At 43.6% G+C, this 576,716-nt stretch overlaps 3 protein-coding genes, 1 long non-coding RNA gene and 1 pseudogene across 23 annotated transcripts; 2 read left to right on the top strand and 3 right to left on the bottom strand.

Moving 5' to 3' along the window:
• The first annotated feature begins 201,250 nt into the window (after positions 1-201,250).
• On the top strand, positions 201,251-451,384 carry BLTP1 (bridge-like lipid transfer protein family member 1). 17 transcript variants are annotated; one of them, XM_083174415.1, is made up of 87 exons: positions 201,251-201,411; positions 208,695-208,816; positions 219,216-219,332; positions 220,604-220,682; positions 241,229-241,293; positions 251,437-251,623; positions 252,117-252,198; positions 260,403-260,596; positions 264,138-264,217; positions 265,225-265,375; positions 266,388-266,544; positions 268,882-268,960; positions 270,844-270,935; positions 272,419-272,536; positions 274,399-274,554; positions 276,064-276,161; positions 278,212-278,390; positions 278,622-278,728; positions 279,306-279,511; positions 284,236-284,463; positions 285,008-285,145; positions 293,327-293,503; positions 294,534-294,662; positions 296,149-296,268; positions 296,782-297,062; positions 302,253-302,503; positions 302,909-303,164; positions 310,086-310,926; positions 313,515-313,585; positions 317,449-317,622; positions 318,135-318,255; positions 324,628-324,765; positions 325,947-326,074; positions 328,028-328,230; positions 330,556-330,753; positions 334,309-334,520; positions 336,307-336,458; positions 337,656-337,806; positions 338,632-338,784; positions 341,740-341,980; positions 343,311-343,459; positions 345,070-345,289; positions 347,784-347,942; positions 349,562-349,737; positions 351,695-351,870; positions 352,102-352,808; positions 353,071-353,316; positions 357,565-357,658; positions 362,072-362,122; positions 364,467-364,673; positions 366,287-366,525; positions 368,448-368,692; positions 371,926-372,031; positions 373,018-373,115; positions 378,180-378,365; positions 381,422-381,590; positions 383,592-383,803; positions 384,249-384,450; positions 400,319-400,378; positions 400,523-400,749; positions 403,050-403,247; positions 403,428-403,558; positions 404,395-404,518; positions 404,642-404,751; positions 405,089-405,179; positions 407,007-407,072; positions 408,238-408,479; positions 409,484-409,699; positions 413,005-413,185; positions 414,575-414,764; positions 417,125-417,286; positions 419,647-419,783; positions 422,720-422,918; positions 423,537-423,740; positions 425,425-425,604; positions 425,680-425,817; positions 428,328-428,585; positions 430,115-430,268; positions 431,836-431,993; positions 433,582-433,774; positions 434,770-434,987; positions 437,370-437,621; positions 438,928-439,131; positions 441,732-441,926; positions 442,241-442,375; positions 445,117-445,282; positions 450,558-451,384. In XM_083174415.1, exons 2-87 carry the CDS (start codon positions 208,720-208,722, stop codon positions 450,772-450,774), a joined length of 15,255 nt encoding a protein of 5,084 aa, XP_083030541.1. In that variant the 5' UTR covers positions 201,251-201,411; positions 208,695-208,719; the 3' UTR covers positions 450,775-451,384. The 17 variants fall into 17 exon arrangements, with proteins under 17 accessions (XP_083030541.1, XP_083030546.1, XP_083030545.1 ...); XM_083174420.1 differs by having other exon boundaries at positions 324,625-324,765; positions 408,379-408,479; XM_083174419.1 differs by having other exon boundaries at positions 324,625-324,765; positions 414,575-414,671.
• Positions 451,385-457,971: 6,587 nt separating this feature from the next.
• ADAD1 (adenosine deaminase domain containing 1) lies at positions 457,972-552,592 on the top strand. Of its 4 annotated transcripts, none has more exons than XM_083174413.1 (12): positions 457,972-458,079; positions 463,125-463,298; positions 466,107-466,295; positions 478,569-478,721; positions 494,937-495,044; positions 495,262-495,387; positions 501,251-501,377; positions 502,289-502,459; positions 508,949-509,178; positions 523,692-523,929; positions 524,046-524,178; positions 551,813-552,592. In XM_083174413.1, exons 2-12 carry the CDS (start codon positions 463,130-463,132, stop codon positions 551,924-551,926), a joined length of 1,758 nt encoding a protein of 585 aa, XP_083030539.1. In that variant the 5' UTR covers positions 457,972-458,079; positions 463,125-463,129; the 3' UTR covers positions 551,927-552,592. The 4 variants fall into 4 exon arrangements, with proteins under 4 accessions (XP_083030539.1, XP_083030525.1, XP_083030518.1 ...); XM_083174399.1 differs by lacking the exon at positions 457,972-458,079 and adding an exon at positions 458,113-458,314; XM_083174392.1 differs by lacking the exon at positions 457,972-458,079 and adding an exon at positions 458,113-458,425.
• An 8,143-nt stretch (positions 552,593-560,735) lies between these two features.
• LOC146059039 (adenosine kinase-like) lies at positions 560,736-562,048 on the bottom strand (annotated as a pseudogene).
• Positions 562,049-568,158: 6,110 nt separating this feature from the next.
• On the bottom strand, positions 568,159-571,556 carry LOC146026576 (uncharacterized). The gene is made up of 3 exons (XR_014454489.1): positions 571,435-571,556; positions 570,832-570,864; positions 568,159-568,283 (listed from the first exon to the last, which is right to left on the bottom strand). It is a non-coding gene; the product is annotated as an uncharacterized LOC146026576 (long non-coding RNA).
• On the bottom strand, positions 571,553-575,976 carry LOC146058989 (uncharacterized). The gene is made up of 5 exons (XM_083171164.1): positions 575,696-575,976; positions 575,398-575,477; positions 575,269-575,313; positions 573,271-573,430; positions 571,553-571,557 (listed from the first exon to the last, which is right to left on the bottom strand). The coding sequence occupies exons 1-5, from the start codon at positions 575,886-575,888 to the stop codon at positions 571,553-571,555; spliced, it is 483 nt and encodes a 160-aa protein (XP_083027290.1). The 5' UTR covers positions 575,889-575,976.
• Between the last annotated feature and the right edge of the window lie 740 nt (positions 575,977-576,716).

The raw sequence follows: 576,716 nt of genomic DNA, 5'->3' as shown, positions 1-576,716 counted from the left end.
GCGGCGCTTTGGATTGGCGGCCGCAGCGGCGCCAGATCCAAAGCCCCGCTCCGTCCACCGCCGCTTCGCCGCCCACACTGTCAGCGCTGGGATCGGTGTCTTGATCCTAGCGCTGTCTGGAGCATGATCCCACTGGGGACTCCGCTCCCTCTTCCCCTCACACTGTTGCTCCGACGCTGGGAGCAGGAGAGCGCTCCCAGCACCGGGGCACATCTTTACACTGTGAAGGGGGCTGTAAACTTAAATGCATTGATCAATTCATGAACTAAATCTCCACTATTTATTAAAATTAATTAATTTAGTGAGTGCAGATATATGTATATATATATATATATATATATATATATATATATATATATAGTGACATGGATTCACATAGAGTGGATCGAAACAAAGTCTGGTTCTTTATTTGTAGCAGGTAGACAGCTTACTGTACCAGGATAACAGATTGGCAATTCTTAGGTTACAGTAATGAAGTTCTCAGGTTACAGCAAAGGCAGGTTTTAGCAGGCAGCACACAGTCTTTACAATAAAGGTACTCCAGAGAATCCCTAACGTAATCCCCACATTCCCCCACAGTCTATGGCCCAGCCACTAAAAGGCATTGGGAACACTGACATTCTGCTCTGGTCAAACATATAACAGGAAGTAACAGGTGTTGTTAATTAGACAGTGATTCACAATACATCTAAGGAAACCCAAACTGAATCTTCCGCATTCACCTCATGTGGAAGTATGCTGTCCCTGCCACAATATACATACATATTGTACAGGATACCGCAGTCACAACTACCAGGAATGGGGTGTGAACTATGCTCACCATTCTCAGTTTGGAGTGCAGTGGCATGTGACCACATGCCAAAATAATATTTTGGTTGAGGTAAAAACATTGATGCAGCACAAAAACATATATGCTACTAACCGGCCATTCTCCTTCAGGTGCTATTACTGTACCTCATCTGCAGTAAGTGCACTTTTCTGTCAATAACAATTTGTAAATTTATAAACTTTTTTTTTTTTTTTTTTTTTACTGCTATCTAAGTAGTTGGCAGGAAAATATTCTCTATGCAGATGTGGACAAAAGTTCACATTAGAATTGAATTTCATTGTACTTTTGTCTGCTATTCAAATTTTTTAAATGAGCAATAATCTATTAAGTGAAAAAGGCTATTCTTATGCTGGCGTGCTTCCAGATACATGCTCCAGAAAACCACACAAAGCTAAATTCTATACAACCGAGGAGCAGTTGTATCTCTTTGCAGCTGCAATTGGATCCCAGTACAGTATTTGTGCACATCTAAACCAGTGAGTTAAGCTGGGTACACATATGTACAATCGTTGGGCCGTTCTTCCGTTCTGCGGACGAACGGCCGTTCGATTGTATATATGTGTACGCAGTCCTGATCCCTTCGTTGCGATCGATAAACGGCCAAAAACGCTCTTGGCCGTCCACGGTCGGTCGGTCGCAGGTTCTTTGCTGCTTAATATTCTTCCGACAGGACGGCTCCATATCAAAAGAAAAGTGACATGTGTACGCACGTTCGATCGATATGCAGCCCGTTCCTGCGATCATTCCTCCCAAAAGCAGCACGCCTATGTGGGTGTTGACTAGCTGCGTCATCCCTCCATCAGCGCAGCATGTAAACAACAGGAAGTCTTCTCCCCCGTACTTTCCGCGCCATGCTGTTAAAGAATATTCGTTGTGTGTGCATTCCTTTTGAAATAAATAATCGTTGTGTGTGCATTCCTGACAGATATAGTTATAGAAGATAGATAGATAGATAGATAGATAGATAGATATGTGATGTTCATTGTTCTGCATAAACTCTTAACATTTATTAAGAAATACTGACAAAAAATACTGTGAACACTTTGTTTATTTGAGGTAAAACGGTGGTCGGACCTGAACAGAGTGTCACATACAGGTGCTTGCCATGACATAAGTGCCACGTGAAGGTGTAGCAGGAATGCCCACCCACCCAAAAAACATCAAACACATCGGAACATGGTGGTGTATGTAGTGGAAAGCGGTCCCACGGCAGCAACGCATCACATGGGAACATCCCGGCCTGCTCACATGGGATGCATTGCTGCCGTGAGACTGCTTGCCATGACATAGGTGCCACGTGAAGGTGTAGCAGGAACGCCCACCCACCCAAAAAACATCAAACACATTGGAACATGGTGGTGTATGTAGTGGAAAGCGGTCCCACGGCAGCAACGCATCACATGGGAACATCCCGGCCTGCTCACATGGGATGCATTGCTGCCGTGAGACTGCTTTCCACGACATACACCATTTTAAGGTGCATGCTGCTGGCCTCCAAATAACCAAGAAGGAGAAAAAATGTTAAATAAAGTACACAAACTATTTTTTGACTTTATAATGCAAACCGTTATAAATTTTTTCGTATAAAGAGTGTACTACTGCTACGCCTTTTTGGATTTTTGAAATTTTGGTACATGTGAGTTATCCGGACGCCCGATTTGAAAATCGGGTCGGATCGGGCACATCGCATCGCATCGCATGCGACCATCGGATGCGATGCGATGCGATGCGATGCGATGACCCGATTTTTCCATAGGAATCAATGTTAAAATGGACTGAGTCCATTTTAACATGGAATTCAATGGGAAAAAGTGGTCCTTTTCATACCCCTACTATCCAAGTGGGCATGGAGTTGGATATAAACCTGTGGCGAGCGTAGCGAGCCACCGAGCCCGAAGCGTGGCGAGCGTAGCGAGCCCCGCGAGGGGACACGGAATACCGTCCCCTCGCGGGGCTCGCTTCGCTCGCCACGCTTCGGGCTCGGTGGCTCGCTACGCTCGCCACAGGTTTATATCCAACTCCATGCCCACTTGGATAGTAGGGGTATGAAAAGGACCCCTTTTTCCATAGGAATCATTTTAACATTGATTCCTATGGAAAAATCGGGTCATCGCATCCGATATCGCATGCGATGCGATGCGATGCGATGCGATATCGCATCGCATCGCATCTGATTGTATGCCTTAACTTAAGGCATACAATCAAAAAATCGGGCGTCCAGATAACTCACAAGTACCGAAATTTTTTGGGCTACGGTATGGACTTTTCCGCTTAGTTCTTGTAGACATTTATGGACTTGTGTCATGTTTTCTTGCATTGTGCTTTCGTCGCTGGACGTGTCAGGTGATGGTGGGTTCTTCTCCCCCTCTGCACTGACATCTGAAATCTCGATGATATCTATAATAAGTACAGATAAAGAAATGTTTACCTTTCCACAAATGATACGTCACTATCCCATAAAGATGATTTGCAGTATACACTCACCATCTACACTGCTGGTGATCGCAATCACTTGGTGGCCCTCTGTGGTCCCTTCCATCGGCTGCGCAGCCTGGATATCATCTACAGTGACAAGGTAAAGTGACGTATTACTACCCCTTGTTTTGTGTATAAAACATGTGTTGTTGTGGTGGTGTGCTGGTACAAAACCTTACCTGTTGTACTCTCCTTCTTTATTTTCAGGTTGGAGGCCCTGTCTCTGCCTTCCTCATGTCTTCTCCTGGATTGGATTTCCTCTGAGTAAAAACAAGCAACATGTCAGCAAAACACGCAAAATGTAATGGATCAAGACAGTATATTAATAAAGCCAAAATAAATGGGGATGTAGAGAGCGCACTGTGTTGATTCAACACTTTATTTATTATAAAAATTGGTACTCTTTACCTAGAACGGCGCCGCCGATCAAAATCGTGGTCATCGCGGGTAAAAATCGCGGTGATCGCGGTAATCGCGGGCATCGCGGGTAAAATTGGATGGTCGCGATGCCCGCGATTACCGCGATCACCGCGATTTTCCCATAGGAAACAATGTTAAAAAGCCTGATTGACCGCGATTTGACACTTAAATGCCTCAATGGACCCGATTTTGGCATATAAATCAATGTAAAATGGGCCACACAGCCCAAATAGGGCCAATGAACCGTTAAATGTCCCCCCAAATTTTTAACGCCACCCCACGATCCACGCCAACCCGAAGCGTGGCGAGCGCAGCGAGCCCGCGAGGGGCGGCGGTACGCGTCCTCCGACCTTTTCATGCCCTACTATCCACGTCGGCGTGGTGTGAGAATATAATAGTGTGGCGAGCGCAGCGAGCCACCGAGCCCGAAGCGTGGCGAGCGCAGCGAGCCCCGCGAGGGGACGCGGATACCTTCACAGGTAGACGCGTCCCATCGCGGGCTTCACAGGTGTCCGGGTCGCCACGGACACCTGTGAAGCCCGCGAGGGGACGCGTCTACCTGTGAAGGTATCCGCGTCCCCTCGCGGGGCTCGCTGCGCTCGCCACGCTTCGGGCTCGGTGGCTCGCTGCGCTCGCCACACTATTATATTCTCACACCACGCCGACGTGGATAGTAGGGCATGAAAAGGTCGGAGGACGCGTACCGCCGCCCCTCGCGGGCTCGCTGCGCTCGCCACGCTTCGGGTTGGCGTGGATCGTGGGGTGGCGTTAAAAATTTGGGGGGACATTTAAGGGTTAATGGGCTCTGTGGCCCATTTAACATTGATTCCTATGGCCAAATCGGGTTGATTGAGCCATTTAACACTAAAATCGGGTCCATCGCGACTTTTAACATTGTTCCCTATGGGAAATCGTGAGCATCGCGTCGCGGGCATCGCGGGTGCGTTTATGTGCGGCCGCGACGCGACCGACACGATTTTTATGTTTTACATTGATTTCAATGGCAAATCGCGGGCATCGCGTCGGTCGCGTCGCGGCCATACATTAATGTACCCGCGATGCCCGCGACGGGCGCCGCACTAAGTAAAGAGTACCTAAAAATTAATTGTATATAATAAAAAACAATTTAATAAGTACAAAAAAAAAAAAACAACCATACACAAATATACAGTTAAAAACAATTTGACACTAAGATATCCAGCATTGAATGATGGGATGACAGTGTAATAATATAAAGTCCCATCCAAATAATAGCAGCTCTTGTAAATGTCTATAATTAGACTCCAATGTCCAAGCTCATTTAAATTCAATAGCCTTTTGATCACTATATTAGATTTCAAACGGATATAATTACCAGTCCCGCTGAGCTCCGTGAGTTAGGGAGATGGAATGGGGGAGAATAGAAGAATCCACCGATTCCCGCTAACAACCGGCGGGGCTTAGTTGTAGTGAAAGCCACCGTCGGGAGCAGGTTTCCAAGGTCAGAAATGGCTTGCGGGAGGATTCCTCTGACATCCGCTTCTACCGGCGGGGCTCAGATGTTGTGTAAGCCACCGTCGGGAGCAGATAGTCCGTCTCCCTCTACCTGAATTCACTAGGTGTCGATGGAAGGAGGGAAGGGGAGCTCACACACCGGCCTGATGTTACGTATCGCTGCTTTTACCACCTTACATTCCTCCCACTGCTGTGTGGCAGTGTTTCATAGATCTGTATTGAACTGCTGTGAGTTTTCCGACTGCTTAGCAACCAGCCAGCTCGCTGAAGACTTTTTCCAGAAATGGATGCAAACAATATTGTAAACTGTAGCTGTGGTGGTCAAAATTGTCTGCAAATGACCATAAATGAATGTTATTGAGTTTAATAATACTCTAGGAACAAAAAAGGGCCAAATTATGTAAATGTAGTTTTTTTGTGAATTTTTAAAATCCAAATCCAAAGCCAGTAAAGGCCTTATTCTGGTTTACTTTTGAGGATACATTAATACAAACAGTGTTTACATTGCCATATTGACTGTGCTATTTTTATACTCTTAAATCTCTTAACTTAAATTAAATTCTATATTTGTGTGGCTTGATGTAAGCCATCTGTGCCAAGTTTTAGTGTAGTTACTTAAACGATCCCTGCACAAATATATGTGTCTTTCGTGAGTTGCTGTGAAATTAGCCAATGATATCCAAGCTGCAATGTCAGGCCCTTCCTTAGAGAGCCATGTCCTCACTATCAGTAGCTTTGCCAGTTCACATAAATTAGATACATAAATTTTATCGTGGTTGTTAATTATATTACCCATATAAACACTTAACACACAACCTTTACAATCCAATACAGACCCGGGTATGACTGTGCTTATCAATATTTGTTGCACCTTTCCCCAAAATGCCCCAAGGACTACACAACCCCAGGTTAGATGCCAAAAAGAGCCGGGTTCGTGCTTACACTTGGGGCATAATGACGAAGTACTGCTTCCCATTTTAACCAACCTCGAGGTGGACATATAAGACCTATGTAGAAAGAACAGTTGCACTTGTACCCTTATTGAATTTGTCATAGAATGGACTGAGGTCATAGCTATATTCCATTCTTCATCGTTCAGGGGGCCTACATCTGTCAACCACTTTTCTTTAAGCTCTACCAACCCATCGTCAAATTTAGCTACCACCAACAAGTTGTACAACCTTGAAACACCCTTTCCTTTGCTACTCACTTGCAGAGCTTTTTTTATAGTTGAAGCAGAGAAGCATTCCACGGTATTCTTAAATTGAGTTTCAAGTGCGCTTCTCATTTGTAAAAATCAGAAAAAAAAATGTCTGGGGAGATTGAATTCTAACACTAATTGTGTAAACGACTTCAGAGTGCCCTGTTCATAAAACTGACTAATCGAATTTAGCCCATACTGCCCCCAGATCCTGTCTGGTTGGAGTACCTTCAACTCCTTCAAAAGTTTGGAGTCTGATAAAGGATGCTCAACCTCTATATCGGAAAATTTGACTATTTTATTTGCTTCCCTCCAAATCTTGACTGCCTGTCTTACCAACGGTGGGTCATTTCGGGATACACTACCCGTCAAAAGTCGTTGTAGTGAGGTGAAGCTTGGGTTTCCCTGTGATACCAATAGTTTAACTATGCCACTGTCCATATTTTCCAATACCCAGTCGCACAGCTGCAATAGCTGCCCGGCCAGGTATTAGCATCTAAAGTTGGGGAGTGCAATGCCCCCCTGGTCCTTCTTTCTCATCAATGTGCTAAACTGGATCTTTGCCCACTTGCTATTCCATATGAAAGTAGATATTAAACTATTCATTTTTGAAAAGAGAGAAATTGGCAAATATACTGGTGACTGCTGTAATACATACAAAAATGTAGGTAATATAATAATTTTTATTAAATTAACACGCCCTATAACAGTAAGGGGCAGACGACTCTATGATTTAAATTTTGACATAATAAAAACCATCAAGGGTTGAATATTTAACTGAACGAACTCAAGAGGATTCCTAGATATCTAAATCCCAAGGTATCTAAATGAATCTGTCCACCTCACTGGCAATGCCATGTTTGGGTGAGATGCCGTCTGTGGTTTTAAGGCCAGTATGCTAGACTTTTTCGCATGTACATCAAATCCAGAAAAACTACCGTGTGTTTTAATCACCTGTAGCACAATAGGGACAGATTTAACATAGTCAGACAAAAAGATCAATAAGTCATCTGCGTATAGGGCAACAGTGTCATACAGCTGCTCCTCATTGAAACCAACGACCTCTGGATGATTCCTTATGGCACATGCCAATGGTTCAATAGCCAGAGAAAATAGACTCGGCGACAACGGGCAGCCTTGCCTTGTACCCCTAAAAAGAGGAAAGGCAGCGGATGTCCAACCAGTGACAAACATGCGTGCCGTTGGACTTGCATAGAGCAGCTGTATCCATTTGATATATTTGGGACCAAATCCAAAGGCACGCAGTACCGCCCACAGGTAAGCCCATTCCACGGCGTCAAAGGCTTTATTAGCATCCAACGACATTATTGCGGAGTTGACTGTTTTATTTTGTGATATCTGAAGGTGCCTGAATACTTTTCTAATATTTATAGAAGTTGACTTACCGGGGAGAAACCCTGTCTGATTAGGGTGGATAATTTTTTTCTAAGTATTTATTCAACCTTGTCACCAGTATCTTTGCCAATATTTTGGCCTCCTCTGGCAATAATGAGATAGGCCTGTATGCCCCAGGGTCCGCCGGGTCCTTCTCTGGTTTTAACAAAAGAATAATCTTAGCCTCCATCATAGAAGTTGGACACACGCCGGTCTCGAAGCACAACAGGGACATCTCAAGCAGCACAGGGGCAACATGGTCTATATATTGTTTATAAAGATCAATGGGGATGCCATCTAACCCTGGGGCCTTACCCCCTGGTAGGGCTTTTATGGCACTCCAAATTTCTTCTAATGTTATGGCGGCTTCAAGAGCACAACTGTCTTCTACAGTAAGTGAGGGAAGTTGTATTGCACTTATGTACTCCTGAATATGATGTTGGTCGTGGGTTAATCTGGACTGCTTTTTTCTTACACTTAGATGCAATTTAGATTTCATTTTGAACACACCCCACCAAAATCTAAATCTTTCTGCACATGTTACATCTACTCCCCCCCCCCCCTCCTTCCTGCAGTGCACATAGTTTTGTCCATTAGAGAGAGAGTTTGCATTTGCGAGTGAACCAGAATCAGACCCATATGGTGAAATGTATTAGGACAAGAAAATCAGAAAGTGAAAGTGGCAATCATCAATCACAAAACCAGTTTGATTGTGAAGTGTAAATGATTGCCGCTTTAAAAAAACTGGAGATTTCTTACCAAATCTCTTACTTTCTGATGTTTTGTGTCCGTACCCACAAAAATGGTGGGTGCACTGAGAAAACTGCTGGTCATCCCATGCGAATGCAGGCCTGGCGGAATGGTCAGCTGATGTCACATGACATGGACACCCTCCCTTTTTGGCCATCTCTAGCCCAGATAAAAGTCAGATGAGACTTTTATCTGCGAGAGGGCTAAAATTCGATGGTTAGCAACCATCAAATTATATTTTTCACCTGTGCACTCGCATACGAATGGTCAGTGTACACATCCATTCACATGCCAGTGTAGGCATTTGGTCAGCTAAGTGGGGCAGGCAGCTTTTACCCGCTCGCTAAGAAATGAAAGAATGCTACTAGGCGAGCGAGTCTGAATCAGGCCCTTTATGTTTTCTGCTTGCTCTTCTTACATTCAGCGACAAACGTCTTGACAGAAATCACACATTGCTGTATAAAAAAGAGTCTTGGGGCCTGATACAAGTGGTGGAGCCTGTTCCTCGGCCTACCCACAGACACTGACATAGTGACTCACAAATCCATTCGCTCACCAGTAAATGTTATATTTGGAGAGATATGAAGAGATCAGGATTGGATGACATATAAGAAAATCTGAGATTTTTATTATTAGTAGTATCACACTCCAAATAGTTATTTAGAATAGGTGAGGTTAGAATGAGATCTTCCCTTTTTTACTATGGCTTTTACAATGGAGTATAATTGGCTTCTACAAAGAAATGGAAATTACAGTATTAGTCATTCCTGTAATAGTCCTTTTATCTTGATCAAAGCAGGTAGCAAACATGCACTATTTGCAACATAAACTACAAATAATGAAAAAATACAAAATGTTCCAAAGTCTAGCTTCTGTAGCTGTAACAAAATATTGGCTTGGCCATGTAGTGTCTTATTGGACGTAAGTCAATAATGGTGCTTTCTTCTCAGTTAGATCAAAAATATTTTAATATTACAGCTTTCTTTACTCTTGGTTGCATGCAGCAAGGAAAATATTGTTTTTAATCTCACTGACTTTAAAGTAGGGTATTATGATGCTTTGAGCTATCCCCCGGTGCAGTCAATATTTCCAATTGCTTGGAACCAATAAGAAAATTTGCATATTTATTTAGCATTTTCAAAAAATAAATGGTTCACATTATGTCAATGTTTTCATTTAAAGGGGAATAACAGGTATATGAGATTGGAAGTATCTTTAAAATTTAGGTTTATATTATATTGTTATATTATTTTTCTTCAGAACATTATCATCATTTGTCTTTTATCTCCACTTTGGCCAAACCTTACTAAGAATATGAACTACAAGTCCCAACCAGCATCCCCCTCATGTGGATAACAAGTCCCAGCATGCAGGGCATTAATGGGCCCGCTGGTACTTGGAGTTCAGCAACTTAACTAATAGTTAAATAAACGACACACACCATAAATAATAAAACGTTAATACATACTACAATGACACATACCTACTTACATATCTTAACACGTAGGTTCGGTCCACTTGACCAGTAGAAATCCCTATTGGGTACCTGTGAAAGGAAATTATACTCACCAGAGTCCTCCGGCGAAGATCACACCCTCTTGGTTCCATGTAGGCATCCAGGGGGTTAAAAAAATAAAACAAGTGACCCAGAACCAGTATGAAATTAAGAACCACAAGTGTGTTTACACTTGCAGCTCCTCCCCCGAAATGAGGGATTCCCCAGTGACTGACATCACCAGGTTCTCCCTCAGCAAATCAGGTGCGGGCTCCGGGGGAGCTCTGCACTTGATTGGCTGTGCGTGGCTCCATAGACATCCATGTTGTGAGAATAACATGGGTGTCTATGAGCCACCAGAGGCGCAAGGCCGGCGACAGGAGGGGTCAAGGGGAACAAGTGATCTGAAGGGCCCCATCTGTGTGTGGCTGAGTCTGACTGACTCACTGTGTGCCACTGCGGTCTACTGTTCGGCACTCAGAGCCATCTACTCTGTGTGTGCACATGGCCTGGGGCCGCAGGGGCACCGCCTCTGGCCCAGGTACTTTTACTGCGCCTACGCATGTCGTCTATTCTGCACTTTGCAAATGACCAGCCCTGCCTGCTCGTACTGCTCAGCAATCTTTTGTGAAAGTGACAGGTCAACAGCAGCTGGGAGCCAGCAGGAAGCAGGAGCCAGGTCTTAGAACGAGAGAAGTCTGCACCTGAAAGCAGGCTCTGGAGCAGCAAAAGATTAAATGAGGCTCATGCAGAAGAGCGTTGTGTGGATTTGGGATTAGGTGGGGGGCCCCAGAAATATTGCCCAAGATTTCTGTTGCCGGCCCTGCAGAGGTGGCAATGTAAACACACTTGAAGCTCCTCAGTTTTCGGGTCACTTCATTTGGTTTTTTAACCCCCTGGATGCCTACATGGAACTAAGAGGACATGATCTTTGCCGGAGGACCTTGGACCCATAGACATTCATGTTATAATAACATTGGTGTCTATAAATGGTTCCCACCATAGGTGGCAATGTAACATTTTATGGAGGGAGCCACATAGTTGACCCCACTTCACTTTGCAGTCAGGATCAATTAACGGCTACCTCCATAGGTTACAAAGTTAAAAATGTAACATTGTGCCTATGGTGGGAACCGCTCATAGACAACCATGTTATTCTCATAACATGGATGTCTATGGAGCCGCGAATAGCCAATCAGGTGCGGAGCTCCCCCGGAGCCCGCACTTGATTGGCTGTTGGAGGACATCACCAGGGAAGCCCTCATTTTGGGGGAGGAGCCACAAGTGTAAACACACTTCAGTTCGTACTGGTTTCACGTCATTCATTTTGTTTTTGACCCCCTGGATGCCTATATGGAACGAAGAGGATGTGATCTCCACCGGAGGACCCTGGTGAGCAATTTCCTTTCACAGGTACCCAGTAGGGATTTCTAGTGGTCCAGTGGACCGAACTTACGTGTCAAGACTGACTGATCCATGCAGGCTAAATCCATATACACCTGGAAAATTTGTTGTATTTTCCAGACATATTTTTCGTGCCAATTACCGCCTGTATATTGCATACGGCTGGTTAGTAAATTAGGAATCACCATTCTACTGAATGGTGATTCTGACTCATATTCTTTTGATGGCATATGCATTGGTATTCATAAATGTGCCATAAATGTGAATACGAATTGACGTATTTTCTGAAAAGTAAAATACGTGTAGGTAGTTTAATTTGCATATGACTGCCTACAAATATGTCTAAAATAGGCATTATCACGTTACTAAGTATCCCCCTTTATCTCTTTCCCAGGCTTAATACATCTGCCCCTCCTCCCAAACACCCTCTATCTCTGACATCCTCTCTCTCATGCTATTCTCCTTCTCTCTCATTCTACTGTACCTCTCTCTCACTCCCACTGCTCTTTTTAAAAAGTGCAACAGTAGCTATGATGATGCTGGCCAGAGGGGGGTCCTTAGACAAAGTAAGAGGCATAGCAGTGGTGACAGCAGGGGGAAGGGAGGCATCAATTTTATTGGTGGGGGCACCACTACTTAGACCCCGGTAGCCAGTGGCGTAACAATAGCCCCACTGGGGGTCTGTGGGGCTATTGTAATGCATCTGTGCTGCAGCCAGGACCCACAGATTTACCTGTCTGCGCAGCGGTCCCGGCTCCCCACCAGGCTTCTGCTGAAATGAAAATGGTCCATCATAAAAGGTCCGCCCCCATACAGCAGACAGTTCTCTGAAACTGTCTGCTGTATGGATGCGGACATTTTGTGATGGTCCGTTTTTTCATACCAGCAGAAGCCAGGAGGGGAGCCGGGACTGACTGCAGACAAAATCTTAGATGTACACTGGTGATGGATAAGTTGGGTTTCTTAATGCTTACCAGGCCGTGTCTGCGGTAAATGGGTGATAAATGCGCCACCTGGGAGTAAATGGATCAATTGACTTCTTCAAGCTTACACATGAGCATCATTTACAATAAATTATTTATTTTCTTCTTGGTGTTCCCCCAGCCTTTTGAGCCTGTAAATCAGTTTGTTGGAAGTTTTAACAAATCTTAGAAAGAGATTAAGTAGAGTAAGATAAAGTACTAACCAATCAGTCTGCCATTTTACAGGCTTAAGAGTTGGAAATGGATTAGTTGGTCCTATAACTCTCTACACTTTATATCTCTCGAAGCTTTGTTAAATTCCCCCCTTAGTGGGAAAAATGACACATCATTTTCCTTGAATGCACAAGTTGTTGATTTCTACTGAGATATTTTGCATTCACTTATTCACCCTCAATTTACCACACAGCAACCATTGTGGAAAAAAACTGCCTAGCTTAGTAATTCTTTAGCTATACATTAGCAAATCACCGCCATGTATCATATATATTTTTAGAAGTGGATAAATGTACTTCTGACAAGAAAAAACTTGTAAAAGAAGCATACTACTTTACCATGTGCTTCTCCCAATCACAGCCAAATTAAAATGATGGGCACTTCCTGAATTTATGTTCAAATGACAACAAAAGTTGCCTACAGTATATACAACAGGAGGGGCAACTTGCCCACCCATCTTACCCCAACAGTGGCCTATTGATGAGTACCATAGACAGTTGTGTCAGTATATAAGTATTTAAGCGCTTCGCTAGGCTTTCGGCAGGGCCGGATTAAGGTCTGTGGACCTGGACAACAAATTTGTGGGGGCCCCCCACAGATCACGCCGGCGATTCTCCCCCCTCCCCACCCCACATCAGCCCCGGAGCAGGGCAGACAGGAGCGGGCGGGTGGTGGCGGCAACATCAGCAGCAGAGCCGCCCGAAAGGCGGGCGGACGCAGCTGCAACAAGAGTCAGGACTAGTGAGGGTTGAGGCAGGATCACTCTGGAGCAGATATGGGTGGTGCGGCCTGCGCAGCGTGATGGTCAGAGGTCACGCTGCGCAGGTCGGATTGCCTATACCGGCTTCAGACTGCAGGCCGGGGATCGGGTACTCCTGGGCAGCGTTTGAGCACTCGCTCAGATGCTGCCCGGCATCATTTGGCAGCGGCGCCATGAGTGTGGGGGCCCCCTGATCTGTGGGGGCCCCAGGGCAACCACCCCTATCGCCCCTGCCTTAATCCGCCACTGGCTTTTGGTATTATTTGCAAACAAAGGGGGTCATTCTGGTATACTTGCAAGACTGTGAGTTTGGCCCCGTCCCGATGTTTGTGGGACTGCGCATGCACATGGTCTATTATGCGCATGTGTAGCTCCCCTTTGTGGCGACCATCGAATGATTTCTCCTGCAGCACAGGCATGTGGGGGGATGTGTCAGCGTGCGTTCGGTGGGGTGGCGTCTCAGATGCGATCCTCTCAGCTTACCAAGCGTACCAGAATGAGGGCCAAACTGTGTAACACTACTGCTCATAACAGAGACAAGCTAGTCTCTAGGCATCATTTTACAAGCTGGTTACTGATTTGATATTGTAGGAGACAGTTAGGAGTAAATACGCTTAGGGTATGATTCTAATTGACTCGGAGCTTACCGACTTTGTGATGGCGCCCAGGTAAATACCCACCCGCCACCGCCGTATCCCCTTGCAGCCATGTGAAAGGATGTGTTACGAAGACACATCCCCCTCACATGTGCCCGCAGCAGGAGAAATCACTCAATGGTCGCCTTTGCAAATATAAGTCACTGGAGACTGACTTATATTTGTGGGTGCTGGGACACCCCAGCAGATTCTGTCTTGCCTGCATTCCGATGGGAACACCTAGTGTTTTCATGGGGACATCCAGGTCCCAGCACCGCCGCCACCCCATCCGCCCCCGTCCCTCCCACCCCGCTGCAAATGGCCTGGCGACAGTTTTGCACATGCGAAAACCCCTACAATTGGGGCAGGGGCTGAATTCGGTTCACTAAGGGCCAGATGCACTAAACTTCAAAAGTGATAACAACGGACAGTGATAAACATCCAGCCAATCAGCTCCTACTTGACATTTTTCAAATATAGTCTGTGACATGGCAGGTAGGAGCTAATTGGCTGGCTGTTTATCACTCTCCATTTTATCACTTTTGAAGCTGGTGATAATATTGCCAGTCCCTGCAAAAATGAGGCCGGCTCCATCTGTACATTAGTGGTTACAATACTCTGTGCTCAAGTACCCCCAACAGAGCACGTTTTCCAGGTCTCTTCACAGATTCACAAGTGAAATAATAGCTCCATGTTTGGATCTTATAAAATGTGTCAGTGAGTAATGAGTACACATGTGCACCTGCTGGCAGTGCCGGCTGAACCCACTCAGCGAGGGATGCAAAGCAGGGAGGCGCCGGCCAGAAGAGGCACTCTACCTGCTCTGCACCCTGCTCCTGTCGGCTGCCGCTGCCTGTGAGACGCTATTGCGGCGTCGGCAACATAAGACACACACCTGCACGCGGGGAAGGGTGAGTGTCGGAGGAGGCAGAGGAAAGCTCCGAAGTTACTGCTAACTGCAGTACTGGCAGGAGGCACTATATGCCCCCATCTCAGTGTGGAGCTCTGCAGGAGAGTGATGGCCCGGGAGCCTACACAGGAGCTGGCTGAGTGAGTTTGTTTTTATTTGTGTGTGTCTGTTCTGTCTCTGTTTTTATCTATCTATCTAGCTGTCTGTCTGTCTGTCTGTCTATCTATATATCTATCTATCTATCTATCTATCTATCTATCTATCTATCTATCTATTATCTCACTCTCTCTCTGTCTGACTGTATCTCTGTCTGTTTCTATCAATCTATCATCTCTCTCTGTCTAATATCTATCTCTGTCTGTCTGTCTAATATCTGTCTGTCTGTTTATTTATCTAGCTTTTTGATGAACCCCCTCATATGCCGCCCATACACGGTGCAATGTTCACCATGCATTTTAAACTAGATTGCATTGCATCTATTTCAAAACACATACGGTGGGCTCTTGCACCGTGCGCTTTGAACTAGATGCGATGCAATCTAGTTCAAAAAAATACCTGCAGTACATACTTCATGTGCTGTGCCATGTAATGTGCACAGGAACACGCATCTCATTGCACTGCCCCGTCGCACCATGTATGGGTGGTAATAGTGCTCAGTTATTTTAAAAAGGGGGAAAACAGGAAGGTTACGTAAACAATGAAGCTTAAATATTGGTAGTGATAAGACCATTGCTGCCTGGATGTTAAAAATATACTCACATACATGTATATCTTAAGTAACTGAAATAAAACAGAAATACATAGAAAAATACAGTAAAGTAAAAAAAGTGGACTGGTGAATACTATTGCAATCACCCTTAGCTGGGTGAAAATAGGCCTTAAAGGTGTATCCAGTGGCGTAACTACTGTAAGGCAGCCCCAGCTGTCGCTTGGGGGAGCAAGCCACAGTGGGGGCTATGTGGGCGCCAGCACCTGCTGGACGCACTGACATGCTGCTGCCTGCCACTGATTCAATTGACTGTACACAGAGCCGGCTATTTGCAACTATGTACTGGATGGGCGGGTGGATGGGTGTGCTGGGGCAGCATGGGATGCTTCAGAGCAAAGGGAATCAGCAGTGTCTGCTGGTATCTCTTCCTCTATCATGCTTCAGCTTCTCCGTTATGCATGTGATGTCATCACCTCACGCTGGGGAAACCACGCTGGAGAGGAGCCCGGGGGGGGGGGGGGGGCACAAACTTTTTGGCAGGGGGTAGCAAAATTTATAGTTACGCCACTGGGTGTATCTTTTAGGATTTCCCATCAGATTGGGAAGATACACCTTTGAGGCCTATTTTCCAGCTAACGGTGATTGCACTAGTATCCACCAGTCCACTTTTTTTTACTTTACTGTATTGCACTATATGTATTTAGTTATTTTTGCTACCATCCGGGCAGCACAGGTCTTATGTTTACAATACGCTGTGACACCTGGCAATGCATGTGGAATTATCACCACCAATATAAGTTTCATTGTTTTAAGTAACTTTCCTGTTTTCCCATTTTTGTTAAATAAGTGAGCACTTCGAGGGAGTTCATCAGATTTTTGTATTTAGGATATACTGTATGTGTTAGGTGAAACATACTCGTTTTAGGCTATTGTAGCTGCTCCTGTGAGCGCAGCTAGGTTTATCAACTTGTTATTTATTTATGTGCCTGTCTATATTCATCTATTTAATTTGGGAGTGGATTTACACACACACACACACACACACACATATATCATGGTAGAGGGGGCTCTTCATAGTAAAATACCGTTTTTATTCCAAATACTTACGCAAACATTTCTCATCCATTACAATCCTGGGGAAGGGTACTCTAACAAAACCTTTTTTTTTTTTATAGCAGAAATTGTCCCTTTATGGACTATGGAAGGGAGGGCGCAAAATTTTAGTTTGCGGGAGGGTGCAAAATTTTAGTTTGCAGGAGGGCGCCAGTCACCCTAGCATCGGCCCTGTCTGCTGGGTCACCTGGTTTGGGAACACTGGATTACAAAAAGAAAGAAGAAAAGCTTATCCCTAGGGAGTAATGCTGCTTTCCCACTGCAGACCAGTTTAAAGTACTGGTAATCTTAAATGGTATTTAAAACGGTATTAGCATTCCCACTGCAGCAGATTACCGTTTTAAATACCATTTAAGTACCATTCCCATTGCAGTGAACCGTGTAAAATGTAGAGTGCCTAACCCCCCCCCCCAGTGTAAAGAGTGCCTAATCCCCCCCCCCCCAAGTGTAAAGAGTGCCTAACCTGCCTGCCTTGTGCCCCCACCTCCCCTCCCCTTGTACTTACCTGCACGGGGATGCAGGGCAGTGGGGAGGCAGCGGGGGTCCATGCAGGGTCGATGCGGGGTACAGGCAGTCCCAGTGCCTGATGAGAACTAGTAGTTCTCACTTTGCGCATATGTAATGAGTGCACATGCATAATAAAGAGTCGCTCATTACATATGCGCATATGTAATGAGTAGCTCATTATTATGCACGTGCACTCATTACACATGCACAAAGTGAGAACTACTAGTTCTTATCAGGCACTGGGACTACCTGGAGGCTAAATAACGTTTAAGAGGCATTCCCACTGCCTCTTAAATGTTATTTTAACGTGTAGGAGGACTCTGCTTTAAAAACGGGTTGAAATGCCATTTAACTTTAAACGGTATTTCAACGCTGGCACTTTCCCACTGCAGCCTTAAAATGGTAAATTGCGCTGAAAATCGGCAATTTACCGTTTTTTAGCTGCAGTGGGAAAGGGGCATTAGTTATAACATAAAGATGGCCAGTATTAGAAGGATGAATATTTATAACACCAGGAATTTTTTAATGGTACTATAGTATGTGGCACTACACTATAGGTACTAGAGAGCATTGGATGCCAGGGTGTTGTGCTTGTAAATAAACTAAATACCTGATTCTTAATCCTTTACACTATTACCCATACCTTAATTACCAGCTACAGTATCAGCACTATGATAGGGTGACCCCAGTGCTAACAGCCCAGCATATCATACACTAATGCTGGTTGGGGCTTTTCTATCATCCTTTTTCCAAATGAGGACAAGAATGTGAGTGCTATTATATTCTTTTTTTTTTTTAAGGAACAATTTTATTGAATTCCAGTAACCCAGACAGCATTTCAAACACAAACAGTTTATACAGGCGTGCTCATAAATTTACATACCCTAGCAGAATTTGTGATTTTCTGGCCATTTGTCATTGAATATGAATGACAACTCACAAACTTTTCTTTCACTCATGGTTAGTGGTTGGGTGAAGCCATTTTTTGTCAAACAACTGTGTTTACTCTTTTTAAATCATAATGGCAGAAACTACCCAAATGACCTTGATCAAAAGTTTACATACCCTGGAGATTTTGGCCTGATAACATGCACACAAGTTCACACAAACGGGTTTGAATGGCTACTAAAGGTAACCATCCACAGCTGTGATCTGTTTACTTGTAATCAGTGTGTGTGTATAAAAAGTCAGTGACTTTCTGGTCTCCTGAAAGACCCTTGCATCTTTCATCTAGTGCTGCACTAACGTGTCTGGATTCTGAGTCATGGGAAAAGCAAAAGAACTGTCAAAGGATCTGTGGGAAAAGGACACTGAACTATATAAAATAGGAAAGGGATATAAAAAGATATCAAAGCAATTGATAATGCCAATCAGCTTAAGAAGTGGAAAATGAGGGATTCTATGGAAACCAAATCAGGTTGACCAACAAAAATTTCGGCAACAACTGCCACGAAAATAGTTTGGGATGCAAAGAAAAAGCTACAAATAACTTCAGCTAACCATGAGTGAAAGAAAAGTTTGGGAGTTATCATTCATTTTCTCTGACAAATGGCCAGAAAATCACAAATTCTGCTAGAATATTAAAATTTATGAGCACAACTGTATAAAGCAGTGATATGCTATATAGATAAGTATAACAACAGGGTAAAATAAGTCCATCATGAAATATCAACAAATACTGTATAATTATATACTTAGACAATAGTCAACATCGACCATGAAATTCTATTTTCTATTTAGGGTAAAATAAAAGAAAAGGGGAAGGACATGAAAACTGAGGGGTAGATAGACAAACAGAGGTACCTATTCTACTGCACTGCATCATCAAGTTCTCATAATAATTATGAATGCCATCAGATATGTGTACCATAAAGTAATGAAAAGAAAACATGTCATGTAATATATTGTAACACTGGATTGGAAACTAAAGTAAAAAGAGAGTATAATGCAGTATAAAGGAGTGGGTTTAGCGTAGGTGTGCACACGAGGAGTGCCTGGTTGTTGGCCCTACAGCAGGCAAGCACCCCCCTCATGCTTGCCTGCCGTAGCGCCAACAACCTGATCGTAGCAGCGGATTATCGTAGGCCACGGTCAGGACTGCATTGTTTGCCTGTCCAGGTTGATCACAGCGTTTGCTGCGGGTGGTTACAGTGCACACACTGCATTTTCATGTCCTGTCTCCACCTTACTTCATGATGATATCACACCATGCCCACAGCCGCACGCCTGCCTGCCAGCCCGCTCTTACAGTGTACGATGTTTGACGCCAACACCGCCGAAGTAGAGCAGCAGGACATAGCATTCCACTTAGGTGGAGAAGAAGTTTAACCCCTTGGTAACAAGCATGTAATCCCCCTGGCAAGGAGCATGTAACCCCCTTGCTAGGAGCATGTAACCCTTGGCAATGAGCATGTAACCCCTGGAACCGAGCATGTAACCCCTGGCAATGAGCAAGTAACCCCTGTAAATGAGCATGTAACCCCTGGCATCGGATAGGAAACACCTGGCAATTAGCAAGTAACCACTGTAAATGAGCATGTAACCCTGGCATCAAGCAGGAAACCTATGGCAAGAAGTATGTATTTAAGTGGCACTTATGTGGCATAATATGTAATGGACATTATGGTGTGTGGCATGATGTGTAATGGGCATTACAGTGTGTGTAAACCTGGAACAGTCTGTCTACGGGCCTCCAACTGGTGCAGTGTGTCTAATGGCATTATTTAAACTGGAGGCCATCGTAATGTTGCACAATATGAACACAAGGGCACTATAATCTGATCTGCTTATTGCAATGTGGAGAACACTATAATGTTACATAATAAGAACTTTTTCACATTAATGTGGCATAATATGACATAGGGGAACTATATTGTGGCATATGTACCGTGGACACTATATTTTATCATGTGAATTGGGTATATTATGTGGCATAATGTGTACTGGCAGCCTTATTATTTGAGCTAAGGAACTACAGTATAATGGTTCATAAAATAAACTAGGGCACTACTATGGGACATGACACTAAATAGGATACTACTATGGTTCATAACAGAGGATTATAGCTGCTCAAGAAGCATTGGCAGAGGGACCCTTCAATATTATCACTATTGGGTCCACTAAGTTCTGGTTATGCCCAGCGGTGTAGCTAGGCGCCATGGTGCCCGGAGCAATGGCATATTTCGCGCCCCCCCCCCCCCCCCGGTAATGAATTGGGGGCGTGGCTAACATGTGTTGGCATGTCACATTTGAAAAGAAAAAACTTAAAAACTTAAAAAACGCAGTAACGGAATCTGCTGCACTATATAAAACACTGTAACGGAATCTGCTGCGCTATATAATACGCTGTAACGGAATCTGCTGCGCTATATAAGACACTGTGACAGAATCTGCTGCGCTATATAAGACACTGTGACAGAATCTGCTGCGCTATATAAGACGCTGTAACGGAATCTGCTGCGCTATATAAGACGCTGTAACGGAATCTGCTGCGCTATATAAGACACTGTAACGGAATCTGCTACGCTATATAAGACACTGTAACGGAATCTGCTGCGCTATATAAGACACTGTGACGGAATCTGCTGCGCTATATAAGACACTGTGACGGAATCTGCTGCGCTATATAAGACACTGTAACAGAATCTGCTGCGCTATATAAGACACTGTAACGGAATCTGCTGCGCTATACAAGACACTGTAACGGAATCTGCTGCGCTATATAAGACACTGTAACGGAATCTGCTATGCTATATAAGACGCTGTAACGGAATCTGCTGCACTATATAAGACACTGTAACGGAATCTGCTGCGCTATATAAGACACTGTAACGGAATCTGCTGCGCTATATAAGACACTGTAACGGAATATGCTGCGCTATATAAGACACTGTAACGGAATCTGCTGCGCTATATAAGACACTGTAACGGAATCTGCTGCGCTATATTACATGCTGACAGCTGTAAATAAATATACATATAAACATATAAAGATATATACAGCACAATAGGCCAGGGCAGCAACAGAAGCCAGAGAGATTCACTCTCCCCCAGCCTATACAAACAACCCAACCCCCCCCCCCCCCCAGCCCCTACAAACAACCCAAGCCCCCCCCCCAAGCCCCTACAAACAACCCAAACACCCCCCCCCCCCCCAGCCCCTACAAACAACCCAACCACCCCCCCCCCCCCCCACGAATCCACCACAAAAAAAGTTACCTTGAATAATGGGATGTTTGTTTGTTCTAATCCTCCAGGCTACAGCCAGCGCTTGGGATGGCTGATGGCGCTGCTGTAGCCTGGGAGGAGGGAGGCAGTCAGAGACAGGTGACTCGGGGAGTGGGAGGAGTCTGTAGTGTGCAGCTACGCTGCGCTGCTCGGAAGCCGGACCGAGCAGCAGCAGCAGCAGCAATACAGACAGAGAGGAGGACATAGGTCGGAGTGTCACTGTCAGCCCGCCCCTGGCCCTACCGCCTGTGACGCTTGGCGGCAGGGACCGGGCGAGCAGGGCAGAGCAGGAGCCGGGCAGGGCAGCAGCCGGCGCTGCGCACACTGCCCGGCGGCGTGACACTTGTAGTGCAGGGCAGACATCATTTGCGGAGGGGGGGCGGGCCGGCGGCGCCATTCAGCCAATCTGCGCCCGGAGCATGAGCTCCGGTGGCTACGCCCTCCCTACGCCTCTGGTTATGCCTCTGATACCAGCCATACTCCTTGGTTATAACATGGTAAATACTTGGCCATATTTAGATTTGGAGATCAATATTTCATCACTTTTCATTAAAATCATATCATCAAGGGCATACAAGGTGAGTCTTCATTTATATTTTACGGCTATGTTCTGCATCAAGGTCAACATTCAGCATGCCAAGGACGTGTGTTGTCTTTCATTTGTATCTGCTGGTGTTTCAGGCCTCCATTTACACCATTCATCTGACTGAATATGAAATTTGGGACTGTCTCCTAAAAGCATTACACAATTGTTTACAGGGTTAAATAAATGACTTTGACATTGTATTTTTTGTCAATAGCATAATGCATATTAAAAAACAAAAGGGACAGAGCATATAATTAAATCCGGTATTTCCGTGAGGCAAGTCAGCTGGGAAGCTTAACATGGTTAGCATCATTAGATGACTTTCCACTGTCTTGAATATTACTTTTTGCAATAGAGAAGAATGAATCCAGTGACAATAGCAGCGACAGCTATACATATCATAGTTACTAAGGTTATTGCTTCTTCAATCTTATACTGTGGCTGTGCTAAGGAGATCACTATACATGTACAGTGTTATGCCCTGTATACATGTACTGGACCACTTAAGCGATGTGCTGCACCAGTGATCTGTGCTGAACAATCTGTCACTGCCCATGTTCTCACGAGATGGCATGCTTGAAATATCTAGCCCGGTTATATTGCTGCGTGGGGATGCGCAATGTTATAGCTATGGGGCAAACACACACAGCGATTTGTGCTTAATTTCTAAGCAACCTAGTCAGATAGGAGGGACTGTACAAATAATTCCTGTTACACCCTGCTCTCCCTCACATTTTCTCTCGCCCCTTTATCCCTCTCCGTGTCTCCCCAGTACACCTCTCCCCCTCTGTCTTCCCAGCCCCCTCTCTGTTTCAGCAACCCCCTTCTCTCCCCTTCCCTGTCTGCCCTGCCCCCCTCCTTGTCTCGCCACCCCACTACTCCCATCTCTTTCTCACCACCCCCTCCTCATCTCCTCAGCCCCCACTCTCTCCTAGTCACTGTCTCCCCATTCCCTCTCTTTCTCCCCCTCCTTCAACACCTTCTCTCTTCCTCCTTGTTTCTGCAACACCCTCTCTCTCTCCCTTCCCCTTCAACCCCCCCTTTCTCTCCCCCTTTTTGTCTCTCTAGCCCCCACTTCCCTGTCTCCCCAGCCCCCCTCTCTCTTCCACTCACTGTCTCCCATTCCTTCTCTCTCTTTCCTGCTCTCTCTCCTTCATGTCTCTGTCTCATCTCTCTCCCTGGCACTGCCCCTCTCTTCCTGACACTCTTGCTCATTCTCTCCGTCTCTCCAACTTTCGACGGGGGTCGCCCATGGGAATGCCCAGTGTTTCATGGGCATCCCCATGAAAATGCTGGGTGTTCTCATGGCTATGTGGGTGGGGGTGGGTGGCTGACGTTACAGGATGTCAGCCGCCCACCCTGTCTTCATCTCAGCACTCGCAAATAAAAGTCGGTTTCCACTGACTTTTATTTGCAAAGCCAGGAGAAATCATTCGATGTTCGGCGACCATGAATGATTTCTCCTACAGTGGAGACATGCGAGGGTATGTGTCTTCCCATCACATGGTAGCAGGGGGGGGGGGCGCTTGGTAAACTGGAAACCAAATAGAATGATCCGGACTGTTTTTCAGCCATCTTCAGGCTGTGAACGATCAATGTTCAGTGCCATTGACTGGATAATAATGTCCAAATGCGCGTGCGTGTGAGACACGCGTGCGTGTGAGACGCACGCGCGTCTCAGTCAGATGGAGCACCTCTCCGCCGGCGATCGCCAGCGGACAGATTCTGGCGCTGGCGGAGCAATAGCGAGAGGCGCTCCATCTGTACAGTAGATGGATGATTTGTGCAATAATTGTGCAGTTAATGGTCAGCTTTTAGTAGAGAAGGACTAGTCTGTTAAATGCTGACCACTTTAACCCTTTGAGTGCCAACATCTCTGTGAGAGCTGTTGAAAATATCCACAAAAAAATGCCAGCGTCGCTCACATTTGTTGTATAAATTCAAATAAAAATGTTGTGTAAAAAAAAAAAAGATTTTATTTCCTATATAAGGTAAACATTACAGGTCATTATGATGAATAAAATTGTTTGCTTGCCAATTTCCACACTTATTTTGACAAATGCACTTGGCACTCAAAGCGTTAATCACCCTGTTATTATTCACCACTAGCAAGATGGATCCCAGTTGTTCTATACAGTATAGAACTAAGCTTACTAAATCATTATATTCAATATTTTAATTGTGTTGCATTTGTCAGAGCAAATCTGCAGCACACAGGGACTAAAGGTGTGTACACACGGGGGAGATATATTGCTCAGCAATATATTGCTAGCAATATATTGCGCAGTTTCTCCTTTTCATCAGCGACCAGAGATGATCGCTGATGAAAGGAAACCGGTAATCAACTGGTCGCAGGAGCTTTAGAATGGGGCTGAAAAGGGAACGCGCACCTGGCGATTTATCGCCGGGGCACACTCCCATCACTGGCAATATGGTCGCTAGCGACCATATTTCCAGCGATTATAGCCCATATCGCTGCCGTGTGTACACAGCTTTATTCTGGTTCACTCTCAGTGGCAAATTCCTTCTCAAATGGACAAAACCATGTGCACTGCAGGTGGGGCAGATATAACATGTGCAGAGAGAGTTAGATTTAGGTGGGGTTTTTCAAAGTGAGATCTATATTGCAGTGTAGAAATAAAGCAGTCAGTATTTTCCCTGCACAGAAATAACATAACTCACCCAAATCTATTTCTCTCTGCACATGTTACATCTGCCCCACCTGCAGTGCACATGGTTTTGTCCATTTGAGAAGGAATTTGCCTCTGAGAGTGAACCAGAATAAGGCCCACAGTTCTGAGTGCACTGACTGCACTTCTTACAGCATGAACTCTATGTCACTATCACACTGACAAGCTCTGAAAGAAAAAAAATGTGTTTACCTTAAGATGAGTTTCATCATGCCCTCACAGGGAAAACATTCTTTCATCTTATACATGGCAAGGAAAGATGTTTTTGTCAGATTCTTTTATATTGCACAATACAAGGACTGTCAGAAAGATTCTGAAGCTGGACATACCTCAGGCCAATTAATAAATCAAAGGTGCACAAAATATCAGGAAGACAGGAGATAAGATAAGAACAATCATGCAGGGTCCTTTGACCATTGCTTCCCCTTCAGCCCTCTATGCCAACAAGCTATAGCTTTGGGTAAGGGATTTTAGAATGCAGCTCAATGTGCTAAATATAAAAAGTAGGAGCAATATGCCAGGTGCACTGTCTGAGGCGAAAAACAATGTCACAAGGAATACATGTAATCGGGAATGCTGAGCTAAAAGGAGATGACTAGAAAGAAACCTAAAATGTTGCAAAATACAATTGCTACAAACTATGCAGATACCTCAGACAAAATGGGCCTGACTTACTAATGCCAATAAGCTGTGACTGATAATGTGCTGAATTATGCATACAGTATATAAGCGTGATCACAAGTACTGTACTAACCTAAATCACACCTGAAAAATGCTTAAAAAGACATTTAAACAATACGGAAGTGGCTGCTAAAACAAAGGCCCTTATTCAGATCTGATCTCAATACAAATTTGTTCTCAAAATGAGCAAAACCATGTGCACTGCAGGTGGGGCAGATGTAACATGTGTATATTTGGGAGAGTTACTGTATTACCGTATATACTCGAGTATAACTCGACCCGATTATAAGCCGAGGCACCTAATTTTACAACAAAAAACTGGGAAAACTTATTGACACAAATGGGACCCTCACTCGAGTATAAGCCGAGGGGCAGGGCCGGCGCCACCACTAGGCAGCTTTAGGCATTTGCCTAGGGCGCCGGCCACTGCAGGGTGGAAGTTGGAGCAGGGACTCTGCTGGATGGGATGGAGGTGAGTGGTGTAGCTCCCCCCCCCCCCCCCCCCCCCGTGGAGCGACTTCGCCCATACCCTCCCCAATAAAATCAAGCCAGCATGAGAATAATCACCAACAGTATGGCACGCCAACAGGTACGGAATCTGGGGACTCCAGGCAACTCCGACCGAGGTGTAAGCGGCAGCTGTGTTCTCACATATAGGAGACGTTTGGCACGGGATCTGGGGACTCCAGCAACTTCCGACCAGTGATGGATCAACGGTGACACAGCTTGAGGCACAGCATGCTGAGGGACCCGGGACCTGGGGACTCCAGACTCTCCGACCCAGATGGACCAGCGGCGGCGGCGTTCTCAGCACGGCAAAAGACAGACAGACGGGAATCAGCACAGGTGATTAGAAACGTCAGGAAGACACGCACAACGCGTTTCATCGTGGGACTTCCTGACGAAGTCCCACGACAAAACGCATTGGGGCGTGTCTTCCTGACGTTTCCAATTAACCTGCAAAGGCAAGCGTCAGTCCTGATTATTTCAGACCCCAGTGCCGCGGTCCCTCCCCTGTCTGTCTATTGACCCTGCTGCTGCAGGGCCCTCACTGAGGGCACGGGGCACAGAAAACTTCTGGAGCTGAGTGCTGGCTACCCTGCTTATTTGGATATATACATATCGCTTAAAAGGGAATGGTCCGGCACTCCGCTCAATGCAGTGTATGTGCTCCGGTGCCTGCAGCCAGTATTAGGTAATGGCTGTGTGGGGTTTGCTGCGGCACAGACGGAGTCTGTGCCGGAGAGAAGACAGGGCACAAGGGACCCCGAAACGTCGGGCATAGAGACATGTGTTGTTACACATTAAACTGACATTTTTTTGGCAAAGCTGTCTCGACTCCGTCTGTGCCGCAACAAACCCCACACAGCCATTATATATATGTATATATATATATATATATATATATATATATATATGAGTGGAGGAGCAACATTTATTAAATATAAATATACAGTATATATAGATAGATAAATATATAGTAGCTACCCTCCATGCTTCGCACTTGTACATCACTGTTATTAGAAGAAATGTACCAGTGCAAAGCAGAGGCAGGTCGCTAGTTATATATGTACACTGCACAGTACCACTTCTCTTGCGGTGGCCTGTCTTGGTCATGTTTTATATATCTAGGCTGCACAGTAGCACTTCTCTCACTACATTCATGTATTATGTATGTAAGCTTCACAGTACTACCAAATAATTAACAGTGCCCCCTTTGTCATGTAGCCACTGCCCCTTGTGCCATGACCAATGACCATACCCATTTTTCAGCATGCGGCACAGTACCACTGCCATTTTTTCTACTTGCATCACTGCTGACATACACCCCCCTTTTTCCATGGCTTTGGCTCTATAACATGATGCGATACCTCACCATGCGGACTTTGCTTTATCATACAGACGCAATCCCTCACCCCTTGGCATGGGATTTATGACACTGACAAACTCCCCCACCCTGCAGCCTGGGCTCTAAAACACTGATGCACTCCCTCATCCTGTGAAGTGCATTCTAGCACCCAGACACCCTCCCAAAACTTCCTTCACTGCATCCTAACCTTGCCGCTTAATCCCAAATCACTCTGCTAGTGTGTAACCCCCAAATCCTTTCACCTACATCTAACCCATGCGCTGCAACCTGACCATAGAACCTCATATCCTGCCACCTAACCCTACCATCCCACCCCCAAGTACCTAACCCTGTCCTCCCCCTAAGGAAGTGGTTCTCAACCTCAGTCCTCAGGACCCCCATTAGTGCATGTTTTCCTGGTCATCCAGCAGGTGCACAGGTGCACTCATTATTCACTGACAGATTTTAAAAGATCACAGGAGCTAATCATTTCTCCTGTGATTCTGTGTGGAAACCTGGAAAACATGCACTGTTGGGGGTTTCTGAAGACCTCGGGTGAGAACCACTGCCATCTCTTGAGATGCGCACACACACGTTCACAAACACACTACACACAGAAGTTCCCATGAAAGACACACACACACATTAGCCAATCACTCTACAATACAAACAACCACAGAGTGCAGTCTCACTGGCTGGAACTGGAGGTCTTAAGGAGGTAGCTCCACTCACCCACTACAACGTCATTAATATGGGCGGCATAGCAGGAGGGAAGCCAGAAAGCCGACCTGAGCCAGCCAGCATGGTCCCCAACTACCTACACATCCCCAGGTCCAGCCTCCTTTCCACGGGTGCCCTGTTCTCTAAATGTCCCCGGGTACCCAGCTCCCTACACATCCCTGGCCACAGGTCCCCAATTTAATTCATTCATTTCCCCGCCACTCTGGATATAAGGGGCTTGTTTTTCTTGTTATTCTCTGTGCTGCAATAGATTGGTTACCGCGTGGTGTATGCGGTAGAGGCACCTAGCAGTGGGGTAGCAGTGAATAGAGCCAAGGGGCGGCGGTGGGCGAGCTGGTGGAGGAGGGACAGTCACTTCCTATGTGGCTGCTCAGAAGGGGTCACAGACAGGAGTGCATGTGAAAGTCTGCAACTGAGTAAATGTTGTGGGTGGGTGGCGGGCAACAGCGCTGGTGATGTTTCTGTGTCCTACTTAATAAGTATTATTGCTGACAAGGTGGGCTGGAGCAGACGGAACCTCAAACTAAAACTGCCGGAATGCAGGTCCGCCCTGTTCCAGCTTACTTTAACCCCTGCCTGTGAGACCTGGCTGTAAAAGTTTAAAATGGATACTAGCTGGGATGAAGTTCTGTTTTCATTCTCAAAAAATGTACCTGTTTATACATATAAATAGTTAAAAACAATAATAGAAAGCTATGTTATTCTTAATACAACATATATAACAGCATACTAATAAACCCAACCCATTGCCACTGCGCCAATATATACTGAGAAACTTCTTTAAAAAAGAAAGGACATCTCACTGACAGTACTAAAGAAATGTCTTGAAGAAGGTAGAATTGCAGAGCTGCTCTCTGATTAATATATATGAGACATTGTAAAAAAATGACTTCATTCTGTGCAGCAAAGCAAATGACATGACTTGTATAATGAGACAAAAAAATATTAATGAACATCTCCAGGGAAACAGAATCTACTACGACAGGATGTGTCACTGTTTCTCTTTGTTTTTAAATCCATTATTGGTTATGTTAGTAAAATAGTCTCAGAGTAAAATCTATCTATCTATCTATCTATCTATCTACATATACACACAAACAAGAATAACCCTTTCACTGCGCTATATATATGTATGTGGGGTTGCAACTCTATAAGTTCCCCCTGTTAGTGGGGGAAGGGAGACAGATGTGAAAGAGGATATAGAGTGCGCCTCTCAGTGTGCCACCACCAACTCCAAGTAAATGTCACTCTGACAATTGGTTGAGATACATTTTTACAAACATTTTAATAAAATCTTTAAAAGGAACAATCAAGCAAAATCTTTTTGCAGCATGATTAGGTCCAGTAGTTCATAGATAATCATTTCATACAGTAGTTATCATAAAAACCAGACGCGTTTCATCAATTAGACTTCATCAGGGGAGCAAAAACTCTGGGTGGCAAAGAAAAAACCCTTAGTATTTAAAAAAGGAAGATAGTAATTTCCTTTTCAGAAGTTAAAAGATTAAAACATTCTGGCGGTATACATACCGATGATCGATTGAATCTATTATTATTCAACAGTATAATTGTCCGGATCCTCTAGGACTCTCGAACGAGCTAAAGACGTTCACTGGTCTCTGTGAATATTATTGTGCCAGTGTTAGAGGATGCTCACAGTAATAAAGATTAATTAAAAATTAACCCACATATATAGATACAGAGTACCACCACCTACAAATGTGGTGCAAACAGATTGCTTGTTTGTTACATATTACTTACCACTAAAGCAGTCCTATATCAAAAGCCATCATACCTACCCCCCTTGAATGATAAACAACATGTCGACAGACATGCCTGATTCCACAATTGTCCTTCTCAGGACAATACAGCAGAAGACCACCAGACTTGTCAATGCATCTAAAGCAGGCATGTCCAACGTTGGCCCTCCAGGTGTTGTGAAACTACACATCCCAGCATGCTTTGCCACAGTTTTAGCATTCTCTAATAGCAAAACTGTGGCAAAGCATGCTGGGATGTGTAGTTTCACAACATCTGGAGGGCCAACGTTGGACATGCCTGATCTAAAGTGTGCTTTAAGCACCCCAAAGCATTGTTCTATTACGTGTCTGGTGGCCTTTTGTGCATGCTGAAAATTGTGTTCCACTTCACAATCAGGCAGTGGAGTCATTAGCGGAGTCAAACACAGATACCCACCATCACCTATGGAATAAATAAACCAAAAAAAAAAAAAACATGTTGGCACATGAAGTGAAAAACCCCATGTCGACCTTTTGATTGTCTACCTAGCCCATGTTGACCTAATGTAGACCTAATGCTTGTGTTGACCTAATGTCCCTGTCGACATAACCCCCTATTGACTTTCAGACATGTCGACCTTCATGCATGTCGACCTTCCCCATGGTGACTAATTGGCGTTATCCCCTGGCAAACCTGCTGACCATGCACAGTTTTTGATCCTGTCATTGTCGTCTTCTGCACAGTGCATCAGATATGGCACAGCCCTGAATGCCAAAATGTCCTGGCTGTGAAAGCTGTACAAGGCAAGAGAAACATATTTCTGTGCTTAATGGCCTTTTATAGGCAACAGCACAGATGATTGCTCAATTTGGTTCAGATTTGAAACTCCCATCAAAAATGTGTTCTATTTCAAAATTGGTAAAAATACAGATTTCTAAAAAATACGAACATATATACAATTAAAATGAAAGGGGATTTACAGACTTATTCTATCAATTGTGTATTTATTTTGGAACTACCAGAAAATATGAACGGAAAAAATACAGGGGGAAAATTTACTAAGCAAAATACGCTACGAATTGGCGTATTGGTTTTCAGTCCTATTCGTATTAAATTTATTAATGTAGAAGTACGTTAGTATAATATTTTACAGCCAATACTACCAGTTGTATTCGTATTCCTGTAGTTATACGAATAAATACGCCATCGAAAGAATACGACTTTTACGTATTTTACATTTACATTTACTCCCATGTTAATTTGAAATTTAATAACAATTCATATTTATAATACATACATGTACTAGGTGTAAATAGGTACAAATTGAAAAATAATACAACAAAAAAATACTCCATGATTTGCAGGCGTATATAACATTTTCACTATTTTCAAATGTAAAATGACTCAGATATTAGCCCACAGCTACTCCCATGAAAAAAGATGTGCCTTATAAAAGACCATTATGCACACAAACACACTTCTCTGCTTGTTACAAACAGAGATGGTTACTCATTTATACATTAAGAAGTTTTCATTATGGGCTGTGGGCTACCTGATGTCCTGACACATGCATCGAAGAAGATGCCGGTGTCATAATTATTGCCTTAAAATAAAGATGCTATAAGAGTAGTTTTTAAGATGCAAAAAATAATATTTAGAATTACATGTGAAAAGTCCAAGAGGAGAAAAAAGGTTAAATATTGAAGATCCCCCCCCCCCCCCTCCCTCTTTCCCTTCCCCCTTCTTCCCTAATTTTTGTAATGTGACAACCCCCCCCCTTATATGTTAGTCTAGTTTTAGGAGTAAAATGTCTAGTCTAGGGCTGGCTCATTGAGAGGGAAGCTTGCATTACTAAAGTGAAGCTTGATTACTTAAGTGAGTTGGAAACTGAAGCAGGTGAGTTAGAACACTGAAAAAGGTGAGTTTGAACACAGTCTAAATTTTCATCTTCTATTTTATTGTATTATATTCATCTTCTTTCTATCGTATTGCAACCTGTTGCTCAATTTTGACATTTAATTCATTTTTATCTATATTTTCTCCAACATTGTATTTCATTTTACTCATTCACTATTATCTTCTCTTATCTTTGCCACACATTCATTGCACTCTGGTTCCCTCTTCACGCCTGCTCACATTTGCCTCACTTCTGACCTTCTCTGTTCCCTTCATCCTCTCACTTGTTGCTGTTTCATACTTAATTGGATTACTCAATCAACCTGATTTTACCCACTTGTCTCCTCTCTGACAGTAGTTCCTTGCCTGTTACCTTCTCTCTCACTCTGTTTTCTACCAAATCTACTATAGACGCTGTCTGTCCTCCCAAATCCCTCTGTCTGATTTCACTAACCTACCCTCTCACCTTCGGTTCCTCATGGCTGTTAATCTCTCAACTTCACTTTCTCCAACTGCTCCTCCCCCCTCCCATCCCATACCTATCCTGAACACTCGCCCCCGCACCCCCACCCTCCCAACGACCCCCCCTCGCTTCTGCAATCCCAAAAACCTTATCCACATAAATACACAACCCACCCCCCCTCTTTCCTGTGCACTATGGAACGCCAGATCCATCTGCAACAAACTCCCTGCCATCCATGACCTATTCATCTCTAGAGCATTCCACCTCCTTGCTATCACCGAGACCTGGCTCTCCACCTCTGATTCTGTCTCTCCGGCTGCTCTCTCCCACGGTGGCCTCTCTTTCTCTCACACTCCCAGGCCGGATGGTCGCCAAGGTGGCGGTGTGGGTTTTCTCCTCTCAGCCTCATGCACCCACAGTGTCATTCACCCTGAACCCTCTCTCCTTTTCTCCTCCTTTGAGTCTCACTCTATCCGTCTATACTACCCCTACCACCTCCGTGTTGCTGCAATCTACCGCCCCCCTGGCCCTATCTCCCAATTTCTTGACAACTTCGCCGCCTGGCTCCCACACTTCCTCTCCTCTGACCTGCCATCTGTCATTCTTGGTGACTTTAACATCCCCTTGGATAACCCCGCTGATCCTGGCACCTCCAAACTCCTCTCTCTCTGCTTCTCTCTTGGCCTATCTCAGTGGACTACCTCTCCCACCCACATCCAAGGACACTCCCTCGATCTCGTCTTCTCTCGCTCTTGTTCCCTTACTGACTACACTATCTCGGCTTTTCCTCTTTCTGACCATCACCTCATCTCCTTCTCCCTCACTGCTTCCCCCTCTCCCACTCCCCCTCCCAAGCGCATTGTCTCACGGCATAACGTCAACACACTTGATTTTGCTGCCTTCTCTAACACGCTGTGTCCTCTTCTCGCCCCAATCACCACCATGTCCTGCCCGAACCTCGCCGCCTCCTTCTATAATGACACCCTATCTTCGACATTGGACTCTGCCTGCCCTCCATCCTCTATCCCCCTTCGATGCTCCAACCCCCAACCGTGGCACTCGCCTATCACCCGATTCCTTAAAAAGTGCTCTCGCACTGCTGAGCGCTTCTGGAAGAAATCACGCTCCCTCGCGGATTATCTCCATTTCAAATTCATTCTCTCCTCCTTCAGCTCTGCCCTTGCTCTGGCCAAGGAATCCTACTTTAAGTCCCTCATCCTTTCCCAATCATCCAATCCCCGCCGGCTCTTCGCCACCTTCAACTCCTTGCTCTCCCCCCCTCCTCCAGCTCTTCCGTCCTCCATCGTAGCCGCTGATTTTGCTACCTACTTTTCAACCAAAATCTCCTCTCTCAGGACTGCCATCACTGCTGCCATGACCCCACCCTCTCCCTCCTCCCCTCCTACATCCCCACTCCCCTCCTTCCAACCCCTGTCCTCATTTTACCCCACCACTGCTGCTGAAGTCCACTCTATCCTTCAATCCGCTTCTCCCTCCACCTGCCCGCTTGATCCTATCCCCTCCAATATTATCCGTCGTCTCAGTCCGTCAGTCTGCTCTCACCTGGCTCACCTGTTTAATCTTTCCCTATCCTCTGGGATCTTCCCTTCCTCCTTCAAACACGCTCTTGTCTCCCCAATTCTCAAAAAAACAAATCTGGACCCCAACTCCCCATCCAACTACAGGCCCATCTCCCTCCTCCCTTTTGCCTCCAAACTCCTAGAACGTCTGACCTATAATCGTCTCCTAAACCACCTTACTGCTAACTCCATTCTCGACCCCCTCCAATCCGGGTTCCGCCCTTTACATTCCACTGAAACTGCCCTGACCAAAGTCACTAACGATCTAATATCGGCTAAATCCAAAGGCCTCTTCTCTATCCTCATCCAGCTTGATCTGTCAGCTGCCTTTGACACTGTTGACCACCCTCTCCTGCTCAACACACTCCGCTCCTTTGGCATCACTGGCACGGTATTCTCCTGGTTCACCTCATACCTCTCCGATCGCTCCTTCTCCGTCTCCACTCCGAGCTCCTCCTCTCCTACTACCCCGCAGCCAGTCGGTGTTCCCCAAGGGTCTGTCCTTGGCCCTCTCCTCTTCTCTCTCTACACCACCTCTCTGGGCACTCTCATCAGCTCCTATGGTTTTCATTACCACCTTTATGCTGATGATACCCTAATCTATCTCTCTTCCCCCGATCTATCCCCATCACTCCTGTCCAAGGTCTCTGAATGCCTCACAGCCATCTCAGCCTGGATGACCCAACGCTTCCTGAAGCTAAACATGGCTAAAACTGAACTTCTAATCTTCCATCCCCCGAACATCCCCTCTTCTCCCACTATCTCCATCAGTATTGGTGAAACCGAGATCACCTCCACCGACCAAACGCGCTGCCTTGGTGTCATCATTGACTCCTCCCTCTCTTTCACCCCCCACATTCGTGCTCTCTCACAGTCTTGCCGCTTTCACCTACGCAACATCTCACGCATCAGACCATTCCTCTCCACTGACGCGACCAAAATTCTCATTCACTCTCTTGTCATCTCCCGCCTTGACTACTGCAACATCCTTCTCTCCGGGCTACCTCTCACCCGCCTCGCACCTCTCCAATCCATTCTTAACGCTGCTGCTAGGCTCATCTTCCTCTCCCGCCGCTCTACCTCCGCCTCCCCCCTCTGTCTATCTCTTCACTGGCTCCCCATTCCTTTCCGAGTTCTCTTTAAACTCCTCACCACCACCTACAAAGCTCTCTCCTCCTCCACCGCTCCTTACCTCTCTTCACTGATCTCTATCCACACTCCCTCCCGTCCTCTTCGCTCCATCACTGACCGCCGACTGACCTCTCACCTAATCACCTCCTCCCACTCCCGTGTCCAAGACTTCTCTCGCGCTGCCCCCCTGCACTGGAACAACCTCCCGCCACCCATCAGGCTTTCTGATTCCCTTACCTCCTTCAAGCGCTCCCTCAAAACCCACTTTTTTCGACTAGCCTATCCCTCCTCCTAACCTCTTTTGATCCTCTTATCCTGCCTCCGTTCCCCTCCGTTCCTACTCATCCTATTGTTTTTCGTTCGTCCACCCACCTATTTTTAGTATGTTAACTCTTATGAGTAGGGCCCTCCTTCCTCACGTACTCACCCTACCTCTTTACCTCACCTGTGCTCCTGTCCTGTTCTTCCCTTCCTCTACTTCATCTTTAGTCTCCTTGACAATTTTGACACCTACTTCTGAACTGATGCTGATTTTAGTTCTACCAGCTATACCCCCATTTATACTGTATTTTTCAACACACCCTGTACGTTACCTCGTCATTTTTTTTTTTTGTTTGCTATGTACGGCGCTGCGGACACTTTGCGGCGCCATATAAATAAACGTACTACTACTAGTAGGGTATATTTTAACATTAGTATTTCTGTATGATTGATGGGAAGATTACATCCTATGAAAAACTTGTCATAAAAGAAACCTCCCTGGAAGATTCAGAAATATATGTTTAATCCTAATGTCTGTTGGAATGTTTTTTGAGCTTGGATCTGAAACTTGTACTGTATTGTTGTTATTGAACATTTAATAAATAGATTTTAAACACAAACTTCACTCACAAATAAAGACTTAATACAAAATTAAATTACAACACAAACCACAAGACAACTTAGTTTAAAACAAATAAACCACTCAGCGATCACTAAATAACTCAGCAACCTCCAACCTCTCTCTCTCTAGGGAGCACTCCCAAGTGTATACTTTTAGCCAACCATAAAGTTACTTTCTGTTAAGCAAAATTTACGTACATATTCTTCAATATACGTACCTATAAAACACACACATACAAGGCATAAAAAAAGCAAAAATACGTCAGTAACCAAAATACGAAAACAAATATGCAAACAAAAATACAACTCCATACGACCAAATACGCCATCGAAAAATACAAATTGTAAAAATACGACAGGTTAGTAAATTTGGGAAAAAAATACGACTACCAAATACAAATATACTACCGATGCCAGTCATATTCATTCATATCCAGAATATGAATACAAATGCGATGTAGCCGTATTCTTAGTAAATTTTGCCCAGTATCTCTCTAACAGCATCCATTCAGTTAATCATAGTAACAGCTCAGAGCCTACCATGAAAATAAATATTCAGAACTTGGTCTCTAGTGGCCTGTGACACAACGTCCCATTATCCAATCTCATTAACTTTCCGCTAGGGTAACCCCTGGTGTACATGTGCAATCACTGAGCACTGAAAGTTGAGGAGGAATATTATTATAACAAGAGTTCACAGTTGCCTGTTATGATAATCTATAAACATCACTCTAGGAAGTGTTAAGTAGCTAACCCCTGCTTCATGGGAAAGAAATTAGATTATTATTGGAGGGATCATTCCTAACATTGTCCTGATAATAATCAAGAGAGCTTATCTAAGGGGCATTGCCAAGTAAAAGTGGAATAGGTACACCATATTCGGGTTATGCTACATCCTGACTGCATGTGCAGTATTTTTGAGACTGTAGGCCACTTCCAATACCCCTCTCTCTCTACCCCAAAACATGCCTGAATTGTCTTGCTGACTGGTGCATAAGTTATTGTGAGTTGTAACTTACCTCCCAATTTCCCTTGAGTTTGGACAAATATGCCATCTGGTGGGACAGAGGAATTGTCCCCTAAAGCCAGGCTATAAAACTTGAGGACCTATGTACCTAGCCTTAGAGAAGATAAATGTGAGAGATTTAAAGTACCAGCCAATTGGCTCCTAACTGCCATGAAAATGTAAAATAGGAGCTGATTGGCTGGTACTTTATCTCACTCAATATTATCACTCTCGAAGACTTAGAACATTCCTCAATTGGATGGCATGGTTAATGGCAAACCACAAGCAATATAGCTACTACTGTTGTACCCCTTTCAGACATGCATGAAAATCCCAGGATTTTTCATATGAACGCGCATCAACCCGGGTGTATGTCTGAAAGGGTGTTCCCGGAATTTCACTCCCATGTCCTGAGCACCTGATCTAGCGATCCGTGCAGAAGAGAGATGCAGATCTTGTGCAGTGCGGAGTGGTCAAGTTGGTGGATAATTTGTTGGTAACAAATTTCTACTACACTTTCTGGTGCGTGTATCTGAATCTGCAACTCTGTATGAACACCATCAAGCGAGAAGCATCACAAGGGCTGGGCTTCTCTACAGTAATAGGAGCTGTAATGTGACATTATCCTGCAGCACTTAGCTCCTATCTTTGAGAAGGTGCCGGCAGTGCAAATAGAGTCTATGAGGATGCTGAGAACGTAATCAGTTTGAGATTCTTAGGGCCATGTCCCCTATAGTAATGTCAGTGCAGCTCCCACAAGTCCATGCCCCCTGTCAGGGTAGTCACTTCACTTTTCAAGGAGTCTATTGGCCGCTCCAGGTGTCACAGACCCTAGTGCCATCAGTGATCAGGAATACATGTGCAGTCCAACACAGATGCCTTTGCAGACAAAAAAAGTTGCACAGGACAAAAATAAAACACATTGGCGCCCACAGGAAAAAAAAAGACCCAAGAAAAAAAATAAAACATATATAATTGTCCCAGTCCCCCACAGAAGACTGACCTTTCTGCAGCACTTTCTGACATGCTTGACCTCAGCAGAGCGTTGTGTGTTTGGCTGCTTAGTTCCTGACTCAAAAGCTGCCAGGGGCTTTACTGTGATAATGGAGGTGCCCAAACTGGTAACAATACCACCTCAGGTGCTGCAGGATGAATTCTGAGCTGGGAGGCAAAATGGATGGGGAGCATGTAGTTTATGTCCCTTGGGTGTACAGTGGCTGGTGTATATTCCACAGGCAGGGGGCAGTGTGCATATTGTTAATGATATGTTGTTCAGTGTGTACATACCTTAATATTATTAATTACTGCTTGACATTGTATTTATTGTGGGACGTGAGTGGTGGCACTGGATGTTAGTGACTGCTGATACTGAGGTGCACTCTGTGGGTATTGTGCAGATCCTGCTACCATTGGCCCTAACTGTGCAGAGTTTGTATATTCTCCCCAAGTTTGCGTGGGATTACTCCGGGTACTCCAGGTTCCTCCCACAATCCAAAAATATACTGGTAGGTCAATTGGCTTCCAACAAAATTTACCCTAGAATGTCTATATGTGTGTGTGTGTACTACTAGGGAATATAGATTGTAATATCCACTGGGGCAGGGACTGATGTGAATATTCAACTATATGTAAAGCATTGCGGAATATGTGTGTGCTATATAAGAAACTGTTATTGATAATAATAGGTAGACATTTCAGTGTCTCTGGTGTGCAGAGTTCACCGACTGTATGCTGCGGTTCCCTCTCTCATGTATAACTACATTAATCTCTTGCCCGGTGTCTCAGCACTCTGTTTGGCTGCTGCTACTGCAAAGTGCAATCTGTGGCCCTGTGACGGTTTTTGTCTAAGCTTCCTGTTCGCTAAGTGTGGTCTGGCCCCCCCAGGTGTGTGTCAGCCTCCTTCTCGTTGAATACAGCTGCTACCATATAAACCTCCAAACTAAAGGCGCCTAGCAGTTCTAGCTAGCTGGAGCTTTCAGTTCCACAGTGTGGTTCCCAAATCCTGGAAGTGCAGCAAACCACCCCAGCAGGCGCATCAATCAGCCCGGGCTTGCAGGCAGAGTGAGCTGGCCCAGCAGGCAGAAGAAGCTGGCCAAGTAGAGGTAATGGTACTGACCCCGTGTGGATTTGCAGTACCTGGTGACTGAATCCGCCCCTGTTCACATCCGTCCCTGCCCCAGTGGAGCTTAGAACAGGGATAACTTTTTTTGTTTGGAGCCAACTAACCCAGCAGTATGTTTTTGGACTGTAAGAGAAACTGGAGCCGGATATTATCCATACAAACATAGGGCCAGATGTATTTTTTTCAAACTCAGCCTGTGACACTCTCCATGTTATCACTTTGTGAAGCTTGATACATCTGGCCCATGGAGAGAACATGCAAACTGCACACCGATAGGGCTCTGTTAGGAATCAATGGCATGACCTCAATACTGTGAGGGATCAATGTAATCACTGCACCAATATCCAGTACTGCATACACTCCAGACAGGAAAGCAGCCCAGGCAGCATGTTCTATTTTTATGAAGATAAAAGACAAAGTATTTGTAATGACTCTAGCAATCACTTAGCATAACATTAATGACATTTAATTGTCATAACACACACTGAGACTAGAATCAATATGCACAGGTGTACAGCTGCGTCAGGAGAGACAGAAAAATGACATTTTTAGTGTGAATATTTTCCTTACTGGCACAACCATGCTGTTCAGTGGAATGTGTCGGTACTAGTATGGGGCTAGGCCTGTTGGGGCATTATGTTTGAGTCTGACTTGATTGCTGACAGAGAGGGAATGATAAATAGACCAATGGTTGATGTATGCTATCCAGTGTATACAGAATCTGCTTGAAATCTGCTGAAAATAAAATAAAAAATTATATTTATAAATGTTTCTTTCACTCATTATATCCATGCTTTTGGCATATACTGTATCTAATGAGTAGCAGATTACTTTAAAAGATAATAGCCCAGATGCACTAAGCTTAAAACCAACCAATCAGCTCCTGTTTGACATTTTTCAAACGCAGTCTGTGACATGGCAGGTAGGAGCTGATTGGCTGGCTGTTTATAACTCTCCATTATATCACTTTTTGAAGCTTGATACATCTGGCCGCCTGACATAAAATGGTTATGATTTTTGCAGGTTTCCCCATTTGTACAGGGACAAGGCATTCCAACATTGAGCCAGAGACGCACCCTGCGGAATTATCATACTAGGGCATCGCTACTGTTTCCAAGTAAGCATTAGCGATAGGTACTCCGTCCACATTTGTCTCAGGCCTCACTATTAAGAATTTACAAGTCACATGTGCAATAATACAACAGATGTCCCAGCATGCATGCACACTGTGATATCGGCTGCTAGTTTATCTGTGGAGTTGTGCCTGCTGGCTCTCCATGTTGGGGTTTCAGAATCAAACACTGCAATTCCGAAAAGAGAAGTTGCCATTTCATTACTGCCCCTCCAAAAAGGATTTGGTATGGCGCTTCAACAGGGGGGATCCTGATTATCAGTATCCCGATGTCGTAATCCCGACTGCTGGTGATCCGACAGGGGGGCGAGCACAAAGAAGCCCCAGGTTCTATTTTCCCTCTATGCGGGTTGTGGACCCCCACAAGGGAGAATAGCCCCTGGGAGTCAGGATTCCTCCTATAGGAGCACCGGCAGTCGGGATACCGACATCGGGATACTGACTGTCGGGATCCCCCTGTTAGAGCGTCATCCGGCACCCCTCCAAAAAAGGGCAGACCGGGCTTGCCAAGGCATTCAGGGCCCGGATGATAGAAAGGAGCACGGGGCATGACCAAATCTTGGAGATGTGACTATGCATGACATGTGACGGGGCAGTAGGGGTAAAGGTGTTCCATTTATACGGGAGACTGCAAGGCCAAGGTTTTGACTTTGTCGCAAACCCTGTCTGTGAATACAACAGGGAGTTGGCATGAAGAAGAAGCCCTTTGAAATAAAGTTATTTCCTTTATGCAGTGGAGAGAGTATCTGCAAAGAGGAGCAGCAGAGGATTAAGTTGGTAAGTAAGGACAGCAGCAGGAGCCAGAGAGACACAGGGATGGGGACAGGAGGCCTTACTAGACCCAGAGAATTACAGGAGAAGAGGAAGCAGCTGGAGATAGAGGGGATGGGCTGGAAAAAAGAGGGATGGGTGTAGTGCAGTGGTTCCCAACCTTTTTTCTCTCCCGTACCCCTTGATTAGGCTTTTCATTGATGAGTACCCCCTCCTCGAAATATAAAATATAGACAGTACTTATGAGTGGAGTGGAAGTGAGTTGTATGCGTATCCTTATGCATGTCCTTAAATTAGGGAGTAGCGGACAGAAATCGTGCCCTTCCGTTTCTGGTCGCTGGTTGTGTATTGTCTCCAGGGTTCGCAAAAACACCTGTAGGATTAATGCCTCTGCTTCTTCCACCCGTGTCAGTGCAGGGCAGATGATCGCTGATGTCTGAGGGCAGCATGGGTAGCTCCCATTGGATTGCTGGTCTGGCAAAAGCACAATGAGACGCTGATGATGCTGAAGACAGAACCATAAATGACACAACATGGTTTTTCTCCATAGCATTTCTTCTTCTGCCATCAAAATACTTTTTCATCTTCCACCATTACCAATATTATTTTCAAGTACCCCCAGCTGGTCTGCAGAGTACCCCCAGGGGTACTAGTAGCCCAGGTTGGGAACCACTGGTGTAGAGCAAGAGAGAAGGAGAGGATTATGAGGATGGTGATGAAGAGTCAGAGAGTGGAATAAGGAAAGCGAGGCCGACCAACTTGTATATACAGGGGATGGATGGGGATCCCCAAAACATGATTATCCCAGGCTGTAGGATTTGTGTTGTCAGCCCTGTCGAATAAAACATCCATGAAGTGGATAGAGGTGTGTTTGGCTGAAGTTTTGGTCAACTTAAGTGTCATTTAAATCATAGGAAAATAAGCTTGATTCTTCTAAGCTAAATTAAAATGTATTATTCACTATACTGTATGTTTGTACTAAAGGACAGTACAACTGCTGGTGATTAATGTCCATTTATTTATCTAGAACATGATATTGGTCTGGAAATATTGTATTATCAAACAAACTGTTTAATGTCGGACAATGCACATGAGGGGGCAAATAATGATTTAGCTTCTGTTATTCAGGACAAACCATCTTATACAGATGGGGCAGGCCTCTTCTTTGCTGGCGAATCGCCAGAACGTCACCGCTGTCGATCCACCAGCAGCCTGCCTCACCATCTGACTGAGACACGCGTGTGTCTCTCGCGCACGCGCGTCTCAATCTCCGTTGGCGGGGGGACCGGAACCCTGTCCGTCTCCGCTTCATGGAGACGCACAGGGTTAGGGGGGGGTGCGGGCAGGCGGCGGGGACCCCGGGTGACCGCCGACAAGCCGGCGGTGACCCGGGGGAAGCGCTGGAAGCGCCGTCAGAAGGGGACGCGCGCGCCTCTCGTGTGCGCGCGTCCCCTTCTCGCTATAGAGATGGCGCTGGCGGGGGATGGCGGCTGGCATCGCCATCGCCATCCCCTGCAAAGATGGGTCCTGCCCCATCTGTATTTACAAATTGCAAGTACCGGAACTAGAGATGAGTGGGTCCGGATCTCCGGGATCCGTCAGATCCGAATATGGTGATCCGAGTCAGGATCCGAGTCGGTTCGGGAGTTCCCGCCTGAATTCCGGACCGAAAACGAGGCAAAACGTCATCAACGAGCTGTCGGATTCTCACGGGATCTGGATTCTATATAAGACGCACGCGCGCCCCGCCATCTTCACTCCATTATAGGAGAGGGAAGAGGGTGGTTGGGATCTGTGCTCCGTGCTCTGTGCTCTGTGCCCTGTGCCCTGTGCTGTGATTAATTTAGTGACTGATTTTGTTGTAAACTAGGTGCTGCAGTGCTCACACGCAGGGGCTGCAGTGCTGCTGACTGTACAATCAGTGCACAGGGGCTGCAGTGTCCATAATACAAGGGGCTGTGTCCAGTGTGCCTGGGTCTGTGTCCAGTGTTCAGGGTCTGTGTCCAGTGTCCAGGGGCTGTTTCCAGTGTCCAGGGGCTGTGTCCATTGTCCAGGGGCTGTGTCCATTGTCCAGGGGCTGTGTCCATTGTCCAGGGACTGTGTCCAGGGTGACAGGCTGTATCCAGTGTCCAGTGTGAGGGCATATATATCTAGTGTCCAGTGTCACGGCATATATATCCAGTGTGACGGCCTATATCCATTGTCCAGTGTGACGGCATATATCCATTGTCCAGTGTGAGGGCATATATCCAGTGTCCAGTGTGAGGGCATATATATCCATTGTCCAGTGTGATGGACTATATCCATTGTCCAGTGTGACGGCCTATATCCATTGTCCAGTGTGACGGCATATATCCAGTGTCCAGTGTGAGGGCATATATCCAGTGTCCAGTGTGACAGCCTGTGTCCAGTGTCCAGTGTGACGGCCTATATCCATTTTCCAGTGTGATGGCATATAGCTAGTGTCCAGTGTGAGGGCATATATATCTAGTGTCCAGTGTGACGGACTATATCCAGTGTCCAGTGTGACTGCCTGTGCCCAGTGTCCAGTGTGACGGACTATATGAAGTGATCAAAATTGACTAGAAATTAGTGGAAATTAATGTTGTTGAGCTCAATAATACTTTATGGGCAAAAACAGGCCCAAAATCTGTTATTTTAGCACTTTTTAGCATTTTTCCCAAAAAAATCCAGATCCAAAACCAAAACCCGCAAGGGTGGTTTTGCCAAAACCAATCCAGATCCAAAACACGAAGGGAGATCCAGATCCAAAACCAAAACCAAAAAAGTGCCCTAACCGGAACATGTTAAAATACAGAATTTGTCTCAAAATGAATCCTGGAAATTTGTGAGAAATACCAGCAACTCAATCAAGAAAAAGGCATAAATCACTCTTATGTTTTTTTTCTTATTAAAAGATTACCACCTCTGAAGATAAGGTATGGAAATGTTTTGTGTCGTCAGGAATCTTCATTGTAATAAAAACAACAGGCTATAAGTAATGTGGACCCCTGAGGCACCTTGCTAGTGCTTTATGTCCACAGTTGGCTGCTCAGAGCTCATGGATGGGAACATTTCTGCTGGAGTTGTCTCTATTGTTTCCCAGGAACTTATTGCTTACAGAGGGGAAGAAAGTTTAATTCATTTTAGCACAGCGAGCAGTGACATTTCCATGCAAAGCAAAACAAGGGTTAAAACAATTATATTTATAACAAAGCCAGAAGACCTAGCTAAGCTTTTATTTTAAATCATGGATGAGAAAGTTACCAACAATGGACTAATTACTACACTTGCACTATTGAATGAGGCACAGGAAACATTTTATGTATGCAAGGCTTACCACAGCTCTACATGAAAACAATGTGTTGCACAGTTGTATAGGAATTGGCGGCCTGTCTCAGAGTTGGCGGTAATGCACAACCACTCTGCCATTGTATGCAGTGGTTGTGCCATAACATGCTAATGCAGAAGCGCATCAGAGAATCCAGTGGGTGCATCCATTTGCACAAACCGCCTCTTGCAGACTCCTGTGATTCGTTGCTGCGCAAAAAGCCACAGCATTGTATCATCAGCGAGAATATCCATTAACAGAGTAACCCTAAGTTTACTCAGGAAGTCTTGTCAAAAGGGGTCATAGTTTCAGGCAAATGGTGCTCCCATGAGTCACTTCCTCATTTTGTCACTCCCTTGTTTTTTGCACTATGTGTGCATGCAGAGCAGAGCAGCGAGTGACATAGGCACTACAAACTCCACCCCCCCCCACACACACACACCTTGGGACACTGCTGAAAAAATGGACTGTGTGGCAGAAATCGGGACAGTTGGGTGGTATGCCATATTGCTCCACAGACGACGCGTATATTTGACATGTTGGTAGGTAAGAAATAGATAACCTCCTTTAGCGCCTCCCCAACTACTAAACTACACAACCGACAATCCTGTCGTTCAGAGCCGGCCCTAGCCTAAATGATGCCCTAGGCAAGATTTTGGCTGGTTCCCCCTAGCACCGCCACTAGTTCCGCCTCTGACCCTGCTCCCCTTTTCCAGCACCATCAACCCTCATCATAGTCATCATTTTGGTGCTCCTACCCTAATATATTAAATAGAAACAGTGCACACATTCAGTGCGCAGCCCAAACAAGGGTGTGTTCTTGCTGGGAAGGGGCATGGCCACCCAATAGTACCCCCAATTCAAATTATGCCACACAGTAGTGCCACTTTATTCACATTATAACATGCGATGGTGTCCCTTATTCACGTTACTTCACACAGTAGTACCACTTTACCTTATGTACATTACTCCTCACATTATTCACATTATACCCTTAGAAAAAAATCCTGAGAAAATATTGTATTTTAAGCACCTCCATGGCCACACTGCAACCCAGCACAAAGCAGTGTGTGCTGGGCAGAGGAGAAGAGCTGCAGCTGCTGCTGTCACTTAAGGGGAGGGGGCCCGGGGCCCCCACTGGGCCCTTCCATCAGACTTTGGCCTGGGTAATTTGTACCCCCTACCCTTTTCTTTCGACACCCCTGATAATACCACACAGTAATGCCCCTTACACATGACACACATTATTTATGTCCTTATTACCATAATGCCCCTTAGACATTATGCCAACCTTTATTAATGCCCTTCATACACATAATGACACACATAATGCCCCTTACACATATGTTGCACATTATTAATGCCCTTATACACATGAAACACATAATGCCCATTACACATGTCGCACATTATTAACCCCTTCAGTCCCGAGAATTTTCCGGGCTGTGCCTCAGTGCCCAGCCTGGCAAGCCCGGAAAATTCTCGGGATTGCCACTGTTTGGAGCCGGCTCCCTCCCCTCTGCAGCATCGCCTCCTCCTCCCTCCTCCTCCCCCCTCCCCTCCGGGTTTTCAATAGAAGTCCCCGGCGCTGGCTTATGACAAGCCGGCTGCCGGGGACAGCGATGCGCCGCGGGGGGCGCAGGTCCGGGCAGCCGCTGATTGACAGTTCAGCGGCGCTGCCCGGACCCAGGGGGGGTAGTGGTGTTTTTTTTTTAAGGGAGCACCCAGTGGGGAGCGCTCCCTGAAAAAAACCCCACCACTGAAGGGGTTAATGCATTTATACATGACACACATAATGCCCCTTACACATATGCCAAACACTATTGCACAACCAACCCACCCACAGACAGCATTCGCACAGCCGCTAACACTGTGACCTCTGCCTCTGCTTGGATACAGATGTTTCCTCATACATCTTGCCTCAATAGGTCATACAGCTCCTGGCCAGTTCTGCTAACGTTGGGTGCATTTTTTGCTGAAAATTCATCTTATTTGCATTGTTATGTGACCAGGACACACAAGGAGCTTCCAATGATTAAAATGATATGTGGCATGAATATATTCTGTGTGCGACTGTGTCTGTACCTGCATACGGAATGCTATGTTACAGTGATTTCCATGAATACACTATTTCATATGCAAATACAGCCTCATTCACACACAGAATATAGGCATGCTGCATATCATTTTAATCAGCAGAAGCTGCTAATGCCCCTAGGCATTCCAAATGTCCTAGGCAATTGCCTAGTCTGCCTATGCCTAAGGCAGGCTCTGCTGTCGTTGGCTACAGAAAATGATTGGAGATAAGGAAAGTCCAATATATTTCCCCAAAAAAAACACTGTCTCTCTTGATTACCAGACTGACCTTATAAAGAGGCTCTATATTCACGTATCTTTAGCAGGTAAGTCGTACTTCTAGTAACAACAACCAGGTCCCTCTTCAAGTTAGATACTGACCTCTGCTCTGAGCCCTATGTACACATACGGATTTCTTTATCTTTTCTATAAAAAACTTCTCTCTACCACAAGCAGCAATCACCCCTCATATGGGTTTACACTCACCTCCTGAAGAGGCCCTATATGGCTCAAAAGGTTTCTTTATGTGGATGTCCCCATTCAGAATCATCAATTCAGGAGGAAACCGCAGTCCATAAGAGTATTCTTTAATCCAAAAAGTGGTGATGCATCAAGTAAAAGTACATAACAGCATATAAAAACACGGGCACCAAGGCAACCTAGATCCAATCACTCCTATACCTTATCCGGATAAGGACAAGAGTGATACAGCTGAAAAAAGTAAAGTTCAAGCTTTCTATGGTGCCACTCCACTCACCATACACATGTCCTTTTTCAAGATGTCAGATTTGACATGCATGCGGGGAGGCGGCGGGGACCAGCGGACAGTAACGGTTAGGCGGCGGGGGCCGACGGTGAGCTCCGTCGGAAGGGGACGCACAAGCATCTTAAGCGCGTGCAACGCCTTCCGGAGGCTGGAGGGGGCTGGCGGTTGGCGATCCCACCGCCAGACCCCTGCTGAATGAGAGCGGCTCCATCTGTAAAACTCATTCTGAGGCAGTAGATGGATGTGTTTATAACAACAGAAGGATTCCTATGATACTGTGGGTTATTATGCCTTAGTGTTACACAGTACAACAAATAGCAACCACTTGTACTTTTATTAGGTTGTTATATTTTAGTATCAAAGAACACAGCAGATCCAGTGTATCTCTATAGCACCGGTAGTACAGTAATGAATGTATGTGACAGATTGTGGAGAAGGGTGAATGAGACGGATAGCGGCCCCATCACAACGTCTCCTAGGACTTATTCTCTTTCATTTGCAAACACACTGCCAGTCATATAGGTTATTTAAAATGCTGTGCGGATTGCTTAAATTATGGATATTGCAAAGGTAATTTATGTTTTTATAAATAGTCAATTAACTGAATTTAATGTAGCAATTGAAAAGTTCTGTCTTTTCTTCCAGATATTGGATGTGGCTAATTTGATTTGCACATGTTGGGTGTCCTAGATTCTGGATCCCGCTGGTTTATAGCAGTAATAACATTGACATAAGTATTGTACCTTCCTTTCTGTGACATGCTTATTATGGGAAGAGATCTTTGAACATGTAGCACATACAGATTAGTAAATGACCGCACACCAAGATAATCTTCTCATTGAAGAGATAGAAAATATATCCTAGATCATGCAGAAATAAATAGACTGGATTACACTAACCCATTAATATAGTGTTAGAAACAGTTCAGCCAGCAGATGACTGTAATATGTTTAAGATTAGGTCTAGGGGGAGCACAACAGTTTCTTAATTTATTGGCCAATTCACTGTAGTTTGTACTGTCACAGTAGATACTAGAATAAGTCATTGTATCTTCAGCCACACATAATAATTCTCTACAAGAATTGGCAGTAAAGGTGAAACACCTTTGTTATCAATTAACCTGTTCAACACAGGTGACAGCAATCATAAAGTAAGAGGAAAGTACAGGAGTAGAGTAGTTTGTCCCTCCTGGCATGGGTCAAGTTGGGAGGTATGGTTAACATACCTCCCAACATGACCCTCTCCAGGAGGGACACAATCATAGGTGCCGATTTATATTTTTGCTGGTGGGTGCTCAAGCCAAAAATATTGGGGAGTGGCTTCATGGTAAAGGCAGTGCCGAATTTTCCATTAGGCACGTGAGGCACATGCCTAGGGGCGGCACATGTTTGGGGGCTGCACTTGGATGCATCTGTTGGTGCTGTCAGCCTGAAATGTACCAGTAACTGCACAATATCCACTGCACATATTCCATCTTGTATAGAGTGTACATGGATAGGGCATGCAGATACTGTCCCTGTAATCTGTTCTTCTTAGTAAATATGTATACATAATAACAAATAAAAAATGTTAGTTGGTGGCTTTTTTATTATTCTATTCTATCAAATGAGGGCTTATAAATAATCAATAAAAATAATACAATTAGGCAGGGGGGCGGCCATTATTGTTGTGCCTACGGGCACCCTCACCCCTAAATCCGCCCCTGGGTGACGGGGCGTGGCCACAAAATAATATCAATTTATATTACGCAGCACATTTGTCTCCAATATTCAAATTACGGAAACAGAGTCCCCCTTTTTACACATTACAGCAGCAGAGTACCAAATACATAAATGTCCCCACAGTGCAGGTAATACCCCTTTCAGACAGAAAAATCCCAAAAACCCAGGTATTTCCTGGATACAAAAACCCGGGTACAACTAGGCAGCAAGGGGCTGACCCCCTTTCACACAGGAGCAAAAACCCGGGTATTTCCCGTGTCGACCCCTTTCACACAGAAGCTGGATTTTTCCTGCAAAACTCTGTGTGTCATAAGAATAGGACAGTTTTAAAGGCACACAGAGATGAGGTCATCAAAAGTGGGTGGTGACTGCTCACTGCATTGCATTAACCATGGCATGACACAAGGATATGTTGTAAACAAGTTTTATTGTTTTTATATACTGGAAGGTACATGTTACCTCACATGGCTGTCAGTGGGATGCGGTCATTTGGTCGAATGCATTATGGTAGAATGTCATTACATCGAATCCATTAGGTCGAATTGCTAAAAAGTCGACATGATTCTAGGTCGACATGGGAAAAGGTCGAAATGATTCTAGGTCGAAAGGTCATTAGTTCGACAGGTCATTAGGTCGACAAGGTCATTAGGTCGAAATTGTCTAGGTCGACATTCACAAAGTCGACATGGGGTTTTTCACTGTTTTTTGAGCCGACATGTGCCGACAGGCGGTATTTCATGCCCTACCATCCACTAGGGCGTGGTGGGAGAATAAAATAGTGTGCCGAGCGTAGCGAGGCACCGTGCCCGACGAAATCGCGAGCGCAGCGAGCGATGCGAGGGGATGCAGTGCACTTTAAACTGTGTCCATGTCGACTGTGTTGACATTCAGGTAAAAAAACAGTGAAAAACCCCATGTCGACTTTGTGAATGTCGACCTAGACAATGTCGACCTAATGACCTTGTCGACCTAAAGACCTGTCGAACTAATGACCTTTCGACCTAGAATCATTTCGACCTTTTCCCATGTCGACCTAGAATCATGTCGACCTTTTAGCAATTCGACCTAATGGATTCGATGTAATGACATTCTACCATAATGCATTCGACCAAATGATCCGAACCCCTGTCAGTATATTTGCAATGTTTGAGTATACTGTGGCATCTTTGACTGTACCAGTCATCTGTTTGCCGATATCCTCCTCCCCTCTCACTGCCAGCAGCTCTCACCTCTTGCTTCTACCAGTGGGCCATGCTATCCTTTTTTCAGCTCCCTAATGACCTCAGAGGCCAGCTCCATTGCCATGCCCTCCCAGCCAATCAGTGAAGCCTATCCTCACAACCAATCAGCCAGCACCCCACCAGGAGAGCCAATCAGTGCCTAACAATGTAATAATCCCAAAAACCCGGGTCATTTCCTTTCAGACAGCCGGCGACCTGGGTTTTTTTAATACAGACCCGGGAAAAACCCAGGTAAATACCTGGGTCGAAGTCCCGGAACTTTAGACCCGTGTTGACCCTTTCAGACAGAAGAAAAACCCGGGTCGACACGGCAAGAGCAGGGAAATTCCCCGGTCATTTTTTCTGTCTGAAAGGGGTATAAATAAATGCCCCCACAGTGCAGGTAAATATATGCCCCAAACAAGGCCAAATACATTGTGGAAGTCGAGTTGCACACACGCCATTTTAGGATAGTATGGCCGCCATTTTGGTTCGCAGAGTTGCGCAAATAAAGTTTCCATACCCGAGTATGTGTGACAAAGTGGACCAGAAGAGTAGCCATACTATCACACATAAATTCATAAATAACATACTCACACTAAATAAAATATAGTTAAAGGTTTAGAACGCCACACATAGCTTAGTTAGCATTGCATACATCTATCTGTATAGTGTTTAGTACCGTTCCGTTCCGTTTCTTAAGCGCAGTATTCCGGTCATTGCGAATATTTCGCAATAGACACGGCCCGATAGTTATGGACATAATCCATATTCCCAAGACAGTTTCGGTTGAAAGTATATAACAAAGGATTCTAGATGTAACCGGTTTCTACAGCTATTTTACAACTCCTGACGACGATACCGACAAACAAAGGACTCCTAAAGTTCACTCCCCTGCACCTATTCAAACCAGGTGCCTCAGCTAACCCCCAATCACTGTGGACCTGACATACGATCTCTGACCAATGGGAATGGCCTTTGACCTCCCCTTTCTGACCCTATAAGATAGGCAACCCAGAGCAGCCACGGTCACTTCGGCACATCTTTCTTTCCCTGACCTTCGACCGGGCTATAGTTCAACCCTGAACGATAGCGAGCTCTGACCGGACTGCGCTTCGCATATTTGATGAGACGGTAACGGTTGCATTCACGGTACTTATTCTTATTGTATTGTTGGCTGATTGTATCCTGTATCTGTCTTTCTTCCCCTAGCAGAGCCTGATTATTAGATTCATTGTTAGTCTATTGCATTACCTGTTATACCTGTATTTTCTATTTCTGTAACCCCCTTTTGTCCATTAGGGACTTAAATACAACTTTTTACGGAGTTCTTATCTCCTTACTTCTATACTGTGGTTTGTGTCTATTATTCACATATAGCAATAAAGGTATATTACGGGCACTGTCCTTAAAGGCATATTCGCAGATTAGAGACAAAGTACTGCGAAGGGATCTCTTATTAAGGTATTGGTTCTTGGTGTATAATACACAACAAGGGTACACTACGTTGCGCTACGTTTTGTTCGCACGTAGTTAGGTATAAAGGGTACGCAGGTTACGGACATAATACGTAACCCACGCTCTTCGCTTATTGTTTCTTTGGTCATATTTAATCGGCATTAACAATTGGGGGCTCGTCCGGCCGTTTCACATTCCAGAACTCAGTACCAGGCGTGCGGCCCGACCTATACCAGCAAAAGGGTGGAAGTAGTATTATCCATTGCTGGATAGGCCGGGTCCGCGGTGGTGCAGGGTTCGGGAAGTGCTAGCGTTGAACCCGAAGCACAATAAGTGAAAGCCACGTGTTTTAAAGCATATCTAAGTGTTTAATAAACTGTACTTCTGCCTGCCACAAGTAGTTTAACGGGGTATAGTGTCTTGAATTGCTTGTTTATTACAGTATATGTGCCACGTGCGATAAAGTTCGCACACGTTAGTACATAGAGGATCCCTTCTGTGCAAAACTATAACTTTTATTGTTAGTTACTGCAGGGCCAGGGACTCCGCCACGTGGCGATAAGTTCTGGGCCTTTTTACAGTAACGTAAAGCGTCTATTGTGTATTACGCAAGGTGCGCGCACACGTGCCTATATTGGGAAATTTTCGCATCTTTGTACGTGATTTACGGATTAAGTGCGGGATTTATTTTGCATCTTGATACGTAACTTTCGGACGAAGTTAAGGGATTTATTCCACATTTAGGCGGAATTACTGCGTATAGCGAAACTCGAGCGCAACCTTGCAAATACACTATAGAACACGTGGGTGGCCGATTCATCGGCGGCCTGTGAACAACGCACGTACACACGTGGCTGTTCATTGGCACTGCACATGCAGCACACATAGGAATTCAAAGGTGAACAGTATTAAACCACTAGCTTTATTTAAACAGTATAGTAATATACTGTGGATAAGGCGGTGATTAATTAAAGAAAATAAGTTTTTTTCTATTTGTTCATTTTCCAAAAACAAGCAACTCAAGCATTATTTTAATAGATTCCTATAGCTTATTATAAGGGATTTATACCTGCATAAGTATCTAGTGAAAAGCTACCAGCCTGGGAAGATTTTCTGTACAGAAATATTTCAAATATAAGCATAAGACCAAGGTGTAAATAGCGCCCAGTGTGAAACATAACTGAGGCGAACGGGTGTGTGACGGCACGACTCAAGCGCAGTGTAGTCCAGTGTAGGACAGTCCAGGGTAGGACAGGGTGCACGTGACGACGTGCCCATAGGAACTGCCCCTTCAGTGGAACTACCTATTTTGATCCACTAGGAGGGTACAAGAAGATACATCGGAACCCAGTGATCCGATTAGCTACTTTAGAAAATCCGATTTTTGGGGGTACAGGAAAGCAAGTTTGTTGTACCCTGGAAAAATTAGGCCGCACCTTGTAGGTTAACTAGACGTGCGCGGCTAGTTGAGAGCTTGGTGATTGAGTAACATTACCTCGCATAGTGGGCTTCACGCTTGATTGCGGAATAGTGCCATTTTGTGGAGAAGTGAGTGGTTGGGGAGCTCTCAGACAAGTAATAACCCACCGGTATCTACTAGCTGTGAACGTTTATTCCTGTAATTATGGGTAATAACGGGTCACACAGTGATAACGTGCCAGTTAGGGAGGAAGCGAGCCGACCCAAAGGATCGGCAGCTTTTATTATGTGCTGTAAGCACGGTGAACGAGCAGTTGTTTACCAAAAGAAATGGAGAAAAATGACACAAGGCAGCAAGTTAGAATTTCCCAGTGTTGGTAGCTTTGATCCAGAAGTCTTATCGGCAGTAAAGGATGAAATATGTCTACTCTCCAGTCGTAAGAAGAGAGTGAAGCACATAGAAATTCTTAAATTGTGGCAGAAGGAAGGACAGGAACAATGGGGAATCAGATGTCTGGCAGTGCCAGATACAATCAGCCACAATAAAAATGCAACCGTAGCCGAAACAGCTCCCCCACCCCCATATGTGCCGAAGGGGTTAATGACTAATAAGCATGACATGAGTAATAATGTAACCGTTGCTAACTTGTACCCTGTCTTATCCCCTTATAAGGAAACCCGAGAGGAAAACGAGCAGCTGTTGGCACTGGCCGTCTCCCATGCAATTAACATGCTTGAGGGAAAAGCTGAACCGGCTAAACCTGCTGCTGGGGCTCCAGCACAGGAAGAGGAGACGGCTGATGCCAACAGCATAGTCTTGGACCCAGGTAAGAAAGCACTACACAGCACAGACACAGATGACTCTCAAGCAGGTCCCAGTAATGCGGATGTGGTACAAACATACCCTGTTCGCACTCTGGAGGTTCCCTATGGTAAGGCAGACAGAGAGGGTGTGATACCTACCAGGAAGATGACCATGCTAAACCCATGGACACGGTTAGAGCTGCGGTCCATCATTACAGATTTCCCTGATCCTAGGAAAGATCTGGCATTGTGCCGGAAATTTGTAAGGGATCTGGGAAACTCTGATGAGCCCACCAACAAGGATTGGAGAATCATGTTGAGGGCCTGTCTCCCTACTCACATAGACATCCCGAAATTCATTCAGGATAGTGGATTGAGAGGGGACAAGGAGATAAATGATGAGATCAACCAGGAAAATATCCGCCTAATCAACTTGCAGTTGGGAGTGTATTTTCCTGCAGCAGTGGAATATAGCAGGATTTTCACTATCAAGCAAAAAGATGGTGAAACAGCTAGCGAATATTTCAACCGGGGTTTGCTGGCGGTATCAAAATACACTGGTGTCTCCGAGCATAAGGACGACACCCACCTGAGGGAGATGATTGTCTCTGTGCTGGTGGAAGGGCTTAGAGAAAACCTGAGAGCCAGAGTCCAAACTTCTTTTCCAAATTGGCGTGGAATGACAGTAGATGCCCTACGGGAATCTGCTGTAGACCACGACCGTAACATCAAAAAGCACAGAGAACTGCAAACTGATAAACTGATGATGGTTAGCATCCAAGCTTTTACAAATGCCCCAATTAAAGCTGCATACCAACGAAACACCAGGGACACAGGTAGAAAGCCCATTATTTGCTACAATTGCAATAAGGAGGGACACTTTGCAACACAATGTAAGTCAGGAAACCCCAGGAATTACAAAACACATAGGCGAGAATGGGAATCTCACCAGGGTGAGACACGGAGATACCCAGCCCCTAGACAATGGGAGGAGACAGACAGGTCACGCAACATGCCTCCTCCCCATCTGATGGCTGACACTGTACTAAGGGCAACCCAGGTAAGACAATAGGAAACAGGTCATACCTGTATCCTACAGCCAGTTAGACTAACACAACACCTTAGAGAGGAACCTCAGGTGAAAGTTGATATAGCTGGAGTAAGGCAAACCTTCTTGGTTGATACAGGGGCGGCCAGATCTGTTCTCAACACTCCTCTTCACTTGGGTTTCACTGACCAATCAGTAGCAGCAATTGGGGTAACAGGAAAAATACAACATTACCCACTGACGAAACCAGCGGAGGTTACAATCGGGCCTCTGCATACCAAACATTCTTTCTTGTTGGCTGCAGCGGCCCCGACTAACCTCCTGGGTAGAGATTTACTATGTAAAATGGGATGTGTCATCTATTGCACCCCCGATGGGGTATTCCTGGACACTCCTAAAAATCTTACACAAGAAGTGCAAGATATGCTGGACAGTCCTCAGAGGCTAATGTTGTATTCCACTGTTGTAGAGTCAAATCCATCTAGGGTAGCTGAAATTACAGCACACATACCGGGTTCCCTTTGGACTAAAGATGGACAGGATGCTGGGCTGATGGCAAATGTAGCTCCAGTAGAGATCCGCTTAAAAGAAGGCAGGATAGCCCCAAAAATACCGCAATACCCTTTAAAACCTGAAGTTGAGCTAGGAGTATACCCAGTGATCCAAAGATTGCTCCAACAGGAAATCCTAGTTAGAACTTCCAGCACGGCCAATAGTCCCATTTTTCCTGTGAAAAAGAGCGGGGGGAGGGGCTACAGACTAGTGCAGGATTTAAGAGGGGTAAACAAAGTAGTTGAGAGCCAATTCCCCGTAGTGCCAAACCCAGCTGTCATCCTAATGCAAATCCCACCTCACTGTACTCATTTCACTGTCATTGATTTGTGTTCTGCGTTCTTCTCTGTCCCGTTACACCCTGACAGCCAGTATCTGTTCGCCTTTACCTACAGAGGAGTACAGTATACTTGGACACGACTCCCCCAGGGATTCATAGACAGCCCCAGCATCTTCTCCCAGGCCTTGCATGATTGTTTACAATCCTTTCAACCCATGAGTGGTTCGATACTGATACAATATGTCGATGACTTATTGTTGTGTTCTGAGTCACTGGAGTCATCAGTAGATGACACTAGACAGTTGCTGATGCATCTCTCAGAGACAGGACATAAAGTATCAAAGGATAAGCTACAATTATGCCAGACCAGGGTTAAGTATCTGGGCCACTGCCTTACCCAAGGGCTGAGACACCTCACCGATGACCGAATCCAAGCGATTCAGAACATGGTACTGCCACAGACCCAGCACCAGATCCGTACGTTCCTAGGCATGTGTGGATACTGTCGCAATTGGATCCCAGGATTCTCTATTCTGGCATTACCACTACAAGAGATGGTTTCCTCAACTAAGCCAGATCGGGTCTCTCATACTGAGGAATCTGAGCTGGCTTTCGAGGAACTAAAGGTGAGCCTAACAAAGGCCCCAGCACTGGGAATGCCAGATTATGGGAAACCCTTTGAACTGTACGGAACTGAATCAGCTGGGTGTGCGGCAGGAGTACTTGTACAAAAACATGGTGATGCCAACCGAACCAGTAGCGTACTACAGTGGCCAGTTAGACACAGTAGCACGCTCACTCCCAACTTGCTTACGAAGTGTGGCCGCAATAGCACAACTAGTAAGCAAGAGTGAGGACGTGGTGTTGGGACACGATTTAACTGTTCATGCTCCCCATGCTACTCTGCCCTCCTAAATTCTGCCCAAACACGTCATGTGTCCTCAGCACGGTTCACCAAGTGGGAACTGGCGCTGATGGCCCCAGTAAATATTACCATCAAAAGATGCAACACACTAAACCCAGCCACATTCCTTCCTCATGTGCCCTCCAAGGCACAAAGGGTGGAGGGTGATGGGAATGTTGCTGAAAATGGTAAAGCAGAGTTTAGTGATGGTGAGGATAAGCATGATTGCATGACCTACCTGAATCAGACCTTTACAGCGCGTCCTGACATAAGCGACAGCCCATTAAGTGAGGTAGACATAACCTTATTCACTGATGGTAGCTGTCATAGACAGACGGAGACGGGAGAGCTGTGCACAGGCTACGCGGTAGTAGATGGAGAAGGTATTGTGGAAGCTGAACCCTTGGGACCACCTTACTCAGCACAAGTAGCGGAACTGGTGGCACTGACCAGAGCATGTGAACTGGCCAAGGGAAAATCAGTTAACATATATACCAACTCCAGATATGCTTTCGGAGTAGTGCATGATTTTGGAGCCCTATGGCGCCTCCGAAATTTCATGACGGCGGCTGGCACACCAGTGGCGCATGCGACATACATTAGGAGACTTCTGGGAGCTATCCAGCTTCCAGACAGAGTGGCTGTTATCAAGTGCAAAGCTCACACATCAGAGAAGGACCCGGTGTCACTTGGTAACAGCCACGCTGATGAGGCAGCGAAAAGGGCTGCATGCCCTGTAAATATTTTCACCCATCCTACCAACCTTTGTACACTGAACATGGTATCCACATCCAAACTGATAGACATGCAGAATTTGTGTTCCCCACAGGAAAGAGCAGTATGGAAGTCGAAGGGATGTGGCCAAGAGTCCACCGGACTTTGGAGAGATGGACACGGGAAACCAGTGGCCCCCAGGGCATACCTTCCTAGTCTAGCCGAGGCGGCCCATGGGCTGACACATCTTGGGAAGGAAGGTATGTGCAAGCTGGTAAAGGCCTACTGGTGTGCAACAGGGTTCGCTTCTCAAGCAGGTAGAGTGGCAATGTCATGCCTCACCTGTTTGAGGAAGAACGTTGGAAAAGCCATCCCAACAGAGCCATCCCACATCCCTCCTACAGAAGGCCCTTTCCAGGTAATACAAATCGACTTCATACAGTTACCACCCTGTAGAAATTTGAAATATGTATTAGTTTGTGTTGACATGTTTTCCAGCTGGGTGGAGGCTTTCCCCGCTGCCTCCAACACTGCTACCTTTACAGCAAAGAAAATATGTCAGGAGTTTGTCTGTAGATATGGTATCCCAAAGGTCATTGAGAGTGACAGAGGCACTCATTTCACAGGAGAGGTCTTCCAAATCATGTGTAAACTCCTGGGGATTAATAGTAAACTTCATACTCCATATCGTCCCCAGGCGAGCGCCAAAGTTGAGAGAATGAATGGTACTATTAAGAACAAATTGGGTAAAGTTATGGCTGAAACAGGGTTGTTATGGCCAGAGGCACTGCCTATTGTGCTGTATAGCATTAGGACCACTCCCAGGGCTCCGCTCAACTTGTCCCCCTTCGAGATACTGTTTGGTCGGCAGCCACACATCATGATAGACCCACAGGATGATCTCAAATGTAACAATGAGCTAACTGTACAGTATATCCTAAAGCTAAACAAACAGCTAAGGAAACAACAAAAGGAGCTGAATTTGCTGAACCCTGATATGCCTACCGAGAATTGTCATAATCTTAAACCAGGAGACTTTGTTATGATCCGAAATTTTTTACGCTCAGGTTGTTTGATAGACCGTTGGGAAGGACCGTACCAAGTTTTGTTGACCAGCACTACATCAATTAAAGTCGCAGAGAGAGAGACTTGGATACATTCGTCCCACTGCAAGAAAGCCAGTAACCCAGAGTCCCAGTGTGCAGAGAGCGAAAGAGAAGAAGTGTCGCTAGAAGCATTGTTCCGGGAAGACTGAAAAGCAGCCAAGGTCGAGCAACCTGAGCGAGCAAAGGTCCAAGAGCAGAGCAAATAAAAGTCCCCTGGTAGAGATGATGGAAGGACTCCAAGCAACAGGTCCACAGTTATGCATCTATTTCTTTGTTTTCTTTCTGTTTCCTCTTCTTCATCCAAGGATACTCGGTGGCTGCCACATTCTAGAGCGATCGGAGCGGAGTTCTGACAGTGTAATAATGGACCCAGATATGGGTGAGGTAGAATCCCTAAACCAGCTTGATACTTTGCCCATGACAGGAGAAGGTAAAAGGTATGAGGAGAACGTAGTTCAAGGGCTATGTGATGTGTTATTGTCTGGTGAGTACTGTGTCTGTAGATATTGTCAACCTAAAATGGAAGAAGAATGCATCCAGCGATGTCAGTCGACAAGTAAAGCAACCACAGGCCGACATCCTTTGAGTGATTACCACTCACTAGTGGGTAAGGTTTTAAACCAAACAGAATGCTGGGTGTGTTCACAAGTGCTACATAAAAGGAGTAGTGTAGGCCTAGTCCCATACCCGCTTAATATTTCTGAGATAAGTGTATTAAATAAAGGGAGGCCACTGGATAAGAGATACCTGTATACCAGGTCCCCTAGTCTTAGATTACACCCATACCAAGTGGACAAGTCCCTGGTATGTATGAACTTCTCTAGTTCCAGAACGATTGGTACTTGGGAAGTGACATGGCACAACCAGACAATAACTTACTCCCAGCGTCCAGATGGAGAGCCTATAGATAAGGAATTATTGTTAAAGATCCGAACCAGTGGGAGACACTATAAATATGTCTACACGGTGAAGAAAAGTAAAATGATGGCCGGTAGAGTATCAGCCGGCTACTGTAATATGACCCTACAGCCAGAAACATGTGAGGAACGAGTCAGGGAGCAGGGGACGGGGATGTTCTTATGGATAATGTGTGACAAGATCATGAAATACTCTGTCCCTTACTTTCTCCCTGACGATGTTTATTATATTTGTGGTAGAAGGGCGTACAAATGGCTCTCCATGAACTACGTTGGAATTTGTTACCTAGGTAGAGTATTACCTGAAGTGATGACCCTCACACATGATGAGATGGTGAGCATACACAGAGGTATACCTCCTCCTTACACTCATACCCATTATGATCAAATCCATAAAAGGGATTTAACAATCAAGAAAGAACCCCTAGCTTCTGAAATGATACACGAGTCGTTCGGTATCCAACTCCTCATTGCATTAGATATCACCCATACCGCCAGAGGAGTCATAAATTTTAAATATATACAAGCATTAGCCAGCTTGGTAGATAACATCACTGAGATTTATGATGACACTTTTAGATACACTGGGAAGGAGTTGCAAGCGTATAAAAGAGAGCTAGTCCAACATCGGATGGTGTTGAACTATCTGACAGCTATGACAGGAGGATATTGTGTCACCCTCTCTACACAGTTTGGGGTGAAATGTTGTACATATATCACCAACAATACTGAAGACCCAGAAGAAATCATCGATCATCGGATGGATGAGATTCTTCAGCTTAAATGGGAATTTAGAAGGGAACATAATATCAGCCTGGCAGAAATAGGTAACAAAGTTAGCGAATGGACCTCCTGGTTGAATCCAATGCACTGGTTCTCCGGTTTAGGAGAATGGGCGCAAGGAATCATCGCTAACATAGGGAAACTTCTTCTCTGTATCGGTGGTGCCATCCTAGTCTTTGTGCTATTGTTCAAATGTTTAAAGGTGGTGACCCGGGGAAAGGCAAAACGTACCGAAATCATGAGTGTAAGAACGAGAGATACAGAGGAAGACCAGGGTTTGGTATATGACCCTAGAATCGAAACCACCTCCCTTTAAAGAAACCATATTTGTGAAAGTGTATATGTTGTAACCTCCCCTGTTTTTATTTTTATCCCAAAAAATTGTACATTATCCTTCGTGACCCTGAGTAGATTGTTCGATAAATGCGGCCCATCTTTTATCCATGATCCTGGATCGGCCAAAGAGCAGATGGTTTACTCCCCTTATATGTTCAATTCACGGATCCCAATTTCTCTGTTAGGATTATGAATTTCTGTATTGTTATGTAAAATGTTTGTATTGTAACAGTTTTATATTTACTGTTAAAGGGTGGACTGTGGAAGTCGAGTTGCACACACGCCATTTTAGGATAGTATGGCCGCCATTTTGGTTCGCAGAGTTGCGCAAATAAAGTTTCCATACCCGAGTATGTGTGACAAAGTGGACCAGAAGAGTAGCCATACTATCACACATAAATTCATAAATAACATACTCACACTAAATAAAATATAGTTAAAGGTTTAGAACGCCACACATAGCTTAGTTAGCATTGCATACATCTATCTGTATAGTGTTTAGTACCGTTCCGTTCCGTTTCTTAAGCGCAGTATTCCGGTCATTGCGAATATTTCGCAATAGACACGGCCCGATAGTTATGGACATAATCCATATTCCCAAGACAGTTTCGGTTGAAAGTATATAACAAAGGAATCTAGATGTAACCGGTTTCTACAGCTATTTTACAACTCCTGACGACGATACCGACAAACAAAGGACTCCTAAAGTTCACTCCCCTGCACCTATTCAAACCAGGTGCCTCAGCTAACCCCCAATCACTGTGGACCTGACATACGATCTCTGACCAATGGGAATGGCCTTTGACCTCCCCTTTCTGACCCTATAAGATAGGCGACCCAGAGCAGCCACGGTCACTTCGGCACATCTTTCTTTCCCTGACCTTCGACCGGGCTATAGTTCAACCCTGAACGATAGCGAGCTCTGACCGGACTGCGCTTCGCATATTTGATGAGACGGTAACGGTTGCATTCACGGTACTTATTCTTATTGTATTGTTGGCTGATTGTATCCTGTATCTGTCTTTCTTCCCCTAGCAGAGCCTGATTATTAGATTCATTGTTAGTCTATTGCATTACCTGTTATACCTGTATTTTCTATTTCTGTAACCCCCTTTTGTCCATTAGGGACTTAAATACAACTTTTTACGGAGTTCTTATCTCCTTACTTCTATACTGTGGTTTGTGTCTATTATTCACATATAGCGATAAAGGTATATTACTGGCACTGTCCTTAAAGGTATATTCGCAGATTAGAGACAAAGTACTGCGAAGGGATCTCTTATTAAGGTATTGGTTCTTGGTGTATAATACACAACAAGGGTACACTATGTTGCGCTACGTTTTGTTTGCACGTAGTTAGGTATAAAGGGTACGCAGGTTACGGACATAATACGTAACCCACGCTCTTCACTTATTGTTTCTTTGGTCATATTTAATCGGCATTAACAACATAAATGCCCCCACAGTGCCAAGTACAAAAATGCCCCCACAGTGCTAAATACATAAATGCCCCCATAGTGCAGGTACATAAATGCCCCCACAGTTCAAGACTCAGGCCCATGGGTGCTCATCAATTTCTGTGGGTGCTCGGGCCCTTGAGCACCCACAGAATCGGCAGCTATGGGCACCTCTGCTCCTGGACGTTCCTCTTAATGTATTTGTAATGTACCTTCATCTGTGTTGTACAGTTTACCTTATAAGCAGTGCTATTTTTCAGCAGGAACCAGCAGGAACTCAGTTCCTGAACCTCTAATTAAATATGACATCATCAGGAACTGAAATGTACTTTTCATAACATAAGTTTTATTTTAAAGTCACCTGTGAGTGCCTTTGTTTCTAAATACAATATATACATCTATCTCTCCCTCCCTCTCTCTATTGTATGTATATTTTTTTATTTAATTGATCCACCCCCAGACCTGCAGTTCCTGGACCTATTTTTCCAGAAAAATAGTACTGCTTATAAGAAAGGTGCTTCAACACAGGTGATGGCAATCATATTAAGAGGAAAGTGCAGGAGCAGAGCAACGTGTCCCTCCTGGAGAGGGTTATGTTGGGAGGTATGAGTTAATCACTTATATTTTCGCTGGCCGAAGGTTTAAGAAAATGTACATTTTATAAGACCAGGCATACTGCTTAGTGAATTACCTAAGAAACTGTCAATGTGCACACTGCATTTTTTCTTGAGGGTAATTAATGTGAACTAGGTGATTCATCGCGCCCTGCAGGCGCTCTTCACACCGTCGTATGGGGCTGCGCCCCCTTAATTTGTAAACATTTGTATATGAGAAAGATGGTTAGAATTGTATGAAAGATGGCCTGTATTGCAACTTGAGTTATAGGTGAAATGTGTTAAATAGAGAGCATATGATTTGGAAGGGGGTGTGTATTGTTTTGTTTAATTAAAAAGCGGTTACAGAGTAAGATGTACATTGATAGTGTGGATGGTACAGTGACATTTGTGGGTGTGGGGGGGGGGCTGTGTGTGCATGTTGTTTAGGTGTGTGTGTGTGCAATAGTATAGTAGGGTGTTTTTGAGTCAGCGGCTCCCCACTGGCGGAGGTCACGACACAGGAAAACAGTAGGCTGGGTAGTGATAGGGGTGTGTGGACATAAGGGGGACTAAAGAGGAGGGTGGGAGATACTGTGCAGCTTCTGCCAGTGGGTGAGGGTCCAGCATGGCAGTACAGGAGTACAGGATGGTTGCCCTTAGTCAGTGTCTCCTCCTACTGGGTGAGAGTTAGGGTACATGAGAGCAGGAGGCTGGGCTATGAGGCATGATAGGGGCATGTGGCCAAAACAGCGCAAGCGACTCCCCAGTGGTGGAAGTTACGGTTCAGGAGAGCAGGAAGCTGGGTAGTGATAGGGGTGTGTGAGTATACGGGGGACTAAAGAGGGGCTTAGGGGTGCCGTGAATTGCGGGAGAGGGCGGGGGTCCGCAAAGCGTGGGAGGGGGCGTGAATTGCGGGAGGGGGGGGTTTGTGAATTGCGGGAGGGGGGGGGTGTGCGGGGGATGACGTGAATCGTGGGAGGGGGCGTGAATCGTGGGGGGGGTGCGCCGGGGGTCCGTGAATTGCGGGGTGGGGGTGCACTGGGCGCGATAAATCACCTAGTTGGTTATATATTCTTGTAGAAGGATGGTAGGATGTTGCTGTCATTCAGAATGCATTTACATAAACAGTAATAGTAGCAGTAAAAGATCTGACTTTAAACACTTACAGTAAAACAGAACAGGTGTTATATATTATACAAAGAATTGGTTGATGATGTGTAGGTTGATGTGCACATAGTTGTCACTGTAAAAAAATTGCAGTACTTGTGTATTTTGGCGGCGCCCATCGCATCGCATACCATAACGCATGCGATGGTATGTGATGCAACGCAATTTCGTGCGATAGTGTGCGATGGCATACAATTTTCAAATTGTATGCCATTGTACATGGCATACAATGCCATACGATGCGATTAAACATTGTATAAGCACCCTAATGGGTGCTTATACAATGTTAAGCACCCTAATGGGTGCTTACAATGTTAAATGCACCCCCACGCCACCCCCCCACTATAAACGTGAACCCGAAGCGTGGCGAGCGCAGCGAGGCCGCGAGGGGCGGCGGTACGCGTCCTACGACCTTTTCATACCCCCACTATCCACGTCGGCGTGGAGTTGAGAATAGAAAGTGCCCGAAGCGTGGCAAACGCAGCGAGTTGAGAATAGAAAGAGCCCGAAGCGTGGCGAGCGTAGCGAGCCCCGCGTGGGGACGCGGATACCTTCACAGGGTATACCGCGAGGGGACGCGGACACCTCTGAGGCCCGCCAGGGGACATGTATACCTGTGAAGGTATCCGCGGGGCTCGCCACACTTTCTATTCTCAACTCCACACCGACGTGGATAGTGGGGGTATGAAAAGGTCATAGGACGCGTACCGCCGCCGCTCGCCACGCTTCGGGTTCATGTTTATAGTGTGGGGGGGGGGGTGGCGTGGGGGTGCATTTAACATTGTAAGCACCCATTAGGGTGCTTATACGATTTTTCATCGCATAGGGGGTCAAAATCGCATCGCATGCCATCGGGTACATGGCATGCGATGCGTTCATCGCACGATGCTGAAATCGGGCGCCGCCAAAATACACAAGTACCAAAATTGCTACAAGAAAAAATCAACACAGAAAGGTCAACACATGTAAATGTTGACATAAGTGTGGCACTTCATTGGTGTCCATGTCGACACATGAGAATGAATATGAAAACATTGAAAAAGTGAAAAATAAATCTTCAAAAACTCATGTCAACCTTTTTCATTGTCGACCATAGCCATGTCAGTGTTTTGCATGTGCCATTTAATCGTGGGGTTGCCGTGAAAGGCGGGGGGGGGGAGGGACACATTGCACTGTTTCTGGACTTTCTTCTTAATTTATGGATTACCATCACCTGTGCTTAAACACCTTTCTTATCAATTACCCTGTTTAAAACAGGTGATGACAATCATAAATTAAGATGGAAGTCCACAAACAGAGCATTCTGTCCCTCCTGGAGAGGGTCATGTTGGGAGGTATGGAGGTGTGGGGCGCTCACCTGGTGTGTCTGGTGAGTAGCTGTGTCTTTGCTGTGTAACATGGAGAGGCAGAGAGGGTGTCTGGCACTGTCTGTGGGCTCACTGGGCTGGTTCTCTGTCGTGTGAGTCAGTGATGTGAGTCAGAGGCTCCACCCAGCGTTACATCTCCAGACACACTTTGAGTGACAGATGTAGCCAAATATATAAGAGATAATTGATTTGATCTACTACTAGTGTGTGTAGTGGACCTCTTTTGTCTATGGGTTACTGATTGGAGCATTGGATCAATTTTGACCAGTGGACACCAACACTGTTATACAAAATATATTTGCAGGGCACACACCTGCAATTTTCTCTCCTCCATGTATTTTCTATTAGAGATAATTGATTAATTGATATACCCATATTGTATACATAGGAGTGTAATTTCAACCCAGACAAAACAAACATCTGGATTCTATATAAGACGCACGCGCGCCCCGTCATCTTTACTCCAGCATAGGAGAGGGAAGAGGGTGGTTGTGCTCTGTGCTGTGTGCTGTGCTATAATAATATATTTTATTTTGCTGCTGCTCACTCGATTAGGGTCTGCAGGGGCTGCTGTACACAAGTCCAGTGTACAGGGGCTGCAGTGGCCAGTGTACAAGGGGCTGTACAGGGGCTGTGTTCAGTGTGACAGGGCTTGTGTCCAGTGTGACAGGGCCTGTGTACAGTGTGACAGGGTCTGTGTCCAGTGTACAGGGTTTGTGTCCAGTGTACAGGGGTTGTGTCCAGTGTACAGGGGCTGTGTCCAGGGGCTGTGTCCAGTGTACAGGGGTTGTGTCCAGTGTACAGGAGCTGTGTACAGGAGCTGTGTCCAGTGTCCAGGGGCTGTGTCCAGGGGCAGTGTCCAGTGTACAGGGGCTGTGTACAGGGGTTGTGTCCAGTGTGACAGGGGCTGTGTCCAGTGTACAGGGGCTGTGTCCAGTGTACAGGGGCTGTGTACAGGGGTTGTGTCCAGTGTACAGGGGCTGTGTCCAGTGTACAGGGGCTGTGTACAGGGGTTGTGTCCAGTGTACAGTGGTTGTGTCCAGTGTACAGGAGCTGTGTCCAGTGTCCAGGGGCTGTGTCCAGGGGCTGTGTCCAGTGTGACGGCTGTGTCCAGTGTACAGGAGCTGTGTCCCGGGGAGGTGTCCAGAGGCTGTGTCCATTGTCCAGGGGCTGTGTCCAGGGGCTGTGTCCAGGGTAACGGGCTGTGTCCATTGTCCAGGGGCTGTGTCCAGGGTGACAGGCTGTGTCCAGTGTCCAGGGGCAAGGTCCAGGGGCAGTGTCCAGTGTGATGGCTGTGTCCAGTGTACAGGAGCTGTGTCCAGAGGCTGTGTCCATTGTCCAGGGGCTGTGTCCAGGGTGATGGGCTGTGTCCACTGTCCAGGGGCAGTGTCCAGGGGCTGTGTCCAGGGGCAGTGTCCAGTGTCCAAGGGGCTGTGTCCAGTGTGACAGGCTGTGTCCAGTGTAAAGTAAGAGAAATAAATAAAAGTAATAAATAAAATAAAAACACATTTTTGGAGGATGATGGAGGACCAAATAGTGGGAGATCAGCAACCTGATCGAAGTGCTGAAGCTGCTACCACCAGTCATGACAAGGCCGATTTGTATTTTTTGCTCTTTGGAGCATTTCTCTTTTTTTGGGATAGTTTATTAAGCTGCCACCCTGTCTGCCCCTGCAGTGCCGCTCTGCTTCCAAGATGTGCCAGGTTGGAAGTGTAAGGTCCACATGTATGTGATGCCCACTGCTGTCGCTTAGCTTAGTCATCCAGCTACCTCGGTATACCCTTTTGGCCCAACGAAAGTAAATTAAAACAATTTTGTGAGCTGTGAAGTGATCAAAATTGACTAGAAATGAGTGGAAACTAATGTTATTGAGGCTAATAATACTTTAGGGACAAAAACAGGCCCAAATTCGGTTATTTTAGCCATTTTTAGCAGTTTTTCATAAAAATCCAGATCCAAAACCAAAACCTACAAGGGTGGTTTTGCCAAAACCAATCCAGATCCAAAACACGAAGGGAGATCAAGATCCAAAACCAAATCCCGAAAAAGGGCCACCGCACATCTCTATTAATTATATACTGTACTATTTTTCTGGAAAAATAGGTCCAGGAACTCCAGGTCTGGGGGTGGATCAATTAAATAAATAAAAAATATATATAATAGTAAGAGGGAGAGATAGATAGATCTATATATTGTATTTAGAAACAAAGGCACTCATAGGTGACTTTTAAATACAACTTATCTTATGGAAAGTACATTTTCAGTTCCTGATGATGTCATATTTAATTAGAGGTTCAGGAACTGAGTTCCTGCTGGTTCCTGCTGAAAAATAGCACTGATTATATATATGTCCTATAATTTTTTAACAAGCTTTAATAAAAGTTCCATTTTCGATTTATCCATACTTGCCTACCTGACCCTCTCCATGCGGGAGAAAAATCTCTACTCCTGGACTTCCCTGGTAATGTAGGATTGCAATCACCTGTGGTGAAACACCTTTACCTAGCTCCCCACAGGTGATGGCAATCATACATTACAAGGGAAGTCCAGGAACAGAGCATTTTCTCCCTCATGGAGAGGGTCAGGTAGGCAAGTATGGATTTATCCATTTTTCGGGGAATCAGTCCCCACTTTTTTCTGCCTAGCAAGAGCCATTTTTTGGGCAACATCAGGGTATATATTGGACATCTTTATTGTATGCTGATTATATTGATACAATTAAAAGAAAAAAAAAAATCTTAAACAAGAGTGCCCCCCAAAAAAAAGAGAGTACTTTTCTTTCTACCCAATACCTTCATATTATTACTTTTTTAAACGCTCTGTCAATCACCTTGCAAATGGCCAGCAATGTTCGCAGGGGGACCCAGGACATGCACATTGCGTACCATGCACATGCGCGGTCATTCTATAATCGCTCGGGCTGCAAATTTGCAGCCCAGCAAGTGGGTCTGAATCAGGTCCTAAATGTGCTAACTTCCTGCCGTTGTATACCAACAACCTGCAGGGTGTTGACTGAGAGTAAGGACGTTTCTCACAGATCTAGAATGCCAGAAACAAAGACTTAAAAAATTGAACTTCTCCCCCTGCATTTATTTTACCTTAAAGATGTTTTTTTATTGTGTTCTACTGCAGACTCCCTTAGAGCGCCTACAGTGACACCTCTAAAATTGGGCATGGAAGTCCGTACTTTCAATTCTTCATTTACTGTCCATTAACACAGAAATAGCCAACTCCCTGTGATTCACATTGTTTTTTATGTCTTCTATCCCAGTAAATTTAGCCATATCTACCATTGCTCTGTGGAAGTAAACCGTGGCCAGTTCCGTTTTCCTTTGTTTTATGGTGAAAATTCTTCCCCACCTCATGACCATTGGGAAATATAGTCCCAGTTGGACATTAATTTGTTTGACAACCTCTTGATTGTAGTCATTAGTAAGAGGTCTGTCTTCATCTCATTTGCAATCAGCTATAAAGTTTTGATGGTCAATGTTAGGGGGTAAGCTCAATTTTAACAATTACCGCCAATCCTTATTTGTGGGTTCATGGGCATTACCCAGATCCCTGATGAATTTCTAGCAACCGGTTAATTTTTTCTTGGGATCGGGGAATTCTGTATTGATTGACCGCAGCTCAGACCTAGTCCACGAGCAATACATTGCAACATTCCTCATAGGAGTTACACCTTCCCTCTCTGTCCTCCCATTGGGTACGGCTATTATGCAGACAGGGTGTAACTCTTCCACATCACTACGTTCTCACTCAACTTGGGGATGGATAGTGTTCTTTAAGTATTAATTTTAACTCTGACACACTACAGGTATATACAGTACAGAAACAAAAAGTTTAGAGACAGCGCTGAGCCAGGTATATAATTAAGATATTTTATTTTCTAATAAAATTGTATATATGAACTGTGAATTTATTCCACACAATAAAATATTCAATATGACAATTACATTCAATGCAGGTACCGGCCAATACCACACACATACATAAAGTAAAAAACAGTAAGAAAAAGAAAGAATTATAAAAAGGTTCTGTTGGTAGGAACCTGTTTGTAAAATATTTTGGTTTCTACTGCGCCTACAGTGTAGGGTTAATGGTGCTTGATAGTCAGCTTAGGTAGTTCTTGGTCACCACTGATTTAGTATTTCACACTTAATAGTTAAGCAACCATTTTTTTGCGACCATTGGTTAGCTCTCTCACAGCTCCAAGGTAGTTAGTAAATAGCATGCATGCTTTGATTAGTATGGGTTAGTCAGATATAAGACGTATAATCAGAGCTCAACTGAGCTATAACTTGCCACTCCTCCGATTTTGGACCTTTGGCATAAGGTGGTGGTGTCCCGGCTGCTGATTCTCTGCTCAGCAATGCAGCCTTTTGGGGTTCTTCCACACTTGGGAGCAGGGCAACAGGAGTTAACGCGTTTCCCCGCCTTCAACTCAGCGGCTTCCTCGGCGGGGAAACGCGTTAAGGAGATAAGGAAAATCGCCAGGTCCCGGTACCACTAAGGCTACACAGATACTCCTGTTGCCCTGCTCCCAAGTGTGGAAGAACCCCAAAAGGCTGCATTGCTGTGCAGAGACTCAGCAGCCGGGACACCACCACCTTATGCCAAAGGTCCAAAATCGGAGGAGTGGCAAGTTATAGCTCAGTTGAGCTCTGTTTATACATCTTATATCTGACTAACCCATACTAAACAAAGCATGCATGCTATTTACTAACTACCTTGGAGCTGTGAGAGAGCTAACCAATGGTCGCAAAGCTGACTGTTGCTTAACTATTAAGTGTGAAATACTAAATCAGTGGTGACCAAGAACTACCTAAGCTGCCTATCAAGCCCCATTAACCCTACACTGTAGGCGCAGTAGAAACCAACATATTTTACAAACAGGTTCCTACCAACAGAACCTTTTTATAATTCTTTCTTTTTCTTACTGTTTTTTACTTTATGTATGTGTGTGGTATTGGCCGGTACCTGCATCGAATGTAATTGTCATATTGAATATTTTATTGTGTGGAATAAATTCACAGTACATATATACAATTTTATTAGAAAATAAAATATCTTAATTATATACCTGGCTCAGCGCTATCTCTAAACTTTTTGTTTTTGTCTTGATTTTAAGGGGTGGAGTATCCCCTTACTAGAGACAGCTGCAGACTCAGGGGGGCTGTAATATAGATCTGCGCTGTGACATACTTGTTTCATATGCAGTACAGAACTGTGTAATAGAAGATTTTATTGACAACCCTATTGTTTAAGTCATTTGCAAAGTTCTGATGAAGTATTTCCAGATGATTGGAGGCAAGTGGCATCACAAAGCTGGGTACACATTTGTTCATTTGTGTATGTATAGATTGACAGTAAGATGATATACAGTCAATGGGCCGATATCAGACGGTCAACAGAGACATTAGGTTAGCAGGTAATTGGTTGACAGTGACTTATGTTGAAAGGGTTAAAAAGTTGACATTCGAATGGCTGACACCGAAAAGGTTGACATGACTATTTTGTCATTTAGCCTAACCGTTCCTCTAATGCCTGACCCTAACCTTCCACCTAGTGCCTAGCCCTATCTGTTCCCTCCCACAGCCTAACCCTAAACCGTTACCTAACCCTCCCCTAAGTGCCTAATCCTACTCTAAAGCTAAGAAAATACATTTTGTGTTTAGACATTTTAAATCTATCTTTTTAGACCTGTTGACCTAAGTCACTGATGACCTCTCAACCATCTGGCATCAGCCTATTAACTAGGGGGGTATATACATGGATTAGATCAGAATCTGCAACTAGGTTTGAGGTAGAATTGTACAAGCAGTCTGACCTGATGTCTGATCTACTGAGGATTGGATAAGTGGACAAGTATGGACCCAGTTGTGCAGAGTTCTTATTTGTACTCTGGGCAAATGGTTGCCAATTCCGTAGCTTTTGTTTCTATATTTCTAGCTTAAATGCTAGAGTTTACAAAAAGAATGTATTTTATTTAATTTTATGGTACTCTTTACCTAGAACGGCGCCCATCGCGGTGATCGCGACATCGCGGGCAGTACATAAACGGCCGCGACGCGATGCCCGCGATCACCGCGATTTTCCCATAGGGAACAATGTTAAAAAGCCTAATTGACCGCGATTTTGCATTCAATGCCTCAATGCCCGCGATTTTCCCATAGGAATCAATGTTAAATGGGCTACAGAGCCCAAATAGGCACAATTAACCCTTAAATGTCCCCCCAATTTTTGTACGCCACCCCACGATCCACGCCAACCCGAAGCGTGGCGAGCGCAGCGAGCCCGCGAGGGGCGGCGGTACGCGTCCTCCGACCTTTTCATGCCCTACTATCCACGTCGGCGTGGAGTTGAGAATAGAATAGTGTGGCGAGCGCAGCGAGCCACCGAGCCCGAAGCGTGGCGAGCGCAGCGAGCCCCGCGAGGGGACGCGGATACCTTCACAGTTATACGCGTCCCCTCGCGGACTTCACAGGTGTCCGTGGCGACGCGGACACCTGTGAAGCCCGCGAAGGGACGCGTTTACCTGTGAAGGTATCCGCGTCCCCTCGCGGGGCTCGCTGCGCTCGCCGCGCTTCGGGCTCGGTGGCTCGCTGCGCTCGCCACACTATTCTATTCTCAACTCCACGCCGACGTGGATAGTAGGGCATGAAAAGGTCGGAGGACGCGTACCCTCTCTGTCCTCCCATTGGGTACGGCTATTATGCAGACAGGGTGTAACTCTTCCACATCACTACGTTCTCACTCAACTTGGGGATGGATAGTGTTCTTTAAGTATTAATTTTAACTCTGACACACTACAGGTATATACAGTACAGAAACAAAAAGTTTAGAGACAGCGCTGAGCCAGGTATATAATTAAGATATTTTATTTTCTAATAAAATTGTATATATGAACTGTGAATTTATTCCACACAATAAAATATTCAATATGACAATTACATTCAATGCAGGTACCGGCCAATACCACACACATACATAAAGTAAAAAACAGTAAGAAAAAGAAAGAATTATAAAAAGGTTCTGTTGGTAGGAACCTGTTTGTAAAATATTTTGGTTTCTACTGCGCCTACAGTGTAGGGTTAATGGTGCTTGATAGTCAGCTTAGGTAGTTCTTGGTCACCACTGATTTAGTATTTCACACTTAATAGTTAAGCAACCATTTTTTTGCGACCATTGGTTAGCTCTCTCACAGCTCCAAGGTAGTTAGTAAATAGCATGCATGCTTTGATTAGTATGGGTTAGTCAGATATAAGACGTATAATCAGAGCTCAACTGAGCTATAACTTGCCACTCCTCCGATTTTGGACCTTTGGCATAAGGTGGTGGTGTCCCGGCTGCTGATTCTCTGCTCAGCAATGCAGCCTTTTGGGGTTCTTCCACACTTGGGAGCAGGGCAACAGGAGTTAACGCGTTTCCCCGCCTTCAACTCAGCGGCTTCCTCGGCGGGGAAACGCGTTAAGGAGATAAGGAAAATCGCCAGGTCCCGGTACCACTAAGGCTACACAGATACTCCTGTTGCCCTGCTCCCAAGTGTGGAAGAACCCCAAAAGGCTGCATTGCTGTGCAGAGACTCAGCAGCCGGGACACCACCACCTTATGCCAAAGGTCCAAAATCGGAGGAGTGGCAAGTTATAGCTCAGTTGAGCTCTGTTTATACATCTTATATCTGACTAACCCATACTAAACAAAGCATGCATGCTATTTACTAACTACCTTGGAGCTGTGAGAGAGCTAACCAATGGTCGCAAAGCTGACTGTTGCTTAACTATTAAGTGTGAAATACTAAATCAGTGGTGACCAAGAACTACCTAAGCTGCCTATCAAGCCCCATTAACCCTACACTGTAGGCGCAGTAGAAACCAACATATTTTACAAACAGGTTCCTACCAACAGAACCTTTTTATAATTCTTTCTTTTTCTTACTGTTTTTTACTTTATGTATGTGTGTGGTATTGGCCGGTACCTGCATCGAATGTAATTGTCATATTGAATATTTTATTGTGTGGAATAAATTCACAGTACATATATACAATTTTATTAGAAAATAAAATATCTTAATTATATACCTGGCTCAGCGCTATCTCTAAACTTTTTGTTTTTGTCTTGATTTTAAGGGGTGGAGTATCCCCTTACTAGAGACAGCTGCAGACTCAGGGGGGCTGTAATATAGATCTGCGCTGTGACATACTTGTTTCATATGCAGTACAGAACTGTGTAATAGAAGATTTTATTGACAACCCTATTGTTTAAGTCATTTGCAAAGTTCTGATGAAGTATTTCCAGATGATTGGAGGCAAGTGGCATCACAAAGCTGGGTACACATTTGTTCATTTGTGTATGTATAGATTGACAGTAAGATGATATACAGTCAATGGGCCGATATCAGACGGTCAACAGAGACATTAGGTTAGCAGGTAATTGGTTGACAGTGACTTATGTTGAAAGGGTTAAAAAGTTGACATTCGAATGGCTGACACCGAAAAGGTTGACATGACTATTTTGTCATTTAGCCTAACCGTTCCTCTAATGCCTGACCCTAACCTTCCACCTAGTGCCTAGCCCTATCTGTTCCCTCCCACAGCCTAACCCTAAACCGTTACCTAACCCTCCCCTAAGTGCCTAATCCTACTCTAAAGCTAAGAAAATACATTTTGTGTTTAGACATTTTAAATCTATCTTTTTAGACCTGTTGACCTAAGTCACTGATGACCTCTCAACCATCTGGCATCAGCCTATTAACTAGGGGGGTATATACATGGATTAGATCAGAATCTGCAACTAGGTTTGAGGTAGAATTGTACAAGCAGTCTGACCTGATGTCTGATCTACTGAGGATTGGATAAGTGGACAAGTATGGACCCAGTTGTGCAGAGTTCTTATTTGTACTCTGGGCAAATGGTTGCCAATTCCGTAGCTTTTGTTTCTATATTTCTAGCTTAAATGCTAGAGTTTACAAAAAGAATGTATTTTATTTAATTTTATGGTACTCTTTACCTAGAACGGCGCCCATCGCGGTGATCGCGACATCGCGGGCAGTACATAAACGGCCGCGACGCGATGCCCGCGATCACCGCGATTTTCCCATAGGGAACAATGTTAAAAAGCCTAATTGACCGCGATTTTGCATTCAATGCCTCAATGCCCGCGATTTTCCCATAGGAATCAATGTTAAATGGGCTACAGAGCCCAAATAGGCACAATTAACCCTTAAATGTCCCCCCAATTTTTGTACGCCACCCCACGATCCACGCCAACCCGAAGCGTGGCGAGCGCAGCGAGCCCGCGAGGGGCGGCGGTACGCGTCCTCCGACCTTTTCATGCCCTACTATCCACGTCGGCGTGGAGTTGAGAATAGAATAGTGTGGCGAGCGCAGCGAGCCACCGAGCCCGAAGCGTGGCGAGCGCAGCGAGCCCCGCGAGGGGACGCGGATACCTTCACAGTTATACGCGTCCCCTCGCGGACTTCACAGGTGTCCGTGGCGACGCGGACACCTGTGAAGCCCGCGAAGGGACGCGTTTACCTGTGAAGGTATCCGCGTCCCCTCGCGGGGCTCGCTGCGCTCGCCGCGCTTCGGGCTCGGTGGCTCGCTGCGCTCGCCACACTATTCTATTCTCAACTCCACGCCGACGTGGATAGTAGGGCATGAAAAGGTCGGAGGACGCGTACCGCCGCCCCTCGCGGGCTCGCTGCGCTCGCCACGCTTCGGGTATGCGTGGATCGTGGGGTGGCGTACAAAAATTGGGGGGACATTTAAGGGTTAATTGGGGCTATTTGGGCTCTGTAGCCCATTTAACATTGATTCCTATGGGAAAATCGCGGGCATTGAGGCATTGAATGCAAAATCGCGGTCAATTAGGCTTTTTAACATTGTTCCCTATGGGAAAATCGCGGTGATCGCGGGTACCCGATTTTGATGTACCCGCGATTTACCCACGATGCCCGCGATCACCGCGATTTTTTACCCCCGACGCCCGCGATTCTGATCGCGGGCGCCGTTCTAGGTAAAGAGTACCAATTTTATAAATGTATGACTACTACTGACAACAATGCTACAAAAAAAAAGTGAAAACTAGATTTCCACAGGGGGCGCATCATTGTGCTCTTCAGCCATTAGTCTATGAAGGAGGGATCAGCATGTTCTATGCTGATAGGCAAAAAGTCACCGTGCTGCCAGGTAAGAGGCATCTCCATTAGGTCTGGGTCCGGGGTAATAGTGCCTCTCCTCCCCTATCTCGAAAAGACTGCTACTAGTGAGATAAGACTGTATTTGGTGGTGGTATGTAACTGGAAATGTAACCCAAAATAAATAGGCTATAGTGATTACACTGGTTATAGGTTGGGAGAAAGTCTGACTAAGCAAGGCAGGGACATCTGTATGCGGAGAGCAGTGTGATTTGGTAGCAATCCACTGGATCACATTAATCAAAATGACACTTAAATACAAACTAGAATAATTATTTTCTAATAAGTTTTTCATAGAGTTTCTTCTGACAGTTGATAGAAAGCCGCAATAGGCATAGGGGCAGATGTACAGTATTAAGATAGGGGGGGAACCTTTCCTACAGATCTACTAACAGTTCATGTTTTATATATAATCTTTGGAGCTATAGTAGGAATAAATGCAGCCTATTTGAAAATGTGACAGTTAGTAATGACTACAGCTGTGCACCAGCTAGGTGATTTGGAAAACGTGGACCATTGGTAGATCTTGAGGACCGGTTTGGCCACACCTGTAATAATCCTTAACCCTTTCAGGTCCAATGTCTAGTCAGGCTCAACAGCCCTAGCGTTAGTAGCAGATCCAGTGTTGAGCCACTTTAAAATAAGAACATAAACATTGTTCAACATTCAATATAGACTAGAAAAAATTAAATAAATTACAATTAATTTAAACATTTCAACTAGACTGTTTGAATTGCATCTAGGAAAAAAAACATTTGGTATCCCAATTGCACACTCTGGATACCAAATGTTTTTTTTTCCTAGACAGAATGACCCCTCCCTTTTGACACACCTCTGATTGAGCAGCTTACCAACAAAAGTGTTATGCTGTTTGAATTGCAAAGGGTTAAAAAGAGATAAACGCGAAGGTAATAAAGACTAATAAATACCCCTGTCAATTTGTTCCCAACTGTGCTTTTTTTTCAAACACACCCTGCGGTGTGGCAGTTAGGAGCTGATTGGCAGGACATTTATCACTCTTAATTACCCTCAGGTGTATATCTTTTTAAGGATTAATACATCATTAAGCATAATCTGCAAGTAATTCACTGTGTTGCAGCCTTTCACAGCACTCATCCCAAAATAAATAATTGTCATGAAAAGCAAAAGGCCAAGTGAATCTCTTCCTCGTAACATTATTTGTATGACATAATGTCACCTGCAGCGCACTCAGCTCAGATTTTCCCACCAGCAATAGTGGTATTTTTAAGTGCCTTGAGTCCCAGTGACCTTGACAATGACCTTTTTGCGTATATTCATCACATCTTATTTGCTTCTACTGCAGATGTGAAATTGGCTACTGATTCATATATAGCAGTCTGTGCAGCTAATGTTATCTTATGGAGGAAGGCAATTTCTAACTCTCCAGCACTCATTGAACTAGAACTTTTAGTATGCTTGGGGCGAGAAGATGGATGTGTTTTGGAAAGTAGGTATAGAAGGAGGCACTTGTTTCTATTTATGGAAGATCTGTTACTTACAATGAATTATAAAATATTTATGAATGCCAATATGTTGAACAATATACTAAAAGCTGGTATGTTTTCATGATACATATAACGAAAAAAGGAAAACTACTAATGCATTGCTAATGAACATTTTGTATCACCATATATTGCAGCAATACTGAAAGGATTACCAATAAACATCTACAAATAAGTGAATCCCCCGTAGCCCTTGTGAAATGCTGCTGGAGGAAGGTAAAAGTGATATGCAGATGTGCCGCTAACATATGCACATAGTAGTCTGTTCTCTCTGTCTATGCATAGTACTTGCTGTTGGCAGTGAAGTAACAATGGCACAGCAGCCCATGCCAAGCAGTGGCTTGGGGAGCTGGAGCTGTGGGGCCCATGGTCTCTGTGGATTCCAATGGGTCTGGCCGTCCATATGGACTATGCTGAAAATGTCCCTCCAAAAATGGCCACTGCCTTGGAGGAGACAGATGCTAGAGGTGGGTAGCCCGTATTGCTACCACAGAGTTACAGATTCGAAGCATGTAACACCCTGATAATGGGCATGTAGCACCCTGGCAATGAGAATGTAACCCCCTAGCAATGAGCATGTAACTCTCTGGCAATGAGCTTATAACCCACTGGAAACAAGCAAAAAACACTGGCAGTGAATAAGAAACCTAAAGCAAGGAGCATATAACTTTTCTCATTTAGCATGAAACCCCTGGCAATGAAAATGTAGCTAAAAATGATAACTAATGTATGGGGATGGTGGTCCCCAGAATTTCTTTTTGAGGGGGGGGGGGGGGGGGGCACGAAATGTAGTTACGCCACTAGCTCAGTGACGTGCGGTGAGGTCAGTGACTGGTGAGGCACTGGCTAGTATCAGAGCCAGATTTACACACATACAGTATAGACCAGATCGGTTTACCATTTAATTGAAATTGAACAATAACATATGTACAGTACATTTCCCTGCATCTCAACAGGATTTACAGAAAATAAGTACTTATAGCCAATAGCATGTTGTCAGTGGTGAGAGCCACACACCCTGGTGGTATATGGAGGGTTGAGGGTAGGTGGCCAAGGGCGCCTACCCGGTGCTGGCAGAGGCTGCAGAGGGGAGGACACAGCCCATTCTTGTAGCTGCTTACTTGTAAATGAAGTCCATTCGCCTATCCTTCTGGACAAATATTTCAGTGACCTTGCTATAGAAATCCTCTCTATTTTCTTTTAGTTTTAGAAGTCTTTCTGTCTCAATAGAGATGATTGCCAGGGATGAAAGTCGTGGGGTGGTGGGAGGAGGGGGGGGGGGTGGCTTGCTGTTTAATCTTTACCCTCCCCTCTCCAGCCCTGACTTCTCCCCTTGCCAGTCCCAACTCCTCCCCTTCCCAGTCTTGACTCCTCCATCACACAAATAGGACGAAGTGGAATAGGGTGCGATTTTTTTGTCATTTGCAGGGTTTTTTTAGACAGAAGGGGGCAAAAATCAGACGTTTTAAAAAAAAATCACACATTTAATAGGGTGCAAATTGTGATTTAAATCGCACATTTTGATATTTAAAAAATAGCAAATTACAAATCGCATCCAGAAGTTTTCTAATAGCAAACATCAAAATCGTAATATCGTGTGACTTTTGGTAAACATTACCAAATATCGCACACAAGTTTGACAGAACCATGCACTGTTCAGTGAGATCTGTGCATGGTTCTGTCTAGAAAAGTGTGCACAAGTAAAAAAAAACTAAAAAAAAATGCGTAGGGTCCTCCCTCCCGAGCATAACCAGCCCCGGGCTCATTGAGCCAGTCCTGGTTCCCCAAATATGGGGGGAAAAAATGGTGGGGTTCCCCCATATTTAAGAAACCAGCACCAGTCCTGGTTCCAAAATATATAGGGGACAAAAAAATAGGGGTCCCCCAAATTTTGGAACCAGCATCGGGCTCCAACAGCCAGCAGTGTCATGCCACAGCTGGGGGACACTTTTTATGCAAGGTTCCCCAGCCAAAGCATGATCACCCTGGATGGTCAGCCCTGGATGGGGTACCAGGGGGAGTGGGGACCCCCCCAATAAAGGGGTCCCCCCCCCCCAGGCTTTACCCATCCTGGGCTGAAGCCCGGGGCTGTCCCCGACGTCCCAGGGCGGTGGACGCCGGGTTGATAAAATAAGTGTACACAAAAAGTAAAGTATTGGGTTCTGCTGCGGAACTACAAATCACAGCAAACCTTCCCCTGTATGCAGGGACTTGGGGAACCACAAGTCCCAGCATGCAGGGCAATAATGGGCCCGCTGGGACTTGTAGTCCCACAGCAGAACCAATACTCCAATAAAACACCCACACCGTGTAAAGTAAAGTTTTATTAACACAGCAGTCTTCACCTGGCGGGCGGCAGCCAATAAGCTCTTTTGCACGGCTGCCGCCATGCCAGGACTTCCGGCTTCTTCACCTGGTGGACGGCAGCCAAAAAGTTCTTTTGCAGGTCTGCCACCACACCAGGGCTTCCGGCATCTTCACCTGGCAGGCGGCAGCCAATAAGCTCTTTTGCACGGCTGCCGCCATGCCATGCCAGGGCTTCTGGCGTCTTCACCTGGCGGACGGCAGCCAAAAAGCTCTTTTTCATGGCTGCCGCCACACCAGGGCTTCCGGCGTCTTCACCTGGCAGGCAGCAGCCAATAAGCTCTTTTGCATGGCTGCTGCCTTGCCAGGGCTTCCAGCATCTTCACCTGGTGGGCAGCAGCCTTTTTTGAGCTGTTTTGCAAGGCTGCCGCCCACTAGGACTTCCCAGTGTCTTCTTTCTTGGGAGCTCTTCTCTGCTCCATTCCTGCAGGCAGACTGTCAGCCACTGGCTCCGCCCCCTCTTATAAAACGGTGTGAGGGGGCGGAGCCAAGACATGCTGCACTCTGATTGGCCCCCGGCGGCCATCTTTAAATTTTAAATATTTCACCTACTGCCGCCTCCAATATAGCGATATATAAATAGTAGTTAGCGTTACTCTTGCACTACAAGTCCCAGCAATTGACTAATCATGCTGGGACTTGTAGTGCAAAAATTATTAATTACTATCTATATCGCCCAGCACTGTCTGCAGCCAATAGTTTCCCTGCCTGTGTTCTTCCCCGCTTCACATGCGGGGAAGAGCACTGAAAGCTCCCGCTCCCTGCCTGTGCTCTTCCCCGCTTCACATGCGGGGAAGAGCACTGAAAGCTCCGGCTGCACCTAACCCGACAAGGGACCACGGGCAGCCGGAGAAGGGGTAGTTTGGCAGAGGCGCAGGGCTGTGGGCGGCTGAGTCCCGCGGCTTTGAGCCGCAGATGAAATACCCGCCGCCCGCCCACTACCATACTGTAACTAGCGCCCGCCCGCTACCACCCGCCCGCCCGCTACCATAACTACCGCCGGCGCCCGCCCGCTACCATAACTACCGCCGGCAAGCCTGCCCGCTACCACCCGCCCGCTACCATAACTACCGACGGCGCCCGCCCGCTACCACCCGCCCGCTACCACCTACATTACAGCTGTGTCAGTATCAGCTGCACGGACCCCTGCGGCGGCAGGCTGGTAGTGGCAACGGGAGTACTAGCGATACTCACTGCTGTAGTTGCCCGCTACTCCAGTCTCCTGCAAGCGCCGCTGCTCCCCCTAAACCTGCTCCTGCCAGGGCTGCTTTTACCCCTTCTCCCGCCAGCCCCTTGGTTAAAAAATGTAAAATAAAATAAAATCAGTGTGTGTGTGTGTGAGTGTGAAATAAATAAAACCCAGTGTGAGTGTGTGGGAAATTGGGAGGGGGTCGGGATCAATGTTCCCTCTAATTTTACGAAGGCTGTGTGCGGCAAAAGATTTTGGCTGTGCAACTTTGGAAGGAAATTAAAATTTTTGTGCGTCACTTATATATAACTGGAAAATGACATTCAGCATTGTGTTAACTTTACTTCAAAATTATATCAAATATTTAAACATTCAAAACACAGCAAACAATGTAGTTAATGGGTGAAACACACAATAATTGAGTCCAGAACTACAAAAAGGGACCACTGCTGCTTTGTGCGCTCTGTTGTAATGTCTGTGCGCACGCTCGTCGAGTTGTGTGCGCGCGCACGTGCGCACAGCTTAGAGGGAACACTGGTCGGGATTCATTTTTAATATGATAGATCATATTATAATGTGTGTCATGTCTGTGTGTAAATGCACGCAGTGTTAATTAACTAAACACTTACATGCTGCTGATCAGGTCCCTGCAGCAGACACTGACAAACAGTCACTGTGCAGCTGTCCTATCACATCTGTCTCAGTGACAGGGGCGTGCGTCCCTGTTACTGAGGCAGAGGAGTAGATGCCGCTTCCCCATTCAATTTCAATGGGCTTCTCCGCATCTTTTCTCCCCTGCTCGTTGTTCCCGCCCCCCGCTGCAGGGCAGTTTTCAATTGTCAGCGGGAGGCACAGATCCCGCTGCCGCCCAGCCTCCCACAGTGTCCAGTCCCACCTCATAAGTTAACTAATTTAAAAAAAAAAATCAAATAAGATATTTATAACAGCATATATGAAATAAATATCATCTTTGTATTTTTTTTTAATCAGTTATGACAGGTGAGGCTCTGCCTCCCCTGCCTCCCCTGCCTCCCCTGACTGCACGTCCCTGCACTAGCTGTTGGGTATAGTTGCGTGCCTGGCTATGGGATAACTATACCGGCTACATACAGGGTGTCATTACAGGCACCATGTACAGTAGGTCACATGGTGCCCTCCCTGTGCCCTGGGCCACAGCACTGCATGCATGCATACCCCTAGTTACAGCCCTGCTCAATACTAATGCTCCCCTCTTAGAAATTTAAATGTAAGCAGACCCTGTTGTTCAGTATTGTAAGCATTGTTTTTTTTAGAATGTGAGTTTATGCATGAGTCATTCGGAAGCTTGTTATGTGTTAGCTTAGACAGCTCCAGTGTGACAGCAGTCTAAAACAAGTCATTACTCTGCATATGACGCAAGTCACGCAAATACTCTCTGTGATAAGTGATAAACTTACCAAAGTAACTTGATTACACATAAAAACCATTTCATTCAGTTCACGGTGGCCTTTCAGGATAACGTGGTGAATATTTAAAAAATACTGGACTTTTTAAAAAGAAATTGCTGGATACAGAATTTTTGAACTCATGCTTTGTGCTTGTATTTGGCCACAGGGCTCTCTATGAATTCTCACCAATAGATGGCACTCAACAAAACAATTCAAGTGTTGCTCAATTCAATCTGGTACTGTTACTTGTAATGTAAGAAAAGTGAACACAGAATCTGCATAATGCTGCTATTTATCATACCTTACTCTGCCAGGGAAGTTGTTATAGACTTTCTTGGCAATTTTACGCTTCCCAATATATTTTTCCCTGTATCAGCTATAGTAATACTGCTGTAGGGCTACTAATGACAACTGCCCTAGGCCCCGGGCTTGGAAGGGCATATAAATGTCTACAGAGCACTTTACCCCCATAGTACATTGGGACAGGTCATTGCTAAAAAGCTTAGAATAAATTAGGCCTTCATTTTATGCCTTGACTGTCAATTCCAACTGTCAACTGCAGTTCTAGTGCCCCAGGCAGCAGTCTCATCAGCCTATTGGTTAACCAGGCACTGGAGTAGGAGGCCCTTGGCTAACCATTAGGGCTTTTTCACACATTGCGGCTGCCGCCGAACGGCAAAACACAGCACAGCTTAAAAGCCATGCCGTCCCTGCAGTGAGTAATGCATACCTCCCAACATCTGTGAAGGTGGCGGCGGGATGGTATGCGCACCAAAGGCACGCGACGAAGTTTGGGGGCGTGATCTGTCAGAAAGAGGGCATGGCCTATACTCGCGGCCCCCATTTTCCCCCGATGTGGGGGCATGCCCAGCAGCTCTGTGAGCTGCTGGCCAGCCTCCAGCCCCTCTGCCTGCAAGAATAGACGCCTATTCATGGACTAGAGGGGGGGGGACTCCTAACTGCCCCCCCTCCCACCGCGGGACATTGCCTGCGGCGGGAGGGATGCTGGAATGTCCCAATATATCGGGACATTCCCGCGATAAGTGGGACAGTTGGGAGGTATGAGTAATGGACTGCTATGTGTCCATTCATTCGAGATGGTCACGACGCGGCCGCCAGGTAACAGCTGGATCTTACCACTGCAGAGGACGGCTGCCATGCCGTGGCCATCCCGTCCTCACAGGTTAGTGTGTGCTGAGGGCATAGGCGAATCTAGGTGGTGGTCCAATAGCCCATTTTGTAGCCGAGGGATGGGGCTTTCTAACGAGCCCAGCCCTGTGTCACTAGCCCCCTGGGAACCGGAGATACTGCCAGGCAAAGCTGGAACGTTTTCCCTATAGGATAACATGGGAACCGCTAATTCCGACCCCCACCCAGTTCAACGGCTGCCAGTTCCCCCTTCGGCATCACCAAAGCTTGAGGTTGATCTCAGTCGAACCCAAATCGCTGGACCTTCAATCTGATACCAGGCTGGATCCATATGGGTTAATTGGTTCCAGGGATATTGAGGTTAAACCGTTTTTTTCAATTCTTAAATGTAATTTCATGACTGTTTATGTTCTTTGAGGGCAGATTTCTCTTGAACCAAACAGCTCAGTTTCACAGGACCAAAATCATTCGAAGTCAACTCAAAAGTTCTTCAATATGATACTGGTCTCATGTAAATGTGTCAGTTGGTTCCAAAGATATAGCTGGTTGGTTAAAGGGTGTAGGGAGAGGGGAGTGGTTGTCTCTCCCCCTCACACCAGAAAATGCAGGGACTAGGCTGGTGTATAAGGGGTCAGCCTGGGAATGTCCCTGCATGATCCTGGGACCATATTCCCGGGTAAATCCCTGCATTTTCTGTTGTGAAAGGGGTATTATTTCAAACAGCGTGACATGTAGTGCTCTGAATACAGCCGGGCAGCCCCTCTGTCCAGCTGTCAATGACTATCACCCCTACAGCTTCCGCTCCAATTCTTCTCCCCGCTTTCACCTCAGCCCGCCCCCCCCTTTAATCATGTGGTGCCGGCTCCCTGACGTCACGCACAACAACAGCGTGCACAATATTTCAAATGTCCACTCGGCTAGAGGGGACACCAGGAGGGGAGTGGGAGCGTGCTCTGCGCTGCGCTCTGCTCCTCTCCCCATAGAAGCAGCTGCACCGCTCTCCATCTCTCCCTGCAGCAGCAGCGAAGGCTCATATAAAAATTTAAACTAAGTGACATTTTGGGGGGTATTGCTTAAGGGACGCTACAAGTGGTGGTATGTTGGGGCATTACACATAATGTGTGGCTTAATGTGTAAGGGGCACTAAGGTGTGCAGCATCATGTGTAAGCAGCATTATGTGTGCAGCATCATATGTAAGGGACATTATGTGTGCAGCATCCTGTGTAAGGGACATTATGTGTGCAGCATCATGTGTAATGGATACTAGGGTGTGTGGCATCATGTGTAATGGGTACTATGGTGTGTGGCATCATGTGTAATGGGTACTATGGTTACATCAAGCAAGAACCCCCTAGCAATGAGCGCGTAGGTAAGCAGCACTTATGTGGCAAATATGTAATGGGCTTTGTAGTGTGTGGCCTTTTGTGTAATTGGCATTACGGCGTGTGGCTTTATGTGTAATGGGTATTACAGAGTTTGCTAAAATGTGTAATGGGCATTACTGTGTATGGTCTAAAGTGTAATACCACACCCCTTTTTGTGATACCACGCCTCCTTCCCATGAGGCCACACCCCCTTTTTGCCACGCGGCTACGCCGCGCAAAGCTCCCCCTGCTGTTGTGTCTAGATCTAGGACCACCCATTACCATAATTCTAGATTCGCCTATGCCTGAGGGTGATGGGGGCCTTTCACACACACCGGTCATTCGGTGTGCGGTTTTAGCTCTCCACCGCCCCCAAACTGACGTCACTTTAGTTTCTACCCACACATTTACACGTCCGGTCAAAACCGGAGTGTGTGAAAGTAGCCTCAGAGTGTGTGTGATGGTGTCAGACTGCGTGCAGGTGTGTGGCCATTACCTTGTACTCCTTTTCCTCTCTTTGCTCTTCTTGTCGCTGTCTGTCTGTGGTTATTCTGCTTCACTCGCCTGAACTCTGGGGGCAAAGGGACAAGGAACCCCAAAGAGCAACACCCCCACACACAAATCCACACACAATAACGCGATCACCCACGTGTGGACAGTGACCGGATGTTTTATTAAACAGCACTGGATCACAGGTCACCGCTGTAAGTATGTAAGAACGATTGCAATGAATGACAACAAATAGTGGTATTGATCGGTGACAGGAATACTGTGCGCGATGTGACCCTGTCACCACGGGCCACAATTCGCACAGTATATTATACAGAAAATATGATTAAGCAATTACAAATCAATACAATCAATTAAAAATCACAGGGCACTACTAGGTGTAGTGAATCATATAGTGGAATACAATGAATTAAAGGATACTGTGCGCAGTGGGGCTCACAGTCGATACTGGTCCGCAAATTCGCATTATATGCTGCACAAACAGTCTGAGCATGCAAATCTGGAGTTAAAATACAGCAATGTACCCTGAGTACCAATGAACCTATGACAGTACGCACTACTTCCCTTAAACTGCACCGTTTACCCTAAAGTTAGGTACCTCTGGCCTAGGTGCACCATATATACCGTCAGATGTGGTGTAGTAACCAAACAATGGTGAATCAGGCTCTGGCCTGTACAGTCTCAGACTTGTAGATGTAAGGCACTTGTGGGGAGGTGCTTTAACAGTTTCTGGTGGGCCTTACAGGAGAAGGCCTGGTTGGTGGCCTGTGTTAATGGGACTTTTGGGTGGAGCAACTGGGTATCCCTGCTGTGGGGCCTATAAACAAACTTCAGCACAATGGGGACCAGGATGTCTCTTAAGTTCCATACACACTGGACGATAATGCCCAGCATGTTTGGATAGCGATGATCGCTATCATCGCTGGGGGTAAAGCCGCTCAGTGCATACACACTGAGCAACTTTCCCCCTGCCCGGTGCCGTTAACGGGGGGAGGACGGCTTTGCATAGCACAGCGTGCAGCAGCACTCACAGCTCAACACCGGGCCATACACACTGGGTGGCTTTGAGCTGAAAGCAGCTCAAACTTGCTGTTTTGAGCGGCTTTCAGCTCAAAGTCAGCCAGTGTGTATGGGCCTTTACAGTTAATAGTCTTGATGCTTATCTTGAGAAATTCAAGCAGAACATGGGAGCATACTTGCAGGAGCAAGGGAAGCATTGCACCTATATACTGCACCTGGATATACTGGAGTTTGGACTCTGCTATCACAGACAGTATAATGAGAACATGGGTTGTGAGAGTGATGTACTGCATAATCGTAAATCTCTAAAAACTACTCACTTCTAATTATTTTCTTCATGTTTGTACAAATTCATGTGTTAATTTTCATACATACGTTGTTTTTTATCCCCTCACATTGGGCCTTTATTCTGGTTGAATCGGACAGATGCGTATTTCGTACGGCCACCGAGTGTTCTTAGCCCTGCCTACCGTATGGATCGCTCACGCTGTCTAAATTAGGTAAGACGCCAAGCGCGTGGACCGCGAGTGGATGTTTCATGTGAACACCTCCCCATCTGTGGGAACCTCACTCATTTCCGATGGTCACCGACAATCAAATGATGGACCGAGCGGTCAGACAGCTCAGAGTGCTCCAGACCACTCAGACTTTTTTCCGTATGAAAGCAGGGATATGGGCAGGCAGCTGACATCCGGCTATGTCAGCTGTCCGCCCCCCACACGTGCGTCACGACCAGATTACCACACGTACGCCCAGCGTTTTCATGGGAACGCCCATGAAACGCAAGGCGTATGCATGTGGTAATGAGCCCAAACAGCCCATCACGCCCGTCTCCACCCCCTGCACAGATGGTTCCGTACGATCATTTTCTGCACGAAATTCACACCGTGTTCGGACGTGCGAGGCATTCGCACATGCGCAGAAACACCTCTACACATGTGCAAACACAATACATCGGCCAGCCGTCCGAACACGCAGCCGTCCGACTCAATCAGAATAAGAGCCATTGTGTAAAAGAAAAAGAAAGTATGCCCTTTTCTCATCTGCAGGGCCGGCGCCACCACTAGGCAATGTTAGGCATTTGCCTAGGGCGCCGGCCACTGGGGGGCGGTGGTTGGGAGCAGGGCAGGAGGGAGAGCTGGAGGTCTGGCTTAGCGGGCAGGAGGGAGGTCTCGCAGTTCAGTCCCAGCACAGTGTGACTGACATCTTCCTCCACCCGCACCGCGTACAGCCGCTCAGCCGGGCAGCGTCTGAGGGTGAGCCAAGTGCTCAGCGCTGCCCGGCTGAGCGGCTGTACACGGTGCGGGTGGAGGAAGATGTCAGTCACACTGTGCTGGGACTGAACTGCGAGACCACCCTCCTGCCCGCTAAGCTCTCCAGCTCTCCCTCCCGCCCGCTGAGCTAGACCGGGCGCCGAAGGGTGAGTAAAATACACTGGAAACACCACGGCGTCCGTATCAATCTCCCCCCCCCCCCCCCCCAGATCAGCGCATTACCCCCCTCCCCCCCAGGAGCAGCACGGCGGCTGTATTCCTCCCCACCCGTGGAGCGGGCGGGTGAGCGCCGGGGCGCCCCCCCCCCCCCGCCTGGGGCGCTCCGGCGCCTTGCACCGGCACTGCTCATCTGAAATAAGCACATTTCAAAGTATAAAATGTTCTGTCACAACTGCAAAGCTTGAGGGGAATAAATGCCAAATGTATATACTTTGAGACATAAGCAATTAAGAAACAGCACTTCCTACCCAAGGTCAAAAAAAGTTGTTACATAGGCCCTTATTCAGATTCGCGCGGTACGGCCCGCGTGCGGCCGTACCGCCGATGTTTTCCGTCTGCACATGCGCAGAGGTCAATCTGCGCATGTGCAGGCGAATTCGCCGCACATAAATTTACTACGCCGCAAAGGGGGCGTATAGGGGCGTGAGGGGCTTCATGCCCTCATTTCCCTATGTATACGCCCCGCGTTTCATGGGCGTTCCCATGCAAACGCGGGGCGTATGCATGCTAATCAGGGTATGACGCCCCTGATGGGGGCGGAAAGCTGACATCGCCGGATGTCAGCTCTCCGCCCAAATACAAGCTTTCACACGGACGATTGTCCGTGTGCTATAAGCTTGCGTGAGCGGGGGGAGCGTGCGGCCCTGCCTTCGATGGTCGTCGACCATCGAATGCAGGGGGCAGCTCCCAAATGGTGGAGGCGTACGCCCCGCCATTTTCATGCGGATCGGCAGCCGTCCGTGTACGGACGGCCGTGCCGATCCGTCTTGTAGGCGGGGATTCGTCTGGTGCGGTCGGAGCCGCATATGCGGCTCGACCGCACCAACCAGAATAAGGGCCATAGTGTTATCATCAGGATCACTAACAACACATCAGATTATCCAAAATATATCTGACTACCTGAAGGAGGCAATGATCAATTCTATCATTTATTACAACCTGAACCGACTGGAAAATTTAAGTTGGAATTTAAGAATCTTTTGGATTCTGCATAATCCTAGAGCTATGAAAAGAAAAAATTTAATTTATTTTTCCCTCACATCTCATCACTCCACATATTACTATTTCACTATTTCCCCTTCTTTAGTTTATGAATTGCATTATCTGTAAACCAGAATACATGTTTTTTAACATGAGATGCCCAGTGACATTACACCAATATAGCCTTGGGGAATGCAGTAAAAATTAATCTTCAAACCATCCAGTTAATTCTTTCTTAAAATAATTTTCTTTTTAATCACAAGTTTCATATATACTGTATATTGACTTAAGGTACTACAGTGGAAACCATATCTACCCATAGCTTCACTAACCTCTATATAGCCACATGTGACATGTTACTGTACTAACCCTTAGATATGCTTACTACACAAAAAAAGTCAGAGTTGCTGTAGTCACTTCTAATAAATGAGGTACTTACTGTACATATATTAAAACAATATGTCAATGGGTGTTGAAGAGAGCAGTGGTGGAGTGTTTATTTTAATTCAGTGCTATGATGTCCAGGTTCCATCTTTCTACCTGGAGTTTGTTATGTAGGAATTTGTTATGTACGGTAGGAAGGGTTGGGATCATTTGGTCTATTGCATTATGGTCTATTGCATTATGGTCGAAAGTCATTAGGTCGAATCCATTAGGTCGACATGCTAAAAGGTCGACATGACTCTAGGTCGACATGGGAAAAGGTCGACATGATTCTAGGTCGAAAGGTCATTAGTTCGACAGGTCATTAGTTCGACAAGGTCATTAGTTCGACATTGTCTATGTCGACATTCACAAGGTCGACATGGGGTTTTTCACTGTTTTTTACCTGAATGTCAACACAGTCGACATGGACACAGTTTAAAGTGAGAAAAGCGTGTCCTTAACGGGTGCACCTAATAGGTCCTTACAAATAAAATTTAACTTTTAATAGACATTTATTAAAACTCAAGCGAAATATGACAAACACACAAATAACATTGACATTGTCAATGTTATTTGTGTGTTTGTCATATTTCGCTTGAGTTTTAATAAATGTCTATTAAAAGTTAAATTTTATTTGTAAGGACCTATTAGGTGCACCCGTTAAGGACACGCTTTTCTCTCTCTCTCTATTAAAACTGTCCTTTAAGTGTCCGTGGTCGCACACCTCCCAAAACAAGATTTGGTTAGCTATATGCTCAATCACAATACATAGGGGGGTCCACAATCTCCTCCTATAACAAGGGGGATCCTGTGCGGATGACCACCCCCTCCTTTTCTTGCACAGTTTAAAGTGCACTGCATCCCCTCGCATCGCTCGCTGCGCTCGCTATGCGTCGGGCACGGTGCCTCGCTACGCTCGGCACACTATTTTATTCTCCCACCACGCCCTAGTGGATGGTAGGGCATGAAATACCGCCTGTCGGCACATGTTGGCTCAAAAAACAGTGAAAAACTCCATGTCGACCTTGTGAATGTCGACATAGACAATGTCGAACTAATGACCTTGTCGAACTAATGACCTGTCGAACTAATGACCTTTCGAACTAGAATCATGTCGACCTTTTCCCATGTCGACCTAGAGTCATGTCGACCTTTTAGCATGTCGACCTAATGGATTCGACCTAATGACTGTCGACCATAATGCAGTAGACCAAATGACCGCATCCCGGTAGGGATATAGACAGGAGAACAAAGAAACCTTTCTGTGATGGTCACCTGTGGAAGTTATGTGTTTATGTAAGCATATTTTTATGAGATCTACTTTTTCACTAATTTGGGTGAATGGGATTTCCATTATCCATAGGTTTGATTTGTTTGCAATTGCACTAAAGAACCAGGGACAGGTGGGGGATATGGTCTCCAAAATGTCACTATAAATGCACTTGCACTTTTTTGCTTTGATGAAGTCTTATGAGTACTGCCAACCCCTTTGTTGCTGCATATAGGGGTTGTTACTCTGAAGTAGGGCACCAATAACAATTATAGTGACATACTATTAAAATGTGCAGCTGCTTAAATTACTTAATGGGCATATTCTTCATTGAGTTTCTATATGTCTGAGGTGATTAAATCTAAAAAAATATATTTTTCTTTAATTGAGTAACTCTTACATTACATGCTCTATATTTACCAGAAAATTTAGCTATAGCCTGGTTAAGTTATCCACTCGATTAAACAATTGTCCTTTGAATGTTGGGGAACACCACTACGCTGATGAAACTCTACATAGACATTATGGGGGAAATTTAATACGATGAGAAAGAAAGAAAGATAATAAATCTCCAGGTTTTTTTTTTTAAAGTGGCAGTAATTTCTACTGCAAAACCAGTTTGATTTTGCAGTGTAAATGATTGCCGCTTTAAAAAAAATAGAGATTTCTTACCAAATCTCTCACTTGCGGAATCTCTCATCCTATTAAATTTCACACTATGTTTTTCTTCATTCCTCTGATTAGGATATAAATATTTCCAGTTTATAGGCTATATGAATTGTACAGTGAAACTTCACTTCAGAGGGTCACAGCTACTAATTAGACATGGAAATAAAACCACACAGTGTACTGTAGTGCCTGTACTGTAGTGCCTGGCGTGTGAGGGAGCTTATACTGGGAATTTGTTACCCTATTTATACCATGAACCGTGCCTTGCATCCCTTTTGGGAATAGTGAACTGTCCCTTATTAATTCTGAATAATTATTGCTTATGCATAATAAGTATCCTATAGGGTTGGGTAATTGATTTAATCACGTTCTGATGTTTTTATCTGTCACTCACATGTTCACTGTAGTTTTGCTTGTTTTATAAGATACATTAATAATTGTTAAAGGGCTCTGAGACTCTCTCTTTTTAAGTAGAAGCAGTGCTACCAACGTGTATGGACCGGTTTGGAGACTCCACATTTTGGGCCCTATTCTGGTTTTTAGCCCAGGAAGTGTCCACATCTTTTCCCATCCTCCTGATCAGCGGTCACCGTCCAATAGTTCTTATACACATGAATGATCTGATCAATTTCAAATATAGAGCCAATATCGGATGCAATATCCCAGAGTGAGTGGCTAGCAAGGGTCATGGGAAAGACGTGATATGTGAAAAAATCTTGTTTTGACATTAAACAGAAATAAACTCCTATTTGTTTTTAATGAGCTTTGATGTTTCTTTAGGCTGTTGTTGATACGTGGGTGAGAGCAGTTGGAACAGATACAGGAATACAGGCCTAGAGTTGCCTTTGAGCTACAGTCTGACTACTATCATTCTGTGAAAGCTGTACATGATCACACAAACTGTTTCACAGGCTGGTGGCCTAGCCTTCAGCAATACAAAGGCTGATTTTCCTCCAAGTACTGGTAGGCTAGCAAATGTTTTTTTTTATATATATTTTGAAATCATCCTGATAAACACAGTACAAGATATAGCCAAATGGTTTAAATGTCACCGTTTTCATATATAAGATAATTATTTTCATTTATTAGATAAATTATTTGTATAATTTTTCTTTATCTTAAATATACATTGTTGCTTACAAAATATGAATTTATTATGAAAATAAAACATTTACATTGTGATTGAGTGGCATAGTGGTTTTGTTTGGGCAGGTGTAAATAAATACATGTTCATGATGATGATGACGGCAGCCGCCATCATACTGTAGCTAATCATGTCTAATTGACTGATTTTGGAAATCAACTCTTAAGTAACAGGTTTGCATTGTTTGCATTGTGCATATACCGTCTTCTGATTTTCTGAGCATATTTTAGTACTGTAAGTTGTTTTTTGTTTTCGTACTATATTTGATACATTTTTGTTTATTTTCTATAAACTTAATATTAAAGGTACAGATGTAGCACCGCTCATCATTGCAGGGGTTGGCGGTGGATTCGCCCCGCCCCAGCCCCCGCTAGCCTTCAGAAGGGGACTTCGGTGCGTCCCCTTACAATGGAGCACTCCCCGGGCCCCCGCCGCCTTGCCGCCGGTCTCCAACGCGTTTCCCCACCTCCCCCCCTAACCCTGCCTGTCTCCCTGAAGCAGAGATGGGCAGGGTTCCCGTCCCCCACCGATGGGAAACTGGGACGCGTGTCCCAGTAAGATGTAGCATCCGCTCACCACTGGGGGTGGTCTGGCGAGCCCCGGCGCTGGATGAGCGGTTCTACATCTGTATATTAATTTAGGAAAACAAAGGTTTTGAAATATAAGTACACATGTATTTTATATATGACTTGTCACATCTGAGGGGCGACTCTGTACTAGAGCTGGAGAATAATGGAAGCTGGGTTCTTTAATAAACTTAGACTGCATAGATAGAACTAAAAGTCTGTGGAGGAACCCCTCACTGGTGAAGGTAAAGTCTCTGGAAGGCTAGATGAGCCAGGGAATAACTGGTAAGTATGGATAGACTCAGATTGAGTAGAACACTGATGAGGGCTGCAGAATGAGGTCACTGCAGGTAAGTATGCACTGGGTAACACTATGGTCATCACAGGAGAGGTTCACCAATGATGATAATGGCAACAGAAGGTATCTGCATTTAGTGCAGATATTGATGTTTGTCTCTCTGACTGGTGTCTTGACAGCTGCAGTGAGGATGTAGCAATGCAGGTACCAGCAGGTGTAGAAGACCAGGTCTTCTGATAGTGGATGCAATGTCCCAGACCGGATACTAGAGGGAGTCAGGATGCAGGCAGAGTGGAATGCCGCAGGTGCTGAATTAGCAGAAGTACTAAGAGATATAGAAGAGCTGCTACTTATAGGACAACATTGTACTGACTGTCTCTTGGATACAGGCTCCAGGAATATATAGGCGGAGACTGTAACTGATTGGTAGTTGCTGAGTGATGTCAGAAGTACAGTAGTTGCACCGGATTGGCTCCCGGGAGTGATGTGTCAAAAACCAAGATGGCGGCGCCCATGCCGGCGACCAAACAACACACGGGGACCTGCAGCCTACCCAGGAGTGTGAAGCCTGTATTCCATAATGCACTGACCAGGCTATGACTGTACCTGACTGTACCTGAATATGGTATTAGCAGGGAACACTTGTTTGGGCGCAGCCGGTGCTGGACATGCGAGATCGGCGCTAGCAGGGACAGGAGTACCGGACAGGGAATGAAGGTCTCTGGGCCAGCCTGACCAGGCACCTGGAAAGGAGGAAATACAGTATGTCTCAAACCCTGAGTCACGACAGCACCCCCTCCTTTACAAGTGGCCATAGAACACTTCCTGGGTTTGAGAGGAAACTTGAGTTTAGGAGCGGAAATCTCAGAAGCATTTGTCCAAGACCGTTCCTCGGGTCCATATCCCTTCCAATCAATTAAATATTGTAGACAATTATATCTGCTATGGGAATCTAGGATCTGTGAAACTTCATACTCAACTCCTCTCAAAGTATGGACTTTCATTGATTTCAGCAATGAAGAATGCAACAATAACCACCCTTTCTCACAAATGATGTGATAGGGGCAGCATAACAAGCAGAAATAGTGCAAATTATCTTCAATAAAAACAAAGGTTTAATATTTGTCCACACTTACAATATGTAGATGGTTAAAACAACATGAAAGAGAGTCCCACAAGGCAAACAACAAGGTCAGATGGTAATAGCCAGCACAGTCACAGGTCCAACTTCTAGTCCGGAACAGGAGGTGGAGTCTGCATCTGAGGTACAGTGATGACCGATGGCAGCCTTCTTCTGGGAAACAGTCTTTAACCATTCAATAAGTTTCGGAGATATTCCTTCATCAGGAGTGTATTGTGAGTGGTAACAGGTCAGCTTTTTATACCCATATAGCCTGGGGTGTCACGCGTGAATCGAATCTGCTGCGTTCGTGGCGTCAGTTTGCTGCCGGATGTTTGGGGAAAAAACAGGAAGTAAGATGGCCAGCATTCTGTGGCCATCTGTATTACTTGGAACGCGGAAGTAAGCACCACAGTGTGTGTTACGGCCATCTTACACCGTAAAATACATCACAGGCTGCATGGGTATATACAAATCAACATAAAATACATATTCGTAGATTAAATTAATTTGCGCAGACACAATAGAATTTTCATATACAAAGAAGTAAAACAAGAACTCATTATAAATCTAATTAAGAGTTCATCCATTGCATACTGTATGTGCAAATGGATAAAGCATCAGTTCCATTTGGTGTTAATCTAAAAAATAGAAAAAACATAATTATACAAATCAGTTTAAAAATCAAAACATTTAAAGATAATAAAAAAGGTTTAAGGGAAAAGAAGTGGAGTGACCAATATTATATGAGGAATGGTTTCAATTCAAATTCATTGTTGAGTCCCTGTGGAACCAGGGTCCCTAATCGATGAATCCAATTCATTTCTGTACATGATAGTTTAATATCCATGTAAGCCAACTTGGTAAAATTTGTTCAATTCCCCAAAAATTCATTAATTAGCTCTGATTGGACTTGTGGTGGGATTTGAAATGCACAGATACTGTATGAGTCATTAATCCTATATAAATATAATACTTATTATAAATGTGTTCTGCGAGTCTGACCTTTAATTGTTGCAACGTTTTCCCGACATACGCCAGTCCACATTCACATTGTAAAACAGAAATAATATTTTTAGAGTGGCACGTAATAAATAGTTTTATCTTAAAGGTTTTTCACCTATCCTAAACTCTGTCAATTTCCTATTTTGCGATTTTACAGTTCTGCACATCAGAAATGTGCCACATTGAGGAAAACCACTAGTTCTACTACTTCTCAGTGTTGTTAGCTGGTTCAATCAAAGACTTATTCATATATAAAACAGAAACAGGCAACATGCAAATACTTCTTTGAGAAAGAAAAGTCGGTACTTATGTAATATCTGGGCTCCTGTTTTTCTTGTGACACCGCGTACGCTCGCCACGCTTCGGGCACGGTGGCTCGCTTCGCTCGCCACACTATATAAAATCAACTCCATGCGTAATTGGATAGTAGGGGTATGAAAAAATGGGGTGCATTTAACATGGGAGCCCAGATAATACATAAGTACCGAAAAGTCAATACTAATTAAAGCAAAGTTCTTGAAAGAAACTTGGGGTGACGGTAGCTAGAGTCTTTTAGGGGTGTTGAACGACACCGAAGAATGAAGTGGACTGTTTGATGAAATGAGGAGGACTTGGGTTATGATATCCTAAAAGGAGAGTGAATTGAATGACAATGATTGGATCCAATGAAAGACACTGTAAGACTTTGGGTCTTGACTGGAATTTGACTGGAACTGGATCCGGGACCGGAGCGGAAGGACACTGCCAAAAACCACAGAAGACCAGTTGGATTGGAACGTAGGGATGGAATTAGGCCAGCAGAGGATTATTGACAGGTTCGGCTAGGAGCAGTTACAGGCATTAGGAGAGTCAGAAGTCTTCCCAAAATAATGCAACAGGCTCAGAAGACTTTTTGCACTGACCCAGATCAGCCTAGGCAGATCACATTTATACCCAGTGGATGACTGCCAGTGGCTGACAGGGCAGGCATACAGGAATGACCCTGACCTGCCCCTATAGTTCACTTGCCCTAAACCAAGATGGCGGCACCAGCCTCACAGCACCACCAATCAAAGTCAGACTCCAATGCAGCACGACCATACAATGAACACTGGGCATTCCCATATGCAAATGATCCAGCCCGCCGCCAACGGCCCCCCACCCACTGGCTGCAAGGTTGGCCACACGGACCAAGCGCATGCACATGCGCAGTAGTGCAAATGTTCAAAGGAAATCATAGGCCCCATGCGAGTGCAAGTGGCATTTTGAATGGACCTGAATGGATCTGAATCAATGGGCCTGAGTCAGAACTGATCTCAGGACAAATGTGTTCTCAAAAGGGAAAGAATCGTGCTCTGCAGGTAGAGCAAATGGGACATGTGCAGAGAGAGTTACTGTAGAATTGGTTGGGATGTGTTCAAACTGAAATGTAAATTCTAGTGTAAGAAAAAAGCAGCAAGTATTATTTACCCTGCACAGAAACAAAATAACTGACCTGCAGTGCAAATGATTCGGTCCATTTTAGGAACAAATTTGTCCTGCGAGCAGGTCTAAATTAGGCCCAACATAGCACCTGAATGGTTGTGTCACCCATATACCCATTCAGATGCACCAGTATATCATTGAGATACACAGATGTAGCCATGTTCATTGTAGCTGCAAAAAATTGCACTAGTGGTTTGCTGCTGTGCGCACATTCTCATACAGATGCGTGAATATTTTCACACCGTTACTTATGTAGTAGACGGGCGCCCACTAAGCAATTTGCAAATTGGGCGCCCATCTACTACATAAGTACCTTCACACCTACTTTCCGTTAAAAAATTTATTGTGCAATCACGGGAGTAAATAGTCACAGCCCAGTGCAAGATGTATGTGTATGCATCATAGGCAAGATGAACATGTCTACATCTTTATTACATTGCCTCCGATATGTCTGTGAACGACATCTTTGATAGACATTTTGGGTGAGATTTAATAGGATGAGAGATTCAAAAAGTGAGAGATTTGGGAAGAAATCTCCAGTTTTTTTAAAGCGGCAATCATTTACACTGCAAAACCAGTTTGATTTTGCAGTGTAAATGGTTGCCGCTTTAGAAAAAATAGAGATTTCTTTCCAAATCTCTCACTTTCTGAATCTCTCATCCTATTAAATCTCACCCATAGGGTGTACAAATTCACTGATATATTCGCAATATATCATTCATTGATATGACGAACAATATATTGACCAGTGTGCACCCAGCATAAGAGTAGCTGTGAGGTTGGGTACAGAATCCCAGCAGTCAGAATCCTGACATTGGAATCCCATTCAAGTAAGTATTTTCGGTACTTCTTTACTTTCACGGCGCCAGCATGGCGCCGCGCGTCAGAGTCTCCTTGCGGGGCTCGCTTCGCTCGCCCACGCTGCGGGCTCGGTGGCTCGCTACGCTCCCCACGCTATTTAAAATCAACTCCATGCCAACATGGATAGTGGAGGTATGAACTATCCATATTGGCATGGCGTTAACTTCGTTTATTTTACATCGTTTGTGGCGAGCGTAACCCGGAAGTAGCGCGGCGCCATGCTGGCGCCGTTAAAGTAAAGAAGTACCGTATTTTCTCCCTACCTATATCCCAAATCATACACGCTAACCACCACCCCCATCCTTCCCTGGAACCTAACCTCCACCACAACCTGCAGCCTAACCCTAAACCCAGCACTGATACTTATCTCCAGGATGTGTCAGCATTCTCTCCGTCGGCATACTGCTTTCCGCCTCCTGTCAGATCCTGACTACCGATAGTTTTTACAGCATTCCGCTGTAAGTAGCGTACAGTGTCCAAGAGGCAGCAGCAGTCACTGAGATGGCAATAGTTAATGTATGTGAAAGTTATAGTAGTAGATCTTGTATGTAATGTAGTCAGTGCACCTTTAAAGTTGTGTGATGGCTTAATGAGGCATCTTTACTGACTACATAATGTAATTATTTTTAGATCTAGCTTGTTGCTGGAAAGATTGAATACAGACTATCATTCATAGGCTTCAAGTTTCACCACATTATATAATCCTAAAACCAATTTGATTATTTAAATTGCCACTATGATCCTATGAAACTTTCTAAAAAGATTTCTCCTGGATGGAAACTAAGGATTATGCCTGATTAATGCAGAAATCTCTATTAATGATATGCTCAAATCTTAGAGTATGCAATTTCTCTGGAGAGAGAACTAAACACATTGCCGATTTATTTTTAGCTTTTGCTCCAATCAGTTTCAAAGTGTTACTTAACCAATTCCAGCATTGACGGAGCTGTGCCATGTATGCCATAAGGTAATTATTACCAATACATAAGAAAAGGCAAATATGGGTATAATATAAAACCACACCATTGCCTACAGCAGGCGCTATATATTAGGCCAACAATATCTAGGTAGACATGCACAAGATTGATGTGAAAAAGTTAGATTCAAGCAAAAGGTCCACCCAGAAAATGTTGACACGTGAAAAGGTTGACCTGTTTTTCACTTTATTTGTGTTAATATTGACATACGTGGACTATAATTAGGTTACCATTTTACTGTACTTGCCGTTCTTTAAGCCAGGTTCCTCACTCACCTCCTGATGCATTCTGCACATGTTACCGTTCCCAACTGAGGGCAGGTGAATGGTAAAGTATGAAAAAGTAAAAAAAAAACAACACACAAATCCTTAAAAACTCATATAGACCCCTTCATGGGTTGATTATAGACGTATCAACCATTTACTTGTGGCACTTGACCATGTAGACCATATGTATGCCAAACCATATGGTGTAGACCTATCTGCAGTCAATAATATTATCTATTGAGCATCCAGATGTCCCCTACAGGTATCTGCTGAGCTATATTTCCATGGTGTTGGGGCTACCACAGTAAATTCCCCTAAAAAATGTGACAATTTGAAATAATCTTGTCCAGTAGATATGGGTAAAGTGGTTTTATTCCCTAAAGCTTAAATAATTACTTCACGGAAAAAGTGTCAGCAAACAGACAGGGAAACATCATTAACTACAGCAAAGTACAGTACTTCAGTTAGTTGTCCATCATTTTAGGTAGATGCTGTATTAACTATTAGGTGGGGTAGGTGAAGATTTATTTTGAGCAAAAGTTGAAAAGTTGAACAGGCCATGATATACACTATATCTTAACACTGCTTGTTAGATAAGGCTACCAGAAGCAGCAAGTACTCCAGGTAACAGTCTTTTGGACTCCTGGATGACCAGCTGTGTTGTGATATTTTTTATGTAACTTCTCATCTGAACAATAGTAGAAATAGTAATTTTGGGAGCAGAAAAACAACCACCATGAGATTCTTGTATTCCTGCATAATGAACAAGGTTTTTGGTTAATTCCCTGAAATTCCAGTGATAAACTGTGGATCGCGAGTATGTGGAACGCATGTGGAACGCAAACATTCTAATGACGGGTGTTTGAGGCCTACTTCCGGCAATTAGCGTCCTCCAGAGTCCATCCAGCTGGAACGTCACATCCGGCCTGACGACGGGAGGAACTTCCGGCATATGCGCCTTGTTGGAGAACCGCATACACTCCGTACAATGCCTAGCAACATGTGCAGGTAGTCATACGGAGAAAAAGTATAGCGGAACCTTTGTTGATGTAATTATGTTGTAGTCAGGACATATTATTGTGAGAAACATTGGGCGGAGATTGCAATTAGATTGAATGTAATTATCCAATTGAAAGAGGTATAAATATGAGATCAGGGAGGGAGGTGATTATGCTTCTGAGGAAGGACTTTGGTATGAAAGCGCGCTAAAGCATACCTGATCACCTGCTGTGGACACCTATTCTTCTGTTCCCGTGGATGGCTGATGGTATCCGGACCTGCCAGCTTATCCAGAGGGACATAAAGATTGGAGACTCTTTTACCCATTGTGGTGATATGCGTTTTTAACCCCTTCCCGACATTTGACGTATATATACGTCATGGCCGGGATGTACTTCCCGACACATGACGTATATATACGTCATGGCTTTAAACTGTCCCCGCGTCTATAGACGCGGTGACAGTTTGGAAATGTCTGCTGTCCCTGACAGCAGACATCCCCCCTCGCTGCCCAGGGGGGGCAGGGATGCCCCCCCCGGTCGGCGATCGCTGTGATTGGCTGTTCAAATGTGAACAGTCAATCACAGCGTTTCCTGTGTTACCGGCGGCTAAGCCGCTCGGTAACACAGTGATCGGTGGTGATCGGTGCTGTTAAGTACAGCACCGATCACCACCGATCGCCAGCCCCCCCCTCCCACCCACCCGGCAGCTCACCCGGCAGCTCACCCGGCAGTCCCTGCAGTCCCTCCTTCCGGCAGCCGCAGCGCTCCCCCCCTCCCACCCCCCCGCCAGCCGCAGCACAAATAAAATAAATAAAATAACATGTAATGTACTGAATTATATATATATATATATATATATATATGTGTGTATATATATATGTGTGTATATATATATATACACATATATATGTGTATATATATATATATATATATATATATATATATATACACATATATATATATACATATATACACATATATATATGTGTATATATATATATACACATATATATATATACATATATATATATATATATATATATATATATAAATATATATATATAGACAGATAGATAGAAAGATATTCCCGACATATGACGTATATATACGTCATGGTCGGGAGGTACTTCCCGACCGAAGACGTATATATACGTCATGGTTTTAAACTGTCACGGCGTCTATAGATGTGGTGACAGTTTGGAGATGTCTGCTGTCCCTGACAGCAGACATCCCCCCTCGCGGCGATCGCTGCGATTGGCTGTTCAAATGTGAACAGCCAATTGCAGCGTTTTCTGTGTTACCGACGGCTAAGCCGCTCGGTAGCACAGTGATCGGTGGTGATCGGTGCTGTTAAGTACAGCACCGATCACCACCGATCGCCAGCCCCCCCCCCCCTCCTACCCGGCAGCCCCCCCTCCCTCCCACCCACCCGGCTGCCGCAGCGTCAGCACCCCTCCCACCCCCCCACCAGCCACAGCGCCAGCCCCCCTCCCAAAGCTGGTGAGCAAAATGGGGTCACATGTGGGGGGGTTCCACTGTATTGGTGCTTCGGGGGTCTTGCTAATGCGACATAGCATCCACCATTCATTCCACCACCAAATATCACTCCTTCCCTTCTGAGTCCTGCCATGCACCCAAATGGTATTTTTTGGTCACATATGAGGCATTGCCGTGCTCGGGAGAAATTGGGGCACAGATTTTGGGGTGCTTTGTCTCCTTCATTCCTTGTGAAAATGAAAAATTTTGAGCCAGAACTGCATTTTTGTGTAAAAAATTACATTTTTTTACACAAAAATGCAGATCTGGCTCAAAATTTTTCATTTTCACAAGGAATGAAGGAGACAAAGCACCCCAAAATCTGTGCCCCAATTTCTCCCGAGTATGGCAATGCCTCACATGTGACCAAAAAATACCAGTTGGGTGCATGGCAGGACTCAGAAGGGAAGGAGTGATATTTGGATTTTGCAGCACAGATTCTGGTTGAATGACCCCTGAAGCACCCATACAGTGGAACCCCCCCACAAGTGACCCCATTTTGCAAACTACACCCTTTAGGGAATTCATCTAGGGGTATAGTGTACATTTCAAACCCCCAGGGGTTTCACCAATTTTGATACAACTGAGCTGTGAAAATGAAAAATTAAAATTTTTCATTTTCACAGCCCAGTTGTATCAAAATTGGTGAAACCCCTGGGGGTTTGAAATGTACACTATACCCCTAGATGAATTCCCTGAAGGGTGTAGTTTGCAAAATGGGGTCACTTGTGGGGGAGGTTCCTAACTTTTAGCATCTTATGGTGCCTAGAAACCTACATGGTGCCTAAAAAATAATCTCATAAAAAGGAGGCTCCAAAATCAAGTAGGTGCTCCTTCTATTATGAAGCCTGTGGTTTGGTCAACGTGCACACTAGGGCCACATATAGGATATTTATGAAAACAAAAGAATTGGGGGAATCAATTTTTAGTCACATTTCTCTAGTAAAATGTACTGTGTTCCTTAGAAAAATGTATTAAAATTGAAAATCTGCAAAAAAAATGAAATTTTGAAATTTCACCTACACTTTGTTTTAATTCCTGTGAAACACCTAAAGGGTTAACAAACTTCCAAAATGCTGTTTTGAATACTGTGAGGGGTGCAGTTTTTGAAATGGCATCATTTATGGGGGTGTCTCACATACAAGTCCCTCAAAGTCACATCAGAACTGAACTGGTCCCTAAAAAAATCAGTGTTTGAAATTTTCTTGAAAATTTGAGAATTTGCTATTCATATTTTAAGCCTCCTAGTGTCCAAAAAAATGAAAATGAGGTTGAAATAATGATGGCAACATAAAGTATACATATGGTCTATGTTAGTTATTAACTATTTTGAGTGGTAAGATTATTTGTCTCACAAGCAGAAAATTTAACTTTTTGCAAATTGCTAAATTTTCCATTTTTTTACGACATTTTGGTATTTTTCACAAAAAAACACAGACTGTATCGACGAAAATTTACCACTAACTTGAAGTACAATGTGTCACGAGAAAACAATCTCAAAATCACTGGGATAAGTAAAAGCAAAAAAAAGTTATCCCCACTTAAGTGATACATGTCAGATTTGAAAAAAAGGGCTCTGTCAGGAAGGCAAAAACTGGCTGTGTCAGGAAGGGGTTAAATACTTTTATTGTGAGTGTATTTGTTTAATAAATTGTTTATACTGCAAAAGTGGAATTGCGCTATGTTCCATTCTTTTGAGTTCCCCAGAGCCATTTGAGCGTGAATGAAAGGAAAGAGCCTGGAGAGCATCATTGGCCCTAAAAGGATCTCAAAGCTTTTTTTCTCCTACTGCATGTGAGTGCATAAAAAGGAATCTAGAATATTATAACTGAGAAAAATGTAACTTTGCACCATGTTGGTTTATTTAGAGTTTTAGGAACAAAAGTTTACCACCTATCAAGCAGTGCCAAAAAAAGGAAAGTACTGCATGTGTATGGAGGTGGAGGGATAACGATTGGCAGCGCCATTGTAACACACAAATTTTGTTGTTTATTGTATTGTCTTGGTTAGGCTACTGGTGTGTAACCATAGTGTGTCACGGGCAGCAGCCAGAAGGTTGCGCATTAATTTTTCACAAATCTTGTAAGAAATTCCGTGAAAGTTTTAGTAGCTTTGGTTACACAATATCTGAAATAATGCAAACCAAAAGGATGCAATGATTCTATCAATTGGTATTACCAGATTACTTCAAATAGACACTTCTGGATAATTCTCTAATTGATAAAATGATGAACTCCTCTGGGAGAACTGGGTCAGAATATGACTATATAACTAAACTGGATGAAAAACAAGGACCATTGGGCTTGCTATGTGTGGGGAAGTCAGGCTGGTTTGAGATGCCCAAATCCGTCAGAATGGTGATTAGAGTAACAGCTCTTTTTAAATAAATGACAAAATTATTTTAAAGCTAACAATAGCTAGAAACTGCAGCTACCCTACAGATTGGTTTTGCTCAAATTTTACTTGTGCAGAGAGAATTAGATTTGGGTGGGGCTTTACTTCAAAGTGAGATCTATATTGCAGTGTAAAAATAAAGCAGCCAGTATTTACCCTTCACAGAAACAAAATAACTCACATTTTACATCTGCCCCCCTGCAGTGCACATGGTTTTATCCATCTAAGAAGGATTTTGTCAGAAAGAGTGAACTAGAATAAGGCCCATTGTATAGGATGATCGTCAAAACAGTAGGTCGACATACTGTACATATGGCAGACATGTCAAACGATCAACACAAGCAATAGGTTGACGGGGCAATGATCTACAAATGAAAAGGTCGACATGAGTTTTTCATGATCATTTTTTTTTTTTACTTTTTCTTACTTTACTGTCCACGATTGGACCTGACCCAAAGCATGGAGAGTGAAGCAATCCATGCAAGGGTACATGGTACACTAAGTGGGGTCCACATGCTCAGGTGTTGACACGGACACTTAAGAAAGTGAAAAGCTCATGATGACCTTTTTATGTGTTGACTTTTTCTGTGTCAACTTATTGCATGCGTCAAGCTTATTTCAATGTCGAACTTGTGAATGTCATCCTTTTGGGGTTGTCCTATTGACTGCCAACCTAGCCTTTTTTCTGAGCTATACCACACCCATCTCATTGTATATGGAGATATTATTCATGTAAAATCTATAGATGACTAAAGCTTTGTACCTGTCATCTGAACATGCAGTCAAATCTGACAATATTATCAGTTTTTATCAGCATTTTTATCAGCATGTTCGGCAAGGGTCCAAGTGATGTCTCTTAACCAGAGGCCTAAGTTCATCCCAGTGTCCCAGAGGCAGGTTGAAATTTGGTGCCCCTCTCCCAGTGTGACAATGGCTGGTGTGTCAGGGTCAGACTCACAAGATTCAGCCATCTACAGCATGAATCAGTTTTCACCAGTAGGTCCCATCCCACAGTCCAGCAGCATCAGAGGGTTTATTCTTGCTTCCTGCAGTTCAGGTGGAGCGGTACCAGGCTGGAGCTGTATAGTCCCTTATTGCAGGTGTTAGCAGGGCTCCTGGAATAGAACTGATTAACTATGTAGCTGCAGTACGTGTGCCACGAAGCACCATTTGAAGAGCTATAGTTACACTTGGAACCCACTGTGAGGCAGGGGTCTTCATTGCCTCTGGGAGTTATGCCCCTGCACTCAATGATATTGTTAATCATATCAGAGGTGCCGCGTATAGTGTGAACCCAGCTTAAGAGTGCCCAGGTGCCAAAGAAGACAAACTGTAAATTGATTAACCTATATTTTACCTGCATTTGGTATGAATCTACCAATATGTGTTCACGTGTGCTCGCTTATTTCCAGTTAGTAAAAATCCCATCAAAAAGGCGGCTTCTGCAATGTGCTTTTACTTTCAGCTGTGACCGTTTCTACTTTCACTTTTAAGTTTTTAGCCCACAAACTCTCCAGCCCACCCCAATCCCTATCTGTTTCTACCTCCAATCTCTGTCTTCAGAGCTAATTCTCTCCATCAAGTTTGAAGCTGATCAGTGTCCCTGCAAAAATTGCTTTCATTTTCTGTTATGAACTCTGTTAGCACACAAAGGAGTAACTTGTTGAGTCGAGTGGCCTTTACTGGTCAGTGGAAGTACTTCACCTTGAAGAGGTGAGGAGTAGTTATCCTTTTTTATATATAGAAACTATGGGTGACATTCTATGGGATGAGATTTTTTTTTTTAGATTTTTTTCGCAAAAACGGCCGGAATCGCATGTTTTTCCATTTTCGCATATTTAATGAGCTGCGAAAATGTGAAAAAAGTGCGATTTTGGCCAAATTGGACATTCTGGAAATGCGATGGCTCTTTTTCGCAGCACATCGCATCCAGATGTTTTCACATTGAAAAGTATACAAATCGCATATTTAATGGTATGCGATTTGTATAAATGTGTCTAAAATTCGCCCAAAAATCAGACCAGGTTCTGATGGGCGAATTAGCCAGAACCCTGCACATATCATTGAGATCTGTGCATGGTTCTGGTGGAAAAAAAGGGTTAAACAGTTAAAAAAAAAAAAAAAAACTGCGCGGGGTCCCCCGCCAGAGCATAACCAGCCCCGGGCTCATTGAGCCGGTGCTGGTGACATAAAATCACGGTCCCCGACAAATAGGGGTCCCCTTGATTTAATGAAACCAGCACCAGGCTCAAGGTCCGGCGCTGGTTCCCAAAATACGGGGGACAAAATGACTAGGGGTCCCCCGCATTTCAAGAACCAGCACCAGACCCAACCAGCCAGCAGGGTAATGCCACAGCCGGGGGACACTTATTATATAAGGTCCCGCGGCCAAAGCATTATCCCCCTGGCTGGTCAGCATGGGCAGGGGTCCTGGGGAAGTGGGGACCCCCCAAAGAAGGGGTCCCCCCCCTCCAGGACTTACCAGCCAATGCTGAAAGTCCAGGGCTGTCCCTGATGCCCCTGGGCGGTGGGCATCGGGCTGATGAAAAGTGTAAAAAAAGAATAAAAACTATTGTCTTATACTGTAGAACTATGAGTCCCAGCAAGCCTACCCCGCATGCTGGGACTTGGAGAACCACAAGTCCCAGCATGCGGGACATTAAAGGGCCCGCTGGCACTTGTAGTTCCACAGTACAAGAAATAGTTAAATAAAACACACACTGACACCCAAAAAAATAAACGTTTAATACATCCACAGCCCACACATACTGATACTTACTTACCTTAAACCCGTGGGTCGGTCCCTGGATCCGGGGTCCGGGGCTCCAGGGCTGAAGAGTCCGGTTCCGGGGCCTTGGTCCTGGTTCCGGGGCTGGTCCGGGGTCCTGGCTCCAGGGCTGAAGAGTCCGTTTCCAGGGCCTTGGTCCTGGTTCCAGGGCTGGTCCGGGGCTCCTGGGCTGAAGATTCCGGGGTCCTGGATCCGTAGTAATCCAAAGGGGTACCTGAGGAAGGAAATCCTACTCACCTGGTCCCCGGCGACGACCCCGTCATCTTCAGCTCCAGACGCGCTGCTCCCGGCTGGTACCCGCTCACGGACTGGAGAGACGCAGAGATTTTCATCTTCCGCGCCTCTCCTCAGACTGATTCTATTGGCCGCCTAGCAACCAATCAGGAGCCGAGAAAGTCGGGGGGGGGGTCCCCACTTCCCCAGGACCCCTGCCCATGCTGACCAGCCAGGGGGATAATGCTTTGGCCGCGGGACCTTATATAATAAGTGTCCCCCGGCTGTGGCATTACCCTGCTGGCTGGTTGGGTCTGGTGCTGGTTCTTGAAATGCGGGGGACCCCTAGTCATTTTGTCCCCCGTATTTTGGGAACCAGCGCCGGACCTTGAGCCTGGTGCTGGTTTCATTAAATCAAGGGGACCCCTATTTGACCGTGATTTTATGTCACCAGCACCGGCTCAATGAGCCCGGGGCTGGTTATGCTCTGGCGGGGGACCCCGCGCAGTTTTTTTTTTTTTTTACATTGCGATTTCCTGCAAATGTGCGATTTTCAGACCTGAAAATCGCACATTTTCAGGACTAAAGAAATCGCATCAAATCGCTTCTATTCGCACTATTTGGGCCGTTTTTCGCATTTCATTAAATCTTGCGATTTTCAAAAGTGCGATTAGGTGCGGTAAAAAACATGCGGATTTTACCGCTACTCATAGAATGTCACCCTTAACCTAGAATTTTTATTTTCTTCTACTTCTGTTTTTAGATCATTTAACAGAAGTAGAATTGTTGTGATTCACCCTAAAAAGTTAAATACAAGCATCACTCTTTGCACATACTGTATAAATCCTTTCAAATAATTCCAAGACTCTGTACATGTGGAATTTAAATATACATCTACTTTTTTTAAAAAGATTTAGCAAGTATTTTAAATAAAAAGTCTGCAGACGGAGCTATGGTTTCAAAACTGTGGCAATTATTAATGGAAAAAGGAAAAAAATGTTTCATGCATGGCTGACCTTCTGCACATATCTGCTTAATAAAGAGAAAGGGTTCTGTGAATATGTGAAAGCAAACACAGATCCCCAGTGCAGCTAAAACACTGACCCACAGTACAATCCTAATGAGCAGCTTACTGTAGACTTTGATACAGTATAGCCCATGGGCCCTTATTCTGATTGAGTCGGACGGCTCCATATGCGGTTGGACGGCCGATGTTTGCGCATGTGCAGAGGCTTTTCTGCGCATGTGCAAATGCCGCGCATGTCCGAATACGGTGTGAATTCCGTACAGAAAACGATTGGTCGAAACAATCCGAGCAGGGGGTGGAGAGGGGCGTGAGGAGCTGTTTGGGCTCATTACCATATGCGTACACCCAGCGTTTCATGGGTGTTCCCATGAAAATGCTGGGCGTACGTATGGTAATCCAGCAGTGATGCATGTGTGGGGGGTGGACAGCTGACATAGCCGGATGCCAGCTGCCCGCCCATATCCCTGCTTTCATACGGAAAAATGTCCGAGTGGTCTGGAGCACTCGGAGCTGTCTGACCGCTTGGTCCTTTATTCGATGGATGGCGACCATCGGAGGATGGTGGAGGATCCCACAGATGGGGGAGTTGTTCACATGTAAAATCCATACGTTCAGTGTCTTACCGCATTCAGATGGTGGGAGCTATCCGTACGGTAGGCGGGGCTCAGAACGCTCGGTGGCCGTCCGAAATACGCATCCGTCTGAGTCAACTAAAATAAGGGCCATTGTCTGATTGATATTGTCAGGTCGGCTGCAAGTTAGTTGGTTTTTGGTTGGATGTCTGATGTCATTTTTATGACTTTTCCAAATTTCATCTTTATGGTAAAGAAAGCAGGAAAATTCTTATACACCTATATTTAATTGAAAAGAGGATAATGTAAAATAATTTAAAAATATATCAATAAACTCATAATGTACTGTCCCAGGCAACAAAACTACATATCAAACTCTTGTGTTGCAAATTAGGCAAAAATACTTGTATCCAAATGCAGTATAAATATTTAATCTGAATAAAGCAGCAACAACATTTGCTATTTAATATGTAATCTGCAGGCAATACACACAGATTCTTCAAAGCTTATTTTTGAAGTTCACAGCATCAATATATATATTTGGGAGTTAATTCTTACATTCTTAAAGTAAAATTATAGACACTTTTATTTCATATGCTATTGTTTTGTATTCATATATACAGTATATCTATAACAAAATGGATAATGCAATAAATATGTAATTTCCACAATAAGTCACAATACAAACATATACTTGAAAAAGAACAGGAAAAGTAGAAAGCCACACATACTAAATTGTATAACCATTATGAAAATGTCAAAAATGTTTTATTATAAAACTGGAGCACCCTTAAAATATAAATGTACTTTTTTATAACACTTTTCTGGAAAAATCTGAATTGGACGAATTGTTAAGGTTTGACAAAGGGCCTTATTCAGATTTCATCGGTACTGCGCGCATCCGCACGCAGTACCGATGTTGTGCGTCTGCGCATGCGCAGGCATGTTTCTGCGCATGTGCAGGCGCATGGTGCATGCACCCACAGCGACCTTTCGGGTCGCCGGGTGCACGCACCCATGGCAGCGAGGGGGGGGCGGAGATGGGCGGGGAGCGCCGGGCTGCCCTATTACCATATGGAAACGCCCAGCGTTCCATGGGCGTTTCCATGAGAACGCTGGGCGTTCTCATGGTTATGAGGCAGCGACGCGGGTGTGTGGGCCGGGTAGCTGACATCACCGGATGTCAGCTGCCCGCCCATATCACGCCAGCGTGCACGCAAATGTAAGTAACTCAAAAGTCACTTATATAAGCGTGCACGCTAAACATCATTCGATGGTCACCGACCATCGAATGATGTGGGCGGACACCCCAGCAAAGCGAATGGATGTTTATGCAAAACATCCATTCGCTGCTGTGCAGGCGAAGCCGCACTTTGCTGGGGCGGCGGGGGGGGCTTGCGTTCACCGGGCGGGGTTTGGTGGACTCGCAAGGCTGCGAATTTGACGCCTTGCGAATCAACCTGAATAACCCCCAAACTCTCATATATGGAATGAACTAAACCACACACAAAGACAGAATGCTATTGTAGCTCCCTGGCTGCAAGCACAGGTTGTTCTAAGGCAGTGATTCCCAGCCTCAGTCCTTGAGGCCAGGCTATAACTTAGTACCTAAGTTATAAGTTATACCTAAGGTATAATTGGTACCTAAGTTATTTTATATAAAAATCTTTGCAGAAGCCTGGATATCACCAAAATGAGCACTGCAAAATCAAGCCTTCAGCAAGAGCATACAGGTATGGTACCCATACTTCATTGATTCATGGTGCCCTAGAGTACCTGCATGTTGTTCATGGTGCCCCTAGACCAGGGGTGGCCAAACCGGTCCTCGAGATCTACCAGCGGTCCACGTTTTCCAGGTTACCTAGCTGGTGCACAGCTGTAGTCATTACTAACTGTCACATTTTAAAACATGCTGCATTCATTCCTACTATAGATCCACAGGTTGCCTTTAAAACATGCACCGTTGGTAGATCTTGAGGACAGGTTTGGCCACCCCTGTCCTAGACCAATGGTTTATTAACAATTTCAGCAAATGTGATTACATTTTGCTTACCTGTCATCCATTTATTTGGTGGTGGACAGGGTTGCCGTTATGTTTGTATACATATTTTGTGAAGCAAAACCAGTGCTTGTTGCTAATAATCACTTGGACCATAAATTTGATATGGTCAATTAATCCATTAACCCATGGCATGATTGTTTTCCAGGTTGTCATGGCACCCAGTTTGGAAATCGCTGACATACCATGACACTTCTAGTAGAACCCACACAATATGGCGTTTCTTGAACTAATATATTAATGTGCATTTGACAAGGTCCTGAAAAACTGTTTGAATTAATTACAGTAGTAATATTTTTATTGTATATTTTCCTATTTTTAATATTAATATTCTATGTATCCGCTATGTCCCCAGCTTTAAAGAAGACTGGGATAGAATAACTGGTAGCCAGGCATATCATTGTAATGTTGAAAGCATCACAGGCTCTGATGAGTATGCTTATCTTGTGGAAGGCAGTGACCTGTCTACTTTTGTGAATACATTAGCGAGGACAAAGTTGCATCTGCCAAAGTAGCATCATTAAGTGGGAATTCACAGTATGAGGAAGTCATCTTAAAAAAAGGTCAAAATTTGGAATTAAAGGACTTAAAAAAAAAAAGTTCAATTATCTAATCATCAGATCTTTTAAAGGAATATTGATCTATAAAATATCAGTTTTCCAACTGTTCCAAATGTTTTCAAATGTTAGCAAATCAGTCATGGAAATCGTTAAAATATTTTCACTGGCGTCAGATACTTCAAAGCCAGTGAGATGAAAGAAAAATTATTTTATGTATGTACAACAATGGAATTTAAATAAAAGGTACAATTTCCACATACCTTCATTGAAGTGAATGTGTGCATTGAACTTAATGTGAATAACCCCATTAATAGCCAAATAGACTGTTTAGGAAAATCCCACATTTTTCATGCATATTCTTTTCAAGGCTCCAGAGAGATGAGAGAGAAATTCCTGATTTATAATCAACAAAGAAAAATATTTACATATCTAGAATGGGTACATGGTATGTGGAACCACACCACACATCCTGAAACCCAAGGGATTAACTACCATAGGTGCAAGGGGTGCAGCTGCTATGGGGCCCAGAGCTGCAGGGGGCCCATCTTTGCTGCTTAAGTAATATGTTTTACATATATTATCACCATCAGTTGCTAAATAGGAGGCCCTTACAAACTTTTGCTATGGGGCCTATGAATATCTAGTTACGCCCCTGCTGAAACCATTATAATTACTTATCTTTCTGGAGTCCACGTCAGTGCAGCAGCAGCAGCATAAATCACAGGGAAAATGACAAAGTTCCTGGAGACCTACACATACGCAGGTAGACTCTTGCCCAATACCAGGGTCTATTGAATTACAGGGACGAGGTGGCCGCCAAGAGGGGGATATTCTGGTTGATTTGCAAGGGTGATTACCTCGCAGGGCCTGCAAATGGACGTTACACAGTACACAGTAACATCCATTCACAGCCCAGTGGAATCCACCCACATCATTTGATGGTTGGCGACCATTGAATGATGGTGAAGGTGCACGCACATAAAAGTGACTCTGGTGATGTCAGTTGGCCACCCCCCACCCATGTCATCGGGCCATTTGCATGAGAAGGCCCAGCGTTCTCATGGGAATGCCCATGAAACGCTAGGCATTCCCATATGCGGATGGCCCAGGCCGCCACCCCACGCCCCCGTCTGCACACATTGGTGTGTGCGCCAAGCCAACATTGTTGTGGTCGCATGTACCCGGCGTATGCACAGGCACAGAAATGACCCTGCGCATGTGCATACGCCCACCATTGGACCCCTAGCGTGTGTACTCAGCACACCTCAGAATACCACTTCCCTCTCCATCTTATCTCTTCAGACACAAGTGAGTTATCAGTAGGTTGTAAGTGCCAGAATAATGCAACGATAGATATGCTTTTCTTGGCATGCAAACAAATTATATTATATTGACAATTATTTATATAGCACACATTGTACATAATTCAGCATGGATTGCTAATTAGAGAAAAAGCACTTGCTTGCAATCAGAAAGTCGCTGCCCAGAAAGAAAGAATAACCGCCCATTGTAAAATAGTGATCTAAAACATCGAAGAGTTGTTTCCATCTGCGCTAGTCTAAGGCTTCCACAAATCTGCTAAAGACCCAGAGACCCAACCAAAAACCGTCCTGGGCACAACTGCGATTTGGCAAATACACCCCTGAACACTGGCTCACTGTCACTCAAACTGCAAGTGCTACAGTATGTGACTGCTATGCCTATGGCTATTTATTCACAATGTGCGTACATGCAATGCAAACAATGCCTGCGCACAGATGTTTGATAATCAACCAGATTGCAAAGTCTCTAAATGCTAGAATGGAAACCCGCCCTGTGTAAGAGGCTGCAAATGGTTTGCGAAAATCCCGCCGATCAGTGGATAGCTACAAAGCCATTTGCAACTCCCTCACCATTGAATGATTTTACCAGTGTGTGCAGTCTGTGCGTAACCCAGAACCTATGTAACACCCCAATAAGGGTTAATGTTTATACATAAACTAAAATCTTATATGGTTGTGATACAGTAAATGGAGCAGATATCAAATGTAATATTAATAGTTAATAAATTATTTAGGAAAAGTATTAATGTGTTAATATGCCTTATTAATAGAATATTGTGGACTGAACACTGTACCCCTTTCCTGAACTGACAATGGACTTGTCCTCATAGCCCATTAGGGTGGACTATACCATAGACCCTGCTTTAAAGGGGAGAACTGTGAGGAACATTCCAGAAAGGAAAATATACTCTGACAGTTGGCAGAGCCCCTTCTCATCAGGAAACCCCAGAGCAGAGACTATAAATAGAGCTGCTGAGTAGAAAGAGCGGTTGGTGTGCTAAGGAGAGGGACTGAGGTAAGCTGAAGTGCGGCAGAAAGGCGCTGTGTAGCAGAACCTGTGGAGAAAGACGCAGCAGCAGCTTCCCCTGAAGGCAGGCAGTGAGGTGGAGAATAGGCAGAGGCCTATAATATGAAAAGAGAGGAGTGGTGAGTGCACTCAACCCCTAGGACTCCATATATGGCCAAAGGGACTGTAACAGGCCCAGCCAGCAAAGAGTGACAGCCAGATAGGAGGCTCAGATACACGTAGCTCCCTCAATTGCTAAAGCATCAGGCCAGCTTACAGCATCATTATTAACCCTTCAAAGGAAAAAGTCTCTGTTAAGACAAGTTGACCTCTCCAGCACTATTATAGTTTCAATAACTTTGGTCAGAGACAGTCTAGTTTACCTAGCGCTTGTTGCAAACCGCTTATCTGCAGTATAGAGGGGAGCACGAGACTAATTATTTGAAAGAACAGTCTTATTTAAGCTACGCACTTCCCACTAAGTACCAGACATTCTACTGTCAATATATAGCCTACATACAATTATAGCTACTACTGACACATTGGGGGTTATTCTGGTTCACTCTTTCTGACATATTCCTTCTTAGATGGACAAAACCATGTGCACTGCAGGTGGGGCAGATGTTACTTGTGCTGAGAGAGTTAGATTTGGGTGGAGTTTTACTTAAAAGTGAGATCTATATTGCAGTGTAGAAATAAAGCAGCCAGTATTTACCATGCACAGAAACAAAATAACTCACCCAAATCTAATTATCTCTGGACATTTTACATATGCTCCCCTGCAGTGCACATGGTTCTGTCCATCTAAGAAGGAATTTGTCAGAAAGAGTGAACCAAAATAACCCCCTAAGAGAGAAAAGAAAAGGAACTTATTTAATAGTATATAACATCTCCAGTTATTTTCACTGGAGGTATCTAGGATAAGTCTGTGCACAGTGAACGTATTGTAAAGATATTGACAGTTGGGGAAACTCAAGGAGGATTACAGTGTTTACAGAGGAGATTACGAGTTAATTTCTGTCAGATATTGTTGTGAGGACATTGCTAAACAAAGATACAATAGAAGCCAATGTTCTTCATTTGTTCTTAAGGCCTGTTCACATTGAAATAAAGACACCAACTCTATGGTTAACAGTGGTACCAGAGAAGTGTAGCCAGACAATTATTTGGAGGCTATCCTGCCAGCTTATTTACTAGTGAGAAAAAGTAGCAATTTCAGCAGCAGTGTTACTACAGAAAGAGCCGATTGAAGGGATACAATGTTTCTGGTTTAAATACTTTATACAGTGACTACAGAGTTTCCAGAGTGGATTACAAATAATTTATCTACAGTTTCTGCTTTAAATGAACAAACTCGCTTTTGCATGCACATGTGGAACTTTGAATTATGTACAGCGCTGCGGACACTTTGTGGCGCCTTATAAATAAATTAACTACTACTACTACTTGAATTATGCTGCTTTCAGACCGCATAACTGGCTTTGACCCTGTATTTGAAAACGTTTCCAAAAACGGGTCTGCCAGGTGAAACCCCTTTCACACCGCATCTCTTAAATGGTATATTAACGTTTAAATGCCTTTTTTTTTTTACACTGGCAGACCCATTTTTGGACACTTTCCAAATACAGGGTCAAAGCCAGTGCGATCTTCAGCGCCCCCCCTGGGGTTAACACCCCCCCCCCATGTGTTTAAGAACCCCCCCCCCCCCGTGCAGGCGGTACCTCCTGTGTTATGGATCCCGGCTCCTGCTGCTTATAAAAAAAGTGACTTTCGGAAAATGGCTGCCCCCATACGAAAACCTGTTTTTAAACAGGTTTTCCTCTGGGGCAGCCATTTTCCGAAAGTCACTTTTTTTTTTATAAGCAGCAGGAGCCGGGATCCGCAACGCAGGAGGTACCGGTCGCACAGGGGGGTTTCTTAAACACATTGGGGGGGGGGGGGTTAGCCCTACGGGGGGGGGGGGGCTCCAGGGGGTGTACGGGTTTGAAATGAATATTTAATGAGCGCTCATTAAATATTCACTGCGCTGGGTCCGCTCATTGGCTGGGTCCTAAATACCGTTTTAGACCTGATTTTGGTGCCAAAATACTGGGTCTGAAATGGGTAGGACCCTCCATTTTAACCGTTTAGCATAAACTGCTTTTTTAAAACGGTAAATCGGTTCTGCGCCTTTCAGACCGCACATATAACCATTTTGAAACGGTTAAAAAACTGCAAAATACCGGTTAAAAAGTGCGGTCTGAAAGGGGCATCAGTAGAAGATCATCTGGACTGGGGTCACTAAATAACTCTATAAGACAGATAAAAGCGCCTTATTTTAGAAGTTAGTGTGCACAATTTAGGCAAAACATTATTGCGCAATAATACATTTCTTTAAGTAAGAGAGGTTCTTTATTGATACAGTATATTGGAAATTGTTATATATTGAAAGTAAATATATTTTAAAAGTTTAAATATTAACTTTACTAAGTAAAATGTACTAATCATAATTATTATTTATAGGATTCAAGGTAGGGTTGTATGATTTTTATGTTTAAGGAATCTCGAGAAGCAGCAAGGCAGCAGACTTGGAATTTCAGTTCTGGTTTAATAAAACTTGAAATGCTGGTTTGTTGGATTAATAACATTCACTGTTGATCCATGTATTCATGTATGTTGAATAAATATTTGTTTGTGTAAATAAATTGTTCATTAAAATACTCTATAAAGTGGTTTGTTGCACCTGAGGAAGAAGAGAACCTACTGTAATACTCACTCTACTAAAATATAAAGGAATACTTACCAGAGAGAGAGAGTATCACACCTACTCAGCCTGTGCGATAGAAAAAGACTGATCGAGGCCTGAGCGGATATCACACAACCTCCCTGAAAACATCTGGGCACTCCTGTGTTTTTCCTGACTCTCCCAGAAAACAGCCAGCTACCCAAACACAGACTTCCTGTCAACAGTTTGCAATCAGAAAAGACGCTGGATTTTTTTGCTGAATAGCCTTGCCCATGCACCTTCAGGGTAGGTGCAGGGGCGGGCTGGGCCGGGGGGCAGGGTGGCACATGCCCCCCAGGCCGGTGTGACTAGGTGCAGGCTGGGCCGCTGAGTGCATCTTGCACACGCTGCCGCAACCCAGCCGTCACCTCTGCAGCCGCCCGCCACCTTTGTGTTGCACTCCAGCTCATCCCCGGCTTCCTCCTGGCCGCAGAAATGTAAGGCGACGGCCTCTCCAAAAATGGCCGCCGCTTTATAGGAGACCGACACTAGAGGTACTGCCATACCTCTAGTGTCTGTCAGAAGACAACAGCGCGGCCAGCGCTACCCGGAAGTGCGGATTCGGGTAGCGCTGGCACGCTATTTAAATAGAACCCCTTGGCGATGAGCATGTACCCTGGCCCCCCCCTGCCAAAAAATCCCCATGGCAACAAGAACGAAACACCTGCCAAGAAGCATGTAACCCCTGGCAACAAGTCATATACTTCTGACAATGAACATGTAGGTAAGCAGCAGTTATATGGTATAATATGTAATTGCCATTATTATGTGTAATGGGCATTACGGTATTGGCATTATGTGTAATGGGCTTTATAGCATGTGGCATTATGTTTTATGGGCATTGCGTTGTTGGTATTATGTGTAATGGCCATTACGGTGTTGGCATTATGTGTAATGGGCATTACTGTGTTGGCATTATGTGTAGTGGGCATTACGGTGTGTGGCATTATGTTTAATTAGCATTACATAGAAACATAGAAACATAGAATTTGACGGCAGATAAGAACCATTTGGCCCATCTAGTCTGCCCCTTTTTACAGTGATGGCTTTATGTGTAATGGTCATTACGGTGTTGGCATTATGTTTAATTAGTATTACAGTGATGGCTTTATGTGTAATGGGCATTACGGTGTGTGGCATTATGTTTAATTAGCATTACAGTGATGGCTTTATGTGTAATGGGCATTACGGTGTTGGCATTATGTGTAGTGGGAATTACGGTGTGGCATTACGGTGTGTGGCATTATGTTTAATTAGCATTACAGTAATGGCTTTATGTGTAATGGGCATTACAGTGTGTGGCATTATGTGTAATGGGCATTATGGTGTGTGGCGTTTTATGTAATGGGCATTACAGTGTAAATTTTTGCAACACGCGTGTACTTTCCCCTTTTCTGTTGTATTTGTGTGTGTGTGTGTGGAGGGGGGGGATTGTTTAATCCTGGCTGCATACTAGAGGGAAGAGGGTAGGGTGGTGAAATGATAGCGATGGGCCACTTGCTTGTTTTGCCCCCCAGGCTGAAAGTTGCCAGCCAGCCCCTGAGTAGGTGCATAATGTGTAAATGAAATATAAATGCATTTCATGTTTAGACTTTTGTCCCACCCCCAGAATATCCCATTATTATTATTATTATTATTATCAGTACATGGATTTGCCAACCAAAATGGTGGCTTCAGTTTTCAATCTACTCTGTATACTGGGCATCACAATTGTCTCTTTTATTTATACTAACTCTTTCTATTCAATTCATACTGCAATTGGGCTCAGCTTTAACTACTGATAGCAAAAGACAGTTGAGAATTAAAAAACAAACAAAGGAAAAACAACTTCTAGCCCCTCAACATAACAAAAAAAAGCAAGTACAGAATTGGGTTTTTACAGTCAGTCAGGCAATATTGAGCAGAATGTCCATAGTAACAATGAGTACAGGTTCAAGAGAAGATTCAACAAGTTACTGTGAAAGATTCATTATGAGGTTGTGGCCCTTTTTTTATGCCAGATTTGTGATGGTCATGTAACATTTGGCCGATTCAGACCTACGCATAGACCAGCAAATTTGGCCCCTCTGCCGATGGTGGGGGTCTGCACATATGCAGACCCCTGCTGTGAGCGCCTTCAGCGATATTTTCAATCATATTTTCAATCACCGGGCCCTTGCACAGTGATTGACAGGCAGGGGGTGTTCCATGGTTCCAATTCAGAGAAAAACGTACAGCCGAAAAATCTAAGTTCTCGGCTACCCTTTGGCTGCATGCAGCAGAAGAATACTGTGATCTTAAGTAACCATCAAAGGATTTTTCTACTATGTGGGCGCTTGCAAGCAGATGTGTAAGTATACACATCCATTTGCAGCGTAGCCTTATTTATATATTTTTGTGTTGCCAAGTTAACAAAAGCCCAGTTCCAGGGGAGTCATAAATTGTTTGCCAATAGCAAAATGTCATATCTATTATTAAAACATTCAGGGGCTGACTGTTTGTTAGTGTCATGCCATGTAACCAGCTCCTGCAGCAATGGGATTGACAGATAAGGTGGTCTGGGGTCACCACAGCTACCACCTTTAAAATCTGGCATTGTAAGTAGGCACTCCTCAACATCACCATGGATACACAACACTCTGTCAGGATGCAGGACATTGTCAGCTCCATGAGGAACCACTTAGGCAGCGACAATGGTGAGCTCACTACCTGTATCCACCAGTGCCCAGATCTCCCAGCCTACCAACTGTACCAGCATCTGGAACTGGGTGGACTGTTCTTGGGATACACCAGCAGCCACCATGCTAACCATTGGTTGAGCCACTTTTCCTGCATTGGGCAGTCCCCGGCACATGACTAGACCGCATTCAAAGCACACCAAGGGAGGTGGACCCTTTGGCTTAACCACTGGGACCTGAGTTCTGGGCTTTAGTACTGGCACGAATCCTGACCAGGTTTTACTCAATTTTCCCAGAGTCAGGTGATCAGTTACGGGGGGGGATTCCTACCTGCACCATTTCCAGCAAATTTACTGACAATGAGTAAGCGACATGAGTAGATCCCTAAAATAAAATTTATATTGACTACTAAAAATATGGCATTTACAAAGCAAAAGTCCACAAACCAGGCTCCACCTATTTTTTATACTTACAGTAAAGGGGTGTAGACATGCTTAGATTTTGACATGTTTCTGATTAGAATTTGCTTCTAGAAGCAAAATCGAATCAAAATCGAATGGTTTTTAGATGTGTTTGATCCGCATTTGATGTGATGCACGCTCCTGTCTTGTTTATATCGAATAGAAAAATAGACTGTGCAGGCAAGACTATATTGAATCCACTCTAGTAAATCTAATGTATACACTGTGAAATTGATATTGAATACTAAAGTACAGATCTAACGCCAAATTGAATGGAAAGATCTAATGCCAAATCTAATGGAAAATCAAATCTAAAGCAAATTGAGGCGTGTTTTCAATGTGTCACTTACAGTACTATACATATACAGATTCCTTTGCACTCACACAGTTGCTTCCTGTAGCTGTTTCTTGTCTGCCCAGCCTGGATGAAGTCACTGAGATTTGGTCTCATGTCAACATGGAAAAGGTCATTATGAGTTCTTTTAAATCGACATGGACACCATATAAGAGTACCAGGGCTATGATTAAACGATTCACAATGGTTCCCATCATCGGTTCGCGGCCAGATGCTAGGGGTGCCAGTGTTTTTTGGGGTGCAGCAGCCAGAGGCAGGATCAGGGAGAGGCTGTGCCTGTCCGTATGCAGGAAGTGCGGAGAAGGAGCATGAGAAACACATCAAAGCTCTAATAATACCATCACCACATCACTGGCTGCTATGCATATAGCCCACAAATGATGGACACCCTTCATTTTATACAACAATTTTAGGTTTGAGTTTGGACACAACCCACCCAAATCTAAATCTCTCTGCCCCACCCGCAGTGCAACATGGTTTTGCCCAAGTGCCAAGATTGCCCAAGTGCAGATGCAAAGGCAAATTAAATCGTGAGATTCAAAAAAAATGTGATAAATGCAAGTCAATAGACCACTATGTTGAATATGGTGTACAGTTTTAGGCCACTCAAAGCACCTATATAAATTTTTTGGGGAGACAAGACATTTTCCCCCATACATTTCATTCCTTCAGCTGTTATCAGCATGGTGTGCATTGTAACCCTTTAAGTGCCAACATTACTGTGAGCGATCCTCAAAATATCCGCTAAAATTCAGCTACAGCGACTGTTCTTTTAGTATAAATACAAATACACCGAAGCCAATGAATTGAAGTCTTTTTAATTATTGCACCCAAAATAAGAACAGTCGCTGTCAGCGCCCGCTGTCATTTTTAATGGATATTTTGAGGATCTCTCACAGCAACGTTGGCACTCAAAGGGTTAATAAATTTAAAAAAAAAAACCTGGTTTGCGTGGCTATTTTCACACTTATTTTGACAAATTCCCTTGGCACTCAAAGGGTTAAAAAATAATACTACTAATAATTATTTTACATCATTTCTGTGTTTTGAAAAGGCTCAAGAGAGCCCCACTAATGATTTTAATCAATTCAATTATAGATTAAGTACTTTTAAAGCTTGTTAAGTTGGTGAAATGAGATGGCAGCTTGAGGTGCCGCAATATGCATATGCAAGCAACAGCATCAATTACATTCTCTCAGAAATCTGCCCCTTCTGTTGTTTTGGCTGTGTTCTTTTTTCTTTAATCGCTAACATAAGTCTAGTTTTGCTGACTTACGCCCCTGGGATTTCTTATCATGCTTATTCAGCTAACTATTTGTATAAACTGCAGAAACCTGGGCATTCTATAAAGGTATTGTGTAGCATTAGCATAGCTTTTAAAAGAAATAAATCTATATGATCTGGAGAAGACTGAGTGCCACCAAGTTTGCCAAAAATAGATGCTGAATAACATTGCTGGCATGGAATAACAGAGCCATGTCTCCTGCAATCATGAACTGTGATCCGCAATGTAATTGATGTGCCAAACACTAAGCTTCATCTTCTTTACTGGGATGCAGAATTTATGACATCTCTCAATGACTTTTATCTGGTCCAGCAGATGTGGCTTTTTGATATTGTTATACTTTAGCTTCATCGCAACGCTCCTTTGTAACGGTGATGAACTGAAATAGGATATGACTTTGACCTCGATGTCAGACCATTGTAATGGCTCATCTGACACCACTCATAATGAAGACATATTTTGTAACTGTTTTGTTTCAGTCACAGAACTGTAAGCATAAACAAACAGATAAACACAGCTTGGATAATGCAGATGCGGCAACTAACGCATATTTTGTTTCGGTCACACAACTCTAAGCAAGCATGAATAAACACATAAATATAGCTTGGATAATGCAGACACAGCAACTAACACACATTTCATCTTCCATTGTTCCTTGAAGAATAATATCTAGTTAATAATGCCAGCTGTTAAAACAGCTAAAGTATTTGAATTTTAAAATATCTAATGGAACCCACAAATATAATTAGCATACATACAATTATTTATTAAAAATGTTTTTGTTCGTGATCAATTTTGAAACTGGAAGCAAGACAGCAGCTAGCCTGAATGATATTTGACTCAACCGCTGACCTGTACTTGTGATAACTGTAGTCATCCTATACCTATCATTGGCAAATAGAGACAACCTATGAAGAGTGAAACTGGATAGATGACTGTTTATTGCTGTGGGGAGGTGAACATGGCTGTTTTCACTCTGTAAAACTTTTTGCACCAGCTAGGACTTGAAAGTCTTTGGCTCTTATCATGCCTAGACTACTGAAATTACCTCTACGTTGGTGTCCCAGCAAAAGAACTGGACCTCTTACAGATGGTACAAATTGTAACTGTCAGGCTATTAACTAACCAGTCATGTTCCAGCCACAGAACACCCATTCTCTACTCCAGTGGTTCGCAACCTCGGTCCCAATAGTTCATATGTTCACGGTCTCCAAACAGTACAGAGGTTGGGAACCACGGCTCTACTCTATTCACTGGCTCCCTGTAAGATGGCAAATAATTTTCAAGATTGGCACTCACTTGCAAAGCCTTACATGACCAGGACCCAAAGTACTTCAAGCAGTTTCTGATTACCATATACAGTATACTCGAGAATAAGTCAACCTGAATATAAGCCAAGGCACCTAATTTTACCCCTAGGAGCTAAGGAGAGGATTAGTTGGAGCAGAGGAAAGTCATAATGGAGCCAGAGCCAGTAGTAGTACTCACCAACAGCAAAATAGATAGCAGCATACTATAGGTAACAGTCAGTGGCTGGCCGTGCTGGAGCAGGAGGACTGGCAACACAGCAGGACCCACCACAAGAGAGCATGACACAGCCCACTGACTGACAGCAGCCAGCAGCTGCGATCTGATGTCTGCGCACCAGCAGCGCTCCTTGTGGCTGACAGTGACAGCTGACAGTCACTACAGTGTGTGTACTTGGGGCACGGGGGAGTCGCTGGATGACTTGTCAGTGTGAGTGAGTCATCTATCCGTCCGGTGGCAGTGACAGCCTGCACACAAGCCTGGTCCCTCCTCCATCCCTCCCCTCTCTGACAGAGTACAGGTGCCATAATGAGGGACAGCAAGATAACAGAGGAGGGGGGTAGACAGCGGTCTATGTAGGGTTTATAGGAAGGGGAGTAACATGACAGCAGTGACTGCATGTGCCACAGTGGCCGCAGCATTAGTAATTGTTTGTATGATCGCCTTGTTCGCACCACACCCTTGCATGGCCTATCGGGTGCCATATCCACGGCTGTGCCCTACAATATCACGTGCGTGTTACCGGCTTTATCTCCAAAATGGTAGCTGGTAACGTCAGTACCGGTGGCAGCAGCAGCTCCATCAGGGTCAGTGGGCAGGCACGATAATCATGCAGGAGCCGGAGATTGGTTGAAAAATGGGGAGAGAAGTAAAATGTGTAGCGGATGCTGAGCACCGGCACCACAAAAAATGTGCTGAAAACTTGGCTTACACTATTGCTGTGTATATACGGTACTTACTACTTGATTACTGCAATCTGTCAATGAAGGACTATTAACAGTACACAGAATATCACTGAATTCATCTGGGGGTCGAGCTTTCAGCTTTGTGGCTCCAACTCTCTTCCCTGCACAGTTCGAGATGCAACCACTTTAAGGATCCTTCAAATATAGACAATTCACACTATGCTTGTCTTGTAGTTATGTTGTTAAGGTCAATGTAAAGCACTTTGAGTACTATTAATTGAAAAGTGCTATATAAAGAACATTATTATTATTATTATTATTATTATTATTATTATTATTATTATTTTTAGTATTATATTTTGATTACTAACTATTGTGCGTCTTCACGTGATAAAGTGTTTGGTTTTTATCAACGGCCAATCAGCTCCTAACTGTGAAGTTACAGGCTTGGTTTGAAAAAATGACAGGTACGATCTGATTGGCCGTGATAAAAACCAGATACTTTACCAAGCTAATAAATCTACCCCTCAATCAGATAATTAGTATTTAACACAAAAAATATTTTTGGTGCTGATGGAAAAGGTAAATATTATGTTAAAATATTATGTTAATTATTTATTATCAATTAAAAACATGAACAGGGTGAGGGAGTACAATGAAGGCAATTAACAAGAACTATATTAATTATGAATTCCAGGGGTTTCAATCAGGGCCGGTGCTAGGGTGTCCGGCGCCCTCCTGCAAACCATAAATTTTGCGCCCTTTCACATTGCCATTGCAACAAGCTGCAGCCCGATTGTGGGAGTTTATGCAACATGAGATCCTATGGAGGATCTCGGGTACATGTACATGTATGCATACACCATCTCAGTGGTGTGTCCGCAAAATGTTGCAGGCACTAAAGGTGCCCATACACGCTGCGAGAATCACATACGTTATGGGCTAGATCGCGATGCGATCCGAAAGCAGTACAAAAAGTATGTGCAGCACCTACTTTTTGTACTGTGTGATGCGATGCCCGCAGGAGCACACATCGCATAGCACGCTGCTATTGCAGTGTGTATGGCCACCTTTAGGCACATAACCCAGCCCATTATTTAAAAAGTGTCTAAATTAATATAAAAAAAAATATACAATTATTAAAAAATTTGCTATAAACATGTATAATAAAAGAATCACTGTTCTTTTGCTGTTTAATTCTTGTGCAGTCCCTCCTCTTCTATCTGCGTAGGCAGGACGCTGAGGACGCCATTACACCCCTCTCGTGACTGAGGGGGACAGGAGGGGAGAGAAGGAGGAGATGGAAGAAGAGGGGAGGAGATAGAGGGGGCGGAGTGTTGAGGACTGGCACTGGCACAGCACACTGAGAAGAGGGAAGGAAGAGGAGGCAGCGCTGCTGCCTGTTCGTCATTTGATTGACAGCTGACAGGCGTAGGGAGCAATGGGTAGGGGGCGGATCTGGACATGACATGTCATCCAGGCATTCACAGACAGCGCTACATGCCTCAGCGCAAGTGTCCGTGAGTGTGAGGAAGAGGGGGCAGGTCGCAGGAGGAGGACAGTGTGTGTGCGGTGCATGGAGCTGCTCAGCCTCTCCATACTGCCGCCCGCTGTCAGACAGGCGCTGCAGGCGGCGTGCAGGAGGCAGTGACAGTGAGGGCTGAGGCAGCTTTAGCAGAGCAGGGTGGGAGACAGCGCCTTTTCAGCATGGCGCCTACCTGCTTTGCAGGAGCTGCTGAGTGGGTAGCGCCGGCCCTGGTTTCAATTTACTAAGAATCTTTTCAGCCAATTTTACCTTTATTAAGCTGGCCATACATCAGGACGACCAGCATCAGATCCGAGTCATCCAACGATTTTCCTGGCGGATTCCCAGACACACACTAGATCAGGCATGTCCAAACTATGGCCCTCCAGCTGTTGTGAAACTACAAGTCCCATCATGCATTACCACAGTTTTGCTATTAGGGAATGCTAAGACTATGGCAAGGCATGTTGGGACATGTAGTTTTGCAACAGCTAGAGGGCCACAGTATGGACATGCCTGCAATAGATCTTATGTGTGCAATTTCACATAAGATCTATCGTAAGATCATCAACTACCAGCATACTGATCATTAGCAGCATCTTCAGATCTTATGCAGCATATAAAGGCCCCTATACACTATGCGATTTTGGTCCGATTTCATCCGATTTCGGCACTTGGTGCCGATAATCGGATGAAATCGGCCCAAAATCGTATGTGTGTGATATCTGATCCGATCCGATGCGCGGTCCCATGCGCATTGGACCGGATCAGGGAGGTCGGACGGTCTGTACATACGATCACGTCCGACCTCCCTGTATGCATATGCCTGCCACCTGACAGGCATATGCATGCAGACACCGGGCGGGCAGCGGGTCCCTGAGCACCGGCTGACTGACCTGGCCGGGCGGTGGTGCGTGCGGGCAGCGGTGGTGGGGGCGGGCGGCGGGTGCGGTGAGCGCTGCTGACCTGGCCGGGCAGTGTACTTACTTACATAGCAGCAGCGGGGACGGGACGCGTAGTGGCGGCTATTATATTTTTAAAATACTTGTCAAATGACCGGCCGCTCTCTGATTGGCTGAGAGCTCTCCGGCCAATCAGAGAGCGGCCGGTCATTTGACAAGTATTTTCAAAATATAATAGCCGCCACTGCGCTGCCCGTCCCCGCTGCTGCTATGTAAGTAAGTACACTGCCCGGCCAGGTCAGCAGCGCTCACCGCACCCGCCGCCCGCCCCCACCACCGCTGGCCGCCCCCACTACCGCTGGCCGCCCCCACCACCGCTGGCCGCCCCCACCACCGCAGCTGCCGCTGCCCGCCGCCGCTGCCCGCCGCCGCTGCCCGCCCCCACTACTGCCGCTGCCGGCCCCCACTACTCCTCACCGCCCTGCAGCTCCCCGGGTTTTTTTTAACATGGGATAAATCGCATGCGATTTATCCCATGTAAAAAATGGCACATCAAGTGCCAAATTGTATGTGAGCCTCCCGGGGAGCTGCCGGGCGGCTCGCAGGTAAATTGGGTCCGACTTGTCCCTAGGACAAGTCGGCCTAATGTATGGGGGCCTTAAGATCTGTGGACCGTGCATCGTACTGAAACACCTCACAATGGCCTTTATTCAGATCTGATTGCAGTATATTGCAGTATAAATTTGTTTGGAAAATGGGCAAAACCATGTGCACTGTAGGTGGGGCAGATGTAACATGTATAGAGAGAGTTAGATTTGGGTGAGAGATTTTGTTTCTGTGCAGGGTAAATACTGGCTGCATTATTTTTACACTGCAATTTAGATTTCAGTTTCAACACACCCTACCCAAATTTAGCTCTCTCAGCACATGTTATATTTGTCCACCTGCAGTGCACATGGTTTTGCCCATTTTCCAAACAAATTTGCACTGCAATCAGATCTGAATAAGGGCCAATGTGCACTGAAAACACACATAATGCATCACATGACCCATCAAAATCGTGGGTTCAGGACTGAAGTCGTTTTGATGAATGGCCAGCTTTAGTGTTAAAGAAAAAGGAAGGGTTTTTTGATCTTTAAAAAATGGATGGTGTAACTGAGGTCATGGGTTTGATAACTGTGCGGAGTTTGTATATTCTCCCCTGCTTGTGTGAGTTTGCTCCAGGTTCTCCGTTTCCTCCCACAATCCCAAAAAATATACTGGTAGGATAATTGGCTCCCAACAAAAATAACCCTAGATTGTCTGTGCGTGCATGTACTTGTGGTAGGGAATATAGATTGTAAGCTCTACTGGGGCAGGGACTGATGTGAATGTTCAAATAGTCGGTACTTGTTTCCTAGCACGGCGCCCGTCGGGTCCCATCGCATACCTTAACTTAAGGTATGCGATGGGACCCGACTGACCCGATTTCGGGCTTTTTAACAGCTTTCCCGGCAATGTAAAAATCGGGTCCATCGCATGCCATTATAATGGCATGCGATGCGACCGATGCGACCGACCCGATTTTACATTGTATGTAATGTTAAATGGCCATTTAAAATCGGGTCCATCGCATGCCATTATAATGGCATGTGATGCGACCAATGCGATGGACCCGATTTTACATAGGAACCAATGTTAAATGGTCCCCCATACCCGATTTTTCATTGTATAGCCACCCAGATGGGTAATTTGTATGTCAAATGCCCCCCCCCCCCATTGTTAACGCCACCCCACGATGAGCGCCAACCCGAAGCGCGTCCTCCGACATTTTCATACCCCCACTATCCACGTTGGCATGGAGTTGATTTTCTATAGTGTGACGAGCGCAGCGAGCCACCGAGCCCGAAGCATGGCGAGGAGACGCGGAATATGTCTGAAGTAATGCGCGTCCCCTTGCGGGGCTCGCTGCGCTCGCCACGCTTCAGGCTCGGAGGCTCGCTGCGCTCGCCACACTATATAAGATCAACTCCACCCCGACGTGGATAGTGGGGGTATGAAAAGGTCAGAGGACGCGTACCGCCGCCCCTCGCGCCCTCACTGCGCTCGCCACGCTTCGGGTTCACGTTGATCGTGGCGTGGCTTTAACAATGGGGGGGGGCATACAATGAAAAATGGGGTCTGGGGGCAATTAACATTGGGGCCAATGTAAAATCAGGTCTCAGGGACCATTTAACATTGGTTCCAATGTAAAAAATCGGGTCGGTCGGGTCAATCACATCGCATGCAATTTGGTTGCATGGGATGTGACTGACCCGATTTTTGCAACCTGATTGCATACAATTAAAATCGGATGCGCCATGCTAGGAAACAAGTACCAAATAGTCTTTATAAAGCACTGCAGAATATGTACAGGTATGCGCTATATAAGAAACTGATAATTAATAAATAAATAAATAATCCATCAGTAAGTGCACTACAGCTCAGTTGTCATTTCCAAAAATTATACATCATTCCAATAGCAAAGATGATAGGCCAATGAACATTTGCTAGCTCTAATTTACTTTGACAAATGTGCAAATAACAAATTAGTATAAAAATGAAAACATTTTCAAGCAAAACCGTATCTTATTTGATAACAAGAGCCTCACTCCAAATATATTATCACAGGTAGGAGTCAGAAAAAGAAGAGCAAAGTGTCCCGGCCACCCCAAAGGCAGCTTCAGCATCAGCCTGGTAAGAATATTGATAGGATTTTGTTGTGCTTACACATTAAAAAAAACCCATTACTTTTACATCAAACGGGGAATGATTCCAGCAAGGCTTGCGGGATCTGATAAATCTAAAGCGCAGGCCCTGTAAACTCCGGCTCTGATACAATGTGCACAGGACCGAGCATCGGATCGGAATCTGAGCTGAAACCCAATGCGATTTGACACTTTTCAACTGATTCCTCGCCCCAATCCATCAGAAACAGATGAAAAGTGCCCAAACTGCACTGCTGTATGGGGCCTTTAGAATGTTCTCTTTCCGAAAAATTTGTTTTTATGCCCCTTTAATATTACAAATGTACACTTATAATTTTTTTTATTTGCATAGTATGGGGGGCGGCACAGTAGTCGGCCAGGTCGTGTGCACACAGACACAAAGCTAATAATACAGGCGGGCTGGGGCACAGAAACTCAGGGGCCTTCTGATCGCCGGGGCCCATCACACATGTACCCCTTGATCCCCCTGTTGCCGGCTCTGTGTGTACATCCTCATAAAGTATTAATTTGTCCCCATTGGGGTGACACAGCAGGGGCAGACAGGATGGCATTGTTAAATACTATGCGAAAAGAGCACATAATGCAAAGAAAACTGTTTAGTGAGCCCATCATTTCAGTAGGTTCCCCTGGAAAAAGCTGGCCAAGTTTTTTGAATCATACAACCTCTATTTATTAAGACTCTTCACATTATAAGATGCAGCAAGAGGAAGATGTTTTTGGAAAAACATGATTCTTTAAAAAGCTGATTCCTAAAAAAAAGCAATGTAATTAATTCAAAATTAAAAAGCAATTCATTCATACATTGTGACTCAATCATAAAAATCACTGACAATAATTGGGAAGTTAAGATAAAGAGAAAGTATACTTATGAACAGTCCTGCTTGTTCCTATTAGGGTTCCATTGGTATTGTACTCCACAAATAGGTAGGTCCAATTTTAGTGGTGTTGGATGATATGGGTGTCCATAAACCTGGTTGGGTTGATCGGCCTTGGTGGTATTCCACAGAAATGGAGGAAGGCTGTCCATATTAAAGGATTTCAAAGTAAGCAGGTGGTGGTTTCCCAAGATGGTGGTATCCAGTTACACCAAGTGTGGACCAAAGTGGAAAGTGTCGAAGTGGAAGCTGGTTCAAGCCGGGTTGGTGATGTTGGTCCCAATAAGAGTCAGCTCAAAACATGCTAACGCATTTCGTCGTCACCTGACAACTTTTTCAAAGATTCTTGGGGGGTAGCTTCCACTGCTGGACCAGTTCTGCTGTAATAAAGTTAGAAGAGCAGAAACGATCTTGGAATGCTGGCCAACTTGCAGAGAAACTGGTAAACACAATCGGACATAGATGGAGAGGCTTTAATCACTCCTACCCGACCCTCTCCTTGATGGGCTAGGAACTGGAGTTTTCCTGACATTTAGGGCAGGCATTGATCATGTGTGAATGAGTCACACAGTAGAGGCATAACTGTGTTTTGCTGCGACGTCTGCGCTCTTCAGGAGTGAGATGGGAGCAGTTAACCTCTATGGGTTCCCCTTTCATCTAAGTCACCTGTGGAGGATACAGAAGGTTGCACCTTAGCATTAGTGACTCTTCCACATGCAATGGCCTTCTCTTAGAATCGCAGGTCCACCTTTATGCACAAAGAAATAAGTTTGGCTAATTTTGACAGTAGATCTCTAGTAGCAAACTTATCTTTGATTCGGTCAAATAGGTCATGCCAGAATGTTGCATACAGGGCCACATTATTTCAGGAAAGTTCAGAGGCCAGAATTTGATACTGCCCAAAAGAACGCGATCCTTGGCGGAGGCTCATCCAAGATTCAACGGAATTCCCGTCTGACTCCGGTCCGTCCGCGTGGGCAGAACGTCATCGCCTGGCACCGGATTTCGCGAGGCTTTAAATAGCGGCTGCCGCGCCCGCCATCTTCACTCCAGTCTAGTAGTGGGTTGGGAGAGGGTGTGTTGGTGCTGCTGCTGGGGCTTAAACTTGAGCTTGAGCTTGACCTTGAACGCAATATTTTATTCGCTGGGGCTGTCTCTCTCAGTGCTGCTCCGTACTCTGTTCTCCTCTCTGCTTAGGGTGGGATCACCCTAGCAAGGAGGACAGTCTAACTGTGTACTTGTAGTACTACTGTCTCCTCTGTGCTGGGGCCTACCTCTGGTGCTGTGCTGTAATATTATATATATTATATTAATAATTAATTATAATATATATATATATATATATATATATATATATATATATATATATATATATATAGTCCACTGGTGCTGCCTGCACTGAATCTGCCAGTATTATTTACTCAGTCCACTGTTGCCACAGGCTGCAATATATAATTTAATTAAAAAATAATACCTGTGCTGCTTGTGACTGTAAAAAATAATTTCATGCTGCTGGTGCACTGACGTGTGCTACTGAGTGCCACTGCCAAGCAGTACCTAATAATAAAATTAATTATTATAAATTCTGCTGGTGCAAAACAGTCTGCTACTGGTGGTGTGTAACTACCTTTTGTGGTGACCACTGGCAGTGCTACTGCCTACCTACCTAGTAGGTTAGTTTCTCTACCTACTAGGCTGCTATATCTAATTTAATTAAAAAATAATACTTGTGCTGCGTGGGACTGTAAAAAATAATTCCATGCTGCTGGTGCACTGACGTGTGCCACTGAGTGGCACTGCCAAGCAGTACCTAATAATAAAAATAATTATTATAAATTCTGCTGGTGCATAACAGTCTGCTACTGGTGGTGTGTAACTACCTTTTGTGGTGACCACTGGCAGTGCTACTGCCTACCTACCTAGTAGGTTAGTTTATCTACCTACTAGGCTGCTATATCTAATTTAATTAAAAAATAATACTTGTGCTGCGTGGGACTGTAAAAAATAATTCCATGCTGCTGGTGCACTGACGTGTGCCACTGAGTGGCACTGCCAAGCAGTACCTAATAATGGACCCCCACGAGGGAAAATAGCTGACTGCCGTCGGGAACCCGGCCGTCAGTGTTTTAACAGTCGGGATCCCGACGTCGGGTTAATGACTGTCGGGATCTCGACTGTCGGGAGCCCGTCCGGCAGCCATCACCCATATACAGAAGAGTTCTATCAATGGAGGTTTTATTCATCCAGTTGAATTCGGCTGAGCTTACCATTTGTAAAAATGGAAAATCAGCCGAATTCAGCTGATTGTAAATTTGCTGATCACCAAATCCTGGCCATAATTAAGATCCAATGGGTGTATCAGTACCCATTTCATCTTAGTAATTTGCCCCATGCTCTCAAACAATTCTTTGGTGAACTCAATGAACTTTGGTTATCAGAACAGATTTCATGCAGCATAAAATATCCAGAACATAAGGTGGCCATACACTTCCCGATGCGGGCTGTGCGATGTGTGCTTTGAGGTGCGCGCTCCCGCGATACCTCATCGCACAGTACAAAAAGTATGTGCTGCACATACTTTTTGTACTTAGTTTTCAACACATTGCATCGCATTGCATGCACAAGGCATGCACAAGGCATGCAATGCGATGTGATGGATGCTAGTTAAGCAGAGAACGCACGCCCGCATCGGGATGTGTATGGGCGGCATTAATCCAATTTTTCCTGTATGTTAGTTACTTTCTGCCTGCTGGCCATTTGCCATGCTCCAATGCAGTAATTCGAAATGTGCTGCAGTTGAGGTTATACAAAACATCAATCCCCAGCCTGCAGACACAAAGGCAATCCTTTATCCATCGGCTTCACTGATATGGGAAGCAAGAGCCATTTATTTTCCTTCCTTATTTATTATTCACAGGGCTAACACCCACTCCTTTTCTTACAGGTTTCTAACCCACTCACCTGCTTCAACTATCTCACTGTGGGTGAGATGTACTAAGCCTCGAAAAGTTATAAAATGGAGAGTGATAAACAGGGGTGGATTGAGAACTAGACATTTTGGTGTCCTGTGCCAGAAAGGGATTAGTGCCTCCCCCCATCAGTCAAAAAAGGGACAGTGTGTGTACAATAAAATAGGGGTGTGGCACAGTGGAGAAGGGGCATGACCAAATAATAGTACCAATAACACTGAAATTGCCATTGCACACCATAGTGCCCACTGCACACTATGCCTCACACCATAATGCCCATTACACATTATGCCAAACACCATAATGTCTATTACACAATATGATACACACCGTAATGCCCATTACACAATATGACACACACCGTAATTCCCATTACACAATATGCCACACACTGTAATGCCCATTACACAATATGCCAAACACCATAATGCCCTTTGCACAATATACAGGTATAATAGACTGTAATGTCCATTACACAATATTCAACACACCGTAATGACCATTACACCGCACACCATAATGCCCATTACACAATACACCACATACTGTAATGCTCCTCACACTTCATGCCACACACAGTAATGCCCATTACACAATATGCCACACACTGTTATGCTCATTAAACATTATGACACACACCCTAATACCAATTACAAATTATACCATACACCGTAATGCCCATTACACATTGTGTCACAAACTGTAATGCCCATATCACATTATGCCACATATATTACCCCCAGTAGTGCCCCTTACATAATACACCTAATAGTGCCCCCTACAAAATGCCCCAGGTAAATGATACATATAATGTATATATGACCCAGATAAATTAAGCTACACATGCTATTATTTTTATGTGTGTCTAGGGCACGCACTGGCCATATTGTGGGGTGGGGAGGATTCCTTTTTCTGAAACCGGGCACCGAAATATCTAGTTGTCACTGGTACTAATATGTGGTCATGCCCCCTTCCCCATTAAGCCATGCCCTTAAATTCTGTGTGCAGGCCTACAGTGTACACTGTCACTATTTTCAGTATGTATGGGGGGGGGGTGTCAAAATGTCTAATTATGGCACTGCCCAGGAGTAGAAAGAAAAAAAAAACAGCTATTTATTCTGTCTTTTTTTGTTTTTGTTGTTCTCTTCAGTAATACATATTGCTATGCCCGGCAAACTTTATATATCAAGTGGAAATTCAAATAACTTGTCCAGAATGGAGAATTGCCCCTAAATGTGATGACATTACATATGTGGTATAAAAGTGGAGACTAACTGAACCAGATGACAGGAATGGTCCATTACTTATCTGACTGAAACAGTGGGGAAAGCTAAGGGACAACCAATTTTCAGGAGAAAATGTTGGGACTCTCTCCCAAGTCAGAAGTTATTTATTTATTTATTCAAAAAATGAAGGCCTCAATATAAAGACCAAATGCTGCAACCATTAAGTAGAATTATTAGCTTCATTGGGAAGCTCAAGCAATGTGTGATCTGCTGCTTCAATCCAGATGTGAACTCCCACTGATGGGAGATAGTGGTTCAGAATACGTATGCAAATAATTTAAGGCCATATACTGTACTTTGCCCTCATATCTTGGAGCATTTTGAGTTTGTGTGACAATGTTCGATTGAAAGAAAGGTACACTCATTTAAAGACAGTTTATATGAAAAAAACAAGGGCTTCCCGACAACACCGCGCCTCCAAATCTGCAGCTCGGTTTCTATCTCAGGAGCACCACTCCTCCACAATACAGATATACAAAGAAAAAGATAGAAACCAAGCGCTGATCCTATTCACAATTGGTGGGAGTAGGTTCAGGTAGGACCTTGTCTCGAACCGCCCCCAGAGTGTATTTCTTCAGCTGTAACAACCTAATGGACCACACTGACCTTAGTGATGGTCCCTATGTACACATAGCCTTTTATTTTATTCTTTTCATTCAGAGGTCATCTACTGCTTCAGAGGTTAAGGGTGGATGTACTGACCTGGGTATTGGTCCCTATGTTCACATAAGGGTTTCTTTTCGGAGCTCAGGTTCCCCCAGATCACAACACCAGTACTGATAGCAGGTTTCTTTTTCCAAAAGTTGTATTGCTCCAAATAAAAAGTAAATCCAAACCAGATAAAAATAGTATTAAAAACTGCACAGGAGCCTTCACCAGGTGGAACCAACAAAACACATTGTAATCCTCCTCACCCGGGATGAGATTGGGATGGAATGTCCGCCCAGATGGAATAAGGCAAATGTTGATCCTTCCTGGTTCTGACAGGGTCCTTCCTCAGGGTGTAATTTCACTATGGTAGTTGAGGGTTTTTATACCCTAAGGTGAGTGTTTGTGGGAGGGATCACTGCCCTTCTCCTCACTGGTTGGGCATAAAACCTGGCAACTGATCATAGTTAAAAACTGCCTTTACACAGTACAAACAATAAAATTTACATGTATAACATCTATATCAAATGCCAAAATTTCATACTTCTTACAAATTCATAAAAAAATAAACACATTTCACACACACAGTATGTTTACATTCATATAAAAACATCAAAGTCCATGACACAGTTTTCAAACATTCCCATAACTCCCGCGCACCCTCCGGGATCCTATCCCATCTGTGCCGGAAGTGACGTCTCGGCAGTGTCACTGACACGCAGACCCGGAAGTTGAGTAGCGGCTGTGAACCGCATCCCTTCCGTGTCTTATCCGTTCATCCTCCTGTGTATTAGGGGAGGATATTTGTTAATCCTCAATACTGCTGTGCATAGATGACCCTACTGTCCATAGTCCAAATGGCAATTTGTACTGCACGCAGTCGGAGGATCTCCCGGATGTTTGGACCACATGACTTCCGCTCTGTGACCCTCATCAATTTCACGGAGTGGAACGCAAGCTGCTGTCAGTGTGATAGAGCTGTCCCTCTGTGTTGTTAGTAATTGTCAGAGGCAGCGTATCATGAAAAAGATAAAAAACAATTGCATCAGTACAGCAGATCAAGGGTTCAACATATTGGAATATTTAGACAATATTTTTAGACAGCCTTATTCTAAATATATTAGAATGCTATTATGGAGCATTACCCAAAGATTAATATTATAAGTAACAATGAATTAAAAGTTAGACAATAGGTCAAGGGATGAACAGACTAGGGCACATATTGTTTTTAGACAACCATCTTTAAACATATGTTATAAAGCAGATCTCATAAAGGAAAAGCATTTGATATGGCCACTCAGAGAAACCATTTTAATTCGAAATCCACATTGAGTTCTCGTGGAACCAAGGTCCTCAATGTGTGTATCGTTTTCATCTCTGATCTGGCTAAAGCTGTGTCCCTATCCCCATTCCTCCACTGAGTGGGAATTAGTTGGATACCGCAGAAGGATATCAAGTGTTCAATCTTTTTTATCGTGTGCAGTTTTGAAATGCATGGAGACATTATGGGGGAAATTTACCAATATGAAAAACCTAGTTTTTTGTATTAGTATTTCCCCTACGACTGCATATGACTGTTTCAGTCGTATGCAAAGTCGTGTTCCAGAGGGGAATGTACAAAGCAGTCAGATACGACTGCTTTGTAACCCTCCGATGGTGTAACCATTCGTATTAGCTGGCCAGATATACGGCCGCTAATACGAATGTTTCTGGCAGTCTGCACGGATCAGTCAGATCCGTGCAGGCTGCAGAGTGTAAAAAAAAATAGAAAAATTAAATACATTTTAAAATAAACAGCGTGGGGTCCCCCCCACAGCTGTAACCAGCACCAGGCTGAAGGAGCCGGGGCCGGTAATTAAAAATCAGGGAACCCGACAAATAGGGGTCCCCCGATTTTTAACAACCAGCCCCAGGCTCCAGGTCCGGGGCTGGTTCCCAAAATACGGGGGACAAAATGACTAGGGGTCCCCCGTATTTTAAGAACCAGCCACAGGCAACACCAGCCAGCAGGGTAATGCCACAGCCGGGGGAAACTTATTATATAAGGTCCCGCGGCCAAAACATTAACCCCCTGACCGGTCAGCCCAATGAAGGGGTCTTCCCCCTCCAGGACTTACCTGACCAGCCTGAAGCCTGGTGCTGTCCCCGGTGACCCTGGGCTGTGGTCACCGGGCTGATTAAAGTGTAAAAAAAAGAATAAACTGATGTCTAATACTGGGGAACTATGAGTCCCAGCAAGCCTCCCCCGCAAGCTGGGACTTGGAGAACCACAAGTCCCAGCCTTGCGGCCCAGCAGCTCCTGATTGGCCGCTAGGCCGCAAGGCGGCAAATAGCGGCATTCGGGGGCGGAGCCGCACGATGTACACAGAGTACCGTGCGGCTCAGCTGTTCGTCTGGTTGGGCTTCTCGGTTTGTTTTTTTGCCAAGACCCCCTTGGACTACGTCGCCCTGGGACAGGTGAGTATAGTTTCCTTTCACAGCTTCCACCATGGATTTCGTCTGACCCGGACGGCAACGGCGACAGCTACGGTCGACATGGAGCCAGAAGACGACACAGGACCAGAAGACCAGGACATCAGGACCAGGGCTACCTACGGGCTGAAGATAGGTAAGTATCAGTATGTATGGGCTTTGGATGTATTAAAGTTTTATTTTAAGTTTGTGTCAGTGTGTTTTATTTAACTATTTTTAATACTGTGGAACTTCAAGACCCAGCGGGCCCTTTAATGCCCTGCAGGCTGGGACTTGGGGTTCTCAAAGTCCCAGCTTGCGAGGGAGGCTTGCTGGGACTCATAGTTCCCCAGTATTAGACAATAGTTTATTCTTTTTTTTTACACTTTAATCAGCCCGGTGACCACAGCCCAGGGTCACCGGGGACAGCACCAGGCTTCAGCCTGGTCAGATAAGTCCTGGAGGGGGGGGACCCCTTCATTGGGGGGTCCCCACTCCCCCAGGGCCCCTGGCCAGGCTGACCGGTCAGGGGGTTAATGTTTTGGCCGCGGGACCTTATATAATAAGTGTCCCCCGGCTGTGGCATTACCCTGCTGGCTGGTTTAGCCTGGGGCTGGTTCATAAAATACGGGGGACCCCTAGTCATTTTGTCCCCCGTATTTCGGGAACCAGCCCCGGACCTGGAGCCTGGGGCTGGTTGTTAAAAATCGAGGAACCCCTATTTGTCGGGTTCCCTGATTTATAATTACCGGCCCCGGCTCTTTCAGCCTGGTGCTGGTTACGGCTGTGGGGGGGGGACCCCACGCTGTTTTTTTTTTATTTATTTAATTTTTCTATTTTTTTACCCTAAAGCCTGCACGGATCTGACTGATCCGTGCAGGCTAAAGCCAAATACGACAGGAACATCAGGGTGTATTTTCCTGTCGTATTTTGGTGCCTGTTTTACACCAATTAGCAGCCGTATTATCAGTACGGCTGCTTAGTAAATCAGGAACCACCATTCTTTTGAATGGTGATTTCTGTCGTATTCTATCGATGGTGTAGACATTCGTATTTGTAAATACAAATACAAATGTCCCATCATTAGGAATACGAATTGTTGTATTTTCGGGATTGTAAATCCCGAAAATACAAATGTGTAAAAAATCGGTGTATTTCTGCCTACGAATACACCTATTTTTTACTAATCCATTTTGGTAAATTTCCCCCTATGTGTCTCCATACCTAATCTGATGTTTCTTGCATGTTCAGCAAGTCTGCTTTTAAGCATACGGGTAGTCCTCCCCACATATTGGCTCCCGCATGTGCATTCCAAAAGATAAATAACATATTTAGAATTACATGTAATAAAATTCATTATTTCATAGTTTTTCCCAGTCTGATTTGATTTGCAGTGTGTTATTTTGGATACATCACTTTTACACAATTTACACAAACAACAGGATCCACATCTATAAAATCCTTTAGATTTGATGTTATTCATAGGGTTGGGGGTATTGATGGCACTCCGTACCAAAGCATCCTTAATGTTGTTGGCCTTTGGAACACAAATCTAGGTTTTTCTTCTATTTGTTCCTTCAATAAAGGATCCTTAGCTAATATCCCCCAGTGTTTTTTTAATAATTGCTTCAGACAGTTTATAGCCTAAGGACTTTAGTTGCAGTTTTGCTAAAATGACTCTGCCTTAGAAGGTCCGCCCTGTGAATGCAATCTAATTGCGATTTCATAGTATGACGGTCAACCCCTGCATTTGCAGCCTGGCTGTAAAGGCAGTCGCACCACCAACATCTTTCGATTCACAGTGGCTGCATGTGATGTATCAGTCCAAAAGTGGTCCAGACGCCTGCATTGTCTGGACCACTCCCTCAAAATGCCACGTCAACATGACCTTCGGGATTTGATCACACTTTCAAAGATCAAGCATGCACGCCCATTTGCGTGCACACCCAAAAGCTGAAGTACAGAATTCAATACATGCCATAGTTTAGTGGTAGTGGTCCGATAGCTTGGGTGGAGGGCTGAGACGGCTGTGTGAAATCGCGTGCAGCCATTGCGACCTGAAACATGGCTGGCCTGCACCTGCACCTGGTAATGTGCAAGTGATTTTCTGTGTAGCAAAGCGGGTAAGGACCTGCCAAGTACGGTGGCCTTTCCCTTTGCAATCGGCCCTATGATTGATCAGACGAATATAAATTAAAATATATCTCTAGTAAAATAATCAACATGTACTGGCATTTTATTAAATACCATCATTTATATTCCATTTATTGTTGCAGCAGAATAATGATACTGCCTTCTGAAGCTAGACCTGTACAACAAAGCTAGACTGGAATTCAAATATGAAACACAAAGCCCTGAAATGTATACTATTCCTCTCATATTCACCAATTAAACACTTGATTTAAAATAAAAACGGCATTTAAGATAGCAGAATATTTAGATCACTCAGGTGTTCATCCTCTTGCCAAAAGAGGTAAAGTCAAGACCTCATTTGCAGCTTCCAAGATTAGTACTACAGCCTATAAAAAAAAAAAACCTGGAGCACTAGTAGTAAACAGATAAAGAAGAGCGAGGGAGCATTACTTGTTTGGGGATTTGTGCACAGAAAGTCATGTCATGGATTATTTATGTAGGATTCATATGAGCTTTCCTGGGTAAGTAGAGGTGTAAGCATGAGTAAGCCAAGTATTCTGCAAAGTCCCGCAGCACAGAACTGACATGATTTATTCATTGCCCCTGCATTTAAACAAAATATTTAAATCAATTAGCTTAGCCTTAAAGTAATCATATAACTAACAGAGCATGCAAATAGTTTTTCTACTATAAAAGTAGAAAAAGTAGATTGCTGGCAAGGTACCCAGCTGCACTATAAACACTTGTAGTGTACTTGATGGGGGTGACGGACGTCTGGATCCCGACTGTTAAAACACAGACAGACGGGTTCCTGACGGCCATAGAGGGAACCCGTCATGGGGCTTTGTTGCGCTCACCATGCTGTCTGAGCTTGGCCTATCGGGATCCCGACGTTGGGCTAATGATTGTCGGGATCCTGACTGTTGGAACCCTATACCACACCCCACGCTGGAGTAAAACAAAGCCAGTTTGTACATGGGCCTCCAAAATGTCTCTTTTCCCTCCCTGCGCTGCACTTGACGTGCCATGTACTGGGAGAGAGGAGCCATCAAGAACGTAAGCAGTGCTGCTCATGAGCCCTCAGCCCAGGTGAGCTGATTCAGGACTGCAGGGAAGGAAGGGGGATCAGAGAGCACGGAATAGGGATGCACTGTGCAAGTATTCGGAGGGGGCCTCTATACTCTCCGCCCCCGGGGATTTCCGTCTGCGAGGCAGCCTCCCTTCTCTAGCTTTAGCAAAGCAGGGGAGGCCGCACCTACTATGAGCAGCACTGCCACTCCCCAGCCCAGGTTGGGTTGCTCCTGATTCTTCCTGCATGGTGTCTCTGCAGCGCGGCTAGTCAGCAGTCTCCTCAGCACAGCAGCTCCCGGCAATGCAGCCCACACAGCTTTTACCTTCACACTGCAGGTTCCTCAGGAGATAACAGTTAGTGGAAACTCCTTTTAAAATGTTGGATCTGAGCCCTTGGTCATCTGCTGCTCTACCACTTAGGGCACCTGCTCTCCCTGAAAGCTGCCTCACATAAACAGCAGTGACAGGGAAGAAGGGTTTAAGCACCACAATAGATATTACGAGGTGGCAACTGTCACCTCCATTCTTATACAGTGTAAAGCTGGGTACACGTTATGCAATTCCGTTTATGCGGCACTGCCGATATCCTTAACGTTGTGTTGTGTATCAGCCACTAGAATAGTCCCAGTTTAGTCAGATGGGGTTGGTCAGTGATGTATTTGTATATAGCTCTTTGTGATAGCAATTTTTTATATATTAAAATTGCTATTTAAATTACAGCCACACTAGGCAAACACCACCTACAACACTTCTTGCCAAGTCCAATTTTCTGTTGCACGCGCTAGTAAAAAAAATGCTGGGCCACTTACATGTGTCTGCCCCCTAGACTGAAAGTTGCCAACCAGTCCCTGCCCTGCAGTCTCCCTAGCTGCGCTGACTGACCGGTAGTCCCGCCCTCCTCAGCTCTGGCACCGTAACTGACAGTATCTATCAATTCCTCATGCATGCAGACTATAGGGCTGCTGAGGATCTGGTGGTACAGGAGGGCTGAGTTTGCTTCACCCGCCGAAGCAAACCCAGCCCTCCTGGAGTCCTGTGTAAATCTATAAAAGCAGAAGCCAGGGAGAATCATCAGGGCGGCCATATTTACACAGCTTCCCAGTGTACGGTGGGTCAGGTCGCGTCAAAAGCATCACGCCCTCTGTGTCTAAGTCCTTCAGTTACCTCGGCCAGTTTAGTATAGGTAGTCAGTTTTGTGCTGCCAGAATAAGATATATCTATAGATATAATTAAATGTGGTTTGTTTGCATAGACGTAAACCGAAAGACAAATGTGTCTTTTGGGCGCACTCTTTAATACAGTAACAATTGTATGATCTATGTATTTATTTAAAACATAACTTTTATATCTAAGAAAAAGTAAGCACTTACAATAATTAAACACTTAGTTAAACGTTAATACGTAATCTGGGCGCATTCGCTGTTTTTACTTAATCATACAACAAATTGTTTTGGTCGGCGAAAGAATATGATTTGGGTCCCAATTAGTCTACATCATTATTTTTTGCCTTAGCATATACATTAATTAATGGGACCGGTTACCCCTGGTAGTCCTACAAGGTGACCTCGGTCAATTACTTAGTTTATATACTGGAAAAATGCTAGCTGTGCTCTCCTGGGTATCTGCTACACAGAGATATTTTCAAAAAGGTTGTCTGAGTAAGTGCTCCCACAATCGGTAGCTCTTGCGCATCTGCTGTTTAAGCACCAAGACTGTGTTACCACACCAGCTATTCACCAGGCGTCCCGTGGCCCAAAACATTACCCACCCTAACTAGTCAGCCCAGGCCGGGAGTTTTGGGGGAGGTGGGGTCACCCTCTCCAGGGCACCCCAGACCTGGGCTGAAGCCAGGGAGTATCCCCCACACCCCTGGGTGGTGGGTGCAGGGTTTGATAGCTGTTTTTTACAGTAGGCCTACAGGTTCCAGCAAGCCGGCCCCACATACTGGTACTTGGGAGAACCACAGGTACCAGCATGTGGGGCATTAAAGATTTACTGGTATCTATAAAGTAAATATTAAAATTAATACACAAACACAGGATTCAAATATTTTATTAAACTGGTTCTTTCTTCACCCATGGGCTTTTGCTGCGTTTTCACCTGGGGGCAGCAGCCTTTTAAGCTCTTTTGAATGGCCGTCACCTTCCAGGACTTGGTCTTCAGGAGCTCTTCTCTGCCTTCAAACAGCCTGCCCCATCTTGAGGCGCCTATTATAGCCAGCTCTAGGGGGTGGGACACTGACGCGGCAAGCCGTGATTGGCTGGCTGCGGCCATTCTAAATTTTTATTTATTTTTCCATTTCCCTGCAGCTGCCAATGGATGACGAGGACCCAGACCATTGTCCCTGGGAACCAATACTGCTGCAAAGACCCGGGGTGAGTGCAGCTCTGTAGAATCACATTCTGCAGATGGGCAGAGGGGGGGCATGGATTCTGTGGATGGGGGGGGGGGTTTCGGAAGGACAGCATTATTGCATCGCACATAATAGCACATGCTGCACATGACAGCAATACTGAAGCCCATGTGTCTTTATGAGACTTGCCTCTGGAAGAAATTGCACAGGATTTATACACTCAATCTGAGCTAGAAGGGCTGAATAATACAGTGCAGGCAGCTTAAGTGTTAAAGGCAAAGTAAAGCACTTACTGCAAGCACACAATACACACAATGCTAAGAAATAATGTGTAACCGTCTCAACTAACCAGCAGCTGAAAGGAGCAAACTGTTGTGACCTGACCTTAATGGAGGAGAGGCACAAGGGAGCTGGAGCCTGGAACAGAACCCAGGACTGGATCAAACAGGTGCTACTTATCTTTTTATTAGGGAAAGAGGGAGCAGAGAGAGCCAGTGCAGGAGGGAGCGCGCCACTGACCCAAGGGAGGGGCTAACGGGGAGAGAACACCTCCTCTTGCTGACGGATTCTCTGGGAAAATGGCCACCAGCACAATGCCAGTAAGGTGCTGGGGGGGAATCCAGCAACACAGCCGGGCTGCCCCGCTACTGGCGGTGTGTGCCCACTGCTTGGCTTCCCTGGTGGTCTAGCGAGGAAATGGAGTAGCCAGACGCCAGCTGTAAGCGCAGACTGGCAACCCGCTGTGTTGGAGATGCCCAGCCGCTAGCATCGCCACCAGCAGAGACGCTGGTGGCTCCCCGAGCACAGGGAGCCATCTTACCTATCCACAGCATCTGGTTGCAGTCACCCCAGGGAATAGCCAAGGTCATACACTGATGGTGTGGTGCAGTGACCACCGGCGCCCAGGTGATGGAGCAGCAGTGCTGGTATCTGACAAACACCTAAAGGAATAATATAAAACAAAATAATATCAGGCTGCTTAATGTAGTATCTGCTATAAAAAGGTGCTCTGGCTCCTGACAGAACTAAGGGCCTTATTCTGGTTGGTTCGGATGGCTCCGAATGCGTACGGATGGCCGATGGTTGGTGTTTGTGCATGTGCAGAGGCGTATCTGCGCATGTGTGAATGCTGCGCACGTCCGAATATGGTGTGAATTCTGTACAATCTGAACAGAGGGTGGAGAGGGGCGTGAAGGGCTGTTTGGGCTCATTACCATATGTGTTCCCATGAAAACGCTGGGCGTATGTATCGTAATGCGGCCATGACGCACGTGTGGGGGGCGGACATATGACATAGCCAGATGCCAGCTGCCCGCCCATATCCCTGCTTTTGCACGGAGAAATGCCCGAGTGGTCTGGAGCACTCGGTGCTGCCTGCCCACACGGTCCAGCATTCGATGGTCATATGGGTGAATATTGGTGAACGATGAATGAGGTGCTCTCCTGCACCTGCTTCATCAATAATTACCTGACATGCAGGTCAATCCCTCAATGCCAGGTGTGCTGGCATAGTAGTGGGGGCTGGTTTTTTACACTGTCCGGGGTGCTGGGTGTAGAGCTGACATAGCTCTGTGTGTGTGTGTGTGTGTGTGTGTGTGGGCGCTGGCGACGCGTGATATTTCAGCCTGCCCATTGTGCTGGGGGTGAGTGTATTCCCCTGGCCTGGGGGGGGGGGGATACACTGGCATAAGGGGGCATGGTGGGGGTGTTTACCCTGACCAGGATTTTGGCAAAAGGGGTGTATTATCCTGCCTGGTGGGGGCTGCTTTTCGAACATGCCTGGGGTGCTAATGTAGACATGGGGGTTATTTATTTATTTATATATAGCGCAGCATATTCTGTTGTGCTTTACAATAGGAGACAGCGATACAACCAACTGGGTATTTACAGACAGTCAAAGGTATGAGGGCCCTGCTCCCAAGCTTACAATCTATATTAGCCTGCCCAGGAGCGGAAGGAGACATGGGTGGGGGTATAACCAGCCTGGCCCTGAGTCTGGTGATAACTGATCAGGGCTGGATTTCAGGGGGGTCCGGCCATTGGCCCCAAGTCACCCGCCGGGCCCTATGCACATGCCTAGGTTGCATAGTGGTAAATCCGTCCCTGCGTGGGGTGGCTGGCATATGTGGGGTGTATTACTTGGCATAGGGGACTGAGTATGTGTGTGTGGGGTTAGTACCTGGGCTGCAGACATAGGTATAGAGGGCTGGCATAGGTGTGTGAATAACTCTGCCCAATGCTGCTATGTAAGGAGGGTGGTGGAGAGATTACCCATGCATAGTGCTAGGATATGGGGGGGGGGGGAGATTACCCATGTATGGTGCTGTGATATGGGAGGGGGGGAATACCCATACATGGTGCTGTGATATGGGGGGAGATTACCCATACATGGTGCTGTGATATGGGGGGAGATTACCCATGCATGAAGCTGTGATATCGGGAGGGGGATTACTCATGCATGGTGCTGTGGCAAGGGGGGGGGGGATGGTGTGATAGGGAAGGGGGAGTGCAGCTGCCGGGTGAAATGGAGGAAGGGGGGGGCTATCAGCATTGTTTTCAATAGAACAGTCATCAATGGCAGCATAATATCTAATGGATAACCATCTATATTTTTGACTATCGATGGTCATCTAATTACCCATGGGCCAATCAGAATCATGGGCGGGACTACTCACACATCCCAGGTGAAGAGCTATGCTGCACTTTCGGGAGTAAAAAGAAAAAAGTGGTTATGCTGTGCCATCGATGGCAAAACTATATAAGATGTTGTGGTTTGCAAAAGAAGTAGCAAGTATTGTGAAAGCAAAAAAGTTGGCCTTTAAGAAATTTAAGCAGACGGAGAAGAATGAGGACAAAGAGGTGTATCTTGTTAGACAGAAGGAGGCTAAGAAGGTAATCAGATGTGCAAAAGCACAGGCTGAAGAGAAAATGGCCCAGTCAGTAAAGGGGGGGGGGGGGGGGGGGACGACTTTTTTTAGGTATATAAGTGAAAGGAGAAAAACAAAAAGTGGAATAATTAGACTGAAGGCAGAGAGTGGAAGTTTTCTTGAGGGGGACAATGTAATAGCAGATAATATTAATAATTATTTCTGCTCAGTATTCACTGCTGAAAGAGAGGGGAAGGGGCCACAGTTAAGTTGCAAGTATAGTCACAAAACTGAGGGAGAGACAAGTACATTTACAGAGGAGAAAGTCCTCACAGAACTCTCAAAACTGAAAGTGGATAAATTAATGGGGCCAGATGGGATACATCCAAGGATACTAAAAGAGCTTAAAGGGGAGCTGGTAAAACCAATAAACCATTGATGATTTTTCATCTTCGATGGTCATCCCTACTGCGCAGTATGGGAGTTAGAGGAGGCGCGTAGTGGTGAAATGGGGGGGGGGGATGCAATGCCACCAGGTGTGGGAGATGCATCTGGCATGGTATATATGGGGAGAACTGTATTTGGCAGGGGGGTATATATGGGGAACGGCACCTGGCAGGGGGGGGGTATATATGTGTGGGAACTGCACCTGGCAGAGGCAGTGATTGCACTCATTGAAAACCCATTTACAAAGTTGGGGTCCTATGCCACTCGTTCTGGGTCCCATGACACATTATCCTTTTGATAAGAGTGAGAGACAAAGAGGGTGTCAGGGAAAGAGTGAAAAAGAGTTGGAGGGGTGGTCAGAGGGGGCTTCCAGTGATCGCTTCACTTAGAAAAATTGGGGTCCTACCGGAATAAAGCCTCCTCTCCCCTTCTCCCCAGCAATGCACATGTGGGTCAGGGGTGGGGCCTCCCTTTTAAGAGTGGGTGATAGGGCACAGTGAGTAACAGAAAGAGAGAGAAGAAAGAGTGAAAGAGTGGAGGAGTGAGGGGGCATTCAGAAGAAAGAGGTGACAGTGTATATATACTTGGTGGCTCTGCTTGTCCTCCATGTCCTCTGTCCTGTTCAGCCTCCCAGCAGTGTGCAGCTCTGGCTTCCCGCGAGAGGTAGCAGACATGTCCTGGCAGTGCGCAGCTCCGGACTTCCTTTGGAGGTGGCAGGTGGGTCCCGGCGGTGCTTGGCTCAAGCTCCCATGGGAGATGGTAGGTAGGGCCTGCCGGTCTATGGCTCTGGTCTCCCACAAGAGGTGGCAGATGCAAACTCTGGAATCATGTAAAAAGAGGGAATGAGAGAAAAGAAAGCAGGGAAGAGATGAGGCGACAGACAGGATGAATGAGAGAGCAGGGGTGAAAAAAAGGAGAGAAAAGGGGAAGGAGCACAAAAGAGGACAGATGGGGTGAGAAAAAGGAGGGGAAGAGAAGGCAGGGAGGTGAGTCAGAGAAAGGATTGAGATGAGAGGGATTAAGGTAATGGCAAGCTTAAAGTGGATGAGGTGAGAGGGGACAGGCTAAGAGGGTCACAAGTTGAGATGAGAGGGAAAAGGGGACAGATAGAGAGCAAAAAAAGAGGAAAGACGGGGTGGGGTTAGACGAGGGGGGGCAGGATGAGAGGGAGTGAGCTGACGGGGTGGAGAGAAAGGGGGTGAGCTGACGGGGTGGAGAGACAGGGGGTGAGCTGACGGGGTGGAGAGACAGGGGGTGAGCTGACGGGGTGGAGAGACAGGTGGTGAGCTGACTGGGTGGAGAGACAGGGGGTGAGCTGCCGGGGTAGAGAGACAGGAGGTGAGCTGATGGGGTGGAGAGAGAGAGGGTGAGCAGGAGCACCATGGGGTGAGCTGACAGGGTGGAATGACAGGGGTTGAGGTGAGAGAGAGAGAGGGTGACAGGGTGAGCTGGTGGGGAGCAAGAGGGGGTGAGGTGGCTGGAGAAAAGGGGTGGGTAGATCGAAAAAGAGGAAAGATATGGGGTGGGGAAGTGAAATGAGAGGGGGGAGGTAAAAAGGTGAGGTGACAGGGCGAGAGGGGGTGAGGAGAGAGAGGTTGAGCTGATGAGGGGCTAGTGGGTGTGAGGCGAGAGAGGGTGAGCTTACGGGGCTAGAGGGGGTGAGGAGAGAGGGTGAGCTGATGGGGGGCTTATGGGGCTAGTGGGTGTGAGGCTGACAGGGGGGCAAGAGGAGGTAAGAAGAGAGAGGGTGAGCTGATGGGGGGCTAGTGGGTGTGAGGCAAAAGGGGGGCTAGTGGGTGTAAAGAGAGAGAGAGGGTGAGAAGGGGAGGGTGGCAGGTGTTGCCATGGGTGAGAAGTGGGGACAGCGGGTGAGATCCATGAGGGGACGAGAATCGGGGAGAGGGGGTGCAGTCGTCAGGTGGATGATGGAGTGTGTAAGGTGTGTGTGTGGGGGGGGGAGGGGTTGGTGCAGCCGTGGGTGAGAACCAGGGTGGGTGTCGTGGGCGTTCGTGGGTGTGACATGCACCCTTTAAATGTGTACCTGTCCTGCACACAACAATACCCGCGCTCCTGCTTCTTGAAAAGTCCTCTAGTCACATGGTTGTGACGTTATCTGAGGACAGCGGGTCACATGGGGGAGGAGTCGAGGACGTCATCAAAGATCACTTGCAGGAAGGAAGCTAGCCGCTACCCAGGTGCATATGAGTGTATCTACACACCACCACCTGTACATAGCTGAGCTCACAAACCCCCAGTCAGGGCAGGCACGGCAGCCGCACGGGCGGCCCAGGCTCCTCTCACACTCCCGGCACCGTAGCCACAGCCACCCCTCAGCCTAACCACCTCACGTTAAATGCAAGAGGCTTTATAGGATATGACATGTGTTGGCGCACTGCTGCCTGTGAACTGTACTTTCCCCCGTTATCACCAAATAACCCTTCAAATACCATACAATACACAAAAATGGGGATTTCCAAATCTAGGGCGCAATCAGTCAGATGTAATGGATCAGAGTATCTGCATCTTCATGTATCTCAAATCTCTTCAGAAGTATTCTCAATAATATATAGAGAAAATTAGAAAAGTCAATAATTAGATGTTGCTATCTCGATTGAAAGAGAAAAAAAGGACGTTTGAAGGAAAAGATGGATGGGCGTAACCCACTCACGGTAAGTATAGCGATGTATAGGCACGTAGCGGTTTCTTTTCTCCTTCGGATGGACTTTTTCTGGGTGAACTCCTCGTCTCCGTAGGTGAGGGTATGAAAGAAAGAATTGATCAATGTGTAGATTTGTTTTACTTTGTGCACTTTAGAACACCCCGTGAATTTAAATGGAAGTGTCAATCGTACCTTACTCACCAAGAAATGAGACAAGGTACATATGTAAAGGTTTCTTTTTTTGAACATAACATATCCCATGAAGTTCAATGATAGATGGGCATACCCCACTAACTGTAAAAAGATGTTAGTATATGCCCGTAGCGTGTTCTTTTCCTTTAAGGTTTTGCTTCATTGTGGTGTCATATTTCTCTCCATTGGTGTGAAGTGTTTAAAATAAAAACAATAAAATAATGTGTACATTTATTTATATTTTAAAGAGTAATATACCCCTAAGTGAAAGGGAGGTATATATATAAGTGAATGTGCCTCTTATTTTTATGTTAGATGAGGTATCAATGTCGTACCGTGAATCACACTCTGTTGCGTAAATGAACACCCAGAAAGGTATCTTTATGAAGGTTAGGCCTCCTCCACCACGTGCCACACATACTTATAGTATGTACCAAAGATAATCTCTGAAGGCAAAGTGTATGCGTACCCGACTCACAATTATTTAAGCCTTTCACCACATGTAGCAGTTTCTTTGCCTTCAGACAGTGCCGTCTTTCCCATTGGGCACGATGGGCAGTTGCCCGGGGGCCCTAGGACCTAGGGGCCCCCGGCCCAGCCCAATGGGAAAGATGGTGGCCGGGGGGGATCCGGGCAGGGGGATCAGGGCGGTGGCGGCAGAGGTGTAGCGAGGGCGGTGCCGGTGGAGCACCAGCTCCGGGCGATGGAAGCTATCCTGGCGCCGGAGCCGTCCCAGCACCGCCAGCTCGCCCGCTCCATCTCCCCCGCTAGCTCCCACCGCGGCTCGCTGTGTGCGGGAGACGTGATGCTATTTAAAATTCACGTCTCCCTCTGGACCGCCAGCCAATAGGCGCTTGCGGTCCAGCAGCCAATCAACTGGTGGCTGCTGGACCGCGAGCGCCTATTGGCTAGCGCGGTCCAGCGGGATATGTGAATCTTAAATAGCAGGCGCAGCAGCACACACTAGTGCACTGTTACAGCGGGGACTGGGAGTGCCTGGGCAGCGGACAGCTGGGGGGTCCCCACTGTCAGATGTCGCGCGCAGGGGCGATCCGCGGCACTGCTACCCTCTCGTGACAGCCATCACAGCCGCCGCAGCTAACATCATCATCCCGCCCACCCGGCTCCCAATGTGCTGGTAAGTTGTGGCCATCAGAAGGGGGACCATGCTCGAGCTCCAGTATAACAAACCTAAAAGAGGTCCAGACTCACCACCCTGGTGTTGGATGGTATGGGTATGTTGAGGACAGTGAAAGAGTAGGGTGTGTAATTGGGAGTGGTGTAGAGGAATAGGGAGTGAATGTGGCACAAACAGGGGGACTAGGGTGTATATGTGAGTAAAGCTTTATAGGGGGTCTGTGGGTGGAACAGGGTGTTTGTGGTGGGGATAGAGGGTTATGGGGTGTATGTTGGGGGACAGGGTGTTTGTGGTGGGGATAGAGGGACGTGGCAATGAGGTCTCTCCTCTTATATGGAATCAGTATGGGAATTCTGTAAGGGCAGTAATATGGGCAATGTTTAAGGGGCACTACGAGGGGAATTATGTGTAAGGGACATTACGCCGGAAGCTGACTGGCTGCCGCATGGAGCCAGAGAGGTGAGGGTTGGGGAGGTGACTGTGGGCTCCTGGGCAAACTAATTTGGGGGGGGGGGGTCCAGTGAACTAGGTTGCCCAGGGGCCCTTCCTAATGTTAAGACGGCCCTGCCTTCAGATGGTGATCCTTTTCTTATGGCAATATTTTTCCTCCAAATATACCAACAAAAAAGTCTCTTAAAAGGGTATATTTATTAAACAGTAGAAAAACCAGATTAAAAATCCTCCATCCCAACAATAGAAGGATCCCGAAACATCCAAATGTATCCAAGAACATCCACAGAGTAGATAATAAAAAGAAGAAAAAGAAAAAAGATTTTCTAAACATCTAAAAAAAAATTAAAAAGTTTGTATAATACATACAGTGCGTCCAATGTACATCCAAAACTAATTGGGGGGGGGGGGGGGGGGGTTTCCAGTGAACTAGGTTGCCCAGGGGCCCTTCCTAATGTTAAGACGGCCCTGCCTTCAGATGGTGATCCTTTTCTTATGGCAATATTTTTCCTCCAAATATACCAACAAAAAAGTCTCATAAAAGGGTATATTTTATAAACAGTAGAAAAACCAGATTAAAAATCCTCCATCCCAACAATAGAAGGATCCCGAAACATCCAAATGTATCCAAGAACATCCACAGAGTAGATAATAAAAAGAAGAAAAATAAAAAAGATTTTCTAAACATCTAAAAAAAAATTAAAAAGTTTGTATAATACATATACATGTATGGATGTCCAATGTACATCCAAAAAGGTGATGGCTGCTCACTATCCACAATACCTGTCGACGCGTTTCGGTGTTAGGAACACCTTTTTCACGTTAAATGTTTGCTGGCTTTGTTATGATCTTTCATGGGGTCTGTGATTGGCTGCGGTTTTTCCTTGCTCAGTTGCTATTGGCTGACCTTACCAGCAGCCGCCATGCTGCCCTGCCCTCAGTGATGTCATGATACCGGAGAGTGTGTTGACTTGTTATAATATACACTGAGCAAGATGGCGGCGGAGGCTGGCTGTCAGGGCTGGGTGCGCCGGTGATGAATGAGGGGCAGGAGAAGTCACCCAGACCGGTGAGAAAGTGTGGGGAGGTCATGGTGTTTCCGGGGGCACTCGTAATTTACCTGTCACAGTGGCCTGGGGGCGGGGGAGCCGGCATGTGTGTTTCCTGACTGAGTATGTATGTAGTGTTTCTCAGAGGCTGTGGATGTATTTGGAAGTAAGTGGCTGTGTTGTGCTCATACAATGTCCTAGTAGTAGTACGTTTATTTATAAGGCGCCGCAAAGTGTCCGCAGCGCCGTACATAGCAAACAAAAAACAAATTACAAGGTAACGTACAGGGTGTGTTGAAAAATACAGTATAAATAGGGGTATAGCTGGCAGAACTAAAATCAGCATCAGTTCAGAAGTAGGTGTCAAAATTGTCAAGGAGACTGAAGATGAAGTAGAGGAAGGGAAGAACAGGACAGGAGCACAGGTTAGGTAATGAGGTAGGGTGAGTACGTGAGGAAGGAGGACCCTACTCATAAGAGTTAACATACTAAAAATAGGTGGGTGGACGAACGAAATACAATAGGATAAGTAGGAACGGAGGGGAACGGAGGCAGGATAGGAGGATCAAAAGAGGTTAGGAGGAGGGATAGGCTAGTCGAAAAAAAAGGGTTTTGAGGGAGCGCTTGAAGGAGGTAAGGGAATCAGATAGCCTGATGGGTGGCGGGAGGTTGTTCCAGTGCAGGGGGGCAGCGCGAGAGAAATCTTGGACATCTATCACACCCCTGCTGTCACATTAAACACTGTACAGTGTGCAGGCACCACACTGACATGGCTCATGTGTGAGCAGTGCTGTGTCTTATGCTTTAAACCAGTTATGTCAGGGGCGTGGCCTGGCCGGGGAAGAGGAAAGCTGCATAATCACAGAGCTCCTGATCCCTAACCCTTAAAACCAGCATTAAATACACCCCACTAAACACCCCTTACTCATCCGCCCTCACAGTACCCCATATACAGCAGTGGGATCAGATTGAGAACGGCCGCGGAGTCGGGAGACCCGTTTTACGGGTCTCTGCGGATTGCGGCCTAGTCTCCCTTCAAGCCAGTGCCTCAATTTAACAGCCTACCCGCCGCCGGAGCTCCGCAGCGCGGATCGCGGGAAGAAGGCCCCAGGGACGGAGCCCGGACATTGCCTACACTCCCAGAGGACCCCTGGTGCTACCAGACCCCTTCCCAACCTCCTAGACCACTCACCTGGACGGTGAGAAGAGACTGGGTCCCGGACAGAGTTGGCGGCGGCCATCTTGGATCGCGGGGACACCCGCAGCAGCGCTCCCAAGCTACCCCCAAGTCCCATCTTGCAGCCCAGAATCCAGGGGCTCCCCCTGGGCTCCACAAGGCCCTCTGAGTGACCCAGCACCAGCAGAAAAGGCACCCATCGCCGCAGGAGACAGGGGACAGCAAGCGGCGCCCATATTGGTTGTGGCAGACACACACAGTAAAAAGCACTAACTGAGTGCGGCGGCCATATTGGTTGGGGCAGAGGTAAGATACACCAGCCCTGTGCAGCAGCTAGCAGCACCAGCCCACTATACTCCACAGCTCCCCCCCCCCTGCTGCAGACACACCTGGGCACTTTCACACCCCACAGCCCAGAAGGTGCTGTTTCTGTAAAGATTCCAGAGGAGGAGGAGAAGCAATACCCATATACAGTACTTAGTGATGATCCCCCCCCCCCCTAACTGACTTCCAATCCCTCTGAGGGGTACAGGCCCTGGACATCGGCACCTGCAGAGAGCGGGAGCCCATATAAGCATCCCTAATACCCCACCACTGTAAGCGTGTCAGTGTTTTTCCTCTATTGGTGGACCAGAGCTCATACTGCAGAGAAGTGAGGGTCACTGTGCTGGTTGTTGAGGTCACTTGATGTGGCAGGCTCAGTCGGAGGAAATAAGAAGTGTTTTATAATTGGGAATACGGTACGTCCCTTCCCCATGGACTGAATCTCCCACCCATGCTACTATAACACGCATGAATTCCCCCACCTTCTCTCAGAATTAAGGGAATGACATAGTCTCGTATCTGACAGCGGAGCCTTCTAACGTTAAGTTTTGAATAAGTGGAAACCTCTCATAGCCTAATAGGTCACCTAATATGCCATCCAAACGCAGCAAGACACCAAAACCAAATCCACAAATTGCCTTCTTCAAACCACCCTCCCAACACTCACGTCCTAAAGACGTGGCCCTTCCCTCTACTCCCACAACTTCTCAATACACGTCCCCCATGGCAACCCCCGTAGCCTCGCAAGTAGCATGCCCTGCTGGGGATTCCATGTCTGACGGGGACGCCTTAACTGTAGGCACAATGAAGCTGCTTCTGTCCCAATTTAAAGATGACGTTACTGCTGAATTTCGTGCCACTCTGCAAGCCTGCCAACACTCGATAGACTACCTGGGGGGTCGCACTAACCATTTGGAAACCAAGATGGAGGAAGTGGTGGGGTCACATAATTGCTTGTTGGACTCTCATGGTGAACTTGAGGCGGAGGTACGTTCATTACGGGATAAGGTAACAGATCTAGAAGATAGATTGCGACGTAATAACCTCAAGCTGCGTGGCATCCCTGAATCCGTGTCGAATAGTAGCCTGCATGACTACGCCATGAGCATCTTCAAGGAGCTCCTGCCAAACGCCTCTGCCACAGTTCTCCTTATCGATCGGATCCACCGATTACCTAAGGCCAGGGCAGCTCCAGATAATGCGCCTCGTGATGTCCTGCTGCGGATGCATTATTTCCACACAAAGGAATCCTTGCTCAAAGCTGCTAGACCATCATCTGATACCGCTACAGCCCTCGGTGAAATTCAACTCTTCGTGACCTGTCTGCAGCGACGCTCTTGAAACGCAGATCACTTAAACCCATTACAGTGCCCTCCAGAAAGCAAATATCCCTTACCGATGGGGATTCCCCACTAAACTGTTAGTGTTCCGCGAAGGCTCCAATGTCTCCATAAGCAATGTTGAAGAAGGTCTGAGGACACTCCACTCATGGAACATTACTGACCCCAGCTCTACTGGCTCCCCCAATCGCAGACTTCAGCAGGACTGGTCTGCGGTGGGTTAGGGGGTAAGCCCTGCACAGCTTCTTGTTCCAACTGTTATAGTTTTTTGCATTTTATTGTCTCAAAATCTGAGTTTACCCATACGTGGAATAGAGTGCCTTGTCAAATGTTGAGACATTTATGTTCCATCCTGTGCATTTCTGTTAAAATTTAGAAGTTGGGACGTTACCTATGCGTCCAGACTTGACCTTCAGTTGAGGACTGCTCTGGTCCTCATAGTTATAAAATTTACGAGGTTACGGATTCATTTCCCGTTAGTGTTACGTCTGTTATACTTTAGAAGGTGGGAGGTCGGCCGCTACCCCCCCCACTCAATGTACACAGCCGCCTTGGTATGGCGACTGGTAAGGATCTCAAGTGAGATCGATTTAGTTCTCTATTTACTTTTTATTTTACTTCCCTCATGTCTTCCCAATTTCTATTTGTGTCGGTTTTTTATTAAAACATCAGGTACAATTATTTGTAAACCAGAACCCCTCAACAAGGTGAAAGCCATCTTCATCCTAAAAAATGGTTAATGTAGTATCCATAAACGCAAAGGGCTTGAACTCCCCCCATAAAAGGAAGGTGGCCCTGAACTATTTTCATAAGCTTAAAGCGCAGGTTGTGGCGGTCCAAGAGACACACTTCCAAAAGCATAATCCCCCCCCCTCTTCACCAACTCCAGATATCCCCATTGTTATATGGCCAACAGTCCCACGAAAAAAGCTGGAGTAGCTATACTTATTGCCCAGAACTGTGCGTTTCAGCTCTCCTCTAGATATGAGGACCCTGAAGGGAGGTACTTGATACTTGTTGGCTACCTGGACAATGTTGAGACCACTTTGGTCTCGTGTTATACACCTAATTCTAAACAAATGGCATTCTGCAGAAATTTTTGTAGAACCCTCCAACAGCATATCAGAGGGGCCCTGATGATACTCGGGGATTTTAACATGGTTCTTGACCCCACTATTGACCGCTCACACCCCACACGCTCCCTTCATCAGTCTTTACCCCAAGACCCTTCCTCTAAGTTCTGCCAACTATTAGCCGAATATGGACTGTGTCACGGCTAAAGGGCTGGATGGAGTCGTGTGGTGCACAGAAGCCGGAGACGGACCAGGAGGAGTAGGATTGAAACGTGCAGGTTTAATAACAGATTTCATAAATGATAAACTTCACTCAAATACTTCTTTAAGTGACAGTTGGGATAAATTAAATAGTCCAGCACAATACTAATAACGGGTAGGTAAATCTGGAAACGTATACTTGGTGAGCCAGAGTACATAGAGGAAGATCCGGAAAGAGGTTGATTTGATGACAGAAGAAATGGATCCGGATGACTAAAAGATGATGGAATGAATGAGTTGTATGAAGGAGGGCAGCGGAATGCTGTGCAGGGTAATTCTGGGACACAAGCAGGGACAAGCACTAGGTAGGACTTGCAGCATTGGTGTCAGGAGAAAAACTTCCTTGTATAAAGATGCAGGGAGCAAGGCACCAGAGTCAGGAGAAAACGAGACAGGATCCGGGAATCAGCTGGGAGTTGTGAATGACTCCAAAGACTCATTGCACTGACACTAAACAGCCTAGGCAGATCCCCTATATCCCCAGGGGGCGGCTGCCATTGGCTGTCAGTGCAGGATGAGGAGGGAACCTCCACTCTGGGCCAATCCGCCTCCTGCCCTCAACCAAGATGGCGACGCCGGCCTCCCGGCGCCGCTATCTGCAAGGACGCCGCTACCCGACGCTCCCCTGCTGCCATCCCTACCCAGAGCTGCCGCCATCTGCAAACCGCAGACCGGAGCCTGCACACGCTAGCCGGCGGTGGGCGCGGACGGGTGAGTACTGTACCCGCCGCGCTCCGTCGCGGCTACGTGTGACAGACTGTTTGATGCATGGAGATCCAAGCATCCATCAGTAAGAGATTACACCTTTTATTCTCATGTACACCGGTCTTATTCTAGAATAGATATGGCATTAGTAGATAGAGTGACGCTTGCATCCATCAGCAAGATTAATATCTTGCCAATATCCTGGTCAGATCACTCCCCGCTTATGATAGTCTGGGAAGTTAGTAAACGCACGATTGCCCCGGGCTCCTGGAGATTGGGTACCCATCTTCTCACTAGACCGGACACTCGCCAGGCCATATCAGATACACTAGATCTTTATATTGACACCTCGGATACTTCTATTTTCACACATTGGTGCTCCCTGAAGGCGGTGATCCGAGGCTCTGCAATTCAAGTAGCTGCTAGACTGAAGCGTCAATATAAACAGCGCCTAGACTCGGCCGAAAGAAAAGCTGCTACGTTAGAAAAAGCCCACAAAGCAGATCCCCATAATAAATCCCTTTTTAGACGACTCCTAGATGCTCGGGATGCGGTCAACACATTTACCCTCAATGAAGTTCACCGCAACATTCAAAGGCTCAATCAGAGATACTATACCCTTGGAAACAGGGCAAGCCGCCTATTAGCCCGCAAATTAAGGGGTCGTAGAGCCAAGGAATGCATACATGCGATCTACACCTCCAAGGAAGTTAAGGTTGTTGACCCCGTCACCATAGCCGATACTTTTGCAGAATATTATTCACAACTGTACAACTTAAAGGATGACCCCAACACCCCCCAACCGACTTTAACCAACATAAACAAATTTCTAGATAAACTAGATCTCCCCTCTATTGACCTGGAGACCTGTAGAGCACTTAGTTCTCCGTGGACACTAGGTGAAGTTGAAGTCGCAATAGAATCTCTCCCCTTAGATAAAGCCCCAGGCCCAGACGGCTACCCCTCTCATTTTTTCAAAACGTTTAAACCCACCATTGCTCCGGCTCTCTTATCAGTATTTAATGAAGCCTCTCACTCCTCCTCCTTCCCAAAGGAGATGCTGGAGGCTCGAATTGTCACCATACCGAAACCAGGCAAACCGCCTACAGCGGTGCAAAATTATCGTCCCATAGCACTGTTGAACACAGATATTAAAATATTCGCTAAGATGATAGCCAATAGACTATCACCATTATTACCCAATCTAATCCACCAGGACCAAGTAGGCTTTGTGCTAGGAAGACAAGCGTCCGACAACACTCGAAGGGTTATCAACCTAATGGAACACTGTCAATCGCAAGGTTTACCACTGCTAATCCTCTCCTTAGACGCAGAAAAAGCCTTTGACAGGCTTAATTGGGGATATATGAAGGCCACCCTACGACGGTTTGGGTTTGCGGATAAAATATTACAATCTATTTTAGCATTATATTCCTTACCATCGGCCTCAGTGTTCACCAATGGCTGCTCCTCCTCCTCATTTAACATTACAAATGGAACACGCCAAGGCTGCCCCTTATCACCCTTGATGTTTGCGTTGGCCATCGAGCCACTGGCGGAGTGCATTAGATCCACACGATCTATAATGGGGCCCGAGATAGGCACAATCTCCCACAAGATCAGCCTCTTCGGTAATGATATTTTACTATGCCTGCTAGAGCCTGAAACTTCCCTTACACATTTACACCATATTCTAGACTCGTACACAGATATCTCTTATTACAAGCTAAACACGACAAAAACCGAGGCCCTTCCAATTAATTTAATTAATTAAATACAAATATTCTTGGCAATCGAAATCAATTAAATACCTAGGGGTGAATCTTTCTAGAGAAAGTGACATGATGAGCTGCAACTATGATCCATTATTTGGGGCATTTGAAAAGATTATCAAAGATTGGATGATGCAAGAGATCTCCTGGGTTGGCCGTGTAGCGGCGGCGAAAATGGTTTTACTACCCAAATTAATGTATTTATTTCGTACCATCCCCAGGCCTTTCCCTAAAACCCTGTGTAACAAATTCAACTGCCTAATATCTAAGTATATTTGGGGTGGGGCTAGACCGAGAATAGCTAGGTCGACCTTGACCGCAGCCAAAAATATGGGGGGAGTAGCATACCCGTACTTGGAGAAATATCACTCGGCATGTATGCTTAGCCAAGTCAGGGACTGGTTTTCCCAGGATGCTCCCAAACCGTGGGTATCCATAGAGCAAAATGCAGTACTTCCCTTCTCCCTATCAGACCTACCCTGGTTGCCCAATACTTTGGCTATCGGGGTAGTAAAGAGATGTAGGGCAATCCAAACGACCTTGGCGGCTTGGCCTAGCCTGATTTCCTGTACGAAGGACACGGTATTGCCTGCTCCGCAGCTGTCCCTCCACACAATAGCCCTCACCATTCAGGACCTACAGTTCAATACATGGCAGGATTTGGGCCTTCAGACCATACAGGATGTCCTCTTAGATGGGGTTGTGGCCCCCTTCTCCTACCTCCAATCTAAACACCAAATCCCGAGACAGGACTTTTATAAGTACCTTCAGCTACGGAATTGGTTACAGAAGTACTTGCCAAAAACAGCAGCACAGAATGGTCTCCCTAAAATTTTAACCTTTCTCCTCACGTCTCAATCTACAAAAGGGAACATCTCTAGGTGGTACCAGCACCTACTTAGCGTAGTGCAGAAAGCGAAGTTTCCTGCACAGATTAAATGGGAAAAAGACCTCCCCAATACTTTCAACGAAGGGATTTGGGAAGCTATCTTCCAGACATGTTTTAAGCTTTCCAGGTGTATAAATCATTCAGAAATGTATTATAAATTAATTCACAGATTATATTATACCCCGGAGCAGTTACATAAAATATGGCCTGATGTTTCATCTGGCTGCTGGAGGAACTGTGGTATGGTAGGAGATATCTTACATGCTTTTTGGCTCTGCCCAGCAATTCAACCGCTATGGAGCGAGGTATTCTCACTCACCTCAAAGGTATTGGGAGTAGAGATTCCAATGGACCCCCTTCTGGCTCTATTTCATTACCTACCCAACGAAATGGCCAGAGGAGACAAATACCTCCTGGGCCATATCCTGATAGCTACAAAAGCCTCCATAGCCCAGTTGTGGAAATCAGCAGAAATCCCCAATATATTAGCGATTGAAAATAAAGTACATAAACACTTTGTCTTTGAAACATCGGATGGCAATGGATCCACACTGACCTCCTCTATGCATACGAAGTGGCTTAAGTGGCCCATATATAGGGAAAACCCAGGCCGCCCCAATACACGATATAGTCTGGTCAATCTATCTTCCCTTAGATCACCTAGCTCGAGCTCATGTACCTCTGCCACGTAATTGATCTTCCTACTGATTTGTAATGCATTATTAAATTGATGATGTTGAATTGTATACCTGATGTATTCCCATCCCCAATCCCTCCCCGTCCAGTCTTTCTTCTTTTTTTTGTACCCCCCCAATACCCCCCCCCCCCCCTAACAGCTTTCATATGTGGTTAATATTACAATATGTTGTTACCTTATAAAAAAGAAAAAAATTTCAATAAAAATGTAATGTGGAAAAAAAAAAAACCCAGTTATGTCAGTCAGATACTTACATTTTCTACTTGCAGAGAGTTGTTATTACTTTTAGTTTATAGATCATGTTATGGGCCACCACTATGTAGACATTAGACTGTTATCACTAGTGTTTGCAGCAGAGCCCATTTAATTATCATTTACCTTGCTCATTATATAGGGCAGACACATGCTTACACTTGAAAAAAGTTCTAAATGAACTGAAACGTTGTGGAATCTTCCCGACTCTGAGTCTTCATTCATACCAGGAGTGCCGCACCTCTGCACGTCTATATTATTTATCTTGTGAGGGCACCCGGGACATTGCAGTTATCATTTGGAGTGCCAGACCACCGAAGTATATATATATATATATATATATATATATATATATATATATATATATATATATATATATATATATATATACATACACACACAGTATATATATATATATATATATATATACATACATACACACACAGTATATATATATATATATATATACACATACACAGTATATATATATATATATATACACAGTATATATATATATATATATATATATATATATATACACATACATAGTGTATATATATATATATATATATATATATATATATATACATATATATATATATATATACACAGTATATATATATATGCATACACAGTTTAATAGTTTTAGTCCCCCATAAAAATTTTTAATCATAGTCCCCCATATAAAAAGTTTAATCGTTGGTGGTATAGTGTGGCATCCCCCTCTCCCCTCAACCGTTGGTGGCACAGTGTAAAAAAAAAAAAAAAAAGAATATACTTACCAACTCCGTTGTCTTCCAGCGTCGCGTCCTCTCACTGCAGCTTCCATCTGACTGCAGAGGGCGGGCGCGGCACCCGGCAGGTCCAGGAAGCGTCTCTTCAGCTGGGCTCCGGCGGCGGCGGGGCTTCCAGGCGGCGGCGGCGGCGGGGCTTCCAGGCGGCGGCGGCGGGGCTTCCAGGTCGGTGGCAGCGGGGCTGCCGCTTCATCTGGGCGGCGTGCTCCGGCATGACAGTCGCTCAGATGGCCCTGCTCATCCCCGCGCCACACATGCGGGAGATGAGCAGGAGCTTCTGAGCGACTGTTATGAATTGACTGACCGGGCCATTCTGAATCTTGGACAGATTCAGAACGGCGGGGGCGCGCATGTAAATCGCTGTGTGGGCTATATACACAGCGATTTACATGCATTTTCAGGCATTTTCTGAGCGATTTAGTAAAATCGCTCAGAAAGTGCCTGAAAATTGTGCTGTGTGTGGGGGCCATTAGTGCAGCAGACCATACAACACACCAGGGGACAAATTAGGACATAACCACTTCTTTGGACTACGTGGCATAATTCTGCTGAAGTGCTTTGTATGGATGTCACACATTAGCATTCAAGATATAACATACTGTATGACAAGGTGTTCTTGGTGGCATCATCAATCTTCTTTTTGACATGCTGGCCATACAATAGACCAGCTTTCATCCAGCCATCCAACCTGGACTGAAAATCTGGTACTGGATTGGAGCAAATGACAATCAGCAATTTGCTCATAAATCCAGGCTTGATGCCAGGGGTATATGCTTGTTGCCAGGGGGTATTACCCCTCCTCACCGTGCCGCCAGAAAGAGGGAGTCCCATTGTGGTGAGCAGTGAACGTAGTGCCGCGGCAATGCTGGAGGTGTTGTGTGTCCATTGCGTCTGGTGCACATTCCACCGCAAGTCAAGCCCGGCTCCACCGACACACCTGATTGTGAAGCACATTTTGTATCAAATGGTCAAAACATGCTGAACTGCAGGTGGGGTAATGTCACATGTGCAGAGAGAATTAGCTTTGGGTGAGTTATTTTGTTTCTGTGCATGATAAATACCGTCTGAAAAGACACTAAATAGCAGTGTAAAAAAACACTGTACTCAAATCTGTTTCTCTATGCACATGTTACATTTGCCCCACCTGCTGTGCAGCATGGTTTTGTCCATCTGATAAAAGTGCTTTGTGATCAGGTCTGAATAACCCTCTTTGTGCGGTAATTTATTGTGCTAACGGTTGCCTATGAATGCTTCTTTTTGTGTAAGGGTGAAATAAACCGATAGTTATTACTTTGATATATTAGTGAAAATATATCTATCTACATAGTTTTGATAAATGTCTCCAATCTCTTTGGTGACGTGATGGCTGGAAAGTTCCACTCTTCTAACCCATGGCCAAATTACAGGCAAAAGTGGTGTTGTTCACTGCGATAGTCATTAGAATCTAGCAGTTTGGTAGTTTCCAGAATTTTTTTTACAAAAACGGGTTCTGTGCAGAGTTACATGAATTGGGCTACAAATTGATTCCCTAGTCTTTGGACTAAAATATCTGGCTAGGTGGGCAGAAATTCTCGTCTGATGACAAAGTCATCGCTAACACCAATGAGTACAGTATAAACAGTATAAAACATTTAAAACTAAGTGGACCAAGCGTAACTCCCTAGGGAGTTGAGAAATAAAGGTGATTCCCCCCCCCCCCCCACACACTTTTTTTTTTTTTTTGCTGCCACCCATATCAAATGACTCATATGCTGATACTGTGGAGGGAGAATCAATTGGGCATGGTACCCAACAAAACCAAAATTTTCAGTGATGAAATTATGTGTCACGAGTTTAAAAACAAAACAAAAAAACGGACCCATCCGATGGTCTCCCTTTTATCTTTACATTGTGGAGGGGGCTGCTGGGTATGTCAAGGGCTGTTGGCAGATGTAGTTCTCTCCGCTCCTGCCTCTGGGGGGGGAGTACTCATACTGAGGGAGGGGTCACTCACACACAATTTATATTCACTTCTGTAGAAGACCTGGCTCTTGATGCTGGATGAAGAAGAATGTGCTTCAGAAGGGGAGTAATTACAGACCAATTAAAAGCTAATTGGAAACTAATTAGCCGTGTGAGTGTGCGTGCGCGTGTGTCCCAACCTTTTGTTTGTTTGTTTGTTTGTTTTTTGACTCTGGGGGTGTGTGAAAAAAAAAACAGTTTTCTTTTTCCACACCTCATTTGAAATACCAGCAACGGCAGCGGGATTGATATGGAATCACGGCGTTCAAAATCCCGACCGCCGAAATCCCTAAAAGGGGGGGACGTGGATCGCACCCCCCTTGAGGGCTCGCTGCGCTCGCCATGCTAATTTATTCGGTACTTGTTTCCTAGCACGGCCACAATCGTGGGGATCGTGTACCTTTAAGTTAAGGTACACGATCCCCACGATGGACCCGATTTCCTTTGAAATCAGGTCCATTTTGCCGGCAAAGGTACAAAATCGGGGGCATCGCGTCGGTCGGGACCATTAACATTGGTCCCGACACGACCGACGCGATGCCCCCGATTTTGCCATAGGCTTCAATGTTAAAATATTTTTTAACATTGAAATCGTGAGCATCGCGTCGGTCTTGTGCCATTATAATGGCACAAGATGAGATGGACTTGATTAAGTCCATCTCACATTGAAAAAAATGTGAAAAATGTGAAATGGGCCAATATGACCCATTTCACATTATATATGGCCCCGTCGTCACCCCACGATAGACGCCAACCCGAAGCGTGGCGAGCGCAGCGAGCCCGCGAGGGGCGGCGGTGCGCGTCCTCCAACCTTTTCATTCCCCTACTATCCACGTCGGCGTGGAGTTGAGAATTTATAGTGTGGCGAGCGCAGCGAGCCACCGAGCCCGAAGCGTGGCGAGGGGACGCGTATACCTGTGAAGTTATACGCGTCCCCTCGCGGGGCTCGCTGCGCTCGCCACTATACAGTATATTCTCAACTTCACGCCCACGTGGATAGTAGGGGAATGAAAAGGTCGGAGGATGCGCACCGCCGCCCCTCGCGGGCTCGCTGCGCTCGCCACGCTTCGGGTTGGCGTCTATCGTGGGGTGGGGTTTACGTAGTAAAATTTGGGGGTCTAGGGAATATTTTACATTGAATCCAATGTAAAATCGGGTCCCAGGGACCCGATTTACATTTGATTCAATCAAAAAATCGGGTCGGTCGATGTAAATCGGTGTGGCCGTGCTAGGAAACAAGTACCATTTATTCTCCCTCTATGGGTGTCGTGGACACCCACGGAGGGAGAAAGTGTCGGGATTTCGGCAGTGGGGATTTCGGCGGTTGGGATTTCGGCGGGTTGGGATTCCGGCGTCAGGATTCCGACCGCCGGGATTTGAACTGCATCCCTCGGCAGCTAATCGCTTGTGACAGAAACAACAATTGAATAGTTCCATGGGGCATGTGAAAGTGACAAATACCAGCGCTAACCATCGAAAAATTACTAAAGTTGATATGTGTTACGAGGTACTGTAAAGCCGCGTACACAAGGGGGCGATTTGGCCAAGGTATTTTGGCTAGATAGTAAAAATCGCCTAGAAGGTTAGCCCGAATTTCCCCGTGTGAACACTGTGGGTTCCACAGCATCGCTATCACCTAGCCAAATAGACTATGCAGGCAAGTAGACGCTGCACAGTCTATTTGGCTGTACACTGGGGCTAGCGGCTGGGGATGACAGCTGGCTATCTCCGGCATCTACATCTTGATTAGTTTAGTCAAAATCTCCCAGCCCGAGTCCGTGTACACCCCTTTAGTGTGGCATACAGATTCAATTAGTTGTGCTGCAAGGGGACTTGCATCTAATTGAATCAACCCCACTTATGTTTCAAGACTTACAGGTCTTTGTCTGGAAAGCAAAATTAATGTCCAAGAATGTCCTCTTCCTTTTGACCTACCTTGTCCAAATGTTTGTAGTAAATCTCTTGATACTTTAAATTTTCTTGAAACTCTATCACACAATGTTTTTCAAAAATGTCTGTGATCTCTGGTGCAATTATGCGATAAGTTTAAAATTAGTTTTCATTAAAGAACAGTATCTACTGTGGAACTTTTTCAAACCAGAAAATGAGGGAATGTGTTTTGTTTGTTAAAACGTGTGTACACAGCTTAGTAATGTGTTTGGTCAGTAGTGACTAATGAAACTTTAAGAAAATCTTAGTGCTCAAACACGAATCAGGTATTGCCCATATTCCACGTGCACTGCAGCATCCCCCACTCATTGGTGGTTGTAAAGTTACAGCTGTATTTACACTAGTAACCTTTATTTAGGAGTGGCAGAAAACATAATTGTAGCAGGCAAGTACATCCTATAATAATTCTTATGCATAGAGACGGAGATATGGCCTTTGGCTTTATGAATTAACAAATGTCATGTGGTTTATGGGTGTCAAAAGGTTGACAGTATTTCGACACAGACAATCTGTCCACAGGTTTAAAAGATACACAGTTAAATTGTCGACATGAGCTTAGGTTTCAACTGCCTGTGCTGTGATTTTCTGTACCTGCTGCGGCTTCCAGATCCCGGTGGACATGTAAATGTGACTTTCAGGGCTGACATTAAAGTATTTCTCTCCTAGCGCCACTTTAGTGTCCAACCCTAACCAATCCACACACAGATTGTAAATGTCAACCTAATGACTACATCCCGTTTTTGTATATTTTTTTTTTCCGATGTTAACCTATTTTTCTTCTTCCTACTTCATGGCACCCTTACAATGGGTTCATCCCTCTCTCTCTCCCAATTAGACAGGTAGTTTTTTTCCCCCAGGATCTAGCTCTTCCTCTTCCCTATATAGCCGAGCACTTCCCCTGTATCCATAGGGTGGTATTCAATGAGCCTGATTCGCCATGTTTTTATGGCGAATTTGTGCTGTTTGGCGAATTTCTGACTAAAACGGTGAATCACCCTATTCAATGGGCGGTATTCAATGAGAATACCTGCGAGGTGCAGCGAATCTTTTTTAGGATTCGCTGCACATTCGCCACGTTCCGGAGCCGGCGGGCTCCGGTATTCAACGTGTCAGGGGCTCGCTGCCCCTGACTGGCGAATATGAGCTCTTGCGGCGATTGCCGCAGGGAGCCTGAGGACGGTGCCAGGCAGAGAGATGGTAGTCTCTCTGCCTGCCCCAGAACTTTGTGGGGGGTAGGTGGGCTACCCGGGTGCCAGGCAGCACAGGCTGCCCCCCGGGGGTGCCAGCAGGGGAGCGTATATTCACTACACCCGATCGTAACGATCGGGTGCAGTGAATATATGAATATGTAATGAGCGGCTCGGCTCCGGCGCCCCCTGCTGGCTGCTGTGTAAAAAAAAATATATATATTTTTTTAAAATTAAGTATATATTCATGTGCTTACAGCACATGAATAAAAATAGCATGCCACTCCTCGGAATAAAATTCCTGATTTTTTGACACCAAATGTAAAAAATATAACACTTTATTTTAAAAGTTCACATTCCACTTCACCATAAAAAGATAGCGATTGCTACTCGGTGAATCATGGTGAAAAAAACCTTGAAATGTATTCGCCATGTGGTCATTGAATAGGGCGATTCACCGTTTTAGTCAGAAATTCGCCAAACAGCACAAATTCGCCATAAAAACATGGCGAATCAGGCTCATTGAAAACCGCCCAATCAGGAGCCGCTAGGCCGCAAGGCGGCCAATAGCGGCATTCGGGGGCGGAGCCGCACGATGTAAACAAACACCGTGCGACTCCCTCAGTCATATAGTTACATAGTAGGTAAGGCTGAAAAAAGACTTGCGTCCATCTAGTTCAACCTGGTATAGATATCCATAAGTCCTCTTTCCAGGGCACTTAGAATTTGATGTTCCATCATTACAGGAAGATTTACAGGATAAAACTTCACGAGAGCTGATCAGTAACAATTTTGCTCAAGTCCAGTTTGCGGATGACTATATTTGTGAAGCATCTTTGGATGTTTTGGATTTTTCTGCCAAGTCAGTAACTTTAGGTGTGGTTGCCAGAAGGGTCTTATGGCTAAAATCATGGGCAGCAGACTACCACACTAAAAACAACCTGACCACACTCCTGTATGAAGGGGTTTTTCTTTTTGGGAGCAAATTGGATCAGATGATACAGAGGATGTCTGGGGGTAAATCGGTGAGATTACCGCAGGACAGAAGAGGAAGATTTCCTAGTTATACCCCTTTTACACCAAAACGCCGGGTGGCACCCGGATTTTTTAGACCCAGGTTCAAGCCGGGTGCGACCCGGCGTTTAGTGCAATTTACACCGGGCGGATAGCCCGGCCCGCACCCCCCCCCCTCCCCGTGCTTGGAGATGACAGGATGATGTCATCTCCAAGCGCCAATCACCGCCGCACACAGGCATCCGTTCACCTCCCTCCCCCGCCACCACTGCTGTCTGCAGGGTATAGCAGACAGCAGCGCCGGCTGTCAGTGTCAGGCTGACAACCCGTCCAACCTGCGGACGCTGCTGTCCGCAGGTTGGACGTTCCCCATTCATGTAAATGGGAGCCGGGTCATCCGACCCGGCGTTCCCATTTACACCGCCCTCTACCCAGGTCCTAGCCGTGTTCTACCCAGGTCAGGACCTGGGTAGAAGTCCCGTGTAAAGGGACACGGCGTTAGGGATTTACACCGCCGAAGATCCGGGTCTGACCCGCCGCTGACCCGGATTTTTCGGCGGTGTAAAAGGGGTATTATTCTTCCAGACAATCATTCATGCAAGCCAGGTCATATAGACCTGTTAGGAAGTTTCATGAAAGATACGCATCTGGCACGTCCAGAGCGTTTTTTCGTCAGTCCGTTAAGCGGAGAGGCGAAAATTTTGGAGCTGACCAAAAACAGTGACGATGTATATCCCGTGGAGCAAGTCCCTGTGGCAGGAAGACTGTTAAAATTTGCACACATTTGGAAGCAAACCATTTGAGGCAAATGGGTACTCGAAGTGGTTACCACAGGTTATCGACTGAAATTTATTTCCAAAGATGGTGAGATTTTTAAGTTCAAAGCTTCCTCCCTCAGGTGCAGAGAGGGAAGCTCTAATTTTGAGTTTAAGAGGGCTAGTCGACTTAGGAGCAGTCGAGGAAGTTACAAATACAGAAAAAGGGGTTCGGTTTTTTACTCTCATCCGTTTATCATAAGGATATTCAATTCTTAGGAATAGTGATAAACACAGTATCCTTTCAGATATCGCTGTCCGAAAAAAGGTGCAAAAAAATTCAGACATTGATTCTCTTAACCCCTTCCTGACAGAGCCAGTTTTTGCGTTCCTGACAGAGCCCTTTTTTTTCAAATCTGACATGTCTCACTTAAGTGGGGATAACTTTTTTTTGCTTTTACTTATCCCAGTGATTTTGAGATTGTTTTTTCGTGACACATTGTACTTCAAATTAGTGGTAAATTTGGGTCGATACAGTCTGTGTTTTTTTGTGAAAAATACCAAAATGTCGTAAAAAAATGGAAAATTTAGCAATTTGCAAAATGTTAAATTTTCTGCTTGTGAGACAAATAATCATACCACTCAAAATAGTTAATAACTAACATAGACCATATGTCTACTTTATGTTTCCATCATTATTTCAACTTCCTTTTAATTTTTTTGGACACTAGGAGGCTTACAATATGAATAGCAAATTCTCAAATTTTCAAGAAAATTTCAAACACTGATTTTTTTAGGGACCAGTTCAGTTCTGATGTGACTTTGAGGGACTTGTATGTGAGACACCCCCATAAATGATACCATTTCAAAAACTGCACCCCTCACAGTATTCAAAACAGCATTTTGGAAGTTTTTTAACCCTTTAGGTGTTTCACAGGAATTAAAACAAAGTGTAGGTGAAATTTCAAAATTTCATTTTTTTTGCAGATTTGCAATTTTAATACATTTTTCTAAGGAACACAGTACATTTTACTAGAGAAATGTGACTAAAAATTGATTCCCCCAATTCTTTTGTTTTCATAAATATCCTATATGTGGCCCTAGTGTGCACGTTGACCAAACCACAGGCTTCATAATAGAAGGAGCACCTACTTGATTTTGGAGCCTCCTTTTTATGAGATTATTTTTTAGGCACCATGTAGGTTTCTAGGCACCATAAGATGCTAAAATTTAGGAACCCCCCCACAAGTGACCCCATTTTGCAAACTACACCCCTCAGGGAATTCATCTAGGGGTATAGTGTACATTTCAAACCCCCAGGGGTTTCACCAATTTTGATACAACTGGGCAGTGAAAATGAAAAATTACATTTTTTTACACAAAAATGCAGTTCTGGCTCAAAATTTTTAATTTTCAGAAGGTATGAAGGAGACAAAGCACCCCAAAATCTGTGCCCCAATTTCTCCCGAGTACGGCAATGCCTCACATGTGACCAAAAAATACCATTTGGGTGCATGGCAGGACTCAGAAGGGAAGGAGTGATTTTTGGATTTTGCAGCTCAGATTCTGGTGGAATTTTGGTGGGTGCTATGTCGCATTAGCAAGACCCCCCAAGCACCAATACAGTGGAACCCCCCCACAAGTGACCCCATTTTGCAAACTACACCCCTCAGGGAATTCATCTAGGGGTATAGTGTACATTTCAAACCCCCAGGGGTTTCACCAATTTTGATACAAGTGGGCAGTGAAAATGAAAAATTACATTTTTTTACACAAAAATGCAGTTCTGGCTCAAAATTTTTCATTTTCAGAAGGTATGAAGGAGAAAAAGCACCCCAAACTCTGTGCCCCAATTTCTCCCGAGTACGGCAATGCCTCACATGTGACCAAAAAATACCAGTTGGGTGCATGGCAGGACTCAGAAGGGAAGGAGTGATTTTTGGATTTTGCAGCACAGATTTTGGTGGAATGAATGGTGGGTGCTATGTTGCACCAATACAGTGGAACCCCCCCACAAGTCACCCCATTTTGCAAAGTACACCCCTCAGGGAATTCATCTAGGGGTATAGTGTACATTTCAAACCCCCAGGGGTTTCACCAATTTTGATACAAGTGGGCAGTGAAAATGAAAAATTACATTTTTTTACACAAAAATGCAGTTCTGGCTCAAATTTTTTCATTTTCAGAAGGTATGAAGGAGAAAAAGCACCCTAAAATCTGTGCCCCAATTTCTCCCGAGTACGGCAATGCCTCACATGTGACCAAAAAATACCAGTTGGGTGCATGGCAGGACTCAGAAGGGAAGGAGTGATTTTTGGATTTTGCAGCTCAGATTCTGGTGGAATTTTGGTGGGTGCTATGTCGCATTAGCAAGACCCCCAAAGCACCAATACAGTGGAACCCCCCCACAAGTGACCCCATTTTGCAAACTACACCCCTCAGGGAATTCATCTAGGGGTATAGTGTACATTTCAAACCCCCAGGGGTTTCACCAATTTTGATACAAGTGGGCAGTGAAAATGAAAAATTACATTTTTTTACACAAAAATGCAGTTCTGGCTCAAAATTTTTCATTTTCAGAAGGTATGAAGGAGAAAAAGCACCCCAAAATCTGTGCCCCAATTTCTCCCGAGTACGGCAATGCCTCACATGTGACCAAAAAATACCAGTTGGGTGCATGGCAGGACTCAGAAGGGAAGGAGTGATTTTTGGATTTTGCAGCACAGATTTTGGTGGAATGAATGGTGGGTGCTATGTTGCACCAATACAGTGGAACCCCCCCACAAGTCACCCCATTTTGCAAAGTACACCCCTCAGGGAATTCATCTAGGGGTATAGTGTACATTTCAAACCCCCAGGGGTTTCACCAATTTTGATACAAGTGGGCAGTGAAAATGAAAAATTACATTTTTTTACACAAAAATGCAGTTCTGGCTCAAAATTTTTCATTTTCAGAAGGAATGAAGGAGACGAAGCACCCCAAAATCTGTGCCCCAATTTCTCCCGAGTACGGCAATGCCTCATGTGTGACCAAAAAGTGGCAGGATTCAGAAGGGAAGGAGTGATATTTGGATTTTGCAGCACAAATTCTGGTGGAATGATGGTGGGTGCTATGTCGCATTAGCAAGACCCCCAAAGCACCAATACAGTGGAACCCCCCCACAAGTGACCCCATTTTGCAAACTACACCCCTCAGGGAATTCATCTAGGGGTATAGTGTACATTTCAAACCCCCAGGGGTTTCACCAATTTTGATACAAGTGGGCAGTGAAAATGAAAAATTACATTTTTTTACACAAAAATGCAGTTCTGGCTCAAAATTTTTAATTTTCAGAAGGTATGAAGGAGAAAAAGCACCCCAAAATCTGTGCCCCAATTTCTCCCGAGTACGGCAATGCCTCACATGTGACCAAAAAATACCAGTTGGGTGCATGGCAGGACTCAGAAGGGAAGGAGTGATTTTTGGATTTTGCGGCTCAGATTCTGGTGGAATGAATGGTGGGTGCTATGTGGCATTAGCAAGACCCCCGAAGCACGGTGAAATTATGAACCTAATAATCCATAGATGTGTGGTATATTTTAGAACACTCCTTTATACATAGGCCGGGTTTTTCGGGGCAAGTGTCACACTGGAAAATAGTTTGCTTTCTTATTCCCTTTTTATAGCAAACTTTGCACCTTTTTTGTGTCCTGCCCTTTTTTCCAGTGGAGGGGATTTCATCAGGAAAATGCTGCCCTGGTACAATACGGGGGCCAGTACTAGAAGTACTGGGGCCCTCTGCCTGCTGGTTCCCAAATATTAGGCCCTTTATGACTTCCTCTTGAAAGTGCATAAATGTCCCCCTCTGGCCGGTAGAACGGAATAGCATGTAAGCGTTATACAGTGCCATCTGGATGATATACACGGCCAGCTTCTTGTACCAGATTTTTGTTTTCCGCAGGGCACTGTACGGCTTCAGTACCTGATCTGAAAGATCCACTCCGCCCATGTACCTATTGTAATCCAGGATACAATTAGGTTTTGAGGTGTGGGTACTGGTACCTCGTACAGGGACGGAGGTGGTACTGTCTCCATGAATTGTTGTCAGTATAAGGACATCCCTCTTGTCCTTATATTTGACCAACAACATATTTTCGGTGCATATTACCCTGCTTTCACCCCTTCTCATTACTTGGGCAATGTGCGTTTTTGGGAGGCCTCTTTGGTTCTTGCGCACAGTACCGCAAGCTGCTGTACCTCTTGAACCAAGGGCCTTAAACAGGGGGATGCTAGTGTAAAAGTTATCCACATAGAGGTGATAACCTTTATCCAGGAAGGGGTGCACTAAATCCCAGACAATTTTTCCACTAACACCTACGAGGGAGGGGGGGCATTCTGGCGGTTCAATTCTTGAATCCTTCCCTTCATATACCCTAAACCTGTGAGTGTACCCTGAGGTGCTTTCACACAGCTTATACATTTTTATGCCATACCTTGCCCTCTTACTGGGAAGGTACTGGCGGAATTTAACCCTTCCTTTAAAATGTATAAGGGACTCGTCTATGCAAATTAATTTATCTGGGATGTACATGTCTTCAAATTTGGCACTGAAATGATCAATGACCGGCCTGACTTTGAATAGCCGGTCAAAGGTGGGATCATCTCTGGGTGGGCACTGTGCATTATCGTTGTAATGCAAAAATTTAAGGATCGTCTCAAATCGAGCCCGGGGCATGGCCATACGGTAAAATGGGGTGCTGTACAGAACATCTGTACTCCAATATTGCCTAATTTCTGGCTTTTTTACTATGCCCATATGAAACACCAGACCCCAAAACGTCATCATCTCTACTGCATCTACAGGGGTCCACCTAGCAAATGATGACGTGGGGTTTTGAGCAATAAACTGCTGGGCATATAAATTAGTTTGGTCCACCATTAAATTTATAAAATCATCAGAGAAAAATAATTTGAAAAAGTCAATTTCTCTGAGACCTGTGGAATCAAATTGGATTCCTGGCATGGCCAAAAACTCAGGAACCTGGGGCTCAAAATTGTCTGGTGGTGGGGTCCATACGAGATCAATTATTGGGGGGGGGGTCTCAGCTGCTCTACGGGGGCGTCTTTGAGGGGGTCCCTCATCACCAGAGGAGGAAGAGGTGCTTAAGACAAAGCCTTCAAATTCCCCGCTTGCATCACTGGCTGTGTCAGAGTCAGAGGCAAGCATGGCATATGCCTCCTCCGCTGAATACATTCTTCTGGATGACTGGGATGACATTTGGGATGACATTTGGGATGCCATTTTTATTTTTGTGTTACTGGTAGTGAAATGTTTCAACACGTGTATAGTGTAGGGGGGGGTACAAACTTTATTTCAACCCGGGGGGTATGTAGTGTGTAGTGTGTATGTAGTGCAGAAAAAAAAAATACTTTATACAAAAAAAAAAAAAATTGAAGGGGTTAAAAAAAAAAAATTGAAGGGGTTAAAAAAAAAATTGAAGGGGTTAAAAAAAAAAAAAAAAAGGTCCTGCGCCAAAAATTGAGCACAGATGTTGGTCAGTAACGTCCGTCACTGAACAGCGCTCAAAGGCAACAGGAATTTGATCAAAAAAAAAAAAAATAGATCAACCCTGTGCCGAAAAAGCTGATCAGTGATGTACGTCACTGATCAGCGCACAGTGGCCACAGGACACCCACAAAATCACAGTGTGTGTAAAAATAAAATTAAAAAAAGACCCCACAGCACCCACAAAAAAAAAAAAGGTGATCAGTGATGCGACACTGATTACCAGTGAGGGGCAGCAGGTGCACAACCTTTGGTGCAACTGACAGTGCAACTGGCAGCAACTGACAGGTATATATAAAAAAAAAAAACCTCTGCACCCCCAAAAAGTTGCTGATCACCTCAGATATAGTGATCAGCACAAAAGGCGGGGGCAGCAGACACAAAATTTAGCACTCTCTATCACTCTCTGTCACTATCTCTCTCTATCTCTCTATCTCTCACTATCTATCACTCTATGACACTGCAGCAGCAGCAGTGACAGGTATATATATACATATAAAAAAAACCTGCGCCCCCAAAAAGTTGCTGATCAGTTAATTTATACTGATCAGCACAAAAGGGGGGGCAGCAGTCAGTTATATAAAAAATATATAGCACAATCTGTCACTATCTCTATCTCTCTCTCTCTATCTCTCTCTATCTCTCTCTATCTCTCTATCTATAACTATCACACTGCAGCAGCACAAAATATAGCACTCTCTGTCACTAGGCCTCTCTATCTCTCTCTATCTCTCTCTCTCTATCTCTCTCTATCTCTCTCTATCTCTCTCTATCTCTCTCTCTCTATGTCTCTATCTATAACTATATCACACTGCAGCAGCACAAAATATAGCACTCTCTGACACTATCTCTCTCTATCTCTCTCTATCTAACGCTATTACACTGCAGCAGCACAAGTTCACAACACAGGAAGTCACAAGTAACAGGATCCAGGAAGCATCCAGCACACTACAAGCAGTGATGAAGCAGTGATCAGGCAAGGTATTTGCAAGGATCAGGTAAGTATTTGGCAAGGTTCAGGTCAGTATACTGCGGCAGCTAGGCACGGTGACCGCACAGACCGGAATGGCGTCTGCAGTGCAGTCACCGTTAGTTTAAATCCCCCTCCTTGGCTGTGATTGGTCCGCCGGTCCGACGAACCAATCACGGCCTTTGGGGGCGGGCGGGGTGAGGTGGGGTGACACCAGTGTCACCCTTACACCCCGCGGTGATTGGTGCTGTACTTTACAGCACCAATCACCTCCGATCCCGTGTCACCGGCGAACGTTATTCGCCGGTGACACAGGAAAACGCTGTGAATGGCTGTTCACACTGAACAGCCAATCACAGCGATCGCCGACGGGGGGGGCTGCTTCGCAGCCCCTCCTGGGCATGCACGGACATGTCTGCTGTCAGGGACAGCAGACATGTTGAAACTGTCACCGCGTCTATAGACGCGGTGACAGTTACAAGCCATGATGTACATTTACGCCATGTGTCGGGAAGTACTTCCCGACCATGACGTAAATGTACGTCAATTGTCGGGAAGGGGTTAATTCACAAAAGCACTTTGAGGGTGGTAATGAGTGTGCTAGGGATGATGGCCTCTGCGGTGGATATCATCCCCTGGGCAAGGTGAAGGATGAGGCCGCTTCAGTGGTTTCTGTTAAGTTACACCAAAAGACAAGTCTCCCTGGATCGACAAATAAAAATTCCAGATGCAGTAAAGCATTCCCTTAGATGATGGGAGAGCGATCAGTTGAAATCAAGAAAATTGTCCTTAATGAGTCCTCGATACAAGGTAATCACTACAGATGCCAGCGACATAGGTTGGGGGGCACATGGTCTAGGAAAAACCTGTGAAGGGTTTTGGTCACCTCAAGAGGCAGAGTTCTCCTCCACAGGGAACTAAGTGTGGCAAGCTATAAAATTCTTCCGCAAGGATATCACAGGATCTCACCTACGTATCTTTTTAGAAAACGCTACAACCGCGCCATATATGAATCGTCAAGGAGGCACGCGAAGTCAAGTGTTGGTGGAAGAGGTATGAAGTATCATGACTTGGGCTGAAGAGAATCTTCAGTCGATATCAGCTCTACCAGGAGAAAACAATCAAATAGCAGACTTCCTGAGTTGCAGAAGTGTGGTACCAGGAGAATGGGAACTGAAGGATTCAGTATTTCAGTTGATAGTGCATCGATTTGGCCAACCAGAAATAGACCTGATGGCGTTGTCAACCAACAGGAAACTCCCTTATTTTTTCTCTGGGTATGCAACACAGGGGTCGTGCAGAGTGGATGCCCTATCTCAGAAATGGTGGTTTTCTCAAACATATGTCTTCCCTCCATTTTCTCTGATGCACAGGGTGTTGTGGAAAGTCAGAACAGAGAAGAGCCAAGTCATACTTGTACTTCCATACTGGGCCAGGAGGGCATGGTTTTCTATGGTGGAGAGCATGGCGGTGGCAGATCTGTTGTTCCTGCCGGTATCGGCCGACCTTCTAAGTCAAGGTCCTGTGAATTGCCAAGATCCACAGAAGTTATGTTTGACAGCTTGGACATTGAGAGGCAACAGCTGAAGAGTAAAAATTTGTCCCCGGATGTCATTTAAGTTCTTCAGGCTAGGAAGAAAGTTTCATCATCTATCTATTACAGAATATGGAAGATATTTGCAAAATGGTCCAAAGGCAAGTTTGATTTTCCTAAAGCAAATACATTGCATGAGCTACAATTTCTTTGTGAGAGATTCAACAAAGGCTTGGCAGTATCTATGTTGAAAGTGCATATTTCCGCGTTAAGGCCCTTATCTGATCGCAGTATAAATTTATTCTCAAAATGGGCAAAACCATGTGCACTGCAAGTGGGGCAGATGTAACATGTATAGAGAGAGTTAGATTTGTGTGAGTTATTTTGTTTCTGTGCAGGGTAAATACTGGCTGCATTATTTTTACACTGCAATTTAGAGTTCGGTTTCAAGACATCCTACCAAAATGTAACTCTCTCTATACATGTTACATCTGCCCACCCTGCAGTGCACATGATTTTGACTGCGATCAGATCTAAATAAGGGCCTAAGTGCATTACTGGATATAAGATTTGCGGAACATAGTCTGGTGAAAAGATTTTGCCAGGCTATTAAAATAATTCTATGGTTCCTCAATGGGATTAAGTGGATTAATGTCAGTGCCTTTTGATCCATTGGATAGAGCCAACTTAAATTTTCTGACATGGAAAGTTACCTTCCTGATAGCAATTACTTCAGCCAGAAGAGTGGGTGAACTGCAGGCTTTGTGAAAGATCAATATTTTAATATATTCCCAGATAGAGTGGTTCTCAGAAGTAAGAGGCAAATTCCTTCTCAAATGGACAAAACCATGTGCACTGCAGGTGGGGCAGATATAATATGTGCAGATAGAATTCGATTAGGGTGGGGGTTTTCTTCAAAGTGAGATCTATATTGCAGTGTAGAAATAAAGAAGTCAGTTAGTATCCCTGCACCGAAACAAAATAACTCACCCAAATCTAATTCTATTTGCACCTGTTACATCTGCCCCCCTGCAGCCCACATGGTTTTGTCCATCTAAGAAGGAATTTGCCTCTAAGAGTGAACTATAATAAGGCCTATAATAAGGCCCTAAGCCTTCATTTCTGCCTAAAGTGGTGTCGTCCTTCCATGTGAATCAGGAGATAGTTTTACCTTGCTTTTGCCCTAATCCTTCAAACAAGGAGGAAGAAAATTTACATACTCTGGATGTGGTCAGGGCCATCAAAATTTATTTGGATAGGTCTAGCAGTTTTGGGCAGACTGAAGCTTTGTTTATAATTCCCCAAGGAGCAAAGAAAGGATTTGCTCCGTCAAAACAGACTATTTTGAGATGGCTCAAGGAAGTGATTTCATTTACCCACAAGAAGGTAGGACGTGTGGTACCAGAAGGTATAAAAGCAACTGGGGAAATGGCGGTTTTGTGGGCAAGAGAGGCGAAAGTTTCAGCTAAGGAAATATGCCAGACGGCTACTTGGTCATCTTTGCACACCTCCTCCAAACATTAGGCTCTGGATGTGTCCTAGGCTCGTTTTGGAGGTGAAGTGTTGCGGAAAGCAGTGGCAAATGCAGGATTTTCAGAAGGGGGTTTCCAGAGGGGCGGAGCAAAGCACGGAGATGGACACTTAGGTGACCCAGTATATGCCGGGTCAGTTAAAGTATTATAGATAGACCAAATGTATATAAATAATAATATATATATATATATATACACACACAACACACACGCACACACACACACACACACACACACATATACATACATACATACATACACGTATTATATCAACCGCTCAGCATGTAGGGCCTGGATCAGTAATTTCCACTAGTTACACCTTTACTGCACAGATGGTGGGAGAAGGGGTGGGAGAAGGGGGCATTGGGCTGAATGAAGGGGCCCTGATACATAACTTCCAGGGTGGTAGAGTATGTTTAATACGCAGTGGAGGGGTGTATAGTGGAGTGGGCTTATTATTCATAATTTTCTGGTGGGAGGACAGCTTGCTTGACTGCAGATATCTCCAGTTCCCAGAAATAGATTTCTTAGATTTTAATGGAAAACTAAAGAATCCCACCAACCAAACGGTATTGGGGACTAGGGGATCAGATTTCAGGAGGCAGAGCAATCTGCCAACGAGAATATAAAACTACATACCAGGTGTGTGGACCTGGAGCAGTAACCAGCTGCTGGAAGGCTGATATCTCTGGTTCTGGGAACAGTAGGGACAAGCTTCTAGTGTCCCTCAAAGGGGGAGAGTCCCAGCTTTTGGAATATACCCTCAGAAAAACTCTAAGTCAGACAGAACCTGAAATATCTGACTGGGAAGAGCAATTAACAGGCTTGGATGGGGACCACTGCTTTGAAGTCAGATATCTCCGGTTCCCAAGGGCCGATTTTTAAAATTCTTGTACCCATGGAAAGAGGGGACCCTCAGCTTTCAATCTAGTTCCCTTAGACTCCTGGGGGGGGTTCTGGGTACTCAGAAACCCCCCCTGCGTGCACTACTGGAAAGCCTTGGCTTGAGGTATTGTTTTACCCACCCTACTGCTTTGGTACATCCCATTGTAAGGCTGCCATGAAGTAGGAAGAAGAAAGCAACGGATTTTACTTACGATAATTCCTTTTCTTCGGAGTACATCATGGCAGCCCATATTTAGCCCTCCCTGTATATGTTTTTTCCCTAGGATCTGAGGCGGAGACATTCAAAGACTATGGATACAGTGGAGGTGCTCGGCTATATAGGGAAGAGGAAGAGGAGGAGCTAGATCCTGGGGTAAAAAACTACCTGTTTAATTGGGGGAGAGAGAGAGGGATGAACCCATTGTAAGGCTGCCATGAAGTACTCAGAAGAAAAGGAATTATCGTAAGTATAATCTGTTGCTTTCTGTAGCATCTTCAGACTTTGAGGGTTTATGAAGATATGTTAACATTTTGCAATGTGTTTATCATAATTTGGGTGGGAAACAAATAGCCTAGTAGTACTTACTGTAGTTAGAATAATGATTAGAAAGATCAATGGCAGCTTAACCTTCTTTATTGTTAATCTAGTTTGCATGCTGTAGATTTTGGTCAAATTTTTGCTGTACATTTTTTTTTTTAAACAATGATTATTGATTTGCTCCTATACTTTTGAATTGGATGATGTTAAATTCATTGCAAAAGTGACATGCATATGATTTTATTTAAAAAAAATCGGTACTTATGTAGTATCTGGGCGTCCGATTTAGAAATCGGATCGTATCGCATCGCATCGCATGCGACCAAATCGTATGCGATGCGATGGTCAAGATTTTTCCATAGGATTCAATGTTAAAATGGTCTGAGTCCATTTTAACATAGAATTCAATGGGAAAAAGGGGTCCTTTTCCTTTCCCCACTATCCAAGTGGGCATGGAGTTGGATATAAACCTGTGGCGAGCGTAGCGAGCCACCGAGCCCGAAGCGTGGCGAGCGGACACAGAATACTTTTTAAGAAATAAGTGCATATTTCCGCGTTAAGGCCCTTATCTGATCGCAGTATAAATTTATTCTCAAAATGGGCAAAACCATGTGCACTGCAAGTGGGGCAGATGTAACATGTATAGAGAGAGTTAGATTTGTGTGAGTTATTTTGTTTCTGTGCAGGGTAAATACTGGCTGCATTATTTTTACACTGCAATTTAGAGTTCGGTTTCAAGACATCCTACCAAAATGTAACTCTCTCTATACATGTTACATCTGCCCACCCTGCAGTGCACATGATTTTGACTGCGATCAGATCTAAATAAGGGCCTAAGTGCATTACTGGATATAAGATTTGCGGAACATAGTCTGGTGAAAAGATTTTGCCAGGCTATTAAAATAATTCTATGGTTCCTCAATGGGATTAAGTGGATTAATGTCAGTGCCTTTTGATCCATTGGATAGAGCCAACTTAAATTTTCTGACATGGAAAGTTACCTTCCTGATAGCAATTACTTCAGCCAGAAGAGTGGGTGAACTGCAGGCTTTGTGAAAGATCAATATTTTAATATATTCCCAGATAGAGTGGTTCTCAGAAGTAAGAGGCAAATTCCTTCTCAAATGGACAAAACCATGTGCACTGCAGGTGGGGCAGATATAATATGTGCAGATAGAATTCGATTAGGGTGGGGGTTTTCTTCAAAGTGAGATCTATATTGCAGTGTAGAAATAAAGAAGTCAGTTAGTATCCCTGCACCGAAACAAAATAACTCACCCAAATCTAATTCTATTTGCACCTGTTACATCTGCCCCCCTGCAGCCCACATGGTTTTGTCCATCTAAGAAGGAATTTGCCTCTAAGAGTGAACTATAATAAGGCCTATAATAAGGCCCTAAGCCTTCATTTCTGCCTAAAGTGGTGTCGTCCTTCCATGTGAATCAGGAGATAGTTTTACCTTGCTTTTGCCCTAATCCTTCAAACAAGGAGGAAGAAAATTTACATACTCTGGATGTGGTCAGGGCCATCAAAATTTATTTGGATAGGTCTAGCAGTTTTGGGCAGACTGAAGCTTTGTTTATAATTCCCCAAGGAGCAAAGAAAGGATTTGCTCCGTCAAAACAGACTATTTTGAGATGGCTCAAGGAAGTGATTTCATTTACCCACAAGAAGGTAGGACGTGTGGTACCAGAAGGTATAAAAGCAACTGGGGAAATGGCGGTTTTGTGGGCAAGAGAGGCGAAAGTTTCAGCTAAGGAAATATGCCAGACGGCTACTTGGTCATCTTTGCACACCTCCTCCAAACATTAGGCTCTGGATGTGTCCTAGGCTCGTTTTGGAGGTGAAGTGTTGCGGAAAGCAGTGGCAAATGCAGGATTTTCAGAAGGGGGTTTCCAGAGGGGCGGAGCAAAGCACGGAGATGGACACTTAGGTGACCCAGTATATGCCGGGTCAGTTAAAGTATTATAGATAGACCAAATGTATATAAATAATAATATATATATATATATACACACACAACACACACGCACACACACACACACACACACACACACATATACATACATACATACATACACGTATTATATCAACCGCTCAGCATGTAGGGCCTGGATCAGTAATTTCCACTAGTTACACCTTTACTGCACAGATGGTGGGAGAAGGGGTGGGAGAAGGGGGCATTGGGCTGAATGAAGGGGCCCTGATACATAACTTCCAGGGTGGTAGAGTATGTTTAATACGCAGTGGAGGGGTGTATAGTGGAGTGGGCTTATTATTCATAATTTTCTGGTGGGAGGACAGCTTGCTTGACTGCAGATATCTCCAGTTCCCAGAAATAGATTTCTTAGATTTTAATGGAAAACTAAAGAATCCCACCAACCAAACGGTATTGGGGACTAGGGGATCAGATTTCAGGAGGCAGAGCAATCTGCCAACGAGAATATAAAACTACATACCAGGTGTGTGGACCTGGAGCAGTAACCAGCTGCTGGAAGGCTGATATCTCTGGTTCTGGGAACAGTAGGGACAAGCTTCTAGTGTCCCTCAAAGGGGGAGAGTCCCAGCTTTTGGAATATACCCTCAGAAAAACTCTAAGTCAGACAGAACCTGAAATATCTGACTGGGAAGAGCAATTAACAGGCTTGGATGGGGACCACTGCTTTGAAGTCAGATATCTCCGGTTCCCAAGGGCCGATTTTTAAAATTCTTGTACCCATGGAAAGAGGGGACCCTCAGCTTTCAATCTAGTTCCCTTAGACTCCTGGGGGGGGTTCTGGGTACTCAGAAACCCCCCCTGCGTGCACTACTGGAAAGCCTTGGCTTGAGGTATTGTTTTACCCACCCTACTGCTTTGGTACATCCCATTGTAAGGCTGCCATGAAGTAGGAAGAAGAAAGCAACGGATTTTACTTACGATAATTCCTTTTCTTCGGAGTACTTCATGGCAGCCCATATTTAGCCCTCCCTGTATATGTTTTTTCCCTAGGATCTGAGGCGGAGACATTCAAAGACTATGGATACAGTGGAGGTGCTCGGCTATATAGGGAAGAGGAAGAGGAGGAGCTAGATCCTGGGGTAAAAAACTACCTGTTTAATTGGGGGAGAGAGAGAGGGATGAACCCATTGTAAGGCTGCCATGAAGTACTCAGAAGAAAAGGAATTATCGTAAGTATAATCTGTTGCTTTCTGTAGCATCTTCAGACTTTGAGGGTTTATGAAGATATGTTAACATTTTGCAATGTGTTTATCATAATTTGGGTGGGAAACAAATAGCCTAGTAGTACTTACTGTAGTTAGAATAATGATTAGAAAGATCAATGGCAGCTTAACCTTCTTTATTGTTAATCTAGTTTGCATGCTGTAGATTTTGGTCAAATTTTTGCTGTACATTTTTTTTTTTAAACAATGATTATTGATTTGCTCCTATACTTTTGAATTGGATGATGTTAAATTCATTGCAAAAGTGACATGCATATGATTTTATTTAAAAAAAATCGGTACTTATGTAGTATCTGGGCGTCCGATTTAGAAATCGGATCGTATCGCATCGCATCGCATGCGACCAAATCGTATGCGATGCGATGGTCAAGATTTTTCCATAGGATTCAATGTTAAAATGGTCTGAGTCCATTTTAACATAGAATTCAATGGGAAAAAGGGGTCCTTTTCCTTTCCCCACTATCCAAGTGGGCATGGAGTTGGATATAAACCTGTGGCGAGCGTAGCGAGCCACCGAGCCCGAAGCGTGGCGAGCGGACACAGAATACTTTTTAAGAAATAAGCGTCCCCTCGCGGGGCTCGCTTCGCTCGCCACGCTTCGGGCTTGGTGGCTCGCTGCGCTCGCCACACTATATAAAATCAACTCTATGCCCACTTGGATAGTGGGGAAATGAACAGGACCTTCTTAACATTGAATCCTATGCAAAATCGCATCGCATCGCATCGCATCTGATTGTATGCCTTAAGGTAAGGCATACAATCACAAAATCGGACGCCCAGATACTACATAAGTACCAAAAAATCAATACCTACAGGTGATAAATGACATATATTAAAATGATCAGTTATTCACTGACTTAACACACATTCTGCGTGTATTATGCAGCCACAGTTTTTCATAACCAGATTGTTTCTGTGCAAATCCTGCTTGTGAATAATCCAGTGTGTTATGCAGAATAAAAGGGCATTGCAGGGATGTTGTGTAACCAGTAGTCTGTTCCAGTGCTTGAGGAGAGTGTTTCTTTATGAATGAATGACTGACCATGGATATAATAATCATGTGATCATTGGACACAACAGAGATCTGTATTCCACTGTGCCGCTTGTGAAGTAGAGGTCACAGGCAAGCTGAATTTGGATATCTCTGGTATCATTTGATGACTGGCATTAGCTTGTGCCAGGCTTGATTGTCTTCATCACTTATTTATAACATACAGTAGCTCTTTGAGTTTTAGATTTTAACTTTTTTTATATTGCTAGGAAAGTGAGACTCCTTTAGCACTTGTAACAAAACAGCCAGTAGAGAGTAACATTTGGAATATAAAATAAAGCTGGGTACACACTATTACTATATATATATATTTTTTTACAAATGGCATACCATCTCGTGTGCATGCACAATATATAGTTTAACAATGCATGCTCTTTTTGTCTGTTAATGGCCACCTCAGTCAGGATTTGACTGCATTTACAGACGACAATCTCATCCGTGATTGCATGCTCCTGGATGTGGTTGTTGAACGATAATGTTATGATATTGCTCAATGTTTGCACTTTACAGTTTGCACAGGGAGATCAGGCCATTCAGAATTGTACCTAGCTTTAATCTGTACGTCCTTGTTTATTGGGGTTTTTTTTTCTGTTCAACCACTGCTACCCAGAACTGCAGACCTCCTGCTGTGGAACTCTGTAGTAGCTTCTTCCAAGCCCACTTATTACCGAAATGCAACAACAGGTTACCTAGCTACAGTATGACAACCAGTGGGCTGGGTGATATCTGCTCTGGACCCAACTATGGGGCAGATGTATTAAGCCTTAACAAGAGATAAATTCAAGGGTAATAAAGAGAGATAAACATCTAGCCAATCACCTGCTATCTGCCATGCTACAGGCTATGTTTGAAAAAAGTCAGTAAGGAGCTGATTGGCTGGATGTTTATCTCTCTTTATCACCCTTGCATTTATCTCTTGTTAAGGCTTAATACATCTGCCCCATTGTTAGGTTTAATTGTCAGTATTACCGCTTTCAGATCACAATTCCAGGGTTAACCCATCTTATAACTTGAATTGCGTGGTTGGTCGACCTGGGCTATTGGGTGTTTTGCCTTCACAACCCGCCTCAACCCTTTTTCTGTCCTTGTGTGTCATTGCCATAAGATTGGTAAACTAATTTAAGAAAATGTATTTAGTAAACTTGAAGCTAAGGCGTTCACAAACCTGATGCAAGTTTCCGTCATTGTTCAAGTCAAACTGCGCATGTGCAAGTTACCTGGACGTGGTGCAATAAAGCAGATGCAGATTGCTAGTTTATTGCCAGTAGGGTATATCCTTTGTATTGCAACTACACACAACACTCCAAGTTCCTGTGTACCAATTGCAGCTGTGAATCCGGTTATGGTTTAAGTGGCAGACAATGTCTAGGTCCACAGTGACTAGGTTGACACCTTGAAATAGGCGACATACCCAGCATTGACATTGTCAACACAAGCTTGACTTATGTCGTTATTGGCAAACTATTACTTTCCCACTCTATTACCACTTAGATAGTAACGTATGAAAGACCATTTTTTTTTGTGTGTGTGTGTGGGGGGGGGTGAAAAACTCTAGTTGACCGCTTTCCTGTTGACCATGTCTGTCAACAATATGAATGTGTTGACCATTTCAAGGTGTGGAACATTAGTTGTCAACCTAGTGACTGTCGACCTAGACATTGTCTTCCCAGTGACCGCACACCGTGATTCCTGACTACTCTCTAGCTTGCTTTCTCATTCTGTTGATTTATACTGTGTATATTAACCATTTCTATGTATGGAGTGTACCAGACCATGGAAAGGAACATGCAGTCTACTCATTTATGTACCACAGCTGAAAGAAATGGATTTGGCCACTTTATTGCCAAGCCCCTATGCGTTGCTTTTTATCCTCCAAATGTATCTCGCCTATAAGCTAGCACTCTACAAATCACATTTGCTGTATTGGTCATTTTACATGTTAATATTGTCAATACGCATGACATATATACTCCATATTTATCCCAGAATTGTACATCTGCACTTCTATTTGCTTACTTACTGCTGCCATATCTCCTAAAGCTCCTGCCATACTTTCCTAAACTCTCTGGGAAGCAATTCTAGCCTGTTGACAAGACAACCATGCTCCTGGCTGCAATACCTAATTCTCCTGTACAATCGGCAGCATTCATTATTTACCTGCTAAGCTGGAATTTGAATCCTCCACCTGTTGTTACTGACAGGGGTCTCTTCCATTCTGGATGACAGCTCTATTTTAGTTTTTGAGATATATTCACCCTTTTATAATAGCTAGGAACTTCCAGAAATCACAGGGGTGACTTCAGTTCAGCGCTATATGAATAGCACTGTGAAGGAGGTCACAAAGTTATGCATTTATGCGCACTGTTATACACTGTAGTACCAGCAGATGAGCAGCTTTGAGGATGGGCTTTGCATAGCGCTGCACTATGCAAAGCTATCTGCCCCCCGCTGTCGGGGCAGGGGGAAAGCCGCTCAGTGTGTATGCACTGAGCGTCTTTCCCCGCAGCGATGAACGCGATCATCGCTGTCCATGCTCGCTAGGCATAGTCGCCCAGTGTGTATGGACCTTTAGACTGGGGGATTGCTTATTAAGTTAAAACCTTCCCTGTATTTCGCACCATTTCTCTCTGCTGTTTCTGTTTTGTTACTAGATTCAGGGGATGCAAGTTTACTGTTCTGTGTTGCTATTGCTAAGCCTGAACAATTAGCATAGTGTACATGGTAACTTTTATCGATTTCTAGAAGAAGGATAGACCAGCTTACTGCATGGTAGTCATATTGCAGAGCCTGTGCAGTTGTGATATTGGGGCAGGTGTATTAAACCTGGTAAAGTGATAAAGCAGTGATTAAGAGCCAGATGTATCAAGCTTCAAAAAGTGATAAAATGGAGAGTAATAAACCGCCAACCAATCAGCTCCTACCTGTTATTTTTCAAACCCAGCCTGTGACATGGCAGATAGGAGCTGATTGGCTGGCGGTTTATCACTCTTCATTTATCACATCTTCTAGGTGTCATTTTTCGAACAGCTAATTGGCTTCCACGTTATCACTTTACCAGGCTTAAAAGATAAATGTGTGGTACAGCAGAGAGATACAATATTCATCATATTCTGTTCTGCTCTGCCTTCACGATTGCCATCCTGTCACTGGTGAGATACAATCAAGGTGAATCAATTACCATTGGAAATAGACATAAGCCCCCTACGCAACGGGCATCGCCGCCTCTGAGCTAAGAGAGGCACTTAAGCACGGATCGCTCAGCACATATCGCGGCACACCCGCGGTGTGCACTGAGCAGATTTTTGCTAGGCAAAATACTGCAATCTAGCAGGATAGAAGGTGCATGTACTGTCTATATTGCTATGGGGCATACACACAGAGTCATCCCTGCTTCATTTCTTTTTTTTTAAAAACATTTTTATTGTCTTTTTCAATTATTCAGTACATAAGAAAGAGAATAAAATATACATATACATAAATTGCGAGACATAACCGCCATATGGTAATAATTAGGTATATCTATGCAACTCTTTGTTCAAAACATCAGGTGTTATGGGGTACATATCCCGATACACCAATATACACACCATCGCCAGAAAATTGTCATACTTGTGAAACTTATTTGTATTATAGTCAGAATGTTTACGATCAATCATGGGACCAAGTCTCATGGGGACCACATGGATTCTTAGGTATATTAATCCGAATAATTCACACTTTCGGTCTCACAAAGCAGTAAATCTTACTATCTTATCTATAAGTCTAACAGGGGAAACGGGGTGGGAGAGTATTGGGAGGGTAGGGGAGGGGGGGGGGGGAGACGTCAGACAGTAGCCAAATTAAGCAAAGAGTCCTTATCTAAATTATCCGTTTGGAAGGTTCTAATGTCGTGATTCCAATCCTCTTGTTGCCAAAGAAAACGTGGGTGGCATCGCCAAATTAGTTTAATTCAGGTGGATAGTTGTCTGAGCAAGTACCAGGTCGTAGTCTCAAACATTTTTTGGATTCTATTTTGTGTTAGTTGGTCTAAGCTGCTGATGTAGAGCCCCCATTTTTTATAGAAGCGTCCTGCTCCTTTCTCAAGATCGGCTCTCAGCGCCTGTCTCTCATAGAACAGTGTGTTTAAGATATTTTGCTTTAACTCCATGATGGATGGGGAAGTCCTATGAATCCAATGTGTTAATATCAATTTTATTGCAATCGTTAGTATAATAGTAAGAGTCGGGATGATCCGGCCCTTGTTTGGACCAAGGTCCCAATCTCTAAAATATAGGAATAAGCATGCATTCGGTTGCTTTCGGAGTCTCAGAGAGTATGTAGAATTGACAAAATGTATTACCTTGTCCCAGAAGGTTCTGGTTTTTCTGCATTCCCAGAAATTGTGGAAATACGAGGCATTTGTTTTTTGACATTTATAACATCTTCCCGTATCACTGGGGACAAAATGTGCCCTCTGCACCGGGGCTATGTATGCCTTATTTAAAAATTTTTGTGTGTGTCTCTTGTAAAGCAACCGACTGCAAGTGTTTCATGGTGACTGGGAGTTTTTTAAGTATAGTAGGTAAGGGTGACAGGTCTGGGATATCTTTGGTCCATTTAGTTTGGAGTTGTTGGTATTGTGCCTCCTTATCTGTCGCTATTAGGGCAGAATATAAATATTTGATTCTATATCCCAGTATACAATCTGGCCTCAATAGATCTGAAATTGGGTCCACGTCTGCCTCCCCGTCCATTGGTTTTAGGTGTGTCTGCGCGAAGTGTCTCGACTGGAGGTACATATAGAACTGTCGGTGAGGCAGCTCAAATCTCTCCTGCAACGTTGAGAATGGGAGTATTCCACCCCCTGGGTCAAATATTTTGCGTATGCATGTGATGCCCTTGTCTCTCCAGCCGAGAAACTCCGCACCTTCCAGACCAGGGGGGAATAAGGGGTTACCCCAGAGGGTGATAAATGGTGAGGAGGTGAACCGTCTATGTACGGCCCTGTTGATTTGCCTCCAGGACCTGTAAGTCGCCTTGAACAGGATGGAATCTCTAATCGTCTTGGGGATAAGTCTTATTGGGGCGTGTAGCAGAGCTGCCGGGGAATACTGATTAAATATTTGCTTTTCCAATGTGGGGATGGTATACTCTGATTTAGAGGTAAACCAGTCAGTGATATACCTAAAGTGGGCTGCTTGTGAGAAGGCTTGTATATCAGGCATGCCGAATCCGCCATCTGATTTGCTTAGTTTAAGTCTACTAAATGGTATGCAGGCTTTTTTCCCTGCCCAAGCAAATTTGAGGTATAGGGTTTTAAGTTTCTGTAGGTCTGTGCTGTGGATTTGAAGTGGCAACATCTGTAGAAGATAGGACAGCTTAGGGAAGGCTATTGTCTTGATTACAGTGATTCTGCCTGCCAATGACAAAGGTAATTCCATCCAACCTGAGAACAATTTGTCGACCGATATAATGGAGGGGGGAATGTTAGCGTTATAGAGATCTTTCAGTTTTCTTGGGATCAGAACTCCTAGGTATTTGAGTGTGTGTGTGCATACAGTGAATTGCGAGGTGTGTTGAGATGTGTCTGGTGTTGTGGAAAGGGTTGAGAGTGGTAACAATCTGGATTTGTCATAATTTACTCGAAAGCCAGAGAAATGGGAAAAGTGTGATATAATATGTTGGATCGCTGGTATGGAGGTATTGGGTTTAGATATAAATAATAATATATCGTCCGCAAAGAGACTTAGCCTAACCTCGGAGGAGCCCACCCGCACACCTGTAAAGTCCTCAGAAGTTCTCAGTGCTATAGCTAGCGGTTCTACTGCCAGGGCAAACAGTAGGGGAGACAGGGGGCAGCCCTGCCTTGTCCCCCTAAATAGTGGTATGGGGCTAGACATATAGTTATTTGATAATATTTGGGAGGATGATCCCGAGTATAGTAGTTTGACTGTGCGGGTAAACTCCTCCGGCAGCCCGAACTTTTCCATCGTAAAGAATAAGTGGTCCCACGTAACAAAAGCCTTCTCGGCGTCTAGGGATAGTAGAGCGCAAGGCTCAGAGTTGTCTGTGGATTCCACCCACTGTATGACTGTTAATGCTTTACGCACGTTAAGTACAGAGTGCCTGCCCCATACAAATCCCGTTTGGTCGGGGTGAACCAGGGAGGGAATTTGAACTTGAGCCTGTCCGCTAGTATTTTTGTAAAAATTTTATAGTCCGTGTTAAGGAGTGAAATAGGGCGATAGGAGCTTGGGAGTAGTGGGTCTCTACCGGGTTTATGAATAATTTTAAGAATGGCTGAATTGAAGTATAGGGGGGGGGGAACCTTGTAGTATTAAATTAAATAGGGCCGCAAGTGGTTTGACAATCTTGGGAGCAAGTAATTTGTAATATTCATTGGACAGGCCGTCCGGGCCTGGTGACTTTCCTGTCTTAAGTGTCTGAATTGTGGCCAGAATCTCTTCCTCTGTAATAGGGGTTATCAGGGTATTGGATGAGTCAGTATCTAGAGTTGGGTGTGAGAGTGGTTCCCAAAATGTTGTTCTTTGTTGTTCATCTATGTGTGGGGTGGCATAGAGTGTCTCGTAAAACTCATGTAGTGTTTCAGTTATTTGTTGTCCGGAATGGATTACTGTGCCGTCTTTTCTGCGTAAGGCTTGTATGATCGAGGGGGGATGTTGTCCTGTAAGCAAGTTAGACATCAGTCGGTTAGACCTATTGCCGTATCTGTGGAATCTTGCCCGGGACAGGAAAGTGAGTTTGGACTCTAGTTGGACCAGTAGGGCATCAAAGAGTGCTTTCTGCTCAGTGTATTTGGTTTTATTTGCTAGGGTAGGAGAAGTCTGGAAATTGTGGTATGCCTCAGTAAGGCGTGACTGGGCTTCAATATATAGTTTTTGGGAATCTTTTCTGTGCTTGGCCGTGTAAGACATGATATTTCCCCTTAGGACAGGTTTGGAGGCCTGCCAAAATAGGGAGGGGGAGTCTTCCTCTGTTTGGGGATTATTGTTTGTGTAGTCCATCCAGGACGCTTCTAACATGTTGCGGAAAGATGGGGTATCTGTCAACTGGGATGGGAATCTCCACTGTTTAACTGGTCCCCTATCCACAGACGTTGCCACTGCCATCCAGCAGACACCATGGTCCGAAATTGTTATGGGTTCAAGTTCTGACCCCTCCACCCTAGGAAAAAGGGAAGAGGAAATCAGAACATAATCGATTCTCGAAAGAGTGCCATGTGCTGCCGAAAGGCAAGTGTATTCCCTTTCGATAGGGTGGCATGCCCTCCATACATCTATTAGTTGCAGCTGCGTGAGGAGGTATTGGATCCCATATTTGGGGTTAGTGCGCCTGGTAGAGGACACGGTATTTCTGTCTAAGGCAGCAGATGCCACTGAGTTAAAGTCCCCTGCTAGGATTATATTTTGGTGGGCGTAAGGAAGCAGTTTAGCCGTTAGAGTGATGAAAAATTGGCTTTGGTTTGTATTAGGTGCATAGATATTAGCCAGAATATATCTGGAATTGTTTATAGTTACATCTAGTATGGTATAGCGTCCCTCAGGGTCTACCTGTGCTGAATGAGTTGTTGTTGGAATGTTTCTTCTAATCAGTGTGACCACCCCTCTAGCTTTCGAATTGTATGGGGCTGAAGATAATACAGCCCATCCCAAGGTATTTAGTTTTAGGATCTCCGCAGGGACCAGATGGGCTTCCTGGATAAATACTATGTCTAGGGCCAGTTTGGATAGGTATAGTAATATTTTTTTACGCTTGGCAGGGGAGTGAAAGCCCCCCACAATAATCGTACCAACCTTAATGCATGTCATTTGTCAGTCGGGAGGGGAAGGCAACTTACAGGTCCTGGAGTCCACCACGTCTTCTGATCTTAACATTATGAGCTTAGTTGTGAACATGAACATTCTACGGATAAAAATTACGACATTAGACACAATCTGACACAAGAGGGGAAACAACATGAGGGTAAAAAGGGGGATTATCAAAATTATCGTGCCAGCAAGATGGCCAACGAGAGGCCCTCTCACCGTCTTCGTCTTGTTGGAGACAAACCAATAAACAGACAGACAAACAAACATATAAACACATATACAAATATAGCAATCTATAGTTAAGTAACCTCCGGGAAGTGGCAGGTGTGGCAAGATCAGGCAGGCGCCCCAAGATCCGAGCCAGCAGACCATGGGCCTCTTCTGCCTCATTAAGGTGGTACTATATGACACCTATTTAGGTGTCGATTAGGGCTTTCGCCCGCCATTCCAGACCCGGTGAATTATCAATGTATTAATTTGCTTAATCTGTACTCCTAGCAAACCTGTTTCTATTTAAACGTGGAAGGAAAAAACAAAATACTATTATCTAAATAATGTTCAGTCGGGGAAGGGGGGGAGGGGGAATTTCCCCAACCTCCCCCCCCCCCACCCCGACATTTCAGCATCAGAACAGTGTTATGCGAGTTTTCAACATCTCAATTCAATTAACTTCTAGATCTCAACAACACTTAGCATTGGATGACCGATGAACCCTAAAAGGAAAAAAGTCCTAGGCTTCATTATTTTCATCAGCAGGCTGGTCTTGGGAAAACAAAGATGGAGAGGGCGGCCCGGTGTTCTCTTCTTGTAGGAAGGACTCCGCGTCCTTTACTGTGGAGAAGTCTTTAAACGTTGAACCCGAGAACAGACGGAGCCGGGCCGGGTACATCAGGGCGAATTTTCGGTTACTCCTTGCTAGGCGTGAACATAAGGGGGCAAACTCCTTCCTCGCCCTGGCGACCTCAGCCGAGTAATCTTGAAAGATGTATAGTTTTGTATCATTCCAGGTGAGATCTCTTTTGCGTCGGGACGCTGTCCACAACGCCTCTTTATGGACAAAGTTCAAACATCGGAATATAACAGGGCGTGGGCGGGAGTCAGTTGAGGGTCTCTGCGGGCCTATTCTGTGAGCTCTTTCGACGGTCATTCCCTCACATTCCTCGGAGATTCCTAGGAGCTCAGGGAGTGTGGTCTGGATAAAGATAAAGAGGGCCTGTCCCTTCAGAGACTCAGGGAGTCCCACCACTCGCAAGTTATTCCTACGGGATCGGTTTTCAAGGTCATCTAGTTTGGCCTGGATCTGATACTGTGCTTTCTGCATAAGCGTCGTCTTATCTTTTAACTCTGCGACGTCCTGGAAAACTTCTCCCACCACTTGTTCGGTGGTGGTGAGTCTCTTAGATATCTGCTTGTACTGTGACTTTAAGTCTTGCACTGCCTGTGTCACCTTGTTTGCATGGGCCTCCATTATGGGGCTGATTGTGTCCTGGATGGCTTTCACCATAGCGGAGTATGTTATAGGGGGCTCCTGTTGTTGATGGGGAGGTGGTAGTGGGGATGCACCTGTAGATCGGGGGGGGGGTTATCGCCAGGACTAGAAAGGGCAGGGGATCCAGGGTCTGGTATCGAGGATGAGTCCTCGCTTGTGGGTAGTGGTGCAGGCATCAGAGTCTCCAGAGTGTCTGCCCCTTTCCTCCCTCTGCCAGTGTGCTGTGGCTGCTTGTTCTGGAGCTGAGTAGCCGGGGCGGGCGCCATCTTGTCCCTAGTGCTGCGACTAGAGGAGCGGTGCCTAGGGGTGTCCTCAGAAACTGGGGTCCCCTGTGTCTTATCGGGTTTGATGGTCGCCATTATAGCTGGGCTGTTATAATATTCAGCCAGGGGATGAGGGGAGTGAGATGGCTAGGTCTGTCTCTCCCAATGGCTTGGCGATGGGAGGTGGAGGGGGAGTCAGGAGGGAGCAGTAATGGTGTGTCCTCTGCTCCTAGGTTACTCACAGTCAGATGTGTCGTGGCTGGGGAGCTTAGAATCACAGGTGTGTTTCCTTCCAGGTCCCCCTGCAGTGCTGCGTGTGGGGTGCCTCCGCGTCACCGGTGTTCTAGGTGTGGGCGGTCAGGCACAATGGCGGGCGATCGCGGGGAGCTGTTCTCCAGTGCCCGTCCCATTCAGGGCTGCTGGGCTGAGGGGTTGAGGTAGGGCGATCGTCCGGGGTGCCCCGCCAGTAGTGTCCGTTCCCCCCGTCTGTGTCATCAGCGAGGCAGCCGCCGCGTCTCAGGTCACGTGGATGCGGCCGGCTGGAATCAATGGCGGCTTGCGGGAGGGAGCCGGGATCGCGGCGTCAGGGCGGCTGGAGCGTGCCTCAGGCGGATCAGGTAGGCAGCGGGGGCCGTCTTGGGGTGTTTAGCGGGGTGTTAGGCAGGTCTGCTAGGATGCCTGCGGGTCCGGTCCGGTGATGGTAAGGCTGGGAGGCACGGAGCTCTAAGCTAGAGCAGCTTGCTCCTCCAGCTCCGGAACCGGAAGTGGCCCCTGCTTCATTTCTAAGTGATCTATTCAGATCGCATAGAAATGGGGCTTAAATCGCCCCATGAGTATCTTACCTCCAACTAAACAAATCTCGCCTCCAACTAAAGTTTGTCTGTGATTCCCAAATTAAAGCATTTTAATGGCAGCCTTTCTTTCTTTCTTTCTTTTCTTAATTCCTTAATACAGCAAATCCTTTAATTACCCACACACTTTGTATAAGATTGAGTTTACTATGACATGTGATGTTTTCAGTGTAATCTTGTAGAAAATCTTCCTGTGAGAAAAAAATTAATCTTGCAGCATACTGTGTTTCTATAATCACAAATTTTTACACCTTCCCCCGCTTTTTTTTTAAATATATATTCTCTTTACAATGATTTAGCATTTGAACACTGAGATTATTTATATATCATTATTTTTATATGGTATGATTGTTTTATTCAGTACCAGGGCAGTGTTGACTATAATTGGGTACAAGGTGTGCTCACAGGTATCTGGGGCTATGGGGCTCTATACCGTACACCCTGCAACCATTTCTTTAATACTTGCCTATCTGGAGTCCCACTTCCACAGCTCCAATTCTGCACAAATCACTGGAAAAATTGACCCCTCACCAATTACCCGGAGACCTGCACATGTGCCGTAGATTCTGGCACAACTCTTGGATCTACTAGTGTTTACTCAAACATTCCTTCACTGGACTACTACAAAATGACACCCCATAAAACTAGAAATTTAAATGAAACTGAAGTGAAATGGAAGTAAGCTTTGCTCTCTGCTGATATTCCCAGTCAGGGTGGGGCAAGGTGTGCAGGTTAAATACTGTACATGAAACATATCATTTGCTGTGATGTAACCTCTCCTGTTTGAAAACTTCATTACAACTGTGTTTGGCAATAAATATAATGAAGCATTTGTGCTTCATATATAGTTCTTATTTCATTATGAAAACAGTGATGCTAAGATATGTATGAACTACAAATAACACCTGTAGGAACATCAGTGGCCAAATGTAATGGCTTCCGAGTTTGGTGGCCTTACGGGATGCTAGCCGAACTCTGAGCTTTTTTTTTAAAGCGCCAATCATTTACAAGGCATGGTTTTGCCTTGCAAATGACTCTTAACAAAATCACAGATTATGGCCAGAATCCCGCACAGCTGCGAAACTCAGAGGCTGTTACATTTGACTGAAGGTATTCTGATTGGTGACTTATAGATGTGTCTTCCTACCTGTACATCATTGCTGCAGTCAAGTTGAAATAGCCCATCTAGTCGTGTCTATTAGTGAGCGCATTTAGTCATTCTGAGCTTCTTTTTGTGTGTTTTTCCCTGAAAATGTGTCTTCACATCACTATGCGAATAAGACACACAAGCAGACTTTGATGATTGAAAAATGCTGCATGGCAATATTATGCTAGGTGTGCAACTGAGGATCCATCTGCATACAAAATACTACGTTCCTTGTTATTCAGAGAAACTCTGTAATGTAGCATTTTGTATGTGGTAACAGCTGCAGTCGCAAACAGAATTAAAAAAAAGTCTCCTTGGGTAAAACAATTCCATTCAGGTAATCGCAGTCTCCTTTCTTGCTTGAAGATAATTAAATATTTCTGTATATTACAGATTTTAAGTGTTTTACCAATTCTGCTTGTGGGGGAGATTCTCTAAGAATCTCCGCCCCCTTCGCCTCTCTTCGCATTAATAATTATTGCATATGCAGTAACATATGCGATAATTATAGCAAAGGACAGCTCTTGCGTTAAGAGCTGTCCTTAGCGGTGAGAGTCGCCGGGTCCCAGCAGGTCCTGGCGGCTCCCTCCTCCCTCACACACCTGGCGCTGCTGCTGCGCCGGGCTCTCCTCCTCCCTGCACCCGGAAGAGGATCAGTGCAGGGAGGAGGTCACAGGTCCGGGCAGCACAGCTCTGTGCTGCCCGGACACAGGTGAGGGGGCGATGCGGGGCGGCGGGGGTCCGTGCAGGGCGGCGGGGGTCGTTGTGGGGCAGCGGTGGTATGCGGTAGAAGCCCATTGGCTTCTATGGGACATCACCAGATTTTTCTGCCGATGACCCCCGCCGCTGTAACCCGGCGGGGGATGCTTACAGCATCCCAAAATGCGGTAAAAATCCCGATAACGGGGTTTTACCGCATTTTTCGCTTAGAGAATCTCCCCCATCGTCTGTTTAAATTCAGATTGTCTACTAGTATTATGATGTGTTGTGTGTTATTGTTACTGTTATTGCTAATGTTTGTGAAACCTGTTTCACTAACAGCAGAGTAAAATGACTCCGTTTGGCAGAATACCATGGAGATATAAACGGGAAGAAGAAATGTAGCCATTATATTAGTACATACGTCTTTTTTGTTTCTTGAACATCAATTTATTTCTGAAGAGTATTCTGTCATACCTGCTTGCAGCATTTGTCTGTGTATATGTGCTACATTGCTGACTGATATGGCAGAAAGTATTAATGGAATTGTACTGGTCTTGAGGCTTAATGCTTGTAATTGGCAGATCTTATGCTGGAAGCAACACATGCCGTGTGTGTTAGAACATCATTCTTGTTTGTTCATATCAAGGTCTTGTGCAACTGAATTGTGTACAATGCTTTGTTAGTTGTTTTTACTTTCTGTGGATTGTTCAGTCCACAGTCAATAGGTCGAAAAAGGTTCACATGGACAATAGATGGACAGAACTAAAAGAACGACCTGGAAGTGTTTGACACAGGAAAAAGTAGACATGAGTTTTCACTTTTTTTTTGGTGTCTGTTGACACGGACCCCCATTTAGTGTAACGCATCCCCTTGCATGGCTCTCTGCTCTTGGCACACTATTAGAATCTCAATCTATTCCAACATGGATCGTGAAGTAAGCACAAGTTGGTTTAAAAAAACAAAATGAAAAAATCCTGAAAATGTTATTTTGACCTTTTTCTATGTTGTACGTTGACATGTTGACCTTTTGATTGTGTTGAGCTTTTGTCAATGTCAACTTAGTGCATGTCAACCTTTTCCATGTGATGACGTATTGCCTGGTGACAAATCAGCTGTGGAACCAATACGTTACCAATATGTTTGGGGCACCTGGAGTAAATCCAGGAAAAATGTGGGTAGAACATACAGACTCTATTAGTATTTTTAAGCAGTACGCAACTGTGCTTCCCAAACTGCAAACATTCAGGGAGAGTAGAAAGTATGCATACATCTAGTAAGAGGAATGGCTCATTTTTGGTACCATATTCTTTTAAACAAATTCAACATATTTTATACCTATTGATGCAATGGGCTACAGTATTTCTCACTTGTAACTGTTACAAGCAAAACTTTGGCAGAGTATTGTAAACATTGAATCGAGTCTTATGGAGATCCCATCCTATTTCCTGATGGTTTGTTTTTTTTGGTATTTTCTAATTTTTTTTTTCTAGTTTATTTTATTTGAACTTTTTCCTGTTTTATATAGATACTCCAAAAGCAGAACGTTCTGTGTGGCAATGTAACACGACCTAATGAATTAACGAATTGCAGGTTTATTTTTGTTTTTGTTTGTAGTTCTTTCACTTTATTTGGGAGTGTCTTGTCAATTAACCAGATGTTCTGAAATCTGTGTGAACTTGTTTCCTCTGCTGTTCCCTTTCCTGTTTCTATATAAAGTTTGTGCTTGGTATTTTTAAACCTTCTTCAATTTTTTTTTCTTTGTTAAAGCAACATGACCTATTTCTGAAAACAAGCTATTGTGTTTAGCAGAAAGTGGGTGAGACAATTAAGTGCTGTTTATGTGATTTTTCAGTACTTGTGTAGTTTCACGGCGCCGCTTCGCTCGCCCACGCTGCGGGCTCGGTGGCTCGCTACGCTCGAGACGCTATCTAAAATCAACTCCATGCCAACATGGATAGTGGGGGTATGAACTATCCATGTTGGCATGGAGTTAAGTTAGTTTATTTTAGATAGTTTGTGGCGAGCGTAGAACCCGGAAGTAGCACGGCGCCAGCATGTACTACACAAGTACCGATTTTTCTATAGTGTATCTAGTAGCTGACTCTAGTGTTTCCCTGTGGTCAGTGTGGGAATGTTCTGTTGCATCCGTTACCTGCTGTTGGCTGTGAAATCACCAGAACAGAAAGTTATTCTCTCTGCGTATATGACATCGGAACACATTGAAGTGATCATGTTCTGTGCTTTTTATTACAGTATGCCAGCTATATCGTCAGATTTGAGGTGCCTGGCATACAGATGTAGCCATATTCATCAATTCCACAATGTGCCCAGATTGCAGTATGGATAGTGTGACTTGTGTGTTCACGAGCAAGACCTCAATTATTTCTAAGGATGGCCTGTAAGTTGCAATTAGTTGCAGCCGGTGACTAATTCAGCATGTAATGATGTCTGTGCATATGCATCAAGCTAATGACGAGTGTGTCTACAGATGTAGCCACACTCATCGTTTCTGTTGAATTGCTATCCTGGTGGCCTTGTCCCGCCATGAGAAATGTCCCGTTATGGCATACTATGGCAAAAGCATGTAATTATACTGCTCTGCTGGGTGGCAATTTCTCAACGAATATACATTGAAGTACAGTGCCACTGATGTATATGCTACTACAGAATATAATGTACTGTATGCTTGACAAGAGGCCCCAGTGCACATTACATAAAAAAAAAAAAATGTATTACAATAATATTGCGTATTGGGTGTGAACTAACTGACAGACTTCTGGTACAGTAGCCATAGTGGCCTAGAGGGTAAAGCTACAGAATGCTATTCGTTGTGTGTGGGGTTCACATCCTGCTCATCAGCAATGCATTTTTCATAATTCTATCTTTTTTTTTTGTACGTTAAAATGTATGTGTGTGTGTGTATATATATATATATATATATATATATATATATATATATGTTTTGCTTTCACTTTGCTTGTGCACTTAATTAGCAGTGTGAAAAAAATGCTTGGCCAGTTTTATATAGAGTGCATTAGTGTGAGGACTAACATGTTCAGTGACTCTGCGTCATCGTCTCCACAGCTAGGCTAATACTCCAAACCTTCATCGCTATGCTTTGGCAATGTACCAAGATGCCAACGGCCAGATCAGGAAACGGTAATAAAACCTTATTTAAGAGATGCTAACAAAAGCTTAGTCCAGCACATTCCCAGAGCCTCAAACCCCCCCCCCCCCCCCCCCCGTCACTGCAACAGACCTGCCCCTACACACTATGGGCCTTATTCTGGTTGGAGCGGCCAAACGTGCGTACGTTCCAAAACAACGTACGCTATCCGTACGCGGCCGTTGGGGTTAAGTCCACCCACAACTCAGCCGCATACGTACGGCCAGAAACAACGTCAAAGGGGAGTGGCGTACAATTGAGCGTACGCCAACGTACACGGACGGGCCAGCCCTTACACTCCGACAACTGGCGTACAACTGAGCGTACGCCACCGTTTACGGACGTCTCTCGTCCGTCTTCCCGCCGACTTCTTGCGGAAATCTGAGCGTACGCCAGCTTGCACGGACGGGTCCCTATTGTTTTCAATAGAAAACTCCGCTTATGTCACCGCTCGTGAGAGTGAGCGTACGTCCGTGTACGCTGGCATACCCTTCACATATATGGACCTGCAAATCTTGACTTTCAACTATAATTATGAAAATTAATTAATTGATTGAATTAATTAATGTGCAAAATAGTGGCCATGGGCTTAAAACATTGCTGAAACATCCTTTGTAGGTGTTAGATGTGGTTTATGTTATTGTATCATAAATACAAAACCTATGTTTGTATTAGAGTGAACACGTTGACACATGTCGACTTGTGTAGATTGAGTGTGCTACTGTGTAAAGTCTATGAAAGCACGTAGTGAATGTGTCTAACTGTTTAGCAAATACCTACCTTAGCATATATAAGCAGGTCTTACAAAGATTCTTACCTTAAATTAAACAAACCTTTAAATGTAGAGAAGTATAGAAAGATAAGCTTCCAATGTGTTTGAGTGCTGTGTGTGGCTTGCAGATAGTGAAATCATGGTTTGGACTTAATAGACTGCAGCATTGGTTATTACATTCAGGTGTATGTGTTTGGTAGTAATCAGCGTAAATTAGCAAACCCAGGCGCACGCTGGCATGCGGTATCTGTAGGGGTGGTTTGAGATGGCAGTTGGCGGCCGCCTGTTTTGTGTCCGAAATGAACGGTGCCTTAGTCGATCGTGCGGTAGTTGCACCGCTCATTTTTGGTGCACACCCCCGTGTACGCCCATATTTACGCCCATTTTCCCTCATTATTTCGGCCGCTCCCCTCATCACGCCCCTATGCCGCCCCCAATGCCCGTACACTCGCGTATAGGTTTTTTCGCACGTAGAGACCCGTCCGTAAGCGTTGTGGAGTGTTCGCGCCTGCGCATTAGCGAATGTACGCATGCGCAGATCATAAAAAACCCCGGGACGTACGCGTACGGCCCGGCCGCTCCAACCAGAATAAGGCCCTATATCAGCCTCTGGGCCAGATTCTCTAAACTTCAAAAGTGATAAAATAGAGAGTGATTAACAGCCAGCCAATCAGCTCCTACCTGCCATGTCACAGACTGTGTTTGAAAAATGTCAGACAGGAGCTGATTGGCTGGCTGTGTATCACTCTCCATTTTATCACTTCTGAAGCTTAGAGAATCTGGCCCTCTGTCCCTTAATTGTGTATGAAGGGATAGTTGAGGCCAGGCAGTAATGGGAGTTAGCAAATCTCACACAAAACAGCTCTATAACGTCAGACATAATTAGAGCAGGTTCGTTAATGTTTTAATTAACGTACTGTACAAGTACAAAATTAAAGCAGATTTTTATTAAACCTTTTTAAAAATGATTATAACCTTAACTGTATGCTGGCCCCTGCACGTTCTCAGCCGTGCAAACTTTGTATAAGGCTGGCTGAACATTTTTTTTTTGCACCCCGATATTGAGTATGCCAGCTTACAGATGTAAAGGTAAAGTAAAAAATAAATATATGTACCAGCGTACATGATATATGCTTTATTTATTTGTAGTATGTTGTAAATATATAGGATATGTGCTCCTTTTAAATATGTGAATGATAGTTTGCCTGGCGGCACCTGTTATCAATTAAGCGGCTGGTTTAAAAGTATGTGGATGTCAGGCGGTAGTCACACCCCCTGACAAAGTCCGAACCTGTGACGAAACGCGTTGGGCGTGGCTTCCTGTGATCCTGACGCCGTGACGTCCCCCTGGTCCATATCGATTGTGAGGAGAAGTTCCTAGTGAGCGGCTGCTGGAGTGTGTCCTGCCGGCGACTGATCACCGCGTGTACGGCTGTTCTATCGGTTCCTTCCTGCAGTGCTGCCCTACTCCTCCATGGCAAGCTATACCATTCATACCCCAATGTATGTCAGTATTATATAAGTAAAGTTGTGTTGATTTTATTACTGATGGTGCGCTTTATTTCATTCTCTTCCACAAGCATACTTCTGAGTATTCCCGGTTGTCCTAAAAGTGGAGCGGCACACATTGTGGGACTTTTTTTGGACATTGCTTTATTCAAGGACTTTGGACTTATAGTGCGCTGGGTATTATCTTTTTGCTTAAAAAATAAATATGTAAACATTTTAATGTGAAAAAAAAAGAAAAACAATTTTAGTGAAATAGAAAAATTAGAACGCATCTAAATGGGTTCGTACACGATGCATGGCACATAGTATGCTGTAGCCTTACCAGCTAGGCTACAATGGCTACTTTTCCATGGGCATCAGCTCATTCACACTTGATGCAGCTGAGCTCACTGTGTGAAGAGCTTTGCGAGCGTCTCCTTAAAAAAATAGAGTTTGTGTGTTTTTTTTTCTTTTATGACTTTCCGATCAGACAGTTTTGGCATCCAATGTGGCTTGGGGACATACTGTACTATACAGTAGTGTGTAGTAACAGCAGAAATTAAAGCATGAGTATGAAGTAATCTGCAACATTGCACCATGTGCAGTCTGTGTGTTTTTGTTCTATGGCAAATACATACAGTCAAAATTGTTCAGTGCACTCAGCAGCCTGCCCTTGTGTACACCGCTTAAGTCAGTATTGTTTATCATAGATTGACTGTGCAGGCAAGGCAATTTTGACTAGATCAGACTAAAGCCATGCACACACAGAGTGATTTCTTCCAGGTGATTTTGACTAGATTGTCAAAATCTCCCAGTGTGTACACAGTGGGCGATAACGATGTGCAGCGTCTCATTCTCCCAGCCAAATTTACTGTGCAGTCAAAATGTATTTGACTAGATGCTGCATGCACAGTGTATTTTGCAGCGACTCCCTTGGCTGGCAGGATCTACGTTTACAGTCAAGTGGGCATGCGCATGCTGAGCTGTCAATCTCAGTGGCAGTTTGGGCGCTCAGTGGATCACCCATACACACAGCACAATACGCCGACATATTGTGCATCAGCTGCGTTGCAGAGCCAAAGCAATATATCTGACGCCACTTGGATATATTGCTTGTACACACACTGGCCGATGGTCTATCGATATATCAGCTGTTCAATCGAACCGCCAATATGTCTGCCAATGTGTACGCAGCTTTTAGATATATCGCTATTTTGATCATTTATTCTCCTACTAATGTAACACACACAAAAATAGGTCATGTTTTGTACAAGGGTTCACAATACAATTATGATGTTCCCCAAGACACTACCATTATATTATCACTTGTTTTCTTTGTTGCTGAATCATTTTGTGTGAATGTGCTGCAGCTTGTGATCATAAATGCATCACAAGCACAGACATGTTTTTGACCTTAAATGTGGTAAATTGATTTTATTCTGTACAGAGTGTAAGGTGGTTATTCCTTTATTTTTCCCAAGTTAAAAAGACTTGAGTAAATATCACGTGTGAGCATTACATATTCCTTTCAAAGTTTACATTTTATTTTTTAAAGTCCTGAAAACCATTTTAGAAATAACTTGTCACAAGCGTGTAGTAGCTGCATCCACTCAATGTAAAATTTACAGGAAGAATTAGTAGATTATCAAAATGGATGTCATTTGTAGAGATTACTTTGGTGGTCAGTGTGGATAGTTTTCTCGCACCCACGCTTAATCCCAATGGATAGTATACTGACATACAGTACTGCTCCCGGCTCCCACTAGGCTGAGGGCGCTGCGCCCTGCCCCTTTACAAGCCAGCGAATTCCGCCCTGCCCTTTTTAAGCCGCCCTGCGCCCTGCACAGTTAATAGCCGCTCTGAGAATTAACTTTGGCCGCCCTGCGCCCTGCACAGATTATAGCCGGCGGCAGCGTGTGGACACTCCCCTATTACAGGCTCCGTAGCCTGCGCCCCATCCGATGCTGCAGCCAATCAGAAGGCAGGAGCTTGGGCAGAGTGTGGGGGTTTCGGCGCCTGCGCACTGGTCAGCTCGGCTCCGTGCTGTTTGTATTATGTTTGGGCTGGAGAGTGGATTTTAAAGATGACCGGAGCGGCTCCCCTCTACTGTGTCTGCCGGCAGCCGTACGATGTCAGCCGGTTCATGATCGAGTGCGACATCTGCAAGGACTGGTTCCACAGCAGGTGAGCGGCAGCTGGCTCAACTGGGAGTCTCCGTTGCCCCTGGTGGCCGAGGGGACGCCTGGGACAGGGAGAATAATAACAATAAGGTGGACGAGGAGAATTCAGGGCCCCGGCTGTCAGCAGGCACACCGACAGGAGTCGGCTCCTACGGCTTGCTGCAGTCCCTCACTCTGGCACTGGGGTCTGGGGTAACTGGACCTTTAGAACTTACTGCAGACCCCTAATTTGGTGGTGTCACAGATGTCACCTCCAAAGTAGTTATTGGTCTGACGTACATGTGTTTATAGGTGCTCCTCAAAGTACTGACATGTTTGGCATATGGGGTTGTAGTGTTTTTGCGTGTAAGCACCCCAAAACATATTGATATGCACCCCAAAAAGTATTGACATTATGGGGGATCATTGGTGCATCCCCCCAAAAGCTTTTGTCATGTTGGGTGGTAGGGGCATTGGTGTTCACTCCCTCCAAAAGTGTTGATAATCTGGGGTTTTACTGGTGTCCCCCAAAAGGTTCTGAAGGCCCTGGCAATTAACATGTATATAGGCAGCACTTATATGGCATAATATGTACTAGCCATTAAGCTGTGTGGTATATGTAATGGGCATTACCTAGTGCTTGGGATAACGTGTAATGGGCATTATGGTGTTTGGTATAAAGTGTAATGGACATTAGAGTGTGTGGCATAATATGTTATGGGCATGTAATATACTATGTAATGGGTGCGTGAGGCATTGCGGTGTAAGTTTTTGGTGCGCACTTACAGCGCGCACTGTCCTTAATAACCTTATTTTTAATAAGTTTGTTGAGCTCTGGCATAACATGTAATGGGAATGATGCCATGTTGTATAATAGTGTGTCGTGTAATAGGCATTATGGTGTAACTTTTTGTTGCGCACTGTCCATATTCTCCCTAATTAAAAAAAAAAAAATTGCCCAGTCATGGCATAATGTGTAATGGACATCACAGTGTGTGGCATTATGTATAACAGGCATCACAGTGTGTGGCATTATGTATAATAGGCATCACAGTGTGTGGCATTATTATGTATAATGGGCATCCCAGTGTTTGGCATTATGTGTAAAATGGGCATTCCAATGTGTGACATTACCACAGCCAGTTTAGTATAGGTAGTCAGTTTTTGTGTGTGTGTGTGTGTGTGTGTGTGTGTGTGTGTATATATATATATATATATATATATTTTTTTTTTTATGTGCCTTCCTGACTGAAAAATGTGCCCTCCCCGTGGTCAACACACTGCCCTAAAAAATGTGTAGAGTGCACTTACAGTACTGTACATATCTGTCCACATACATTAATCCTCCGCGTGCTACGAGCTCCAATACACATAACACGAAAGCTCCATGTGACTTGGTAGCACTGTGCACTTTGCATGTAACTTGTTCTGTTACAATGCATCCCCCTGCCCCTTTTTTTCATCCTTACGTCCCCCGATGACCTTCAAAATCCTCTTCAGCGGCATCTCCGGTCCCAGGGGTGCATTGCGCAGGTGCGCCGGTGACGTCAACAGCGCTCCCATGCACTCACGCAATGCACCCCTGGGACCGGAGATTCCGCTGAAGAGGATCCTAAAGGCCGCCGTGGATGCTGGAGAACACCGTAGACATTGGAGGACCATCGGGGCACCACCAGGGGACCAGGTAAGTATGGAAAAAATTAATATTCCAAAATCCAGAAAAAACCCTTATCCAAAATGCTTGTGTTCCAGAGCATTTCGGATAAGAGATACTCAACCTGTATCATTTTAATCAGCAGAAGCTGCTTGTTGTGTTCCATTGACACAATTTTGCAAATAAAACAGAGTTTACAGAACAAAATCACATGCAAAGATGCTTGATGCTACTCAGCCACGCCATGACTGACGTGACTAGAAGGGCTGATTAACATGTAAGGACGCTATGTGTATATGGGACCTCTTTACTTAATTCACAACAGTCTGACATTGTATTTATTCTTCGTAAGGGGACACCACATTTATTGAGAAAAGCCTTTCAATATAATATAAAAGTGTGTGTGTGTGTGTGTGTGTGTGGTTTCTTACAGGATAAAACAACTGACTTGCCGCGTTTTAATGTATTATGATATGGAGTTATTTTCAACCTAAGATGTGTTCCAGGAATCAGAAAGTTAAACCTAAATCATGAGCTACAATATGTGCATGGAAAGCTATTTTCTGGTCCTTGTAGAAAAGCTGTTTTTATTTAATGGCTGTTTTTGAAAAATTTACATACGAATACACTGAGCAAAGTGGAAGAAGTGAATTGTGCAAAAGAGAGCTAGAGCAGCTTTATAATAGGCACTTCTTCCCTAACTGCAAGGATTGCTTTGGGACGGGAAGCGGTCATCTATTAGAATGAACTTAGGTCTACAGTCATTAGGTCGACCCCACTAGGTCGACTGGCAGGAAGGTCGACCTGACTTAAGGTCGACATGGGCCAAGGTCGACATGACTTAAGGTCGAATTTGCATAAAGGTCGACATGAGGAAGGTCGACTGGTCATAAGGTCGACATGGGGTTTTTCACTGTTTTTTGATCCGACATGTGCCGACAGGCGGTATTTCATGCCCTACCATCCACTAGGGCGTGGAGGAGGTTATTAAAGCTGTGGCGAGCGAAGCGAGCCACCGTGCCCGAAGCATTGCGAGCGATGCGAGGGTCCGATTCTCATTGCCAACTGTGTCCATGTCGACTGTGTCGACATTCGGATAAAAAACATTAAAAAACCCATGTCGACCTTCCTCATGTCGACCTTTATGCAAATTCGACCTTAAGTCATGTCGACCTTGCCCCATGTTGACCTTAAATCAGTTCGACCTTCCTGCCGTTTGACCTAGTAGGGTCGACCTAATGACTGTAGACCTAAGTTCATTCTGAGAGATGTACCGATTCCTTTGGGACATCCTGTTGATAAGACCATCCATAAATGCTTGTTTATGTAGTATTTGGTTCTTTTTGCTATTTATGTATTATGCTTGACTTGTGGAATACCTATGAAGAGATGGTAAATTCAATAATCTGCCATTGGTGTGATAGAAAGCTTGGGATAACCATACTATTAGACTTGCCTGATATGTGTGCATCTGGATATCGCAGTATCCCCCCTTCATTATTCTTTGGGTCTATGTGACACAAAAAAGTAGCCTGGCGAAAAATCCAGCATCATCGAAAATCACATAAATCGGCAAAATTGACGCACATTCATGTGGTTTTGATGAATTTGCAGCTGTTTTCGAACATGTCAATTCATGAAATGAAATTAGTAAAATGGCATTGGCGAAAATGTACTCAAAAAAGAGTGAAACCACCCCTGATTGAATACCGATAGGCACATTTTTGACCGCTATTTATTTCGCTTGCTGAAATCTTTTTCCAAGATTGATTACACCCCTTAAGGTCCCCATACACTGCTGCGACGTCTCGTAGCAGTGTTCAGACACCCGATACCCCTGCATCCGTTGTGATGGATCGCATGCATCCCTGCTTCTCGCCCCAGAACGGGTGGTCTGACGGCCAGCCGGTCCGTCCACCTAGTCGCGTCCGATGCACATCGGACCCGACTGCATGTCAGGGAGAGGCGATTTGGTCCGATTTAACGGGCCGATTGGTCACAATCGTCAAAAATCAGACCAAATCGCCTCAGTGTATGGGCACCTTAAGATTGGTGATCACATTTCATGTACACTCCACTTGGTAAAAGCTCCCCTTCCATGTAGGATATCTTGAAATTGCACTCTAGGGTCAACCGCACCTCTTAACTAGTGGAATCGCTAGGCCAGTGGTTGCCAAACTTTTTTGAATCAAGGCTCACTATAGTATCCAAATTTTATCCACTGCACCCCTAAGCCAAAGGCTTCTTCTTGAAAAATTAAGAAAAAAAATATTATATTGATATATCATCCTTATGGTCAGTTATGTGGTAAGGGACAATATTTGCTTCAGTTTGTCCATACATGTTATGATTAGCAGTCACAAGCTCTGGTATTGCCAATTACATTGACCATAATTAATTTGAATTGTTCCTAGACCACCAACCCGAGGCACCGCTGCAAAGGTCACACAGTTTGGGAATCTTTCCAGAGAGCTCAATATAAGCCAATTTAGTTGTGTGTTTGTACACTAGAAAGAGTGGATGTGGGTACCAGAACTGTTAAGTATGCCTTTATTGAAGGAAAATGTTTAACCTAGTTCAGATAATTTCTTCATACTTTCCTTTCATCCAAGATAGTCACTACTGTGGCTAAAAAACACTCATCAACCCATATATAAAGAGAATGCACAAATATTATGTTCTGGATAAACATTGTTCTCTATTTTTATTTATGTTAAATGGCAACCTATGTTAAAATTATTATTATTACCTATTTCACTATCATTCATATGGGATACTGAGGTCTCATTACATTGGGGAATAGAGGTCATCCGACAGGAGACAGGCACATAAATTTCTTCAACCAGGGTCTGCTGGCTCCTCCCCTTACTAGCCAGTTTTAGAAAATGTGCCCTCAGGAGAGGATGCACACTCCTCAAGCTCCAGAGTTTTTCTTCAATTTTACTTTAATTTATTTTTGGGGGGTTGCTGTTTGGGCTGCACAGCTTCCCTGCTTCATGGGAAGCTGGGGGAAGGGACAGTTTCCGGCCTGTTAAGGTACCGAACTGATCCCTGCTGCAGGTCTACTGACCTGAGAGGGTGCTTGTTACCATGGGCATTGCGCTGCAGCGCGCACACCCCTGGCTCAGCCTGAAGCCGTCGAGTGGTGAGTGTTACCCGGGGTCCCCATAGTGGGGTACCCCGGTTCATGTGTGGCAAGATGCGGCGGCGGTGTCCCTTCACAGGGACCACTGCCACTGGACCAGCAGGGCATGCTCCGATTATGTTGTTAACTATTTATTAACACAGGGCGCCAGTCTAAATATTAGTATAGCCCAGGCACCATTTGATGGCGGGGCTTAGCTCAGAGCCGGACCAGAGCCTCTCTGTGCTTCTATACACTGCTTCCTGTTCTTCTCATGCAGTGAGCGCCATTTCAGCACCAGAAATCACTCCTCAGCTGTGCAGTCTTGGGAGATAGAGATTCTGACAGCAGAGAGCAATTGTATTATATATACATGCTTGTTACTACTAGTCCTTCTATCTAGAGGACTTGGTTGTAGGGTGCAGGTGTCCCCAGGGCCGGACTGGGACCAGAAAGTGGCCCTAGCATTTAAAGCACACATGCCGCACACCGTAATGCCCATTCCACGTTATGCCGCACACTGTAATGCCCATTCCACGTTATGCCGCACACTGTAATGCCCATTCCACGTTATGCCGCACACCGTTATGCCCATTACATGTTATGCCACATTGCTACATGTAATCAATCATCCCAGTAATCCTGCCTATACTTAATGCCACCATTAGTGCACCTGACGTTACACAATGCCCCCAAAAGTGCCACTGCCACTTACATTTTTGCTGTTGGGAATGGGGGGTGCTTCCCCACTCCGCGCTGCTGCCAGTGGGGTTGGAGCAGAGGGCACCTTCTTCTCTCTGCTGAGGGGGGATGTAGTGATGGTCTATGTGATCAGCTCCCAGCGCTGTCAGGTTGGCGAAGGGCGGGATATGGAGGAGAGGCAGGCAGCTTCCGCCTCGAGTGGAACACAGGACTGCGGCTCCCTCCTGCTTGGCTTAGATATGTGGCATGGTGTGAAAAGATTAATTTTCCACCAGCAGACTTCAAACTGGAAAGGTTTCTGCATTTTTTGCAGGTGGGCCTAGACTTGAGCCTCTGCCTGGGGTCCTTAAAAGTTCAAGTGTCAGCCCTTTCTATCTTCTTTCAGAAGAAGATGGCTGCCTTTCCAGAAGTCCAGACGTCCTTACAAGGTATTCTACATATACAGCCTCCGTTTGTGCCTCCAACGGCACCTTGGAACCTAGATGTGGTTCTTGCCTACCTGAAATCATGGTTTGAACCATTGGATGCTACAGAATTGAAACGCCTCACCTGGAAGACGGTGACGTTGTTAGCTCTGGCTTCGGCCAGAAGGGTGTCTGAACTGAGCTCTCTTTCCTGCAAGAGCCATATCTGATTTTTCATCAGGATAGGGCATAGCTTAGGACAAGGCAACAGTTCCTGCCGAAAGTGGTATCAGTGTTCCATATGAACCAGCCGATTGTGGTACCTTCCAGCTTAGGAGATCAGGATATACCAGAATCCTTGGATGTGGTTAGAGCTCTGCAGGTTTACGTCAAGAAGACTGCACGTGTTCGTATGACAGAGTGTCTTTTTGTGCTTTATGATACACAAAAGAAAGGATGCCCGGCCTCCAAGCAATCTATTACTAGGTGGATCCGCTCCACCATACATCAGGCTTATGTGGCAGCACAATTGCCGGTACTGGCTTCTGAGAGCTCACTCCACAAGAGCGGTGGGTGCATCCTGAGCAGCTGCTCAGGTTGTTTCAGCATTGCAGCTTTGCTGAGCTGCCACTTGGTCAGGTCAACATACCTTTGTCAAATTTTATAAGTTTGACACTGACCAAGGATGATACCCAGTTTGGGCAAGTGGTGTTGCAACAGGCTCCGCACATACCCGCCCTTTCTGGAAGCTTTGGGACCTCCCCAATGTAATGAGACCTCAATATCCCATATGAATTATAGTGAAAATAGGATTTTCATCCCGCCCGCCTCAGTGCGGTGTTCTGATTGCAATTACTGTGATCTTGTTCCATCTGTTCTTGCAGTTTGCGAGACAGTGGCTTTAGTACTCTGTGGTACCTTACAGGTCCGTTGACCTGAGTTGGAGCGTCTGAGTTTTGGTGACCCTTTGCTCCCTACGAATCACTTGGTGATTTTGAAAGTTATTGTGTTATATGGCACAATAACGGGGTTAACTAAATGTAGTTGAGTGTTTTTGTGGTGTGCTGGTGCGAATCTCACCACATCATTTCTTCATGTTAAGTCCTACCTCGCATACGTTATCCTTCCTTCGGGCACAGTTTCTTAACTGGCTAGTAAGGGGAGATAGAGGGGAGGAGCCAGCACACCCTGGTTGAAGAAATGTAAGTGCATGTCTCCTGTCGGATGACCTCTATTCCCCAATGTAATGAGACCTCATTATCCCATATGAACTCTGTGAAAAGGATTTACCGGTAGGTATTAAAATCCTATTTTTGTGCTGTAAAGCGCTTTGAGTCCTATTAGGGGAAAAGTTCTATATATAAAATAGCATTATATGGATTGTAAATAAAGTATTTATTGGTAAATCTGTTATCTTGTTACAGGCAGTGAGTCAAAAGGCTGCTAGAAATGGAGCATAAGAATAATGATAGCATTGTCCCATCTATTACTGAGCTGGAAGGATATCTCACTGAACATAACTCCAATGTAGTATGGCTGCTTGTTGGTAAGTTGCAATTTTTAAAGTTGAGTTTTGATTCCTGTATTCCAAAAAAGTCACTGGCTGCAGTGTTTTACAGTAGTGGTAATGATCAGTAATACCCCTTTCACACCAGAAAATGCAGGGACTTACCCGGGAATACAGTCCAGGGATCAAGCAGATACATTCCCAGGTTGACCCCTTTCACACCGGCCTAGTCCCTGCATTTTCTGGTGTGAGGGAGGAGAGAATCCACCCCCCCCCCAACCCCACCTATGTGCAACATTGGGGATCCAGGCAGCGGCGGCTGTGAGCCTGTAGCGCTATTTGCTGGGCGACAGGGGCGGGATTTGCTGCTGAATTTGAAAAGACTGGCCATACGCTGATTGGCTGAATTCAGCTGCAAATTTTTGCCAAGCACAACGTGACCACGCTGCCTGACTGACAGGCGGGGGGCGTTCCGGGGTTGACACTTAGTGTTGCATTAGTGTGCCCGCACCGCCCATAGAAATGCTGGACGATCCCCAGTGAACGCAGGCATCCCCCCCCCCCGCTGATTCGCAGCAGACCGCGCAGTTGCATGCAGAGGAAAAAGTGCTACTAGTTCCCATCCGCCGCAGGGATCCTGCAGCTGAATTACCATTCACCTATTGGACCCTGCCGCACACTGCCCATTCACCTAACGGACCCCGCTGCCAGGGGAGGGGGTTAGCGGGGAATGCACTGCCTAGTACCAGAGGAGGGGGGTGGCGCAGGCCAGGTACCAGGGAATGGGTGGTATATTAGTGGTGAATTACCATTTTTTGTACCTTTTCTTAACGAGTTCAATGTGAAAGGTACAAAAGCTTGCTCTGACCCGTTAAAGAAACGTTTAAAAAACAGGGTCAACGCAGGTTTTGCAGTGGGAAAGCAGTATTGGGGGCAGATGTATTAAGCCTAAAGAAGAGATAAATTGGAGTTTCAAAAGAAGGTGAACTGATGCTGAGTGGTAACTGCACAGACACAACAAGTACTTGACAAATAATGAAGGGGCAGATGTATTAAGCCTGGAGAAAGGATAAACTGGAGATAAAGTGAAAGGAGATAAAGCACCCGCCAATCGACTCCCAACTGTCCTTTTCAAACACAGTTCATTGACTGGTACTTTGGGGTTTATTCTGATTCACTTGGAAAGGCACAATCACTCTCTAATGGACAAAACCATGTGCACTGCAGGTGGGGCTGATGTAACATGTGCAGAAAGAGTTAGATTTGAGTGGGGGGTGTACATCAAACTGATATCTATATTGCAGTGTAAAAATAAAGCAGCCAGTATTTACCCTGCACAGAAACAATAAAACACTTAAATCTAACTCTCTTTGCACATGCTAAATCAGCCCCACCTGCAGTGCACATGGTTTTATCCATTAGATTGGATTGTGCCTTTCCGAGTGAATCAGAATAACCCCCACTACCATGTCCTTTCACTTTATCTCCAGTTTATCCCTCCTTCGGGCTTAATACATCTTAATACATCCCTTAGTTATTTGCCAAGTACTTGTTGTGTCTGTGCAGTCACCACTCAGCATCAGTTCACCTTATTTTGAAACTGGATAGACCTGAAACTGTAGATCATATGAGTTTGTCAAAGAGGGTAGGGAAGGGAGTACTGTAACATACCTTAAGTCCAAATTTGAAGTTTGTATTTTATTTTCTATTTTAAATGCTTGTTGATGTTCTTCTGTGTGCTGTGCTATTGTGTGTTTCTTTATTCTTCATATCAGTCACTTTTATTGCTAGACTTTGTACATTTTTCATATCTCCTTTTATCGAAATGTGTCAGGATAAAGCTGCACAATATTTATAGTGAGTTGATTGCAAGGATGGTTTACCAGTTTATGCCAGAAACTGTCGTTCTGGCAAGAAGGCTGCTGTTACATGGTGGACATTCACCTTTGGGCTGTGTATACCCTTTCCATCATTCATCTCTATTTCAGATCCTAATCTTTGATTGTAAGTTGTGGAGACATGCAAGGAATCTTAAAGGCTGGTAGGAAATGTATCTGTAAGTCAAGTTGCTACTTGCTGGTATATGTAAGCATTTTCTAAAATGCATCCTAATAACATTTTGTATTCCTAGTGGGAATTTGACTGAAATTTATTAATAACAAATGCATCTTTTCAGTCCAAGCATTATATATGTGGGTCGTATAGCTAGGTACATGCTAAAATTTGGCCATACAGTGCTAGATTCACTGGCCACAATGATCCAGAAAACGGCTAATGTACAGATTGCACACTACTCCATAATGAATTACTTCTAAATGATCCTTTCAATTCTATATAGTCTTACTGACGGTGTATCCATACACTAGATATGTGATGTTAACAACATAGAGTGTGCACCACCCACTATATTGGGCTCTCATTTTGCACGTTTTGTACTTTCAGCCAGGCCCTGGTGCAGACTACACCCTAAATAATTATTGGGCTAATGGCACGGTATCTTTATATTGCCAGTAAAGGTGTATTGCAGTCTTGTAGCACTTTAGGATGTTATATTGGTGTGCTGGCAGCATTCATGTTACCTATACCCCTTTCACATCAGTAAATGCAAGGACTTACCTGGGAAAATGGTCCCTGGATCATGCAGGGACATTCCCGGGTTGGCCCCTTCCACACCAGCCTAGTTCCTGCGTTTTCTGGATGCAGGAGGCGGGGTGAGTGGGATGATGCTGGATCTATACCCCTTTAGTCACCTGGCAGCTTTCCCCAGCGGCGGGAGGGACGGGAGACCACAGGACTCTGCTCCCTCCACCCGGCGGCTTGCTCTCCACCAGCAGCTGCAAACTGGACTCCCCCTGACTGGAGCACTCAAACCCCCCCCCCCCCCCCTTCAGTCCTGACCACCTGAACCGGCACACGCTCCACCCCTACACAGACGGGATCCCCCAGTTCGTCACCCTGGCTGCCGCTGTCTCCCGACTCCACAGAACATCTGTGATGAGTAGAAGCCGGGAAGCTGGGCTGGTTGGCGTGCTCTTGCGTGTGCTGCAATGTGAATGTTGTTAGAAGAGTATATGAAATGTAAATATATATATATATATATATATATATATATATATATATATATATATATATATATATATATATATATATATATATATATATATATATATAAGCATTCCCACTGAACCTATGCACTAGCACACAACTCCAGAAGGACAGTGGTAACCTATATTCTCGACCAGTTTTTGACTGTATACTGGATGCTCCTCTTTCTCGAGTTTATTGATCTAGAACGGTTCTTTAAGGAGAGTATCCATCTGACAAGGGCTATTGGAACAGCCCCATCAAACAAGGGCTATCGAGACAGCCCTAATCGACCCATTGAGAGTTTTTTTCAAAAGACCTGTCTGTAGAAGTATCCCTAAAAGGTGAACATAATTGAGAATTGTGAATTGAGCATCGGGGTAAACACCCTTGAACCCACAAACCCTAAGTTATGCAATTATCCGTTCATTTACGGACTGAATAGGTCATTCGCATCGTATTACCGAAGCACCAAGATCCTGAATAAAGAGGTGAATGTACATCTGGAGTATTGGAACTCTAATGGTACCTTTGATATCCTAAGGACCTAGTACTCAAAACATCCAGTTTGAAGACACCTCCACCAAGATAGTGGTTGAAATTGTTCCTAAGCTTTTTTTGCGAACCCCTGATGAAGTCCCGTGTGGGGACGAAACGCGTTGGGATCGTTTTTAAGTGCTGTTATGAATTATACCACTGAACTTTTTATGGTCTGATTCGACCACCACTGTAGTGTGGAATCAAAGACATTTTAATAAATTTGTATTGAACTTTGGACTTTACTTGCTTATATCTTGGAATTCTGATTAAAGGCTACATAGATCTAATTATTGAAGATCACACAAAGGGGCGCCAACCCACAACTGCTATCTCTATCTATATATATATATATATATATATATATATATATATATATATATATATATATATATATATATATATATATATATATATATATATATAGAAAAAACCGTAGTGCAGGTGGCGCTGATGATTTTCAAGTCTCTAATGAGTCCAGCAATGTTAGCCCTTTAAACAAAGAGGCACAGAAGTTTCACCAAAGTCCAATGATATAGACTGCAGCTCCCTCAATTGGAAAATGACCAAGCATCCAGGGTCAGGACGTATGAATCTAGAGAAAATATAGAACAGAGGGGCGCTCCATGGTGCATGTAAACGATATATTTATTATGGAGGAACAAACACTCCTTAAAAAAGATAAAAGCAATTGCTCGTACCAATAAAAGAACAGTGTGGGCTGGTTACCACATGATAAAACAAACAATACCACGGCAAATCTGCTCCAACCGCATCTCCACTGGCATCAGGTCGACAGGGACTCGCAGACGCTGGGTTGCGCCGACAGGACTCGGAAACCGGAGGCCGGGGACACAGGCAGAAGACAGCGCCGGGACACAGTCAGCACGGGTATCACTGACCAAGCCCTAACATGTTTCGTCAGACGAAACATGTTAGGGCTTGGTCAGTGATACCCGTGCTGACTGTGTCCCGGCGCTGTCTTCTGCCTGTGTCCCCGGCCTCCGGTTTCCGAGTCCTGTCGGCGCAACCCAGCGTCTGCGAGTCCCTGTCGACCTGATGCCAGTGGAGATGCGGTTGGAGCAGATTTGCCGTGGTATTGTTTGTTTTATCATGTGGTAACCAGCCCACACTGTTCTTTTATTGGTACGAGCAATTGCTTTTATCTTTTTTAAGGAGTGTTTGTTCCTCCATAATAAATATATCGTTTACATGCACCATGGAGCGCCCCTCTGTTCTATATTTTCTCTAGATATATATATATATATATATATATATATTTCTAGAGAAAAGAGAACGGGTGCTGATAGTGCATGGATTTGTTTTAAAAACAAATTTTTATTCACAGCACAAAATGAGCAGGTGTAAATAGGTTCTTATTCACCGCAGTCATACAGCATGGGTAGCGGTGCAATGCACCTAGTGATGGAGCCGGTTATACTCTCACATTTTTCATAGATTTGCAAACATTCGCATGTACATTAATGTATAAAGTGTACTTACAGTGGTGGACTTAATGACGGATTCTCTCCAGAAGATCTGGCTGTCTCCTCCGCAGGCCCGACCACCGCCGCTCGAGCTGAGCGACTGTTCGCTGGACCCCTGTTCTGAGGCGTATTCTGCGCCGGGCCGCATTACAGGCCCGGCGCTTTTCAGCATTGCTGATATAGGGGCCCCAGGCGGCGGTTCAGTTGGACAACGCCAGGGCGGTCGCTTTTGTAAACCGACAAGGAGGCACAAGGAGCCAGAAGGTCATGGCAGAGGTCTCCAGTAATCTTCAGTAGTCAGAAAGGATGCAGGTTTAACAAGAGAGAGAAAAGTATGTCCTGATGTGGTGCGCCTACTGGGACTCGCACGAATAAAAATTAACTTTTATTAGACAATCTTTAAGATAGCGAAGTATAAAAACACACAAACAAAAAACATGTACGTGTTTAAAAAACGGCGGCTCCCTAATCCCACACTACGTTTGGGCTGTCAATGGTATTGATACAGGTATAAAGTAGCCGACACCTCTTGTAGTATTTTACTATTTTATTGAAATGTCTTGGTGTCTATCGGCTGTGATCCCCTGTGTACAGGCGCATAGCTATAGTATAGGTATGATTATAATGTGACCGTATTATGGTGCAAGCCACAATATCAGAAGTAGTATCCCTGTGTATCTGTCTGGGCTGCTGCTTGTACTGCGGATGCAGGTATGACTCTATATTCTCTAAATGAGTTGACACTGGTGTCGACCAACATGCCGGTCCACAATCATGCGTTAGTCTAGGTTATAGCTGGTCGTGGTCAGTGATGAGGTCAGATATATAAAGCTCCTCAGTTCTCCACAAACACGTGTGGGAGAGAAGTCCTCTATTGAAATATGTTGACACTGATGTCGACCAAATAACAGCCAGCAATTTGTGTCAATATATTTGGCTATAATAAAGCCAGAGTCAATTAAATGCATAAATTAAATAAGTCAGCCCCTTTGGGTAAGCCCTAGGGATAGGAAAAAACTTCTGAGGATATTCACTGTGTTATGTGTCCATTATAAGGACTACTAATAACATGCAGTGTTATAGAGGGGTTGAGACAAGCGTTATAAACACTGGGCAGTAAGTAACTGCTAGGTATGCCAGTCTCTGTGTGATCTGCACATACAATGCATAGACTGTGTTAATAACGCTTCTCTGAGCTGTTTTTGTATAGGCATAAGAAGTTGCAACAATAATGAGTAGAAGCTGCAACAGTGTAGCCAATTTAGGGTGATAATACTAGGTGTCCCTCCTGAGACTGTGGCTCGAGAGTATCACCAATAGCGCCCAATCACACCAGTGAGGTTGTCCTCACTCAGTCAGCTTCTGCGTCTAATACACATTAGCGGAGCTTCCTGTAAATAAAAGGTTACAGATCAAAATGCATCCTATCAATTAGTGTGGGAGAGAGAGCGTCACCGCTAGCCGGCGCGCGCTTCGCTGTAGCTTTTTCAAGGCCTTGAAAAAGCTACAGCGAAGCTCCGCTAATGTGTATTAGACGCAGAAGCTGATTGAGTGAGGACAACCTCACTGGTGTGATTGGGCGCTATTGGTGATACTCTCGAGCCACAGTCTCAGGAGGGACACCTAGTATTATCACCCTAAATTGGCTACACTGTTGCAGCTTCTACTCATTATTGTTGCAACTTCTTATGCCTATACAAAAACAGCTCAGAGAAGCGTTATTAACACAGTCTATGCATTGTATGTGCAGATCACACAGAGACTGGCATACCTAGCAGTTACTTACTGCCCAGTGTTTATAACGCTTGTCTCAACCCCTCTATAACACTGCATGTTATTAGTAGTCCTTATAATGGACACATAACACAGTGAATATCCTCAGAAGTTTTTTCCTATCCCTGGGGCTTACCCAAAGGGGCTGACATATTTAATTTATGCATTTAATTGACTCTGGCTTTATTATAGCCAAATATATTGACACAAATTGCTGGCTGTTATTTGGTCGACATCAGTGTCAACATATTTCAATAGAGGACTTCTCTCCCACACGTGTTTGTGGAGAACTGAGGAGCTTTATATATCTGACCTCATCACTGACCATGACCAGCTATAACCTAGACTAACGCATGATTGTGGACCGGCATGTTGGTCGACACCAGTGTCAACTCATTTAGAGAATATAGAGTCATACCTGCATCCGCAGTACAAGCAGCAGCCCAGACAGATACACAGGGATACTACTTCTGATATTGTGGCTTGCACCATAATACTGTGTCACCTTACGGTCACATTATAATCATACCTATACTATAGCTATGCGCCTGTACACAGGGGATCACAGCCGATAGACACCAAGACATTTCAATAAAATAGTAAAATACTACAAGAGGTGTCGGCTACTTTATACCTGTATCAATACCATTGACAGCCCAAACGTAGTGTGAGATTAGGGAGCCGCCGTTTTTTAAACACGTACATGTTTTTTGTTTGTGTGTTTTTATACTTCGCTATCTTAAAGATTGTCTAATAAAAGTTAATTTTTATTCGTGTGAGTCCCAGTAGGTGCACCACATCAGGACATACTTTTCTCTCTCTTGTTAAATGTGTTAATTTTGATGTCCAGAGGTAGCACCCCCCCCCCACAGTACACGTTACAAATCTTCAGTGTACATAATGCATTGGGGGTCCACCCATAATCCTCAATAATTATGAGGGTCCTGTGCGAATAGTAATCCCCTTTTGTGTGTCCAGAAAGGATGCAGGTCATTCTCACCGCCTTGTTCATTCCAGGAGTTGACAATATGGAAGCCGACTTTCTCAGTCGGAAAGACCTTCACCCGGGAGAGGTCGATCTCATGGCTTCACAAAAAAATCATCAACTCCCAAGGTACGTCGTACGGACAAAGGATCCAAACGCCATAGCTAACGACGCCCTGTCGATCCCATGGACATTCCATTTTGTGTACCTGTTTCTTCCTCTTCTGGGCCAGATTCTCAAGAAGCTGAAGAGAGAACCTGTCCAGGCGATTCTGATCGCCTCCTTCTGGCCTCGCAGAAGTTGGTTCTCAGACATACAACAACTTCTGGCGGATGACCCGGTCCACCTTCCTCAACGTCACAACCTCCTGCAACAAGGTCCATTCTACCATCAGAATCTACCTCCTCTTCATTTGACGGCGTGGCTGTTGAGACCCACGTCTTACGAGCCAGAGGGATCCCACGTTTCTTTTTTCCCCACTATTTTAAAGGGCTCGACGGCCTTCTTCGGCAGATCACTATCACCGCATCTGGTATGCTGACCATACATGCCCCGATACGGGCGTGCTTTCCGTGCTTAATTAGCACAGATCGCATTGCATTGCCTGTACACACGTTGTGCATGCAATGTGATGAAAACTAAATACAAAAAGTATGTGCAAGCACTTTTTGTACTGTGCGATGAGGTGCCACGGGAGCGCGCACCTCAAAGCACACATCGGGACAGCCCGCATCACAGTGTGTATGGGCTGCTGTATTCCTATGCAAACTGGTTTATGTCTCACGGATGGCCATTTCGCGTATTTTGACTGTCCAGACTTCTGTTGTTTCTTCAAAAGTGTCTGGATGCCGGCCTACGTTTTGGGATCACTCAAGGTACAGATCTCTGCATTGTCCATCCTTTTTTCAAAGAAAATGATTGCTTATTCCAGAAATTCAATTTTTCTTACAGGGAGTCCTCTGGTCCAACCACCCTTTATCCCACCCACTCCTCCCTGGGATCTTAACTTGGTTGTGTCCTTCCTCCAGTCTAACATGTTTGAACCTCTGGAGGAGGTGGATCTATAATTTCTGTGTTGGAAGATGGTGCTTTTCCTGGCTTTAGCATTGGCTCGTCGAGTGTCTGAACTAGGTGGACACGAGGACAGAGCGGAATTACAGACACATCCCTCTTTCCTTCAGAAGGTGGTGTCATCTTACCATGTTAACCAGCCTATTCTAGTCCCTGCCTTTCGGGGAGATTCGTCGTCTCCAGCTACATTGGACGTAGTTCGAGCTGAGTATATGTGGCAAGGACAGCGTCCATCCGCAAATTGGATTGTCTTTTTGTGTAATATGACGCATTCCTCGGAGGTTGGTCTGCGTCTAAACAGACTCTGGCGAGGTGGATATGTTTGACCAGTAGAGAGGCATATATTTATGCAGGTAAGACTCCTCCTACAGTGTTGATGGTTCACTCCGCTAAGTACATGAGTACGTCTTAGGCTGCTCGAAGGGGAGCTTCGGCTTCCTAGCTTTGCTGAGCAGCCACTTGGTCATCAGTGAACACATCTGTTCGCTTTTACCAATTTGACACTTTTGCTTCCTCTTCAGCGACTTTTGGTCGTTTGGTTTTGCAGGGTTCACAGAGCTCTTTGGAACCTCCCCGATGTGAACTCCAGTGTCCCCTGCTGCATGCGAGAGAAAAGAGGATTCTGGTACTTTCCAGTAAATCCCTTTCTCTGAATCAGCAGAGGACAATGGATGCCCTCCCAGCTCGTGTATCCTGCCTGTTATGTTTGTCGTTCAAGACTGGTTTCTGTTCATGACTGTTTTTGTTGTATGTTGTTAAAGTTTTGTCTTTATTCTGTTACCATCTCCTCTGGTAGGACAATTTCCTAACTGGGAGCTGATGGGTCTTAGAGGGGAGGAACCAGCCTTCCCTAAACAAATTAGTAGTGCCTAGCTCCCAGCAATCCCATCTCTAAAACCTGATGTGAACTCTAGTGTCCCCTGCTGATTTCAGATACAGTGATTTACCAGTAAGTACCAACATCCTCTTACTACTATACGGTTGGTTTGGTAACCTAATATATATTGAAACAGTTTTTAATATAAAGAAAATATAACCAAGGTCGCTAAATATGTCTCAGTGTGGGTAAGAGCACTCTGTGGTTCTTCTTGTCAGTTCTGAGTGTTTAATACTCCGTTACGGCCCAGCAGCATAATGTTTGTGAGAATTATTTCACAAATGTTGGCAAGAATGTTTTTTTTTTTTTTTTTTTTTAAATCTTTGTGCTGCTTTTTGTTTATGTGCAGTAATATATTTTTTTTATGTGATTTTTATCAAATGCAAATGTTTTTTCCCCTCCTGCTGTTGGAAGCATAATACTGATAGCAGCATTCATTTTTTAGATTCTAATAGGAAGTCAACTAGTCTTGTTTATGTACTATATGCGACTTATTGGGTCTCTTGTCTACAATGCCTAAATTTACTTTAGACATGATTATCAATTTTGCATGAATATAAAAAAAATAACTACATGTTTTGTCAATGTGATGATTCATTAAATAAAAATGTTTTCTCTTTACAGCTACCATCTTGTCCTGCGGATGGATTATTTATCTAACTTATTACAATTCTAGGAATGTAGGACTCATTTTAACACTGGTAATAAACAGATTGTACAAACATGGATACATCCACATTGGTAAGTACTTCTGTAGAAATAATGTTTAAATATGACTATTGCCTATTAGATTGATATATATGAGACCAGAAGAATTTCTGACCAACTTATTTTTCAGGGTTTCTGTAGTGTTGTCTTCTTAATTTTATCTATTTACAGTTTCTTATATAGCGCAGCAGATTCCATTGCGCTTTACAATGGTAGACCGTGATAAAACAAACTGGGTAACAGACAGACTTTGAGGTTAGAGGGCACTGCTGCAAGCTTACAATCTATAGGCATATAGGAGGGAAACACAAGGACAGGCACCAGTAATAGCATAGCAGTCCCAACAAGTTACAAGTCCAGAAGGGAAGCTATATAATACATAAGTGCCTCAGAGGGTTATGCATGTAGAAATTTAAATATGATGAGGCTTGCCTGAAGAGGTGAGTTTTTAGGGAACACTTGAAAGTTTGGAGGCTTGTGAAGTCTTATTGTGCGTGGAATGGCATTCCATAGGATGGGAGCAGCCCGATGAAAGTCCTGTAATAGTGAATGGGAGCTAGTGATCCGTGCAGAAGAGAGACGCATATCATGTACAGAGCGGAGTGGTCGAGATGGAAGTTATATTGTGATAAGTAAAGAGATATAAGCTGGTGCAGTATGGTTAATAGCTTTATATGTGAGTAGAAGTGTTTAATATTGAATACGTAAGATACAGGCAACCAATGAAGGGACTGGCAGAGTGGATCAGCAGACAAACTCTGCCTTATTTTAAATACATATATATTGATTACTAAGTGTTGTATACTGTATAAAGGTATACATGACCTCTGTTTGTAACTTACACCGCATCTATAACACGTTATATTGACGATTCTGTGCCCGTGCCAACCGGTTCTAGCTGCAGTATGAAAGCTCCACAGTGAAATTACTGGGTCAAGAAACTCAGTATTTCAAAAAAGGGTTCTACACGGTTCTTGGCCGATTCATTTTGCAGTGTGAAAGCTTCAGACCCGGTATTTTCAACCCATGATTTTGCAAAAGGAGGTGATGTCACCAGCCAGAATCGGGAAACAGGAAGCACTTTGGAAGGATGGTTTAAGTGTTTTTAAGTGTGTGTGTGTGTGTGTGTGTGTGTGTGTGTGTGTGTGTGGGGGGGGGGGGGGTTGTAAATCAATACATTTTAGTTTGTGTCTTTTTTTTGCCACCTCGTCAGACATAAATACTGTAATAATTTAAAGCTTAGTAGCCATATGTAGTATATTAAATCTGCTGGTTTGGTCAGTTTTTTGTTTTATGTTTCTTAGGATCATTTTCCTTCTCCGTCCTATCTGGAAAGATTATGCTACGTGAAATCTACTATATTACTGAAGACATGTCCATTAGGTATGTTATGCTTTTTGGATCTGTTACTGGTGTGTTTTTCTTGTTTGTTACACTTGCTGCTTAAACTGTAGTCATACACATGTTGAGATGTGTGCTAAACTTCTGTGCTGAGTGAGTTCCCTTGAACTTCCTGGTGTCTAGCTCACCCAAACACATAAAGTGATGTGTACTAAGCGATCTAACTTAGTGTTTTGTATGCACTTGCTAGCAGTGTTTCCTCTAAGCTGTGCGCGTGTGCGCGCGCACACAACTCGCCGAGCCCGCGCACAGACATTACAACTGAGCGCACAAAGGTTAAAATCTTGTTTTAGTGTGCCACGAGTTTAATAAGGTTGAAAATCACTGCTATAGTCTATAGTCTATATGTGTGGTGTGTGAAGTCTGTAAACATTCAAATTGCTTTATTAACTCAACAGAACTCGAAACCTAGGCCTGTATACGTTATGTGACGCACAAAAATGTACATTTCCTTCCAAAGTTGCACAGCCAATATCTTTTTCTGCACAAAGCCTTCGGAAAATTAGAGGGAACATTGCTTGCTAGGTGAAACAACAAGGTCTCAGAATAGCATAACTAAGCATAAGACAGCATAATCCGTTACACAAATCACATCTTATATACATAGAGAGAAATCCTACGTAAATACTAGAGTTATGTCTGGGGAGGAGTCGCTCAAGCTTTGTTTTATAAGATCAGCACCTTCACCGACCGTAGCAAACACTCTCCAAGGGTTCCAACAGGTTGAGGAGGTTAGTGTAGTAGGGTGATTGGGGGAACCATCTGTCTCCATTAAGAAGTGCAAATGGATTTTGCCCACCACTTTTAAGATAGGAGGGAGGTGCAGCTTGTTTCCAGGACACTGTGAGAGCAGCACAGGCTGCAATGCAGATATGGCCTGGAACATAGTGTAAGTGGGAGGGAACTGAATTAGGGAAACGGGTCAGGAGGGCTATGAGGGACAATGGCAAGATCGATAGGGATAGGACTTTGTTGAAAAGGTTGAAAATTGCTTTCCAATATGAGGTGATATTAGGGCAGGACCAGAAGATGTGAAACTGATGGCCGACCTCACCACAGAGGCGCCAACAGTATTTTGAACAGGAGAGCCAGATCATATGAAGTCTGTCCGTTGTAAGATATAGCCTATGTAATTAATTTTTTTTTTTTATTCTGTTTTTATTGAAATTGTAGAAAACCGTAATATGACATTGATTTTGTACTCAAATCCAAATAAACAATGATCAGAAATGAGTATAAACCAACAATAAACAATTTGAGTAAATACTTTGTGTGTATTCATTTAAAATGGGGGGGGGGGGAGGAGGGAGGTTGAAGTGGGAGGGGAAAAGGGGTGTGGGGCAGCGGACCACATTTGGATTTATAAAAATTCTCTATGCAGTATTACGCTGTTTGTGGGGGAGGAGTCATGGCATCCCTGGAGATACAAGTCTTGTAGTGATCTGATTCCTTATAGGTGAGCCAAGGAAGCCAGATTTCCAGAAAATCAGATATTTTATCTTTTGCCGAGAGTAGTATATCTTCCATAGACATGTAGTAGTCTAATCTAGAAAACCAGGTTTTAATCGAAGGAGGGAGGGGAGATTTTCACAGTTTAGGTATGGAGGCTCGAGCTGCATTACCCAGATGGCGAATAAGGGATTTCTTGAATTAGGAAATGGTTCAAGAGCCAAAATGCTGGGTTCGAGGGCACGTGACCGGATACTATAATTTGGGACCTTGAAATAACCTCTTTCCAGAATGGATGTAAAAGAGGACATTCCCACCAAATGTGTAAAAGCGAACCCTCGGACTTTAAACATCGCCAGCATTTGTTAGAGGAGAAGGGATGTTACACATTAATATTTTTTACTGAGTTTCTGATTGGAATGCAAACAGAACTTATTTGTGTTTTTAAGGAAAATGTTCTCCCAATCTTTCTGTCATACCCCTTTCACACTGCACTTTTAAAACGGTATATTGCCGTTTTTTTTCCATTTTAAAACGTTTAAGGCTGCAGTGTGAAAGTGCCAGAGTTGATTTACCGGTTAAAGTTAACTGGTATTTCAACATGTTTAAAAAGCAGAGTCCTACACGTTTCAAAGCCGTTTTTTAGGCAATGTGAATGGCTCTATTTGGCTTGAAACGTGTCCCTTGGGGGTTAAACGGGTTGAATGTGTGAACAGTATTAAATGTTTTTTTAAAACGGTTTTCACCTGCATTTAAATTCAGTGGCTGAGATTGCGCACAAACTTTGTTTCATGTTTTGAAACCTTGTTTTATGCACAAATAAAATATATTTGTGTTTATTTCAAGTGTTTGATGTATATGTACAACATAAATGCAAGATACCTCAAGATACATAATTGAAATATTAAAATATTCCAAATACGGAATAATCCGTTATCCAAAATTCTCCGGGTCCCGAGCATTTTGGATAAGGGATACTCATCCTGTATTAGTGTCACTTTCAGCTCTTTTTCCCCATGTTTGCGTAAAGCAAGGGGGAAGCTGAGGGTCGCTATGTTGAAGAAGTTTATATAAAGTGGAAATTGTGTGAGTAGGGTTCCCTGTGGTAATACAAAGTTTTTCAAATGAGGTGAGTTTTGGAGGGGCTTGAGCTAGTATGGCCTTCGAGCTAATAAAGTGTTGCACTTGTAAGTATTTCCAAAAGTCAGAAGATGGGATATTCCATTTGTCTCTGATCTCGGAAAATTGTTTAATTGTGGGGGGCTTTGCTAACTGGCCAACCCTGAAAAGACTGTCTGAGGCCCTATTATGAAAGTGTGATGGGCGGAAGCCTGGTTGAAAATCAGAGCTTGCTAGAAAGGATGTCAATGGACCAATTTCGGAGGATATATAGGGCTATCTTCTCAGGAGCTTCCAGGCAGAGAGAGTGGGGGACATTGTTTGGGGGGGGGGGGGGTTTGAGTTTGGGTAGCTTGGGAAGTCAAGCAGAAATCTCGGGTTACTATTGTAGGCATACACCCTCCAACTCCACTCATTGTTTGGAGGTCCTGTTTCTGGTCCAATCCAGGATCCTATTAAGGACAATTGCCTGGTAATATTGTTTTATATCAGGCAATTGGAAACCCCCTCGCTTTAGTGGCTGGGTTAGGGTAGAGCATGGGTTTCAAACACATAATAATAATGCCATGACACCACATGCTGCTCCTCCTGTATAATCATTTGTGTCATGGCATTACTTTTATTATATTATACAGGGGGAGCAGTCTGTGGTGTCATGGCATTATTATACAGGGGGAGCAGTCTGTGGTGTCATGGCATTATTATTATACAGGGGGAGCAGCCTGTGGTGGCATGGCATTCATTTTATATTATACAGGGGGAGCAGCCTCTGGTGTCATGGCATTATAATTATACAGGGGGACCTACAGATAGAACCGGCCCTTTGAGGGTGACCAAACGGCTGATGCGGCCCCCGATGAATTTGAGTTTGACACCCCTGGGATAGAGTATTTAACTCTTGGTCTTTTACGGGACCAAACAAACTGTTGGATCAGGGTTTTAACAGCGTGGTACCAAGACTCAGGGATATCTATCGGAAGGACCTATATAACAGTTTGGGAAGCGTATTAATTTTTACTACGTTTATCCTGCCTATCCATTAGAGTTGTTTATGATGCTATTTACTGTAGTCGTAGCGAATTGTTCGAATTAGTGGGTGGAAGTTCAAGAGCAGCAGTTGAGAAGGGTCTCGGGGTATTTTTATACCTAAATAGGTTATCGAGTTGCTATTCCAGGAAAAGGGAAGGAATTATACTATAATATGTGGAGGTGTAGAAATGTTGAGGACACACTTGTACTATTTATATTGATTTTAAAATTGGAAAGTCGGCCAAATGTTTCCAAATCGTGCATTAGGTGTGGAAGAGAAGTGATCGGATTTGTTGTTATTGCTAAAAGGTCATCCGAAAATAAAGCTAGTTTATAATTCTCTTCCCCTACTTTAATACCAGTGATGTTGGCATTGGCACGAATTGCTCTGGCCAGAGCCTCGATACACCATACAAAGATCAGAGGGGATAATGGGCAACCCTGCCTCGTACCGTTGCTTATGGGAATGAGGCTGGGAGGGAACCATTTACCCGGACTTTAGCTGTAGGACAATTATAGAGAGCCAAAACCTTATGTAAAGCTAGGGTACCCAAGCCAATGTGCTCCCAACACACAGCATGAATTCCCAGTCGACTCTATAAAAAGCCTTCTCTGCGTCTGTGGATAAGAGAATCATAGGGATCTGGTTGCTTAATGCTAAATGTGTGAGGCTCAACATTTTTGTGGTGTTGTATTTGGCCTCTCGGCCTGAAACAAAATCAACTTGATCATTATGTATCAATGTAGGTAGAAGCTTGTTGAGTCTATTAGCCATAAGTTTAGCGAAAATCTTGAGGTTGACGTTTTAAGAGGGAAATGGGCCTGTAGCTGTAGCACATCACGGGGTCCTTCTCAGGTTTAGGTAGTACAGTAATGTGGGCCTCAAGGGAGTGAGAGTAAAGAAGGGGAGTTCCTAGGGTAGTTAGGAGTAGGTTTAGAGTTTTAGGGCGTAAGTTAGGGGGTAACCAAAAAAGGTCCCTTAAAGGAAACGAAGTGCAGGTCATTTCTTCCAGTCCTGTCCACCCCCCCGCTGTCAGTTTGGGCAAAGAGAGGTTTAAGTTGCACCAGGAGAGCTGCCTCCTGGTACACTGCCAAGTTGGGCAGGTTTAGGCCTCTTTTCATCTTAGGTAAACACATTTTGTTGCGAGCTAGCCTAGGGGGTCAAGACGCCCATACATATTTCGTCAGGATGGAGTTATCTTTATCAAGACATTTTTTTGGAAAGGTATAGGGTATTGTACGGAAGAGGAACATCAGCTTGGGAAGTAGTGACATCTTAAAGTTAGCTATCCGGCACAGCCAGGATATCTCGTACTTAAGCCAAGATTTGGGTAAGGGTGAGATCGAGTTTAGGAGTGGGGGGGGATATTAGCCTCAAAAACTGAGGAGGTGGAGGAGGGGGGATATGAACTCCTAGGTAGCGAATTGCAGCAGATTGACAATTATATTGGTTTAGAGAGCGCAAAGTGTCAATAGAGTGGTCTAGATTCATGGGGAGGGCATCAGTCTTGGTTGTATTCAGTTTATAATATGATGCTAAGGAATATGCATTTAAAATGTTATGTACTGTAGGTGGGGAAGGGTTTCAACTGGATTCGAGACTAGTAAAAGGACGTCATCCGCAAACATGCAGAGCTTGTGGGAAACTGAACCAAACTGAAGCCCCAGGAAGTGCAGGTCTGCTTGAATCTTAGCTGGCAATGGTTCTATCGCTAGCACAAAAATAAGTGGGGGAGGGGGCAGCCCTGGCAAGTCACATTATGGATTAACAAGGGGTTGGATAGAAAGCCATTACTATAAACAAAAGCTGATGGGGAACTATAGAGAGCAAGAACAGAGGAGAGTATCCGATCTCATAGGCCAAACCTCGCGCATGTAAGTCTAGTTAAGGCGATCAAAGGCCTTCTCCGCATCTAAAGATAGTAAGAGTAGGCCCTGGTCCCCTGAAAGGAAGTCGACGAGATCGAAAATTCTACGGGTGTTGTCTGATGCTTGTCTCCCAGGGACAAATCCCTCTTGGTCTCAGTGGATCAATAAGGGGAGAAGAGCATTGAAGCGGGAGGCAATAATACCCCTTTCACATCGCACTTTTAAAACGGTAAATTGCCGTTTTTTTCCCTTTTTAAAACGTTTAAGCCTGCACTGTGAATGCACCACAGCTGATTTACCGTTTAAAGTTAACTGGCATTTCGAACCGTGTAAAAAGCAGAGTCCTACACGGTTCCTTGCCGTTTTTTGTGCAATGTGAATGTGTACAATGCTATGCATTCACGGTGCAGGCTTAAACGTTTTAAAAAGGGAAAAAAAAATGGCAATTTACCGTTTTAAAAGTGCGATGTGAAAGGGGTATAAACCGGTATTTAAAACGGTAATCTGTGGCAATGTTAAGGCTCTGACCCGTTTTAATTACCGTTTTAAATACCGGTTTTTAAAACGTGTCGGCGATGTGAAAGTGGTATAAGTTTGGCATACATTTTTACGTCACCATTTAATAAGGAGATTGGGCATTTTTTTTGTCAGAGGGAAGGGTCTTTTTCAGGTTTGGGTATGGTGATAAATTTGGGCTTCTAACATTTCTCTGGGGCTGGTACCACAGGAAGTAATTTCGTTATAGACGTTAAGAATTGTGGGAACCAGGAGGTCGTGAAAGGAGAGGTAGAAGTCGTTAATAAAACCATCAGGGCTGGGTGCCTTATTTTTGGGTAGGGATTTAATAGTAGCGAGAATTTCGGCCGGGTTCCATGGGGCATTTAGGGTTTCTAAGTGTTCATCATTAATGGAGGGTAGGTTTAGGTCGGCTAGGAAGGAGTTGTTCATTGTGAGAGTAGGTTGGGGTGTGGAAATATCAGTAGAAAGGTTGTAGAGCTGGGAGTAGAAAGAGGCAAATTGGTTAGATATTTAAGATGGGTTGGAGATCTTCGAATTAGTGGATGACTTAATATATTGGATTCTATTTCTAGCTAGTTTTACCTGCAGTTTATGGGCAAGCATTTTACCCGATCTATTACCTACCAGGTTAAACTTTTGTCTATATCAGACGGCTTGTGTTCGGGCCAATTGGAGTTTCTGGAGTTGGGATCTGACCTCAGTTAGCTTTTTTTCTGGAGAAGTTTTGAGGGTTTAGTTTTTTTGGCTTTTCCAGATCCTTTAAGTTAGATTCAAGGTCGGCTACCTTTTGATAGGGTAACTTTTTGAGCCTAGCTCCTGTCTGTATAGCCACTCCCCTGGTAACTGCCTTCATAGAGCACCAATAGTTCATGGTAGACGTGTCTGAGGGTGAATTACAGTGTTGGAACAATTTGATGGAGTCTGCGATAATCTGTTTGGACGGTCAATAAGTGGGGGGAGAGCCTCCAAGGGTGTGTGTGGGGGGGAGCTGGTGAAGAATGTTCCCAGTGAAGGGTAACTGGAGCATGGTCCGACTAGGTGATGGGAAGGATATCAATTGATTTAGCTAGTTGGAGGGTCCATTTATCTGAGAGAATATAGTCAATGTGGGAGTAGGTGTTGTGTACCGGGGAGTGGTAAGTGTATTCTCGACTTGAGGGGTTATGTACACGCCAGATATCGTACAAATCCTATTATGCTATTAAGTTCCAAAATGCTAAAGAGGTGGAAGTAAGAGGAGATGTCGGGGGAGAAGGGGCATTAGCGGACTTGTCAAGTTTAGAGTCTAGGACAAGGTTAAAATCTCCCATAAGGAGGAGGGATCTTTTAGACACTCTGAATTTCCGTGCAGAGTTTATGGAGAAAGGGTATTTGATTTGAATTGGTGGCATAAACAGAGACTAAAGTAACCAACGTATTATCTAGAGTTCCTAATTAAAATAGGAAGGCGGCCATTTTGTATCTGCTATCTGGGAGTGCAGGGGGAAAGAGAGAGAATTTTTATATAGTATGGCCACCCCATTCCTTTTGAAAGGACCATTAGCAAAATGCCGGTAGGGTATTGGCGGTCTTTGAGTACAGGGGGGCATAGGGACGAGAGGTGGGTCTCTTGGAGTGAAACAATGTCCGCTTTCTGTTTAATAAAGTATCTCAATGCTAGTCTCCGTTTATTGGGGGAGTTCAATCCTTTGACATTAAGGGATAATAATATCATTGCGAGGGTAGAAAATTAACTATAGGGGTCGCACAATATATTAACTGAACTATGTAGAAGTTGGGCAAAGGGCAGTGGGACAATATCGGCTAATCTGGGGAGGTTGGTGACCAGGGGGGATTTGGAAGGGATGTACATTAAGAAGGGGAAAAACAAAACAACAAAACATCCCATTACATTGTGACGGGTTGACTACTGCAGGGAAAGAGGCAGCTTTCCCTACACAAGAGGGGGAAACCATGTGGCCAAGCACCACCACCCATGGATATAACTGAGAAACAAACCAAAAAACAAATTGGCATTTATAGGTATAAAGGAGTATGTAAGAGGCATCGGGAAAAAGATATGGATGTAGGACTTAAAAAATACTCAAGTTGCAAACCAGTGAGCGTATACACTCCAATTCAAAACAAGAAAATGGAGATCAACTTACGGATCATAGTATAACACCGTATCAAAGATGTAAATAAGTTCAACTGGGCCAATATAGTTTGAGGAATCTGCTCCAGCCAAGGGCCACAGTTCAGGTAACCACCAATTCTGATTGAAGAGGTGAACGCTTCTTCTATCCTAAGGGGAGGGTGACAGAAACGTCCCAGTCTAGAAGGAGCTTGACACCTGCATCCAGAGAAGACACTGTGTGGGACGTGCCATCGTAGGACATAAGCTCACTGGGAAACCCCACTTATATGGAAAGCTGAAGTGATGGGAGCCAAGGCTCTTCGCTTGGCCATGGTGAGAGCGAAGAAATCTGGAAAAAAGTGGTAGGCCGCCTAGGGTATCCGAGCCAACCACCTCTCTAGCCGCTTTCAAGACACGCTCTTTCGTCTTGACGTGTACTCTCAAGAGGGTGTCTCTTGGGGGAGTGATCAGGCGATGGAGTGAGGCCTCAGGAGCCGGTAGATTCCGTCGATCATCAGCTTTTACCAAACTAGGTCAGGCAGCAGCTTGTGGAATAGTGAGAAGGCATACCCTTCCATTTCAGAGTTTGACACTGAGCACAGAATCCCACGAATTTTAATATTGTTCCGCCTGGATTGGTCCGCCATATCTGCGATCTTGTCTTTGAAGGTTTCCAGGTTGGCTATAATAAGGTCATTGTAAGAGGAAACTAATTCCTCCAGCTTTTTTTCCAAATGGTCAGTGCGCTCTCCAATAGCCCTGACATCCGACTTAACTTAGCATAACGAGTGATAATTTTTTTTTTTTTTTTTTTTTTCAATAATACATTTTTATTAGGTCAAGAAATCCAATCTTACAAGAAGGTGGTATATGCAACATAAAGCCAACTTACATAATGTATGAACATGTCAATCACACTGTACAAATGGTTAGTGGTACATTAAGAGGTAATGAAATCTAAACCTGCGCAGAGGTTTGACCTGTGTTGGTAGTAGTAAATAAGATAGAGAAAGAAGGAAGAAGGCAAGAGAGGAGAGGGAGAAAGACAGAAGAGAAGAATGGAAGAAAACAAGATTTAAAAGACAGTGGGGGGGTGGACGTGGACGTGTAGCAATAAAAACATAGCATTACAAAGATTACTTCAAGTACTGACCGTTATTCTTGCGTATGAGGAGGGGATGTCAGGGTGCTCCCGTCCCATATATCTATTCTAGCTAGAGTGAGGCCCTGCGCTTCTCTAAACTCTGCCCATTTGAGCCATTTCAGGTGGCTCGAAGCCGCTGATGAGGAGTACTTAGCATTCATTGTCTCAAAGGAAGTGGTTGTGTACTTTACTAATTACTTGGCTGGCCAAAGGTGTCTCTATCGACTTCCAAAGACGTCCAATCACTGCTTTGGTAGCTATCAGGATGTGCCTCAATATGTACAGGTCTCCTCCTGAGAGTATTTCGGTGTTGTGGAGAAGAGCTAATACTGGGTTCAGATGTACCTGGAGTTTAAGTACAGCGTTAATAAGTAAGGACACCTGACCAAAAGGGAGCAAGTAGCGGGCATTGCCAAAATATATGCAATAATGTGCCTACGCTGCCGCACTTCCTCCAGCACAAATGGGAGACATTTGGCCAGATGGCATGTAATCTAGTCGGGGTGAAATATGTTCTATGACAGAGTTTGAAAAACATTTTGGTGTGTTGGATGCATTTAGACATTCTAAATACTGAATAGAAGATAGCGTCCCATGTTTCCTCACTAAAGGATACATTAAGGTCTGCTTCCCACTTGATCTGAGCCGGTAGCTTTCCCTTTTTTGTTACAGAAATGAGGTAGTTGTACCATCGTGAGATACCCCCTTTGTGCGTCTTATTGTTTAGTTTGGAGGTGAGGACTTTGGGGGCCGGCAACATGGGAGTCGGTCCCTCTCTGTTGGCCATAAACCAGTGGCGGATTTGTAGGTATTTGTAAAACTCACTCTTAGACAGCCCAAACTTCTCTCGAAGATCGGAAAACTGCTGTAAAGAGTCCCCCTGCATTAATTGTCCCAAAGTGGCTATCCTCGCGCTAATCCACGAGTTCAAATTTAGGTTGGGAATAAATTTAGAAATGGCTTCCAGAGAGATCTCCGCATTTGGCAAGCTTAGCCCTCCCATACCGACAAGCACCTCAGACCACACCTCCAATGTCGCCTTTGTTGCTGAGCTTAGCTCCGATTTGTTCGGGATAGCCCGTATTGGGACCCATAGTAGATCTACCAGCGGGATATTAAAAGCTAACGATTGCTCCATGACTACCCACAGTTTCGGGGACTTGGAGTCATACCAATCTCCGGCCTGACTTAATAGGCACGCAGCTTGATACTTCTCCACATCCGGGAACCCCCCTCCCCCCAGGACCTTTTGGATGCCGCGAGCCTGCCCATCCACGAAATTTCATGCAGAGACCATTCCGTAATTAGTTTTTGGAAAGAGCTGACTAACGGCGAGAAATTACACTCCATCAGGTGGGTATCCCTAGTCACTAACACTCCCAGGTACTTAATTGCTCTCCCTTGCCATGCGTAGCGATACTGATCTTTCAGTCGAGCCACCTCTGCCTCGGGGATGTTCAGTGGGAGGCCCTCTGTCTTGGTAGTGTTAAGTTTAACCGAGGAGTACTCTTCTAATATTTCATGTAGCACGGGCAGGGATGAGTCTAATTTTTGGACGCAAAGGAGGACGTCGTCCGCAAACAGACAGATTTTATGTAGGCTTTCCCCTATAACCGGCCCATCTATTCTTTTATCCGACCTGATCTTCTCTGCAAGGGGCTTTATAGCGAATACAAATATTAGAGGGGATAGGGGACATCCCTGTCTAGTACCATTTGTTATCTGGAAACTATTAGAGATGCATCCGTTCACAAACACTCTCGCGGATGGGTGTGAATAAAGAGCAAATATAGAGTCCAACATTTTTCCTTGAATTCCAAAACGCACAAGTACCTCCCTCAGGTATCCCCAATGAAGCCTGTCGAATGCTTTCTCCGCGTCTAGCGAAAGCAATAACAACGGAGAATGGGCACGCTCACACACTTCAACTACATTTAAAACTCTACGTCTGTTGTCTGGAGCCTGTCTGCCTGGTATGAAACCTACCTGGTCAACCTTTACCAGGGAGGGGAGTAGAGGGGCCAACCTATTAGCAATCAATTTTGCGAATAATTTCAAATCCGTATTTAATTAAGCAATGGGTCTATAGTTCTGGACCGCTGTAGTAGGCTTCCCAGGCTTAGGAATAGTGACTATCCTGGCCTCGAAGAATTTCACCTGGAAATTCCCCTGTCTGGGAGGCCTTATTGAAAACTTGCAATAGGATCGGGCTTAACTCTGACTTAAAACATTTGTAGAAATTGGATGGGTACCCATCAGGACGGGGGCTTTGTTGTTGAGTCCATCTATCGCAGTCTCTACCTCTGATAAGGACCAGGGGGCGTTAAGGGCTTGACAGGCTTCGGGCTGTAACCCAGGGAGGTTAATTTCATCTAGAAAGGAGGTAATGCCGGCCTCTGATGGCTGAGGGGTGTGTGGATCCGCCTTTAGATTATACAATTTAGCATAGTAATCCGCAAAACTGTCTGCTACTTGGAAGGGGTCAGTAACTCTAGCTCCCTTAGCATTTATCAAAAGGTCAATTCTTGCCTAGGCTCTTCTGCCTCTCAGTTTTCTGGCAAGCAATCTGCCCGCCTTGTTACCAAAGAGGTAGAAACTCTGATTTAGTTTGGAGATATTTTTTTGTACCTCTCTAAATGATGATGCATTGATCTTCTCTCTAACTTGCGCAAGTGATTTATATATGGACTCATCAGAGGGGTTGTCTTTGTGGGCTACTTCTAGTCTGGCTAGCTCTTCCTCTGCCGCTAGCATCTCCCTTGCCTCCACTTTCTTTGCTCTAGCTGCAATCTGTATTGCAGTACCTCTCACTACAGCCTTCAGGGCGCACCAGTGTGTGAGTATCCCAGTATCGCCCGGGTCATTGATAGTAATATACATGGACAGGGCATCTCTGATAGAGTTCTTAGAGTCAATTTGAGTCAGGGCAGAGCCGCCTAGCCGCCATGGGCCCGGGGGGGTCTTGAATGAGATTAGATCCCAAATCAGACATATCGGGGCATGATTGGACCAGGTGATAGGGAGTATGTCAGCTTTACAAATGGAAGCCAGGGTCCACTTGTCGGATAGGGCAAGATCTATCCTCGAGTATGACCGGTGGGGATGGGAGAAAAAGGAGTAATCCCTCACACCTGGGTGTCTAGCACGCCATACATCATATAGGTCGAATTCTTTAATGAGCTGCTTGAATTTCTTGGAGTGGTCAGGGGAATGAGATATTCTATGACCTGGAGAGTGAGATTTGTCCATAATTGGGTCAGGAACCATGTTGAAGTCCCCTAACAATAATAGTGAAGCCTTAGCATACTACTGTACGGTAGTGAGTAGTGTTCTAATAAATGTAATCTGTCTGGTGTTGGGGGCGTAGCAGGAGGCCAAAGTGGTTTCAACTCCATCCAGATTGCCCACTAATATTAGGAATCTACCCTCTGGATCGGCGTACTGTGAGGTAACATTAAAAGAACAATTAGCAGACACAAGTATAGCGACGCCCGCCTTTTTATGGGGGCCATTTGCCGTATAACACTGGGGGAATCTATAATTGAAGAATCTAGGTGGTGCCGATTTAATAAAGTGGGTCTCCTGTATGGCAACAACATGAGCTTTCTGCTTATGAAAATAGGCCATTGCTAATTTCCTTTTTTGGGGCGAGTTCAAACCCTTAGCGTTCAGGGATATAATATTAATCATTTATAGAACTTCTAAAACCAGTAGATGATCGCGTATGATAACCTTTGAATATAAAAAAAAACCACAACACAGTCATGATAAAGAGCTACTCTGTGAAGACGTACATGGGGACAAGACACATGAGGGAAAAAAGAGATAAAGGAGAGTAAAAAGGCAGAAAGAAGAGACAGACTGGCGACCCCAGGAGGGGTCGTAGTGAGGGGCCTGTCCAAGGCCACCTCAACCATGTTATATACTTTGGGGGGTAGTGGATTTAGGCCCAACCACCCCTCAAATAAAAACACGTACAAATATAGTAAAGCAACTTGAAGTCCTACATCTATGAAAAACTCAACCTTAGCATAAAATATGGGCTAAAACGAGCCTGAGCCCACGCATGGCCTAGGTAACACTGAAAGAACTCTGTATGCGGGGGCCCGACCCACTTCAAGATATAATTGACAGTCACACAGATGGGCACATTAGGGGCACGCCGGACCGTCCAAATCAGGCTTGTGAAGGGCCTACAGACAAACAGTAAATAACCATGAAATTGTAAACAAACTGTAGAGGATGTATACTTCCCTCCGAGCCGTCAAACTGTTCCCCGCCACCTACAGGCTTAGGAAAAACTGGCTAGTCTTCCGTGGACGGTAATGGTGGCCGGGGGGAGAGCGTCCAATGGGAGTGTATGTAAGCGCAGCCGCGCTTTCAGGCAGCTTAGAGAGCCAAAGCTCCATAGATCCTGGTCTACTCCGGGGCTACTCGACCAACGACCAGTCCTGCTGAAGTCGCCGGTTCGGGGAGGCATCCGGGGAGATATCCTGCAACCTCCAACTGGACACAAGTTTCATGCCGTCTTCCACAGAAGAAACTGCGATAGTGGAGCCTTCTCGTTGTATTAACAGGCGGGTCGGGAAGCCCCATCGGTATATTATATTAGCTTTACGGAGGGCCGTTGTGACCGGCATAAAAGAACGTCTTTTGAGAAGGGTATCTCTTGAGAGGTCTCCAAACAACTGAAGGGATCCCATGGCCGCAGCAGAGTCAGCAGAGGGTCTTGCAGCTTTGAGTAGGGCTTCTTTTATGTGAAAAAAGTGCACTCTCATTAAGACATCCCTAGGGACCCCCTCTGGGGCAGACCTCGCCTTGGGCAACCTGTGTATGCAGTCCAGCAGGAGGTCAGCAGGGGGCACTGAAGGCAGCAGCTTTTTAAAGATGTTAACCACATAGTCATGGAGGCTACTGTTGGAGATATTCTCTGTCATTCCTCGCATTTTGAGGTTATTCCTCCTTGATCTGTCTTCCATGTTGACCAGCTTCTCACGTAGGGCTGCCACCTCTTCTTCCAGCGCCGAGTGAGAGTCTATGAGGGCGTTGTGGGAGCCGACAATTTCGCCCATTTTGGTTTCTAGCTCATTCGTGCGGTCTCCCAGTTCATCAATAGAGCGTTGGCAGGTCTGTAGGGATGTTCTGATTTCAGATGACACCTCTTCCTTCATTTGATTGAGCAGCAGTTTAAGGGTCCCAACTGTTAATGCTGCGTCGTCTGCAACCTCCGGCCTGCCTGTTGGCTCTTGTTCAACCACCAGGGGGGAGGGGGAGGTATCTGGTACCGGTGTGTGGGTGGGTGGAGAAGATGATGTAGAAGGGGTCCCCGGCTTACCCCCTTGGTTTCTGGGGGACGGCTTGAAAAATGGAACTTGGGAGACTGGTTTGGATACCTTATTTCATTTAGAAGACATGATCGATGGTCGTATCGTGGAAGCTATACACAGTCACAATAGGGGGCAAACAGAGGTCGCTGTCTACTCTTATTCTGTAGGCTCAGGACTTATAGCTCAGACTCATCGGGAGGACAGAAGCTGCTCATTCAGCTGCATTATGATGTGAGGGGTGGGTTGGGGTCCTTCAGGGTACAAAAATCAATTGCTCATATTGTGAGGGCAGGTGAGCTGCCAGTTTTACTAGGGATGGTGGCCACAGATCTTGGCTAGGGCTTATTGGTGTTGAGGGGTGCAAGACAACTGAGCCTGTAGGGCTAATGTGTAAGTGAGTTGTCCAGGCTGGGGGTTAAAATGGCGTTGGTGGTACAGCTGCTGCTGGGGATAGGAGTATCGCTGTTGGGGGGCTGGTTAAACAAGGGTCCCACCGCTGGGTACTCACTCCCGTGGCTGGAACCGGGTTGAATGGTGGGCGTGTGGGGGCGAGCAGCGGGACTCCCGAGGGTCTTCTGCTGCTGGTAGTGGCTGGGGGGGTGCTCCCGGGTGTCTCCGGAGCCTCAGAGTCCCCGCACTGCGCTCTGTCACCTCCCGGCGTCCGGCCTTTCAAAGTCGAGGCCCCGGCTTCAGCCCCACTGCTAGGCCGCAACTTGCGGCGGCGCATAAGAGCGCTCTCCGGCTCTGTAGGAGGGTCTGCGGCAGTCGGGACACAGGGGGGCTCCGATGGGTAGCCGGCTGGGTGAAAGATTGGGCTGACTGGCAGCGGGTGGGCGAGATAGGACAGGAGCTGCAGTGGAACACGTCCTCCCTGTTGGATTGCCAGGCCACGCCCCCGATAATTTAGTTTTAAGTGTAGCAAGTGCTTGATAGTGTCTTCACAGTCAGAGGAGCGTCCGAGTCAGGATCAAACTTGGGGACTGTAGGGGAGGATTGCAAGGTTTTCGCCATGGGTGTTTCAATCAGAGACTTCCCAACTACTTTAGACAACTGGAGACAGATGCAGGTTTCTGAGAAGGGAAGGTCACCTGTGGTGGGAGAATGCCTTTAGATCTTTTTGACGGCATACTGATATATCACAATATTCAGAGTGAGAAGGCATGGAAGGCAACCTGAGAAATTGCAGAGGTTTATTGGGTAAGCCTCAGAGTCATGGGTGGTGGGAGTGCAGCTTGCAAATAACAACATCATAACAATTAATGGAGCAGCATTTATATAGGTGCAGTAAATAGGTTGAAGCGTAGGCACAATAGAGTGCATTATAGGTAGGTGCCAGATAGAGTAAGGCAGCCCCTGAGATGGGCAGAGGGAGGGGAAACGCCTTGCAAATTAGAGGTGCTGGGGTACAGTGGTGCGGGGGTAGTAAAGCAGCGCAGAGTATGGGCTAAATCTTGTTACTCCTCAGGTGGAGGTGGGTATCCACATGCCCAGCAGCAGAGGGAGGGGAGCGCCCACAACCGTAGCAAAGGGTCACAGCAGGACGGGGATCCCTGCACTGCCTGGCGCGCCAGAACTCTGGGCCACCCACAGCCCTGCAGACAACAGTGCACACTCTAGAGGTGCTGGGGTTCAGTGGCACAGGGGGTGGGAAAACAGCACAGAGTATGGGCTAAACCTTATTACCCCTCTGGTGGATGGGGTATCTGCATGACCAGCAGCAGAGGGAGGGGGCCCCTGCACTGCCCGACACCTCGGGCCGCCCGCAGCACTTCAGAGAGTTCACACTAAGGGCAGTATTCAATGAGGCTGATTTGCCATGTTTTATGGCGATTTTGTGCTATTTTCGCGCTATGAGGCGATTTTTTTTTTACTAAAACTGTGAATCACCCTATTCAATGACCAGATGGCGAATACTTTTCAAGGTTTTTATCGCCATGATTCACCGAGAATCGCTATCTTTTTATGGTGAAGTGGAATGTGAACTTTTAAAATAAAGTGTTTTGTTTTTTACATTTGGTGTAAAAAAATCAGGAATTTTATTCTGAGGAGGAGCATGCTATTTTTATTCATGTGCTGTAAGCACATGAATATATATTTAATTTTAAAAAAATATATATATTTTTTTTACACAGAGCAGGGGGCCGGGCGCTGAGCCGCTCATTAGATATTCATATATTCACTGCACCCGATCATTACATATGCACGATCGGGTGTAGTGAATACCCGGTCCCCTGGTCCCCGGAGCCCACCTCCCCCCCACAAACGTTCTGGGGCAGGCAGGGAGACTTCCATCTCCCTGCCTGCCGCTGTCCTCAGGCTCCCTGCGGCATCGCCGCAGGAGTTAAAATTCGCCGGTCAGGGGCAGTGAGCCCCTGACTTGTTGAATACTGGAGCCGGCGAGACTCCGGATCGCGACGGGCAGTGGCGAATGTGCAGCGAATCCTAAACAGGGGGGAGAGCGGGGGGCCCAAAGAGCAGCATGGGTAGTCCGGAGGGTGGGTGGCTGTCCTCAGGAGAGCTTGGTAAGGGTGCTGCTAGCTGAGATGGCTGCCAAGCCACGTCCCCTGACTAGATTTTTACCAAATGTGCTGCTGATCTGAGCCGGCATTGGTAACGTGTGGTACCGTGCATCGTTAGGACCTGTGCACATGGAGAGATTTGTGCTTAACTTCTAGGAGATCTAGACAGATTGCTCAGAAAATAGCCAAAAATCACCCCATATGAATGTCACTAATTTAACGGGAGGCTGCTGGTGTGGATTTTATTGTAATGTGACCACAGCAGCAGGGCTTCCAGTAATTTGATGTCACATCTTGCAAGGGAGTTGGAATGTCCAGTAGCTGTTTTTTACCCTGGCAAACCACAGGAACTTGTGGATTGTCTCTTGGTTTATTAATGATGAGAGCTTAATGGTTCTGTTGCCCACCCCTTCTCCTGTGCACGTCTCCATCATGGCCAGTGATTTTTCACTTTGCCACTGTCATTGTACTGGAAAATACACCAGCCGGGACTTTTATCCTCCACTCTCCTGAGTCTCTGATATCCTTCCCATACTCCACAGCTCCCATGTGGGTGATCAGCCACCACTTTTTATACACTGCCTTTTATCACACCTAAATGACAATGCAAAAGCCCCAACCTCTGTAATAGAGCGTAGTGGTTTTTGATTTTTTTTTTTTTTATGCCCAAAAAATGTTTGGAAACAAACTTTTCTTGAACTAATTTATTTATAGAAAACGGCAATTTTAAAGAATAGTATGACATTTTTGCTAGTTCAATGGCAGGGGTGACCCTCCTACAGTCCGGATTCCGAAGGTCGTTTCTCCGACATCAGAAATCAGACTGTCAGGAGCCTGACGGGGCAACCGTATTCAAGACCCTTATGGGCTTGGTGGCTCACGCTATTCTATTCTCCCTCTATAGGGGTCGTAGAACCCCACAAAGAAAAATAGGCCATGTAAGTCGGGATTCCGATGTCAGAGAAATGACCGTCGGAATTCCGACTATGGGTGAATCATCTGACACCCAAATTAATAATGTATTTCTTTCAAGTACATTACATGAGTAACCCTAACCGTACAGTGTCAGACTTTGGATAACATTTCAATAGAGAATATGAAAATCCTTAATCTACAGCGTTATTTGACATTAAAGTGAGATAAGGGAAGTACAACACAGGCAAAGGGTTTTAAATGTGAGAAAATGTAGATCTTGAATGGGAAAGCAGTCGGTAGTTAGGTTCCCACAGCATAGGATCGCTGTTTTGTAGACCCTCCTTTTTAGTCCAAACAGGTTTTAAATGCTTTGTTCCATTTAGTTCACTTTGCTTAATTGCCTGTGGACTTCGGGTCTAGGTAATGCAGCTCTGAAAACAGTACACCAAGAAATCCTTACTTTATGCCAGGGACTGGTATTGTTTGTAGTCAGGCGGCAGTGAAAACGTATTATAGTAGTGGCACACCTTTGTTTGGTTTTCTCCTTTGTACACTTAATATGTGGCAGTAACGCAGTAAAAAGGCTGTATAAGGGGGCAATATTCCAGCTCTATGGTCCTCTTGGATGTAAGGAAATTGCAGTAAATTAAAAACAAAAACTTTCCCACCGCTTAACCCCTTCCCGACACATGACGTATATATACGTCATGAGTCGGTTGCGGGGGGAATCAAGCCAGCTCACGGAGTGAGCTGGCTTGAAAGAGAGCAGGTAATGGCTGTATATTTCAGCCAGGTACCTGCTCTCACGGCCACGAGCGGCGAGTTCGCCGATCGTGGCCGTTTAACCCTTTAAGCACCGCGGGCAAAGCGCCCGCAGTGCTTAAATAGCTGATCGGAGGGGGGGCGCCCCCCTCCGGGGCCGATCGGGGCCCCCCGCGGCGAGATCGGAGGGTGCCGATCGGTTGCCATGGCAGCCAGGGGTCTAATGTAGACCCCTGTGCTGGCCATGTCAGCATACCTATTACATCCTGCCTGAGGCAGGATGTAATAGGAAGTGCTGAAAATCACTATGTTCAGCCATAGAGCTCTATGGCTGAACCTAGTACAGGCGATCGCGCCCCCTAGTGGTCAAGTACACTAGGGGGCCTTGTAGTAAAACTAAAAAAAAAAAAAAAAAATAAGTTTAAAAATAAAAAAATATTAAAAGTTCAAATCACCCCCCTTTCCCCATTTCACAAATAAAAATAAATAAAAAATAAAAAAATTAAACATATTTGGTATTGCCGCGTTCCTAAAAGTCCGATCTATTAAAATATAACATTAGTTATCCCACACGGTTAAAGGCGTAAACGGAAAAACATTCCTAACGCCAAAACTACGTTTTTTTGGTCGCATCGCCTACCCAAAAAAATGTAACTAAAAGAGATCAGAAAGTCGCACATATCCCATAATGGTATTAATTAAAAAGTACACTTCAGCCCGCAAAAAATGAGCCCTCACCCAGGTCCGTAGGTGGAAAAATCAAAAAGTTATAAGCCGCAGAACATGGCGACGCGACGCAAATTAGAAAAAACGTAAAATTTTAATTTTTTTTTTTAGTGGTAAAACGTAACGAAAACTATATAAGTTTGGTATCACCGGAATCATAACGACCCATAGAATAAAGATAACCCATCATTTTAAACGAACTATGAACTCCAAAAAAAACGTAACCAGCGCAAAATTGTGGAATTGCGTTTTTTTTCCTTTTTACCCCACGTTGAATTATTTCCTGATTCCCCAGAATATTATACGGTATAGTAAATGGTACCATTAAAAAGTACAACTTGTCCCGCAAAAAAAAGCCCTCATGTGTCTATATAGCCGGAAAATTAAAAAAGTTACGCTTATTTGAACGCGAGGAGGAAAAAAAAAAAAAATTAACAAAAAACTCCCGGTCGGGAAAGGGTTAAGACACCTTTTATGTTATGCCTTTAAAATAAATGTTTGTCTATATATATATATATGTGTGTGTTGTGTGTGTGTGTGTGTGTGTGTGTGTGTGTATATATATATATATATATATACACACACTTTTGATCTTTTTAAACTAGATCGCGTCTAGTTAAAAATGCATGCGATGTGCTAATGCACTCTGTGTTTTGAGCTAGATTCGAACCATGTATGGGCACTTTTAGGCTGATACTTTTGTTTAAATCAAAGCATTAGGTAAACTGAATTAATACCAAAGTGGAACAAAGTAATGTTTTGACTAATTAAAATATTTCTGGATTAGTTGTATGATAGCTTTGTGCGGTGTTTCTTATTTGGGACTGAGCCACCTTGGCATGGTGCCTAGTCTTGCTTCATGTAATCATATATTGATAAGATTATATCGCACTGGTTTTGAGCTCCACAATACTTTTACCTTGTGCTGAAGGTCCTAATATTGTCTGTACTTGTTCGAAGACCCATAGTGATGTGTTGTTGGGAATAAAGTGACTGACCGGGTAATTAGAATCAATTTCCTATTTTTATTGTAGAATACAAGATGGATTTATTATATTTCGTTGGTGGAAAATGTACAACCCAAAACAAAAACAACATGGTAAGTTGGATTAAATATAATAATTGTTAATAAGCATATTTTCCTTTATCCCTTTATCCTTTTTGGTTTTCGATTTTGAGTGAATACTTTGTACTGATCACCATCTGTCAGTAAGTTTAAAATAAAGCTGAAATGCTATAGAAGAGAAAAGGAAATTCAGATATCCCCCCCCATCATCCACAAATGCTGCCAAGACCGGCCCTTGAGCCTGGTGCTGGTTTTAGAAATACCAGGGAACCCCAACTTTTTTGGCCCCCTGAGTTTCGAAAACCAGGATCAGTTCTTTGAGCCCGGGGCTGATTTATAGTGGTGGGGTTGGGGGACCCCACGCCATTTTTTTTTTTTGTTACATTTGTATTATCATGGCGCCCATCGCATCTTATACCACTAAATAAGGTATGCGATGCGATTTTCGCGTGAAAAAGGCAAAATGTACAATTAAATATCGCATTGCATGCCAGCAAATGGCATGCGATGTTTAATTGTACAAGCACCCTGATGGGTGCATACAATGTTAAATGCCCCCCATTGTCAACGCGACCCCCACTATGAACGACAACCCGGAGTGTGGCGAGCTGCGGCGGTACGCGTCCTCCGACCTTTTCATACCCCCACTATCCACGTCGGCATGGAGTTGATTTTAGATAGTATGGCGAGCCCCGCAAAATACGAGCCTGAAGCATGGCGATCAGACGCGGAATACATGTAAAATCATCTCGCTGCGCTCGCCACGCTTCGGGTTCGGTGGCTCCCTGCGCTCGCCACGCGATCTAAAATCATCTCCATGCCGACGTGGATAGTGGGGGTATGAAAAGGTCGGAGGACGCGTACCGCCGCTCCTCGCCGGCTCACTGCGCTCGCCACGCTTCAGGTTGGCGTTGATGGTGGGGGTGCATTTAACATTGAAAGCACTAATAAGGGTGCTTGTACAATTAAAAATCTGATCGCATCGCATGTGGTTATATCGCATGTGATGCGATGTGATGTACTAAGATCAACATCGTGGGCGCCGTGATAATACAGAAGTACCAATTTTTATATTTTTTATTTATTTATTTTTTATTTATTTTTTTTTTACAAAGGGCAGCATTGCACAGCCCAGACTGATCCATGCGATGCTACCACTTCGTAAGTTTTGGGCGGCTGTATGTACAAATACTATACGAACCGGTCTGCACATGAACGGCTACGACGTCGGAAAATACGAGTGAGAATAATAAGACGGCTTTGTAAATTTGACATATTGTTCATTCGTATTGTCGGGTCATACACTGCCAATCCTGTTCGTACGACCGTATTTGGCAGCGTTACAAAGTTCCCTCCCTTAATATGTCGGTCCACAATGAAAACACGACCTTAGCAAGGAAATATGGAAAATATGCACTGTTAGCATGCCCTGAGATTTTGTTTTGTATGAGCACTTCAGTTATGTCAAGTTTATTATTTAGCAAGTAGACTTTGACATTTGGGCTATTTAACATCAAATCATTTATTTGCTGTTTCTATGCTGTTTAAAATATGTTTTAAACATGTTTATTATTATTATATATTGGATTGTCATTATATGTTGTATGTATTGAAGGTTCTACATTAGAAGTCCTTGCTTACCAATAAATAACATTATACAGTATTTCAGATAAAGTATACATTAATTAAATATTTACACCTACCTACATAAAATAGAACATTGAAACCTAAAAATAATTTTGTGTTCGTTCAGTCATAAATAACAGCAGAGTTGTTGACCTCTCAAGTGCTGCAGTCGCCAGTATGAAGTGTTTACTTTGGATAATTGTCTGTGGTTTTAACCACCATCTGGTCATGAAAAACATTTGTCAGAGATTAGAACAAAAGCACTACAAGAGTAAACTTCAAGTTCAGGTTTTATGAAAGTATTTTTTCTTGCACTTGTGATACAGTACACTATTACACACACATGCCTTTCAGATATACTGACCGCAACCAATATATCATGTGTGCAGTGTCTGTATTGGGGAAGATGCAAGTTTTACCTGTACACACATTCTAGTACATTTTTTTTAATATTTTTTTTAGTGCATCTGTTGATGCCTTTTGATGCACAAAATTATTAAAAATGTATAAAATAACCTTTAAGCTTTGGCGGAAATTCCATTAGCTGCGATAATTTACAGCGGACTAATTGATCCCTTGAGATTATTTAGCTATCCCCCAAGGCAGCCCACAAGCTTCCTTTAAAAGGAATTTAATTGAAGATATAGGTCTGGAAACTGATCCTTGTCATTACGCCCATTGACTCGCCCTCCACCTGTCTTTTTGCTTTTTTTTCACCTTTTCCTTCTCATTCACCCCCCAACCTCTGTATTCCATACCTCCTCTCCATAGGCCACCCGTCTTTTTTGTTCTTCTGTCTTTATTTATTTTCTTGGATTTCTTGGATTCTCTGATGGTGCCCCCATGTCAGAGGGGTACTTTAGCTGGAGGAAACGGATTCGGTAGTTGTTTCCCAGCACGGTGCCCACTAAGCAAATAGCTTAGTGAGCTATTCTGCGTAGGAAAATGCGATGTCCATATTAAGTGCACAGGACTGCTTATACAATGAAATATCACATAGGATCGCATGGCACCAAATGCGATGCGATATTTCATTGTATAAGCACCCATGCCATGTGATGTGATGGGTGCTTACTATGCCATTGCGTCACCCCCACTATCCACGCCACCCCGAAGCATGGAGAGCGGCGGCAGAACGCGTCCTCCAACCTTTTCATACCCCCACTATCCACGTCGGCGTGGCGTGCGGACGCGGAATACATGTGAAGTAATGCGCATCCCCTCGCGGGGCTTGCTGCACTCGCCACGCTACGGGCTCGCTGCGCTCGCAACACTATATAAATTCAACTCCGCACCAGCGTGGATAGTGGGGGTATGAAAAGGTCTGAGGACGGGTTCTGCAGCCCCTCTATGATCCAGGGAATCTTGGGTGGAAAATCTGTGAGACTACCTCAAGATAAAATAAAAAGATTTCCCATTCCTACTTCTAGCAAACAGTCTTAACGAGAGGCGAAAAGTTATCATCCAGGACGCCCTTACTTCCGTAGAGGGAATTTGAATATGACTCGCCAGTCCTTTCGTCAGTCATACAGAAGAGGTTCAAAATTATGACCGTGGAGCTACAGTGAAAATAGGGGCAATCAACATTGTAGAAAATGGCTATCAAATAGAATTCTTAAGAAAACTATGGAAGAACTGATTTATCAGGTCCAGAGTTCCAGAGAAAGTGGTGGAGAAGCAGACCCTCTGCATGAAAATTCAGCAATTACTGGAGATAGGAGCAGTAGAGCATGTTCCAGAAGATCAAATACGTCAAGATTATTATTTGAATCTTTTTCTCGTAGAAAAAAAGCACAAGTGGTTTCAGGACCATTCTGGACCTGATGGAGTTGAAAATGTATATAAGAAGGACAAAGTTCAGAATGGAGACGATAAGTTCAATCCTTATGGGGCAGAGGCAAGGAGACTTCTTGGCGTCCATCGACTTAAAAGATGCCTATTATCATGTTGCAACAGGACAAGAGGACAGGAATTTTCTCAGGTTCTCTCTTCAAGAACATTTTCAGTTCACCTGTCTCCCCTTTGGACTCAAAACATCTCCGAGAGTTTTTATGAAAGATCCTGGTAATGCTGATAGCAGAACTGAGGAAGCAGGGAGTAAAAGTTTGGCCTTACCTGGACGATCTGTTGCTGTCAGGAAGATCAATAAGAGATGTTCAACTCAGTATCAAGATCACAATAGAATTCTTACAGGATCATGATTGGGTAATCAACCAAGAGAAAAGTCAGCTGGTACCGTCTCAGATAATCAAGTTTCTAGAAGTTCTTATAGACACGGAAAGCTTCTCAGTAAGATTATCAAGGGACCATTGTCTGAAGATTCAGGACCTGGCACAAATGTTTTTGCTGCAGGGGAATGTTCCCTAAATTCTGGCCTACAACTCCTAGGAATGATGGCATAGTGTATCCATATCATCCCCTGGGCTCAGTGGTACATGAGGAGCCTTCAGTGGCAACTCTACCCATATATAAAGAACAAAACCAGTGACAGATTTCAAATTCAACTGAATATCAAGATGAAAGATTCCCTGAGGTGGTGGAAAATCTTATAGTCTTTCCATTTTGCCCGAGAAGGGCCTGTTTTACGACTGATGAAGATGTCTATTCAATTCCGTGGGAATTGGCAGTAATACCAGATGTCTTGAGACAGGGTCCTGTAATTCATCCAGATCCAAAAACCTTTTGTCTAAAGGTATGGCGATTTGAGCTACATAGAAACACCACAATCTGTCTGGACAGGTAACTGAGTTACTTTTGAAAGCAAGGAAAGAGGTCTCATTGTTGGTGTATTACAAAACATGGAATAAATTAATTTCATGGGGAAAAATTGAGAGAGATTTCTTCAATATTTCTGCGGCTAAAGTGTTGCAGTTTTTGTATGACGGATTTGAGTTGGGACTGCCAGTAGCTACATTTAAGTCTCAAATTGCAACACTTCGTGTACTGCTAGACAGGCGACTGGCAGAAGAGAAACTTTTAACCGGAATGAGGTCATGGGTTCGATCTCCAAAATGGCTCTAACAGTGCAGAGTTTGCATATTCTCCCTGTGCTTGTGTGGGTTTACTCCGGGTACTCCTGTTTCCTCCCACAATCCAAAAATATACAGATAGGTTAATTGTCTTCCAACAAAATTAACCCTAGAATGTCTGTGTGCATGTGTACATGTGGTAGGGAATATAGATTGTAAGCTCCACTGGTACAGGGACTGATGTGAATGTTCAAATGTTCTCTGTAAAGCGCTGCGTAATATGTATGCGCTATATAAGAAACTGATAATAAATTGTAAAGAAATTCTGTAGAGCTATCAAAAGGATACGCCCACCGGTAAAATCATTGGTAGCTCCATGGGATTTGAATTTGTTACTCAAGGTTTTGATGCATCAACCATTTGAGCCAATGGAAGACCTCACTCTTGAATGTCTCACATTTATTTCTAGTGGCGATTACATCAGCCAGGAGGGTGAGCGAAATTCAAGCGCTCTGGATAAAGGAAGCTTATATGGTAATATTCCATGATAGTCATCCTAAGAACTCATCCAGACCTTATGCCTAAAGTCATATCTGCATATTTCATATTAATCAAGAGATCTCATTGCCAAGTTTCTTCCCTAACCCAATAGATGAAGAACAAAAGGCTTGTCACATGTTGGACCTGGTACGAGCAGTTTCTATGTACATTAATCGAACCAAGGATTGGAGAAAATCTGATCATCTGTTTATCATTCCTGAGGGGCCAAATAAAGGATTGGCGCCCACAAAACAGACCATTTCAAGATGGATTTGAGATGTGATTGAATTTACCTATAAGCATGAAGGCAAAGTTCCACCTCCAGTCACCAAGGCAAATTCAACCAGGGCATTGTCCACATCTTGGGCTAGAAGGGCTAATGCGTCGGTGACGGAAATCTGTCAGGCAGCAACGTGGTTCTCAGTCCATATTTTCACCAATCATTATGCCTTGAATGTGTCTACAGCCCACTTTGGGAGTCATGTACTACAAGAGGCATTGTCCATAAGATAATCCTCTAGAATAAATTGATATATTGCATTCATATTGGCTCCCTCCCAATTTTGTTCAGCTTGGGTATGTCCCACTGTCATGGCTGCCATGGGGATCGTAGAATAAATCCTAGAGATCCCATGGCAGCCATTGGTTTCCCTCCCGTTGTGTTGTGTCAGTGTTTTTCAGGGACTTTACTGCAGAGACACTGAAAAGACAGAGGGGAGGAAGGAGCAAGCTATTATACCCAAGGTGGGCTGTCCCTGAAAAAAGTCCTGTCTAATCTGGTAGGAAGAGGAGAATATCCCACTGTCATGGCTGCCATGGGATCTCTAGGGGAAAAAGGCATTATCGGTAAGTATAATTTTCAATATTTCAAAATGATGGCAGATCGCTATCCATACGCATACTGTGCAAATGTAAGTCTGACCCTACTGGACATCTGCGACAGTCTGCATTCTTTTGGACAGTCCCTGAATGACAGGTGTCCACCCACTAATGCCAGCTCCCTGTTGGTCAACATCCGGTCAAATTGCTTTATGATCCATACACAATTTCTGCCGCTATTCAGCCATGCGATTTGATCCATATCGTGCAATAATCTCTCCAGACAGAATCTTGTTACATCTGTTAAGAGTCTTTTCACACAGGGTCTTTGTCGTCCTTTGCGGTTTAATGTTGCAACTCATAAGGATTTATAAAAAAAAATTTTTGGGAGGAGCATTTATCTATAGTTTATAATATCTGTTATTCTGATACTTGCTATTTGTTGTGGCTTAAGAAAATGTTTGGAATTCTTTTAACATTCTTGGTTTAAGGCCGATCCTCCCATCCTGTCAGCTTGGCTCAACATGTGCAGAAAGGACTTGCACAGTATCTAGCATGCGAATATGTATACTGCATGTGGCTGATTGGTCAGATGTTTTACTGTATGTATTTGCTGGAAGATGGCACATCCATTTTAGATGTTATGTTTTGTATTAAAATAACATCAATAATCATATAAAGTACTGTAGAAGTTAATGTTGTATATCAGGCCTGGCCAACCTGCATCTCTCCAGCTGTTGTGAAACTACACCTCCCAGCATGCCTTGCCACAGTTTTAGCATTCCCTAATAGCAAAACTGTAGCAAGGCATGCTGAGACCTAAGGCCCCCCCATACACTAGTCCGATTCCGACGGATCTGGACGTGAAATCGGACCAAATCGGCTGTGTGACATGCCATCGGGTCCGATGTGTGGTCCCATGCACATCAGACCCAGACCCTGTGGCACATCAGATGTCTTGCAATCTGACCCATCAGTGGCACAACGCGGGTCCGATCCTAGATGTGCGCTAGCGGTGAAGCACCGCTGGCACACACCTATGTGCGTGCAGCTGGTAGTGATGGACGGTGGGATGTGGCTGCTGAATATTTTGAAATGACTGGCCAGATGTTGATTGGCTGAGAGAATTATCTCAGCAAATCAAATGGGAGGCCGCTGATTGGGTGAAAGATTTCTCTCAGCCAATCAGTGTCCAGCCATTCATTTCAAAATATTCAGCAGCCGCATCCTGCCCCACCACCCGGCAAAATGCAGCTACAAGCTCCCAGCCGCCGCTGCTCGGACAGACCCCGCTTCCCTCCACTACAAGCTGCCTGCCCCTAGATTACATGCAATAAATTGCATGCGATTTATTGCATGTAGAAATGGCACATCAAGCGCCAAATTGCATGTGATCCTCCCGGGGTCTCAGGTGCAAACCGGCCCAGTGTATGGGGGGGGGGGGCTTTTATAGTTTCTAAATGGCTGGAGCGCCATAGGTTGGCCAGACCTGTTGTATATAGTATAATATGATGTCCTAAAACTTTTATTTCTAATCCACCTAGATGTGCTGGTGCCTCCTATCACATTTTGTCAGGCCTTGCTTTGGTTAATTATACGCTACTGTAATATAATATTTTGATAAAAATATTAAGCTTTGTGACAAAGTGTGTACTTTCTAAAAAAATATTATACTGCATTCATGTAGTCTGCCCTAAACACATGTACATGCACACTCACATGCAGTACACAGCAATGAGCTGGTAAACCTACCAGTATATATTTGGATTGTGGGAAGAAAACCCACACAGGCATTGGGGGATTCTACCGCCGCATACAGTGGGAATCAAATCTTCAGTGCTGTAAGAAATAATGCCAAACCATTATGCCAACCATACTGCCCTGTGGAAAGCCATTCTCATTCTACTTATTTTAGACACTTGTCTGTATTTGGGTACTTGTGAGTTATCCGGGCTGCCGATTTTTTCATCGCGCCCGAAATCATGGGCATCGCGTCGGTCGTGGCCGTTATAAGGGGCTGCGACGCGATGCCCACGATTTCCCATAGACAGCAATGTTAAAATAAAATGACAATGTGAAATTGGCCAATATGGCCATTTCACATTGGATATGTTTTAAAAAAAAAAAGGTTTCATGGCCCCCCACCACCGTTAACGCCACCCCGCTATTGAGACCAACCCGAAGCGTGGCGAGCGCAGCGAGCCCGCGAGGGGCGGCGGTACGCGTCCTCCGACCTTTTCATACCCCTACTATCCACTAGGGCGTGGAGTGAGAATAGAATAGTGTGGCGAGCGCAGCGAGGCGACGCGGACACCTGTGAAGCCCGCAAGGGGATGCGGATACCTGTGAAGGTATCCGCGTGCCCTCGCGGGGCTCGCCACGCTTCGGGCCTCGGTGGCTCGCTGCGCTCGCCACACTATTCTATTCTCACTCCACGCCCTAGTGGATAGTAGGGGTATGAAAAGGTCGGAGGACGCGTACCGCCGCCCCTCGCGGGCTTGTTGCGCTCGCCACGCTTCGGGTTGGTCTCAATAGCGGGGTGGCGTTAACGGTGGTGGGGGGGCCATGAAACCTTTTTTTTTTAAAACATATCCAATGTGAAATGGCCATATTGGCCAATTTCACATTGTCATTTTATTTTAACATTACTGTCTATGGGAAATCGGGTCCATCGCGTCTTTTAACATTACTGTCTATGGGAAATCGCGGGCATCGCGTCGCGGTCCCTTATAACGATGCACCCGATTTGGGGCTAAATCGCGGGCATCGCGTCGGTCGGGTGTCCTTAAGTTAACTAAACTTAAGGACAAAATCGGCAGCCTGGATAACTCACAAGTACCTGTATTTGTTCTCACTCCTGACTCCTGTTAATTTGCTTTGGGAGCTAGAAAAAACAATTAATCTTTTCCGTGTCACTATAATATGGATATAACCAGAGAAATATAAAATATGGAGTTCAGTCCATTATTTTGTTTATTTATTACTTAATGACCAATACCTACTGGCAAGATACAATAAACATCAGTAAGACAGTGACTACTTTAATAATGTGGAAATAAAACTGTGACCTGAACAGTACAGGTGGAATGGAGGGCGTAGAACATTCGTGTTCTGATGACCTCTGTAGGCTTTCAGACCAGAAGTGATAAAATATGAAGCATTTTCTCGAGAACACACTTGTATATGTATGCGCACACAACTGACTTATTGGCTGAAGGCATTTTGTTGTATTTTATGAAACACTAATTATTGTACATTATATGCAACCTGTCAGATTTGTTTTACATAATTTAGGATTACTCTTTTAATGAGGCCTAATGGCTTCCCAAGAGAATCAAATCTTAGAAAAAACCTCAATCATCATCTTGTTAGTGATCGCTTGTAAGGGTCCCATGTGGGCTGTAGTCTGCTTTAATTTTCCATGTATAATTGATCAGAGTCTCTTGGAGCAGATACTACTAATTAATAGCCTAACTTTCTGTTCTCCTCTATTAAGTGTTTTACTTTCCTATTGTACAGTAGTGTGCGTATATTGGCATAAGGCAATGTTTTCAATATAAATTGTCTCCATATTTTTCTGCTTCTCATAAACATCTGTGGTAAAGGCAGTTTATTTCCTCCTGTTAGTAGAACTGTAGGCTAGGCTGAGGAACAGATGAGAGCATACAAATAAATGTCAGGCACAACAGGGTGGCCGTGTGGGTTTTTGTAGTCCATTTGTTTTGTCTTTTCCAGAACAACCAGACTATTTGGCATTGTTGCTGACCGGTATAATATGATGATTATTATCATTATTATTATTATTATTATGATTACTATTATAATAGGTATTAACTGTTATGTTCTAGTTAGGTTTCTTTATAACTTAGATTATGAACTTTTGTATTTTTTGTCTGTCTTATGTTCTTAATTTTAATTTAGATCAGTCAATATAATTGAATACATTTCTCTTTGTTTTCTTTTTTTTGTGGTTGTTCTTATGCATCACTTTCTATAGTTTTGATAACTAGCTGATCGCAAATTCTTGACTTATTTTTTGAGATCTTGGTGCAAAACAAAATCTTTTCCTATGTGTATATCCCTCTTTATTTTAAACAATTCCTGGTCTGAATAAATGCTATTGCAAGAACTATGTAGTACAGTACTGTACTTAAATTAAGAAATATGTTAATAAAGACAGCTTAAACCCTTTCTAAATTCCCTGTTTCTCTTTTCTTGTTAGATCCCAAAGCAGAAACCAGGCTATACATTACAGTAAATGATTTTGAATTCCATGTTTACAACCGATCTGATCTTTATGGGCACCTCGAGGAGCTTTTTGGCTTAGACCCTACCATATTTCCTCCCAGGAAAGATGATGATAAGGTTCGGGAGAATGGAAAAGAAAAAGTGCAGTCTGAACTTGAAAGGTATTTTCGTTTATTAACTGAAGAGAGATTTTTTTAAAAATGTTACTTGCAGGAAATCTCTGCTTTTCCTGCGGTAATTGGTGCTTGTCAGTCTTTCATCCTTTCAAACTTAAATGAAAATTTTATTTTAAAAAACAGAAAAGAATGTGCCAAGTTATGTACTCTGCCCAAACCTTTAATATGGCTGCTCCTATTCAGTCATACAAAATCGTTGAGCACCTTTCTATGTAAGAATAAGTTACTTCCACATTCATTGAACATAAATACAAAATTATGTGATGCAGCTTATTACACTATTCAAGTTAGTTTAATATTTAATGGCCAATGTTTGGAATATGAACAGTTAATAATCATGTAATTCTGTAAAATGAATAGCTGAACATTTTGAATTGTGACTTCACGTTAAAGTAACTCTATCACCTATTTAATTGTGGGCTCTTGCCTTTATCAAGTTTTTTTTTCTGTAAAAAAAGGTTTTCATTTTCTCTTTCAGTGGAAAAGTTAAAACGGAATCTGCAGATCCGTCCTCATCTTGGAGATCTCTCATACCAGTAATTAAAGTCAATATCAGCACAGTAAGTAAAATATAGCAATATAAAGACCGTATCTGTCTCTACAATGGTTACAAAGACAGACCGTGACAGATGTCAAATACTTCTACATGGAACTTCCCAATATTTTGTTAGCTTCAAAACCAGACAGGCAAGATACCGGTTGTGGAAGATCCAAAATGATGAGAAAGGAGGATAGAAGTACAGTATATGCTATGGAATGTAAACTCTAATATTTTTTGAGATGTGTACTGAACAAAGAGGAGGGTGCATTTTACCTATATAGTGTAAGATTTGACATCTTGCTAAAGCTACTGTATACCATTATAGTGATAAGGCAATATGTAATAATCAGTACATTATATGTACTCTAATACAATGTCCTCAATTGATCCTATGCCTCAGAGTAGTTTCCCCATTTAACATATTAAATTGTAGTTCAATACATGACAGACAGCTTGTGTGTGCATTTATCTTAAACCTGGTTGTCCTGTGCTGCTTGGCGCAATAAAAGCGGATGCACTGCAGTTCAGTTAATTCACTGGTCATCAGACTAGAGCAGGGGTTCCCAAACTTTTTTGAATCACGGCGCCCTAGAGCTTCAAAATATTTTCAAGTCACCCCTAGGCCAAATACTTCTTATCGAGAAATTCTGAAAAGAAAATATTAAAGTACATTGGGTTTATATGTCACAGTTATCTGGTGAGGGACAGGATCCTTCTATTTGTCCACATATATTATGATTGGCAGCCACCAGCACTGGTTTTGCCTATTACATTGACCATTCATAATATGAATTGATCCTGGTCCACCAACCCAGGGCACCCCTGCAAGTGTCCTGAGGCACCCCAGGGTGCCTAGGCACACAGTTTGGGAACCACTGGGCTAGAGTGTAACTGAGTACTAGAACTCACTGACCCCACATTGAAAACAGGCACTTAGATTAGCCATACTTATTATTGGTTAGAGCAAGTGGCCCCTAATCTCCTGCAAATTTCAGCCAAGACTTCACTTTAGGTGAAAGACACTGATTTCCAAGACATACCAGCATGCCAGTACCTCCTTCTGCTGTTGAAATCCATAATGCGTGGGCTTGGCTGCCTCTTCTGTTTTGTTGGTCACTAGCCCTTTGAATGTGTGAGACCTCTGTCCAGTGCCAGCATCATCATTAAGTGGAATCCCTGGGGTCCTTCTTCCTCTTTTGCGATTGGTATATGTGACTCTTGGAGGCTGGTTGTAGCAGGGTATCTGGGCTTTTTCTTCACTATTGAAGAAAAAGCCCAGATCACTACACTCCCAATTTGTAAAGTACAGGGTGCAGTTCAGCATTCAAAAAACATGTACAAAATACACAAGTCTAGGTTCCCCGACAAAGCAATACACGGGGTAAAAATTTTGGACCATGAATAAAGAGAAAAAAACTGTCACACAGTTAGAATAGAGGCAGCTGATTATTAATCTAATTAAAATACTGCTGTTTTACGGTTAAAATGTTAGTCATATATGTTCATTCAATATGGTCCTCAATCAGGTCATAAGAGCTGCTGCTTTTACATTTTTCAATATCTCTCCTCCCTTTTTGAGATGACCTAATCTATCGATCTTGCAAAAGTAAATCATAAATCTATCTATCTATCATAAAATCTCTAGTGTCCATGAGTCTCTGAAACACTGGCATCTGCTGGCAGAGAGTGAGGCTACATCTTTCTCTACCTTCATGCACAAACACAGAAGGTAGCAGACTAGCTTTAGAAGCTTTTGCTTAGAGTGTGCTTATTAGTATGTATATATGTTATACGTACTGTATGTACAGTTTGTATATGTGTGTGTGTGTATATGTGTGTATATATATATATATATATATATATATATATATATATATATATATATATATATAGTATGTGCTATTAACCCTTAGAGTCCCAACATATGTGAGAGATGTTAAAAATATCCACTAAAAATGCCATCTCTCACATTTGTTATATAAATTCAAATAAAAAAAGTGTGAAAAAGATTATATCTACTATATAAGGTAAACATTACAGGTCATCATGATGAATAAAAATGTTTTCTTGCCAATTTTCACACTCATCACTGGGCACTCAAAGGGTTAATCAAAGTCTATTAGAGAAGTTAATTGTTCCCCTCCTTATAAGATGGTCTTCAATATCTACTGGAATACCACCACCTCATGAATGCTTACATCTGGAAAAGAAGATCATGCAGACAAAGGCTTTTTATATGGTGTAGGTCAGGCATTACCAATCTTGGTCACACTAACAGCGTTGAATTTAGGGAATGTGCAACATCCACACATTTATTTAAAACTGCAAGACTAGATTAAAAGTAATAATAATACATTTCATGCACAGGCATATATACACTTAGATGAAAAACCTAGGTATGCTCACCAATGAAGTTGTATAATGGGTTATCTGTGTCTAGGAGAGCAGGTTTAAGTGCTGCACCATTTCAATCTAAATGTATTTATTTTCAAGGTGGTGCTGCACTCCTTTGTGTGCTATTAATTCCTAAAGAAGTATTTTCTCTTGGGATGGGAGGGGTAACAGCAATAATGTCCAAACTTGATGTTGAACACAATATATGGATGTAAAAATGAAATTTATTGTACTAGGCCCATATATGTATAACTGCCTCTTTCCTACGCAAAGTGGGACGCATTAAATATTATATTATTAAATACAACCTATAGGTTCCTAATACTAAAGCATTTAAGAGTTCCAAATAATATCAGTCCTAATTCTTTAGTTTGGCTTTAGTTTGACAGGTAGCTCTGAAATGTGTGATGTCTGATCAATTTATTCTGGTGACAGGCCACAGCTGGAACATTTAATGGAAGAAAAAGAAGAAAATACTTAGGGGAAAGTGACATATCTATAGCCAAAATAACAATTTATAATACATCTAATTGCCTGACAAAGTGCCATGAATTTCAGACCGTGTGTAGTTGATAATGTATGAGCTTGATATGACACTATATTTTATGTTTAATATTTTAGTGTACTGAAATGCCTATTTTCCCGTAGTATGGTTTCTGATTTTGAGCACTTGATATCTACTGGGGCCAACTGCAGTATAGTCCATTTGATCGGGAGACTTGTCATTTTTTTTTATTAGAAACATAACTTGTAGTTGGGATTAAACCTTTCCCATGTCAAGATCCAGGATCTGTTGTATCTAAAAGTGAGTTGTCATTCTGCCACTTGGGACTTGTGAATATATGTTTTAGAATGAAGAGTTTGACAAGTACATTCCTATCCAACTGGCATTGTCATATTAGTTTAATCACACTGGGCAATGACATGCTGGCAGACTGGCATAAAAGAAACTTGGTTTAATATTTTGAGTTGCAAAACAAATATTAAAAGCCGTAATCTGTATAAAGAAACAAACATTGACTTCTATACAGTTGGACATAATGCATTATTTGTACAAATTGCTGTTGTTTTCTTTTTAACATATGTGCGTCGCATATACTTGCGGTAAGGCATTTTGCACTTACATACGCTGCACTAAGATAAGACAGGACGTGTCTGCACATCCAAAATCCAGTGTGTTTTGTGCCAAATGTGTCCCATGCTGACCATTTTGGTCTTATTTCCTTTTGAAGTATTAAATTAGACTTTAATAGTTAATGTACTGGGTTTTTTTTTTTTGTGGATACATTTTTCTGTAACGTTTACATTGCTATCACTCTGATGTCTCATCTGCTGGTGTAAACAAGGCACATATACTACTGTTTTGGTGTAGAGCAGTGCATGCATGTTGCATATATGTGGTCAAATATAAAAAAATGCACCTCTCTCCAGGCCTTATTTTGTGTTTGAGATTTATATGCACATTCTGTCCAAATCTATACAAAGCACAAATGTTTCAGAAATTCTAAAAACTGGATTTTTGAACTCCCAGTAAATCCCTGGATTTTTTTTAGTCCCAGTAAATCGCTTCCTCTCAGTCCACACACCCCCCCCCCCCCTTGGTATTTAGTACAACTTCAGAAGCAGCCTCAAACTAATGGTGATAAACAAAATATAGGTTACAAGTAATCAAGAGCCAACAAGCAAAGAAACAACATACAGGTGGGAGCGCAGTTAATTTCAGAAGGATTTAAGGGGCAGGTACAAAATTATTATTTTTTTCATCCAATCTGATGGACACTGGACCATGAACCCCTTATGTAAGTGTATACTCAGGAAAATCTGAACGGTAAACTTTCCGATTTGAAACGATCAACCTTGATTGTGAGCACTGGAAATTAAGAAAGTGGGACCAAGCTTTCACTGGCGTATTGGCTTTTGTGAAAAAGCCACATAGGACCAGATACACAAAACTTTAAAAAAGTGATAAACAACCAGCTAATCCACTCCTAAATGCCATGTCACAGAGTGGTTTTGATACATTTCAGTTTTGAGCTGACAGGCTGGTATTTTATCACTTTTTTTAGTATATTTACTAAATGCCAATTATGATAAATTTTTATTTATCCCTATTTGAACTATTCAGATCACTGGAAATCTTTTTTACTCGATGTTCGACTTCAAGGGCTAGAACACCTCAATTACTAATCTTTCAAAATTAAGTAAAAAATAAATATATTTTAGTACTTTAAATGTGTGCTTTATCCCTGAAAGCCCAACATCAGTAAATATTGATCTGAAAGTGATAAATATAAAAAAAATTGAACTTTAGGAGACTACTAGTACTGCAAAAGCCATAACCTCCCAAATAAATGGGAGAACCGATACACCACAGTGCCAGACCACACAGAAAACCTAAGCCAGCAGTGCAGGATCCTGAAAGATAAAGCACCATAAAAACAAATAACAAGGAGACATCCATTTGAAAAGCTGGAATGTAAGTTGATTCAGGACACAACCACTGCAAAAACCAAACCAAGGGGCAGAAAACAGAACCAGACATTAGTTCAGAATAAGCGCCCTTAGAAGGAGATGTTATGGAATCCCAAAACATAGGGCCTGAAAGCAGCATGTATGAACAGTAAGAGAATCTGAACCATGGAGGACTTCTACCCAGTGCTTGTGCAACAAAAGTTTATATACATCCTGCCTTGTGACACAACGAAAGGCAGTCAGATGCTGAACTCCCTCTTAAAAGTGTAGAGCAGAGGTTACCAACCAGGATCCTAGAGTCCCTCCCAATGGTCCAGGTTAAAGTACATCCATGCTTGACCACACATGACTTAATTAGTAACCCAGTGAATTTAATTTAACCATCAGTGCTGAGCCATGGATATACTTTAAACGTGGATTGTTGTTGTGCTTGGAGGACCATGTTTGAGAACCTCTGGAGAGAAAAACCTGAAACCTTAGGAAATAGACATTTGATCCTGTATGCCATCTATGGCCTCAATACACCAATGTTGTAGTCTGCACATAGAGAAGCCTAGATTCATGCTCCAGAAGCACACACATGGAACAGGCTCGGTACCAAGGCAATGTATAAAGCAGCTGAGATTCCAACTCCACAATCAGAAACCTTTAGCAAAGTTGGAAACAATTGGCCAGTGCTAGTCCACATAATGGGTCCCAGAACAGAGCAGTAATAACCAGCCCATCAAGATTATCAACTCCAGAAAAACCAAGGACTCAATACCACTTACCGTCCATGGAAAAAAGTACACCAAGTACCCGTAGAAATGAGCACAAACACTAGGTGGGAAGAACTCTCCCATATCCACTGCTCGTTTTTTCTCAAAAAAAGCACCACCATGAGTCTAAGCAGTTCTAGGGAATAGTAATAATAATAATAATAATAATAATAATAATAATAATAATTATTATTATTATTATTACATTTTAGAAGGTGCATAAAAAAGTGGTTTGCAGCGCCAGACATATGGCACACAGAAAAATACAGAGGACACTGAACTAAACATTACAGTAACTGAATAACTAAAACCAAGCACAGGTAACACTTAGCAGCACAAGTCTCTATACACAATAGAGCTGAGATTTGTCCATGTACTACCAGGGGTGGGTTGTTGGAGAAGATGAACGGTACTTGTGTATTATAGCGGCGCCCCCGATGTGCATCGCGCGATGTTTATATTGCGTCGCATCTCATGGCATGCATCGCGTAGCATGCGATGCAACGCGATTTTTGCCCCCTATGCGATGAAAGTTCGTATAAGCACCCTAAAGGGTGCTTACAATGTGAAATGCACCCCCACGCCCCCCCCCCCCACTATAAACGTGAACCCGAAGCGTGGCGAGCGCAGCGGTACGCGTCCTCCGACCCTTTCATACCCCCACTATCCACGTCGGCGTGGAGTTGAGAATAGAAAGTTTGGCGAGCGCAGTGAGCCACCGAGCCCGAAGCGTGGCGAGCGCACGCGGATACCTTCACAGGTATCGGAGTCCCCTCGCAGGCTTCACAGGTATCCGCGTCCCCTCGCGGGGCTCGCCAAGCTTTGGGCTCGGTGGCTCGCCACACTTTCTATTCTCAACTCCAAGCCGACGTGGATAGTGGGGGTATGAAAAGGTCGGAGGACACGTACCGCCGCCCCTCGCGGGCTCGCTGGGCTCGCCAGGCTTAGGGTTCACGTTTATAGTGGGGGGGTGGCGTGGGGGTGCATTTCAAATTGTAAGCACCCATTAGGGTGCTTATACAACGTTTAATCGCGTCGCATCGCATTGTATGGCATTGTATGCCATGTACAATGTCATACAATTTTTAAATTGTATGACATTGTACAGCATCGCGCGATATCGCGTCGTATCGCATACCATCGTATGCCTTATGGTATGCGATACGATGGGCGCCGCCAAAATACACAAGTACCAGATGAACTATTTCAAGTGAGAAGAAATGCGGGTGTAGACATTCGCTGAGCAGGAGCTGTAATTAAAGTGCGAGAGAATAGGTCTGTGAAAATAGGAGGGATGAGGGCTCTGCTCCAAGGAGTTCACAATCTAGAGAGGGAGAGCAGGTGACACCAGGTACAGACAAGGAGACCTAAAGATGGTAATAGCGAACCTAATAGGCTACCCCCTCCAGGATGTAGACATGGTTAAAAAACTGGCAATTAAATGCTGGCCACAGCTACAGGTACTGTAGGTCCACAGGGAAAGGTCAGAGGAATCCTGTTAGGGTGACATTCCCCTCCTGTCTGAGGACAACTACAGTGTAAGAAGCAGCCCCAGGTAAATCATTGCTAAAGCCTGCAAAATCAGAGTAGTAATGGCCAAAGCTTAAGGGCACTTGAACCGAGTCATACCCAGATAGACCCGATAACTATGAAAAGCCACACAATTCTGGTACTTTGAAAGCTCAGCTGGAAAGGAAAAAATACACAATTATTTAATAAAAGACTCTTTAGGCAGTCCTAATGAAAACAGCCCAGCTTTCATGGGCTCTGAACAAACGCTGACAACCATTCGGTGCCAGCTCTAACTGTCCTTTTATGCAATCTATGATCCAGTGTCCCCCAGATTATATGAAAGAGAAATAATAGTTGCCTTGTATAAATGATCTAAAATAAACATGAGGAGTGGCCTATTCCAGCTGAGATGCTGTGGACCTTTGAGCAGGCAAACATTTGGTTTCAGTTATTGCTGCTAAATGTGGCACAACCTGTTACGTTTCGGGGGCAATTACATTTTCACGTGGGTGATACAAGTGTTGGATAACCCTTTTTTTTCTTTAATAAAAGCCATACATAAAAAAAAAAAAAAAGTATATTGTGTTTACTTGAGTTTTCTTCAATTACAATAAAAATACCACTACAGTAGGTATGAATGTCTCTGCGTATGATAAGCCCCTGGAACTCACATCAATATTTAATGTGAACACTGAAGGTGTTTTATTTTGAAGTACAGTTATAGCCAAGTTCTTCTGTTCTTCTTGAGAAATGGCCGATAGTGCTCCACTTGGCACAGTCAGCCGCATCCACGACTTGGATACGCTACACTACTAATTCTTTTCAATGAGCCGCAGGTGCAACTTGGACACCACGAGCACAGCGGCGGGTGCAAACCTTTCACCACACAGGTTGCACATGGGACTTGGCCCCTCGATGAGCACGGCTTTATCTGTATCCTATATATTACTGGCTAGTCTAATATGTTTATAATCTCTCTTATAATTATTGTTTTTAAATGAATGTAAAAGGGTAAAAGTTAAAATAGCCAATTTTATTTGTGAATTGTGTGCTCCTTTTCAAATAATGGGATCAACTTTAATTGTAGGGACGCTTGGCCTTTGGAAATCATTACCAGCCTCAAACCTTGTGTGTAAATTTTGATGATGCATTCCTCACATACACCACAAAGCCCCCATCGAGTCATCTGGACCAGTTCATGCACATCCTAAAAGGAAAACTGGAGAATGTCAGGGTGATGCTAGTCCCCAGTCCGAGATATGTTGGTCTTCAGAACGACGAGTATGTATTTTTAATTTTATTTATTTTTGACCTGTAAAAGAAGTACATTACACCGGATTACATAATTATAATGGTGCCCATATACTTGTGTGATTTTTGCCTTTTTTCCCCGCAAGATTTTGATGCATTTGGCCGACTTAAGTCATGTAAAAAGTGTCAAATCGTATGTCTATTCCTTTAGATCCAAAACAAGGTCCAGGTCTGGAGATTATCATGGCTGCCACAAGGATTTGTGGTATCCCGTAGCGATGAATGGGATTGCGTGTGATACATCCAAATGCAAAAGGACCGCATACAATCCAGCTGCCGGGGTATCACATGTGATACCTTGCACTAGTGTATGGGGCCTTAAATATTTTCAAGGAAAAGTTCATAATTTTTTTTATTTTTATTCTTTTTAGCATTGGAATAACACGCTGTAGACTGCATTGTAATAGGTATACATTTGTATAGGTAAAACATAATAATCACATGTTGTATGTGATTTTGGTCTTTTGGTAGTTTAAAGGACAAATCATTATAAAATACAAATGTTTGTCAAAAAGAAACAAATAGATTTGTAAAAGGTGCCATGCAGATGCTACCTTTCTGTTTTCAGCCATGTCAAGCTTTGAGGTGCTCACGGGATACTGATGGCCAGAATCCCAATGCATCCCAGGGATAGGCACGATAGGAAGGTTTAGGTTTCAGGAGGGGCAAGAAGGGTCAGGCAGCGAGAGGGGTAGGTTAGATTTAGAGGTAGGGAGATAATACCAGGATGTATCAGGATTCTGACTGTTGGGACTCTGACTGCCAGGATTTCACTGCAATGTTCTTCAGTGAGTTTGGATGCCAAATCTTTGCAAAGATTGCATCCTAGAGGTTGTTCCCACACTTGGGGCCAGATTCTCTAAGCTTCGAAAAGTTATAAAATGGAGAGGGATAAACAGCCAGCCAGTCAGCTCCTGTCTGACATTTTTCAAACACAGTCTGGGACATGGCAGGTAGGAGCTGATTGGCTGGCTGTTTATCCCTCTCCATTTTATCACTTTTGAATCTTAGAGAATCTGGCCCTTGGTGATAAGTTGTCCCATGCTGTATCACTAGCCCAGACAGTCCGCACAATGGTGAAGCCAGCAAGATTTCATTTTTATCCATCTGATGTTTAGATTAGTGCCGTGATTACTGATGGTTTTATTCATTATTGTATGTAAAGTAGTACAATCACTTCCTAATGATAAAAAAAGTTAAGTACAAACTGTAAAATTGCTAATATGTGTGTGGATCCGACGTGTTTCCAATTACGAATCCATGTAGGTTGTTAATGAAATGCCAAATATTCTTTCCTTGCAAGATATGCCCTTTTTAGTCTGTAATAACTGACCAGTTGATCCCATTTAGTTATCATTGGCTACCTTTTTCAGACTGAAGTTAATACAGTAAAGATGCAATTGGTGACAGGACAGAAGCGCTCAGTGAATATAAGACCATTTTTAATGTTAACAGACAAAAAACACTGCAATCAATAAAAGAGGAACACTTCTTAGATGTAGGGAGGCAGTCTTACCCAGTAGGTGTGGAGTGCAGTCTTATAATGCAGCCTGCTAGGCTCCAAAAAGTTTCTCCCAGTCAGGCTTCTCTGGTCCTGAGTCACTGTAGCAACCAATGCAATTTCAGCCTCCTTTGGCCCTTTCTCAAGGCTAGTGAATACATTGTATCTAGTACCCTCTGCTGCTAAATATTTCATGTTAGTAATGCTATGTTCAAATTCATTGTCGGACTGGGGCATGAAGGGCCCACCTGGGAATGTTGTTATAGGGACCCACTGTAGGGGGTATGGCCAGTCTCTAGAGGGGTGTGGCCAGCTATCACAGACGTTTGGCAAACCTTTAAAGTAAATAGTACAGTAAATTCTGCTTGTGCATGCATGATAATGTACCACATTAGTAACCACAGTGCTCGGTAGAAGATATACTGTACCATAGTCTTTTGCAGTATAATGTAACATTTGTATAATGTAGAATTCATGTGTAGTATAGAACCTGATCCCTATATTTGGCGGTGGGGCCCAATGGGGGTTTTCCCTTTACCCCTGTGGGCCAGTCCGACACTGTTCAAATTCCCAGTGTGACTAGCCACCTGCACTGGGATTTTGAAGCATTGTACCGTATATAGTAAAAAAAATGCAAACATTGGAGATGGTACAGGCTATTTAGTTTGTTAAAATGTAAAACTATTCAAATCTGAAAATACATCTGTATGTGGATTATTCACAATGAGTACCAGACACCAAAAAGGTAATTCACATCTAATGGTACAGAATGAATGACTGTCTTTGAAATATAGGGCACACATGTCAGAAAACTGCGGCAAACATTGGTCGGTGTCCAATTAGGTGGAATTGTTTACAGAAGCTAATCTATATGCTGGGGGAGTGGGGGGGTATTCAATTAGCACTGATACCCAGCACTTATCATGGATTATGATACTCCCCACTGTTGGATTTCTTACAATTACCTTTTTTACATAGGTTTAAAAGTATATTTTCTAAAGGAGATTATGTACATGATGACCACAGTAAATTGTGCAGTTTTTGTAGAACTAGAGGGACATAACCTAACTTTGCATAGTATAGTACACACTTCTAGCATAAACCATTTTCTCTTACTGTAAGTGCTGATTTGGGGAATAACTGTACAGCCACTTCACTTAGCAGTGGAATTTGTATGAAAGAAAAATATCTCACACTGAGCGTTCCGCATTTTGTATGCTTTAATCAGTTGCATATAGTGTGAGACTAAAGATGCATCTCTAATTCATTCCTAGAAAAGCACTTGTATCCTTAAGAAACACATTTCAAAAATAAACTAGCTGTCAATCATGTGCACTTTTCTTTTTTTAATGTTATAATCGGCTCCGTTTTCCCTCAACACTTAAGTATACTGGAACATGCCAAAAAAGCATGATAAATAAAGCTAAAATTTAGGGCACTTGAAAGTAGAGAATTCAAACTAGGTCTTTACAGAACCCTGGAGAAATGAGAGAGAACCTGTAAAATTCCTCGCTGTAAGGCCTTTCAGCTGCTTGCGTCTAGTAATAGGACAGTCATAAATGTTCCATTTCTAATCAAATTGAGAGACAACAAGTCTTTCTTTTCTAGATCCTGTGTTTTCTGAGCATAACAGGAAATGTATTATTTTAATCTGATAAATAATAAGGCACATGGATAATTTAAATGATGTAATCTGGCAGATCTGAGTCTTTATGCATTTAATTTACTTCTATACTGTGCGTTGCTGAACATTTTCGTTTGCACATAGGCTTCTGTTTTAGGTTAATTTCCTAGAGGAACAGAACATCCAAATCCTTTTTTCTCATAACATTAAAGGTTTTATCCTCCAGCAGAAGATATCACTGGATTGTATTGCCATGGTTCCTTTGCACATTGAACCTCTGCCAGGTCTGCTTCATTGCAATCATGGATAGCAAATGAAGATTAAAATATCTAATGCGTGGTCAAGTTAAATTTCCTGTGCTCATTTTTTTTGTTTCCTGTTTTAAGGCCTCCGAGACTCATGGGAGAAGGATTTGTGGTCATGCAGTCTAATGATGTTGACATCTACTACTACATGGATGAGCCAGGTAATCTGCAGCAAGATGATAAAAATAGCTGGCTGATGCAAGTAATTGGATCCATGGTTAATTCATTACTTTCATGGTTTGATGTCAGTATGTGTTCCTCGGTCTCTCTTGTCCAGTGTGTTCCACTGATGTATTTGATCAACATCAACATGACAGTTGTGACCTGTTGCACTTTTTTCGGTTTGTTCATCTTAGCCTACGGAGAATGTGAAAACGTACCTGACCTGTGTTTCAGTTGGTCCTGTATTTTGCAAAAAAGACTACAAATTGTTGTTTTACTGTGCCTTATAAATGTATCCCCACACACACACACACACGCAAACACACCATTACTTGATTTATGAATGTTGGTTTGTTTGTTACTGAAATCTTCTTAAAGTCCTCTCCTGAATTTCCAGTTTTCAGTAAACCTTTGATCTGATTTCATTAGAATATTGACTTTAGCCTTTGTAATGAAGCTCATGTTGCAAAAGCCGAATTCAGACCCTTCTTCCCCCTCATTACAAAACAAAAAGCCAACTTCCTAGTTAAAAATAAGAACTTAGATCTGTAGGGGGTGCCCAACTTAAATTACTTCCCATTCTGTGGCCTCTTGTCTCTGTGGCGGCCAGATTACAGCTTCCTGCAGTCTGGTAAGTGGATAGTTTCAGCGCTACACCAGTCCGTGTTGGGAGACGTCCCACCAGTACCATGCACAAATGATCATACGAGCAACAGGGTCATTACAGATGCTTGTCATACCCTGGCAGTAAGTGTGCATGCTGCATTGTTGTGTCTGGCAGTCAAGAGACAGCTCAAGAATGCTGCAGACCTGCTCTAATTGTATTACAACATAGAATTGTCTGAGATTGCAGGTGGTCCCAAATCTATAAAATGATACAGGTCAGGGTGGCATGGTAGCAACATCTTCCTGTTCACATGCAGAATATAATACAAAGGGCTCATAGTTCTACACATACGATCTCAAAGTACTGAACATCTGGCAACTTCTCTGTTTGTTTTTGAAGGGCTTGTCCCAGAAGATACAGGGGAAAATGTTGAAGGACAAAGCAACACAGAAGATGCAAAGCTGCAGGACTTGCCACCTTGTTGGGGATTAGACATTGTCTGTGGAAAAGGAACAGATTTTAACTATGGGCCATGGGCAGACAGGCAGAGGTACAGTACATGTAATATCTCTCCTATAAACATCAAAAGCATTGCTTTGCATGTCAGTGTTTTAGCAGATTCGTTATGAAATGCCGGCGGTTGGAATCCCAGCATTTTTTTGTGTAAGCTCATAATGCTGCAGAGGGCAGGTGTCTGTGTGAAAAAATAAGGATTTGTCCCATATCTTATACTTTTGTTTGCTGTGGTTTCATTGTACGAACATTTAAAGGATAACTCAATCTAAAGGATCAATTTGAACTAGTAATTCTGCTAGCCTTTTCCAAGCTGCTCTCCGTTCAGCTCACAGATAAATTCCTCTCTCCTGTCTGGCTGAGTGTTCAGTCAGTTCACTGTTTGCTTGTGTTGTTGGTGACCCATTCCCCTGCATTGATACATTGTAATTTAAATACAGAAGCTATTCTTTATCAGCCACCTATCTTCTAAGACCCCCATCCATTATTGCGAGGTATCACATACGGTACCTCGCATACAATACCCCACCAACTCACCGGGTACCTCCTGGGCGGTTGGATTGTTAACAGTCAGTACATATGATGTATTGTTGGTGATCCCAGTCATGGCTGCAGGATCTGATAGATCCTTATAGCAGCCACTGAGCTTTATGATTGTGATGTGCATGGGAACGCACCGCGTAATGCAACCACAGGACATGCATTGTGACTTTTCATGTGATCCATCACAACAGTTTGGCGGAATCGCATAAAAAGTGCCCATATCGCACTAGTTGATGGGGGCCTTAACTTCATCCTTTACCTGTCCCCAAGTCCTTCTACTTGCTTGCTGGTAGTGTACAAACTCATGGGCCCATACATGGTGTAATTATTGTATGCGTTTTGGACTAGATCGCATCTCATACGCTTTGCGATGCAATGCAATCTAGTACAAAAAGTAAGTACAGCACATACTTTTTGTGCTGTGTTGTGATGTGCGTGGGACCATAAATATGATCACATCCATTGTTCCTGTACAATTAAATAATACTTTTCCTTTGTTCTGGCAGGGAGTGCTTGTGGAAATTTTTCTTCCCACCAGATTATCAGGTTCTGAAGGTTTCAGATATCCCGCAGCCTGGGAAACCTCGGCAGATCCAGGCATTTGAATTAAGAATGAACATCATTGCAAATGCCACAATTGATCTGCTTTTTACCAAAAACAAAGTGAGTGCTAATATTAACCACCCTGATATAGGTTGCTGTACTATAAAAAGTGAGTTTTGCTGTAAGTGTTTGTGCAGGATGCAGTTTTGAAAGACCTGATAAATTATTAGGTTACCATTGCTAGAAATATGAGGCCTTTAATATGTATGACTGATGTTGGACTCTACTGCAAGTCTCAGAGAGCTTTATGTTGGTGAAGTCACCTGTCATATAATAATTAGATAACGCGCAGGCTTTGCTGTACTTCCCATCCCCTTGGGTACATTGTGCTGTGAGATCACTGAACCAGACGCAAGTCTCAGCATGTCTGCTAGAGCTGTATGGAAATATTATTCTGTGTGTGTGCGCGCAAGATTCTAAAAGGCTTTTTATCCACATTTCTTAAAAAAAATAAAATGTAAGAAGTGAGGATAAAATCTGCTACTATGGAAAAATAACTATTAACATGTCTTTGCTGAGTACACACTGTACAGGCAGCCATTTTCTAGGCTGAGGCAATTTGTGATTTATATGGCATTGAGGATGCTGATTGTTAATGGATTGGTAAAGTGAATATGTTTGATCACTTAATGACCTCAGACAACTGGTTCCTCTGTAGTGCTTAATGAGCAACTGTTTTAATCTTATCCTATCGGTGTTTGCAATCACTTGTAAATCTGTCCCATAGACACAACTGACTTTGAAAGGAATACCTTGTTAAATTAGAGGGGAGTAAGTTTTGGGGGGCTGATGTAGTATAATGTGTAATGATATGGACAAAGGAAAGGTACACATAGTGGGGTATTCAATTCCCTGACGCCGATGGGAGAAATAGCGGGGACTGCCTACTCAATGTTGTCTTTCCCAACAGCATTAAACAGGCATCCCGGCAAAACAAGCCCGACTTTATGCACAGAGCGGGTCGTGTATTGTGGCGCTCACGGCTGGATCCTGACGATCCACGGCCGTTTCTCGCAGCCACACCCCCTTTTCGACAAGATACAGTCGACGGGACCGTGAATGGGACCGGGGCACGACTGTTGGGCCGGCCCGACAGTTGTGACCCAGGTTTGAATACCCCTAATAGGGGTGCAGTGTCCCAAGAAAAAGGTTTATGACACAGCAAGGGTCAATAGCAATATTTATTAATACATCAAGAGCATCCCGTCCCGAGGAAGGAGTTACTCTCCGAAACACGTTAATTTGGGGGAATTTGATTGCAGTTTGCACCTGGACAGAACTAGTACTTTTCAAGCCCAGAATTTGCTGAAATATAAGCTCTGTACAACCCGGGACCCATATTGCACTCGCAAGCAAAGCCCACCTCAGCACCGTTTCAGGGTCACACACACCTTTTTGTTTCTAAACCGGGATTTGGCTGAAATTCTGTGATTTGGATGCTACTCTCAGTATCTGTGTTTGTTTTTGATGTATTAATAAATATTGTTATTTGACTTTCGTTGTCAAACAGGGTCATAAACATCTTTCTTGGGACACCAAGCTCCTATGTGACCTTTTCTTTGTCCATTGTATACACTTTGTTTTATTCTTTTTGGTGCACCCTGATTTATTGCACAGTCTACACACCACTCACTTTCACCTTGATAATGTGTAATATTGCCATTTGTGGAATTATGAAATTATATTTGCATGCGTTTTCCAGAAATCTTTATTTTGTACAATTTCTTATTGTATCAGCGGTACACATCAGAACAATGTCATGAAGGACAGAAAGAACCTTCATTCCATTATTCATTACACTACACAATAGTGCTAGCGATATTGCACCGGATTAAGACATGTTAGCAAGGCTGCAATTTTTTTGCAGATGGACAAAACCATGCTGCACTGCAGGTGGGGCAGATGTAACATGTGCAGAGAGTTAGATTTGGGTGGGGTATGTTAAAACTGAAATCAAAATTGCAGTGTAAGAATAAAGCAGACAATATTTACCCTGCAAACAAACAAAACAACTAAACCAAATCTAACTCTCTCTGCATATGGTCTATCTGCCCCACCTGCAGTGCAGCATGGTTGTGTACTTCTGCAAGAATTGCAGCCTTGCTAACAGGGCTGAATCTGGCCCATCATCCGGTTCATTGAGCGGCGTCACTGACCGGAAGATATTGCTGACTGCTGTCTAAGTTCATAGATTTGGGTGCACACACACACATTGAGCAGAGATCACTCCACTGTGCATCCAGCTTAGGAGGTTTATTGGTTGACGATAACTATGTATATGTTGTACTCTGAGTTATGAACTGTTTGGAATTGATTTGAAATGACTTTACTTATAAAGTTTACAGCGGGAATACTTTTTGATTATACCTTGGTACAGCTAATGTTTTTATTATACAGGAAACAAATGCTGTACATGTGAACGTGTGGGCAGGATCTTATTTGGAAGTAAACATCCCTCTGATTGTCACAGACACTGGTAAGATGTTTTCCTTTTAGAAGTTAGTTACTGGCCAGCTATTTAATGCATTGATAATTTGTATAAAATGTGCGTCAGTCACTGGTTTCCCCATGGCAGCTAGAGCGTTACTTTTCTTCCTTTATAATGGCCTACCTTGCGTTTGTTTGGAATTCTGCAATAGCTTCTCTGCAGAACTTTTTGATCTCCCAAAAATATATGAAATCTATGAAAAGATCATAACTGGCAAGTTTTTTTTTATTGAGTATTTCTAAATGATCATTTGTTGTAATGGTGTGTACACACAGGGGTGACTATGGCTGGTTTGCAAAAGCAAACTCCTTCTCATACCCTCCAACATGACCCATTGCATTCGGTACACAATGCTCTGTTCCTGGACATCCTTTGTAATGTATGATGGTCATCACCTGTGTTGAAACACCCTTCTCGTCAATTACCTAGTTCCACACAGGTGCTGGCAATCATACATTACCTGGAAAGTCCAGGAGCAGAGCATTGTGTACCAAATGCAATGGGTCATGTTGGAGGGTATGCCTTCTTTAATTGACAAAACCATGCTGCACTGCAGGTGGGGCTGATGTAACATGGGCAGAGAGAGTTACATTTGGGTGGGGTGTGTTCAAATTGAAATCTAAATTGCAGTGTATGAATAAAGCAGGCAGTATTTACCCTGTAACTCGCTCTGCACATGTTACATCTGCCCCACCTGCAGTGCACATGGTTTTGTCCATTAAAGAAGGAGTTTGCTTTTACAAACCAACCAGAATCAGGGTCGCAGTGCGATTTTTGGCTTCAATTTTTACTATGTAGTCAAAATAGGATAGTAAGTTAGGCAAAATCTCAGTGTTTAGGAGGCTTGTGATACAGATGCGCGGCTCTGTGGTGTCCATATCGCAAGGGAAAATAGACTCTGCAGACAAGTCTATTTTGACTTGTCTGTGGTATGCAATTGGCCTAGGGCCCAATAGCAAGATAGTTAAAATTGCCAATGCAGTTAGTCAAAATCACATAGTCAATGTAGGATAGTCAAAATCACCCATTAGTCTGAATCGCACCTTGTGTACACACCTTAAGAGTTTGGTATTTAAATTCAATATAAGGGGCTTGGATTATTTTCTGAAAAGACCTGGGCAATTATCACCCAGATTTCTTTAAGATGCATTTTATATAATAATGGTTTATTAAGCTGCAGTTCTTGCAGAGAACTTACTTAGAGATGTCAACAGTAAATCTTATGTCCACAAGCGTAATGATTTCCACTAACAAACATACAAATTAATTGCGTTTTGTATAATAATTTTAATGTCCTGGATTCAGGTGACCCTTTTTTGGGGATATTTATTTAGACAGGGGACTTATTAGCTGGATGTATTTCTCGGTAAAGAATTTGAATCCATTCAGTTACTGCTGTAATGGCCATTGGTGCTCTTGAAATCCAAGTTAAGTGCAACCTCCAGGCTTACTTCCATGGTAACTGCACCTTTGCATGCATTGGTCACATGGCATATAATGGATTATGGGGCTTATTGTAGCATTTTTAATGTTACAGACCAGGGGTGGAGAACCATTTTTGTGCCAAGGGCCGTTTGTATGGGGAAAAAATACTTGGCGGCCATATGTAAAAATGTCTCTTCTCTCGCGATAATTCCCCTATACTTGACGCCCGGCAAAAGCCGCAGGGCGGGTGGGCGGGCCACTCAAACAGGCTAGGGGGCCGCATACGGCCCCCGGGCCTGAGGTTCCCCACCCATGTTATAGACCCTGAAGTTTAAAAGCTCTGGTAAGTCCTGCAGCTAACTGTTTGTTTTTTTCTGTTTGTGACCATTTTAAAAAGAACATGTAGTACAGTAAGTACTGCTTTTGTGCTTTTGTTTTATCTATAGGCTATTCAACCACAATTAAAGGACAGCTGTTACATGTTGATACAACCACTAGTATGCAGTTCAGGACTCTTCTTGAAGCCGAAATGCTTGCAGTAAGTGTAAATTATCTAATCATTTGCTTTTGTTTACATAATTTTTTTGTTGCAGATGTGGCCAAAACATAGATAACGAGTTGAACGTGGTCACTCACCCAGCTGATTTTTACTGGCTATATTCACCAATTTAAAGCAGCTGAAACTGCAGCTGTGACAGTGCAGCCAATAGAATCAGGCTGGTTTTTATTGATTGAGGTGGTTACTTGTGACACCTCCATTCCGCTAGTGTGGGCCGCAGTATTACAGTTTGGTGAAGGAGAGAGAATGAAGGCAGAAGGTGCTGTGTAGCGCATGCTGGCATACTGAAACAAAGACTGGCAGGCACTGGGGTAACCACAGTTGGGTGCTTGGACAAATCATGTTTTGGAGTCACAGAGGCTACTGCTGTTGGACTGGCATGGCTGAGGGACTGGAAACTACTCTCTGTGACAGGTCAGTCTTTATGTGGAAGGCTGGAAAATTGAGTATCATTTTTAGATTTTATGAGGACAAAATATATATATATATATATATATATATCTATATATATATATATATATATATATATATATATATATATATATATATATATAATATATTTTCCTGTGGAGGCCAAAGTGTGACTTCAGCAGAACAGTCCCTATGCCCTGTGCAGTGAGACCAAACAATGCCCAGTTAGAGGACATAATCAAATATGCAAAAATAGCAAACCGTGACATAAGTATCGGTGGCAGAAAACCACAGATTTGGTTTAATCTAATCTCAGATGGTTTAAAAGAAGGAAAAGCACATGAGGGGAAAGGGCCCTTGTGAGAGTTTACATTCTAAAAGGGGAGGGGCGGGCAGACAGGTTTGTCACAGATAGGGTAGGCAGTGAGCGTGGAACAGTGTGTTGGGATGATTGGCTAGGTTTGGGTCTTGACCGCTCATTTGAAGTTTTGTGAGATGTGGAGTTCCTGAGTGAGAAAGGGAGAGAATTCCAGAGAAAGAGAGCAGCCCGTGAAAGATCTTGGAGGTAGGAGTGGGAGGAAGTAATCAGTTGGCAGGAGAGGTGGCATGCATTATTGGAGTGAAGAGGATGCGTGGGAGCGTAAAGGGAGATGTAAATGCGAGAGGAGTGGGTGAAGGACTTGGGAGTGTGAGAAGCTTGAATTGGACTCTGAAAGTGAAGGCAGGGAAGGGCTTGTAGCATAAGGGGGAGGATGTTGTTTTAACTATATTATTACTACGAATACATATTTTGCTATGAAACCCGAAATAAATAAATTCAACCACTAAAATAGTTTACCTGAAACTGTGCAAATAATGTTTCATATATAAAAATTCCTGTACAATAAATGATTTAAAGTTAAAGTAATATTAAAGCCCCTATTCAAACAAATGCTTAAACTCATTTTTAGAATATACAAGGATCTGTGCAATGATGATTTACCTGTTAGACTTAATCTTGTGCCATACTGTATGCCTGTTCTAACACTCATTCTGTTCATTCTTCCCGTAGTTTCACATTAATGCCAGCTACCCTAGGGTGTGGAATATGCCCCAGACATGGCAGTGTGAACTTGAAGTTTACAAGGCAACTTACCACTTTATATTTGCTCAGAAAAACTTTTTCACAGGTAAATATATAATGACTTTTAAAAAGTATACAGCAACGCCAGATTTGGTGATCTTGAATGTTATCTATTTATCTAGCTTGTTATGGACACATGAGCAATCAGCGGTTTACACTTATCTTTTTGTAGTAGTATAAGCAGCGCCGTGACATTTTAAATCAATGTTTGTGAAATTATTGGGACTAGCAATAACTGAACCTATGAATGCATGTCCATGTTAATGCTGACGGTCTGAGGACTGTACCACAACCAAAAAAACTTAAGAAACTAATGTCCATCTTTTCATGTCAACTCTTCCATGTCAACCTATACATTGTCTGTGAGCTATACTACACCCCGTTCACACTGCCTGCATGAAACTAAATTGTTAGGGGCAGTACGGACGGTGTAATGGTTAGCATTACTGCCTCACAGCACTGAGGTCATGGGTTCGATTCCCACCATGGCCCTAACTGTGCGGAGTTTGTATATTCTCCCCGTGCTTGTGTGGCTTTCCTCCGGGTACTCAGATTTCCTCCCACAATCCAAAAATATACTGGTAGGTTATTTGGCTCCTAACAAAATTAACCCTAGAATGTCTGTGTGTGCGTGTACATGTGGTAGGGAATATAGGGGCAGATGTATTAAGCCTTAACAAGAGATAAATGCAGGTGTGATAAGGAGAGATAAACGTCCAGCCAATCACCTGCTAACTGCCATGTTACAGGCTGTGTTTGAAAAAAGACAGTAAGGAGCTGATTGGCTGGACGTTTATCTCTCCTTATCACCCTTGCATTTATCTCTTGTTAAGGCTTAATACATCTGCCCCATAGATTGTAAGCTCCATGGGGCAGGGACTGATGTGAATTTTGAAATATTCTCTGTAAAGCGCTGCGGAATATGTGTGCGCTGTATAAGAAACTTAAAAATAATAATAATAAATAAATATTTAGCCGTATGTCGAGTTGTATGCATTATGTGACCACTCTACCCATATCTATACACAGCATTTGCACCAGCCCTACACCTTGTGCAAGCAATCCATCTGAAGCCACACATCTCTCAGCAGCTGCACAAATTAAAATTCTGTTTTCACATCGCCAAGACACAGTTATTCAGTTTATTCTGCATGCAGATTCCCTATTGCCTCCAAGTTGAGCCCATTCACTCACAAATGCAGAGGTGACTGAGCTGCATTAAATTCACAATCAAGCATAGAGCACATCTGCAGAGCACCTGCCATGATACCTTTGCAACCTACTGCAAAATGGTCCAGTGTACAATTTGTATCCGCACGTTTTAGTCTAATTACCTGGTACACGGTTTTAAGATGCCAGTGAGTGTATAAGAATTATTTTATCAAATGAAATATAATTGAACTTTGTAATGTGTTTCTCTTTAAAAACATTTGTTCCGTAGATTTTTTTAGTTTTCCTTTTGTGAGATTTGTGTTAAGTCGAATTTGCTTTTAACAAATACAAAGAAGTAAAAAGACTCTAGGGGGTAAATGTACTAAAGTGTGAGTTAACTCTCCCACTGGTTCTAAGTTCCCTACTGTGGATCCTTCAGAACTTTGACCAGATAATCTGCATGTCGAGCTAGATCTGTCGGATGACTCAAGTAGTGTTCTATGGACCCCTCCTGATTGCTTTTCTCTCCATAAATTGATTGGGATTTTAGAATTGAGAAATGTTGTCCATAGCAACCAATCAGATTCCAGCTATTATACACTAGAAGCTGATAAATAAATGATGAGTAGGATATGATTGGTTGCTATAGGCAACATCTCTCTAAAAACTAACACTAGTACATTTACCCCTTGGTTCCTGCTCCCTTTTTCTGAGTCTTGCTGTATTGTCTAACTCCTGGCACCGGTTTTGTTTTAGATCTGATTCAAGATTGGTCAAGCGACAGCGCACCAGATCTGTTTTCATTTGTCCCATATACTTGGAACTTAAAGATTATGTTCCATCAATTTGAAATGATCTGGGCAGCAAATCAACACAACTGGATAGATTGTTCAACTAAGCAGCAAGAAAATGGTGAGATTCTTTCTGTCCCACACAAACAGATACAGTGGGTGTTTCATGTATTTGGAGGGGGGGGCACTGAACTGCACACTCTAATACCACACACAGTGAGAGGTACTTCTATCCTAAGACTTCTTGTTCCACATAGAAAATGGAGATATTGCAGGTGCACACACTAAGCATTGCTGATCATAATAATTATAATAAACTGTTTAATTTAACATAGAGCACCAATGAGGCAGAGCGTCTGGGTTACCTTAGTATTATGATGAGCTGATGTAGCTGAGCTGCTTTGGGCCATCATATTATATTATAACACTATTATCTAGCTCTTTAATCAGTTATTGTATTGTTTTTCAACCAATGTAACTCCTTTTAACACCCCAATTATTTCCTTTAACCTATGTAACCCCCTCAAAAGCGTTGCATTAATAAAAATACTACTTTTCATTAGTACGGTGCCTTACAGAAGTTGGTCTGGGGGGTTCCCATGCCTTGGACTCAAGCCTTAGAATGGTAGGGACCCTCCTGGTGTTGAGGTCACCTGGAAGGGTTGGGTGGGCTGATATTGTGACTTTATTTCCCCCCCCCCTAAAATACTGTTTCCCAGTGCCATAATTACAGCCCAAGTTTTAAGGATATCCGTGCATTGGTTTAGATCAGGGCTGGGCAACACCGGCCCTCCAGATGTTGATGAACTACACATCCCAGCATGCCTTGCATCAGTTTCAGCATGGCCACATAGCAAAACTAATGCAAAGCATCCTGGGATCTGTAGTTCATTAGCATCTGGAGGGCCGGTGTTGCCCAGCCCTGGTTTAGATGGTTAAGACCTGCACTGTAATGGCGAAAACTATGCAATAAACAATATAATGACATTAGGTGATGAACAGAGTATCACCTTGGTAAAAGCATCGCTGTGGGTGGTGAAGGAAGATATAAAAATATTTTGTGGAAATTTTGTACGTGTTTTGTTTTGAAATATATCAGTAAAAATATATTTTGCTTGGGACTTTCCTTTCCTCAACATACAGATTACCATCAGGAATCCAGTGCACCAAGAAATGTTTTCTTTTCCCTTTTTTTTTCTAAACGATGTCTAATTTGAGACAGGGAGCAACACCCCTAATTTATAAAAGGGGAAAGCACAATGACATAGAGCAACAAGGAACACCAATATTCCAAGTGCTAGAAATACACACAAACATCCTTGAAAGATATTAGTGCGGTCCGAACAATCCCTCATCCTCCTTCCCCCTTCTTCTAAATGAACAGATTCCCATCACCATAAGAGGTGTTTTCCTTTGTATGATAAGCAGTTGTGAAGGGTGCAGAAATCCTCTGATACTTAACTTTTTCCTGTGCTAACAAAATAATGAACAGGTTACCATTATAGTGTATATATATACAATATAAATATTGTGTGCTGTGTTTTTATTTTACTTTTCTCAAGTTTTAAATATGTTCTAAATATGTTTTGTATGGATTTTTCTTACATTCTTGAATCTTTTGTTCTTCTAGTGTATCTGGCTGCCTGTGGAGAAACATTAAACATTGAATTTGCACTGCCATTTACCGATTTTATACCAACTACATGCAATACCAGGTTTTCCCTCAGAGTAAGTTTAATTTTTTTTTTTTTTTTATTTCCATGCACCTAGGGGAGTGAATTAACCTTCTGGGGGTCGCCCCTATTATATGTGACAGGTGTGAGGTGCCGTTACTTCAGCATTTAAATGAACGCCAAGGGAACCTCGTCTCACTATTCGTCGGCTAGTTTCAGCCCGAAAACAGCACTTGTGTCAATTCCAGCCACCCGTAAAGTGCCCTTGCGATTTGTACATGCAAATTCATTAGGATAGACCCCTCTGTTTGGCTGTCTTCATAGGCTTGGGCACATCTTATGCAGTGGGAGCTGCAGCAGAATAAATTGTTCTCAGCCATAGTGATCACCATCAGACAATCATACATGTAAATCATTATTTCTCTTGATTATTATTGGGTTGGCATCATTCAACACTGTAATTAAGTGTCCATACAAATATATGGCAAACAACACATTTTGGTTCAAGTCTGCTAAGAACCGTTGATAATTATAAAGCTTTCCATGCAGGCCATAAGGTGAAATAATTATGATTTTAATATATTGTATAAGTCCATGTGGTGATTTGACAGATATGTTCGAATTGTACGCATTCATATCTTACAGTTCTGCTAAATTATCTTTTGTGGTGTAAGTTTGTTGTTTGAGTTCATTCTTTTGTTTTATGTAAGAAGTGATTTTGCGTTGTATTTATGTATTGTTACTGTGCTCATTAGTGCCATATTTACAGTTGGCCATTGTGCAAACAGTGCTGCACTTTGTGGTTTCTGAGTTCAGCAAGAACTGTTAAAATATAATGAAATTATATTAATTTGTATGTTTGTAGTGTTATGGTTTTTTTTATGTAACTTATGCGCAGAATTCTACATTTTTCTTTATTAGTGTTAATGAAATGTATACATTGGGCGGTATTCAATGAGCCTGATTCGCCAGGTTTTTATGTCGAATTTGTGCTGTTTGGCGAATTTCTGTCAAAAACGGTGAATCACCCTATTCAATGACCACATGCGGAATACATTTGAAGGTTTTTTTCGCCATAATTCACCGAGTAACAATCGCTATCTTTTTATGGTGAAGTGGAATGTGAACTTTTAAAATAAAGTGTTTTGTTTTTTACATTTGGTGTCAAAAAATCAGGAATTTTATTCTGAGGAGGGGCATGCTATTTTTATTCATGTGCTGTAAGCACATGAATATATATTTAATTTTAAAAATATATATTTTTTTTTTACACAGCATCCAGCAGGTGGCGCCAGAGCGGAGCCGCTCATTACATATTCATATATTCACTGCACGATCATTACGATCCTGTGTAGTGAATATACGCTCGCCTGCTGGCACCCCCGGGGGGGCAGCCTGTGCTGCCTGGCACCCGGGGAGCACACCTAACCCCCCACAAAGGTCTGGGCTAGGCAGAGAGACTACCATCTCTCTGCCTGGCACCGTCCTGAGGCTCCCTGCGGCAATCGCCGCAGGAGCTCATATTCGCCAGTCAGGGGCTCGCTGCCCCTGACTCGTTGAATACCGGAGCCCGCCGGCTCCGGAACGTGGAGAATGTGCAGCGAATCCAAAAAAGGATTCGCTGTACCTCGCAGGTATTCACATTGAATACCGCCCATAGTGTACAGTTGTACAAACAGAAAAGACAGTGATTTTGTCCTTTTATACAGTATACCTTTATTTGTTTTACAACAGCGTACTCTGTAACACATTGGGCCAGATTCTCTAAGCTTTAAAAGTGATACAATTGAGAGTGATAAACAGCCAGCCAATCAGCTCCTGTCTGACATTTTTCAAACACAGTCTGTGACATGGCAGGTAGGAGCTGATTGGCTGGTTGTTTATCACTCTCCATTTTATCACTTTTGAAGCTTAGAGAATCTGGCCCATTGACATTACAGCAATTCCTATAAAACAAGGTTAGGTAATCACTAACAAGCAAGCATTTTCCTTTTACCTATTTGAATGTATATTGATGTAAAAGATGTACATGAACAGTAATATATTTAGATTGGTATTTAGGTTGGTTTAGCTCCTTATATTTACTCAGGCTGTTTATATTTTAGGGAGGAGATGTGGACCTCCATTTGTTCTTACCTGACTGCCATCCCAGTAAATACTCCCTGCTTACATTGGTGAAAGACTGTCACTTAAACAAAACTGGTCCCGACTCCTGCAGCTCAGCAGAAAACCACAGCGGCCAGAAGCACTGCAAACCGAAGTGGAGAAATGTAACACAAACAGGGTAACTGTCCATATACTGTAGCACGGAGCTCACACTTGCTTTTGTTATGCTTCCTTATTTTTTGAGCGATGTGCTGGTTACATACATCTGTTCTGTCCTTCTCTTACTTTATGTCTAACATCTTCACTGGTTGTTTTATATGCTGAGAAAGCAGCCACTTTGCTCCTATTACACAACTATAAAAGTACAGTAATTACTATAGTTAATACTTATATTTTCCTGAACCATAAGGTCCGGGTGGATAGAGTGCTGGACTGTCCCATCTGTAATCTTGATCATCGATTATACCTGGCATCCAATTTATCCCCAAAAGACAGATGAGCAACTGAAACAGTCATGTAAGCGGTTTTATTTTTGTATATACAGGTTGAGTATCCCGTATCCGAGTATCCGTTATCCGAATTATTCCGAAAACCATACATTCCAGAAAGTGAAAAAAAAAAACTGGGGACATTTGTAACAGCACTACTGGTGACATGACATGTAACTGGCACTATATATGTGCAAGAAAATGATTGCTTGGCATTCAAATTCAATATCTGAGATAGTACACAAATTTTGTTTCTTGTTTTGAAACCTTGTTTTTTGAACAAATAAAATATATTTGTGTATTTTATGTGGTAATAAAATATATTTGTGTGTATTTTATGTCTTTATACAGCATACAGGCAAGATACTTCAAAATACATCATTGAAATATTAAAATATTCCGAAATACGGAATAATCCGTTATCCAAAATTCTCCTGGTCCCGAGCATTTTGGATACGGGATACTCAACCTGTATTATTATTATTATTGCGCTCATGACAATTGTATAGATTTCTGTGCTGTCTGAAAGCAAGCTTTGTGACTTTTTTTTCTAAAAATTTCTGTCTTTATTAAAATCCATGCAAATGTAACTCTTTCATTGCCAGTGTCAGAAATGGAGGAATCTATGCTCTCAATGCTGCGGCCTTGTCAGAGAACATCAGAGAGAGTTACCTCTCCCACTGCTTCTAGCCGGCCTACTGTGGATCCCTCAGAACTGCCTCCAGATAAGCTGCATGTTGAGCTGGAGCTGTCACCAGACTCTCAAGTAGTGTTCTATGGACCCGTTCTGATGGCTTTCCTCTCCATAAAGGTATCAAGTTTTTTATGTTAATAATCTTATCTAATTTGCAACACGTGAGACTTTTAATTGAACCTTTTGGTTCTGTCTTATTTGACAATCACCTGCATACAGTTTCCTCTATGAGGAAACAATAAATATATCGTATAGCAACACGTTTGAGCAGTGATGTGCACAGCATTTCCTTCATAAAACAGATCATCCAAGATAAAGTATGTTCTCTAAATATGGAAGGTACTTAATACGGTATAAAATAAATGCTTGGAGCATCTCATTCCTCTAGCTTATCTCATAATAACATAATTGGCTATAAGCTTACATTTGTCTTTACTGAAAGCGGCATCTTCCGTGTGCTATGTTATGGTCCGTGCCAACTGTAGATCCATCATGTCATAATGCATTCTGTACATGTCTGTCTACTCTGGTGCCAGGTAATGGATACTTTCTTGTGGCTTTCTTATCTCAAAGCTGTGCGTACTGCAGTGCATATTTTACTGATGGCATATTACACCAAGTTCTGTACTCTTATTTTACCATCTAATTATTTATAGAATTCTAGAAATGTATTACTTGAAGAACATTTCTGTTCAAGTTGCCACTGAACTATTTTTGGCGGCGGGGTGGGAGGTTCACTGTTTTGTGGTATAAGGACTCTATGGCGGTTTCTTTTTAACCATGTAATATTAATTAAAAGCATTATTTGTGTTGTCTGCCAATCTTTTTTGTTGCACTCAACAGGGAACAATTGCTGCTTTTTTAATATTTCTGAATACATTTTTAAGACTGGAATTGAAGTCAGCGGGTTTGCAGCGATAAGCTTTATTAGAGCCGGGTTCGCTGCTTTTGCAGTATCGAGCTGTAAGACCGTTCTGTCTAAATGACTTTATTTTCCCATTGACTTCTGTTCTATTTCAAAACTACAGCTGTTTACAATATTTTGAAAAGCTGGTTCACACTAAAATAGCTCCCTACCACAGGGCAATATCTGATTGATCTCCTGAAGACCTGTGGCGCTATTGTAGAATAAGTTTCTAATTAATTATTTTTGAAGGTCAGGCCAGCATTGGCATATGTGACATCATTGGCTTAGTCATGTAAAGAAAGGGAATCAAGATCAAGCATTTCCCTTGCAGTCTTGAAGTACTGCAGCACCACAGTGAAGGTTTGTTACGGACTTCAGTAGAAGTGCCCGATGGGATTTGTTATACAGAGAGTAAAGGTTGGCCATGCTCTGTTCTTAGTCATAATCCTTTATGCCTCCATTCCCATACTGTGTGTCTACTTTGAGTGCAGTTTTGTGCAGAATGAAAATGCATTTGTGCTGTTGGGACCTGGTGAATGGATAATCCTTGTTTCTGACTTAAGTCACATGTTAATGTTCTATAGTACACGGAGTGTAGCCCCGGCATCCTTTAAGTCTTTAGTCTATCGAAGCTGAAGAGACTTCAGACAGGACATGTATCACAAGCTATCCTGAAGCAGTTCCGTAATGATTTGTTTCTACAAAGTACCACCGTAGGACATGAGTTTATATCCATGTATTCCCTTGTTTATTGATTTATTGTGTAATAGATGATGACACCTCTCTCCGCTACACTTCACAAAAGACACAATGACAAGCACTGATTAACCATTGCAATGCACATTACATTATACCGTACTATAAACTATAGCTACTGAGAATTTCTCATAGCCTTAAATGTTACTTGACTGCATCCCCTGTATAAGATAGGCTAGTCTTTATTATGAGGAGCTTGCCCTGTGTAATTTGCGTACGAACATGCAGGTCTTTGAATCCTATTCTCTTTTAAAGTTCAGAGTAGTAATAATTTTATTTGCAGTCTGTTTTATGCAATGTGCAAGCTTTATTTAAAACAAAATGTTAGTCACGTACTTCTAAATCTATTTCTACTTTACTCTGCCTACTTTTCTTTTACATTGTAATGTTCTTATTCCTCTCCCCTTCTAGATTGCATTAATAAACCCCTTAATTGACCCTTCAAATTACATCTATTATCGTTCCATTTTGGCACTTTGTTGTGATCTGCGGCATACCACTTAAAGCTGAATTATTTTAAATGTTGTATCCAAAACCTAGCAGAGGATTGGGTGTGGTTTACACAGAAAGCCTCCTTTCTTTGCTGCCTTGTTTCTTTGTTGGAGTCTGGATGGCTGACACAATGTCTAAGTTGACTGTGAATAGGTCGATACCAAAAGGTTGACAAGAATTTTTCAGGATTTATTTAATTTTTTGGACTATCATACTTTACCATCCATATATACTCCTATTAGGAATGGATACAGCATACTATTTGGTGGTTCATGTCCGCTCAGTTTTCAACTGTCAACCAGAAGTGAAAAGCTCATGGCGACCTTTACTATGTCAACCTTTTGTTTGTGTTGACCTTTTTGTCAATGTTATCCTTGTACATGTAAATGTAGACATTGTCTGTGAGCTTTACCTTGCTGATATCGGAGCGGTTTAATCTCTTTCCTGACAAATCAAGAACTTTTTAGAGGCATATTTAAAGTATCTGGGATTTTTTTCCCCATATGTTTTATTTGTTACTGTCATTATTTTTATTTTATTTTTTAATTGACATTTAAAGTTTTTTTTTTATTCTTTTAATCCAAGTAGAATCCTGGATTTGTGTGCCTAGGGTGGAAGAGTTTTTTCTTTTGTTTATTAATAATTTAATATATACACATGATTAAGGCATACAGTAAGTGATCGATTGTGTGGTGGTCGCACTGTGTAATCTGGATCTACATATTGAATAAAAGTGCTAAGAGGCCTCACAAGCTGAACACTGATATTTTTAGTTAGGAGCCTGGTTTTCAGCTTTTCTATAAAGAAAGTAGTTATTTTGCCACTCAATTACAGACTGCGGCTCCTCTGTCTTCATCAAATGGATGTGCGCAGAGCTGTTCACATCTGTTCTTCTGCTCTGCTTTTATCCATACCACTTTCATACAAATATCCATTGTCATTATGAGTGCTCCACTTAGCCCCACCGTTCTGTCCCACACACCTTTACTGAACATTGCATATGTGTAAATGCACCATTGCCGCCAACTTCTGCCTATTCAGCTGCATGTGACATTGTGACTGAGATATGTGTGACTTGGAATCACTGTAGATGTGCTGACTGTTGTTAAGCATGCAGAGCTTTAAAGCACAAAATACCTTTCTGCAAAATGGACTTGTCTACATCTGTCTGCTCTGCATAACCTACTTTAAAAAGCAACTTACTGCATGGGGACTTGTTTAATCAAGGTATTTCATGTATATTATTCTGCCTTTGGGGCATTTTCCACTATCTGTGGGACTAGCATGATGCTTTTAGTTCTGAGTTAATTGGCCAGAACTATTCAATTATGTCCTGCAGTAATCCCCATGGCTAATGCACGGTAAGGCATAGATACTGCTATGTCGTTAGTGCGGGCACTAAGCCAATGACTTACCCCTTAGATTTCTGTGCTTTCTGAGGTGCAAGCAGAAATCCACATTGCGCTATGCAACGCCGTCCTCCCCCCTCCGTCGGCTTCGGGCAGGGGGAAAGCCACTTCGTGTGTATGGACCTTATTTGATTATGCCCCTTTGATTTTAAACTTGTGTGAAATAGTAGCGAGTTCTATAATACGTGTATAGCTACCTGAAAAGCTGTACGTGTTGGAGAACTTAGTAGCACCTTCCACTCACTGCACAGAAATAAACTCATGTCTGTGTAGATATAGTTACAGATAGGCGTAAGCACAATTTATTCATTTTCTGTTCCTTTCTTGTCTTTGGAACTTACTAGATAAAGTTAAGAGAATCCTTTCTTATATTTATAGATTTTTTTATTAAATGTTTAACCAAATATTGTACTCTTTCCATGTTAATCATACATTGTGAGACGCATGGTGGCACAGTGTTTAGCATTGCATAGCACTGAATCATGGGTTACATTTCAACCAGCCTATCTGTGTTAGGTTTGCATGTTCTTCTTGTGTCTGGGTACTCCAATCATGGTGGTAGGTTACTTGGTTTGTGACAAATCATAAACAAAACTGTGTTTGTGTGTGTGTGACTTGTGCTAGGAAATATTCATTGTAGGCACCACTGGAGCCAGGCACTGATGTGAGTGCCCAAATAACTCTGTAAAATACTACATAATGTGCTATCAATATGTTCTAACAAAACAAAGGAGTTGGGAAGCAATTGTAATTTGGCATTTAAAAAAGAAAACAAAAAACTATTAAATCTCATAAATGTAATTTAAAAATACTGAAAACAGGGAATTAAACCCTTCTGTTGTCCCATTTACCTGGTATGGAACTATTCACCACATTCCCTTTTTATGTTGAGAGATTTCTATTCTACCGTATCAGCTGGAATTGTAGTGGATATACATTGAGTCTCTGTGAAAGGAATATTCTGTAGCATCATCTTTGCAGCACAAATTTACAGGGAATTATTATTATTGCCCCACCGGTACATATGATCCGCAAACCTGCAGCTAATGGAATCCCTTGGTTTCGGTCTACCATCAAAAGCCCTACCACCAGTACAGTGCTTAGGCTCAGTGATATCCATCATTTGGTCTTACAATGTATTCCCTTGCTTGGTCCATTCTCTTTTCATTCCCACGTGTAATAAGTACTTGGTATGTTTTATTAGATTTTAATGATGGACATTGTTTATATAGTTATCTGTGTGTTCTCTTACACTCTTTCTTTCTGAACTTTGTTAGGAAAATTACTTTGGAGAAGATGACATGTACACGGACTTTGAAGAAGTCATCTCCAGCCCTGTGTTGTCATTGTCCACATCATCCAGCTCTGGATGGACTTCAGTAGGGATGGAGAACGACAAAAGGGACCGTGATCATGCAGCTAAATCCGTCCATCCACTCACTCTGAGGCCATGGGATATTACTGTATTGCTCAATGTTTACAAAGTCCATGCCAAACTACCAGTAGTAAGTCTGTGGTAACATATTCCTAAACGTTAGCTGATGGAAAGAAAAGACCTGTGTGGGACCACTGCTAATGGAATTGCTTTTGCATTTTTTATTAACACTTGTTATTGAGATGTACGACAGTATCATTCATATTGTGTTGTCTTGCTTGTCTTCACTTTTTTCATAATACCCATTCTTGTATGGATCTATATTCCGAATCTCATAGCTGGTTTAGGTCTGCATTTTCTTTGAGCTCATTTATGTAAAATATTGTAGACTTTGTAATGAGTCTACACAAGGCAACATGATTAGTTCTTAATCATATGTTAAGTTGCATTGTTAGGAATATTGGTTTAGCCCACAATATGGCCACGCCCCTGTACATAGGCGGATGTGTTGTTGCGCTTTCGGTTACTTTTCTTATGACCATACTGTTGTATGGGAATGTGTGAATGCAAAGATTTCGTTTTAGTAATGTCACTTAAATGTTTACTATATCTATGGACTGGCACTGTTCTCCATTTATTTAACTAATATTATTTAATGTATCTTATGTTGACAGCACTGTGGCAATGATGGACCAGAATGTCCAACTGTATTTCTAGAGAGACTCTGCTTTGAGATGAAGAAAACCTACAGAGAGACATTTCTCCAGCTCGTCCTGTCCCCTGTATACATTTTTGTGAATGACAACTATCAGGTATTTACAGGCTGTTTCTAACTATTTTACCAGGATTTTTTTTTTACTATATATTGAGGTATATTATTTGATGCTGGTCTTGGGGGACCGCCTTCTGTCATTTGCTCTGCGTTGGATGGAAACCACGACCGACGATCGAGTCAGAGGTGTGATCTCACATGGATATGCTCTGACGTTATGGCGGTGTCCTCCAGTACAAATTAGCTTAGGGAGGGGAACATGATTTATTACAATTTTAGAATGTTGCATATTTAGCATGAGCATTTAGTAGCGAAAGGGTTACAGCACAAGAATTGTAGTAAGGGTTCACTATGGAATTCATACATTCTAATACAATGAAGCAAGTTTATCTGTACTGTAAAGGGTGGTGTTATGTGGAGCAGTGCTGTGTATTCTTTTTCTACCAGAACACAGCAGAGAATGTGACACTAATTGGCAAAGCATCTTATTATCAACTGTGAATTAAAAATTGGAAAATGTTTTATTCACATTTTAAAAAAAAAAACTAAAAAATTCACACTCAAAATGCAATAAACAATCAATTGTCAAGTTCAGGCCGTTCACGGTATACAGTACACAGATTAAAAACTATACACTTACAAAGCAACCCAATTAGTGCCTTCTAATGCTTTGTGGCCTGGAGATAAAAGTATAGTAGCATCTAGAGACATGCAGGAAAGTAATTATTTGCTGTGAGAGTGGTATCTCTATTAGTCTTTCCTAAATGGGGTCAGTGAAAAAACATTACAAACCCCTTGTTCTCTCAGACAGGGCATTGATTTCTATCTGCTGTAACAATTTCATTGTACTTTTGTAGTTTAAAAGATCATGCTGAAAATGTACTGTATGTAAAATAAGTCCTTATCTGAAAATGCAGTTAAAAGCTAGCAAAGTAAAAAAAGGTTTCTTAATTGAAGCTTTGAGTGCTCTGTGTTGTTCTCCTGATATATATATATATATATATATATATATATATATATATATATATATATATATATATATATATATATATATATATAAATGAACGGGAACTCTCTTCCCCTTTAAAGCTGGGCATACACTACTGTGATTGTTTTTGCAGCAGTGTATGCCCAGCCGATCCCAGTCGGCAGGGTCACATGTGATCCATTACATGCGGTCCTTTATACTTGTGATGGTTCGCATACCCAACAGACAATCATAAATCTGCACGTACAGGACATACACAATTTAATACCACTTTTATACCACCAAGGCGAGTTGCACCCAGGATTTTGGCCTCATCTCCAAGCTGTGTAGACTTTTAGACTGGCGTTGTGACCCGGCATAATGCCGGGAAGGTGATGTCACCGCATGCGGGGCCTAAACGGGGCTGGGAGATGAGAGTATCTCTCAGCTCCAGCTTTTCCATTGCAGTGAATGGGTCCCGGGTCCCGGGTCACATCGACCTGGGTTACCCGTTAACACTGCACTGAACTTGTGTTTAGCCCTGAGTGCTTGCTGGGTGGATGACCTTTTACACCGCCTGCAGACCAGGGATTTTGCATGCTCCTGTGCAATAGCCCAGGTCTGCAGGGCTGGTATAAAAGCAGTGACGTGCGGTGAGGTTAGTGGTTGGTGAGGCACTGGCTTGGTGGAGCGAGCGACAACGGGGTCTGTGGGGAGCGTTGGGTCCGGGTTGCTTCTGCGCTGACAGGCAGGTGCAGGAGCTGCCTGTCTGCAGAGACCGGCAGAGCAGCTCCTGCTTGACAGCGCAGAAGCAACCCAGACGCAGTGCTTGCCACAGACCCCGCCGTTGCTCACTCCACCAAGGCACCACAGGGTCTGCCCATTTGTCTACCCACATACCTCTTTTCCTTAAAAGAACACTTGTGGCCAAATGTACTAGCCAGAGTTCAGTGGCTGTGTGGGCTGTGTGGGATGCCGGCTGAAGTCTGAGGTTTTTTTTTAAAAGGCAATCATGGTTTTTCCTTGTAAATGTCTGCCTCTTTAAAACAACCTCTGAGTTCAGCCGGCATCTCAAACAGCCACTGAACTCCAGCTAGTACATTTGGCCCATATACTTTAATTTAGTTAGAAACTTTCAATAAAAGCACACTTATTTTACAGAAACACACAGATACAGGCACACCTATCACTTTACACATACACACACCTCTATCACTTTACACAAACCTCTGTCACTGTACACAAAATCACACGTCTGTTATGCTGCTTTCCCACTGCCAAACCTGCTTTGACCCGTTTTTTCAAACTGTTCTTTAAACGGGTCAAAGCAGGTTTAACCCCTTTCCCACTGCATGTAGTAAACGGTATATTACTGGTTAATTACCGGTTTTGTACCTTTCACACTGAACCCCTTGTGAAAGCTACAAAACGGTAATTAACCAGTAATATACCCCCCCTCCCCTGTGCCCACCCTCCCCTGATACTTACCTGCGTGGGGGATCCGGGCAGCGGGGTTCACGCTCTTCTGGGGAGGCATCTGGTCCGGCATGGGCACAGTACTTGGGGTCCCTCAGGATGCTGGGCAGTGGGGACGCTCCGGGGACCATCCCACATGTACACGGTGCTGTGGGTGCTGGTGGTGCAGCAGGGTCATTTCGCGGTCCATTCGGGGTCCATAAGGCGTTGGGGCAGTCCCTGCAGCTGATGGGAACTAATAGTTCCCACTATGCGCATGTCTACTGAGCGCCGTGCATATCAATTAGCCGCTAATTACATATGCGCATATGTAATTAGCGGCTCATTGATATGCACGGTACTCATTAGATATGCGCATATTAGTTCTATTAGTTCCCATCAGCTGCAGGGACTGCCCCGACGCCGTATGGACACCGAATGGACCGCAAAATGACCCTGCTGCACCACCAGCACCGTGTACATGTGAGATGGTCCCCAGAGCGTCCCCACTGCCCAGCATCCTGAGGGACCCGAATTACAGTGTGCCCATGCCGGACTGACAGGGAGGGGTACTGTCAGTCAGGCTGACAGTACCCCTCCCCGACACCACCTCCCGGCGCACTTACCGATCCTGGTGCTTTGGTAGGGCTGCTGTGCACTCCTGTTTCTTTATTGCAGGCGGGAGGAGCGGCTAACTGAGCAGCCAGCGCCGGGGATGTGTAAGTTGCTGCCGTGCGCTGATGCTGCCGACCCCGCCGGCGGGGAGACGGGGATGGGAGGGAGCAGCAGCCGCAGACAGACAGGGCAGTGCCCTGCCTCTGCTATGGCAGGGCTCCGCTTGGTGCAGGGGGATCCTTGCTGTGCCCACGCCCCCCCCCCCCCCCCCCCAAATGACAGGGTGGCCTGGACCAATAGCAAGTGCACCCCCTGCACCCTTTATCGTTACAAGCGGCACCTATAGAAGAGCCTCGGCGATAGTGAGGGACGTGCTTTCTGCCTGTATGAAAGCACGCCCCTGTCACTGAGGAGGTGCCACTGTCCCCAATCACATCTGCCGCAGTGACAGGGGCGTGCTTTCATGTAGGCAGAAAGCACATCCTTTTCACTGAGGCACCGCTATAGGTGCCGTATATGCACCTTTTTTTAATGGGCTTTTGCAGCCGGGTGCTCAGCCCCTCCCACTGCCCTCTCCCTGTCTCTAATACTATACTACAGACAGCGGGAGGCACCGCACTTGGTGCCTCCTAAACTAATAAAAATAAAGAAAAATGGAGTAAAAATGATTATTATAATAATAATACAAAGCATATACTTATTTTTTGTATTATTTTATTATATTAATCATTAATGACAGGGGAGGCACTGCCTCACCTGCCTCCCCTGACTGCACGTCCCTGTATAAAAGTGGTAATAGAAATAAGCTTGATAATGAAATATAGAGTGTTTTAAGCAAAACATTTACAAAACTTACTGCAAATGCTGCAGAACACCCTGTATTCATCACAAGTGTGATAATAACACAATTAACAGAACTTTCATACAATGTAGTATGCCACTATATCAGAGGAAACAATAATATAATTAATTTTGTGTCCACTTGGGTGCACAGGAGGCATTACAGTGGGTATAGGCTAGATGAAGAGGCAAGCACCAAAAGGTTAATTTTGAATTCCTTCAAGGCCTAGTCTCCTGTCCCATATACTCCACTCCCAGCCCCGTCAGATTTCTTTTGGTGTCTCAGTAGGAGCAGGCATCTTTTTTTAAAGGGGGGCTGCTTTTCAGCCCCGATTTTGATTTTGTTTTGCAACTACAGTATGAGCAGCAGTGTAATGGATACATAGTGTCCTGCATGACCGCTCTGACACTTGGGGCCTCAGACGTCAGCACTGAGGAGCGGGTCAGTGATGTCTGTCTGTAGTGTGGGACTCCTACTGTTCCCTTACACCTCATTTATCACAAATTCTGTATTCTATGCATGTTTGGATATAGTACTGTGCCAGAGACGACATATAATCCAAGGGGAAGAAGGCGCCTGCTCCTGAGCCTCACACTTGTCGGGTATGTCTCAATTTTCTCTCTTCACAGGATCTGGTGGATGCCACCTCTGCAAAGTTTGCGTCTCCGCTCCTCCACTAGAGTCCCCTAATACTGCAGTACCCCCACCAGAGCTGGCCTGGTTGGCCACATTGACGCAGGTAATGGAGCAATTTGTTGATCGCTCTGCTGCCCCACCATCTACCCCTCCGGTGATGGTATCCCCTAGCACTACTATAGGGGCTGCAGGCCCGGCTTATGGTAGAACCGCCATGGATGCACTCCCTTGCACAATCTGTTCATAGCTTGTAGCAGTTCTCTGTTTCTGTGCAGCAGCTCCTGGAATTGAACGGGTGTCCCATGCACCCTCACGCCTTGCGTGAAAGCTCTACTCCTGCCTCAGAAGGGTATTCTGTGCCATAGTCTCTCTCTGACCAGTAGGATAGTGGAGTCTAATTTTTTCCCCACTGTTCAGTTACTGCTACAGTCCGATAACATGGCGGTGGTTGCTTACATCAACTGCCAGGGGGGGGGGGGGGGAACATGCAGTCTGGGTGAAATGCAGGTGATCAACAGGATTTTTCACTGAGTGGAATGACAATTGGGAAGTAGACTCTCAGTCATCACATGCTGGTCACACGGTGAGGTCTTCTGGACATAGACCTCATGGCATCTTGTCACAATTGAGAACTGCCAAGATACGTCTCTCAAACTCCATACCCAATGCATTCCTGGTGTTACCTCTCACGGCCCTGGGGACCTTTTCCTCATTTTTCCAAGCTACTCAGGATAATTCGGAAGTTCAAATGGAAAGGTGGCACAATAATCATGGTGGGTGCAGATTGGCCATGTTGCTTGTGGTACACAAACCCCTCACTCTATCGATCAATGCGCTCTGGCAGCTCACAAGCTGTACAGATTTTTTGTCCTGGGGTCCCTGTCGGCATCACGACTCAGTTGCCCTGCTTTGGCTTCTGAGACATTCTGAGAATGCAGGGGTTTTCTTGACTGGTCATCAGGACTATTCCATGAGCCAGGAAGACTTCCTCTGCCAGAATCTATCATAGAGTGTGGAAGACCTACTTATCATGGTGTGGATCCAGCGGCCTTAGCCCTAGCATTTCCTGGTTGTTGGTATCCTTCAATTGTTTAGATTGTCCACCCTTAAGGTTCTTTCTGTTCTTTTTCTGCCTTGCTGGTCTTCAAGATGTTTCTCCAAGGAGTCTTTCATGTCCAGCCTCCTTTTGTGGCTTGCTTGGGACCGCTCTCTTGTACTTTGAGCCCTCAAAGCAGCTCCCTTTTGAACCATTGGATTTGGTTGACCTTCATTGGCTTTCGTGGAGGATACTGTTTCTAATAGCCATTTCCTCTGCTTGGAGAGTCTCAGATCTTAGTGCCTTGTCTTGGTGCTCACTCTTACTGGTGTTCCATTTGGACAGAGAAGTCCTCCGTACTAGCTTGGGTTTCCTATCAAAGTTTGCCTCATGTTTTCATCTGATCCATGAGATTATTGTTACGGTTAGGCACGATGGGCCTCAAGGGGAGGCCCCCTTGGACCTTGTGCAGGCTCCTTGCATCTATGTTGACTGGACTAGGGATAACTGCAGATGTTATTCCCTGTTTGTGTTGATGGATTCTTATTAACGGGCTGGATGGCTTCTAAGCAGACCTTGGCAAGGTGGCTCTGACAGTTCACCATTCCTACCCCTGCAGGAGTTATGGCTCATTCTGCTCAGGTTGTTTATGCTTCTATGGCAGACTGTAAAACCTCCTCTGCCCCCTAGTGGATGAAAAAGAAAACAGGATTTATGGTCTTCATTTTAATTGCTTTTCTGTGAGTCCAAAGGGGGCACAAGATGCCCACCCTGATGCGCACCGGTCTTGCGGGAATATTTTTCCATGATAGTGGTGTGTGGTCATTTTCTCTCCCGGTGTTCCTGGAGTTTCCTGAATGATGAGTTCGTTCTTCCTTCCTTCCTTCCTTCCTTCCTTCCTTCCTTCCTTCCTTCCTTCCTTCCTTCCTTCCTTCCTTCCTTCCTTCCTTCGCTCCTGCCTTGGGCCTTTTACTAAAACTAGCGGGGTTGGGGGTGGGGTATAGGGGACTGTAAGACTAAGGCCTTATGTATGGGAATTTAAAATGTACTTTTTTGGTGCATACCTCCAGCCAGCCTATATCCACTGTAATGCCTTCTGTGGACTCAAAGAAAAGGATGAACCCTATTTTTGCTTATACTATGTGGGACATTTTCTAAATAATTGTAGGTTTTAAATTACTATTGACTTACTGATGTATTATGTTTACATTAGTTTTGTTGAAATTCCCACTCTGATTGATGTTACATTTAGTGATGCTTCAGGTGTATAGTTTTCTTGCCTTTAATCAGTTCTTTGTGTTGTGTGACACATATAGCTTATGGAATTCTTTTGTACTAAGAGTATCGGTATTTCAGATTAATTGATGTTTCCGTTGCAGCTCCAAGTTAGAAGCTGTGCTGTCATCATATGTCCATTCTACTTAATAATGATAATAGATTATTCACACTGATTGGTCTTAAATGTGATGGATTAACTGATCTTGGGCCAAAATGTACTGTAATTATCACACACAGATGCACTCATGCACATAGCTTTAATGCACAACACTCTGTGTCAGGAGGATGTGACCACAATATAAAAAAAAAATTAAACTGTGCAAACGACTAGTACACTGCAAATGGAATTCTATGAAAAATTAGGAAATGTTGCTTATTATTATTATTATTTCATTTATAAGGCACCACAAGTGTTTCGCAGTGCCGTACATAAATAACAAAAATAGAGTACAAATAAAGAGCGCCACAGTTCAATACACATTACAGATTAAATATAAATAGTGAGGACTCAATCAACATACTATAAGAGGCTTGAGGCCAATGATGGAGATGAGTATGCAGACGAAGATGGTCACTGAGTGTTTGCGTATAGGAAAGCTGTGAGTGAAATGTGAAGAGAAGAGGGCTTTAACAGGAGGGAAGAGGGCCTAAAATATGCTTATACATATTGCAGGCCAAGTGCATCAAAGTCTTCCCAGTACTACACTGTCCCTCAAAAATGTAAACCTGAAATGTGGTCTGCCTCCTTCTACACTAGATATCACATGTTTTTTTTTTTTTTTATAAACTTTTTATTGAGACATTGTATACATAAAAGAGGTATTATACAATAAACATTGTACAGTATTTGATATATAATACATTTTTGAACAATGTACAAGAGTCTGGTGTCATAAATCCAACCGTCATAACTTTTATATAAACAGATTTGGCCATCTATCTGTTATATGCCGTAGTCAAGTATCAATCAAGAGGGACAGGGGGGTCTTGGGCAGCCATCCTAGTGAGGTACCATGTGGTCGATTTTAAACTTGCATGTATCATTTTTCTTGTATTAGGCGGTAGGGTGGGTATGTAGGAGTCCCACAGAAGGAAAAACTTTTCTACATATTTGTTTCTGTTGACAATAGATATCACATGTTAAGCACAAGCTATACCAGTGGTTCACCCTCCCTAAGATACCATAACAGTCTATGTATTAAGACCTGGACAGAGATAAGGTACCAGACAACCAGCTCCTGTGTGTCATTTTAAAAACACAGCCTTTAACATGGCAGTTAGGAGCTGATTGGCTTGTACTATACCTCTGTCCACTTTGTTGCTCTCCAATGCTTAATAAATAGACCATTATGTCACATCTTGTGTTGTTAAATAGTCTTTATGTTCCCTGCAGAGGCCGTCAGTAGATGGGATGCTCCGAGAAGGGCACATCAGCCTCTCTGGATTACAGCTCCGCGCACATGCAATGTTCTCTGCAGAAGGCCTACCTTTAGGTACTGATACACTGGAGTATGCGTGGCTGATTGATGTGCAGGCTTGTTCTCTTACTGCGATGGTCACTGCACCGCAAGTAAGTACACTTATTATCTGTAACTGTCTTGTTCAGATTTATTTTTTCACTGATGTAGCACATGTCCGCATCTTAAATTAAAGAGCAATTAGTCTGTAATAGCAAACCTCTCATGAAAAGGTTCGAGCTATCCTTATATTTGTATATTATGTACAGAATGGAGTACTCAATATTGGTTCAGTGCTTTTTCAGCAGAATTTGTCTGTAATCATTGTGATGCTTTCCAAGGGGAAAGCCGTTTCTGTCATGCTTATTTGGGGGGAAAACATTTCTAATCGTAAAGACCGAAATATAAATATGAAATAGTCTGCCTGCTTGAACCTATGAATAATCTGTTCTGGAGCGATAGCCTTTTGTTTGCAATACAAATGGACTTAAGGTTTAATTATTATTTCCTTCTAGTTTGTTTGCATAGTGCATTTTAATGGGTCTAAATGAAATTGTGCAATAAAAAAGCATTCTGCCAAAGGAAAAGAACATGTTTAGGTTCAATCAAGTAATAGCTTCACATGCCCCGTTCTGCTTTATAAAGATTCCAGCCTTGCTGATGGAATATTGAATATCGTATAAGCAGACAGAGCCAGCTAATTAAATGGTGCTGCAGAAATATCACAGCTGTGCACTTTTTCCTCAAATTGACTGAAAGAAAATGAAAATAGATTTAGGAGTATATGGGATGGGGAAAAGTAACCCACCTTATCTTATTAATTGCAAGTTTTGCATTGGGTGGTCCAACTAATGTTGATACAAAGGAAATATAAAACGGAGGACTATTAAGAATCAGGGATATATTTGTAGCCTAGCTACATCCAGTGTACCTGATGTTAACAAATGATGTGAGCTGTTAACGTGGGCTGAGTTAGAATGTATAACAATGTGTTCTAACAGAAGGAGTAGATTAAATAACCGCAACAATAAATGTCCTTGTAATTGGCAAGCTGTGCCAGTATGTTCTTGGGTTTTGTAGTATTGTCATTACTGATTATGTTTATGTAGTCCTTACTATATTAGTAACCTATTGTCTTTGCAGCTGGCATGCCTGCTGGACTGGGGGCAGACCTTTGTGTACCATGTCATGTGTAATGAGTTCCAGATGGAGAGGCCGAAATCTGTGGTGATCTGCCAGCACGGTATTGATCGGCGGTTCTGTAATGCTAAGGTTGGTATGCTTTATAATTTCTAGGGCTTTTTTAATGTCCTTTAATGAACTGGTGTGGTTGAAAAATATGATATGATAGTTTTCTTTTTCTTATTTTACTTGCTATGTTTTGGGTATGGATTAAGAAGACATATCTGTTAAAATATAAGCAAAGAAGCACAGCAGGTGGTGATGGCTGTCAATCCATAAATTTGATTAAGGCCACAAAGACAAATTCCTTAGGGCTTGTTGGCAGAAGCATACAGTATGTTCTCTTTCCCTCTGTTCTTCCTTAATCTATGATTTAGGGAGATAAATCGAAATGAATAATAATCAGCTCTAGACTTTATTGATCCCTATAAGGACACACATTTTATGTTCACTTGGTCAAAAAGTGTAACTCAGACCTCTGAACAAAACAAAAGAAGTTTTGATGTTGAAAAACTTCATTCATATTGATTTCATCCATATATGTATTGCTGCTAATAACCACTCCACTATATAATGATCTTTTCACTTGCTGATGGTTTTAGGTTAAATGTTACCCAAGATCTGGGTACTTTGGGCAGTATTCAATGTGAAATTTTCTCCGTGCATGGTGAGAGATTTTTTCTCTCGCCATGCACTCTCCGTGTTCCGGAGCCTCCTGCTCCCCCTATTCAACGTGTTAAAGACTCGCCGCCACTCGCGGCGAGTCTTAACCCCTGCAGCGGACGAGCGTCCGCGGCAGGGAGCTGTCAGGGAGCCGGGGGACGTAGCAGCCAAGAGAGATTAAAGTCTCTCTTGGCTGCTGCAGGGGATATGGGGAGGGGAGCAGGGCTCCCCTGGACCCAGGCAGCACAGGCTGCCCCCCCTATAGCCAGCGGGGGACCCAGTATTCACTGTACCCGAACGTGCATCGGGTGCAGTGAATATATGAATATCTAATGAGCGGCTCGAGCGCTCCGGCCCCCTGCTGGCTGCACTGTGTAAAAAAAAAAATGTAAAAAAATATTTTTTTTAAAATTAAATATATATTCATGTGCTATAGGCACATGAATAAAAATAACATGGCCCTTCACAGAAAAAAAAACCTGATTTTTTGACACCAAAATTAAAAAAAACACCCTTTTAGTTTAAAAGTTCACATTCCTGCTCTCCATCAAAAGATGGAGAATTTCTACACGGAGAGAGACGGCGAGAATCACTTAGAAAGACGGAGAATATTTCACATTGAATAGGGTGGCTCGCCTTTGGAGAAAAAAACCTCTCTCCACCGCGTGAAAAGCACAAACTCTCCAGAAATCACAGCGAATTTTTCTCATTGAATACTGCCCTTTGTCTGTAAATTTTTTTAAATGTTAACAAAAATGGGGATTCTTTTGCTGACATAAGAGTTAGGAAGGGACATTAACAACTTAAGGTCCAAGTGAAATACCTGCCATATTATAAACAAGATATGTGGTGCGTAATGGTTTAGTCATATATCTCCTATATTTAACATTGCTTCTTGGTTTTGTCCACAAAGCTGAGCTGTTACCCAGGGCCGTGTCTACCAGCCGATGATCTGAAATATCGAATGACTCGTCTTTCAGTTGATGGGGCAGATATTTACTTTGTGGAACATGGCTGTGCTACAAACATTAAAGTACGTATTTATAAACATATTTAAATCATTTGATTGCAAAAGCCATTACAAATTCTTATGAACAAGTTTGTACGTAAATATGTCCTAAAGTTTTACCGGCTGTGGGCAGAAAAATTGTTACAGGTTACATTGTATAAAGACCATAATTCTTATTCTTATTGATTTAGTATGGATACGGAGTGCGTAAAAGGTTTCATAGTTTTAGGGTAGGAACTAAATCTCTGTATATTGTGGAACTGCAGCTGTACAGTTGTGAGAAGCCATCATTTGAGACTGTACACTGGTTCTCTAGTGATGTATTTGGAATGTGCAGTACAGTAGGTCACTGATAGAGTATTAAATAGGATTGGTGATTAGCATCCGCTTTAAGGAGGCTTTAGTAATAAAAAAATAAATAAACCAACTGGATTTCTTTTGAGCTCTTAATTTTATATATTTGGCAATGCATTTCCGGTGTGCCTTTTTAGGTAGTATATTATTTCCCCATTTTATTTCTCTGCGATCTTTTTTCAGATGGGTGCTATTCGACTTGCAAATTGCAATCTCCATAATCAAGCTGTAGGTGAAGGCATAAGTGCAGCTATTCAGGATGTGCAGCTGAGACAGTACATTGAGCAGTTGGACAGTAGCAGATCGGGACTCCAGCCTGCAGTATTGCGCAGAGCCTACTGGCTGGAAACAGGCTCTTTGATGTTAGGACTAATCACAGCAGATGTAGCACTAGCTGCTGATCATTCGTCCAAACATGAGGTGCAAAGGCATTTTTTAGAAACTCATGACAATAGGACTAAAAGGTAAGTGGCAATTGCTTTAGGCCTGCACATTTTATGTTATTTGTGCAGCGAAGTTGGGGACACTGGACTGTGTAATTGCATTTTGTGCTGAAGTTTTGTGCTTAAACTACTGTAACCTTAATACTCTGGCTTCTACCCTTTGCAACCCCATAATGCAAATCTTTTGCAGCCCTTCTTCTGATTACTTTATGTATTTTTCTTGTAATACTGTGTTTTTCAGCTTTGTTTAGAAATAGGTGTATTTACATAGTAAGCGCAGTGGCTGCAGGGAGCGGTTTTCAGCTTGCCAAGGGCAATTCTCTTTATAGAAGTGTGCTAGACACAAACTGGGCATACAAAGTGCTTTACCCTAACATAGGGAGTATAGTAGAGTGGGGGCACAGTTTGTATTTGCTGAACTTCCCTACTCATGACTGCAGCTGTAGTAAAGAAATGTTTACTGCATAATAGACAGGGTTGCCTACCCTCCCGGAATGGCCTGGAGGGTCCAGAAAATCGGGTCCCCTCCCGGCCTTCCCAAAAGGGGGGCAGCCCTCCTGCATTTCCCTCAATCTCCCGCGAGTGACCTGTGTGTTTGTTTCTTGCATCTGGGGATTTGTTCCCCCTGTGTCTGGTATACATAATCTGGCCAATATTGATTCTTTGCAGATTTAACACCCAGGGCCAGATTCTCTAAGCTTCAAAAGTGATAAATTGAGAGTGATGAACAGCCAGCCAATGAGCTCCTGTCTGACATTTTTCAAACACACTCTGTGGCATGGCAGGTAGGAGCTGATTGGCTGGCTGTTTATCACCCTCCATTTTATCACTTTTTAAGTTTAGAGAATCTGGCCCCTAGTGTTGGGTTAATAATTTTGGCAAGGTTATAATACTCTTCCCCTTTTTGCAATAATATCCGATCATTATTAATTCCAGGGCCTACCATTCTGTATAGCCACGCTCAACTTGTTTGTACCAAGATTGTCAGTGATGGCGATCTTGCTGGACAAAGAAGGTATCCCAATCATACCTTATTTAAACAATCTGCTCAGAAATTCAACTTAACAAAATTTGATTTCTTCAGAATCATGTCTGGAGTCTGAATTTCAGGTTTTCACCTAATACCTTGTCTGCACCTTCAGTTTGTGGAGATGTTCTTCGACACCTGACCCTGCAGAACTTGATCATGACTGTACAGTCAGTTCCTTGTCCGTTGATCTTGTTGTGCATGAAATTGTTGGGCACACTGGTCTCCACCTTTTGAGGACATTGTATGCTGGTTTCCACTCTCTCTGGAATTCCAGTGAGAAATTCTCCTAAATTGGATAGGATACTCAGCATTCTACTCCAGTTTCTCATTCTGCTCTACAGCAGTTGTCCATCTATCCAGAGGTTTTCCAACAGTTTGGAAGTGGGGCTTAAGGCATTTGGATCTCATGGCCTTTTGTCACAACTTCGGTTTCCCACAGTTTTGTGCGTGATCCAGAAACCCACTGGCTTTTTGCAGTATATTCCATGACTGCTCTGTTGGATTTTTAACTAGCCTATTGATTTCCACTGTCCCCAAGATTGCCTTGCATCAAGATTGAAGCGCATCTAGGATCAACAGGTGTCCAAAACTTTGTCCAGACCTGCTACATCAAAGTACGTGTCTAACGAGGACCTTCCTTGGTTGGCCATTATAGCTTGGCTTTTGAGACTGAGGTTTTCTTGGTAGTTTGAACTATACTGTCCATCACACAATTACAACAGAAGAGGGAGTATAGAAATTCTACATCTTATGATGTCAACAGAAAAGGGTTAATTCCGCAAAGGTTCGGCGTTCTCACTTTTTTGTAGACTGGTTTAAAACTTTGATCACTTGACAGTACAGATTTCAATTCTATCCGTTTTTTTCCAGAAGCATTTGGCTCTTCTTCCAAAGGTTCAAAGCTTTTAGACTCCTTCGGAGCGTTTAGATTTAGCAAATCTTCAGTTTGTTACTTGAAAATTGGTGTTTCTTATGGCTATTTGCTCAGCTCAGTGTGTTTCCAAGTTGGGTGCTTCATATTGCAAGCTGCCTTTTCTCATTTTTCCATGACGATACAGCATTTCTCTCTCATTCTCTCTGAATGTTTCCTACATTTTGGCTGAAAGTTGTTTCAGCTCTCCACTTAAACCAGGAAATAGTTATTCTAGTTTTCATTTCTTTGACAACTTCCCAAGACCAATATGATGATATGGGTCTGCTAGACTTAATCTAAGCTCTGCATATTTTCTTGGACAAAATGTTCTACTTGTTCTTGTCGACATATTTCAGTTTAGTTGTGGTGACCTTCTGGGGAACACAATGTATTAGCTAAACAGGTCTATTGTGAAACTACCTGGTCCTCTGTCTACACATTTGCTTGTTTTTAACTTTTTCATGTACTTGCCTCTTTTGAAGCCCAGTCTGGTTTGGCAGTCTGGAGTGTTCTCTCCCCTGAAGGCATTGTTGAACATCCCATGGTTGAAGATCACCCTGCCTTGCTATCAAATAAAATTCTATTGCTACAGGATTTCCTTGATTTATCCTGTGAATTATTAATAAAATATTTGGTGAGGTCTTGTCGACTGTTGCATGCTGCGCAATATCAGGACTTATTTTTTAAACTACAACCTAGAGCTTACTACTCGCCCCATTGCCAACATATAGCCGGAATTCCATTTCCTGGCACCTGTCCTCATTGTGGAACATGACGTTCCACATGACGTTTTTGGCTACAAGTTTGTAATTATGTTCTAGAACACTTAGTTAACTATTAACTATATACCATTTAATGCAGAATGGGTGGCATTTGGGATTATCCCTGACTCTCTCAAAGAGTGGCGAGGGGTTGTAGAAAGATATTTCTTGGGATTTATGTGGCTGCATTTAAAACTATTTTGCATGGCTGAATCTCTCCCCTAACCTTATCTTTAACGCTTTTCAAAACCAAACTTCATCATATTTTTCAAATGGATTAGTTTGAAACAACGTTCGATAGGGAAAAACGCACCTCCATATTTTTTGAGACATGGGAAAGTTTGTCCACCCTTCCTCTAAAATATCAAAAAAGGATTGAAGCCACGATCAAAAACACTGAATGGTATGAAACAAGGTGGCTGTTGGGTAACCCCCCTATTGTCTTCAACTCCTAGGCTTGAGTTTGGCCCATAGGCTCCGGGCACCCAACTCTATTTAGTTAAATGATTTATCAAAAATAAACATACTAAGCATTTTTATTTTGTAATACACAATGTACTTTATTTCAATGTGATACTGTAATTACATATCCAAAGTTGGAAAGTACAACCAGCATATTTCTCGATGTATTCACTAATCAGTGTTATTACTGCTTGTTACTTTTCATTTATATACTTTATTGTACCGCATAAAAAATGTAACTGTTTACTTGGAATGCAGTCTTCAATAAAAGTTTTATACAAAAAAAAAAAAATTAAATACTATTTTCGGTCACTTACAGTTGGCCCATATTCTCAAAAAAAAAAAAAATGGGCACAGATGATCTGTGTTAGGACTGGCCCATTTTTTTTTTTAACTCAAAACTTATGCTAATAACCTTAATTTTACTTTTGAATTGTAGAGTTTATTGTTATTGATTCACAATTATCAGTCCACCACAAACCAATACATTGTGTTTTTATGTATTATTCCTGATGTGTGTTGGTCATGAAGGAACGGATATCTAGATGGCTCTCATCACAGACCATGTCTAGGTAAACAATCAATAGGTCAACACAAGCAACTGGTCACCACATTTGAGTTGAATTTTTAAATTTAAAAAAAAAATGTTGGACATATATTATATTATTTACCATCCACATGGACTTTGATAAGCAATGGTGAAGTGTGCTGGGTGCAACTTGGCCCCTGGCATTGATGCATGGTGACTGAAGCAAGCCACACTAATTGGGGGTCCACAAGCTCAGGTGTTGACATTGACATAACAATTTTAAATACTCATGTTGACCTTTTGCCACTGCTGACCTAGTGCATGTTGACATTTTTGTCTGTCATCCTCCTGCTTGTCAACCCTTTGGTGTTGTCCTACTGACTGTCTCACATTGAGCCAATGAAACCAGGGCTGCCAGGGATCCCTGGCATATTGTATAAGCAGCTAATGAATTTTTGAATCCATATAAAAATGAACTTTCGGTACTTGTTTCTTATCACGGCCACAATCGCGGGCATCGTGTGCCTTAACTTTATGCGACGCGACGCGATGCCCACGATTTCCCCATAGGCTTCAATGTTAAAATATTTAACATTGAAGCCTATGCGATGGACCCGATTTGTCCATAGGCTTCAATGTTAAATTATTTTAGCATTGAAACTGAGTCCATTTAACATAGTAAAAAATGGGAAAAGGCCGAATAAGGGCCATTTCTCATTGGCTATGGCCCCGTCATGTGTGTAAAAAATAATGGCCCCCCATTGTGGCCGCCACCCCCACGATTAATGCAAACCCGAAGCGTGGCGAGCGCAGCGGTACGCGTCCTCCGACCTTTTCATTACCCTACTATCCACGTCGGCGTGGAGTTGAGAATAGAGTAGTGTGGCGAGCGCAGCGAGCCACCGAGCCCAAAGCGTGGCGAGCGCACGCTGATACCTGTGAAGCCCGCGAGGGGACGCAGGGATCTGTGAAGGTATCAGCTGCGCTCGCCACACTAATCTATTCTCAATTCCACGCCGACGTGGATAGTGGGGGAATGAAAAGGTCGGAGGACGCGCACCGCCGCCCCTCGCGGGTTCGCGTCAATCGTGGGGGTGGCGGCCACAATGGGGGGCCATTATTTTTTACACGCATGACGGGGCCATACCCAATGAGAAATGGCCCATATTGTCCCTTTTACCATTTTTTACTATGTTAAATGGACTCAGTTTCAATGTTAAAAAAAATTTAACATTGAAGCCTATGGACACGATGTACCCGATTTCTCCATAGGCTTCAATGTTAAATTATTTTAACATTGAAGCCTATGGAGAAATCGGGTACATCGCGTCGGTCGCGTCGTGTGCGTTTTGGTTTGCACCCGACGCGACCGACACGATTTTATTCCGACACGACCACCACGATAGAAATCTGCTAGGAAACTACCAAACTTTCTTCTCTGAGGGTAAGCATCAAATGGACCGTGATATATTGGATTGTAATTTTTCACTAACAAATACATTTGTGTGTATGATAGATTGTGGTTCCTGTGGCCTGATGACACTCCTAAAAACCGAAGAAGCAGGAATAAGTGTGGCTGCCTGGGAGGCTGCAGATTCTTTGGTGGCACTGCCACAGGACTTGACTTTTTCCGGCTGGAGGAGCTGACCCCATCTAGCAGCTCAGCATTTTCCAATACCAGTGTAGAGTCTGATATGTTCTATGGCCAATCTTTATTGCAACCTACTGAGTGGATTATAACTAAAGAGACACCAAAAGCAGTAGAAGGTAATATTAAATAGCTTTTATACTGTATACAGCAGAAACCACCTTATTATACTTTCATTTTATTTTTCTGGTTTTATCTGTTTAAATGCAGTTTAATATTCAATATTTGTTTTCCAACACATCCCTCGGTCAATTACAGTATTAAACCTCTTCACAGCGTTTGCCTTTCTGCCTCTTCTTAAATGGGTCCATTATTTATAGGAGTAAAATAAATTTGTCAGCTAACATGATGGTCAGACGTGTACCTTTTTTAAAATCAATCCCTGAGTTTTATAAAGAAATAGTAGTTCCCTGTTTTCATGGCAGCACTGCTATGTTTCATTCATTTTAGTTTTACCTTTTCTTTTTTTTTTAAAAACCTGAATCTTCCCAACGGACATGTTAATAAGATAATCTGTTGTTCAGTTAAGGCAAATGTCACTAGAAGAAAAGAATGGGACTCTAGATCTGTAGTGATAGAAATTGAAAGAAAAGCACAGCACCTGAGTCTTCAAGTTCCACTACGTTCTCACAGTTCCTCATCTTCTGAGGAGAACAGCAGTTGCAGTGCTGCGCTCCCCCTGCTGGCAGGTGAGAAAGACAGTCCGTCTTCTGTCGCCGAGGACGGCCTAATACAAGTCGATTATCCACCAAGAGCAAAGTCGCAGGAATCCCATGGAAGGTAACTGCTTCATTATCACCCCTATGATCTGATTGTCTGCAGTTACGTCAATACTTTGTTTTTTTCTTTCATTGGTAATTATTCAGGTACACTGTTAGATTATGTTGCTTTATTTTACTCCCAAATAATAATCATAATTGAAAAAAATCACTGATCAAGGCATTGATAGAAATGAGACTTATACAGTGAGGTATATGCTGTTTACTCGCACCTGTCCAATTTTATGCCAACTATATGTTAGAAATAGTAAAGATAATATAATGTATTAGGGAAAGGCTCTTTAGTAGGGGGAAATTTACTAAGATGGGAGATCTATTTCGCATGGGATGTTGCTATGGAAACCAATTAGATACTTTCTAGAAGATAATAGATTGTATCTAATTGGTTGCCCATAGCAACATCCCATGTGAAATATAACTCCCATTTTAGTACATTTGCCCCAGTAGTGGTAATTCAAGAAATTATTCCTGTACTGCTAAATTTTTGCTTCATTCAACATTATTTCTCCTTCATACTTCATGGCAGCCATTACATTGGGTTCATCCCTCTCTCCTCTCCAATTAGACAGGTAGTTTTTTCCCCAGGATCCAGCCCCTCCTCTTCCTTCTCTATATAACCTGGCACCTCCCTGTTAACCATAGTCTTTTTCCTGTCTCCTTCTGTCTGTGACAGGTAGTTAGTTAGTTTTATTTCTTTATTTTTCAAATATATGCCCGGTAGGCTGGTTATGCTGCCGGGGGGCCTGGGTGGTCAGGCTGGCGGTGCCTTAAGCCTATGTGTCCAGGGCCGGTGGCAAGGACTTTGGAGCCTGCGGCTGGTTTTCAGCCTTACGGCGATTCTTCCCCCCCCCCTCCCTATGGCGTCTCGGCTAGGTGAGTAGTGCTGTGGACTAGATGTTTGTTACCTGTGGTCCTCGGCGCCATTCTGACAAACGTGCTCCCCGGCAGCTCCGGTGCTCTGCTCGCGGCGAGTACGCTGGCGTCACTTCCGGCGGATGCACGCGGCGTGCGGGTCACGGTCGCGTGCGTTCCAAATAGCCGGAAGTACGCGCCTGTCTGTAGGACTTCCGGCAGGGGGGAGGAGACGCCGTGACTGCTCGTGCAGCAGCCATTTAAAGCGCCTGGTCGGTGTTACAGGCGCTGGGTTGCTTACCTGTCAGGCTTGCAGGGGAAGTTGAACATGGAGGGTGCCTCTCCAAAAACGGTTACACCGCTGCCCAGGTAAGTCCTTTTTTTTTAGGACAGTTATATTATTTTGCTAGTCAGATAGTTAGTATACTTTCTTTTTCTTTATAGTGTGCCTCCAGTGCCCAAGAAAAAAGTGGCTAAAACTAAGAATACTAAAGTCTGTCCAGGCTGTGATAGAACCTTTGTTGGAGAGACAGTACTTTGTTTAGACTGTTTAACAAAGAAGGATGTTGGAATGAATATATCAGCACAGTTATCAGAAATGAGAGATTGGATGAAAAAGAATTTTGTTTCTAAAGATGAATATACTGGGAATAAGAGATCCAGGTCACAGACTAGTCTTGATAAAGATGATGATGAGTCTGTGCATGATTATATGGATAAGGATATGTCTGGCGGATCGTCAGCAGAGTCAGGCGAAGTGCTGGAGGATGAACGCCTGTTTAACGTAGAGTTAGTGGAGACAGTTCTGAAGAACCTTTATAGAACGCTCAATTATAAGCAACCCGTGAAGTCTGAATTCGATGCTTTATTTGAAGACAGATCAAAAAAGGGAAGGTCTTTCCCGGTGCATAAAGTTGTGAAAGACATTCTAACTAAGGAATGGCTTAGTGTGGATAAAAGAGTAGGCTCAATAAAGAGAATACAGAAAATGTTTCCTATTGAAGACGAAGAATTTATTAAATGGTGTAACATTCCTAAAGTTGATGCGGCTGTGTCGGAAGTGACTACTCGTACTACTATTCCGCTTGAGGATGGGGCATCACTTAAGGACGCGATGGATAAAAGGATGGAAAGTGCATTGAAGAGATTGCATATTTCCTCCTCAGTCTCGCCGAAGTCGGGAGTAGCCATGGCCTCACTTTCCCGGGCACTCAGGATCTGGTGTTCGGCCTTACAAGAAGATCTACAAGAAAAAGTCTCCCGTGATCAAATCAGCAAGAGTCTAACCCAAATACAGCTTGCGGTGGACTATATGTGTGAAGCCTCTTTAGATAGTTTAGATTTTGCGGCAAAATCTCTATCCTCAGGGGTTGTGGCTCGTAGGGCCTTATGGCTTAAATCATGGGCGGCAGATTCCCATTCAAAAAACAAACTGGCGACGTTGCCTTATGAAGGTGCCTTTCTTTTCGGCAGTCGCTTGGATCAGATGATTCAAAGGATGTCAGGCGGTAAATCGGTAAGATTACCACAAGACAGAAGAGGGCGGTTTTCCTCATTTTCTACAAGACAAGCCTATAGACAAGCCAGGTCATACAGACCGGGTAGGTCGGTCCGAGACAGATACACTCAAGGGACATCCAGGGCCTTTTTTCGCCAATACATTAAGAAAAAAGGTGAAAATTCTGGAGCCGTGCAGAAACAGTGACGGTGGTCCCGTGGTGGAGCAAGTCCCGGTAGCAGGAAGGCTATTGGTGTTTGCTCACATCTGGGAACAGACCGTTCGAGACAGATGGGTTCTGGAGGTGGTCGAGACTGGCTATCATCTAGAATTCATGTCAAAACCAAGAGTAGCAAAGTTTTGTGTTTCAGAGCTCCCAGTTTCCAAGTTAGAAAGGGAAGCTCTAACTTTAAGTTTAAAAGGGCTCATCACCTCGGGAGCAGTGGTGAGAGTCCCAGACGGAGAGAAAGGGTCCGGTTTTTATTCCCGTCTGTTCATTGTCAGCAAAAGTTCTGGAGGTTACAGAACTATATTAGATTTAAGAAGGTTAAATTTGCGCATAAAAAAGAGAAAATTTCATATGGAGACCACAAGGTCTATTCTGATGGGTATAAGAAAGAACGACTATATGGTCTCCATCGACTTAAGAGACGCCTATTTCCATATTCCCATTTTCCCAGACGACAGAAAATATCTAAGGTTCTGCGTCGGTCACGATCATTACCTATTCACTTGTCTGCCCTTCGGCCTCACCTCATCACCTCGAGTCTTTACCAAGGTGTTGGTGGTATTGATAGAAGAGCTGAGAAAAAAGAAGATCATGATATGGGCATATCTCGACGATCTTTTGATTGTGGCACAATCAGAGGAAGAAGTGATGGCAGCAAGAGATTACACCATTCAGTTTCTTCAAGAACACGGGTGGCTAGTAAACTGGCAGAAAAGCTGTTTAAAACCAACGCAAAATCTTCAGTTTTTAGGAGTACTAGTAGACACCGTTCGGTTTCAGATGTCTCTTTCCGAAAAGAGGTGCGAGAAAATCCAACAATTGACTTCTATGATATACAAAGAAGATCGCATACCGCTAAGGTCAGCAATTAGCCTTTTGGGTATGATGGCCTCTACGGTGGACATAGTCCCATGGGCGAGATGGAGGATGAGGCCTCTGCAGTGGTTCCTTCTAGATTATACAAGAAGGCAAGTACCTCTGGAAAGAAGAATAAGGATTTCAGATTCAGTAAAAAATTCTCTGGTATGGTGGGAAGCCAATCAACTAAAGCCAAGGAAGTCTTCACTAGCAAGTCCCCAATACAAGGTGATTACCACAGATGCCAGTGCCGTGGGTTGGGGTGCTCACGGTCTGGGCAAAACATGTCAAGGTCTGTGGTCTCCCCGCGAATCAGAGTTTTCCTCCAATCACAAAGAATTAAGAGCCGTATGGAAGGCAATGAGGTTCTTCAACGAAGATGTCAAGGGTGCACACCTGCGTATTTTCTCGGACAACGCTACAACCGTCTCTTACGTCAACAGACAAGGAGGTACACAGAGTCATGTGCTGTTGGGAGAAGTGCAAAGCATCATGTGTTGGGCCGAGGAAAATCTGCAGTCAGTGTCAGCGTTGCATGTATCAGGGGAAAGCAATCAGCTTGCGGATTATCTAAGCCGCACAAGTATAGTCCCAGGCGAGTGGGAACTGAAGGAGTCAGTTTTCCAAAAGATAGTGGAGCAGTTTGGCCAGCCAGAGGTGGATCTCATGGCTTCAGCAGTCAACAAGAAGCTTCCACAATTTTACTCTCGGTACCCGACTTGGGAGTCAAGTGGAGTGGACGCCCTGTCTCAGAGATGGGAATTTCACCTGGGGTACGTTTTTCCTCCAATTTCTCTCATTCACAGGACATTGTGGAAGATCAGAACGGAGGGGGTCCAAGTCATAGCCGTGTTACCCTACTGGCCGAGGAGGGCTTGGTTCCCCATGTTGGAAAGCATGGCGATTGCAGATCCAGTATTCCTTCCGGTGACACAGGATTTGCTCAGGCAGGGCCCAGTCAATTGTCAAGAGCCTCACAAATTGAATTTAGCGGCCTGGAAATTGAGAGGCAACAGTTGAGAAGCAAAAATTTATCGCCAGAAGTAATCGAGGTACTTCTCCAAGCAAGGAAGAAGGTATCATCAGACGTTTACTACAGAGTATGGCGAGTATTCGCGAGCTGGTCGGAAGGCAAATTCGATTTCCCTAAAGCAAGTATACCCCAAGTTTTACAGTTTCTCTGTGATGGTCTTAATAAAGGGCTTTCGGTTGCTACACTCAAGGTTCAGATCTCTGCGTTGAGTGTGCTACTGGACAAGAAACTGGCAGAGCATAGTTTGATAAGAAGATTTTGTCAAGCTATTAAGAAGATTCGGCCTAGAGTTAGGTCAATAGTCCCCCAGTGGGATCTTAATTTAGTTCTAAATGGACTTATGGAGGCTCCGTTTAAGCCATTGGACAGAGCTAATTTGAAATTCCTGACGTGGAAAATTTTATTTTTAGTAGCGATAACGTCAGCAAAGAGAGTGGGGGAAATTCATGCACTGTGTATCAAAGAACAGTATTTGAAAATTTTTCCGGATCGGGTGGTACTGAGGACCAGACCATCCTTCCTACCCAAGGTGGTTTCCTCATTTAATTTGAGTCAAGAGATTATTTTGCCTTGTTTTTTCCAAAATCCTCTGACAAAAAAAGAGGAAAGATTACATACGTTAGATGTCTTGAGGGCTATCAAGATATATCTGCACAGAACGGCTGGGTTCAGGAAGTCAGAAGCATTATTCGTGATTCCCCAGGGGGCGAAGAAAGGATTAGCTCAGGGCTGGGCAACACCGGCCCTCCAGATGTTAGTGAACTATACATCCCAGGATGCTTTGCATTAGTTTTGCAATGTGGCCATGCTGAAACTGATGCAAGGCATGCTGGGATGTGTAGTTCATCAGCATCTGGAGGGCCGGTGTTGCCCAGCCCTGGATTAGCTCCATCGAAGCAATCAATTTCAAGGTGGCTGAGAGAAGTAATTGCATTTACCTACAAGAAAGTGGGTCGTGTGGTACCGGAAGGCATTAAGGCTCACTCAACAAGGGCAATGGCGGTTTCATGGGCGAGAGGCCAAAGTTTCAGCCAAGGAGATTTGTCAAGCAGCCACGTGGTCTTCTTTACATACCTTCTCCAGGCATTATGCGTTGGATGTCTTAAGTCCTAATTTCGGGAGTGAGATTCTTAAACAAGTCTTGGCTTGAGGTATAGTATAAGCCCACCCTACTGCTTTGGTACATCCCAATGTAATGGCTGCCATGAAGTATGAAGGAGAAAGCAAGGATTATACTCACGGTAATACCTTTTCTTCGGAATACTTCATGGCAGCCCAACAATTTTCTGCCCTCCCTATTTGTGTTTTTTCCCTAGGATCGGGACGGAGACAGTCAAAGACTATGGTTAACAGGGAGGTGCCAGGTTATATAGAGAAGGAAGAGGAGGGGCTGGATCCTGGGGAAAAAACTACCTGTCTAATTGGAGAGGAGAGAGGGATGAACCCAATGTAATGGCTGCCATGAAGTATTCCGAAGAAAAGGTATTATCGTGAGTATAATCCTTGCTTTTGCTGTAGTCATTTCTCATCTGTATTCTCAGTCTTCCTTCTGCACAGTAAAATGCATGGGCCATCAGTCACACCACTGAAACTATAGACCAGGCATTCCCAACCACGGTCCTCAAGGCACACCAACAGTGCAGGTTTTTGTGATATCCAGGCTTCAGCACAGATGGTTTAATCAGAATCACTCAGGTACTAATTAAGTCACCTGTGCTCAAGCCTGGCTATCACTAAAACCTGCACTGTTGGTGTGCCTTGAGGACCGTGGTTGGGAATGCCTGCTGTAGACTATAAGGTTCTGTGAATTTACTGACACTGTACAGAGTTGCCAAAGTATGAAATTGCAACATAAAAATATAACTGAAGGTTGACATTCAACTGTATCACTGGTTAGCATCTAGCATGTCAAAACCAGTTTGATTGTTTGCTTGTGTCAGCATGCCAAGCTATCAATGGCTGACAGACTTTGTAGGGACTTACAGTTCTAAAACTGTGTTGTGTTTAACCATTTCACTAGTACCAGAATAACCCAGGGTTTATAATGTGATGCGCCCAGACTGGTATAGTCTTTTCTCAATTACCGCTTTTGCAGTGGGAGTCATTGATCATTGTCCTCTTGCTTTAACTATAACAAACCAAGACTAGAACTAGTTTGGCTTAGTTATGTGATGGAGTCATGCCAGAGTTCTGTGTTTCATTTATTTACTAAACCTTTCAAGTCAAGTCTAATGCTGTGTCATCAGGAACACATATCTTTTTAAGCATGCATTGGTGACACATAAATGATAAGCATTCTATGAGTAAGTCTAGGCCATCACTCTTGGAGACTGCCACACACATGTGCATGCCCCCTACTGTACCCAACGTGCACTGTCCCATCTCCACTCTGCCACTCCAGGCATAATAGGCACAGTAAACAAATCCAATAATTGATATGCTTTGGTTTTAGTGTTCCTGTTGAAGCATCCACAAGTAGTCCTGTTTCGCCAAACTCTCAAGACAGATCTGCTATCAACTCTCCGCTCCGGTCCCCTCTGAAGCGTCAGGCATCGGTATGTTCAACAAGACTCGGAAGCACAAAGAGTCTCTCCGCTGCCTTTTATGGGGACAAGCCACCAGCTCCTGTTGGAGTTCAGTTTAGTAGTGATGTCTCGCGCAGTGATGAGAATGTCCTGGATTCTCCAAAGCAAAGGAGAAGTTTTGGCTCCTTCCCATACACTCCATCGGCAGATTCCAACTCTTTCCATCAATACCGTTCAATGGACTCCAGCATGTCAATGGCAGATAGTGAAGCTTATTTTTCTGCAGCTGAAGAGTTTGAACCTATAAGTAGTGATGAAGGCCCTGGTACATATCCTGGGAGAAAAAGACGAAAAAAGCAGACTCAAAAAATTGATTACAGCAGAGGATCCATTTACCACAGCGTAGAAGGTCCTTTGAATGCTAATGCACATGGCGAAACCAGGCTAGATCCGAGGATGCTACCAATCAGAAATCATGCTTCTCAGGCTTCATTTGTCTCTGCACTGGGAGGGGAAGAGGAGCCTATGGAATATGTCTACCCAATGGAAACCGAAAAGCGCTCTGAAAATGAACAAACTACTCAGCAACCTATAATGTCCTGTTACCAGAACTACCTTAGCCAATTCCAGGTTTTTAACTGGTCTGTAAAGCACCCAACAAATAAAAGGACTTCAAAATCATCTTTGCACCGGCCATTAGATTTGGACACACCAACTAGTGAAGAGAGCTCAACTTCTTATGAGCAGCTCTGTGTTCCAACTTTCAAAGTAAGTTTGAACATATTGGGTTCTTGACGTGTAGTTTGGGCTTTTTGTGTGTGTATTTTTTTTGTTTTTTTATAGATTAGTTTCAGAATATGTGATGATACACTGGGTTCAGATTGGCTAGTGAGTCAGTGGTTAGAAATTGATTGTTCATTTATTTTATTTCTTACAAATGCAAGCACAAATGGTACATATCAATTTAGGGCTAACAATGTTGTGAACATCCTGATTTTCATGTTAATCCATGTGTAGATATGGCATGGCCATTATAAGCGGCAAATCTTTTCACTTGAAATGGAGACTGGCCAATACAGAGGTCTTCATATACGGTTACTGCAGTCACACCAAACCTCCCTTCTCGGTGCGCCAAGTTCCATGCTATTCGGCATATGCTGAATGTCCTTTTGCTTGTGTAATCGCAATGCAATATGACTAAACCATTTCATGAGACTGCACCATTTGTTTATGTGTGTTTGAAGCTTTACACAAATTGCTACAATGTGGTAGTTATTCCTTCTTTTTCATGCTAAGTTCTGTTGTGCTTTGTATACAGATTCAGTTGGGGTATTTAACAAAAGCTCAGGGGTCTATTTTTTTTTCCCTGGAAGGAAGAGGAAAAAGAAACCCCTCTCTATACCCAATAGCACTTTAACAGACCATTTTTTAAGCTGGGTACACTAGATGACTTTGAACTATTTTGCTGATTCCAACAGATAGGAAAGACATAATGTTTATCTTCCATGACCTTGTATAGTAAAGCTATACAAGGAGAACACAGGACACAAACATTTGGATGGAAAATAATTTTCAGCATTAATCTCACATTTATTACTACACTGTTTTATCTGGTCAACATGTAGGAGCCGTTCTCACACTCCTGCTCACCTGGGCAGCGGACATGTGTAGTGTCACAGTGCACCTTTGTTTTATGCAGGGCAATCAGTCCCGGTGGAGTATGCAGTGATATTGTTGCCCACCTTCTATACCACACATCAGGGCCCCCAATTCAAAGCATGACAACACAACATTGTGCCCAAATCATAGAAAGAGACACATCAGTGGCCCCAATTCACAGTAAAACGCACAAAAGAACCCCCAATGGAATTGTATTGCATGCCATATAATAGCATCAACAATTCAAAGACTGATGCCCTCAATTCATAATAAGTCACACTTCAGTACCGCCAATTTATAGGAGGACACTCAGTAGGACCTCTGATTCATAGTAAGCCACTCAGTAAGGACCCCCAGGTCATTGTATGTCAAACAGTAGGACCCACAATTTATAATATACTATACAGTAGAATCCTAAATAGCAATCTTCTGTAGGTGTATAAGCGTTATTAGTTGTGCTGCAGTGAAGGGCCACTTAGTCAGCTGCTTACCTCCTGCCAGCTTACTTTAGGTGGTATCTGTGTATTCTTATTTCCAAGTTTGTGATGGGAGAGCACCCAAAGAACTTACAAGCTCTTGTCTGGTTATATTAGCTTTGTGCGCTGACAGCAGCCGACAGAAAGCAATTTGAGGCTGCCCTAAAGACCTAGGCATTTGCCAGCAGTGAAAAGCTCACAGTTGGATGGGAGCGGTGTGTCAGGTCTGGTGAGCAATGCAAATGATGGTGGTTGTAAGCGAGATTAACAAATATCTTCCCTTTTGCCTGCATCCAAGGGGTTGGTTTGTGACAGGACACCCCCTGACCATCGCTGTGCCTGCTTCAAAGATTCTCTCATTTGTGGGACTATGTTTAGGCTTGTCTTGCTTTGAGAAAAAGTGCTTGAGCAAGGTACAGACCTGCATTTTAAAAAGCAACATAACTACTTACTATGGGTCTGCCTAACAGAGCCTCGCCTCAGCTTTGGGCACTCTGCATCCACAATCCCTCTGCACGGTTTGGTGCTGTGTCAGATGTAACCAGATACCCATCCCAGTGGTATCTCATGTGGTTGTTGTCCCAAGGATGTAACTTTTGCATAACCTTCACATCCTCCACATGGAGTATCCCCGAGATATCCCAGAAAATAAGTTTTAAAGAAATAGCTGAAAATGCAGCTCACCAAGACACGTGGGTGGCTTTATTATCCACTTAATCTAAACTATGCTCCCTAGCAGCCACCAGGGTATAGAGCAAGGGTTTCTGTTTTAAAGTTCCCAGGTTTTTCAGCACTGCATCTACTGTATACCGCATGATCTTCTACAGTGTCTCCCATTGCCGGCCTGATAGATTGGTTTCCCACCATTTAGTCTTTTGGCTTGCACACTAATTACTACAGTAATACTAATTAGTATTACTAATTAGTAGCAACTCCTTCTTAAATAAGATTTTCTGTCAGCAGTGTGAATGTTGTTTATTATCTTTGCCCATGGATATCACCTAAAAGCTACGCACTGGATGCAGTTAGCAGAACCATATTACGTTATATCTGCTGTAATGAACAGATCTGCTTTATGACACATTTACCTTGGCTTACAAATGACATGTGTAATGTGAGTAATGATACCTACTCGCTGGCTGTGCAATTCTCTGTCTACATGCTGTGTAAGTGCAAATAAGCACCGTGTTACTGAAACTTATTGAATCTCTTTGCTTGAAGGTTGTGAAACAAGGTCTTTCAGCCAATGCCTTACTGGACAGAGGGATGCAGCTTATGGGCAATTCCTCCAGGTGAGTCCTCAGAGACTGCTTGTGTGTACTTCACCTCTCTTTATGGACCATAAAATACACTATACATACTAATCTTTAAGCAGAACTGAAGAGCCTTCACATACAGTAATCAAAACCTAGACCGGATAATAAGCACCCTATCTAGTCTGCTCCTTTTTTGTTTTACTTGTCTAACCTCAAACCCTGTTTGATCCGTAGTCTTTGTGAGGATAATTTTTTTTATCCCATGCATATTTACATGGCTCTGCTGTATTGGCCTTTACCACCTCTGATGGGAGGCTTTTCTAATTATCCACTACCCCTTCTGTGAAGTACTTTTTCCTCAAATTTCCCCTGAACCGATCTCCCAGATACTTATCTCAACACCCTGACTGTCCCCATGTCCTAACACTTTACTTCTCTTTAAATAATGTATCCCTTCTGTATCCTAAAACCCCTTTAGTCTTTCTGGGTAAGTGTTTTTTTTTTTTTTTTGTGGTAGGCCATGCACCATTTTAGTTGCCTAGCATTGTACAGATGGAGCCATGTCCATCTATGCCACTCTCGGCACACCCCAAATTACGTGCGTGTGGGACGCTCACGCCCCGTTCAAAGCAATGGATGCTCTCTCGGCGTACGTCTCAAGACGGGTCGGTCAGGCTGCATAGGTTGACGTGGCTTCATCTGTATAATTTCTAATGTATTGTTATCCTGCTGGAAATGGGGCCCCCAGAACTGAACACAGTATTCTTGATGAGGTCATAGCAATAAAAGGGTATACTTATCCTTGAAGCTACGTTTTCAACACTTCAGAACTTGACATTGAACGTGCATTTTGTATATATTACCTCAAACAAAAGGGTTGGCACTGAAATCAAGCTATTGATATTTAATATGGAACTTTGTCTGACTTCATTGGTAATTATGCAGTCATTACTCCAAATACTGCAGTATACTGTAAAAGGGTCATGGTGGGACTAGAATAACAATGATAAAGATCCTAATGAGAAAGCATAAGATGAAAACATGTAAATTCATACAGATACTTTATCCATACAATGTTCGAAAATCAAATAAAAAAAAATCTGATTTCTATTCGCTATTGAGTAAATTCAATATAGCTATTGAATTCCTATTACAGGGTGAGCATCCCTTATCCAAATATCTCTTATCCATAGTTTCCATAATGTCATTTTTTGTTGCTAAAAGCACTACTGGGACATCTGTAACTGGCACTACTGAGGATATGTAACTAGCACTAAATATGTGCAAGAAAATTATTGATTGGCATTCAAATTCAGTACCTGAGATAGAACACAAGCTTTGTTTAATTTTTTGAAACCTTGTTTCATGCACAAAAAAGATATATGTTTATGTATTTCATGTGTTTGATGTGTTCATACGACATATAAATGCAAGATGCCTCACGATACCTCATGGAAATCTAAAAATATTCTGAAATATGGAATAATCCGTTATCCAAAATTCTTCTGGTCCCAAGGATTTTGGATAAGGGATACTCAACCTGTATTAATAATAATGTTGCATACAGTACCTATACTTTTTTTTTCTGGTTTCCTGCTAATTCGTGGAAGGGTTAGCTTCATCCTATGTAACTTGTAACTACTGACGTGAGTATAAGTCATATCTATAGGATTCCCTTAGTGCCCAAAAATGTATCCAGTTTTGATTTTTAAATTCATCAACAGTAGTTGCTGTAACCACCCACATCAGCACTGAGTGGTTGGCTTAAAAAACAGCTATTTCAGACTTGTAGGTAGTGATGAGGTTATTCGGTATTTTGCTCTAAAGGTCATACAGTTTTTCTTACAACACACTGGTGGTTGGATGGTAAACCGGTGCCCTGTACTTTTGGCCAATACTGACTGAATTTGTTATTTATCATGCAGAATCAGAGGGGTACTTCCACAATATTCCCCCCCCATGGTTAGGGGAGTCAGGGCACACAAGGGTTTAAGTCTGGGTTGGATATTTTTTTTTAGAATTTGCTCAAAATGCTTTCCGTTATTTTGGAACTGGAACCTAAAATTGTGTAATAATTGGGTCCTAGAGAAATCGAAAGCACTTATTTTTCTATCACTCAGCAGAGCTGATCGCCACTGCATTAAGATGCTCTGGGGTAGATTTATTACTAGGCGATCAGGGGAATCTGCGCTATCCTATCACACCCGCCGAGCGTTTACTCTAACGCCGGCGGTGTGGGGCAGGAGGCATAGCGCAGGGGCGATATTTTGCACTGCGCCCCTGCCAGATTTATGAACGGTCAGCATCACTGACCGTTCTGCTGCCTGCAGCTGTCGACTTCGCCAGCTGCAGGCGGCGATGCCCTATACCTAACAGCAGGGACATCGCTGTCCCTGCTGCTGGCGCTGAGCTGCGCTGGGATCTCGCGAGACTAGCGAGATCCCGCGCATGCGCAGTGAGCCGGCCGGGGGGGAAGGAGACGGCGCATCAGTATTAACTGATGCGCTGTCTCCAGGAGGGATATCGCCGGAGGGGGGAGTTAGCGCTCCCCCACTCCGGCGGCAAGATCTTAATAGATCTTGTCGGTGTCCCCTCCTGCTTCGCCTCGCTAATGAGGCGAAGCAGGAACTGTTATAGCGACGCGATAGGCACCGCTATAATAAATCTACCCCTCTGTGTTTCTCAACTTCCCCACTAGAAGTTACTACCTTAAACTATACATCTACAAACTATACATCTACAAGCATACATCTTAAACTATACATTCTTTTTTATTTTATTTACAATTTGTTATTGAGGCATAATGTAGTGACAATACAAGAACAATAGTCAATCACATAGGTTTCCAAAAACAACAATGTTATATACGTACATGCAATTGATATAATAAACCATGCAAATAATAAATTGCGAGATAAATCTACATATCGTTTGTCACAATTACATAAAAAGAAGTGTCTCTGGAGCCTGGGGATGTAGAGTAAAAGTAATCATAATAAATTTACTGACAGATCATTTTCCGCTGTTGTAGTAAGGTATCATGCAGAATTTTGCAAACCGTGGTGAATTTGTTGTCTAATTGAGAGACTGTGGAAATAGGGTTACAACAAAGAGAAAAAGTGAGATACTTTATTTTATTTTTGTAGCAATGTTGCAATGTTTCCAGCCAGTCTAAACTATACATTCTTACAATTCTAAACTTTACATTCTTACAATGTTTATATTTTTATACAAAAGGCAGACTTTGCTGGACATTCAAGTCTAAAGGTCCATACACACTGGGCGACTATGCCCAGTGTGAATGCACAGCGATGATTGCATTCATCGCTGGGGGGAAAGCCGCTCAGTGCGTACACACTGAGCGGCTTTCCCCCGGTGCTGACAGAGGGGGGGAGGATGGTGTTACAAAGTGGAGTGCTATGCAAAGCTGTCCTGAAAGCCGGTCATCTGCTGGTTTAACCGGAGATTTTGCAGGAGCGCTCAGCAACACTCACCACTCATCGCCGGGACATACACACTGGGCGGCTTTGAGCTGAAAGCCGCTCAAACCTGCTGTTTTGAGCAACTTTCAGCTCAAAGTCACCCAGTGTGTATGGGCCTTAAGTGACTTTAACCCACTACAGTGTCACTCAATGTGATACAGTGCAATTTCATTTTGTATCTTTTCCTGACAAGTAAATAGCTTGTAATGACTGAATAACCTATACGGTGCCAAGTTCGCTAGTGCAGGATGCTGGCCGAACCGGGATGGATTTTTTAAAGCCGCAATCATTTACAAGGTATGGATTTGTCTTGTAAATAATTGCTGTAAAAGGTCCATTTCCGACACTATTACATATGGCCCATGTTCTTATTTGTTAAAATAAGTTTTTTCCCCCCATATGTTTCTTCATTTTTAGTACCCCATACACTCCCCTGGAGAAGAAAGCCACAGAAAATACAGATGATGAGACACTAACAGAAGAATGGACTCTAGATCAGCCGGTTTCTCATACACGGACCACAGCCATTGTAGAAGTCAAAGGAACAGTAGATATTGTTCTTAGTCCCCTTGTAGCAGAAGCATTAGACAGGTATGCTTCTCTGGCAAAAGCTTATGATATGTCTGCATTTAAAGCAGAATGTGTTTAGGAAATGGGCTGATATTTGGATTGATAAACTAAAAAGTTTAATAATTTTGTATTAATGGTTATTTAAGTAATTCCATATCCAATACATTTTTCCTATAATATATATTGCTTCTTTCCTAATGCTTATGATATGAAACCAGGTATTTTATTCATTTGCATGCAGCGTATGGTGATTCATTTTTATTATTGAAATATTCCCAAGTTTAATAATAAATGCAAATATGATCAAGGCTTTTATTTTTTTTATTTGTTTTATACAAAATGATATAATCCTGATGTTCCAATTAACATTTATTAAATATGCTGTAAATGCAAAAATGCAACCAATACGTTAATCAAGTTTATTGCTGACAAGTTTATTTATGACAAATGTTTGATCTTATACATAATTAGTACTGTTATTTATGTGTACATTTAATCATTTGATTGGTAAACCTAAATTTGACTATCCCCAGGTATATAGAGGCAATGGTACATTTCACCAGCACGAGACACCCAGCTGCCATTGTTGATGACCTACACACGAAGGTGCTAAAAGAAGCTGTACAGAACAGCAAAGCCACTTTTTCAGAAAATGTAAGATTTCTTTTCTTGATTCTCGGTGCTATGAATTCTAGTCCAAATTAATAGTCTAGGTCAGTGGTTCCCAAACTGTGTGCCGTGGCTCCCTGGGGTGCCTCGGGACACTTGCAGGGGTGCCTCGGGTTGGTCGTCCAGGACCAATTCAAATTATTTATGATCAATTATTTCTGGACAAAACCAGTGCTGGTGGCTGTCAATCATAAAATGTGTACAATCAGAACCAAATCCTGCCCTTTACCACATAACTGGACCTAAGAAGCAAATATAAACACAATCTACTTAATTTGATATATATTTTTGGGGGCCTAGGGGTGCCTTGGAAAAATTCTGATACTCTAGGGTGCCGTGATTAGAAAAAGATTGGGAACCCCTGGTCTAGGTGCATGCTTAAAAGGCGGTATCTGGACTGGTCATAGACAGACTCATTATAGACAGTCATATGGTCGACCACTAATGGTCTACATTCACAAGGTTGACATGGTCAAAAGGTTGACATGCATTTTTTTTACTACATTTTCAACCGACATATGCCGACAGGCGTTATTTCATGCCCCACCATCCACTAGGGTGTGGCGGGAGAATAAAATAGTGGGCCGAGCACGAAGCATGGCGAGCACAGCAAGGATATAAATTCAACATGTTTGTCAGCTTTCTAAAGAATCATATACCCTCTATAGGCTATGGGAGCATACTAAATGCCTTTCACACCTGTGGTATAATTAATTTAGAGCCAGTTTAACCTGCAGAGGTGTATTAGCTACTCCTCTCAATTCAAGAGGGACTAAACTTATATAGCATTTTTAAACTAAAAAAAAAAAAAAAATTATATATGAACATGTATGCACAAAAAAGGGATCATTTTCTATTTCATAGTTTTACACAGATAGATTCTCAACACTTATGGTGAAGATCGATACTCTAAGCTTTAAATTATAGGTCTTTATTTAATCTAAAGCATTATTTTAATTTTACCCCATAAATGTCTGGAATACTTGGGTATACCGCTATCCCCACAAATGGAGACTTCAGTAAACGCAATTACTAATCACTCTTCCACAAAAACTAATAGTGAATCTATAATACATAATTAACTCATATACTGCTATTTACCAGATTGTATACATAAGAGGCTGACAATAGTAACGTTTTAAGACAACACAATATAAATGTGAAAAGAGACTAAAAAATAAAAGTTTAAATAAAACAAAATTTAATAAAAAAAAGCTGAAAATTCAAGATCTATATTTTTGTTAAGACCTTGTGGTTTAAGGGACTGCATCTTCAAAATCCAGGCTGCCTCTTGCCTGCGTAAAGTCCTAAATCTTTCCCCAAGTTACACACATTGCATTTTGTAGGCTTACATCTGAAGAAACCTTTTACAAGCAGACCTGTTGGCATTCCAGACTCACTTTTAATAGGGTCCTCTTAATGAAGCTAGGTGCAAATTAATTATGCAGATTTCTCTATCTTACATAAGGGATAATGGGGATTCACTTAGTACTATGGGTATAGATGGGGTCCTAAAGACCCTGTGCACATAAAACTTCAAACAGGGTGTGCTGCCTCCCATCTATGCCCCCTCCCACAACTCAGTTTAGAAAAATGTGCCCTCAGGAGAGGATGCAGCTCCAGAGAATTTTCTTCATTATGTTAAACTTTTATTTGGGCATATTGCTTGTACATGCAGCATGCCTGCGATGTGGGAGCTTAGGGGGGTGGCGGATATCGACCTCTTCAGGTGCTGCTCCGATCCACGCTTAGTGTACTGCCTGGCTTTTCACCACGGTTCACACGCCTGCCACTTGCTGCACACTCCTAACGTGTCTGAATACATATGAATGGTGAGCAGAAGCCAGGGACCCCACTAGGGGGGTAGCCCGGTTAATTTGTGCGGCACACGCGCAGGGGGAGTACGGACCCTCTCTGGGGGGGGGTCCCATAACCCCCCCTGTGCACACTGGCAGCTTTTTAGTAAACAATGACCTTCGGGCATGGTTTTACATGTTATATATATTGCGAGTATAAATATTCTTAGTAGCTCCAGTGCCATTACAGGGCAGGGGGCGGAGGTACCTCATTACTTTTTCTTTACACAGAAAAAGGCTAGTGTCACCTTTCCTGATTTGGATATCTTTTTCAGAAAAGATTGGGTATCCCCGGATAAAAAATTCCAGATTCCCAAGCATCTAGTCTTTACCTTCCCCTTTGCTCCAGAGGGCGGAGGGGTCAGGGAAATCCCACCAGCAGTGGATGCCTCGGTTTCACGTCTGTCAAAAAAGACAGTCGTGCCAGTTCCTGGGGCGGCCGCCTTGAAAGATCCGGCCGATTAGATTTTAACATGCCCTCAATCTTTCTATTTACACTGCTGCAAGTGCATCCCAGAGATCTATTATTGCAGGCCGCTGGGTGACTCATACCATTCACTCATGGGCTGGTCAAATTCAAGAAGGCCTGGCTGGGGCAAAGACCCTGGTTGATACTGTATTACAATCCTGGTTATACACATTCATACCACGCATTTCCTTTGTGATACCTTTTAAGGAGGTCAACGTCATTAGCGCCAGGACCTCCACTTTGGCAGTTTCAGCACGCAGATCCTTATGGCTGTGTATGTGGATAGCTTATATTGAATACAAAAAGTGTAGGTGGCACTTCGCTTTACGGGGGAGTGGTTGTTTGGAGGGGAATTGGATGCTTGGATTTCTAAAGCCATGGCTGAAAAATCCACCTTCCTCCCCTCAGCAACTCCGCCTGTCAGACGGTCCTCTCCGAACCCCTTTCTTGCAGTCCTTTCATGGTAGCATGTTTAGGAGTAAGCTCAGGGGCGCCTCCAATGCCAGTAGGTGAAAACAGCATAGATCCACTGCGACCAGCTCTCGGGAGCAGATTACTGGCTCTGCCACCTCCAAATCTTCAGCCTGACACCGTACCTCAGTCCCTGGGGGAACTAGAGGTGGGGGCGCGGTTGATGTTCTTCAGTCACATCTGCCGTCTTTTCTACCAGGATTCCTGGTTAGGGAATTTTGTTTCCCAGGTGTACAAGGAGGGGAGGTACTGACTCTGGACCAGGTCTCAGTCTATCTCCTCCCGCCAGGAGTTTTCAATTGGATCTCCGGCACAAATGGTTGGGCTCCCATTTGCACATGCATCAGCTTATACGTATAACCCCCAGGCCAGAGATTCTCTGGCGTTGGAGTTTTCTGTCGTCTCAACTGTTGGAGGGACGATAGTTTGGGATAAAAAATTAGGTCCTGTTAACGACGGATGCAAGCCTGAAAAGCTGGAGAGCTGTAACCCAAGTGGTACAGTTTCAGGGCAGGTGGTCAAGCCACAAGTCTCCTTCCCATCAACATCCTGGAACTTCTGGTGATTTACAAGGCTCTGATTCAGGCCTCCCATCTGCTCCTGTCAGGCAATTCAGATGCAGCCTGACAGTGCTACGGCTGTAGCGTATGTCAATTGTCAAGGAAGGACAAAAAGCAGGGCCTGCATGCGGGAGGTTCCATGATCCTTCTCTGGGGAAAAAAAACACGCAAGGGCCATATTGTCCTTATTCATTCCAGGTATGGAAATCTGGGAGGCAGACTTTCTCAGTCACCATGACCTACCCCAGGGGAGTGGAGTCTCCTTCACGGACAGGTGGGGTTGTACGGACATAGATCTGATGGTTTCCCGGGTCAACAAGAAGCTGCAGCTTTACTGCGCCATGACCAGGGACCCTCAAGCGGTGGCGGTGGACTCAGTCGACGCCTTGGTCATACCTGCTGGTATACTTATTCCCACCAATTCCATTGCTGTCCCGAGTACTCTGCAAGATCAGAAGGGTGCAAGCAATTCTGATTGCCCCAGACTGGCCTCGAAGGGCGTGGTATGTCGGCTTGGAGGTTGAGCGGCTGATCTTATCCAGGTAATCCCTACCATGATTCAGGCTAGAAAGCCGGTGACGTCCAGACACTATCATCGGATCTGGAAGAGATATATGTCATGGTGTGAAGGGAGATATTATTCTTCTCTGGTTCTCCGACTGGAGCGGTTCCTCCGGTTTCTGCAGGCTGGAGTCGATATAGGGCTTCATCAAGGTGCAGATATAAGACTTGTCCATCTTCTTTCAGAAGAAGTTGACGTTGGTTCCGGAGGTTCAGACGTTTTTACAAGGTGTTCTGCACATGTAGCCTCCTTTTGTACTGCACACGGCTCTGTGGGACTTGTCGGTGTTATTGACCTTCTTCCAGTCCTCCTGGTTTGAGCCATTGGACTCTGTTGAGGATAAGTTCCTTATGTGGAAAGTGGTCATGCTTGTGGCCTTGACCTCGGCTAGAAGGGTCTACGAATTGGGGGCTTTGTCATGAAAGTCCCCCTTCTTGAAGCTTTTCGAGAACAGATCAGAGCTCAGGACTCCACCAGTTTTTGCCGAAGGGGGTTTCAGTGTTTAACCTTAACCAGCCGATTTGTGGTTCCAGTTCGGTCTGGTTCCTCGGACATTCCTAAATCTTTGGATGTTGTCCGTGCTTTATCTTATAAGGATGGCTGGGACTAAAAAGTCTGATTCCTTTTTGCTCACATAAGGGGTTGCCCTGCTTCTAAGCAGTCTATTGCTTGCTGGATACGATTGACTATTCAGCAAGCTTATTCTTAGGTGGCTTTGCCTGTTCCGAATTCTGTTAAGGCTCACTCAACTAGATATGTGGGCTCTTCCTGGGCGGCTGCCCGTGGAGTCTCAGCCATTCAACTTTGCCGAGCTGTTACTTGTTCTGGGAAGAACGCTTTTGTTAAGTTCTACATGTTTGATACCCTGGTCAAAGAGAATATCCAGTTTGGTGGATGGTGATTTGGCAGGTGATGCTGCAACAGTTAAACTACATTCCTGCCCGTTCTGGAAGCTTTGGGATTTCCCCATAGTACTAAGTGAATCCCCGGTTTTATGGATGATATAGAAATTTGGATTTTATATACCTACCATTAAATCCTTTTCTCTGAGTTCATAAGGGATACCGGGGCCCCTCCTCAGTGGTTTGCCATTCTGCAGGTGGAATTGAAACTTGTAATAACTTGCAAGACAACAGTTTTATTGTTTTCAGTTATGAATGTTGTGTTGATTTGTTTGTCTCACCAATTGTATCTTAAGTTTCCTTCTCTCAAGTATGTCTTCCTCCTTTGGGCACAGTTTTACCTGAGCTGTGGAAGGGTGCATAGAGGGGACTGTACTATGTTACCCTGTTTGTAGTTTTATGTGCACAGGCTCCTTTGGACCCCATCTATACCCATAGTATTAAGTGAATCCCCAGTATCCCTTATGGACTCCGAGAAAAGGATTTACTGGTAGGTATGTAAATTCCTATTTTTTTTCCTTCTTAAGGCCCATACACACTAGACAATATTGGTCACAATATCGTTCAGAAAGGGCTTAATGAACGATATTGTGAACAATATCGTCCAGTGTGTGTGCTGTGCATAATTAACTATGCGCACTCCCGCGCATTGTTAACGACCCCTTACCTTGTCCTGCATGCCAGATTAGGGAGGTCATAGTTAATGACAGCCATTCTGCAGTAGCACCATCGTCGCTCCCCTGCTGTGGTCGCCCCCTTGTGTGCGGCATCAGCAAGTGTGTATGGCCCTTTAAAGACTTTTGCAGGTCGGCTCCCAAATTTCTATCTATATCTAAGTATAGGGTCATTTAACAAGATTTGACAATTTGCTAATGCAGAGGTTGACCAGATGATTAGATATAGGTTTTACTTGTTTGTTTATTTGTTCAAAATTGTCAGCATTTGTGATTTGATATTCATGTATATGTACGAACAGCTTGATCACCAATTCATTTATATTAATTTTATTAAATCATTTGTCTATAACCGGTTGTTGTTTTTTTGTTTGCAACTCCGTATTTTTTACTGTATTTAATATTCTATGAAATAGTGATTGTAAGCGGATGGAAAATACTGTAGCCAGGTGTATAACATAACAATGTTTTGTATATGAAGTCATCATTCAAGTGTGTGTTGTTTTTGTGAGCCTTTACTGGAAACCTTTTTATATGTGTATTTGTAGTTTGCCACAATACATTTTGTAATTTCAATGTAACATTTATAGTTTTCCCTTTTTAGTGTTTTCATGAGGAACGGCGCTGTAAGCTTTGCATTAAGGATATAAATAATGGATGTGCGGATCGTGGAAAGGTTATTGCATCCCTCATAAATCTGTGATAACGAAAGCAATATTTTGTATTCATTGCTAGCTTATAGCTGAGGTTACTGTTAGTGAATGATAAATATGGATAGATTACTGTATATTTTAATGGGCTTGATAGATGGTGAGAAGAAAATGGCTGTACAAATTGGTGTTTGTTTTCTGATTTTCAAGCAGTCCTCAAAGCAAGATAATAAACTATCCAAACCTGAGAATCATGTTAAAGGAAGCACAAATCAAACACAGACCAAGACTGCTGTACCTCAGGATAATGTGAAAATCAAGGGACTCCAAGCCAATGTCTCAATACCCAAGGTACATTATTTATTTGTGTTAGTGCAGATCTTGAATTAGATTTCTTCTCAAAGCTGTAATTAAATATTACCTTTTTAATTATTATCATAACTTAAGTAATAGTCCACCTGCAGAAAAATTCCCAAGACATGGGATGTTCTTCATGTTAATCCATTAAATCAGTATTTTCCTAACCCAGTCCTGATGAACGCCTAAGGCCGGTTTCACACACTCCGGCTCCTGCCGGACGGTGAAATACCGCACGGCCAGGGAGCCGTGCCGCACACAGTAGTTTATCATGGAGGGGATGGCCACAGCCCAGCAGCCGTCCCTTCCAGTGGCGGGATCCGGCTGCAGCCGTGCGGCCGGGCCGTGGCCGTCCCGTGTGAATGGACACAATAGTGTCCATTCACAACTAATGTGTGCGGCACGGCTCCCTGGCCGTGCGGGATTTCACCGTCCGGCAGGAGCCGGAGTGTGTGAAACCGGCCTAACTGTGCATGTTTTCCAGATTTACTAGTTGGTGCACAGGTGTATTAGTTAATGGCTGTCACATCTGGGGGCGCAGTTGAGGTCGGGTCTTATGCTTTCTGGCTCTGACTCCTATGGGTAAATTTACTAAGATAGGAGTTATATTTCAGATGGGATGTTGCTATGGGCAACCAAACAGAATCTAAGTATTTATTTAGCACCTTCTAGAAGAAAATAGACTGATTGGTTGCAACATCCCATCTGTCATAGAACTCCCATCTTCGTAAATAAACCCCTATGTAACTAGCCTTCCTGCACCCGTATGTTCACTCTAAAATCCTTCAAAGATAGACTGTTGTAAATGCAAATGTAAAACCCCTTTTAGTTTATTGGGAGAAAAGTGCTATAATAAATGTTATAATGCTTGTGCTGTTATTTATTTTGCTTGTGATATTGAGGAGATGCAATGTCATCAATGTATTTTCTTGAACTCCCAGTCAAACTATATATGGCATACACACTGTGCAATATTGCAAAACATATAGTCAGTGGCCACATCAAAAGCGTGCATGTTCAGGATATACATAATTAAGAGACTGGTGTAAGAGACATATATTTTCTGGACTGATTTTAGGAAGGTGCTACACTGTATATACTTGTACACTTTACTGATGTAAACTGTTGAGGCTACTCTTTTTTTTTTTTTAATGAACATTCCTGTCGTATTTCAGGTGAATCTATGTTTGTTACAAGCGTCAGTTGAGGAGTCTTCCAATTCAGCTGCAAATAAAAGTGTCACTCACGTATCTTTAATTGCCCTTTGCTTTGATAGGATTGCCACTCAAGTCCGTATGAACAGGTAACTTATCATGAATCTTGAATAAATATAGCTTACAGGCTGATGTGTAGGAGAAGTTATTTACATTAATAAAATCATGCTATTATTAAAACAGAACTCAACTGCTTGTCTAGCCATTTAATATCTTAGATCCTCCATGTCCGTTCAACAAATATCAATGTGCCATTTTCAGGCTCTCCGGAGTCCTTTCCCCTGATAGTCTTAGTTTTCTACAACATAACTCCTCTTATTTCATATGGGCAGATGGGAAGCGGTCATCTATTAGAATGAACTTAGGTCTACAGTCATTAGGTCAACCCCACTAGGTCGACTGGCAGGAAGGTCGACCTGACTTAAGGTCGAATTTGCATAAAGGTCGACATGAGGAAAGTCGACTGGTCATAAGGTCGACATGGGGTTTTTCACTGTTTTTTGAGCCGACATGTGCCGACAGGCGGTATTTCATGCCCTACCATCCACTAGGGCGTGGAGGAGGTTATTAAAGCTGTGGCGAGCGAAGCGAGCCACCGTGCCCGAAGCATCGCGAGCGAAGCGAGCGATGCGAGGGTCCGATTCTCATTGCCAACTGTGTCCATGTCGACTGTGTCGACATTCGGATAAAAAAAAAACCAGTGAAAATCCCATGTCGACCTTATGACCAGTCGACCTTCCTCATGTCGACCTTTATGCAAATTCGACCTTAAGTCATGTCGACCTTGGCCCATGTCGACCTTAAGTCAGGTCGACCTTCCTGCCAGTCGACCTAGTGGGGTCGACCTAATGACTGTAGACCTAAGTTCATTCTGGTAGATGTACCGATTCCGGGCAGATAGACTGCCCTGCATGGAGACAGAGTACTTCAGGGATAGTCTTAGAGTGGCAGGCTAGTCATCCCGGATTTTGAACTGTACTATGTGGCAAATGCAGGTCGGTCTGTTACAACCTTCCTCTGGCTACTTTGGTCACAGCATCCCAAACCTCTTTCTTGTATCTCCTTTCTTGACAATCTAGGATTGTGGTAATCAAAGTGATTGTTTCATCCTTCCATTCCCCCTATTGTTCCAATATACAGTATTTCTGACTTCTCTCCTTGTACAGTATGTCTGACTTTCACTTTCTGCACAAGCAAGTTCCATAAGATGTTGAAATGTTCTCACCCACCTGAGATAATTTCCCCTTATAGTCAGACATTCAATCCATATTTATCATAGAAAATAATAACTTCTGTCAGTTCCTCCAGCATAGACCTTTTCATGCCATTGTTACACAGCATATCTACAACTTTAGAAGCCTTATACCTTAGATGCTCTTCAATTAAATAGCGAATTTCCCCTATATATTCGAGTTAATCCCCTCCCCCATATCTATATGTGATATCCCTGTATTGGCTTAGGAGGCTGTGCAGGGAGAGCAGTTGGAAGATGTAGACTGGACAGAGATACGCAAAGACGCTGCCTATGGTTCAGTTTCTGTTGGGACAAAATAAATAGTGTAGTATTTTCTGTATAGGTGGTACTATGTATAATGCATCAACATAATCAACCAGCAAAATGAAAAGTCCATGTAAAAATGAATCCCCTTCTACACACACTCACTCTCTCTCTCTCTCTCTCTCTCTCTCTCTCTCTCTCTCTCTCTCTCTCTCTCTCTCTCTCTCTCTCTCTCTCTCTCTCTCTCTCTCTCTCTCTCTCTCTCTCTCTCTCTCTCCTTTCTTTCGATCTCTCTTCCTTTTTGTCTTTCTCCTTTTTTTCTTTCTCTTTCTTTCCTCCCTTCTTTCCTTCCTTCTCGATATATTTGGCCACCCCATCTTTTGCAACATAGCCACATCAGTGTGGCGAAAACAAATTTTCAGTAAGAATAGATGCCTGACACTAGCAGGAATCTCCCGCTGCATGAGGTCACATCTGTAGCTTGTTAAATATGTGGATAGCATTTTACCTGTGTATTTAATTTCCCTTACACTTTTTCTTGAAGGGGGGTGGTGGAAGAAACTCCAAACAACCCAGACACTGGTCGACCATCTGTGAACTTCGAGAAATATGCCAATGCCACAAAGATGCAGCCACAGTCTTCAGGATCATTAAGATCCAATGCTGGGGCTGAAAAAGGGAAAGAAATTGCTGCCAAGTTAAACGTGCATCGGGTACATGGTCAGCTCAGAGGTCTAGATACATCAGGTGAGATGATTATCATGCACTAGAGTACAATTACAGTGGGTTCTAACAATATAAACAATTGTGGATATCTACATTTTGTGGTATGTGTTGCCTCATGTTCATAGCCAGAACTATGTGAGCCCCACAGAAACATATTGAAGGGTCTCTTGTCCCAATGCTTCTAGGGACCCTTCTCCACAGCAGAGGTTATGCCCTATAATTGTTCCCTGGTTCATTTTCCGAACCGTAATAATGAAATTGTTCATGTTATGTCACACTATAGGGCTGCCAGTACACATTATGCCACACAGTACCCCCAATTCGCATTATGCCATGATGCCCCCAGTACATATTACACCACATTGCAGTGTCCCCAGTTTGAAGGGCCCTATGTACCACCCAATGGTATCAAGTGTATATAACCCACCAGGGGCGTATTAATAGAGGACAGTGCATGTATGCAGGCTCCATCCCGGCACCCTTCCCTTTAGCGCGTAGCAAAGAAGGCAGTAGGCACTAGGAGGCTGGAATTTTGTACCAGACTATGGTGTGGTGGTCGCTTTTATGGTGATTTGTACAGCGCTGCTGTAGCCAACGTAGGACTCCAGTGGCTGAGTATTAAAGAGAGGGTGCAGGGAGCACCTATTACAGATGCACAACTGTAACACATGTAATTTTGTCAGAGAAGTTCTCTCAGCTCTGGGGCCCTATAGCAGCTGGGAATGAAAAATGTAGTGGGTAATAAACATGAAAAATAGCTAAAAATATCAATTGAACTATTCATTAATAGCAGTGTATGTAAAGGCCCTTGAAAATAAATGGGTAAGAGATTACAAGGAAATAGAAGTAAAGGTTCTTCATCGCCTCTTGGTATGGCCTAGTAGGGCTCTATATTTGCATGTATGGCGGTTTAAATAAATACAATTGTCCAGCTTTAAGTTCCCCTCTGGACATGGTAGTTGTGCTGGAAGTTCTAAATAGGTGGTGAGTCCAATTGCAGGTGTTGTGGAAGTTTTCTAGATGAAGTTGTTCCTGACTAGGTCTGACAGGTCTCCCTGCGGAAGTGGCAGTTTTATATTATTGCCAAAGGCTTTGTTTATCTAAGCCCAAATATGGCTGCTGATTCATACATGCAATGCTCTGTTATCCCAACAACTTCATTGGAGGATGAGGAACCGTTACTGACATTTGCTTGTAATCTCAGCAGACTTGCTTATTTTCAAAGGCCTTTCCATGTGCTGCTATTAATGATTTGTTCAAATGTTTATTACATGTTAAATGTTGCATGCATTTTATCCAATGTAGCTAATCATTTAAGATTTAGGACTAGGGCAGGGCCGGTACTTGGATTTTCGTCACAAGTGCTAAGGCACCTCTTCCTACATGCACATATGGATATAGAGCTGTCTCTGCACCCCCCTAACATCCAGCACCCAGGCATGCGACCCCCTAATCCCCTCCCATTATCTGATTGCGGCCCTGCTTGGTGCCATTTGTGAGTTGATTCTTTTGTTTATTGTTTATCCTTTCCAGGTGGACTCAAGCTGTGTACACACGCGGGCGATAGGGGCTGAAATCGCTGGGAATATGGTCGCTGAGCGACCATATTGCCAGTGATTGGAGTGTGCACCAGCGATAAATTGCCCGGTGCGCGCTCCCATTTTCAGCCCCGCTCCTCCGACCAGCGACTTCCACTGCCTTCTCCCCCGGCAGTGTGACATTTTCATCTGCGACCATCTCTGGTCGCAGATGAAAACGGGACACTGAGCAATATATTGCTAGCAATATATTGCCAGCGATCATATTGCCCCGTGTGTACGCACCCTAACTCCTTCTAATATGACTACCTGGATAGAAACATCCATTGTTTTATATTACCCAGACAGATGATAGTGCTGTGTATGTAACTACCATATGATCCCAGTTAAAATATAGCTATTTTACTATTCTGCAGAAACATGTCTATTAGCATTTTCTCTTCCATGGTAGCTTCTGTAAGAGCTATCTTTGTCTTGCATCTCTTTTTCTATCCGCCTGCCCTAGTATAATGACGCATACATATTTGTGATTACAAAACCTTTGCTGTCCTTGCTATAGTGCTATCTAACAGGAACACATGGAATTGAGCATTTTCATGATTTCGGTGCTGTTTCCTGAAACTTATACAGCATTGGGCAGGGTGTAGTGAATATATTTGAAGCTAAATTGTCAATATACTGCATCTGTTTTGCTATGTGGGTGACTGCATAGTTTTCCTGTGCACTGCAAATAAATGTTATTGTGCCTGCTACCTTGCAGATAAGGATTGTGTGACCTTGTAATTATATTTTTTCTTTTTGTTATCAGACATGGGAACTTGTGCAATCACGACTATTCCCTTTGAGAAATCAAAGGTTCTCTTCACCCTTGAAGAATTAGATGATTTTACATTTGTGGATGAAACTGAGCAGCCTCCAGCTACTGATGTAACACGCATTGGTCCAAGCCAAGAAAAGTGGGGATGGATAATGTTTGAATGTGGAATAGAAAATCTTGTTGTAAAAGGTATTTTTTTCTCCAATGAATTATGTGGCATAGTTCATCTTATAAGACCCCACATATCTTTATTTTCTGTATAATTATAGACCGTTTTAAACAGCAGTGACTGTATTATAAGTGCTAGCTGGCTTCTAACTGAATTTCACAAGACAGCCCTACGGAAGGCACCCTAGGCAATAATTACGGCACTACTGGTTTCTGCATATAATCCAGTTTCTTATGGGCAGTGGGCCTGATTCAGAGTTGATCACAATAGCAAAATCCGGTACCGTACTTGTTTAGTTTCACGGCGGCAGCATGGCCGCACGCTACTTCCCGGTCTGTGTCCCCTTGCGGGGCTCGGTGGCTAGCTACGCTCGCCACACTATCTAAAATCAACTCCACGCCAACGTGGATAGTGGGGGTATAAACTATTCACGTTGGCATGGAGTTTATTTTAGAAAGTGTGGGGGACGCCGACCCGGAAGTAGCGTGCGGCCATGCTGCTGCCGTGAAACTAAAGAAGTACCCAAAATCCTTTCTAAAATGGGCAAAACCATGTGCATTGAAGGTGAAGCAAATGCAACATGCATAGATTGAGTTAGATATAGGTGGGGTGTTTTGAAACTGAAATCTAAATTGCAGTATAAAAATAAAGCAGCCAGTATTTACCCTGCACAGAAGCTTGGGCCTTTTTCTCCTCCATACCGATCTCCTAGCTGCCTAGTTATTGTACAAAAAAGCTTCCTGCTTCTCGAGCTGGATTGTTGAGTATATTTGCCCTTAGCAGCACATATCCAACCTATCTGAGGGATACTGCTGTGGACACCGAGGTCTTGCTCTCTGCATCAGAGGTGGGTGCTAGAACAGAAAAAAAAAAACCATTAGAGGCCCTCCCAAACTCTTGGGTAGATATTGTACACCTTAGCTGCCTTCAAGACATATGTCCTCCCATTTCCTTTTGCTGCCTAGAACCAGGATGGGTTTTCTTCCTTTCGTCTTCAAAGAAAAGCCAGAGGTCAGATGTTCTTTAGATTCCAGGGTGCTTCCAATATCTAAACCCTGAGGTAAACAACTCCGGGCTTCTGGGAAGCTTAATTTCATACCAGTCATCAAACCTGATTCATGAAGTGCGGCCTTCATCCTGGGGACCCCAGGGTACGAGGCCGGCTGTCATTGTTTGCAGAGGTTTGGCCAGGGACCTTGATGGATGCATGGGTCAGGTGCATCTTATCCCAGGGCTGTGATCTGACCTTTTGGACATGTCCTCTAATGAGATTATTTTCCAGGATTTCCAGAAGCTCCTAAAAGGCAGAGGATCTCAGGGAGCCAGTTTTCTTCCTCTCGCCTCTTGTCTCAACAAGGTAGGGTGTACACCACAGACCTCTTGGCTAGTACAGACAACAGCAGCTTGTTCTGGCTTTTTCTCAGCCTCAGGGCAACTGGTAGATTTGGGTTCCCGGGTTTTCAATGGAAGATATTTGTTCCACTATCCTATTTGTCTCCCATCAATGCTTGCTCAGGTTTGCAATCCTCAATAATTTTTACCAGTGTCAGGCATTACAGCTTTGGGCTGTCCTCTACTCCTTGTGCCTTTATTAAGAAAATGGCATTAATATTTGCACATCTGCCTGCTTTTTCATAGGATCATGACCCTTCCCTTTCTCCCGCACTTGCTACTCAGTTGCTTGATGTATTGTCAACTCATATTTTCGTTGGATGATCAATTCCTGGAAAGTCCTACTTAACAGCTTCTCTGGAAAAGTTGGATTTAGGAGTGCGGATGTATTCTCACACTTAATGGGTCTCTCCTCCCACAGGACAAAACCATTCCCTGCGGTTCAAAATTTGTTTCTTCCTGGCTCTTTGCGAAGTGCCCGTTCATTCTTGTGGGCAGCTTCTGGGGTTCATGGTCTCTTCACTCAACAAAATGGAGTATGTTGTTTCCTTCCTGCCATCTTTAGAGTGAATGGAGAAAATTGTAGCTGTTGAGGCATCTGTCTTGACAGCTAAAGGCTTCTCCAGGAGGGATATTCCAACCATGCTCAATGCCGTTTGCCCACTGCCCATAAGAAACTGGATTATATGCATGACTCGGATTTTTTACGGAGTTTGGCAGACATGTTTTACATGGTGTACTTCCAGGGATTTAACCCCTGGACATTCAGAGTTTCTAGTCTTCTTTCTGTTTAGCAGTCAGCATTGGACTTGGTACTTCATCCTGCCTCCCAAAAAAAGTTCAGATCTCTCTCTATCCTTTTTCTTCACCAACTTGCCTTGTCAGATGTAAAGACTTTTTCACATGGTGTCCTAATACATACAGGTGCAGTTTGTTCCTGCAGTTGCTCATTGGGACTGATCAGTGGTTCTTTGGGCTCTACAGTCTGTTATGTTTAAACCCCTGGAATCTGTATCTTTTTTTTGTTGTACATGGAAGACCGCTTGATTTCCGTTGTTTCTCCCTTGAGTGCCGTATCTTGACTTCTCTCATATTTCATGATTATTAGACAGATCTCCACACTCTGTGGGGTAAGTTTACTAAGATGCGAGTTCTATTGAGGATGGGATGTTGCCCAGAGCACTTACTAAATTAGCACCTTCTAGATGATGATAAGATATAATCTGATTGGTTGCCATGGCAACATCCAATCCTTAATATTTTAATTCTGATCCTGACCACTTAAAGGGCCTTAGGAGCAGTGGCGTAACTAAGTTGGGCGCCCGCCGCCGCCACGACAAGCACCCCCAATCCCCTGCCGCCCATGCAAACCCCCCCCCCCCCCCCAATCCCCTGCAGCCTTACCTATCGCGCTGGTCCCGGCGGCTCCGTTCTTCTTCTGCTGAGGACCACCACAAAATGGCCGCCCCATACAGCAGACAGTTTCAGAGAACTGTTTGCTATATGGGGGCGGCCATTTTGTGGTGGTCCTCAGCAGAAGAACGGAGCCGCCGGGACCAGCGAGATAGGTAAGTCTGCGGGGGATTGGGGGGGGGGGGGGTGTGTGTAACTATTGCACCGCAGCCCACGGCGCCCCCACATGCACAGCGCCCCCCCCGCGGTGGCGGGGCTGCGGTGCTATAGTTACGCCGCTGCTTAGGAGGAGGGAGTGAGAGCAAACTGAAAAGATGTTTGCTCCTGGAATAACCATGTTAGAATTCAAGGAGGTAGAAATGCATTTTCTTTACAAATTGTGCCCTGTCTTTTTATCAGATAAAGTGTACTTTACCTTTTACCTGGATATCTTTTGCTGCATGAATAGTTTAACGAATTTCACTACATCCTTAACTCTACTGCAGAACTCAGTAAATGCAGACGGTACACCTGCTCAGAAAAATGTGTTTCCAGCGAGTATGGAGTGGTTGTGGTTTCCAGTGGACCGTTGCTTTTAACCTTAAGGTCTTCTCCACAGTTCTTTTGAGGGCACATGTAATCATTAGTGATTTGTAAACCCGGTTACATAATTACACTTGAAGTCAAGTTATGTTTGTGAATGCTAATCCCATGTCTTTATGTAAGACAAATACAACATATTGTTTCTTTGTGTGGTATGTTTACAGTTAATATTCATTTGCTATTTACAGGTGGGCGGCAGTCTGGTGCTATCTTATACAACTCTTTTGGCATGATGGGTACATCTAGCACCAATGAGCGTAGTGGACTGCTGAAGTCTAATGACTCATCTGATTCACCAACTGGAAGTGGCTACAGCACTGATGTGTCTGATGATCACATTCCATGTGATGGTGTAAGTCCATCTTCAGATATCAATGGAAACTCAGTGTCTGATGAACAGGTAATACCATACCTTACTTGCTAGATTGTTTGCTTGTACATATTTAAAATATTTGAATATAAGCAGTATATCAGCTTTTCCATGTGTTTATATAATGTATATTAGAATTGACTGGCGGTGGGCTACCTTTTACCTTTAATTCACTTTTTAATCATGCTCTCTCTACTAATTTACTGTAATGATGCTGGCTATTGTGACAATTATTTGATTCCACAAAATAAGGATTTATTCCACTTTCAACCAACTGGGCGACACTGCATAGCTAGCTTTTAGTTAGGTTTTATTAGGGGATAGTGAGACGCTAGGCTGTGGGGAGGGGATAGTGAGACACTAGGCTGTGGGGCAGGGATCGTGAGATGCTAGGCTGTATGGAGGGGATAGTGAGACGCTAGGCTGTATGGTGGGGATAGTGAGACACGCTAGGCTGTGGGGAGGGGATAGTGAGACACTAGGCTGTGGGGCAGGGATCGTGAGATGCTAGGCTGTATGGAGGGGATAGTGAGACGCTAGGCTGTATGGTGGGGATAGTGAGACACGCTAGGCTGTGGGGAGGGGATAGTGAGACCCTAGGCTGTGGAGAGGGGATAGTGAAATGCTAGGCTGTGGAGAGGGGATAGTGAGACGCTAGGTGGTGGGGAGGGGATAGAGAGACACTAGGTGGTGGGGAGGGGATAGAGAGACACTAGGTGGTGGGGAGGGGATAGAGAGACACTAGGTGGTGGGGAGGGGATAGTGAAACACTAGGTGGTGGGGAGGGGATAGTGAAACACTAGGTGGTGGGGAGGGGATAGTGAAACACTAGGTGGTGGGGAGGGGATAGTGAAACACTAGGTGGTGGGGAGGGGATAGTGAAACACTAGGTGGTGGGGAGGGGATAGTGAAACACTAGGTGGTGGGGAGGGGATAGTGAAACACTAGGTGGTGGGGAGGGGATAGTGAAACACTAGGTGGTGGAGACGGGATAGTGAAACACTAGGTGGTGGAGACGGGATAGAGAGACACTAGGTGGTGGGGATGGGGATAGTGAGACACCAGACGGTGGGGATGGGGATAGTGAGACACCAGACAGTGGGGAGAAAGACACTAGGGTATAGGGTGGGGCCAGATAGTGAGACGCAGGGCAGTAGTTACACTCTATAGTAAGCAACACCAATAATCACCAATTACATACAGTATATAGATATGACAAATTATTTAAAATGCTATACAAGTGGGGTAATTACATTTACATAGCCATAAACATTTCCTTCCCTGCCTGCAGCTGCTCCTCTTAAATCTCCTGGTCAGGCTGCCATTATACAGAGAGAGGCTCTGAACTCTCAAGTAATGCTGGCAGACCAGGAGGGACTTACCACCTCAGCCCGCCATTTGCGGTCACTGGGTGTCCCCGCTGGGCAATGGTCATCTCCCCTAGGTGCTGTTTAAGTAGAAGTGGCCCTGACTGTAGAAGAGTATTCTGCCTCTGAGGCTCTGCTGACCAACCGCGATCACCCGGACACCCCCAACCCCCCTCACGCCCTAGCCAGCATCAGTTGTCACACCCCCACCCCCCCCCCCCGACAGCTGGTGCCGCAGTCACCCAGAACCCCCAACCGGCTGCTGCCCGACATCAGCGGTCATCCGGACCCACCCCCTGCGTGCCACTACCTGGCATTAGTGGTTTCAAGTATGTGGTATTGTAGAATGTGCTTCATTTCTGCTTTGAGTTGATCAAAATCTGTTTCTGTCTATAGTTTTTTTTTCTACAGATGCTGCCAATTAGTTAACTTTGTGTTTTACTTTAAAGGATGAAGGTGTTGAGTCAGATGATTTGAAAAAAGATCTCCCACTGATGCCCCCTCCTCCAGACTCAAGCAGCATGAAGCTCAATATTAAGGAGATTTGGTTTAGTTTCGCAGCCCCCACAAATGTACGCTCTCCAGCTCTTACATTTTCCAGGTTAGTTCAGCTATTTTGAGGATATGGTAGATTTTAAAAGCTACTGTGCCTTAACTGCTTTCACATTGGTGTATAATAGGTTTAACTTCAAGTAACACTAGGTAAACATATTTACACATTCAATAAGTAAAGCATTCATATTGTCTTCACTCGGTTAACATAGTTTCTAAGGGGTGTGGTCTAAGAAAGAGAATGTGACTAGGTCAACATCATAGGGCTGACAAGGTGAAAATGTTAGCGTGAAAATGGTCAAAATAAGTTTTTGGGGATTTTTGGGTGTTATTATGTATGTTTAGCCAAATACATGTTCCCTTGCAGGCTCTCTTCACTCCCCATGTTTTGACCACAGTGGCTTGCTCCGCTTTGCTTGCCACAACTTACTTTTATAAGTAATCGTATACAAGGATAGTAAAATAAGCAAAAAAAAAATGTCAACCATTCCTTCTGTACCTGTCGAACTAACATCCACCACCCTTTCTAAGTTTCCTTATTTGGTGATGTAACTGTATGAAGACTATGGCTGGGACTCCATTATGCCGGTTAAATTACTGTTGGTGAAAAAAAACGGAGGTAGCCTCTAGCTTTGACACTCCGTTTTTCTCCCGATAGACTTGTGTTAGTGTTAATGTAGTTTGTTAATTGGTGGTAACAGACTGAATTAGTGATAAGTTCAGAGATTGTAATGGGGCTTATGCAAGGTGCGATGGGAGCTTCTAGCATTGCTCAGATCACACAGTGCTGCACCAGCGATGTGTGCTAAGTGATCTGTCACAGCCCAGGTTCTCAATAGAGAGAACATGGTTGACCTATCTAGCATAGCGTTAGCGACGCTATTGGTATGAGGCATACACACAGTGATTGGTGCTTTCTAGTCAGATCTCTTAGAAAATATGCAAAAATCGCTGTGTGTGTAGGCCCCATTTGCAAATCACTGCACTAGTTAAATTTACAGTTTTCAGTCCACTGTGGGCAGTTAAAAAATATATACATGATAACTTCTGGCTTTTGAGTTAATTGTAAAGTCCGAGGGGTTGAATTAGCAGACAATCTACTGCTGTTTATTAAATACCAGCCTGTGCCTGTTGTGATATTGTCTTAAAAAGCTAATGAGTGGCTGCCTACTGGATTGTAATTTATTCAATGTCAACTATATGTAGATGTTGAAAATTATGTCGATTTTTTTTTTTTATTATTCAGGCAATTAAACCTCCTTAGCACTGCAACTCCAGCAGTTGGTGCATGGTTAGTCCCAATTGACCAGTTAAAATCATCTCTGAACAAGCTGGAGACAGAGGGAACGCTAAGAATATGCGCTGTAATGGGCTGCATCATGACTGAAGCATTAGAGGTGAGTAGAGTGATCCATGCAGGGTGGTTTTTTTACAGTTGTTTGATTGTGTGAGGTCTCTTGGTGATACATTTTCTAAAGGTTGATTTCAGTTGGGTTTTAAATTAATTAAAGATTTCTCTAAATAGATCAGCATCGATGATGTGTTTCAGAAGCGAAACCACACATTTACTATAACGTCGAAAAAATCAATCTAACAAATTCATCTGTTAGTTAATGTGTGGTTTAGTGCCCCTAAATCAAGACTTCGTCTAGATAAATTTGATATGAGCCTTGAGTATTTTTACCCCTTGGTGTCTCTTCTATGGCTCCAGTCGATTAAGTTCTAGAAGAATATTTTAGTTTTACTTTTTTTATGTAAGTATGTGTATATTTTACTGCATTTTATGCAACACACACTCACTTAGGGCCTAATTCCGATGTGGTTGGAGAGTGCTGCGCTGATGCGTACTTGGAAGCAGCAGTGATACTTATATGGCAGTGCAGCAGGAGGTGTTAAGGTGATGCTTCCTGCTTTCCATGCTACATCCTAGGATGCAGCGTCAGATCACCTGCTACAACATGGGGTCACGCAAGCCAGCTGCTGCATGAGCCCGGGGAATCGCCATCTTCTGCTACTGATGTTGAAGGACCCGTACTTCATATGCTAAATTACCAAACATCAGTGTTTGTGAAGCTCCTGTTTTAGAACCTATATCAGACCCTTAGTCATTAACTTACAAAAAATTGTGATGCAAAATGACACATTTGCTTAAAACAAAATGATTATACTGTTTTTAATTGTACTCCACATTTTAGTATTAATGCAGTATATTTTTGTTACAGAATAAAAGTATCCACTTTCCTCTGCGGAGCAAGTACAATAGACTCACTAAACAAGCACGCTTTCTGCAAGAAAATCCGTCCTGTCTACTGTGTAACTTACTGCATCACTACTTACATCAAGCCAATTATTCCACCATTGAAGACGCCACATTAGTGAGTTTTAAGAGTCCTCCTTTCTTTCATGATTGTGGACCTGATTCAGAAAAATATGCAATGACAACATTTTTCTGTCACTGAGCATGTGCCACAATGGTCATGCAGCCTGGTTGAGACGGTTTGTGGAAGGTAATGGGGGAGTGGCACCTTTTCTAGCTTGCGACTGCAATCCTGTATGCAGCTGCAGTGGCTTACTCCCTGTGTCCATACTGTTCTACCATAGGGCTACTCAGAACTTCAATAATCGACTGTTCTGTGTCTGATGTACCATCTTGTATGTAGCTGCTGGAATATGCAAAACAGTCAGTGGGCATCTCAATACTTGTCCAGATGGCTCTGTAATTTTTTATATTTTTCTGTCATCATCTGGTGTATACTGGGACTGTGTGGAGCTATGGGACCAAAAGAGTTAAAGGTTGAAGCAGCAGGATTGGTAACTGTACCGATATCGTCCATATAGTTACCGACAAATCAGCCAATGTGTACCCATCTTAAGGGAGATTGTAGAGACTGTGTGTGTGTGTGTGTGTGTGTGTGTGTGTGTGTGTGGGGGGGGGGGGGTATCAATTTAATTATGCCCCTTGGTTTAGGTCTCTGGATCTTCCCTGTAGTCCAGTCAGGTCCCATAGTAGTTTGTTTCACTCTTATTTCACTATCTCGCCTGCCTGAGTTTTTTTTTTCCATTGACTGCTTTCTAATCCAGAGAAAAAAAGGGGAGACACGCACTAGGCGAGTCGAGCAGCGCTTAACACAATGAATAATACCAATAGGTAAAAAAGTAACAATTTTACTGTTAAAAAATTGCATACAAATAATACAATAATACAAATAAATAAAAAGAAATAAGGTGGGGAAATAAACGTAAATTGGAATTAATGTAACCAATAATAAGGGATAAAATTGAAGAATATGAATCCTCGCCTCAATGGACACAGCTGTGGAGTCTATGGTTCACTTATTGAGAATCAGGTAAGTGCACATTACCAGAATGAACAATGATGTCCCACGAAAATTGTAGCAAGACTGGGAGTCCTCACGATGTAGATGGCCAGGTGGAATGGCCACTGGAGGAAAACAGATGAATTCGGATGGAATCAGTCCTCTAACTGAACAGCGAGAGAAGATGTAAATTCTTGGTCTCAAATCGCCGGAGGATCCAAGACGAATTGTCCAGTGGGTGTTGCTGTGGAGGGTTATGGCTTCCGTGTCTAAGTAACTCACACTGGTGTGGATGTTTGTAACCAGGAGTTGCTAACCACGGTGTCCGCCATTTGAAGAAACCACAATGGGGATTAAGGATGGTAGCGTCCACATGTAGTGAGATGTCCACAGTGAAGTCCAGAGGCTGAGGAAAGTCATCTAACGCGTTTCACTGCGTCCTGCAGCTTTATCAAAGGTGTCTTTTTTCTCTTTCAAAAAAGTGGGGAGTGACTACCCCCACACTTGAGCAGCTGCTTTTATTGGAGGATCAGCTCTACATCAGGCGCCTGATTATTCCTTGTGAATAACTTTCTTTCTGCTTTCTAATCCATCCTGCAGATTAGTTTTGAAAATTGACCTACATTAGTTTTCGGTTTTGTATCAAAATATCTTGCTGTCATGCCTCCATTTCTAGAGTATGCTTCATTGGTTCAGAAGACTGGAATTCCCTTTTTCTGTGTTTTTAGGGCAAGACCTCTCTTTACATTTGTAATCCCTTAGGTCTGCTTCTTTTCAAGTTCTGTAAAAGGTTCTTAGAAATGCAGTTGCAGGTCACTAGCTTGATCATTCCTCCACTCCTCTTCCTACCTGTCTTTGGGCTTTGTTCGTATTAACTGGCTGCTGGAGGCAGGCGTTGGAGTATTGGGTAGAAGGAGCCTGTTCTTGCTGCTTCATTTTGTAACTCTTTTTTTGTGCTGGTTCCCATAACCCCACCCTATACCCACCATCCCATTGTACACCATGGATTCAGAAAAAAATTATTTTACAGGTAAATAAAAAAATAATTTTTTTGCAGTCACTGTGAGCACATTTGCAGCTGCTAATGCATTTGTGCACATCACTGAATCAGGCACATTGTACCTGAAGTGGTATTTCTGCTGTTTTGTGTCTGTGTTGCTAATAAATGTCATGGTCGTGTTGTGTATACAAAATTTGTGTAATGCAATTGTAAACTGTATGGAATACCTGTATCTGGTAGCCAGGAATATAGGATCACATAGCAAATTACGTATACACATAATAAATGTGAGCTAAAGCCGATGGCTTAAGTCATTATTGTGTCCGATTTTATTGACATTGCAGGATAACGTAATAGAGTGAAGTATAAAGGTGGGTACACACTACATGATATACTGTGCATATTGTCTAGTGTGTACTAACGATGACCACTCCTGCAGGTCGTTAACTACCTTCCCCCTGTCGTCTCATGCAAGATATCAAGGACTGCATGCAGGGGCGGATTTAGGGATGAGGGCGCCCCTAGGCACAACAATAATGTTTACTAAGTAGGACAGTTTATAGGGGCAATATCTGCATGTCCTATCCATTTACACTATATTTAAGATGGAATATAGTACAGTACAGTGGATATTTTGCAGTTATTGGTACATTTTTGGCTGACCGTACTATCACAGGCTTCCAAGTGCCGCCCCCAAACATGTGCCGCCCCAAGGCCGGTGCCTCACGTGCCTAATGGGAAATTCGGCTCTGTCTGCATGTTCAGCGGGGCCAGGTGATATTGTTAACAATTTTGTTCAGTCTGTGTGCCCTGTGTCATTGTATCCAGGAGCCCTCCCGATATCATTAGCGATATCGGCAGTGAAGATTATCGTATAGTTTGTCCCTAGCTTAAGCCTAGCTAATAAACCAAACTATTTACCTGGTATTTATTGTCAAAGAAAAATTCAATCTGAATTATTGGGTAAAAGAGGTAGAGTGTTCCAAACTGAATTTGTTATATTTGTCTTACAGAGTGATGGCCTTCCTGCCCTGGTCACATTAAAGAAAGGGCTTGTTGCTCTTGCCAGGCAGTGGATGAATTTTATTGTTGTTACACCTGCATTTAAAGGGGTCCGATTGCTCAGACCAGCCCAGACACTGAAGCCACCTAACTCCGTTAGGAGAGATGAGGATGATTTGAATGGATTAGAGAATGGAGGAGCTTTGCAAAGTGACACCAGTGCAGATGGTGCAGAGTTTGAGTTTGATGCAGGTATGGAAACATGAGTTCATTAAAATGAATGTAATTCACGTATTGACTTGTAGTATAATGGTTGCCATGGTGACCATTGCCCAGTTAGAGGAGATAGCATCTTATTGTATATCATTAACCCCAGTGGGTTTGAGGCCTTGTAAAAGGCTCTACATTTACTATCCTTGGATAAGGTGAATTTCTCCAAGGAGATCTTGTTGCATTCACAGAATTTAAGTAAAAGCATTGATGTAGCCTTTTAGTCTTTTCTGCCAAATAGTATGATATCTCCCATAAATAGCTAAAGTATTTGTATTTGAAAGAGTTTTTTATTTTTAATGGTATTCCCTATTAGATTAGCAATTTTTCACTTTAGCCCTTTTATGGCAAAATAAGCACTAGTTGTATTTGTGAGCTGGAGGTTTTAGTATTCACCTGCAGTGTTCAGTCTCCCCGCCTCTTGAAAACCTGCCGCTGCCATATGAGTTAATAAAAGACTGATGTAGACTATGGTCTCCAATCTAGAATATGGTTCCAAATGAGCCCCTTCTGAGCAATTTCCAAGCCCCATCTTCCTGCTCCCCACACAAATAAAACACTGAGATAAATTAATCCATCTAACCTGGCCAAACTTGGCTACATGGATGTAGGATGCTCTGTGCTGATAAAGTGTGTTGGATCCTGCAGAAGAGTGTGGAGTGTAGAAGTAAATGATTTAGATTATGGTGACTCTTTTTATACCTGCCTATACTTCAGCTCTTGTTCAGCAAATATATAGCAGGTATGCAATAGGAGATCTATTCCACTTACTGTTTAGTTTAATTCTAGTAATGCAACATAAATTTATATAAGAAAAAAAAAAAGCCAACAAAAGAAATACACATCCAGTTAGCTAATGTAATATACACGGAATAGTCTCTCACATTCCTTTTAACTACAGTTTTAGTGTACAATACCATGTTGGCAGCAGGCAGGGACAGGTGTAGCCATGGCTCATGGGGGCATGCAATCGGTTAGGAGGGCCGGGCCTTGTGAAACGCCCCCTTCTATTTGGGAGCCTACCATGAATGGTCGGGGGGGGGGGGGGGGGGTTGATGGTGGTGAAATAGAATGGCCACTGCCTCTACTGGCATTTGGCCTCCTACCACTTTAATCAATCTAGATTACTTTACAAATATCTTTCGCTACAGGTGTCAGTGACATTTAATATTAAACTTAAACCCATATTTTTTTTTTTATATAGGAAATGAACAAGATGATGTCTGCAATTTTATTATTTCGCATGTCTAGTCTTACAGATTTGTTTGTAATTTACGAATATAATTTTTTAAATGCATTTACTATATTGTAGCTACTATCAGTGAACATACTATGCTGCTCGAAGGGACCAATACCCGGCCTCCCCCTGCAGGTGTTTCTTCTGGGCCTGTCAGTGGGGCTGAAATTATGAGGAAGCTATCCAAGTCTCATGCCCACAATGATTCTGCTCTAAAGATTAAAGTAAGTTTCTGCGCTTTTTCTGGTCTGTACTGCAAAGTACCTGTCATCCACTTATATGTGTTCAAATTAAGGTCTAGTAGTTTTGTTCCGTGATTAATTTTGAGTTTGTTTTATGCCTATAAAAATATGATCTCCTCACCAAGGCAGGTATATAATTATCTAGGAGGAAAGGTTTTTAAGCTCGCAATCCGTGCAATCATCTGCGCTAATTCTTTTACCCCGACTGCTGCACTAAAAAAGGTGGAAATGGCATTTTCATAAGAGAGCTTTTCTTCTGGCAGCCACAGAAAGTGGCTGGGGTTCCCCTTGTGTTTAAACTAAGCAGAACTCATATACTGACAACACTGGGGCAGATGTACGAAGCAGCGCTACTGTATGTGCTTTTTGCAGATAGCGCTCCTTAATGCCGGCAATTAACGCTTCTTACAAATGTATGAAGCTGCAGCTTACGGGCAGAGATTATCGTTTTCTGCATTAACATTTTAACGTTAACTGCATTGTCCTCTTGCCATTACCCTAATGTATCATCCGTGTGCAGGATGATAACGAGTCGTTATTTCTATGGTGTCTACTTCTGCAGCTCCTTACTGGCGCTACTGTTATTTTTCTTTATTTGTGTGTATTTACATACCCTCCAACATGACCCTTTCCATTAGGCACAAAATGCTTCTGGGCTTCTTCCTTAATTTAATATTGCCTTCACCTTTGCTGGAACACCGTTATCATCACTGAATTAGTTCAACACCGGTGACTGCAGTTATCAATTAAGAAAGAAGTCCAGAAACAGTGCATTTTGTACCTAATGGAATGGGTCTTGTTGGAGGGTATGCATTTATCAATAAAGTAAAAAAAAAAAAAAAAAAAGTAATACTATAAGTGCGGCTGAGAGTTGTGCAGGAAGCGGAGGGAGGAGGCAGCCGGGGAGCAGAGACGCTGGGCAGGGTTGTATTTTGTGTAGCAGCTGCAGCGCATTCACCAGCAGGTCTGCCTCCTGCACCACTGCTTTCCCCGCCTGTCAGACGTGCAGTCTGCCGGAAGCATGTGGTCCTTACTATACCCCGGAGCACTGTCCTGGGACGGCAGCCTGGAGGAGCTGCGCATTTAAAAAAAAAAAAAAAAAGTCTCTCCCCCGGACTGGGCTAGCGTTGTCCCTGCAGTGGGATAAGGCAATGCTAGCCCTGGGGGGAGGGGAATTACAGGGGACAGCCCCGCCAAGCGTTACTCAGCAGGCTGTCCCTAGCGCACATAGCTGTCAACGACATCACCTGTGATTAACACTTTCAACCCACAGATTGTTAAAATATGTGAACTCCATCAGCACCATTTTATAGGTGGACCATTTTTAAAGGAAAAGATACTGACTTTGCGCAGATTTAATGGTTTTGTATTGTGATGGGTAGTATGCTTGTTTTATGGCTTGATGGATTTGTTTGACAACCACTTAGGTGCTGTGATTTAGTCACACTTGTGACTGTTTTCAGTCAACATTTCAACAAAACAGATGTAATGAGGTGTAGGTGTACAGGGGTGTAGAGGTCTCGTCAGTAATCCTTATTCCAAGGATTTTTGTTCCTTCTGCATTGTAATTATGGTCATTTTTTGTTGTACAGGGGACCCACCCATACCAGTCTTTGAGTTATACAAGCGGAGACACAGCAAACGATTCTCCTGCGCACATCAGCAGGTCTGGAATGCCTGTTAAAGAAAGTCCAAGGAAAGAGAGTCTTCTGAGCTACCTGACTGGGAGTTTCCCTAGCCTGCATAATCTTCTGGAGGGGACACCCCAACGAAGTGCTACAGCTGTTAAAAGCAGTTCTCTAACAAGGACAGGTATTAATTGTTTCTTTTTTAAATGGAGTTTAAGGTATATTCCACAGATAAGTATATACTAATATAGATTTTATTTGTTGACTGCTAATATCCCTCCTCCAGAATGAAGGAATGTACATTTTTGTACTGTTTTTTTTTAATGTTAGATATTTTGTGTCCAGAACTCCTGTATATAGGACACCGCTGTCCTGATGTTCATCTCAAGCAAAGTATAATTAGACCTAGGGCGACACCTCTCAAAGTAAAGAGGGTTTACCTCCTCTCGCAGCATTACTAAATTAGAGGTAGCGGCATGATCCACTTTTGTGGCGGGCATTGAATCACACCTAACTTTTTCACATTACAGATGGTAAAATGAAATACTACATTTTGTGCACTTAACCATCTGAGCCATTCACCTCCCAATGAGTGTGTTCCGTGATAGTATATTTCACACTTGCAGCACCGGTATAATTATCTTACATATTAGCTTTGTACATATTAGCTGGTAAACGTAAGTAATTCTCTCATGAGGCAGAACAAATCAAGGCGGAATTCCTCAAATCTCCAGTCTACAGTTCCAGCAGAGGGTAACTCTCTACTTACAGCTGCAGTGAGTGGCAGGGCTGCTCTTTCCTGCATTACTGGGTAAAGGTTGAGTAGTTTACCATCTTTAGCATGTTATCGACATCCTTCTATATTTATAATGTATGTGTATCAGTGGCAAAGTTGTCCATAATAACCAGCAGCTAGTTATCATTCATCTAGTACATTTGATGATATGGTAACTAGAAGGGGTTTGGCTGCTATGGGTAATCGCTCCACCTGGCCTTCTCTTAAAGTTTTTATACATCTCCCCTTTGGTCTTTTCTGTTGAGAATGCTGAAAAGTTCTCCACAAAGATCAAAATGGCACACTGATACTTTTAAAGTAATGTTGACATCCTGTCCTTGTACTTAAACTCTACTAATAACAAAATATGTCAAGATGTTTTGAACAAAGCTTTTCCACTTTGGGTGGATTATCCAAAGTTAAACCTGATTTTAAAATATTGCTTACTGGAAGCCATTGGTCTCTGCTGGCAGGATGTTTTCTGGTGCACTATCTTCGCTCTTGCCAGTTATGTTTGTGTGTTGATCACTGACAACACCAGACATCACTGCCCATGCACCAGATGTCATACGAATTGAAAAAAGCCCCAGGTGAGCAATGGGATATCTGGTTTAATTTGGATTATGCCATTGAGAAGTGGTTTTAGCCGTTACATTCATTTGTGAAAAGGGGATTTTTGTCTCTTCCTCTGAGGCTGAAATCAAGGAAAACAGAATGATCAAGCATGGTCTCCTCTATGTAGAAACAATGAAAAGAACACAACAAGAGAACACAGAACCAGATCCTTTTTAGACTTTGGATGAAAATAATTAAGGAAAATGTAATACCTTGGGTTAAAAAAAAACAAATTTGTTCCTGTTATTGTCCTGGGGAGAGTACATTTGTGACGGTAGCATAAGTTGGATAAATTGATCGGAATTACCAAAAACGTAATTAAGATGAATTTATCCAGATTATGCTACACGCACAGTAATACCGGTGATTGCAAACAGCCATGTGCTCTCTTTTTCTGCAAGACACTGGAAATAGAACTCATGAGGGACAGAGATGGAGAAGTTTATATTTCCCATGTTAATGACCATTGAAATAATCCATTATACTGTATTTCCTTCTCCTTGACTGCTGCTACAGAAAACCAAAGCCGGTTAAAGGTTTGCTTGTGTGCTTCCAGAGGATTTACGTCTTCAAATTGTTACTCTGGTTTAAATGAAAACAAAACTAAATGGTGTAATTTTTTTATTTTTATTTATAATGTGTAAATATTTGTTTGGCCACTTACACAATACATCTGTCTTTCCAAAATCACCAACACGTGTTTTTTATAACATTGCATTGTGTGTACCTTGTGTCTGTCCACACGATCACCTTTGTGTGCGCAGGAAAACAGCAGCTCTTTTATCTGTCACATTCATTTTGTGCTACTTGTTGTGTTGCATATGATAAGGAGACTTTTAAAAAAAAATTGGAAAACCTAAGTGATAGGGAAGAGTTTCATAATTTTAATACAATTACGGTTTCCATTATCAATGAATTATTAAATAGAATGATATATTGCTTCCTTTTACCAATCATTAAATCATAAAGTTCATTAGTTGATTTTGTACCCATTATGGCCCCTGTACACTATGTAATATAGTCTCTATTAAACTCGCCTCTAGAATCTATTTAAAAGCTATGGAATTTTTTATTTTTTTGGCCTTTGAGAGCGTAAGTCTTTGTAGTGTTATTTTACTGTAATAGGGATTGGGTGGCACTGCAATTTGGCCTATATATTGCTCTCCACAATTTAGCATTTATAGTAAAATTTTCATTTTAGGCCACATTTTATACCGCAGGTAATTATGTATTATTTTCTTTTTGGACATAAGAATTACCTGAAACCTCTCCTGATTTATTAATACAGGGAATCCTGTGGCCACAGAAATGTTGTCAGAACATCCTTTATTGTCTGAACCATCCTCTGTGAGCTTCTATAACTGGATGTCAAATGCAGTGGGTAATAGAGGCAGTGTGGTACACGAGTCACCCCTGATCAAGTCTGGAAACAACAGCCTTCCAACAGGTATTGGCACCCAGGTTCTTTTGGAATGTTGTGTAGGAAAAATCTTTCCTGAAGGCTGTGAAAATAGAAAACCTAATAAATTCTCACCTGGTAAACTAAATCAAGTCTGTTTTTTAATCCTATGATTTTGACGTTGTCATGCCATATATGTTCTCTGTGGCAATATGACAAAATTGAGACTCGTAATTGCACTACTTCTATCGTCTAACACAAAGCTAGGAGGTATTTAATAACACTAATTTATTTAAGTGTCTTATTGGTGGCTCCACTTTTTAACCCAAGTCCTGGTTCCTTACATTCTGCAGGAAATGGTTCATAAGTCTGTTTTTTCTGTGATCATTGTCACATTTCTTCATATATACATTCATACATATTTTTACATTTGTCATGCTATCAAGACATACCATATTCTGTGTACACTTTGTAGTCTTATGTCTTTGGCATATATTCAATGCCGCGGGCGAGCGGTGACTGCGAGCAGGACTTTTTGCTCGCAGTCACCGCTCACCCTGTCAGTATTCAACTGACCCCCCCTCATTCGCAAATTCCCCCTCGCTCCGTTTTTTGAGCGAGGGGGAATTTGCGAATGTGCCCCCAAAAGCTGCGAGAGCCGAGGCTAATTACAGCGAGTTTGCTGCACTAGCCGCGGCTCTCGCAGTTTAGGGGAATCCTCGCAGCTCTGTGACTGCGAGGATTCCCCCGGAACGTTGCATAGTGCGAGCGGCCGGCGCGGGGGTTAAACTGCGAGGATCACTGGTTTTCTGTGATCCTCGCAGTTTAACCCCCTCGCCGGCCGCTCGCACCGGCATTGAATACTGCACTTTGAGTGCAGTTTAGGAAGAACTAATCTTTTTGTTTCGAAAGCTGTAATTGTAGTTCCAGATCTTGGCCGGATCTTTTGTGTGACATTTTTTTTTTAAATCATAAACTGCATTAGTTAAATGATTTTAAAGTAGCAGACTGCCTACATATAAAAAAAAACTCCTAACAAATCATGAACGAGCATCATGTGTAAAGTGTAACGTACTCAGCATGAGTATGGTTATGTCTCTCAAAATACGTCTTGTCCTTACTCTGAAGCACTGAGTGTTATACATTTAGAAGAAACTGTGCCCATTATGTCACTTGCTTTGTGATTCAACTGCTGAAATAAGAAATAGAGTGTTACTGTTGAATAAAAACATATGTTGATCCAGTGTTATAAAGGTTTCAGGTTTTTTTTTTCTTTTAGCTGATTCCATAAAACCGTATTCTAGATAAAGCAGGTTTTTGAAGAAAAACATTATGGTAAAAATGTTATCTGCAATTACCTCGCATATCCTGACCACTATTAACCGCTAAGCAATCCAGTAGCTTAAGATGGCATTTAAGACCCATACACACTACTCGATTCTGAGCTCAGTTTTACCGTTTTGAGCTACTTTGTGCTCAAAATCTTCTATTGTGAATGCATCTTTATTCCCTGCTTACTCCTTAGATATAGTACTATAAAACTGCCCCATTCTTTTTGATGTTGGTGTTTCCTGGTAAGAATCACAACTGGAACAATACACTTTCCGTCTGTATTTCCATTTTTTTTTTCTTTACAGCTTAGGAACATATATCTTTGTGTTTTCCAGGAACTACACATAACCTGCCTACTATCCCCTCTGCGTCTGACTTTAACACTGTGCTATCAAGTGATCAGAACACACTGGAGGGAACACAGTCTCAACACAGCACGAGCCAGGAAGATATAGCTGGTATAGAAGAGGGCAACCAAGGATTCCCTGCAGTTCAGCTTGCAGATGCACAGGTCGGCATAAGAGTTTATTTGAATTATTATCAAAGTACAAGTACACTTCATTCTTTCTTATGGCAGTATTCAATGAGGCCAATTCGCCATGTTTCATGGTGAATTTTCACTTTGGAAGGTGAATTTTTGTGTCAGAAAGTGAATCACCCTATTCAACGTGCACTTTTCACCGTCTGCGAACAGTGAATGACGGACAATTCGCCGTCTGATAGTCTCCGCAATTCGCTGTGGTTTTTTAATGTGATTCGCCGTGAGTGTATTCAAGGAGAAGATGGCAAACTGCTTTCTAAGTGATTTTCGCCGTGTGTCACCGTGTAGCAATCGCCATCTTTTCATGGTGAAGTGGAATGTAAACTTTTAAAATTATAGTTTTTTTTTTTGTTTTTTTTATTTGGTGTAAAAAAAATCAGGAATTTTATTCTTTGAAGGGGCATGTTCTTTTTATTCATGTGCTTACAGCACATGAATATATATTTAATTTAAAAAAATATATTTTTTTTTACACATAACAGCCAGCAGCGGGGCCCAGAGCCGCTCATTACATATTCATATATTCACTGCTCCCGATCATTACATATGCACGATCGGGAGCAGTGTTAGCGGCTCTTACCCGGTCCCCTGCTAGTTCTCCCGGGGGGCAGCTTGTGCTGCCTGGGTCCCGGGGAACTCTCCTCCCACCCACATACATTCTGGGGCAGGCAGGGAGACTTCCATCTACCTGCCTGCCGCCGTCCCCCAGCTCCCTGCGGCGTCCGCCGCAGGGGTTAACATTTGCCATCGGGCAGCGAGCCCCTGCGGCATTGAATAGTGTGTCAGCGAGGGCTGGCAGTGAATGCTCCAGCCCTCCGGAACACGGCGACTGTGCAGCGAATCCTGAACAGGATTCGCTGCACAGCGCGAATTAAGTCATTGAATACTGCCCTTAAATTTAACCCCTTCCCCTCTTATTGACATAAGCATTTTACTTGTACATAAAAGCATGTAAATGAATATGGCTCTGAAACCAATTCATTCTCCTAACCCCAGTGGTTCCCAAACACTTTTGAATCATGGCACCTAGAGTATCAGAATCTTTTTTTTTTTTTATGGCACCCCTAGGCAAATTAAATAAAATTAAGTAAATCGTTTTTATATATCACCCTTATACGGCCTACACACATGCTGATATTAAGGCGTTTTCTTTGCACTTTGCTTAGTTTGGCAAAGTCGCTTAGAAAATGCCCCTACATCGGTGTGTGTGTGTAGGGGCTATAGCGGCAGCAATGCTTGTCCCTGTGCGTCGCTGGCTGAGATTGATGAACAGTGTCCATCAATATCGGCATCGCCAGGGTTCTCTCACCGGAGAACACTGGCGCTGTCCGCTCGCTCCGCACACAGAGCTGACAGCTCGCTGTGTGTGGGCGGTCAGCTCTGTGTGCTGAGCAACAGAGTAGCAGAATGGCCCGACCTAGCATAGCTAGGTCGCCCTTCACACATCGGCATGTGTGTAGGGCCCATTAGGTTCAGTTATGTGATGAGGGACAGTTTCTGTTTGTTCACATACAGTTGGTTACTATTGGAAGCCACAAGAAGTTGTTTTTCCTATTACATTTCCCATAACCAAGGTCACCCCTGAGAGCGCCACGGCACACAGTTTGGGAACCACTGACCTAACCCAATAACCACTTCTGATAATGCCTGCAGCCTGTTTATGCAGTGTGCTCTATTTTCATGTACTCCCTCTGAGAGCAAGTGATTACTTCTGCATGTCACTTACTGTATATAGTGTGTTGTACTGACAATTGATGATTGCTTTGACTCTGTGTCCTTAATAAAACCTATTTACAGTTTATGGTGCTACTGCTCCTGTTACCTTGTAAACAACACCACATATATTTTTGAATTATTACTGTAGTACAGTATAATATTTAGCGATTATATTTAATTTGGTAATACATAGACTTCCTATTTATTATAGGTGATATTTAAGCCGCTGTTGAGTCATACAGGTATCCAGTCACAAGATGTTGTCCCCCTCAGCTACAGGATGTACTTTGGGGAACATTTGTCCTTCTCTGGCACCTTGGACTGCCTTAGAGCAGACATAGTTGATTCTGACACATCCAAAGAAAGGAGGAGCAAAAGAGCAAAAAGGTCTGCATTTTGTTACATTCCAATGGTACATTACTTGATTCTTCTGTACTATGGGCCTGATTAAGTGCTGGCTGCAACCTCTGACATTTGCGATTAGATCTGAATTAGGCCTTATATATAAGGTATTAACTTGCGTAAAAGTGACAATGTGATGAGCTTTTTTATTTTTTTTCACTAATGTTAACTATTGTCCATACCAAACGTAAATTTTGTACAACATTATTTTCTTAGGCAAGGAGCCATCAATTTACCACCCCTTGAATTTAAGCCAGCTCTGATGCTAGAAACATTCAGCATCAATGCAGTGATAATGGAAAAGTCTATGTGCACACCTCAGAACTCCACCAGTGCCCTATCCTTTCATGATCTCAGCAAGAGATACTACAATACTTTCCACTGCAACTTTACCATTTCTTGCCAGTCCATCAGCCAGCATGTGGACATGGCCTTGGTTCGGCTTATACATCAGTTCAGTACGATGATTGATGATATCAAAGCAACACAGACCGATATCAAGCTCAGCAGATACACAGCTGGCTCAGCATCTCCGACACCTACGTTCAAGACAAGAAAACACAGAGATTTCCGTTCCTCTGACTTTAGCCGCAGCTCTCGGGGAAGTCTAAATGCTGGCAATAGAGTAAATAACATGAAGAGCAAACGAGCCAACAACGATGCCAACAAAAAGGAGCCCCGGAACAAGAACTCTATTGGCAGATCAGAGAGGAGAACCTCAAAGGTTTCTCGGAAGGGCTCTAAAGATGCTGCAGATCACATGACTATCCATATGGATGACTCAGATTCCATTACTGTATCTGAGCAAAGTGAGCCCTCTGCAGAGTGCTGGCAAAACATGTATAAACTGCTTAATTTCTACTCTCTCATCTCTGACCCCACTGGGTTTTTGGAAAAATCCTCGGAACCCCTTGGTCCAGCAGGTACAAAAACACATTACAAAAACATTTTTTCTGGTACTCTTGTATATTGTGCGCTTAAATAAATAGGAAATTGATATCCTTAAATCTATATCCTTATATCTATATGAACATCTTTTGATTGTGAACATGTAGGTTACTAAAGACAGTTTGTCTTTTGTAGAATACACAATATTATACATTATTGTGTAATATTTATGTATGAAAACCTTTTTTTTTGTTTTAAATATTGAGGAATATATTTTTTTTGCCCTCAAATGTATAGGAGGGCGCAGTCCATCGGAGCCCACCTGCAGGGTGGTATTTGAGAATGAACAGGACAATAACAGCTTGAACAGAAGTCAGAGAAAGCGCAGCCTTGTCACAGCTGAGCCTCAGCACGTCACCTTGATTGTTTTTGGAATTGGTATGGTGAATCGCACCCATCTAGAAGCTGACATTGGGGGTCTGACAATGGAATCTGAGCTCAAGCGGATTCATGGAAGCTTTACACTAAAGGAGAAAATGAAAGGTAATTTAAGTATACTCAGCATGCAGTGTACAAGCTGTACTACTTGTGACCTTCATTAAATAATTATTCTATACATATAGTGTTTTCCCACACTTGTTATACTTATTGATGTCGTTATTTATTAGGATAAAGTCTGATACACAATAACATCATTAACATTGTTTTTGTTTTAGTCTTGTCAATAGAAGTTTGCGTATAAGAGAGAGAGGGTAGGGATTGTCACAGGTGTGGTGCACCAAAAGAGAAATTAATTGACTCTTAAAACATACCTTTTAATAGGTTCTTTTAAAAACTGCGAAATATACAAACTAACATAAAACATAGAACAGTGAGTACAGTGATTATTAAAAAATGCGCGTGCGGTATTTGCATGCGCACGCGTATTTTTTAATAATCACTGTACTCACTGTTCTATGTTTTATGTTAGTTTGTATATTTTGCAGTTTTTAAAAGAACCTATTAAAAGGTATGTTTTAAGAGTCAATTAATTTCTCTTTTGGTGCACCACACCTGTGACAATCCCTACCCTCTCTCTCTTATACTCTGCCTCATTATTGTCCGTGGTCGCACACCCCTGCTTCTCTACTTGATACTCTACGATATCAATACTTACAGGGGGCCTATTTCAACACTGTACATCTCTGTGTTTAAGTCTTGTGCGATTGAACCCCCAAAAAACCCGACCTCAATAGAAGTTTGCACTTTATGTAGATTTTGCGGTGTGACCGAGTTGGGAAAGTTCAAATAAAAGAGGAAAGTTTGCTCTGTAGTGCTGAAACAGCACTTGGTTACCAGTGCCGATTCTCTCAGTGTAGTAATTCATGTTGCATATATACAGTACATTGCCTATTATTTAGCTGGGACTTCTTTTTATAAAACAAGAAAAGCCCAATGTAGAAATAATTTCAAAAGCTTTTAGGGATGCATTATAACGTTATATTCCTGTAATAATCAAGTGTTGTCATGAATAGATGTAAAATAAATCCTTATATATGGTCAGCGGTCAGCGGTCAGGTCGAATGCAGAATAGTGATGTCACCGCATAAGATCAACTTCCGGATTTGTCACTAGGCCCGTGAGGCACGGGCCTAGGGGCGGCACCTATCAATGGCGGCACCTATCAATGGCGGCAACTGCCAGGCATGTCGTCACTCAGTTTGTCAGTCTGACACTGACTTTTACAGAGCAGCCGCTCGCTGCCGCTCCTCGGTGCAGGGAGGAGCTCTCTAGCCTCCCTGCGTCCCCACAGCTATGCTGTCGGCTGCCACTGTACCTTTCCTTGTCCCTCTCTGGGCAGCCTAAAGTCCCGCCCTCCTTCCAAGCAGAGCATAGAGCAGTATGCCTGCCCTGCTCACACACTGATAGAATCCAGAGCCCATCCACACAAACTGTCAAACACTACTGTTACCTAATAGTAGTGTTACTTTATGTTCCTTGCAAGGGGCAAGGAACTATTATACCCTGCAGTGCACTCAGGTTACGGAGCCCTCCCTCCTCTCATCATGCTGCTGCTACAGGGAGCTAACGGAATGTGTCTTAAGCACTTTACCTGTTTGCATCCCTGCTATTTAACAGTAAGTGCTAATAAATTGTCAAAAATTGTGCCTAGGGGGCGGCCTGACCCCTAAATTTGCCCCTGATCAGACACACCGTTTTGGTCAAAAAGAAACCATTTTTTTGTACATAGTGGTCTAAATAAGACACTTACGGAATTTTTAAACATAAAAATCACTTTGGCTGGAAGGACGGTTTACTCTTGAGAGCATCAACACCTTTATGAGAGATTAGAAACCAAAACCTATGTAACAGAGCCCCCCTATCTAACCATTTCAACAGTTATACTATTAACCTGGCATCAGTCAGTATTTATATTGTAATGTAATGCAACTTTTCCAAGCTTCTCAGTAACTGGAGTTAAGACCCCTCACTTCTTGCTTTTAACCACAGCTTAGTTGAAATGCAAATTGAAATCTCCCTACTGTGCAGGGAGATAGACAAATTGTTACCGCTGAACATATTGTTCCATACTGCAGCAAGTGTGCTGAAAAGCTGCAAGAAAGTGTTTAGTATTCAATATCAGGGGTACAGCTGTCGAGCAAGCTTGACAGCCGTGCCCCTGTCCCGTTCTCGCTTTGCTTGACTTGAGCTCAGCGGTCGGGATTCAATGTCCCGGCCGCCGACCATCGAGAAAGGGGCGTGGCCACGAGCTGAGGATGGAAATAGACGAGCTCCGGCAGGGAGCTCGACTATTTCCAGCTTTTCTTGGCAGAAGGAGCCCGACAGCTTGTGCTGTCGGGCTCCTTCTACCGAGAACCCCTGTTCAATGCTGTCAGGGAAGACAGCATTGAATAGGGCCCCGCAGCCATCTCCCCCGTCGGGAGATGGCTGCGGGAGCACGACACACATTGAATACCCCCCTAAAACTTTGTATTGACTTCCCAAATATCTTGTATTCACGTGATATAAAAACTTTGGTACTCTTTACCTAGAAGGGAGCCAGCGATTGAAATCGCGGTGATCGGGGGTAAAAATCGCGGTAATCGCGGGTAAATCGGGATGGCCGCGATGACCGCGATTTTCCCATAGGGAACAATGTTAAAACGGCAGATTGACCGCGATTTTACTGTTGAATGCCTCAATGGACCCGATTTGGGGCCAAATAGGCCAAATTAACCCTTAAATGTCCCCCAAAATTTTTAACGCCACCCCACGATCCACGCCAACCCGAAGCGTGGCGAGCGCAGCGAGCCCACGAGGGGCGGCGGTACGCGTCCTCCGACCTTTTCATGCCCTACTATCCACTAGGGCGTGGTGTGAGAATATAATAGTGTGGCGAGCGCAGCGAGCCCGAAGCGTGGCGAGCGCAGCGTGCCCCGCGAGGGGACGCGGATACCTTCACAGGTAGACGCGTCCCCTCGCGGGCTTCACAGGTGTCCGCGTCGCCACGGACACCTGTGAAGCCCGCGAGGGGACGCGCATAACTGTGAAGGTATCCGCGTCCCCTCGCGGGGCGCGCTGCGCTCGCCACGCTTCGGGCTCGGTGGCTCGCTGCGCTCGCCACACTATTATATACTCACACCACGCCCTAGTGGATAGTAGGGCATGAAAAGGTCGGAGGACGCGTACCGCCGCCCCTCGTGGGCTCGCTGCGCTCGCCACGCTTCGGGTTGGCGTGGATCGTGGGGTGGCGTTAAAAATTTGGGGGGACATTTAAGGGTTAATGGGCTCTGTGGCCCATTTAACAATGATTCCTATGGCCAAATCGGGTGGATTGAGCCATTTAAGAGTAAAATCGGGTCCATCGCGCCTTTTAACATTGATTCCTATGGGAAATCGGGAGCATCGCGTCGCGGGCATCGCGGGTACATTTATGGCCGGACGCGACCGACACGATTTCCATGTTTAACATGGGTTTCAATGGGAAATCGCGGGCATCGCGTCGGTCGCGTCGCGGCCATACATAAATGTACCCGCGATGCCCGCGACGGGCGCCCTTCTAGGTAAAGAGTACCAAAACTTTTGCCACTGTTTCTTCTACAGGCTTGTTTATTGTACAATAAGAAGGTAACTGGCTATAATACATTCTTTTCTGCTTAACATATGTATGAATGTATATAATTGCTGAAATAATGCACAAAGTACCTTTTTGGGTGGGTGTTGATCAGAATTTTCTTTATTCAATGTTTAAATTAGCTAATTTAGAAGATCACATTTATTCTGGATACACACTCAGATTATCTGGTTAGAATAAAAATTCTTTTTTTTTCTGGGATCAAATGACAATTGACTGATCCCAAACTTGGGAAACTGACAAAAATGGTAATTCAGACAAACCGGTTAAATAATTTTATGCAAATTATTGTTTTTGGCCATTTTCCAGCTTTTGGGAGCAAATAGTTGTTTTAATTTGTATCCAGATATTTCCAGCTTTTTGTTCCATCTAGCCAATTTGTAAAATAATCTTAGAGTGTATCCAGTTTACATGTAGCATAATCTTCAATATAGACCCACGACCAGTCTAGTCTAGGCAAAGATTTGTCTAACAGGACTCCGAAGCTAAATTGGATGAAATAAGTTTATATTATTCGACTTGGACTAATTAGAATATGTATGTGTCTGTTATCGCAAAATTTGAACACATATATAGAGTGGGAAAGTGAGGAGTTGTTTTTTTATTTTTTATAAAAAGCATATTTTGCATACAATTTAATAACCATTATTAATGTACGAACATTATATGTATTTTAGATGTTTTGCATCAGAAAATGACTGAAACGTGTGCCACAGCTCATATTGGGGGTGTAAATATTGTTCTTCTAGAGGGCATTACACCAAATATTCAGTAAGTTTGCTTTTTCATCTTTTATTTATGTTTTTTTCATTACAGGTTTTGTATTTGTAATGTTTTATATTGTGATTGATGTGCAAATAGGGGTACAAATCAGCCATGGAAAGCTGCACTGTCTCCTAGATTAAATATTTGAATGCAGTGCCCCTTTCTCTAGTTCCACAGACTGCGATAGAAGTGGAAAAAGCAGATTACAGAGGAGGGAACTAGACCCCATTAATAATAAAGTATATATGACTTTTATGCTGGTGGGGTATACTGTCATTAGGTCGACACATATTTGGTCGACATGCATTTCGTGGACCACTAAAAGTCAACAGATGAAATATGTCAACATTCCTAAATTCGACAGGGTTGGAAATTTGACACAAGTTTAAGGTCGACAATGGCAAGGTCGACATGAGTTTTTCACTTTTTTTTTTAAGAGCCGACGTGTGCTGACGGGGCGGTATTTCATGCCCTACCATCTACTTAGGGCATGGAGGGAGAATAGAATAGTGTGCCCGAAGCATCGGTACACTTTGGCCTTGACTATGTCGACACAGTCTGGACATCAAAAACATGAAAACTCATGTCGACCTAATGCTTGTGTCGACCTTCCAACCCTGTCACCCTTAGCCATGTCGACCAATTTCATGTGGTGACCTAAGCCATGTCGAGCTTGTGGTCAATGCAATGCATGTTTACCTTATATGGGTCGACCTAATGACCCATACCCACTGGGGGCACAGGGACAGTGGGTGTGGGTAGTATTTGGCTCTGTTCATCACCCTTGAAATCACATGGTGTGCTTACATATTACAGGGACATATGTCACTACCATAGTGCGTTCTGTTCTTTATACTTTTCTCTATATGCGTGACTGATCAACTCCAGACATTGGCATTTATTTAAGCATTGTTTGTGATCAGTGTGAGCGGAGTTCACTCATTGTAAAGTTGTCACTTATGTTTTAGTTTGTATGGTAAATGCCCAGTGTAATGGTGTGTGCATGCAGTGTGATCCGATATCCATTTGATATGGGCTGCTGGCCGGGTGCCAGCATTGGACCAGGGAGGTATACAGCCCTGGTCTAGAGTAAGCGGACTGGAGGACCAGCAACAGCCAGCAGCAAGTGAATTTGGGTGTCTTTTGAAGGAGGCTTTTACTAGATTGTAGGGCAGCTTTAAATTCATACACTGAAAGTTTACTTACTGCATATTTTCATTCCACCAGTTAAGGTAAAGTTTCTATGTCTGCATTTATAATTGCCTTTCTTGCACAGTGTATTAATTCTTGGCAGCAATGCTAAAAGTCTTTATGTGTATTTTCTAAGGATATGGGTCATTAAGTCGACCAACATTATGTCGACATGCAAAGGGTCGACCACTGAAGGTAGACACATAAAATAGGTTGACATGGGTGGAAGGTCGTCAATGGCTAGATCAACAATGAAAAGGTTGACGTGGGTTTTTCACTTTTTTGTCCCTATGTAGATATAGTCGACATGGACATCTTCAAAGAGTAACATGCTCTCTCTGCGCTCGCCAGGCATGCAGGCATTATTCTATCCCCCCTCCACGCCCTAGTGGATTGTAGGGCATGAAATACCACCTCTAAGCACATTGGCTCAAAAAAAAGGGAAAAATCCATGTCGGCATGTTGACCGAGCTGGTGTCGACCTTCCAGCCATGTCAATCTATTTCATGTGTCGACTTAAGACGTTTCATCTTTCAGTGCTAGACCCTATGCATGTCAATTTTTGCTGTGTCGATCTAACAACCGTATACCATTTCCGAAGTGTTTTCTTTCTCTGGCTGAATGAACAGCTTTACGGCTTGATAACAAGTGATGGTTTACATCAGATTCAAATGAAATTAAAATTTCCTTTAAGTAAATTTTTTCAAAAATATGTTTTGGTTTATGGGGGAGTTTGTTTAGTGGCAAGGATCATTGCACCTGAGTACATGCATAAATAAATTCCACATGCAGATTCCACATTAAGCAGATGATATGTTATCTGAACCGTATTCCCTTCCAGGATTTTCTTTAGTACTTTCAGTATTCTTAACCCTTTGAGTGTCAATTGAGTTTGACAAAATAGGTGTGACAGTCGCCAGGCAAACCTTTTTATTCATCATAAAGACCTATGTTTACTGTATATTGGAAATATGATCTTTTTTACACAACCCTTTTTACTTGAATTCATATAACAAATGAGAGCGACACTGGCATTTTCAGCAGATGTTTTGCGCATCTCTCACATGCTGGCACTCAAAGGGTTAAGCACCCTTGCTTTTTTACTTTGAATGCTCTTGTTTTGCACTGTAAGAGATTGTAACCTTTGTGGGACATGCAATACATATAGCGGTCACACTCTTGTGGATGTGTGACCATGGTGTCTCGGTGTACAAAGTTGATGAATGCATTTCTGTATATATAAATGGGAATGCTTTAAAACAGGCATGTCCAAACTATGGCCCTCCAGCTGTTGTGAAACTACACACCCCAGCATGCTTTGCAATAGTTTTACCATTCCCTACTAGCAAAGATGTGGCAAGGCATTATGGGACTTGTAGTTTCACAACAGCTGGAGGGCCATAGTTTGGACATGGCTGCTTTAAAACATCTGTCGTAGTGCCTTGTGACCTTATATTGTTGCTTTCTTAGGTCAGTGCTTACAGAAATGGTTCCCAAACTGTGTGCGCCTTGGTCCAGGACCAATTCTAATTATTTATGGTCAATGTAATAGGCCAGGGGTTCCCAAACTTTTTTGAATCACGGCACCCTAAAACATCAAAATGTTTTCAAGGCACCCCTAGGTCAAATGTTTCTTATTGAGAAATTCAGGAAAAAATATTAAATTAAGTGCAATGTGTTTATATGTCACAGTTATCTGGTGAGGGACAGGATTTGCTTCTGTTTGTCCAAATATATTATGATTGCCAGCCACAAGCACTGGTTTTGCCTGTTACATTGCACATAACTAATGTGAATTGATCCTGGTCTACCAACCCAAGGCACCCCTGTAAGTGTCCTGAGGCACCCCGGGGTGCCTAGGCACACAGTTTGGGAACCACTGTTATAGGCAATAAACTATTGCTTGTGGCCGCCATTCATAAAATATGTGGACAGGCAGGAGCAAATCTTACCCTTCACCAGATAATAATTAACCTAAGGATGACCTATAAATACAGTTTTCTTTAATATTTATTTCTGAATTTCTCAATAAGAAACTTTTGGCCTAGGGGTGCCAAAAAAGAAAATTCTGTAGTTTGGGAGCCACTGGCTTACAGTGTATTGCGGGTCCCACTATCTGCATGCAAATATAACCATTAACAGATTCTGTTTTATGTCATAACTAAGAACCTTTCTTCATGTATTCAATAACTTGCTAAATTGTGCTTTATAGCCTTCAGTATGACAATAAGTATTGAGCACATTTCTGCAGTAAAATGCATTAAAGTGGAAATACTACTGTAGTTTATTAATTTGTGATAATCTGAACAGGTTTAGGGGGGTATTCAATGTCAGGGACACGGCTGTCGAGCTAGCGCGACAGCCGTGCCCCTGTCCCATTCTCGCTTTGCTCGCCTGGAGCTCGGCAGTCGGGATTCAATGTCCGGAGCGGTGAGAAGGGGGCGTGGCCGCGAGCTGAGGATGGAAAAAGACAAGCTTCGGCCGGGAGCTCGCCTATTTCCGGCTTTTCTCGGCAGAAGGAGCCCGACAGCTTGTGATGTCGGACTCCTTCTGCCGAGAACCCCTGTTAAATGCTGTCGGGAAAGACAGCATTGTACAGGGCCCCGCAGCCATCTCCCCCGTCGGGTGATGGCTGCGGGAGCACGACACCCATTGAATACCCCCTTAATGTATTAAGAATCGTGACATCATATAGCTAATAGTTGTTCCAAATAGAAAAAAGTTACCCTTACATGAACCAATCAAATTATAATTTGTTCTTTTATACTATTTTAAGGGAAATTAATAAAAAACCAACTACTGATACCCTTTTTTTTACCAACTACTGATACTTATTTTACACATACAGTAAGTGTATTTGGAACTGAAAAACTCAATTCCAGCATCTGACACACCTGTGTCAATCCTTTTCCCTGGGAAGAAAATGTGGGTGCATTTACAGTACTGCTTAGGGCTGCAACCAAAAATCTATAAATATGGTACTGAAAGAAACAGCGAGGAATGAGCGTTCAGGTGACTTGCTGATATTTACATGCACCCTTCTCATGGGAATAGGAATGACCCCACTGAGGAATTTGATGGGGAAATGTAAGCTTGTGGCCTTAATTTTCCCACCTTCGGTCATATTGTCGGGTTTGCAAGATTTAACAAACCAGTTTTGCAAGACTGTTTATTCTTTTGATTTTGTTTTTGTTTTCTTCTTGCTTTCTCTTGAACTTTCATCTTTAGACTGGAGGATTTCCCTACATCTCCAACAAGCACAGCCAAACAAGAGTTTCTGTATGTCCTGATAATTACTTGTTCAGTGGTTGTGACCTTGTGTTGTGTTTCTATTATCTCCTACAGAGATTGTATTTCTGTGGCATGTAATGGTTTGGCCTGCTTTTTTTTATTTTTATAAAAACAAATGCAGTGAGCCACTTACCCAGGGCTAATTTCCCTAGCTTCTAAGTATTTTGATTCGTTAGGGTAATTTTTATACCTGAAATATTTGAAGTTATGTATAATACCCCTTTTACACCGCACAAATAATCCAGCAATCCGACTTGGGTGAAAGAAGTGTTTTACGGACCCGGGTTGATGGGCAGTGTGAGCGAGTAACCCGTCCTGTTCACTTCTATGGAGTAGGCAGTGTTACCTTAGTGCTGCCTCCTCCCCGCCCGTGCCTGACACTCCGCCCTGCCCCCCAGATGACGTCCGCAACCAGGCAGTTAGCATAAATGCCAGATCGCTCCCAGGATGGACAGGTGTCCAAATCCCAGGTGCGACCTGGCATTTGCGATGTGAAAGTCATATTAGTGTTTTTTGAGCTGCTAAAGCAGAACTAGAATTTAATAGCCAACCACTTGAGTGAATTTTAAAAGATGGTCCCATCAGATCATCTGTGCAGAATGTAAATGAGTATTTTTGCTAAAGAAAGCCTCATTTACATTATTATTATTTGCATTCTAAGAATTGTCATACGGGACACTTTACCGCACCCAGCGAATTTACATATTCATGACGACACAGGTATTTATTGGGCTGCCAAATACCACGCAGGTTGGTCCTGACAAAGGTCATTAGCGAAGCGTACGCCGACCGTACACTTCGTGGTTTACCCCCCTCTCCCCTTCCCACTGAAATGTATATTTTTATCTGTCTAGTTTAAAAATACCAGTGCAAGTACGAACGGTCTCCGGACCAAACAGTCTGTGAGGCTGAGAGGCGCAGTGGGTGATGTTTCGCACTGCGACCTCGGTACTCCGGCACACAGTCAAACTACACGGTAACTCCGTACAGAGTACCATGTTTCCTCACCTAACCGGCGACTGCAATACTCGGCCGTGTATCGGGTATCTAGGCGCATGCTGATATTAATCAGATGCTGTATCGGAACCTTTATGATTACATCTGCCATATCTCCACTGGGTGGGGGTTATAGTTGAATTTTCTCAACGTAGTGGGTTACCTTAAATTATTAAAGGTGACCTTAATAATATCGCACTGACTACTTAATGCATTAGCCCCTTCTTTGGAGCTTAATTAATTGAGACAGCTCTCTAGCATTACTTGAAATCACTATTAAAGTGAACACATGCATTCATTGGGAGTGGGTGGGGGGGGGGTCCACGTTGTGAGGGTAGTAATATCCTTTTTATTACATGTCAAATGTCTGTGTCTTTTTGTGTCTTTTATTTTGCTACATTTTAACATTAAACTAATAACGGTTATATTTTAATATCCAATTCTCTTTTGGTGCACCACACAGAGACACTCTTATGTTTCTTTGACTTTCTCAAGTCTGCTACACAGTTACAGTAGCTTAATCTACAATTTTAATAGACACTTTAATTGTAGCAGTCTCGCTATGATTAGGCATTGTTTACTTGGAATTTATCTGCAATTCTTTAAAAAAGAAAGACATACAGGTTATCAATGACCAGTATTTTAGCACATTGCATTAAATGCTTTTCTAGAAGACCTATTGGTATTGTAGAAACCAACCATGCTACTTCCATCAATGTCACTAGATAATAAAAAGCCTGTGATCATTGCAGTCAGTGTGCCAGGTATAGCGAGCCTGCAGCTAATTTCACTCTGGGGATGTTGGACTCCGATTAAGTATTGAAACCTTTTCAGTGTGTATCAAAGCTTCTAAGGTAGAATTCCCTTGTTCTATATCCATTCCCTGAAATGTTTACTTTTCCGCTAATGCGTTATATTAGTAGAACCGATAATCATTCTTGTTTTAACAATGTCTAAATATTAAACTGCACAGAGCATCATCTATATACATGTCTAGTGTCTGAGTGTGTGTCTCCAAAACACTGCCATCTGTTGGGAGCAAGTGAAACTACATCTCGCTCACACACATGCACAAACACAGAGGCAATCACAAGGTAGCAGACTAGCTTTCGAAGCATTTGCTTCGAGCGGGCTTACTAGTATTTAATCATTCATACATCCAATACTGTTCACTGTGAATCTTTATTTCCTGTATCTTGTCGTTTCTGTAAGCTTAAACAAAAGCATGAGTGTAGATAAAGCATGTACTGTAGATGTGCTTACGTGTCTTATTTCACATTTTGCTAATTGGGTAGATGAATACATGTGTTAAATCTATTTTTTTATATTTTTCCAGGACAGTGGTCAAGTGCAGCATTGCAAAATCCCAGGCTCTTTATAGTGCCCAAAGAGGCCTGAGGACAAGCAACGCTGCGGTGTTCAAGGTTGGAGCAATCAGCATAAACATCCCACAGCACCCAGCAACACTGCACAGCATGATGGTGCGCAGCTCGCACCAACTCTCCAAGCAGATCTCCGACCTCATCCGGCAGCCGTCCACTGTGTGAGTCACAATATGCACATTACACATTTAATTTTGATCATATGAGGCCCCCTAGGAGTTGTTTAGTGGCACAGTGTATGCTTTCATTAAAGAAACCAGAGATGTTACACACAAACAGCTGACTCTAGGAATGTATCGGAAGCTAATTGAGTATAACGCCCCGTACACATGAGGTGCAGTGTGCTGAGCTATCTACTTAAACACAGATAGATCAGCATAGAATGCTCGGCACACCTAGTTGCACACATTTGGTGCACTAGCAATGTGTGCTGAGCCACCTAGTAAAGCACAGATTGATCAGCACAGAATGCTTGGCACACAGCATTGCACACATGTGGTGCACCAGGAATGTGTGCTGAGCAGTCTTTGCGGACCAGTGTTCTCTGGAGAGAACACTGGTAATTACTTGATTTTGACTGCATGAAGTGAAGATCTAGTCAGGTAATAGTGACGCGTGAGAACTCCCAACACTGTTACTGGGGGGTATACAAACTGGGCAATGTGTGCTTCATTTCTAAGCGATCTAGTCAGATCGCTTAGAAATTGTCCTAAAATCACCCAGTGTGTATGGGCCTTTAGAAATAAAGCTGATATCGCCCCATGTGTATGGCCCATTCGATTCTTTGCATTATTTGTTCATAAACTTTGCATACCTCCTGTTGTGTTGTATTCCGATGTGTATACTGTAAAAAGAATAATACAGGTTGAGTATCCCTTATCCAAAATTCTTGGGACCAGAAGATTTTTGGATAACGGATTATTCCTTATTTCAGAATATTTTTATATTTCAATTATATATTTTGGGATATCTTGCATTTATGTTGTATAACACCATCAAACACATGAAATACACACAAATATATTTTATTTGTGTGTAAAACAAGGTTTCGAAACATGGAACATAGTTTGTGTACTATCTCAGGTTCTGACTTTAAATGCCAAGCAATCATTTTCTTACTCATATTTAGTGCCAGTTATATATCATATCGTCAGTAGTGGCAGTTATATATCATATCCTCAGTACTGCCGTTATAGATGTCCCCAGCAGTGCTTTAAAAAAAAAATATCCACTTTCTGGAATGTATGGTTTTCGGAATAATTTGGATAATGGATACTCAACGTGTACATATTACTTTTTGTTATGTTTCTAATAAAGGTGGCAATCTGCTGCATAGTTGATTTTTTGTTGTTGCCATATTACTTAGAGAATCTGGCCTTGGCTATCCTTTTTTTTGCCTCTTTTTCATAACTAGTTTGCAAGTTTATAGTTTATGTATAACTATAAACACTATAGTACATAGTACGGGGCAGATTTATTAAGCTCGGTGAAGTGATAAAGTGTCTGATTTTTATCACCGCCCAATCATCTCCTAACTGGGAAGTTACAGGCTTGGCTTGAAAAATGACAGGTAGGAGCTGTTTGGCCGGTGATAAAGACCAGACACTTTATCACGTCACGAGCTTAATAAATCTACCCCATAGTTTGAGAAAGGTTACCATAGCAACTCGCGTCTAGCAGGTCTTGAGCCATAGGAGCTGTTGTCCGTTAATGGCATAATTTAGAAAATGTTGTGCCTCCAGATTTGTTCATTACAGTTGGATCTCTTTCACAGGGTGCCACCTCCTAAAGAAGATGTTGCAACACCTTTACTTTCTGAGAAGACCCCCACAAGTGTAAACCAAACTCCAATTGAAACCAATGTATTTCCCCAACTCCCAGAGGGCCTGGAGAAGAAACCTATTGTCCTTAAGTTCAGCGCAATGCTGGATGGTATTGCTATAGGAGCTGCACTTTTACCATCACTTAAAGCTGAATATAAAATGGGAAGAATGAGAAGTCATGGCATGACAGGTAAGTGTCATGCTATATGTTATTTAGATATACAAACGGGCAAAGTGTAATAGGTTGCAGAAAGTGAGATGAATCGACAAAACGTTGGCCCTTTCTATAACCTGCAGACTGTTATTTGAGTGTTTCTGCCTTTATTTCCTTTTTTAGCTACCACTACTTTGTAAATAGTCCATATATTAACGATAATAGTATTCTTCATAGAAACCTAGAATTTGACAGCAAATAAGAGCCTTTTGGTCCATCTAGTCTGCCCTTTTCATATATTATTCAGAAGTGCTTTGTTATCATAATTACTCCTATATTTTAGATATTACTAGGGAGCATATGCCAGTATACAAAACAAGTTAAGCCCTTTACTACTTATGCCCTCTCTGTGGATCAAAGTAGGAATATTGATCCTGAACTCTTCCTAAAGCCAGAGTACAGCTGTGTCTCCAAACACGCAGGTTTGCTGCAACTGTGTCCGCGAACAAGGAAGCGCGCATGGTGGTGCTGGCATAGAAAATACATAGGGCTGAGGCTAGTCACAGCACAGCATTTTAAGGTTCACCTGTGGAATGCAGCCGTGCCACGGGTGCAATGAGTGTGACAAGCCTTGGTAAACGTGTCTCCATAATGGAGAACCTTTAACTGTCCACCACTTCACCAAAGGCCTCATTATAGCACTTTACAAAGCTCTTCTGTGTATCTTAAATGCATAGAAACACACAAAAATGTATATTTTCACCAGGCTTGAGGCAAACAGAAGATTTTTTATTTGTAACCTCAAAAGAACATCACCGTAGATATATATATCTCCTATGGCAGAATTGTTACAACCTTTTTTAAGATTACAGGGATTCGTATACAATAAGTAACAAAGTCACAATTTCTGGAAATGTGATTATTACTTTTTGATTATGCCTTGTTGAAATCATGAATAAGGTCCTTGTTATAATCACCATTTTGTTCCTGCGATGAGGTAATAAATCTCCAAACCGGTTTGCAACAAGTCTGGTGACTTCCCGCTCATTTCCTATTTTTGTATATAAGATTTGTATCTGGAATCCTCTGTGAATTCTCCTTACAGTACAGTAGCTGTTGAAAGTGGATGATGTGAATGCGGATACCTCAGTGACATAGATACAGATCTGTTGTGACTGTATTGCCACTGAAGGTCGACAGGGCTTAAGTTGACACCTGAAATAGGGTGATAGGGTCCGAAGGTCGACACAAGCATTAGGTCGACTCGGTAGACATGGATACCATCTAAGTGTACAGATGGAGCGCCCGTGGTTCTTGCAGGGCTGGTGGTCAGATCGCAAACCGCCAGTTTCCGGAAGGGGACGCGTGCACGTCCCCTTGCTACGAAGCTCGCTGCCGGTCCCCACTGCCTGATCCCTGCTGCCCGATTCCCCCCCCCCCCCCTAACCCTGCCCGTCTCCCTGAAGCCAAGATGGGCAGGGTTTTGCGTCCCCCGCCGCCCGGAAAACTGGGAACTGGGATGCGCATATGTGTGGAACGCTCGCACATCCCAGTCAGATGGAGTGCCATCTCACCAGCGGGGGCAATCTGGCGAGCCCCGGCGCTGGCTGAGATCAGGGGATGTGGTACAGATGCCCTCTGTATCACATCACCTCGCTGCACACACCATGCTTTGGGCACGGAGCCTCGATGCTTCCGGGAAACTATTTTATTCCCCCACCACACCGTAGTGGATGGCAGTGCATGAAATATCGCCTGTTGGCATGTCGGCTCAAAAAAACACACGTGAAAAATGCATATCAACCTTTTGAGTGTCAACCTTCAGTGGTTAAGCCAATGCAAGTCGACCTGAATAGGGCCGTTCTAATGACCGTATACCATCGTTAGTAACTTGGTGTGCCAACTATTTTATTATGAAGCTATTAAACAATGAAATGTGTCTTGGATGTTTATTGCAGGTGCCCAAACAAGGTTTACATTTGAGCTGCCAAATCACAGATTGCGATTCACATCAAAGGTATCATCTACAGACATGTCAACTATTCCCCCCTCAGCCAATCTCAATCTTCCTCCAGTCACCATGCATGGGAAATACATAATGGAAGAACATGACACTTACTCAGATCAGGCCTGGAGTATGGATGACCTTCCTGCCAAGCAGGGTTATTATCTCCAAGGGAACTATTTACGCTGCATGGCAGAGGTGAGACTTACTGTATAAGCTTCTTATGCCATTGGGGCTGTTACTGGTGTTTCCAACATTCACTCTCCTCTACACATATGGGAAGAGCTTGACATACAGTTTGAGCACAGAACAAGTTGATCAGTTTCTCATTTTAGCTAAGCAGTTACTGTATATAGGGACAATGATCTACTTACTGGTAGATTATAGTTATTAAGTGCCGGATTTTTGGGTAAGCCACAAATCTGACCAATGCCTTATAGATTTTGGCATGAAAATACTGACTGTATACAGTGGAGAAGTGCAAATACCAATGTATAATTTCTAGTATCTGTATTTTTTCTTTGTGTGCTGACCTAGCACCACTTGTCATTATGTACAGTATCTTGTATTCCATTATCTGTGCAATTACTCAGTAAACCATGTTACTTATATTTTCAGACTACCTCTTAAGTGCTCATTCTTACATGAGCTTGGAGACCTATTTTTATATAATTTGGGATTGAATTAAGCACTACTGTATGCCAGTTTGCTTATTATATTGCGTGACCTTTCTTCGTATTGCGACCTTTCATTTGTGTAACTTCTGCTCATTTTGCCACCAGTTCTAGTTAAGCCCCTGTCTTTTGCAGATTATGGGGGGTATGCAACCTGCCGCCGCTATTTCCGACATGGGAAATTGCGGCGGCTCCCTATTCAATGCTGTCATTAATGACAGCATTGATGCAGGATCACGGCAGAACGGGCCTGACCTCAGAAGCCGTCGGGCCCGTTCTGCCGATAACGGCCGTGGATTGTCGTTATCTGGGCCGCAGATCGACAATCCACTGCTGTTTTCGTGGCCACGCCCCCTTTGCGCCCATCGGCAGACGGGACATTGCGGTCTGACCGCAAACGGGCCTGGATCATGGCTGTCGGCGGGTATTGACAGCCTTGATCCCACATTGCATACCCCCTATAAATGTTAGAAAATCCAGATGGCCAGTTTAATCATGTTTGGTACTGTAGTGACCTATAGGGTTAGGGAGAGAGCAAACTGGCTCCTAATGTCCGAGATCAGGATTTACACCTACAGTAATGATGTATAAACAAACGGGTTGGGATCATTGGGTCTACAACAACTAGGTCAACATGGGCTAGGTCGACAGTCAAAAGGAAGACATGGGGTTTTTCACTTTTTTTTTTACCTGAATGTCGACATGGACACACGCTATGCTCGGCACACTGATTTATTCTCCCAACAGGCCCTAGTGGATGGTAGGGCATGAAAAACCGCCTGTCGGCACATGTCGGCTCAAAAAACAGTGAAAAACCCCATGTCGACCTTTTGACTGTCGACCTAATGCTTGTGTCGTCACAATGTCATGTCGACCTAGACCCATGTCGACCTTGCTGCATGTCGAGCTAGTGGTGTCGACCCAATGCTTGTCGACCTAGTTATTGTAGACCTAATGACCGTATCCCAAACAAACAGGGTCTCTGCTCAGGAGCGGGAGGGGGGGGCTTGTTGGGTGGGATGTGTCATGATATGAGTTTCTGGAAACATTTTTCAATATAGCCTAGCCAACATCAATAGGGTCTACATTTCTACTCTTCGAATCATTTTACTTCTGAGATCATCTCTTTCCACCATCACACTAGAAGATATATACTGCTGCAAGAGGTCAAACCCTTTCATAATTTTTGTCTCTTCCAGTCACACACATTTCCCAACAAGTCAAGGCAGGGTTTTTTTTTTATTTTTTAAATCCCTAATATTACCTAACTGTATCCAACTTTCCCAGGGTATATAATGCAGCAATGTCATCACAAACAGGCTGTGACTAAGGATATTGGACTTTAATTAGATATTCCTGCATACAATTTGGTAAATGATCAAGGTAAAGAAGATCTTACTACATAGCTTGTAGTTATACTATGGTTCCCTAAGCCTGGTGAGATCTGCTCCTTTCACTATACAGTGCAGCCCACAGTAGGTTTATCAAGGTTTTAAAAGAGCATAAAATTGGGTACTTGTTTCCTAGCACGGCCACAATCTTAAGTAATCGTGTCCCTTAATTAAGGGACACGATTACCCCGATGGACCCGATTTCTTTTGAAATCAGGTCCATTTTGCCGGCTAGGAAACAAAAATCGGGTGCATCGCGTCGGTCGGGACCATTAACATTGGTCCCGACGCGACCGACGCGATGCCCCCGATATTTCCATTGACTTCAATGTTAAAAAAAAATTTTAACATTGAAATCTTGTCGGGAAGTTAAAATATCGGGGGCATCGCGTCGGTCGTGACCATTAACATTGATCCCGACGCGATGCACCCGATTTTTGCATAGGATTCAATGTTAAAAAAATTTTTAACATTGAAATGGTGTAAAAATGTCAAAAAATGTGAAATGGCGAGCGGACGCGGATATCTTCACAGTTATACGCGTCCCTTCGCGGGCTTCACAGGTGTCCGTGGCGACGCGGACAGCTGTGAAGCCCGAGAAGGGACGCGTTTACCTGTGAAGGTATCCGCGTCCCCTCGCGGGGCTCGCTGCGCTCGCCACGCTTCGGGCTCGGTGGCTCGCTGCGCTCGCCACACTATTCTATTCTCACTCCACGCCCTAGTGGATAGTAGGGCATGAAAAGGTCGGAGGACGCGTACCGCCGCCCCTCGCGGGCTCGCTGCGCTCGCCACGCTTCGGGTTGCCGTCTATCGTGGGGTGGGGTTTACGCGCTTGAATTTGGGGGGGTTGGGAATTTTTTTCATTCAATCCAATGTAAAATTGGGTCCCAGGGACCCAATTTACATTGGATTTAATGAAAAAATCGGGTGAAAAATCGGTCGGTCGCGTCGATCGCATCGCATGCGACCAAATCGCATGCGATGCGATCGACCCGATTTTTTTCAGCACGATCACCCCGATCTTAATCGGTGTGGCCGTGCTAGGAAACAAGTACCTAAAAGTGTATAGGCAGTATCTGTTTAATCGCATCGTATCCCTATGATCAATATTGATGGCGTAGACGATGCAATGCTGGACACACATTTAATGTTCCTCCTCGGCTAATAAGGTTACCCAAATTCAGTGTGGAATCTGGAAAACAGAAACTGTTGTTTCAGTGTTTTAACCCTTTATAATATTTTAACCCTTTATAATATTTGGTTGAAATGTTCTTTAGTAGTACTTCTGTGTATTTCATTTTGTATTTCCTCATTTTTGTATTAGTCAAACAGCATGACACTAAAACTAATCAATCCCCAATGACAGGTCGGATCATTTGAACACAATCTCACCACTGATCTTCTGAACCACCTAGTTTTCGTACAGAAGGTATTCATGAAAGAGGTCAACGAAGTTATACAGAAAGTCTCAGGTTTGTGGATGATCGACTAACTTGAACATGTTAATTATAGTGAATAATCCTATAATACTATTTATCTAAAGCACATGAAACACCAAGCTCATTATGTTTTGAGTATAAAAGTAGGCACAAAATGAATTTCATGCATCATGTACAATTAGTGAAGCACTAAGTCTTATTAAGCACCCATGCCATTACTCTAGCACCCATGCCATTACTCTAGCACCCATGCCATTACTCTAGCACCCATGCCATTACTCTAGCACCCATGCCATTACTCTAGCAGCCATGCCATTACTCTAGCACCCATGCCATTACTCTAGCACCCATGCCATTACTCTAAAAACAAAGTTTATCCTGGCTAATCTGTAAGGAAGTCTTTTAATGGGAGGCTTCGGGCCATATTTAGGAAGACATTGGAGGACAGCATACTGGTTTCAGATGCTAGATATTGTTGTGCAAAATGTGGTAACATACAATAGCAGAAGATATTCATAAACCTATAACCATAATTTTAAGGTTTATTTGCTAAATAATGTTCGAGCCATAAACTGAGATATAAAGCCATAAGAAATATGAAGATTCTCCTGTCTCTACTTCCACTGCCCAATACACAGAGTGTGGTATACATCCCTATACATGGAGCTAAATGGTGGTTTTTAACTCTTGTTAATGTTCATTCATTTTATTTGCATTACTGCTGTAATCAATGTAACTAAACTGGGTCTGTTGTAATGATTTATTTAACAAGTGGGTTACAAAGAAATCAGATGTGAATCGCATGCTATTCTTTTACTGGTAGATTTCTAATAGTACATACAGTATACTGTATGTGCTCTTATACTGTACTATACTGTCGTTTTATGTCTTAAAAAATCATTTAAAACAAATAACTGCCTTTATTGCTCTTGTTAATGTTGCATCCATATTATGTATACAATTTTTAGTAAAAATGAATGTAAAATGACATATTATTATACTCTCCACTATAACTTCAGGTGGAGAGCAGCCAATTCCACTCTGGAATGAACATGATGGTACATCAGATGGAGAAAAACCAAAAATCCTTCTCTATTCCCTGAATCTGCGTTTTAAGGTGTGTATTTTAAACCATTAATTTGTTTGTTCTTCTACATCCAGAAGATTTTTGTCAATTGCTCGCCCTAGGCAATGATGTACAATGGGAAGCCTTGAATAGGCCAAATCTGGCGAGTAATTGTTCCTGTTCCAAAAAATCAGTGGATGAAGGGCTTTTACGCAAAGGTGTTTCTTGTCCAAAAGCTGGATGTATTGTTTCAAACTATTTTCAACCAACACATGTTTGGCCTCCATAGACCTCCTCAAAATCTAAGGGGATAACCATGTGTTGGCACCAGTCTTGCACATGGAAGGTGTTGCAAAGTCACCATGACTGCACAGTTCAGTTGTTGCAGGAGTACAGGTGCATTCTGGTACCCTGTAAATGCTGGCTATATCTGGGCTTGATCTTCAGTCCCAGACTCCAGCTATTGGTCCACAGATTCCTTGCCTTGAAGTATCTGTTCTCCTGGTCTCCTCCTTTTAGCCCATCCAGTACGCCAGGTTCTACTCCAAATAATTTTTGTGTGAATTCTTGCGGGGTTGTTCTGGGTCCAGCAGCCACCTTTGGTCTCCGCTGCTCAGCCTTTCACTGTCAGTCCTTGCGTTGGCGTATTAATGCCAGACAATCTCTGAATGTGCCGGTATCTGTGACCACCAATGGGATTTCTGAGTTGTGTGGTGATGACTCTGCATCTTTGTTTGCAGTGCCTTTAGTTCCTTCAGGAGTCTGTCTTTCCCATTAAAGTTTTGAAGCTCAGAACCATTAATTTTATACAGACGGATATCGGTCAATTCTATGGGCTGCCCAGTGTAGAAACAATTGGACAATGCCACAATGGTGGTACATGTGTGCCATCAAGGGAGCCTATAGTGCCAAAACAATGGCATATATAGGCCTGATTGATTTTTGGCTGGTGCAGTGGCATTGTTGCCAGTAATATCTAGAATATTTATACTGTTGGTTGGCAGTTAGGATGCGGACAACCAAGAAGGGGTAGTGGTGTCTTCACCTAGAGGGCTATTGCTTAATTACATTGTGGTTCTACCAGAGGATGATATTATGGCCTCCATAACTGCAAGATTCCAATGACTTGTACCCAGTCCACGGACCTGAGCATTTTGCATAAGATGCCTATGACGCTTTCTTGAAAGATCAGCCTGAGATATTTTTTTTCTCAGTGTTGCCACATTTTGTCATACATCTGGTCTCAGGGGGATACCAGTGATCTGGTGGTTCGTAAATGACCCCGGAGATACTTGTACGCAGATGGTCTCTCACATAAGGTGCCAGTGGAAGGGGTCTAATGATGCAGCAGAGAGGAGGGCTTGCATTGTGTGGCGTGCTGCAAGGGGGAGGGGGGAGACTAGTGGCAGTGTGGGGCTCACTGCAAGGGGGTGAGACGAGCATCGGCTGAAGTGGCTCTGCAAGAGATCTGCTCAGCCTGTGCTGTGGGGAGGGTGGTGCTCTGCGAAGGAGAAACCACCGATAATCCAGCAATTAAAAATGTTAAATTTTTAGGTCTTCTCTCATTGTAAATAAATACATGTATTTTGTTTTTTATTAATTTTGTCTTCCTCAAAGAAATGCAGTTTCTATTTTATTTAAAGGTTTTTCTTCTACGGTCATACAGACCATGTTGTGAGACCAGGGGACCTATTTATTGCTTTCCTTCAGGATGGCTGGGAGTTAGGTGTTTGTGTAATGTCAATCTTATGTATTTGGCTACACCTAGTGTTGCCACGGGAGTTGGGGTTGCGGTTCCCTGTTACTGCTGTTTTTGTTTAACATGGCTACTTGAAACTAGCATGCAGCATCTGTCCTCGTTTATTACATCTGAAACATGGTGTCAGAAGTTCCTGAGTCCACAAATGATGCTGATTATTGGTGGTGCAGCAGCTCAGGCTTATGTGAAAACCTGCAGAGACAAGACCAGGATAAGGATTGCATCGATATCAAGTGGATTGAATCATCATTGTGTCAAACTTTTCTGCCTTTGCTGGAGTGGAAGCTCAGCAACAGATGAGATGAGTGGCAATTTGTGCACTAATTGGGAGAACTTTAGAGCAGAGTTTGAGGACTTTTCTTTAGCCACAGGCCTTACTGATAAATCAGCTCAGGTGCAAGCAGCCACACTTAGGCGAGTGATGGGCAGTGAGTGTCGCCATGTGTATAAGCACAACCTGATCCTTACTGCAGTGCAGCAAACAGATGTAAAGGCAATCCTGGATGCATTGGAAGCATACTTTAAGCCTGCAAAAAAAAATGTGATTTATGAAAGTTATATTTTTGGCTGCAGTAAGCAAGAGGAAGGTGAATCCATTGATAAGTTTGTTACCCGGCTGAGAGAAAAGGCAGCAACGTGTGAGTATGGCACATTAAAAGATGAACTTATACGAGACAAATTAGTATTGGGCATAAACTGTGAAAGCACACGTCGCCGTCTCTTAAGAGAGCGGAATTTAGATCTGTCAGCAGCTATAGAAATGTGTCGCACAGCAGAGCTCACTGACCAGAGAATCAGGGCAATGGACAGACAGACTGATAATGTAAATGCATTACAGCAGGCGGAAGGTACTGGATACAAATCAGCAGCAGAGCTCACCAGCAGCCAGATACACAGCCTGTAAATATTGTGGTAATAGGCACAGGCAAGGGAAAGAGCAGTGTCCAGCATTTGAGAAAACCTGCAGCTCATGTGGTGTTACCTATCACTTTGCTAAATTGTGTCTGTCAAGCAAGCACTGGAATACAGCAGGAAGAGTGCACACAGTAGAAGACTCACCTGGAGCTGAGACACAGACTGCTGATTTAATTTACACAACAGAATGCATTGGGACTGTAAGATCAACAGGCCAGAAGTGGTTTGCACATCTGACTAGATGTGCAAGAAGAGGCAACCTTGTCAATTAGACTCAGGGGCAAAATGCAATGTTATGAGTCTGGAAGATAAGATGAAATTGGCTCCTAGAGTTCCATTACTGCCAAGTGACACTAAACTGAAGCTGTATTCTGGAGAGCTAATGAGATCATTGGGACGGTTCAGAACAGAATGTGTTAGTGGATGTACCCACATGCTTACTTTTGAAATTGTGGAGGCCAATCAGAAACCATTATTATCAGGTTCCACATGTGAGCGCTTGGGGTTGATGCAGTTTACTATTCCTGCTGAGCTACATAAGATGGAACATGACTTGTCTGGACTATTGAGGAAAGAGCAATGAATAGATGCCTATGATGATATGTTCAAGGGACCAGTGAAATCTGTTCCTGGGGAAGTACATTTTGAACTTGATCCAAGTGTTCCGCCATTCCAATGTGCTCCACGCAATGTGCCTATAGCCCTTAAGCCAAGATTAAAAGCTTTACTAGATCAATATGAACTAGATGGGCGTATTGCACCTGTGACTGAACCAGCTGACTGGATTAGCAATATGGTCATTGTGGCAAAGCCTGACAAGCTAACAATCTATTTTGATCCTAAAATTTTAAATCAAGCACTGCGAAGGTCTCATTACATTATGCCGACATTGGAGGATGTGTTATATATGCTGACCAAAGCAAAGATCTTCACATTGGTGGATGCACGTGATGCATTTCTGCAATGCAAGCTGGATGAAAAAAGTAGATATAGGACCAGACCACCTTTTGGACCCCATGGTGCAGGAAAAGAGGGCTTAAACTCCCATTTGGAGTTTCTGTAGCACCTGAGGTTTACCAACGAAAACAACATGAATTGCTGATTGGACTGAGCAGCATTGAGCCGATAGCAGATGATATCCTTGTAGTTGGCTGTGGTGAGACTGAAAAGGAAGCAGAGGCTGATCATGACCGCAAATTGCTAGCACTTTTGGATCGTTGCCGACAAGTGAAATTAAGACTTAGTGTGAAGAAGCTACAATTTAAGTTGAAAGAGGTTCATTTTCATGGTTATATTCTGTCCTTTTAAAGGTTTGAAAGTTGATCCTGAAAAAGTTACAGCGGTCTTAGAAATGCCAAAGCCCACTGATGTAAAATCTGTGCAATGCTTGATTGGGTTTTTGACATATTTAGCCACATTTATGCCTTGCCTCTCAGAGGTATTTTAACCCCTGCGCAGACTTCTGGACAGAGATACAATATGGCACTGGCTTCCGAAGCATGACAAGGCAGTGGAGTAAATAAAGCATTTGTTGCCATGGGAGTTGGGGGTGCAGTTCCCTGTTACTGCTGTTCTTGTTTAACATGGCTACTTAAAACTAGAATGCAGTGTCTGTCCTTATTTATTACATCTGAAACATTAGGCTTCCACCTGAGTTGCATGCCTTCTGCACTTTTTGTTAGTGCAGGATGGCTCTCCTCTCACAGGTTTGTACCTATTTGCGAATCATTCTGTGTTTTCAGCCTCCTTTTTTGTCCCTTCGGTGTCTACTTGAAATCTAAATCTGATCCTGTTAACACTTCAAAAGGGCTCAACTGTATTTGATCTTTTGGAGTCAGTTGAGCTGAAGATTTTAATTTAAAACTTTTTTTTTCTGATGGTCATTGTGTTTGTGCAGCATGTTTCATAGCTTGAGACCTTGTCTTGCAAACTCACCTTTACTTGTCTTACATGAGGATCAGGCGGTATCTGCCAGCAGTCTCAACAATGCTGTCATTCTCTACTTTATCTGAATGATGCAAAAGGGTTCCCTTGAGTACAGATTTGACATAAGGGAAAAGAAAGTCACATTGTGCTAGGTGTGGCGAGTAGGGAGGGTGTCCTAGCACTGCAATCTATTTCTCTGGCAAAAGCTGCTTCACAGAGAGAGCCGTGTGGGCTGGTTCATTGTCCTGATGAAGGGGTAACCATATTTCAGTGTTTTCAATTTCTTTTACCGTTTCTGCTGTTTGTATTCTACGTTCAGTCATTTTCAATGATTATCTCAATTTATTCATCATTTTCATTTGTTTTTGGCCTTCCAGGACCTTTTTTGCCTCATATATGCGGTTATCTGTAATAGAAATATGCAAAACTTAAAACTAGAACAGTGTTAATCACTTGCTTTTAGCATTGTTATTCTGTGTATTTGAATCGTATTTTATTTGATTTTATACTTTTAGGGCATCCAAGTGACAGCTACAACTCCGTCCATGAGAGCAGTCAGGTTTGAGACTGGACTTATTGAGCTGGAGTTGTCAAACCGGATTCAGACAAAAGCCATGCCGGGAAGCAGTAGTTATCTGAAGCTTTTTGGAAAATGTCAGGTTGACTTGAATTTGGCACTCGGACAAATTGTAAAACATCAGGTAATTATATGTGAAATTAAGTATGTCTTACCCAAAGGAATAAATCTATTTTTCATGTGATTTTTTTTGCTTATCTTACATTGGAATTCCAACTAAAGAACACATGTTCAGTAAAAAGTTTCTTGATGTCTTAAAGTAGAAACTTACAAACTCCTAAAACTCATGTTGACCTTTTCATTTGTCGACCTTATGGTAGTGGCGACCTAGGCATGGTCTGTGATCTATACCATACCTTTTGGAAATAAGTAACTGACAATTAACCCTGTTCATATAAGAAATTAACTTTAGAACCCTAGTAAGTAACTAGAGCAAAACTCCAAAGTTAAGAAAAGGGGACTGTAATCATGCCTTTCTTCTTTCTCTACCACCCTCAGTAATGCCCCTGATGAAGTCGCAAGAAGAAACACATTGGGTGTTTTTCTAAATAAATGCTTATACTCTACAAAGGATCATGCGCCTTACTTGAATATATGCTGCCATGGGATACATGAAGACAAATATTGTGATAGATTTTAATATTTAATATGTTATTAAAATTGTTGGGTTGTACCATTAGTAATTTTTCCATTATAAATAATATGGAGAGAAAGCTTCAGAGGGCACTGAGAGTTAGTAAATGTAGACAACTGTATATAAAAAGTATTTAATAAAAAACGCCCTTAGGGCATAACACTGTGTATACAATTTTCAATACAATTCAATAGTGCATCAGCATGGAATTCTTTAGGAAGTTTGATGGTTACAATCACCGAGTTTGCGTACAAGGCCCAACGTGTTTCATCATTTCCATGACTTATATGGGGCAGTAAAACAGCGATTTGGTTGAAAGTTTACACTGTAAATCATAATACATCATTGTGAATTGCGATATATATGAAACTAAATAAAACGCATTTTATGTAAAGAGTATACAAGAGAGATGGACAGGTGTTGGGAGAGGAAGAGAAAACAGGCGAAATTATTTTTTTCTAACTATTCAATTCATGAAAGTCCGATTGAGGCATTTTTACATTTTTTTAGAAAAATTAATTAATTGACTTTCTTGTCAGGGGTGTGGGTTATCACAACAATTAAGAATCGGTCCAATGCAGGTACATCCAAGTTAATTGTATAAAATCCTAAAACAAGTTTTATAAAGTTCTAATTCTAAGTTGTATATTGTTAAATAAAAATTCCAAATATTTTTGTTCAATACTTCTACATACCACCAGTGTTGGTTCCTCAAAAACTCTTGTTTAATCTGTTCTGATAAGCTGGTGCTCTGTGACCAAATTCAATGTCAGCAACCAAATCTATCAATAAAGAATTGATGGCCATGATATCTCAGTATGTATTCTATATCTATATAAATATATAGGAATACAAAAAATATAAATGATCTCATTACATAGTAAGAAGGGCAATTTATGTAACCGTTTGTTACATACATTTTTGTAGTGGACATCCCTTTTTTGAGCCCCTGGGGTTGGGATTGGACCCAATCAAGCCACCTTGCATTGGTTTTATCCAAATCGGTCCAAATGCATACCGGACAAACAGACGACAAATATGTAAGATATCTGTTGGTACTTGTGAGTTATCCGGGCTGCCGATTTTTTCATCGCGCCCGAAATCGGGGGCATCGCGTCGGTCGTGGCCGTTATAAGGAGCCGCGACGCGATGCCCACGATTTCCCATAGACAGTAATGTTAAAAGACGCGATGGACCCGATTTCCGACACGATTTCCCATAGACAGTAATGTTAAAAGACGCGATGGACCCGATTTCCCATAGACAGCAATGTTAAAATAAAATTACAATGTGAAATTGGCCAATATGTTTTTAAAAAAAATGTTTCATGGCCCCCCACCACCGTTAACGCCACCCCGCTATTGACGCCAACCCGAAGCGTGGCGAGCGCAGCGAGCCCGCGAGGGGCGGCGGTACGCGTCCTCCGACCTTTTCATGCCCTACTATCCACTAGGACGTGGAGTGAGAATAGAATAGTGTGGCGAGCGCAGCGAGCCACCGAGCCCGAAGCGTGGCGAGCGCACGCGGACACCTTCACAGGTATCCGCGTGCCCTTGCGGGCTTCACAGGTGTCCGCGTCCCCTCGCTGCGCTCGCCACGCTTCGGGCTCGGTGGCTCGCTGCGCTCGCCACACTATTCTATTCTCACTCCACGCCCTAGTGGATAGTAGGGCATGAAAAGGTCGGAGGACGCGTACCGCTGCCCCTCGCGGGCTCGCTACGCTCGCCACGCTTCGGGTTGGCGTCAATAGCGGGGTGGCGTTAACGGTGGTGGGGGGCCATGAAACATTTTTTTTAAAAACATATTGCCCAATTTCACATTGTAATTTTATTTTAACATTGCTGTCTATGGGAAATCGGGTCCATCGCGTCTTTTAACATTACTGTCTATGGGAAATCGTGGGCATCGCGTCGCGGCCCCTTATAACGGCCACGACCGACGCGATGCCCCCGATATCGTGTCTTTTAACATTACTGTCTATGGGAAATCGGGGGCATCGCGTCGCGGCCCCTTATAACGGCCACGACCGACGCGATGCCCCCGATTTGGAGCTAAATCGTGGGCATCGCGTCGGTCGGGTGTCCTTAAGTTAACCAAACTTAAGGACAAAATCGGCAGCCCGGATAACTCACAAGTACCTATCTGTTATATAATATAGGTTAAATTAGTGAAAATGTACAAGTTCAGATGGTTTTCCATCACGTAGCTCTCAAAATAATGACAACATTGTACCCTTGTAAAAAAAAGTTAGGATGTAAGTGAGCATCAATGATCATCATTATCTTAAAGATACCGATGCTGTATTGAGTGAGTAAATTCAGGTTACATCATTTAATATTTCATAATTAATAAATGGCTTTATCTCTAGCAAGCTCTATCCTAAGCTAACTTTGCTTATAAACATAAATATAATTTCTAATATCTAGATGTTTTCTGTGATTTACATGAACAGTATGTATTTGTTTAATAATTCACAATTTGTTGTTCATTGTATTTTATGTCTGTGAGTTATTTTAATTATTTTAATTCTGCTGTGACCCATACAGGTTTATGAAGAGGCTGGATCAGATTTTCATCAAGTTGCTTATTTTAAAACCCGCATTGGCTTGCGTAATGCGTTCCAGGAGGAGATTAGTGGCTCAGCAGGGAGAGAAGCTGTGCTTATTACTCTGAGTAGGCCCATTGTCTATGCGCAACCTGTAGCCTTTGACAGAGGTATTAGTAGCTGCCTTTTTATCTTTTCTAAACTTCTAAAAATCCCTTTAAGGCTCTAAAAATACTGAGAGTACAATATATCTGGTGTATGAATGCAGAAACATAAATAATAGGTGTTTTTTATTTTGCTACTTTTAAAATTAAACCAATGTGATTTATTTACATTTTCTTCCAAAACATGCTATACTTTCTGATATAGGACTTATCAATCTCATTGATAAGTATAATGGGGGCTGTTAGTGAAGAGGCCGTCTGTGAACTGGAGTGGGCAAACTCTTTATTCTCAGCCAACAGGTGCTGCCGGTGACTCAAGCCTCACAGCCTGCTCCGAAGCCAGCTTGGCTTCGGTTTAACAGTCAGTACAGGGTTTAGGTCAGGTGTTTAATTTCCTGCAACAGACTCTGGGACAGTCTATCCATTGTAAGATGCTAAGACAGGAGTCTTCCCTATCTTCTTAGATAGAGGAATCCCAGTCAGAGGAGCCCTCAGCTAAGCCCAGGAGGAGGACACATCCGATAACTTTGAGGATCCATACGCTCAGTGCAAATTAAGGATGCAGATGCTCCTCCTTCCTCAGAGGTCCCTCTTTTTAAATGCAAAAAGAAGGAACCTGCAGGGTTTTCCCCATCTACTCAATTGACTGATCTGATCTTTTCCAGGAGGCATCGTAACACCCAAATATAAAAATTCCAGGGTCCATGCGATTGTCTTCCTTCTTTCCTTTGGCAGAGGATATTACCAGTCCTAATTGGTAGTGGGAGACTACACATTCAGTTCCGAGCCCTTCCATTCGGCCTTTCCACAGCACATCGTGGCTTCATGAAGGTGATGGCGGTCATGTCGGCAACTCTACACCAATAGGGTGTCAGTATTCACCCTTACTTGGATGACCTCCTTCTGCTAGCATAACACAGGCCCTTCTCAGCTCCCATGGTTGAATGATCAACTGGCACAATTCCAGCACTGTTCCATCGGCCACCATGCTTCATCTGGGTGCCCTGTTGGCCCATAGAGTCTTACTTCCAGATGAAAAAAGGTCAGATCTTCACACTAAGGTTCATTCTTTCCTTAAACACTGCAGGGTCTCCGTTCATTTCTGGATGTGCATTTTGGGAAAACTGGTGTCCTCATTTGAAATGGTGGAGTTCGGTCATGTTGATTCCAGACAGTTGCAACTGGAGCTACTTCCCCAATGAAATCGCTCACACCTCTTACTCAAGTCGCAGACCGTCATCCTATCCCACGAAGTTCGCTTGTCTCTCTTGTGGTGGCTCAAGTTGTCCCACTTAAGCACTGGACGCTCCTTTGCCACACACAATTGGGTTCTGTTGAGTACAGATGCCAGCCTTCGGGGCTGGGGAGCGGTGGTACAGGACAAATCCTTTCAGGGATGGTGGGCGGCTCTATCCCAATTCATTATACGTGCATACAGTATATTTAGCTTTAGAGCTATGTAAAGCTGGGAACATACTTTGGTATATACCATTCCAATGCAGATCGGAACAATATATAGTATTGTACACCTTGTATATTGCGCATCCACAATTCGTTGTTCCCACATGTCATTTATTAGATTGTCTTATTGGACGGCAATGCAATATATTTTATATTTTACATGCAATATGCAATTATAAATGTTGCCGTTGAGTGATATATCGTATAGTGTTTACAGTAGTGCGATGTATCATTACATTGTGCTGCACAGTCGCTGGGTCACATTTGGTTCTAGTGTTTTTTGTTTGTTTTGTTTTTGCATAGTGTGCATTGTCAAAACATTGAAATCACCATGATTTCATGATTTTACATATTTTAATATTTACTTTTATGGAAGTTTTCGTTATATTTTCCAGTAAAAACATTATTGTAACCATAGACATAACAAGATTGTTACAAAACATGTTTTCACATACAGTATTTTAATGAATTTTAAAGCAATGTGAATTTTACTGTTTACTACTGAAAGTTTGACCATCTTTTATTATTATATTTTTTTTTTTAAAGCGGTGCTGTTTTGGCTGAATTATAAGGCTGCATATGATAACTGGAATGAGCAGCGACTGGCACTAAACAAGGATATTCACATGGCAACAAAAGAAGTGGTGGACATGCTGCCAGGAATTCAGCAGACCTCTGCCCAGGCTCTGGGAACCCTCTTCCTCCAGCTCACAGTCAATGACCTGGGTATATGTCTACCCATCACTAATGCACCACAGGTATTATACGGAGCAATGTTATTCTTCTGTAGCCTTTATTTTTAATTACAGGCATTTGTTAATTTGCAATATTGTAACTGCACAAATTATAATCCTTTAGTGCACACTGATCTTGATTCTGAGTTGCGCCACTGTTTGACCACTGGATGTTTGCATGTGAAATAAGCATCTATGTACGTGCATATGAATTGTGTATGACAGTTCAAGTTGCAAATACGATACTATTGAAGGCAGCTTCTATAACCGCTTATCTGGGTACTATGCAGTTCCATAGATTTGTGAGTGGATGGTTGCATAGAACATACCATTGCAGTAGGCACCTGGAATTGCAAACACATTACTTGTAACTCAGAATTAGGCCAATTTGTCCTCTCGTTTGCCTTACATATTTCTAGAGATCCATTAGCTATCATTATACTAATTGTGTTCTATTTTCTCCTCTTAGCAGGCAAATCACACAGCAGATTTTGATATGGGCTCTGCAGTGGTACTGACTATTGAGAGTACACTGATCACTGCCTGCTCTTCTGAGTCTTTGGTGAGCAAAGGACACTTTAAGAACTTCTGCATTCGCTTTGCAGACGGCTTTGAAACCACATGGGATGACTGGAAGCCAGAAATCAGGACAGATCTGGTCATAAATGCCTGTATGTACATTATTTTCTGCATTATGTTTATTTTAAATTTCATTCCTTTTTTATTTCTTTCAAAGATTTTTTTTATTGAAGCAATCAGTGCCGTAGCTATTAATTATGCGCCCCTCTGCCAAATATGTTGTATATGTAAGATTCATGCAAACTTGATATTGATATGTATTTTCATCTTGCTATTATTTTTCCATTTCCCACTACTTCACTAAGGAGTTATAGACATATGTGTCTTACAGTATTTGTGTTAATGTCTATTAAATATGACCAAAGAAACAATAAGTGAAAAGCGCAGGTTACGTATTATGTCCGTAACCTGCGTACCCTTTATACCTAGCTACGTGCGAACAAAACGTAGCGCAGCGTAGCGTACCTTTATTGTGTATTACACACCAAAGAACCAATACCTTAATACGAGATCCTTTCGCAGTACTTTGACTCTAATCTGCGAATATACCTTTTTGGACAGTGTCCGTAATATACCTTATCGCTATGCGAATAACAGACACAACCACAGTATAGAAGTAAGGAGATAGAAACTCCGTAAAAGGATGTATTTAAGTCCCTAATGGACAAAAGGGGGTTACAGGAATAGAAAGTACAGGTATAACAAGTAATACAATAGTCTAACAATGAGTATAATAATCAGGCTCTGCTAGGGGAAGAAAAACAGATACAGGATACAATCATAATCAGCCACATTACATAAAAGGGGAATACGAATGTTTACCTTTAGGGTAAATAGCGCAGCGCAGTCCGGTCGGAGCTCACTATGTTCAGGTTTGAACTATAGTCCGGTCAATGGTCAGGGAAAGGAAGATGTGCCGAAGTGACCGAGGCCGCCCTGGGTCACCTATCTTATAGGGTCAGAAGGGGGAGGTCAAAGGCCATTCCTATTGGTCAGGGTTCGTATGTCAAGTCCTCTGTGATTGGGGCAAAGTAATACAACTGGTTTGCAAAGGTGCAGGGGGAAGGTGAACTTTGGAGTCCTTTGTCTGTTGGTATCGTCGTCAGGGGTTGTAAATAGCAGTAGAACCGGTTACAACTAGATTCCTTTGTTATACACTTTTTAACAGAAACTGTCTTGGGAATTATGGATTTTGTCCATAACTATCGGACCGTATGGATTGCGATTTATTCGCAATGACCGGAATACTGCGCATAAGAAACGGAACGGAACGGTACTAAACATTATACAGACGGATGTATGCAATGCTAACTAAGCTATGTGTGGTGCTCTAAACCTTTAACTATATTTTCTCCTTCATCCACTAGGTGTCACTGGAGTTACACTGGGGGAATAGAAGGCGACCACAGGGAGCATGGGCACTTTAAAATAATTAATCAGTGTGACCAACTCCTCCCCTTCTACTTCCCCTCCCAGGCAGTCTTAGATCGTGCCCAAAAGGGAGCAGGTCACATTTGGCTCATCTGGGCTTTTTGATAATTAGGGCATAAAGCAGCAAGTTTTGCCTTTGAGGACAGGCAGATAGTTGCTGCTACTATCTGCCTGCGACGTGGGAGCCTGCCGGAGGGAGCCGGCTGCTGCTTAAAGGTTTGCGCCCGGCTCCCTGGCTGACAGAGACCACCGTTTCTGGAGCTGTAACGGGCGCCGCTCACACGCAGCGTGCACCCGATCCTCCCCCAGCCCCACCGCCGACGGCATGGCCGCAGCACTGTGAGTATTACCCTGCCTTCCTATTAGAGGAAGGTCAGGGACACAAACGGCGGTGCAGCAGAGGGTTTTTTAAACCTGGCGCCATTATGGGTGACGGAGCTGCCAGACGGGGGGCGGAGTTACCGCGCGGTACTTCCCAGCAGGCCTTGGCATACCCCAGCGTTCCTGCAAGTCGCGGCGGCCATCTTGGACATTTGGCGCCGTTTGAACACGCTGCTGGAGGCTCCACAGTTGCGCTGCAGATCTATCCTGACTGCAGTTGGGCGATTCCTGTCCCCTGGTGACCGTCCTGCTGAACGCTCTATCCGGTCTGTGAGTTACAGTGGGGATTAGAGCTAGGTGGAGACAGTTTGGGCTGTGTCTCAAAATTAGAGCTATAGCGCTCCTAGGTATATGCCATAGCGCTGTACAAAGCTCTGTGACAGCTCTTTTACTTTCACTGTCTCTCCCTTCCAGCATAAAATATTGCTGCCTATCCTATACCTACTATCTGTGATCAGTCTGGTAGTGTGTGGTGATTGCTGGGTGTTCTGTTGAACCATGGCAGGGGGTAGCTCCAAGAGGGTTACTTGCAAGAAGTGTGCTGTAAAATTTACACCTTCTAAGGAGGGAGACTCTGTATGTGATAAATGCGCTGCTTTACCCCCAGCTCCAGAGTCCCCCGTTCATACCCCTGTTTGGGCATCACAATTAGCTGATGTGATGTCTCATTTAGCTTGCGAGCTCTCTGCAGCTCAAAAGGACAGAGAGACTTCCAGAACTCAACAGGCTTCCTTGACTTCTGCTGTGCAGAGCTTAACAAAGGCCTTGACACCAGCAGAGGGCGCCATTGCTTCATCTTCTAGGCAAAATCCCCCTACCTTACTCAGGAAAAGGGTATTACAGCCCTCTGGGGATTCTGGGGAGTATGATGATATGCCTGATCTGGAGGAGGGCGAATTTGCCCTTCCTGATGATGATGAGGAGGATGAGGAGGAGGATGAGGAGGAGGAGGAGGAGGAGGATGAGGAGGAGGAGGAGGAGGAGGATGAGGAGGATGAGGAGGAGGAACCTGAGGCTCAGGCGTTAGTTACGCAAGAGCCGGCCCCAGCCACTCCAGGCCTGGAGGACCTTATACATATGGTAAAGGTTGCCTGCAAGGTGTCAGATGACACAGACATTCCTGCTCGTCCTTCTTTCTTTGGAAAGAGACAAAGGCAGTCACCCACCTTCCCCCCAGCGGAGGAGTTGGATGAACATATATTGCAGGCTTGGAATCATCCTGATAAAAAATTCCAGGTACCTCAGAGGTTTCTGGCTGCTTATCCTCTTCCACCAGAGGGTAGAAAGAGGGTCGAGATTCCTCCAGTAGTGGACTCTTCAGTCTCACGACTGTCCAAAAAGACGGTTCTCCCGGTGCCGGGTGCTACCACTCTTAAGGATACTTCTGACCGTAAGTTGGAGGTAACCCTTAAGAACATTTTTTCAGCAGCTGGAATTATTCAGCGTCCGGCCCAGGTCGGGTGCTGGGTAAATAAAGCCATGGGGGTATGGGCTTCTCAGATCCTAACAGAGGTCCGTGAGGGCTCTGATCCTGCTTCTATTGTTCAGCTGGCTGAACAGATCCAGGAGGCATCCAATTATTTAATAGACGCCTCTTCTGACGTCTGCATGGTTGCAGCCAAGGTTTCGGCCTTATCTATATCAGCTCGCAGAGCTCTCTGGTTACGCCAATGGTAGGCTGACGCGGAGTCCAAGCGTGCTGTGGAGGCCCTGGCGTTCAATGGGGAGGTTCTTTTAGGGCAAGAGCTCGACAAGTGGATCTCCCAAGCAACGGGGGGTAAGTCCCACTTCCTTCCCTCAGCGGCTCCTCCAACTACACGCAGGACCCCTCAAAGGCCCTCCTTTCGGTCCTTTCGGCCTACGACCAGATTCAGAGGTCGTTCCAGAGGCGGAGCTCCATCTAGAGGCTCCAGAGGACGAGGCAGAGGCGCCTCGGCAGCTGTCCAGGAGCCCAAGTCCTCCAAGCCAGCCGCATGACTGTCCACGGTCTCATCTGGGGGATCCCAGAGTCGGGGCCCGACTGCTGTCCTTCTCTCACATCTGTCTGCAGTCTTGTCAGGACTCGTGGGTAAGGGATCTGGTGACCCAGGGTTACAAAATCCATTTCAGGTTAGTCCCTCCAAACAGGTTTTTCAAGACCGGTCTCCCAGTCTCAGGAGACAAGGCGCAACTTCTGTTGTCAGCAATCAACAAGCTGCGGACAACGGGAGTTGTGATACCAGTACCCAAGGATCAGCGTACTCAGGGATACTACTCCAGTCTGTTCCTTGTGCCGAAGCCGGATGGCTCGGTAAGGCCTATACTAAATCTAAAGGATTTGAATCCGTTTCTACAAGCGGTCAAATTCAAGATGGAGTCCCTGCAGTCGGTGATTCAGGGACTGGAACTGGTATCCTTGGATATCAGGGACGCATACCTGCACATCCCCATCTGGCCTCCTCACCAGGCCTTCCTCCGGTTCGCTATACAGGAACAACACTGGCAGTTCCAGGGCCTGCCGTTCGGTCTCTCATCGGCCCCCAGGGTCTTCACCAAGGTGATGGCGGTGATGATGGAGGTCCTCAGGGCACAGGGGATTACCATCATCCCCTACTTGGACGATCTTCTTCTGAAGAATCGTTCGAGGGAGGCCCTGTTGTCCAACATACGGCTCACCCAGGAGACTCTCATCAGTCATGGGTGGATTCTGAACTTTGCAAAGTCTCAGCTACAGCCGTCCCAACGTCTTCTCTTTTTGGGAATGATTCTGGACACCCAGCAAATGAAGGTTTTTCTACCACCCGACAAAGTTCAGTCCCTGCAGGTCCTGGTCAGGTCGGTCTTGCGACGGCCACAGGTAACGGTGCACCTTTGCACCAGACTCTTGGGGAAGATGGTGTCCTCCTTCGAGGCGGTACAATATGGCCGCTTCCACTCGCGCCAATTCCAGTTGTCTCTCCTTCACCAGTGGTCAGGGTCTCACCTGCATCTTCAGCAGCGGGTGACCCTGTCTCCTCGAGCCCGTCTGTCTCTGCTGTGGTGGCTCAACTCCGAAAACCTGCAAAGGGGCAGGAGGTTCGGCATATGGGAGTGGACTCTCCTCACCACAGACGCCAGCCTTCGAGTCTGGGGGGCGGTAACGCTGGAACACCAGTTCCAGGGTTTATGGACGAGGCAGGAGAGCTTACTCTCCATCAATGTGCTGGAACTCAGAGCAGTCTACTATGCTCTTCTGCAGGCGGGACACCTGCTGCGGAGCAGAGCAATCAGAGTTCAGTCCGACAACGCCACAGCCGTCGCCTACATAAACAAACAGGGCGGCACTCGGAGCAAGGCGGCGATGAAGGAAGTAAGCAGGATCATCATCTGGGCTCAGAACCATGCTCAGGCCTTGTCAGCGGTGTTCATCCCCGGAGTAGACAATTGGGAGGCCGACTTTCTAAGTCGGCAACATGCCCACCAGGGGGAGTGGTGCCTCAACCCTCAGGTATTTCAGTCCCTAATACATCGTTGGGGGTGTCCGCAGGCAGATCTGATGGCGTCCCGCCACAACTTCCAGCTCCCAACATACTTCGCGCGGACTCAAGATCCTCAGGCCGCAGGGGTGGACGCTCTGGTCGCCCCTTGGCCGTTCCAGTTCGTTTACCTCTTTCCTCCCTTTCCGCTGATACCTCGGGTATTACAGCGCATTCGCAGGGAGGGGGTAACAGTGCTTCTGATAGCGCCGGATTGGCCCCGGCGCTCGTGGTACACCAACCTGACGGATCTTCTAATCGACGAGCCGTGGCCGCTACCTCTTCAAGAGGACCTCCTCAGTCAGGGTCCCTTCATCTACCCAGATTTAGGACGTCTACATTTGACGGCGTGGCTGCTGAGAGGTCCATCTTGAGACATGCAGGTATCCCTAGAGCGGTGATACCTACAATGATGAGGGCCAGGAAGGAAGTCACCTCCAGACACTATCATCTTATTTGGAGATCCTATGTGGCGTGGTGCGAAAGACGCAGAGTGTCCTCTACTCTGTTTAAGAAGGCTCGGTTGCTCCTGTTTTTACAGGAGGGGTTAAACTCTGGACTTAGACTGAATACACTTAAGGTGCAGGTTTCAGCACTTTCAGTTTTTTTCCAGAAACGTATTGCTCTTATTCCGGAAGTCCACACTTTTTTCCAGGGGGTGCTGAGGCTTCAGCCCCCTATTCGTCCGCCTACGGCTCCCTGGGACCTAGAGTTGGTCCTCAGATATTTGAGGTCATCGATATTTGAGCCGTTAGAAGAGGTGGATCTTCGATATCTCACTTGGAAGGTGGTTCTTCTTTTGGCTCTGGCCTCGGCCAGACGCGTTTCGGAACTGGGGGCGCTTTCTTGTTGCTCACCGTTCCTCCAGTTTCACCCGGACAGAGCGGAGCTCCGTACCAGTCTCTCCTTCCTTCCAAAGGTGGTCTCAGCGTTCCACGTGAACCAACCCATAGTGGTTCCAGCATTCACAGAGGCTTCACCTGAGGATAGGTCCTTGGATGTGGTGAGGGCCCTGCGGATTTATGTCTCTCGCACGGCCTCTCTTCGCAAGACGGATGTCTTGTTTGTTACCTACGACCCAGTGCGTCGTGGATGGCCAGCTTCAAAGCAAACGCTGGCCAGATGGATCCGTCTGACAATTCGTCAGGCATACCTTGCTGAGGCTCAGACGCCTCCTACTAACATAGGTGCGCACTCCACCAGATCGGTGGGTCCTTCATGGGCGGCTGCCCGTGGGGTCTCCTTGCAACAGCTCTGTCGTGCTGCGACATGGTCAGGTCGGCACACCTTTGTGCGCTTTTATAGGTTTGATACCTTTGCGGCACCAGCTTCTCAGTTTGGCCGCTCTGTTTTAAGGGGATCTCAGCGCTCACCCACCCGGGTTGAAAGCTCTGGGACGTCCCCAGTGTAACTCCAGTGACACCTAGTGGATGAAGCAGAAACAGGGATTTTGTACTTACCGTAAATCCTTTTCTCCGAGTCCACAGGTGTCACTGGACGCCCACCTCAGCGCTGTTCTCCACCTGTTATGTTCAGTGTTAGGTTCCTTGTGGGTAACCTCTGGAGTTTTCCCTTGTCAGGGTTATTTAAACATGGTTATTACACACCTGTCTCGTCTGGGTTGACTCTGTGTGTGTGTTTGTTTTTTCATATATATATATATTCTTTTTCTACTATACGTATTGAATGATGTTATGTTGTGATGAACCTCCTCTCGGATGTGTGTTATATCTTTCTGCTCCCTTTCGGGCACGATCTTTATGGGAGGGGAAGTAGAAGGGGAGGAGTTGGTCACACTGATTAATTATTTTAAAGTGCCCATGCTCCCTGTGGTCGCCTTCTATTCCCCCAGTGTAACTCCAGTGACACCTGTGGACTCGGAGAAAAGGATTTACGGTAAGTACAAAATCCCTGTTTATTTAGTGTCAGTATGTTATTATGAATTTATGTGTAATAGTATGGCTGCGCTTCTGGTCCACTTTGTCACACAGACTCGGGTATGGAAACTTTATTTGCGCAACTCTGCGAACCAATATGGCGGCCATACTATCCTAAAATGGCGTGTATGCAACTCGACTTTAACAGTCCACCCTTTAACAGTAAATATAAAACTGTTACAGTACAAACATTTTACATAACAATACAGAAATTCATAATCCCAACAGAGAAATTGGGATCCGTGAATTAAACATATAAGGGGAGTAAACCATCTGCTCTTTGGCCGATCCTGGATCATGGATAAACGATGGGCCGCATTTATCGAACAATCTACTCAGGGTGACGAAGGATAATGTACAAATCTTGGGATAAAAATAAAAACAGGGGAGGTTACACTATATACAATTGTTTTTCAGATATGGCATCCTTTGGTAGGTATTGTTTGTGACAACAGACCCTTGAACTCTTTGTTGTCTCTCTTTTTGGTATGCTTTTAAGTATGCTGGTATTATCACTATCAAACATCCGGTCCTGGGTAATGTGTCAAGTTTATAGATTCTACCTTGACCTAAACTGGGACGGGTAACACACTCTCAGAACTCTGTATCGTCTGTCCAATGCCTGGCAGCAGTGTGGCGGCGGTATCCTTGACTTTGAAGATAAGAACGGATAGTGGGGGGGAGACAAGAATAGGACCCACAACAATAGAGAAAACTGAGAAAGGAAACATTTGTTAGTGATCCTTCCAACCTGTTACCAGTGGGGTGTGTCACAGTCCCTTTTGTAGCTTGTACAGGTTGCTTGACCTTAGCTGCTCTCCAGTCCTCCCGAAATGGTGCCTCTTAGCGATTTCTTTCTTTCGCCCTCGAGTGTAAGGACCTTCTGGGTTTCTGGTCTTTTGGCAGTAGGACGAACGTACCCGAATCTCTCTCTCTGCGACTTTGTTATTGAGGTAGTGCTGGTCAACAAGACTTGGGGTGGTTCTTTCCAAAGGTCTATCAAGCAACCTGTATATGGCAAAGCAGGGGAAACAACAACATCTCCTGGTTCATGGTTATGACAGTTCACAACAGGTGTCAACAAAGTCCTTTTGCTGCAGTTTTCCAGGTGTGGATACATCACTTGCATTACTTTTTTCCGTGGTGAGGTCTGGGATCTCCTTGTGGGATTACCATAACGTGTGGCTGCCCGCCAAGCAATGTTTTGATGGGGACAAATGAGGTGGAGTTTTGAGAGTGATTCTACTACTACAAAAAGAGATTGTGGGGTGTACCATCAGTCCCTAAAAGGTTCACACATGACTTAAAATCTTTCATATAAACTTGCATACTCAGGGGTGTTTCTGGGCTGCCATATCTATACACACAAACGTCAACACATATATATATATATAAAAAAAAAATAAGTAAATAAATAACTAGAATGCTTCTAGAGTGGACTGTACAAAGCCAATTTTGTATTACCTGCAGAGGATCCTGCTGGAGGAGGGATGTGGAGATGGCTCTGTGGGAACAGCCGTTGCAGTTTCTTTCCCCCAGACAAGTAAGGCATGATCCTGTCGTCTTACCTGTCTGTGGGCACACCAGTAATTTCGGACTAATTTTCCACATACCTTCCCTGTCAAGACAAGTCAGGCCATGGGCTATCTCTGCCCTGACAGTTTGGCATGTTCTCAGAGTCACTGGTTTTCCTTGTCCATCTTTCTTCTCCTGTCCACATCCCTTCGGCTTCCAGACTGCTTCTCCTGCAGGGGACACAAATCTTGTATTTCTATGTGAATACACTGACATTTACAGGGGGAACACAAACATTATCCGCAGAGCGCATGGCTCACCCAGCTGCCTTGCCAGCATGTCCATTATCAAGTGACACTGAATCCTTATCGAAGGTGTGGGCTTTACACTTGATAACAGCCACTCTGTCCGGCAGCTGTGTGACTGTCAGGAATCTTTTAAACTTACAACGCTTGCGCCACTGGAGTGCCAGCTACTGAAACAAAACATCTCTGAGGCGCCATAGGGCCTAAGATCTTCTGCATTACCCCAACAAACGTACTTGGAGTCGGCATTAATATTGGCTGTTTTTCTCTCAGCCCGCAGTACTACTAATGAGACTGCTGTTGCTGAGTGAGACGTCCAATGGGTTCAGCCTCTACTATGCCTTTTCCATCTATTACGGTATAGCCAGTGTACAATTTGGGCATGCGGCAAAGGTCTGATTCAAACATGTCATGCAATTATATTCGTCTCGGCTCCCACTAAATTCCACCATTCCAGCAACCTCAGCACCAATCCACCCTTTGTGCCTTGGAGGGCACACCTGGTAAGAGTGTTGCTGGGTTTACAATATTACCCATTTTACTGGTAACATTTATAGAATTCATCAATGCAAGTTCCCATTTAGTGAACTTGGCTGATGAATATTTTTCCACATGTTTAGGCAGAATTTTAGGAGTGTCCAGACTATATGAGGAGCATAAACAGTTAGAACACACCCCAACACCACATTCTCAGTTTTGTTTACCAGTAGTGCTATGGCAACTACACTGTGTAGACAAGTAGGAAGTGCTCAAGTAATAGGGTTTAATTGTACACTGCAGTACGACATTGGTCAGGCTGGCATCACCAGGTTTCTTACGTCACTATATCTGTCGCCCCCTCAGCAGGTCTAATATTCTAAATCACATGGTCTCTTGTGTCAGTCATACCCATGGCAAAAGGCTGTAATCAGGCCTTTTTCTTCTTCTTTACTATCCACATCTGTCTGTGAAGACATGGGTTTTGTGATTGCACCTATTTATATGTAAATGCGTTTTACAACCCTTTTCATTCTGTTGAAGGGGAATGCTTTGTGCACTACTTGGACTGCTTTTCACAAGATGGTGGCTGTGGTTGCCCTGGGTAACATAAAGAGCAATGCTTAAAGTTACTGGGACTTTGTTCAAGATTTACTGAAAAATATATATATTGACTACTCGCTTTATGGGGTACCGCATATTCACAATAGGTATTTCTCTGCTGGGAGTGCGACAGATTTTTCGAACTATTTTTCTATGTTTTGTGGGTTTATGGTTACTAATGTGTCCCAGATTCCCCCCCCCCCCCCCCCCTTGTTCAGGCGCAACCGCAATCCGTCCTGAGATACCTTATGTCCTGCCTCAGGAGGATACACCAGAAGTTGTCTATCGCCATCTGCTGGTGTTGTGGATGAGGAAAGGACATAACAATAGATCATTAACCCATTGTATTGGTATTTACCCATTGGTGGGCCGTAAGGACAGTGTGCGATCTTGCAAGACCCGGGGGAGGGGCTTGGTGGCTCTCTGAGGTTTCTGGAACAGAAGAGTAGGGGAAGGAGAAAAAAATTGGAAAAAGAGAGAGAGAAAAACTCAAAAAAAAAGTAGAAAATATTAATGACTGTAATGTGTACATTTATTTTCAACAGGAAATTTTTCTTTTATTTGGATGACACCAGGATTTAGCACTATGGGGGAATTGGCTCTCAACTATTTGGTTCTTACCCTTTTCAACTCCTGTTCTGATTTGTAAGCCCTCCCTTTCTTTCTCTTTCCCAGTGTGAATGTAACTATGGGCTGTGTCTAGGGGTATTTAGCTAAAAGTTCTCTTTTGGGAACTTTGTTATTTCACTGGGTATTTTTCCAGCTCAACCTCAGATTTCAAATGGTGAAGCTGTACTTTGGGGCGCTATACTTTCTGTTTTTAACAGGGTTTCTATTGAAGCTATTGTTGCCATTAATCCTGTGTCCTTCCCATCTTTAGTTCAAAGGGAACTCGGTATTTGTGCTGTAGTTTTTAGCTACCTTAGATGGGTTAAAAAAAAAAATCTATAACAGTACAGTGCAGCATTAGTCATGGGGGTATATCTAACAATTTTGCATCTAGTTCGTGCATACTGGTCCTGTTGTTTCTAAGTTATGAATTCTCTGGAGTCCAGCAGCAGACATAACTTATATTTCAAGGTAGTTCTGTAATTTGAAGGTCAATCGTAGCCGCTGCAGTCAATAAGACAGAGCATTTGATAAGCAAGGGCCCGATTATGATCTCTATTTGTTTCACCAATGGGTAATGCTGCACCTTTCCTGTTACCCCAATTGTAACTGCTAATTGCTTGGCACAACCTAGACCAGGAGGGAATGTTGTTAACGGGTTTGATACAAAAAAAACTGTTACCTTTAAACCATTCCACTTACCCATATCTGAGGCTCCTCCCTCAGATATTGTCTTATGTTACCTGGTTGTGGGGTGTATGTGTGTCCTACTCCCTGTTTGCATATATGTGTCATGCTTAGGGCGGCGTTGGCTACTAGGTGGGGCTATGGCTATGTGTTGAGATCTACCTGTCTTCTCCCATTGTGTCTCCCAGTTACTTAAATATGTGTTATATTTCCTATGGTTACTTACCCTGCAATGTCTGGCTATGTGTCCTTTGTTTCCACATTTGAAACATACCGTTTGGTTTTGTCTTACCGTGTCTTGCCTTGGGTGTGGTATGTTATAGGTTGGATCCTTACTAAAAGTGTGACTATCGGCTGTTATCAGTTGCTGCATGCCGTTTGTCTGTCTTTCTGTTTTAAATCGTTTGTCCAGATCAATAGCAGATTTCCTTAAAGTATGTATTGTCATCTGTCTGCAGTTGGGGTGAATAGCTTCTATGTTGGTTCTCAAATTTTCCCTAAGACCTTGTATCAGCACAGAGACAATCCCTCCCTTAAGATGTATGTTGTCCCTGGGGTCGGGGATACCAGAGTGTTTTGGCAACGCCTGTAAAGCACGGTTGAAATAATCGCTGGCAGACTCACCATCTTTTTGTTTGATGGTGAACATCAGAGTATTTTCAACCGTCGCGGGGAAACATACACCCAATTGTATATTTATTAGGCGTATATTTTCCTGGTTGCCCCGCTCCCTTACAAATTTCTGACACTTTGCCAGATCTTTGCTGGGATCAGGGAAATTTTTGATGATTGAATGACGTTCCAATCGTGTCCACGTATTGTGCATGTCACTATCCTTTACAGGCATTACCTCATCCCTGTCTCCCCGTCCACAAGGAGGTTCCACTGTGTGCAGAGGGTGAATCTGTATCCCCCCTGCACCATTGGACAACATCCCAGGAACAACTATCTCTGTGCTGTGTTGTGTGTACTTACCTGTGTCTCCAATCGTGTTCCTGGCATCAGCCATCTCCTCGACCAGAATGGCAGCAGCAGCTTGGGCTGTCTCAACCTCTCTCTCCTTTCCGCTAGCTTCGCAAGGGATGGCTGATGTCAGGAATCCCCCCTGTGGATCTGTATCTTGCTTATAGGGGGTAAAAACAGTACACAAGTTATTCATTTTCAGGTTATTTTTGGTTTCACTTCGGACTTGAATTGTTCCCTTTTTTACAGATTGGTGAGTGGAATCATTCGTATTCCTGTGGCTGATTATACTTGCATCTGACAGATAACTATGTTCCTTTTTGATTATACTTTCCTTCTGCCACAATTTTAGATATTCATTCTGTTCAACTCTTTCCTCGAGTGACAAGAGCAAACATTTCTGATCTCTAACTGCTGATAAGACTTCTGGATCGAAACCACCAACACTGGGAAATTCTAACTTGCTGCCTTGTGTCAATCCCTTTCAATTTCTTTTTGTAAACAACTGCTCGTTCACTGTGCTCCAACACATTATGGAAGCTGTCGACCCTTTGGGTCGACTAGATTCCTCCCTAACTGACTCGGTATCCCTGTGTGACCCGTTATTGCCCATAATTACAGGAATAAACGTTCACAGCTAGCAGAAACCGGAGGGCCGTTTATCAGTGAGTCACTCCCAAATCACTCCTTCTCCACAAAATGGCACTATTCCGCAATCAAGCGTGAAGCCCACTATGCGAAGTAATGTACTCAATCACCAAGTCTTTCAACTAGTAGCGCACTACTAGCCAACTTGCAAGGTGCGGCAATTTTTCCAGGACACAGCAAAACTTGTTTTTCCTGTACCCCCAAAAACTGGTATTTCTAAAGCAGCTGATCGGATCACTGGGTTCCAATTTAGCTTCTTGTACCCTCCCAGTGGATCAAAATAGGTAGTTCCACGGAAGGGGCAGTTCCTATGGGCACGCCCTCACGTGCAGCTTGTCCTACACCGGACTACGATTCCTGTCCTACCCTGGACTGCGCTTGAGTCGTGTCGTCACACACCCGTTCACCTCAGTTTTGTTTCACACTGGATGCTAGTTACACCTTGGTCTTATGCTTATATTTGAAATATTTCTGTACAGAAAAGTCTTCCCAGGTTGGTAGTTTCTCACCAGATACTTATGCAGGTATAAATCCCTTTTAAATAGCTATAGGAATCTATTAAAATAATGCTTGAGTTGCTTGTTTATGAGAAAAAGAACAATAAAAGAAAAACTTATTTTCTCTTATTAATCACCGCTTTATCCACAGTATGTTACTATACTGTTTTAAATAAAGCTAGTGATCAATACTGTTCACCTTTGAGTTCCTATGTGTGCTGCATGTGCAGTGCCAATGAACAGCTACGTGTGTACGTGCGTTGTTCACAGGCCGCCGATGAATCGGCCACCCACGTGTTCTATAGTGTATTTGCAAGGTTGCGCTCGGGTTTCGCTATACGCAGTAATTGCGCCTAAATGTGGAATAAATCCCTTACCTTCGTCCGAGAGTTACGTATCAAGATGCGAAATAAATCCCGCACTTAATCCGTAAATCTCGTACAAAGATGCGAAAATTTCCCGATGTGAGCACGTGCGCGCGCACCTTGCGTAATACACAATAGACACTTTACGTTACTGTAAAAGGCCCAGAACTTATCGCCACGTGGCGGAGTCCCTGGCCCTGCAGTAACTAACACTAAAAGTTATAGTTTTGCACAGAGGGGATCCTCTATGTACTATAATAAAATACAGGCCTTTGTCTCCACGTGTGCGAACTTTATCGCACGTGGCACATATATTGTAATGAACAAGCAACTCAAGACACTATACACCGTTAAACTACTTGTGGCAGGCAGAAGTACAGTTTACTAAACACTTAAATATGCTTTAAAACACGTGGTTTAATGTTTCCCTGGATTTCACTTATTGTACTTCGAGTTCAACGCTAGCACTTCTCGAACCCCGCACCGCCGCGGACCTGGCCTTTCCGGCAATGGATAATAAATACTTTCACCCTTTTGCTGGTATAGGTCAAGCCGCGCGCCTGGTACTGAGCTCTAGAATGTGAAACGGCCGGATGAGCCCTCAATTGTTAATGTCTATTAAATATGACCAAAGAAACAATAAGTGAAAAGCGCAGGTTACGTATTATGTCCGTAACCTGCGTACCCTTTATACCTAGCTACGTGCGAACAAAACGTAGCGCAGCGTAGCGTACCTTTATTGTGTATTACACACCAAAGAACCAATACCTTAATACGAGATCCTTTCGCAGTACTTTGACTCTAATCTGCGAATATACCTTTTTGGACAGTGTCCGTAATATACCTTATCGCTGTGCGAATAACAGACACAACCACAGTATAGAAGTAAGGAGATAGAAACTCCGTAAAAGGATGTATTTAAGTCCCTAATGGACAAAAGGGGGTTACAGGAATAGAAAATACAGGTATAACAAGTAATACAATAGTCTAACAATGAGTATAATAATCAGGCTCTGCTAGGGGAAGAAAAACAGATACAGGATACAATCATAATCAGCCACATTACATAAAAGGGGAATACGAATGTTTACCTTCAGGGGAAATAGCGCAGCGCAGTCCGGTCGGAGCTCACTATGTTCAGGTTTGAACTATAGTCCGGTCAATGGTCAGGGAAAGGAAGATGTGCCGAAGTGACCGAGGCCGCCCTGGGTCACCTATCTTATAGGGTCAGAAGGGGGAGGTCAAAGGCCATTCCTATTGGTCAGGGTTCGTATGTCAAGTCCTCTGTGATTGGGGCAAAGTAATACAACTGGTTTGCAAAGGTGCAGGGGGAAGGTGAACTTTGGAGTCCTTTGTCTGTTGGTATCGTCGTCAGGGGTTGTAAATAGCAGTAGAACCGGTTACAACTAGATTCCTTTGTTATACACTTTTTAACAGAAACTGTCTTGGGAATTATGGATTTTGTCCATAACTATCGGACCGTATGGATTGCGATTTATTCGCAATGACCGGAATACTGCGCATAAGAAACGGAACGTAACGTTACTAAACATTATACAGACGGATGTATGCAATGCTAACTAAGCTATGTGTGGTGCTCTAAACCTTTAACTATATTTTATTTAGTGTCAGTATGTTATTATGAATTTATGTGTAATAGTATGGCTGCGCTTCTGGTCCACTTTGTCACACAGACTCGGGTATGGAAACTTTATTTGCGCAACTCTGCGAACCAAAATGGCGGCCATACTATCCTAAAATGGCGTGTATGCAACGCGACTTTAACAATTTGGTACTTATGTATTATCTGGGCTCCCATGTTAAATGCACCCCATTTTTTCATACCCCTACTATCCAACTACGCATGAAGTTGATTTTATATAGTGTGGCGAGCGCAGCGAGCCACCATGCCCGAAGCGTGGCGAGCGGACGCGGTCTCATAAGAAAAACGGGAGCCCAGATATTACATAAGTACCCAGTATTTTAGTGGTCATTGTGTATTGGGATTCTCCAGTTTCCTCACATAATGTGTTATATCTATGCCCTAGGTGTGGTGCCAGATGGAACTTATGAAGTATGCTCTAGGACTACAGGACAGGCTTCTGCAGGTGGGATTACTTTTGTTTTGAGATGTATAGCAAAAAATAATTATTTTTGTCTAGATTGCTCTTTTTCCTTTGGATTTAAATCAGGTAGATATTGCAGAGTGGTGTTTTAATCAAAAGAGATAAACATTTTTGTTTGGATAATAGAAAGCAGCAGTGCAGGCACATGGACCCTGAATGTATTATGGAAGATGTGTGGTATCGATGTACACATGGACCCAAACATTGGGAAAAGGCTTAATGCTCTTGGTAATACTCTAACCACGCTGACCGGGGAAGAAGACATTGATGACATTGCTGATCTAAATTCTGTGAACATGGCTGACCTCTCGGATGAAGATGAAGTTGACAGCATGTCTCCCACAGTCCATACAGTAAGTGGCATGTATTTTATGAATGTTTTATCTGACTTCTTATTGTGCTGTAGCTAACTGTTTGCCATAGGCTTGCAGCCATTTAGTAAGAAGGCCGGTGCTGAAGGATAATATGTAATAGGGCCTACACACGTAGAGTTTCCTGGGCATTTTAAGTGATCCTACTAGATTGCTTAGAAAAGGCCCTGACATTGCTCTGTGTGTAGGGGCTTAGTGATAGCTGATGGTGTCGGCTCCAGTGTTCTCACTGAGCGATCTAGCATCACTCGGAATGCTAATTTCCATGTGTGCAGGCCCCATAAGACATCACTGTGCACATATATGACCTATTTGTACGTTTGGAGTGAAGAGTAGGAGCGGTAGTTTGCAGACAATCATACAGTAGTTTAGGCAGCAGACTAGTGAACTGTATGAATTACTGAGCTTTGTTTTGTCTCCCCATTTGTACCAATTGTTTTACGTTTCAGATGCACGTTTTATGCTACAGCATATAAATTCTGGATTCAGTTTGCAGCACATAGTGGGGTAGTGTGTTTCCTCCATGCCGCTTGGCTAAACATAGATTGAGGCTTTGGTGGAGGTGGGTGGTGGGGTGGAGTCAGCTTTTAGTGTTTTTGTGCCTAACCTCCATTGCCCACATTGTAACCCAGAGGTAATGACGTACCACCCCCCTGATGGAATCCGAGGAAGAGAATTTACAGTTAGTACATAATCCTTTTTTCATGGATGGTAACTACTACCATCAGTATATGCTTAGTGAATGAGATAATAAACCATACATGTGCTTCCTTACATAGACAGCACTGTTCTAGCAGATATTGATTTGACGGTACTCTTTACTTAGAAGGGCGCCCATCTCGGCCATCTCGGGCATTGAATGCACTAAAAAATCAGGTGCGATGCGACAGACGAGATGCCCGAGATTTCCCATAGGGAACAATGTTAAATGTCTCAATTGACCCGATTTTCCTGTTCAATGCCTCAATTGACCCAATTTTTCCATAGGAAACAATGTTAAATGGGCCACAGAGGCCAAATAGGCACCCTGAAGTGAATAATGGCCACCCGAATTGTTAACGCCACCCCACGATCAACGTCAACCCGAAGCGTGGCGAGCGGCGGCGGTACGCGTCCTACGACCTTTTCATACCCCCACTATCCACGTCGGCGTGGAGTTGAGAATAGAAAGTGTGGCGAGCGCAGCGAGCCACCGAGCCCGAAGCGTGGCGAGCGGCCGCGGATACCTGCACAGGTATCCGCGTCCCCTCGCGGGCTTCACAGCTGTCCGCGTACCCTCGCGGGGCTCGCTGCGCTCGCCACGCTTCGGGCTCGGTGGCTCGCTGCGCTCGCCACACTTTCTATTCTCAACTCCACGCCGACGTGGATAGTGGGGGTATGAAAAGGTCGTAGGACGCGTACCGCCGCCCCTCGCGGGCTCGCTGTGCTCGCCACGCATCGGGTTGACGTTGATCGTGGGGTGGCGTTAACAATTCGGGTGGCCATTATACACTTCAGGGTGCCTATTTGGCCTCTGTGGCCCATTTAACATTGTTTCCTATGGAAAAATCGGGTCTATTGAGGCATTGAACAGAAAAATTGGGTCAATTGAGACATTTAACATTGTTCCCTATGGGAAATCTCGGGCATCTCGTTGGTTGATCGCACCCGATTTTTTAGTGCATTCAATGCCCGAGATGGCCGAGATTTTTTACTAACGATGCCCACGATCAAAATCGTGGGCGCCCTTCTAAGTAAAGAGTACCGATTTGACTATGCCTCTACAAATTAGTTTCTACCTGGAGTTCTCCATTTAGCATATAACAGATTTGTAGGTTACAGTATTTAATGGATCAGATGCATTTATACAAGTAATTAAGGACAACTGGAAACTTATTTTTTGCCAAAGAAAAGCTTAATTTACAGATACATAAATTGTACCCACTGGATACTCTTGATACAGGTTTATTCTAGGACTCTGTGACCTGTAAGGGAGTTGGTAATGACCGTTCCCTTTAGCATTTAGCTTTTCCTTGTTTTACATATTTCTGATATCATGGGGGCAGATGTATTAAGCCTTAACAAGAGATAAATGCAAGGGTGATAGAGAGCTAAACATCCAGCCAATCAGCTTCTTACTGACTTTTTTCAAACAGCCTGTAACATGGCAGTTAGGAGCTGATTGGCTGGACGTTTATCTCTCTTTATCACCCTTGCGTTTATCTCTTGTTAAGGCTTAATACATCTGCCCCATTATTTGAAAACTTTGCAAGATAGAACTAACCATAACGTTTACTGTTCAGAATTCAGAAGCAGTTTGTGTAAATGGAGAAAGCTTCAAACTTACTCTTGGTCAGCGACTTGTAAATCACCTTCTTGGCCTGAACCCAGAATGGCATCGTTACTCAGTCCCTACAGATTATGTCTCTGGTTTAGAAAGGTCTGACTCCGGTTCTGTCCGTTCACATGCAGCTGCAAGCAGGTCTCGCTCATGGGCAAATGTATGTAAAAGTGAACAGTCTTCAAATTAACCCACCTGCGATCATTGGTGAATTTCACAAGGAACTAAATCTACATTAATCAGTGATTAATGCATGCCTAACAAACAGGGATATGGTTTAATTAATTGAGGTGGTGATTAACTCTTTTGAGTCTGTAATTAATAAGCTCTGTGCTTCTAGGAGACAGTTGACCACCGGCGACCAGGGCAACTTGGCAGTCAGAATGTGGATTCAAGAGGACGGAAATTTGTGAAGCGTTTAGTTGATATACGAGAGCTTAATGAACAAGCCAAAGTTATTGATGATCTTAAGTGAGTGACTATACCATGTGCATAGAGTGCGGTCCACCAACATTCTTTATTATGCATTTGTTGTTCACTACCATATGTACCATATATTTCTTTATTTGTTCTCCTGTGTTATAAATCTCATAGTACAGCACTATGATTATGTATAATACTATATGAATACAGATATAGCCACGTCCATCCATCCCTCAGCTTGGATGGAGCGACTAGTGTGCCCGCGAATGAGATGCTTGCATGAGCAAGCCATTCATTCCTGTGGTCGAATACTGCTGCACGACATGATGCATATAAACGTGTATACGCATCACGGCAAAAATAAGCATGGCTACATCTGTACATCTCAATGTTGAAGGTCTATTTAGTGAAACGGGAGGTGTGGGCACACTCGAATTGTAAAAGTGAAATAGCAGTTTTTAGGCCATATGCTGTGGAGACTCCTTCATCAGCATGTGACAGAGCAGCACCATCTAGTAGCTGGATGGTTGGGATGCATGTATGTATGAGACTATACGAATCCGTATTAAAATTCTCGCTGAGTGACCTCCAAGACAATTTTCAGTATATTTTTCTAGTCCGTTTTTCTATATTGATCTAAAGAATATATACAAATGGGGCCGCTCTCAGCGCTGCCGCCAGACCGCCATGCGCAGGTTTCTGACGGCTGGTGGACAGGGACAGGGCATGGACGTGCATGCACCCCATTCTGGTTCAGGGTGGTGAATGGCACGATGGGAGCCACTCTGATGAGAGGGGCTCCATCTGTATATTTTGTTGAAAGTATTTGTTAAAATCTGAAATTAGAATGTACATTTTAATAATGAGCAATTATTATTTAAAAGGAAACTTGGAGCTAGCGAAGGAACGATAAACCAGGAAATTCAACGGTATCAACACCTTGAGTCTGTGGCAGTTAATGACATTCGCAGGGATGTCCGAAAGAAGCTGCGCAGGTCCAGCATGAGGGTGAGTTACTGCTGATCATCTTAGGTGTCATATAAATATAATACATTTTAAATATTATTTGAAACTAATCATTGTCATGGTTTTGTTTCTTTTACTTTTTTTATGTTATTTTTTTAATTTAAGGCAGCTTCCTTGAAAGATAAGTGGGGTCTTGGGTACAAACCAAGCTACAGCCGTTCCAAGAGCATTACCGCATCTGGGAGACCACCTTTGAAACGAACAGAAAGAGCTAGGTACATTTTTATATATTATATTCTTATTTTTTTGTGTATGATTCTTACAGCTATACAAGAAATGTAGGTGCCAATGGGCTGTATAATTGGTTGTAAAGTCAATACCCCCTAATTCTGTACTGTACAATCTTCTTATTTCACATCTTGGTTAGTGTTCCCTAATGTGTCATGATATTGATTTGAAAAAGTATTGCACGGAAGGAAACATGTCTTGTAGAGTCCAGGCACAACTGATGCATTAATTCCTGATATTTTACTTGTTGCATATTTTGCCAGCCCCCTTAGTACCCAGGATAAATATCTATAAACAAACCTGCTTTCTTTTGTTGATATTCAGTTCAAGGTTAGATGGTGAAGAACTCCCTGAAATACGGGTTGAAGCTGCTTCTCCTGCTGGTCCCAGGGTGACCTTCAACATTCAGGACAGTGTAAGTGTAGTACATAGCTTAATACAATTGCTTGTGCTCTGGCGGTAATCATCCCTGCAGTGCTTCTACAATAACATAAATACTTGTTGGACCTTTTTAGAGTAACCGTTAATTACAGACTTAGGAGTGAATTTTGTCAGATGCAATAATTTACTGTGGGGAGGAAAAGGGTAGTAGGGTTCTTGTTTAGTTTCACGGTGGCAGCATGGCCGCCCGCTACTTCCGGGTTCGGCGCTCGGAAAACGATCTAAAATAAAGTCCATGCCAGTGTGAATTGGTTCATACCCCCACTATCCACGTTGGCATGGAGTTGATTGTAGATAGCGTGGCGAGCGTACCGAGCCCGTAGCATGGGTGAGCGAAGCGAGCCCCGCAAGGGGACACAGACGCTGCTGCTGTGAAATTAAACAAGTACTGGTAGTAGTCCCGGACTTTAATTCCAATGGATATTCTATTAGAGCCCATTCTCTTCACCTGATAAATTACCTCACTAAGGCCCTTAAATTGCAGTACAAATTTGTTCTCAAAAAGGGCAAAACCATGTGCACTGCAGGTGCGGCACATGTAACATGTATAGAGAGTTAGATTTGGGTGTGTTCTTTTATTTCTGTGCAGGGTAAATACTGGCTGCATTATTTTTACACTGCAATTTAGATATAAGTTTCCACACACCCCACCCAAATTTAACTCTCTCTGCACCTGTTACATCTCCCCCACCTGCAAATGGTTTTGACTATTTTGAGAACAAATTTGTACTGTGATCAGATCTGAATAAGGGCCTAAATCCCATAGAATCTGGGATATGTTCCTGGACCTGTAGATTACCGCATCCGCAACACCTGCAATCAGCCCATTTAACATAGATTTCTTTTCAGGCTCAGAGAGATATTTTCATTAACTGCAGCATGCATGCTATTGCCGTCTCTAAATAGCCCTGCTGCCTCAATTATCCTGCAATAAATTAACGCATCTAATTGAATTCCTAAATGAACAATGAATAATTCATGTGCAGTGTTCACCCCAGAAAATATTGCCAGCAGGTATTAAGAAATAGTTGGGTCTGTATAAACTGGCTGGATACAGTATTTTTTTTTAAAGACTTTTTTAGATACTGCCCACTTTCTGGCTGAACACAGAATATGTTGGTATGTCAAAAAAATCAGGGTGGCTCGTTTGATAAATTGATCCTTTTGATAACACTGGAACATAGTTTATAATATGCAGAGTAAGTTAGTGTAATATTCCCTTGTTCTAAAATGTGTAACCCTTACAAGATGCCTCTTCACATTGGAATAGGTGAATAATGGAATAGGTGGAATAATCCTTAAATTGCAGATGACTCACACATGACTGCACAAAGACATATTACTATTTGATAAAATAATTAGGAAAAATTAGCATTTATACCTATATAGATTGTTGAGATGGATACACATCTAAATATTTATCTGTCCAATGTTTTTGGTAGGAACAAAAATATGGTAAAATCTGGAAGCATATGGCAATCAATTATTTGCTCTCAAATGCTGGAAAACAGACAAAAATGATTGTTTGGGGTGAGTTTGTTAAATCAAATGGATTTAACACATATTCTGAATGACCATTATCTTTTTTCCAGTGTTTGGTAGCAAATGATTGACTGTCAATTGCTCCTATACATTAACATATCTTTGTTCTCGCCAGATAGATAGGATAGATACATCTTTGGTGTGTACCCAGCATTATAGTGTGAGTTGTGTATGAATTTTTCAGTTGTGCTTTTTCAGTTGCTTGAGTATGACTATTATCTAAAATTAACTATTTTTTTCTTCCTTTCAATAAATGAAGTTGAATAATACAGTTTTAGGATTAAAACGCCAATCTCGCTATTCTTGGGAGGAAGGGTATTTCAAGGTATTTGTAAATGAAAAGCTATCTTGCAAATCTACGCCAACTTCATGCAGATGTTAATTACTCTTTCCCTTTGTTACTTGAAGCTTAAACAGAATGTCCATCAACTGGTTCCATAAAAAGAAAAACATGCAAAAAGGAGGGGGGAGGACATTTTCATGATTATGCTCATCCTAAATTCTCTTGGTATTTCAAGAGAAACACGTGGTGAAATATTTTCTATTAAATTCACAATTAGAATGTTCTATATACTTATAGAAAGACCCAAACGGTCCTAAGCCATTTCTTTTAAGTCCTTTTTAATGGCCTATTATACTGCCTTTTATTGTTCATTTTGGTAAAATTTCTTTAAAGAATTGACAAACACTACACTGTAAAATTTAGGCCGGCTACACATCAGAACAATGTGTAGATGGCCGATAAGATGGGTAACGTGACCCTGCATGGGTAAGTGCATACAAACTTGCACGATGCAGATGGCAATGGTGTGATCTAATATGCAATGCAGCATTCGGCAGCATGGGATCGTTACCATATCTTCTAGTTGACCATGCTGCAGGGCCAACCCGAAGACCAAGATGACACCTGTGACGGAAAAAGTGCAAAAATCAGGCATACATTCTTAATATGCCTAATTTGCCATTCTGGTATGCTCGGAAGTGACAAAACGGGCTGGTATCGTTCTAGTGCATACCCACACAACTATTTTAAATAGCAGAAAACCCAAATAATGCCCCCTCCAGTTTATTGGGCAAAATAAGAGATCTCTGGGACCTGTGACCAAGGACATATCTGTACAGTTTTCTGTATACGTATGCATGAATAATTTCTTTTCACTAATAGACCTTGTTAAATTTTCAGGTGGTGTTAATTAATCATATCATCTTGTGCGGCTTCAGTGCTATTTGTTTATTGTCTTTTGGTGGCTGGGTGTCCATCCCTACCTGCTGCTCAATACTACATCAGTTCATCACATCTGTCCCATTATACCTGCTAATCTTTGTTATAAGGGAAACATTTTGGGCCTTTTCTATCTGCTTTTTCAGCCTGGCAAGAATTCTCACCAGTGTACACAGAATATAACAAATTTAAATATTTTCCTTATAACTCTGTGCATTCTGCTTCTTCTTTTTTTGTTTGTTTGTTTTTTGTTTTTCTTTTGAAACAGTTTCCAGAGGAGGTAGATGGGGATTTGTTGTCAGTTACCATTGATGGTCCATCTCATTACTCATCCATTAGTGATGGTTCACATTCCGTGTTCAGTTCCCCCAACACACCAGCAGTGTTTTCACCAAGCATTCCTTTCCAGACTGAAGAAAAAAGAGAAGACAGTTCTTCCTCAACATCAGAGGAGTCCGATAAAGAGGAACAGCATGACATAGAAAAAATGTATATTTACAGAAAACCTCCGTAAGTGATCTCTCTTCATTAACCGTAAACAATGTAAAACTAAACCGCTTGTACTCTGCTTGTCGTAAAAATAAAAAATACACTTTTCGGTACTCTTTACCTAGAACGGCGCCCATCGCGACCATCGTATGCACTAAAAAACGGGTACGATGCGATGGCCGCGATTTCCCATAGGGATCAATGTTAAAAGTCAGATTGGACGCGATTTTAGTGTTAAATGCCTCAATGCCCGCGATTTATACATAGGAAACAATGTTAAATGGGCCACAGAGCCCTAATAGTCCCCCTGAAGTCTTAAATGGCCCCCACAATTTTTAACGCCACCCCACGATCAACGTGAACCCGAAGCGTGGCGAGCGCAGCGAGCCCGTGAGGGGCGGCGGTACGCGTCCTCCGACCTTTTCATACCCCCACTATCCACGTCGGCGTGGAGTTGAGAATAGAATAGTGTGGCGAGCCACCGAGCCCGAAGCGCGGCGAGCGCACGCGGATACCTTCACAGGTAAACGCGTCCCTTCGCGGGCTTCACAGGTATCCGCGTCCCCTCGCGGGGCTCGCTGCGCTCGCCACACTATTCTATTCTCAGCTCCACGCCGACGTGGATAGTGGGGGTATGAAAAGGTCGGAGGACGCGTACCGCCGCCCCTCGCGGGCTCGCTGCGCTCGCCACGCTTCGGGTTCACGTTGATCGTGGGGTGGCGTTAAAAATTGTGGGGGCCATTTTAGACTTCAGGGGGACTATTAGGGCTCTGTGGCCCATTTAACATTGTTTCCTATGTATAAATCGCGGGCATTGAGGCATTTAACACTAAAATCGTGTCCAATCTGACTTTTAACATTGATCCCTATGGGAAAATCGCGGGCATCGCGTCGCACCCGTTTTTTATGTGCATGCGATGCCCGCGATTTTTTGCCCGCGATGCCAAACGCTTGCGCCATTCTAGGTAAAGAGTACCCACTTTTCTTTTCAAAGCCAACCAGTGTCTTGCTATTTATGTTTTTAGACCGAGCACTCGAAAGAAATCCTCTGGTTTTGCTGCAGTACATCAACTGTTCACCGAGCGTTGGCCTGCTGCAGCTTCAAGCCGAAACGTGTCCAGCACCGCTACTGAAAGAAATATAGACTTTGAGCTAGATATAAGAGTGGAAATAGACTCAGGAAAATGTGTTTTACACCCCACAACACCCCAGCAAGAACATGATGATATAAGCTTAAGAAGGTACAGATTTATTTATTATTCATTCATTAACCCTTTTCTTATATAGGGCAGACATTTCTCTTATATAGAGCAGCACTGTTCGCAAGATTAAAATCTATAGGTAAATAGGTGTTATCTCAGTGGCGTAAGTTCGTCCCAATCGCCGGAGGCGAGATACATTTTAATGCCCCCTGTCCGGTAGATGGATAGATAAAGCGAGCAGTGAGGCAGCCCTTACAGCAATTTTAATAATATGACTAGCCGGCTTTGGTATAGAAAATGATAAGAGCTGTGCAGAGCGGGGCTTTGCCTATTGTTTTTATCGGCAAAGCCCCACACGATCTAGGTAAGCCAGTGCAAGCACTGGCTTTCCTTTTGGGCGATAGCGACACGCAGGACCACACATCGCCGTCGTTGCAGGGCAAACACATGGAGCAATCTGTGCTCCTTTTTTAAGGGATCTCTTAGAAAAGTAGCTGAAATCACCCCATGTGTATGCCTAAGGCTGCAGGAGGGAAGGTTAAGGTCGGGAAAGGATAGGGTGAAAAAAAAAAAAAGGAATTAACGCAAGGTTAATTCGGAGCACTTATGTGTTGTTCCACCCATAAAAAGCAGCTGCTAAAAGGGATTAGTCAGCTCCCTAAATGGAAGACAAGTAGAAAGGTGGTAGGCAGCTCAAAATAAATTATTCTAAAAAATGAATCAATGATATAACAATTTTAATAGCACAATAAAACCTAATAAACAATTAAAAAACACATAAAATAAGACACTGGTAAATCACGGGGTTTAGACATCATATGTTTTTGTAACCTGCACTGAACCAGGCATGGGTCCCTCGTTGGAAAGTCTGTGTTTTTTAACTGTTTATTAGGTTTTATTGTGCTATTAAAATTGTTATATCATTGATTCATTTGCTACAAAGGATAGGGTAAGGCTGTGGGAGGGGAGGTTAAGGTGAGGCTGCAGGAGGGGAAAGGTTAGGGGATAGGTTAGGCTAAGGCTGCAGAAGGGTAGCAGGTTATCTGTCTCTGGCTGTAACCCACTCCCTGCTCCTAACCTGCATTTTATAAGCTCCATTAATGTGTAATCTGACCTGCGTGAGCCATAGGCAGGGGAAGTGATAGGGGAGGATCTCCTGGCTGTGGCTGATGGTAGCTGCTCACAGTTTGTGGGGCTCCTGTTCCGGGATACGGTCATTAGGTCTACAGTAACTAGGTCGACATGGGTCAAGGTCGACTGTTTTTTGAGCAGGCAGAGAGAGGGGGAATGCAGAGAGAGAGAACATGCAAAGAGAGAGGAGGAACCCAAAGAGGGGGAACGCTGAGAGTGAGAGTGAGGGAACGCTGAGAGTGAGAGTGAGGGAACGCTGAGAGTGAGGGTGGGGGAACGCGCAGAGAGTGAGGGTGGGGGAACGCGCAGAGAGTGAGGGTGGGGGAACGCGCAGAGAGTGAGGGTGGGGGAACGCGCAGAGAGAGTGAGGGAATGCGGAAGTGCGGAACGCAGAGAGAGAAAGAATCCATGACTCATTCTCTCCACATGCCCTATTCTCTATTAGAAAGATTCGCCCCCAACACCCACCTGCCCCTTGCCACTTTCAGCAGGAGCAGGGGATGTACGCGGAGTACAGAAGTGCTCACTGTATGTGTGGGGGCTGCAGTCCAGAAAGGTACTGTACTGTCTGCTTTCTTCATGCAGCCGTGCCGACTCAAGGTACCCATAGACGGTCCGTTCCCGGACCGTCCGTTTTGTACTATGCGATGCGCGCTCCCGCGCATCACATAGTACGGTACAAAAAGTATGTGCTGCACATACTTTTTGTACTAGCTAAACATCGTATCGGATCGCAGTGCATGCACTAGGCATGCGATCCGATACGATGCATGCTAATTAAGACCCAAACGGATCCGTTTAACGGACCGTGTATGGGCCCCATCAGAGTGATATGTACTCCCAAGGTCCTCTGGTGGAGGGGGTGTGGCTACTGCGCTTTACCCGGCCAGTAGGCGCACAGGATGGTCCAGCCTGGAAGGATTATAAACGGCCCGCCGGAGGGGGGTTTTAGGTGGGCCAATCCGCCCCTGGGTGTGTGCTCAGCGGAGCCGGAGGCAATGGAAGAGATGTGCCCCTCTGGAGCTGATGCCCGGCGGCAGATCACTCAATTGCCTCCAGCAGTTCCGCCCCTGTGTTATCTGCTGTATAGTGGCCCACCAAATCGCCAAGATTCATGGTGGGCTTTATCATAGTGACCCAACAATGATGGCCAGGGTCAGGATGATGGTAAAAGGAGAGAGAAAATAAGTGATGATATGTTTGAAGTGTATTAATTGGCTAGGAACATTTATAAATGTTATGTGGGTGGTTCTGGAATTTTCTTAGAGTGGTGAGTTTTCAGGGAGTGGGTGCAGCCTGAAGAAAGTCTTACTGTACAATAGTGAATAGGAGCGAATAATGAGTGTGGTTGAGAGATGTATATCTTGTGAAGAGACGTACATTGGTGTAGTTTGGTTGTATGGCCTTGTGTGTAAGTTAAATAATTTTACATTGAATACAGTACTGTACAGAGCCGTTTTGAGGACTGTGAACCCACATTACATATTATAAAATATGTACTGTGGGTTTTTTTTTGTGATAGAATATGAAATGAATTTGAATTTAAAATGCTAAAACAGATATTGTAGTTCACTCATCATGCCAGTGAGTAGTGAACATACAGATGGAGCCGGCCTCTTTCTTGCAGGGGCTGGCTATTCCATCGCCAGCAGCCGGCTCTCTCCAGGGGCGCACGAGACGCTCGCGTGCGCCCCGTGGCTACGGTACTTTGCCTGCCGCCTTCCCCGGTGCCCCTCGCCGTCCCCCCTATCCCTGCCCATCTCCCTGAAGTTGAGACGGGCAGGGACCCACAGAGGTGCCGTCCGGAAACTGGGATGCATGTGCGTGTGAGACGCACGCGCATCCCAGTCAGATGGAGCTCCTCTGCATCGGCGATCGCCAGCGCAGGCATGCTGGCGATCCCCGGGCAAGAACTAGAGGCGCTCCATCTGTAGTAATAAATCAATTAGGATTTTTCAGGTGCCAGATGACCTCCCGACAGTCGGGATTCTGACGGTCAGTAGACCTACATCGGAATCCGACTGTTAAAAGCACGACAGCCATGATCCTGACTTACAGGGGTATTCCGGTAGTTGGGATTCCGACTTCGGTCTAATGATCGTCGGAAGCCCCATACCACACCCGATTTTTCTGTGACTGAAAACTACATACAACCCTAAAGACAAATGCAGTAATGTCAATGCACTCACCTAGAGCATAAAACCTTTTTGCAGGAGCTATGACAGAAGTTCCAGAAGTCTTGATCAAGAATCCCCATCTAAAAAGAAAAAACTTCAAAATAATTATGCATCTACAACTCACTTGCTGGCTGGAAAGAAAGTGCCATCATCTCTACCATCTAAATCAAGTGACTCTGAAACCACAGTATTTTATATACCTGGGGTAGATGTGAAGGTAAGATTCAAACTATAGAATATCTAGAAGTGTTTTGTGTTAGATTTTTTTTTGTAGAACACAAATGTACACATTTGTAGAATTTTATGGGGCAAATAAAAGCCTTTTTTCTCCCCATAAGCCCATGTAACTGTTATTTTTATTTTAAACTGTCACTATTTTGCCAGTTGCAGCCATAAAAACAAGAAACAGCAGTTATGTTTTGGTTTATTTCAATCGTTGCCAGGTGTCTGACAATGAATATAATTAATTTAAACTATGCTTTATCCCTTTGGGTGGTATGCCTGGAAATTTTTCGGGGTCAGCGGGCTGTCCCGGAAATTTTCTGGGCATACCACTATGCATTAGGTGTGCGCCAGTGGTGCCTCCAGCTGTGCATCACCTCTAGCCCCCCCCCTGCTGCTTCCCCAGCCGCCAGCCTTAATTCACTTTACAGCAGTGACGAAGGCGGCAGACTCGGGGGGACTCGGGAGCGATCAGGAGTTCAGGCGCATGAGCCCTCCCGAGCCTGAGCAGGGGAGCTCAGCCTCCAGCGTACAAATGCAGGAGCGGAGGTGGGGGGCTACGTTCTATGGTGGGTTTTGCCGGGGCAGGACAAACCTGCTCTGGTAGCTTTGTCCTGCCCCAGCAAAACCCACCACCCATGGGGTTAAGGTCCACTCCTTTTATTCATTGGCAAAGACCCGTGAGCTCAGCTTTCAACAAGGAACATTTCTCTCACAGTCAAGGCAGTTCTCGATGTTTTGGGCGTCGCAGTGCCCTTTGTCATGACCAAAATGGTATTGTACTATGATTACCGAAATGTCGATAAATTCCTCTTAACTAATGATGGATTAAAGGATTTTTGTCTGTCTACACTATATAAAAGCCTGGTGAGTTTGGCAATTTCACTGTGGATCTGCATCCCAGCAGGATGCTGTATATTTATATTAAATTTGTGAGTACAGTTTTTGATATATATTAAAAAACTCTTTTTGAAACCAAATCGGTTCAGAGGTTTCAGTCACCTGATACTGCAATTACGCACATTCATCTCCACCATTATTTTTTTTGTATGGGTGCACGTTTTGCAAGTTTAGTTGGTATTTTTATTTGCATGGTATTTATATTTGCATCAGATCAATGTTAATAAAGGATTTTATTAGTTTTTGTCGTTTTCTGTAATGTCCTCTGTAGTGGTGATCACAGATTAAATTTCTCCAAATATAATCCGTATTGTAAAAATCATAGGCACATTGGGATTTTTTGCGTATTTACTCATGGAAGCTTTTGCTTTTATCATTGTTATTTTAGTTGTCTAATTTTATGCAATATGTAAACGTAGTTATTTATTAGGAGCACAATTAGAATTGTTCTTGTTTTGTTTATATTTGCTTTGTTTTCCATTAGTTGCATTACAACTCGAAAACACTAAAGACTGAATCACCCAATGCCTCAAGAGGATCATCTTTGCCAAGAACGCTGTCAAAAGAATCAAAGCTGTATGGTATGAAAGATACTGCAACATCTCCTATATCTAGTACTGTCCACAACAAGCCTAACACCTTGTTACCACCCCCACCCCCACCTATCCCCTCAGGTACTAACTAATAACTGAACTTTTGTAACGTGTTTCACCTGTACTAATTCTATAGACACGTGGAAAGCTGTTCTGTATGTAGCATCTTACATTTTTACGTAGACCTTCCATAGAATTACTTTCTATTTTTGTGATATTAATATTCTATTTAACTTAATACCATTTTTAGCCTTCTTCCATTTTAGTTACTGATAATACAAAAGAAAATCACCTAAACAAATGTAAATAAATGCTAATCTCAAACCATGTTAGTGGTAGGTAACCTATACCTTTACATGTTATCCTCTAAAGGGTTTACATTGTGATTATTTTGGCTCCAAAAGTCATATACAGTACTCTGCCATACTCCAAGAGGTTTTATGCAGTCATGTCATTGTGTTTTACTATGCAATATACTACTACTGTCACCAACTGGTGTGGGCTTATGTGTCAGCAGCGCTACTATTTTTGGCAGCTGGTGTGGCCATTATGTATAAGCAGTGCTACTACTGTCGGCAATTGTGGACATTTTATATAAGCAGCGATACCACTGTGGGCATGTGCAGGAGTACTTGGGGCATTACGTATAGCATAATGTGTGTCGTGTCATATGGGCATTATGGTGTGTGACATAATGTGTAATGGGCATTACAGTGTGCTGCATATTGTGTAAGGGGCATCATGATGTGTGGCATAATGTATAATGGGCATTACTGTGTGTGCTATAATGTGTAATTGGCATTACGGTGTGTAGCATAATGTGTAATGGGCATTACGGTGTTATTGGTACTTTCATATGGCCACGCTCCTTCCCCATGAAGCCATGCTCCTACATTTTTTCTGTGCGCTTTCGGCACGCACTCTTCCTGTTTTGCCTGTGGTGGAAGGGCAGTCATAAATTCCCTTACTGGCACAGGGCACCAAAATGTCTAGTTAAGGCACTGGTGCTGTATAATGTGAATAAGATTGTGCTACTGTGTGGTGTAATTTGAAATAGGAGTACTATTGTGTGGCCACGCCCCTTCCTTGGGAGACCACATGTCTTTCTTTTGGTGTACACTGTACCTTTGTAAAGTATGGGAGGGCGCAAATTTATAGTTTGTAGGAGGGTGCGGAACACCCTAACACCAGCCCTGCCTGCTGCATTGAGCAGCATGGAGTCATTCATTGTTTCCTTTCATCCTTTGTGTGCCTATATTTCTTTGAGAGATGTGCAAAATATTTTCTAAAAATGCCAGCGTCGCTCACATTTGTTATATAAATTCAATTACAAAATGTTGTAAATAAATAAAAATAAAAATGTTTGCTTGCAAATTTTCCCACCTATTTTGACATATTCACTTTGTACTCAAAGGGTTAAAGTAATATTTTCCCTTAGCCACCATGTTTTAATCCAGAACATTTACAAACATGAATTAAATGTGCAAGTATTACATATTGTAATGTCCTATGAGGCAATGAGGTGTTACTAAAATACTGTATGTTCATGTTTCATGGCAGTGATTCCAAAATGCGGCCGTCAAGGCACCCTATCGATCAAGGTTTTAAGTATAACGATGCTTGGCCTCAGGTGACATAATTTAATTCCTCAATTTGATTTAACCATCTGTGTTAAGCCATGGATATATTTAAAACCTGGACCATTGGGGTGCCTTAAGGACTGCATTTAAGAACCTCTGGTTTACAGTGATGTTAAGGGGTATATTCAATGCCGCTCGGCCAAGTGGTTTGTACGGTAAGGATGTTTTTTTATTTAGCGAGGAAAAACCATCCTCTCTATCCAGCAGCTTGCCGTATTCTGCTTTCTGGGGAAATCCTCGCTGTCAGAGGGCGGCGAGGATTCACCTAAATAGCGAGCCTCGTCTTTTGAAAGGCCACACTACCTATTTCCACCTTGCTTCAGGGAACAAGCGGAAATGGCGAGTGCGGGGAGTGAGTTGAATGCTGACGGCGAGCTATCGGCATTGCTTACCTTATAGCTTGTTGTCAGCCGCTCACCCCCCCCCCCCCGCATTGAATGTACCCCTCAGACTGCAATGCTGCCTAACAGCTCTTCTAGTTGACCATTTTTCTAGATTCTGAGGTTTCCTATGCTCTCCTCTTTTGCTGTTATGCTCTAAACTGTGATGACAGACTCTGTAGCCTAGTTCACATTGCAGTCGGTGTACATTAGGTGTGGTCAGATATTGTTAATGCTTCAAAGAAGCAGTACCATGTTTACCTTGCCTATATGGATATGAGGTTATACACAATGGCAAGACATGCATATGTCTTTCATATGATATATTCAGATTGAGTAAATTCCTATATGCCTTATAATCTAAAGATATCATGCCCTTCTTAATTAAACCATATGCAAAATTACACTTTGAATATTGCAGCCAAAGGAAAGGGAAGTGGTGGAGTGAAAACCGCAAAGTTGTATGCTTGGGTGTCCCTGCAGTCTCTTCCCGAAGAAATGGTCATCAGTCCAAACCTGCTGGATTTTCTAGAGAAAGCCCTGGAAACAATTCCCATCACTCCAGTTGACAGAAACTATGCAGGTGAACATTGATTTTCATAAATATTGCTCTGCTGCCAAACCAGATATGACACTGCATGTACAGTGTATGATTTGAACAATATGTTGAATATATTAGTTAGCTGAAATTGGGCATCTCCCCAGATGCCACTTGCAGTCCCCAGATGCCACTTGCAGTCCCCTGCCAGGCTCCGCACACTGAAGAGTTGCTGAGCACTGCTTATGTCTCTGGAGCATGAAGCCATGTACGTGTTATTTGTAGCACAGGAATACAGTATGTGTTTGCCTTTTAGCCAAATGAATACTTATTTGCCTGTTTTCTATGAAGACATTTGTTTTACTAGAAACATGGCAGTGTATATAGTATTGATTTGCAGATCTTTAAGTATCTTGGTCAGGCATCTATTTTTTATTAAATTACACATTGGTTATAACAGTTGTTCTCAACCTTTCTTAAATCACAGCACCCTAGATTATCAGCATTTTTCTCATGGCACCCCTAGGGTAAAAGTTTATTATTGATATATTTGGGGATAAAATGCTAAAGTAAATGTTGCCTACTTGTCATCTGTCGGTTCAGCTATGTGGTGGTGTACAATTGTGCTTCTGATTGTTAACTTGCTTTTATGATTGGCTTATGATAAAACAGTTCTTTCCTATTACTTTGCTCTAAAATGGAGGTTTAGGAATAGGGGGGAATTTCTTACCAGAACACTGGAGGGTCAGATAACTGCAAAGAAGTGATTGTTATATGAGCTGCTGCAGCCATCAGGAGCAGTTAAGGGACCAGTGGGCCACCAGGGACAATGTGTTGACTTTCTAACATGTTGGCGTTTTATCTTTCTGTACATGATGAATGTCACCATTATGACTAGACATATCATACCACATCCCTTCAATACCTGATGCTGTGCAAGCCTAAAGAGCAAGCTGCTTAAATGTAGTAGCTCACGTGTGAACATCCAGTGGTAGATCACGACCAACTTAACAAAAACAAACTTGTGATGACTTCTGGGGTCTCAGAAGCCCAGCTCCTAGCTGTCACCCATGTACTGTGGGAAGCTTAGGAACTGCTGCAGACTCCGTAGCTGTGGAGAGGGAGGGATCAGGTTGTGACCTCTACCTCAGATCTGCGTCACACTGCTACATACTGCTGAGGGCAAGATTCAGACCTTCTCACAGCCAGCGTCCAGTTAAGGAGCTAGAGTGAAATCCCACCTTGTGAATTCATGTGCTCACACTGCGAATGCATGTGTACGGCTAGATATCCAACCGCAGTCATGTGAATATGTTGAAAAGCCATCACAATGGGCTCACCATCAAATGATTTTTACACAAGTCATCGCAAGTGCCGTGTGTAGCCCTGGACTTAGTGATGCGATGGATAAATGCATATTTGGCATGAAGCTGACGTCACACACCCTTCCCTAAAACCCTTGGGCATGCCTGCGTTTTCCCTGACACTTCCAGCATTTTTCTGGCACGCCTACCGTTTGTTGCCACTGCCATGAAACAGCCAGTTACCACCCTTAAATGTCTACTTCCTGTCAATCACCTTGCAAACTGCACCACTAATGCTAGCAATCCTGCATGCAACTGTGACTGCCGTCATACATTTAGGTCCATGTGTGTGCAGTAAGAGTTCTCTGGGGTTTTCGTGCATGCACATTAGTAAAAATTGCTCAAGTGCACAAACATCGGGAAAGTGCCCACCTCTGAATCAGGCCCTGTGATGGCATTTTGTGTAGCCTGGCTCACAGAACATCGCTGCCCAGGAAACAAATATTGTTTGATGTAGACAGGATTATTTAATCTTTTTAATGTTTGCATTATTATCGGTGCTACTGTTTGATGTGGACATTCTTATTAAAGCGATTTGACCACCTTGATGCCTGCTTATGGTTAGAAAGAAGTACATTCAGCCCTGATTATTTCAATCTTGTTGATGCCATGCAATGCATGCCATCTCATCAATACAGTAGAATTCAGTGCGTTGATGCCAGTAGATCCCACTAAATAATTGAACGAAAAGTTGATCCCAGCTCATAAAAATGCAGCCTCCCCTGGTATATACAGTATAACAAATGTGCACAAAGACAGATGCTGAGATGGAGTATGGGAGCTAATATGGATAGTGCTCTGCCACCCACCATTAGTAGAGCAAGTATGCTGAAAAAACAAAGTCCTGCCTAATAATTGGATACCAAGATGCTTGGTGCTTCGTTATGTATAACACAACTTTTAGTATACTGTGAATAGATGTATGTGGATACATTTGTGATTTGGCTGGGATGATGTGATTTTTAGATGTCTGTCCCTGATTGGGGTTGGAGTTGTATACATTTAGTGACCGTTTTATATATTCCATGTTTTTCTCTTCAGTGAGTACTCAGGAAGAAGATATTGGACAGTTTGATATACAGGATCCGCTAGAGGAGTCCACTACCTCATTAGTGTCCTCTTCTACATCAGCCTACTCTTCTTTCCCTGTTGATGTGGTTGTGTATGTTAGAGTTCAGGTATGTCGTTTGTAGCATTTATGTCTATGATTTAGTGTACTGTACATTTAGGCTGCTATATACATAATAAATCTGTTAAACTATGTACTCTTTGGATGCCACATTTGTTTATAGTTTTGTAGTCTCTTATGCTACCCATACGCTTGTGTGATTGCATTCAACGTGATATCAGGTTCAATTTCCCTTGAAGCTCATCTTTCTATAAATCGCATCGAAAATGCTTTTTTGGCATACAATTGTGCATACAATCATCCAATTTATCAAATGCCCATTGCGATAAAAAAAATTGGGCAGGATCGAATGCAATTGCATCGAATGCTGTAAAAAACAAATCAGATTATCGAACAGATCTGTGCACAGGGGGTGAAATAGGAGTGGCCAAGAAGTGACCAGAAATCTTCAGGAATTGAAAGTCGCATTTAGAAAAATCGAATGCGCACATAACAGCAATAGCGCACGTACAATTTGATAAATATTATGTGCAGAACATAAGATCATGAGACGCGAGATTCAACCGGCGTCGCATGGTACACAAAATGTGCATACAATCATTCTATTTATCGAACAGAGGTGGTTAAAATCGAATGATTGCATACAAAATCTCACAAGTGTATGGGCAGCATTTTTCTTTATGTCAGTATTCTATATGAGTATTTTTAGTTCTGACTATCAATGTATACAGGGTACTTGTTTCCTAGCACGGCGCCACCGATTTTGATTGTAAGCATCGGGTCGGAAAATTTGCGTCGATCCCATCGCATGCCAACCAAATCACATGCGATGCGATCAACCCGATTTTTACATTGGAATCAATGTGAAATGGTCCCTGAGACCATATTTTGCATTGATTTTAATGTAAAATGCCCCAAAACACCCCATTTTCATAGAAAACCCCCCTGATGTTTCAAATGCCCCCCATTGTTAACGCCACCCCGGTATTGACGCCAACCCGAAGCGTGGCGAGCGCAGCGGTACGCATCCTCCGACCTTTTCATACCCCTACTATCCACTTCGGCGTGGAGTTGAGAATAGAAAGTGTGGCGAGCGCAGCAAGCCACCGCGCCCGAAAGCGTGGCGAGCGCACGCGGATACCTTCACAGGTATCCTCGTCCCCTCGCAGGCTTCACAGGTATCCGCATCCCCTCGCGGGCTTCACAGGTATCTGCGTCCCCTTGCGGGGCTCGCCACGCTTCGGGCTCGGTGGCTCACTGCGCTCGTCACACTTTCTATTCTCTACTCCACGCCGACATGGATAGTAGGGGTATGAAAAGGTCGGAGGACGCGTACCGCCGCTCCTCGCGGACTCGCTGCGCTCACCACGCTTCGGGTTGGCGTCAATACCGGGGTGACGTTAAAATTGGGGGGGGGGTATTAACCATACTTTTTACACATATTCAATGTGAAATGGGCCATATTGGCCCATTTCACATTGTCACCTATTTAAAATCCGGTTGATCGACCCGATTTTCACTTTAAATTAATTTAACATTGTTCCCTATGGGAAAATCGCGTTGATCGCATCGCATTACCGGCAATTGAGCTTGTTAAAGTCAGAAAATTGAGTCCATCGCGTCCATCGCATGCCTTAAGTACCTTAACTTAAGGCATGTGATGAACCCCGACGGGCGCCGAGCTAGGAAACAAGTACCGTATACAGTACATATACTTTTTCTCTGCACGGTTCACTGACCATTCTCTAAAAATAAATCCAGCTACTTGTGTATATATTTTTTCATAGCATTTCCATTTAATAAATGACACGCTAGTGTACTAGACACTTGATTCAGACTCCTGAGAGTTTATTTACGAAGCTGGGAGTTCTATTTCACATGGGATGTTGCTATGGGCAACAAATCAGATTCTATATATTATCTTCTAGAAGGTGCTAAATAAATAAGAAATAGATTCTGGTTGGTTGCACAACATCCTATCTGAATTAGAACTCCCATCTTAGTTAATAAACCCCCTGCAGTTACACAGTGCAGGCATGTAAATACTGTTGTCCAATAGAACATGCTGTATGAATTTTACCGAGAGGATTCATGGAGCAATTCTGTTTGTTGAGCATGGAGAACATCCTTCAGTAGTGAAAATGTTGTACATTTTTTTAATTATTTTAATAACCCTACAACCCCAGCCTGAACCCCTAACTGCCCCCAATCTTCCCACAACCTAGCCCTTATACTTACAGTAAGGTGGCTACACATTAGCCGACATGCAAACAATACAATAACGCAAAGGATTTCCCTTGAACTGCATGGAACTCCTGGACATACATTATAGTGAAACCAATTTCGTTAAATATCATTCAGTGGCCACATCCACGGGAATGCTTATATTGATTACATCTTCATCTTTTTACTGCGTTTACGGATGACAGAGGGGGTCGATAACGATCCATGGTAGCGTGCATAATTAACAAGTTACTGCATACAAATATAGCAGACATGCTCACAGATATTGTTGCGATAATCGGCTAATGTGTACCCAGCTGTGGCAATAGGAGTTATCTGCATTTTGGCCCATCTCATTGGGATGACTGCATCCCCCTTAATGATTCTGTAATACTCCTGCTAAATAATCTATAAATGTCAAGGGTGGCAAATCTGAGAATAGCAATGTAACTTAAGTTCATCTAAGCCAGGCATTCCCAACCACGGTCCTCAAGGCACACCAACAGTGCAGGTTTTAGTGATATCCAGGCTTCAGCACAGGTGGTTTAATCAGAATTCCTTGGCTACTAATTAAGTCACCTGTGCTCAAGCCTGGATATTACTAAAACCTGCACTGTTGGTGTGCCTTGAGGACCGTGGTTGGGAATGCCTGATCTAAGTCATGAGAAGCTACAGCATGAATATATGAGTTATACCAATCATAGCACTTGCAGCTCAGGAATTCTCTATAATTCAGCCTTTCTATCACGTCTTCCTTTTTAGCCTTCCCAGATCAAGTTTAGCTGTCTGCCAGTTTCACGTGTAGAATGCATGCTGAAGCTACCATCACTGGACCTGGTTTTCTCCTCCAACCGAAGTGAGCTAGAGACACTGGGCGCAACACACCCCTCAGATGTTAGTGTTGGAAATCTCTCCTCACCCAGTGGATTAAAGGGAAACTTGAGCAAATCAAGCATGACAGGTACACAGTATACCCATTTGTTTTTGTGCAGTCTTCACATTTACGTATAGCCACATGTTTTATGTTTGTTTTTTTATGTATTTTGGTGTTAGAGTGGGGTACACAATGTTATATATTGTAAATTTTGCATGGTAACCGCAGTTGCATGCTCCCAGCTGACATCAGTGGGGAGTTGTCCCGTCTGATGTGCTGCGTCAATCGGGAAGGCCCTGCTGTTAATGGCGTACACGTGAACATGGCAGGAACAATATAAAGCGCTGTTATACACCGGATTGTGCAGGGTGTATGGTCACACAACATATTGGCCATCTGTCCTTAGGCTCTCTGGGACACGTTGCCCTGATGTCTATCGAGCCCTCGTTAACTTGTCTTAATAAAACACATTTGTGTACTGTAGTATTTAGAGTAGTATTGAAACCTGTTGCAATCTTGTGAATACTGTTTTATTTATTTGACTCTCTATTCAGATTTAAAGTCGTCCTCCAAGATGTAATATAGGTGTTGCATATCAGTCTTGATAGCCCTCACTTTTATGTATATACTGTACAGTAATTTGTGCTTTTTAGTGACATTTAAGTTCATGTTTTCATTTTGCATAAGGATGATGATTTTTTGCAGGGTCGTCGCCGGGGCTGGGCAGCCCTCTAGGAAGGACCCGACATAGCAGTAGCCAATCGGATCTTACCAGCTCTAGCAGCAACTCATCAGGCCTCAGCTTTACAGCATGCATGTCAGATTTTTCGCTCTATGTATTTCATCCTTATGGAGCTGGGAAGCAGAAATCTACAGTCTCTGGGCTGGCTCCAGGCTCCAGTGGCTTAGGTATGATGATTCAATAAATACAGTGTATAGTATTCCTCTATACTGTCTCAACCTGCTACTGTCTGTCCCAGTTTTTCCCATATATATATATTTATATACATTTCAAGTTGTGCTCAGTGAGTCACATAAAAGAGAATTTTTAGTGATATTTTGTTCATAGACCTTGGTGGTAAATGAGAACAAACTTGTCATAAGTGTCCTGCCAGGACTCTTCCCCACTCATGCTGGGTTAGCAGATTGCCAAGCCAAAGACTTGTGAGCTGAAATACACTAATAATTAGCAAATGTAATACAGTATTAATAATTCTTGCACCAAGTGCTTGTGTGGGATCATATGGATGTCTTGATAAAGGTCTCCTATCTATCTGTCTATCATTACACTGCTAAAGATGGAGCCAGCCTCATCTAGCCTCCGCTATGTCGCAGGTGCAACATGCATGGAGTAATGCACGCACTCACTTGTGACTCATTGAAAAATACATTTATAGCATTGTGTGAGGAAATCAGAACGAACGTGTCCTTCAGGAGATTGGTCCACTATTCTAATCACATGCCAAATTACAAATAACTATTTTTGCAGACAAAATAGATAAAACAAGTTTTCTATATACAGTAGTGACAATATGCATAAAATGTAACTTATAGTCAAACTGGAGCATAAAATACATTTATATTGCATTCTCCGTAAAGTATGTAAATAGTCAAGTAATATCAATGTCTTTTTTCTCATAATTTTCATATAGTCATCAAAAAAAACATTGTTTCATTACAAAGGAAATATAGCTGACATCCTCATTTGAATAACAAATAGTGACATCAAATAATAAAACATACAAAATAAAAAGAATCCGTAAAACAAAAGAAAAAAGGGGAAGGCGGGGAAAGGGGATAACCTATGTCCTCCAAGGGAGGTAGTCTCAATCTTATACATCATAACAATTATACCTGACCTGATCCTCCAAAAGCAGGGGGGGGGGGGGGGGGGGGGGTGTGATACTAGTGCAGTTTATTAAAGAGTGTTGCTTGTTTTATTGTGTACTTATTAATATTATTGTTATTATTATTGATTGCCTGATCTAGTATAAAGTTCAGCGATGTCACTCTGTCTCCTCCTGAGCTCACTGTGTCTGTGGCATTTGCTGTGTGAGTGACTGCTGTAGTTCAGTAGAAATGTCCTGCTATTATGCGCCTTGTAATGTAATGGTTAGTGGACCAATGTTCCATTTTAATTCCCTCACACTATGGGCAGTATTAAATGATAAATTATGCAATGTGCAGCTAATCCTGTTTAGGATTCGCTGCACATTCGCAGTGTGCCGGAGGGCTGGAGCATTCACTGACAGCCCCCCCTGTCACCCTATTAAACGCCGCAGGGGCTCGCGGCGTTTTCATTCATGATTCACCATACATACTTGATGAACTACGATTCAGCTATGTGATTGCAAAGTGTTAATATTGCTTTCCCCATATGTCCAGCAGTGAAATGGTACTGTTATTCTTTGATACCAGCTACTCTGAATGCCACAAATAACAATGACACCACCTAATGAAGAATCAAGTGTACAGATGTGCCTTGGCTCATATGCACATGTTGCATCTTTACATTCAAGACAAAATCAGACTTAACGTGTTTTCCTTTACCGGTCCCAGGAAATGCTTCAGCAAGTGTATTTCTTAATTGTAGGTCACGTGGATGAAGAGCTTACATCTGTGACCGGCCGAAAGGACTCCCTCAGCATTAACCTGGAGTTTGTCAAAGTCAGTTTGTCCAGAATGAGACGCTCTGGGGGAGCTTCGTTCTTTGAAAGTATGTCTGCGAACAAGACAGCAAGTAAAATGGACACCACTTTAATAAATATCTCAGGTATTAATTGTTTTTGGAGTGAACACTCTAGTTTTAGACTCTGTCAGTATGCTGATTGTCTCTTTTTTTCATCAGCTGTCTGTGATATAGGTTCTGCTTCCTTCAAGTATGACATGCGTCGCCTTAGTGAAATTTTGGCATTTCCAAGGGCATGGTATAGAAGGAGTATTGCTCGACGTCTCTTTCTTGGTGATCAAACCATCAATTTACCAGGTAAGGTGACATGGCTATAATAGAACTATTTTAACAAAATAAAAGTTACTGTCTGCATTCAGCTAGCCGCGAAAACATATATGTGACTCAGTAGGCAAAAACCATATTCGCAGCTTTTTGCTGATCATTTACAAACCTGCCTTAAGTTAAAGCAGGTTTCAATGGAAAGTAACATGGCTTTTAGGGCCTTATTCTAGTTAACTCTTTCTGACAAAATCCTTCTTAGATGCAAAAAACCTGTGCAGAGAGAGTTAGATTTGGGTGAGTTATTTTGTTTCTGTGCAGGGTAAATACTGGCTGCTTTATTTCTACACTGAAATATAGATCTCACTTTGAAGTAAAACCCACCCAAATCTAATTCTCTCTGCACAAGTTACATCTGCCCCACCTGCAGTGCACATAGTTTTGTCCACCTAAGAAGGATTTTGTCAGAGTGAACTAGAATGATGCCGCCCATACACGTCCCGATACGGGCGTGCGTTCCGTGCTTAACTAGCACGGATCACATCACATTGCATTGCCTGTGCATGCGTTGTGCATGCGATGCAATGTGATGAAAACTAAGTACAAAAAGTATGTGCAGCACATACTTTTTGTACTGTGCGATGAGGTGCCGCGGGAGTGCGCACCTCAAAGCACACATCGGACCCGCCGGGATCGCAGCGTGTATGGGCTGCTTAAGGCCCTTAGTTCACAGCTCTGGGGTAGGTAGGAATTTGGGGAAAAGATTAAAGGTGCATACACGTGTATGCATAGTGATGATGGGAAAAATTGCTGGGCTTAAAATCCCTCAGGGTATACACACAGACACCATTTTATATAGGGCACACACGTACTCATTAGTCTCTGCTCTGGTGGAGTTTACAGTCTATATTCCCTGTGACATACTGTACACACACACACACACATATACATTTTTGGAATGTGGGAGGAAACCGGAGTTCCCGCAACCCACCCAAGCATTGGGAGAATGCTACACATTGTACCCAGTGGTGTCACTAGCTGGGTTTTTCCCGCACCAGGACGTCACCCTCAAAAGGGGTGACGACACAATGCTGTCTCTTCTGCCATGAGGAGCATGGTGCTGCAGTGTTGTAGACTGGGTACATACTAAATTATATACTGTAGTTAATTATTTCTTTTGACCGGGCTGGTACTTTCTGAGTAAACTATATAGTACATACACATTAAAAGAACTTGTTAATGATATTGTCCAGTGACCACCTCCAGGAGGAAGATGATGTTGACCTGCGGAAGTGTGCATTGTTAACTGTAGACAAAAAAAGAAAAAGAAAGCAGCGCTTAGAATGATAGAATTAGGTGAATCAATTTTGAGTTATACATTTTAATATGACATAATATAGTTATCAATATAAAATATAAATTGTATAACTTACCCGGTAATTATTAAGAGGGTCAAAGTTCATCTCGGGCTAATAATGCATTTGTGATATGGTTAAGTGTATTTTTTTGTATATATGATGTTTGGGTCTCCGTTAGAATTTATTGCATATATTGAATATAAATGTATCTAAAATAGGTGAATCAATCAATTATGCTAATGATCCCTAGAGGACTCTGGGTATAAATATGAGTCCATGACTCGCAGCAGCACACCTTGGTAAAGCTGGCATTTGGACCAGTGAAACGCGTTGGTGCTCCTCCAGATCCTGACCATCATTGTTGGATTTACCCGCCGATTCATCTGACCACTTGGTCCCTCAAAATTGGATGTCTTTGGTTCAAATTTCCTGGCACAAATGGATACAACATGCTGTAAGGTTGCAGGTGGGCTTCAGTCATCATTAACCACTCCCTCAGACAGCTTCCAGGATATATCATGCCGTGTGGACTCCACTAAAATCGGGACTGCTGCTATTGTGGACAATGCAGTTTATATACTAACCCAACCGTGGGTCATTTCATCGAAATTACGCCATCTGGAAATTACTGCCGCTGTTTTTATGTATACTTTTATTGGTTTATTTAAGCGCCTTGAGTCCTGTTGGAGAAAGTGCGCTATATAAATTAAACTTACTAACTTACTTTATATCAATAACTATATAATGTCATATTAAAATTTAATTTTATTAATCTAAATTGATTCACCTATTTCTATCATTTTGAGGCGCTGCTTTCTCTTACTTTTCTGTCTATTGTGCACCAGGGGACTGACCATCCCCTAACTAGCAGCTGCTTTTACGTTAGTAAAGCACAGCAGACAGTATTATCTTTAGGGGCAGCCAGCATCTTCAACGGATGCTGGACACACTCCCAGAGAGGACACACTCGCATGCGGTGGGAGTGTCAATGTAGAGTGTGCACCAGGTGTTATCACACCTCCTGGTGACATCACTGATTACACCATCCATGTTGCTTATTATGTGTTTAGTAATGCTTACACATACTGTGTATTTAAAATGTGGGATGTTTTGTCATTCTTTGCTTCATTTTAAAGTATTTGCAGCACTTGTTTAGTGGCAGATAAATTGTTTTCTATTTTCCCATAGCCTCTGGGCCTGCAACTCCTGATTCTGTAGAAGGAGTGAACCAGCATCTTTCTCCTGAATCTTCTCGTAAAGCATATTGTCGGACATGGGATCAGTCCAGTCAGTCAGCCTCATTCAGTCATATGGCACAGTCACCCAATGTTTTCAATGAGCACACTCCAAGCAAAAGCATGTCTCCTGTGGCGGCCATACACTCCTTAAAATCGCCTGCAGTGACTAGATCTAGAAGTGTCTCTGACTCCTCGGTGCCACGCAGAGGTGTGTACTTTTGTAAGGCTGTAAAGCTAGAGAATAATACAATTTGTATTTGCTTTATATCATTGTCTGTACTGAAGCTATGTGTCTTATGATTCTGCATTATTTTGCCTTTAATTACTATTTAAACATTTTCAAAACGCTCTATTCTAACATAGAATACAAATGAAAAGTAATAAAAATGCAGCGAATGCTGCAGCCCTCCTGAACCCTGCGAATGTGCAGCGAATCCTAAACAGGATTCGCTGCACATGGAGAACACACACATTGAATACTCCCCATAGGGTGGCCATTCTCGGGATCAGGATCGGTGGAATCCCGGGATTTAGCCCTAAAATTGCCTGGATTTCAGTCCCGGGATTTAGAGATCTAATGCTAGGCAGCATCTGAGTACCCACTCACCAATCTAGGAATTCAGCATTTGCTCCTCTTTTAACTTTCGATTTAATCCCAGGGAATCATCTAGGGCAGAGGTATTCAACATGGTTATCTGGCTGATAGGTCCACAGTATATGTCAACATTCATTAGGTCGACATGACAATGGTTAAGTTTTCCCCATGTTCTTCCAATATTTGCTTCATTTATTATGCATGTGGACATCTAGTGGGAATAGCAACCTGTGGCTAGCGAAGCAGGCATCCTTGCCTGGAGCATGGTGAGCTTCATAGAACATTTGTTGACCATTGTTATGTCGACATTTTGTACCTGTTGACCATATGTTGACAATCTACCAAGACATTGTAAATTAATTATACCACACCCTTCAAATTGCAGCACCCGAAAAGCTGTAAAATTGCATATACCAGATGTTACTCTTTGTACCGGCATTGGTCCATAATTTAGTGTCTAGAATGGTAAAGGTAGGATAGGAGTGTTCTAGTGTAGTGCACAAATGTAGTGCTAACAGTTCATGCACTAAATTGAACCTTTTGTTTGTTTGTAGCCCACATATGACTGCAGAATAATAATTCTCAGAGTTAGCTATTCCATGGAGAATCAGTAGATGGTGTACTAATGTTCAAACAGACTGTGCTACGGATGGGTATTCTGTGTGTAACTGCGGATGCAGCTGCCTACGAAATGCTAAAGTGTTTTACAGGAACACACTAGCGTAGCCCTTCATATGCCGATACTGCCGCAGTTTCACAAACAGAATGGCATCCTGCATATCATTTTGTCGCCGTTCTGCAAAAAAGTTGCACGCAGACGCTCAGTGGCACAGAGTTTATGTGTTATGTGTAACTCAACATGTAGCACATGGGGGATAGATGTATGTGGACACCTTTTGTATGCTAGCATTAGCAATAGGAGTGCTTTTATCACCAAAGTAGTTTTTGTTAATCTCCTTGCTTATATACCTGAATGTGTAAAAAAGAAAAGGTATAGTGCGTATTCATTCAACAATGCAAACACTGTAATTGTGCCATGTGCACAATATTGAATTATTTAGTACGATTGTTTTTTTTTTGTACATTTAGCGTTTTATTTAGCTTTTTCTCATAAAAAGTTTGTCCTTCTTTCTCTCATTCAGATTCAGTCACAAAGTCCTTAACACCTTCATTCAGTAAAGCCAGTAAACCATCGAGCCAGCTGGGGTCCCCATGGGAAACACTGGTTGTGTTTGCAATAAACCTAAAACAGCTGAATGTTCAAATGAATATGAGCAATGTTATGGGAAATACCACGTAAGTTATTAATCTACTCAGTTATTTATATAGCTCATGCATATTCTGCAGCACTTTTCTGGAAATATTTGGCCAGTCACATTATTCTTTGCCCCAGTGTAGCTTACTATCTATAGTCCATAGCACAAACACACGCAATAGGTGTTTTATTTTGTCAGTAGCCATATTGTTGGTTTGTGAGCGGAAACCCACACAAGTGAACAGTGAAAATATAAAAAAACTGGGACTTGATTCCTAGCACGGCGCCCATCGCATACCATACTTAGTGGTGTGCGATGCAATGCGATATTCATGTTAAATTAACAGGAGTGCTTGTACAATGAAATATCGCAAAGCATTGCATGCCAGCAAATGGCATGCGATGCGATTTTTAATTGTAAAAGCACCCTGATGGGTGCTTACAATGTTAAATGCACCCCCATTGTCAATGCCACCTCCACTATCAACGCCAACCCGAAGTGTGGCGATCACAGCGGTACGCGTCCTTCGACCTTTTCATACCCCCACTATCCACGCCGGGTGGAGTTGATTGTAGATAGTGTGGCGAGCCACCAAGCCTGAAGCTTGGCGAGGGGACGCAGAATACGAGCCCAAAGCGTGGCGAGCCCTGCGGAATACATGTAAAGTAATCCACGCTTCGGGCTCGGTGGCTCGCTGCACTCACCACACTATCTAAAATCAACTCCACGCCGATGTGGATAGTGGGGGTAAAAAAAGGTCGGAGGACACGTACCACCACCCCTCGCGGGCTCGCTGCGCTCGCCACGCTTCGGGTTGGCATTGATAGTGGGGTTGGCGTTGCCAATGGGGGTGCATTTAACATTGAAAGCACCCGTCAGGGTGCTTGTACAATTAAAAATCAAATCGCATTGCATTGCATGCCGCTATATTGCATGCCATGCGATTGTATAAGATGTACTAAGATCAAAATATTGGGCGCCGTGCTAGGTAACAAGTACCAAAAAATGTACATGGTTAGTGCCGTGGAGGGTATTGCACCCAAAAGTCAGAGCAGTGAGGCAGAAATACTAACATTTCACAGTCTGTGCTGCCCACTGGAAATATTTTCTATTTCTACTGTGGGAATCTTATATTTCTGTGTGGTCCAGTCATTTGCTAATCCATATGGGCTACACTGTATATTCTGATATCTCTTCCCATAATAAACACTGAAAGGAATGTACAATGCAATGTTATTACCACTATAAGCGGGACGTAGAATCTAGGATAACCAACCTGCACAAATAAAATGATTTACTTTGAATATGTGGAAGAAAGACAGAAAATTTAAAGTGCAACATTAAGAAATTCAGTGAAAACACATTAGTTCACTGTCATTGTTTTAGTGGAGAAAGTCCTAGTCTACTGTAACATGTTCTGCATCTATGTAATATCTTGCTCTATAATCTGTTGAAGGTCAGACAGGCAGAGTAATTAAATAAAGCATGTATGTTTAGATTTATTGCTAAACTTTCTGATCATAGCGCCTCTCTGTAATTGTGTGATGCCTACGAGTAGATTAATATTACTGTAACAGCCTTAAATGTGCTCATTGGATTGTTGTCAGATGGACCACAAGTGGCCTGAAAAGCCAAGGGCGCTTGTCTGTGGGGAGTAACAGAGACCGGGAAATCAGCATGTCTGTGGGGCTAGGAAGGTCTCAGCTGGACTCTAGAGGTGGAGTTGTTGGTGGAACAATAGATGTTAACACGTTGGAAATGGTTGGTAAGTAGGACTACAAAAGTGAATATGGCTACGTCTTGGCATACATCATTTGTTCACACAGTGAATTGTAAATTAATATGTTTGTTGTTATCCATTTATTTTCCTAAGTGTATTGCATTTGTATTCAGTACAGTGTGTTTTTACTTAACATTCCATGTTTGTCTATAATACATGAGTGATGTGAATGCTAGTACTAACATATTTGCATGATCTTTGTCAACTGTTTACATCACAAGTCATCAAGTAAGAATAGCCTTTATTATAGTGCCCATGTCAACACCATGATGTAACAGTTTCGTAGACATGCGGACGATGTGGCCTTCGGAAATTACATTATGACCAAGCTGACACGATGAATGTCAACAACCTATACCCAACTTTATTGCATGTCATCCATTACAGAGGGATGATTTGTAATACTATTTTACCTAGCACCTGCTGTCACTCACAGCCTAGGACCCAGCCCTGTTAGATTTTTCTTACATGACACACCTGTGTAAGGCTGACACTTACACCTCCCTTGTATACTCCTTTCACCGCTAGAGTTGCAGTTTCTACATCACCTAGTATTCATACCATCTGTATAGCATTAGCTTAGAACCCATGTATCACAGGAAGCACTCAGCTGTTGTTGGGTACCTTAATATATTTACTACACCAAATAGCCCCTCATAGCACACCATGTCCTGTGAGACTTCCTCCTTTGTATTTTTTTTTTCCCTGAAAATGCATCGGAGTGCTCACTGATCTGACATGTGATACTTGTATGTCTATGCGCGACGCTCTGCATCTGAATTCAAATTTTTATGATTGAGCATTCGCTGCTTTTTTCCATGCCAAGTTTGATTGTGCTTTATATCCAGACTCCGTTACACACAGATATACAAGTGTCCTACATCAAATGAACCAGCAGTGTAGTAACATCGAATTTGTGACCTAAAATGCTTTTGTGGCAAAAACAAAGATGCTCAGGGAATTGCACAGGACCTACCAGCTAACTCATGCCAGGTATCTCCTCCTGCTTGGCGTATTGAGGCTAGATGTTCTCGGACACTTGTAATGTTCTTTTGTACTTTAACTGTACGTTACCTTGTAATTTGTTTTTTTTGTTTGCTATGTACGGCGCTGCGGACACTTTGCGACGCCTTATAAAATAAACATACTACTACTACTACTACTGTAAGTCTATAGGGAGTATACGTGTGTTAAACTACTGTGGATAATTGTCCAGGCAGGGGCTATCCAATTAGTCCCTGATAAGCCAGTATGCGCCTCAGGCAGGCAAAACCAAATTCCCAAAACAGTCCGGTTTCCAAGCAAAAGTGGAGCTGCGGTGCCTGATACACAGGTTTCACTGAACCTGTGTGTTTTTGGGAGTAAATGTATTTATTTTTTTATTTTTTTCCAACTCACCCATTGGATATTCAGAAAACAAACATTTGAGAAACATTAGAAAAAAATGATAGCTTTTTGCTCCCGATGTTTCTTCAGGGCTTATTGGATACCTCCTATATTTGGCTTCCTTGTCATAACTTTTAATTTTACATTAATTACAGTTTACATATGAAATGTGTTTTTTTCCGTTTAGCTCATATTTCAGAGCATCCCAACCAGCAACCCAGTCATAAGATCCAGATAACAATGGGCTCTACTGAAGCACGTGTTGATTACATGGGATCCAGTATCCTTATGGGGATCTTCAGCAATGCTGACCTAAAGTTACAGGATGAATGGAATGTCAATTTGTTTGCCCCACTAGACACCAGCATTTCTGACAAAAGGTATGCAGCAATCATAAGTGAGTGTATATGTGTTTTTTGTAGAACTGTGTCACACACAATGGCGGATCTCGAAAAATATGACAAGGGGGGCACCACAATAAGTGGGCAGGGTGGGTGGGGGATATTGCGCTTGGTCACAAAACAAGAGGAGTGGTCTTACAGGGAATGCTTTACCTTCAAGTCACACCCTAATTTTCATTCCTTGTGGGGCATGGAGTACAGTTTTAGTGGGTTACATGGTGAGCGTGCTGGATGGGTCTGGTAGGGGACAGGGTGAGTGTGCAGAGACCAGTTTGGTAGGAGACCGGGTTAGGGACAGGTCTAGTAGGGGGCAGGCTGAGTGTGAGGGGACTGGTTTGGTGGGTGACAGAGTGTGTGTGTGTGTGTGTTTGGCCTGCTATAAACTGAGTTTTTTGTTAAATTACACCCCCCCCCCCCTTTTTTTTTTTTTTTCGTTTTATTGGAATAGTGTAAACTCTGTCTTAGTTTCTTCTCTCATTTTTTTGTAATAGTCCCATTTTGTTGTCATTGATTACATGCAATTGCAAATAATTACCAACTCGGTGACCAGAACGCATACAGACTGTTGGGGCCTAGATCATACAATTCCTTTTGAGAAAAAAAAAACTAGGACATTAAATTTAGGGTCTTACAATGAATTGTACAATGATTCCGCCTATTAAAATGTCTGTAGAAGTCATTCTGTTTTTAATTCATTACTTTGATTTACTAGTGATGAGAGTTGACAGTACAGTTGTCACCAACAATTCTACCCGATAAACGGAAATAATTGGCAAAATGATGACACTATTAAGTCAGTATCCTGAAAGTAGTCACACGTGAATTGAAAACGAAGGTTACCTCCCTCAGCAGTCACCAAATCATACATTTTTTTTTTTTGATGATCATTATTTGCTCCTTTTTAGCATTCTACAAATGTTACTCATATGTAAGGCATATTATTTATTAAACCTATAATGTGTTCTTTGTCTTAGTGTTATATTTATCCATGGAGACCTGCAGTGGGACATATTTCAAGTTATGATCTCCCGGTCAACTACTCCAGACCTCATTAAAATAGGAATGAAGCTGCAAGAATTCTTCACTCAACAGTTTGACACAAGCAAGCGTGCATTATCCACTTGGGGGCCTGTTCCATACCTTCCACCCAAAGCAGTGGTGACCAATGTGGAAAAGAATTCACGAGAGCAATGTATGAATTATTACTATCATTGTTAGCTTTGCATTTATTTCAGACCGTATGGCAAAAAAGTAATGTACACAAGTTACAGTTTTAAAGTACAGAAAATCAGCAATTTCTTGCACGGTACAGCAGCTGTATACTCTTTCTTAAGTACCCTCATCCTTTCAGACTCTATTCCAGCATCCACATCTTCAGACAAACCCTTAAACCCACCTCATGACTCATTACTCTGACCTTCTACCTACTTTTTACAGAACCCTCTTATTTTATCCTAGAACTATCCCCGCCATCATTGTGTTTTTGTCCACTATCGACACCAGTGTATGTTTCTGTCTCTCTGCCAACTTGTTGGGTAAAGGTCATTGAGTATCAATTTACTTCCAGTATCTAACCACCATGTGACTTTTCACTGCTTTTACTAGTGCTATTTTACTCTCCATTTACAGATTTAACTTTGTTTAATGATCGTCGAGTAATAAGCCAATAAACGTGTTTTCCAACTAGTGCCTATATTTCCGGCAGTCAGCACTTGGATTGAATAGGTCGACTGAATTTCACTGGAAATTGGCACAAATTGAATACACCCTATGTTCCCTACTAAATGTGCACATGCATACATACTAGGTTAAACCCAATTAGCCAAATAGAATGTTTCTTTGCGGATGGTAGCCAGAGCAGCCAAAGAAAATTCACACAAACATGATTATTGAAACATTATGGGCCTTATTCTAGTTCACTCTTTCTGACAAATCCTTCTTAGATGGACAAAACCATGTGCACTGCAGGGGGGCAGATGTAAAATGTGCAGAGAGAATCAGATTTGGGTGAGTTATTTTATTTCTGTGCAGGGTGGATACTGGCTGCTTTATTTTTACACTGCGATATAGATCTCACTTTGAAGTAAAACCCCACCCAAATCGAATTCTCTCTGCACAAGTTACATCTGCCCCACCTGCAGTGCACATGGTTTTGTCAGTCTAACAAGGATTTTGTCAGAAAGAGTGAACTAGAATAAGGCCCTATATGTCTGTTTTTTAGAGTTTCACTTATTATTCTTTATTCCCATTACCAGATTTTTGTTCCAACTAGTTCAGTGGTTCCCAACCCTGGTCCTCAAGTCCCTAAACAGTGCACGTTTTCCAGGTCACCCGGCAGGTGCACTCATTATTCAGGCACTTTAAAAAAGATCCACAGGTGGAGCTAATTATAGCACTTGCGATTCTGTGTGGAGATCTGCAAAACATGCACTGTTGGGGGGTACTTGAGGACCAGGGTTAGGAACCACTGAACTAGTTGGTTGGTTGGAAAGATAATCTTTGTAGCCAGCTTTACTGTTCAGATTTTAAGACGTTCTATGCTTTATAAAAGGTGATAGAATAAGCACATCTGTGCTCAAGCTTAGATATCTTAAATACTTTTTTTGGGCTATTGGGTTGCCTGAAAAAAAAATTATGGTACTTCTTTACTTTCACGGCGCCAGCATGGCGCCGCGCGTACTTCCGGGTTACGCTCGCCACTAACTAAGTAAAATAAACTAAGTTAACGCCATGCCAATATGGATAGTTCATACCTCCACTATCCATGTTGGCATGGAGTTGATTTTAATTAGCGTGGTGAGCGTAGCGAGCCACCGAGCCCACAGCGTGGGCGAGCGAAGCGAGCCCCGCAAGGGGACTCTGACGCGCGGCGCCATGCTGGCGCCGTGAAAGTACAGAAGTACCAAAATTATTGTAAAAAACACACAAGTTCAGAAACCTGTGTGTTTTTGTAAGAAACCACCCCAGTTTTCCCCGAATATGGGACTGTTTTCAGGGATTTCACATCGCTTGTAGAATGTAGGAGAAACATAGTCCCTGATAAACCACAGCTCATGCAAGCTTATCGGGTATAAGTGAATAGCCCCCAGTCAAAGCAAATACCCGCTTTCAGTGCTTGCGTACCCACCTAAAGCTGACTACCATGACTATATTCATCTGTTGTTTTTGAGGGGGCGATTCAGTTGTTATCGCTACACCCCTGCCGGCATGTAGTCACAAACAAACATTTTTCATCTCGGCTTGTACTTATTTTAGGTGTTTTATGTGGCAAAACACAGTAATTCTAGGCATGAACGTTGCACAAAAACAATGAGTACAATTCTAGAACACCCCCTTTTAAAGTTATGGGTGATATGCAATTGTGTGCCCATTAAACAATTGAATTGCCTCCTCACACTCTTAAATTAAATCTAAGACAACCTTTGCTCTTTCGTAACGTTGACTGATGGTACAACACACGAGCCTGGCTGCACACCGCAGTAGGAATGTGTGATGACGTTCATTTAAATGTGACAAAAGGACATGTCCAAATGAACAACAACATAATTGAGTGTTTTCTTTTTATATGTTCTAGTATTGGATGCAGCTCACCACCGTCACTGGCCTAATGTACTCAAGATAATATCTGGCTGCCACATATCCTTGTTTCCGATCCCTTTGCCAGAAGACACTGTTCAGTTAGGAGGCTCCATGAGCCTTCATGGTAACCACATGACATTAGCTTGTTTCCATGGGCCCAATTTCCGTTCAAAGTCTTGGGCATTGTTTCACTTGGAAGAGCCAAATATTGCATTTTGGACTGAGGCACAAAAAATATGGGAGGAAGGTAAATAGTTTTCATTTAATATACGTTATATAATTCTGAAACATAGTGAATGTACATGTGTAAAGGTTAATTTAGTTTTTTTTTAATTATAAGGGGTCAATTGCTGCTTTTAAAATGATTTGTTAAGGTGGCCATACACTAGTGCGATTTGGCCTGATTCCGATGGATTGGGCTGAGAAATTAAGTGAAATCAGGCAAATTGCCTGTGTTTTATATCAATGCGTGGTCCCATGCGCATCAGATTGGAGCCCCTAGATTGCAAGTGCTGCACGTAGTATCTTTTGCATCAAACAGCCCCTGGCAGCACTTGCTGGGATCGAATGCGATATATCGCATGCAAAAGGACCACATACAATATATAGCATACGATACTGCCACCTGGGAAGCTCTTGGGTGGCTCAAGAGGGATCGGCTGGCTCTACACTGCTGTGAGAAGTCGCAGCAGTGTATGGCCACCTTTATTCTCGCATAAAACTTGCTGAGAGTTTTGGGAGCACTTAGCAGCTATCGGAGTGACAAGTATCTCACGCTAAGAGTTGTATACCAGACAAAGGAGCTAAAACAAAAGATGACCTACATTGCTCAAATGAGTGTCTGCTAGAGAACTCGGTGACACTATGATCATGTGGTCAGTGCTAATACCTGTACTTCTAACTACTTCGGTTTTAGAGCTATATATATATATATATATATATATATATATATATTTTTTTTTATATAACTATTTTTATAGTTCAAAAAGATGGTGATGCAGTGGTTAACAAAAATTGGTCATTATAATTGGTCTTGATAATTATATAGTGTTAGACGTTGACACATACCTCCCAACTTCTGTCCGCCGCGCGAGCGCCCGAAAAGGGGGCGTGGTGTATGCAAATGAGGGTGCGGCTTATGCTAATTAGCCGCAACCTCATTTTCATACGAGAATAGACGCTGTGCGCATGCGCACAGCGTCTATTCTACTAGATTGGGGGTCTCCCAACTGCCACCCCCCGCAGCGGGACAATGCCTGCCGCGGGTGCGACAGCGGGACAGAACCCGAAAATCGGGACTGTCCCTCTAAAATCGTGACAGTTGGGAGGTATGGTTGACATGTACTATGAGCATGGCATTTGTTTTTACCCAAAGTGCCAAAACCATATGTTTAATTGGGCACAGGCATAGTACTAGTATATAGATATAAAACTGAAACCTAAATCTATCAGAGTTGTACAGAATTGGGAATTTATCATTGTTGATGACTAACCTAGTGCATTGTTTTTAAGATGCCTGAAAACTTATTCTTTCGTTTTATTGATTTTATAAGGTGCAATTGAGCACTCTACATACATTGTACAAACTTTGGATTTTCACCTTGGTCACAACACAATGGTCACCAAGCCCTGTGGAGCTCTAGAAAGTCCTATGGCAACGATCACCAAAATCACACGAAGGCGTCATGAAAATCCACCACACGGGGTAGCCAGCGTGAAGGAATGGTTTAATTACGTCACTGCTATGAGAAATGAAGGTCTGTTTCTGATTGTTTTCTGTGTGTTTTATATGGTGTTTGTGTGTGTGTGTCCTTTTTATATTATGCATACAAAAAGCTACATTGCTTCTGTTGAAGATAAATGTTAGAGACCATTATGGTGAGATTAAAAGGAACAAATAGAATACTTTGTTGGTTTCCTCTCCATACTATATACAGGGTTCGCAAAAACGCGCTATAGCGCGTATTTTACCCCAAAACAGTCCCAGGGGACTCAGTTGTCAAAACTAAAGGGGTCCCCGAGGACGCGCTGTGCAGATTCTGTACCTGTGACTGTGAGCCGCTGCGAGCCAATCACTGCAGCGGCCGCCGGGACCCAATCATTGTACAGTGGCCGCCTGGCAGCCAATCACTGTACATTTTACAGGTTGCTGCTGCTGCGCACCCTAAAGCCGCGTGCCCTGCAATTTGAGAGTCACTGTGCGTCCCCGGGCCGCCCCCCGCCATGTAAGTCCAATACGCTTCTGAAAGCGCGGGGGGGATGACAGGATGGGATGCGGCTGTAACAGCCGCTCTCAGCAGAGTAGGTGTCGGTGAGCGGGCTGTCAGGATGACGGGGGACTGGATGTGGCTAAAACAACTCAGAGCAGCGTGTCAGCTATTCCAGCCACATCCAGTCCCCCGCCGCGCTGATAGCCCGCTCACCTACTCTGCTGAGCAGCATGTCGCTTTTCCAGCCCTTGGGTAATGACCCCCCCTCCGTGGCAAAAAGCAACGAACCTAAAATGCCAACCCCCTTCCCACCTCATGGCAACCAGCATAAAACGCCCTCTACCCTGTGGCAACCAGCATAAAATGCCCCCCCCCAGCATGTAACCCCTGCAAGGAGCATATAACCCCTAGCAACAAGCATGTAGGTAAGCAGCACTTATGTGCTATAATATACAGTATACTTGTCATAAAAGTGTGTACTATAATGTGTACTGGGCATATTGGTGTGTTCTATAATGTGTACTGGGCATATCGGTGTGTTCTATAATGTGTACTGGGCATAATGGTGTGTACTGGGCATAACGGTGTGTACTGTAATGTGTACTGGGCATAACGGTGTGTACTGTAATGTGTACTGGGCATAACGGCGTGTACTGTAATGTGTACTGGGCATAACGGTGTGTACTGTAATGTGTACTGGGCAGAGGCATACCTAGATAATCGTGGGCCCCATAGCAAAAGATAGTAAGGGCCCCCTATTTAGCAACTGATGGTGATAAATGTATGTAAAACATATACTTAGACGGCAAAGATGGGCCCCCTTCAGCTCTGGGCCCCATAGCAGCTGCACCCCTTGCACCTATGGTAGTTACGCCTTTGGTACTGGGCATAACGGCGTGTACTGTAATGTGTACTGGGCATAACGGCGTGTACTGTAATGTGTACTGGGCATAACGGTGTGTACTGTAATGTGTACTGGGCATAACGGTGTGTGTTGTAATGTGAATTGGTACTACTATGTGACCACACCACTTCCCCCAAAAATAAATGGCCTAAATTTTTAGCACTGTCCCTTTTTTCAGGTTTATATAGTTTCTAGTATACACTGTATGTATCTTTATGCGAGTGGGCCAATTGATACTCCCCCCCCCCCCCCCCGACCCACATGTGCCATGCTGGGGAGAAGGGGAGAGGAGGCTTTATTCCGTTGGGACCCAGAAAAGGTCCGGTAGGACCCCAATTTTTAGAAGTGAAGGGTCCCCGGGCCCCACTTTTTTGGATGGTTTTAGCGAACACTGATATACACAGTGTATTTTTTATTTTTGCCCGCAATTTCAACACACACATTTGTATACATTATTGCATGTATTAATGGAAGACCATTATATGATCAACCTGTTGCACTTTTTTAATAGAAACATTATATAATCAACTTGTTGTGATATTTTAATAGTGGATCATTATATAAGCAACATGTTGCACTTACTAATAAAAGGCCATTACATAATCAACATGTAAAGCTGTGTACACACTGGCCAATATATTCATCGAACGGCCGATATACACTAGTTTGCAGGAATCTATGATCTGCAAACTCTCTTTGTTCTAGGGAATAGGATTGCCACCTAGCAACAGCTGGAGGCTTACACCATAACCCACCAGCTGTTGCTAGGTGGCAAGCCTCCCGACGAACAAACACTAGTTTGCAGGAATCTATGATCTGCAAACTCTCTTTGTTCTAGGGAATAGGATTGCCACCTAGCAACAGCTGGTGGGTTATGGTGTAAGCCTCCAGCTGTTGCTAGGTGGCAAGCCTCCCGACGAACAAATATTGATGCACCTTCGAGCAATGTGTACGAGTGATATATCTGAACGGCGCCGTTCACTGATCTATTGCATCGGCTCTGCAACACAGCCGATGCCCGATTATATCTAGAGATATATCCGTGCATTGTGCTGTGTGTGCGGGCGATCAGTTGATCGGTCCTACAGCCATGTCAGGAGCCGCTGGTGATTGACAGCTCAGAGAGTGGGCGCATGCAAATGATGAAATTTACTAATGTACTAGTTTTGAATAGAAAGTAATAATGTACGAGTGGCTTAAATCAAGGTAGTTGAAGACAATTGTATTTTATGTTTATTTGTAGAGCTGAACTTGCTTCGAAATGTTGATGCAAATAATCCAGAGAGCAGCACAGCAGTAAAAAATGAAAGTTTATTGAGTGGCTTTCGCGGAGCATCCAGTTACAACCATGAAACAGAAACCATCTTTGCTTTGCCCAGAATGCAACTTGATTTTAAATCAATACATGTACAAGAGCCACAAGAACCAGCACTGCAAGGTACAGTACAAATTTATTCCAGCAACAGGTGATTTTTCTTTAGGAATTTGGACAATTTCCTGTATTGCCTATTTGCCCATAATTACTAAAATTACAGTTTGCGGTGACTGATTTTTGCTTTTGAAATGTACAAAAAACTTTAAAATATTAGTTTTGATATTAGTATATTAACTGATGTTGATGGGCTGTGCAGTACTTTTGAATGCTCTGACAGAACAAGACCTAGATTTCGTGGTAAAATAAAGTAGCAGGACATAGTCATTTTTCAGTTATTCAAGAGCATACAGTATGTACATTAATAATTTGTTCTGCAGATGTTGACAGCAAACCAAAGGTGGAGTGCAGCGTGGTGACAGAGTTTACAGATCACATCTGTGTCACAATGGATGCCGAGCTCATTATATTTTTGCATGATCTGGTGTCTGCATATCTGAAGGAGAAAGAGAAAGGTAAAGAAATACACAAAGTGATATATAATACTGTGTAATAATTCAACTATTTCATCATCATACTAAGAAGTTACCTGTTTAAATGCCATCTGATTTGTACATAAATATGTAAATATAGTAAACCAAAATTTGGTCACCAGTCTGTTTTAAAATCTAAAAGGGAAACAGCTACTGTGTGTTTATTTTATGCATTACTATGTATTTCTTGAATTAACATACAATATTCGTTTTTGCGGTGCTGCACCCTCCCCCCTTATAGAAAGTCATAATATGTACATAATATTTTCCCTGTCACTGCAAAATGTTTATGGTGTCACTGGTACTATAAGTACACTTATAATATTGCCTAATTTTGTTTTGTTTTTACTCTCTTTTGCTCTCTACAGTATTAATTGGTATCTCACATTTGCTTGTTGAATGTGTCATTTGATGAGCAGCACAGTGGTTTGCATTTATTTCTCACAGTAGTGGTAGTCATTAGGCCAAGTCTTGGCCATAGCCCTATACAGGGCTATTTTTGTGCAGTCTCTAGCAGGAACTGAGGCCCTTATTCTAGTTCACTCTTTCTGACAAAATATTTCTTAGATGGACAAAACCATGAGCACTGCAGGTGAGGCAGATGTTACTTGTGCAGAGATAATTAGATTTGGGTGGGGTTTTACACCTGCCTCACCTGCAGTGCTCATGGTTTTGTCCATCTAAGAAATATTTTGTCAGAAAGAGTGAACTAGAATAAGGGACACAGTTCCTGCTAGAGCCTGCTGAAAAATAGCCCTGGCCCTATATATGTGTTTGTATGATGATCCTGTGTATATGCGAATTTCCTCATGATGTTCCAGTTTTCTTCCACGTTCCAAAAATGTATTTGAACTGACTTCTGACAGAATGGACCCTAGAGTGGGGATATGGTCATTGGGTCGCCAGCATGTTGGTCGACAGTCATTAGGTCGACATGCAGGAAGGTCACCATGGGTAAGGTCAAAAAGGTTGTTAGGTCGACAGTCAAAAGGTCAACATGGGGTTTTTAAAAAAAATGTTGAGCCGACATATGCCGACCATCCACTAGGGTGCAGCGAGCCATGCGAGGAGACGCGGTGCTATGTTTCAGTGTCCATGTCAACTGTGTCGACATTCAGGACAATTTTTTTTTTATCCCTATGTCAACCTACCTGCATGTCGCCCTAAATGTGTGTCGACCAACATTGTGGTGACCTAATGATCCATACCCCTAGAGTGAATGTGTTTGTATAGGAGGAAGTTTGGTACTTGTTTCCTAGCACGGCCACAAATCTTGGCCATCGGGGGTAATTTGAGTGGCCTGCGACGCGACCGACGCGATGCCCCCGATTTTTCCATTGAAAAATCGGGTCGGCCGCGTCGTGTGCACCTAAAAATGCTAAAATGGTCCAGACGCGATGCCCCCGATTTCCCCATAGGGAACAATGTTAAATGCCTCAATTTACCCGCGATGACCACGATTTCTCATAGGAAACAATGTTAAATGGATCAATTTACCCAAATCAGCATAGGAACAATAGTAAATGGGCCAAAAACACCCCTGAACATTTAAATGTCCCCCCAAAAGTAGTTGACGCCACCCCGCCATCAACGTGAACCCGAAGCGTGGCGAGCGCAGCGGTACGCGTCCTCCGACCTTTTCATGCCCTACTATCCACTAGGGCGTGGAGTGAGAATAGAATAGTGTGGCGAGCGCAGCGAGGGGACGCGGATACCTTCACAGGTAAACGCGTCCCTTCGCGGGCTTCCCAGGTGTCCGCGTCGCCATGGACACCTGGGAAGCCCGCGAGGGGACGCGTATAACTGTGAAGGTATCCGCGTCCCCTCGCGGGGCTCGCCACGCTTCGGGCTCGGTGGCTCGCTGCGCTCGCCACACTATTCTATTCTCACTCCACGCCCTAGTGGATAGTAGGGCATGAAAAGGTTGGAGGACGCGTACCGCTGCGCTCGCCACGCTTCGGGTTCACGTTGATGGCGGGGTGGCGTCAATAACTTTTGGGGGGACATTTCAATGTTCAGGGGTGTTTTTGGGCCATTTACCATTGTTCCCTATGATAATTTGGCTAAATTGAGCCATTTCACATTGTTTCCTATGGGAAATCGTGGTCATCGCGGGTAAATTGAGGCATTTAACATTGTTCTCTATGGGGAAATCGCGGGCATCGCGTCTGGCCATCGCACCTGATTTTTTTAGAGGCCGCGATGGCCCCGATTTTACCCCCGATGACCGCGATTCTGATCGGTGTGGCCGTGCTAGGAAACAAGTACCGGAAGTTTAGACTGTAATATCCAATGGGGTAGGAACTCATGTGAACATATATCACATTATTCTCTGCAATATGTATGCTACTGTATATAGAAAGAGAAAGGGTACCCCAAATATGCGCACTCTATATAGAATGGAGCAGCACCTCTGAGAGGTCCCCTGTTAGACGGGACCTGGGGTTTAGAAATGCAACAATGGGTGTTCAGGGGGCGCTCCCCAATAAGACAGCAATTTTTGATAAAAACATATCAATTTAATAACACTTCAAAATGTCCATTTGGATCAGCACAATGATTCTTTTGTTCACAGTTGTGAGAAACACAAGTGGCCCCTACTACTGTATGTATATATATATATATATATATGTATATATATATATATATATATATATCTCTATCTCTATTCAGTTGTCACATGGTGATTCAGGATGTATATTGCTTGTGTAACTCCCATCTAGGTATCCTGCCACCCCGAATCTTCACCACTCGCTCAGGGCAGAGGAGTCCGGTGATACAATCTGATGATCGCTCTTCTGAAAAAGAAAAAGAGGAGGGCACTAATTACACTTATGTGGACTGGAGGGAATTCATGTGCAATACTTGGCATCTGGAGCCTACGCTCAGGTATTCATTCACACTTCATTGCATTTTATTCATCTGTCAAATCTGCTTTTAAATATTTTTAACTAATTGTTATGAAATCCATTAGTGAATATACAGGTTGAGTATCCCGTATCCGAATATCCGTTATCCGAATTATTCCGAAAACCGTACATTCTAGAAAGTGTAATTTTTTTATTTATTTTGTTGCTAAAAACTCACTGGGGACATTTGTAACAGCACTACTCAGGACATGATATGTAACAGCACTACTCAGGACATGATATGTAACAGCACTACTCAGGACATGATATGTAACAGCACTACTCAGGACATGATATGTAACAGCACTACTCAGGACATGATATGTAACAGCACTACTGAGGACATGATATGTAACCGCACTACTGAGGACATGATATGTAACAGCACTACTGAGGACATGATATGTAACAGCACTACTGAGGACATGATATGTAACAGCACTACTGAGGACATGATATGTAACAGCACTACTGATGACATGATATGTAACAGCACTACTGAGGACATGATATGTAACAGCACTACTGGGGACATGATATGTAACAGCACTACTGGGGACATGACATGTAACAGCACTACTGAGGACATGATATGTAACAGCACTACTGAGGACATGATATGTAACAGCACTACTGGGGACATGATATGTAACAGCACTACTGAGGACATGATATGTAACAGCACTACTGGGGACATGACATGTAACAGCACTACTGAGGACATGATATGTAACAGCACTACTGAGGACATGATATGTAACAGCACTACTGATGACATGATATGTAACAGCACTACTGAGGACATGATATGTAACAGCACTACTGGGGACATGACATGTAACAGCACTACTGAGGACATGATATGTAACAGCACTACTGAGGACATGATATGTAACAGCACTACTGGGGACATGATATGTAACAGCACTACTGAGGACATGATATGTAACAGCACTACTGGGGACATGATATGTAACAGCACTACTGAGGACATGATATGTAACAGCACTACTGATGACATGATATGTAACGCACTACTGAGGACATGATATGTAACAGCACTACTGAGGACATGATATGTAACAGCACTACTGGGGACATGACATGTAACAGCACTACTGAGGACATGATATGTAACAGCACTACTGAGGACATGATATGTAACAGCACTACTGGGGACATGATATGTAACAGCACTACTGAGGACATGATATGTAACAGCACTACTGGGGACATGCTATGTAACAGCACTACTGGGGACATGATATGTAACTGCCACTATATATGTACAAGAAAAGGATTGCTTAGCATTCAAATTCAATATCTGAGATAGTAGTACATAGATTTTGTTTTATGTTTTGAAACCTTGTTTTTTGAACAAATACAATCTATTTGTGTGCATTTCATGTGGTTGATGTGTTTATACAGCATAAATGCAAGATACTTCCAAATACATCAAATAAAATTAAATATTCATTAAAATATTCCAAAATATGGAATAATCCATTATCCAAAATTCTCCTGGTCCTGAGCATTTTGGATACGGGATACTCAGCCTGTACTAAATATTGTGAGGCATGTCAATATTTGTGACTTTAATGTATGTTTTTCCACTTAGTATGCAGTCATAGAGGCCCATTTATCATTTAATATTTGTGGCTAAATCCCCGAAAGCACCAAATATTAAGTATCACCTCAATGTATCAGGAGGGACCGCAGTAGGAATCTCTGATCCTTGCTAGGATCCCTTCTGCACCGCCGCAGGCTGAATCCTACATAGGTTACTATGGGGGATGCAAAACTTTCCAATGTATTAATTTTTAACTAATTGTTATGAAATCCATTAGTGAATTTACAGGTTGAGTATCCCGTATCCGAATATCCGTTATCCGAATTATTCCAAAAACCGTACATTCTAGAAAGTGTAATTTTTTTATTTATTTTGTTGCTAAAAACTCACTGGGGACATTTGTAACAGCACTACTGAGGACATGATATGTAACAGCACTACTGAGGACATGATATGTAACAGCACTACTGAGGACATGATATGTAACAGCACTACTGAGGACATGATATGTAACAGCACTACTGAGGACATGATATGTAACAGCACTACTGAGGACATGATATGTAACAGCACTACTGGGGACATGATATGTAACAGCACTACTGGGGACATGACATGTAACAGCACTACTGAGGACATGACATGTAACAGCACTACTGAGGACATGACATGTAACAGCACTACTGAGGACATGACATGTAACAGCACTACTGAGGACATGATATGTAACAGCACTACTGAGGACATGATATGTAACAGCACTACTGGGGACATGATATGTAACAGCACTACTGGGGACATGATATGTAACAGCACTACTGGGGACATGATATGTAACTGCCACTATATATGTACAAGAAAAGGATTGCTTAGCATTCAAATTCAATATCTGAGATAGTAGTACATAGATTTTGCTTTATGTTTTGAAACCTTGTTTTTTGAACAAATACAATCTATTTGTGTGCATTTCATGTGGTTGATGTGTTTATACAGCATAAATGCAAGATACTTCCAAATACATCAAATAAAATTAAATATTCATTAAAATATTCCAAAATATGGAATAATCCATTATCCAAAATTCTCCTGGTCCTGAGCATTTTGGATACGGGATACTCAGCCTGTACTAAATATTGTGAGGCATGTCAATATTTGTGACTTTAATGTATGTTTTTCCACTTAGTATGCAGTCATAGAGGCCCATTTATCATTTAATATTTGTGGCTAAATCCCCGAAAGCACCAAATATTAAGTATCACCTCAATGTATCAGGAGGGACCGCAGTAGGAATCTCTGATCCTTGCTAGGATCCCTTCTGCACCGCCGCAGGCTGAATCCTACATACAGATGGCGCCGGGCTCATCTTTCCAGGGGATGGCGATGGCGACGCCATTCGCCATTCCCTGCTCCGGCGCCATCTGTGTGTCGGAAGGGGACGCGCGCGCACGAGGTGTGCGCGCGTCCCCTTCCGACGGTGCTGCCGTCCTCGTCCGACGGGCGCCCGGTGCCCACACCGGGCGCCCGCACCCCCCCACAGCCGCTTCGGGTCCCCCCAGCCCCCCTCGAGCGGGAGGCGGACAGTATTGCGTCCGCCTCGCCCGCCGGCCGCCCGGATACTGAGACGCACGTGCGTGGGGGACGCACGCGCGTCTCAGTCAGATGGCGCGCCGTGCTGCTGGCGGATCGCCAGCGGCATGCTGCTGGCGATTCGCCAGCAAGCATAAGGCCTGCCCCATCTGTAGGTTACTATGGGGGATGCAAAACTTTCCAATGTATTAATTTTTAACTAATTGTTATGAAATCCATTAGTGAATATACAGGTTGAGTATCCCGTATCCGAATATCCGTTATCCGAATTATTCCAAAAACCGTACATTCTAGAAAGTGTAATTTTTTTATTTATTTTGTTGCTAAAAACTCACTGGGGACATTTGTAACAGCACTACTGAGGACATGATATGTAACAGCACTACTGAGGACATGATATGTAACAGCACTACTGAGGACATGATATGTAACAGCACTACTGAGGACATGATATGTAACAGCATTACTGAGGACATGATATGTAACAGCACTACTGAGGACATGATATGTAACAGCACTACTGAGGACATGATATGTAACAGCACTACTGAGGACATGATATGTAACAGCACTACTGGGGACATGATATGTAACAGCACTACTGGGGACATGACATGTAACAGCACTACTGGGGACATGACATGTAACAGCACTACTGAGGACATGACATGTAACAGCACTACTGAGGACATGACATGTAACAGCACTACTGGGGACATGACATGTAACAGCACTACTGGGGACATGATATGTAACAGCACTACTGGGGACATGATATGTAACAGCACTACTGGGGACATGATATGTAACAGCACTACTGGGGACATGATATGTAACAGCACTACTGGGGACATGATATGTAACAGCACTACTGGGGACATGATATGTAACAGCACTACTGGGGACATGATATGTAACAGCACTACTGGGGACATGATATGTAACAGCACTACTGGGGACATGATATGTAACTGCCACTATATATGTACAAGAAAAGGATTGCTTAGCATTCAAATTCAATATCTGAGATAGTAGTACATAGATTTTGTTTTATGTTTTGAAACCTTGTTTTTTGAACAAATACAATCTATTTGTGTGCATTTCATGTGGTTGATGTGTTTATACAGCATAAATGCAAGATACTTCCAAATACATCAAATAAAATTAAATATTCATTAAAATATTCCAAAATATGGAATAATCCATTATCCAAAATTCTCCTGGTCCTGAGCATTTTGGATACGGGATACTCAGCCTGTACTAAATATTGTGAGGCATGTCAATATTTGTGACTTTAATGTATGTTTTTCCACTTAGTATGCAGTCATAGAGGCCCATTTATCATTTAATATTTGTGGCTAAATCCCCGAAAGCACCAAATATTAACTATCACCTCAATGTATCAGGAGGGACCGCAGTAGGAATCTCTGATCCTTGCTAGGATCCCTCCTGCACCGCCGCAGGCTGAATCCTACATAGGTTACTATGGGGGATGCAAAACTTTACAATGTATTAACATTGAGCAGCATCGCATTGCATCCCTGGGCTATCACCATTGACTGGCAGTGCGGTCAGCGCTAACCAGGCATGCGCAGGCTACCGGCTGAGCACATCGCAGGGACAGGCTCCTTTCAGAGCTCTGTCCTTGCATGTGTGGGATGATACATCCCTGAGATAGGATCACATATTACAATATTATATTGTAATATTCCGCCCATATCACATTTTAAATGTAATCCTTAATAAATGGGCCCCAGAATGTGGGCATTCAGAATGATACGGAAGTATTTCAACAGCTGATAGATTAGGGTTAGGCTGCAGGGAGGGTACGGGTTAGATTAATGTTCGGGTTAGGCAGCGGATTGGGTTACAGATGTGTCCTAAGGAAATGAATGATCTAGAAAAAACGATTTCTAGAATAAGTAAATGCACAGCTGGAACAGCAGTCATTCGGATATGCACCTACTTTTTGATACTTTAGGCAGCCAGTAACTTGTTTTATACCTAGCAGTATATTGTTTGTATGATCACCAAAGTACATGATGAAACTCTCACACTGCCCCAGTGTATCCTTTCTTATTCTGTCTTTCCTCCTTAGGCTGATATCTTGGACCGGAAGGAAAATTGATCCAGTGGGAGTAGATTACATTCTTCAAAAGTTAGGTTTCCACCACGCCAGGACCACTATTCCAAAATGGCTTCAGCGTGGAGTAATGGATCCGCTTGATAAGGTCCTCTCAGTCCTCATCAAAAAGCTGGGGTCTGCTTTACAGGACGAGAAGGAAAAGAAAGGAAAGGACAAAGAGGAGCACTGAACTTTTTTCAAGAATGTGAACAAAATGTCAAAAAGATCAAAGCAAATTAGTTGCAATTGTTTTTTTATTATACAGGAAAAGGTTTTAACCAATATGTGGAAGTGACAATTTTGTGCTTCTTTTTAAAAACAAAAACTGCTATGATCTCTCATCCCTGGGAGTTGTGTTAGCTACATTTCTTCCTATGGTCACATCCCATGGCCTTTGTTGTGATTTGACATGCCTTTGCCACATTTCTATCACTACATAAAGATAACGTAGTTTCCGTTACTTCTGGCTGAGGGTAGTAACCCTTGACTGTATTTTTCCTCATTCACTGCATACAGTACATCTCAGATATGACTCAGGGATGAGAGGGATCCATTAATTCCTTTGTGAATGTAACTGTTTACTGTGGTGCATGCTGCCATTCCGAAAAGGATGAAGCATGGCATGCTTATGTATATTTTGGACTGAAAATAGGGATTCAACACTGTAAATTTCTGCGGTTTGTTAATACATTTTTATTAAGTGCAATATGTTTTATTTCCTGTTATAACTGCAGAATGTTAACTGTGAATGTTTATTTTTTTTCCCGCTGGCCATAACAATAAATTGTTGACAATGTGAATCCATTATTTAAATGAACCATTACTTACATATTGTAGCACAGTGATTTTCAACCTTTTTACCTTGCGGCACACTAAATAAAATTTAAAAAATTGGCAAGGCACATCATGAGATCCCCACAGGACAAAACACATTGGCCCCCACAGGAAAAAAAACATATTGTCCCCATATAAAAAAACAATCACACGGGGTCCCCACAGGTAACAAAAATAAAATACATTGGCCCTTTACATGAAAAGAAGAGACCAGTAAATAACAGTTGAACTGGTGGTGGATGTAAACTGGTTTGGGCATCTCTAGATCTGGGGGCACACTTGAGAACGACTCAAGGCACACTAGTGTGCCACGGAACAGTGGTTGAAAAACACTGCTGTAGCACCTGCATTTTTAATGGGGCTCTGCTCAAGCTTCCAGTCGATGCCATCTCTTTTGTTTTGGTTTGTTTTAAGTTACACAACCTGTTTTGTTGCATTGTTATCCATATGTTAACCACTCAAGCAATGCTAATATTCAGTGAAAGCAGACATGGCATTAATAGAAAGGTATTTATACATTCTATATGGGGGTGGGTGCTGGACAGCAGACCCTATTTCTTAACATAATAAGAGGCGCTACCAGGCTATAAAGATTAATGTTGGAGATATTTTTGTGTTTTTTGGCATGCGGAGAAGAGAATTGGTAGTACTAGTTTGAGGGACATACAACCAGAATATAAATTAGGTTCACTCCTTTTATTTATCTGGAAAAAGGAATATGCCCCTCCAGGAGGTACTCTTTAAAAGAAATAATATATATTTTTGGTGGATATCATATAAAAACGATACTGTATCTTTTACATTCTCGTCTTGTGTGTATGGTGCTTAACTTTACCTACTGTATATGAGCATTGCACAAGTGCATTGGTGGATCAAATCTGTTTGATTTATGTCATTGGTGACCATAAATCTCAACATTGACTACTCAGGCAGCCCCTGGCTGGTATATAGCATTCTTACAATATTGCCACTGTGGCTGCTGTGCTGGTTAAAAGATTGCAAGATGTATGTTGAAACATGCCCATAACATTTTTGTACCATGACCTGGACATTTGCTCTTTTATTTTAAGAATTTGACCACCTAATGTCCACCCATGGATCTCAGAAGCTCTCTCAAGTAATAGCAACATTGTATGCAAATGAATGTGGCAGCAACCCCCCCCCCCCCCCCCCCACACACACACACACACACACTCACAGAGTTCACGTTTTCCAGGTATGTATTTCGCCGCATTTTAAAAATCTACAGATTACTTGGAAAACATGAAATGTGTGAGGTCCTGAGGATCGAGTTTGAGTACCTCTGGAGTAGGCAGCATTCCCTCATGGCTTAAACTCCCATTTTCATCACTCCTGGAGCCTCAGAGATGCTGGGCTGTGATGCTAGATTCTACACTGTGATAGGAACCAAGTGTGCAACTCCCGGTCCTGTCTGTGAGGAGGAGCTGGCATTTTGGTGCCACCTGGCACACCCTAGTGACACCACTGATCATGCAACATGCTTACACTATAAAACTGTCATTGTGATGTCAGCTTTGCTGTAACTTGCTGCTTGGTAAAAAAAAAAAAACTCAGGAGAGAGAGAGGAAGGGAGAGACGGTGAGAATTAGGGAGTTTAGGTGGTTATACAGGGTGGGCATGATTTAGGGATGGAAGGGAGGGAAAGTGGACAAGAGGGGAATGTAATTGGGTGGTATTTCAGGATGAAGCATAGGAGGGAAACAAAGTGGGAATAGATGAAGAGGGGAATGGTGAGACTCTTATGCCACACCTACACAGAGTGATAAACTGTGCGTTTTGAACTAGATTGCATCACATCTAGTTCAAAATGCACACTTTGAGCTAAAGCACCTTGCATTTTGAACTGGATGCGATCTAGTTCAAAAAGTACAGGCAGCACATATAATTTATGTGCTGTCCTTCGCTGGGAGAGGAAGCAAACAGAAGAAAAATGGGGATACATTTTTGGGGGATGGATGGATGGATTCTTAAAAATCTGATAGATGATAAAAAACAAAGTCAATAACCTGGATAAAAAGTGTAAAATTGCTTGCCATATTGGCAGGTATTCAATGCTGTTTGCGAGTGGTGACAGCGAGCAGGGCTTCCTGCTCGCTGTCACCACTCACCCTGACAGCATTCAACGCAGCCTCCGCATCCGCCAATTCCCCCTCGCTCCGTTTTTTAAACGAGGGGGAATTGGCGGATGCGGCTCCAGAAGTAGCGAGACCCGCGGCTAAAAACTGCGAGTTTTCTGCAGCAGCCGCGGGTCTCGCTGTTTTGGGGAATTCTCGCCGTCCTGTGACGGCGAGGATTTCCCCAGTACGTTGAATAGTATGCGGGGGTTAAACAGCGAGGATCGCTGGTTTTCAGCAATCCTCGCTGTTTAACCCCCTCGCCGGCCGCTCGCTGCGGCATTGAATACCCCTCAAAGCTGTAAGTGGGTCAGCTGCGTCTCCTGTTTTGACATCTCTTAGAAAGCATGTTTTGCCCTTTATGCATGGCCAGTTAGCATGATGGTGTAGTTTGGCCTAGGATTGGGTTTTTACCTAGGTTTGAACTTTGTCAGGGTCCAAAGACTGTCCCACTCTCCTGCATAATATACCAGGCTTACCAAGCTATCTCTTTAAACTGGGACACCCATTAATTGCACAGGTTCTGTAGCAGGCTTAATTCAAGCCTACAATTCATATAGTTTTAATAAGCTAAAGAACCAATGTAATTTATGAGAGTCTTGGTTTAAAAGGGTAGTTTGGTAAACCTATAATAGACAAACATGGTTACATACTATGAACACACTGTCTCACTCTCATACATAATATACTATCATCTACATATCTATATACAGTAATATGTGAGAGAGTGCGTGTGTGTATGTCCATTTGCCCATTAGGCACAGCCAGTTTTGTACATAGCACCACCAAATTTGTCATGGAGGTGTAGTGTGACCAGGATTAACTTTTGTCTGTTTGTACTTTGACAGGGCTATGGAGGTGTACATGATGGCCACAAACCATGCTGGGGAGTCTCTGATTTAAAATGTTAGTTTTAAGCTTAGTAAACATATCTGCATATCTAGTGTGTACTTCTCCATACATGCTGCCCGATCTGTTAGGACTGACATCCCAAATTTGCATGCGCCTGCCCATTAAGCTGTCAATCACCGGTGGCTCCTGGCATGGCTGTACACACAGCACGATGAGCCAGTACATTGGGCATCGGCTATGTTGCACAGCCGACACAATATCTGTGAATGACTCCATTCATATAGATAGATATATATATTTATCTAAGAAAAGATAGAGGTGCGCTAGGTTGAAGTTTCACCCAAAATGTATACATGTTGATAAAACAATATATATAAAATATTTTTTATTTTATACAGCAATATAAAAACAATTGATGTTCACACAGTATTCACATCACAATTAGTCTGATACCACTTTCAACAAGTCTTTTCCTAAAATTCCTACGCGTTTTGTCCCGGAGGGACTTCTTCAGGGGTAACAAGGTATCAATCAACAATTATCCTATCTCCAATGGTTGACGAACCCCAAAAAAGGGGTGAGCGTCAACACCACAGGGAAGAAATGGTCTGTCAAGGTATCATCATCTCAGGACCAATAAATAAACATATCCAACTGATGTCTTCACCAAACTGACATTCGGTAAGAGGTGTGAGGTAATCCCATCAGTCAGAGAGTTTGCTCTCTGATTGATGGGATTACCTCACACCTTGGAAGGTCGACAATGGCAACAGTCAAAAGGTCGACATGAGGTTTTTTGTGTTTTTTTTTGTCTCGAATGTCGACATGGATACCATCAAGGTGTACAATGTCCCCTCACTTGGCTCGCTGCCCTCGCTATGATTCAGGCATGGCACCTCGGTGTGCTTGGCACACTATTTTATTTTCCCTCCATGCCCTAGTGGATGATAGGGCATAAAATACTGAGGGGCAGATTTATTAAGCTTGGAGAAGAGATAAACTGGAGATAAAGCGGAGAAAAGGTAAAAGGAGATAAAGCACCAGCCAATCAACTCCTAACTGTCTTTTTCAAACACAGCTGATTGGCTGGTGCTTTATCTCCTTTTACATTTTCTCCGCTTTATCTCCAGTTTATCTCTTCTCCAAGTTTAATAAATCTGCCCCTCACTGTCGGCACATGTTGTCTAAAAAGAAAAAACGGTACTTGTTTCCTAGCACGGCGCCCGTCGTAGGTGATCGCATACCTTAACTTAAGGTATGCGATGGACGCGACCAACGTGATTTTAGGGCTATGTTTAGCCTTTTCCCCGACAATGAAAAAATCGCGTCCATCGCATGCCTTAAGTTAAGGCATGCGATGCGACCGATACGATGGACCCGATTTTACATAGGGAACAATGTTAAATGGGCCAATGGACCAGATTTTTTATTGTATACCCACCCTTATGGGTATTTTACATGACAAATGCCCCTCCATTGTTAACGCCACCCCACGATGAACGCCAACCCGAAGCGTGGCGAGCGCAGCGGTACGCGTCCGCCGACCTTTTCATACCCCCACTATCCACGTCGGCGTGGAGTTGATTTTATATAGTGTGGCGAGCCCCGCGAGGGGGTGTGTAATATCTGTGAAGTAATGCACGTCCCCTCGCGGGGCTCGCTGCGTTTGCTGCGCTCGCCACACTATATAAAATCAACACCACGCCAACGTGGATAGTGGGGGTATGAAAAGGTCGGAGGACGCGTACTGCCGCCCCTCGCGGGCTCGCCACACTTCGGGTTGGCATTCATCGTGGGGTGTGTTAACAATGGGGGGCATTTGACCCATCAGGGTTGGGAAACAATAAAAATTGGGGTCTGGGGGGCATTTAACATTGGGGACAATGTAAAATCGGGGCTCAGGGACCATTTTACATTGATTCCAATGGAAAAATCACGTTGATCGCATCGCATGCGATTTGGTTGCATGTGATGCGATTGACGCGATTTTTGGGGTCCCGATGGATACAATTTTTATCGCTGATGCCGTGCAAGGAAACAAGTACCGAAAAAAAATTTAAAAACTCATGTTGACATTTTGACTGTGGCCTTGCCATTGTCGAAGTAATGCTTGTGTCGACCTTCCAACACTGTCGACCTAAGCCATGTGGACCTAATGACCGTATACCGAGAAAATATTGCTGAGACTTTAGGACAAGGTGATCTTAAGCAGCCCATACACGCTGCTATGATGGTGTGCTTTCCGTGCTGTACTAGCACGGATCACATTGCATTGCCTGTGCACACGTTGTGCATGCAATGCGATGCAATGTGATGAAACCTAAGTACAAAAAGTATGTGCAATGTACTGTGCGATGAGGTGCCGCGGGAGCGCGCACCTCAAAGAACACATCGGAAAAGCACGCATAGCAGCGTGTATGGGCAGCATTAGAAAGTATGGGAGTCACTGCTTTAAGTACTTTTTATAGTGAATGACTTATCTAATGCTGTGTACACACTGGTAAATTCACGCAGCTGCTCATATTGTTAACTATATCAGCGGTGCTATGGGAGAATGATATTGACCGTACACACTGGCCAATATCATTCAAGATAACGGTAAGTGACATCAGCGGCCATCCGCACCTTACATGCAGTCCAACCTGCTGCCTGTCCAACCTCTGACTCTGCCTCCCTCCACCTGTCAGGGAATTGGGTTGTGTGTGCGATACATCGCATGTGAAAGGACCACATTCAATCCTGATGCCCTGGAAAGTCTCAGGTTGCTCAGTGGGGGGTGGGTCCGATGGCCATACACTGCTGAGATACATCGCAGTAGTGTATGGCCACCTTTACTCAGGGATGGCCTTTGTACATCGATGAGTCATAATCATTGAAGGTGTATGGCTGACAGTAAATACTTTTGCTGTTGACGGGGAGTACCAGATGGTTTCCCTACACATTTTAAAAAAAAATGTTAATATGTACAAGTGTCACAAAATGGAGCATAGTCCTGCTCCTGGCACCCGTGAAGCCTCGTCCCCAGGTTCTGCTTGTCCCTTGGCACAGTCAGTCCAAAAAATATACATGACCATGTGCTGGTGAAACCATAGATGGTTAACCAATTAATTGGTTGTATCCATCGATGGTCACTTACAATCTTGTCATTGATATTGGTAACCCATACTTGCCTACCTGACCCTCGCCATAGGGAGAAAATGCTTTGTTCCTGGACTTCCCTGGTAATGTATTATTGCTATCACCTGGGCTTAGGGATAGCCATCGTTGCCATTGCCATCAATAGTGCTAAACTATGCAATGGATATCCATTGTATTTGATCCATTGTATTTGATTGATTGGCCTATGGGCCAATCAAAACAAGGGGTGGGGGCCTTGTGGGTGTTAGGGGCGGAGCTATGTGTGTCCTGGCACTTTGGGGGGGAAAAAAGCAAAACATTCTTTTGCTGTTCCATCAATGGAGGGAAACCATCTGGTTCTCCCCATCGATGGCAAAAGTATTCAAAATCGGCCATGAACCATAGATGATTTTGAATCATCGATGGTTGATGGCCATCCCTACCTGGGCAAGTTAATTGATAAGAAAGGTGTTTCACAGGTGATGGCAATCATACATTACCAAGGAAGTCCAGGAACAGAGCATTTTGTCCTTCATGGAGAGGGTCAAGTAAGGGAAGTAAGTATGTGGTAACCAGCGATTACAACTACAACTCTGTACAGCCCTACTTTACTTTCACTCTCTATGAACTACTGTAGGTGGCGCAGCGCAGAGAGCTACAGCCTCTGGATAGCGTCATGGGAAGCCTCAAGTCACGTGTGCAGTTCCTTTGCAGTGATTGGACGAGGCGAGCAGCTCCGCCTCTCTGTCCCGAGGAGCTCGTGTTTTTTGGAGGAGCTGCGTGGCAACTTCGGTAATGTGCGCCGCTGTGTGTATGTGTGTAACGTGTTACGGTTACCGGTTCTCCCCCAGGTACAGAGGTACCGGTTGGTAGTACATTGCGTTTGTCCCGACCTGTTAAGCTGTAAGTGTGGCATCGTATTAACATTCTACATTGCATACCCTCCAACATGAGCCATTGCATTCGGTACACCATGCTCTGCTCCTGGACGTCCCCGGTAATGTAGGATTGCCAGCACCTGTGTGGATCTAGGTAATTGACGAGAAGGGTGTTTCAACACAGGTGATGACAATCATACATTACCAGGGACGTCCAGGAGCAGAGCATGGTGTACCGAATGCAATGGGTCATTCAGCCTGCGCTCCCCGGCTGACCGGTGGCTCCTGTGTCTGCGGAGTCTGTCTGTCTGTCTGCCTGCCTGATGCCGGGTTCGGGAGAGAAGGAGCGCCGCGTTATGTAGCAGGTGGAGGGTCTGGTAGGCCTGTGTCCTGTCATTTCCGAAGTGCCGTAAAATTTAGCTTATCTATGGCTTTATGAAGTAAAAACGAAATGGGCAAGCAAACCATGATATATCAATTGTGGGCACAGAGGCACTTTCTGGGTATAGCCTGAAAGATTAAGGCTAGATCCTCGTGAGCTAAAGTTAGTTGCTGAATCCTAGTGGGCTAAAGGACCTTTCACGCTTAGGGTGAGGAACAATGCCAGTGGCCTTTAGTAACCAGGATGGCAAGCATCGATTTGGGATCTCTTCTTTGGACCTTGCTCCTCCTCCTGTGCTGCCATCTCACGTAGCAGGTTATTTCAAGGAAATAGACCTAGGCCATGAGCTTAAAGACTGAAACTCTTTAAGGGGACTTCACAAGGGACAGCACTGGAGCTGGCAGATGGGGACAGTTAAGTGTGGCACCATGCTTGCAAGGATCTGCATGTTCTTGGCTTTACACCGCTGTTGTGAAGATCACCAGCAGTACCTGTTGTGTTGATGCTAGGTGTCCCTGTTTTGTACCCAAGGCCACTAGGACAGCTTTAGAGCAGGATACCGTTTACAGTTGTGCAGCCATTTCCCTGGGGTTCACATCAGAGGAGAGACAGGCTCCTCTTGTTAGCCTTCCTCCACCCCTGGGGTCAATCCCTACAGCAGGCATTCCTAACCACGGTCCTCAAGGCACACCAACAGTGCAGGTTTTAGTGATATCCAGGCTTCAGCACAGGTGACTTGATTAGTACCTCAGTTATTTTGATTAAACCATCTGTGCTGAAGCCTGGATATCACTAAAACCTGCACTGTTGGTGTGCCTTGAGGACCGTGGTTGGTAAAGCCTGCCCTACAGACTAGGGATGGACATTGCATTGCTACCATCTGTTTTTGTTTTAATGGTATTAGTTTTACCATTTGATGCCAGCATTTTGATGTGTGCCCTTAATCAGATGGTAAACATTTGATGGCCTTCTGTTGAACCCGCCAGCCAGGCTGAAGATGTTTTCGCTGCGCAAAATTTTGCGTATGCACCAATCAATTGATGGTGGGCTACCAATGTCCATCCCTACTGCAGACAGCAGGCCTCTTGCAGAGAAATGGTGGGTGGCCATTTTACAATGTGCTGGCCCCAGCTTGGACTATTGTATACCTCAATAAAGCTGGTCAGCTTATACATTTAGCTTCTTCCTGCTTTGACGGAAGCTGATTTGTTGAGCGCATTTGCTCGTTTATTTTATGCTTGAATTTTCTGTGTGCAAGGTAAATTGTAGCAATATCTTTTTAAATTTGACTAATCGCTACTGTTGCAGTGAGCTCTAGTTTTCTATTCTATAATTAAAACAAACAGGGCTGCCATCTGAAATTGTGGGGCCCAGGACTGACAAAATTGTCAGGGCCCCCCACCACCACCTAATGTTACACACAATATTTTAGATATTTTTCCCGCAATCCGCTAGTCGGCACCATCAATTTCATTTTTAACAATGACAATGGTGGGGGGGGGGGGTGGTGTATCTGCAACATAATTTTTAAGTGTACACCCCCCTTATTTGCACCTTTGGTTACAGCCTTGTAGAGCCCCTTAGACACACTGCACCAGTATTCCGCACACCGTAATGCCCATTACATATTACACCGCACACCGTAATGCCCATTACATATTACACCGCACACCGTAATGCCCATTACATATTACACCGCACACCGTAATGCCCATTACATATTACGCCACACACCGTAATGCCCGTTACATATTACGCCACACACCGTAATGCCCGTTACATAATACGCCACACACCGCAATGCCCGTTACATAATACGCCACACACCGCAATGCCCGTTACATAATACGCTGCCATGGTGGGGAATAAATGCCTACCGGTTGCCCAGGGGGAGTTTCTTGCATGTTGCCATGGAGAAATACAAGGCTGTTGCCCTGAGCAATTCCTTGCTCGTTGCCATGGGGGAATAAATGCCCGTTGCCGGGGTGGGGGGGGGGGGAGGGGGAGGTGTTTACTTGATTGCTCGCTATCTGGGCTGCGCCCTGCAAGCAATTCCTACTTACTCATCTGCCATAGGACAAGCTTCTCATGTCTGTCTGGTGAATTCCCTATCACAGTGGATCTAGCAACACTACCACAGACCATTAAATGTGCACTTCAGGCGAGGTGGAGCAGAGAAGTGGGAAGGGTGTGGGTTGTTAGGTCTGCATCAACTGGGTCGACAAACATTGGGTCGACAGGCAGCAAGGTGGGCAAGGGTGACAGTCAAAAGGTTGACATGGGGTTTTTCCCTTTTTTTGGCCCGAATGTCGACAGTCGATATGGACACAGTTTGAAGTGCACTACATCCCCTTGCATCGCTCACTATGCTTCGGGCACGGTGCCTTGCTACGCTCAGCACACTATTTTATTCTCCCACCATGCCCTAGTGGATGGTAGGGCATGAAATACCGCCTGTCGGCTCAAAAAAACAGTGAAAAACCCCATGTCGACCTAGCACATGTTGACATAATGCTTGTGTCAACCTAATGACCTGCCGATCTAAACCCATGTCGACCTAGTGGTGTCGATCCAATGCTTGTCAACCTAGTTGTAGTAGACCTAATGAGCGTATCCCAGTGGCAAGGGTTTAAAGATGCCCAGGAATTGCCTGCAAGTCAAAGTACAGTAAATGGGGTGTGTCCATGTGATAACCTGCCCGTATTCTAAGGCACTTGATTTAGGTTCTTCTGAGGTATGTACAATTACAAATGGAAAGCTGTCTCAGCACTGACCTTTACACCTGTATTCTAAAAGTATCTCTATTATCCGCTTTTTCAATTATGACGCAAGACTCAAAGCATGTACATTTATGTTCTTTCTAAACACATAATAAAAAACGGAATAAAATACAATATAAAGAATTACAATAAAAATAGCTTATAAAGCTGCCATCCCTACTCTTTAAAAGAAAGGAAAAAACAATGTTTGTGCAGTAGCAGCAAGATTTATGCAAAAACGATTTGGTCAGTAGCATATAACAGTATATAGTATAGAACAGTGGTAGCCAACCCTAGCCCTCCAGAGCTACCAACAGTTCACATTTTCCAGACAACCTAGCAGCTGCACTCATTAATCACTGACACATTTTAAAAGATACACAGATGGAGTTAATTAGCTCACTTGTGATTCTGTGAGGAGACCTGCAAAACATGCACTGTTGGTAGCTCTCGAGGACTAGGGTTGGCTACCCCAGGTATAGAGGTAGTACTATATTTACTGGTAATACTTGGTTCATTCCATATGAGGTGGTATTCAGTAAATATAGAGAGCAGATTCAAAATACCAACTGGAGTTGGTTGCCTTTCAGTAGGTTATAATTATAGAGCGCCACCTGGCTAGGATGGCATCTGTGGCTGGGATGCGAGTTCAGCTTTCCTCACAAGTCGACTGGAATGGAGCTTCAGCGTCTGCAGGCTGGATATATTAGTGGCTGCCATCCATCTAGTTGAAAGATGCGGCGTACGTAAGCTCAACTGCGGTTTCGACTGTCTGTCTGCTGGGCCAGTGTGTAAACTGGGCTGGCTCTCCTTTAGCAGGGTGGGGGGGGGGGGGGGGGGGGGGGGGGGCGGCGGGCGGCGGCGGCGGCATCTGCAGGCTGAGTAACTTCTAACTTCTGTCTGTAGCGGGGGTGTTTACGGAACGGAACCCAGCTGGGAGGTAAAGTGTACAACTTGCTGCAGCCGGTCAGACCGGAAACCAGAGGGCGTTGATGCGTTTCGTCTCCAAGCAACGGAAGCTTTTTCAACATCTCTGGTTTAGGTTGCACTTTTTAAAAGGGTCTCAATAGCTCATTATGTAAATCACCTGTTAAGTTCAATTAATTCATTAGTTATACATTGTCTATTAATGTCTGCATTTAGATCCCACTGCTACCATTAATGAGTGATTATTGTTTTTCCTTGCATGTCATACCACTTTCTTACAGATCTCCAGGTTCTGAGTCATTAGACCTGTATTTGCTTCTTTGTACCCTCAATGATTAGAAATTACCACTAATAGTTTGCACTATAGAATATCCATGATGCTGCATGTGCACAAAAGAGGCTTTACTGCACAGTAGGCACAAACTGAATTAGTGCCAGGCAAAGCTATACACTGTGCATGTGCTGCATCAAAAATACTGATTATTGAAGGAGGGTTTAAGCAGTTTATCGGCTAATGCTTCTGCAGCGGACCTTTATACACACCTTTACCATCGTTGTCCTCTTCAACTAGAATCAAGTGATCAGTCCATGGATTGTTCAGGTGTGTGCCCATGTTTACTCATTAGAGGTTGTTAATGATTATTTTTATTTTGCAGACAAAATGGCGGGCCTTGGTTGCTGGAATCAAACCTCTAAGGTGCCCAGTTTTGCTCAGATGCTTAAAAAAAATTTACATCTTCAAGTGCCATGTCCTGCTGTAAGCAAGGCATCCACACCTTCGCTGTGTAGTGATACACTGGATGGGACTTCCAAAGTGACTCCAGTTACAGGTTAGCACTCTTAATTTGTAATCTAGCAATTTATACTATCCTCATGGTCTAACATAATAAATATCATATATCTCTAATCATCTAATCTTTAGTACAATGGGACTGAGGCACTCAGACAATAATGAAAATAATAATGACTGTATTGAAAAGAAACGGCCACCCCTTGCCATGGGATAAGGCACGCCTCATTCCCGGCAATAGGTGTCCACGGTGGCTAGCATGCCAGATCCAGCGTCTGGCAGTGCGCCATCAACTACGGTGCTGACCCCATCTGTATTAGCGGCAGTGATTTCGGAGTCCACCCCTGTCCTCGGCACAATACACAGCAGAGGTTACAAATCAATCCAGCATGTATAAATGTGCTGTGATTTGGATACTCACTAAGGATGCCAGCTTCCGCGGGTGGGGAGCAGTGACCAGCCAACAGTCTTTTCAGGGAAATCGCCTGGCCGTGAAAATCCTGGTTTGGTCAGTGTACATAGCATTTTTCGGTACTTGTGAGTTATCCGGGCTGCCGATTTTGTCCTTAAGTTTAGTTAACTTAAGGACACCCGACCGACGCGATGCCCGCGATTTAGCCCAAATCGGGGGCATCGCGTCGGTCGTGGCCGTTATAAGGGGCCGCGACGCGATGCCCGCGATTTCCCATAGACAGTAATGTTAAAAGACACGATGGACCCGATATCCCATTGACAGTAATGTTAAAAGACGCGATGGACCCGATTTCCCATAGACAGCAATGTTAAAATAAAATGACAATCCATCGTGTCTTTTAACATTACTGTCTATGGGAAATCGCGGGCATCGCGTCGCGGCTCCTTATAACGGCCACGACCGACGCGATGCCCACGATTTCGGGCGCGATTAAAAAAAATCGGCAGCCCGGATAACTCACAAGTACCCATTTTTCAAGTGCAGGACCATCTCTTCCACCTGTTCAAGTCCAGTCCGACAACGGGATTGCGAGGGGTGCACCAAAAGTCTGGCCACTTCATCTCTCGCCCATATTGGTAATTTTCATCCCTGGAGTCCCTAAACTAATCCCTGTGAATCCTTTATGGCCCCTGAAGAGTTTCCATCTTATAATGTGAGACTGATTCTTGTGTACCATTCTTCCTTCTCATGCCTCAGTTATGTCCACAAAAATTAGCTGGTCCGTGGCTGGGGGCAGGGTAAAGGAGAACAGGGACCAAGGCATCCTGGGATATAACAGTTTGGTGCCTGGTATGGTCTGACCACCTGCACCCTAAGGTAATCCCTGTGGACCCTATGGACTTTGAAGAAAAAGTGTGTCTACCATATCCTTTTTTTATTATACTGCCAATGAAATCCCTTTCTCTGATTGTATGGGAGACTAAACGCCTTCACTGCACTGCTCTGTTTTGTTCTGTATTGTTGCATGTTCTGAAACTAGAAAGGCAATCGTTTTGTAGATCTTTCACGGTTTGGAAGAATTATGATTTGGTACCATTGCAGGGAATTCCCCTCAGGATTTAGCACCAGCTTTCCTCAGAACCTACTAAACAGTCTTGGCTCCCATAGGGGGTTATGTTTTGGTCTTTTCAATGTACAGTACTTTCAAAAGGAGGAGTTCTTGAGCAGGGGCATGCAAAGAAGTGGCAACTCGGTAACCCCCCTGCACCGCTGACTTTTCATTGTCAGAGCGGTTTCACACTCAGCAGGAGGGCACAGGTTTGGAGACTTTATGCTCCAGCTAGGCTTAGCGGCCCCTGACAGTCAGCAGGAGTCTACACGTGGAGGGACCTTTGACAGGGAGGCACACTCAGATACTGGCTGTAGCTCTCCTCCTGCAGCGTGAGTTGCGGTTGGCAGGCATGTTAGCACTGATTTGAGGTTTGGGGGTGGGATTAGGTGAGGAAGCAGGATCGGGTCCTCCTAGACTCTTCTGTTAGAGGATGGACAGGTGAGAGATTCAGGACGGCTGGGGCAGGTGAGTAGCTGGGTGGACGGGTTTCTGATACAAAGAATCATGGCAGAGGCAGCACGGACGGGACTCTAGCACTCAGCATTAGAGGCCCCATCCACTGACTACAGGTGACAAACCAGGCAGGCAGGGGGGCTGGAGTGGTCTTTGGAGTCCAGCCATCACACAATTATGTATTTTGTGGTCTCTGGTTTTCATTTAAATTCAAGATTCAGTCATTCCGTCTTTTGGCGGGTATTAAACATCGGGCAAATTTTTCGACAGGTGAAAAATCTGTTTGCACATTTTTTGGGGTGCCGAATATTGAACTCTCCCTATTTGACACCAGTGCCAATTTATTTTGCCGGGGGGGGGCAAATCATCGGCAAAAACCGCATGGTGCTGTCAAATTGTGGCAGATTCTTATTTTGGTGAATTCATGCCCATTTTCACCCATCCCTATTCGGAAAAACAAAGTAAGAAAACAGAATTGGGCGAAAATGTCTGATCTTACACTAATTTTCAAATTTATTGCAGATTTTTTTTTGCCTGCCCAGGATTTAATATCCCCCTTTTCTCTTTGCAACATGGTAAATGGAGAAAGGGTTTGCAGGGTATAGAAGCTTAGTTGTCCAAAATTAACTTAAGTGCCCAGCTCTTCCACCCTCAGCACAAAATAAAGTTGGCAGTGTCCCTCCGATTTATTGGAAAAAATGGATTTAATGTCAGAATTACATTGGTGTAAAAGTTAGCCATAAATGTATTATGCTCTACAGTCAGGGTAGAAAGTAATTAAACATCACAGGATTTCATCAATTAGTTTCATGATTTTTGTTGAATGTAGAAATACTGTATTGAAAAAAGCATATTTCCATTTTCTCCAGGTGTCTTTCCAGAACCATATTTATCCAAAGTAGTTTTTCCTGCACCAACAAATTCTTTACCAATAAAAAAAGTCCCAAGGGAGTTCATTGTGAAATACAGGCGTGGTGAGCTGAATCCAGTTTCTGCGTTACATCAGTTTGTGCAAATGCAGCGTATGGAACTTGATCTGAAAGAGACTGTAACTACAGGTAAGATTAAACCGGCAATGAAAAAAATCTGGCTATTAGACATGTTATTTATTCATATGCATAGCTTCATTAGTAGGTAAATAGTTGAATACTGCATGTTAGACTGTAATTTGCTTTTTATGTCACCTTTTTTCCCCCCAGTAATTGTATTAGTAAAGCCAATACAAGAAAAGGACAATTTTATAATCAGAAGTATTAGTCTGGGAGCATGATCAATCTCAGTTCTCAAGTTTAATAATAATCTTGTCTTCCATAATAACCCTTTTTTTCTGTAATAAGGAAATAAATGTAAAACAATAAATTGGTTGTAGCAAGAGTGCTGTTCCCCTTTGTTGAAGTGTGTTTTGTTATTCTCGGTCACGATTTTAATGGTTTGTACACACGGTGAGATTTGGCATGAGATTTTGACTATATAGTCAAAATCGCATGTAGATTGCGTGCAGATCGCACAGGTGTTTTTTAACCTTGCTCCCACACAGCACAAATCGAAGCCAGGTAGGGCTGCATTGACTATATAGTACAGATCTGTCTTTTGGCTTGCCGTTCAATTCGATCCCAATGAGATCCAATCACATCGGGATGAAATAGCATGGCAGTCGACCGTGTGTACACACCAAAAGTCTTGTTACTTTGCTGTTAACATTCAATCACAGAGATATTGGTGGAATTCACTTTCTATACTAGGCTGGAAACTTCTTTGTTTTCTGCACACAACAGAACAAGGTTTCCTCCGCATTTGATACAACCCACTGTTTCAGGTCTTTATATGACCTAAAGATTTGCACAGGTTTCCTCATAAAATAGAGGTAAAGCATGTTTATGGCTGCACATTAGCAATTGTGATTTTACTAAGCAGTAACCTTTCCAGTGAAGTGTCTCCCGATATAAAAAGTTATTTAGCAAATGTGATCAAACTTGGAGCATGGGACATACTGTGGCCTGGTGCATCCGCTGCATTTTTTTTCATGGCTGGATCTCGTGAAATTTTGGGATACTTTCAAACCACTTTGTGGAAACCAATTTTGTATGCTGGTTGAAATAGCCAGGGTACAGAACACCGCAAACTAATATGGAAGTCAGATTATTTATTTAACTCAAAGTATACTTTATTATGCAAACTGGCTGCGCCATTCTCTGACGCTACTCAACTATTAATAAGTAAATGTCCAGAAATATGATCAATAAATAATATTTATGTTACTAGATGAATAAACTGCATTAATGGTTAAACAATGTATGATGAAAACAATATTGCAATCATTACATTTTGAATACCACCATCCTCAATGCAAATGTTTAAGCTCCATGTTATGTGACTAAAAGGACAGCAGCCATTTTCCTTAACTAACAATAGGTCATCGCACGGAAGCGGCCATTTTGGGGTAGACCATACACAGCACTCTGTCGGCCATCTTGCCTAACAAACTGACAATAGGTCACCGCCTAACCTCATGGTTGCAAAAAGAAACCATATCACACTGACCTTCCATACAATGATATTCTTCAGCACAATATAACATTCTATGATAACACTGAACTGGCTGCACATCCAACCTTTACAATCCTTTACTTTTCTCTCTCAGGTTCAGCAACCATGTTAAGCCTACAACATATACATCTGTTATTGAGCTTTAATGTATTCACTAAATATTGTGCCCCTAAATGGCACTATGCAATCCAGGCCTTGCTATACAAAAATCCATTCCATTTGCTTTAATATCTATAATCACATAGGGCTGAAACAACGGATACTAACTCATTGCAATGCACACTGTTTCTAAAACCCAACTATCTGCCATCTTCCTCAAACTCACTTAGCTAAACATTATGCATTAATTCACAAACTGCTACTCTTCACATAACCATTGTAACACTATAAAGTGATAATACATTTACAGTTCATGTCACAGATCTTACCTACACTCAGGCCTAACCATGAACACAATGGGATACCATTATGCAACAGAGGGAAGTCTAGGCCCAAACCCATTACATCATGGGAACAAAGATCTTTAGGCTGCAGTTTGAACACATGGAAATAAATAAGATAATATTCAATAATAAAACCCTGCTAGGTTCCTAGTGATTACCATTGTAAAAAGCACACTATTTCTATAGAATCACTGGAAATTCGTTCACAGGCTAAATTCTTGCAAAACACCAAGCGGCAACTCTGCTCACAGTCTGCACTTATTACAGAGTGTGTCCACCATAATTATCAGGCTAACCATAGCAAATTATCTTATCCATGGCTAACCATTATTGAAGCTAAATTACATCTTTCCTTTATCTCTCTGGTAACACTTCATAGTACAATGCTCCTATGTAAAGCCATATGCTATATCTTAACCCCTTCCCGACATTTGACGTATATATACGTCATGGCCGGGAAGTACTTCCCGACACATGACGTATATATACGTCATGACTTCTAACTGTCACTGCGTCTAGAGACGCAGTGACAGAGGGACGATGTCTGCTGTCCCTGACAGCAGACATGTCCCTGCATGCCCAGGGGGGGCTGCGATGCCGCCCCCCCGTCGGCGATCGCTGTGATTGGCTGTTCAGTGTGAACAGCCATTCACAGCGTTTTCTGTGTCACCGGCGAATAACGTTCGCCGGTGACACAGGGATCGGAGGTGATTGGTGCTGTAAAGTACAGCACCAATCACCGCGGGGTGTAAGGGTGACACTGGTGTCACCCCACCTCACCCCGCCCGCCCCCAAAGGCCGTGATTGGTCCGTCGGTCCGACGGACCAATCACAGCCATGGAGGGGGGTTTAAACTAACGGTGTCTGCACTGCAGACGCCATTCCGGTCTGGAATTGCGTGCAGTGCGGTCACCGTACCCAGCTGCCGTGATATACTGACCAGAACCCCTCTAAATACTTACCTGATCACTGCCTGGATCTTGCTTATTCTTGTGACATCCTGTGACATCCTGTGCTGTGTTGTGCGAGTTATTAGATAGAGGGAGATAGAGGGAGATAGAGGCCTAGTGACAGAGAGTGCTATATTTTGTGCTGCTGCAGTGTGATAGAGCTATAGATAGAGAGATAGTGACAGATTGTGCTATATATTTTTTATATAACTGACTGCTGCCCCCCCTTTTGTGCTGATCAGTATAAATTAACTGATCAGCAACTTTTTGGGGGCGCAGGGTTTTTTTTTAGATATATATACCTGTCAGTGCTGCTGCTGCAGTGTCATAGAGTGAGAGATAGAGAGATAGAGACAGAGAGTGATAGAGACTGCTATATTTTGTGTCTGCTGCCCCCCTTTTGTGCACCCCCAGCAACTTTTTGGGGGTGCAGGGGTTATTTTTCATATATATAACTGTCAGTGCTGCTGCTGCAGTGTCATAGAGTGATAGATAGTGAGAGATAGTGTCAGAGTGATAGAGAGTGCTAAATTTTGTGTCTGCTGCCCCCCGCCTTTTGTGCTGATCACTATATCTGAGGTGATCAGCAACTTTTTGGGGGTGCAGAGGTTTTTTTTTTTTTTTATATATATACCTGCCAGTTGCACTGTCAGTTGCACCAAAGGTTGTGAACCTGCTGCCCCTCACTGGTAATCAGTGTCGCATCACTGATCACCTTTTTTTTTTTTTTGTGGGTGCTGTGGGGTCTTTTTTTAATTTTTTTTTTACACACACTGTGATTTTGTGGGTGTCCTGTGGCCACTGTGCGCTGATCAGTGACGTACATCACTGATCATCTTTTTCGGCACAGGGTTGATCTATTTTTTTTTTTTGATCAAATTCCTGTTGCCTTTGAGCGCTGTTCAGTGACGGACGTTACTGACCAACATCTGTGCTCAATTTTTGGCGCAGGACCTTTTTTTTTTTTTTTTTAACCCCTTCAATTTTTTTTTTTTGTATAAAGTATTTTGTTTTTTTCTGCACTACATACACACTACACACTACATACCCCCCGGGTTGAAATAAAGTTTGTACCCCCCCCTACACTATACACGTGTTGAAACATTTCACTACCAGTAACACAAAAATAAAAATGGCATCCCAAATGTCATCCCAGTCATCCAGAAGAATGTATTCAGCGGAGGAGGCATATGCCATGCTTGCCTCTGACTCTGACACAGCCAGTGATGCAAGCGGGGAATTTGAAGGATTCGTCTTAAGCTCCTCTTCCTCCTCTGGTGATGAGGGACCCCCTCAAAGACGCCCCCGTAGAGCAGCTGAGACCCACCCCCCAATAATTGATCTCGTATGGACCCCACCACCAGACAATTTTGAGCCCCAGGTTCCTGAGTTTTTGGCCATGCCAGGAATCCAATTTGATTCCACAGGTCTCAGAGAAATTGACTTTTTCAAATTATTTTTCTCTGATGATTTTATAAATTTAATGGTGGACCAAACTAATTTATATGCCCAGCAGTTTATTGCTCAAAACCCCACGTCATCATTTGCTAGGTGGACCCCTGTAGATGCAGTAGAGATGATGACGTTTTGGGGTCTGGTGTTTCATATGGGCATAGTAAAAAAGCCAGAAATTAGGCAATATTGGAGTACAGATGTTCTGTACAGCACCCCATTTTACCGTATGGCCATGCCCCGGGCTCGATTTGAGACGATCCTTAAATTTTTGCATTACAACGATAATGCACAGTGCCCACCCAGAGATGATCCCACCTTTGACCGGCTATTCAAAGTCAGGCCGGTCATTGATCATTTCAGTGCCAAATTTGCAGAGATGTACATCCCAGATAAATTCATTTGCATAGACGAGTCCCTTATACATTTTAAAGGAAGGGTTAAATTCCGCCAGTACCTTCCCAGTAAGAGGGCAAGGTATGGCATAAAAATGTATAAGCTGTGTGAAAGCACCTCAGGGTACACCCACATGTTTAGGGTATATGAAGGGAAGGATTCAAGAATTGAACCGCCAGAATGCCCCCCCCCTCCCTCGTAGGTGTTAGTGGAAAAATTGTCTGGGATTTAGTGCACCCCTTCCTGGATAAAGGTTATCACCTCTATGTGGATAACTTTTACACTAGCATCCCCCTGTTTAAGGCCCTTGGTTCAAGAGGTACAGCAGCTTGCGGTACTGTGCGCAAGAACCAAAGAGGCCTCCCAAAAACGCACATTGCCCAAGTAATGAGAAGGGGTGAAAGCAGGGGAATATGCACCGAAAATATGTTGTTGGTCAAATATAAGGACAAGAGGGATGTCCTTATACTGACAACAATTCACGGAGACAGTACCACCTACCACCTCCGTCCCTGTACGAGGTACCAGTACCCACACCTCAAAACCTAATTGTATCCTGGATTACAATAGGTACATGGGCGGAGTGGATCTTTCAGATCAGGTACTGAAGCCGTACAGTGCCCTGCGGAAAACAAAAATCTGGTACAAGAAGCTGGCCGTGTATATCATCCAGATGGCACTGTATAACGCTTACGTGCTATTCCGTTCTACCGGCCAGAGGGGGACATTTATGCACTTTCAAGAGGAAGTCATAAAGGGCCTAGTATTTGGGAACCAGCAGGCAGAGGGCCCCAGTACTTCTAGTACTGGCCCCCGTATTGTACCAGGGCAGCATTTTCCGAACGAAATCCCCTCCACTGCAAGAAAGGGCAGGACACAAAAAAGGTGCAAAGTTTGCTATAAAAAGGGAATAAAAAAGGAAACTATTTTCCACTGTGAAACTTGCCCCGACAAACCCGGCCTATGTATAAAGGAGTGTTTTAAAATATACCACACATCTATGGATTATTAGGTTCACCATTTCACCGTGCTTCGGGGGTCTTGCTAATGCCACATAGCACCCACCAACATTCCACCAGAATCTGAGCTGCAAAATCCAAAAATCACTCCTTCCCGTCCTGCCATGCACCCAACTGGTATTTTTTGGTCACATATGAGGCATTGCCATACTCGGGAGAAATTGGGGCACAGATTTTGGGGTGCTTTTTCTCCTTCATACCTTCTGAAAATGAAAAATTTTGAGCCAGAACTGCATTTTTGTGTAAAAAATGTAATTTTTCATTTTCACTGCCCAGTTGTATCAAAATTGGTGAAACCCCTGGGGGTTTGAAATGTACACTATACCCCTAGATGAATTCCCTGAGGGGTGTAGTTTGCAAAATGGGGTCACTTGTGGGGTGGTTCCACTGTATTGGTGCTTTGGGGGTCTTGCTAATGCGACATAGCACCCACCAACATTCCACCACCAAAAATCACTCCTTCCCTTCTGAGTCCTGCCATGCACCCAACTGGTATTTTTTGGTCACATATGAGGCATTGCCATACTCGGGAGAAATTGGGGCACAGATTTTGGGGTGCTTTTTCTCCTTCATACCTTATGAAAATGAAAAATTTTGAGCCAGAACTGCATTTTTGTGTAAAAAATGTAATTTTTCATTTTCACTGCCCAGTTGTATCAAAATTGGTGAAACCCCTGGGGGTTTGAAATGTACACTATACCCCTAGATGAATTCCCTGAGGGGTGTAGTTTGCAAAATGGGGTCACTTGTGGGGGGGTTCCACTGTATTGGTGCTTGGGGGGTCTTGCTAATGCAACATAGCACCCACCAACATTCCACCAGAATCTGAGCTGCAAAATCCAAAAATCACTCCTTCCTTTCTGAGTCCTGCCATGCACCCAAATGGTATTTTTTGGTCACATGTGAGGCATTGCCGTACTCCGGAGAAATTGGGGCACAGATTTTGGGGTGCTTTGTCTCCTTCATTCCTTGTGAAAATGAAAAATTGAGCCAGAACTGCATTTTTGTGTAAAAATTTTAATTTTTCATTTTCACTGCCCAGTTGTACCACAATTGGTGAAACCCCTGGGGGTTTGAAATGTACACTATACCCCTAGATGAATTCCCTGAGGGGTGTAGTTTGCAAAATGGGGTCACTTGTGGGGGGGTTCCTAAATTTTAGCATCTTATGGTGCCTAGAAACCTACATGGTGCCTAAAAAATAATCTCATAAAAAGGAGGCTCCAAAATCAAGTAGGTGCTCCTTCTATTATGAAGCCTGTGGTTTGGTCAACGTGCACACTAGGGCCACATATAGGATATTTATGAAAACAAAAGAATTGGGGGAATCAATTTTTAGTCACATTTCTCTAGTAAAATGTACTGTGTTCCTTAGAAAAATGTATTAAAATTGCAAATCTGCAAAAAAAATGAAATTTTGAAATTTCACCTACACTTTGTTTTAATTCCTGTGAAACACCTAAAGGGTTAACAAACTTCCAAAATGCTGTTTTGAATACTGTGAGGGGTGCAGTTTTTGAAATGGTATCATTTATGGGGGTGTCTCACATACAAGTCCCTCAAAGTCACATCAGAACTGAACTGGTCCCTAAAAAAATCAGTGTTTGAAATTTTCTTGAAAATTTGAGAATTTGCTATTCATATTGTAAGCCTCCTAGTGTCCAAAAAAATTAAAAGGAAGTTGAAATAATGATGGAAACATAAAGTAGACATATGGTCTATGTTAGTTATTAACTATTTTGAGTGGTATGATTATTTGTCTCACAAGCAGAAAATTTAACATTTTGCAAATTGCTAAATTTTCCATTTTTTTTTTTACGACATTTTGGTATTTTTCACAAAAAAACACAGACTGTATCGACCCAAATTTACCACTAATTTGAAGTACAATGTGTCACGAAAAAACAATCTCAAAATCACTGGGATAAGTAAAAGCAAAAAAAAGTTATCCCCACTTAAGTGATACATGTCAGATTTGAAAAAAAGGGCTCTGTCAGGAACGCAAAAACTGGCTCTGTCAGGAAGGGGTTAAAGTCCTGGTACACAATTCAATCAAATATATTTATCAGGTATTCATGTCTCATCCAGGCATATCTTGTTCCATCTTCCGGAGTAGGTCAGCGCACACATACACTGACTGTGTTTCAACCTTGTGTTTTAAACAGATGTGTGGTGGAGGAGTGGAGGGGAAGTTATATCCTGTCCAATTGTCTTAGTAGCACCATTCTCCTAAACAGGTTTTTATAGCCACACCCCTTACCACTGGATCTGAGATATCCTGTAATAAACTAATAATGGCTATAAAATGTGTCTGCAATGTGATATAACATTCTAATAACGGTCATCTGATAGCTAATCATGTGCATTTAGAGACTAAACATCGATGGTATGAGAATTAATATACTACGTTGCCCTGGGTGCATTTGGACTTTGACACTAAGGATTGAATGTCTGCTGACATTTAACCCTTTTGAGTGGCAACATCTGTGAAAGATGTGCAAAAAATGCCAGCGTTGCTCACATTTGTTAGATAAATAAAAATAAAAATGTTGTGTACAAAAAAAGATTATATTTCCTATACAGGTTGAGTATGCCTTATCCAAAATGCTAGGTGCCAGAAGAATTATGGATAACGGATTATTCCCTATTTTGGATTATTTTTGAGTGCCAGTTACATGTTATTTCCCTAGTAGTGCCAGCTACAGATGTACCCAGTAGGTTTTTATAGTTATATTATATAATATGTACATGTACATTTTGGAGACTGCTTTTCGTAATAATTTGGATAAGGGATACTCAACCTGTATAAGGTAAACAGTGCAGGTCATTATGACAAATAAAAATGTTTGCTTGCCAATTTTCACACGTATTTTGACAAATTCACTTTTTTACTCAAGATAATTCACACTTTTCTAATAAACAGGCAGAGGATGATGTTGTGCAGCACAGATTTAGGTATATTCAATGCTGCTTTGGTGAGCAGTGCCTATTACTTACCGTCATACGCCTTCACCTGCTGTTTCTAATAACCAAAATGGAAATGGCAAGTACACCCGTGAAAACAGCGAGGCTTGCTGCATTAGGTTTGGGGGAATCCTAGCCGTCCTCTGATGGTGGTGATTTGTCCGGAACATAGAATAGGGCGAGGGGGTTAGACGCGAGGATGGTTTGTTTATTGTGACCCTCGCTGAAAACCAGCCCATACAAACCACCTTGCCGGACGCATTGATTATACCCTATGGTGTAATAGTTAGTATTACTGCCTTCCTGTATTAGCGTAGTTTTCCTCCCACAATCCAATAATTTACTGGTAGGTCAATGATCTCCCCTTAATTTCCACTGTACGTACGACGATTGAAATTTCCATTGGAGCAGGGTTTCGTAAATCATTTATAGATGCACAAATTGAGTCCACTCCAATATGAAATATTTTCCATTAGAGCTAGGTCTATAATTAAAATATTTATGCTGTTGTAAAGGAAGAACAAAATAGAAGTCTATCTTGTGTACAGTGCAGCCCAGAATCAAATCAAATGCATTAGCATAGTTTCACAAGTAGGTGGTGCATACCAAGACATCGGTAGTGCCTTTGTTCTGAGTAGCTAGCTTCCCTCCTGTTGAGGCAAAGGTGCAACATTCTAGAAGTACCCACGCATTTAGATTCCTACCACCTGTAGGGCAAGTAGGAGTCACCTTTCAGTCCCTATCTGCTTCAATAGCTACGCTAGTGGCTGATGGGCATGGTGTTGTGTCTTTGACAGTGTCTGGCAGATTGACCTTCAGTTCTGCTACCTATAGAAAAGGGTTTGTCTCTGGTGCCGCACATTGCAATGGGCCCATACCTAAAATGGTGATGTCCATTGCCTCATGCTTCACTTCTTTGCATCTTTCCTTCTGGAGGCCTAGCATGGCCCTCAGGTTTCGTTCCTGGTGAGCCGACACGGGTTCTAGGTAGGCTTTGGGTCTCTTTCTTTAGGTTTGATCCTTTTTGTCCAAAGTTGGACAGAATAGTCCCTACGATGACCCTCGGGCAGCTTTCCTTCCTTCTGTTGCAACCCCACAGTCCAGAGGGATGCCAATATATCTAAAGTTCATTCCTTTTCTCAATTTTTGTTTCGATGTTGGGAACCCTGGTCCACAAGGTGGTGGACAATCAAGCCACATTCGGGAGCAGATCTCCAGACCTGGGGAATTGGAAAGTGGCAGACAGGAACCATTACAGATGACTGGGTCAGAGGTACCATTTTCCAGGAATACACTCTGACTTTTTTTTAATTATAGAATATATAGAGCAACCTTCGATATAAAGGTTTCTGCCGGAGTATGTTACCAGCACTGGCTGAGGTTAAAGTGCTTGAGCATCACTTCCAATTTCTGGCATTGTCACTTTGACGGTCCACGGTTATGTGTATTTTCATGCGGCTTTGTCACGTCTCAGATATGAACCTACTGTAGCTGAGTGTCCTACTTATCCTGGCTCAGTTACTTATCTTCTTGGGGTACACATCTGTCCCACGGTAGTTCTTTGCTTTCTCAAACAGATGATCAATGGGAAGTATTCCTCCTTGACTGTGTTTCAGTAGATGAACTCTGGAATCCTGCAAGGCTCCTGATTTAACATTGGGTGTTTTTTCTCCTGGCTAAGAGCCTACAGGTGATGTCCCCAAATGGGTTCAGTATACTCTTATGTATAGTTACTGTGCTTTCTAGTTCCAATTTAACATCGCTGATATCTTCAGACAATAAATTTGGTGGTGCAGCATTTCCCAAAAAACTGACTGGAGCGTGCAGGAGATGCTTGCGGTGGCCCGCAAAATTGCTGGACACTTTTGCCATTCTGCCACTGGAGGCTGGAGCAGCAGAAAAAACTCCTCAACCTGCCCTTCCATCGCCTCCAAACAAGAGGTGATGCGCTGGAACTCCACCCTCTATATGCTGCAGAGGATGGAGGAGCAGCTAAAGGCCTTTCAAGCCTACACGCCCACCTACAATCTAGGCAGAGGAGCGGGGATGCACCTGACAAGCGCTGTGGAGGTTGATTTCAGTGTACAAGGTTTTCCAGCCATTTGAACTTGCCACACGTGAAGTCAGCTCCGACACTGCCAGCTTGAGTCAGGAGATTCCCCTGATCAGGCTGTTTCAGAAGCAGCTGGAGTAACTGAAGGAGGAGCTAAAGCAATGCCATTCCGCAAAGCGTGTAGCTCTTGTGGATGAAGCCCTCCATACACTTTGCCAGGATACAACGTGGTTAGTCAGAGAAATACATTCTGGCCACCGTGCTCGATCCTCGGTTTAAAGCGTATGTTGTGTCTTTGTTTCTGTCAGACACAAGTCTACAAAGGAGCAAAGACCTGCTGGTCAGGACCTGTGGCTGCAAAGAAACAGCTGATATTTCCGACACAACCCGCTGGCGGGTATGCAGGGCAGGCAGGAGGGAGTTTGTTCCGGACTATTGCTGCATTGGATGCTGTCACCATTGAAAAAATGGTGGAGGATTACTTTGGTGACAGCATCCAAGTAGACATGTCACAGTCCATACCTCTACTGGCAGGAAAAAAAGAGGCAGTTTGGAGGCCCCTGTACAAGCAATTGCCTCCAGAGACTACAGAGGTACCTGTGATTGTGGAGTCCAGCGGGGATGAATTGATCTGTGTTGATGAGGCACACTGAAGGGAGTTGAGGAATCGGAACATAAGGAAGACATCTTGTCTCTATAGAGCCAACTTTGTACAGGGAGAGGTGACTTGCTTCTTGTTTTTTGTGGGGTCCAAACAAACCAGTCATTTCAGCCACAGTTGTAGGGCAGAATATATCCTGGCACCAAATGTTATGACCATGTGCTTGAATTTCCTATCTCTTCCCTCTTGTATTATACACCATATACCCCAGACCTGGCTCTCGGCGATAGTGTTCCCGCAAATAAAGCACAAGATGTGTGAGACTTGTTTTGAACCACCAGAAGCTTCAGTGTAGATCTTCATACAGCATGTAGAAGACCTACCTGCTTCATACTGGTCCAGTTTCTTCACCATGTGGTTTGACAACTTGCAACTTTGCATATACTCTTAATACTTTTATAGCTATGGGGAGTGACAGTTACGTGTGGTACAGCAACACAGGTATAGTTGAATGAGGTCTTTCACACCTAGCTGCTGCCTTGCGCACAAAGGTTTTCTAGGTATCGAAATGGAATTTCTTTTTGGGCTGTTGTGTTATTTCGTACACATTGTAATCATTTAATTCAGGATGGAAAAGGTTAATAAAGCCCTCAGTTGCAAAGGGGATACTATCACAACTGGAACTGTCTTGGGTGTCAGCAGATGCTGTTTTAAAGTTGATCTATACAACTTCTTAATAATAAAACAAAATTATTAAGTTGTCCAATGAGCAGCAGGCCGCAAAGGACATTTTAAAGTTTATGGTTAAAATTAAAACCTTATTTGTATTGCTTTGCCAAAGTTTAACCTAAGTTTTATACATATTGAACTTCCATTGTGATCATACCTATTTTCTTATGTCTTTAGGAAACGTATTTGGTGCATACTTTGCGTTTTGTGCAGTCGTTGATGGAATTGAGTACAAAACTGGAATGGGACAGAATAAAAAAGAAGCAAAAGCAAATGCGTCAAAACTTGCACTAGATGAGCTTCTTCAATATGAGGACTCCGAACACCAAGGTACTAACCAGAGATACTTCTACTTTCTTAGGAGAGACTCATGAATTGATTTATGCACAATAAGTGGAAATCAAACCAGTTTGATATTTCTGGAGCAAAATGCCTCTAGATTTAATCTGTTTGTAGTGTTGTATAAGCACCTTTCATGGCTTGATTCTCCATTCTATTTATGCTATATTTAGATCAAGAATGCCCAACATTTTTATATATTTTCCAACTTTTGACATTTAACCTCAAAATGTGGTTTTATTTGCTCTTGGAGAGCCTGCAGAAATAATGGTCCACTTGAAGATGCTGTTGAAACAAGTTTTATTTTAGGCAATCCGAAATATATATGGTTTCTGTACTTGTGTTAATTGCTTTGCTTACAAATTCATTGTTAAAGTGAATAAATGGAAATTGGAGCACTACCATTGCATCCTAGACACTGTAAGCATAATAAAAAAACATTTAATACCAATAACATAAACATATATGAAAAAACAAAAATTTACAAATAACATTCGTAAATAAATATCAATAGTTCTACTGTGCATATATAGAATAAAAAAGCCTCATTAGGTTAAAAGTCAATGCCGGTTTCATTTGATGGAGGATGAAAACCCAACAGTGTATCAGAATTAGAGGGCTCCAGTAAATAAAACAAGGTAAGAGATGCCTGTTCATCTCAAACGCAGCTGGTACTTACCAAAGCTTCGGGTATTGGGGATGTCATGCAGAGGATATCGTCCACAGCTCGTGACTCCTGGCTAGATTCTGCTTGACGTTAAATCGGCTAGTGCTCTGTCTGTGTGGAGCAATACTGGTTAACCCCTTGTAAGCTGTTAAGTACAGTACTGGCCAAAAGTCCATGGTGGAAAATAGGCCTAGACAGTAGTGCACAAGAGTGGCAACAAGTGGTATAGTTGTATCCTCAACCCGTTTCTCTGCAACTTGCAGCTTTTTAAAAAGGCAAATCACACAAAATGGTCATAAAAGGTGTTTATTCTGTTCTCAAGGCCCCATACACTATGCAATTTGGTCCCGATTCCAATGGAACGGGCTGTGAAATCGGACCAAATCGCATGTGTATGACATCCAATCCGATGCGCGGTCCCATGCATATCGGAGTCTGAGGTGGGATGGGCTGCACATAAGCTAAATCTTATGTGCAGCGGGGGGACGCAGAGAGGCGGGCAGGCTATACTGCGAGCCGACTCAAAAAGGCGGGCGTGGGGGGTGCGGCTGGCGACCAAATTAGGACACTGATTGGCTGACAGAGCAATCAGTGACTTCACATTCCTTTGTATGGGGTTTTTTTGTGTGCAGCTCAGCTCCTGTTGGGAGAGTAATTGCTGATTGTATCTGCCGAGATTGTATCTGTCTTGAAAAAGTTCCCTGTACACAAAGGGTTACGAAACGCGTTGACGCAAAATCTTGCTTCATGGTGGTTCTCCTGTCTGTTGGAACAAGCTCTGCTGCATTACACTATACACAGAGCATCTACCCTGAAGTGCTTCTGAGCACCGGGCACAAGCGACTTCAGAGAGACTCATTGCCCGGTCCCTGGAACGTGAGCGTGGCGGCTCATAGAAACAAGCTCATAAACCGAAGGTATTTACCGGCTTTCCACCACCACACACCCTCTTTTCTACTAGAAAGGAATCTAGGACGCGAGGGCATGAGTATAGATTAGAAGAAAAAAGATTTCATTCAGCTAGTAGAAAGAATTTCTTTACGGTCAGAACAATCAAACTCTGGAACTCTCTTCCCAGAGAGGTGGTAACGGCTGGCTCATTAAATGTGTTCAAGGCAAAGTTGGACAAACATTTACTGGAGAAAAACATCCATGGGTACAAATAAGAAATATAAATTGTCTGTAAAATACCAGAACCTACCAAATCAGCAATGGATATCTACACCAGGTTGAACTAGATGGACGCAAGTCTTTTTTCAGCCTTACCTACTATGTAACCACAAACAGCCGACGGACCAAACTCCTTATCCCGCTCACCCAGGACTGGACTCAACTTTTAGTAAGTGAGCACATTGACCACAACTGACATTTTTAGGGTGGACACAAGGTCCATGTTCTGATTCACATACTGCAACTCAGCCCCTTTCAAAATACAGAATATCTGCGTGTTTTGCTCACATGCTAAGAAGGACGGGCTGTCTGCGCTTCATCTAAACTATATATTTGGACTTACATATATTTTTATCTATTTGCCGCAAATTAAAGCACTTATACCAGTGCATAATTAACAACAGGAGACCTCCATTGCATTTCCCTTCCTATATTTAATAATCATCCAGATATTTACATAATTTATTGGCTGTTACATTTACTGTATTTTATACTTTATGCAACTTTTTAAATAATATGTATTGTAATTTTTTGTTCATTTTTATTATAAAATTGCTACATTTATAGCAGTGTGTCCGAACTCCTTTCTTCTCGGCAGATACAATCAGCAATTACTCTCCCAACAGCGCATTAACATCCAATTGTATTTGTTCTGTCTTCCTTCTTTGTAAGTCCAGGTTAACTCACTGGATGGATGCAGTAGTTGGTTAGAGGATTTACGAATAATTCAGAATTACTTTCTGGTGTATCTAATTATATATTTGACATTTCATTGAGCGCCGGGTTCTCTGTAACCTGGTGGAGATTATTCTTCATCAAGAATTACACTGCCTTTTTTCAGCTCCGCTCCTGGCATACCCTGCACGGTTCACCATGAACCCCCCTGCCCGGCTCCCCCTGGGGAGTTGCATGTGAAAAAATTTAGCACATGCAAAACTTGGCACATTAAGTGCCTAATAGTGTGTAAGCCCTGCCTTACACTTGTTTGCTTGATTTTATTTTTATGTTTTTTTAGTCCAAATCAGTCTTGAAAACTTAGGAGGTATTCAATCCCGGATCAAGACTGTCGGTCCGTCCCGACAGCCGTGACCCTGGCCTCTTTTCATTTTGCTCGGCCGCATATTGCCAGGCGGGATAAAATTTCCCTCTGCCGATCAGTGAAAATGGGGCGTGTCCACGTAAACGGCCATGGTTTGACAAGTTCCTGCCGTGATCACTACAATTCATGCCCGTTCTAGGCAAACTGGGCCCGACCTTTAAAGAGAGGTCGGGCCCGGTTTGCCTAGGGCCGGCTTCAGTCGTTCTGACTCTTTAATGCTGTCGGGCAAGACCGCATTGAATAGGTACCCGCAGCTATTTCCCCTGTTGGAAATAGCAACAGGGATTCAATACCCCCAAAGGCTTTTAACCCACAGTTGTCTTTTATGAGGCATTTTAGCTTGTTCTGTTTTTTAGTTTTTTCATTTTGCAGTTTTAAACCTGAGAAGATGTCATGATGTACAATAATAACATAAAAAATATATTCAGCTAGTCTTAAGGCCCTTCCAACAGATGGGAGAACGTTTCTGCTTATGCAATTCTTGTTCCTCCTACTCTTCCCAACCACAGCACGGCAGAAACTGCTGCAGCAGCCAGAGCAGGTCCCCAACTATCCACCTACCCTACCTAACAGCATGTAATGAAGATCCCAAAACCCTCAATGAATCAGCAAACAATCAAGAGAAAAAAATAACTGACTGGGGATCGATCTCACATGGATTTCACAATAGCTACAGTGTTTTGATTCACAGACCACTCTGCCTATGAGTCGCTTCTTAATTTCAGTTTGTCAAAAGTTTTGTCAAGTAAAAATGTTTTTCATTTAATGGACCCTTATAGGCATTTTAAGGGTCCACTTAAGGGAGTCTGTTTATTGTATTGTATTAGGAAAGTCCAAAGCTTTCCAACAACATCAGAATGCATGAAAACAACAAATAGCATGGATACTTATGACAGCACCCTGAAGGGCTTGTCTGATTTAAACCCATCTTCGAACTTAGGTCATCCCTTTAAGATAAGGTAGTGTGTGAATACTGTGTATTCACCGATATTTTACATCAATGGTTTAGCAATATTTATAGCTACCGAAGAACCAAGGTGTTCAACTAAATAACAGTAATCCGATATCTAGAAGGTCTATATCCGTGGTCTCCAACCTGTAGCTCGCGAGCTACCAGTAGCTCACTGTCATAATTTAAGTAGCTCGTCTAGCTGCAGCACTGCTGAGACTTAGGTCGCTGTGGTATCTGAAGCTTCATTGCTTTCTGGAGCAGATGTCCTTGGCATTCACCTCTGCTCCCGTGGGTTCCCACTGCCACCTGCAGACATCTGCTGAGACTCCCTACTCACTGGTCACTTACAGTAAATGGCAGTTCCTTGGCTGTAGCTGTGGTAGTCTGGTCTCTTCAACATGGTTACCCCCATCTTGCCGATGCCAGCATAACCGCTGGTCCCGTCTCTAACTATGTTGGTGGGTACACATATTGGGCCCAACTCAGACTTGATCGCAGGGCAGATTCTCAAAATGGTCAAAACTATGTGCATTGTAGATGGGGCAGATGTAACGTGCAGGGTGTGCTCAAACTGAAATCTAAATTGTAGTGTAAATAATGCAGCCAGTATTTACTCTGCACAGAAACCATGTAACCCAACAAAAATCTAACTCTGCACATTTTACATCTGACCCACCTGCAGTGCACAAAGTTTGCCCATTTAGAGAACAAATTTGTCCTGCGATCGTGTTTAAATTAGGCCTATTGTATAGTGTGTGCCAAGCCTTACGCTTCTGCAGCTGGTTGGGTAGACTGATTTGCTCTTTAATTCTGATCCTTTTACAGCCCTTTAGTTAAGTTTATATCTGTACTGTTTATTTTCACATTGCAGCAGGTGCTTAATTATTTGGGCACATTTAAGCAGTGAGTTGCAGATAAACTGGGGGAGTTCAGGGATGATATTTCCATATTCATCATTTATAGACGTGGAACAGGCAGTGGCTTCCATACTGGCATTGGCGATTGAACTGTCCCCAATTACAGTTCTATTTGAGGGGGCTAGCATGATTTGCCAACATGGATGGAGGACTGTATCATAACCTGAAATTTGATGAAATACTGGAGCACCAGGTAGAATTCAACTGTTGAATCTCCAGAATAGTCATGTCCTGGCTTCCTCCAGTTGTCACTTGTCTCCTTATGCGCCATGCAATGTCAGGAAATAAATACAGATGACCGTCGGAGGTCAGATAAGTATACACCCCACAGCTTGACCCTAACACTACGTGCTAGTACACCTGTACCCCTCTACCTAACCTTTATTCCCCTCTACTAAGTTCCTAACTACCTCCCTGCAGTGTAACCTTAACCTCTCCCACCTAAGTCCCCCATAGTGCTTAAACCAATAGGCATGCTGCATATACTTTTAATCCGCAGAAGCTGCTTGTGCATCCTATTCATTCATTTTGCGAATAAAGCGTTTAAATGGAAAAAGTATGCAAATGTCCTCTCTGCTACCAAGTTGCACGGCTCTTACATTCTATGTTTAACGCAACTTGTATCACACAGAGGATATTGTATGATGACCGATCTCTAAAAGCCAATTTTACAGGTCTCCTTACTATCAGAAATGAATTAATTAGCTCCACCTGTGGATCTTTTAAAATGTCAACTAGTAATGATTACAACTGTGAACCAAGTAGGTGGTCCTTGAGGACTGAGTTTGTGAAACATTTGTCTAGTCCGTGGCTTTTAGTTTATCTTCCATCACAATGTCTATTATTCTGTATTTTCTCTTATGATCCTCTCTCTGTGTTTTGGGCTTTTTAATTTATATGCTGCTTTAACATCACTGGAGCCTCTGCTTATGATGCATGGGCATGTTTGAGGAGCTGCTATGCAGCCCTTGTAGATTTAAGTTTAACTTTTATTTTTGTGCTTTTTTTTTTAATTATATTTTTAGGTCTGTGTTCTGCTTGTATAAGTGCATATATTCAGAGCCAGCCTTATCCAATTTGATGCCCTAGGCAAGATTTTTGTTGGTGCCCCATAGCAGATGATGCCACCACCAAACTTAAACATAAACCAGTATGTTAGACACCAAAAATAACATACTGGTTTAGGACAGCCCTCCATCTTGCTTTTTCCCAGGCAGCCCATCTTGCTCTCCTGCACAGCCAGCCACAAAACCCAGTCAGGGCCCGCAGCCGCACAGGTACCCCGCCCGGTGCCGTTCAGGCCTGCACGCTAACACTGCTGGATCAGAGCAGAGGTATAACTTTGTGGGCCCCATAGCAGAATCTTTTCACTACTGGGAAATTGAGTTAACATGCCGATACTTGGGATCATGGCATCAGGATGCCAACATTAAAGTCCTGACTGCCAACATTACCTCCAGCCAGAATCCTGGCACACAGGGTTTATTCACAACCCCCACAGTGAGGAATAGAACTTTGTGGTGAGCAAAGCAAGCCAATGTGCCGGCACTTCGGTATGTTCACCCTTGCCGGCATTCTGGCGGCCAGGATCTTGCTGTTGGGATTGTGACTGCAGGATTCCGGCTGCCATCAAATCATACTGACCCCACTACAATGCCCCTTAGGAGGATAGGAGATAGTTGACGGACAAAGAGGGTGTCAGGAGTAGAGGGAGAGAAAGGGATGAGAGGGGGAGAGAGTGAGAAGGAATCGGGGACAGAGGGAGGGTTTCAGAGGCAGTAGGGAGGAGTAAGAGAGAAAGTGCCTGGGAGGGAGAGAAATGAGGGAACAAGAGAGGGTGTCAGTGTGAGAGTGTGTCAAGGAGAGATTAAAAAAAGTGTCACTGTGAGAGAGTATCAGGGAGCGAGAGACAGACAGACGGATGAGGCTATGGCCAAAAGGACGGTTGGACAAAGCACCATATGGGAACATAGAAGGATGGGTGGCGGTGAAGGGGAATAGATGGATGGATGGGTGTGGGTGAGGGGAGTGTAGATGGACAAAGAGATGGGCCGAGAATCAAATGGAGGCATAGACTTACAGACAGGTGGACAAAGCACCATATGGGGGCATAGACGGATGGGTGTGGGGGGCAAAGATGGATAGGTGAAGGTATAGACGGTGACTGTAGGGGAGGAGCATAGATGACTATTTTGCAGAGAATCATATGGGGGCATAGATGGATACAGCGCTGAGGTCATGGGTTTGGTCCCCACCATGGCTCTAACTGTGCAGAATTTGTATATTCCCCGTGCTTGCATGGATTTACTCCGGGTACTCCGGTTTCCTCCCACAACCCAAAAATATACAGGTAGCTTAATTGGCTTCCAACAAAAATTAACCGTAGATTGTCTGTGTGCGTGTACATGTGGTAGAGAATATAGAGCGTAAGCTCCACTGAGGCAGGGACTGATGTTCAAATATTCTCTCTGTAAAGCGCTGCGGAATATGTGTGCTCTATATAAGAAACTGTTATTAATAATAAATAATAATAATAATAATACAGAGATAGTTTGGAATACAAAATCAGCCCAGAAAATTTCCTGGTGGCATGACAACACACACATAGCACTGTACACACAATTTAATGTATCACTGAGGCCCCAGCACAATAACAAAACGTATACACACACACTAGTATATGCAAAACATTCAGTAATGATGTTACCAGGCAGAGGGCAGATGGGTTCAAATTCTCCTACCGGATACTCCCATACTGACCGCACCATCCCTGCCACAGCTGTGCACAGGGGCGCAGATTTAATTTTTTTTTCCGGGTACTCTCCAAACATTCTAAACACAAGTGTTGCCTACAGTATGTACAACACTTAGACCATACTCTATACTTGAAAACTTATCCCAATAGTCGTTTTAAATGTTTAAAAGAGGCGCACATCTATTGAATATAGTATTTTCTGAGAAAAATGTCTAACATACTGTACAGTATTGTAAAGTAGTTCTTGTGCTATAGTGCATTCCATTGGAGACTTCACGCACGTGCACAATGCAGATTCTTTTGCTATAGCATTGCATTAGACATCTGACGCATGCGCAGCAGTGATTTTAAAGAAACATCTGGTGGATGATCACCGGTATTACAGTCATCGTGTAACTCCATACGCCATGCCGTGAGACTTATTGCGCTGCAGGTAGCGACTAGGCACGCTGTGACAAGTTGTCAGGACAGATGCCATAGGCAGCATAGATGAGGGTGTCTCTCTAGATAGATGGATAGATATAGAGATATATAATTTTTTTTTTTTTTTTTTATCCCATACTTTTATTAATATTAAGCATACAATGAGGAAGGCAGAAGTAGGGACCAGACAGAGCATTTATGAGAGCATAAATGACAATGGAGAGGGTCCGAAAACAGGGAGAGACGTCAATCATGAAAATTGAATGCAAACATTAAAGGGCTTTAACATTAACCCCTTCCCGACATTTGACGTACATGTACGTCATGGTCGGGAAGTACTTCCCGACATTTGACGTACATGTACGTCATGGCTTTAAACTGTCACTGCGTCTATAGACGCAGTGACAGTTAGGTGATGTCTGCTGTCCCTGACAGCAGACATCCCCCCTCGCCGCCCAGGGGGGGCAGGGGTGCCCCCCCCCGGTCGGCGATCGCTGTGATTGGCTGTTCAAATCTGAACAGCCATTCACAGCGTTTCCTGTGTTACCGGCGGCTAAGCCGCTCGGTAACACAGGGATCGGTGGTGATCGGTGCTGTCAAGTACAGCACCGATCACCACCGATGTGCAGCCCCCCCCCCTCGCACCCGCCGGGCACTCACCCGGCAGCAGCAGCAGCTCCCCCGGCTCCCCCGGCAGTGTCAGGAGCGCACGCAGCGCTGCCCTCCTCCCCCCTCCCCCCCGCAGCAGCAGCAGCAGCATCAAGCTGCAAAAAAAGTTAAATATTAGTAAAATTAAAAATATATGTACTGAATATATATATATATATATATATATATATATATATATATATATATATATATATATATATATATATATATATATATATACACACACACACACACACACACACACACACACACACACACACACACACACACACACACACACACACACATATAGAAAGATATTCCCGACATATGACGTATATATACGTCATGGTCGGGAGGTACTTCCCGACCGAAGTCGTACATATACGTCATGGTTTTAAACTGTCACCGCGTCTATAGACGCGGTGACAGTTTGGAGATGTCTGCTGTCCCTGACAGCAGACATCCCCCCTCGCGGCGATCGCTGCGATTGGCTGTTCAAATGTGAACAGCCAATTGCAGCGTTTTCTGTGTTACCGGCGGCTAAGCCGCTCGGTAACACAGTGATCGGTGGTGATCGGTGCTGTTAAGTACAGCACCGATCACCACCGATCGCCAGCCCCCCCCATCCCACCCGGCAGCCCCCCCTCCCTCCCACCCACCCGGCTGCCGCAGCGCCAGCACCCCTCCCAACCCCCCACCAGCCGCAGCGCCAGCCCCCCTCCCAAAGCTGGTGACCAAAATGGGGTCACATGTGGGGGGGTTCCACTGTATTGGTGCTTCGGGGGTCTTGCTAATGCGACATAGCACCCACCATTCATTCCACCACCAAATATCACTCCTTTCCTTCTGAGTCCTGCCATGCACCCAACTGGTATTTTTTGGTCACATGTGAGGCATTGCCGTACTCGGGAGAAATTGGGGCACAGATTTTGGGGTGCTTTGTCTCCTTCATTCCTTGTGAAAATGAAAAATTTTGAGCCAGATCTGCATTTTTGTGTAAAAAATTACATTTTTTTACACAAAAATGCAGTTCTGGCTCAAAATTTTTCATTTTCACAAGGAATGAAGGAGACAAAGCACCCCAAAATCTGTGCCCCAATTTCTCCCGAGTACGGCAATGCCTCACATGTGACCAAAAAATACCAGTTGGGTGCATGGCAGGACTCAGAAGGGAAGGAGTGATGTTTGGATTTTGCAGCACAGATTCTGGTTGAATGACCCCCGAAACACCCATACAGTGGAACCCCCCCACAAGTGACCCCATTTTGCAAACTACACCCTTCAGGGAATTCATCTAGGGGTATAGTGTACATTTCAAACCCCCAGGGGTTTCACCAATTTTGATACAACTGAGCTGTGAAAATGAAAAATATTTTTTTTTTCATTTTCACAGCCCAGTTGTACCACAATTGGTGAAACCCCTGGGGGTTTGAAATGTACACTATACCCCTAGATGAATTCCCTGAAGGGTGTAGTTTGCAAAATGGGGTCACTTGTGGGGGGGTTCCTAACTTTTAGCATCTTATGGTGCCTAGAAACCTACATGGTGCCTAAAAAATAATCTCATAAAAAGGAGGCTCCAAAATCAAGTAGGTGCTCCTTCTATTATGAAGCCTGTGGTTTGGTCAACGTGCACACTAGGGCCACATATAGGATATTTATGAAAACAAAAGAATTGGGGGAATCAATTTTTAGTCACATTTCTCTAGTAAAATCTGCTGTGTTCCTTAGAAAAATGTATTAAAATTAAAAATCTGCAAAAAAAATGAAATTTTGAAATTTCACCTACACTTTGTTTTAATTCCTGTGACACCTAAAGGGTTAACAAACTTCCAAAATGCTGTTTTGAATACTGTGAGGGGTGCAGTTTTTGAAATGGCATCATTTTTGGGGGTGTCTCACATACAAGTCCCTCAAAGTCACATCAGAACTGAACTGGTCCCTAAAAAAATCAGTGTTTGAAATTTTCTTGAAAATTTGAGAATTTGCTATTCATATTTTAAGCCTCCTAGTGTCCAAAAAAATGAAAATGAGGTTGAAATAATGATGGCAACATAAAGTATACATATGGTCTATGTTAGTTATTAACTATTTTGAGTGGTAAGATTATTTGTCTCACAAGCAGAAAATTTAACATTTTGCAAATCGCAAAATTTTCCATTTTTTTCCGACATTTTGGTATTTTTCACAAAAAAACACAGACTGTATCGACGAAAATTTACCACTAACTTGAAGTACAATGTGTCACGAAAAAACAATCTCAAAATCACTGGGATAAGTAAAAGCAAAAAAAAGTTATCCCCACTTAAGTGATACATGTCAGATTTGAAAAAAAGGGCTCTGTCAGGAATGCAAAAACTGGCTCTGTCAGGAAGGGGTTAAAGAAACAGTGGCAACAAATATAGCCATAGTATCAAGATTTATATGTGGATGAGAGGAGAGTATAACTGGAGAATGAGAGATAATGTTGGTGGTAGGAAGGACAGAGGAGGAAGGGAGAGGAGATCCAGCAGCGAGTGGGGACTACTAGTATATACTTTAAAATAATTTTCTCTGATAGCGACACTAATTGAGCATTTTGAGATTGTCAGCCGGATTGTGTCCCATAATTTCTCATCCAGATGTTCACCCCGATCTGATTCCCAGGCTTGTTCATGTGGTTCTAGAATGGGAGGATCAGCTATCAAGATATAATTGTATAACAGTACCAATATTTACAAATTTACCATTTTATTTCCTCCCTTCACTTTGCTCCATCACACCAAACTCCTACATCAATTGAAAAGTACTGCATTCATAAACCTACCCACAAAGGGACTATTTAAGGGTAGTGGGGATCCCATGCTTTTCTTGTAGATCTGCAAAAGATTTGGGAGTCGAATTTGCCAAGATTTGGTGAACTCTGGTAATACCCGCAGAGATCCAGGGGTCGGCCATCGAAGGGTACAGACCTGGAGGGAATCATGGGTTTTTCCACAGGGGGGTGAGGAGATGAGGCTAGCTTAAATTTTTTTTTTATTAAGTTCTCCCAAATATGGAGAGTCAGTTCTACAGAGGGTCAGGGGGAGGAGTAATGTGAATGATTCTTGCGCGGTAGCCAAGGAAGGGATGAGATTGACGACGTACCAACAAAATCCCTTTCTAAGTGAACTCATCTCTTAGTGTTTGGGGGGGGGGGGTTGCGAAGCTATGAGTTGGCTAAGACTAGTTGCATTAAAATAGCGTTGGATGATAGGTAAGCCAAGGCCTCCTGATTTGAACATATGGATCGAATTTTGTATTCTAGGTTTTTTATAGTTCCAAATGAATTTGCATATGGTGGATTGGAGGTTGCTTAGTACAGAAGAAGGGACTTGAATTGGAAGGGTTTGGAATAAATACAGTAATTTAGGGAGTGTATTCATTTTCATGGCATTTATACGACCTACCCAAGAGAGTAAATAAGTTTGCCATTGTTGTAAATTTGTGAATTGATCTAAACAGAGGGGGATAGTTGACAGGATAGAGAGACTCCTAGGATTTCGTAATTTGGACCCTTAGGTATTTTAGAGAGCATTTTCTCCAAGTAAAGTCGAAATTTGTTTGTAGAAGTTTTCTAGAATGATTGGATAAATGTAGTGGTAGGGCCTCCGACTTTGTGTTGTTGATTTTATAGCCTAAGATAGTGCCGTAATTGTAAAGTTCGAGAAATAAATTTGGAAGAGAAATTAAGGGTTTAGTTAATGTTAGGAGAATATTGTCGGCAAATGGAGACATGGTATATTGGGAGTGTTTAATCTTAACACCTGTGATGTCGACGTGGGGCAGATACGACAGGCTAAAGGCTCAATTATGAGAACAAAAATGAGGGGAGAGAGGGGGCAGCCTTGTCTCTTTCCATTATTAATTGGGAAAGAGTCGAATACAAGACCTCCAACCAAGACTGTGGCTGAGGGGTTGCGATTATAATGCTTGAATGGCCTTAAGGAACTTGCCCCTGAAGCCATATTGATGCAGGCTCTAGCATAAAAGCCCAGGAGACCCTGTCAAAGGCCTTTTCTGCATCCAAGGCAAGCACCAGTGAGGGAAGCCTATTGACAGTGATGTGATGTATGATATTAATAGTGCGCCTCATATTGTCTAATGCCTGCCTGGATGGTACAAAGCCAACCTGGTCGGTATGGATTAGGGAAGGGAGAATTAATCTATTAGCCAAAACTTTAGCAAAGAGTTTCAGGTCTGTGTTGATTAGAGAAATGGGGCGATAGCTAGTAACAGGCTAAGGGTCCTTGTTCGATTTTGGGATGACTGTGATTGTGGCTTTAGTTGTATTTGGGTGAAAAGTGTTGCCATCTAATATTTGGTTAAACTTTTTAGTTAAATGGGGGAATTAAAGAGGACTTAAATGTTTTATAATAATATATAGGAAAGCCGTCCGGCCCAGGTGCTTTTGATGTTTTTTGCGTTTGAAGCGCTGATAGTACCTCTTCTTCGGTTATAGAACTCCCAAGGGCAAGTGAGGTGTCATGGTCTATGTTAGGAAGGTTTCAAGAGGATATATAGTCTTAGTCCGTGTGGAATTTGAGGTCATTGTATTTGGAGTGTCTGCAAGGTTATAAAGGTGTTTATAGTATGATTTTAAAAGATCATTGATCTTAGTCTGATTATATTGAGGTATACCTTTATCGTCCTTTATAGCTGAGATGGCAGTCAGGGCCCTACGGGATTTCAGTCTGTTTGCTAACAGAGTATCTGCTTTATTACTTTTATCATATAAGCATCGCAGTGACCTTTCTGTCCTCTGTCAATACCTAATTAGTATCAAACTGATGGATAATAAGTGAAGTGCGCAGTTTACGTAAACTTACAACCTTTTACTCCTAGCTACGGGTGAACTAAAGTGTAGCGAACCTTATTAGTGTTGCACACACCATATAACGATAACCTGATGGCGGTATCTACTTCACAGTACTTAGATATAAGTAAATACACCAGGTATAAATTCCTGTAAACCTTTCCCCTTACTGCGAATAATACACAAGACAGTATAAGTTCCGGAATAAGGGTACAAAGTCCTTAACCGTATATTTGAGTCCCTAGCGGACAACAGAGGTTTTCAGAAAGATATGTAAGCAAATAACAGGATATACACATTTCTTATATAATACAAAATAATATCTAATAAAAAAGGGGGAAAAGAACAGATACAAATACAATCAGCCACAGTGCAAAAATACAAATCCAAGGAAATGACCAGTTACCGTCTTTCAACACGTGGGTGCAGCTCTGTTCCGAGTATCCTGTATTCTATCCTGAGTACAGTTCAAGATTGAAGAAAGTAGCAGAAGAAAGATATTATGCTGTGTTCATCATCATATAGTGTCCAAGCAAAAAGGGACAGTGAAGTTCTTCATTGGCCAGGAGGTTAGATTTCGCTATTCCTTGATTGGTCCAGATAAATGCACAGTTGTTTTTTTGTCTCAGGTCAGCGTCATAGGGTTGGAACTCAAGCTGTAAAAACCTGTTATGTCCGGAATTTCCCAATTACACTGTCCTCATGGCAATGTGACCATTAAATATGTATTTGTTCCATAACTTTCAGCTGTTACAAGTTGCATACTTTAAACCAGAACTGGAGCGCTGCGCATGAGAGATGGAACACACAGATGCGAAATATGTATAGAAAAGATTGTGTTTTACCATTTAAACTATGTGCTGCGAATTAAAACCAAATTATCTATATTTTATTTGTGAGTGTGGGATATGAATTTATGTGTAGTAGTATGGCTGTGCACGTGGTTCGCGTTTATTATTTCACCTGATTTCTATATTCCATTTGTGAAATTCTGCGAACCAAGATGGTGGCCATACCATTCTATTGTGGTGTATATGCAACTCGACTTTGACACCTCTCAGCCAACAAAGCATTTAGCGAAGCCCTAGCAGAGGTAAGTTGGATGTATAGTGTGCGAGAAGGGTTTTGTTTGTGTTGTGTTTTGAGTTTATAAACTTCCTCGGGAAGAGATGTCAGTTTTTGTTTATGTTCTTTGTTTCTGTGAGATGCATAACTGATAATATGGCCCCGAATCACAGCTTTACGAGCCTCCCAGATCAGGTGTGTACAATGATGGTCATTAATATTAATAGAAAAGTAATCTGTGATGGCTGAGTTTAATTTTTCTTGGAAGCAGGGAATTTTTAAAAGGGTCTCATTCAGTCGCCAGGACGGGCAAGAGACCAGAGAATCAAAAAAATCAAACAGCGGTTAGGATTGAATGATCGGACCATGTGTTGGGGGTGATGGCGGAACTCGAGATATGCTTGGTGACGGAGGTGCAGCAAAAAAAACACATATCTATGCGAGAATATGATTGGTGCGGGATAGAGAAAAAAGTGTAATCTCTCGAGGAGGGATTTAAAGCTCTCCAGACGTCAAACAAGCCTGATTCCCTAATATGTCTATTTAGTAAACGGGAAGAGTTGGATTTTGCTGTTAATCATGATAGCAACCCCATTATGTTTGGTTTTTCTAGGAACCGTTTGGAGTTGAGGGATGGGTGGGAATTGGCTTTAAAATGGGTTTCTTGGATCAGGACAATCCCTGCTTTAATCTTTTGGATGGAGCGAAACCGGTTAGAATGTGTTTGAGGTGTGTTAAGCCCCTTAACGTTCCAGGATGCCATAATTAAGGACATCTCCAAAAGAAGGTGGAGTTATTATTCAGGTCTGAAGGTACAGGTGGTGAGACCCACCTGCTGCTGGGGAAGGTGGTGGGGACAATCAAAGGGTAGGAAATTATGGAAGGAAGGAGCTGAGTGGCAGATCCTCTCGACCAGCAGAGGAAAACACACCCAGGGTTCTGGACTTATGGGTCCGATTTGATTCAACTCAGGAGTATAACCGAGCTACCTCAATTGAGTATTGGGGGGATTAGATAATAAAAGGGAGGGAGTGCTTTCAGGGAGTCGGAATTGAAGAAGGATCTATCATGGGTCTCCACACTGTGGCCCTCCAGATGTTGTGAAACTACATGTTCCAACATGCATTGCCACATTTTTTCCTATAAGAGCATGCCAAAACTGTCAGGGCATGCTGGGACATGTAGTTCCACAACATCTGGAGGGCCACAGTTTGAAGAAACATGATCTAGATCAGTGGTTCCCAACCTTTTTTCTCTCCCGTACCCCTTGATTAGGCTTTTCATTGATGAGTACCCCCTCCTCTCAATTTAAAATATAGACAGTACTTATGAGTGCAAGTGAGCGGTATGCATATCCTTATGCATGTCCTTATATTAAGGAGTAGCGGACAGGAATCGTGCCCTTCTGTGTCTGGCCGCTGGCTGTGTATTGTCTCCACAGCAGGTTGTCCCGGAAAATTCCGGGCATACCACTAATATAGAATAGGTGCGCGCCAGTGGTGTCCAGGTGTGCACCACTGGCGCAGAACCTGCTCTGGTAGGTTTGTTCTGTCCCAGCAACTCACCACTCAAGGGTTTAATATAAAGCTATTTCTTGTAGACCTCTAATATAATTGAATCTGTTTATTTATGATTACTTGCCTTTTAGTTTGTTCATTTTTGTGTAATTGCAGCTCAACCTTCAATAAGTAACAATGTGTGCGCGAATGGAGGTCCTCCCTTATTGCCAGTGGAACCAAATGTGTCAAGCGAGCCTTCAAACTGTTCAAGAAAACGAGTTGGTGCGTTTTTCTTATTATTGCTTAAGCCAAACCCTACAAAATATCTATAAATCTCTTCCATAAGGTATTTTTTCTTGATTTGATAGACATATGAGATAAAGAAAGGATGACTGTTAGCCAACAATTAACATTTCACTGAATTATGTGCCCTTACTTTTTTTTTTTTTTCCTTTCAATATTTTCTGTAAAGCTTATGGTCAACTATTTTGTTTTTCAGATAAACGCTCTTTTGTTCATGAGCAGATATGTTCCTTAATAAAGGAGAAGGTTAATGAACTGCTGTCTAAATATCCTGAGTATGAAAGTTGCAACAGTTCTTTGGCTACATTTGTGATGGAAAAGGGTAAGACCAGTCAAACTCAACATTGTTTAAAACCTGCAGATATAATTTTATTTTCATGAGGCTCCATTTTTACATTCACTGTGGATCTGCTACGCAGTTTGAGTCTACCATATCATGAATGCGTTGAACTAGAATTATATTTGATTAAAAGTTTTCTGCATTATGAATAGTGGAGACAACTTGGGGATGGGCAGTAGTTTTATACAGTACATGAAACAAAGTTTGGGATACTGGATTTTTAGATATGGGAGACGGACTGTTTTGAAAGCTCACTCTGGGGTAGATGTATTATAGCTAACCCTTCCTGATTCCCCTCATTAATGAAGCAGGAGGGGAGACCTACAAGATGTATTAACATCTTGCCTGCAGAAGCCCAATCTCTGAACTGGAACTGAGCAGTGGGGATCGGCAACAGCTGTGCAGCAGTGGTAAGCTGCCTCCTGAGTGGCTTTGCCAGATGGTGCACCCACAGTGCAGATGCGCTGTGGACAACGCAACACTGGCACACACCTAGTTACGTCCCTGATAGACATTTCACATTGTGAACAGTTGCAGGAGTTCGGTACCCCCTTCCTCTGCTGCCGCTTCATGCTACAGTGTTAGAGGGAGCTGTAAGGACCCAGCGGAGGAGAGCAGCTGAGGCCCCGTGAGCGGGTTCCATCTGGGACGCCAGGGAGAACAAGCTTAAATAGGGTTTATATGGACTGTTAGAGGCGCTCCCCTGAGGAGAGAGAGCTGAGGGGCACAGAGGAGACTGGTGGCTCTAGGCTGCATGACGATGGCTCAGGCGCAGTTCTTTCAGGGTAGAGAGAGAGGAGGGAAGCACAAGTCCTGAGGACAGAGAAGAGTAGCGCTGTCATGACAGTTACCGATCGGCTTTTGTTGGATACCTGTGAACAGCTCAAGGTCTCCACTAGGGATGCCAATCCCGGGGCATTTTTTCAATCCCGGGATTCGGGATTGAAAAATGCTCAATCCCGGGATTCCCGGGATCCCGGGATTGGCTTCCCTAATAATAAAAAACACCCTGGCCGCCCGAGCGCTGGGTGGGTGGGCGGGTGTCAGGGACCGCTGGGTGGGCGGGTGGTTGTCAGGGACCGCTGGGTGGGTGGGGGGGGTGGGTGGTTGTCAGGGACCGGTGGGTGGGGGGGGTGGGTGGTTGTCAGGGACCGGTGGGTGGGGGGGGTGGGTGGTTGTCAGGGACCGCTGGGTGGGCGGGTGGTTGTCAGGGACCGCTGGGTGGGTGGGGGGGGTGGGTGGTTGTCAGGGACCGGTGGGTGGGGGGGGTGGGTGGTTGTCAGGGACCGGTGGGTGGGGGGGGTGGGTGGTTGTCAGGGACCGCTGGGTGGGTGGTTGGTAGGGAGCGCTGGGTGCCCGTGAGCGCTGGCTGGGTGGGCGGGCGGGTGGCCGGCCGTGAGTGCTGGGTGGGAGGGCGGGTGGCCGGCCGTCAGCGCTGGGTGGGTGGCCGGGAGCGCTGGGCGGGCGGGCAGCCGTGGATGTGCGGCTGTGCCGTGTGCCCTGCGCAGCGTGACCTCGCAGCGTGACCTCGTCACGCTGCGCACTGCGGGGTATGGGGAAGCCGGGCAGCGTCTGAGTGCTCAGACGCTGCCCGGCATTAAACTGCGCATGCGCAGTTTAATCCCGAAATCCCGGGATTGGAAATTCCAATCCCGGGATCGAAATCCCGGCGTTTTGGGGGCCAAATCCCGGGATCCCGCCGATCCCGATCCCGGGATTGGCCACCCTAGTCTCCACGGTGTTCGTTCTCCCCGCCGGTGATCATGCGGCAGCATGGAGGTGTTTGTCAGAGGCTTCCTCTCCACTCTTCTGGCCAGATGATAGCCCAGAGGTGAGGCCAAGGCAGCGGTTGTCTGGGTAGTGTTACCAGGTGGTGCACATTCAGTGCAAACCCACTGTTTGCAAGGCACCACTGACACATCTATTTAAGGCCCTGTTGTTGTTTTACTACACGGGCTGTTGCAAAACATTCAGAACATACATGTGTAGGGAAGCACTGGGCATTTAGTGTAACTGACAAATATGTGCATTGTCTGTATAAGTGGCACTACTACTGTGGGCATTGTCCATACATGTGACACTACTACCGTGGGCATTGTCTGTGTATGTGGATTTGCTGCTGTGGGCATTTTGTGAGGATGCGGTCATTTGGTCTACAGCATTATGGTTGGCAGTCAAAAGGTCGACATAGGGTTTTTTACTGTTTTTTTTTTTTTTTAGCCAACATGTGCCGACAGACGGTATTTCATGCCCTACCATCCACTAGGGCGTGGTGGGAGAATAAAATAGTGTGCCAAGCGTAGCAAGGCACCGTGCCCGACGCGCAGCTAGGGGATGCGGTGGACTTTAGACTGTGTCCATGAAGACTGTTGACATACAGGTAAAAAAAAGTGAAAAACACCATGTTGACCTTTTGACTGTCGACCTACGCAATGTCGAACTAATGACCAAAATGCAGCCTGTGAAGGATCTATGCTAGATACACTCTCTGGAGAGGGTCTACCTGTGGGAGGCAAATATATTCTCCTTCCAGAAATTGCTCTTGTTTATCTGCAGTATTTATCCATATTGATTGGTCGCAAAAGAAGAACACCAAAAAGGCATTTTAGCCTGTTCAAATTTTGAAGCTGGTACAGCAGTAGTGGACTGAAATAACTTGATCCCACTCATTAACCACATCTTTGAACATTACCCCTGAGGAAGTCACTATGACGAAACGCGTTGGGTGTTCGTTTTCCTTCCACTGTACTGCAATCATGACAAATGAATGAGACAAAGTTTTATATTGTATTTTTATTGCACTTTTATATTAAATTTGTCTAAGACAATACAGCCTGTAATTATTACAGTAATAAGAATTTGGTGGTGGAGGTTTTGAAATTCTAGCACACTATCTCTTGTGCTATCCATTTCTCTTTTACCAACTGACAGGGGGGACACATAGTTGCTGCTCATATATTAGCGCATTGAAGGTTTTTTTTTGTACATTAATGACCACAATGTCGAACTAATGACCTGTCAAACTAATTACCTTTTCCCATGTCGACCTAATGACTGTCGACCATAATGCTGTAGACCAAATGATCCCAACCCATTTTGTGTAATAAGCAACACTACTGCTGAGGGTATGCATTATGGTCCTGATGCAGGTACCATTGCATATGCGGATCCCAGCACAGTTGCCTATGGTTGGGAAACTGCATAGGTATGGTACTGTGATCATATAGCGATCACTTTATTAAACTGTGAATGCCTCTGTCTGAGTGACCAGCAAAGGTGTTCGCAGGAATGGACGGCGTGGCAAGCATTTTCAGAAATCTGGGAGATTTAATGGTCACTATTACTGTGGGTTTTAGGTTTATAATAGCAGCTCCTACTGTGAGCAGTATATGTATAGTGGGCACTCCTAATGTGGGTATTATGTTTATAATGTCTGCTCCTACTGTGGGCCTTATGTGTATATTGACCACCACTACTGTGGGTTTTAGGTTTATAATGTCCGCTCCTACTGTGAGCAGTATATGTTTAGTGGGCGCTCCTAATGTGGGTATTATGTTTCTAATGTCCGCTCTTACTGTGGGCCTTATGTGTATATTGACCACCACCACTACTGTGGGTTTTAGGTTTATAATGGGCACTCCTACTGTGAGCAGTATATGTTTAGTGGGCGCTCCTAATGTGGGTATTATGTTTCTAATATCCGCTCCTACTGTGGGCCTTATGTGTATATTGAACACCACCACTACTGTGGAAATAAGGTGTATAGGTGGCACTAGGGATGCCAATCCCGGGGCATTTTTTCAATCCCGGGATTGAAAAATGCTCATTCCCGGGATCCCGGGATTGGCATCCCCACCCAAAAAAAAAAAAAAAAAAACATTTTTAGCATAGGACCCACCCCGGCCGACCCGCACATCTACTTACATTAGGGTGCGGGCGGGCGGCCGGGAGTGGGTTTGGAGGTGCACGGTGCCTCCCGGCAAGTGCACCTCCATAGAAGACAGCAGGCGGGCGGCGGAGAAGAGGCGGGCGGAGTCAGGCCAGCGTGCTGGCGGGCGGCGGAGAAGAGGCGGGTAGGCGGTCACTGGTGACGTGTGGCCTGCGCAGCGTGACCTCTACTGTCACGCTACGCAGGCCGCACGCCGGGTCAGGTTACGGGAACAGCCGGGCAGCGTCTGAGCGAGTGCTCAGACGCTGCCCGGCATTAGACTGCGCATGCGCAGTCTAATCCCGGGATTGGATTCTCCAATCCCGGGATTGAAATCCCAGACTTTTTTAGGCCAAATCCCAGGATCCCGTTGATCCTGGGATTGGCCACACTAGGTGGCACCACTATGTAGTGTAATTTGAAATGTGGGTACTATTGTGTCTCCATACCCCTTCCTTGAGAGACTACCTTTTTTGTGAAGAGAGACCTCACTCTTGTAAGTAGGGTGTTCGTCATCCCTCTTAAATGATCATCAGCCCTGGTTACAATATTTTCATGTCCCTTCATCCACTTTCTGTCCAGATAGAGCTGCCCGGTGTGCTGTCATTGTGAAATGGAAATGTCTAGGACAGGGGTGGCCAAAGTGTCGATCGCGATCTACCAGTAGCTCGCGGAGCTCCAGCTGGTAGATCGCGACCATCCTCTGTACTGTCAGCCTGTAAGGATCAAATATGGTTTGAGGTACCATGTTTAAAAAAGGGGCAGACTTGATGGGCCAAGTGGTTCTTATCTGCCGTCAAATTCTATGTTTCTATGTAATTAGATGTTGTGCGTGGGCGCACGGGTGACGTCACCCACGCACATGTGAGGAGCCTGCCTGATCCTGTCAGCGGCAGTGGTGGGAAGCAGTGAACCTTAGAAAAGCCAAAGAAGTTGCTCCCAGCGCCGGGACCCTGTCAGAACAAATATGAGAAACTCACGGACGGGTCCCCCTGCTGCAGGAAAGCTTAAATCTCTGGCAGGGTAGATTGAGGCAACTGAGGTTCCGGCTTCACAGGGGTCATCAGGCAGCAACTAGCAGAGCCAGGCACCTCCTAGCTCCGTGACCCAAGCATACCAGCTGCAGGACTACAAGGCGTGCAGGTAGGGCTCTCCAGAAGTGGGATTAATGCAAATTTAGCCTGTTTCTTATTGGCTGAGGCTCTCACCTGTGTTGCAGCTGGAGAGCTGGATTGATGGGGGAAATGGGTGCAGGGCCAGCTAGGTTAAGAGTGCTGCCAATGTTGGGAACAAGACTGGTAGGCATGATGGTAACACCACATTAAGGCTGTTTCTGGGCTTGGGAGCTGTTCTGATTTTTTTTTTTTTTTTTTTTTTTTTTTTTAATGGGGGCAATGTTTTTTTCCCCCTGTGTTAGGCAATGTTCACTTCTGTGGAGTGCGATGTGTGATTTCAGCGAGACTGTCCCTACACCCAATGCGATGAGGCCACGCCCATATTATTATACCACACCCCCTTATTATTCCACCCAGGTAGATCACGAAAACTTTTCAGCTTTCAAAGTAGATCGCCGACTCAGTCTGGCCACCCCTGGTCTAGGAACAACCACAGCTCTACATGGTGCATAAGAATTTCTTTGGTTCCAAATCGCTGCATGCAAAGTCAGCCAAAACCTTTTAGCTAGTCTCCTGATTTGGATTTGTATTGCTGTTAAGCATCCACACAAGCATGAGATCACCATATCCAATGTCAGTCTTTTAGGTCATGGAATTAGCTGTTCCATTTTCTGGAAATACATATAGCAACTACAAAATGTAAGATTATTTCAGAACTGAAAACATGAATGCTATATTGTGTGAAAAGCTAAAGTTTTAAAATTAATTTTTGTATATTTTTTTTTTTTAAATCTTTTTATAGATGGCCAACAATGGGAAGTGGTTGCTATAGGAACTGGAGAGTCTAACTTTGGACAGAGCTCTCAGAATGATGGGCGAATTCTTCATGACTCACATGCTATAGTTTCTGCAAGACGTTCGTTATTAAGGTATTATTTCTACAAGTGTATTTATCACTTTCACACTACTGCCAAAGGTCTGTCGTCTTGTCCTACAATTCACTAGATCAGTTTAATTCAATTTGATCCTCATTTCTTGATTTAAAGATGTAGCCACGTCCTCTATCCTCCCTATGACACATAGTTCGATACAGAATGCACACTATGCCTGGTTGCAGGGCGGCACATTGTGGGTTAGTGTAGTGAATGGAGTTGCTGGCAAGTGTAATACTCATGTTCATACACTAGATGTCTCTTTTGAAAATCACCATTGTGCATGAGCGTGTTCAATGGAATACAGTATGGTAAATGCAATATACAGGTGTGGCGGCAGACACCTAGTGATAACATGTTTTACAGATTAGTGCTTTTCTGGAATTATGTTTCTTTCTTTTTTTTCCTTTTTATGTAATGCCCCGCCCCTTTTGTAGCTCCTCCCACATCACAGCCCACTTTCTGCCCCTGCCCACAGTTCCTGAACATATTTTCCTAAAAATAGCACTGTCTAACAGCAAGTTCGTCCAACCATCATAGTACAGTTTGGTGATGAATAATGACTTTTCCAGCATGATATGGAGCACGTTGCCATCAGAAAAAAATAATTAAGTGGCTCAGAACAAAACATCAAAATTGGGTACTTATGTTAGTTGGGCGCCCACTAAGCTATTTGCTTAGTTTTCCGCGTCCCCTCGCGGGGCTCGATATGCTTCGGGCTCGCTGTGCTCGCCACACTATATAAAATCAACTCCATGCCGACATGGATAGTGGAGGTATGAGCGTACTAACTATAGTGGGCGCCCAACTAACATAAAAGTACCCAAAATTCTGCTTCCATGGCCAGTAAACTTCCCAGCTATTTAAATCAATGTATAAATGTTCACTATAATGTTTTCTCTCCCCAGGTATTTTTACAGACAGCTTCTCCTTTTCTATAGTGGAAACACTGCTATGATGAAAAAATCTATTTTCTGCAGAGACCCAGCAACCACTTTCCTTTCTCTTAAACAAAATTTGAATCTCTATCTATATATGAATCAACTTCCGAAAGGAGCTGCCCAAATAAATTCACAACTGTAAGTGTTATAATTATTGGTTGTATAGGTTTAAAGAGTTTGCTTCACTTATAAAATTTGCCTTTTGTAGGTGGAACCAAATTAACTATTGGTGTGGCCAAGTAGGCAGTACAGATGTGTCCTCATACATCTAACCTCAATACGACACAGTGAAAATTGCCTGGATAATGTGAGCTGATAGGTCATTTGTAACAGCTAGCTTTTTTTTATTATTATTATTTTGGTTAACAATACATCTTATTCGCAACACATTGCAACTAGTATGCCCCAGGAGACTGCTGAATAATTTGCTATGTGGCTGCTGCATCAGAATACTTAGTCACACACATATATCATTGTCTCATCAAATTAATCAGCACAGTCCACTGATTCTTCCTACCCAAAAGATTATATTTGGTACAACTGCAGCAAAGGTGTATGAGGATACCTCTGTTTACAGTAGTAATAAAAAAGCTAAAATTCATATTTGTTTTGCTGAACTGTACCAAAAATCTTGAGCATTTTAATGAATGTCAGATTTCCCTGCCTGGCTCCCACACTTCTTATCTTCTGACATCTCCACCATCATCATGGGTGGTGATCGCTATTAACAGCCCACTTTCTCCTTAAGCCTTTAAACTCCTCTCTAACCTGCTTTCTCGGCCTCTCCCAATGCTCCTCCTCCTGACTCCTCTACTCACAAGGAGGGCCACTGCCTTGATCTTGTATTCACTAGGCTATGCACTGTTTCTGAATTCACCAACGCCCCATTCTCTCTCTCTCGGATTACAACCCTATCAATTTCTCATCCTTCTCCATTTCTCAAAACTCTATAATGCCAAAATCATACAAGCCTCCTCTAACCCACAGAAAAACTAATGCTATTGATTTTCAACAACTTTCTACCACTCTGCAACTGCGCTAACCCATTTCTACACTTGCCTGTCCTGACACAGTTGTAACCCATCTGAACCAGACTCTACAAACTTCCCTTGATGAAGCTGCTTCAGCTACTTCTCACAATCCACGTAGGCTTAGATGCCAACCGTGGCACTCTAAATTAACAAGACCTCTGCAAAATAGTGTATATTTGAACGTCAGTGGCGTAAATCTCAAAATCCATGTGACTTTCACATTTAAGACTACCTACCACTCCTTTTGTACTGCTCTGGACACTGCTAAACAAACTTTTTTTCTATCTCCTCTTCTCATGCCACTAACCCCAAGCGACTTTTTAATACATTTAAATTACTTCTTTACCCTCCCCACCAGCTAATATCCGTGCACAAGAGCTTGCTTCCTTCAAGGACAAGATTGCTAAAATCCAAGATGAAATGGCATGCTCTTCTTCAGCCAGTGACTTGATTACTTCCTTTCTTGAGCCCTTTGCCACTTTCTCCTCATTTGAAGTGAGGATGAAGTATCTACACTCTTCTCATCCCCCTACTCCACTAAAACTCCTCATGATCCTGTACAAATAAGTAAAGCTCTGTCTCCTGTGCTTATCCCAAGCTTAATTAAAAGCTGTAATCTCTCTCTCTCTCTCTCTCTCTCTCTCTCTCTCTCTCTCTCTCTCTCTCTCTTTCTCTTTCTCTTTCTCTTTCTCTTTCTCTTTCTCTTTCCCTCCCCCTCCCCCTCCCTCCCCCCCCCTTCTCTGTTCAAGCATGCACTTATTACTCCCATTCTAAAAAAACACACAATTCTGTTCCAAACTGTCTCTCGAACTACCGTCCTATCTCGCAGCTCCCATGCCTCTCCAAGAGACTTGCCTACACTCGCCTCACACACTTTCTTAACTCCTACATCTTATTGGACCCTCTTCAGTCAGGCTTTCGCTCTCAACACTCTAGAGACAGCACTGACTAAAGTAGTCATTGATCTGGCCACTGCAAAAACAAAAGGCCTTTTCTCACTTTTTTTTTTCTAGATTTGTCGGCTGCCTTTGACACTGTTGACCACTCTCTTCTCATACAAACACTACAATCCCTAGGTCTTCAGAACACAGCCCTTTCTTGGTTCTCATTCTACCTATCTAATCACTCTTTCAGTGTTTGCTTCTCTGATTCTTCCTCCTCCTCACTACCTCTGTCAGTAGGAGTACCACAGGGCTCAGTCTTAGGTCATCTTCTTTTCTCAATCTATTCCTCCTCACTTGGCAAACTAATCAGCTCTTTTGGATTTCAGTATCATCTGTACGCTGATGATACTCAAATCTATCTATCCTCCCCAGAATTGTCACCATTAGTATTACTCCGTGTCTCTGAATGTCTTTCTGCCATTTCATCTTGGATGTCATCTCGGCACCTCAAACTCAACATTTCCAAAACAGAATTAATAATATTCCCACCAGCCAACAGTAGGTACCAACCTGATATCTCTATCACTGTTGAGAACACAACAGTTAATCCTACTCCACAAGCGCGCTGCCTAGGGGTCATCCTCAAATCTGAATCTTCATTCCTCACATTCAATCTGTCTCTAAATCATGTTACATGCATCTAAAAAACATATCCAAAATTCATCCGTACCTTACACAAGACACTGCAAAAACTCTAATTCATGCACTTATTATATCACGCATTGATTATTGCAATAGCCTTCTTACCGCTCTTCCTAAGAAAAGACTCAGCACTACAATCCATTTTGAATGCAGCTGCGAGGCTGATCTTCCTGGCTAGACATTCATTGTCTGCTAATCCACTCTGTCAGTCCCTCCATTGGTTGCCTGTATATTACCACATTCGATCTAAAATACTTCTACTTATTTACAAAGCCATTACTCTGACTACACCGACTTATCTCTTTGCCTATCTCAAAATATATCCCCACTGACTTCTCCTCCGCTCTGCGATATATAAGAAGCTGTAAATAAATAATACAGAGAGCATACCCTCAAACGGATTAGGAGGCACTGCATAGATAATTGCTGGCTGACTCCAAAGCCACTGACCTAGCCGCACATTACTGGTTTTTAACCCAATCTGCATGTAATTTAAAGTGCTTTCAAACCCTATTATGATGTACATAGCACCCGCTTTTAACCCAATCTGAATGCAATTTAAAGTGCTTGTAAACCCTATTATGATGTACAGTATTGCTGATAAATAGACTGCACAAATGTTTAATTTGCATTGACCATCGACAGCATCCAACTGATGGCAGAAATGGCAAATAATAACATAGGAACTGTTAGGCAAGTTTTTGCTTTAAATTCTTAACATGACAAATTTTTGTGCAAAAAATGGTTGAAAGGCTCACAAGCAGAAATAAAATCAAAAGTGAGTTGTATCAATTTTTTTTTTTTTTTTTTTTGGAACCGATTCATTCCCTCTAATGAAACATGCATCTTCCAGTCTGAGACAAAACACCAGTCCAATGAATGAAAAATACCATCTTCACCAAGAAAAATAGTTATCCCAAGTTTAAAACCATGTTAACACCCTTAATATCAAAGAAACAGTTACAGTATGTTGGTAAACTGTGTGCCAGTAGGCGCAGCAGTGAATCAACATTACGCCAAAATTATTCTTGCAACTTTGTGGGAAAGAATCAATAGAGGCCAGCAATGCACCAGCCCACACTCCTGTAAAGCAGTTTTTGGTCAAGAAACAAATTAGAAAGCTAGTACACCCTCCATATTCATTACACCATGTGACTTTTCTTATAAAAAAAGAGGTAACAATCAAAACAAAATAAACAATTAAAGCATAAGCCAAGTGCTATGTATAAAGCCCTATCATGTCCGTGTCATCTTCAGATTTTGGCAATTTAAAGTTAAGCATATTTTAGATGCAATTCGGTGTAGAGAAAGACTGTTGGGCTTCTGTCTCTCTGATCCCTTGCTCCTACTGACTGGTTTATCATGTTTTTCCTTCCTGCCATTGGGATGTATAGTTGAGTATTATTGCCCACAGTATTTACAGCATTCTCTTCCAATATTTATTTAGTGGCTACCGCACTAGTTGCTAATATAGTTGTGTAAGATGTACTTTTGCACACTCTCAGCATTTTACATTCCGTTTGTATCCGTACTTTATACTATACAGCATGCCTCCAAAGATAGGGTTTGTTTTAACATTCTCTCTTGGGATATTGATGACTTGTATTCCCGCACTCTTGTTAAGGCTTAATACATCTGCCCCATTGACTCTTAATGCAATTATAGGTACTTGTGAGTTATCCGGGCGCCCGATTTTTGGTCGTATACGCATCGCGTCGCATCGCATGGTATCGTATGTTAACCAAATGGCATGCGATGCGACGCGACGAGATGACCACCCGAACCCGATTTCGCATCGCGTCGCATCGTATGTTAACCAAATGGCATGCGATGCGACGCGACGAGATGACCACCCGAACCCGATTTTACATCGGGTACCATGTAAAGTGATCACGTCGCATCGCATGTTAACCACATGTCATGCGATGCGATGGGATGCGATACCACCCGATTTTAGCAGTGTAAAACCCCCAAGAAAGTGTCCCAAAAAGTGACACAATGTCAGTCCCATCCCCATTGTTAACGCCACTCCACTATCAACGTGAACCCGAAGCGTGGCGAGCGCAGCGAGCCCGCGAGGGGCGGCGGTACGCGTCCTCCGACCTTTTCATGCCCTACTATCCACTAGGGCGTGGAGTGAGAATATAATAGTGTGGCGAGCGCAGCGAGCCACCGAGCCCGAAGCGTGGCGAGCGCACACGGATACCTTCACAGGTAAGCGCGTCCCTTCGCGGGCTTCCCAGGTGTCCATGGCGACGTGGACACCTGGGAAGCCCGCGAAGGGACGCGCTTACCTGTGAAGGTATCCGTGTCCCCTCGCGGGGCTCGCTGCGCTCGCCACGCTTCGGGCTCGGTGGCTCGCTGCGCTCGCCACACTATTATATTCTCACTCCACGCCCTAGTGGATAGTAGGGCATGAAAAGGTCGGAGGACGCGTACCGCCGCCCCTCGCGGGCTCGCTGCGCTCGCCACGCTTCGGGTTCACGTTGATAGTGGAGTGGCTGTGAGCATCCAATATCATTCATCAATATCATGCATATCTGACACATTAAGGACAACTGAATTAAAAGGAATAACTGTGTAATTAACATATTAATGAAATAAATTAGAATAACAAACAATCACAAAGCACACAATAATCAATCAACATCATTATTTATCAAGTAACGTGAGCGCATGCAGAATGCGCTCAAATGCGCTGTCTCCCGCCAGGCACTTTCGCCACACAAACTCCTGCATGTAGGAATCAAGATGATGGCGGGCTGTGCCCCGCTGGCGTTTGTTGCGCCATTTTGCACAACCCCACAGTCTCTCAATGTTCTGGGTGTGTGCACCAGTCTCTGGGTCTACAAAATTAAACCGATGATTGACCCGCAAGTGGCTGTAACCAGCCCGCTCCAGTTCAGTAGTTTGGTAGGCGCGCCAGCAATCACTGACGATGGTGCTGCCAGGTGCCACGTGCTCCACAATTGCACCGAGGAGAGTGGGTGCATCTCGCTTGGCAACTGCGACCATGAAACAGTCCCCTGTCTCCCGGCACACTCCTCCGAACACCCACTGCTGTGGGAGTATTCTGCCAACATTGGCTTTGCGCTTCACAAACAGTGTTTCGTCAACCTCCACCATTTGCCCTGGGCCTCCAATCTGCCGTTGAGGCTGTGCCATCAAGTCACATTGGCATGCCTCCCGCATTAAGGCGTTATAAAAAATGGTGCTTTTGTTGCATAGCTTTAAATTCTTAGCACAGAACTCTATTGACGTCAGTTCATCGCACCAGCACCAGATGAAGCGCAGGATAGTCATGAATGGGAGCCTGCACCCAGGATAGAATAGGGAGGCCCGCAGACTCTGTTTTTTGTTGCAACTTTTAATATAGCAGCGCCATTTGCGCTCTTTCAGGGACAGGCGCATAGGGTGGCCATTTGGGCATGTGGCAGTCAATGGGAGCAGCCCTTTCTCCTGCAGGAATACGACTGTCTCTTCCTCAGTTTTTGGGAGGCTGAAGATGCCATCAACCAAAGCCATTTTGGGAATAATGGTGTAAGGGCCAAAATGGGGCAGGTGTAAGGGGCCAAATGGGGCAATATTGGGGCAAATGTCCAAAAATTCACCTCACTAATACACCAAGACTGTAAATCACTTGCTCTCTCTGTAAATCACTTGCTCTCTCCTCTGGAAACTACCTCACACTGATTTTCTGCCAGATGTGCCAGAGGGCGGGTTTAAAAATGGGCGGGAAGTGTTAACATCGCGTCGCATCGCATCCCATCGTATACCATATAATAAGCGTACGATGCGACGAGATACGACGCGATGGCAAATCGCGTCGCATCGCATCGTATGCCTTATTATAATGGCATGCGATGACCACATCGGGCGCCCCGGATAACTCACAAGTACCCAATTATATTATTAACAAAGTAATACATAACCTTTTGGATAAATTAATGTGAATTTTACTTGCTTCTCAAAGAAAACTTTTTAAATTTTATTTTTTTGTTTTATTTTAGATTCCTCAGTCCCCATTCTCTTTCTGCACATGAAACTAATGACAAATTAAGCCTTCATGTTTCCCTGGAGGGGAAAAGTTGTCCGGTGGCTTACTATCCACACAATGTTACCAGCCATATAAGTAGCATGTCTTCCACTGACAAACTAACAAAATGGGAAGTGCTGGGGGTTCAAGGAGCACTTCTCAGTATATTCATACAGCCTGTATACATCAGCAGCATTATTGTGGGTAAGTTGTTTATTTTTTTTTAATATTCTACAAGTTTTGTATATAATACTGGTACACTCATTCCCCCACTATCCATGTCGGCGTGGAGTTGATTTTATATAGTGTGGCGAGCGCACGCGGAATACGTGTAAAGTAATCCTTGGGGCTCGCCATGCTTCAGGCTCGGTGGCTCGCTGCACTCGCCACACTATATAAAATTAACTCCACGCCGATGTGGATAGAGTGGGTATGAAAAAATTGGGAGGACGCGTTCCGCCGCCCCTTGCGGGGCTTGCTGCGCTCGCCATGCTTCGGGGTGCCGTAGATAGTGTGGGTGTGCAAAAAAAACAAACCCCAAAAAATTGCATGGGTGCTTCCACAATGAAGCACCCATCATATCTCATAGCATGGGTGGCCATACAATGAAATATCGCATCGCACGGTGTGTATGGTGCCATGCGATATTTCATTGTATAAGCACTCTTGAACACTTAATATTAACTAAAGGGACATCTCATTGCATCGCATCGGATCTCACGGCACCATACATGGCGTGAGATCCAATGCAATGCGATTTCACTATGGAGAATAGCCCAGTATGCTAAGGGCGTACTGGGTGCCCGGCTACTACATAAGTACCTTGTATGATTACATAATTCCTTACACTTTTGGAAACTAAGTTCCTACTACTGACTGAGTCCCTTCAACCATTGGCTGCTTCTCCTGCTCTCCAGTAGGTGTGCCCTAATTACTTGAGTAACTCCTCTCACCCCTATTTTCCGGTCACCCCTGCCTATTCACTCCATCTGAAAGTAGTGTAGCAAGTAAACAGCATACCAGGTTAATATCCAGGCAAGCAAGGTTAAAGCATTGCAGTGTTTTTCACAGATTTCACAGTCAGAGTACACTCCAAAGCACCTGCACCATGACAGAGAACAGGGTGGACTCTGCTTGGGTCATATTTCTCCTTCATCCACTAGGTGTCACTGGAGTAACAGTGGGGAATAGAAGGGCGACTACAGGAAGCATGGGCACTTTAAATTTAAATGAGTGTGGCCAACTCCCTCCCTTCTAATTCCCCTCCCATTCTTAGAATGTGCACTCTGGGAGCTGGTCACACTGTGGCTTGCTCCAAGGCATAATGTAATAGATAGAAAGTTTAATACAGAAATGTATTTTGACATGTGATGTGAGGACAGATAGGCAAGGACTTGCCGCTGCCTGTCTGCATCGTGGGAGCTGCTGGGGGGACTCGGCCGCAGCTGCGTGCGGCTCGTGCCCCAGTCGCTGGCTGCAGAGACTACAGTCTCCCGAGTGGACGGCTGCCACCCGTCCTCCTTCAGCCCTACCACCTCCGGCCAGCAGGGCAAGATTGTGAGTATACCTGACCCCCTGGTTAGCCGTGGGGGTCAGTGTACAAAATGGCGGTAATGTAGGATAAGGTTTTTACAACACTTGGCGCTATTAAGGAGAAGGAGCTGCAGGGAGCTACCGTGTGGTATGCTCCCAGTGGCCCCGGCTTCTCGCCAGCGTGACTTACACAGCGGGCGGCCATCTTTTATACTAAGGCACCGCTGCACGCTTCCAGGACTAAGAAGTTAACACAGGGTTCCTTCTGAAGTGCTAAGACCAACTAGTGGTCATGTTGGGCTTGATAGATCTGGCTATGTCGCCATCTAGTGGAGAAAAACTGTCATGTTTTACATGAAAATTAGTGTATACAGTAATTGATTAGTATATTAGCAGGCTGCCCTTAATGAACACACATCTGTAGAATAGCTGTTCAAACCACACAATAACATATTCACAGTATCTTTAATAAAAATATAAAAAAATGAAAGCAAGAAAAATTCCTCAATAACACAAGCTTTAATCAATTCATCTTGCTATTCGTCCGTTTTATCGACGACATCTTCATGCTGTGGACTGGCCCCACCACCAAACTGGAACAATACATAGCCTGCATCAATGCAAGCAACTCCCCTATCAAATACACCATAAACATTCAAAAGGAAAACATTAACTTTCTGGATGTAGCGGTCAAAATCCAAGCTGGCAAAATAGAAACTGGTGTCTACACCAAAACAACGGACCGCGACACCCTACTGCTTGCTTCCAGTCACCATCCCAAACCACTGAAACGAGGGTTACCCAAGTCCCAGTTCATGCGAGCTGTCAGAATTTCGAGTACACCAGAGGCAGCTATAGAGAGCACCAACAACATAGTGGCCAAATTCCACCTTAGGGGATACAATTTACAACACTTGAAACGTACCCAGCAAGAGGTGTTATCGATACCCCGGAATGAATTACTCTCTAATAAAACAAAATCTAATAAACAGATCCTTCCGTAGAAACAACAATTCACGACCACCAGCCAGGTAGTGCAAAGAGCCACCACTGCACTGTGGCCGATTTGTTAAGAGCGATCCAGCCCTCCCTTGCTTTAAAACTACTCGCCCCATGTCTTGTTATACCAGGGGCAGAAATATTAAGGACTTTGTGATGCGCACGGATATCACAGGCTTTTCCAACACAACATCAAACACATCTTTTCTACAACGGCCCCCTGGCTGTTACAGGTGCTTAAAATGCACAACTTGTAAAAACATCGTGACCAGCCGAACCTTCTTCAAGCACCCTCACAAGAACCAGACTTTTGCCATTAAACATGTGTTAACGTGTTTATCGTCTCATGTTATATACCTACTGTACTGTCAGTGTCAACTCCACTACGTGGGGAAAACTATTCGCACGGTCCGCGAACAAATGGCTCTTCATCGCTCAGCAATCAATAGTGCTCTATCTACACGCAAGTCTGACCAACCAGTGGCCCGACATTGGCTGGAAAAGAACCACACCATAGCTGAACTGAAGTTCAGAATTATTGACCATGTCCCCATGTCCATACGTGGATTCAGTATTGAATCCCGGCGGTCGGGATCCCGGCGTTCAGAATCCCGACGCCGGAATCCCGACAGCCGAAATGCCGACAAGGGGGGGACATGGATCGCCCCCCCCTTGCGGGCTCGCTGCGCTCGCCACGCAGCGGGCCGGGTGCCTCGCTACGCTCGGCACACTAATTTATTCTCCCTCCAGGGGTGTCGTGGACACCCCAGGAGGGAGAAAGTGTCGGCATTTCGGCGGTCGGGATTCCGGCGTCGGGATTCTGAACGCCGGGATCGTAACTGCATCCCCCATACGTGGGGGTGATCGAGATGGCACACTATTGAAATTGGAGTCCAGATGGATATACCGTCTCCAAACTGTACGCCCCGGGGGACTGAATGAGCGATTTAGTTGGCAGACTTTCCTTTGAATTACTTTTTGTCCCCTTTATTGCACATTGTACACATTCTAACTAGTGTCGACAGCAGCATTGTCGACAGTGGCTCACTCTGATGGTCATCAATGTCGGAGACGGCGTCCTGCATAGTTGCTCAGCAACACAGCAGTGACACACGTCAGCAGCAAGGCGCCACCCCATCCCGGAGTGTGCGCCCATAGCACCCGACGTCAGATGACATCAGGAGCTTGTGTGAGTTCATCTCTGTAGCGTTGGGATTTGTTATTTGTATGTGTACTTGAAGTATGATTATATCTCTTTATCTGTGGTTCCCCATTGTGTACACCAGGCTCACTCTGTTCGTCACCACGGCCGGGGACGGCGTCTCACACAGTTGCCTGGCAACACAGCTGAGACGCACGTCAGCAGTAAGCGCCACCCCATCCCGGGGTGGACGCGTGCAGCACCCGGCCGTGGATGTGATCAGGAGCTGGTAAGTAATAAATATATGCTCATACGCTGCCGAGCGTTCATATGTATCCCCGCCGCCGAGCGGGGTATTGTGTTTTGTTTGCATATGCTGTCTTGAAAAAAATACCTTATGTGTGTTGAAACGTTGACTTATTTGCATATGCCGGATTGATATCATTAAACCCACTATTCTTCTTAAACAAGACCCCAGGAGTGACTCAGATCATTATATATAGATCTGGTGTCCCAGGAGTAGGTGACCCCTATAACAGACAGGCGGCACTCACGGGCGATGGTTGTATCCAAATTTTATCAAGTATTAAGCAGTGATACAAAGCATGGTCGACGTTTCAAAGCCGTGTCGGCTTTTTCCTCACGACGTGTGCTTTAAGAAAGTGCTGATAGTGCTGTGCAAAAGATTAGAGCAGTGTGCTCTCCTACCTTTTTTATATATATATATATATATATATATATATATATATATATATATATATTCAAAATAGCTGTTTGATAAGGAGCTCAAATCACCACACCACATATCAAAGAAGGGACAAAAACTGTATGTACATAATACTTTTGGTGTGTGTGTGTATATGTATGTATGTATGTCTGGTAGTTCGGTCCGGCACTCCCCCTCATATGCAGTTACCCAGGTGCCTCCTGGAGACGATTGTGGTAAGTTTGAAATAACAGGCAGCAGCACTCAGTCAGGAATTTTCAACGTGTATTTCAAAAAATCACAGCATAAACCAACGTTTCGGGGATTAGACGCCCCTTTGTCAAGGTGTGGTCCCACCTTCTAATCCTTCCTGCCACTGAGCCCAGAGACTACTGCTCTATCTCCTGGTTTTTAACCAAGGAAAAGGACGTCCGCTGTTTTACAAGAGACTACTTTCTTTACCATATATCCAGCTAAGTACTGACTTCAGCTTTTAGACTCGGAAATATACATATCTCTCTCAGATATACAGCAATTTATGTTGTTTTACGTGTAATATTTTACTTACCTTTTCCCACTTGTTCCCCCATTGTCGTCCTCCCTTCCCCCCACCCCCACCTCCCATCCGGATCAACTTAGAATTGTCATATAATTTGTTTTGTTTGTGAAAAGTTGTTCCTACTTATATTATACAAATTTTATCGTATATAATCTTATTCTTTATATCTTTATACAATAAAAAAAAATTATATATATATGTTTAAATTCTTCTCATAAGAATTAACATAATATTGTAAGGAGCCTAGATTCTCTCTATACTCTCCATACATATATATATATATATATATCGGGAATAAGCGGCACTCAGAGGCTGTGGAAGCGGTGAAAACCAATAGGAATATTTATTCCATGTGCAGGGATCAAAACGTTTCGGAGCTCGCAGGCTCCATCGTCAGTTGAGAGTAAGCACAAAAGTGCTTACTCTCAACTGACGACGGAGCCTGCGAGCTCCGAAACGTTTTGATCCCTGCACATGGAATAAATATTCCTATTGGTTTTCACCGCTTCCACAGCCTCTGAGTGCTGCTTATTCCCGCTATACATTCCTGGAGGATACACACCCTCTTGAAAGAGGGCACCGGAGCCAGTCATTTTGGCATTACCCCCAGTCCTGAGTGCCGGCCTCCTTGATATATATATATATATATTTAGCCAGATCTGTCACTCATCCCCTGTGTTGCTAACGTTCCCACCCAGCGGCATACACAAACCCGCCCACCCTAGTGAAAAGACCAGTGTTTTATGTGTGTAACGTTGTCATGTGTATAATGTTACACCCCCTTGACATCACCTCCCCCCGCCCAGCCAGGGCTACAGTACACGCCCACCATCCACCATTACTCCACAGCCACCATCCACCATTACTCCTGCACCCGCATTTCATGTACCCCTGTGACAATGGGGGATCCTGTACCGCCACAAGCAGGTGCCGCCCCTAGGTGGGAAATCCGGCCCTGGCTGCCGCGCTGCAGGTTCCCCCACTGCCAGAAGTGACCCCACGGTACTCTGCACCAGCGCCACAACCTTTATCAATGTCTTGCCCACATACCACTATTATACAGCCTCCTGCTCTCATGCACGCTCACTCCCTCCCAGTGGGAGGAGACGCTCACCCAGTGCCGGGAGCTGCATACTGTCCCCCACCCTCCTCCAGTTCTAGGGATGCCCATCGACCATCAATGATTTCAAATAATAGATGGTTTATGGCCGATGTTGAATACTTTTGCCATCGATGTGGGAGGACCAGATGGTTTCCCTACATCGATGGCAAAGGAGAACCGATCAAGCTCCACCCCCCACAACTGGAAGTCCCGCCACCAAGTTCTGATTGACCCACGGCCTATTCAGTCAGATATAATGGATGACCATCGATAGCTACAACAATCGATGGTTATCCAAGTAATATGTTACTACTATCGATGGCAGGGTGCACAATCGCCATCAATGCCAACCATTGATGGCGTCTGCACCAATGCCTATCCCTACTCAGTAACAGCCAAAAACCTTTACTACCCCTCATGCCCACACACCTCTATCACTGCCCTGCCTCCTGTTCTCCTGCCCTGTAACTTCCGCCAGTGGGGACACGCTGACCCTGTGTTGACCACATTCCCCTATCATGCTTTACCACCCAGCCTCCTGCTCTCATGCACCCTAACTCCCACCCAGTAGGAGGAGACACTGACTCAGGGGCCCCGTCATGTACTCCTGTGCTGCCACGCTGGACCCTCACCCACTGGCAGAAGCTGCATAGTGTCCCCCACCCTCCTCTTTAGTCCCCCGTATGCCCACACACCCCTATCACTACCAGCTTCCTGCTTTCCTGAACCGTAACTTCCACCACTGGGGAGTCGCTGACACTGTGTTGCCCACATACCCCTATCATGCCTTATAGCCGAGCCTCCTGCACCCTAACTCCCACCCAGTAGGAAGAGACACGGTACTTGTGGATTATCACGGCTCCCATCGCATGCCATATATAATGGGATGCGATTTTTGCCGTTTTTTGACAAAATCGCATGCGATTTTTAACAGAAAAGCATCCAAATGCATTGAAATTAGTATGAAACATGTTCAATGGCCCCAAAATAGCATTTTTGAGGCTGTACCACCCCCACTATCAACGCGAACCCGAAGCGTGGCGAGCGGCGGCGGTACGCGTCCTACGACCTTTTCATAACCCCACTATCCACGTCGGCGTGGAGTTGAGAATAGAAAGTGTGGCAAGCGGACACCTGTGAAGCCCGCAAGGGGACGCGGATACCTGTGAAGGTATCCGCGGGGCTCGCCACGCTTTGTGCTTGGTGGTCTGCTGCGCTCGCCACACTTTCTATTCTCAACTCCACGCCGACGTGGATAGTAGGGGTATGAAAAGGTCATAGGACGCGTACCGCCGCCCCTCGCGGGCTCGCCACACTTCGGGTTCGCATTGATAGTGGGGGTGGTACAGCCTCAAAATGCCATTTGGGGGCCATTGAACAGGTTTCATACTAATGTCAATGCATTTGGATGCTTTTCTGTTAAAAATCGCATGTGATGCGATTTTTTAATGTGCGATGGCCATCGTGGGAGCCGTGATACTCCACAAGTACCAGAGACACTGACTCAGGGCCACCATCCTGTGCTGCCACGCTGGACCCTCTACCACTGGCAGAAGCTGCACAGTGTCCCCACCCTCCTGTTTAGTCTCCCTTATGTCCACACACCCCTATCACTACCCAGCCTTGTCACCGGCACAGCGGGGTCAACCAGATCTCAGAAGCTCGCAGGGTGATCAGCCCAGCGGGTGACGAAGACCTCTGTCGAAACGCGTTGGGCGTGGCTACTATCCGATGCTGACGTCCTGTGACGACGTATCCGGCTCTGTCCTGACCTGCGGCGGGTGGACAAACCCCGCTGGGCTGATCACCCTGCGTGCTTCTGAGATCTGGTTGACCCCGCTGTGCCGGTGACAAGCGCCGTTTTTGTGGCGATTTACCCTTGTTTTAAACCCTTGTATGTCAGTTTTTACTTCTACTTAAAATATCAGTAAAATTACTATAATCTTATATAGTGTTTCTGACTGTGCGCTTTATCTATTCTTCTCTCTCTCTCTCTCTCTCTCTCTCTCTCTCTCTCTCTCTCTCTCTCTCTCTCTCTCTCTCTCTCTCTCTCTCTCTCTCTCTCTCTCTCTCTCTCTCTCGATAGGCAACACATATGAACAGTACTCTCAGGTCTTGTAAAGCCAATAATAAATAGCAGGACACGGCGGTCTCAAGCAACGTTTCGTGCTGTATTGCACGTCATCAGGCTCAAATACAATACAAACAAGTCTTACCTAAATAGCACCCCCATCACCGTGTGGTCAGGCAGCTGGCTTCCGTCCTCCGTCTGGTCATGAATGACGTCAGTCCCTTGCGACGCGCACCTGCACCCGCCGGTGCGCTCAGACTTCCGGACCGGTTGCCATGCGACCCTGTAAACAAAAAAAGTGGCATACATATATATTAAAAAGATACTTGATAATCAGCAACAAGTCATCAACAGAACATAATACAAAACCACATAACAGAATATCCGAAAACTATTATGCATAAATATAGTACAGAGACTCAAAGCATTTATAGGAAACAGGAGAAACTGCAGTGCTCATTTAACCCTAGCGGGTGCACCGTACTAAGACGGTGTATCCACTTAGTTTCTTGTTGTAATAATAATTTTGCACGATTGCCTCCCCTGATGCTGAATGGAATTTGATCAATAATTTTATATCTCAGGGTGGCCAAACCGTGACCAAACTCCCTGAAATGTCTAGGGACTGGCTGCTCGTTCAACACTTTTTTTCCTTCCAGGGACTGCCGGATGATCGACCTGTGTGTCGCCATCCGTTCTTTAACCCCTTCCCGACATATGACGTACATGTACGTCATATGACGGTTGCGGGGGAATCAAGCCAGCTCACGGAGTGAGCTGGCTTGAAAGAGAGCAGGTAATGGCTGTATATTACAGCCAGGTACCTGCTCTCACGAGCGGCGAGTTCGCCGATCGTGGCCGTTTAACCCTTTAAGCACCGCGGGCAAAGCGCCCGCAGTGCTTTAATAGCTGATCGGAGGGGGGGCGCCCCCCTCCGGCGCCGATCGGGGCCCCCCGCGGCGAGATCGGAGGGTGCCGATCGGTTGCCATGGCAGCCAGGGGTCTAATGTAGACCCCTGTGCTGGCCATGTCAGCATTCCTATTACATCCTGCCTGAGGCAGGATGTAATAGGAAGTGCTGAAAATCACTATGTTCAGCCATAGAGCTCTATGGCTGAACCTAGTACAGGCGATCGCGCCCCCTAGTGGTCAAGTACACTAGGGGGCCTTGTAGTAAAAGTTAAAAAAAAAAAAAAAAAGTTTAAAAATAAAAAAAAAATTTAAAAATATTAAAAGTTCAAATCACCCCCCTTTCCCCATTTCACAAATAAAAATAAATAAAAAAATAAACATATTTGGTATCGCCGCGTTCCTAAAAGTCCGATCTATTAAAATATAACATTAGTTGTCCCGCACGGTTAAAGGCGTAAACGGGAAAAAATTCCCAACGCCAAAACTACGTTTTTTGGTCGCATCGCCTACCCAAAAAAATTTAAATAAAAGAGATCAGAAAGTCGCACATATCCCATAATGGTATTAATTAAAAAGTACACATCAGCTCGCAAAAAATGAGCCCTCACCCAGGTCCGTAGGTGGAAAAATAAAAAAGTTATAAGCCGCAGAACATGGCGACGCGACGCAAATTAGAAAAACCGTAAAATTTTCTATTTTTTTTTTTTGTGGTAAAACGTAACGAAAACTATATAAGTTTGGTATCACCGGAATCGTAACGACCCATAGAATAAAGATAACCGATCATTTTAAACGAACTATGAACTCCAAAAAAAACGTAACCAGCGCAAAATTGTGGAATTGCGTTTTTTTTCCTTTTTACCCCACATTGAATTATTTCCTGATTCCCCAGAATATTATACGGTATAGTAAATGGTACCATTAAAAAGTACAACTTGTCCCGCAAAAAAAAAGCCCTCATGTGTCTATATAGCCGGAAAATTAAAAAAGTTACGCTTATTTGAACGCGAGGAGGAAAAAAAAAGTTAAGAAAAAACGCCCCGTCGGGAAGGGGTTAAATTGCCTTGTGGTCTTCCCCACATAGAGGAGACCACAGGGACGTTTAATGACATACACAACGTGGGTACTAGAACACGTTAAGACATGGCGGATAGGGATTTTTTCACCTGTATGGGGATGAGAAATGGTGTCACCAGTTTCTAGAAATCGACATGTGGTACAATTAATGCATTTATAGCATCCAGGTCTTTTTTTCAAAAAGTTTTGCGCCCCTTGCTTTTGGTGTTTAGACACGTCATTGCGAACCAGGCAATCTTTTAAATTGCACTGTCGCTGGAAACTCTGGAGAATGGTTCTTCTAGCAAAGGGTTTGCTATTGGGGGCACGGGTATCACAGGCCACGCGTTAGGGCGTGGCCTGTGATACCCGTGCCTCTGCTACCTGGCGTCCTGCCCGACGTGTGTCCGTCCAGCTCGTGGATCCAGAGTTCAGACAGCGCAATCCAGCGTTTATGGTCTTCTTCGATCCGGAGCCTGTGGATAGTACATCGGAGCGGTGTGCCCCTGGTATTTGATAAAATCTTGTGGTAACCAGCCCACAGTGTTTACATTATTGGTACAAGCACTTGCCTTTACCTGTTTTTATATTTGTGTGATATATCCATTAAATATCATTTACATGCACCATGGAGCGCTCCTCTTCTGCTTCTATATTTTAGAATATATATATATATGTGTATATGTGTGTGTGTATATATATATATATATATATATAGTCGGGCAAAAAAGTATTTAGTCAGCCACCAATTGTGCAAGTTCTCCCACTTAAAAAGATGAGAGAGGCCTGTAATTTTCATCATAGGTATACCTCAACTATGAGAGACAAAATGAGGAAAAAAAATCCAGAAAATGACATTGTCTGATTTTTAAAGAATTTATTTGCAAATTATGGTGGAAAATAAGTATTTGGTCAAAAACAAACAAGCAAGATTTCTTGCTCTCACAGACCTGTAACTTCTTCTGTAAGAGGCTCCTCTGTCCTCCACTCGTTACCTGTATTAATGACACCTGTTTGAACTCTTTATCTATATAAAAGACACCTGTCCAACACTTCAAACAGTCACACTCCAAACTCCACTATGGCCAAGAGCAAAGAGCTGTCAAAGGACACCAGAAACAAAATTGTAGACCTGCACCAGGCTGGGAAGACTGAATCTGCAATAGGTAAGCAGCTTGGTGTGAAGAAATCAACTGTGGGAGCAATTATTAGGAAATGGAAGGCCTACAAGACCACTGATAGTCTCCCTCGATCTGGGGCTCCCCGCAAGATCTCACCCTGTGGGGTCAAAATGATCACAAGAACGGTGATCAAAAATCCCAGAACCACACGGGGGGACCTAGTGAATGACCTGCTGAGAGCTGGGACCAAAGTAACAAAGGCTACCATCAGTAACACACTACGCCGCCAGGGACTCAAATCCTGCAGTGCCAGACGTGTCCCCCTGCTAAAGGCAGTACATGTGCAGGCCCGTCTGAAGTTTGCTAGAGAGCATTTGGATGATCCAGAAGAGGATTGGGAGAATGTCATATGGTCAGATGAAACCAAAATAGAACTTTTTGGTAACAACTCTACTCGTCGTGTTTGGAGGAGAAAGAATGCTGAGTTGCATCCAAAGAACACCATACCTACTGTAAAGCATGGGGGTGGAAACATCATGCTTTGGGGCTGTTTTTCTGCAAAGGGAACAGGACGACTGCTCCGTGTAAAGGAAAGAATGAATGGGGCCATGTATCGTCAGATTTTGAGTGAAAACCTCCTTCCATCAGCAAGGGCATTGAAGATGAAACGTGGCTGGGTCTTTCAGCATGACAACGATCCCAAACACACTGCCCGGGTAACAAAGGAGTGGCTTCGTAAGAAGCATTTCAAGGTCCTGGAGTGGCCGAGCCAGTCTCCAGATCTCAACCCCATAGAAAATCTTTGGAGGGAGTTGAAAGTCCGTGTTGCCCAGCGACAGCCCCAAAACATCACTGCTCTAGAGGAGATCTGCATGGAGGAATGGGCCAAAATACCAGCAACAGTTTGTGAAAACCTTGTGAAGACTTACAGAAAACGTTTGACCTCTGTCATTGCCAACAAAAGGGTATATAACAAAGTACTGAGATGAACTTTTGTTATTGACCAAATACTTATTTTCCACCATAATTTGCAAATAAATTCTTTAAAAATCAGACAATGTCATTTTCTGGATTTTTTTTCCTCATTTTGTCTCTCATAGTTGAGGTATACCTATGATGAAAATTACAGGCCTCTCTCATCTTTTTAAGTGGGAGAACTTGCACAATTGGTGGCTGACTAAATACTTTTTTGCCCGACTGTATATAGAGAGAGAGAATCTAGGAGGAAGAAAGGAAGCGCTTCATAGTGCGTGTATCAAAAGATATAAAAGTGTTTTATTCTTTAAAAGCCACGTACAGGTACAGGTCATAAATCACGTACCATTTGCAGTGGTTTCAGACAACCGCGGCTCACTTAGCATGAAACAGACACGGCGGTCTTTGTTGGAGTGGTTACACTCTTACTCACGATTGGCGCCAGGCCACGCCCCTACGCGTTTTGTCACGGAGACTTCTGACGTAGGGGCGTGGCCTGGCGCCGATCGTGAGTAAGAGTGTAACCACTCCAACAAAGACCGCCGTGTCTGTTTCATGCTAAGTGAGCCGCGGTTGTCTGAAACCGCTGCAAATGGTACGTGATTTATGACCTGTACGTGGCTTTTAAAGAATAAAACACTTTTATATCTTTTGATACACGCACTATGGAGCGCTTCCTTTCTTACTCCTAGATTCTCCAAAGCTTTATTCACCAATCCAAGTGACTGTGGGGAGCTGCCGATCACAGAACAGTTTTTTGTGTCATATATATATATATATATATATATATATATATATATATATATATATATTTATTATATAGTCGATGTGTGTACCTAGGTACTGGGGCGGCACTCGTAGGGCTTCACTCCTTCAAAAGAACTGCAAACCACACTGCAGTGAGTTTTCTATATATATATATATATATATATATATAGTTGAATGGGTGTTGTTCTGTTTGGAGAACACACAGCACGGCACTCGAGGTCTTGTGAAGAAAGTGAATTTTATTCAAGCAACAGTTTCGGAGCCCTAAGCTCCCTAGTCAGGCTAACAGCAAGCAATAACAAACAATGGTGCACAAGGTTCCTACCTTATAGTGTATGAAGGGCCGCCCTTCGTCATGATTCACTGCAGAGCTTCAGGTGCTGGAACGGAAGCGGCCGGAAACCGTGCCCCGCACGGAGACACACTTCCGGTATCCAGCATACCCTCTGTTCCGGCCAGTCATGACGCGTCCCCGTTGCCATGCAGACAGGGGCGTGTATACCGCCGTCACCTAGGTTTCCATGGCTCGGGAATACATCTTATGTGACACCTATCTTATGTGACACCGCAAACAGCAGCCCTTTTTCCTTTGCCTCCCAGGCTATTTACTCTATTACTTATTCAATCTACTCTCTCATTCTGACAGGAGGCAGGTGCCGTTCATCTGCTATCAATGCTTTACCTGATAGCACATAGCAAAAAGCAGCACACCTACCCACAAAAGTAAAACGCTGTATATACACTATATCCCACTAACACCATCCCTACCTCTAGGGGTACTCTCATCTACAACTAAGTATGGAAAGCATGTAACCCTGCACTGTATTCAATACAACAAGGTACCTGCACTACTAACTGGAGAAAGCAGATACCCCATTTTTCCTAAATTCTGACACTGTTCATACAGTAATAACATTGCTGAACGCTCACTGACTCTCAGGGAACCAGGACGGTTGAGAGATTCAGCAGCAGCTTCCGCAATCTTTTCAACTGTGAGTGTCATTTTTCTTGTACTTGAATCTATACTTTACACCCTCTATCGTAGCGGTTACCCTCGCAACATAGTACCTAGCCACGGCTCTGTATTGTTAAATCAGTATTAGAAGCAGTTATTGCACAAATTGACCAATTTACAATACATATTCATTCAGCGATACTGCAAATGATATATCTGTAAATATCCGGACTGCACCAGTGTAGAACAATTTCCTGCCTGGTCCTAATTACTGTGAAAAATTTCGCTATCTAAACTTCCTTACCACAAAGATAGGTACAGTAAACACTGATTCAGACACAGGCTGACTTTCAAATATAAGCCGTACTATCTGATCACTGTGTTTCCCTATCAGGCAACCAGTGTGGTCTATACGAACAGTTGAATATAGATTTATTCTATAAAATTATTAGTATTACTCAACTGTTCATTTTCAATGTTTAATGTTGTCTGTTTGTTTGTCTGACAAAACTATTTTACTAAAATCATTAAAAGTTACATTTTATCTTTAAAAAAATCTTGACCTACTTTTTGACAATTTAAAAGAGTGCCCCCAAACAAAAGAGAGTACTTTTTCCTTCTCTATCTCCGATTTGAAAGAGTGTTACATAAGCACACCATTACAATGGCTGACCACCATGGAAAGACAGACATTCCAGCGCCTGACATTAAGCAACTTTTTCGTTCCTGCTATAAACCAAAATTTAAAGCTTGATTCATCTAGCCCTGAGTAGCATAAAAAAATTTTTTTTTGTTAGCACTCTTGGTTTTGTATTTCAGGTAATGCTAATTGCACAGACACCAGAGGACTGGAAATTGCTATAAAACAACGAATTGATGATGCACTTACCTCAAGGTTGCCAATGTTCTACCTAGTAAACAGACCTTACATAAGCATGGTCACTGCTACCCACTCAGTGTCAACTGCTGCAATTAATCGTACACTAAGTTTGAATTGGTCACAAGGGGATAATTCACTGGAAGTGGTGGATGCATTCCAAGGAAAAATTACTGACCGGTAAGTTCTTTTAAAATTTGGTAGTTTACAAAAATCTGTAGGTGGATACAATTACGGATATTTAAATCATAGTAACTGAATTGCTAAAAGTAAGTAATGGCCTTTTTTATGTTTAGCTCACCTTTTAAAAGTGGACAATCGATGGCAAGCCGGCTGTGCAAAGCTGCTATGTTAAGTCGTTTTAACTTGCTTTTAAAGGAAGCAAAAAGAGATGATATCGTTCTTGGTCTGTCTTATCATGAAGCAAAGGTTAGTGAATGTTGTATTAACTAATTGCCATATCGAAGAGTATGTCAATGGGCTTAGTGATTTGCTCTATATTGTCATGGTCATTTTAGGATGAATTCGGTCAGCAAATAAAGGACAAAAAGTTGGGGTGTAGATTGACTTTGCGCCTATTGCTGTCCTTGAGATTTATTGGATTATATGAATCACCTTTCATACAAATATAGGAACATATAAAAAACTATACCAATATGCCTTGGCGCTGACCATACTTTTTTCCCCTCTTTCTTTTGTTCTCACAGTATTGTGCCTCAAAAGAAAAGGAAAATAACCGTAATAGTGTATTTTTTTTTTTAACAATATATATATATAATTCTATTATCCAGGTAAAAGATGATGAGACTCATACCCTTAGAATAGTGTATACCTTTTCAGTATACAATAACCCTTTTTGAGGGGATGATAAGGTCACCACTGAATTGATTGCCTCCACTCCAGGATGTCGCATGTAAAATACAGAGGACACCGCATATGGTGCAATATACAATTTTAATAAACTCAATCAAAAACATAAAAGTGCATGGAGTGTGATATAGTGGACTCTCGCCAAGCACATGTATTGTACACGTATGAGCAGAATGGAATAGAACCAACAGATGTCCCTGGTAGTTTCCCTTGGATCTATGTCACACGATAGTCGCACTTCCTCCAAGCCAACGCATTTCAAAACACAAGGTTTCTTTTTCAAGGCATATGGAGTTAAAGTGCTGGTGCCAGTATTTATACCGTCATTATTGCGAATACCTCAATCAAAACGATAGTGTCAGCTGTTTTAGATTTGGTGATTTACATAGAAAACAATATGGTAAAATCCAACGGACTCCCAGACATATATTAATCGGAACAGTTGCCATCAAAATAAATGGCTTGAGTCTATTTCCATGGGCCAATGCAGATGACTGCGGAGAAATTGTAAAGATTTTGTTTTTTTAGATCAAGCAAACGATATGAAGAAAAAATGTATCAACAGTGGATATGATGGGATGATTGTTGATCAATCCCTAATCAAGGCTAAAGATCTTGAACGGGTAGAATTATTAGTTCCAAAAGAAAAATTACCAAAATCTGCAGAAAAGTGTCATTTACAACAGACTATTCCTCACAACACCATGAAGTCAGAAAAATTCTTACAAGACAATGGGGACTTTTGAATAAAGACCCCATAGTTGGTACAGAGGTTCCCACAAATCCAATGTGCATTTTTAGAAGCGCACCGAACTTAATATCCAATTTGGTTAAAAGGTTATGCCCATTGTCTATGAAAAAATCAACAAATAATTCAGTAGGATTGTGGAACATGCATAGGTTGCAAAAATGTAAAAAAAAAAAACTTCGGAATGAAAGCAACCGAAATTATTATTAATGAAAAATAAACATAAAATTAAAGATTTCTTAACCTGCCATTCTTTTAATGTAATCTACACTATTGAATATAAATGTAATAAATTCTACATAGGAAGGACAAGCAGACCCTTTAAAATAAGGATAAGTGAGCATATTAGAAATATCCAGTAGGGTCTTGAGACACATGCTCTATCATTACATTTTAAAATAAAACATCAATTCCATACAGATACTTTATTATAAAGAATATTTATATTTTTAGAAAAATCACCCCTGATAGATGAGGAGGAGATATTGCGGCCACTGTAGCTAGAAACAAAATGACTGATTTTTTTTTTTTAACCCCTTCCTGACAGAGCCAGTTTTTGCCTTCCTGACAGAGCCCTTTTTTTCAAATCTGACAGGTATCACTTAAGTGGGGATAACTTTTTTTTGCTTTTACTTATCCCAGTGATTTTGAGATTGTTTTTTCGTGACACATTGTACTTCAAGTTAGTGGTAAATTTTCGTCGATACAGTCTGTGTTTTTTTGTGAAAAATACCAAAATGTCGGAAAAAAATGGAAAATTTAGCAATTTGCAAAATGTTAAATTTTCTGCTTGTGAGACAAATAATCATACCACTCAAAATAGTTAATAACTAACATAGACCATATGTCTACTTTATGTTGCCATCATTATTTCAACTTCCTTTTAATTTTTTTTTGGACACTAGGAGGCTTACAATATGAATAGCAAATTCTCAAATTTTCAAGAAAATTTCAAACACTGATTTTTTTAGGGACCAGTTCAGTTCTGATGTGACTTTGAGGGACTTGTATGTGAGACACCCCCATAAATGATACCATTTCAAAAACTGCACCCCTCACAGTATTCAAAACAGCATTTTGGAAGTTTGTTAACCCTTTAGGTGTTTCACAGGAATTAAAACAAAGTGTAGGTGAAATTTCAAAATTTCATTTTTTTTGCAGATTTGCAATTTTAATACATTTTTCTAAGGAACACAGTACATTTTACTAGAGAAATGTGACTAAAAATTGATTCCCCCAATTCTTTTGTTTTCATAAATATCCTATATGTGGCCCTAGTGTGCACGTTGACCAAACCACAGGCTTCATAATAGAAGGAGCACCTACTTGATTTTGGAGCCTCCTTTTTATGAGATTATTTTTTAGGCACCATGTAGGTTTCTAGGCACCATAAGATGCTAAAATTTAGGAACCCCCCCACAAGTGACCCCATTTTGCAAACTACACCCCTCAGGGAATTCATCTAGGGGTATAGTGTACATTTCAAACCCCCAGGGGTTTCACCAATTGTGGTACAACTGGGCAGTGAAAATGAAAAATTAAATTTTTTACACAAAAATGCAGTTCTGGCTCAAAATTTTTCATTTTCAGAAGGTATGAAGGAGAAAAAGCACCCCAAAATCTGTGCCCCAATTTCTCCCGAGTACGGCAATGCCTCACATGTGACCAAAAAATACCATTTGGGTGCATGGCAGGACTCAGAAAGGAAGGAGTGATTTTTGGATTTTGCAGCTCAGATTCTGGTGGAATGTTGGTGGGTGCTATGTTGCATTAGCAAGACCCCCCAAGCACCAATACAGTGGAACCCCCCCACAAGTGACCCCATTTTGCAAACTACACCCCTCAGGGAATTCATCTAGGGGTATAGTGTACATTTCAAACCCCCAGGGGTTTCACCAATTTTGATACAACTGGGCAGTGAAAATGAAAAATTACATTTTTTTTACACAAAAATGCAGTTCTGGCTCAAAATTTTTCATTTTCAGAAGGTATGAAGGAGAAAAAGCACCCCAAAATCTGTGCCCCAATTTCTCCCGAGTATGGCAATGCCTCATATGTGACCAAAAAATACCATTTGGGTGCATGGCAGGACTCAGAAAGGAAGGAGTGATTTTTGGTGGTGGAATGTTGGTGGGTGCTATGTCGCATTAGCAAGACCCCCAAAGCACCAATACAGTGGAACCCCCCCACAAGTGACCCCATTTTGCAAACTACACCCCTCAGGGAATTCATCTAGGGGTATAGTGTACATTTCAAACCCCCAGGGGTTTCACCAATTTTGATACAACTGGGCTGTGCAAATGCAAAATTACATTTTTTACACAAAAATGCAGTTCTGGCTCAATTTTTCATTTTCACAAGGAATGAAGGAGACAAAGCACCCCAAAATCTGTGCCCCAATTTCTCCCGAGTACGGCAATGCCTCACATGTGACCAAAAAATACCATTTGGGTGCATGGCAGGACTCAGAAAGGAAGGAGTGATTTTTGGATTTTGCAGCTCAGATTCTGGTGGAATGTTGGTGGGTGCTATGTTGCATTAGCAAGACCCCCCAAGCACCAATACAGTGGAACCCCCCCACAAGTGACCCCATTTTGCAAACTACATCCCTCAGGGAATTCATCTAGGGGTATAGTGTACATTTCAAACCCCCAGGGGTTTCACCAATTTTGATACAACTGGGCAGTGAAAATGAAAAATTACATTTTTTTACACAAAAATGCAGTTCTGGCTCAAAATTTTTCATTTTCAGAAGGTATGAAGGAGAAAAAGCACCCCAAAATCTGTGCCCCACCAATTTCTCCCGAGTACGGCAATGCCTCATGTGTGACCAAAAAGTGGCAGGACTCAGAAGGGAAGGAGTGATATTTGGATTTTGCAGCACAAATTCTGGTGGAATGTTGGTGGGTGCTATGTCGCATTAGCAAGACCCCCAAAGCACCAATACAGTGGAACCCCCCCACAAGTGACCCCATTTTGCAAACTACACCCCTCAGGGAATTCATCTAGGGGTATAGTGTACATTTCAAACCCCCAGGGGTTTCACCAATTTTGATACAACTGGGCAGTGAAAATGAAAAATTACTTTTTTTTACACAAAAATGCAGTTCTGGCTCAAAATTTTTCATTTTCAGAAGGTATGAAGGAGAAAAAGCACCCCAAAATCTGTGCCCCAATTTCTCCCGAGTATGGCAATGCCTCATATGTGACCGAAAAATACCAGTTGGGTGCATGGCAGGACTCAGAAGGGAAGGAGTGATTTTTGGATTTTGCGGCTCAGATTCTGGTGGAATGAATGGTGGGTGCTATGTGGCATTAGCAAGACCCCCGAAGCACGGTGACATTATGAACCTAATAATCCATAGATGTGTGGTATATTTTAAAACACTCCTTTATACATAGGCCGGGTTTGTCGGGGCAAGTGTCACACTGGAAAATAGTTTGCTTTCTTATTCCCTTTTTATAGCAAACTTTGCACCTTTTTTGTGTCCTGCCCTTTTTTCCAGTGGAGGGGATTTCATCAGGAAAATGCTGCCCTGGTACAATACGGGGGCCAGTACTAGAAGTACTGGGGCCCTCTGCCTGCTGGTTCCCAAATACTAGGCCCTTTATGACTTCCTCTTGAAAGTGCATAAATGTCCCCCTCTGGCCGGTAGAACGGAATAGCACGTAAGCGTTATACAGTGCCATCTGGATGATATACACGGCCAGCTTCTTGTACCAGATTTTTGTTTTCCGCAGGGCACTGTACGGCTTCAGTACCTGATCTGAAAGATCCACTCCGCCCATGTACTTATTGTAATCCAGGATACAATTAGGTTTGGAGGTGTGGGTACTGGTACCTCGTACAGGGACGGAGGTGGTACTGTCTCCGTGAATTGTTGTCAGTATAAGGACATCCCTCTTGTCCTTATATTTGACCAACAACATATTTTCGGTGCATATTCCCCTGCTTTCACCCCTTCTCATTACTTGGGCAATGTGCGTTTTTGGGAGGCCTCTTTGGTTCTTGCGCACAGTACCGCAAGCTGCTGTACCTCTTGAACCAAGGGCCTTAAACAGGAGGATGCTGGTGTAAAAGTTATCCACATAGAGGTGATAACCTTTATCCAGGAAGGGGTGCACTAAATCCCAGACAATTTTTCCACTAACACCTACGAGGGAGGGGGGGGCATTCTGGCGGTTCAATTCTTGAATCCTTCTCTTCATATACCCTAAACCTGTGGGTGTACCCTGAGGTGCTTTCACACAGCTTATACATTTTTATGCCATACCTTGCCCTCTTACTGGGAAGGTACTGGCGGAATTTAACCCTTCCTTTAAAATGTATAAGGGACTCGTCAATACAAATAAATTTTTCAGGTATGTACATCTCTGCAAATTTGGCACTGAAATGATCAATGACCGGCCTGACTTTGAATAGCCGGTCAAAGGTGGGATCATCTCTGGGTGGGCACTGCGCATTAACGTTGTAATGCAAAAATTTAAGGATTAACTCAAAACGAGTCCGGGTCATGGCCATACGGTAAAGTGGGGTGCTGTACAGAACATCTGTACTCCAATATTGCCTAATTTCTGGCTTTTTTACTATGCCCATATGAAACACCAGACCCCAAAACGTCATCATCTCTACTGCATCTACAGGGGTCCACCTAGCAAATGATGACGTGGGGTTTTGAGCAATAAACTGCTGGGCATATAAATTAGTTTGGTCCACCATTAAATTTATAAAATCATCAGAGAAAAATAATTTGAAAGTCAATTTCTCTGAGACCTGTGGAATCAAATTGGATTCCTGGCATGGCCAAAAACTCAGGAACCTGGGGCTCAAAATTGTCTGGTGGTGGGGTCCATACGAGATCAATTATTGGGGGGGGGGTCTCAGCTGCTCTACGGGGGCGTCTTTGAGGGGGTCCCTCATCACCAGAGGAGGAAGAGGAGCTTAAGACAAATCCTTCAAATTCCCCGCTTGCATCACTGGCTGTGTCAGTCAGAGGCAATCATGGCATATGCCTCCTCCGCTGAATACATTCTTCTGGATGACTGGGATGACATTTGGGATGCCATTTTTATTTTTGTGTTACTGGTAGTGAAATGTTTCAACACGTGTATAGTGTAGGGGGGGGTACAAACTTTATTTCAACCCGGGGGGTATGTAGTGTGTATGTAGTGCAGAAAAAAAAAATACTTTATACAGGAATTTGATCCCAATAAAAAAAAAAAAATTGAAGGGGTTAAAAAAAAAAAAAAAAAGGTCCTGCGCCAAAAATTGAGCACAGATGTTGGTCAGTAACGTCCGTCACTGAACAGCGCTCAAAGGCAACAGGGATTTGATAAAAAAAAAAAAAAAATAGATCAACCCTGTGCCGAAAAAGATGATCAGTGATGTACGTCACTGATCAGCGCACAGTGGCCACAGGACACCCACAAAATCACAGTGTGTGTAAAAAAAAAATTAAAAAAAGACCCCACAGCACTCTCAAAAAAAAAAAAGGTGATCAGTGATGCGACACTGATTACCAGTGAGGGGCAGCAGGTGCACAACCTTTGGTGCAACTGACAGTGCAACTGGCAGCAACTGACAGGTATATATATAAAAAAAAAACCCTGCGCCCCCAAAAAGTTGCTGATCAGCACAGATATACTGATCAGCACAAAAGGGGGGGTAGCAGACACAAAATATACACTCTCTATCACTATCTCTCTCTATCTCTCACTATCTATCACTCTAGGACACTGCAGCAGCAGCACTGACAGTTATATGTATAAAAAAAAACCTGCACCCCCAAAAAGGGGGGGTAGCAGACACAAAATATACACTCTCTGTCACTCTCTGTCACTATCTCTCTCTATCTCTCTATCTCTCACTATCTATCACTATCTATCACTCTATGACACTGCAGCAGCAGCACTGACAGTTATATATATAAAAAAAAAACCTGCACCCCCAAAAAGGGGGGGGTAGCAGACACAAATCTCTCTATCTCTCACTATCTCTCACTATCTATCACTATCTATCACTATCTATCACTCTATGACACTGCAGCAGCAGCACTGACAGTTATTTATATATAAAAAAAACCCTGCACCCCCAAAAAGGGGGAGTAGCAGACACAAAATATAGCTCTCTCTGTCACTATCTCTCTATCTCTCTCTATCTCTCTCTCTATCTCTCTATCACACTGCAGCAGCAGCAGGAAGTCCCAAGAAGTCAGATCCAGGAAGCGTCCAGCACGCTACAAGCAGTGATCAGGTGATCAGGTAAGGTATTTGCAAGGATCAGGTAAGTATTAGCAAGGATCAGGTCAGTATCACGGCAGATAGGCACGGTGACCGCTCTGCACGCTATTCCAGACCGGAATGGCGTCTGCAGCGCAGTCACCGGTAGTTTAAATGTCGCGCCTTGGCTGTGATTGGTCCGACCCACGGACCAATCACAGCCTTGGGGGCAGGTGGGGTGAGGGTGGGGTGAGGTGTCATCGTCACCGATGACCCCCTCATGCCCCCTCACGCCCGGCGGTGATTGACACCTGTGTTACCGAGCGTCTGATTCGCTGGTAACACAGGAAAACGCTGTGAATGGCTGTTCACACTGAACAGCCAATCACAGCGATCGCCGACGGGGGGGCGGCATCGCAGCCCCCCCTGGGCATGCAGGGACATGTCTGCTGTCAGGGACAGCAGACATCGTCCCTCTGTCACTGCGTCTCTAGACGCAGTGACAGTTTAAAGTCATGACGTACATTTATGCCATGTGTCGGGAAGTACATCCCGGCCATGACGTAAATGTACGTCAAATGTCGGGAAGGGGTTAACTTGCAAACTTCAGCTCCACAAAATTTTTATCTGTATATGTTCTTACTACTATTTTCATTTATCTTTTATAAAAATCTTCATTAAAATGGCACCTGAAATCGAGGACATTCGTTATCTATGGAAATCAAAGGCTGCCATTATTAGAATGGAGGTGGAATGCAAACGACACCAGAAATGCAGTGTTTACAGCCTGGGGGCGTGGCTATTGCAGCACGGGGGGAGTGTGAGGAGGGAGCTCCCTGGACACTATCCTGTGTTAAATGCTAAGCCGTGTCTGGGTATGCAGAAGCTGGAACTCGATGGTGCCTGGTAGCCGCTGCTATTGGCATCACTGCCGCAGTAATTACCTTGTTTGCTGACCCCCTCCTCGGTCCTGCTGCGGCAGAGACGGCGCGACCTGAGTCCCCCGTTGGGAGATGTGCCACCCGCAAAGAGAGGGAGGGCACGGTGGAAGCCGGATGCACTGCCTGCCAGGGTGAGCAGTGGAGCCCTGCTGACCAGATGGCTGTGAGCCAGGAGACACAGGCTGCAGTTGCCCTCTTGGTGTGAAAGGAAAGCAGCAGTTATCCAGTGCAGGTGGACTTGGCTGCATGAAACCCTAAGGGGTAGGAGTACCAGACCCTAAGGGGTAGGAGTACCAGACCATAAGGGGTAGGGGAGCAGCGTGGTGGTAGATATGCAGCTTGTGGTGGCAAGGACCTCCTGGAAAGCTTCTGCACAGGCAAAGGTAAAACTTACAAAGCAAGAACCATAATATATGTACATTGTATAAACCTGGGCGATATTCAGGACAGAGACATTAATATAAGGTGGACATTACTCCCTACCTCTAGAACTCCCTACTTCTCTGCTCCCCCCTCTTGCTGCGGTACAAGCTGTATTTAAATACAGGGCCAGGCCGGCACAATTAGCCGGTATAAACTAATATCCTTGTGGGCGAAGCAGGGGTGACAAACTCTGTGGACAATTACTAGGTGTTAGATAAACTCACTTAAATCGGGAGATATGGGGAAAACTGGAAATGCATCTGCCTCAGCGCAGATAGAAAGATATGCGAGAACACAGACAAACAATAACACACAGTCTGTCAACTACCCCTGTGTCAACACCTGTTAAAAGTACTACTCCTCAAAGTACACCTGATATTACGTTACAAGAAGTACTGTAGGCCATCAAGGGTAGTGAACAACGTCTGACAGAAAAAAATCACAGATACAGGCAGAAGTCAGCCCCCTGAGACTTGATATTAAAAATGTGAAAGATCAAGTGAAGGAGGCTGAAAGCCGGATCTCAAATCTAGAGGATGGCAGTAACTCATTAGCTACAAAAGTTGACACACTCACTGATCAAATGCGAGATATGAAGTTTAAACTTTCAGATATTCAGGGGAGATTACAGAGAAATAATGTGAGGTTTGTGGGAATACCTGAACGGGAAGAATGAACTGCGCCTATTAAATTCATGGAAAAATGGATTAACCCCTTCAGTGGCGAGTTTTTTTGGGGGGGAGCGCTCCCCACTGGGTGAGTTTTTTTTTTTTTTGGGAGCGCTCCCTTAAAAAAAAAAACACAACTGACTCCCCAGATCCGGGCAGCACTGCTGCACTGTCAATCAGCGGCTGGCCGGACCTGCGCCCCCCGCGCCGCGTCACTGTCCCCAGCAGCCGGCTTGTCATAAGCCGGTGCCGGGGACTTCAATAAGAAACCCGGAGGGGGGAGGAGGCAGTGTCGCAGAGGGGAGGGAGCCCGGCTCCAAACAGTGGCAATCCCGAGAATTTTTCAGGCTTGCCAGACTGGGCACTGAGGCACAGCCCGGAAAATTCTCGGGATTGCCACTGAAGGGGTTAAGGATAAATTTGGAAGTGAAGCCTTTTCAAGTTTCTTTGCCATTGAGAGAGCTCACAGAGTACCATTTTAAACGGTTACCCCCAGGTGCTCCTCCATGACCTTTGATTATAAGATTGTTAAACTTTCAGGACTGGGATATGTTACTCCAACTTCGAGTAATTTGGAATATAACGGAGGAAAAGTATCCATCTTCCCTGATTTCGCCATTGAAATATAAAAAGAAAGGGCTAAATACACTGAGGTGAAGAAAAGGCTACACGAGAACTGAGTGGAGTACTCTATGATTTACCCAGCTAAATTAAGAGTCGTCGCTGAGGGAGAAACAGTATTCTTCCAATCACTGAGCGAGGCCGCAAGATGGATAGATAAATTGGCTGCAGGGCCACATCAAATTGCAGACAATGAAGCTTAAAAAGACTGATTTATTTAAAGTTCCAGGGGCTCACCACGTTTTGGTGGTCCTAGAGTAAAAGCCCCATAAGGCTAGGGAACACAGGGGGAGGATGGGTATTGGTATGCCACAGGAGGGTTGGTATACAGGGAGGGTAGGGCGTGGGGGGATATTTGTTATATGTTTGTATGTGTCCAGTGTTGCCCAGGAAATCTAGAAGTTCAGATCTGATAGGAATGGTAAAAATCATTTCATGGAATATAAGGGGAATGAATGACCTAAAAAATTTATATCATTTAGTCATGAAACAAATAAAACAATATGTTATTCCGATTATGGTCGAAACCCATCTGGTGGTTAATAAGTTAAAATCCTTTAATAGACCCTGGGTGGGTCAGACATATCATGCCCCCTTTACCACAACATCAAGGGGAGTTTCTGTTCTGATCAAAAAGTATCTTCCTTTTGTCAGTAACAGGGTTAAAATAGATAATTTGGGCCGATATGTATTTTTGTAATGTTCTATTCTGTCTGTACAAATGCTTCTGATGGCAGTGGTCGAGTTTGTGTTCTCCAACCCGGGCCTGCAAGTGATATGCACTGGCGACTTTAATAATATTCTGGACATCCATCTGGATAGATGGAGTGGCTCGCAGGCAGGAACGGGGAGGGGAAATAAAGGATTTGACCGTTTTTTGGATGATCTAGGTTAGGTAGATGCATGGAGAGAAAGGAACCCAGGGGGAAAAAAATGTTTTTCAGCCTCTTATCAATCCTTTTCAAGGATTGATTTGATGCTGATATTTAATAGATTAATGTCAAAAGTGGTTAAAATAGAATATAAAACCAGAGGTATATCTGATCATTCCCCTGTGTTTATAGAACTGAACGACTCCAATTATAATGCAAATCGTTTTGAAAAATTGGTGGTTAGAGAAAATTAAGGATGCTGATAACTTAAGGGATCATTGGGAGGAATTTTGGAGATTAAATAAGGGGTCGGCCCCCATTAGTGTGGTCTGGGATGCCTTCAAAGCATTTATAAGAGGTCTATTAAAGAAAGGGGTCAGCGACATAAAAAAGAGAAGTTAACGCAAAATAACAGATCTAGAAGAGAAATGTGAAACTTTGGAAACCGTGTACTTAGAGACCAATACAGAGGAAAATAAAAGAGTGGCTAGATGCACAAAAATAATGGCTAGAGTGTTGAGGAGGAAAATTCTAGGCTGATTCAAAACAACTCTTATACTAAATGTTAGCCCCTATGTTACTGGAAATGTTTAATGGAGGGTTTCAGGATAATAGTCTCCTGAGATCCATGTTAGAGGCCAAGATAGTGGTTATGTTAAAAGCTGAAAAAAAAAACCCATGCTATTAAATTCTTACCGCCCCATCTCTTAGCCACCGAAGCCAAGATTATGGCTAAAATACTGGCAGTCAGACGGAACAGACCTATTGGGAAGATCATACACGCAGATCAGACCGGTTTTATGCCAGGGAAAGCCATTTCGATAAATATACATAATGTGTACACTCAGGAAACTCGGGATCCCAATGAGTACATGACGTTGAACCTAGAACCATTGTGATACATTTAAATCATAAGATACCCGGGCGGTACGGATGGTGTAATGGTTAGCATTACTGCCTCACAGCACTGAGGTCATAGGTTCAATTCCCACCATGGCCCTAACTGTGCGGAGTTTGTATATTCTCCCCGTACTTGCGTGGGTTTCCTGCGGGTACTCCGGTTTCCTCCCACAATCCAAAAATATACTGGTAGGTTAATTGGCTCCCAACAAATTAACCTTAGAATGTCTGTGTGTGCGTGTACATGTGGTAGGGAATATAGATTGTAAGCTCCACTGGGGCAGGGACTGATGTGAATGTTCAAATATTCTCTGTAAAGCGATGCGTAATATGTATGCGCTATATAAGAAACTGCTAATAAATAAATAAGATAAAACAATGGTGTAAATTACCATTAATTACAACGTGTAGAGTGAATCTCTTAAAAATGGTGATCCTTCCAAAGTTACTCTGTTACAACACTCACCCTGTTATATACCAAATACCTTCTTTCGGAAGCTAAATAGGACAGATGGAGCTCCTTTCATTCTTGCAGCCGGCACGCCATCGCAGAGGTTTTGGCACCAAGGGGCGTGGATGCTCACCATGCAATACAAGTCACCACTTCTGGGTGGCTAATGCTCCACCAATCTAGCGGCGGATTGATCTACTGTACCGATGGAACAGTATCAACATTCGCCGAGCGGAGCGAGCTTACACCGTATACTACAGTATGAGATGCTCATGTGTCTCATCCCCGTGAACATCGCTGTGACTTCAACTGTATTGTACCACTGTACTTCTGCTGTGTGCTAGTATAATTGTTGTGTGTATGGAGATAATTAATTTTGTCAATGAATATTATTTAACCATTTAAGTGTCCCAGCGCTAACCTTATGTGCTGAGTCTGCAATAAGGAGGAGTAGAGGCTTTCATGAAATCAGCCCTCTCCTAACACATCAGGTGGCATTGATCGCGTATTCAGAGCACAGTGCATTAAACCTAAATTGCACTTAATCTATTTGGCATACAGATAAGGGAACCTGACTATTAGTGCTATATGGATAAATTAAAATGTATTTATTTATTAATAGTTTCTTGTATAGCGCACAGATATTCTGCAGCACTATACAGAGAATATTTGATCGGTACTTATGTTAGTTGGTCGCTCACTAAGCTATTTGCTTAGTATTACGCGTCCCCTTGCAGGGCTCACCACGCTTCGGGCTCGGGGGCTCGCTACGCACGCCACACTATAAAATCAACTCCATGACTACCTGGATAGTGGGGGTATGAGCGTACTTACTATAGTGGGCACCCAACTAACCTATAAGTACCATTTTATCATTCACATCAGTCCCTGCCCCAGTGGAGCTTACAATCTATATTAAATTAGCTTAAAGCTTAATTTCTCTTGTTTCGGTAGTCCAATTGGCTCAGAACTGGGTTTGTACCAGAAGTTATGAACCCCAAGATTCTGAGACCCTAGAAAGGGTAACTGCAAATATCAGTACCCATGGTGGGTCTGAATGAACGCGTCCATTCTAGTCAATGTGGGAAAATTGTGCCTATTTTGCACCCTGATATCTCTAGTTTTATGTGTCCTAGAGACTTGAGACTGGTACCATATGAATGAGGAGACTCTTGGCTTAGTAGTAGTTATTAGAGTAGTAGTTTATATGACATCAGTAAGGGAAAAGGCAAGCATCTGTAGTTAGGGTCCCCTCCAATTGTCCACCTACTGTAGCTCATTACTACTGAGTACCGCAAATAGGAAATACTGTATAGAGAGGCTAAAGACAGTGTTTTGCATCCAAGAACTTAGGGAGGAGCTTTTATCTATCCCCATTAAACTTCTATTGCTAGTACAAAAAAAAAGCTGTTTGTGCTACTGAGTACACAAAGTGCTATTGAGACGCAAGTGCTACTTATTGCCCAAATAGGAAAAACTCTATGGAGGTTCTAAGCACAGTGTTTTGACATCCAGGAGCTTAAGGGGGAGCTTTAATATATCCCCATTATACTTATATGGCTATGACTTATAGCTGTAACTGTTACAGCAGAGTACAAAAAAAGCTGTTTGTGCTATTGCGTATACAAAGTGCTATTAACCCCTTCCCGCCGCAGCCTGTTTTTGCCTTCCTGACAGAGCCCTTTTTTTCAAATCTGACATGTATCACTTAAGTGGGGATAACTTTTTTTTGCTTTTACTTATCCCAGTGATTTTGAGATTGTTTTCTCGTGACACATTGTACTTCAAGTTAGTGGTAAATTTTCGTCGATACAGTCTGTGTTTTTTTGTGAAAAATACCAAAATGTCGTAAAAAAAATGGAAAATTTTGCAATTTTCAAAATGTTAAATTTTCTGCTTGTGAGACAAATAATCATACCACTCAAAATAGTTAATAACTAACATAGACCATATGTCTACTTTATGTTGCCATCATTATTTCAACCTCATTTTAATTTTTTGGGACACTAGGAGGCTTAAAATATGAATAGCCATTTCTCAAATTTTCAAGAAAATTTCAAACACTGATTTTTTTAGGGACCAGTTCAGTTCTGATGTGACTTTGAGGGACTTGTATGTGAGACACCCCCATAAATGATGCCATTTCAAAAACTGCACCCCTCACAGTATTCAAAACAGCATTTTGGAAGTTTGTTAACCCTTTAGGTGTTTCACAGGAATTAAAACAAAGTGTAGGTGAAATTTCAAAATTTCATTTTTTTTGCAGATTTTCAATTTTTATACATTTTTCTAAGGAACACAGTACATTTTACTAGAGAAATGTGACTAAAAATTGATTCCCCCAATTCTTTTGTTTTCATAAATATCCTATATGTGGCCCTAGTGTGCACGTTGACCAAACCACAGGCTTCATAATAGAAGGAGCACCTACTTGATTTTGCAGCCTCCTTTTTATGAGATTATTTTTTAGGCACCATGTAGGTTTCTAGGCACCATAAGATGCTAAAAGTTAGGAACCCCCCCACAAGTGACCCCATTTTGCAAACTACACCCCTCAGGGAATTCATCTAGGGGTATAATGTACATTTCAAACCCCCAGGGGTTTCACCAATTGTGGTACAACTGGGCAGTGAAAATGAAAAATTAAATTTTTTACACAAAAATGCAGTTCTGGCTCAAAATTTTTCATTTTTACAAGGAATGAAGGAGACAAAGCACCCCAAAATCTGTGCCCCAATTTCTCCCAAGTACGGCAATGCCCCACATGTGACCAAAAAATACCATTTGGGTGCATGGCAGGACTCAGAAGGGAAGGAGTGATTTTTGTATTTTGCAGCTCAGATTCTGGTGGAATTTTGGTGGGTGCTATGTCGCATTAGCAAGACCCCCGAAGCACCAATACAGTGGAAGCCCCCCACAAGTGACCCCATTTTGCAAACTACACCCCTCAGGGAATTCATCTAGGGGTATAGTGTACATTTCAAACCCCCAGGGGTTTCACCAATTTTGATACAACTGGGCTGTGCAAATGAATAATTACATTTTTTTTACACAAAAATGCAGTTCTGGCTCAAAATTTTTCATTTTCACAAGGAATGAAGGAGACAAAGCACCCCAAAATCTGTGCCCCAATTTCTCCCGAGTACGGCAATGCTTCATGTGTGACCAAAAAATGGCAGGACTCAGAAGGGAAGGAGTGATATTTGGATTTTGCAGCACAGATTCTGGTGGAATGTTGGTGGGTGCTATGTCGCATTAGCAAGACCCCCAAAGCACCAATACAGTGGAACCCCCCCACAAGTGACCCCATTTTGCAAACTACACCCCTCAGGGAATTCATCTAGGGGTATAGTGTACATTTCAAACCCCCAGGGGTTTCACCAATTTTGATACAACTGGGCTGTGCAAATGAAAAATTACATTTTTTTACACAAAAATGCAGTTCTGGCTCAAAATTTTTCATTTTCATAAGGTATGAAGGAGAAAAAGCACCCCAAAATCTGTGCCCCAATTTCTCCCGAGTACGGTAATGCCTCACATGTGACCAAAAAATACCAGTTGGGTGCATGGCAGGACTCAGAAGGGAAGGAGTGATTTTTGGATTTTGCGGCTCAGATTCTGGTGGAATGAATGGTGGGTGCTATGTGGCATTAGCAAGACCCCCGAAGCACAGTGAAATGATGAACCTAATAATCCATAGATGTGTGGTATATTTTAAAACACTCCTTTTATACATAGGCCGGGTTTGTCGGGGCAAGTGTCACACTGGAAAATAGTTTGCTTTCTTATTCCCTTTTTATAGCAAACTTTGCACCTTTTTTGTGTCCTGCCCTTTTTTCCAGTGGAGGGGATTTCATCAGGAAAATGCTGCCCTGGTACAATACGGGGGCCAGTACTAGAAGTACTGGGGCCCTCTGCCTGCTGGTTCCCAAATATTAGGCCCTTTATGACTTCCTCTTGAAAGTGCATAAATGTCCCCCTCTGGCTGGTAGAACGGAATAGCACGTAAGCGTTATACAGTGCCATCTGGATGATATACACGGCCAGCTTCTTGTACCAGATTTTTGTTTTCCGCAGGGCACTGTACGGCTTCAGTACCTTATCTGAAAGATCCACTCCGCCCATGTACTTATTGTAATCCAGGATACAATTAGGTTTTGAGGTGTGGGTACTGGTACCTCGTACAGGGACGGAGGTGGTACTGTCTCCGTGAATTGTTGTCAGTATAAGGACATCCCTCTTGTCCTTATATTTGACCAACAACATATTTTGGGTGGATTGTGCCCTGCTTTCACCCCTTCTCATTACTTGGGCAATGTGCGTTTTTGGGAGGCCTCTTTGGTTCTTGCGCACAGTACCGCAAGCTGCTGTACCTCTTGAACCAAGGGCCTTAAACAGGGGGATGCTAGTGTAAAAGTTATCCACATAGAGGTGATAACCTTTATCCAGGAAGGGGTGCACTAAATCCCAGACAATTTTTCCACTAACACCTACGAGGGAGGGGGGGGCATTCTGGCGGTTCAATTCTTGAATCCTTCCCTTCATATACCCTAAACCTGTGGGTGTACCCTGAGGTGCTTTCACACAGCTTATACATTTTTATGCCATACCTTGCCCTCTTATTGGGAAGGTACTGGCGGAATTTAACCCTTCCTTTAAAATGTATAAGGGACTCGTCTATGCAAATGAATTTATCTGGGATGTACATCTCTGCAAATTTGGCACTGAAATGATTAATGACCGGCCTGACTTTGAATAGCCGGTCAAAGGTGGGATCATCTCTGGGTGGGCACTGTGCATTATCGTTGTAATGCAAAAATTTAAGGATTAACTCAAAACGAGTCCGGGTCATGGCCATACGGTAAAGTGGGGTGCTGTACAGAACATCTGTACTCCAATATTGCCTAATTTCTGGCTTTTTTACTATGCCCATATGAAACACCAGACCCCAAAACGTCATCATCTCTACTGCATCTACAGGGGTCCACCTAGCAAATGATGACGTGGGGTTTTGAGCAATAAACTGCTGGGCATATAAATTAGTTTGGTCCACCATTAAATTTATAAAAGCATCAGAGAAAAATAATTTGAAAAAGTCAATTTCTCTGAGACCTGTGGAATCAAATTGGATTCCTGGGATGCCCAAAAACTCAGGAACCTGGGGCTCAAAATTGTCTGGTGGTGGGGTCCATACGAGATCAATTATTGGGGGGGGGGGGGGTCTCAGCTGCTCTACGGGGGCGTCTTTGAGGGGGTCCCTCATCACTAGAGGAGGAAGAGGAGCTTAAGATGAATCCTTCAAATTCCCCGCTTGCATCACTGGCTGTGTCAGAGTCAGAGGCAAGCATGGCATATGCCTCCTCCGCTGAATACATTCTTCTGGATGACTGGGATGACATTTGGGATGCCATTTTTATTTTTGTGTTTCTGGTAGTGAAATGTTTCAACACGTGTATAGTGTAGGGGGGGTACAAACTTTATTTCAACCCGGGGGGGTATGTAGTGTGTAGTGTGTATGTAGTGCAGAAAAAAAAAAAAAGGTCCTGCGCCAAAAATTGAGCACAGATGTTGGTCAGTAACGTCCGTCACTGAACAGCGCTCAAAGGCAACAGGAATTTGATCAAAAAAAAATAAAAATAGATCAACCCTGTGCCGAAAAAGCTGATCAGTGATGTACGTCACTGATCAGCGCACAGTGGCCACAGGACACCCACAAAATCACAGTGTGTGTAAAAAAAAAATTAAAAAAAGACCCCACAGCACCCTCAAAAAAAAAAAAGGTGATCACTGATGCGACACTGATTACCAGTGAGGGGCAGCAGGTGCACAACCTTTGGTGCAACTGACAGTGCAACTGGCAGCAACTGACAGGTATATATAAAAAAAAAAACCCCTGCACCCCCAAAAAGTTGCTGATCAGCACAGATATACTGATCAGCACAAAAGGGGGGGCAGCAGACACAAAATATAGCACTCTCTATCACTCTCTGTCACTATCTCTCTCTATCTCTCACTATCTATCACTCTGACACTGCAGCAGCAGCACTGACAGGTATATATATAAAAAAAAAAACTCTGCACCCCCAAAAAGTTGCTGATCAGCACAGATATACTGATCAGCACAAAAGGGGGGGGCAGCAGACACAAAATATAGCACTCTCTATCACTCTGTCACTATCTCTCTCTATCTCTCACTATCTATCACTCTATGACACTGCAGCAGCAGCACTGACAGTTATATATATATAAAAAAAAACTCTGCACCCCAAAAAAGTTGCTGATCAGTTAATTTATACTGATCAGCACAAAAGGGGGGGCAGCAGTCAGTTGCACACGCAGCACAGCTGTATATATATATATATATATATATATATATATAAAAAAAAACAGCACCCCCAAAAAGTTGCTGATCAGCACAGATATACTGATCCGCACAACAGGGGGGGGGGGGGCAGCAGACACAAAATATAGCACTCTGTCACTATCTCTCTCTATCTCTATCTCTCTATCTATAACTCTATCACACTGCAGCAGCACAACACAAGAAGTCACAAGATCCAGGAAGCATCCAGCACGCTACAAGCAGTGATCAGGTAAGTATTTGCAAGGATCAGGTCAGTATATCACGGCAGATAGGCACGGTGACCGCACTGCACGCAATTCCAGACCGGAATGGCGTCTGCAGTGCAGTCACCGTTAGTTTAAATCACCCTCCATGGCTGTGATTGGTCCGTCGGTCCGACGAACCAATCACGGCCTTTGGGGGCGGGTGGGGTGAGGTGGGGTGACACCAGTGTCACCCTTACACCCCGTGGTGATTGGGGCTGTACTTTACAGCACCAATCACCACCGATCCCTGTGTCACCGGCGAACGTTATTCGCCGGTACACAGAAAACGCTGTAATTGGCTGTTCACATTTGAACAGCCAATCACAGCGATCGCCGACGGGGGGGAGGCATCGCCGCCCCCCCTGGACATGCTGGGACATGTCTGCTGTCAGGGACAGCAGACATCTCCAAACTGTCACCGCGTCTATAGACGCGGTGACAGTTTAAAGCCATGACGTACATTTATGCCATGCGTCGGGAAGTACATCCCGGCCATGACGTAAATGTACGTCAAATGTCGGGAAGGGGTTAAGTACGCAAGTGCTACTTATTACTCAAATAGGAAAAACTCTATGGAGGTGCTAGGAACAATGTTTTTTATTGTTATTATAATTATTTTTTTAATTAAAACATTTACAAACCTTATTTAATAGAACTAGACGAACATAAAAAAAAATTGTTTTCATAAAAGCCTTTTGGTGTGAGCCCATGCACAAGAACCATAGAGCATGCCGTGTATTGCACAGTGTTTGTACATTGCCTTCCCCCAGCAAGATTGACTGAATTGGCCTCTCTTATTGTATTCTCTGTGAAAAGTTATTCTAGGAAGGGAGGCGGGGCTTGGGGTGGGCTGAATACAATACCTTCAACACTAAACCACAATGGGAGTGTCTAAGACGCTGTAGCGACTCATGTTTGACGGAGTGTCTGAATTAACGGGTCAATTGGGAAAAATAAGTCTACCCTGTGTGTTTGCACCCTGATATCTCCAGTTCTATGTGTCCTAGAGACTTGAGATTGGTACCATATGAAAGAGTAGACTCTTCGCTTACAGAGTAGTAGTTTATATGTGTGTATTAAATACTCTATACTCTAACGGATGTACTGTACTATAGCTGTGTTTTAAAAAAAATTATCCCTTTATGAATCAAACTCAGGCATACTGTAAAACATGCAGAGTGGCACACTTATCCACTACTTTACAACACTTGACAAGAGCGGCCAGACTTTCCACTCAAATGTATCCTAGCGCCTTTTGACCAAAACAATGAGACTCATTAGCGTCCGTGCCCAGGCAGACGCACGGAAAGGTTAATAGGGAGGCAGGAGTTTTTGTGTGCTAAATATACAGTAACTGACCTACTGTAAATTTGTTGGAAAAAAATAAGTTCCCTTTAATAATCATTCAGGCATACTGTACTTTAATGTACAACATTCAGAGAGGTGCACTTATCCACTAGCCTACACACCTGATAAGAGCTGTCTATCTACAGTACTGTAGCTTACTGGACAGTACAGTAGTTCCTGCGCTACAGAGCTTTTTAATACTGTAGTCACTTCATGCACACACTGCAGCACACATTTAACGCATGCGCAGTGAAGATTTCAAGAAGTGACACCTGGTGGATGATCACTGGTATTGCACTCATCCGGCAATCGCCAAGCGGTTAAAATGTTTTGCGGTGCTGAGGGCCGCCATGGCGGGCTGGCGGTAGAACCGGCATGGGTAGGCTGAATGAGCGGCACTACATTTTTATATTCTCCTCATTTATATGGAATAATACACTTCCCAAACTTCGACTGCAGACTTTAATGAGGCAAAGGGGGGATGGCATAACCATACCTCAGACTAAACTATTTAGTGGGAAAAATATCCTCTTTAGTTGGATGGATATCGCCATAGGTAATGAAGGGATAGGTTGACTTGATAACACAGAATGAAATAGGCTCTACACCTCTGAAAAAATTAATAAAGGGACATCTCTTTAACCCCTTCCCGACATTTGACGTACATTTACGTCATGGCCGGGATGTACTTCCCGACGCATGGCATAAATGTACGTCATGGCTTTAAACTGTCACCGCGTCTATAGACGCGGTGACAGTTTGGAGAGGTCTGCTGTCCCTGACAGCAGACATGTCCCAGCATGTCCAGGGGGGGCGGCGATGCCTCCCCCCCCCCGTCGGCGATCGCTGTGATTGGCTGTTCAAATGTGAACAGCCAATTACAGCGTTTTCTGTGTACCGGCGAATAACGTTCGCCGGTGACACAGGGATCGGTGGTGATTGGTGCTGTAAAGTACAGCACCAATCACCACGGGGTGTAAGGGTGACACTGGTGTCACCCCACCCGCCCCCAAAGGCCGTGATTGGTTCGTCGGACCGACGGACCAATCACAGCCATGGAGGGTGATTTAAACTAACGGTGAGTGCACTGCAGACGCCATTCCGGTCTGGAATTGCGTGCAGTGCGGTCACCGTGCCTATCTGCCGTGATATACTGACCTGATCCTTGCAAATACTTACCTGATCACTGCTTGTAGCGTGCTGGATGCTTCCTGGATCTTGTGACTTCTTGTGTTGTGCTGCTTCCTGTGTTGTGCTGCTGCAGTGTGATAGAGTGAGAGATAGAGAGATAGAGAGAGATAGTGACAGAGAGTGCTATATTTTGTGTCTGCTGCCCCCCCCCCCCTGTTGTGCTGATCAGTATATCTGTGCTGATCAGCAACTTTTTGGGGGTGCTGGTTTTTTTTTATATATATATATGTGCTGCGTGTGCAACTGACTGCTGCCCCCCCTTTTGTGCTGATCAGTATAAATTAACTGATCAGCAACTTTTTGGGGGTGCAGAGTTTTTTTTTTTTTAATATATATATATATATATATATATATATATATATATATATATATATACCTGTCAGTGCTGCTGCTGCAGTGTCATAGAGTGATAGATAGTGAGAGATAGAGAGATAGTGACAGAGAGTGATAGAGAGTGCTATATTTTGTGTCTGCTGCCCCCCCTTTTGTGCTGATCAGTATATCTGTGCTGATCAGCAACTTTTTGGGGGTGCAGGGTTTTTTTTTTATATATACCTGTCAGTTGCTGCCAGTTGCACTGTCAGTTGCACCAAAGGTTGTGCACCTGCTGCCCCTCACTGGTAATCAGTGTCGCATCAGTGATCACCTTTTTTTTTTTTTTTGAGGGTGCTGTGGGGTCTTTTTTAAAAAAATTTTTTACACACACTGTGATTTTGTGGGTGTCCTGTGGCCACTGTGCGCTGATCAGTGACGTACATCACTGATCAGCTTTTTCGGCACAGGGTTGATCTATTTTTTTTTTTTTTTTGATCAAATTCCTGTTGCCTTTGAGCGCTGTTCAGTGACGGACGTTACTGACCAACGTCTGTGCTCAATTTTTGGCGCAGGACCTTTTTTTTTTTTTTTTTTTTCTGCACTACATACACACTACACACTACATACCCCCCCGGGTTGAAATAAAGTTTGTACCCCCCCTACACTATACACGTGTTGAAACATTTCACTACCAGAAACACAAAAATAAAAATGGCATCCCAAATGTCATCCCAGTCATCCAGAAGAATGTATTCAGCGGAGGAGGCATATGCCATGCTTGCCTCTGACTCTGACACAGCCAGTGATGCAAGCGGGGAATTTGAAGGATTCATCTTAAGCTCCTCTTCCTCCTCTAGTGATGAGGGACCCCCTCAAAGACGCCCCCGTAGAGCAGCTGAGACCCCCCCCCCCCCCCCCAATAATTGATCTCGTATGGACCCCACCACCAGACAATTTTGAGCCCCAGGTTCCTGAGTTTTTGGCCATCCCAGGAATCCAATTTGATTCCACAGGTCTCAGAGAAATTGACTTTTTCAAAAAAAAATTCTCTGATGATTTTATACATTTAATGGTGGACCAAACTAATTTATATGCCCAGCAGTTTATTGCTCAAAACCCCACGTCATCATTTGCTAGGTGGACCCCTGTAGATGCAGTAGAGATGATGACGTTTTGGGGTCTGGTGTTTCATATGGGCATAGTAAAAAAGCCAGAAATTAGGCAATATTGGAGTACAGATGTTCTGTACAGCACCCCACTTTACCGTATGGCCATGGCCATGACCCGGACTCGTTTTGAGTTAATCCTTAAATTTTTGCATTACAACGATAATGCACAGTGCCCACCCAGAGATGATCCCACCTTTGACCGGCTATTCAAAGTCAGGCCGGTCATTGATCATTTCAGTGCCCAATTTGCAGAGATGTACATCCCAGATAAATTAATTTGCATAGACGAGTCCCTTATACATTTTAAAGGAAGGGTTAAATTCCGCCAGTACCTTCCCAATAAGAGGGCAAGGTATGGCATAAAAATGTATAAGCTGTGTGAAAGCACCTCAGGGTACACCCACAGGTTTAGGGTATATTAAGGGAAGGATTCAAGAATTGAACCGCCAGAATGCCCCCCCTCCCTCGTAGGTGTTAGTGGAAAAATTGTCTGGGATTTAGTGCACCCCTTCCTGGATAAAGGTTATCACCTCTATGTGGATAACTTTTACACTAGCATCCCCCTGTTTAAGGCCCTTGATTCAAGAGGTACAGCAGCTTGCGGTACTGTGCGCAAGAACCAAAGAGGCCTCCCAAAAACGCACATTGCCCAAGTAATGAGAAGGGGTGAAAGCAGGGCACAATCCACCGAAAATATGTTGTTGGTCAAATATAAGGACAAGAGGGATGTCCTTATACTGACAACAATTCACGGAGACAGTACCACCTCCGTCCCTGTACGAGGTACCAGTACCCACACCTCAAAACCTAATTGTATCCTGGATTACAATAAGTACATGGGCGGAGTGGATCTTTCAGATCAGGTACTGAAGCCGTACAGTGCCCTGCGGAAAACAAAAATCTGGTACAAGAAGCTGGCCGTGTATATCATCCAGATGGCACTGTATAACGCTTACGTGCTATTCCGTTCTACCAGCCAGAGGGGGACATTTATGCACTTTCAAGAGGAAGTCATAAAGGGCCTAATATTTGGGAACCAGCAGGCAGAGGGCCCCAGTACTTCTAGTACTGGCCCCCGTATTGTACCAGGGCAGCATTTTCCTGATGAAATCCCCTCCACTGGAAAAAAGGGCAGGACACAAAAAAGGTGCAAAGTTTGCTATAAAAAGGGAATAAGAAAGCAAACTATTTTCCAGTGTGACACTTGCCCCGACAAACCCGGCCTATGTATAAAGGAGTGTTTTAAAATATACCACACATCTATGGATTATTAGGTTCATCATTTCACCGTGCTTCGGGGGTCTTGCTAATGCCACAATGCCAGTCCTGCCATGCACCCAACTGGTATTTTTTGGTCACATGTGAGGCATTGCTGTACTCGGGAGAAATTGGGGCACAGATTTTGGGGTGCTTTTTCTCCTTCATACCTTATGAAAATGAAAAATTTTGAGCCAGAACTGCATTTTTGTGTAAAAAAATTTAATTTTTCATTTGCACAGCCCAGTTGTATCAAAATTGGTGAAACCCCTAGGGGTTTGAAATGTACACTATACCCCTAGATGAATTCCCTGAGGGGTGTAGTTTGCAAAATGGGGTCACTTGTGGGGGGCTTCCACTGTATTGGTGCTTTGGGGGTCTTGCTAATGCGACATAGCACCCACCAAAATTCCACCAGAATCTGAGCTGCAAAATACAAAAATCACTCCTTCCCTTCTGAGTCCTGCCATGCACCCAAATGGTATTTTTTGGTCACATGTGAGGCATTGCCGTATTCGGGAGAAATTGGGGCACAGATTTTGGGGTGCTTTGTCTCCTTCATTCCTTGTGAAAAGGAAAAATTTTGAGCCAGAACTGCATTTTTGTGTAAAAAATTTAATTTTTCATTTTCACTGCCCAGTTGTACCACAATTGGTGAAACCCCTGGGGGTTTGAAATGTACATTATACCCCTAGATGAATTCCCTGAGGGGTGTAGTTTGCAAAATGGGGTCACTTGTGGGGGGGTTCCTAACTTTTAGCATCTTATGGTGCCTAGAAACCTACATGGTGCCTAAAAAATAATCTCATAAAAAGGAGGCTCCAAAATCAAGTAGGTGCTCCTTCTATTATGAAGCCTGTGGTTTGGTCAACGTGCACACTAGGGCCACATATAGGATATTTATGAAAACAAAAGAATTGGGGGGAATCAATTTTTAGTCACATTTCTCTAGTAAAATGTACTGTGTTCCTTAGAAAAATGTATTAAAATTGAAAAAAAAATGAAATTTTGAAATTTCACCTACACATTGTTTTAATTCCTGTGAAACACCTAAAGGGTTAACAAACTTCCAAAATGCTGTTTTGAATACTGTGAGGGGTGCAGTTTTTGAAATGGCATCATTTATGGGGGTGTCTCACATACAAGTCCCTCAAAGCCACATCAGAACTGAACTGGTCCCTAAAAAAATCAGTGTTTGAAATTTTCTTGAAAATTTGAGAATTTGCTATTCATATTTTAAGCCTAGTGTCCAAAAAAATTAAAAGGAGGTTGAAATAATGATGGCAACATAAAGTAGACATATGGTCTATGTTAGTTATTAACTATTTTGAGTGGTATGATTATTTGTCTCACAAGCAGAAAATTTAACATTTTGAAAATTGCAAAATTTTCCATTTTTTTACGACATTTTGGTATTTTTCACAAAAAAACACAGACTGTATCGACGAAAATTTACCACTAACTTGAAGTACAATGTGTCACGAGAAAACAATCTCAAAATCACTCGGATAAGTAAAAGCAAAAAAAAGTTATCCCCACTTAAGTGATACATGTCAGATTTGAAAAAAAGGGCTCTGTCAGGAAGGCAAAAACAGGCTGCGGCGGGAAGGGGTTAAAGGGGATCCCTCAATGGTTACTCAAGCAATAAGAATTTGGAGAGAAGCTAATAAATTGATGAAATTTCAAGCATTAGCGCTAGACCATCCACTGAATGATATAAGAGGGATGGTAGAACTGAATGATCTTTCAGGTAAATAAGATATGGGGTCCATATAAAATCACAGCATTGAGTCAACTATACAGAGGTAAAGAATTAAAACCCTTTAGCCAATTACAGGAGGAATACTCCTTACCACACTATCTCTCCTGTTGAAACATCAAGTCGCCATAACTTATAACCCTAACCAACTGTAGATATCCCAATTCTTGTAATGGGAAATTTATTTTCATATAGTTTGTAGTACTATATTCAGCTTGACACGAATTTGTGCATATTATATACATATTTTAAATACTGATTTGCGAAGGTATTCAATCAGTGCTGTTTTTTCAGTACCTGTTTTTGGTACATTTTTGCTTATGGACTTTTGAGGGGTGCAGACGAATCTGCATGGACCCAAAAGTGGTAGAAAACACCCACAAATTTGACCAAAAAAACCTATTGGCTGTCTACCTAGACACTGTAGACCTTTCAACTGCTTCCCATCATTCGAGGGTCCTATTCGTGGACTTTAGCTCCGCCTTCAACACTATCATCCCTGTTCTTCTGCATTCAAAAATGCGCAGCTTAGATGTCCCAGCATGGCTATGCTCATGGGTGACTAACTTCCTAATGGACAGAGTACAGAGAGTCATGGTGGGGAAATTTATCTAATCTCAGAGGCCAGGACAACCAGCACTGGTGCACCGCAGGGGTGCGTTCTCTTTCCTTTTCTCTTCTCTATCTACACAAACAACTGCACCTCGGCAGACACATCTGTGAAGCTACTTAAATTTGCGGATGACACCACACTCATAGTTCTTATCACAGCGGGCAATGAGTCTGCCTACGGGACGTAGGTCAAGCGGTTGACCACCTTTTGCAGCATGCACAACCTGCTGCTAAACAAAACAAAAACTGTGGAGATGATCACTGATTTCAAGAAGACCCCTCACACTCACCTCCCACTCATTATTGAGGACCGTGTGGTAACTACAGTCGAATCCTTCAGATTCTTGGGCTCCATGATCTCCAAGGACCTAAGATCGAGAGCACAGTAGGAAATGCCCAGCAGAGACTTTACTTTCTTCGCCAACTAAGGAAGCTTAAACTGCCACAGGAGCTTCTGATACTCTTCTACACGGCGATCATCCAATCCGTTCTCTGTTCCACAATCTTTTCCGGAGGCTACCATCTGGCAGACGGTACAGCTTAAGACCTATATGGACTACTAGACACTGTTTTTTCCCCCAAGCGGCCATCCTAGTCAATTCCTCACTAGCATAGCCCTCACAAATCCCCAACCAAATAGTCAACTAATGTGTCATGCCCCCTCCCTATGTCATGTTGATATGCTGCATATTGTCTTCTTGTATGTTCTAATGTAAGTAATGTAACGTATTGTCACAGCGAAACAGGAAACAAATACACAGGAACAAATTCCTGTGTATTCTGCATCTTGTATTGATACACCTGGCAATAAACTGATTCTGATTTCTCCTAAAATAGATTTTATAGAAACAGTTTATTAACCCTTTCAGGTGTAATGTCTAGTCAGACTCTACAGCGCTAGCACTATTAGCAGATAAATTGGTGAGCCACTTTAAAGTAAGAAAATTAACATGGTTCAACAATCAATGCAGACCATTTTTGAATAAAAAAAAAATACAATTAATTTAAACAATTAAACCACAATGTTTGATTTGCAAAAAAAGAACTGCAAAGGGTTAAATGTATTTTTATTCTTGTTTATCCTTGTTTAGACACTGGCTGTTCCTTACCAGGAAGCAAAAGACTTGCTCAAATGCTATTTGGCACAGCAGGGGTTCGGGTCTTGGATTGTGAAGCCAGACAACTTTGAAGACTTTACAGTTTAATCAACTAAAGCTACGAAAACTGCCAATTTTTTTTTTTTTTTTGTATATATAGATTTCATGCAAGTTCTCCTATTTTGAAAATGACATTGATCCTGTTTTGTGCAATGCATGTTGTACATTACGGTTTCTTTCAGTGTATTTAAATATTCGCAAAACTACTAGAGCATTTTTTTCAGTGAATATTTAGGTTGTTTTTTTTTGGAGGGGGCAGGGGTTCATAAAAAGCCATTCGTAGTTTTCCTTTTGTCTGTGTGACATATTTTGTTAATGGCAACATCTTTAAGACTTTAAAATGCTATAAGTAAGCTTATTATGTTATGTGAAAAATTTCATTGTTTTTCTTTTGGTAATATAATAGACCAAACTTTTATGTACAGTTTTCATTTATTTGTATGTCTTCTTCCTATTACAAAGTGCTAAAGTATGTTTTATTCTAATTGCATTCAAGGGCCTGTCTATTTCCCCAGAAGGGCTTTAACCCCTCTCGATTGCTGCACTGCTTGCTAGGTTATTTTGTGTATCTCCAGAAACATTATTATTAACCACTTCAGTGGTATGCCCGAACATTTTCCGGGTTCAGCTGCGCTGCTGCATACCACTAATATGAAGGTGTTCGCTAGTGGTACCTGCAGCTGTGCACTACTGGCGCATCACCTGTCCAGGCAGCCCCCCCCCCCCCCCCCCAGTGTCTCCCCTGCCTCCCCCTCTCCGCTTCGGCGATCGTATGCAGGAGCTCCCCTGCCGCTGCCCCCCATTAGTTGCAGTGAGCACGTGGCGGTGATGTACGGGGGGACTCAGGAGTTCGGGTACCCAAGTCCTCCCAAGCCACCCCGAAACATCCCGGAGCCTGCCACCTGACCTGCTCACAGTCTGTTGTGAGTGGCAGGGGAGCTCCGGCGTACGATCGCCAGAGCGTAGAAGAGGGGGGGTGGTACCACCCTCTTAGGTGGGTTTTGCTGGGTCAAAACCCACCACTTAACGGGTTAATATCTGACTATTTCTCTCAGATATTGTACTGTGTATTTCTCTCATGTAGTGGGGTTATGTTTAAGTTTGTTTTGTTGGCGTAACTATAGACCTTTGCCTGATTACTCTTTCTAAACACTGTTTGATAGAACTCATGTTGTCTTGGGATAATGGTTACCCCATTTTATTAAAACTACAGTGTTAACCTATATTTGTATATGGCAATGCCTGCACCTGTGTGTTAAACAGACACACATACAAAGTATAATTTAATTAAACTTATATACATACTCATTTATGTTAACATATAAGCTCGGTCCATTTGTCCTGTAGAAATCTAATCGGTACCTGTTAAAAAAGGAAGAAAAACACCTGCTCAAATCCAGTGTAGAATTTTTTTCCTCTGTAGGCATCCAAGAGGTTAAAAAAAACCTGCAAATATCCTGATATAAAAAATGAACATGGGTTCCCTATGTTTTACCCTAGGCTCCCTTCCTCCGACTGTGGGGGCCCTTATAACTTCTGCCACTTGCAGGACCCATCAGCCAATCGGGGAACTCAACATAAGCAGTGCTTTCGCTGAGCTCCGCTGACCTTTCTGTTCCCTTAGTAAAGTATACATGCAAAATTTTCAGTTGGTACTTGTGTATTTTGGCGGCGCGCATCGCATCGCATACCATAACGCATGCGATGCGATTTCGTTGGTTAGTGTGCGATGGCATACAATTTTCAAATTGTATGCCATACAATGCCATGCGATGCGATTAAACATTGTATAAGCACCCTAATGGGTGCTTACAATGTTAAATGCACCCCCAAGCCACCCCCCCCACTATAAACGTGAACCCGAAGCGTGGCGAGCGGCAGTGGTACGCGTCCTACGACCTTTTCATACCCCCACTATCCACGTCGGCGTGGAGTTGAGAATAGATTAGTGTGGCGAGCCACCGAGCCCGAAGCGTGGCGAGCGCAGCGGATACCTGTGAAGCCCGCGAAGGGACGCATTTACCTGTGAAGGTATCCGTGTCCCTTCGCGGGGCTCGCTGTGCTCGCCACGCTTCGGGCTCGGTGGCTCGCTGCGCTCGCCACACTAATCTATTCTCAACTCCACTCTGACGTGGATAGTGGGGGTATGAAAAGGTCGTAGGACGCGTACCGCCGCCGCTCGCCACGCTTCGGGTTCACGTTTATAGTGGGGGGGTGGCGTGGGGGTGTATTTAACATTGTAACATTGTAAGCACCCATTAGGGTGCTCAAAAGCACCCTTTAGGGTGCTTATACGATTTTTCATCGCATAGGGGGTCAAAATCGCGTCGCATCGCATGCCATCGGGTACATGGCATGCGATGCGACACGTTCATCGCACGATGTTGAAATCGGGCACCGCCAAAATACACAAGTACCTTTCCGTTTAACTAAACCAAAGAGGTTGGTTAGTTAGTGTGTGGTCTAACACAAGCTCAATTAGGTCCGAGCAATAGACCACACATAAGTTACATAATATTAAACCTCAGATAAGAACTACTTGACCGATCTAGTCTACACACTAGGGTTGTTGTTTTTTTGTTGGGAGCGTGTATGGATAACAATGATGGGAAGATTCGCTCAGGTTAACGACTTCCCTTAGCAGGACGCTACGAAAGGCTGTCCACTTTGTTGCTTATCTGCTGATAAGCAGCCGGGCAAGCGATGATGCAGCGCACTTACTGCTCATCGCTGCCTCGTACATACTGGGCATCTTTTGAGCTGAAAGCAGCTGAAATGTGTAAACGGAGATGCTTTCAGCTCAGTCGCCCAGTGTGTATGGACCTTAAACATAGACTTTGTTTCCTTTTAATTATCCTTACCCTGTACCCTACCCATGATTAATTATATATGTTTCTTGAAAAAGTTTCCTATAGCCCTCTTAAGACTAAAGCTTCTAGAAACTTAACATATGTAATAAAAGGCACTATATCAAAATCATATTTGAATTCCCAAATACCAGTCACTCCAGAGGTTTTCATATTGCCCATAATACACATATTCTGTAGTACCTGATCAATGAGAAACGTTGAGACTGAATATGTTAGCAGGAGTAGATGCTACAGCACACAGGAGAAGATGCACACTGCTGCTGATCACTGGAGGAATTTTGCAAGTGGGAGTGTAGGAAAAGTGTCTGCTTCTCAGTCCACCAATCATCCATAATTTATTATATCACCAACACACCAGAAAGGAGCTTAAACATTTGTACTTGAGATTTCACCTTTTAATACTCATTTTCTTTTGTCTATCATCTAGCAGGGGACACTGGAGTTTCACTCTGGGTTAAGAGTAGGCAGTGCTGGGAGTTAGGCACAATTTTTTTTATAGACTGGCTCCTCCCCTCTGTTACCTAGCAACTCCCAGTTCGAAAATTGTGCAGAGGGAGCCGATCATGTCAGTATCTTGCTTCTGCAGTGTTTTATTTTTTTTTTTTTTATCCTAGGCTTATTTAAATACTTATTACTAAACCATTCCCTGCTACTACAAAAGCTGGAGTCTGGGTCACAAGCACACCTGGCCTTTTTTACCAGGCTGTCATCTTGTGGCACGAATTTCACACAGTCTAACCCTGATGGTAAATCCACAATGTGTGAGATGTGCATTGATTCCTTGGCCTCTGTGCATACCTCCCAACATGACCCTCTCCAGGAGGGACAGAATGCTCTGTTCCTGGACTTCCCTTTTTAATTTATGATTACCATCACCTGTGTGGAAACACATTTCTTATCCGTTAACCTGTTGAAAACAGGTGATGGCAATCATATATTCAGAGGAAAGTCCAGAGACAGAGCATTGTGTCACTCCTGGAGAGGGTCATGTTTAGAGATATGCTATGTGGCAGGGGACTCGTTGTCTGCTCTGCTGTGGGCTAACCCGGCAAGTGCTATGGCAAAATTGGAAAACCGCCAATCAGAACCGGTGTGGGCTTTCGGTCTCGCTAAATCAGTGGAAAGTTTAGTGGTCTCTATGAATACCACCCCTAATACCCCAGCGGTTAGACAAGAGACCTTTACATTCGTTTTTTATTCTGATGTGGATTTCACTCAAGCGGATATGGAGGAAGGTGAGTGGGAGGATGTTCAGGATGATCTATATTCCTAGAACTGGAATGCACTGTCATTGGCGTAGAAGCCCTTATATTGGCAGTAAAACAGGTTTTGGAATTGCCAGAGGACACACATCCTGAGCCTTACAAGTTCGATCTGTTTGGGGAAAAAACCAAAGCCGACTGGTTTTTCAATTTCCTAATCAAGATCATTTGGCTGCGGGCTGGTAGTACCCTGACAAACCTTTCCAGATCTCACAAATGCTTTGCTTCTGTTTACCCATTACACCCTTCAGCTATAGCAAAATGGGAAACCACTCCGCTAGTCAAAGCTTTGGTTTCCCGGTTTTTTAAAAGGACAACTTTACCGGTTCCTGGGGCTTCATCATTAAAGGATCCTTCAGACAGAAAACTGGAGGTAACCCTTGAAGCCATTTATTCGGCAGTAGGAGCTCAGCTGCATCCTTCCATTGTAAACAAAACTGTTGTCAAGTGGGCAACTCATTGACTGTTTGGACCATGGAACTCCCAAACAGGATCTCTATTACAAAAAACACTGGACACTGCGCTATGATGAAAAATATTTTAATGCTAAAACATGAATATATATATATATATATATATATATATATATATATATATATATATATACACACTCTGGAATCGGTGGCACTCAGTCCAAATAAGTCACCAAACAGACGCCTTTAGACGCCAACGTTTCAATACTTTTTATAGTATTTTCGTCAGGGCAGCTCTGACGAAAATACTATAAAAAGTATTGAAACGTTGGCGTCTAAAGGCGTCTGTTTGGTGACTTATTTGGACTGAGTGCCGCCGATTCCAGAGTGTATATCGGAGTGTCTGTTGTGCACGCCGCACGGAAGGCACCAGGAACGCTACCTTCATTAAGCAGTGAGTGCCGGTCTCCTGATTGTATATGTGTATGTATATATATGTATGTATATATATATATATATATATATATATATATATATATATATAGTGTATGGAATAATTGAATTTATTAAAACGAACAGACTTCACTGGAATGGACACTTTATCCTATACAATATTATTTATATCATCTTGATGGTAGTGATCTAAACTTTCCACTAGATGTCACTTTATATAGTTCAATGCACATACATGAACAGAGATAATGCTCTATAGGAAAATTATAAATTTAATCCAAACTTCTAAAAATACACAAAATAACAATACACCAAATGAGATCAAATGAATAAATTAATCAAACAGCAACTTAAATAAAATGCAATAAATCTCAGTACTAAGTCAGGGAGAGTGGGGGTAATCCATTAGATGTTAGTACTTTTTAGGTAATCAGTCAGACCATGACAGGAATGTCTCTATGTAAGTTGTTTAGTGCTTTGGGTTAGTTTTTGCAGAGCAGGAAAGCAGTCCTGTTAGTAAAATCCAGGCAGCACCACAATGCAAAGCAGAAAAAGGATTTGTTAATTAATGGTGTGATATAGGGCCTTATTCTAGTTCACTCTTTCTGACAAAATCCTTCTTAAGCCCCGTACACACTGGGGAGATATATTGCTCAGCCATATATTGCTCAGCTTCTCCTTTTCATCAGCGACCAGAGATGGTCGCTGATGAAAGGGAACCTCTGCCGGCGGTGCCGCAGAGCTCCTGCGACCAGCGATTAGAACTGGTCGCCTGCAACCATATTTCCAGTGATTTCAGCCCCTATCGCCCCCATGTGTACACAGCTTTAGATGGACAAACCATGTGCATTGCAGGGGGGCAGATGTAAAATGTGTAGAGATAATTAGATTTGGGTGAGTTATTTTGTTTCTGTGCAGGGTAAATACTGGATGCTTTTTATTTTACACTGCAATATAGATCATCTAATTCTTTCGGCACAAGTGGCATCTGCCCCACCTTCAGTGGTTTTGTCCATCTAAGAAGAATTTTGTCAGAGAGTGAACTAGAATAAGGCCCATAGTTACCACAGTAGTTGTCCTTGTTTAAAGAAGAATATTTGTGGACAGTCAGGTGGCCACCTAGATGAGATTATAACTGCACGTCCCCGGCCTGGTTAGCACTCCAGTCTTGCCATGTTAATGTGGGAGGGGCCGGGGGTCAGTGGTTTTTTTATTAGGGAGGCCAATCCCTGGATTGAGCATTTTTTAATCCTGGTGTTGAAAAAATGCCCCAGGATTCACATCACTATATGCAGAATATTGGTGTTGTACGTGGCTTGGCATTTCTGCATAAGCCATGATTTAAGTAACAGTCAACAGTGAAGTAATAAGAGTCAATACTTATGCATGCAATTGTGCCCACTTATATGTACTACTGCGGTGCTCTCTACCTGGGGTGTGGTAAAGCTCACAGTGGTCAGACAGTCAATAGGTCGATACCAATAGTTAGGCATGCATTAGTTAGACATGCATAAGTCCAATAGTAATGACACAAGTAAAATCTCTATATCGAAAATCAGTATGTGTATATAGACACCGTATAAGTGTACTGCATCCCCTCGCATGGTACACTATTCTGTTCTCCCTCTATGCCCACTGGGATGGTAAAGTATGACAAGTCTTTTAGAAAGAAAAAAATAGGTCGGTTGTCGGGATATTGAGTGTGTCATCATGTCTATATAATGCATGTTTAACTTTTGGTGTTGTCCTATTGACTGCCTGACAGCTTTCTGGGTTCCCTCTACCTGGGGCTCCCAGACAGGGGATTGCCCTGTTTGCATTTGGTACAAAATGCAGCAACCAGTCTGTTAACTAACCAGCCCCTTCCTGCCACATATGGCTTGCTGCCTATTTCCTTCACTGAATTCAATGCATAATAAAGGTCTCTTAGATAGTTGAAGCAGCTGCTGATTCCATCTTCTTCCAAATTCCTGAGTTGACGTTCTCATTGTACTGCGTTTAACCGGTAGGTCAGCTCGCAGACTGTGGGCTAGAAATCAGCAACATGGGCAGGTTTTCTGGGCTACGGTGGAGGCATTTGAGGATAATCAATAGCTTCCACATTTTAGGATGTCTCGTGCCACTTTTAATTATCTTATGGAACTCCTTTCCCGGCACTTACCAAGCAATCAACCCATTGGAAACAGACCATTTCCCGTAGCAGGAGATTGGCAATTTGTATGCCACCCCTGGCGAGTACCGGACAATATTATATTTCTTTGGTGTAGGCATCTCCATGGTGTGTGTTTTGGTGCAGAAAGTGACAAATGCAATCCTCGATTCCATATATCACTGGTTCATTTGCGTACCCCAGGGACAGAATGAATAAGACCGTGTCTGGGTTCCTGCGTTGCAAATATCGCCAGTGTGCTGGTGCCATTGATGGCACCCACATACCCATAATTGCTTCTAGAGAGAGTGTAGCGGACTACTACAACCAAAAGGGGTGGCATTCCATCATTCTCCAAGCAGTAGTGGACCATAAATATTGGTAAGTACCTTTTATAATGTTGGGGGAGGGGGGGTTTCACTGTGATCTGTATAGAGCACTGATCTCCAGCTGTTGTGAAACTACACATCTCAGTATGCCCTATCACAGTTTTTGCATTCCTAGGAGCAAAACTGTTGCAGGGCATCCTGTAACGTGTAGTTTCACAGCAGCTGGAGAGCTATAGGTTGGAGAATACTGGCGTAGAGTATTTATTTATTTATTTTATTCGTCAGTATCAAATTACACCTTGTAAGAATGTGTCAGAGAGACTGTGCCAGCTGCCACATTCTAATAAAAAGGGGAGGGAGAGAGAGACAAAAGCTTTCTTTAAAATGGTTACTAAAATGTGCGTTACCCAACCACTGCAAGAGAGACCCAGCAGCCAGATTCCCAACAATGTTTCAGCAGCAGCACGTTGGCCATGTCTGGATTCAAAACATATATATTTCATGCCCCTTCTTTTTCCTTCACCTCTTCACAGGCACATAAAAGGAACTAGTACTTTCTGCTCCTGTCACCTCCAAAAATGTTTTATGTACCCTCCCCGCTCATATGTATACCTCTGCTCCTGTGATACTTATTTGGGGAGGGCAACTTTACTTTCAATAATAAAGGTGTGATATTGGTATTAAGGCAATATGCCAACATTGCCTTTTTTCCTGTGATACTGCTGCTGTTCCATTCTCAATTAGGAAATGCTGGTTACAGTCTGGGGAGGTGTACGTATAAGGCATATACTCCTACTGTATTAATTTCTCTCTCAGTACCCCACTTTATAAAGAAAGTTTCCAATACAATTGTGCCCTCAAATCAGCACCTGATCGTGTTTTCTATGATGTACTCCTGTACCTCCATGAGCACATGCGTGTGGAATTAAGGCTCACACTGTGGGTGACCCTTAATTCCATCAATTACTGGTAACCAAACTCCTGTAAAACCCTTTTTTTTTAATATACGGGAATGAACAGGAAATTCATATGCACACTCATCCCTACAGCACGAAGCACAGTACTCCTATCATCACCTTTTCTGTACATGTCCATCGTTTTCAGTCTCTGCTACTGTGTTAGTCCTTACTGGTGATCTTAACATACAGTGGAGCAGAAGCCTGTAGTAACAATATTTGTAATCTCAATGAGCATACATATTTGCCTATCATTGCCCTCATTCGCCCCTGTTTAAACAATGCATGTTTTTTTTTTTTCTACTTTGCTTTATTTAAGAAAGTGTAAAAACTGTAAATCAGGTACAGAATTATTCATGCACGATTGGCTTGGTATATGAAACATGTTATGCCAAATTGTATTTTGCCAGGGCTTCTCCCTTTCATTATTTGAACTCTGGTAAAGTGCAGCCAGACCGCCTGATAACCACATTGGCAGAATAATGGCCAGCACGGATACACTCCTCCAAGGGTTGCTCAGAAACCAACTGAGAAAGGAAACCACCAACAAAAGCATCTGCAGCTCCATTTGTGTCTACTATTTTAGTCTGGTCAATTTCTATAACTGGGAAGGACACAACCTCTTCCGCTGTTGCCATGATTGTTTCTACATGTCCCTGCTTAAACACAACCACCCTTGGCCTTTTTGAGTTGACCTTTGGCAAAGCCTGAGCCTTCTTGGCAATCTCCTTGATATCTTCAGTCTCAAATCCTTGCTCCCTGGTAAAGGTAGCAGCTTCCGTTTCATTCCCGAATAGAATGTCAATGTATGGCATGACTTTTATGAGTGGGTCCTTGTAGAACTGGCTAATGAATGGAGCAGAGAGGTTCATGGAGAAGACCTTGTTGTGTTCCGAGGACTGAGTGGCCACTTTAAGGATGGATTCTGGGGAGACCGTAAGAAAGAAACCCGCTATGTAGTACACTTTAGCTTTTTCGACCAGCTGCCAGTTCTTTCAGGTCGATGTGCTTTGTTTTTTCATTGCAATTAGCAGCAGCCAGGTTTGCTACCAGAGACCTGTTGTCTCCAGTAATACAAGCCGCACATGTGCCTGTGGGCTGTTCGCTCTGCTCGTAGTAGTGGGCATCAACATGGGCCTCTTCCGCTTTCTTCAAGATCTCTCCAAATTTATCTGTGCCAATACATCAAAAAATGTGGCCACTTTTATAAGGTTTCTGGATCATCCACTGAGCCACTTTAACAGAATTTAGAGTTGAGCCACCGGCATGATTATCAACCTTGAACTTCTTCACCAGCTCCTCAAACAACTCCTTGGGTGAAATGTAATAGGGTGAGATATTCAGAAAGTGAGAGATTTGGTAAGAAATCTCCTGGTTTTTTTAAAGCGGCAATCATTTACTCTGCACAGCCAGTTTGATTTTGAAGTGTAAATGATTACACTTCAAAATCAAACTGGCTGTGCAGAGTAAATGATTGCCGGTTTAAAAAAAACTGGAGATTTCTTACCAAATCTCTCACTTTCTGAATCTCTCATCCTATTACATTTCACCCCAAGTGTTTGTCTTCCGCCAGAATCTGATCATTTGCCTTCAAGCCATACTTATCAAGAAAGTCCTTGTCTACCACAGCACAGATATCCAGGAGGGGGTTTCCCATCCCAAACAGGAGATTTTCACTCAGGGTCTTCTCCTCCAGCTTCTGCCTCTTGGGCTGGGGTTCTTCTGCTGCTACCTTTATGTTTCCTGGAGCTGGGGTCTCGGTTTGCTCTGTGCTGCGTCTGCGTCTACATCACAAAACGTACCAGGAAAGACTAAAAGATACTAATATGTATACTTTAGAGCAGAGAAGGGAAAGGGGGGACATGATAGAAACTTTCAAATATATCAAGGGTTTTAACAAGGTACAGGTGGGAGACATTCTTCACAGGAAGAGGAGCAACAGAACATGAGGGCATGCACTGAAACTAGAGGGAGGAAGATTCAGGGGAAATGTGAGGAAGAATTACTTCACAGAAAGAGTAGAAGATAAGTGGAATAGCCTTCCATCAGAGGTGGTAGACACAAATACAGTAGTACAATTTAAACATGCTTGGGATAAGCATATTGATATCCTTACAAAAAAATAAGGATCAAATATGGTTTGAGGTAACAGGTTTAAAAAAAGGGGCAAACTAGATGGGCCAAGTGGTTCTTATCTGCCGTCAAATTCTATGTTTCTATACACATATCACTGGGACTATCTCACTCTTCCCTGCTGTCTATCCTTCTCTCTCCCCACCTGCTGCTGCCACTGCCTGTCTGTCCTTGCCGCTATCTCTCTCCACTCCCCATCCCTGCACTGGCTCCGCCCACTTACAGGGAGTAGAGTATTTTTAACAATTATTTTGTTTCCCAGCTTTACCAATGTCTTCATTGGCTGGCCTGGACATGCTCATGATGCTCGTGTACTGGCCAATTCGGACTTGTACAAGATAGCAGTGGAGAGGAAAAATGGCAGGCTGTTCCCTAAGGAGGTAAATATATGTGTATGGTATTTTGCCATGCTTGTGTGAGCAAAGATTTGGGCCTAGTCAGATAAAAAAAATAGATTTGCAATATAAGGATGTTTTTTGTGTATGAATTTTCCCGTAAAATATACACCTGTTCCAAGTCTGAGTAATAATGCCTAATTTTTCACCTTAAGTTCCACTGCTCTATATTGATCCTGTTTTTTCTTTGCAGAAGTCAAAGATTGTTGACTGGGTGGAGGTACCAATCCACATCATTGGAGATGCTGCTTATCCTTTAAGAAGTTGGCTAATGAAAGGTTACACCCAGCATCTCAGTCTGACACCGGAACCGATATGGTACACCCATACCCACAGCTCTGACAGGATGGTTGTGGAGAACGCATTTGGCCGGATCAAGGGACGTTGGCACTGTTTGCTCAAGTGCAATGACATTGACATTAACCTTGTTCCTCACGTTGCCGCTGCATGCTGTATCTTGCACAACATTTGTGAGCTACAGAAAGAATACTATTTATCGGAGTGGGATGTGCAGGATGAGCAAGTTGGCTCTGATATTGTTCCCATTATTCCCCACCCTGAGGGCCAAAGTGGTGTTACTCCAGAAGAATGAATATGTGCCACTATTACAAATAATCTTTATGCCATGTTGCAGTAAATAATAAAACTGGTACTTTCTCCAACAATTTTTATTGCAATGTATTTTTTTCATGCATTGAAAATGTTTGTTAGCTTGCCTAGCATATGTCTTCATAGGAAAGGCATGGATTTGGATAAATCTTGCACGTTTAGAACACAGGTCATAAAATGTAAACAGGTATATATAAAATGTCTGTCAAACAATTCTCCAAAAAAGTAGGTACAAAAGTAAACATTTTTTGATGTATAAGGTGAAATTTCCAAATGTGTGTTCGGTGGAAGCTGCTAGTGTTCACTTTTATGTGTTTTGTTGCTACGGACAACATCCCCAGCTCCAGAAAACACACATTTGCTATTTTTCAAATGTAATGTACATACATTTTAATTTTTTATATATTACTGCCACCTAACCATCAGTCGTGGCAAAAATTATAAAAATCAATAATGAAAACAGGACTTATATTAAGTCCCAACAGACCTTTTAGATGCCTTTTTTATAAGAACATGAAAAACTCTTCTAAATATTATGTACTCCATTAACTTAACTATTTCTGTAAATACTAAAATCCGTACTACTGTTTGGAGAAGGGGAATGTTGCCCATTCCACACAATTTCTTCAAATGAGGAAGAAGATTGTGGCTGAGAATTGGGTACAAATGAGGGTTGAAAGTGCACTTCATGCACATACTGGGAAGCATGGGCAAATGATGGTGGAGACTGTACTTGGTGACTATGGCCATTATTCAGATCTGATCGCAGTACAAATTTGTTCTCAAAATGGGAAAAACCATGTGCACTGCATGTGGGGCAGATGTAACGTGTGCAGAGAGAGTTAGTTTGTTTCTGTGCAGGGTAAATACTGGCTGCATTATTTTTACACTGCAATTTCGATATCAGTTTCAACACACCCCACCCAAATTTAACGCTAAAGTAGATACAGTACTACTATATCTAGGTGTCATGTGGGCTAAAGTAGGCACTACTATGTGAGCATTTGGAGCCTTTAAGGGCCAGCAGGCAGGGGTAAACTGGGGGTACTTACTGTTATTGCACAGTGTCAGCATGCCTCCCTGGGTCTCTGATTGGGACCCTACCCCCTGGCTCTGCTGTGGTGCTGTCACATCGGATGTGCTGTCGGTCTTGACTGATTTCACAATGATGGCATCATCAAATAGAAATTGTGATGGCGAGGACTCTCTGGACTGCACTGCGGTATCCGTGCTGGCGGTGATGCAGCCTTACTAGATGACGACAATGTAACAGGGTTGCATAGTGCTGTATGCCCAAAAACCACATTGCAAGATTATACAAGGGCCACTCCGTGCATCCAGCTCCATTGCGATTCTAGTCATGGACCTTAAGGTACTGTTTCAGGGATTCCAGCTTGTTTAGTACCTGCTGTTGTGTCTTCCTCACACCTCTGCAATACACTCTACACCAGGGGTGGCCAACACGCGGCTCGCGAGCCGCATGCGGCTCTCCCCCTTGTAAGGTGCGGCTCCTGCTGCCCGCCCCCCCCCCCCCCCCCCCTGCTGCCGGTTCCCCGAACTCCACATTTCTTCTGAGGGGAGGAGAGTGCGCATCGCGCATCTCTCCTACCCCTTACTGTGCATCCTTGTGACTGGGCCATCCGCCAATTAGAGCTTTCGGGCCGGCAGCCAATCAGGAGCCGGCCCGCGAGCTTTGATTAGTGGACAGCCCAGTCACAGGGAAGTGAGGGGGGAAAGAGACGTGCTGTGCTGTGCTCTCCTCCCCTCGGTAAATGACAGGTCTGCAGGGGGACGCCAGACTGTCCTCTCCCCACCCGACAGCAGCAGCATCAATGGTGAGTGATGCTGCTGGGAATTTTGTTGCACTGTGGGGGCATAGCAGTTGTGGCACTGTGGGGGCATAGCAGTTGTGGCACTGTGGGGGCATAGCAGTTGGTGGCACTGTGGGGGCATAGCATTTTGTTGCACTGTGGGGGCATAGCAGTTTGTGGCACTGTGGGGGCGGCAGTTTGTCGCACTGTGGGGGCATAGCAGTTTTTCGCACTGTGGGGGCATACCAGCTTTTTGGCACTGTGGGGGCATACCAGCTTTCTGGCACTGTGGGGGAATACCCGGCACCGTTGGGGGCATATGTGTATCTGCCACTATTGGGGGCCTATTTGTATCACATCCACCCAGGGGGTCAAAATACACCACGCCCCTTTTTGGCGCGCACATGATGCCGGCTCTTTAGCTTGACTACTGATATTTTTCGGCACTTTACCTTTGACCGGTTGGCCACCCCTGCTCTACACTATGGCTTTCTTCACAGTGCCAGTGATTTCATTTTTGATCTCCTCTTCTCCCTGCACATGTAACAGCTCCCTGACCTCCTCTTCCTTCCAATGATGTGCCATGCCACTTGACATCCCACAGGACTCTGCACTATGTTGCTCCAAAGGGAGCACCATGCGGCCACGGCCTCTGCAAGCACCTGAGGCATGCTGCTGATGATGACTTCATCAGAAGCTGCCTCGGCAGCAAAAAAAAGCCAAAATACATAATTGAAACTGAAAACCCAGGAAATACCGTTCAGACATAACCCAGGTATTATTCCTGGTAGTAAAATACCGGTAAGAACCCTGGTCAATTGCAGGTGCTCAGTATCCGGGAGTGAAATCCCAGGTATACCCTTTCAGACATACACTACTCCTGGGTTTAGGTGCGTTCATGTGAAATAAACTGAGATTTTCGCATATGTCTGTAAGGGGTATTAGTTGGATTTTTAGCTATTTACATACTGTAGCAGCCAGCTCTACAGTTAGAATGGAACAAGGAACCTAATTTAGCAAAATGCTCAGTTGCTGCCTGACTGTGGTCACATTTCTTGCAGTTCACACCCTCCTATACTGGCGCACATGCGCAAATTGCCAACAATTTAGATTTTCGTTACTCTGTGGGGCTACTTGAATTGGCCCCAAGCTGTGGTTCACTTGGGATAAAAATAAATCACATTTTAATTGCAGAGGAATGTAGACAAGTTTGACCCTATTTGGCAGTCTTTGTACTATTTTGACATAATAGTTATAAATAAGAGGTGATCGAAGTATTTACAGTAATTTCTCCTGCATTATATGCACAAGCATTTTTCTCCATGTGCATCCCTGTGAGCAGGCCATGCTTATTTGTAAGCTTGGTATTAGTCGTCCTCATCATCATCACAGATATACTACAGTCCTGAACTTGGCTGCGAGTCCACAGACGCCGCCCGCAGTGCCGGCCACCCCCTACTTGCACGCCGTGAATCCCCGCACGGCTACGAATTGATGATTTGCATAATCATACATTTGCAGCTGGGGAGAAATCATTCGATGGTCAGGGACTATCGAATTATTTCTTCTGCACTTACAGGAGTGTCTCTGATCTGTGGGTGCCCTGTGCCAGGACAGCAGACATCTGCTGCTGTCGGCTGCCCCCCACAACTACGTCACTGGCCGAAATGCCCATAAACCGCTGGGTGTTCCCATGAAATGCTGGGCGTTCCTGCACTGTGGTGTGTTAGCGCACGGCGAATAATCTGTTCATGGTGGCCGCTTGCACACAGCTGCTGTACATGTCCATAAATAACTATGCGCAAAAAAAATTGGACCTCTGTGTGAACGCGCGGGGGTCTGATTAAACCAGAATAGGGTCCTTGATGTAGTAAATATAATCTATCTGAAAATAAGCCTATTTACTGTTCTTGGAAGGCGTAGCCTTCCTTTTTATTTAGTTCTTGCAGTAGTGTTTTGTTTTTACTTATTTACTCGCATTAATGTATTTCTTGTAACTGTGAAAACTTATGCAGCAAAAGATACATGTGTATTTTTAAAGTGATATAAACAACTGTGTGTTATTCGGAGTGTGGGAGCAGTGCCAGAGCCCTGTTGGCATCACTATTGCTGCCTCAAGATATCTGCACCTGGCTAGCATTCTTTTTCTACGTCTTTCTGAAACTTTAGTGTGTTGAAGTATATGAAGTCCCCCTTGCCCACACCTGGAAATGTTGAAATGACTCAAGACACTGTTCCTGGTAAATCACTTATGCCATGTACACATGGTACGATTTGGTTTTGTATAAGCAAAATCGAATCGAAATGGACATCAAATGGTTTCCAGACGCATTCAATGCGATTCAATCGCGATGTGCAGCCCCGCCACATGAAAATAGAATAGAAAAATAGACTGTGCAGGCAAGACTATATAGTACAGATCTGTAGTATATAGTCCAAATCTAATGCGTTCCATTTGATCCCAATCGAATCGCAAGCAAAATTGCACTGTGAACACCTAAGGCAGTTTACAAATACTAATTTGCGGCAGCTCTTGGGAATGCCACAAATTTTTGAGACTACATTAAGGCATTGCAACCTTTAATGGACGCCATAATCCCACATGTATTTATTTCACAAATGATTTCGCCCTCATTCTGAAATGATTTCCTTTAAGAAAACATAAGCAGTAATAGTCACACACACCTTTTCAAAAGACACATAATGTTTGTTTAATTTAGTACACTTAATGTTGCTCAAGTTCTAGAACCACTGTAACTATTATTTTTTTTTATGTAAAATGGGTTCTTTAGTTTATCATAATGAATAAATACACAAAAATTTAATAACTTATTAAATGTACAAAATAAATAATTCAAATATGGCAATAAATATATAAAAATAGCAAATAGTAGTGAACATAGAAGATGAAGGCCAATTATTGCTCCGAGTACATTCTCATCAGAAAGTCCCTCAAATCATTAAGAACGGCATCAGGTTTTTTAATCACCATGTTGAATGTACATTGCTTGCTGAAACATAACTCCTATAAGCAAAGAACAAGAACATAACAGTTAATCCTCAGTGTACAGTAATGGTGTCATTTATCATTTGTACTGAAAAGCAGATACTTTGTAGTTACTTATAGTTTCTATAACTATATTATAGAACATATAATATTCTATATTAGAACATTAACCATGTTTTCTGCTAGTAACAAATATTTTTCTGTAAACTTGTGGTACAGTAACTTTGGTTATTTCAGTTATTAATGTTATGTTTACATATTGTTGGGGAATATTTTATCGCAATCCATATTTATAAATCAATGGTGCCCAAACACCGACCTTAAGGCACCCTAACAGTACAGGTTTTAACCCTTTGAGTGCCAATGTTGGTGTGAGAGATCCTCAAAATATCTGCTAAAAATGCCAGTGTCCTTCACAGCGACTGTTCAATTTTTTGGGCGCAATATTGAACTAAACTTCAATTAATTTACTTGGCTGTATTTGTATTTATTTATACTACCAGAACAGTCGCTGTGAGTGATGCTGGCATTTTTATCGGATATTTTAAGGATCTCTTAAAGCAGCGTTTGCACTCAAAGGGTAAGGATATCCTTGCATATCCTTGCATGTGCATATACAGTATGGTGTTATCAAACTGACACCGCTTTTAACATGAATATCTAAAACCCTGACTGTAGGGTGCCTTTCTTGCAAATTGAATGTGTCTACTGCCAGAATATGGGCTCTGTGTTGATAACTGCTTCCTGATTTAGGTAACCCAAAGCCAGTGCGAATGCATCATCAGCATTGATAAAGAGGAACACAGTCTGTTACAATTTGCAATTATAGTTTTCATAGGCTATTGTAGGCAAATACCGTCGCTAGATAGCATTAGCTATCAAGCTCCAGAATGCTTGCTAAATCTGACTGCTTTGCAGCCCCCATAGACATCTGCAGTATTGGGGCTGCATTTGCAGTTTAAAATGGAGGTCCTTCCATGGTACATCGGAGGATTCTTAATATTTGGGTGTACCAACTGAAAATGTCTGGTTTCAGGGGATATCCTGCAGGTGGACAAAACACAGAAGGTGGTGGAGCACTACACAAAAAGTATATGTTTGACCAATTGGGTATAACAAATATTTTATTAATACTATTAAAAGTATTAAAAGCAATTGCGTAAATTGGAATACAGTAAAATTATACAGCCTGAAATGGGATACACAAATTTTTGAACACAAATAAATGCAGTATGGGGAATCTCACTTGTTCCTAGGATTACTCTCCCGAGTTGGATAGTCACAAACTCCCACATAGGGTTTGATGGAAACTGGGGTGGCGGGTGTCCCTATACCTGCTGGAGATTTTTTAACCTGATCCAGATTTTGTAGGGATCCTAAGGTTCAAAGGTGACAATGTGAAATGGGCCAATATGGCCCATTTCACATTGAATATGGTTAAAAGGTATGTTTAATGCCTCCCCATTGTTAACGGCACCCCCCTATTGACGCCAACCCGAAGCATGGCGAGCGCAGCGGTACGCGTCCTCCGACCTTTTCATACCCCTACTATCCACGTCTGCATGGAGTTGATTTTTTATAGTGTGGCGAGCGCGAGGCGAGGGGACGCGGATACCTGTGAAGCCCGCGAAGGTACGCAGATACCTGTGAAGCTCGCGAAGGGACGCGGATACTTGTGAAGGTATCCGCGTCCCCTCGCGGGGCTCGCTGCGTTCGCCACGCTTCGGGCTCGGTGGTTTGCTGCGCTCGCCACACTATGTAAAATCAACTCCACGCCGACGTGGATAGTAGGGGTATGAAAAGGTCGGAGGACGCGTACCGACGCCCCTTGCGGGCTCGCTGCGCTCGCCACGCTTCGGGTTGGCATCAATAGTGGGGTGGCGTTAACAATGGTGGGGGGGCATTTGAAACATGAGGGGGGGGTTGGTATTAAAATGGGGGGTTTTGGGGCTTTTTACATTGAAATCAATGTAAAATCGGGTCTCAGGGACCATTTTACATTGATTCCAATGTAAAAATCGGGTCGATCGCATTGCATGCGATTTGGTTGGCATGCAATGCGATCGACCCGATTTTTCCGACCCGATGGATACAATCAAAATCGGTGGTGCCGTGCTAGGAAACAAGTACCTAAAATATTTGTAATACCCAATCGGTCAAACATATACTTTTTGTGTAGCGCTCCACCACCTTCTGTGTTTTTTTCCATTATCTATTTTCTGGGGGTTGACCTCCCCATGGTGTGAGCTGCTTGCTAAACGACTCACCTAGAAGCGCCTGTTTATATTGCTCCACCCAGGTGGTCCAATATATAACTTTTGTGATATTCTGCAAGTATAAGTAATTTTACTCGGATGATCACAGAAGCTGTGCATAAAACCAGCCAGTGAAATAGCCTGCTGTATCTTCCCATACTGAGTCTGCTAGAAGAACATTGTGTAATATCATGAATAAGTCAGTAGTTTTCTAAAAAAATATATAGCATGCCACTAAAACTTTTTGTCAGCTATATTTGCTTTGCTGTAACATTCAAAATGTTCTTTTTGTTTTTAAACATAATTATTACCTTTGTTGTGCCTGTGTTACTTGAGTTCATTTTCTAGAGAAAAGATAAAGAAAAAAATCAGTCATAGGAATCCTGGACAGTGGAAACTATAATGTAGAATCCAAGAAAATCTGTCTGTATTTTTGCCTATTTTAACATTTGTATTTTGTTTGTAATGTATTTCTATAGCTATATTGCTATAGATTGGCAGGCACATCTGTGCTATAAGACATGACCACAGAGATGTAAATAAGTGTGGCGATACCAGTTGTGCACTCTGCATTGACAGCCCCCACCCCCTAGTGGCATGGCCACCATACAAGGAGGGGTTTATAATGGAAAGGGCCTGACCACGCGGACACAATTTGGAGCGTGTCCAGCATTCCCGGAGATGCTGGCTGCGTCTGGAGAGGGGGCTGTCTGCATTGCCGGCTCATTATCTGTGACAGGAGCCAAATGCTACAGGAGAATATAACACAACAGCAGCATCCGGCTCCTGTCAATGCAGCACTTCTTTTGACAGTGAAACCCGGGTGCAGGCCACACTTGGATAGTGACGCACTGCATGACCATGGTATTCTTATCTTTTTGTATAATTTTAATTTACAGACAGCATTTTCTTACCGTGAACTGCTCTATATTGAGAATAACGTTGTTGATAGTATTAACTACATTTTCTTCCTGATTTTTTCCTAATTGAACCAGCATTTGTCCATAACAGGCAAGGGCATTTACGGAGCAGTTACTCTGAAAAAAAGTATGACAAATAATACTTTAAATATTTAGACGTCAAGTTAGAATAATGTACATATGGTAAGGTAAAAATGTAATTGCAAAATATTGATATTGTTTAAGTAAGGCTCCTATTTGCTGTAGAATGACAACGTTAATAACCTTTTCTTCAATTTGCTATTTGTGTGGTTACATAAAATATATTACCTATATACTACTGCAGGGCCCCTACTGGCTACAGTTGTGACATACGTTTAATCCTTTATGACCCATTGCATTGCAGTGATGACACTGGTAAAGTAGACAAAGCCCTAATTAATCCAAAAGCTATATGTTTGGTAATTTTTTATTTTAGTACATAAACCATTGTACTGTAGCTTGTACAACAATGTATTGCCATTAGTACTGAGTAATGAGTAGTAAGATATCCATTTCAGTTTCTGAATGGCTGCAAATTGCATACCGTAATAATGACTAATGAATAATAATAATTAGTCATTAATCGTGAACTCCAGCTGTTTTTATAAGCCAAAATGGCATCGGGCTAATAGGATATTACCCATAATCTGTATTACTGCACTGCAAAGTATTCAGTATACAGTAGTGACTATTTACAATATTTTATTTATCAATCTGGTGTAAGAATAAGAACAGTGAGTGCATACAACTGGTTCATCTCTAGTAGCATGAGCTATTTCACTGGATTTCTATGCAGTTATGAAAGCGTGTATTTAGTGTGTTACATATTGCATTGATGATTAAAAAACATTTTACCTATGTCATACTTTGTAACCGCATATATAGTACATTTTTAATTGACAACCATAATGATTAAATAATGCTCCTCATTTTAGGGGGTATCCAGTTAGCCTGATGCTTTTTTGCAAACACAGAGGTAATCACAAGGTAGCAGACTAGCTGTTGAACCATTTGCGTGAAGCGGGTTTACTAGTAGTACAATTTATGACCGATGGCCATTATTGGGCTATCCAATTAGAGCTCTTTTTTTTTAAAGTAAAAAAGGTTAATTTTCGGGCAATAACACACATAATCTAGGATAACTTCCTGGTCCCATGTGTTATCACAGACCTGAGGGCTGCTCATCAGGGATCATGCTTTAGGTGCCTCAGCATAATCCACAGTACGTGCCAGGTTCTCAGAGCTAATTGGATAGCCCCGAGCGAAGCCATTAGCTACAGGGATTTTTCACAGCTACTGTAATTGCATATTGCCCTTAATATGAAATTCTACCAACTAATTTCTGAAAGCGAAGCTGGCCCAATATATCTAGGTACATGCTTATGAATAAAGAAAAAGAACCAGTAGGCGCCTTCTGTACACTTAAAACAATTTATTTACTAAATATCACAAGAAACCATAAAAACATATGTATAAATAAACAATAAAACAATGATGCATGCATGCACAATAACCACAATTATTTTAAAAAGCCATTAAGATGCAAGTGCATAATGTTTGTAACTATAGTTACCAGTTCCTTTTTAGGACAAGTGGGGCGTTGAGGTTGGCAAAGGTTTCCAATAGATCACACTCAGCGGTGGTGTAATTAGTGAAAGAAAAATCCTTTCCAGCAAGCCTTAGGTAAAGTCCTTTCCTTAAATGCTGATGTTTTTATATATAAAGGTCAGTCTTTTATTATACAATGCAACCTCCTGTGACCATCTGACATGTAAGTTGCTCAGTGTGTTATTTATTAGGTCACAGTACCTTTTGTGAGGTTTTCCACACTTGCTTTGTCCGGCCAGTGGATCTGACTGCAGCCAGACTGCACAATACTCCAAAGGGTGAGCAGCAGGTGACAGCCGCTCTTGGGTGCGCTGTTGTCAGGCGCACAAACCACCGTGTGTGGTAACTGCTGGATGAAGCTCTGTTTGCAGGTTAAATGTGTCAGCTGCAGGAACCGGGTTGTCGCGGGTTGGTTCAAGCCGATATGGCAGATGTTTCCTCTCGGTCTAATGCCGTCAGTGTTCCCCGTCGGTCCTCAGCTGTCGACACTTCTGAATAGCTCCTCACAAGACGCGTTTCGCCACGCTCAGGCGGCTTTTTCAATTTGATTCCTGAAATTGAAAAAGCCGCCTGAGCGCGGTGAAACGCGTCTTGTGAGGAGCTATTCAGAAGTGTCGACAGCTGAGGACCGACGGGGAACACTGACGGCATTAGACCGAGAGGAAACATCTGCCATATCGGCTTGAACCAACCCGCGACAACCCGGTTCCTGCAGCTGACACATTTAACCTGCAAACAGAGCTTCATCCAGCAGTTACCACACACGGTGGTTTGTGCGCCTGACAACAGCGCACCCAAGAGCGGCTGTCACCTGCTGCTCACCCTTTGGAGTATTGTGCAGTCTGGCTGCAGTCAGATCCACTGGCCGGACAAAGCAAGTGTGGAAAACCTCACAAAAGGTACTGTGACCTAATAAATAACACACTGAGCAACTTACATGTCAGATGGTCACAGGAGGTTGCATTGTATAATAAAAGACTGACCTTTATATATAAAAACATCAGCATTTAAGGAAAGGACTTTACCTAAGGCTTGCTGGAAAGGATTTTTCTTTCACTAATTACACCACCGCTGAGTGTGATCTATTGGAAACATTTGCCAACCTCAACGCCCCACTTGTCCTAAAAAGGAACTGGTAACTATAGTTACAAACATTATGCACTTGCATCTTAATGGCTTTTTAGAATAATTGTGGTTATTGTGCATGCATGCATCATTGTTTTATTGCTTATTTATACATATGTTTTTATGGTTTCTTGTGATATTTAGTAAATAAATTGTTTTAAGTGTACAGAAGGCGCCTACTGGTTCTTTTTCTTTGTGCACCTTGTATTGAGGGCGGCATCCCTCTACCAGAGGGCAGCTATCTGTACACATCACAGCACACCTGTCCCTAGCGCTCAAAAACCCTGCTGCTATATACATGCTTATGAATAACAACGTGTCAGAATTTCACCCAACACAACTAGACAGCTCATTTTAGGAAACCACAAATGTCACATAGCACTAAGCATACCTTCGATAAATGAGAATACTGTGTAAGTCAATGGTGACTTTTGTTTACAAATTAAAGTATCTAATTATCCATTTATTCAATAAAAAAATAAAACACCACATGAAGGGTGGCATATACATGGCTGACATCCCGATTCGCTTTCCAATACAAATGTTTGAGAAAGCCGTATTGCAGTGCAAAGATCAGGAATGTGAGGATGAATACTGTTCAGCAAATCTTATGTATTGAAATAAAATATGAAATGTACAATATACTCCAGCAATTCCCAGCTATAAAAGTTCTAAGTACAGATGTATATATCACCGGCTACTGCAGTATATTCAAATAGACCTGTGCTTTTAATTAATTTTAAAGCAGAGATGTACTAAGCCTTTGAGAGTGATAAAGCAGAGAGAGATAAAATACCAGCCAATCAGCTACTAACTGTCATGTTACCGGCTGTGTTTGAAAAATGACAGGACTTGATTGGTTGTTAGTTTATCACTTTTAACTTTATAACTTTCCAAGGCTTAGTGCATATGCACCTGCTATGTGTAACATTGTATATATGCCAAGTTATTGTATATATGCCAAGTTATCGGAGTTATACGTGCTTAAAGTTAGATATCATTTTTTTTTAATTGAAAACAATAAATACATAAACTGCGTGCTATATATAAACATTTTGCAACCAAAATATTTACCGGAACATCCGTTGGTATTCGGAAGCCTTTCTTTGCCTGCAGAAACTGAAATGGATATTGTATTACTCGTTAGTGAACCAATGACAATAAATTAAACTGTACATAAATTTTCAGTATCTTTATACTTACTTTAATATGGTCTCTCAGAACTTCCACATCATCTTTTGCTGCCCGCAGAATAACCCATTTATCTAACTTTGCTGGACTTCCTTGGGAGAAAACAAGGCATGTCAACGCCAGCAAACAGAACACTTGAAACTTGTACATTGCAATTAGCTCCCAAATCAACATTCAGCTAATATACAAATATTGCTAATGAGACACGCACAGTTCCCAGAGAAGAATTTATATTCTTATTTGTGGAAATAAGCGGTGAGGGTGGGAAGAGAAAGTTTAGATATTACAATTAGTTGAATTACTGCAGTACCTGTGAGGCAATACATATTTCTGTCTTTCCCTCCTTGATGACTGTTTGGAATTTCTTTAAGTATGAGCAGCACGGAATGGATGAAGGTAAAATCCCTCTTGGTTATGGCTAACCCACACTTATTGTCTTCAACTTTTCTCCTTGAGTGACATGATTCTTTATGAATAAACCAGTTTTTCCCCCCATGTTCCATGTGTCACCTCCAGGCAATGAGCTGTAGCATAAGGTAGTGATATTGCAAGCCATATTTATGATGCATACTATTATGTATGCAACATACTTTCACTGAGAGAACGCTCTTCCTATTTTGTTATGTGCATACTACACACCTTTAAAGCAAATTTTTATGAACAGCTTCTTACAGGAAATGTTAGTTTCCTGTTGAAGAATAACTTTTCCACCGTATACCAATACTGAGGAGTACATTCACTCACACTGGGCCTGATGACATCAGTTATTTGTTCAGTTATAATTCCTATATTTGTTCTACTGCTGTAGAAAAACTTTCTCCCAGGATGATTATTGCAAATATTAATATTTACTTACTGTATATAGAGCGGGCACATTCACTGCATTTGCAATAGAGAACAAAACAGTGATAAAACAAGATACTAGATTTCTTTGCCAATGCAATTTTCTCTATTCTATTTTTTATTTATAAAGCACTGTATGGAGTACACATAATTCCCTGCATTACAACAGGGAATTGCTGTATGCACAGGAAAGTACAGATATGGGTTCATAGACCGAGAAAAGATCCTGTACTCAGTGTATGGGTGAGTAGACAAAGCTGCTGAAGGGAAGAAAGTGCAGATCTGGATGGGGGGTGTCTCAGAGGTGATGATACCTCGCCCCCCCCCTCTCGTTCCCAAAAATGCATCCTTGGAAGCGGTTCAGATCAGTATTACAGCAGGAGGTGTAAATGCCCCCTGCTGCATGCCCGTAATAGTGCTATTGCTTCTATGTAAGCATATCTGAATGAGGGTCCATGCCTTTATCTCAAATGTTGGTATTTAGGGCC

This window comes from Crinia signifera, chromosome 1 (assembly GCF_055691185.1).
Source record: "Crinia signifera chromosome 1, ASM5569118v1, whole genome shotgun sequence".
Taxonomy (NCBI): domain Eukaryota; kingdom Metazoa; phylum Chordata; class Amphibia; order Anura; family Myobatrachidae; genus Crinia; species Crinia signifera.
The sequence above is the reverse complement of the archived record's forward strand: the minus strand, read 5'-3'. Positions and strand labels throughout refer to the sequence as shown.

Bases quoted from the DNA above. Each gene is read 5' to 3' on its own strand.
- LOC146058989 (XM_083171164.1), bottom strand. From the start codon at position 575,888: ATGGAACATGGGGGGAAAAACTGGTTTATTCATAAAGAATCATGTCAC. The intron at 575,478-575,695 runs GTACTGCAGTAA...TTTTCTCCCAAG, and splicing joins AAATATGTATTGCCTCACAG to GAAGTCCAGCAAAGTTAGAT. The intron at 573,431-575,268 runs GTAAATATTTTG...ACCTGCAAACAG, and splicing joins GAATACCAACGGATGTTCCG to AGCTTCATCCAGCAGTTACC.
- BLTP1 (XM_083174414.1), top strand. From the start codon at position 208,720: ATGGAGCATAAGAATAATGATAGCATTGTCCCATCTATTACTGAGCTG. The intron at 381,591-383,591 runs GTATTAGTAGCT...TTTTTTTTAAAG, and splicing joins ACCTGTAGCCTTTGACAGAG to CGGTGCTGTTTTGGCTGAAT. The intron at 400,379-400,522 runs GTGGGATTACTT...TTTGGATAATAG, and splicing joins TACAGGACAGGCTTCTGCAG to AAAGCAGCAGTGCAGGCACA.
- ADAD1 (XM_083174392.1), top strand. From the start codon at position 458,146: ATGAACTACTGTAGGTGGCGCAGCGCAGAGAGCTACAGCCTCTGGATA. The intron at 509,179-523,691 runs GTAAGTTGTTTA...TTTGTATTTCAG, and splicing joins CATCAGCAGCATTATTGTGG to GTAATGCTAATTGCACAGAC. The intron at 524,179-551,812 runs GTTAGTGAATGT...ATCCTTGTTTAG, and splicing joins TGTCTTATCATGAAGCAAAG to ACACTGGCTGTTCCTTACCA.